The 576,716-nt window shown below is 40.5% G+C and overlaps 2 protein-coding genes, 3 long non-coding RNA genes and 1 pseudogene across 7 annotated transcripts; 4 read left to right on the forward strand and 2 right to left on the reverse strand.

Annotated features, from left to right (window-relative positions):
* The first annotated feature begins 12,145 nt into the window (after positions 1-12,145).
* LOC128627889 (ATP synthase-coupling factor 6, mitochondrial-like) lies at positions 12,146-21,194 on the forward strand (annotated as a pseudogene).
* Positions 21,195-32,212: 11,018 nt separating this feature from the next.
* Positions 32,213-88,102, reverse strand: LOC128627874 (uncharacterized). 3 transcript variants are annotated; one of them, XR_008392164.1, is made up of 7 exons: positions 87,887-88,102; positions 58,074-58,160; positions 56,651-56,819; positions 56,230-56,428; positions 44,557-44,672; positions 41,742-41,825; positions 32,213-36,700 (listed from the first exon to the last, which is right to left on the reverse strand). It is a non-coding gene; the product is annotated as an uncharacterized LOC128627874 (long non-coding RNA). The 3 variants fall into 3 exon arrangements; XR_008392163.1 differs by lacking the exon at positions 56,230-56,428; XR_008392165.1 differs by lacking the exons at positions 56,230-56,428; positions 87,887-88,102 and adding an exon at positions 87,712-87,790.
* On the forward strand, positions 51,384-56,735 carry LOC128627875 (uncharacterized). The gene is made up of 3 exons (XR_008392166.1): positions 51,384-51,542; positions 55,112-55,162; positions 56,676-56,735. It is a non-coding gene; the product is annotated as an uncharacterized LOC128627875 (long non-coding RNA).
* A 5,007-nt stretch (positions 88,103-93,109) lies between the features above and the next one.
* SOX4 (SRY-box transcription factor 4) lies at positions 93,110-97,905 on the forward strand. The gene has a single exon (XM_037131277.2). The coding sequence runs from the start codon at positions 93,911-93,913 to the stop codon at positions 95,303-95,305; it is 1,395 nt and encodes a 464-aa protein (XP_036987172.1). The 5' UTR covers positions 93,110-93,910; the 3' UTR covers positions 95,306-97,905.
* Positions 97,906-146,883: 48,978 nt separating this feature from the next.
* Positions 146,884-484,206, forward strand: LOC128627898 (uncharacterized). Its single transcript, XR_008392191.1, has 7 exons — positions 146,884-147,078; positions 148,701-148,923; positions 241,329-241,371; positions 339,708-340,022; positions 401,275-401,389; positions 438,756-438,822; positions 484,011-484,206. It is a non-coding gene; the product is annotated as an uncharacterized LOC128627898 (long non-coding RNA).
* Positions 285,902-286,315, reverse strand: LOC119038723 (60S ribosomal protein L29-like). Its single transcript, XM_037131272.2, has one exon. The coding sequence runs from the start codon at positions 286,313-286,315 to the stop codon at positions 285,902-285,904; it is 414 nt and encodes a 137-aa protein (XP_036987167.2).
* Positions 484,207-576,716: the final 92,510 nt, after the last annotated feature.

Genomic DNA, 576,716 nt, shown 5'->3' on the forward strand with positions numbered 1-576,716 from the left:
ACCATCACATTTTCACCGTCCCCAGAAAGAGACCCCGGCCCACTAATGATCACTCCCTGCTCCTCCTCTGGGCCCCAACCTTCGGCAACTAACATCTGCTTTCTGTCTCTGTGGGTTTGCCCATTGAGAACATTTCCTATGTGTGGGCTCCTACAATATGTGGCTTTTTTAAGAAAAGATTTTATTTATCCATTTTTAGAGAGAAGGAAAGGGAAGGAGAAAGAGAGGGAAAGAAACACCACTGTGTGGTTGCCTCTCACACATCCCCAACTGGGGACCTGGCCCGGAACCCAGGCATGTGCCCCAACCGGGAATTGAACCAGCGACCCTTTGGTTTGTAGGCTAGCACCCAATCTACTAGAGCTACACCAGCCAGGGTGATATGTGGCTTTTTGAGTTTGGCTTTTTTCATGTAGTATATTGGTTTTTTAAAATATTTTATTTATTTATTTTTAGAGAGAGGGGAAGGGAAAAAGAGAGGGAGAGAAACATCAATGCATAGTTGCCTCTCATGTGTCCGCCACTGGGGACCTGGCCTGCAACCCAGGCATGTGCCCTGACTGGGAATCGAACCGGCAACCCTTTGCTTCACAGGCCCATGCTCAATCCACTGAGCTATACCAGCCAGGGCTAGTATATTGTTTTTAAAGTTCATCTTGTTGTAGATGTATCAATAATTAATTTCTTTTTATAACTGCATAATATCCCATTGCATGTATGCGTGTGTATATGTGTGTGTATAGTATTTTGTTCACATGTTTATCAGTTTTTGAACACTTAGTTTGTTTCTATTTTCTGACCAAACCACTATCAACACTCATATGTGAGTTTTTGTGTGGGAATGTACCTTCAATCCTTTTGCACGTGTACCTAGGAACAAACTGTTGGCTTACATGGTAACTCGTCTGACTTCATGAAGAACCGCGAAGCTGGCCCCACAGCAGCTGCACCGCTTTGCTCTCCCACCAGTAACGTGTGCAGTTCTAGTTCTTCCACACCTTCCCTCACACCTGTCACTGGGTTTTTAACTTTCCTTATAATTATAGCCAGCCTGGTGGGTGGGAGATGATACCTGTTTGTGGTTTTGACTTCTAATTCCTAAATGACTAATGATATTAAGCATCTTTTACATGTGTTTGTTGGCCATTGTATATCTTCTTTGGAGAAATGTCTATTCAGGTCTTTTGGCCCATTTTTAGAATGAGTTTTTTCACAATGAGATACCACCTCACACCAGTCAGAATGGCCTTCATACACAAAGCAAAAAACAACCAGTGTTGGAGAGGATGTGGAGAAAAGGGAACCCTAGTGCACTGTTGGTGGGATTGCAGACTGGTACAACCATTATGGAAAACAGTATGGAATTTTCTCAGAAAACTAAAATGGATCTGCCTTTTGACCCAGAAATTCCACTGCTAGGATTATATCTTAAGAACCCTGAAACACCAATCCAAAAGAACCTATGCACCCCAATGTTCATAGCAGCACAATTTACAATAGCCAAGTGTTGGAAACAACCTAGGTGCCCATCAGTAAATGAATGGATCCAAAAACTATGGTACATTTACACAATGGAATTCTATGCAGCAGAAAGAAAGAAGGAGCTCCTACCCTTTGTGACAGCATGGATGGAACTGGAGAGCATTATGCTGAGTGAAATAAGCCAGGTGGTGAAAGACAAATACCATATGATCTCACCTTTAACAGAAACCTAATCAACAAAACAGACAAACAAGCAAAATATAACCAAAGACACTGAAATAGAGAACAGGCTGACAGTGACCATAGGGGAGAGGGGAGGGAATTTTAGGGGAAAAGGAGTAGGGTTTACAGGAACAAGTATAAAGGACACATGGACAAAAACTAGGCGCAGGTGAAAATGGGAGGGAGGTGTGGAGGGCTGGTGGGGTGGGCTGGGATAGGCGTAAAAGACAGAAAACTATATTTGAAAAATAAAACAAAATAAAATAAAGAAGAAGAAACAACATTCTGATTGGTAGGAGGGACAGAGATATGGAAAGGGCTGGTCCCATACCCATGGGTGGTAGAGAAAAAAAAAATGGAAGGGCCATTTCAGGAGCAAGTGTCCCAGTCCCATACCAGGCCCCCCAGCCCAAGATTCCAAAGCCAGAATGGTAAGTCCCTATAACTTCTGGCTATAAAAACCAGCAGGAATTGAGGGTATGGAAGACGGAAACTTTCGGGGTCCCAGGCAGTTCTTCTTAAAGGCCATGACCAGGCTTATTCACTCACTCACTCTGAGGTCCAGCATGTAAGAGCAGATTGAAAGGCATCAGAGACATAGGGGGAGGAACTGAATTGTCCAGCATCAGGGTGAGAGCTGGGGGACAGCTTTCGCCCCTGACTAAAGTGCTGGCAAAGACCATTGTTCCCTTTCTGAGCCCTCCCACATGTCCACAGAGCCAGCAGGCAGGTTCCATATCTCAGACTCCATCAGTCTGGCTCACACTGTTTGCCCCACCCTGGAGATTCCCTGAGGCCCTAATCCACCCAACTTTCTGTCCCACCCAAGCTGTTTTCAGTGGCTTTTCCATACAAATGGCTTGTCTTCCCTATGCTTCAGATGTTCCAAAATTCTCTCAAACAAGCAACACCTGGCTTTAGCAAGCCCCCACACCTCTCACTAAGTGGCTCCAATCCTGGCACTAGCAGCAGCCAGCCTTGGTTCACAGCTTTGCTTCACCTGGGCACCTCCAAGCCCAGCACAACTAGCAGCCACCTGCAGACCACTATAGTTTATGCTGTACGACCCTGGACAGAACACAGGAGGTTACTGACCTTGGGTGTGCCAACAGTAATCAAGGTCCAACTACAACAGGAGGGTATACACAGCCCACACTGGGCTCACCTTGAGTAGCCAGCTAGGGTAGTAGGGGAGGCTGTGCCACTGGCCTCTACAGGTCACCTACTACAATAGGCTACTCTACCAACCTGCAGATGTAGCAGCTCTACCTAAAAAAAAAAAAAAGGAAGAAAAGAAAAAGAAAAAGAAAAAGAAATAGAATGGGTTTTTCTTCCTTTTGTTGTTGAGGATTTTGTTTTGGGGTTTTTGGTTTTTTTTAGAATTTTATTTATTTTTAGAGAAAGGGAGGGAGAAAGGGGGAGAGAAACATCAATGCGTGGTTGCCTCTCGCACACCCCCTACTGGGAGCCTGGCCCGAAACCTGACCAGGCACATGGCCCTACCAGGAATCGAACCAGCAGACCTTTGGTTCACAGGCTGGTGCTCAATCCACTGAACCACACCAGCCAGGGCTGCTGTTGAGTTTTAAGAGTTCTTTACATATTCAGGATACTGGAACCTTCTGTGATATATGATTTACAAATATTTTCTTCTGTTCTGAGGATTGTCTTTTCACTTTCTTGATAGTGTCCTTTAAGACACAGAAGTTGTTAATTTTAATAAAATCTAATTTATTTAGTTTTTCTTTTGTTGTGTATGCTTTTAGTATTATGTCTAAGGATCTAACGCCTAAACCCAGGTCAAAAATGTTTATATCCATATTTTCTTCTCAGAGTTTTATAGTTTGTTCTCACATTTAAGTCTTCAATCCATTTTTGTATGGTGTGAGGTAGAGTTCCAACTTCATTTTGTTTTTCTGTTGCTAAAATTAAATGTCTTGGAAGAATAGCAGAGTGATTACAAGCTCAGGCTCTTGAGTCCAACTTCTGGTTTTTAAATTCCTGTTCCTCAGTTGCTAGTAGTGTGATCTTTGAAAAACAATCTTAATTTCTCTATACCTCACCTTTCTCATTGATAAAGAGGAATAAAGTAGTAACTACCTCATTAGTGTACATTAAAACTCAAATCATTGGACTGTCATAAGAACTACGTCTTCGCATTTAAAGTGTTGACACCTAGTAAGCCTTGATTACTAGTTATCATCACCCCTAGCTCCTTACCTTTGGACTTACGGGAACTCTCCTTAGACTTAGAACTATCTCATCATCTCTCCTGACATACCAGGCCCCCCAGAAACTATGGATCCAGAACCACCCCCATACACTTTCAGTGGTGGGCTGAGTTACCTACCCCAGTGTCTTACCAAGAACAAGACTTTAGAGATAGAGTTTAATATTCTTTGAATGTTCCAAGAGGGTGGGATGTGGACTGAGTTTATAGTTGTAGCTTACCACAAAAAGCAGCAAGATATTTGGGAAATCTTTTTCCAATCTTTTGTATAACTTTACACAAAGAGACTAAAGCAAGGCAAATGCATTAGCTTGTTAGGAGTGCCATAACTAAGTACCACCAACTAAATGGCTGCCAGTTTATTCACACATCTTAAACAATAGAAATTTATTTTTCCACAGTTCTGGAGGCTAGAAGTTTGTCTTTTTGTGACTCTGCCTTTTTGTGACTCTGCCCATGCAGACCCCAGCCAGCATCCTTTTGATCACATAGAGAATTAGATACAAAAACCTAGTTCTTACCAATGTACAAGCAACCTAAAATGTTACCTGTGCATCCAATAGTGGATTTCTTACCCAGGTAGTGCCTCTGAACTCCAACTATTTGTATTTGACTCCCAATAGGAGGAAGCCCAATAAAAGAGGATGTCGGCCTTGACCTGCCTTTCACCACTCTCTCGGTGCTCTATGGTGGCCCCTCTGTTGCCAGCTGGCCCAGTGCTCCCTGCACCACTAAGCCTCATGCTCCAGGGCCAGTAGGACCTGTTTCTGCTGGGCCCGCATCCATGTAGATGGGTTCCAGAAGGAACCGGAAGTTAGATACTTCTTCCAGGGGTATTACATTGTGATGCAGAAGTGAAAACCAGAAGTAACATTAAAACTGATGGATTTGTTATAAAATTCAGACATTTGCAACAAACCAGTGAAGGAAAAGCTTTGGAGAGGTGAACTCTAATCATTTTATGTAGGCAACTAACTACCTTCATAGCAAGTCAGTCCAACTGATATGTTCTTAATTTGGATAGTTTGTAGAAAGTATTTACCAGGAAATTTTCAGTTCGCATAACATGAAGCTTCTAGGTAATTTTGAATTACTTGTCTTCTACTGCGAACTCAGGATTCTTAAAAAGAAAAGACAAAGGCTAGTGCTTCTTGAGAGCTGGCTTCAACTAATTAATACATAGTCACTAACTTCAACTTGGGGAGCCAGCAAGGAGGTGAAAAGTGTCGCCTTAGGGAGACTTCTGTCAAATGGATAATTCAAAAAAGTCATTCCTTTTGAGCTCAGAGTCATTAACTCCTCTAGCAACCAACTGTGAGAGTTATGTTTGAGCTTGTCTTGAAAATTACTTTAAAAAGGAATAGACAAGGGGCTGCTGGCTTGGCTGCCAGTTTATTTGCACGTCTTAAACAGGAAGCTGCATATACTTGTTTAAAGATCCACTTAGTATACTACTGGTGCTCTCCAGTAATCTTATAGAAGAACCACCTACATTACAATCAGCACCTGCTACCTAATGTGGGTCAGGCTGAAAAGTTGTTACAGACCCTAAAGTAATTCATTTCTTTTTCTTTTAATTCAGGAAAAGTAATGTTTGAATCCTTGTTTTTATAAACATAATCATTTGGACACATTAATTCAGAGGAAACTCTTTTAGGGCAAGCTCATTCACCAGTACCTGGTGTAAAATGTGGCAGCTCAGCAAAGCTCTATCAGTTCTCTTGGTTCTTATTCATGTTGATTCATATGAAGAAGGGAGAAGGAATTCCAAGTATCAGAGCACTGGGGATGGGGTATAGTAGTTTGCTAGGGCTGCTGTAACAAAGTACTATGGCCTGGGTAGCTTAAGCAACAGAAGTGGATTGTCGCACAGTTCTGGAGGCCGGGAAGTCCAAAATCAAGTTGTCAGCAGGGCTGGTTGGTTTCTTCTGAGCTCTGTGACAAAAGCTTCCATTCTAGGCCCCTCTCCTTGGCTTGTAGTTGGTCATCTTCTCCCTATGTTTTCCCCTATGAGTGTCTCTGTGTCCAAATTTCCCCTTTTATAAGGATGCCAATCACATTGGATTAGGACCCACCACGATGACCTCATTTTAACTTTTTTTACCTTGGTAAAGACCCTGTCTCCAAATAAGGTCACATTCTGAGCTATTGAGTATTAGGACTTCAACATATGAATTTTGGGGGGACAGAACTCAACCCACAATGAGGGGGAAGTGTGGCCTTTAGTGAGAACCCATGTAAGAACCACTCACTGCCCTAAAGGCCTTGACCCCTGGTGGCCCGACAATTACACAAAGTACGATAACAAATGCTTTCAGTGTCTGAAAAACAAACCTCCTAGAAGCACCCAGATTAAGTTCACTGCATTCTAACTAATGCATAAAAGCATCCAGTACCTTTTGGAAACATTTTTACCAAAAGCTATAAATAGTGAAAAAGCTCCATCTTATTGGAGACATTAACTTATATATGAATACCTCACTCAATAATTTTTTATTCTAAATAACTGAGGTTTCTGTACTTAAAGTTGCATTGTGGCCTGTTTAATTCGTATCCAAAGGATGCCTAGGACAATGCGTCTTTAGCGCTAAGTAACTGAAGGCCATTTTAAGGTGACATTTTGTTAAGATGGCACACTTTGGGGACTGATCACTTGCCTCTTAGAATGTGGATTACTTTGGGCACATCATTTAACCTCTCTGTTTTTCTGTGTCATTAATAACACAGTTACAGGACCCCGCCAATGTAGTTCTGGAACCGCTATGGGGTTCCATTGCCCGCTGCCAAGAAGCGTGACTCCCAATGTAAGTAAGAGTTTAGAAAAAAGGAAAGGGGGTGTTTATTTAACGTTTATACAGATTTAGAATAATGGATTTTTTTCATTAAGTCCATTCTTTATAAAACACCCCAAAACACATAGTCCTGCCTCCCTTTGCCAAACCAGGCCAGTGTTAGAATGTGCCAGTCAGAGGTACCTTCTATCAGAAAAGCAGCAGTCTGCAGCTCAGCATCCTTGGTCACAGTACAGCTCCAAGCATCTCCCACGCATCTGCGCTTGGTGAGGCAGGTCCCCCGCACAGCTCCCCCAGCTCTGCTGGGCCTTCTCCTTCGTACCCCAGACTTTATAGCCGGGCCCTCTCCCACACCCTTTCCTCCACACCACACGGCTGCTGCTTCACTGCAGACTGCAAGGCTGCTTCCTCCTCTCTTTCTGCCCGCCCTTATTTTAAATGCCTATCTCAGAACTTCCTATGTGACCTCATATCTGGCCCCTCCTTTGATGTGCTAATTTTGCCATTTCCCCCATATCTTTTACCTTTTCTCAGCTGCCATCCCAACTCATGGGGCAAGAGTTCCCCATGACACAGGGGCCTCTGTCTCCCCTGACTATGTCACAAGTCACTATATGGTTAAGTCACTATAGACCTTTTGCTCAGGGCAGCAGCACAGCTATTAACTTGCCATTGTTATGCAAAGTCTCTCAAACATTGTGTCATCCACTGCCCCTTCCTCCAATCAAGGTTTGAGGGGATTATGCTCTGTTGTTTTGGGACCTGCTCTGCATCCCATTATAATACCTGCCTCATGGAGTTGGAGAGTCAATTGAGATAATGTGGGTAAGTGCTTGGTTTGGGGCGTGGCACATAGTAGATGCTCAAATAAATGGTAGTTGTTTGGCCCTGGCTGGTGTAGATCAGTGGATTGAGCATGGTCCTGTGAAGCAGAAGGTTGCCGGTTTGATTCCCAGTCAGGGCACATGCCTGGGTTGTAGGCCAGGTCCCCAGTAGGGGACACATGAGAGGCAACCACACATTGATGTTTCTCTCCCACTTTTTCTCCTTCCCTTCCCCTCTCTCTAAAAAGAAATAAATAAAATATTTTTGAAAAGGTAGTTGTTCATAATTTGTTATGTTTTATATCATCATATACCAAGATTGTGGATCAGGGGCCAAATACACAGAATCAACAACCTGAGAGCAGGTAGGGGGGCCACTTGTCATGAAGGAGAGCTTTCTGTGTCAGAAGGAGGCTTTAGAAGCAGGGTGATGCTAGAGAGAGGGAAATCATAAAAAAGTGTGATATGACCCTGGCCAGGTGGCTCAATTTGTTGGAGGGTCGTCTGGTACACCAAAAAAAAAAAGGTTGCAGGTCTTATTCCCAGTCCGGGCACATACCTAGGTTGAGGGTTCAGTGCCCAGTTGGGCACGTAGGGTTGCGGGGAAGTGGGGGAGGGTGTGGTGAACCAGCGGATGTTTTCTCTCTCACATGGATGTCCCTCTCTCTCTCTCTCTCCCCAGCCCACTCCCCTTCCTCTCTCTCTAAAATCAATTAAACAATATCCTGGGGTGAGGATTTAAAAAAGAAAAGAGAGTGTGATATAACCCACTCTCCTGACATCCTGCACATCTCTGTAAACTGCAAAAATCACCGTACCATTGACATGATTGGATTTCCTGTGGAAGTTGGCATGACGTGGAGCTTGGCACAAATCTGGGATGGTGCACAGAGTGGAGACAAAGTGTCAGAAGGGAGCAGAGACAGAGGAAACTATGAGGAATTAAGATCTGAAACTCACAGGGTATTAAGCCCTTTAATTACCTTCAACTCAATGAACGAGTGAGTGAAGCCCATATTGTTTAAGATATGATTTGTCTATTAATACAAAATCAGAAAACTGTCTTCAGTCAACCTTGTTGCTTTCAGCATAGTTCAGTGTAATTTATCCCTTACTTAATTACACATTTTCTTTCCTAAAGCCCATTCTCTTGGTCTTGCTTTGGTTGTCTTGATTGTTTGGTCATTGGTTTTTCAATCATATAATTAATGTCTCTTTGTAACTTTCTCCCATACAGTGTATACGACTATACCTATTGCTTTTTCTGTATTTCTGGCCACTTCCAATCACTCACAGTTTGACTGTGGAGATGTCAATTTATTGGAGCAGCCCACCCTATTGGACAATTCAGAACTATGCAGAATCTTCCTGTAAGCCATGTTTCCTGCCTCATTCACCATCATTCCTTACAACAAACCCTCTAATCAGAGCAGATTAGTGACTTTCCTCCTGAATTCCCATTTTTCATGTTGTTTTGTGTCCAGGGAAAAATTCTATTTATCTCCATCTCTTCTTCTCCCTTTCCTCCCCACTTTCTACCCAGTGCACACACCCAGAACTGGAGTTTCCAAGTTCAGCTCAAAAAACACCACTCCTGCCCTGGCTGGTGTGGCTCAGTGGATCGAATGCTGGCCTGTGAGCTGAAAGGTTACCAGTTGGATTCCCGGTCAGGGCACATGCCTGGGTTGCCAGCCAGGTCCCCCAGTTGGGGACATAAGAGAGGCAATCAATCTATGTTTCTCTCATACATCGATGTTTCTTTTTCTCTTTTTTCCTCCCTTCCCCTCTCTCTAAAAAAATAAATAAATAAAATCTTAAAAATAAAACACCACTCCTGCCCTCCCAGAAAAAAAATCCCACCAGCTGTCCCATGCTACAGCTTCTTCAGACGCCACTGCACAGCTCTCCAGGACTTCCAAATGTTTCCTTCTTGACCACTTGCATGGTGGCACTGCAGCTCTCCTCTCCCCAGAGCCTTGCTCACTGCAGGGCTCAGTGAAGGGGTAAGTGATTGAAGGCAAGTGTATCATGCTAGGGAAAATCCAAAACATGAAATAATCCAAAAATAATCTATATGTGACTTTGGAATGCATTGTATACACACATCCAGAGAACATCAAACACGAAACTTCAAACACAGCAGTGAAGCCAGCCTGTGCAGGTCCCAGGTGGGTGGGGTGGCCTGGAAAGCGGGTGGGAACCTTAACAGGAAGGGAGGACGCTCTCACCAGCCGACTCCGCTTCCCAGCCTCAGTGGCTTATCTGGAAATCAGGGAGACTCCACATGGCTTAGAGCTCAAGGGCTGGATAATTAATAAATGATTGTAATGACTTTGGAAATCAAAGAGCTATGTAAATACTAAATTTGAATAATACAAAAATAATGATCTTTTATTATCTTCTTGAAAGAGGTAAATGGCATACTCTTTTTAATCTAAAGTAGGTTCTAGAAACAACAGTAAGTTTAAATGATGGTGCAAACCCACTCAGGGTTCTAAACGCAATTATAGTGCTGACCATCAGCCCTAAAAACAAATTACAGTAGCTAATGACAGGGAACAGTAATTAGAATGTTTTTAGAAAATTACTTGGAAACAAAATTGTCAACAAAGCCCACTCCAATATGGCTGTAAACAGCTTAAATAACAGAATAATGCAGTGACCTATGCCCCAAGTGACAAGAAGAAGATGTAAAATGCATGGCGGCCCCCACATCACTGTCATCCAAGTGACTGTATGCATTGTTTTTCACCTCAGTGTTTCTGGGTCGTCCTAAATGCAGTGGAGAGCCAAGTGCCCTTGAACATTCTGCTGTTTAGTAAGTCTTATCCTGGTTGACTGGTATATTCTGGACAAGTCTCCCTTTCCCCTCTCCTTTGCATTTTTTGTTATCTTTGGCATTCATATTTGAAAAACATGCGTCTCACTTGGAACAAATCCACCAAAGCAAACAACCTTAAAACTCTGCAAACAGCCCAACCGTTGCAATCTGCAGGCAGCCCAGACCTTGCAGAATACATCTCCCAGGGCTGACACTCGCTGAGACCCTGGCAGAAGAGTTTCTTGTTAGCTATAATAGAAACAGACATTTACATATCTCAGTTTTAATTCTCCGGAGCCTGGTGCAGGTCAAGTCTGTGATAAGCAAGAGGGGGATGGACTGTAGAGGGGAAAAGCCATGGGTGGAGGAAGGTATGCAAAGGACGCATTGCAGGCCTCGAGACTGAAAATGTTCTCTTAGTGCTTCATCAATAACAGAGCAAAATGGGGGAAATTTGGAGACAGGTTGCTTCAGTATATTGCCACTTTTTATCAGAAAAGTGCAGGTAGAACCCCTCATTTGTTGCTTGTAGTGGAGGAGTGAACAATTCTTTACAGGAGTGTGAGTGTGTGTGTGTGTGTGTGTGTGTGTGTGTGTGTGTGTGTTAAGGCAAAACAAGCACCAAACATATATTAGCTAAGGAAACCATATTAAATGTAATTCTTTCTAAATGCATATTCCATATGCTTCTTTGACTAGACAGCATCCCAAGTAGGGTGTGAGGGCTGCAGTGTAATTGCTAGAGCCATCTATAAATGTGCTGGAATACGGTTATGCTTGGCACCTGATAGCAAATCATTTTCAAAATGTTTTGGTCCACTTTGGGGTGGTTTTCTCTACCTCTGGACTTTACTGTCAGGCTGGCAGAGTCACTTTTTCCAACCCCATACAATTTTTAATTTCCTGCTTCTCGTGTGCTATGGCCTGAAAATTCTAGCTGGTTAGAATGTGGCGACCACGAGCCTAACTGCATATTGTAGGAGCTATGAGAGAAGCGTACAGGCTGGGACATTCGTTTTGCCTACCAGAATCCTCTTTTTAACTATACCTGTTTCCTGAGCACATTCCAGAGATTTGAGCTATCTATATAAATGGGATACCACCAAAATTAATTAAAGGTAAATTTATAGCATAGAACTTAGGTACTTGATAAAGACTTACATGAGATGCTCAAATGACACATAATTTTATTTCAACTCTTTGGCTTTTAATTGTATATTCTCCAAATGATACAATATGTTAACATCATATTTATTTTTCCTTAACTTAATTTGTAAAATTTCAATTAACAGAATGAAAATAATTCTATTATAGAGAACTTTTTTATACAAAGAAGAAAATACATCCGTACCCTAACACTGCCACACTTTGCACTTTGGTGTACTTCTTTTGGTATTTTTCCTATACCTGCTTTTGCAAACATAGTTATACTGCCAACTTCTATACAAGTTTTTATCCTGTTTACAAAATGCACTATCTCACAACTACTTTCCTTGGTGCTATATATCTGTGTGGCTATCCTTTTAGTGATTACAGAGTATCCCACTGAGTAGTTATTAACCATTTACTTAAATGTTACTTTTTATTATTAGAACTTAAGATTATTTTCAACTTTTTACTATCATAATAACCCTGCAATGAATATCTTTCTGAAGTAGCTTTTGTTTGCTTGATTGGTTGTCTTAGAAGTATATCCTTAGGAGGCCCAGAAGTGGAATTACATAGAGAAGACTGTGGCGATTTAGACACAAGACTTAATAAAGGAAAATCGCGGATGCATGTTGGTCGCCACAGACAGCAACTGAGCACAGCTCCAAAAGGACTGGGCGTGACTCTGAGGGACGAGGGGTACGGGGCCAGGGAATGCTTCCCAGCTCTGCTGCTGCCTTCTCAAGTCCAGGCACCCAGACAACGGTAACCAGGGCTTTGCAATGTTCTCAGTAAGGCAATGTGAAAAGTGCATTATCAGTGAAATACGGCAGGTATGTGGGGAAATCTGTATCATGGTAGCAGTATACCTGTGTTCAGGTTTATTCTTGAGAAGGAGAAGGGAAAAGAACTAGCCTGAGAGAATCCTTAGAAAAGTGTTTATCCAGAAAGGATTTTTGCCTTAAGGTCAATGAACAATTGCCATATATTGGTTTGGCCAAAAAGTTCATTCGTTTTTTTTCTGTAAGATGAGTCCAGTAGTGTTTAGTTGTCTTTAACTTTATTTGGAACAATTTTGTTAGATGATGTTGTGGTAGCTGTCATATCAGCATACATTTTAAAAAGCCTGATCACAATTGTTAATTTTTGTGCAGCCATTTAATACTGAAAATGGAAGAAGAGATGCAACATTTTCAGCATATTATTCTTTATTATTTCAAGAAAAGTACAAACACAACTGAAATGCAAGAAAACATTTGTGCCGTGTATGGAGGAGGTGCTGTGACTGATCAAATGTGTCAAAAGTGGTTTGAGAAGTGTCCTGCTGGAGATTCCTTGCTGGACAATGCTCCATGGTTGGGTAGAGCAGTTAAAGTTGATGGCAAATAAACCATGATATTAACTGAGAATAATCAATGTTATACTAGGCAGGAGATAGCCAATATAGTCAAAGTATACAAATCCATTAAGTTATTGGTGAAATAAAAAATGTGTCTTTTATTTTACAGAAAAAACTAAGTGGACTTTCTGGCCAACTCAATACTTCTGTCTTTACTGGAGATCGTATGATTGCATTGGGATGATTGTGGTGAGCAACAGAAGACCCAAATCAAAGCCTAAACAGGAAGGGCCAGTCATTTCACTTGGCAAAAGATCATAAATAATAATAATATTAATAATACTTAATTTAAGAAGTAACAGGAACCAAGTCCCAAGTATTTTCTACACTTTTAACATGTGTTAATGCATTTATTCCTTTACATAAAGCTCAAGATTTGTCCCCTGAATGAGATGATGCAGCTGAAGCATGAAGAGCTCACTAATTTGCTATAGCTTGCATAAACCCAAGCCATCCTGCTCCAGCTCCTACTTGTTTAACTATTATAGTAGAGCTATTCTCTCAGAGTTAATTCAGTGATTCCATATCTTTAGAAAGAGTGGAAAACACTCGTTCAAGCGCATCAACTGATTAACAGTGCATTCTGATTGGTTGGTGCCTGTAGGACACTGGTTTTAAACATTTAGTACATCACCCCGGACCGTGGTAATTTCAAACCTTCACCTTTGCCATCTTCATCACATCAACAGTGTCTGCCTGGTGAGGGATGCTCACTAATTTGAAGGATCCCATGCAGGTCTGATGCTGTCAGCAAAGGAGTTGGACATTCTCTCTCTCTCTCTCTCTCTTAGAACTTACTAGTTTATTTCTTTAAAAGTATAATGTACATACACAAATCTTAAATGTTCAACTTGATATACAGCTTGGTAAATTTTTATCATAACACCCAACTAATCACCACCCAGGTTAAGATATAGAACATTATCAATACCCCATTCCACCTCCAAGATTCCCATCATTTTTCTGATGGAATCCTCTGCTTTTCTATTTTCTTAAATATGTTCATCAGAGTTCCTTTTACTTCCTGCTCTGATAACCCAGATATCCCCGTCACCCTCAGGTCTATGTCTGTTTCTTTCCTTTCTTTGCCTTTTGTCATTGGATCCCATTTGTTCATAGAGGGGTGCAATTTTTATTGAATGTCCGGTGTGTATGAAAAATTCTAAAGCTCTGACTGATGATATTTTTATTGAGAGAAGATTTGATTCTGTTTCGGAAGGCAGACAAAATATTTTCAGATGAACTTGATGTTGTTGAGGGTGGGTTTTAGGCTTTGTTAGGTTTGATTTTGTTGTTGTTTTTGTATTCCCATGATAGACCCCTCTGGGGTCCCAACTGTACCATGGCGCTTCAATCTTCTTGGGCCCCAAACTCTACCTGCTCATCCTCTGGAGGAGGCAAACCCCGACTTTTCACTGCTCAGTGAGACGGACCCTGTCGCCACCTGTCACTTTTTGCTTCATCCATACTCTCCACATCATTAGTGGGCAGAGGAAGAGGCAAATGTGGGGTGTCTTTCAGTATGTCTCCTATCTCTCTAGGATTCTGACCATTCAAGTCCTGTCTGCCTAGATTGTTCCTTTATGCCTTTCAATAGTTGGTTTAAATAACTTTTTTTACCCTTCGTGAGGAGGGAAAAATCTTTATCTATGCAGAATGCCCCCAGCAGGATTCCCCTGAGGTCCCAGTGACAGGGATTGCTTAAAAGAATCAGTGACAAGGGGAATGAGATCATCATGCATAGTTTGGACCAACCTGGGTGCACGGGAGGATGGACATCTGAGCCAAATTGAGACTGCAAAAAAAAAAAAAAAATGGGGGAACTGAAATTCCAAGACTATTTATATAATGATGGTTTTCTTTACAAGGACTAAATCTGCTTAGATTGTAGATGTTAACGTCTGCTTTGGGATTCTCTACAACCTTAATCCTCTCCAGATAGACCTAGATCTGACTCAGGACCATCCTTTCTGCCTTGATTCCATTATTTTACAAGCTCCCCTGGATCCATTCTCCGACTCTTTTTATCCTCAATCTAAGGTGTGTCCAACATCTACAGAAGTCAGTCTCCATTGTGGATCATTTGATTTAAAAGGAAAGTTTCTTTTGTGAAACCAAAATAACACTAAAATTGTTTTTAAATGTATTATAAAATATGGAAATGATATGCAATGTTCTTATCAATACCCGTAACTGCAAATGGTGTTTTAAAAATTTCTATTGCAGAGGCCAAGACGGAGGTATAGGTAGAAACCCTTCACTTCCCCGCACAACCAAAAGGAGGATAACAACCAATCTAAAATCAATAAACAACCAAAAATGCCAGAAAATCAAACTGCATGGAACCCTGAACACAAAGGAATTGAGAAAAAATCAACCAGAATAACCAGACTGGTAAGGCGGACCATGAGGGCCAACTCAGAAAAATTGCAGCGAGGTAGCTGCAAAGCTGTGAGGGAGGGACTGGTTAAGGGGAAAACTGAGACTCAGAGCTGACTGTGGGCTATGGCCGGGGCAGTGAGAGATTCTTCCAGTCTGACAGAGAGGCTGTTGGAAAGTACACTAGAGAGGAGCAGGCAAGCTGCACTGTTCCCTCTCTGGCTCCTCCCCCACAGGCAGCACAGAAAAGAGGGTTGCCCTGCCCAGGTCAATACCCACGGCCTCACCCCCTTACAATTTATCAGGTGTGACAAGACAAGGAAATATGGCTCAAATGAAAGAACACAGCAAAACCTCAGAACTAACCAATGAGGAGATTACTAGCCAATCTAATGAAGAATTTAAAACCCTGGTAATCAAAATGTTCACAGACTTATTGAGCTTGGTCAAAAAATAAAAGATACCCAAAATGTAATAAAGCAAAATATTCAGGGAACCAACAGTGACATGAAGGAAACCAGGATTCAAAGAAACAATTTAAACAAAAGGAAGCAATAAACATCCAACTGGATCAGAACAAAGAAACAAGAATCCAAAAAAAAATGGTGAGAGGCTGAGGATTCTCTAGGACAACCTGAAACATTCCAATATCTGAATTATATGGATGCCAGGAGAAGAACAAGAGCAAGAAATTCAAAAGTTATTTGAACAAATAATGAAGTAAAACTTCCCCAATCTGGCAAAGGAAATAGACTTCCAGGAAGCCCAGGAAGCCCAGAGAGTCTCAAAGAAATTGGACCCAAAAAGGAACACACCAAGGCACATCATCAAGTTACCCAAGATTAAATATAAAGAGAGAATCCTAAAAGCAGCAAGAAAAAAGGAGATAATTACCTACAAAGGAGTTCCCATAAGACTATCAGCTGATTTCTCAAAAGAAAACTTGCAGGCAAGAAGGGGCTAGAAAGAAGTATTTCAAGTCATGAAAGGCAAGGACCTACATCCAAGATGACTCCATCCAGCAAAGCTTTCATTTAGAATGGAAGGACAGATAAAGTGCTTCCCACATAAGGTCAAGTTAGAGGAGTTCATCATCACCAAGCCCTTATTATATGAAACATTTAAGGGACTTATCTAAGAAAAAGAAGATCAAAAATATAAACAATAAAATGACGACAAACTCACACCTATTAACAAAGAAAAACAACAAAAACGAAAACTAAGGAAACAACCAGAACAGGAACAGAATCAGAGAAATGGACATCACACAGAGGGAGTTCAGTGAGGAGAGGGAAGGGAGGAATGGGGGCGGGGGAAGGTACAGGGAAGAAGAAGCATAATTAGTAGGCATAAGGTAGATGGGGAGAGATAAAAATGGTATAGGAAACACAGGACTCAAAGAACTTTGTACGACCCATGGACATGAACTAAGGGCAGGGGGGAATGCTGGAGGGTTGTGGGGGCAGGGTAGAGAAGAGATAAAGGGGGGAAAATTGGGAAAACTGTAACAGCATAATCAATAAAAATACTTAAAAATAAAATAAAATTCTGTCACTTCTTCAGAGTTCAGGTTAAATGCCAAATTTGCACAAAAAATTTCTATTGCAAGTTTATAACATAGATCTATGTAAAGTATTTGTAACTTAGTTATGTCTATACTCTTGTTATTTTTTTAATCACTTTGCCATTATAGAATGTTTGGGAAATTACGGAAGTGCACAAAGAAGAAAACAAAATTAGCCTCAACCTCACCATCCCCGAGATGTATCTTGTCAATGTTTCAGAAAATAGTCATCTGGTATTTTCTCCTGTGTGTGTGTGTACACACAATTAGAACAGTTTTTAACATGGTGGGCATTGCACACATCTTCAAAACACATTTTTGGTTTCATATTCATTGAGTTTTTCTTCAAGATGCTGAGAATGATTATAGTATTAGAGTCTGACTATTAATGAAGTATTAATATTAATAAAATATTAATATTCAGGAACTCTAATGAAAGTGTGGTTTTAATGAAAGCTATTGAAAGGTGAAAACTCCATCATAAATTTTTTTTTTCATTTAAATTAAGTATATGACCACGTAATCTGGGAGTTTTGAAGAAAAAATAAAAGTAAGTTTTTAGGCCATGATGGAAAAAAACAAGGAATTCAAGAGTAGTATGTTGAGTTTCACACTATCCTGCTTACTACTCCTCAGCAAACTGCTGAAAAAATCAAATTGTGACACTTCCAGATGGAGCATCCAGAGCTATAAACCCTCCTCCTGTTTTCTTTCACCAGCGTTTGAAGAATGTTGGTGGTCTTGCAAGAGAACCTGACTAGAGAGAGGAAATGGCCAACATCAGGGGACAGCCTAGGAAAAGGAAAACATGATTTCCTTTCTTGTACCAGAAAATACAGCTGTCCAGCCAAGATCAGTCTTTTCTTCTGCCAAACCATTTATTGGGGTATAAAAAGAAAATATTAAAACTTCATTTTTATTTCTTTACTTATAAATTATATTCTCTGTGTATGTTTTACATATTATATGAATTAATACAGTAAGATATATACATATTTTATAAATACGTATATGTATTGGGGTTAACTAAAATTTCAAGTATATTTACACAAAAAATGTAACATATTTTTTAAGCTGTTTTTTAAAAACCTTTTTTATCTAAGGAGTATATAATCAAAACATTTAGAGATCACTGCTACCTTCCCTCAAAATCATTCATTGGAGTGTTGCAAGAGATTTTAAGTGGTGGAGAATTACATCCTCACTGAAAAATGCACTGTTTAAAATTACTTCTTAACATATGTCTTTTTGGCAGCTAAACTAATTAGTGAGTAAAGTCGGGCTAAGGAGAGGATCTTCCGCAGGCCACCCCTACACTGTGCTGATCGAGAAAGCACATTCACTCATTCGGCGTTAATGGAGCGCCTCTCCGTGCAGAGGAACGGTCTGAGCACTGCAAGGAAACAAACTACATGAACAAATGAAGGCTAAACTAAGTGAAATGATGGGAAATGCGCAGGGAACCAATAGTGATGGGAAGGAAACTGGGACTCAGATCAATGGAGTGGACCAGAAGGAAGAAAGAAACATTCAACCAGAACAGAATGAAGAAAGAAGAATTCAGAAAAATGAGGAGAGGCTTAGGAACCTCCAGGACATCTTTAAACATTTCAACATCTGAATTATAGGGGTGCCAGAAGGGGAAGAGGAAGAGCAACAAATGGAAAACTTACTTGAACAAATAATAAAGGAGAACTTCCCCTATCTGGCAAAGGAAATAGACTTCCAGGAAATCCAGGAAGCTCAGAGAATCCCAAAGAAGTTGGACCCAAAGAGGAATATACCAAGGCACATCATAATTACATTACCCAAGATTAAAATGAAGGAGAGAATCCTAGAAGCAGCAAGAGATAAGGAGACAGTTACCTACAAAGGAGTCCCCATCGGACTGTAAGCTGATTTCTCAAAAGAGACCTTACAGGCAAGAAAGGGCTGGAAAGAAGTATTCCAAGTCATGAAAGACAAGGACTTACATCCAAGATTGCTCTATCCAGCAAAGCTTTCATTTAGAATGGAAGGGCAGATAAAGTGCTTCTCAGATAAGATCAAATTCAAGGAGTTCATCATCACCAAGCCCTTATTTTATGAAATGTTAAAGGGACTTATCCAAGAAAAAGAAGATAAAAAACACGTATACTAAAATGACAGCAAACTCACAATTACTAACAACCACACCTAAAACAAAAACAAACTAAGGAAACAACTAGAACAGGAACAGAACCACAGAAATGGAGATCACATGGAGGGTTAGCAACAGGGGAGTGGGAAGAGGAGAAGGGGGGAAAGGTACAGAGAATAAGTAGCATAAATGGTAGGTAGAAAATAGACAAGGGAAGGGCAAGAATAGTATAGGAAATATAAAAGCTAAAGAACTTATGACACATGGACATGAAGTAAAGTGGGGGAATGTTGGGGAAGGGGGTGTGCAGGGTGGAGGGGAATGAAGGGTGGGAAATGGGACAACTGTAATAACATAATCAATAAAATATATTTTTTAAAGAGTGGTCCAGATGAGAATCTATGATGAGTAAAAGTCAGAGGGAACTCTTAGTTCAATCTGGGGATACAGCAGGTTTCCAAGTAGAGGAGAGTCCCACAGGTCTGATACTGGGAGCTTCCCCGCCCTGGGAGGAAACAAAGCAAAGCCATGAACTATTTCGTCTTTTGGAGAAAAAAACAAATAGTTCCAAGAGGCAAGACGCCAGGGTACTCAGAGTGGTACAAAAAGCCACTAATTGGACTGGAATAGAGGTGGTAATGTTCTAGGGTGCCGTGCTAAAGAGTCTGAGCAACAGCCTGTAAGAGCGTCGTTACCACCCCCACTTTTATACACGAAGAAACTGAGACTCAGAGAGGTCGGGCATGGCAGCAGTAGACAGCAGAGCCAGCCTCTAATCTGATGGACTTTTCACTTCTAATTTTTAACTCTTGGAAATATAAAACAAAAATGCTGTATAAAATGCTTTTCTAATAAAGGCAAGTCGAAACGCCTAATAAGACAATAGTTGTATTATGGGTCCTTTTAAATCCGTATGTTTAAAAACTTGCTAGAGTGTGCACATCTTCCGTCATTAAAGTGTTAATGACAGAAACTGTGCGCTGTATGCTTCCCCACTCCTGGTGTCTGAGCAGTGCCTGGACCATAGCAGGTGCCCGATAAATGCAAAGGAAATAAAACCTGTCCTATTTTCATTCTAGAGGAAAAAGTCCATTAAATTTGAATTCAATCAAGGAAGTAAATTAGAGAATATGCACACAAATACATTGGAAATAAATTTATGTCCCTTAATTATGGATACAGAATTTTACTTATGAAAACTAGGATCTTTGAATTTCCAGTTGACAGCTACTTAATTAATTAGGGCACAGTGGTGGAAAGGACACAGGAGTCGGGAGTTAGATTCAAGTACAGTCTTGGTTCTATGCTTTATTTAACCCCGAATAAGACTTTACTTAACCTTAGATAATTTCTGTAAGTTTCAGTTTTCACATCTGTAACTTGGGAATATTGATACTACATTGCAAGATTGTTGGAGGATTAGAGATATAAACTATGTTTAAAGTCCCTGTCACATAATAGGCACTGTCGATTGTTGCTGTTATTGTTATTTTCTATTTTAATTTTTTAAAAACTCTGTTATACTTCCTGACAAACAGTCCTTCTGTGGGATGGAATTCCAAGCTGGCTCAATCTGTGGATCTGTTCTATAGGCATATAATTTTCAACTTTCGCATATTAAACACAGAATAAACCTGTAGGTATGGATAACTTCAGCTCAGTTGTTTCATACCTGTGCAAATATCACCATTTATTTAATAACTGATGTCAAAATGGGGTTAAAACCACCTACAGGATAGCAGTGAAGTTGGGTTTAAATAAATCTCTTTGTTTCTCTTTAATTCCCTCTACTTTCTGGTAGAATGAGCAGTTTTATTAGAAAGTAATCAGGAGAGAGGTGGGGGGTGGGGTGGCTCTGGCAGCTCGGGACAGAGTGCAAGTGGCAGAGTCACTGGGATTCTGGAGAGGTTCTCCAGGGTCTCCTCTGTCCCTCAGTCTGCAGCCTCAGTCCATCGGAGGAGGAAAATTGGAGTCACAGCAGTGACATTTAATAAGGGACTTGATCCTGCATAGAAGCTCCTTGTGGACCAGAATGGGGAGTATATAACTAAGCGACAGTCACCTGGAGGACCCACTGATGTTGGCCCAGAGTATCACTGGAGAGGGAGCTTGTTAAGCTCAAGGCCGTGTATGGTAAAGCAGACGTGAATGCATCTCCAGACTTCAAACTTGAAAATCCCAAATGTGAAGTCATCGATAAACCCCAGTCCTGAAGAAATGTGAAATTTAGCTGGTCATCTGCCCTAGGTAAAATTTACAACTAATTCATCAGAAGTATCAGAATAAACATACCTTTCAACAACTTCAAACGTTCTGTAATTCTGATTGCAAAAAAAAATTATTTGGAGATGTTTGGGAAAAAGAAGAAAATAATCAGTGTGTGAATTTTTATTCCTACACATTCTCTCCACTTTCCCTACACAGACCCTCTTAATCTCAATGGTTCTTCTTGGGGTCTTAACAGGTAACAGTGGATTTTAAGCATAGTATTTAGCACATTCTTCATTCTGTAGGGAAACTGATTTGATGGGAACAATAGAATTGGAGTTCCAACTTGGGGCAATGTGGAGAATTTACAGAAAACAGATAGCAAAGTAAACAGTATCTTGAGAGAACTTATTCCCTGGCCAGAACAGACTAGCAGAGTCATTCTTTTGCTATGTATCTTATTTTGCTAGAGACATAAATCTCAGTTACAAAATCAGCTGAGGCCTCTGTTATGCAACTTTGTGAAGCATATGCTTATGAGCTTTACAAAGTTTCTATACCCTGGGAGCACCCTACCCATTCCCCATTCCCTCAGGAATTTTTCATTAGAGGCTCGAGATGTGTAACTTAATAGGGTTCATGATCTTCATTCTGTTTTTCCTCTAAACAGGCCTCCTAAGAGTATTAATTTACACGGTCTGTTTCAGTAGAGACTTTAACACTAAAAATGTCAAGTTATCCACCACCCAATTTTTGTCACTTAGAAGCAACGTCTCCATGATGCGTTTCCCTTTCACGTGAGAGGGGTCCCAACTTCTTTGCAGTTATCCGATGGGATTCCAGCTCTCTGGGAATGTTATGAGCAAATCTCAACCTGCAGGTGGACATTACCTTTTAACCTTCAACTCCCCCTTCAAAAAGACAAGTTTCATCCTGCCTGGTAGTAGACATTAGTTAAGTTCTAACAGCCCAATCTTTTTTGCCTTTATATCCACAACATGATTTCTCCCAAATTGTTTGCTTTTGTAATAAAATTTTTTTTAAAAAAATGGAAATATCCCATATTGTAATGGGCCCTTACTTTGTAACAAGAGTCTTTACAGGGACCCGTTTGGAGTTTCTGAGCTTTGGCCAGTCTCCATGAAAGAAAAGCGGAGTGGAAGGACTTGGGGTCCCGTAGACCTCTGCACCGCTTCGCAGCTACAGTGGGACGGGCCACCCTAGGTCAAGGTGTGGGCCCTGCAGAACTCTACATCAGAGCCCTGATTCGAGCCCTGGAGAATGCGCGTGTCCACACAGCTCACACGGCCCCCTTTACGTCCTCACTCAAATGCCACCTCCCTTAAGTGACGCCTTTCCTGACCACCCTTTCTAAAATTACACTCTTCCCACCCTGCTTCTCTGCTTTATTTTTATCCGAAGCACTCATTACAATCTAAAGTACTATGCAGTTTGAAAACACATCCTATTATCTACCTGCTTTTTAAAACGTAAGCCCCATGATGGCGAGATCTTTTGCCCTCTTTGTTCATGCCAGTCTCCGGCACCTAGAATACTACATGGTACACATTAAGTGTTCAATGTGCATTTGTTGAATAAATGAACACATGAATGAAGGGCAGACTGATGGCAGGCCTGGGGCCATTTACTGTCATTCCAGACTGCCCTCAGCCAAGGACACCCAGCTCATCCTTTTCCAAGGGCCACATAGTTCTTAATAATGGAATGGCACCTCTACAGATTCTGGTTGTAACCCCTGAAAGCCTGAAGTCTACTGAATTGTCTCTTCATTGGTTATTGACCCGGTCAGGTGTGCATTAGGTATTCTATGGCTCTTTGTAAGCATAAGCCAACTATTTCAAGCCTCAGCCTCCTCTGGGTGCAAGTGAGATTATATTTACATTGAAACAAATCACAAGGGCTCTTAGCTTCCACCCACTTCCACCTCCTGTAATTGCAGGAACTCTCCACATCTCCCTCAACTTACTGCTGTTTGCTTTCTCCCATTTCAACTTTGCCACTGCCCCCTCCCACCCTCTCCACTGCCAGTGCCCCTCTGGAGAAAGGTCCCACCAGGCCCAGCACCTGAAACACTGGGAGTCTCCTCTTTTCAGCACCACAGATTCTCTGTGGGCTCTGGGGAGTGAGGGGAGGGGGGCAAGCAGCTCTCTCTCTGCTTTACACCTCAGTGACCACAGCTGCTCCTGGGCCTCAGTCTACATGTGGTTCAGATTTTACAATTTATGGGAAAATCTCAGGTTGGTGGGGAGTCAAGCACTTGGATCCTCTCAACCCCTTCTTTTTTCCTCTCTCCTTCCAGGTGCTCATGCAAAATAACACCCTTCAACTCATGCACCCAACTCAGATGTCCCTGTGTAGAGAGACACGATGGATGGGGCATCTGAAGTTGTCACCATGGTCCAGGGGCCTCTAGTCTATGACCACATAGGACACCTTGTAACCAACCCTTCCTCATTCTATTCAGAGGGCCCCTTACCGTGCCAGCCCTTTTCTGACTCTTAAGTACGCTCACCATGAATTGGGAGCCAATGCTAACTCTGCCCTCCTGGGAATACAATAGCAGATCTCTCAGTGGTTCTGGGGCCAATCTGCTGCAGACTGCTGTCCACAGACCCACTTATTTCTTTCTGTATGCATCCGCTCCTGGAACGCAGCACAAACCAGCACAGCCCTAATGGGTTTAGGGCAACTTGCCTCTATGAAAATTAGTGTTCTGACACATCACAATGAAGAGTTTCCTGGTGGACAAAACAATCCTCAAGCCATTGTCCCATGGTATCTTTCTTTACTTATAATATCCAATCATCCTTCTCATATCCTTTCACGCATTTAGTTCTCCTCCCTTCACCCCCACAAAACCTCTGTTGACATATGACATTCTATACAGGCCTTGGGCTTGAAAATATGGATTTTAACAAAAAAAAATATATCCTTTACAAGGGAATATGTTCTCTTTGACACCTTTTAATGATTTGGTTATAGCCAAAAGATGCCTATCAGATGTGAGCAGTGGAACTAGGAGGCATTATTGTCTGAAGTGACCAGTGTTTGGTGCCCACCTCCGAGTCCTGAATGTCGGTCATTCTGGAGGGACAGTCCTGAGCAGGGAGCACCCCACAGCTGCCCCTGAGGCTCTGAGGGCTGGTAGCCGCTCCGGGACCCCTCTCCCTCTGCCGGTGTCACCGTGCACTGCGCCTGCTGAGAGTCTCCTGCCACTTTATGCCATAGCTCTGCTCACTTACCCTACTTTGCTGTAGCTTTAGGACAAACAGAAATTTCCTGAGGTCTCAACATGTGCTTCTCTTTTTGAATGGCTCAAAGCTGGAAAAAAAAAAAGAGAAACACTGAAAATCAACTGTTTCTCAGAGGAAGAAAATATGTAGGGTTTGTCATTGCCAGGAAAAGTGGCACTAAACTTTCACCCAGAATTATATACTATCCCTTTCTAAGGGCTATTTTTAAACACCCGGGCTGGCTCTCACATAGCAACGAGATAGTCTGCCCAACTGGGGCTGCAGACCACTTCCAAATCTCTTATCCAGGAGCCTGCAGGCCCCAGGCCAGTTCTAGCTGAAAGTTCTTAGCTAGATAGTGGCCTGGTCTGCTGTCTCTCAGGCTCAGTTCGAAGTCCACGATTTTTATAAATAAATGTTTCTTGTGGAGAGGGTGTTTTAAGGTTACTGCTCCCAGAGTCTGTTTTTCCAGAAAATGTGAACTGTTTTTATTATCAAATGTCTTTTAGCCTTGTGACCTGAAACAAGTATCACAAAGGTTTGAATGTCCTCAACTTAAAAACAAAATCCTGCACACTCCAGCATTTTAATAAGTGAAAATGTCAATTTGCAATTAAGGCTCAAATTTTCATTCACTAAGTGGCTGACACTGATTCTACTTGGAACCACTGCTGATTTATTTATCCTGGAATAAATGCAATGCCATTATGTCTTGGTGACAACAGAAATAAGCTTTGGCCAGGTCTGTGCATAGTTTGGGGATGAAGAAAATAAGCTCTGAAAGGCAATGGGCATTGCTGATTATAGATTTTTATTAGGAACAGATGTGGAACTGGGTTTTTTAGTGGTAGACCAACTGTTATTGAAACAAGCAGCTGACTGAGAACCATATAGCTTCTCTTTTTTTTAGGGAAGAGAAATATTAACAAATTGAATTCATAACCTTTTTCTTCAAGAGATCAGTCAGTTGTCACAAACAGACCCTAAGATCTGTATTTCTGTGTGTGCTGAACAGCGCACACACAGGGGACGCTGTGTGTGTTAACGTACCTTCAGGCTAAAGCAGAAGTTTAGAGAGTAATTGTAACAATTTCTTTTACCGCAGAGCTCCAGCTCCAGATCTCTCCACCTCGAATTTGTTAAGGCTACCCACTTGCAACAGTTTCATCCTCTACCCTAGAGAGTATCGTCATGCTAATGACAGGTTATGTGCTGTGTTTTGCTTGTTCCAGAGCCATTTTCCTCTTCCTTCAAGGACAGTGTGAGCATGTTTCCTGCCTGCCATGCATCTTGGGCTGGGTCAGCTACGGGGGAGACGTTAGATATTACTGATCGTCTTCGTCTCCCTCCACCATCCCCCCCGCTTTGCCCCAGTCATTTAGACACTTCTTCATTTAAGGATACTGCCCAGAGATTTCAAATGACACTTCCAACTGTCTGTGGTTGACCAGAACTCATTCACATGGCCACACCTAGCTTCAAAGGAGTCTGGGAAATGGAGAATTACCCTGAATGGCCATGTGCAAAGTTAAAGAATCAGGGTTCAACTTTGTAAAAGAAGGGAAATCCGTATTGTGAATAACAGTAGTCTGTACCACAGATCTGTGCCAATTTACACTCTTATCAACGGTATGAGCGCTCCTTTCCCCCATGTTTCCGTTAAAATTTGGTATTCTCAGACACTGATTTTTGTCAGTCTCATAGACACTTGTTTATTTTTTAAAAATTTTATATCCATGTTCTACTTCCACTCCCTTGCCCCTTGGCCAATCTAATGTATTTAATATATACCTTCATTTATATTGTGCTAATGAGTATTTTTCAACAGGCACCTATTTTTAATTTCCTAATTTATAAAAGTTTGCACCATGGTCTTTCTTCACTAAGCACTGTGTTTTTAAGGTTCATCTGTGGTGCTGCTGTACACTCTCTGACAGCCTGTGACTGCCACGTGGTCATCTGTTACACTCACCACCTTACTCGTCCACCCTCCCGGTGACGAACACTCGGGGGCTTCGAATTACCTAACATCACTTACATCTTACAATGAGCCCCTGGGATGAATATCATTGTTCCAATTTTACAGATGAGAAAACTGAGGTTCAGAGAAGTTTAAAAATCTGCCACAAATCCAATAGCTAATGCACTCGACTGCCTTAGGCGGATGACCTCTAGAAAGAAGGAAAGGAATGCTGGAGAAAGTCCACCTGTAAGTATAAAACGTAAAATGTCTCGCTGGTATGATTTCGGAGGTTCCAGGGAAGGTCTCCGGCTCTAAAATGTCTCCTCTCCTCAGCATTCGTGATGCCCCAAAGTTAAAAGCGGATATTCTTTTCTTTGATTTGATGATTCCTCTCCAATCAGAAGCCATAGAGACTGTAAACCTCACTGGCTATTTACGCCTCGTGGTGAAGTGCATTTTCAGTCGCTTTCTGGGCGTAAAGGATTGGGGGCAGTGTGCAGCTACTGAGGTGTGAGAGGACAGTGTACCAGTGGGGACCGCATGCATCTATGAAAACAGTGGCTCCAACAGGCGGCAGTTCTACACAGTTTTCCACGTAGTTCTCAGAGCATGGTCCCTACCCGTGGCAGCAGCATCACCTTGTCTCAGGTCCCCATCCAGACGTCCTGAAGCAGACAGTCTGGAGGGGGAGCCCAGAAACCTGTGCTTAATGAACCCTCCAGGTGATTCCAATGCCCACTGGAGTCTGGGAACCACGAGGTTCTCCTCTCTTAAGAGGAAGTCCAGGGTTAAGCAGTCAGTGCTGGTAGTGTGCTTTAGCGATGCCTCGGCGGACTCCTCTCCCCCACTCTGACATATTCAGCTACGGCTTTCATCTTCCCAGGATGCCACACGTTCACCCCAGGTAGGAAAGGAGGGCACTGTAGAGTGGGTGGGGCCTGTATCCAGACAGCGAGCCAGACGTCCTCTGCTTATTTCTCCTGGACAGTCAGTGTCACACAGCCGTGCTCAGGTGCTGTGGAGTCCGTGTGTACGTGAGCACCGTGCACGCTGCCCTTGTTCCAGGCCCCCACATCGGGATTGCGTTAGTGAGAAGAATGTGCGGATTGATGCTGTGGGTGGGCAGATCAGCAGGCCCTACTAATTGCACTTAAAAGCAGAGACAGGAGAAGCCAAAATAGAGCGGTAAGTGGTCATGAGTGGAGTTAACCTGCTTCCTAATTGTTCTGGAGGCTGGCCTTCATAGGGAGAGAGAAGAGATCGCCACTCTTTACAACTCCAGACACTCGGCGAGAGAGGCTGCTGTTTCACCTGCGGGAACAGCAGTTGTTTGGATTTGTGGCCAGCAGTTCCCTTTGGTCCTCAGGGATCAAGACAAGGTCCATAATTCACAGTAACTAAATCTGAAACACTAGCCTCAGTGCTGAGAACGCACTCTCTCCTGCAAAAACCGCAGAAGCGATTAGCAGTGGGACAGAAACAGATTAAGAAGGGCTCCTTCGGATGAGTTTGTTTACATGAACTCCCCACAACCCAGAAGAAGGGATCATCATTTATTTTTGCCTCTTGGCCTTGGGCCTGTTTTTTTTTTTCCCTGAGTATCTCTGCCTGTTGGCTTAACTCTCCAGCTCAGGGAGTTTTTCACTTTCTACATGTACTTGGGAATAGGCTCCAGCTTGGAGAGAAAATAAATATCTTTATCTTAGTCCTCCAAAGGCCACCTTTTGAAAAGAAAAGCCAGGCCTGCCCTGCCTCAGGCACTGGGGAGTTACGAAGTGCAAGAGGGACCCTTTACGCAGTAGCCCTTGAGCAAGCTCGCTGCCTCCAGCCTTCTGCCGGGGAAGGGTGGGGCTGCCATAGCTCACAGAGACCTTTCTTGTTTCCCAGCTCCAAGGAGTGGGTTGCGCCCATCAACACTACAGGTGGGTCCTACGAAATTGCCAAACAAGCAGCTGCACAGCCCAGGGACTTTGAGCTGTTTGCAGCTCTCCTCTCTTTGTACCCCTGCCAACTCACACACACCTGGGGTTTTACCAGCTGCCCGCCCACTGCAGCCCCCTTTCCACCATGTGACCTAATCCTCACTCCACCTGCTCCTTTCAGGGCACCAGCCCTATTCCCACCTTGCCGAAATCAGGCCCAGGGAGGTTTGAACAAGAGCTCCGTTGTTCATGCCTAACACAGCCGACTCCCACTAATTTCATGGCAAATTCTGAGGGATTAAGATTTACTGCAGAGAAAGGCTGGAGCTGACAATTAATCAGCTTGATCACTTGGGGATCAAATTGAATCGTACATGAGACCTTGGCTCTGAAATGGAACCGTCTCTCTCTTTGGCATGGTGCGCGTATTGGACTGAGAATACAAACATTGCTGTCCCCACCTTTCTTCTTTGCATACAGATGTCGGTTTGTAAGTTTAAAACACAGCAAGGACTGAGGCAAAGACTGAGGCAGTCTGGCTGTTTAAAATGATGCAGGGCTTCTATTTCATTCAGCAAAGAGCTATTTGTGCAAGAAGTCTCTCAGGTGCTGGGGCAGTAGCTCTGAATAACCTCAGATCTGTGTCTTCAGGAAGGTCAAAATCCAGTACAGGACCTGGGAAGGCTATTCCTAAAAATTTGACCATCTAGCACTGGGAGAACAAAAATCTACAGAGATTAGTAATTCTGACTGGGGATGAACAATGACTCCACAGAGGAAGTGGCACCTGAGCCTAGTTTTGAAAGAACTGAGTGGTAGTTCGTACTTTCTCTCTTTGGCCAGACACGGTGAAATGACCTGCAGTTGGGACCTTTTCCTAAATTGTGCCTGACACTGGTCACACCATCACTGCTGCTGACATTCTCTGCATGACTGCAGTCCAAGGCTACAGGCGGCAATCACCTTTGAAAACTGCCAACAAACATGAATAACTCTTCTGGTGCCAACTTTTCTCAAGGAAGTAATAAAGGTACTCTTGTAGCCAATGGCAGTAAGCATGAAAGTCTCTTTTTGGCTCCCTCCTGCCTTGTGACTTTGGACATAATATATCAATTCATTGCCTTTACAAACGTGGTCTCTTTACCATGGTGTTAATCAATCAACAAATGAGTTGTAAGCACTTACTATGCTCTTGGTACTTATTCATTGCCACTTCTCTGAGTCACAAAAGTGCAGAAAAGATGAAAAATAGGGAATAGAAGGTACGATAATGGCAACATATAAGTAAAGAAACAGCCTCGTGATCTTAAAACAAAGTGTCATTTTCAGAAATCACAGGAGCAGCCAACAAGTTTGTAGTTTTCCAAGTTTAGAATTCTACTAAATTTTCTAGTACCTTTCAACGCCCCCACTCCTCCCTAAACACACACACACCGCCACCTCTGTTCCTCTCTCAATCACAGATCACTGACTGTGTAGACTAGTAGGCCTCCGTCCTCTGCACCAATATATCTGGGTTTCTTTTTGGAAACACAGAGGATTACATTTCTTTAGCTCCTTGAGTTTAGGCATGGCCATATGTCTTGCTGTTACTAATGAAAAGTGAGTAGAAGCCTTGGCTGGTGTGGCTCAGTGGATTGAGCACTGGCCTGGAAACCAAAAGGTCCCTGGTTCAATTCCCAGTCAGGGCACATGCCTGGGTTGCAGGCCAGGTCCCCAGTAGGGGGTATGAGAGAGGCAACCACACATTGATATTTCTCTCCCTCTCTTTCTCCCTCCCTTCCCCCTCTCTAAAAATAAATGAATAAAATCCTTTAAAAAAAGGAAATGTGAGTAGAAATGGCATTTCTTATCTGTGTCAAAACATCTCTTCACCAGTGCTCAGTTACACATCATATTCTGCCTCGGCTTCACGGAAGCATACTCCCATGAGGAGGTGTCTTGCTGAACCATCTGAAGGGGGGCAGCTTCCCTAAAGAGTCACCAAAGTGCAGTGGCCTATACTTCAGTGAAAACCTGAAAACAACAACCTTTTAAATTTCTTTGAAAGCCACTGAGATTTGGGGGTTGCACGTTACTGCGGTATAACCTAGGCGTCCCAACTAATGCAAAAACTGATTAACCATCATTAACTGTTAACGTGTAAGAGATCGGAGTAGATAAGATCACACACCCCTTAGGTAAGACTGACAAACGGGAGTCATCTCAAGGTATTTCTGTGCATATTTCTAATGCCCTTCACATACAGGCCTGCAGCAATCACTTAAATTATCTCATCTCAATTCTCACAACAGCACTGTCTGGTAGCTAACTCACACTCCACAGATGAGAGTTAGAGTTCAAGCAATTTGCCCAGGACCACATACAATTGGCCGGTGTGATGCCAAAGCCCAGGTCCTTCCTCTTCTTCTCTCTGCCTCTCAGGATGCTTATCTACATTGGCCCCTTCTGGTTGTATTCCATACACAGTCACTAAAGCTAAAGCCCACCCGGACCGGGTACTTAGTTTCTCTTTGTTTCAGTGATTTCTACCCTCATTCCCACCTGAATTCTGAATCACGTATCTAAGGACATCAGTGTCAAAGAAACCAAATAGAAAAATGTGGACTGAATGGAGTAAATCTACCCCAACTTTTGGAGAATCGAACCAGATAACTGGCCAACGGAGTCATCATTATGTGCAAAAACCAAGCAAGACTTTTATGGAACACATAAACTAAACAAATAAACAAAACTCCAGAATTTCTAAAACTCTAAAAAGGTTGTCCACTGTTCTCTTTTCCTAGGAAAGGTGGTTGTAACGAAACCAAGAGAAGTGTTTATCAGTCCTCTAACTTCATGATCTCCAATAAAGTTTCCATAATGTATTTCATGTGGCGATTTGTTTTGCTTGTACCCCTAACTGTGGTTAAACTGCCCATGTGGCCCTGCAGTCCAGCATCAGGTTATACGGAGGACAGTGCAGCTGTATGAGAGGACAGGGACCATGATGGTCTTGTCCATGGATGCATCTCTGCCTACTACGAGCCTGAAAGGCAGGAAGCAGTTAGAGGCATTTGTTACATAGGCAAAGTTAAAGAACTGTTGACTAGTGACAGAGATTATAAAATAAAAACAGAAATAAGTATGATTTTACAAAACTAAAAGACTTTGCTGCCCTGGATGGGTAGCTCAGTTGGTTAGAGCATCTTCCTGATATGCCAAGGTTGCAGGTTTAATCCCCAGTCAGAGCATATGCAAGAAGCAACCAATAAATGCATAAATAAGTGGAACAACTAATGCATTCTCTCTCTCTCCCTTACCCCCCTCCCACCACTTCCTTGAAAAAGTCAGTACATTTAAAAAAGGAAAGAAAGAAAGACTTGCTTTAGCCAAAGACATGAAGGATTGCCACCTAAGATCTGGTTGTACAATCATAACTAGGTTGCGGAGGTTTGCTTGTCTGAGGTCTGAATTCAAAAGTGGAAAATGAGTCCTCCCTGTACATTTACGTGGAACTTCAGGTTTTTCTGTTTTGTGCATCTTAAATATTAGTAAGAGTTCTAATACTATTTCTAATATATTCCTTTGGTGAAGGGAGAAATTTAAATTGGGAGCTTTTGGAGGATTTCAGTTGGTGGTGTACTAGCATCTGGACTTGGCTTTTGCGAGTGGAGGCAAAAGCTCAGCAAGCAGAGGACATGCACTGCAAAGCGAGATGCCAATGTAGCAAGAGGCTGCTTGAGGAAGCACACATTCCTCTTTGAAGGTCATCAATTGATTCAACAACATCCCCATTCCGCCCCCCCCCCCTGCCCTGGGCCGCTGGTCTGCTAGAAGTATCCATTGCTTTAAAAAATGAACAGCTCTTTATTTAGTAAGTCTGATTTCAATGTGTGCAGCATCATTTCATAGTGAAGGTAAAAGATAAAAGTTACCAGAGAGATTTAATCAAATATAATATATATGAGCCTGTGTGGTAGAGATTATAAAGATGTAAGATAGATCATACACATATACACATGTCACAAGAGTTCAGCTCTAGAAATATGACTGCTTTCTTTTGTGTTATTAAGTCAGCTCCAAACCCATAGCTCAATTTCCCTCCCTTTCTGCAGTTAGTTGTTAGCATGTGTGTAGGGGTTTTTTAAATGACTTTATTTATTTTATTTTTAGAGAGGAGAAAGGAAAGAGAAAGAGAAGGAGCAAAACATCAATGTGTGGTTGCCTCTCACCTGCTACTTTCAGAGGACCTGGCCCGTAACCCAGGCATGTGCCCTGACTGGCAATCAAACTGGAGACCCTTTGGTTTTCAGGCCTGCGCTTAACCCACTGAGCCACAGCAGCCAGGTAGTTTAAAGAGATGTTTAAATAAATGCTTTGTCCACTAGAGCAGGGATGTCAAACTCATTTTCACTGGGGGTCACATCAGCCTTGAGGTTGCCCTCAAAGGGCCAAATGTAATTTTAGGACTGTATGAATGTAACTGCTCCTTAACTAGGGGCAAGGAGCTCAGTGCTGCCGCCAGGTAGAAACAAGGTGCCAGGCCAGATAAAACAAGGTGGAGGGCTGGACTGAGCCCCCAGGCCTTGTGTTTGCCACCTGTGCGCTAGAGTGATAAAGAACGGAATTGCAGTCAGGGGCATGCATGTCTAACCACCTCGTGAGCTCCTTGCAGGCAGACTCCACATCAGACCAGTTTTTAAGAATCATTACAGTCCTGGTTGGTGTAGCTCAGTGGATTGAGCACGGGCCTGCGAACTAAAGGATTACAGTTCAGTTCCCAATCAGGGCACATGCCTGGGTTGCAGGCCAGTTCCCAGCAGGGGAGGCACGAGAGGCAACCATACATTGATATTTCCCCCCCTCCTCCTTCCCTTCCCCTCTAAAAGAAAAATAAATACAATCTTAAAAAAAAAAAGAATCATTACAGCATTTGGTCTTGCATTACACAGTAAGGGCCTGCCAAGTGAGCTAAGTATATACTTGTATCGCATAATAAGGTCAAGTTTATATTTGTGCAAACTCTACAACAAGTACATCACTGGCCTTTTTTCTTTATTAAAGACTATTTTAGAGCAGTGTCAGGTTCACAGCAAAGTTGAGAGCAAGGTACAGAGAGTTTCCCATACACTGGTGCCCCCACACGGGCACAGCCCCCCCACTGTCAGCATCGGCCACAACAGCCGCACCTGTGTTGCAGCTGCTGCGCCCACACTGACAGTCACCCACAGTCCAGACTTCACCTCGGGGGGCACCACTGGTGTGCATTCTATGGGTTTGGGCTGACAGGTTTTTGAAATTGGAAACTCGGTGATTTTGCTTTTAAAATTTACTGGGTTTGGTTTTAGATTCATTATGAATAATGCTTAATTTTCACATTTTTAAAATTTCAACAGAATCACAAACTTACAGAAAATTAGAGCTACAGTACAAAAAACTTTTCTGACCCATCTGAGGGTAAGTGCCGCCCCGATGCCCCATCACCCTGAAATCCTTGGTGTCGATTCTCTACATGACCCTGGTTCCACCATCAAAGTCTGGGATTTAACAGGGGGGCACTGGCACCCTCCATTCCTCAGACCCTATTCGGGATTCTCCCATCTTCTCCTCAGTGTCTCGACGTTGCAGCAAGAGGATCCAATCTATAATCACACCTTGCATTTCGTTAGCACCCATCTTCCCCTTTCTTCTGTTGGAAGGAGCTCTTCAGTCCTTCTTTGCTTTGCATGAGCCTGACACACTTGGAAGCGTACAGGGCAGTTCCTTTGCGGAATACCCCTCCATTTGGACTTATTGCTGCTCTCTCCTGATTTGATTCAGGTGCTAAATCTTTGGCGAGAATAAGGCAGAAGCGGTGCTCTGTTCTCCCGTCCTGACGGGTGGTGCTCCGTTTCAGTCTGTCCCCCTCAGTCGCTGTCTGGTTCGGTTGCTTACGATAATGTTCACCAGGCTTCTCCACTGCAAAGGCACCATTTCTCCCTTTCCGATGAGTAAATACTCTGTGGGGAGATATTCTGTTGCTATGTCAACATCTCATTCCTCGCCCAAGTTTTACTTTATTAAAATGTAAGTTTTCATAGGCTCCTGTTTTATTTGCTCTGTTAAATCTATTTGTACCATTATTTCGCTTAATGCTGAACTTGTCCTGCACTTGGCAGCAGGAGCCCATTCAAACGTGATTCTGTGCTTTTTTACACGACTCCATCATTCCTTGGGCACTTCCTTGGTTGCTGGCACAAAGCGGGTTTCAGGCTCATCTTGTGCTTCATTCACCTGCCCACCCCAGAATCAGCCATTTCTCTAAGAATCCCTGGTTCCATTCAGTGGAGCAGCCAACATCCTCCCCTACATGTGTTCGTTCTGCCAGAAGGGCTGCTCCCAGTCGCCCTCAGTGAACAGAGGGAGTGAATGTAGGTGCAGGTCCACGTGTGCACACATACGTTTCTATTTTCGTTTGTGTTACACGTCCGTATGTATTTCTGTATCTATCATCCGTAAGTATTTCTGTATCTATCTATATACTGCAGATCATGAGTTCAAACTAATTTCTCCACTTCCAGTGCAACCCCACAGGTGCATTCTAGTTTTTTTCCCATCACATAGTTGTCATTTGTACCTCCCTTCTCCGGTACTGAAAAACGTATAAACTGGGAACTGAACTGTGTCCCCGATTCTGAAACTCATAGGGTGAAGCCCTGTCCCCCAATGGGATGGCGTTTGGAGATGGGCCTTTGGGAGGTGACTAGATTTAGGTGAGGTCATGAGGGTGGGGCCCCTGTGGTGGGGTTAGTGCCCTGCGGAGCCCAGAGCTCCGGGCCAGGTGCAAACAGAGCAGCCAGGTGTCTGACAGCCAGGGAGAGACCCCAGCAGAACTGGATCTTGTGGTCATGCTGATCTCAGGCTTTTGGCCTCCAGACCATAAAAATGTCACATCTTGTTGTTTCAGCTACTTAGTCTGTGGGATTCAGATATGACAGTGTAAGCCGGCTAATACACACAGTTTCTGTTACTCTTAATACACTTATTAAACTGATCTGGGGTGCCCATCATAGAGACACCCTCGTCACCTTACTTGGGCCCTGATTTCCCACTCTGAGCCATAATGTCTCACTCCTTCCCTCCACTGTGACTCTGGCCACTTCACTCTGCTTCACCTAATGGCTTTGGGAAAGAATTATTAAGGAAGAGAAGGAGATACATGTTGTTTAGTTCCCTACACTATCACTTGATCATTTGGAGAGGTGAGTTTCATCAAACACAAGTCTGAAAAGTTCATTATAATCACATATTTGAAGCTGGAAGGAACATTAAAGGTAATCTAATTCAACTATCTTATTTTTTTAGTAACTATTCAGTTCCTAGGAGTAATTTTCCTACTTAGACTAAAGAGAAATTGAGTCTTATAAAAAAAAAAACTCTTGCATTAATGGAGCTATGATTATCAAGAAGCTTCTGGAATGAAACCACTGCTTTATAGAAACTTCTTTTTATTTGCAGAAGCTCCATGGTTACCTGAAATGATGGAAGAACTAATGCTGCATCGCAGTGTTAAGTAACTAATGGCTACTTACGTCATTTCTTCATTCCATTCAATGTAATTCTCCTGCCCCTCCTCTGATTTCCAGCAGAGGGACTTGGAGAATCAAACAAACTGCATCATGGCTCAAAACTGTGTTTTGTGAAGAAGCGAAATCAGGAAGGGGCACTAGTGTTATTCTTCAAACTAACGTTGGACTAAGAGAAACTGAATTAACTTGATTATTACCTCCCACTCCCCCCCAAACACACACCAAAACAAGATGTGTGATGTAACAAGTGTAGATGCACTTACAGGAGACCATGGCACAGGCAACTCCAACGAGGCTGCCGGGAGGGTCTAGGCTGCACGGTGACCGCACAGAAGTGTCTTACTGGGGAATTACGAAGGACAGGGCTGTAGGAGAGACTACAGACAAGTGTGTGCCTTTAAGATGAAGCCGATTTAGGGATGGGGTGACAGACAGAGGTAAACCCGCGATGCAGAGAGAAGCAACAGAGGAACCAATGCCTTCAGGAGCCTGATCTGACTGGGCAGTGGAGGAACTTAGGAAGGTGCTGGCAGCGCAGAGCCTGCCTGGTGAAAATGAATGGACTTCTGACTCTCTGGCCCCACCAAGTCTTTTAGATGATGCAGTTCAGATAGCTGTGAGATCAATGGCAAATACAACAGAAAACCCAGTGACAGTAGCTTACTAGCTACTGTCTGTCATTGGGTAATGACACATGGAGTTTTTGTATTAGTGGTTTCAAGGTTAGAGGTTGGCAGTGGCTTAAGAGCTCAAAAACAGGATCAGTGTCTCCGGATTCTCTTCATGGTTCCCAGAGGGCTCTCAGCGCTCCAGGCGTCACCTCTGCATTTAAGACAGGAAGAAAGGGAAAGTGTGTCTAGAGACATATTTGTCATGCTTTATCAGAGAAACAAAAACTTATCCAGACCCCTGCTCCATCACCACCCCCGGCAGATCCGCTGAGCACTGGCCTGAATTTCCACATCATCCCTTCTATCCACACGGGAAGCTGGAAAGTGAATAGTTAACTTTCCCAGCTTCTATGGTAGAGACAAGAAGGGGAAAAGGGATTAAGAGTGGGTGTAAATCAATCTATTTGTCTGCCACAGAAAACTGATTGATTATTTTCCACTTATCATTTGGAATACAAAGGAAGTATCAGCTGGAGATAGAAAACAATTTTTTAACCCTCACCCGAAGATATTTTTATTGATCTGAGAGAGAGAGAGGAACAGAGAGAGAAACATCGATGTGAGACAATAACATTGACTGGTTGCCTCCCACAGGTGCCCTGACTTTGTTGTCAAACCTACAGTGTGGGTTTGTGCCCTGACCTGTGATTGAACCCACAACATTTTGGTGCACCGGACAACACTCCACCAACTGAGCAGCCCAGCCTGGGCTACAAAAAAACTGTAACCACCCAGTCAGGCTACTGCGGCAGACAGGAAGGCCTCTGTCCTAGCAGATCTTCAAGCTGAGAAATACTCAATATTATGTGTCTCGGAAGACTTAGACATTCAGGTGCCTGAAGCCTGGAGCAGGTGACCTTGTTAGGTCCATTGTTATTTATTCACTATTTCAAAGCTATACATTCCCTACCTCTTAAAGCCCCGTGAAACACAAACAACACAAGAGGGTTACCCTTCCCCGTCAGTCCTCCTCCCCTTCTGTCTCCTTCACTGGAGAGAATTCCAATGGCACTTTGCTTTTAGAGGCTGTAAGGGCAATACTGTTCTTATTATTCAAGACTAGTTTCAGGTATGTCAAGAAAAAAAAAACCCAACTGGATAAATGAGGTATAAGTAAAAGATCAGGAAATCAAGATTTGTTTAGTTTACTAAAATGCATTGGGATAAAGCTAAAAATTGACCTAAGACCCTATGAGGTGGATGCAAAGTAATTTACTTGACTACGATGTGGGCATTTTACAGCAGAGTCGCACAACTTTCCTAGACATAATATTATACAAGATCATGTGTTATGCTTGCTTCTTAAGTAAACACATTTGTAAATTACTTGGCAAACGTGCAGAGAGCCCAGGGTTTATTTCTGCTTCACATTACACCGGAGTCTTGGCTGCACCAGGTTCCATAATGGCAACAACTAACCTTTTCCAGACAATCGTTCATGCCCTGGGGCAGAGAAGACAATGTAGCATTGTGAACTTACACAAGATTTGCAAATGTGATGCAATTTTGATGTACCAGGGGTCTGAACTTCACAAACCCACCAGAAATTCTGGCTAGCCTATACTCGTCAGCCAGAAAGCAAGAGGAAGATTGGGGTCAAGACCCTTTTCCTAACCACTGTTGAAGACGATCTAAAAGATACTTTTTCCCCCTCTGGTCTTTTAAATGACCAGGACAATTGGGATTGGTTTCACAATAACGAAACAAATCATCTCTTTCTTACACATTCATTTTTATGACATTACTAGGTTAGTTCAGGGAAACTTACTTGCTTCTAGTGCCTCTGTAGAGTTTCAATAGCTAAAGCTTCTTGTTTTCACTGTGCACCAGGCTCTATGCGAGGTGTTCTGTAAGTTTTCTCAAATTCACGTCATCTATTCAACAGGTTTTTACTAAGCACCTGTTTATGAGCCGGTATCCGAAGTCTTGGAGGTATAAGCTATTGCAAACCCTCACAACGGTACAAAGTAGCTGTTATTATCTACATTGCAAAAATTGAGAAACTAAGGCCCAGAGAAATAAACAACTTCTCAAGGTCACACAGACAGTCCGTGGCAGGCTAGGTTGAACGCCAGGTCTTTTTCACTCCATGCTCCACACTTTATACCCAGTATCTTGCTGCCTTCCTGCTGTCAACTGGCCTTATTGTAAAGTCCCATCATGGTAAATGCATGAAATCTTTTTTGAGACTACGATTCTCGATCCTTTACAATTACTTTGGAAAGACAGTTAATGCTAACAGTGTGAGAATTAAAATACTACTCTGCCTTTGTTAATCTGGTATAAAAGTTCACTTGGTTCTTTCCTTCCCAAACCTATCATCTTCAAAATCTGATTCCAGAAACCTCTAAGCTGTAGGAATGCTAGCCCACACGTCCACTAGCTGTCCCACAGGCCAGCCCGAGCCCGGGACTCAGTCGGGTCCCGGAGGCATGTCTGCAGAGCAGTGAGGAAAGAACTCTGCGTCTGCAAGCAGGAGCCGAGTTCCTGACCCGCTTGCTCCTCGTCTGCATAAGCTTAAATTGGGTTAAATTCTGTGTGCTCCAAGTTCAGGGGTGTGAGAAACAAATGAGACAACTTAATATGAGAGTGGGTGGGAAGTAATATGTAAAGCAAAGCAAAACCGAAAGGACTGAAAATTAAAGGCGGCATGAAAGAATACCTCAGCTCGACCGTACAAAACTTCTCATAAAACATAATTTAATAAAAGACTCCAGGGAGAAATACTGAAATTAAGCGCTGTCTGTCACAGACCCTTTCGTACTGGTATCTGGGGCATAGATTCTGAGGAACGTTCATTCTTCTTGAGCATAAACACAACCATGGTCAAGAGTGGATCCTTCGTGCCTCACCAATTTTCTAAAACCCAAGTGTGGCAATTTAGCAGAGAAAGTTATCTGGCAGGACATCGGTCACAGCCTCTAAGTGGAAAGTTCACAGTGATTGGAGGAAAGTGGGGAGCAGGGGGCCAACTGCCATTTGGTTGGCGAACCCTGAACCACCTCCATGTGCCACAGCAGGTTTTAAAATGGCCCGAGACCCAGAGGGGCCGGCAGGAAGGAAAGGACCGGGACAACCGGTGTTGCTCTAAAGCCCTAGTGAAACAGTGGTAAGAACTCTCTGATCCGCTTCTCCAACGCAGAGGCAGGGCACATCCCTGGCCCCTTCTCCCCCCTTCCCAAAGCAGTTCTCCAAAATCGGGCCTTTACTCCTTTCCCTCAGCAGCGCACTCCACATTGCCAACCAGCTCACCGGTCTCCAGGTTTTACGTTGCCATTTCTAATCTTCTTACAACTCCTACTTGGAGAGATCATCCCTTAGTCAAAAGCACACTGTGTCTCCTAGAGACTGCTCTAGAAAGACAGAGCGGTGTCCTGCCAGGAGGGGAGCGAGAGGAACCGGGCTTCTCTTCTCACTAGCTAGACATCTTGGTCCAGGCCTTTTCCTTCTCTGAGCCTCAGCTTTGAGACATGGAAAAGTGGGGGTTACCCTTGCTTATTTTTTCCACACAAATCAAATAAGATGTTTGTGGAAATGCTTAAAAACACTCTACACATATAAACAGTCCATTCTCCCCCCAATGATCCCACGACAAATGCAGTCATTCAGCAAATGACTGTTGAATATCTGCGATGGCCCCACGGGATTGGGTCCTGGAGATACAACAATAAACTTGGCCTGTTCCCTGCATGCAGGCAGCTCACCTGCAGGGGAGGGGGGCACAGCATGCAAATGGACAATTAAAATACACTCTGCCAAATCTCCTAAGTGAACACAGAAAGGCGCCCAGCTCAGACTAGAGGGTTTTGCAGGGAGAGGGATAGCACGGGAGCTAAATCTGGAAGGATGACAGGGGCATTCACCAGGAAACAGAGGGGTAAAGGTCATTCCAGGGTATAAAAACTAGAAAAACGAGAGTGAGAGAGTGCAAGTCAGTATGTCAGTACGCTGGAGCCTACAGTGAAGAGAGCAGGGGGAGCCGGCACAGGAGGCTCGGGAGGGAGGCACGTCTTGGACGCATGCCGTCCACACACGGGAGTATCTGTACAATGCCCGTGAGTGCCAGGCGCTTTTCTAGTATGTCCCCCGTAGTAACACTTTTAAATCTCCCAACAACCCAGGAATCAGTCCTGTTACTACCCATTGCTTATGGGAGAGGAGCTGAGTGACTTGCCCATGGTCGCACAACTGGAAAACCTGCTGAGGAGTTGGGTCTAGCCCTGGGACGTTTGAGAAGACGTAAGAGATTTGCAGCAGGTTTTGAAGGACCGGTTCAGCTTTGCTTCTATGTGTCCTAGTGCCTGTCTCCAGGTTTTTAGATAATTTTCTGACAGTCTGCATTACTGATAAAGTATATGTCAATTTCTCATGTGGAAATTTATCTTGTTTGCTTACACACTTCATGATTAACTATCTTTTGGGTTTATCAATATAGTCATCCAGTAATTGAAGTCTTTAGGATAGAGTAGATTATAAATGGAAATTTATACTTAATGATCAATTAGCTTGGCTAATTTTGCTTATTCTGTTTTTCCTTAATCTTTTTGATGAATAGAAGAATCAGTGGACTTGAAAAATATAGAAACTTATAAATAAGACACAATATATACAAAAAGCCTTAAGCTATTGGGACTCCTGTTTTAGTAAATTCATTTCTAAGAGTTTATCCTACGCAGACAGTCAAACATACTAAGTTGCACATACAAAAACAGCGAAGTCCACCTGATGCTTGGGCACCGTGTAATCTTTTTAAACAAATTAGGTCTGATTAATTACCATCAGCTAGGGTTGGTGGGAAGCTCAATCATTTTTCTGAGCTCTAGTTTTCCTCCTCCATCCCTTGGGACTTGGGGGGATCCTTGGGCTTAAGCAGTACAAGAGTTTAGGAAGGGCGGTTCTGGGAGTTTTGCTCTCTAGACTCCATACACATTGTGAAGGCTAGCACCCCTGCTGGTGTTATCAAACCGTCTGGACCAAACTCAGCCACGGGAATGTGGAGTGAGTGGGCCATTCCAAGTTTTGACTCCTCCCACCCCCAACTCCCGAGCTCTTCTTCCCTCCTGGAAACCCTCATCTTGTCCCTAGTGTGGGACTATCTCACTCGTCTACTTCTGCACTGGCCCTTTTCCCGCCTGACTCTGGAAGTTCAAAGCCTTTAACCCTTCCCTATTTAGAACTCCCAGCTGACTCACCTCCCCGGAGCACACAAAAACAGGGCCTGTCGACTGCCCCTGGGACCCAGTCCAGATGGCCAGGCTCAGAGTCCCGTGAGGGTCCTTGGGAAGAGAAAGAAAGACCTGTTATTTTATAATGAACCCACAGCCCAGGACACAGGCCAAGTTTATTCTCAATGTATTCTGTCACGTTAACTTTTTTATGTCATTCAATTACACTTATAATAGTAAAAATCTGGAGAAACTTAAATATCCTTCTAATGGGGTTCTACATTGAAATAATATACAGCAATTAAAGGGCTCGGTTCTTAAAAACTGCTTCAGTGATTTGAAAACACACTCTTGATATACTCACTTTGGAAAAGAGGTTGCAAAGCAGAATAGGCAGTTTAGGTCCACTCTCTAGAATTTATTTACACATATTACATACACGTGCGATTATAGAATAGAAAAATCAGTGCATTTCCCCCTACACATATGCATTACTTTTGTGACGATACTCAGTGCATAGTGCCATGATGGTGTGTGCGCGCGTGTGTGCAGTATTAGCCCTTTTCCTTAAGTGAACACACTCAGGTGAGGCCTGATCTATCCTGACAGATTTATTGTCTGGGAAGAAGTAGTTAACTTGAAAAGGGAATAACAATGTGGGAAGCAGCATAGAACACACAGGAAGGGCAGGACAAAACTGGAACATTTATCAGGGCCACTGTACTATAGTAAGTTTTAAGTTCTTCTTGTTTCTTCTTTAGAGATCTAATAAAAGACAGAAATATATACTTTATTTTGGCCAACATCAGCTCTTAGGCAACGTGCAACTTTCAGAAATAGGCCTGATATTTTAATGTTGCGTTGGATGGTGAATCTTCGGTTTTCTGTTAGTTCGCTGTGTGATTGGGGGCAACCCAACAATCTCTCTGGAGGTTAGTTTCTTCTCCAGCACCTACTACACACCAGCTAGGCTCCCGAATATTTCCTAAACATTAAGTAAGTTAATCCTCATTCTACCCTATGAGGGATAATAAGCCTGCTCTCCTCACATACAGAAAACTGAGAGACAAAGAGGATTAAAACCTCATCAAAGGCCATACAGAGTGAGCAACAGAATCAGGATGCAAACCTCAGACTTCTTACGCCGAACTGAGCAGCGCTGACAGACCCACAGTTCCTCCTGTGGCAACGCCTGCACGGCCCCGGCACATTTCGCTCCACACTTTCCGAGTCTCTTTTTGTCCCCTCCATGTTCTTTTGGTCACCCAATTGAGAAAACTGTCATATTTATCCCAGAACTCATTCTGTGAAACAATGACTCTCCTTCCATTGGTCATCAATGTTTGAAGTTCTCTGTTTTACACTCCCCCTATCTCAGCACCAACCGTTGAATTCAGTGCAGTGAAAGAGATTGTGTCCTCAGGTAGCCCAGGAAAACGGTCCTGAGGGTCCCCATCTTCAGAGTGGTGATCCTAACCATCACCCACCTAACTCACCCCACTGCTGGCTTTCTGGCGAGGTTAAGTACAAAAACCAGTTTACCTGTTTGATATGCCAGGAGAGGGAGGGAGCCAGAGCAAGAGAGTTAATTTCACTTTTTACATACAGACCATAATGAGTATAGCGACTGCAAGAGTATAAATGGAGGACTCCATACATACCATATTTCTAAATATTTAAAAAGTACAAATCAAGCCAACATGATGTTGATTATAACAAATTCTACTCTCTTACCTTGACAGATACACCTTCCTAAGACCAGAATTAAACTTAGGAATCTCCCCTGGTAGAATGTGGCAGTAGCATGGACAGGTGCCTCCAGCCTGACCCCCTCCTCTGCCCACTCTCAGCTCTTTCTTGCACTAGGAACAGCTTCTCCCTTGCGGGTGGATACTCCCGCCCACCTGACACTGTTCCCCAACAGCCTCCCGGCTACTGCTCAGGCCTAGGAGTGTGTACACTGGCAGCAGCATGAACCCTCAGCCATGCAGGTCACAGAGGGACTGGGACGTGTGTGGGGAACATGGGCCTCCCGAGTCTGGGTGCCGGGAGCACATTCTAGGAGCAGAGTGAGGCATGGGCTCTAGATGGATGTGCCCCCTCAACCATTGACTTCATGTCCCACAGGGAGGGCTGTGACAGGGAATGACAGTGGAGGGGAAGAGCAGGGCCCTCTGAAACACAGCTGTCAAAAGGGGGCCGCAGGGCAAAGGCCCTTCTCGCTGAAAACTTTACTTCTCTGGTAGATCCTCAGTTCCCTGCCATGTCTGCTGGGATAGAAAGGGTTAGGAGGCAATGTGGTAGAAATTGATCCTCTATGAAGCTACCCTTTCGCTCTCCTAAAAGGAATACCCTCTTTCTCCCCTCTGTAAAAATCAAATTAAACTTACACTTGTACCTATTCCACAACTGATTTTGGACTATAGAATTCTGGGAGAATGAGGGTAGTCTCATGGGGACACGGGGGGAAACCTGGAGCACCCAGAGAAGAGCTTGATCGTGCACTGATTCTGCTGGTCACTTCTGCTCCGTCCGAGCTGAAAACCAAGGGCGTTTTTAGACCTTATGAAAAGGAGGAACTTTAATGGGAGGTTCATCAAGATAAGCAAATTTGGACATAGGATGAGAGGGCGGTCTGCTAGGATCTATTAGTTGGCCCCACCTGATGGAGGACCAGTTGAGTTCAGCACCTTCTGTTGACATGATAATATGAAGACAACATTAATGTACGAGGAGGGACCCAAAACACCTGGAATTTATGTATAAAAACTGTGTATTTATTCTTACATGTTTAAACTTAAGTCACCTTCAAAGTACTCTACATTTGATGCAATACACTTACCAAGTTGTTTTTTTCCACTGCTCAGTTTTTGAATTTGTTGATTTTAATGCCTTCTGGTGCTTCTGCTGTTGTTTCACCTCCTCCACAGTGGGAAAATGCTTGCCTTTGAATTTCATCTGAGGAACAAAAAAAAGTTGCTTGGGTCAAGATCAGGTGAATACAGAAGGTGGGGCATGGGGGTCATGCCATTTTTGGTCAAAAACTGCTGAATACTCAGTGTGGTCTGGGTAGGTGCGCTCATAAATCATGCATCATGAAATGGGCAACTGTGTTTAGTCCTCAAAAAAATAATGCACTGAAGACAAGCATAGCCTCTCACAACAACACCAGCTGGTACACTGATACAGGTGGGTTCCTAGAACACTTGCCTACTGGGAGAAACCTGAACTACGAGGGGCCTGCCCTCCAGAAGATAATTCCAGTTTTATCTGGGTCCCCCCTCGTATAATGAGTACCAAGTAGGTACCAAGCACTGTGCTAAATTTGTTGCATATATCAAAGTGTCATATAATTCTATATATTACATAGCATACACTTTATTTATATACAATTATATAGCATACAATTTATATACAATTGTATGTTGTAAATATACTATATATGTTATATAGCACACATTTTATTTATATACATGTGATGTATATAAGTATGATGCAATACAGCAATCCTTGAAGAAGTGAAGCTTCCAAACGGTTCACTAACTTGGCTTGGAATTACGCACTAGTTAAGTGGCCAGTCTTCCTACAGAACTCACATTCTTAACCAGTTGGTAATAACCAATTAATGCTTTATAAAAACAGTCAAATTGGTGGCATTCCAGCAAAAGATAGACCTAGAGGTAACCATGTAATGATATCTTCATCTAATATCCAATGAAAGCTTTTGGCATGCTGAACTGAATGAAGAGAGACGGGCTGAAGGAGGAGCCACCTAGGAAGTAACTGCCAGGAGGGCTTGGACCAGATCCTGGGGAAAGAGAGCTTTGAGAACGTCCTTACCTGCAGGTCAGGGCCAGGGGTATAACTTAAAAGGCAGGTCTCCTGCTGCCACTGGGTGGAAGTGCAATCGACCAGCTAGTGATGCTGCAGTCTACAAAGCTTAGCAGAGTGTGGAAGCATGGGGAATGTCCTCATTCCTAAGTGCTACACCAATAAAAATCTTCAAGAAGCCTGGTCTAGGATTCAGTTAAGAGAGTAATGAATAAATTGCATCCACAAGACTGAATCCAAGAGATGAATGTAGGAAGAGGTCTTCAGAGGGCAATCTTCAGCCCACTTATATTTTTATTAAGACCAAAGAAAAAACCAATCCCTAAGCCCTTTAAGAGTTCTTGTTCTTCTTTAAATCTCCGTCTTTGCTTCCCATAACATTTTCCTTGAAATTGAATGTTGTAGAATGACTTGAAAAATGAAGAAATTTGTTCTTTTGTTCTGAGAAAGAAAAATTAGGAGTCTTGTGGAAATAGAAAAGACAGGCTGGTTGGGCAAAGTACAGGAGTAAAGGGAAGAAGAACCCAAGTAGAAAAACTGCTGGTGATTGTTCAAAGGCAAGTGTGTTCGTTTGCAGGGGCCTGCAGGGGAGAGAGTGTAAAGCCAGTTCGGAGCCTGGGAAGGGATCCTGGGAATTGACTGTGTGTGCTCTGGCCCCTCTTCCATCCCAGTACCGACGCTGAGCTTCCAGTAGCCACTGCTCAGTGGGTGAAGGCTTACCTGGCCGGTGGGGATCGAGACTGGGAAGGGCCCATATCCCTCACAATAAACACGGGATTTGTAACTCCCAAGTTAAAACGTAGAACACAAGAGTTTGCATCCAGCAACTCGGCATGTTGAAAAATAGTGACAGCCTCATAAGGAATAACAGGATGTTGTTTTTCAGAATTCTGTCTTTCTCATATATAAATTTTACTTAAGGGAAAGCACTGTAAACAAATACTGACTTCCACTTGAACACTGCAGCAAGCATATCCTTAGGGGTAAAGTGCACTAACATCTGCAGTACTTCGAAATGCATCAGAATGAGAAGATGGACTGATGGAGGAACAGCCGGGGGAGGGGGGGGGCGGGGTAGTTGGACATATTGAACTAGTACATGCGATCAAGCGAGGTCAGTAAAATGCTAGTTATCGGGTCTAGGTGGTTGTTGTGTGGGTGTTCACAACTTTTCTGTCTCTTTACAGATTTTCATAAGAAGCTCTGGAAAAGATTCTCTCACTAGGCGAAGCTCTTTAAAAAGACAGTACACAGACACAAGATTTCCCACCTGTTTCAATCCTGCCATTTAAAAAGCGAAGCTCACTGAATAATGAGTGCTTTCTTTTATCTTTACCTGTTGTTTGTTTTGGGTTTTTTTGTCTCACCTTTTTCTCTTTGACAGCCCAGTATAGCAAAATACTGGTACTTGATAAAGGCATGTTTCATTACTATATACTTAAAACTTAGGGGGAAGTATACTACGCCACTGTTCTTGTAACATATGTTAATCAGAGAAATCTTGCATCAACTACAAATTCCATTTGACTATATGAAATACATCTGTTCACCACGGTATCTGTTGACTAGTTAACAAAGATTAAGTACAGATTAATATCTATTGTCTCTGAAGAGTTTTTGTTTTCTTTCAAGACCTTTTTAAACAAAAACAAAGAACTGGGGGGGGAAATTACTGAAAAGTAACTAAATAAAATAATATTTTAAAAAAATAAATAAACTGGACCTTAATAATGACTTGAAATCTAAAATACACTAATGTCCAGAAATGACTGCAATTAGTACGTAATAAAATGTACACATTCTATCTTAAAGCATGAGGCCTTCTGTGCCTTCTGTGAGTGTGGTCCTGGGTGTTTAAATTTTAAATCACTCCTTGCAGCTGCAGCTAATTCTCTGCAGTGATTGGGAGTTCGGAATAAGAAGGGAGGAGCCCATTTTTACCTATGTCTTTCATACCCACCAAAACAAAAATAAATGAATAACTCATACAAAACCTTCATCAGGTACAGAACAATGTTAGGCCATGACTGTCTGAGACTCTCCCAAATTAACCCATAATAGTACACTGCTGCAGCTGATTATTTTTCAAATGACCTGCACTTACAGTTAGCCTTGTAGACTTTTTCACCTATGTTATGCTTGTCTAAAGCATTGCAAGATATGTCCACAAATAGTAGAATAGTTGCCAATAATAAATTAAAAGTTATTTAATGAACTTATTTTAAAATATTATGTTTATTTACACTCAATTACTTAAATAGAGTTTGAAAAGACTATTTAGTCGGGGAACTATTGCACTTCAAGATTTTTAAATTAGCAGCTGTATGTGATGAATTCTTTTTATGGTATAACCAGTGCGTTTCAGTACCAGCAAGTATGAACATGTGATGGGTGTCAGTGGCACTGCCGTTCTGAAGGAATAAAACAAACCCCTCATTTCTCAAGAATATAAAGCACAAATGCATGCACCATAAAAATGATTAACTTCAAATCTGCTGTTTATCAAGTGAATGCAATTAGTTTGACTTCCAAAAAAGTAACAAACTCCTGATTTCCAATTATTCTTAGATAATTTTAGGATACCGATATTACTGAAATATTGGACATGTAAACCAGTTTGCTAACTCAATGATTAATTACCTTGCTCCAACTTTGACTACTGAAGAGATTTAAAATGCCAGAAATTAAAACCCCTTTGCAGAATATGCAGCCCATGCTTTTTTTAATGAAAAAGAAATCATTTTGGCACAGCAGCAGTGTGGGTTTGTGAAAAGCCCTTTGTCACTAACAGCCAAGCCTCCTTCTAGGGAGATAAGAATAATAGTTTCAGTATTAGAAATAGGAGCTATCTAAAGAAAACAATATGTAACATAACTGGTATTTAGGGAATTGCTTGCTATTTTTAAACAAACTATTTACTAAGTAAAACTGTTTTCCCCTTTCTTTTGAAAAACATGAAAACCTTGAATGTATTCAGATAAAGAGAACAAAAACAATAGTTACCACTTTTTAAAATACCACATTTTCATTTGTATTTAGAAAAACAGAAAAGGAACAGCAGTTAGTTTCCCTGAGAGTAGTGAGAGTAAAAGTCCGTGGAAAGAAAGTAGAGCACAAAAAGCACATACCCTCTGCAACGAGGCAATGGAGAATATCATCTATTGTACAGACGACTAGAAATCCAACTTACCTCCCTCTGACAAAGGCATTGGTGGGGATGCAGGAAGGGGTAAAGTTGGAGAGCAGGTTAAGAAGCCCATCAGAGCTCTGAGTTGCAAGCAAAAAACTCTGCATGAGACAGGTATGTTTCAGACCTACCTTCTCCCCAAGGATGCGCATCTCTCAGAAATCCTACCTTAGGTCATCAAACTTCAACCATTCGACTAGTGGGACCCACATACTGGCTTCATGCTACTGAGAGTAATTCCAGGAGTCATTGTGACTCTTAAATATCTGCAGTCAGTTGTCCCGTGAGGCTTCCTGAACCATGGCCCCTTTTAAGGGATGAACTGTGCAGCCCATCAGAAAAAAAAGTTCTCTTTACATGAGACTACTGCTAGAGAGCAAGCAGGCACAACAAGCCAAGTTGTACCAAAGCTTCCTCTAATCACCCAGTCGAACATACATGCTTTTAACACAAGCTGCAGGAGAGCTGTTACTGGGTGTGACTCTCGAGCTGCTTTTCAATCTGCAAAATTTTTAACACATCACACAAGGGTTATAATTCCCTAAAAGGACTTCTAATCTGAAAGCAGACAGAAATTTCAAAAAAGAGACAAAGACATAACCGACATAACCTGCATCTTGGCTGCCTTTCTAAACTACTCTCCCAGAACAGAATCTTTCCTCCCTTCTGGTAAACACATGCTTGTATACATTACAATAAAGAGTATATCCATTAACAAGATGATGCTCTCCTGTTATCAACAAATCAACCCCAAATCCAGGACAGGCTCACCATTTCTCCAAACAGGCATTTGGGGTACAGGCTTTGGAAGAAAAAAAAAAACAAAGACCACAAAAATGCAAGCCAAACGGAAGAGACACTGTAACCTAGGAGAACGCTCTTAGCTAGGCTTTCAGACTGAAGGTACCACACACGCCACCGCCTCACTTTTGTTCCAGCGTGAGATAGATCCACGGGTGCCCGGCGTGGTGACAGACAAGGGGCATTAAAGCCACACAGTCAGTTTTAGCAAATTAAGTAAATTAGAGATCATTTGATGGGATTCTATTGTGGCTTTGTAATCACAGTCATTCTCCCTGGTAATGGTGCTTCGTGACGACGAGCAGTTCTCACAGGATAATTGTGAAAGATACCGAAAGATTCGGGGATGCAGCATCTGGCTTTAAAAAAAAGCTCTTCAGATTCAAATTGGCATTTTACTTTATCTTGAAAATTTATTAGAGATTCAGATCATGCCGATTTAAATGGAAAGGTGAAAGCAGGGTAATTTCAATCTATGAATTATTCACTCTGAGCCTGGCGAAATTGCCATCCATGAGCTGATGCTCTGACAGTGTCTTCAGAGAGCCTCCATTATGCTTGTCATTTTTATTTCTTTATCTACGATCTCTCTCTCGGTTACCGAGCTCGTCCCTTAGGGCTTGGCTTCACAAACCAAAGTATTTCGAATTGGCATTAACCTAAATATGCTGCTGTCTCAAATGGCTGTCTCCACAGGCTGTCTTTTTTTATTTTCCAAATCATTAAAACCACATCCATGATGATATCTGCTAGGCTGTTCGATCAGATGAATTAAAGCACACACACTTACACACGCCCACACACGGGCATCACTGCGAGGGAGAGTTAGGTTCCGCTAACATCACAAGAGAAGAGAAAGTGATGCTTTCTGCTTCCTTCTTTGTTGTCAGTGTGACCCGTCCTAGTGGCACAGCACGCATCACGCAGGAGGGAGCCAGTGGTAACGCAGCCTTGCCTGGCACCCTGACTTGCAGCCAGAGCAGATGAAGCCTGCATGGAAGGCAGACTAATCCAGACAACTGTATACTTAGCGAGCATGATTATTTAGGAAAATAAGAAGAAGCCATCGGATGACCGAAATTAGACTGTCATTCTCCCAGCTCCACCTGCACCCACACTGCAGTCACAGCGGTTCTCCACTTGATGGCTGCTTGGGTCACTGCTAGTCGACAGCTGCCCCGCATCCAGAGAGGGCTGGGATTGATTTAGGTCAGGGAGTCTGGCTTCTCCATTAAACCGTGTTCTAACTGAGGACTGGGGATCTGAGCCAGCTCCTGGGACCACCAGCCTTAACTGTGAGCTGGGAGAGCCACACAGCATCACTTCGGTGGAGTTGCCTGCACAGGCCCCGGCCAGACCCACCGTGGCAAGCATCGCCTCCTTTGTCCTAGCCTTTATTCCTGCAGGTCTAGCTGCGTGGCATGAGAAGCCCCCAAACTATTCCCGCCGGTGGAGTTAAACCAGCCGCACTCTGCCAGGCAGTTTGGCTACGAGGCTCCGAGCAGTACCTGCTCTGCTGAAAATTCACGCTGCCAAGTTAGAAGCCATCGTGTACATTCAGACTGCTTCTCTGCCGCTGGCTACGCAAAGGTAAACACTCCTCGTGTGCGAAAGGCTAAGTGGTAGCCGGAAAGAACACTTTAAAACTCGGTCGCTCTGTGCCCAGTCCTCTGCCTTGGCTCTGCCGCATTGCGACTGGGAAACTGCAGGACTGGAGCTCTGGCAGTTGTGATACTGCAGAGAGCAGCGGCTATGACACAGCAGTCAGCTGACTTGCAGGGTGTTATCATTCAATGTGCTCTACAGAATCAGGCCGGTGGCTGAGGTGGCACCAGACAGATGACCGGGATTGTGAAGCATGGCTCAGGAGGGCAGCCTTTCTCCATCCACACTGGGCAGCGATTCTGCACACCTGGCCGGGACATCTTACACTGCTTCTCTCTCAGGCGGAGTTTTTAACTCACAGCCTCAGGACTTAACTATTTCTATCCTGCTTGCTAAGTTGGCAGGTAATTCTTGGGATGACCATATCGATGGGATAACAGGTTAAAATCATCACTTTTCCTATCATTTTGGGTTAGTTTCAGTGTCAAAAAAATTTGTGGGAGAATGCCTGTCTGTGTTTTGGTTTTAAAATCACACTTTTTTTTTAACAGGTAGAAATTGCCTTAAGCTACTTGTATGCTGTAATGAACTAGGAAATTGTACCTAATGGAATGGTAAGAGCCATAGGAAAAACTGGGAGGTAAATCATTCCAGCAGGAGCCTGCAATTGCGGTCCAGTTGCTATAAAGCATTGTGCTGCTCTATTGCAAAATGCCGGTTGTGCATCCCAATTAATCTAACAATGGAACAGAAACCTTATATGGCATTACCCCAGTGAGTTCAGGAATGCTAAAATAAGAAGGCAGTCATTACCAGGCATTTGTTTAATGACTGTAATCATACTGAATTAATTTAACTTGCTGCAATGTTTAACAGAAAGTCAATTATGAATTTGCGCTAAAAGAATAACAATACCAGTATTTGCATAGCACCTTCCTCTGAGGAGACATCCTCTGAAGACAAGCCCACATCCTCGAGGTGGGCACTCAGAAAGTGCTAAGTGCTCTGCTGAGCAGTCCGGGGCCAGCCTCTCTGAGGACAGGGGCTCAGGGTTCTGAGTCAGGATGACCTGCACACATGGCACGAGCAGCATACAGAGGAGGACCACACTGACCTAGGCCAGTCACTCTGTGGATTCGGTGATGCCTTTACCCATTTGTGTTCTATGAATTTTATTTTTCTGTTTGCTTCTTATTCAGTTCTCTTGACATGAATCCTGCTCCAAAGAAGTTTGTAGATAGCAAACAGAGAGGTCAGAACTAGCTGAAACAGCATCATCCCCAGAACTCTAGAAGTAGTGTAAGTGTTAAGTGACACTGGAAAAAAACAACTGATTTTACTCAGAGGCGGGGGGCGGGGCTGGGAGGGAGGCCTGTGGGTCCGCACTGAGAGATGTTCCCTGCAGAGGGCCGCATGGGGGCCTCTCTTCAGCACCTTCTCTGGTTCTCATTAGAGAATCCAAGTCTCGTAAACTCACCTTGCCACCTTGTCTTTCAAAACCTGCTTTCAGGAAATGAGTCCCAAATGATACAATAACCAATAACTAATATTTTTTTATTTTTCAATTACAGTTGATATTCAATACTATATTAGCTTCAGGTGTATGTCTAGTGGTTAGACATGTATATAACTTATAAAGTGATACCCTGGGAAGTCTAGTGCCCACCTGGCACCATCCATAGTTATTACAATATTATTGACTCTGTTCCCTATGCTGTACTTTACATCCCTATGACTACTCTGTGACTACCAATCTGTACTTCTTAATCCCTTCACTTTGTTTTAACTACTCTCCCAAACTCCCTCCCCTCTTGCAACTATCAGTCTGTTCCCCGTGTCTGAGTCTGTTCCCATTTTTGTTTGTTCATTTATTGTGTTTAGATTTTACATATAAATGAAACCATATGATATTTGTATTTCTTTGTCTGACTTATTTCATTCAGCATAATACTCTCTAGATCCATCCATGTTGTCACAGTGGTTAAGATTTCATTCTCTTTTATGGCCAAGTAATATTTCATTCTATATACATAGCACATCTTTATTCATTCATCTGTGGATGGACAATTATCCACAGATATCCACCATATCTTGGCTATTGTAAATAATGCTGCATTGGACATAGGGATGCATATATCTTTTCAAATTAGTGTTTTGGATTTCTTTAGATAACAGTGTAATTCCTCTGAGGTACTTATACATTTTAAAGGGGAAAAAAGCTTCTAGAAAAGGTATAGCTATCTAATTGGGGAATTTCAAGCACCAACTCTCCAGATGGGAAATCATTTCCAAGGGTCAAGGGGGGTTCCTGTCCCTTCATCAGATGGCAGGTGGTCTAGGCTCATGGTACCAACCACCCAGTGGGGTAGGTAAGTGTTGTCCTAGAACCCCCTAAAGCCAGCATGTGCCACAAATGTGGGTGATCAGTGTGGGTCCCTGGGGCAGCATAGACTCCGGCTGCATCTTTCAGCCTCCTCAGTACATGCGATCTTGGCTCATAAATTTTCTTAAGTCCTTGCCCACCAAGGAAAAAGTGGCCCAAACACTGGTATTTTGAAAAACCACCCCTAGGTAATTAATTCTACCCTGTACCCAAGATAGAGAACTACTGATAGAATATGCAAGATTCCTTTTTGCACATGTGAATTTGAAAACGTATGCATTTTAGTTGAACTCAAGAATAAAAAAATAAAAGTCATTAAATTTATCTCTGTTACAATTCTATACAAATCAACAAAAAGGAAATGATTTTAATAGAGAAAGTCTATGTGTCTGTGATGCACCCACATGTCCTCTGCAGCTGAGGGCAGTGCAGCCAGCGGCCAGTCATGCCCTCCACAGCTCCTTATTCCTCTCTCTCTTCCAGCACTGGCCACCTGGTGTGGGGACTTTCTGTCCCCCTAGAGTCCTCCTCAGTGCACCGGCAGGCTCTTCCAGGGCCGGGGCACACCTCATTCATTTGATGGCCCTGGGCCTCTGCTCTGCCTGGCACGTGGCAGGCATGTCTTCACTATTTGTGAAAGGAATGAGGGGATGCTGAAGGACAGCTTCCTGCTGGAGAAGAAAGCTCAGAGATATCCAAGTTTCCAACATGAGAATATCAAGCTTTTCTTTCACTGTAGACTATCCCGAAATCATATGCTTCCCAAGGACTGAACGAAGGCTAATTCTCAACTATCAACGTTGAGTCAAAGCCTAAGTAGCATAGCATTTAAAAGGGTATGTACGTGAAAAAATGAATGTTTATGAAAATCAAAACTCTATATGTATTTAATAGCTAATAAACTTCATTGACTTTTAGATACTTTTTAGAAAAATGAGGCATCCTTTGTATTTTGGAGAGTGAGGCCAATGAAGTGTTGGCTCTTCACGCCTTTTCTAAAAATCTGCCCTCTCCAGCATAGATAAAGGTAAAAGTCTGTTCTTAAGCCCTCTGAAATCTCCATTTTGATACATACACATCCTTTTTGGGTTTTTTAATTTAATTTAATTAATTTTTTTATTTTTGATCCTGCACTCTCTGGCAGTCTTGTGAAGTTTGGTTACTTCTCAATAATGCCTTTATATAGAAATGCAATATACAAATAGGAATACAAAGGAAACTAACTGTATCAAATATCCTAGCTTAAGGAACTTTGCCATAGAAAAATCAAAATACTTTCGGATAAAATCACAAAGTGACTTTGATTGTTCCAACTATTACCCAATAATAAAATTAGTTCAAGAAGAGCTTGGACAAGGCAAAGACCTGAGAAGGAAAAGAGATGACTATGTTTACTGAGTTCAGTAAACTTGAAACTGAATGTTTCTTCTCCAACAGTGACCTTCTCAGTGACTAGCAGATTCCCATTTTCACATTTAACAAAAATACTGTACTTTCAAAACTGTCAAGTCTCATTTTATAAACCCTTCCTACGACTTTAAAGGGAAAAAAATGGAAGGTGAACTGATTCTCTCGAATTTTGTTTTGCAGATGAGGGAGGAATTTGAAGCTCAAAAAGACTGAATCTTGCTACAGCACCATGTAAGTAAAGAAGTACTAGAGCCCAGGACACAATTCTCTTAAACCTACATCAGACCACATCTTATCACATATTTAGTCAATGATACGCAGCAGTGGTAAAAGCTCAGTACTAAACCATCGGCAGCTTGAAATGAACCATAGTGGGACTATGGAAATCAACAAACATGGAAACATCAGGACTATTGTTTTTCTTTTCCAGGGATGTGGTTTACATGTTCTAATTATTTAATGGTACCAACTTGTAATCATGTGTTCCTTTATTTCAATCCCAGAATTCAAAATGCTTCTGAACATAAAGTACAATGGTTAAACATAAAATTCTTCGGTCAGAGGGCCTATCTTTGGATCCTATACCACTGATAATCTCTGTGACCTTGGATACGTTCATTCACCCCTCTGGCACTCAACCCCTCTGAAAACAGGGCTGATAACACAGTGTGCCTCCCAGGTTGTTGTGTGTATTCATGAAGTGGTGCGTAAAGCTACTAGCATTGGATTCTCATCCCAGCTCCCAGTGGCTGTTGGCCATGATTCTTTTCCCCTTCATCCTGCTCCCCTTTCTTTTTCTTATTCAACTGGTCACCGTGACAGATTAATATTATTTGTACTGAAACAAGGAAAACAACTTTTAAAGACTACAGGCAAAAAACAAAAATAGAAAAACTATATACAACTAACTTGGGATTTTAGAGAATGGAATGTCACCTTCTGTTTCTTGACTCTTGCAGAACATAGAGTTTTGATAGGTCGGTGTTATTTTTGCATAAAGTCTGTTGATCTAAGAGAGCATCACAATTCACCAGAGAAATTACTGATAGACATAGTTTCAGCATGTCTTTAGAGATATTCAAGAAGCTACATTAAAACCATATACTGTATTAGGGGCCACTCTATGCAAAATATATAATCGGGCCTCTTGCTTACGTGGTTACAGAGCCTCATTCACGAATTTGTTTTCACTTGTGGAGTCTGATGGCCAATTTGCAAACCTACTGTGACATACTGTATTTTTCATAGCTAATAATCCCTCTGTTAAAGAGGCTGAGCTTTGGGGGAAGAGGCTTTACCTGGAGGCCCTGGGGGACTTAGTCCACAGAGGCCAAGGAGTTGGAATGCCAAGCTGGCTCTGTCCATCGAGTGTGAGCTGGAGAGACACCTTCTCTTCCCCTTTCTGTTGGCACTGGCATGCTCATGGGACAGGCCCCACAGATTCTGTCCCTTCTGTTGGGGCTCTCTGCAGGCAGAGTGCCACTGAACACAGGACCACTGTTGTAGAGAGAGGGCAGAGAAGCAGGTGTGGAGCAGTGGGGCAGGACCATTCTCACTGCCACCCCTCCCAGCCCAAACACAAAATGGTAATGCAATGTTATCACCATAGTAGCCTAGGCTCAAATGGAGTCCCATGGGAATACAAAATAAAACCATGCAGTTTTTATACACTGTTACAGGCAGTGTTCGGTCAGTTCAAAAAAAGGATGGGTCACCTACCTGCTTGTCCTGCCTCCTTCCACAGGTTGTAGGTTGCCTGGACCACACCACTTTGTACTTGCTCATTTTCAAAGCTAAAACATCGCTCCCAGAATATGGCATCAGATGTGACAACAGGAAGCTTCCACATGGCCAGGCTGCAGCCCAGGGGACATCGGCCTTGCAGCACCTGAAGAAAAAGCTGTTTTAAACCATTTCTACATAATAACAGAATTGCAAAAAAAAGAGAAATAATTACAATTTAGTGCTTGCCTACAGTGTGCCAGGTAGATGTGATAACCTGCCCAATCACAAATACATGTAAAGGGTTTTCTGTGTCCAGAATTCCAAATGTTTTATATACGATAAGTCATTTAATCCCCAAAACAACCCTGTAAGGAAGATATTACTCCCACAGCAACTCTATTAGGTGAGAACTATTATGCCTCTTTCACAAATAGGAAAATGGAAGCATAAAAAAGTGAGTACTACTTAAATCTCATATCTGGTAAATATGGGCCCGTGGATTCAAACCCATATTGTCTGAGCTGGACTCAAATTCAGATCTGTACTCTTGACTATTAATATTCACATATGGGCTTCCTACAAACTGGTGTGCAGTTGTAACAGTCTCCGCATGGGTTGGAAGAGCCCCATGAAAGAAGGGAAACCAGACTTGGAGTCACTCAGGGGAAGGGGCAAAGTTTAAGAGTTGGTAAGTAGGGAGAATTATTATTAGAGAACTAGGAATAATCAGAAAAGCAGGCTTTTCATTAAAGTGTTCCTTTAACATGAACTCAGCTGTATGCTAGTAAATTGGCTCTCTGGGGCAGAGGGGGAAACCTTGGCTTACAGTGTTTTGCCAATTTCCAGGGTGTAAATAATCCCACCATGGCTGATTTCAAGATTCCAACAGTTTCACAACCTGTTTGCAAAATTCCTAAATATTTAACAATCATTTCTCACTAGCCAGTTGGAAGTGGCTTCAGCACACCACAGTTTGGGGCCCAAGTGGTGGGTTGCACTCCCCCCCTCACAGAAGCACATGTTGTTGTATCACACCCACGCACACAGGACGGACTTCGTGCTACCCACACAGCTCTCAGAGCCGTGTCCGGGATCTTTATTGCTCTCCCTCCTAAACTGTACGCTTTTACTTGTTGTGTTTAATGAAAGTTGTTTTTACTTTTCCTCTGGACTTTAAAAGGAAGGTGAGACATTTATATTTCTCTTCCATTGACCACTTAATAAATCTAACAGATGGGCGTGGCTTTTTAGAAGTGACCCTTAATTGGGTAAAATGAAGTCAGTCAACCTGTGGGAGACCTAAGGAACCTGCAGATATATGTTTACACATGTCTGTGAATATGTGCATAGGTGCTGTTGACAATATTTATAGTGAGCCTTGCAAAGCCAGGGACATGCACACACACACAGCACTCACCATTTTGGAGCTGCACCTGTTCCACGCTTTCTTATACACCAGCAACACACAACATTTTGGGGGTTCCTACAGCCATGCAGGTCATTCCTAAGAACAAGAATTGCCATGAGGTCATGATATGAATTCATACCTAGCAAATTAAATGGCAATTACCCTTTGAGAAACCATGTAACTCTAAGGATAATCACCATGTTCTGGTAATTTTTTTTAGATCTTTGGGGGTACTAATTTGTAAACCATGTATAACCAAATGAATCATTACATAGCAAGGAGCTGAAAGGTAATTATGAAATAACTGCATGCTATTTGATCTTTTCATGAAAACATGTTTAATAGAATATTCCTTTAAACTATTTCTTGTACCTGTGGAACACTTTAAGGTTATTCTTTTTTCTTAGCTCTATTTAATGCTCTTTTAATAATATTTGGTAACTTACACTAAAGTGTCGGCCATAAGTATGGGTTAGAAACTTGGTACCAAATGTGATTTTTTTCAGCACATTACGTAAGCTTTCTTCACTTTTATTATTTTTATTTTATTTTTAAAATGTTATTAAATGTGTTGGGGAGACACTGGTTAATAAAATTATATAGGTTTTGTATGCACAACTCTATAATACACCGTCTGCATACTGCATTGTGTGTCCACCACCCAAACCAGGTCTCCTTCCATCACCACGTATCTGACCCCCTTCACTTCTTCTACTTCTCCGCACCCCCCCTTCCCCGGGCAACAGCCTATGAGTTTTTGGCTTTTTGTCTTGTTTGTTCATTTGTTGCTTTCAGTTTTATATCCCACATGAGTGAAATCATACGGTTCTTGGCTTTTCCATCTGACTTATTTCACTCAGTGTGATATGCTCAATATCCACCCATGTTGTTGCAAATGGCAGTACTTCATCTTCTTTGATGGCTGAGTAGTATTCCACTGTGTACACGTACCACATTTTCTTTAGTCAATCATGTATGGAAGGGCACTTCAGTTGTTCCCATGTCTTGGGCATCGTGTATAATGCCGCAGTGAGTGTAGGGGTACATGTATCTCTCAAATAAGTGTTTTCAAGTGTTTTGGATAGACACCCAGAAGAGGGATTTGTTGGGTCTTATGGTAACTCTATTCTTAATTTTTTGAGGAATCTCCATACTGTTTTCCATAGTGGCCATACCAGTCTACATTCCCTCCAGCAGTGAATGAGGCTTCCTTTTTCTCCATAACCACTCTGATACTTACTACTTGTGTTGTTGATAATAGCCATTATAACAGCTGTGAGATGGTTTCTCATGGCTTTGATTTGCATTTCCATAATGGTTAGTGAAAGTTACTTCACTTTTAAAAGTTGATCATTAGCCCTGACCAGTATGGCTCAGCAGTTGGGTGTCGTCCCACTAACGGAAAGGTGGCTGGTTTGATTCCTGGTCAGGGCAATGCCTGGGTTTCAGGTTTGGTCCCTGGTCAGGGGGTGTATGGAAGGCAACAAGTTGATGTTTCTCTCCCTTTCTTTTTCCCTCCCTCTCCATCGACCTAAGGTCAAAAATAAAATTAAATTAGAAAGTTGATTACTAAATAAAATCTACTTTGGAAAAATACATAGTGGTTCCAATTTCTTGTTTGTTATTGCAGGGCTCTTTCTAGCATTTGTACATGCTTGCAAAATGCTTTCAAAGTATCACTAACTCTGTATGCCATTTCATTCTAATAACAAGTCTGGCTTTCCCTTCTGTCTCTCTTTCCCCTCCTCTCTCTCTCCTCTCATTTAAGGAATGGAAACTAATAAAGGTCACAGATGAAAGTAAATACATGCATATATATGGCACGGGGGAGAGATATTTGAGCTAGGGGACAGAAGACTGGGCATATCACCTTCTCTAGCTCAGGTTTATTCATTTAAGCTGCGAATGAAAACATTTTGTGAGTAATGCACACAATTTTATAATGCGAGCCAATGTCCTTTGAAGTGTGAAATGCTATTTTTTAATATAAGCACTAATATAATTGTGTTCCTTAAATTCGGAGTGAGTCTAGATACATAAAATGATCTAGTTGTGTATGATGCTCACCCTGCACCGCACCTGGACCAGTGGACTCAAACTCAATTTCACCGAAGGCCACATCAGCCTCTTGGTGGCCTTCAACGGGCCAAATGTAATTTCAGGACTGTTTAAATGTAACTACCGTATTTTTCAGACTATAAGATGCACTCCCCCTCCAAATCTGGGAGGAAAATGGGGGTGTGTCTTAGAGTCCGAATGTAGCTTACCTGGCTCACTGTGGCAAGGCAGGGGGCAGCAGCCTATGTTATTTATGTTATTAAATATTTTACCACATTTTTGCTTCAAAAATTATTTTCTATTTTCCTCCCCTAACACTTAGGTGCGTCTTATGGTCTGATGTGTCTCACAGTCCAAAAAATTCAGTACTTCTTAACTGGGGGCAAGAAGCTCAGCGCTGCCAGCGGGGAGAAACGAGGTGGAGGGCTGGATTCTGCCCACAGGCCTTGCCGTTGCCGCCGGCGCCCTAGACCCCGCCTTTCATTCCATCCTGTCTCTGACCATTTGTTGTTCTAATTATGTGTTACAAATGGTCAAGAACAAAAAACTTCAAAAAGCCAAGTAAGTATCTGGTAGGAAAAATTATTCTTCTGTATCTTAACAGTTTAATTTAATTATTCTTTCACCTCTACCTTTAGGAAAGTTTAGGATTTTTCCTTGAAAGATATTGCTTGCTACAATTCATTAGCTACAGAAGTGGTCTAAGAGTAAAAATTGGCAAGAATTAGAACTTTCCAATACCACTGGCATTCTTAATACAGTCTAGTTGTGAAACTTAGATGTATAATTATGTTACACTTGCGATTGAAACTCACGCTGCTCCGTGCCTTTGTGAAAATACGTACTCACGAAGTGTTTTGCCCAAGTGACTCAGGTCTCTCTTATTCTCAGAGGATGTGGTGCTGGGGAATAACCATCCCAGGGGAGACACGGACCCACAGGAACTTGCCTTGACTCAAATCCTTCCTGTCACTGCTGCTTATTCCACTGATTATGAAAAGTGGAACCAGCCATTTTTTATTGATTTCATCCCTGAACATAACCACTGTTCCCATGATAAGTTAAATATTGTGACAGCCACCCAAGTTATTTCTTAACTATAAAAGGGCAGAAGTAGTCAGCATTATTATATTAAGAATCATATAATGAGAAAACCAAGACAGAGCCAGTAAAAATCAGGTAGAATTTAGGTTCACAGTGTCATAGTGCATTCAAGTGATTTAGCAGGAGAACACACCTGTGAAAACTAGACTTTGTAACAGATTGATGAATGCTCTCTGGATGCGCATCAGATAAATGAGCAGTCCTTAAGATACAAGCAATCAACAAAGCACCCAGTTTGTCAACTTCCTTGACTTATAAAAATGGCTGCCACTGAGAGAGTTTTATATTTTGCACTTCCTGGGCATAGCCAACTTTTCTGGAAACTAAGGAAGGAGGTGGAGATATCATATGTTAAATATTCTTTTAAGAAGTGTGGTTTAACAAAGACTCATTAGAAGTAGTAGTTTTAAAGGTACATATTTCTACAGTTGGGGTCTTAGAAGGGTTATTTATTTCTGTAGGGTGGAAAATTAAAAATAATTTTATTGGCTGAGGAGAAAAATTAGTAGAAAGTGATATGTTGGAGATACAGGAGATAGGAGAGCCAACTGCTGGAGTTCCAGAGGAGACATGGCTCAGGATCAGAGCCAAGGTGGCGGAGTTGGCCTTGAGCATCCTTATCCTCTGAAACAGAAGGGAAGGTGGTATGGTTGTGGGAAGGAGCTACTGGTTCCTGTTTGTCAGCATGTGGGCTTTAGACTTTAGAGCAGTGTTGCAAATATTCTTCTAATCAGAAAAGACAGAGACTATTATTCCCTAGACATACATATTGTGATACTAATTCATGCCATTTAATCCAAGACCGAATCAGCTTTTTAGATAATAGATCATTTTTCCCTGGGAAATAGTATACTATAGAGGTAAATAATAAGGGCTGTAGCTTTTTGATCAAATTTTGACCTACCCACTTTTTAGCTATAGGAATTTGGTTATGTTACTTATAATTCTTAGCTTTCTCAAAAATAAAATAGGGACTATACTGACAATATATCTTCCTTATGGAATTATGAGAAAACTAAATGAGATGATTAATAGTGAACATTCCAGAAATGTGAGATATTATTTTGATCACTGTTACTACTCTTGTGATAAATTAAAATTAATAGCATTATAGGACACCACTATTAAGAAACATTTTCCCCATTCTGTGTACAGTTAATGCTTTAGACTTGGGAAAAGACTTCAACCCCTATTGAATTCTGCATGTTGGATTCATTTTATTATTCCATTTTCCACAGACCCTTCTGCATTCTGATTCCATCATTCAGGGTATTTATTGTCCTCCTCGGCCTGTGTGATCTGTGAATCTTGGGAGGCTCCTGTGACAGCTAATGCTGTTACATACCCTGTATCCATTTTCACCTTCCTCCTTACTGACAAATGCTTGGTTTAGTTCAAGTATAGCAATAAACTCAGTTAAAGTGCCCTACATCCCAGGATCACTTGCAGCTAGGGTGGTCATGTGATACAGTTCTGACCAATGAGGTAAAAGCAAAAGCCACTGGGCAGGCTTCCAGGTAAGCTTATCAAAGACGCCACACCCATGAAAATGAAAGCCAGACTTTAAGAGTAATGCTGACAAAAAAACATAACCTGGGGCTGGATGCCACCATGCAGCCACTGTGCAAGCCCTTCACTGTGTATCACCAGAGTTCTTGTCATGTGAGGAAACAACCTCTATGTCATGAAGCCACCATCATTAGGTTCTGTTATATTTAGCAAATGCAATTTTTACCTGTTACAGATGCCATCTGTAGTCTCATCTATATAATTTTGGGGAAAAGAAATCTAAATAGAACAGTGCTAAAGACAGAACATATCATTACCAACCATCCTCCAGCTTGGGGTTTTTTTTTCTCCAGATATACTGGGATATAACTAACATATAACATTGTAAAAGTGTAAGGTGAACAATGTGGAAATGTGATATATATATATATATAATTTTACATTAATTTCTTTCTTTGTATAAAATGTCATGTGAATAGATCACTGTTTTACCTCTGTTAGTGCTGTGTCCTTTATTAGATTACATAGATTCTATCTTATTTCCTTTCTACTTGACACAGTGCCTACCCTTCTCCTGAGTAGGTGGTACCCATTTACTACAGATTTGTAAAACAAAAAGGGGTCTTGCAATGTTCAACATTTCATGGTACAAGTAAGTAAACTGGGGCTCACATGTCATGTCAAACTCAAGTTTCCCAGGAGTCCTGGAGCGAACCCTCACCTTCACACTCTCACACTCAGTGTTCATTGTACTGTACCACCCCATTTCAGTAAACTCCAAAAACCTTTCTTTTGTCTCCTACCCTCTTCAGGATCTCATTGTACTTTACCCAAAATTGCATTCTTAACCTTCAAATATCATTGGGTATCAATGAGGAATTAAAGAAAGTTTTGAGTTATACTTTGGCTCTAAGCACCTGGGTGCTCTGCCCACAATCACTGAGAACCAGTGGCTGTAAGGACATTTAAAAGCTTTTGCAACTACAGGGGCCACAGTGCCCAAAAGGAAACACATTGAAAAAGGATCTCAAACTTTCCCTCAGACTTGGGGCGGACCACTTTGCCTTCATCCCCAGTGCCGAGATCTCAGTAATAATAGCTCTTCCCCAGTAATGATCAGCATGCTTTCTAAATGGAAAACAACTGCGAATTTCTCTTACCACCCAGAAGTGGAACAATATTGGCACAAACATTTCCTTGATATTTAATAACTTCCCAACTCCCTCCAACTGCTGCAGCTGCTACACGACAGACACAGAGAGAGATTAGATATGGCATTTGCACCTGGCCAGCCATAAACTGCCTCTGAGATGCAAAGGAAGGATAGCAGGCTCCATGCCCTTGTCTCCTTAGACCCAGAATGTGGAAACATGAAAGAGAGCTGTAAGTATTTAAAAACAATAAAAGCTCCTATGGAGTATATAGATAGATTTATTTGCCTACTCAGAGTGGAAGCACATTTTCCTGGTTGGTGAAAACTTTGGGCCGTGGTTACACATCCTCCTATTCCCCTTGACTTTATATCCAAATGTTAGGCTGTCGGTTTTGTTTCTGTCAGAGGGATAGGAGTGGACTCAACTGATCGTGTGCTCCATCAGCTAGTCAGTGATTCTACCCTCTTCTCTTCATGATTTTGCCTTAGTATTTTCTGGCACATCTGCCTCAAGCTGGCCTCTATGGTCACCAGTCCAGTTTTCCCAACAGCACGGGATCCTGAGGTGGGAGATTAGCCCAGCTTGGGAAATGGGGTGGAGTTGGGTGCACTGCATGGAGTTCTTTCCTTCATTATGGTTCTGTGGATCCTGGCTGGCTGAGAGCATGATTAAAACAAGTGTATAGACCTCTATAGCCAGCTGTCATCTACTCAGCCACAATGTAGGTATTTGAAAGCATTAAAAATAAATAAATAACCAGACTCCATATTTAGCAGATCATTTGAATGTGTTCCTGTTTTTCCCTCCAAAATCCCAATGCTCTACAATTTTGTTACCAGGATGTTATAGAAGCATAATTCACTCTTAAAGCCGAATAACACATTTGACCATGTGGAGGTTAGAGGCCCCCAGGAACTTCAGTTAAAATGGAAACTTATGTTAGTGACACTCTCCATCCTATTTTCTATAGTTTCCAAACTTTTCAAGTATGACAGCCCATTTTTTACCTTAAATAACAGTAGTTTTGTTTTAGTCTCTGTTGACTGAGAATACCAAAAGCCACCATAAAAGCAGCATTTTTGTAGGTATTAATCATTGTAACAGCTACTTACACATGAAAAATCATAGTACCTATATTTCCATTCATTATTTATTCTGTCCTTGATAATACTTGGTGTAAGTATAGATTCTAGCACTCCTGTAAGTAGTTCTAAGGGTTCCCAGGGGTTCAATGGCCAAATTATAAATACAGTCACTCTTCTAAAGAGGGAATGACTTTTGCAGAAGAAATTTAAAAGGCAGGTTCTTAAAAGCACCTCTAAAAAATGTACAGAATAAGATTTCTTTGGTATGCCATGATCCAAAAACAAAAGAAGAGAAAGCTAGGAAAAGAGCCTTTGAATTCCAGCATAACCTGAGGTGTTATGCTTCTGCCATTTAGCGACCCCAGGGATACCATATCTTTTTAATGTACCAAGGTAATTAGATAAAATTCCTAATCTGAAAAAAGTGTTATGTTCTCATAGCGCGTAATCCTTAAGGAGTATAATTGTTGTGCATTAGCAATAGTGAACTATGCTTGAAAAACTACACGAGGTAGGAGATCATGTGATATGTAATCTGACAAATGTATATGAAAGTAACAAATATTGAGCTATCATATATAATCTAAAATCATGTTCTCTTTATTTAGACCTGTAAAATATTATTGAGGTAATAAGATACATATTTAATGTTAACTCTAACTTCACTTTCCATTTCATTTGGGGCAAGTGCTGGTTTGTTAAATATTTTCGAACTCATATCGTAAAACACAATGCAGAATTCTAGTGTAAATTATAGTCCTTGCTTCTCTAAATAGTGTGAAAAAAACCCCACTGTATCTCATTTCTCAGTAATCCTCAACTGTTCCTGTTTTCTATTTGAAGTCTACTCATCTTGATGAAATTATATTTGATTTGAAATCTAAGGACCCGATGTTTTCACTGGGTGAGAAGAAATGAAAGGATCAACCTCACACCTAAGCCAAACTAGTCCCTGGGTAATCCTCTCCAGACGGCAAACAGCAGAACAAACAAAGATAAACTTCACGTGGGCAGCTCCAAGGCCAGGCAGCCTGAGGAGGAATACTTTAAGACTTCCCTGGATTCTTAGTCCCAAAAATGATACAGCCTGTGCTGGAAAGATAGACATTTCCATGCAGAGTTTATACAAGTTACAGAGTGACCCCCACCAAACAGGCAGGGGACCTGATAAGCTCTCCTAGCCGGGCTGTCCAGAGAGATCTTTGAGAGCCAAAGGGCAGACTACTGACATAAATTCAGCTGCCCTGACAATATGCAGTTGACCTGCCAACATCGTACAGCTACACATCTCTGCAGACCTGCCAAAAGGGCAAAATCAAAGGCTTACTTCTGTTTAGTAGCAAGGACTTGCTACACTTAGTGCAACAACTTCCTTCACCCCAAAGATCCCAACGCCTCTCCCCTAGCTTACCACCTTGCCCATTCTCCTTAGATTTGCATCCAGGTGCAAATTCATACATGTGTTGGGAATCCTTCATCCAAATGCAAATTATTTTACAAGATCAAAATTCTTTTGCTATGCACTGTAGGGGCCAGCCTCTGAGAAAATTTGCATTTTGACTGGTAATATAAGCACAGCTATGGGTTATAGAAATGAAGGGACAAAGAGATCATTACAAAATCAAATTAACAAACAAATGAGATACAAATATACTCTATTAACTGTCTACATTTTTGAAACAGGAAGAGACTAGAATTTAGAATGCTGAAATGCATCCAACTGAAAAGGGGCAAAAAGAATTTTAATGAATTACAACCAAACTTGAGATGCAGACTGAATAATTAGAGTCTCCATTATTGTAACTCGGTGTGGAAAGCTGGCTTGATTTAGCCCCTTCAGATGATTTGTTAGAGAAAAATGACTGTATTTCAAAATAAGAGTTCTGCATTGCTTGTAGTTTAAGAAAGCTCATTAGTTCTAAAGAATTGCTCAAGCTAATATTAGAAAAATTTAAAAGCATTTCCAACCAAATATTTTAAATGACTTGCTAATATATTTTAAGACAGTATTCTTATTATAAAATAATGAAACCAGAAATTTTCCCCAAATTTAGTTCCAAAGAATCCTGTGTGTGTTTGTTTATGTCCTCCTGTCTCAAACAAACATACCAACGCTGAAAAACCAAGGTGTATAGAATCAGCATTGTGGATAAGCGTGCGGGCAATTAAAACAACTGATAGGAAAAGCACCATGTGCAATTCGTGAGACGCAGCTGTACTTTGATTACTGAAGGGATCCACAGTGAGGACACGGACTTGGACAACGACCAATGTCGTACACCCTAATCTCTGGCGTTGATCTGGGGCTCCCTTCCCCACCAAACATGTAGATTCAGATCCTAAAGAGCTTTAGGCCTTGCCCAGACCTGAGCCACCTCTACACACAGGAGTGAAATGGTTCAAGGCTTACCTGGAGATGGAGCTGCTGAGTCAGCAGAACCCAGGAAGATCGTCAGCCTTAGCAACGTGGGTGATAAAGGATGCCACGTGTGGTTAAAATTGCTCAGAGACGAAGATCGCAGTTGCTGGTGTATTTTTATACCATTCGGAAGAATACTACAAGGGTTTTTTGTTTTTGGGAGGTTTTTTGTTTTTTTTTTCTTTAGTAATAAAGGCCTCCCTGCTTCTCCTGTCGGGTCCCTACCTCAAGCAAGTACCTGACATTTAACCTTTGAACCATTGACCATAGTAGGAACAATAGGCTAGATTAGCTGACAGACTCTAGTTGAAATCATTTATGTGATCACTGGCACATGACAATCACACCCTGGCCTTTCTTCCTCTCTTTCCCATCTTCCCTTCCCCCCCTCTTTTCTGAAACCGGAGCAGAAGTCTGTGTGTGCACACTTGAGTGAAGGTCCTATTCACACCAAACTGTAATTGTAAAACTCTTATCACAAAAGACCTGAAAGGCTTATCTTTAACAGAAGAGAGAAAAACTTACCCCACCCTTACATCCTTAACCCTTCTCCATTTCAACAATAAAACTTACATTCGTTGATGTCCCAGAGAGCCGACAGGACACAGAGATGTGCTGCCTGTGCTTTAAAAAACATGACACTTCTTATTTTTCCCATTCAATTCCTCCTTGGAGTCAATACTGGACTCAAAAATTCAATTATATTCTAAGGCTGAATTCTACTCTTAGCACTATTCTATGATGGATTTGTTTAGGAAGTACCTAACTCACTGTCAGGCACGAGTCATGTATTCAAAGTTCCTTACCTTCCCACCCTTTCGCCTTAAAGCTAAATGAATGTTGGATGTACCTTATATCCTATGCTAGTTATTCCACTGAAAAAGCTCATAGCACTTACAAACCTTTTAAATGCTAAGCCTCTTTATTTTCCACATGATTTCAACCATACGTCTAATTCCTTATATATAACACCATTGCTTACGTTCATTCCAGGGTTCATTCGATAGACATTAATGCAGCACCTTTTAGGTAGAGTACCATGAACAGCACCGTAGCGAGGCTGAGAGGCAATGTAGTGTTGGGGTTCACAGAACGGTCCCAGGAATATCCTTGAGTGTATTACTTACATGCTGTTCCTCAGCGTCCTCATCTGTAAATTGCAGATAATTATAGTAGCTACCTCATAGGGCTGTTGTAAGAAATAAATGGGGCAGATCATGTGAAGTGCTCAGAAAAGTGTCTAACACACGTTAAGCATTTCTTAAGTGAGAATTATTTGGATATTTCCAGGGACTTGTGCAACAATCCTTAACCAGAAGTCCATGGACTCCGAGGGTGCACAGATGGACTTAGAACATTCCAAACTTTTTTAAATTACTGGCAAAATTTAGAGCACTTTGTCTAGAGGAGTAGTTTACAGATTTCGTCGGATTCTCAAAGGATGTGTGTGAAGCAAACATGGTTAGGATCCACTGAACTTGGGCTACCGAGACACGAACAGAAATTTTGCCTTCGAAGGTCTCTAACAGAGATCTAATGGTCTAACAGAGGAAATGGACATTTGGTGAGAATAAAATATGGTAGCAGTTATGTAGAAATGAGTCCTAGATGCAATGGACACAAGAGCAGAGCCACCTGAGGGGAACTGATGACACAAAGCTTCCTAGAGCAGGTGACATTTAAGAGACGCCCTGAAGCATGAACATGAGAATGCCGATGGGAAAGGGGAGTCAGAGTGTTCCACGCACAGGGAGAGCCGCGAAAGGGTACAGGCAAATTACTGAGTGTGAGCGGCCCAAGAAGAAACTACACCAGAGATGGGGAGTCTGCAGACAGTTAGGAGGCTAGTGCAGTAACCACAAAATAAAGCAATCAGTACTCCAACCAAGGCAGTGGTGTATGGTTGGGGAGAGCAGGTAAGCCTGGCTCCTTTTGTATGCTGGCGGGTCTCATGATTCAGCCAATTAATTATTGCAAATATGTACTGAGATGTGTTCCCTAGCATAAACCTAAAGCAAATTATTCCTAACATCCATGACTACCAGCTTGGTCTCTAACATTCATGTCAGAATTAGGAAAATCTACTCAAGGAAAAAAAAAGGCAAATTGGCAAGCTAACTTATTTATTAAAAAGCACTTCTAATTCCATTTTAATTTGTTTCTGAACTCCAGTTGGGATGACCTAAGTACTCCTTGTGCACGGAACATAAAGGGTATCCGTGATCATTTCAGTGGCAGTGACTAGTTCTGCACATTCTGTAGCTAAACATAATCGATTTGGTAGCTTCCTAATGACCTGCCCTGAGGAGTTATTATTTCTGATGGCAATTAATCAAAATTAAAACAGACTGCATAGAATGAAGCAAATTCAAGCATCCAGCCTCAGTTAGGAACACCTGCACATTAAGATTAATCATGAGCCCTGCTTGAATGTGACAAGTATATCAATATTACAGAGAAAAGTGTAACATTTTCCAGCAGAGTGTATGTCCAAGGAGCAAAGGTTCTGAGCCTCAGTCTGTGTTGAACAATACTGCACAAAATTCACAATTGTCCATTACATTTACATTAAAGTTGTTTTCTTCCAAAAAGCTTAGATATTTGTGGAAATTTGCATTATAAAACAAAATGCAGGGCGTGGTAACAACAAAATGAAGGAAATAAGGGTTTTCTATTGTCTTCCCTCCAAAGAACATGACTTTTGACAATCACTCTCAACAGTGCCTCTGTACATGTTCAGGAATGTAGAGAGAAGGTCCAACACACTGCTAGAGACTGGGCACAGGGAAGAGGATAAGAGGAACACTCTCACTTGTGCCAGGTCACCCCTCCCCCTGGGCAGCACAGCTCAGTGCTAAGAGGCCTCCCAGGCCTGTGATCTCTCCAAGGGGGAAGTGAGAGCCTATGGCTTCCCCTCCAGTGCAGACCCTGCCAAAGAAGCCCACTTTCTTCTTGCCCCATCCAGGATACCAAGATGTGCTGCCTGACTGAGGGGTGAGAAGGGGCTTGGAGAACAGCAGCCATGGCTATTGGAGGGCAAAAAGGGATGCAGTTCTTACTAACTGCTATGCAAACTCCGTCAGATAGCCCAACCACAAGACTCTGGAGATGCCTCACCTGTGGATCCCCCCAACCTGTGGTCACCCCCAATACTCTGAGTAGCTCACCCATCCATACGCCCACCACTGTGTGGCTGGTTCCTTTTCCATGATCCCAAGAGCAGTACCTGGCTTTGCAGAGGTAGTGAGCATGCACAGGAGAAGCCAGACGGCACTCTGCAGGATTAGGAGAAAGCACAAAAACTTGAGCATTCAGGAGTGCTCTGGGAAATGCAAGTAGGGAAGCTGTCAGCACTCAGCCAGGCTTTGCAGGATGAAAACCAACAATATCATCTTAAGAACTTCCCCTCACCCTGGACAGGTGGCTCGGTTGGTTGGAGTGTTCTTCTGCACACCAGAAGGTTGTCTGCAGGTTCGGTTCCCAGTCAGGGCACATACCCAGGTTGCAGGTTCAATCCCTGGTTGGGGTACGTGCAGGAGGCAACCAATGATGTTTCTCTCGCATTGTTGTTTCTCTCTCTCTCTCCTTTCCACTCTCTTTAAAATCAATAAGCAATAAGTAAATGTCTCCATTTTTCATAGTGTATGGCTGGATACTTTCTGGACAGACCTCATATACTTCACATGCAAAGGAACCCTCCATAAGGCTATCTATCACTGGGTTTCTTAGCAGAAGCCTTACAGGTTAGGAGAAATTAAAATACATTCAAAGTGCTGGGAAAACATTGCCAACCAAGAATACTTTATTCTCTTCCAGCCAAGATGGAGGCATAGGTAGACACACTATGCCCCCTCACACAACCAAAAGGACAACAAATTCAAAAACAAAAAACAACCATAACTGACAGAAAATCGAACTGTATGGAAGTCCGACAATCAAGGAGTTAAAGAGAAACACCCAGACCAGTAGGAGGGGTGGAGACAAGCAACCGGGCAGAGAGGACTCATGGCAAGCTGGTGGCTGGAGGACCGAGTGAGGCAGTGGCTGGCAGACTGGGTGGTCCCACATTTACATGCAGATGAACCGGGAGGAACAACTGGGGAGCAAGACAGACTGTGCAATCCAGGGTTCCAGCATGGGGGAAATAAAGCCTCAAAATTTCTGACTGAAAAAAAAACCTGTGCGGGTTGAGGCATTGGGAGAAATTCCCAGACTCACAGGAGTGTTCATTGGAGAGACCCACAGGGTCCTAGAATGTACACAAACCCACCCACCCAGGAATCAGCACCAGAAAGTCCCAATTTGCTTGTGGGTAGTGGGAAAGTGACTAAACACCAGCAGAGAGTGGAGCAAGCAACATCGTTCCCTCTCAAACCCCTCCTCCACATACACTGTCACAAGGCATTGATGTGAGCTGCCCCGCCTGGGTGAACACCTAAGGCTCCACCCCTCACTACATAACAGGCGTGACGAGAAAAAAAATGGCCCAAATAAAAGAACAGATCAAAGCTCCAGAAAAAAATACAAGTAAGCAATGAAGAGATAGCCAATCTATCAGATGCACAGTTCAAAACACTGGTAATCAGGATGCGCAGAAAATTAATTGAATATGGTCACAAAATAGAGGAAAAAAATGAAGGTTATGAAAAGTGAAATAAAGGAAAATGTACAGGAACCCGCAACAGTGACGGGAAGGACACCAGGTCTCAATGGTTCAGACCAGAAGGAAGAAGTAAATATTCAACCAAAACATAATAAAGAAACAAGAATTCAAAAAATAAGGAGAGGCTTAGGAACCTCTGGGACAACTTTAAATGTTCCAACAGCTGGATCATAGGGGTGCCAGAAAGGAAAGAGGAAGAACAAGAAATTGAAAACTTATTTGAAAACATAATGAAGGAGGACTTCCCCAATCTGGCAAAGGAAACAGACAGACTTCCAGGAAGTCCAGGAAGCTCAGAGAGTCCCAAAGAAGTTGGACCCAAGAAAGTATAGCAAGGCACATCATAATTACATTACCCAAGATTAAAGAGAAGGAGAGAATCTTAAAAGAAGCAAGAGGAAAGGAGAGAGTTACCTACAAAGGAATTCCCATTAGACTATCAGCTGATTTCTTAAACCTTACAGGCAAGGAGGGGCTGGAAGGAACTGTTCAAAGTCATGAAAGGCAAGGACCTACATCCAAGATTATTCTATCCAACAAAGCTCTTACTTAGAATGGAAGAGCAGATAAAGGGCTTCCCAGATAAGGTCAAGTTAAAGAAGATCATCATCACCCAGCCTTATTATATAAAATCTTAAAGGAACTTATCTAAGACAAAGACAGTAAAACGACAGCAAACTCACGACTATCAACAACCAAACCTAAAAAATGCAAAAACAAAAGTAAACTGAGCAAACAACTAGAACAGGAACAGAACCACAGAAATGGACATCACATGGAGGGCTAGCATCAGAGGAGGGAGAGGAGAAGAGAGGGGGAAAAGAAAATAGAAAAAACTTTTTAAATTTTTTGAAGGAAAATAATGAAAGAGATGGAACATCCCTTTCAGGTCCAGAAGAAATGACCAGAAGCTATAGAGATCTCTTAACAGAAAGGAACTGAATCCAGCAGAGATGGTGGGGAGCAGTTTAAGACCTGAAATGGACTTTGTTTCTGTTGTTGCAAGTGGGAAGCAGGAACAAGATAGTTACAGATCAAGGCTAATTGGTAGACTTGGTGGCATGAAATTAAGTTACCTGTGTATTTTCTCTGTGAAGTAAGAGTTGAAGAGAAAAGTGTGAATGAGGGGGAGTCAGCGATACCACATGATTAAGGAGCTTTTGCATAGAATGAAATGCCTCCACTGAGAACTCAGAGAAAGCTGACTGGGGAAGAGTTGTGTGATTTCCTCTGACAGTGCTCAGCTGCCCAGGCCTGAACCGAGAAACTAAATAATGGACTTATTCAAGACGGTTCCAACATGTGCATGAAAGAGTAGGATGATGGAGCAAGGTGATGGAAGTGCTGACAATTTTTAAAAAATCTAAGCAGCATAGGCAAGAATGAAAGACAAGAGAGAAGTGATTCATAGGGATACATTCTAGGTTCCACATTCTACTTTCAGGGTTTAGGGTAAGGAGATACCGTGCCACGAGGGGGGACTAGTCACAGACAGGAACCAGTGTAAACTGATGAAAGTTGATGGACATTAACTACTTTTTCACAGAAGAATAAAGGAGCAGGAGATGGCCCATAAACCCAGAGTGAGGCAAGGAAACAGGACAGCCATGGTTGAGATGAGATGCGGCTGGGCCAGAGTCTAACTAAAGAGCCAATCAATGATCATGGTCTGTCCACTCTTCTGTCCCTCTATTATGGGTTAAATTGAGTGCCAGGAAAAATACGCTGAAGTCCTAACACCCAGTTCCTGTGAATGTGACCTTATTTGGAAATAGGGTCTTTAGAGATGTAATAAAGTTAAGATGAGTTCATTGGGGTGGGCCCTAAGTCAATATGACTGTCCTTAAAAGAAGAGGAGGGAGAAGAGACACAGATAAAGACCCATAGGGATATACTATGTGATAACAGAGGCAAAGATTATAGTGATGTGTCTACGAGCCAAGGGATACCAACATTGCTGGCAACACTAAAAGCCTAGAGAATGGCATGGCACAGATTCTCCCCTGGAGCCCTCAAAGACACCATGACCCTACCAACATCTTGCTTTCAGACTTCTAGCATCCAGAAATGGAGTGAACAAGACTGTGCTGTCTGTGGTGTTTTGTTACAGCAGCCTTGTGAAACTAATACTACACTTACTTATATGTGATTTGGCCCGAGTCACAGATATATTTCCTAATGCCACAGGATACCAACACAAGTCAGACCGTGGCCAACATCACCGAGGCAATGTTTTCACCTCTCACCCAGCAATATGGTAACTCAAGCAAATGCACTGTTATTACCAAGCAAATAGGCACTGTTATTTCTGAGCAAATACGTCCAAAGTTCATCAAATCAAAACAGAACTAAAGAAGAAAACGCCTTAATTGTAAATTTAGAACTGTTAGAATATTTTAGACTACAGTCAATCACAGTGCCAGAATATCAGGCATTTACTACATTTTTACTTTTAAAAAGAAGTCAGCGCACTTTTTCTGGTAACGGTACTTGCCCAGTTCGTGCACTAGAACTTTTTTTCACAGCAATGTCGACAAACACTAATTTAATGTTGCATTTTTGTGCCAACAAATAAGATAGATATACATGACCCCTTTCTTACACACACTCATGCACGTACACACACACAGAAAACAGAAAATGTGTCATTGGTTTTCATATGAACAAATATGGAGAACAGGTTGTTCCCGAAAGGCTCAAAGTCGGTAGTTTCACTGGTCACAGAAAGATCTAATGAGGAGGTAGAGATTTCCTACAGCATCCAAATTCTGTTTGGTTTTCAGCTTTACACAAATGATTTAAAACTTAAAGTAATAAACAGTTTTTATAAATCAGGGAGGCAAACACAACCACCCTCAGGAACTGGGCAGGTAATGAAAATAACTGAAGTTGGCCAGAGTGTGTTCTTGGGACCAACTTTGTTTACACAATAAACACCCAGCCTCATTTCCACCAAGAAATGTGTTCTCTCCCACTTTTCTTGACACTCCCTGCGCAGCCCACCCTTCATCTTCTCATCTGTGAGGAGGCACAGCTATAAAATTATTTCGCCCTTCCATGAATTCTGAGAAGAGAAACACGAGGGCCGCAGCGGCCTGAAATGGCATGGCACAGATTCTCCCCTGCAGCCGGGGCCTCTGGGCCGCTGCGCTGACAAGAACACTCGGGGGACAGCGGGGGGCAGGGTGGGAGCAGGCCTTCCTGGGCTCCAGCTGGCCGCCCCCACATACGGGTGTGTGCCCACACTTAACTAGCTAGCCCAGTTTTAAATGGATTTTATACAAAATCTCCAGATTTCCAAATGTTAGAAACTTTTTTTATACACAATGATGGCCAAAAACAGTTTGAGGCCAAACAAAACATGTCTGAGAACAGATTTAGCCAACAGGCTGCTAATTTACAACTGTGGCTAATTGTTACATATTTTTTTTATTGCAGTAAATATACATAACATAAAATTTACCATTTTAATGATTTTTCAGAGTGCAGTTCAGTGGCATGAAGTATGTTCACAATGTTGAGCAACCATCACCACCATCCATCGCCAGAATATGTTTATCGTCCCAAGCAGAAACCCCACCCTCATTAATTTGAGGTGGATTCTTATTATCAACTTTAAAATGAAAATGTTTTGAACAATCACTATATTTGACCAGCTCTCGGCTCCGACCTGCTCACTGCATCCATCACTCCACGTGACCCAGCTCTGGACCTCATTGGCCCTGGATGATGGCTGCTCTGTGCCCAACAAATTTCCTCACAGTCTCTCCATCTGTTCTCTATACTCTTTCTACCTCTTGGCCTCAATGAAACCGAAGGCCTACCTAAGAACATCATTTCTCCTGTACGCCTCTTAAGTGGAAATTCCTTGTTCTCACCTCGGGTTTGGTAGTTGGGTCAGCGTTTGCCTACTTCCACACATTAAACCTGCTCCCTCTTGTACATATTCCCTGACCTTTGAGACTCCCATTATTCAGCTACATTCCACTTTCTTCCTCCTTAGTGCTGTCATCTGCTGTCACTTATCTTTATTCACTTGCAATTTCAACACCTCGCTTCCGATCTTCAAGTCTACCTTAGCTCCTGTCATCATTTTAGACAACGTCAACATATACTGGATAACCCATTAGGAATACTGAGTTAGCTCACTGAACTCTAAACGACTACAAAATCGAGAATCAGACATCCCATTCTCAAATGTACGTGGTTGCTCTCAGCTTATTCGGTCCATCACACCACTCTTCCATCTTATCATGACTTCTAATCCACAGTCCGCGGCTTTCTCTTTGCCTGTCAGCCCCACTGGCCTTTGCTTCTCTACTCATTTAGGTACTTGCAGACCCTTAGTAATAGGGGTAGATAGTAGTAGGGGTAATAGTAGTAGAACAAGTCCTTTGCAAACACTGTAGTAATTGCCATGCTTTTTTCTCCCCTGTCAAACACATCAAACCCCAAACCCTAGATGAACCCAGTTTCCTTTCTGTGCTCGCACCCAAACTGGAGAAAAATACAAAACTGAACTCATTGGCATCAATGAAAAGCCAACATCCAAAACACTGTCTGGCAACCTATCTCCAGGACACTCAGTTGGTTACTCTCCTAAATGATTATTTTGTGTTTCCGTACTCTTCTCAAATCTTTTCTTCCTCAGCTCCCTGAAAGCATCCACCACTAAGTGCTATCAGTTTTACCTCCAAAATGTATTCCTAAACCATTCAATTCTCTCCTTCATCACTGCCCAAACCATCATCATCTCTTGGCCTGGAGTGTTGAGGGAGTATCTCTCCCTTCTATCTTCTTGCTCTTTCTATTAATTCTCCACACAGAGATTAGAGTGCAGTTTTAAAAATGTTCATCGGGTCATACCATTTACTTATTTGAAATCAGTCCATGGCTTCCCATTGCATTTAAAACACAATCTAAAGTCTTTAATATAACACAGTACCCTGTATGGTTTGGGCCTTTTTCTTCTTTGCCACGTTTTTTTGTACTCATACATTCCAGCCACACTAGTTTCACATGCCAAACTATCCTTCCTCCTGCCTTGGCACATTCTGTTCCCTCTGCCTGTTCTGTCCCTGCCTCCCACACATCCCTTACCTGTCTTTACCTAGCCAACTTCTATTTGTTCTTTAGGTCTCACTTTTAATGACCCCGCCCTAGAGAAGTCTGCTCTGACCAACTCCATTTCAAAATGATGCCCCTTTACTCCTCCTCCCATGCCAATTTATTTTTCTTTACAACACTTACCTAGTTACTTCTTTCTGTCTATATGTACTTATTGTAATTTCTGACTCTTTCATGCAACAGTTCTGGAGGGCAGGAACCATATCTAATTTGACTTCCACCATGTACTGGCTGGGACATCATCATTCCCCCTTGGCTGGCTCACACAGCAGTCTTCTGTGTGTACTGCAGAATGAGTGCCCCAGAAGTATTTGTTGAATTAATGATGAGTGAAAATCCATTCCCGACTCAACAGAGGAGAAGGAAGATGGTATAGAAAACAAGAAATGTGGGAGAAGTCGTTTACAACTATTTTGTAATGATTACTGGCACCCTTCTTTGTCTTTGCTAAAAAATAAGTAAGTAAGTAAATAAATAAATAAACCCGCCTACTTCCAATACTTCGAAAGCAATCATACTGTACTTGGACTAGAAGAGACCTTACTACAATAACACCGTATTTTAGAAGAAGGAATCACATTTTGTGACATTTTAACTATAGGGTGACATTCTTTGCTAATGTTTTAAAGTAGGAGTGAGTAAACGATGGCCGGCAGGCCAAAGCAGGCCGGCCGATGTTTTCATAAGTAAACTGCATCAGAGCACAGCCAGGGCCAGCCATTTGCGTGTTGTTGGCAGCTGCGTTCGCACTGCAGCAGCAGGGAGGAGCAACCGTGACCCAGGACATGGCCCGCCAGCCTCAAGGGTTTGCTGTCTCGCCCCATACAGATGTTTGCTGATTCTTGCTTTTAAGTATTGAAAGTAGATTTCCTTTAAATATCTTTGTCTTTTTCTGATTTGTTTCATCTTTTTCTTGAGATACGCATACACCGGAGGCATAAATGGTACTGAACTTCTGTGTACTGCTTGATAAATTTTTACACAGGCGTACACCCACCCATGCAAGCATTACTCAGATGACTATATTGAACATTTCAAGTATTCTAGAGGGTTCTCTCATGGCCATGTCTAGTCAACCCTCCTTGGAGAGATAACCACATCTCTAATTTCTATTGCTAACAATTAGATTTGCCTCTTTCTGAGCTAACTTCATATAAATGGAAATCATACAACGCAAACTCTTCTTTGCTAACTTCTTCTCCTTAATATAATGTTAGCTCTTTTGTTTCTGTGTAGTATTCCATTGGGTGAAAATTTCATAAGATATTTATCCATCCTTCTGTCAATGGATATTTGGGTTGCTTCTGGGTTTTGGGCGCGAACAGTCTTGTATGTGCCTTTGGTGTGCACGTACACGCACACATTCATTTTTCTTGAGTGTACTATATCTAGGGGTGGGTCTGCTGCACATATTAGCTTAGTAAGTAGTGATTACACCGATGTTCACACCGACCAAATAGGTGAGAACTGCAGATGTTCCACATACCTACTAATACTTGATGTTGTACTATTTCCATTTTAGCCGTTCTTGTGGGTCCTTAGGAATATCTCACTGTGGTTATATTTCATATTTCCCTCATATACATCTTTTTGTAGGCTTAAAGGTAGTTTGCAAAGCCTCTTTTATGAGTTACTTGTTTTAAGTCTTCTGCCCATTTCTTAAATGGGAAAAATATATTCTTCATCAAATATGTGCAGTATGAATATCTTCTACCAGTATTTGGTTTTTTTCTTGCTTAGTGTTTTGTGTCCTGTGTAAGAAATCTTTGCCTACTCCAAGGTCACAAATACATCCTCCTATGTTTTCTCTGTATATTTAGGACTATGATACATGATAAATTACTTTCCGTATATGATGTAAATTAGAGGTCAAGGTTCATTTTTCTCTTGTGGATATACAATTACCCTGACACCATTATTAGGGGAAAAATAACCCCACTTTCCTTTTCTCACAAAACTGGAGTGGTGTCTTTGTTATAAATCAAGTAATTCAATAGGTGTGAATCTATTTCTGACTCTTTTGTGTTCATTGGTCTATAATTTGTCAAATCTTACACCAATACCACTACAGTTCTTAAAATTTGGTAGTATAATGAATTCTCCACCTTTGTTTTTTTCCTTTGGCATTTTTTTTTTACTAATAGGTCATTTGAACTTTCATTCAACTTTATAATCAGTTTGGCTACATCACATCGATTTTAGAATCGGCTTGACTATCTCTACAAAACAAACAAAAAGTTGAATTTTGTTTGGAATTGCATTTAGACTATAAACCAATTTTAGAAAAATCAACATCTTTACCAATCCAAAAACAATGTATACCTCTTAATTTAGGTCTTTTTTAATTTTGCAGAAAAATCCCATAAGATTATAATGGAGCTGAAAATTCCTGTCTCCTCGTACCAGTGTATTGTAAAGTTGTCACACAACCCATTACTCGCGTTTATGGTGATGCTCGTGTAAACGAATATACTGTGTTGCCAACTGTATAAAAAGTGCTGTATACCAAGAGTCCCCAACCACCAGGTCCCAGACCAGTACCGGTCCATGACCTGCTAGGAACTGGGTCACACAGCAGGAGGTGAGCAGCAGGTAAGTGAGTGAAGCTTCATCTGTATTTACAGCTGCTCCCCACTGCTCGCATTGCTGCCTGAGCTCAGCCTCCTGTCAGATCTGTGGTGGCAGTAGATCCTCAAAAGAGCATGAACCCTACTGTGAACTACACATGTGAGGGATCCAGGCTGTGTGCTCCTTATGAGAATCTAATGCCTGATGGTCTGAGGTGGAGCCGAGGCGATGATGCTGGTGCTGGGGAGGGGCTGCAAATACAGATCATCATTAGCAGAGAGGTTTGACTGCACAGAGGCCATAATAAGTCAATTGTTTGCAGACTCATATCAAAACCCTATCAGTGAGTGGCAAGCGAAAATTAAACTGCATCTAGCAGAAAGTGAGTTGATGCACTTCAATTGTACAGCTGCATCTGGTGGCAGGCTTTAAGTCGGATCCAACACTTAGTTTAATCCATGCATAACCTGCCCATTACTTGCTTTACCACTTCCATCCGTAGCTCTTTCCCACACTGCGCACTTGTCTTAGTCACAGTTTTTGGTAAGTTCACATGCTAAGCCCAGCCAAAATGAGTAAAAAACAAATGTTGCTGGAAGTTTCTTTTAAAAGGGGGAAAGACCCAATGATGAGACAACAAAAGACCCTAAGGCTGCCAACAAAAAGAAAACAGCATTTAAAAGAAAATACCAAGAGTCCTACTTAAATTATGGGTTCATTGCAATAGGTGATTCACAGTCTCCAAGCATGCTCTGTATAATATGTGATGACCAGCTATCCAACAAAGCCATGAAACCTTTGAAACTGCTTCACCACATGGAGACCAAGCACTCTGCATCAAAAGACAAGACTCTGGAATTTTTCAAAAGCAAAAAACCTGAACACGAAGAAGAGAAGCAACCACTGAAGGCCACCACTTCATCAAATGTGTCTGCACTGAGAGCATCATTCTTAGCGGGTAACCAGACTGCCAAAGCTAAGGAGACCTTTACTATTGGTGAAGAGTTGATCCTGCCTGCTGCTAAGGACAGTTGTCATGAACTTTTAGGAGAGTTCAAAAGGTGCTATGTACTGCTCTTTCTGCTAGCACCATAACCAGACAAATTGATGAAATAGCAGGGGATACTGAGGCCCAATTGTTAGAGAGGATTAATAAGTCACTATGGTACACAATCCAGGTTGACAAGCCTACTTACTGATGTTGACAACAAGGCAACAATGCTTGTCTTTGTGCAATGTATTTTTCAGGGGGATGTGCATGAGGATGTGTTATGTGTGCTTCTGTTGCCAACCAACACCACAGCTGCAGAACTAATCAAGTCTTTGAATGATTGCACACCAGGAAAGCTGAGCTGGTCATTTTATGTCAGTCTATGCTCCAATGGGGTGGCTGCCATGACTGGACAGCTCTCTGGTTTCACTACTTGGGTCGAAGAAGTCACTTCTGAAAGTGAGTCTATGCTCTGAGTCATCCATAGAGAAATGCTGGACAGCCAAAAAATGTCACTTGAACTTAACAGCGTTTTACAGGATGTGATTAAAATGACCAACCACATTAAAGCACATGCTCTTAATCTCATCTGCTCATGCAGCTCCGTGAGGAGATGGACACAGCACACCTCTTACACACAGAAGTGAGGTGGCTTTCTACAGGTGGATCACCGGCCAGAGCTTTTGAGTTACAAGAGCCACTCCAGAGATTTCTTTTAGAAAAACGGTCACCACTGGCAGCACATTTCAGTGACACAGAATGGGTTGCAAAACTTGCTTACTTGTGTGACATAGTCGACCTGCTCAATGAACTCAATCTGCCACTTCAGGGGAGAATGACAACTGTGTTCAGGTTGGCAAATAAAGTGGCTACATTCAAAACAAACTAGAATTTGGGGGCAACAAGTGAACATTGGGATGTTTGACATGTTTCAAACATTAGCAGAGATTTTGAAAGAGACTGAGCCAGGGACTTCTTTCTCCCAGTGGGTGCATGGTCACCTGTCTCAGCTTCCAGAAGAGTGTGAGCATTACCTCCCAACCACAAAAGACCCCTGAACTGGGAAGAAATGTGTCCCCACAACCTATTTGTGAATAAGCCCGGTGAGTCGACTTTGTCTGTGCTGGGAGAGGATCAAGTGCTTAACATCGCAAGTAACAGTGGCCTTAAAAGTATGTTTGGGACAACTTCAAACCTCCGTATGTTCTGGATTAAAGTGAAGGCAGAATATCCTGAGATTGCCACTGAAAAGCCTGCTTCCATTTCCAACATCCTATTTGTGAAACAGCATTTTCTGCAGCGACAGGAACCAAAAACAAGATTAGGGGGTAGACTGGACATAAGCAGTACATTTCAGGCAACACTGTCTCCCATCACCCTCCAGATGGGGCTTTGTACCAGGGGTGTCCAACCTTCTGGCATCTCTGGGCCACACTGGAAGAGTTGTCTTGGGCTAGTATTAAATGCACAAACATTAATGAAAACTGATGAGCAAAAAAAAAAAGGTTTTAAGTAAATTTACAATTTTGTGTTGGGCCGCATGCAGCCTGCGGGCCATGGGTTGGACACCCCCGGTAGTTGCAGGAAAACAAGCTCAGGGCTTCCATTGATTCTGCATTATATTAAGGACTACAATTAGTTCATTAGATATTACAATGTCATAGTAATAGAAATAAAGTACACAATAAACGTAATGCGCTTGAATCATGCCCAAACCATTCCCCTCCCCATCCCCAGTCCATGGAAAAATTGTCTTCCATGAAACCACTCCCTGGTGCCAAAAAGGTTGGGAACGGCTGCTGTATACCATATTTTTATTGCACATTTTCTATGATTAGATATGTTTAAATACAAAAATAGCATGGTGCTGCAGTTGCTGACAGTATTCAGTGTAGTGACATGCTATAAGGGTTTGTAGCGTAGGAGCAATAGGCCATGAATACAGCCTAAGTGTGCAGTATACCACCCAGCTTTTGTAAGTACATGCTAAGAAGTCTGCATAACAACAAAGTTGCCTGACAATGAATTTCCCAGAACATATCCCCGTTGCTGTGATGCATGACCATATACATATACATACACATACACACATGTATGTGTATGTACACATATGTGCATGTATGTGTAGATACTAATGTGGTGTGTTTGTTCATTTGGGGTTTGGGGGGTAGTTTTTTTTTGTATGCTCCTTTCTCTAGCATGAGTTGGTCTGCAACTGATTTCTCTCTGTCTTTGTGGCTGAGCCTGCCCTAGCTCAGCAAATATTCTTTTAGGGGAAAATAGCTGTTGGATGATCCTGTAGATTCTAATCCATCCATGCTGACAAACAGGGGTGTAAAAAATTCTGTTCTTTCCCTTTATTTTCCTATGATAGCCTGTGCTCAGACTCAGCAAATGCTGCCAGGTGAGAAGACAGCTGGCACTTTTAGCTTCTCTTTAAACTTATTTCATTCAGACTTATATGCTTTTAGAGCTCACCAATATCTTTAAAAATATTACTTTTGTAATCTTTCTGGTTTTGAGTTGTGAGAGCTTTCTGCTGCTACCACATCACAGTCAGAAGCAGAAGTGTTCATGTCTCTAATAATTTTGTAAATCTTAATGTCATTAAAAAAGAATAAAAGAAAAATATCCTAAAGCATTATTCCAGGTAAAAAAATTTTCCTGGTGGAGCATAACTGATTTTTACAGGCAGCTGAAAGGCAAATAGGATTCACTTAAAAGAAATTCACTGTATAGCACACGTAGATGAGGTATATCAATTCCACGAGTAATGTGAAACAGATTTCTAGCCTTCACCCATTCCCATTTTCCCTCTTTCCTGAGCCACAGAGTAGAACCATGGTTCCAGCCGTCATGTAGGGCCATGTGCCAGTGTGTGACCCGTGGGCTAGGAGCGCGAATAACGTGTGTCACTTTCAGGAAGAGCCATATAAGAATGAGTAAGATTTCTGCCCTGGCCGGTATAGCTCAGTGGATTGAGTGTGGGCCTGTGAACCGGAGGATTGCAGTTCGATTCCCAGTCAGAGCATGTGCCTGGGTTGCAGGCCAGTTCCCAGTGGGGGACCATACATTGATATTTCTCTCCCTCTCTCCTTCCCCTCTAAAGATAAATAAATAAAAATAAAAATAAAAGAATGAGTATAATTTCTTTACACATTCCTTTTCATGGAACCAAGGAGGTCATATGTTTAGAAGTGGAACCATTCACCCTCGTTGCCTAAGCCACTGATGGGAAAGGGAGCCCCTCTGGAGAGATGCAGGGCTCAAACCTAAAACTGTTGTATAGACTACTAGATATTATAGGCAATGGTTATCATAATAAAATCACTTCTGAAGGAAGGTCAGTGAAGCATATCCTTTAATTACATGGTACAGAATTACAGGAATCTTTTTTTCTTTTTCATTTCACCCTTGAAGCTTATACATTTTTTAAAAAACGATATTTCTTCTGTATTAAGCTGTATCATACCTTCAACTTGAGGTAATTGTAGTAATACCATCTAGCATATTAACAGTAGGGACTTCCCAGTCTCAGTGAATTAAAGCTATGTTTAAAGAGGGCAGCAAATTTTAGCCTTTAGTGTTTTCTTTTCTTGTCTATCATGCCATACCCTTGAGCCGAGGGCACTACACTCAAACCTCTCCTTTTCAGAGTGATCTCTCTTTCCCTCTCCAGCTCCTCCCACCCACGTTCAAACCTACTTGAACCTACTAGAAAACCTGTTACAAAGACCTATGTTGTAAGCTGTTTTTGCCTAATAGTAGCTCAATACAGTATCTTCTCGGGTGGCCTGAATTTTAATTAGAAAAATATGTGTTATAGTTGTACCCATCAACTTGACTGAGCCACAAGTTGCTCAGATAATTGTTTAAGTAGTATTCTGGGTGTTTCTGTGAAGATGTTTTTGTATGGGATGAACATTTAAAGCATTAGACTGAGCAGAGCAAATTGCCCTCCCCGATGTGGCAGGGCCTCATCCAATCAGTTGAAGGCCCAAGTAAGTCAAAAAGGCTGACTCCCCAGAGTCAGTGAGAATCCCCTCTGCCCGACTACCTGAATGCCGGGAACTTGTTGTTTTTGTCCTTGCCTTAAAACTGCAACTGAAATATCAGCTCTTCCCGGGTCTCAGGCCTCCTGAGGTCTGGAGCGGAACCACACCATGGGCTCTCCAGCTTGCTGATGACAAATTCGGGGATTTGTCTCCACAGCTGCGATCTCTCTGTGGCCCTGTTGGCTCTGTTCTCTGGAGAACCTGGACTAATACACTATCCCATGACATTAGAACTATAGCCCGTATGTGAACATCACACTTTTCAGGAGTCTAGAGAGTTGACAGTTATCCCATCCCCAACAATGGATGAAAAGAAATTTCCAAGCAGAAGCAATGGCAAAAAAGCCAATATATACTAACAAAGCAAATTATTGAAGGCTAAACATGGTTGGTATGCCTACTGACCATAAGTAAAGAAATGTTGAAGCAATTGCAGAAAGTGGAGAGAAATGGGACCAGGAAGAAGGAAAAAGAAAAAAAAGAGTGGAGACAAAAGAGCTAGCCAGGAAAGGCCACAGACTGCAGAAGTGACAGAGATGAAATATAGCAGTGCTCAATCTGCGGGCCTCCTGAGGGGAGAAAGAATTTCGGGGAAACCTGGGGAACGGAGAAGCACAACTTGCAACTTGAGCAAATAAGATGTCTGGAGCTGATGATGTCTAGTTAACTTACATCCACCCCGGGCATTGATGAATATTTTGATTAAACTTATAATGAATATTTGGAGTTATTAAGATAACATTCTTGGGTGGATTTTTATTTTGGCATCTATAACATAGTACTGTCATTAATACTACTCCATTCTCTATTTCTATGTTACAAACCACCCAAAATATAGTGATTTAAAACAATGATGCATTGTCCTCACAATTCTGCAGGCTGTCAGTCTGAGAGACTTTTCTGCTGGATTCATCTGGGATCAATCATATGGCTGTAGCCATCTGACACCCCTACTCAAGGGCAAAACAGCCTCAGTCACATGGCTGGGACCCTAACATTGGCAAGGCATCTTGGCTCTCCCCATGAAGCCTTTCATCCTCCAGTAAGACTGGCTTTTTCCCAACACCATGTTCTCAAGGTTTCAGGTGAATAAACCTCAATATGTGGTAGATATCAAGCCTAGGCTTCTGTCATGCTTGCTGATGTGCTTTTGGACAAAGCAAGTCATATGAACAAATCCAGAGTCAATGGGGGAGGGTCCACATCCAGGCAAGAATACCAGAAGGCTGATTTATCCTAAGAATCCACCACATCCACTGTGAACTTAAGAATTTGGAGTATCAGTAGCATTCCCATTACTGAGTACTTGCCTGGCAATCATAGTGCATAATTCACATCTGAGCAGCAGTACTCCCTAGTGGGAATTTTAAACATTTTAGACAATATTTTGGGTGTTCTAGTAAAATATAGACCGAGCATGCACTTTTGAAATGTATATTGTTTTATTATTAATTCTGTACCTTGTATTTCTCCTTTATATTGTAGTTTGAGTATTATGTTGATTTTTAAAAATACTAGGTGTGCCATAAGTTATATAACCCAGGAATTTTTCTCTCAGTATAGTAAGTAGCTACATTACAAAACATTTGTTACAACACGGCAGTGTTTCGGGCTTGATATTTGGGAAATTAATGAGCTAAGTTCAAGTGTTTAAGGGCAGTCTTCCGTTATTTGTGAACTATTCTAGCCCAGATGAAGTGTCACTAAACTACACTTTAAGTTGTTATTGTTATTTTGATCTGTGTGTTAAGAATGTGGGGCAGGAAGGGCAGAGGGGGTCATTCACGGTTCAGGAGGCAGTGAAAAATCACTAAACGTCCGTACCTTACTCCGCCAGACCCAACGCTTCTCCAGACCCCCAAACTCCTTCCGCCCCCCTCCATGGCACGGCCAATTTGCACACATTGTTTGAATTGTTAACTTAAACAATACACGCGGGATTTTTTCCCTAGCTTCAGCGTGTAACCGAACAGCACACTGTGCAATTCCTGTGCCCAGCAGCTGGAGGGTAAGAGAGGCTGCACTGGACACACAGTAGGAGCATTGTAAACGTTGACTGACCCAGCTCCTTACGGCGGCTGACCCGAAGCCACCCACTCTCCAGACGGTGTCCTTGTCTCTCTCCAGGTCCCACACCCCTGGCGAGAGCGGCCGTGAGCTCTCAGCAGACGGCGAGTCCCGGATGCCAGGTGTGCCGCACGGCCGGCGCGTCTGAGGCGCAGAGTTCTTTGGTCCCCGGTCCACCCCAGCCCTCCCCGCCCCTCCCAGGAGCTCTGCGCCACACGTGGTGTGGGCCGTGGAGGGATCCCGGGAGCGGAGGGCTGGGAGGACGGCGATCGGGATGCCCGCCCTGCGCCCGCCTCTTTTCTCCTCAGCTCCGCGTCACCTGGCAGTCCGTGCAACCTCTGAGTCCTCCCACCTCCTTCTTCGCAATCATGCGCCTTTCTTCCTCCCTCTCCCCCCATCCTCTCTTTCCTTATCTGACATTTTGCTCTGCTTCCCCTGCCCACTCCCCAGCGAGTTTTCCTCCCCGCAGACGCGCCATCCCAGCCCGCCCTCGCACACCCTCCAATTGTAGGTCAACTCGTGTGCAAACGTGGGCTTAGGTTTTCTCGTTTAAGGGCTTTTCCAGAAGTGAAATCGGGCTCATTCCCCACCGTGCTCCGACTGTAATCCCTTCTACTTGGCTGTTCAGTTGGGGGTGGGGATTGTGTGGGGTGTGCTCGCATCCACACCGCAGTTGGAATCCCGGGGATGGTTTCGGGACACCCCGGGGTGAGGTAGCTATAGCCACATGCAGACGCTTGCAGAAAGGCAGAGACGCGAATACTTGGGGGCACTGAGAGCCGAACCCCTACACGAAGCTTAGCTCCAAAGAACCACGCCTGGGGCGCAGGCGCTACCAGTTATTTACCTGCCGTAAGCTCCCTCTTTCAGGCCGAAACGAGGGTCGAATCACTTGGAGCACTGATACTCCCCTTGGCAAGGGCCCCTGGCACCTTAGGGCGCCTCCACGACTCTCGCGGACCCTGATATTTCCCGCCCCACCTTGCCTTTCCCGCGCGAGTGTGGGGCGAGGGAGGGCTTACCCTGATGAAGCTCCTGGGGAGGGGACGCTTGAGGATGAGGGTGACACGAATTGTCGATTTCCCTCCCCCCATGGCTTTTTTTCTGCCCTCGCTGGACGTGCACACACGCCCCACTCTGCCCTCCGGAAATAGCCCCAGGCAGCCGCACTCTCAGTGGGGCCTCAGCCTTAGGGGAGCTGGGGGAGGGTGCCCAGCTGGGGTCCAAATGTCGAAAGGTGGACGGAACGCAGGGGCCCAGACGCGCAGCGCTCGGAGCGCATGTAGGCGTCCAGAGCGCAGGCTGTGGGCACAGAGAGAGAAAGGGACCAAGTGGCTGGCAGTTCCAGTCAGTGACGGAACTGGGCTCCATAGCTCAGAGCTAAACTGGTTCTCGGGGTGGGGTGGGGGGGATGGAGGAGCCCAGCGCCCCGGGAATGACGCCCCCACCCCCGCACCCCCCCCCCGCCAGCTAGCCGTGGTCAGTTGCAAGCTCAAAGGGGGGATAAGAGCTCGAGACGGCCCGGGGGTGTCTTCCCTCGGGCTGCTGTGTGGGCGTGCATGTGTGTGTCTTCAGCTCCTTCCACGGTTGTAAAGCCTAAACGGAAGACGCGTGTTAAAGTCTGCGGACAGGATCGCTTGAAACATGTTTACAGTAGGAACGACTTTCCTCCAAAAAGCACAGCCTGAGTCGACTCCAATTTTTTTCCTCCGTATAACAAATCGAAAGGCGAGCGGAGGCCTTCGAGGCAGGACCAGGATGAACACCGTTAATCCTGCCGAACCCTCTCCGAGCTCCGGGCAGAAGGAGCGGGGCCTGCGCCACAGGGTCACTGCGCTCGCCCAGGCGTCCTGGCCCAGGGAACCATGTTTTCAGGAGGAGTGGCCTTTGCTTGTCCTGAAGTAATTGCACGCTGCTTCTCTGCACCGCTCTCAGAAACGGAAATCTGCCGGCAGAGAAAACGTGTTCTAACTCTGCAATATACAGAGGCGGTAATTGACCATCCCCGGGGTTCAGTCACTAGATCCAAACGGGAGCTGCCCTGGTTTCCCCAGTCTCGGGAAGCTTCTGACAAGTGAACAGGAGGCAGAGATCGGTTGATCTAAACTTTGATTTATGAAAGAAAAAAATTCATCAAAATTCACCGACACACCCTATTATCCGCTGGTTATTTAAAATACTACTAAAGAAGATAGGATACTAGAGGATGATGAGAGTTCGGGAGCGGAGGAAGGAGAAAAAGAAGTCTGTCTGATCCCCCATGTTTTCCCACGTCTCCTCCACGTTGCAGGGAGGCTCAGCGCTGCCACCTGGCGGCGGCTTCTTCCCAGGTTGGGAGCTGGACGGCCACAGAGCAAACTCTGGCTCCCCCTGGGTGTGCCTGGACTGGGCCTTTTGAAATGGAGCAGAAGCTCCAATTCATGCTTCTAATCTACACAGCTCAGACAAACACTCGTTTTCAGAAAATTGAGAGGAAAAAAAAATGAGTTGGCATTGGTATGAAGTGCTTATTTAAACTTATCAGGTGCTAGTGGTTGGTTAGAAGGGTAGAGAAAAAAGTAAAAAATATTAGAATGTGGGGTTCTTCTTAGTTTATTCTAAGAGTAAAAATATATCATGGATTTAATTTTACTCTAAAATGCTATTTTGATATTATGTAAAGAAGAAATACTTCCATCTTACTTTTATTGTTTTCCAATGCAACCCACCAAAAGGAAGTCCAGTTTAAATATACTTCCTCAGCCCAAAAGGATGAAGTGTAAGTTATGTTTGAGAAATCAGCCTCAAATGGAGGGTTCTTTTCCAGAAAATTTTGAACAGAAAAGCCTGGGGCCTTTCAGTTGACAAAGGCCAATGACATCAAATTTCTCAGGGCTTCTTCCCTGTCTGCTAAAGTAACAGAGGTTTTTTTTTTTCCTTCTTTATTTTTATTTGAACTGAATACTCGTCAGGTCAGCCTAGCTCTTACAATCATAGTTTCTATAACCAAGACAAGGCAAAACCTTGCAAACCAGTGCAAATCCAGATTTGTTAAACTAATTTCCCTTCAGTTTTTTTCCCTCTCTATGCTATAGGAATATATTGAGCAGTGGGATAGAATCTTATTTCCATTTATACCCTATACAATTTTATGGATGTGAGATTTTATGTTGCATAGGTGTGTAAGAGCAGAAGAAATAAATTAGCAGATCTCAAATAGAATTCCATTATTTAATAGAAAATAAAATATTTTGATTAATTCAAAATTTGAAGTGTCTAACATCACTGCTGACAAAGACAATTAGTCTGTTATTCTAAAACAGAAAAGATTTTTGCAGAATTATCTTGGGTTTACTGTTAAAATGACTTAAAGAATTGCTTTATTAAGAATTACTTCCTGTACTGCAAAGCCAGCAGAGGGAACACTGAGTACTGATTTAGTAGGGGCCACCAAATAACTAGTATTTGAAGAAAAAAATGTCAGTAATGGAGAACTGGTTATAAAGTACATAAAGTTAAGTAATGAGAACACAGAAATCTTTCTCATCATTTGCTATTCAGAGGCCTAACACATTCCAGCATGCATATACTTACTCAGTAGGTGAGAAAGACAATTTTAATAAAAGGCTGTATGTCACATGCTTTCTTACATTTTAAAACAACTACTAACATAAGAACAAACCTACTTCAGAAGTCTAAGCATTCATATATACTATGATAATCTTATAAAGTCAATGGAAATTAGTAATACTATATTTCTTCAATCCTAAGAACTTTTTCATTTTCAACATCTCTGAAATAGGGCTATGTCCTACAACTGGGGGATGCCATGGTTTAATCAGCAGTTTTTCTTCCTTAGTGGCATGTAACAATGGTGTTCCTTAAAATCTGTTGGATTTGTTGCAACACAGAAAATACATTGAACAGTAGAAATAGCCCAGTGGCTATTTTTTTTGGTACATACTTTTTAAAAACATGTGTGCTTTAAGCATAAACAAAATTACTATGACTGCTTTAACTTTCACTTTTCATATTCAGTAGTAGAGCATAAATGTCTTTAGAAATATAATCAACTCACTCACCTTAACTGAATTGTTGCAAAATAGCTACACTCCCAAATAACTTTTTGGTACAAATTTTAAAATAAATATAGTATTTATAATTGTTCACTTTAGTTACAATATTGATTTTACAAAAACAAACTTCTTAATTTTAATGTCAGATTGGTAATATTTAGGGCTGTGCTTTGGGTGTGCATACCAAAAAAATAATAAAAATGTATGATATCACACCCAACTTTGTTATACGCCAAAAAAAGTGCCTGTGATGTTTTTGTTTGTTTTTAAGATTTGTTTCCCTTTCTAAAAGAAATCAGCATATAACTTGGGTAGCTAATGGTCAAATATTTTTTGCTTTTACCCACAAAAACATTCTTGCTTGTGGTTAATCCTTAGAGATCCACTCAGATGTCTCCAAAGGGTGTTCTTTCCAGTAAAATTCTAAATCTGACAACCTGGGCCTCTTGCCAGCCTACATACTTTAAAAGTTTGACAAGATAAATAGAAATCTGCTGCCTAGCACTAGTTTGATCTGAATCGAAAGCTGACTTAATTATGTTAGGTTGGCCCTCCTTAACCACCTACCACTGGCCTACAGAAAAACAGTTTACTATTATGGTATTAGGAAAGACCAATTTTTTACTAGAATTCTAATTTTCACACCTTGGAACAAAGGTAATTTTTTGCAGTCCCATCAACATGTGTCCTAAGTAGGTACCTTTTCTTTGCCACATTATTCACAATGGTCTTCACAGAATTCCTTTCTTTTAAAATCATTGGAACTATACAGTTGCCACTATTGTCCTCGGGTGGTTCACATCCACAATGTGATTATTTTTTTCACATCAGTGGCCATCTTTAATTCTAGTCTCTTGAACAATAGGATGCTTCTACTTGGAGTGTCTCAAGCACTTGAATTATCAAGGGAAGGATAACAGCATCCACTGAGGGTTTACTATATATCAAAGTCATTGAACCCTTACAACAACCCCATATAAAGTAGCTCCTAGTGTTCCTGAATCCGAGGAGGAAAACTGAGACTTGGTCACATCCCCAGGGTTACAAAACCAGTAAGAAGGACCAGGTCTAATATAAATCCAGAGGCTCCATTCTCTTCTGCTACTAGTTACCACCTTCTACAGTTTCTCTTTGCCTTGGCCTTTCAGTTCCATTTGTGGAGGGATATATAGAAATTAATACATACGTGAAAGGAGAAGGTTTTCAAGGGGACGGGGAAAAGGACAGAGTGTGAAGTAATCTTTCATTTTGATAATGTGGAAAACAGGTATTTAGAAAAGTACACAACTGATTCTCGTCCTTGACTCACCATTATTGTCCGACACAAAACTATGGAAATTCTCCCATTGAATTAATTATGGAACATTGCCTAACATGTTCCAACAGAGAGCTCCTCTGTTTGGGTTATCTAGGATTTATAGGGGAGTTTAAATCATTTTTAAAAACCCTGTTTGGTTAAGAAAGCAAGTAATTATTGCAAAATGTCCTCTTTTCTGCCTTCCACAAAAATTGCTCTGAAGGGATTTACACAATACATCAACATCTGTGCTGTACCTAGAGTTGTTAAAATAATTGTGATGACAGGTGTCTAGGTACCACTTTCTTAATGGTTTTCAATATCCATTGATTTATTGTTGTAGTTTTCCTTTCCCCTTTTTTATGTCGTTGGCTTTATGAAGGAACCAAGGAACAGATTTTGCACTAGAGACTGAGTCTTTATTCCAATGCTGAAAAGAACTAATACAAATAATCACTTGGCTTTTAAGCAGAAAGCTTCCATTTACAGTATTTCACCCTCCCCCCATAAGCCCCTTGTTACCTAACATAATGGTTAGAGTACATTTCCGTCTCTCCCCTTAATAATTTCATGCATTAACATCCTTTTCTCACGCGCGCACGAGAGAACGAGCGCGCGCGCGCACACACACACATACACACACACACACACACACACACACACAGCAAAAGGAAAAAAGAGGCAGCAGAAATCTCAGCTGTACTTCTAGCCCTTTTAAAAAGTTTGCTCTCTAAATTGGAATGAGGTCAGATTTGGAGCTTCTCATTGCACGCGGAGATTATTATTGCATCGGGTTCCAAGCCAATGGGAAGCTCGGGGGAGGGGCTTGGCACGAGGAAGCGTTAGTTACAGCGGCTGATTGGCTGCGGCCAAGACTGTGAAAGGATAAAGAAGCGCGAGGCGGAATTGGGGTCTGCTCTAAGCTGCAGCAAGAGAAACGGTGTGTGAGGGGAAGAGGCCGGTTTCGCTCCTGGGTCTCTAGTTCTTGCACGCTCTTTAAGAGTCTGCATTGGAGGAATTCTACCATTACCAGCTCCCTTCTTGCATAAGGGAGGCAGAAACATACATTTATTCATGCCAGTCTGTTGCATGAAGGCTTTTTGGCTTCCTACCTTGCAACAAAATAATTGCACAAACTCCTTAGTGCCGATTCCGCCCACAGAGAGTCTTGGAGCCAGAGTCTCTTTTGCTTTGCATTGTAAGAAAGGGACTAAGTGCTAGAGATGATGTCGCTTTCCTGAGCTCCTGAGAGCGCTCGTGAACTGGAATCAACTGCTTCAGGGGAAGGAAAAAAGAGAGAGAGAGACTTGCCTGGGAGGCGGCGAGAAACTTGCATTGGAAGCTCCAGCAACCAGCATTCAAGAAACTCCTCTCCACTTTAGCACAGTCTCCAGACTCAGCCAAGAGGCAGAGCAAACTGCGGCGCGGTGAGAGAAAGAAACAGGGAGGGAGAGACTCTCCCGTCTGGAAACTATAACTCCTCTGCTAGAGGCGCAGGACTCCTTCCCCTGATCTTTTGGAGACTTTCCTCTCGCCCACCTCCGCCCCGACCGGGAGTGGAGGGGTCCGCTCGGCCGCCGCGAGCGTCCTCCCGCTCGGCGTGCGCTCAGCCGGAGGAGCCGGGAGGGCCCGGCGATCGCGCCGCGGCCGCCGCGAGGCTGTGAGCGCGCGTGGGAGCCCGCCGAGCCGAGGCCATGGTGCAGCAAACTAACAACGCGGAGAACACGGAAGCGCTGTTGGCCGGCGAGAGCTCGGACTCGGGCGCCGGCCTCGAGCTGGGCATCGCCTCGTCCCCCACGCCCGGCTCCACCGCCTCCACGGGCGGCAAGGCCGACGACCCGAGCTGGTGCAAAACGCCGAGCGGGCACATTAAGCGGCCCATGAATGCCTTCATGGTGTGGTCGCAGATCGAGCGGCGCAAGATCATGGAGCAGTCGCCGGACATGCACAACGCTGAGATCTCCAAGCGGCTGGGCAAACGCTGGAAGCTGCTCAAAGACAGCGACAAGATCCCTTTCATTCGGGAGGCGGAGCGGCTGCGCCTCAAGCACATGGCTGACTACCCAGACTACAAGTATCGGCCCAGGAAGAAGGTGAAGTCCGGCAACACCAACGCCAGTTCGTCGGCCGCCGCCGCCTCCAAGCCCGGGGAAAAGGGCGACAAGGTCGGTGGCAGCAGCGGGGGCGGCCACGGGGGCGGCGGCGGGAGCAGCAACGCGGGGGGCGGAGGCGGCGGCGCGAGCGGCGGCGGCGCCAACTCCAAACCGGCGCAGAAAAAGAGCTGTGGCTCCAAGGTGGCGGGCGGCGGGGGTGGCAAGCCGCACGCCAAGCTCATCCTGACGGGCGGCGGCGGGAAAGCGGCAGCCACCTCCTCCTTCGCGTCGGAGCAGGCTGGAGCTGCCGCCCTGATGCCCCTGGGCGCCGCGGCCGCTGACCACCATTCGCTCTACAAGGCGCGGACTCCGGGCGCCGCAGCCTCCGCGGCTGCCTCGGCCCCCGCCACGCTCGCAGCCCCGGGCAAGCCCCCGGCGGAGAAGAAGGTGAAGCGCGTTTACTTGTTCGGCGGCCTGGGCGCCGCGGCGTCGCCCTCGGGCGTGGGCGCGGCCGCCGACCCTAGCGACCCCTTGGGCCTGTACGAAGAGGGGGGCTCCGGCTGCCCGCCCGACGGGCCGAGCCTGAGCGGCCGCAGCAGCGCCGCTTCGTCGCCGGCCGCGGGCCGCTCGCCCGCCGACCACCGCGGCTACGCCAGCCTGCGCGCCGCCTCGCCTGCGCCGTCCAGCGCACCCTCGCACGCGTCCTCCTCGGCCTCGTCCCACTCTTCTTCTGCCTCCTCCTCCGCCGGCTCCTCGGCCTCCGACGATGAGTTCGAGGATGACCTGCTCGACCTGAACCCCAGCTCAAACTTTGAGAGCATGTCCCTGGGCAGTTTCAGCTCGTCCTCGGCGCTGGACCGGGATCTGGACTTCTCCCTGGAGCCGGGTTCGGGCTCGCACTTCGAGTTCCCGGACTACTGCACGCCCGAGGTCAGCGAGATGATCTCTGGGGACTGGCTGGAGTCCAGCATCTCCAACCTGGTCTTCACCTACTAACGGCGCGCGCTGGAGAGGAGGGCCGGGGCGACAGAGGTAGAAAAAGTGGACAGAGAGAGTAGAAAGAAGAAAGGGGAAAAAATGGAAAAGGAAAAAAAAAAAAAGTAATGAGTGAGGTCGGCTTGCTTGCGTCGCGGTCGCTAAAGAGGAGTGCGCGGCGTTTGGGGACCCACGCTCCCATCCCCCATCCCCTCTGGGGACGCGGTGAAGCCGAGGGAGACGGGCGACCTTTTTATTGTTGTGGTTGATGTTGTTGTGATGGCAAAAAAAAAAAACAAAAAGCAAACAAAAAAAAAAGCTTCGAATGTCCTCCCCTTTGTGTGAAGAGACCCCCTCCTCCCCCAGGCTTCCGGACTGGTAGGCTCCCCAGCGAGAAGCTGAGTTGGGAATTTTCTGGAGACTGAAGGAATCTCGTCCCTCTCTTTTCGCCTCCTTAGTTGTTTTTATATTTTTGTTGTTGGGTTTCTTGGTCAAGAGAAGAGGGGGGTAGAAAATAATCCAGCGCGTCCCTGGGGGCTTTGTCCTCAGCACTCCCTTCCCCCCACCCTGAAGAAGACGCAAGGCTTGGAGAGGCGAGTTTGACCGATGGCAGATGTTTTGGGGCCGCGCAGGCTCCAGCGACGGGACTAGAGACTCCGTGCAGGCCAATGCCCGTCTTTTTTCCTCCTCTCCCCCCCCCCCCGCTTTTTTCCCCCTTTCTTTTTTTCCTAGCCCCTGCAGCCGGAGGAGATGCGGAGTGACCCGAGCTCGGAAATGACCTGAGAACCTGGTTGGAAGAAGCCACACCAGCGAGGGGGGTGGGGGAACAAGGACGCGGACTGGAAAGGGGCGAATAACAAACTGAGACGGATTTGCACGTTGGGGAGAAGGTGGCGGCGGCTCCGGTCTCCTGCCTTCCACGTGGATGAAATCAGCGAGGGAACCTCCCGGGCCTGCGGGAGGAAAGGCGACTGTTGGATGTGGTCTCGGGCAGTGGAGGGCGAGTGGTTTCGGGGGGAAAGAGGTTTTTTCTTCTCTTAATTGGAATCGTGATGGTGTTGGATTATTTCACTGGTGGGGTTACTATAGCATGTTCTCCTGTCTATCTTTTAAAGATTTCTGTATGAGACTGTTGAGCAGTTTTTAAAATAGTGTAGGATAATATAAAAAGCAGATAGATGGCGCTCTGTTTGATTCCTACAACAAAATTATCACCAGCTTTTTTTCATTCTTAACTCTTTAAAGGATTCAAACGCAACTCAAATCTGTGCTGGACTTTAAAAAACAATTCAGGACCAAATTTTTTCTCAGTGTGTATGTGTTTATTCCTTCTAAGTGTAAATGAGAAGACGTGTTTTTTTCCCTCACCGATGCTCCATCCTCGTATTTCTTTTCCTTGTAAATGTAATCAGATGCCATTTTATATGTGGACGTATTTATACTGGCCAAACATTTTTTTTCTTATTTTGTCTTTTTCTTTCTTTTGTACTTTTAGTTCTTCCTTCCTTCCTTTTTTCTTTCTTTTACTTTTCTTTTCTTTTTTTTTTTTTTTTTTGGTAGTTGTTGTTACCCACGCCATTTTACGTCTCCTTCACTGAAGGGCTAGAGTTTTAACTTTTAATTTTTTATATTTAAATGTAGACTTTTGACACTTTTAAAAAACAAAAAAAGACAAGAGAGATGAAAACGTTTGATTATTTTCTCAGTGTATTTTTGTAAAAAATATATAAAGGGGGTGTTAATCGGTGTAAATCGCTGTTTGGATTTCCTGATTTTATAATAGGGCGGCTGGTTAATATCTCAGTTTAAAAAAATCAGCCCCTAATTTCTCCATGTTTACACTTCAATCTGCAGGCTTCTTAAAGTGACAGTATCCCTTAATCTGCCACCAGTGTCCACCCGTCCACCCCAGTCTTATGAAGGGGAGGAGAATTAGCCAAACACTGTATGCTTTTAAGAAAAACACATTTTTTTAAACAAAATACTGTTCTGTCCAGAGGCTTTAAAACTGGTGCATTTACAGCAAAAAGGGATCCTGTAGCTTTAATTTGTAAACCACATCTTTTTTGCACTTTTTTTATAAGCAAAAACGTGCCGTTTAAACCACTGGATCTATCTAAATGCCGATTTGAGTTCGCGACACTATGTACTGCGTTTTTCATTCTTGTATTTGACTATTTAATCCTTTCTACTTGTCGCTAAATATAATTGTTTTAGTCTTATGGCATGATGATAGCATATGTGTTCAGGTTTATAGCTGTTGTGTTTAAAGATTGAAAAAAGTGGAAAACATCTTTGTACATTTAAGTCTGTATTATAATAAGCAAAAAGATTGTGTGTATGTATGTTTAATATAACATGACAGGCACTAGGACGTCTGCCTTTTAAGGCAGTTCCGTTAAGGGTTTTTGTTTTTAAACTTTTTTTTGCCATCCATCCTGTGCAATATGCCGTGTAGAATATTTGTCTTAAAATTAAGGCCACAAAAACAATGTTTGGGGGACAAAAAAAGAAAAATCATGCCAGCTAATCATGTCAAGTTCACTGCCTGTCAGATTGTTGATATATACCTTCTGTAAATAACTTTTTTTGAGAAGGAAATAAAATCAGCTGGAACTGAACCCTAAATCTTGACTTTTGTCATTATTATGCCCGATGCCTAAGATTAGGAGGAGCCTGTAGTGTGTAGCAACACCACCTGCCTTAGCTTTGAAAGGAGTTCTCAGAGAGGAGACTTAAATGCCACCTTATTGAGGAATACTAAGTTCCTCTCTACCAAATTTGGCAGGCCCTGACCCTGAGATGATGGCATCAGCTGAGTATGTGTCAACTCTATGTGCTTTCTAGGAATTTTCTAGGAGTTTACTACATTTTTCGAAAATGCTCTTTGTCTTGAAATTTTGAAGAGAGGAGGGGCAACATGGGCAGAATGGAGATGAAACTGGCTGGCTGATCATTTTTTTTAATTTTCATGTTCCTTAAAGCTGCTTTCTCCTTGACTTGCCCATAGTTACCATCCAACTGGCTACGGTTTTCCACAGATGAAGAACAAATAAGCCTGTTAAATTATTAATATGTTGTGGAGGAGAAAGTCATTACCAATCAAGAAATGTAAAAATTGTGTAAATTTTTTCCTTAAAAGCAGAGAGGTTCACATGGTACTAAAGTCTCCCGTTTTTGTGCCATGCCCAACGTGCTTATTAATGGAGTGAAACGCAGCAGTAAGGATGACCTGGGAGAAGCAGGCTCTCTGGGGGCTAGGAAAAAAGCTCCCCCCTCTGAATCTAGCACTCATTCGGCTAGTGGAGATTCACACTTCCTAGGGATCAGGCCTAGCAGTATTATTGAGACATGCCTTGGATTCCCTAAGGCCCACTAGTATTTGGGTTGGAAGCTGCAGCTTGCTAAGTGGCACTATTTCTTATTAATTTTGAGGGTTAACAACTGCCGTTCATAAAACCCATCTTCACTTTCCAAGTGTTAATTTAAAATGTGTGCTTCGTATTTCTTCCAGTTTTCCGGCCCTGGTGAGGAGGGGTTCATAAAAGAAGTATTTGGAAATAAACCTTTAGTCATCTGGGATTGCTTGTAGGTAAGGGAGAGCCTGTCCTGGAGTGCCCAGCTGCAAGAAGACACGTTTGGATCCTGCAATCCAAAACAAGCAATTTTCTTTTGTTCAACAAAAAGCAGTAATTCCCCCCTCCAAAATAATAGAATTGTGTTTCAATAAAATTTTTTCACCTTTTCAATAATAATCTTTCACCTAAAGATTGTTATTTGCTATTAGTTCCCAAATTTTTCATTTACATTTTTGCTCATACATTTAGCTTCAATGGCAGTTGTGTTCTGCAGTTGTAATATCTTTTTTTAAAAAAGACTTTAAAGAATTTGGTATGATGTCATTTCAAAAACCTTTGCAAAAGAAGGAAGAATTCTTCTATAAAGTGTTTAAATTTAATTTCGTCCATTTGTACTAATGATAGTTTGATTTTTGTTTTTTTTTTCAGATCCTAAGTATCAAAACTGAGATAAATAAGCTTATTTTTTAGGTATATTTTATTTTGTAAGATTCTCTTGTTTATTCTCCCTTGGCTTTCCATGTAAGGGCAGGTGAATTAAATATTTTAAGAATTTCGATAATGTTGCTTAAAAATAAAAGCTTAAATGTGTGTGTCTGTCCTAGGAGGGGACAGAGTAAAAGTAAGAAACAATTTTGTACTTTTCTGCCTCTGAATCAATTTACATTCGTAAGAGATACTCACATGTTAGGTGATACGAGGCATAATAAAGCTGAGAAACCAAACAGTTTAGTATGATTTTTTCCTTCAGATAATTTGATCAATAGAAAAGAATAAATTTCAGATTTTCTTTTTAAGAACTGTCACGCCATTTTTCTTTAAAAACATTGCTTCTGGCCCCACACTCCCTCAGAAATGTTAATCAGTAATGCTTAAGCAAGGTTTTTCCATTTCTAATTGAACACCTGTAAGTGCCAAGAAAAAAAATGAAGAGCATGTAAGCTGATGTGGGCTGAGTGTCTAAACGGACTTCCTGGATTTGTACTCACTGCTCTGGAGGGACGGGGGCGGGGGGACTGGAGACATTAAAGGATTCTGAAGAAAATGAGAAGCAAAGGGCTGGGAAGTGGGTGTCAACATTTATAAGTACTGTATTTCCTGTGTTTACAGAGTGTTTATGAATTCAAAAACATGGTTTGGGTAATGCTACAGGTCAGAATGTTTAATCACAAATTTAAAATAATTAAGCATCCCAGGGAGGTATTTGGAAAAATCTATATGTCAAGCAAAAAAACAAGCTAAGAATCTGTTAGGAATACAAATCCATCTTACATATTTGGATTTCATAAGGTGGAAGGTTGTTATAGTTTATTTTTCTTCTTGTGACATTATTATTAGGCCCTTTTTCTCTTCTTTGAGGCCTAATACCTTGCTAACCCATATTTACTAATGTTTGTTTACCTGTACCCCCCTGATTCATTCTGGAATATTATCTCCATATACATTTCTATATCTCCACTCAGCTATCATTTGAAAGCTAAAGTGGAGAGGGGCTGGAGGAGAAAAGTATCTCCAGGCATCTGAATGGAGGCAGACTGATAACAATCTAGCAAATGTACCTTTACACAAAATTCACATGCTGCCTGCCATTCAAAGCCCTGAACACAATGATTTAGCCCATCTTTCCAGTTCTCCAAAGTTGTGTTGTAGACAAACTGGTCTCTCTCAGACTGGAATTCTTTTTTTTTAAATATATTTTATTGATTATGTCATTACAGTTGTCCTATTTCGCCCCCCTTCATTTCCCTCTACCCTGCACACCCCTCCCCCACCATCCCCTCTTTAGTTTATGTCCATGTGTCACAAGTTCTTTAGATTCTATATTTCTCATACTATTCTTGCCCTCCCCTGTCTATTTTCTACCTACTGTCTATGCTACTTATTCTCTGTACCTTCTCCCCCCTTCTCCCACTCCCCTGTTGCTAACCCTCCATGTGATCTCCATTTCCATGGTTTCGCTCCTGATCTAGCTGTCCTCTTAGAGTGCTTTAGTTTTAGAATTCAGACTGGAATTCTTAGAAAGCAGGAACTAGGCCTTAAATACTTGTTTCCCCAAATTTGCCTTCCCTGTTTCCTTGAGTACAATAAATGTTTTTTCTTATTTGTTGACTTTGTATTTACACTTTTTCAAAGGCACTGTAAGAGCTTCCAAAATGCTTTTGCATATTATGCTGGTGGTGGGTGGGAGCCCCAGATTTTGTGGAAAGTGACACAGGCCAACTAGCTGTGAAGGACATTGGTCAAATTTCTTAGTCTCTTTAAGCTGCAGTACTTCTAAACTGTTAGATAGAAAGAATGCTTTCTAATATATAAAGCTATTGTGAGAATCAAGTGAAATCACACATGGCGAATACTTGGCCCAGTGCCTGGCCTACTGCATGGGCTCATGAAATGCTAGTTTCTTACCTCGTGGATTGTTGCAGAAAGGTAATGCATGTGCAAGCTTAGCACGGTCGAAACAACATAAAGATAGCTCAGTTCTGAACAGTAAATCCCTGGAATCTGTGTCTCCCAGTCTGGGGCATGAACTCACATCAGAATTATCTAGAGATTCCTGTTAGCACTGAGATTATACAGATTATCACAGACTCTGGGGGTGGGGCCCTAAAAAGCACCCCCTCCCCCCACCATATGTTTACAAAGCTCGCTGAAGTGGGAGAATCACTGCCTGATGGTATTTTCAAATATTCTCCTAATAAATATGCAGCAAGAGGTCATTACTCCCTTTTATTGTATGCTGAATGGAAATGATTTGACATCATAAAGTCAGAAGTGCAAGAAAAGGCCCTGGAACCCCTTCTCTTGAGCCCTAGTTGGGATTTCTGTAAATAGATGTCTTCTTCACTTCCAAATGTAGATGTTGACCTAACCAAGACCTCAGGCTCACAGGTGAAGGTTGGCAGTCCTCTGACTTCCTTAGCCCTCCCACCTCCTAGCCATTTCTCAAGGATGCCCTCCTACCATTGTAGCTAAAAGTACGAGTGATTAGCTTGGTTGGGAAAACACACACACACACACACACACGCACACGTATTACAGTTCAAAAAAATGTATTCTAAGATAAAAGATGAACTCAGAAACTAAGTTTTGGGAGAAGTAACTGAGGCAGGAGAGAATAGAAATAGTATAAATACAGTGAGTGGAACTTCTGCTTTATTGTTCAAGAGGCAGGATCCTAGCACATGAGAAAATTGGAAATTATTCCGAGGAGCACATTCAACCTTTATAGAGCGGGCTACAACCTACCCATTACATCCTAATGAGATTGACCGTTAGCTACAGTTAACTTGAAGGGTTTTATGGTTTCCTGCATGTGTTGTTTTCCTTCTCAATGTTAAAAAGAAGAAGAAAAAAATTCTCACATCATCAAACGGCATTTCCCAGGGGGTTGTTTGGCCAGGTTGCTGCATTTTGGTTTGTGCCTTAGTTAGCAATGCACCTCCATGTGTACATGTCAGTGGATACAGGTGATAATAAATTTAGCCCAGTTTTTTTCTTCTGACAGTTTCGATTCAGGGCAATTGGTTCATGGAGTGCTGCCAAGCAGACCAGGCCTGAGTCGAGTCAGAGCAAGAAGCTGCATGCAGGGCCAGGCTTCTTTTACCCTGTAGACTGTTTCTTCCAGGACAAAGTTGCAACTCATTTGTGTACCAGTACACAAACTTGCTTTCATCATACAAAAGACATTGAAATAATAATTCCATCTGAGTTTTGGGGGGGAGTTTTTTACTTTATTTTATTTTAATTGTTGTTCAAGTACAGTTTTCTGTCTTTTACTCCCAGCCCAGCCCACCCACCCATCCCTCCTCACCTCCCTCCAGTTTCCACCCCCTCTAGTTTTTGTCCATGTGTCCTTTATGTTTGTTCCGATAAACCCTATCCCTTTTCTCCTGAAATTCCCTTTCCTCTCCCCTTTGGTGGGGGGAGTTTTTTAAAGGGGGAGACTTAAGAGAAAAACAAATGAAGTATCATCATTTACTTGGCATCTTGGTTCTTTAGACATTTCCCAAATACATAATTCTTCGGACTAGTCCTTGAATGTATAATATGCTATTTCCCGACACAATGTGCAGCTGAAAGACAGCAGGCAAATGAAAACACCGTTCTCCTCAGTTGGCTCTCTGGGTAGTGAATGCCCAGCAGTGTAGTGTGATGCTTGGCTACAGGGTATGGTGCATGTAGCTGCTTTTATAAGATCTGAGCAGCTAGGCCCTGTTTAATGATCAATTAGCTCCTCTTGTGTGTGTGGTTAATTGCCACTTTCTTACCCGTGCTTGTCCTAACTTCCCCAGCTCCAAACACCTAAAACCTGTGAAAACAGTCTCTTCTGGAATGCCTGACCTTCAGTACTGGCCTCTGCTTTCTCCCTCCCCTTTCCCACACTCCCATAGTGGACCTTTATCACTCTCCGTTGCCAGTCCCCTGAGACGCTGAATAATGAGTTTGAAGTTTATCTGTTTTATCCTGGGCTCCTGTGGGACCGAAGGCTCAAACCACGTTGCGCTTTGTTCCACACCTGGCAGAAGTGGGTGTAGAAGCCTGTCTTTGAAAGAGGTGGTGTAAGTACATTTGGGCATTTGCTAACAGTTTTAATTTAATTTTTTTCAGTGAATCCAAAACTTGGAGCAAAAACAAGACAAAACAAAACAAAAAGCCCTGGGGGTGGGGGGAAAGGTGTTATGAGGGTGTGAAATACTTTGCATTTCTCAAATAGTGTCACCCAAAGGCTTTCCCCAAATAATGTCTCTCAAGATATCACTAGGTGTGAACACTTATCTTGTGGTCAAATAAAGAAATGCTGGTTAAGAAGATCTCCGATTTTTCTTGTTATAACAATGCATTTTTCTACATGTCTGTGCAAACACGTGCGCATTTTTTTTTTGAGTTGCTCCTACACGTGGAACTGCTGGGTCCTGGTGTCATAAGTGAATGCTTGTGACAGTTTTCCCAGCCTGGAGCTGGTGAGGTGTAAAGTGGTGGGGAGGAAAATTCACCACAGGTTTAAGTGGACTAAGATTAAAAATTAAACGAAACTTTGAAACAATCATTTTGCACCCTCCCCAACTCTGCTCCAAGGGTGTACGTAGATTATATTAGCATGTACATGGAGAGATCTGCAAATCACTCTGAAACGATTTTCCTATCCCAAGTCTCTGATTATACACATGATTTAAAAAACAGCAATGATAGAAATAGCCTTGACCCCTACGTGGTGACAAAGTATACAGGGATTTTAACACAACTGAAATGAACTTGAAAACAGAGGTCAATTGTCTTTGGTCTTTTTCTTTTTTCGCTAGACCTAACCAGGATATTCTCATTACTCTGCTATTGGCTTTACTGGTGTTCGGCTCTGTGATTGCAAGAAGCAGTGACTCAGTGAAGTAACCTGAAGTCAAGACGCTTTATAGCAGCAAAGAAACACATGACTATAAGGGACCTAGAAATTTTATGAGAGTTCTGGGAGAAATATAATTAAGAATCCATGGCTCTAGTGAGCAGGTTAATTGGCTGCCTAATTTAGCATCAAAACCATGCAGGTATTAATATTGATCATGCATTCTCTTGGTTTTCCTGTGTGTCTTGACTTGCTCCCAATAATTCTTGACTCTTCTTCACATTTTATTCTTCAGGTTCCTTTCTAAAACAGAATTTTGCATGCCCAGTTACTTCACCAATTACGTGCCAAGCAACCGGCTGCTTCTGGGTTACATGCCAACTTCTAGATCAGTCACTGAGTATCTGAGAGCCCTCACACTTTCTCTTACATTCTTTGGCCTTCCTATACTTGGGGTGTAAGCTCAAAGGCCAAGGAATACCTACCCTTCCTCCTCCACCATTCACAATATTTGTACTTGAAACAGTTTGGTTTTCATCTATTTAATACAACCTAATTTTTTTCCTGTGGCCTTAATTTTGTCACTAAGGCCTAGCAACATACACGGCAGGGATTAAGTAGACCGTGTTCTAAAGATAATGCCCAATATCAGAGGGTGGACAAAGCCCCTGCCCCAATCCAGAGCAGAATCGACCGTAGTGTAATCAATTCCCCACACCCTTGCCCAAGTCCAAATTAGTAGACAACTGGGAAAGGGAAGGAGAGTTGAAGAATTCTGACACATCCTTGTGGGGAGCACAGCGGAACCACACCCCAATCCAAAATCGAGTGGTGGGAAAGTTCTGAGGGATTCCCCCAGAGATAGGGTTCCTCTAAGAAGGGAGAGTGGAATTGTATCTGCTTAGGCAGCTGAGTTGTTCTGCCTGAGAGAGAGACAGAGATAAAGAGAGGAAAAGTAAGAGAGTGAGCATGAGCGAAAAGGGAAGAAGGAAACTCTTCTCCCTTCCTGATTCCAAATTTTGTTTAGTGAGAAGGAGATGCCTGGAGCTGCTAAGCCCATTAATTTTGTTTTGCAATCACAGAGCCTCAGAAGGCCAGCAATGACTGACAGGTGTGCACTGGAGAATCAATAACTGCAAGTGACCAGAAAGTTACTGCAAAGTCATTAGATGCTCTATTTTGTTTTTTCTTCTGCTCTGTTACATTCTGCAGGTGGAATATCCTTGTACTAAATTGGCAAAAGATACTCTGGAGTGAACATAAGGCTGCTTTAGATATAAGAAAGTCCATCCTAATGTGGTCATCATAAAGCCCAAGATGATGAGTCTCTCCTTTAGGCAGATGTGCTCAAAGAAAATCCACACATAAACAAACACACAACCAGAACGGGTCTTATTTATCTCTTTTACACAAACTTTTTTTTTTTTTGCTTAAAAAGTGAAAAATAAAGATACTGCTGTAGGGTATGACCACGAAGTCACTGATTAATCATAAAATTGTAAACTTTTTAGATTACAAAGAAACTTTAGAGAGGCTATTTGATCCATTCTCTAGGTGGATCCTACCAAATTTCCCAACTTCACACAATCCCTGAAAGCAGCCCAGGCTGCCAAATTAACTATTATGATCAAAATTGCAAATAAAACTCCTGTCCCCTCAAAATAAAATAAAACCCAGTGTCTTCTATTTAGGACTACCACTAGACAGATGTTAGAGAACATCAATAGGATTGAAACTTTTTCTTAAATGATTCTCAGTTTCTCAACTACTAGACATATTTACATTTTAAAAGGAAAATGCTAGGTAAGTTCAAGAGAGCTGTTCTGTTATAGAAGAGTAGGTATCTGGACCCAATGAAGTGAGAACCTTCCAGAAGTGTGGGGGGAGAGTTCTTTAGCTGTAGATTAGAATTCGGTCGCCACCTGGCAGGCTCACCGGCAGTTGGCCTTGGGAACCTGCAGAAGTGATTCCTTTAAGTTGTTCCAACTTTCCCCAATGAAGTCCTTTTCCCCTTTCAAACCCTCACGTTCTCTAAGAGTGAGAGGGTGTTAAGGACAATGTTCAACTGTTCCAGCTTCAAATGCCCATCACCAATAAAACCAGCTCAGAGAACTTCTCCATACCCCACATTTGGGGAGCGGAGAAATCCAAGGTATTCCCATTCCCTTCATGCCCATTTATAAGAAGACAGACCTTTGCAAATGGGGACTGCCAATTACTTTTTCCACTTTGCTGCCATTAATGGAGGCCTTAAAAACTATGGGACATTTACAAATAAACCCAACTAAAGATAACTGAAACCAGTTATTTCTAGTTCTCCCTAACCCGAGTGGATGGCCCCACTGTGGTTCTCTCACCTGAATACTCTCACCTTACAGTCAGAGGAGGCCCTCCTCCAAAGCATTTGCTGCCCTTTGGTTGCTGCATGGCTCGGTCCGGGTGGAGTCTTTTCTTTCTATCTCTGTGCCATCTCTGATTCAAGTTGGTCCATCTGGAAGTAATATTACCCAAGCATTTATACTCCGAGCCCAGCTCTCCACAAGTGACTGCATATTTCCCGAAACCATCTATCGGCAGCAGTTACACAAGCATTTTCTGCTTTTTAGATACCTATAATTACACCAATTATGCCAACTATTGATGTTCATAAAGGATTTAAAATTTTACACACCCAGAAGTGTCTATCAGAAAGCAACATCCGAGGCAGAGGGACAGCCCACCGAGGGGCGTATTTGGCCAAATTGTTGCCAAGTCCCTGGAATCGAGCATCAGCAGACTCAGTAAGGTCTCGTATGAGTCTATATGTCTTAGGCAAGTTCATCCTCTCACCGCAATAAAATTTTGTTTCATTAAGGAGCACAGAACTCAATCTAACTCCCGCCCCACCTTTAAAAACATCCTTACCTGAGGATTCATTCACTAACTCAGAGAGAAAGGAAGGGGGGGGGAGAAGGGGAGAGAGAGAGGGAGAGAGAAGTGAGAAAGAAACATGAATCGATTGCCTCCTGTATGCACCCCAACTGGGGATTGAACCCACATCCTAAGTATGTGCCGCGACCAGGCATTGAACCTGCAACCTTTAGTGCATGGGATGATTCTCCAACCAACCAAGCCATGTGGCCAGGGCATCAATCTAACTTTATTTTCAAAGGACAGAAGAAGGTGTTCAAGTTAGTGAAATTAGGTTTTTTAACCTCAAACCTTCTTAACAACAACCTGAAGATGAGAGGTTGGCATTCCTGTTGTCCCAGACTCCACCTCTGGGTACAATAAAAGACAGGACTAGGACCATCTGGTCAGCTGCTGACCCAGAGAGCGAAGAGCCAGGCTGAGCCGTATTTGAGCCTGAGGCCAAAGACTCACTGATTCTGAATCAGTATTTCTCAATTTTGCACCTTGGATTATTCTTTGCATTAATTTTTATTTGAAAAATACTTATGGAAGTTATTTTTATCTTGGTTATTGATGTTTTTGGCCCCCTTTAAATTTTTGTGCCTGGCGAGGGCCTCACTTGCCTCTGCCTGTCCCTGTCCCGGTTCCTGGTCACTGGTCTGGTGTGTGCTTTGCTCGGTGGCTGGTCCACACATCTGAGTTCTCATAACGTGCTTACATTCATGCCATTTGCCTTAGCAGCCAGCTGGGCAGAATGTAACTATTTGTAGTCAGTCCCTGAGACATTAAAACCATTGTGCTCAATTGTCAGCGTGTATGTGAGGGTTGTCTAGGGTACTTGTTAAAACCATAGATTTACAGTCTTCATGCCCAGAAATTTGGATTTACTATGTCAGGATGAAATTTTGATCTCTGCATGTCTGAGTTTTTCAATAAAAATGTTTCTGATGCAGGTGGTTGACAAACCATACTTGAAAGTTTCATGACAAATACGTTTAAAAGCCTCTGTTTCAGGTATTTTATATTATTTTATAATGTATAGATTGTGACATTTTACGGGTATACTCTGTTCCATGAGGGGTGGAGGGGATTGCTGGGGAATGGCAGCTTCCTATGGAATTGCCACAAGAAAGTAACAGTAACAAGATTAACGTTCCAAGCCAACCCTGCAAGTCCAAGCCAACCCTACAAGGAACCAAGACCCACAGCCGGAAACTTCTGTTACGATAGGCTGGTGGCAATCTCCAGCAGGTAGGATTTACTGATAATTCAGCAGGCGTTAAATAAAACAACACAAGTGTAAGCACTTGATAGCTGGAGAGCAGCTCATAAATGCAAGGAGTTATTGTTATTACATTTAATCAGTGTTTTCAGAGACACCTGAGATGCTGCATGGAACATCACATTTCTTTACAAATCCCCATTTAGCCAAATTCTCTAAATTTAATAGGATCACCCCCTAATGGAAAGTTGTAACAGTACTTCTCAAATTTTGGTCTGAGGACTACATATCTATTATGCAATCACAGATGATCAGGTGACTTTTCCTGAAAATGGAATCTAGAGCTCCCTTAAAAGCTTCTTTACAGCTTCAGGCACTTATGACAAGTTGCAACATTATCTAAACCAAGGTGGGAGGGGCTTGGTAACAAGCTGCCGCTCACAGTTAGTTTGGGCAGGATTCATGTACCAGCACGGGTGGGTTGCCTCCTGCACTTAGTTCTCACCGAGCTGGCGAGGACTTCACCCACAACCAACTCCAGCAGAATCTGAGCTCAGACAGTAGGACCCCAGAGACAGAGCACTTAGCCGCTCCACTGTAGCCACTGCTAGCAGGAGTGCTAGAGGTCATGCTCCTGTAAACTTAAGGATCTTCCTCTTCAGGGAGCGTTCCCACCCAGTTTATCAACACTTCTTCCCCGGGGCAGTACTTCAGCTAACCTTTCCATCTCAGTTCTCTGCTAGGTATTTCTTTTTCTTTTTAAAGTTTTATGTATTTATTTTTAGACAGAGGAGAAGAAAGGTAGAAAGAGAGGGAAAGAAACATCTATGTCGCCCTTCACACATCCCCAACTGAGGACCAGCCCTGCAACCCAGGCATGTGCCCTGACTGGAAATTGAACTGGTGACCTTTGGGTTCGCAGGCCAGTGGTCAATCCACGGAGCCACACCAGCCAGGGCTCTGTTAGGTATTTCATATTTGTGAGGGGCCTTTGAAGACTGAGGACCCCGTCACTCAGTATAAAGCCTACATGTCTCTGGCAAGTCCCAAATCTTCCTAAAGACGCCCCATCTTCTAGGAGGTTGGCTGCCCTGCTGCCGTTTTAGAACTTCCTGCCCTGCACGATGAGGACTTTCTCCTCTGCGCCTAACAAGCCTCCACATCCTTATCTGATGCTGTGGAACTCACCAATCATCCCACTTGAATTTTATTTTATATTGGTTTTGCCTGAGGTCAAAGAATTTTGATTCTATTTCTTCAGTGATAGATAAAAATTGACTTCTCCAACTCAACTCCATTTTCCTGGCCCATACTGGCTGTGGGCGAGGCCCTGCTCTGTGTCTGGGTGTCTTTGTTATCTTTCTGGAACAAGATTGTCCCAGAGCAGCTGGTTAGGCGAGTCCTACTGTGCAGGAGAAGGAGCAAAGTGCTTCCTGTGGAAGGCAGGCAGCCAAAGAGGTTTCCCACCCTAACCCATCGCAGGCAGCACTGTAGAGAGGGAGGGGGCTTCTAGTTCTGATCACTTCTGTATGATGGCTTCGGCGGATGAAGATATTTTTAACATCCTGACTTTTTCTTGTTTAAGGGGGTGGGGAGCTGGGAGTACATCAGCCTGGGTGACAGGTGTGGGGAAGGATGGAAAAAGAGCCAAGCCTGGGAATAATCAGAAAGGGGTGGATGAATTTTTTTATTTTATGTCTGGAAGTTAAGAGGGTGAAGTTCAAAGGCAAATCTAGTTTCTCTGCCCACATTCTCTACACATGCACACACACACACACACTCAGTCAATGTCTTATGTCACACTGTCTCTACCACCGATCTCCTGTTGCATTGCTAAAGAGGAAGGTGGTATTTTGAAAGATATATGATCCAGCTAATGGAAGAGGAAGAAATCAGGGAGATGACATCAGAAGGGTTTCTGGGAAATAAAGTGTGAAGCCCAAGGGACAAAAGGGTGAGTGATCAGGCCAGAAGCGATCATGAGAGACCATGGGTCCAGTGCTGCCCGGTTTTGGAGAGATATTTGTAATATCTAAATTGGTTAACAGCTACTTGTTTTTCCGCATTAGGGAAGTGAGAGTGGGGTATTTATTCATGTATTTACCTCTGACAATGAACATTTGTGTAGAGAGTGAGGTAAGGTATTATTATATTTTGGCTTAGGTGTCTGAATTGAGCCTTTGAAAAAAATATACCTGGTTGATAATGAAAAGGAAAAACAAAGGTAAAATAAGGTGGCAAACAGTGGTTTACCTTTTTCCTTGTTGAAGATCCCTTTCCCACTCTTGTGTCTGAAAACGGTAGGTATCCAATACCCAGCCTCCTTTGTGTCCAGGAACGACCGTGTGTCCCACGAGATGACCCATGGGAAAGGCTGCAGGACAGGAGGGAGGATGTCTGAGAATGGTTTTCCTGCCAGATCGTGGGTGAGAGGTCTCTGATGAAGGCCTGTTCCTTCCTGTTTGGAGCGGCTGCAGTGGCTTATCCTGTGGCCAGGAGGGAAAGCCCAAGAGAACCACAGCATTGCTGACCCAGAGCCTGACTTGAACTATGGAACCAGTTCAAGACCAGTGCCACTGAACTTGTGACATAAAGAAAACAAATTCACATTAACCCAGCCACCTATAGTCACGTGGTCTGTTGCTTGCAAACAAAATCTTACTCAATACAGATGGAGAAGACCATTTTCATGCAGAAGGTGTTTTGTTGGCTTGCAAATGGAATTTACTCTTAAAAGGATTACCACTACTAATGGCATCAACAGAGATGTCTCTGTTTCTTAAGGACTTTATATACTTCATGCTTTATATACCTTGTTTCATTTAATACTGCCCCTTTAAGATAGATATTATTATCCCCATTTCATAAATAAGAAAAGAAAATTCAGGTAGGTTGAGTAACTTGCCCCAGGTCTAATAAGAAGTAGAACTGAGCCTAATCTGTGTAATTCTCCAACCAACCCTCTTTTCCACTAGGCATAAAGTGAAAAGTTAAAGTGTGGCCTATGTTTTAAGGTGATTTTTAGAAAGTGGTTAGTTATATGTGTTGTTCATATGCAATAGCATTCACTTACTGCCACACTTACATGGTCGACATGTCCATTTTTACAGTTCTCTTGAATAGCTATTGATTAGACTTAATTCGCCAGATGTTTCTGAAGCAATAAAAGTTTGCCGGAAATGAAGTGACAACGGAAAACAAAAGGCACCTTTGAAGCATCATCAAATCTTAAGTTTGAAAGACTTAGAGAATGTTATGTGACTTGGTGAAATGTTTTGCTGAAATCAGAATTTATCTTAAATATCATATTCATATATACCAGAGTAATAGCCTCTATTTAAAAAAAGGAAACCACATGTAGTGACTTTATTACATTTAGTTTCGTTCCTTATAATAATAATAATAATTGCTGAATTATTTTTTCAATAATCATAATCAACTAAATAGAGTGAGAATCTTGAATTTTTCTGGAGCTTACTCTAAAGCACTTGACCTGTGGTTAATCTTACTAACTTTCCTCCTCTCTTGGAAAAGAAGGATGTTTGCCCTTCTGTGTCTGTTGACATGGTTACTCAAAAATGCCCAAGGATGGTCCTCTGTCATATGTAAGCCTCTGGGTCTTTGGGAGATATTCCCATGGGGCATCGCAGACTCAGCCCTGGGATGACAAGCACAGCAAACTCTCACTCTGTCCCCTGTTTGGGGCCTTGGTTGTTCTCAGCCAGCAGGCTCCCCTCTGTCCCAGGTGGAGTCTCCTGATGGTGAAGATGGAAATGAAACAGAAGCACAATGGTTCTGAGTTTTCTCTAGACCAAACAGCAGTCCTATCCCTTTGTTTTTGAGCTTCATTTCTGAGCTGCAGACCTTTTTGTTTTCAGGGATATGTTTCAGAGACCTGTGTGCGTCAAACCCTCTGAATCTGTTTCAGGTTGGTGCCCTTCTTCTCTCATCACCCTCGGTCATGACCTTGGCTTCATCTTCAGCTCATGCCCTTTTAAGTCTGAGTGCACCAGAAAGCTTCACACACAGCTTGCTTTCTTCCTCATATAAGCTCTAATGCTACAACTGCAAATGATTCCAATTTAGAGTCCCCTGTTCTCTTACACTATTTCTCACTTTAAATTGCACCCGTCTTTGAATATTTGAAATCCGCTTTCCTAATGCCTAAATGAATGTGTTGGACTCAGCTTTCCTTTGTGGGTTAATTGCTATTCTAAGAGTTTCCTTCCTACCCACTCTCCAAGTTTCTTGTAATTTCCACTGTACTAAAGAATTATTTCCCTCACAAAAATCAAGTCCAGAAAGAGCATTCAAATGTACATTTTAAAGGGAAATTCTAATTTATTCAAATTCCAAAGTAGAAGGGAAATTTATCTATTTCAAAATTAATTAAAATCTCTAAATAAGGAAAAAATATATTTATTCTTAAATCAATTCCATATTCTTCTCTTTACTGTAGTTAATATGATGTATTTCTCTTAATGTGTTATATTTTATAATGGTAGACCAAAAATCATGCATAGTTGTGTTGATTTAATTGAAAGATTTCGGAGAAATTTTTTTCAAATTTTTTTTGTTCTTTTAGTATTCCATGGACACAAAGTTTTAAAACTTGATGTATCTTTTACTACTAGTTATAACTGATTCTTTTTTTTTAAATATTTTATTTATTTATTTTCAGAGAGAAGGGAAGGGAAAGAGAGAAAGAAAGGGAGAGAAGAATAGATGAGTTGCCTCTCATACACCCCCAACCGGGTACCCAGTCCACAACCCAGGCATGTGCCCTGATAGGGAATTGAACTGGTGACCCTTTGGTTCACAGGCTGGCACTCAATCCACTGAACCACACCAGCCAGGGCTAGTTATAACTGATTCTTTAAAAAATGTCATAATTTAATTGTACAGTGGTCAGAACTCATGTTTATTTATTAAAATTCTAAGTTGATGGTTTCCTGCTAATTTTTTAAAGAAAATTTTATTTACTTATTTTTTTAGAGAGACAGGAAGGGAGGGAGAAGGAGAGGCAGAGAAACATCAATGTGGGGTTGCCTCTCATGTGCCTCCCGACCTGGGGCCTGGCCCACAACCCAGGCATGTGCCCTGACTGGGAACTGAACCAGCAGCCCTTTGCATCACAGGCTGGAATTCAATCCACTGAACCACACCAGCCGGAGCTGTTTCCTATTAATTTTTTTTAATGGAGTCTGTTTTCAACCCCAATTTTCCCCCAAAGTAGCTTTTACTATTTTTGTGTTTGAACAGAGTAGCCTTTTCCAGACTTTTACAACAGTTCAGTTTTGACTAAATGATTCATCTAAATGGTGTAACTAAAACCTCCTTTACTTTTTAAGTTATAAATGGAATTCTACTCTTAGAAAGCCAAATGTAAAGTCTTTTCTTCTTTTTTTAATTTTTGATTTTAGGGAGAAAGAAAGGGAGAGAAAGAGAAATACTGCCCAGTTGCTCCACCCATTCGTGCACTCATTGGTTGATTCTTGTTTTTGCCCTGACCAGGGATTGAACCCACAACCTTGGTGTATCAGGATGATGTCCTAACCAACTGACTGGGGGCAACCAAATGTAGTCTTTCAGTGCATAATGTGCTGTGTGCGTATTTGTGATGTGTATCAGCTCTCTTGATTGAAAGGAAACAAATATCCTATTTGAAAATGAATGTTATCATTAGAGTCACTATCATGCTGAACTAGAAGTAAAGTGAGCAGTTCCTGGTTGATAGAAAGAGTTCCACCATGTCAGCAGGTACCCAGGCTCTTTCCCTTTTATTGCTCTGCCATCACTAGACCAAATTAATGGGCTTTGCAGCTCCAGGCAACTCATTCTCACAGTATAACACCCAGGATCAGGAATCAGGAAGGGAGAAGTCTCCCTCCCTCCCTCCCTCCCTCCCTCCCTCCCTCCCTCCCTTCCTTCCTTCCTTCCTTCCCTTCTGTCTCTCTTCATCTCTGTCTGTCTCTCTCTTATTCTCTTCCCCTTGCCTCCTCCAGAGGAAAAAACTTATTAAAAAGATCCTGCACGCATACTCACACACATATAATACACATATTTTTGTCTTACATACATGTATTTACAATATTATTGAAATTTATAAACAGGCTACAATTTAAGCACTGTCATTTAACATTATTAAGGCAAAAAGGTTAACTCCTCTTGCCTTTGATATTTATAAAAATTTGATAGGTAAACTAAGAAAGAAGAAGAAATCTTTGAGACAATACAGGAGGTAAGGACCATTATAACTCTGATTTAGGGCTCTTCATTGATAAATCACATTCTCTGAAAGAAAATTCTACCAGTAAAAACCTAATGTAATATGATTAACTATACATTAGGGGTTAATTCTAACCTCTAGTACCAGTTTTTAAAATAACAGTGAATTCTATTAAAATAATCTTCTAGTTTGTATGTAAATAGGAAAGACAACAAAATATTTCAGGACTTAGCTTTAGGTGAATTCCTGTGCTGTGTCTGCAAATTATCAGAATTGGAATCATGTTCTAGATTTCTTTTAATCATATTCCCTATATGCAATCTGTTTTAACTGGTTTGAGTTATCATTAATTTTTGCATGTAGGCCAGCTTTAATCTGCTGCTTCAGTAAACCCATTTTACAGATGAGCTTGTTTGTACATGAACGCGAACAGATTATGAAAGCTGTTATTAAGGAAAGGCCATGTACAAGTACTTTACTAAATTGCCAACTGAATGAAAGTGCTTGAGAAAAGTTTAAACTTAATAGTTGGCATAAAGCCTTTAGCCAATAAGAGTTATGGATGATTTCTTTGTTCCCTGCAGGAAATTCTATCACAGGAGAGCTTTAGACTGGCTTCCATTCCCACAGCTCCACTGACCCAGCTCTCTGTGTTAGTCAAGGCCATCTCTGTTGCTAAGCCTACTGTGTTTGGTTCGATCTTGATCTGCCTGGTGCTCCCTGAAGTATTAAAACACTGCTGACCATATCCACCTTTTAGACGCTCTCCTCCCAGGGCTTCTATGGTGTCCCTTGCTCTATGTTTGCTTATCCTGGTTCCTCTGCTTCTGATCACTCCTTGAATATTGGTGCCCTGTGGTTCCCCCTTCTCACCACACCCCCCACCTTCTCCAGTGAGTAAGAGTACCTAACTTGTTCTTATTCACATCCATGGCTTTAAAAATGATACACAGCCCTGGTCGGCAGCTCAGCTGATTAGAGCATCATATCAATTTGCCAAGCAACCTTCGATCCCTCGTTTGAGCCCCAACATTCAAGAATCAACCAATGAACGCATAATAAATAAGTGGAGCAACGCATCTATGTTTCTCTCTCTCCCCCTTCTCCTCTCTCTCTAAAATCAATACATTTTAAAAAATGATTTATAAATAATATACAAACTGTTGGCCCCTGGAACCTGTGTTTAAGTGCTCTAGCCTCTCTCCTGCACTCAAGCAAGACATACTGAACAGCTCTGTGGGAATGTCTTGTATCCATCTCAAACTCACATGTTTAAACACGAACTCCTGGGCTTCCCCCGAAGACTGCTCTTTCTCTAATGGTCTCTCTTTTGATGAATGGCACCACAGTCAACTTGCCGGGGCAGGTCATTAAAGGGAACAATTTTAGATGCCTTTTTGAGCTTTCCTTCACCCCCACATTTAGAGATTCGCTAAGCTTTTTCCAGTCTATCTTTTCCATGTCTCTGGAATTTTGTCTCTTTCACTCCATTCCTGCAGCCACTAACATCAAAGACTTCATCATTTTCTCAGTTTGGATGGTGCGGCAGTCTTTTAACTGTTCTCCTATCTAGTCTTTCCCCTCTGCAGTCCATTCGCCACACTCTCCCTGGCACCATCTATTTCACATATACATCCAATCATTTCCCTCCCCCGGTGGAACAAAATTCTTGAATGCCTCCGCATCACCTTTAGGAAGGTTCAGATGTTGCAGCATGGTTTACTGTACCTTAGGAAATGGTCCTGACTTAGCTGCCTCGTGCCATTTATTACCACTCTTCTTTCCCCTTTACTCCCAACACCCATTTTCTAAACCCCAGTGGTCTAAAATATTTTCCGTTAGCAGACTATACCATGCTTTCTTACTTTTGTGCTCCTGGTATGATGTTCATGCTTCCTGCGCTGCCCTCTCCAATTTACCACCAGGCTAATACTCTTCCTTTAGAAATCAGCATGGGCTTCCCTGTGTGAAGAGATCTTGCCCCCATCACCCTGGTTTAGGGCACCTCTGATGTGATCTCTTGAATATCAAAGCCCTTCTTTTAGAGCTGTCTGTTTGCCTGTCTTTACTACTTTCCATACATTGGTCCTTGGTAAGCCCCCAACTTGAATGGGCCATTAATGTATGCTCACTGAATGTGGCATAAATTAGGCTACTAATTAATGTAGAATGGACGTTTAGTAACTTTTTTAGAGAAAAAGGAGGGAAAACCTTAAATATATTTACAAATCACTATTTGAGTTCATATTGTGGTAAGGAATATGGCTATTCTGATTACAGTGGAAACATTGTTTTACTTTGTTTGTCTGTTTAGCCGCAGACCTAGGGTGGAGGGGAGAGGCCTGGATGCCGGTGGGAAGCCCGCGCTTTCCGGCACCAGCCAAGACTCCTCTAGTTGTTTGCTCTTGGCTGAGTTACTGAAAACATGTTTCCTCGTCTGCAAAATGAGGAGTATATTCACCTTAAAATGTGTCATGAAGGTTTAAATAGAACTTACATAGAAAGTATCTGGATATACTAAGTGTTCAGTAAATATTATCTTTCCCTTCCTTGGGGAGCTCTTTATCCTCATAGGTTGGCACTATTAGGATAGTAGGTTAGGGTGGCACTTTTCAGATGATGGAAACACATTTGGCCTTCAGATAATATGGATTATAGAACCTAAATACCTAAAAATGGGATCTATTTGTTCAATTCTTTAATATGACAACTTTGTAAGTTGTGGAATAAACTCATTTCATAATAATTAATATTATATAAATTATTTTTTTCTGTATAAAAATATAAGTATGTACAATTTTTCTGATTATCTGTTATAATAACTAGTCTATTATATTGGCAAATGTGACCAAATTTTATTCCTTTCCTGAAAACATTTTAAAGTACAGTAAATAATGTATAAGTGTGCAGAATTAAAATAAGTCCAAATGATAATCCATATACTGAAAATCACTATGTGGAAAGTCAAACATTTAATATTTTATTTATTTGCTCTTGCAAATGACATAAAGCGCTGCTTATAATTCCGGAAAGTAAATCACATTAATGTGGGAAATTGGATTAAAAGAGAGACTATAATTCAGGTGGTTACTAAAGTAAGTTTTTATACAAATAAGCTGAATCTAGGCAATAAATTGGGCAACTTAACACTTTTTTTAAAGTATTCTACAAATATTTGGAATGATTTTTTAAAGTTTTCCTAAAGTCAACCCTTGTCTTTTTTTAGGGTAAATAATTGCTTGACTCAAAAGCCTTGGCAAAGGGATAGAGGCTGAGGTTCCCAACTCCCCTCACAGTATGGGTTCTTTCCCCCCAGATTAAACCGGCTACACAGGTTAAACTAGCTACACGTTGGCTTCTTTTCACAAGATATGAGTAATTACTTTAAATTGTTCTGGTTTATTAAGTGAAATCCAAAGTAGCTTCTGAGCCTACCTGACATTTAGTTAATGAACACAGTGGTACCTCCAGAAGATTAATGGAACTTTGGTAAAAGGGTGGTTTAATTGGTAAGTAGCACATCTGGATTTTACTGGGAGAGGGGTGAAATAATCCATATATTTGAATGCAATTTAATGTAATTACATTGTAATTTTGATTATTGCCAAAACACAGTTTGCCACCTGAAATGAGAACTGGAGGATAACTCATATAAATAATTAAAATCTCCCAACAAATATTAATTGAGTACCTACTATGTTCCAGGCTCTGGGGTAATGTTATGAGAAATACAAGGAAACACAGGACTTTGTGTCTGTTGTCAAGAACATACAGTGTAGTAAATAAGTTAACTGGGAAACATGTATGTATGTGTAACAACATCCTGGACACTTCCATACCTTTTGAATTGACGTTTAGTAATCAAGTTTACATTGACCTCTCTAGGTAGGACAATGTGTCGGTAATAATAAGTATTAAACATGATTTACTATTTCACTTAGAATGTGCTGAGAGGAAAAGGGCACTGAGGTAACAATACGTGAGTGAAAGGCAGCATGTGATGAGGTCTAGTATCAACAACTCATATCTGCATAAGCCTTTACAAGTGCTGTCATAGATACCCCGTATTATAAGTGTTCTTCTTAGCCGTGCTTTCCCTTAAGCTACAGGTCTATGTCCCATTTTCGACTTACTATCTCTCAGAACACCCGAAAGGCTAATTAATAGACAGGCTTGGACAAAAGTAGGCTTACACTTGTTTGTGTGGAAAATAATACAGTAATTAATGAATAATAATACAAGAGTAAACCCTGTTTTGCACACTCGCTACTGTGAATTTACTTTTGCCCGACCTGTCCACTCACGCGTGTTTCCACTGTTTCACCTTTCCTTAAGCTCTCACTCCACTGTCATTGCCTGTCTAACCTTCCAAAGCTTTCCCCCCACCCGATTCCCAAAATCCAATGGCATCTTTATTTCTGTCAGCACCGGGGCTCTCTGTCATGGCTGACAATGGAAACTGTTTTTGAAACACTCTACTCCTCTGACTTCTCTGATACTCCTCTCTGCCGCTCTCCTTTATCTCTTTCACGTGCAGTGGAAGGACCGGCTAGCACAGCGTTCTCCCAAGGGGTAGGTGTGCCCTTAATGGCCCCTGAGATGATAAGATGGCTTTGTATGTTACCTGGGCTCACACAGAGGTGGGAGCAGCTGTCCAGGGAGGCCTCAAAGGACAGGGGAAGGAGGGTGGGTTTATGTGGTGAAAATTTTAGGAAAATAAGTATGGGGACAGAAAAGGGTACGGCTTTCTTTGTCTGACACCAGGCATCCAGTGGTTGGTCCATTTGCATGTCCTCAAACAACAGCCCAGATTTCTTACTGTCTGGTTGCTCTGAGAATCTAGACTTGAGGTCCAGGACTTGAGAAGAGCTCAGGCTGTTCCAGGGTCCAATGCTGAGAGTTTGGGATTAACTGGTTGAGGAAGACTGGAGGCTGTAGCCTTGGGTTTCATTCAATTCAGCAGCCACCGAAAGAAAGAATGGGGAGAAAAGTAGCTCCAGAACCAGACTTTGGGTGTAAATTTAGCTCTGCAACTTACTAGCCATGAAACTGGAGGAAATTTTCTCATAGGAAACCAAGAAGTCTTTCCTGCTTCTTCTTACTCACCCTGAATCTTCCTGTATGCATCAGCAAGTCCAGCCAACTCTGTCCAAAGATTCTTCTACTTCTCTCCACTATCAACACTCTAGCCCAGGCCAGTATCACTTCTTGTTGGGTTGATATACAAGCTTTCAACTTTGCATCTTTTCCTTCTTTTGCCCTTTATACACTATTCTTCATACTGCACCCAGGAGGATATTTTTGAAGTGAAATCAGATTATGTTGCTCCCCTAATTAAAACCCTCCAAACTGTTTCCATTGTACAGTGTAACTCCCAAACTCTTCAGCACAGCTAAAGGCCTTATTTGACATTGAATATAACATTCCCCATTGCTTAGTAGGTTCTAATCTCTTTTTTTCCACCTGAATGTGCCTCACTTGTGCTTGTCTTAAGGACTTAGCAATAGCTGTTTCCAGGCTATTCAGATCTCAGTTCAAATGTCCTTTGTCAGACCAAACTCTGTTTAATCAACCCTATTCCTCTCTCCCCACCATCTCCTAATACTTCCCCAGTACTTAACTCACTTCTGCTAAACTCATCTCTGGTACATACCTTACTTTTTTCATAGCTTATGACTGTCAGAAATTTTATTGTTTATTCTTGCCCCAACCATAATCAGGACAGATATGCCCTACATCTATTCCTTTTGTCTGTGTTATCTCAATGCTCAGAATGATGGCTGGCACACAGTAAGCAGTCAATGAGTATTTGCTGATTATTGAATGAATGAGGTCAGTACCTGTCTTTGAGGCTAGAATTTCCACTGACAAAGAATTAAATGAGATTTTATATACATTACATAGATACAGTATATTATATAATATTGCACATATAATCTCATTTCATATCTTGATACGTAAAATCTTACATATAATACATATACATAAAATTAGATTATATATAGATGTTAAATCTCTGTCCGTATGTACATCTATATCTGTATTTATGTCCTTCTGGGACTGAGCAAAGGGCCTGGGCCAGGTTAAGAGTGCAATAAATGGTAGGTGTTCTGTTTTCCACGCATGAAATGTGATAAACTCAGAATCCTGTGAACAAGTTCTGAAACTCACACGTATTCTCTTGACAATGCCTTTTGAAAAATTTGTAGTTTCTTCAGAAATTTCACCTAAAGAATTTGTTGAACATTTTTAAAGTGATGAGGCCACTTGATAGCAGATTTTTGTAAGTATTTTTTCAAACCAGATGGCAACGATTCCAGGAAAGGAAACCCTTTGGAAGTCACTGTTCTGACTGTTGAATGTCCTAACCCATTTGGGAGACTTGGCAGTTCATTTCAGAGGGCTGTTGAAGAAAATAAAGCTTGTTGAACAAACAGCTACTTCATTTTGATTAGGAATTAATTCTTAGTATCCAACCTCTCTTGAGAAGACCATTAAATATCTTTCAGATATTAAGATTATCTTTGTCTTGAACTAAGAAATATTGAGCTGAATACTCAACAATTTTTTCTTCTTATTTTCATGTGTACACTTTTGCAAATCAGTTAGCTTTGTCGCTACTTGAAGATCGTTGTTTTTATTATTTATTTTCAATCGAGTAGCTTTTTTCATAGTATTTGCTTTTATACTTATTTTCTATTTACAAAGCCAGAAATTGTGATTTAAAAGTATGTTTGAGTAAAGATATTATCCTTATAAAAAAAGTGACAGCATGCTTATGATGATAACAGTTTTATTTTAAAATAAATTTATTTTTTAAAGGGATTTTCTTTAAAGAAGTCATTGAATAAACAATGAAGCAGGTGCACAGCTACGGTGGGGTCATGAGCATGGTAAATGGCAAGTGCAGTTTGAGAAACGAAGGTCTAGGGTAGTATTTCTATCTGTGGTTAAGGACTACTTCTGTTGGTGTTCTAGATTTTTTTAATCCACTGTAGGATGCTTTTATAAAATACAGTAGCAATTAATTACTAGGAAAATAAAAGTAAAAAATCAAAGACACTAAAAGGACAGGCTCAAAATTTAAATTATTTTAGATTCAACACTCAAAATAATTTTATCAAATTGCTATAAAAGTCTTAAATATCTACTCTGAATTTCAGCACTGGCTTTTTTTCATACTGGTAAGTTTGCAGACTGACGGTCAGTCCAGGGACCACACTCTGAGTACCACTGGCCTAGAGAGCGTCCAGGCCAGAGAAAGGTCAGTATTTAAGGACGGAACAGAGGAAGGGCAATAGCAATGTCTTCTTTTTCAAATCCTATTTCCAAATAGTCACTACTAATTCTTATTAATCTTTCCTCTCCATTCCTGTTGCCTTTGTTCAAGCCCTTGTTTCTTTTACCAAGTTGTTGAAAACAAGGCCTATAAAAGTTTACTAAGAAATTGTCAATGATTGTTGAAGAAATTGTCCTGTATATAGTTCAAAATCTCTTTGAACGGGGATCTGTAAAAGCTTTCCTTTGGAATTTAGTGCCAGAAAGATATTTTCTTCTTAAGAATCGATATGTTCCCTTTTGTTCCTTCAATCGGACAAGCAGAGTTACAGAACACATCCTGTTACATACCTCAGGTTTTTGTTTCTTGTTTTTTTTGTGATGGGGGGAAGGCCAAGAAAGTCAGGATAGAATTAATATACAATCACAGTAATTGCATTAGTACTCGATATTCTTCCTAATTTACATAAGTTTTAGTTTTCTGTTGTTTTAGTGTTTAATTCTCAGTTTCCCCAAACTGAGAAAAGGAATAGTTGTTGGAAATTGCAAGGTATTATTAATTTTTCAGTACTTCTAACCAAATGAAAATGAAACAGCTTAGCTCTTGAGAAAAAGAATTAGTAGCTGGTGAACCTTAAATAACCCATTATTTTAAAAAATAAATTTCTGAATTATTCTCAAAGTTTTGAGTAGATAAAGGCTACAGAGCTAGAGATTTAAGTGTTTTATATTTATGTTGATTTCATGGGCAAGCAATTTATTTATTTTAAAGATTTTATTTATTTATTTTTTTATAGAGAGGGGAAGGGAAGGAGGAAGAGAGTTAGAGAAACATCAGTCTGTGGTTGCCTTTCACGGGGCCCCCACTGGGAACCTGGCCTGCAACCTAGGCATGTGCCCTGACTGGGAATCAAACCAGCAGCCCTTTGGTTTGCAGCCTGATCTCAATCGACTGAGCTACACCAGACAGGGCTTTGGCAAGCAATTTAAATTGTCCTCCAGGATTGAAACAGTTAAGAGGAGGGCTCATGATACAGCTGGTTTTACCTGCGTACTCTGGTTTTCATTGATAGAGTGTTGGAAGTGGACCTGGATTTGTTCAGGATATGAAGTAGGCATGATTCATCTGGTTATTTTGAAAGGGTTGTCTGTCCCAGTTCCTGGAGAAATGCATTTGTTTTCCTGCTCCACTAAAGAGGAACACAGACATGAGGTGGATTGTATGACACCATGATTACTGGTCTTAGATAAGGAGCTAAAACTGCAGTGTCAACCTAAGGGAGTCCAGGCAAAGTGGTGAGGAACAATTAGGAAATACCAGGAAGCAAAGTCTCTGCCTAAAGTCACTTTAAACCTGTATATTTCTAGGCACATTATTTTTCCCCCAAAGTGAGTTTAATTTGACACAGGCATTCTTGTGGGAAGTCCAATAACTCTTCAATTTTTTCAGTATTTTCTGTGTAACTGCTGGTTAGGAAGCGATACCACTTAAGTCCTATCTTGTAAGGTCTCCACGGAGGAACCAGGGAACAGAAGGGGAATAAGGTTGTCAGGGGATTGGAACTATGACATGATACACTCAACGATAAAGTGTAGAAAATATCATGGGTTTGTGGCAATGATGAATGTATTGCAATTCGAATAGATATTTGGATTTTTCACTCATCATGAACTCTGATTTAGGGTCAGGAGTATTTTATAACATCAAGACTATCATCCTTTATTAGTGACTCCAGTCTAAAAAAGTCTTTAATGTGCTACCCGTTTGACTTAATGCAGGAGAAGTGAGAAAGGTAACAAGTTCCTCAAATATTTACACTAGAAGAAAGTGCTGTCACTTTCTTCTTCAAAAACCCACTATATTTAAGACATTTGCTGATCATCATAAAGGTATTTATTATGTGTGATTTCTTGCTTCATGGAATATCCATTTTTATTGGAAAGAACTTTAGTCCAGAAACTGTGATGAACTTAGTGCTTTACCCATGATAGCAGGAATGAGATAACTTATATGTTTAGTGGTAGAAATTTTTTTCCAGCTGTATTACTAATGTTCTGGAAGAGAGCTACAAAAACATACCAGGTAAAAAGCAATGGGCTTATTGATGTAGCAACACTGTTTGTTGCAAAGAAAAAAAATACACCCAAGAAAACAACCCAACAAAACAGAACACAATGTGGCCATGGTAGAATCCTCAAGCAAACTATAAACCAGGGGTTCCAACCCATGCTCTGTGGGCTATCAGTGCGACCCAACACAAAACCGTAAATTTACTCAAAACATTACTTAGTTTTATTACTAAGTTTTATTGCTTATATATGTACATCTTATATATTAGCGATTACAAATTTGGGAACTGTTTGACAATTTTAAAAGATTATTGAAAGGGCCACTGCATAATTAGGGTGATTATGTGAGAAACTTTTATTATCTGTGGTGGCAGATATCACAAAAGTTATGGATGGACCTATTTTTGCTCATCAGTTTATGTTAGTGTTTGTGTATTTAATGTGTAGCCCAAGACAACTCTTCTTCTTCTTCCAGGGTAGCCCAGGGACACCAAGAGTTCCAACGCCCCAGCTATAAACATAAACGTTATATTAGTAAATAATCATATTTCACAAATAATGGGAGACCACTTTATGGAACCAGAGTATTCCCCCATATTTGGCAGTAATTTAAAAAGCAGTTCATTTAAATACTTGCTTCTACTGTTATAATCTGTTTTTACAAAATTATGGGATTTGAATGCTAGCAACATAATAATCTCTTCTGACTGTAATGAGAACTGTTTGTAATTCATATAAACATCCTTATATTATTCTATATTCCAGTAAAATGATTACTGTGGGATTCACTTTTTAAGATAACTAATTTATACTTTGACATTAGTTTGGCTTCACAGGTATTCTTGTATGAAATATTTAGTCACTGTGAAATTAGAAGTCCCAGAAGAAATTGTCTTTTTTCATATTCTCTAGACAGTTTTGGACTCAGATAAAATACTTCAAAAGCATAAGAGGGAAGGAAAACTTTCTCTATAAGTGAATTCTAGTGTTTCCAGTGCAATCTTTTAAACACACTTCAAAAATTTTCCTTTTTGTGGTTTGCATGCAACAAAGTAACAGCCTATGTAAGTAATTAACCTTGAAATCAGTAGGAATTGGATTGTAAATTTTTTAATATGCACTTTGCAGTTTTTTTCTAGATACTGTTGCTGCCACAGCACCATGGTTTTCTAGGCCCTTACGATCTCCCTAAAACTGCTAGACCCCTTATTCCATGTTCTTTGCTATATAATGTGTCAAATTTCTGTGACTTTTCAGAAAACTTGGGTTATCATGCTCTTCTCTGGGTCTGGGCTCCCTTTTCCACTGGGTTATTTTAGATTTGAGAGTGTCCTTCGTTATGTTTTCCCTGCTCTGCATCATGTTGAGCCAGGTAGGCAATTTATTCTTTTCTTTTTAAAGCACTAAAAAAAAAATCAATCCCAGAAAGTATTACCATATATAGAAGTCCTTACTGGATATTTTGTGATGGCAGAGAGACTTAATCAAGAAAGGGCAACTATCTCAGGATGGAATGTGAAGAACACCTGGCCCCGAGACCCTTCGACCTTTTCTAAGTCTGGGGATTGACCTCTAGCAATGCTGCTGTCCCATCCTCTCCTCTCTCTTCAGTCTTATTTTCTGAGGCCCCAAATCTCTTAATTTCAAACAAAGAGGTGTTGAGTTACCTATTTTCCTTTTATTGGCTTCTATTGGCCCCGGCTTTTGTCTCCCCACTCGTAGGTTAGCCAGAGGCTCTCCTGAACAAAAACATTGACGATGTCTCGTGAAGCCAGTCATCCTCTTGTATTAACAGTAGCAGATGCCAAGGTCAAATTCCATGCCCCTCGATATATTTTTTCATTGTTTGATGTAGAAATTATAGTACAGTGTTGAAAAAGAAACTGAATTCACCATCTCATCTTTTTTTCTGACAATTAAGAAAAAGCTTCTGACATTTTACCATAAGCATGATGTTAGCTATAGTTTTTGTTTTTTTTTCACATAGACTTTATCATCCCAAGGAAGGGCCGATTCATTCCTGATTTGCTGTTTGTTTTTTCATAAATGAATGTAGCATTTTAGTCATTGTTTTCCTGAAATCATTAAGATCTGATAACTACTCTTGTTTAATTTGTTATTTTGTTAAATAACTGTAATAGATTTTTTTCTAATTCTAAATGATTTGTGTACCCTTCAGGTACACCATACCCGTTACCACCGTTTACAACAGAGTGGAGCCCTGGCTGGTGGGAGCTTCACCCCAACACTGAAAATTGTGGATTTGATTCCAGTCTGGTTCCTAAGATTCCCTAGTCCAAGCACATAAAGGGGCAACCTATCAATGCCTCTCTTTAGCATTATGTTTCTCTGTTTAGCATTAATTTCTGTTTGTTTGTGCGTTTGTTTTTTCCCATAGAGGAAACCAATGATTCCTGCACCGTTTGTGGTAAAGACTTTTCTTTCTCTATTTAAGTGTTTTGATGCCTTGGTCAAAAATTAAATGACTGTATAAGTGTAGGTCTTTGTCTGTATTTTTAATTTTGTTCCATTGCTCTGGTTGTCTGTTTTTACATTAATCTCATACTTACTTGGTTGCCACAGTTTTTGAGTGAGTCTTATACTCATTCATATTTTATAGTCTAACTTTAATCGATTGCCTCTATCTTTCTCCTCCTGAACAGCACAAACCCTGCTAGAATGCTTAATTTCAACATTATCCTCTAATATTTGATGTTGTATGGTTTCCTCTTGGTTTTATCCCCTCAAATAATCACTTCTTATTATTGCTTTTGATTTTATTGTCAATACTTGTTGGCACTTCTCAAGACATATTTGAAATCTGCATTCCTTGCATCGAGGGACATTTCCAAGTTGGTAAACTGGAAACTGTCTAGGTCTTTGTAAATTTGAAATGTCTTTATGCCACTTCATTCCTGAATGATAGTTAAACCGAATATAGAATTCTATGTCATTTTCCCTGAGCATTTTGATTTTATTATATCACCTTTCTTGTCTATACTGTTGCTAAGGATAAGTTTGCTATCCCTCTTATTTTCATTCCTTATTTTGTACATTGTTCTGTCATTCCGTCTGGTTACTTTAATAATGAAATCCTCCCACCCCCTGCTATGTTGTATCTGGACTTATTTTTTATTTATTTTCAAGACTTGATTTTTCAATCCCTTAATTCATGTCTTTCAACAAAACTAATTCTCAGGAACTTGTAATAATTTATTTATGTAAATATATGATTATATATGAAATATATTTATAAAATCTGCCTATACTTTCAGAAAATTATTCAATGAATGATGTCTTTCTCATTTTAACCTCTAAATCATATATTTTATCTCTGTCTTCCTGTTTAATTCTAGGATATTTCCTTTGGCCCATTCTTCCAGATCATAATGCCTGTCTCTAGCTGTGTTCCAGTCAGCTCCTTGCCTAAGTGCAATGTCAGCAGCCCAGCTGTCTCCTTGGGACCTCTCAATGTTTTGGGGCAGTCTTCCAACTGTCGGTGTTTCATTTTTATTTCTGGATCAGCAGGCTGGAAAAGTTGGGGAAAAAACACCCTTTCCACAAGCACACTTAAAATGACTCCAAAATTGCTGTATGAATACCAGGCTCCCTTGCCCCTCAGATGGGAGGCTTTTCAGACTTGTGTTTTGCACCACCTTTCAGTGAGTGGTCCTGCGTGTGATTGAGCTGAGGAGCCCTCGGTGGAAGCTGGCTTAATGGCATGTCCTTTGCTGGCTGCCTTCCCTTGCTGGTATCACTTTTTTACTTTCTTGTAGTTCCATGTATCAATACTTCTCTAATAAACTGCTAGCTCTGGCATTTTTTTGTCTGAAAGCCTGCTTCTGGGAAAACTCAAACTTAAGGCATCCATCCGACCATAATTTTTCATTTTTAAAAGTTCTATATGATTATTTTTCAACCTGCCTATTTTCCCCTTACTGTTCAATTTGTTCTTTACGGTTTCAGTTCCTTCTTTTATAGTTTTATTTTAGACTGTCTCAATTTATAGCCTCTTTTTGTTTGCGAGCTCATGTTTCGCCAGGGCTGTATGTTTGTGTGAGTCAGTGTGCGTGGTTTGTGAGCATCACTGATGAGTGCTTGTTACTAAACAATGTCACCCATTGGGTTTTTTTGAAGGCTTCTTATGCTCTTTATTTCTTCAATCCTGACATATTTTAATGGACACGCAGTACTTTCACTTGGCACCAATTATGAGTTGCTTTTGAGACAATTCATTATTACACCAGCTAGGGTTACAGGGGACAGATTTCATTCTATTCCAATTTGTGTTGCTATGTCCACATAGCCACACAGGAAGTGGCTCCAGTAGCTAATACAGCGTTGCCATATCTGTCATGAAAAATCAGGTGTCCATTCCTGGTGGATCTGCCTTGCCCTTATTTGCTGAATGCTTTGAACTGGGAGACCACTTAGTGTGGTTTTCACCAATGGAAACATCGTGAAGCTGAAGGCAGAACTGTGGCTTCTGGTTTGTTCCCAATAGTTTTATTTATTTATTTATTTATTTATTTATTTATTTATTTATTTATTTATTTTAAATAAGTGCTTGTGATTGCTTATAACAGAGTCCCAGGGGTTTCACTGATTTTGTGCCCATCATATGTTAATTTCTTAGCTTGGAGTTCCTGCATCATATCAGTGCTATGGATTGAATGTTTGTGTCCCCCTAAATCCATACATTGAAATTCTAACCCCACCTCAATGTGATATTGGGATGTTGGACCTTGTGGAAATAATTAAATTAGGAGTGTGGAGCTCTTGTGAATGATGTTAGTACCCTTATAAGAAAAGTCATGAGAGCTTGCTCTCTTACCTTCTTCACGACAGGAGTGTGCAGAGAGAACATAACTATCTATGAGCCAGGAAAGTAACTCCCATCAGCCACTGAACTTGCTGGCACCTTGATCTTGGACTTCCAGACTCCAGAACTGGAAGAAATAAATGTCTGTCATTGAGTCACTCAGTCTGTAGTAATTTTGTTTTAGCATCATGAAATGACTAAGACAATGGGTAATAGAAATGGGGACTCTATGTGGGCAGTCTTAAAACTTCTCTGCTGTGTTTCTCAGTGGGAGGGTGGAGTTTTTCTGGCTCCTCTTTCAGAGCACGAGCAGGTGTATGTCGAGATCAACTGTAGCTACAGTACTACAATGCAAAGATCACATCTCCTGTTACCATCACATATTAGCCTTGTGGACCGGCCTCATTCGGTGTCTGCTGTTTTTCTGAGTGTTTGTCTTTTTAAGTTATGTTTTTACTGCTCTGTTTGAAGTTCCTTCTTTCTCTCTGGCATTTTTGGAGTTTCACCTTTACTCTTTCAAGCTTGTCTGAGTGCAGTATCTCTATTTGTTTGTAATGGTGATGGGAGAGGGGCATCTAATGTCAGCTTGGTCACCCCATCAGCCGTGTTGTTGGAATTCCGAGATCCTTTATTTGAGAAACAGGTGCCATTGCAGCCACTGTGGAGTGATTTTCCACAGTGCCCTGTGCACAGTGATTGTGTAGCCCACCTACCCGTGAAGCGCCACAGTGGCTGTGGTGTTTTCAGTGGTCTAAGCCATGCTATGCACACATAGAGGTACAGAATATAATGAGTGGAAAAAAGAATGTGTTTCAAATATCAGAATCGTAATGGAACAAAGGCATTTCACCTCCATAAGGAGGAATTCCAGATATGCAAATTAAAAGAAAAAGTTGCAAAGAAAAGATTTTGCAAAAGCAAACGGGGCACAATGATCTTTTCCAAAAGGGCTGTAGCTGATTAGTGTTTCTTTGTGGTTCTTACAGGTTTTCACAATGAAAGACAGATTACATTTGACATACCTTTACCTGTACATCCACAGGATTTCCTTATAAGTACGTGCATCATTTTAAAAAATTACATGATTATTTTTCATCTTGTATGAAACCACAAGCATACAGATTAATTCTTTGTAAGACTGTGTGAGCAAATGTATTCACTGTCTTTAAGTCCATGAAATTCTAGGGTTTTTTGTTCAGTGTTATATTTTCTACTGTCAGATAAGTTCAGACATTTTCAATTGATGTAATTATGACAATAGGTACTTAATAGAAGCTTCTGTTTATTCAATTAATACTATATTTTAAATCATTGTTTTCTAAAACACATTAAAAGCTTACAACTCACCTATTTCTTTACATATTTTATGTCCATATTCTATACTGTATGTGCTAAAATTATTTTTAATCACAAGCCTGTTTTTGAAGTGAGTGTACCTAGATTAATGACAGTGTTATTACTCCAGAACAGGTTGGGTCCCAGGAAATCTTGTTAATAGTCTTCAGTTATGAATTCCAGAGACTCAAGTATTATTTCTCCCTAGGCTATTGGAGATGTTTATCAGCCATGTTGAGGTAAATCTTGAAAAACATCAACAAAGGGTGTAGAACAATATTAAATATTAATAAATGATGCCATTTCCTAGAATGGGGTAGATGAAATATGCCAAGCCTGGAGAGAGAGGCTAAGGACCATCTATGAGTGGTACTTGATTGGAGTATCTCAGATCATTTCTGAATTTTCTAATCCACCGTCCACTTCTCTAACTTTCCTACATCTTCTACCATACAGATTACAGTCTAGAGCTCGAAGTTCAGCTACCCATTTTATAGAAAAGAAAATGAATGACACGCTGTTGGTTTATACTTCAGAATGGATTTTAGTGATCTCAGTATAGAAATGAAAAATAAATGAGAATTTGAGTGAACAATGGCTTTGAATTCTAGTTTTGCCTTTTACTACTCTGAGCTTAACAAATTTAGCTTCTCCAAGACCTGGCCATGATGGATAATGCCTACCTTTCTGGGTTAATATAAGGATTAAATTAAATCATGAACATGAATATACATAATTACCTGGTATATAATATCAAACATTTTTGTTTCCTCACTTTTACAATATAGTTCCTAGCTTTAGTGTATATTTAGATATTACTATAAAATCTGTCCAAAAGAAAATTTTTATTCTGAATTTGTTTCAACAGACATTTAATAGGTAACTATTACCTGTCAGCCCGTGCTACACGAGAGTACATAACACAGGGATAGACTGTGTCTGAAATTGATTTGTCTCTGCTTAATGTATTAGCCTTTATAAATGAACTTGTGTTTCCAGTGGGTTTGTATTGATTTACCCACAGTGTTTTACTTTGTCCTCCATGTGACCCAGGTCACATGTACTTCAGAGTGGACAGGACCAAAGTCAAAGCAGAGTCTCACTATGGAGCGAGCAAGGCCAGTGCCTCTTGGGGTGCCAGGGGTCAAGGCCATGAGATCAGTTAGTATGCAGGCAGGGCATAATAATTGGCCAAGCTAAGGACTGAATTCTGATGCTACATTCTCACTTATGTCTAAAACATCAAAGCAAGCAAAAAACATATTTAAGATGAGATTAAAAAAATGAGCAGCATAGGACAAAAATAACCCACTATCTGGATGAAAAGCAACTTTTCAAGGAAGGGAAAATGAGAAGTCTGTATGGAAGAAAGTTTAACCTTGTGTGTGATGGGTAAAAATGTCACATGGGGCCAAAGACCAATAGATAGAACCTTCAAAAGTGGAAGTTGAATGGGAAGTTGTTGTTTAATGGGAAAAGAGTTTCTGTGTGGGTTGATGAACCAGGCCTGGAAATGGACAGCAGTGATGTCACAGAAGTGTGACTGTACCTAATGCCACTCAGTGTTGTGCGCTTAAAAATGATTAAAATGGTAAAATCCATGTTATCTCTTTTGCTACAATAACACATACATACATACATACATACATACATATATACATACAAACAATGGAAATATAGTCCCCCCAAAAAAGTGGAAGTTGGCTAGTTGAATCTAGGGGTTCTCTAGGAAAACACTCCACTTCCTTATTTCTATGGCTAAACTGCTAAGTTGCTGCACTTCTTTTTTTAAACATGTGAACCTGCACATGGACGCATATTTATGCTTCGTGTGGCCTTCCCTACTTAAGAGAAGTCAGGAGCTTTATGTATAAAGTATTGTTATGCAGAGAGGTAATGATGCATTTTCTGACTCCAAGTCATTTCCCACTAATCAAACAGCACTTCATATTTCTCAAAGTGCTTTTGGGTCAACTATTTCAATTGATCTGCAGAACCCAGAAGGCATTACCTTTGTTTTACAGATTTGAGAAAATGGAAATGTGTAGAGATTAAGGCTTCACTATAGTCTTAGTACCATCGCCAGGACTAGAACTCGGGCAACCTGGGTGCTGAGTTAACATTCTTTGGACACATGACAATTGGACTTTCATTTTACAGATACATGGAAAGAGTGAAAGAACCATGTTTAATTACACTGATGTTTGCTTCTTCTGGAAGTAAGCAATGATAAGAATGGCCCACGCCAAGATAATTGAAACTTTTACTTTCCATCCAAGTTTCATACTTTGGGATCAGATAGTCATACCTTGAATAAAAAAATAATTTAAGACAAATGTTGGATCAAAATAATCAAACCAGGTCATACAGTTAGTAAATGCAAAAGTATAATCTGAAAAGCTAGGTATTGTGGGGTTAATCAGTCTTAAAGTAACTTTACTTAAACTTGCCACCCAATCAGGGCATTCGACTTCCATTTTTGTAAAAAGAGACTGAAAGTTAGTTATGTCCTGATTCACATGCTACAGTATATGTAAGTGCAGAAGATACAACTGAATTTTTGAAATAACTCTGCTGGGTAGAAAAACTGAATGATGCCAGGGACAAGATTACACACACAGACACATTTACTTTTTTGCCTTGAGTAGATGCTGGAGAAGAACAGCAAATTGGGCTTTACATTTCTAAGGAGCAAAGCAAAGCAGGAACCTGCTTACTTCACAGATTTATCCATAAAGCAAAAACCTGTAAAACATTTCTCCTATAGATGCACATAAAGAGGACATGGTATGATGCAGTGACAAATGTCCTTGGCAACATGGTTACAGTAGACACAAAAATAGCTTTCATGTCTGTGATTCTTGGAATCCTTTGGTAGAGACTGATGGATAATGCCAATGACATAATTCTACAATGGGTCACTAAGAATCTGTTCCAAAGTCTCAATTTCACATATAGTAAAAATAATGTAAATATAATACAACTTGAGCTCAAATTCATTTTCAAAGTATATCTAAAATACTTAAAGATTTATCATAAACTTTATCAATGCCAAGTGTATGCAGATGAAATAGTCGTGTATATCAGAATCAGAAGAGGGGGTGGGGAGAAGCAGTAACTCTACCAATTAAAGTATAACACAGTGGGTGGGATATTCTTATTTCCAGGTTTACCCTCAGGTGAATGTGGTTTAGGGGAAAAGGTTATAGTGGATTGGATGGCAGTAGAATTAGATGGACAAAGAGGCAAGTAAAATGTAAAAGTATTTAGATAATGAGTGATATCAAAGAGGAGGGAAGCTTTTAATTTCCTTTCTCAGGCTCTCACCAGGACTTATTAATTTCCTTATGAAATAAGTGACTTCATTGAAGTTACAGAATTTATAATTGGTGGATCTATCATATTAGATATAAGATATAGGTGCCTCTTAAATCTTGACAGATTGGAGTGATGAAATAATTCTGGCAAGATCAAAGTCATCAGAGATGAAATAAAATCATATGTTTTTGATGTGATAGGAGGGAAAATACTGTCCTGATATTTTCGCAGCCTTTTTTGCATCATTGTTCCAATTAAACAAATGTTGAGTGCCTGTTGTGTGTCAGGCACTGTGCTAGGCACTAGAAATGCAATTATAAAGGAGGTGCAAGACCAAGTAGGAAAGACATGTGTAAACGATGCCAAGCAATGTATAAGTGTTGAAATAGAGATTTGAATTGGGAAGAGTGGTTGTATGAAGCATGGGAATTGTTCAATTCCTTCAATGCTGAAGAACAGGGAAGGGTCCAGAAAAGAAAGGGGATCCAGGATAAAGAATAGATCTTTAGTAGTCCCAGACCTTGGGGAGGGTCAGAGAGTAAGAGTAATGCAGATAGAGGAGGACACAGGAGAGGCATGTTCAGGGAGCTATAGGTTTTTTAGGATAAATGCAGATGTCTCTGTGGGGAGGAGAGATGGTAGGGAATGATGTAGCAGAGGCAGATAAAGCTAGATCATAGAGGAAGCTGAGTTTGCACTCTGGAAATGGAGACAGCCATGAATAAACTTGTTTTTTCTTAAGGAAAGGAATAATGTGGTCAAATGGCATTTTTATAAAGGTCATACTGGTAACAGTGCTTCATATTGTTTGGACATGATGCTGGGTGATACTGGAGGAGGAGGCCCCTTTTTTTTTTTTTAGATCAAGGGGCAGGCCAATTGCATTCTGTGTAGGGATTCTCTTACTGGCTTGCAGGTGGCCTCCTTCCTGTGGTATCTTCAAATAGCCTTTCCTCTGTGAGCATGTGGAGAGAGAACCCCACCCTTTTGACCTCATGCAACCTCAATTACTTCCTTAGTGGTCCAGTCTCCAAATTCAGCCACCCTAGAGAGTAGGACTTCAACATATGAACTTGGGGGAGATGCCAACATTTGGTTTGTAACAGATTGTTACACTTGGCCAGTTAAAAGATATGGGAGCATGAATTGAGTAGTAGCCATGGGGCAGGAGGGGAAGGATAACAGAGATGCTAAGGAAATAAAGTAGGCAGTTCTTTGTGACCATCCAGCTGTTTAGGTATGGAGTGAGGGGAGAGACAGAACGTTTGGGTAACTCTCACATATTTTTATTGCTGTTATTACCTTTATTAGAGTATCAGTCAAGGTTCTCCAGAGAAACAGAATATACTGGTTGAACATACTACTGGTTCTGTTTCCCTGGAGAACTCTGATTTTATATATAATATATATATAATACATATTATAAAATATATATAATTTCTCAGGGGAACTCCTCAGCCTCCATAATCACCTGAGTCACCCCAGGAACTTGCACGATCTGCCAACTGCAAGCCGGAGAACCAAGAAAGCCAGTTGTGTAATTCAGCCTGAATCCAAAGTTCTGAGAACCAGAAGAACTGATGTCTGAGTGCAGGAGAAGATGAATGTCCCAGCTCAGCAGAGAACAAACTCACCCTTCCTCTGCCTTTTTGTTTCTTTAGACCCTCAACATGTTGGATCATGCCCACCCACATTGGTGAGGGCAACTTGCTTTACTCAATGCCAATCAGTTCCAGAAACATCTGCAGACATACTGGAAATAGTGTGTTACCAGCTATATCTGGGTATCCCTTAGCCCATTCAAGCTGACACAAAATTAAGCATCACATGTGATTAGATGGTGGTACTGCTAATGAAAATAAGGATTATGGGGGAGAGATTCTGATTTTGAGGAAAAAGCTGGTAAAATTAGTTTAGGATATGTTAAGTGCGAAGTATCTGTGGGACCTGTGGGTAAAAATGTCCCCTGAGCCGCTAGATTTATAGGTATTTGGTCCAGACAAGAATAAGCTGGGCTGGAGGTTCAGGGATGGTGGCCATCAGCACTCAGAGCTGTACTTTAGGGTTGGCACAGGCAGGCAGACACAGAACAAGAGAAGAGGACCGATGACTGGTCTGTGACAAGAAACTGGGCGGGGGATACCAGAAACAAAACAAAACAAAACAAAACAAAACAAGCAGGAAACCCTTGTTAAATATCTTATTGTTTTATTTGACATTTAGGAGAAAAACTAGAAACACTTTTAGTTTGATAACTTATATTTTTCTCATCAGACTCTCATCCTTATTCTTAGTAATTTTGTATGAGTACATCACCACCTTTATTGCTGACTCAAAGTGATAGTTTTGCTAATAAAAGAGAATCTTCTGGAAGGTGCTGTAATGAGTAAAGGATTGTACTTAGCTGTAAATTTAGCCTCTATAACTCCAGCTGTGGAATGAAGTCATTTATTACAGGGAAAAATTGCTGGGTCTGAAGAAGAAGACAAATGGCTGCTTCTTTGCCCTGGTTTAAATAGGACGATGGCTCTCACAGAGTTCCTTAAAGGCAAGGGTGTGCTCTGTGGAGGCTACTGGCAGGCATTTATGAGGCCTTTGGTGTTCTGGGCTGTAATGAGGGTCAAGTTCCTCTTACAGGTGGGGTGGGCTGTTATAAGAATTCCTGCTTGCTGGAAAGCATTATGCTAAGTGAAATAAGCCAGGCAGTGAAGGACAAATATCATATGATCTCACCTTTAACAGGAACCTAATCAACAAAACAAACAAACAGGCAAAATATAACTAAAGACACTGAAATTGAGAACAGACTGACAGTGACCAGAGGGGAGGGAATTTCTGGGGGAAGGGTTTGCAGGAACAAGTATAAAGAACATATGGACAAAAACCTGGGGGGGGGGGGGGGGGGGGTGGAAATGGGAGGGAGGTAAAAGGCAGAAAACTTTACTTGAACAACAATTAAAATAAAAAGAAAAAAGAATTCCTGCTTGTGCTCTGCATAAAAGGATCAGTCACTAGTCCTTTTTAGGAGGGCTAAGCTTACCAGCAAATAAAAAGCAAACTAAATGAATAACGAAAGAAGAAAAGAGTACAAAAGTGAAGCAAATCTCTTACAAGCTAACGTAAACCACATTGAAAAATGATATCAAAACTGAGTGTATAGAGCCTAGTATCCCAAAGCAGGTGATAACCCATGCAGAGTAAAAGATGCCTTACTCCAAGTGATATTAGAGAAATGTAATCAGTGTTACCATTGATATACAGGGCAATAAAATAGAAAGCATGGGGTAGAAAGCAGGTGATTGGGGAAAAAGCCAACTTGTTCATATCTCATGCTTAAAACATTTAAAAGTATTTTATTGATTTTATAGAGAGAGGAAAAGAGAGAGAGATACTGGTTTGTTGATCCACTTGTTTATGCATTCATTGGTTGATTCTGTATGTGCCCTGACTGGATATCAAACCTGCAACCTTGGTGTAAGGGGAAGATGCTCTAACCAATTGAACCACGGGGCCAAGGCATCCATTATGCTTTTTATTTTTTTAAAGAGATTTTTATTTATTTGTTTTTTAGAAAGAGAAGAAGGGAGGGAGAAAAAGAGGGAGAGAAAAATCGATGTTTGAAAGAAACAAAGACCTGTTGCTTCTTACAGGCCCCCAACCAGGGACAGGGACTGCAACCCAGGCATGTGCTCTAACTGGGAATTGAACCGTCAGCCTTTCGGTTTGCAGTCTGGTGCTCAACCCACTGAGCCACACCAGCCAGGGCCCTTCTGCTTTTTCATTATATTTATTAGTTATAGGCTTCCTGGATTGAGTAAGTCAAAGGTATAATAAAAGTGCCTCTCTGAGAAACTTCTATGACTAGAATGGTGTTGATTTTTTACTAAAAGGAGAAAGTCTAATAATACCTTTCTCAATGAAGCAAAATATTCATCAGTTTTATTCTTGTTTAAAGCTGTTATCATCTCAAATAAGTATTTCCATAGGAAATAAAAAGCAATGGAAAATTACATGAATTTGGAGCATAAAAATATCATAAAATTAATTTTTCATTAAATCTTACTGCCTTTCAGTTAAAGTTTTTATCTAAGATAGCTATAATGGATAAATGTTATGACATGGAAAATCAAAAATTAAAACCAAAAATTATGCCATTCGACACAGAACCAAATCAGATTCCCCTCCTTGAAGTCAAAGATATACTTGTTTGTATAATCATGTTAGCCTAAAAGACTGCATTATAGTTGGGTAATCATCCAAGAACATAAATTGTAATCAGAAGTTGTGAGATGCTGTTTGCTAAAAAAAGTACCATTCATCTAATTAATACAGAAGGTGTCAGAGAAAACTATAATGGATGGAACCCTGATTCTACAGGGGAGGCTACATTATACCAGCAAAAATGGAGGATGGTGAGATGATAGGAACTGGGTGAGCAAAGCAGAATGTGCAAAGGTGCTGGGGGAGTGGAAGGGAAGGGAACAAGCCTCAACAAAGGGAAATGTTTAAATTTGTTTTTAAAAGATATGTTGTTTTTGAATCTTCTAGAATAACAACATGGAAATGATGTTTTGTTCAAATGGGAAGAAAGAATGTAAGGAGTAGCAATGCATTAGGAAATGCAAGTAGCCCTTGGCTGGGTGGCTCAGTGGGTTGGAGCATCATCCCACACACCATAAGGTTGCAGGCTGGAGCCTTGGTGGGGGTATGTATGGGGGCAACCAATCCATGAGTCTGTCTCACACTGACGTCTCTCTCCCCTCCTCTCTAAAACGTATATCCTTGGGTGAGGATTAAAAAAAAAGGAAATGCAAGTAGAGGCTGATGGTTTGTTTTGGAGAGATTGCCAGTGGAATTCAGCAAGAACTCTTTGTCACTGAGAAAGAGAAGTGCGGCATGTGGCACGTGACAATTCAGTGGCATGACAGATTTATACCAGTGTGTCTCTAAATGTAAGGCAAGAGATTTCTACCAAAATTATCCTCCAGCAAAAGGTTTGCCTTACAACCTTAAGATAAAAATCTCTCGATGTTTCAGTTACTTTTCGAATGACAAACTATATTTAAGGAAGCCACATTTGCCTCAATCTTTGGGCCTCAAGCTAATTTCAGATGCTAATAGAAGTCACCTGACAAAGTAGAAATAAAAGAGGCTAAAAATATTTTATAGGTTTTTAAAAAAGAATTATTTTTCTTAGAATATGATTTCATAATCATCAAATTTTGCTGTCTTTGTAAACACAATTTTTTTTCAAGGTAAATCAAGTCTGGTGTTGAGACTAGCTCAACTCCACATTCTGTAGGAAGGATGAATAACTTTAATGCTGTGTAAATTACTACTTGTGAGTTGGGATAAAATTTCCCATGTCAGGATCTTTGAGCTCATGAAGAGCTGTGTTTTAAATAATTTAAATAGAAATAAAGATGATGGGCTCTGATAAAGGGAGATAAATGAATCACATGGGGTTGGTGATGACAAAGATGTGTGTGGAAACAAAATTGTCTCATGAACTGTGAATGGCCAAAAAAAAAAATTTCTAAATTGCTCTTTCTAAACTTTTTAATGTGACTAAAATATGTAACCATATTAAATAAGCAGACATATGAACTAAAACTGTGCCTATTCAAGTTGGCAGGAAACTTCTAAACAATCTTCTTATTTGGAAAATGGGGGATTACCTCTATTATTCTGTCATACACAGTACATAGAACAGAGAGAGTTCCTCAAATTCCACTGTAGCCTGGATGAAATATCATACATTGGGCCAAATACATTAGACTTCTTGCTCTTTCTGAACCTTCTAATGGCCTAATACATATTGACATAAAGACTGAAATGCTGTTGATTAGGAAATCTAGCTTCTGGTATAACTTCTATAGCACAACAGTTTTCTCTCCAGAGTTTGGGTAGCTTTTGTTTTCAAAGACTACTCTCCTTAAGAAAGATTATTTCCTGAAGTTCCAATCTTCTATAAATGAGACCAAAATGAAACTTACCATCTATTACTTTACTATTTTAACCTTTTTCACATTCACTAGATATAAACACTTGCTGTTTTCATTATTGTCAGGCTTAACTGCTAAACACTTCAATGTATGATGATGTTTTATCCATATAATTCTATGATGTAGGTAGTGTTATGTTATTCCACAGGTGGTAACTAAAGTAAAAAAGGTGAAGTGATTTGATGAGGTAATACACGGCAAGCTGGTGATTCCAAAATTCACATTCTTCATTAAAAAAATTCCACTACCTCCTAGAGGTAGGTGATGGAACTGAGGAGGAACCCAGTCTAACCAGTGTATTCTGAAAGCACTTCCTACTGAACATGATGTTGTAGAAGGATTTGAAAAGTAAAAATTAGAAATAGGAAAAGGTGTGAGAGATGTTGTCAGAGAGAAGAGCGTGAGTAAAAGCTCACGAACCTGAGACTTCATTGCTACAAGCAGTTTAGTGTTCCCAGGGTGTAGAGAGTCAGTTAGATTGTGGGAAGTACAGACTGAGAGGGAGCAGGGGGACTTTGTGTAGGTGCGGGGCCCTGTGTGGGTGTAGGTTATGGAGACTGAACTTTACCCCGGGAAATGGAAGTAATTAGAAACAGTAACGGTGCAAGCAAAACCAATAAACCATAGGCCTTAGAAATAAAACAGGATATCTTTTGGATATCAAAAAGATGAGCTGTCAGTTATACTTAATATTTTTGCAATATATTGATTACTCCTTGGATATTAAGAAGAAAAAAAACATTTCACAACAAGCAAGTCTCCTGAGTAATGTTTCTGACCAAGGAAATTGTTAGGGAATCTATGAAGGATTTGAAATGGAACAGTAGCCATTATTATGTACATACCCTAGATTAAGGACTTCATTTTGTACTCATTTAATCCCCATAACAGCCCCATGACGTAGGTGATGACTTCTCAGTCTTACTAGGTAAGTAAAACCAATAAAAAACTTCACCAAAAGTGAAGTGATTTCTCCAGAGAAATCTAGTTTAAAATGCTGGGTGGTACAACAGACAAGTCTTGCCAAGAATGTGAAGAAAAGGGAACTCTCATGCCCTGTTGGCGGGATTGCAAACTGGTGTAACCACAGTAGAAACCAGTGTGGAGATTCCTCAAAAAATTTAAAAAAATAGAACTACCTAATAACCCTGTAATTCCACATCTGGGTATTTATTTGAAGAAATCCAAATCACTAATTTGAAATGATATATACAGCCCTACGTTTAGTATAATGTTATTCATAATAATCCAGATATGGAAGCAAACTAAGTGTTCATCAATAGACAATTGGGTAAAGAAGATGTGGTTCATATATACAATGGAATATTACTCAACCATAAAAAGAATGAAATCTTAACATTGGTGCTAAGGTGGATGAACCTGGAGGGTGTTATGCTAACTGAAATAAGTCAGACAGACAGCGACAAATACCATATGATTTCACTTATATGTGGAATCTAAAGAACAAAATCAATGAACAAACAAAACTGAAACAGACTCACAGATACAGAGAACAAACTGATGACAGAGGGGTTGAGGGCTGGGTGAAAATGGTGAAGAGATTAAGTACAACTTGGTAGTTATAGAACAGTCATGGGGATGTAAAGTACAGCATAGGGATCACAGTAATAATATAATAACTATTTATGATGTCAGGGATCATTTTGGAAGTTATATAAACGTCTAAATAATATACTGTGATGTGGACCCTGGCCCACAGTGTCCGCAGTGTTATGGGTGAGATGAAACAAATTCACATGGACTACCAATTCCTGTGGAGTAAAAGGGACAGCACCACCACTCTCTCAAGGGGAGAGGGACTCTTGCTTTGACAGGCTTCTATTGGCTTCAATTTGAACAGGAATACAGGGTGTAGAAATAAAGCTCATCAATCATTGTCAGGCAGAAATGATTAAAGAATAGAAAACATTAAAAAAAAAAAAAAACCCTGAGGGTTTATTCTGAGTCAAGGTCAGGTAGTTAAAGGGCCATAAAACTTTGGGGAACAAACTCACTTAATGCTTGGACCCTCATCATTTAAATTGAGGGTATTAGCAAAGCAGGTTTCACAGGGTTTTATGCATTCTTTCATAGGCCTGATTGCCGCAGAGAACCCACCCTTTCCAGCAACGTGCCGCACCCACCTCCAGCATTGTTTCAGGCTTAAGTCAGGAAGAGGAAGTAAGGCAGCTGAGAGATTAGGAGACTTCTTGCAGACCGAATGAGGACTCAGGCTGTGTCAAAGTTGAGGAGCAATGGTCCATCACCCCCTTTTTCTAAAGCCCCCCAAGTCCTTCCTTGAGGATCTGGTCACAACCGTGCCTGTCTTAGGTCGTCCCTCTTTTGTGGAATCTTACCCATCATTGCTAACCAGTCATCCACCTGGGGCCAAGCAGGGTGAGGTGAAAGGGGGCAGAGCTGGTACCCCTACAAGGAAGATAAGCTTTGTCTCCTTAGTGGTTTATGGTCCCAGGGTCTTTTTACTCAGCCTTAGCCATGGTGGGTTATAGCTCCTGAAACCAGGCAGAGCAGTTACCAACAATATTGTACACCTGAAATTAATAAAGAATAATGTTGAGTGTGAACTGTAATTTTTCTTATAAAAAGCATGATAAGGATTCATTGAGTTTCAGGTGTTGGTTAAAGAGGCTCTAAAAATTGGGAAGTGTTAACTCTGGGCAGACACAGATGTAAGAATAAAGTATATCAGACTCCACAAAATCCTAACCCTTTCTTAATAATTAGTTGGTGGGCTTTTTTTTAAAAAAAAAAAAAAAAGAAGATAAACTAATCTTTCATAAAGAAAACAATTGAGCCAGCACAGTGCCATTAAACTTGAAGTCCAGCTAGAAAATACAATGGGGAGTTCATGTGGGCGACTGCATAAACTTCCCAAGATCTAAAACCCATAAGGAAACCAGAGGTATAGCTATGAAAGATAAAAGATTGAAGAGTATCTAAACAAGTCAGAATTAGCCAGATGTAAACTGTGATTACAAACATCCCTGAAATCTAAGTGCCTCGTGACAAGAAAGGTTTTTTGTTTTGTTTTGTTTTGCTCCCACTAACAGACCACTGAGGTTTGGCTGGGGGGCTCGCTCTGGTACCCAGACTGAATCAGCAACCCTATCCAGCACTGTAGCAGATGGGAAGGGAGCACATGAAATCACACACTGGCTCTCAAAGCTTCCACATGGAAGAGACATATAATTTCTGCTCATGTTTCATTGGCCAGAATAAATCACTTGGCCACATCTGATTCAAGGGGGAGTAGGGAATTGTATTCCAACCATGAACCCAGAGGGAGAACGACAAAAATTTGGGGAACGACATGACAGACTACCACAGTGAGGTCTTATGAAAAACAGAAGTGAAAGCAGCCTAAGAAAGGGAAAGTTCTGAAGCTAGGACTTGCATTAGGGGCTTATAATTAGGTGGACATTTGATAACTTATTCATAATGGTAACTAGGAGGAGACTAAAATTTAATTCATAAAATTTCATAAAAAGTGTTGTAATAATAGGTCGATTGACACTGTGAGAAGTTTGGTGAAAGGCACTGTAGGACCCTCTGTGGAATTAGTACTGACGAGGTCACACTGAGACTTCGTAGGGGACTTGTTTATCATCCTGAGGCTTGTTTATCACCTGAGGCTCAGTCAAAGTGCATTATGTTGCTTCTCACTCATTTTAGGTGATTTCAATAGTATTTCCAGTTTCATTGCTGTCAGCTGCATTGGGCTTAAGGAACCTCTTTTGTTATGAATTTACGTACAAAGATTTCACGCATGAGATATGATTCTGCATATTGTTGCTTCTCTGTGCAGTAAAATATCTACTTTTAATCTATTTAATAGAAATGAACTAGATAAGGCAAACATTTTTCATTACTGAAATAACCACTTTTCCAAGGAACATCTGATCTTATAACTGCATTCTCCAAATAGAACAGATTCCTCCCTATACAAAGCGCACATAGGAGAGGTTTCTTAGATCGAGTTTCCCCAGAAACTGATCCTGAGATGAGTAATGGAAAGCAAGTACCTCTGTCTGTTTGGGCTGCGATCCCACAAGGCACAGGAAGGAGAGTGAGACAGGTAAGGAAGAAGCCAACACAGGGTTCATAAAGAGTGGGTTACTGCTGTAGGCAACTGAGGCTCTAAGCTGGGGACTTCTGAGAGACAGTGTAGAATACAACTTAATACAAGCATACTTGTTTTTTATTGTATGCTCAGTTCTAGACCACCACAGTAAAGAGAGTAGCACTCTTGCCTTCAATATGTGAGGGGGGTGGGCGGCGGGGAGGGGAGAAGCAACATCTCTGAGTGCAATATGAGGAGCTATGCCTCTATAATCCTACTACGTTCAGGTGGGGGAGCTGGGGTGTTTTTAAACCCACTTCCCTCCTTGATTCCTTGAGGGCTGCTCTGAGAGCCATTAACTAACGGGCCCTCATCCCTGAACAGGCAAAGCAGGGTCTGGCAGGCAGAAGCCCTTGGTCAGAAAAGCAGAGAAGGGAGAGACTTGCAGTAAGATGTCACTGGACTGCCAGTAGGAATGACAGAGGGTGGACTCCCATGTAAAGTTCCAACATTGTCAGCGCTGAGAGGATACTTGGGTTTCTAAGCTTTTTTGCTCTGATATACCCTTCTTTGAGCCTAGATGTTAACTTTAAAGAAATATTAAAAATATGATGGCATCTGAGAAAAGATGGCATCTTTTAAAAAAGTGACAGTGGGTAGGTCATACATAGAGTGGACCAAGAGTAGAGACAGGGGAGCTCTGACCAGTTAAAGGCCAAGATTCTTGGGAGAATGACGTTATTCACAAGCAGGCTGGGAAAGGGAGAGGCGGGGAACAGCTGACAGGTGTGTTTCATAAAGCAGGGAGAAGGGCTTCTTAAAGCCACGAGGACTTCTCACTGAGCAAACGGTCCTCACCCCTCATTCCTTGGGAAAGAGAAACAAGCTGTGGACATTTTCCAAGGTTGGTGTTTTAAGATTCAATGAGTGCACTGTAACAAGAAGTGGGGTATTGGGTATTAGAAGTCAGAGACTTTCAGTTGATTTACTTTTCAGAGGTAGCAGAATTGTCTCGAAATTATAAAAAGTACTTAGTTTTCCTTATTTTCCCAGCAGACCCCTGAGGACAGGGAAAAGTAAGGGTTTGTTTGGGGGAGGGTAGAATTCTCCTAAAAAGAGAATTCTGGAAGTCATCATAACATAATTAAACAAAGAGGAATATGTGCCAGACAAGAGTGGGTGGGGGCTGTTTTCTCTTTGTGGTTGGTTGTGGTGCGTTCAAGTTCCCTAACCTAAGATGAGGCTTCTGGGCTCCCAGTAGGCAAGTAGCTGCTCAGGAAACCCAGAGCGCCAGGAAGACAAGCGCAGGTGTCTCTGTCCTGCAGGTAAGGAGGCCCTTGCATCCGGAGGCCGGCTAGGCGGGACCGGAATCCTCACTCCGCGGCCTAGTGGCTGCTGGCTGGGATTGGGAGGGCAGGACGCTCGCGCAGAAGCCCGGCCCGACGGGCGCGGCTCCCACGCGTGCTGGCTGCCGCACCCCACCTCACGCGCCGGCCGAAACCGCCGCCCTGCTCCTTCCCCACACCCTCTTCTGTTTGCCGCCTATTTCCTCCCATCCCACTGCCCAGCGCTGCGCGCGTCCAAACTAAAGAATTAACTCATTTTGTTCTCCTAGGGGAGTGGGGAACACGCGTGGTTCCTCCCACTGCATGGGTCGCCCTGAGCACTGTCCGGGACCCGCGGCGCGAGGAGGGGAGCTCTTGGTCCAGAAAAGTCCCAGGAAGCGAGCATCTCTGGTCCCGGGATGCGTTCGTCCTCTCAATCCTCTTCTATTTCCCGTGCCGCGTGCGCGCTCACTCTGGGGGAAGTTGGTTGCAAAGTTTCTGAATGAGGTGTGGGCTCTCGCAAGAGGAGGTCTGGTACGGCGCGGGAGGCGAGAACAGAAGCGCTTCACGCGGCTTCTTTGTTCTGCTTTAGGGGCTACAGACCTGGCCAGGAGTCGTCGGGAGAGTGAGGGGACCGCCAGCCGCGACATTCCGGAGCCAGCAGGGGCTCTTCGCCTCCTCCCGACCTCCTCCTTCAGGCATCTCCCCCACCCCCACCCCCACCCCAGCACTGCTCCCCAGGCCACAAGCTTCCTTCCTTTACCCAAATCCATTATTTCCAAACTTCACTGTCGCACTGAGGTCCCTCGTCTAGGATGGAGAAAGAGGGTGGAGGCGATGGTGCGCTCTGGAGTACCTCCTGGAGGGTGGGTGTTTGCTTTGGAAAGTTTGGGGTTTTTCCTGGGCCCTAGAAACTGCTGCCTCCGTGGGTCCCCATGCTCTCCTATTCTCCCACCTCTGGGCTTCCCCCCTTTTCAGTTCTAATGAGATCTATGAGGAACATGGGCACTGCTCTGAGTCACTCGGAGAGCCTAAGCTGTGGGCCGCACTTGGGATGAGGGTCTAGGCCTGGGGGAGGCAAGGATGGGGACCTCAACTCTGGAGTTCGAGGACTGACTGGTAGAGGACCTGAGGAAGGTCCGTAGCTGTTCCTGGTCTAGGCACCTGATTTGTCAGGCGGTGAGGGAGGGGATGGAAAGAGCATCCCGCTCAGTTCAGACCATCGGCGCCTAGGAGTACAGGACGGGAGGTGGCCAGGGACCCCGAGTCAGATTTTTGGGGCGAGGGAAAGGCAGTGGCCTGGGAAAAGAAACAGGCGAGGAGCGTTTGGCTCCAGGGTCAGAGGAAGCGTGGCCACCCAGAGACCTGCCGTCGCGGATTGCAGTTCAGGCGAGTTCTGGGTCTGAGAGGTGGGCTCGTCGTCCAGGTGGGGATCCGCCCTCGAGTCCCTGGACCGAGTTGCGCAGCGCCAGCAGCAACAGGTACCCTGGAGCTGGGCTTTGTCCTGAGGATTAGAGGGCTCTCCCAAGGGACAGTGTAGTGGGGTGGGTGGGGGGAGAAGAGTTTTGCAACCCTCGGAGCCCCTCTGAGTTGTTTTGGTGTGTTGGGTGGAGGGGTAAATCCGGGTCGAGGAACAAGGATGGAGAGCCAGCGTGTGCCCCACCTCCGATTGTGTAACGCGCCTGTATCTTCTGGGGTTGACCCTCTGCCCTTCGCATTCTGTCTACTGGGATGGTGAAAAACTGAGGGAAACTCAATGCCAAAGTGGATTGTTCACGTTGATTGGCAGGGAAAGTGCGAACAAAGAGGCGCATCTCCCGGAAACAATGATTTTGGAGAGTTCCCCCCGCAGACGTGAGCGGGTTGGGGAGGAGGCGGTATGGAGGGAGGGGACCAGAACCGGCATCTCCGGGGAAAGTTGGAACGAGGTGGTGGGAGGATTGGGTCGGGTCGGGTGGTGTGGAGCTGGGGACTGAGCTGCCGGGCGTCTCGGAGGATCGCGAGCGGGGCGGGAGATGCGGGGAGGGAGGGGGCGGGGAGGGAGGGAGGGGGAGGGGAGAGGAAGAAGGGGTGAGAGGGAGAACCTGCCGCCGCTCGCCGCCTCTTTGTCTGCTCCGGGACCGGGAACAAAGGGGGGAACTCTGATGAACTCTCCTCCCCTCACCCCGGACGCCCGGGTATCTCAGTCTCGCAACTTTGCCACCGCGACTTTCTGCGCTGTCAGGCCCCACAAAAGTGTCCGCGCGCCTTGCGGACTGCAACGGGGGACGTCTCTGAAAAGTGCGACCAAGTGGGAAGAAGGTGAGTGGAGACTGTTGTCTTGTTTACCTCTTCTACCCTGAATGCGCCCGGCTCCCCGCCCTTGGAGTACAGAGGAGTCGTCCAGTGACGAAGTTTGGTTGGAAAGTTGTACCTCCTTTCCCCCCTGCTGCCTTCTCTTTTGTTCTTTAACGAACTTGAACAGATGATTTTAGTTGTTCCTTTTTAATAGGCAGAAGGCAATCAGGCATTTCTCTCAAGTGTCTCTTTATGCGAGGAGCTGGGGGTTTGGGGGAAGGGTATATCCAGGGGGCATTGCCTCGCTTTCCCCTAGTTATGCGCACACGGGAGAGAAACACGCTGAAGTGGATGGGGTCTGTCCACTCTCGTCCCCGCCGCGCCCAGACTTTGTCATGCGAAAGAAAGAGATATGGAGCTGGGGGTCGTTCTAGAACTTAACTGTCTGCGGAGCGCCCAGCAGCCGATCTAACGCACAATGCCAAAGCTGCAACAATAGAATGCAGAAGAGGTGTGGGTTGGAGGGGTGTGGACTCTTGTGTCTGTGGTCCAGGGGGTTAGAGCAAACAGGTAAGAGTTCAGGAAGATTTATTTGGGGTGGGGTAGGTGGGGAAAGCCACAGGTTCCCAACAAGCAGAGATGCAGAGATGGAGGGATGAGGCCTGGACCACTAGTTACAGAGTCGGCCATCCCGTGCGCACGTTAGTTTAACCACCCACCCAGAGTAACCTTGGCTGTCCTTCGGATCCATCCTCACCTCTCTCACTTTATCCTCACCCCCCATTTCAATGGGTTCGAATAGAAAGTGGAACGTGAGCCCTAGGAGATCCTCAGACCTCGCCCTCCGCCCGCCTTTTGTGTTTTAACCTTTTGTTTCTATCTGCCACGCCCGCCCCAAGAGGGGTGGCGGTAGCTGCTCCTGCGAGCGCGGAGGCACTGCAGCCTCCTCCAAGTTAATGGGCAAAGGGGGACTCCCTAACTTTGTTTCCCAAGGAACTTCCCTTCGCAGTGTTTCTAGGTTGGTTCTTGCTCAAAGGAGGCAACCACTCTGCAACTGGTAAACATCTCCACCTTATAGGAAATGTCTTTCAGCGCTTTTCCACAAAAGTTGCTTATTTGTCCTGTCATTTGGTTAATAGAAAAACATTTAGGGACCATAGTTGGGAGTTTGTAGAAAGTGGGCAAAGGTAGTATGCTTTAGATTTTATGATGTGTTGAAATATTAGGAATGTGTGGAACAGTCTTTTCGAATTCGACAATGCGAATGTAGGTCATTATCTTCAGGTATGTTTGTTGGAATCATTCCAAATACCAAGGTAATTTATCACCATCCCGACTTTCCTATCCCCACCCTAGAGCTAGAAGCTTTCCTCATGCCCTTGGACTCTTCCACCTTTTCACTTAGACAGGACAAGTGAAACACCCAACCACAGTCTCTTTTAACTTCTTAAAGTTACGATTTTGTATAGTAGTATCCATTATTTAAAACTTGCAGCTAGAAATGATTCAAGTGCCAGAATTACATACAGCCGTTTTGAATTTTCATATTCAAGGCTGAACTCTGTTAATGGTATGGTTACATTTTTTTAAGAAACTGAGTGTGTAGAGTGGTTGGAAGCTAACCTTAATTAATTTTAATTGTACAGGTGTCGTTATTATTATCAGCATCTAGAAAGCATCACGCGGTGCATTTTCTTGTGGGATCTTTCTAAGAGTGAACATTATGGAAGTGCCGATACGTCATTCCCGGATGAAAAGTTGTCAAACTTTTGGAGTTACTTAAAAGTTAAAATGTTGGAATTGTTTATGACGCCTCCCCTATGTGGATTACTACAATTTGATCACTGGGAACTCTCCACCTTAAAGAAGGTACTTTTCTTTTTAAATACTCTACAAGTGCTTCTTCATTTTGGGGCTGGTGCCATTAGAGAATTGGGTAGTTATTTTGAGCTTTGCCTGATCAAAGTGATTTATAACTTCAGATTTCCTTGTTTCGAACTGGTTTTCGTAGGTCCTTTTTCATTTGGAATGAGAATTTGGGTACTTCTGATGAGATTTTATTAATTTTACAATATATCCTTCATCATCAGCACATACAGAATGTGAATTATGTGTCACTGAGGAAAGTTATGTAACAATGATGCATCCAGTATGCAAATGTGATTGGGATTGGTTTTGTTTTTAAATACGGTAGTGAATGTTTCTACATTTGCAGAACTTTTGTGGTTTGCATTATTTTCTTTTCACTTTTGAAATTTCATTTTGCTAAACAAAATCCAAAAGGAACCAGAAATAGATGAATTCCTAATAACCGGGAATCAATGTGATAGTACAAGTTCTAACAATGAAAACTTGACTGTGTAATACCAAGGAGGATGTACATTTGTTTAGTCTTTGTGGTACACATCAAGTTTTTACAGCATTCATTAAGAGTCTTATATTCCCACTTTTAAGTCTTACAATTAATTTTTGTCTATATCTGTGATAAAGCAGTTAAAAGTTTGCATAAATACTGTTGGTAATATAAAAGTGTTTTTGACACCATCTCCACTTTTCTTGTTTAATGTTCCTTGTTTGCCATGGAAAGTGAGAGTTTTCTTTGTTTAAAATGTATTGTTTTGAGTTGATTTAAATAGTAAGATTTGATTTTCAAAATGATTCAAGTTCTAGGTGGTTTTAAATGGTATAGATGGAGAATAGATGTATTACTTTGAGAAATGTTAAGATCTGGTCAGAGAAGATCATTGGGAATTGGCAATGTTTTTATCCTGCTACAAGTGAAAAACTATTCTGGTTTGCTTTTTTTAGTTGTATAAACTTGGAAAGGATACTTAATCATTCTGCACTTTAGCTTATCATCTATAAAATGAAGGTTAGGTTAAAGAAACTAAGAAATCTTTCACCTTTAAGACTGTGTGATTTGCTGACTGCGTCTATGATTAAACTGTATCCTCTCTTGAGAAGTTTCTTTTTAATTTGTCAAACAACAGTGGAAAACTTCATGTATTTTAATAATTATTTTGTATGAATTCTGAGCTCATGGAGTATTAGTTCAGGTAATACACATTACATTTAATTTTCTGTGAGGTATGCTCTTGGCAAAGTGTGTCGTCTGGAAATGTCCAAGTTCCTCAAATGTTTTCAACGGGAGTTTGTTCGGCTAGAACAGTTTTGGGGGGCAGAGAGTGCCATCTTATTTCTCATCAAGTGTTTTCCCTACAAATGTCAGAAGTTAATATGTTTGAATTTATTCTAGTGGCCACCCAGAGTGGGCCTCAGAGGTTTAGAAATAGACTTTGGAATGAAACACCTGAGTTTGGATCCCAGCACAGGCGACTCACCGTGATGCCTTTGGCAGGTTACTTGCTTTCCTTGGGTCTCTGTTTCCTGATTTGTAAATGGGGATCTTAACACTAATCTCATGGGGTGGATGTATTTTTTAAAAGCACCTACCAATATGTAAGAAAAAAACTTAACAGAGAGCTAAGTATCTCTAAACATATAGTAAAAGGTACTAGTATTGCCTTTCACAATGAATTAGTGATATTTCCTGACTCCCAACTTTCTTTGTTGGCTGCCTTACAAGTTTCAAACCACATTAACCAAAAATATTCACTGAAATATTCACAGTCAATTTGGTTAGAGTTTTTCACATATTTAAAGGTTTTTCTCTGAAAATGTGTTCTGTTCAAGTATTTTATCCAGTTAGGTGTGGATTAATTCATTTTGATAAACATTTATTAAATGGTACTACACGTAAGCATGTTGCCAGAGGTCATGGCTTCATCTTGGAATTTGTGGCCCTTCCATTTCCTTATAGAAATTTCTGTGAAACGAGAGAATAGCAAATTTGTAGAATTAATTTACTGAAGTTCTCTGTTTTCATTGTTATCAGTGATGAATAGATTGAGATACAGTTAAAAAATTTTGTTACTCACTTTTCAGCTACATTATAAAGTGATGGTTCAGTGGTGTCTTGATGAGGAGATGAAGAACTATTGCACATTTTCAGATACTTGCTGTTGTACAATGGTCCTTATTTAAATAAAAAACTCACAGTTAGTGGAAACGACACTTAGAAGACTAGTCTATCATGGTGAAATGAAGTTTAATGTCCTGGATTTTCATTTTATGGATTTATAATTTAGCAAGGTACATTGCCTTCTCTGAGTGATTATTTAGTTTGATGAAAATTATATTCATTTACCCTTAGAAGTTTCTGATGGAAATGTTAGGGTACTGCTTCTTCTCATTTGTAATCTACCGGCAGATAGTTGCTTAGAAATGATCATGTTATTAAAAAGAAAAATATGAAATAAGTTAATATTTTAATGAGAAAATAATTTCCCCAACATATATCCAAAACTTTATGTTTGTGGACCACATCTATTTTAATCATTAGTATGGCAACTACTAATATAATAATTTGTAATCACAGAGTTTAAACTGGTAAATTTCTTTACTTTTGTATATGATGCCAATTCTTAAGTTATAACCAAATATACTTAATATACTTACTTTACTGTAAGTATCCAATTTTATAATCTTGGCTATTTAAAACTGTTCATTGGTGTGTATTAGTTTGAATTACTGAAACCTGAACAATCCACCAAGGCATTTAAACTTATATAGGAAGAAAATCCAAATATTCATCTGTATCATCTAAAAATTATGAATATGGTACATACTAAGCATCTTATAAGTAAATAAAAAAAAACATTTATTTACCTTTGAACTTTATAATAAGTCTAGGACGTGATCACCAGAATATTTTGAGTAGTATTTCCACTTATTTATTTACTATGAGTTTCTTAAGGTACAATAGGTATTCCCAAATCATTTTGATTTGCCTCGAATTTGCTGATTTTAAAATGCCAGTCATGCCCTGGCTGATGTAGCTCAGTGGATTGAGCGCGGACCTGCGATGTGGTTTGATTCCCAGTCAGGGCACATGCCTGGGTTGCAGGCCAGTTCCTAGCAGGGGATGCATGAGAGGCAACCATACATTGATATTTCTCTCCCTCTCTCCTTCCCTTCCCCTCTAAAGATAGATAAAGAAAGATCTTTAAAAAATACATAAAAATAAAATGCCAGTCATTTCTAAGAATTTTGATGGTAGTTATCCTTATTATTGTTTAAGATAAAGATGCTTAGACATATATCACAAAACTATGAATCCTACTCTGTTCAATCATTCTTTCCATATTCACCTTTTAAGTAATATTTATGTAGTAGCTTCCATGCCTGGGCACTGTTCTAAGCCCTGAGGATACATAAGACATAAAAATTCCCATACTCTCAGAGCTTTTACTTGTGACAGTGAAATACATGTTTCAAGGCAGCAATTGTTTCTGAGTAAAATAAACCAGGGAGATAAGAGAGTGGGAGAGAAGAGGGTGGCAATTTTCTTCTCTTTTTTCTTTGTTTTAAAGATTTTATTCATTTACTTTTAGAGAGAGGGGAAGGGAGGGAGAAAAAGAGGGAGAGAAACATCCGTGTGCGAGAGAAACATTCATCCGTTGCATGTGCTCCGACTGGGAATCTAACTCGCGATCTTTTGGTTTGTAGGGTGACACCCAACCCTCTGAGCCACAACAGTCAGGGCAGGGGTGGCAGTTTTCAGTGGGATGATCAGGGATGACCCAGGATGACCTCATGGAAAAGGTGACATTTGAGGAACGCCATAAAAGAAGTGAAGAAGTGAGCTATGTGATGTCATTGGGTAGAGGAGTATTCAGGCAGAGGCGTGGCAAGTGCTTGGTATATCATTGCAAGGCAAGGAGGGTATAGCGGCTGGGGCAGAGTGAGCAAAGGGGAGGGGATGACAGGAGATGAGGTCCTGGAGGAAATGGGAATATGGTGAGCAGATCACATGGATCCTTAAAGATCACTGTGAGGACTTCTGATTTTTCACTGAGGCATATGGGGTTCCACTGAAGGGCTTAAACAGTGATTGACCTGGTGCAATCAGTGTTGTAACAAGACAACTCTGGTTGGTGGATGGAGACCAGATCAGAAGGTGTGCAAGGGCAGAAACAGGGGGATCAGTTAAGAAGCTATTTCAGGTATCCAGTGAGAGGTGATGGCTACTTTGGTGACAGTAAAAGTAGCACGGAGGTAGTGAGAAGGGATTGAATTCTGAAGTTACTTTGGCTGGAGGATTTACTGGTGGATTGAATAGGAATCATGTGAGAAAGAAGAAGAGTCAAGTATGATTCTGAGGTTTTTTGGCACAAACACCTCAACAGACCAAATGCACATTAACCGAGATGCAATGGGATCTTGAGGTAGAGGAGACCAGAAGCTCGGTTTGGACACATTCATATTAAGATCTGTTTTAAGCATCTTGGCAGTTCAATACCCAAGCCTGGTTTTGAAAGAAATTTAGAGATACAAGTTTGTGAGCTGGAAAAAATTAAATGCTATTTAAAGCCATGAGACTGGATGAGATCACCAAGGGAGTGAATATAGAAGGAAAAGAGGTCTAGATGCTAAGCCTTGGGGCCCTCCTGATTTAGAATGGGGAAGATGAGAAGAGGCAGGTAAAGAATAGTGAGAAGGGGCTGCCCCTGAAGTCGAAGTGCAGTGAAGCAGGTGTCTCCTAGAAGAAGGCAAGGTCATCTGTGTCAGGTGCTGCTGATAGTTTGAGCAAGAGGACAATTGGAAATAGATCTTTGGTTTTAGGCATTTGGGAAGTCAGTGCTCATTGGTAGGCTTAACTAGGGTACTTTAACAAATGGTGAAAGATATCTTTTTCCTAATTTGTGTAGTCTGTTATATACCTTTATAACACAGGTGGCAAATACAAGGCCCGAGGGCCGAATCCTACCCTCCACCATGTTTCTACCATGCAGCAGGGCCGAGCTCTGGCTTAACCATTAAGGAGTAGGTACATTTATAGTCCTAAAATTACATTCGACCCTTTGAAGGCAACCATGAGGCTGATGTGGCCCCTGGTAAAAATGAGTTCGACATCCCTGATTTATAAAATCTTATCTATTCTAACTAAAACTAGTAAGGACTTTCTTTTTTATTTGTTGATTTAGGGAGAGGAATTAGGTGGGGGTGAGAGAGAGAGAGAGAGAGAGATCCATTCATACATTGATTTGTTGTTCCGCTTGTTTATACATTCATTGGTTGATTCTTGTATGTGCCCCAAATGGGGATCGAACTGCAATTTTGGCTTATCAGGGTGATGCTCTAAACAACTGAGCTACCTGGTCAGGGCCTAGTCAGTACTTTCTAATTGATAAAATGCTTTCACATATGTTATCTTAGAGTCTAAGAGAGATGGGATGATAATATCTATGTTTATCTTACAGAAGAAGAAATTGAGACTCAGAAGTAAAGTGATTTGTCCAAAGTCTATATGAGATAGAGCTGTCTTTTAACTTCAAATCCTTTGCCATTCATGATAGGGGAGATAGGAATAGTAAAACTAATTCCAATATAGTGTGATAGAGGTGATAATAGCAGTGTGTACAAAGTATAGGATTATATCAAGGGAGGGGGGATTATCTTTGGAGTCACAGGAGATTTTCCTGAGTTAGGATATAAAAGATGCATTTTAACATGTGGCAAAGTCTAGGCTTGGAAAAATATAATGTGCAAAAACATGGAGGGATGATAACTGGAATGTATTTGGGATGCTAAGACATTTGATTCATGATGAACTTGAAGGAGAGTGAGTGGATGAGAGATAGGCTGGAGTGCCAGCAAGTGCTAGTTCAAGCTTGGGTTGAAATAGGGTTTTTTTTTCCCCCAAAGATTTGATTTATTTATTTTAGTCAGAGGGGAAGGGAAGAAGAGAGAGGGAGAGACACATCAATATGTGGTTGCCTCTCATGCACGCCCTACTGGGGACCTGGCCTGCAACCCAGGCATGTGTCCTGACTGAGAATTGAACTGAGGACCCTTTGGTTTGCAGGTCGGTGCTCAATCCACTGAACCACACCAGCCAGGACTGAAATACAGCTTTAATAAAACAAATTCTAGGTACCATCTTAAATGTCCTTCATATCACAAAAGATAGTTACACACAGGGTCTCCCGTGTCATATAAGATAGTTATACACAATCTAGTTAGAGATGTTTGAATGTATGTACTTCACCACAAATGCATTCATTGTCTTAGTTTAGGCTGCTTATGAACAAATTTCCTAGTCTGGGTGGCTGATAAGCAACAGAAATTTATTTCTGATGGTTCTGGAGGCTGAGCAGTCCAAGACAATAGAGTCAGTGTCTGCTGGGGGTCTGTGTACCAGTTCATAAACAGTAGTCTTCTTGCAGCGTCCTCACCAGGTGGAGGGTCTCCTGGGGTCTCTCTAATAAGGGCAGTAATCCCATTCTGGAGGGCGCCACTCTGCTGACCTCACCACTGCCCAAAGGCCCCACCTCCACGTGCCATTGTATTGCAAGTTAGTTTTCAATGTCTGAATCTTGATGAACTCTGGGGGCATACAAACATTTAGTCAATAGCAGATATATTTTCAAAATTCTATTCTTCCTTTGAAAGTATATGTGCATGTGACTTGCATAGCACTGAAGGGGCTCTGGTGATTATTTCTAGTCTGTATCAGTCAGACTCTTTTGGCATCAAGTAAGAAAAGTGGCTTAAGAAGTAAGGATTTATTTTATTTTTATTTTTTTAAAGATTTTATTTATTTATCCTTAAAGGGGAAGGGAAAGAGAAAAGGAGAGAAATATCAGTGTATGGTTGCCTCTCATGGGTCCCCTGCTGGGAACTGGCCTGCAACCCAGGTATGTGCCCTGACTGGGAATCGAACCGTGATCCCTTAGTTCACAGGCCCTCGCTCAATCCACCGAGCCATACCAGCCAGGGCAGGATTTATTTTATTTATCCATTTTTAGAGAAAGGGAGGGAGAAAGAGAGAGAGAGAAACATCAGCGTGTGGTTGCCTCTCATGTGCCCCTAACTGGGGACCCACGCATGTGCCCTGACTGAGAATAGAGCTGGCCACCCTTTGGTTCGCAGGCCAGCACTCAATCCACTGAGTGGCACTAGCCAGGGTGAAGAGTAAGGATTTTTATTTTATTTTTTGGTTTCACATTAAAGAATTTTGGAATAGGAGCACTCCGGGACCGGCTAATTTAGCAGCTCAGCCATGTCATGGCTCCTGCTGAGCTGACTTTCTCCTTCTGGTCTTGAGGGAGCTGCTGCAGCTTCAGGGTTACCTCTCCACCCGGGAACCAAAGACGGGAAGATAGAAAGGGTTGAATCATTGCCATGTATTTTTATATATATTTATTTATTTTAAATGTCCTCTACTCGATGATTTCTTTGGGTAAATGTACAGAGTTGTGCAACCTTCACCACTTTTACAACTTTCTTTTTTTTTTTTAACATTTTATTTCTTCTTTTTATTTTTAGAGAGAGGGGAAGGGAAGGAGAAAGAGAGAAAGACCAATGTGTGGTTGCCTTTCCCGTGCCCCCACTGGGGACCGGCTGCAACCCAGGCATGTGCCCTGACTGGGAATTGAACTGTGACTCTTTGGTTCGCAGCCCGTGCTCAACCCACTGAGCTACACCAGCCAGGTTTTAAAAAATATTTATTTATTTTTAGAGAGAGGGGAAGGGAAGGAGAAAGAGTGGGAGAGAAACATCAATGTGTGGTTGCCTCTCAAGTGCCCCCCACTGGGGACCTGGCCTGCAACCCAGTCATGTGCCCTGACTGGGAATTGAACTGGCGACTCTTTGCTTCACAGGCCTGTGCTCAATCCACTGAGCTACACCAGCCAGGGCTTACAACTTTCTGTCATCCCAAAAATATCTCCTGTGCCCCACTTGCAGTTAATTTCTGATCCCACCCGATGGTCTCAGGCAACCACTAATATACTTTCTCTTTGTATACATTTGCCTTCTCTGAACTTTTCATACATTGATGGAATTGTACAATCAGTGGGGTTTCTTTTTGGGGGGGTGTCAGTGGGAAGGGTCTGGCTTCTTTCTCTTACCGTAGACTTTTGGAAGTTCATCCATCCTGTCACATGAATCAGCGACTTGTCCCTTTTGTTGCCTGACTAGCATTCCATGACATGGATCTTACATTTTGCTTTTCTGTCCACCAGATGATGGATGTGTGGATTATTTACATTTTTTAGCTGTCATGAATAATGCTGTTGTGAATGGTTTTTCATGGACATGTGTTTCATTTCTCTTAGATATGTAGGAGGCAATGTGCTGTGTTATGTGGTAAATGAAAACTTTTTAAGAAACTGCCACACTCTTTTCCAAAGTGGTGATGCCCTTTTACAGGTTTGAGTGTTCCACCCACACTTTATGAGGGTTCCAGTTTCTCCACATCCTGGTCTTTCATATCTTTTTAAAAGTAAGGAAAACTTTAAAGAAGTCCACAGGAGTCCTTCCAAGGTAACAGCAGAAGCTCATGACAAAATTTACTCACTTAAAAAGGGAAATGGGATTATTCTGAGATGCTTAGACTGATCCACGAACACCCTGGCCCATAATGCCCACCGGTACCCGGTGTCAGAACGAGACTGAAGGGGAATGGTCTTGAGTAGGTAACCCACAGAGTCAGCCGTATGTCCGTGTGTCAGGCTCAGGAGTATTATTGATTTAAAGAAAATAGAGCCGAGTTGTATGACGATTATGATTGAAAAGGTGGCCACAACTCAAACAGAAATAAGCTGTTCTATTGAAATTCAGGTTATTCTCTGTTTATCCCATTAAAAATTTCTGAAAATTGATCTGTCCAAACTAATAGCAAAACAAGCACACAGCCTTGGTGGCTGACTCTGGGCAGTTGCTAAGCCCAGCATTCCTTTCCGATGAAGTACCATGTAACTTTTCTGGCATCCCAGTAACAGTTTTTTATAATCTTGGGTAAGTGTCAGTTAACAGCCACCAAATTCTTAAGAAAGACATTTAGACAATGGTTAGTGCTGAAAAACTTGGCAGCAACTTGGCAAAATAATTTGAGCTTGGATGAAAAATAAATCAATAAGACTGTATTTTCATAGTTTTATTATTCTTTTATTAATTGTTTGTAAATATATCTTGCATTGTGAGGTACAACATACATAAAGATAAGTAACACTGTCCGTGTAGGATATTGATGCTTCCCGCTGTTGCAAAATCCAGAACATGTGGGTCAACATGTTTATTTCAGTGGAGTGATGGAGTTCTAAATGATTCATGCTTGAAAAGTCCCTGAAAATCTGAATCAAAATTTTTGGTAATTAGAATGCATCAGTACATAATTCTGATAATTTAGCAGAGTTACAGAGAATTGTGGTGGGAAATTGTATTGGAAATGTTTCCTGTGACATTCATGCTCTTAAGATTACTTTATTTTTTTCTTCAGATCCTAGAGTAGGTACCAGTATAGACTACAATACTAGAATTTTGTAATTGCCATTTTAATACTAATATTTTGAATTAAACAGTGACTTAAAAAAATCTAAACAACAATGCTAGTAGCTCTCTCATAATGGGTAGTTTCATTCCAGAGACAGAGAAAACCAAGAAATTTAAGTTTCTTAATTATTAATCTTAGTGGGAGTAAAGTGTACATCTTAAAATTTACCATCCAGTTTTCTATTTATTAGAGAAGTAATACCTATTACTGAAACCTCAGACATTTGTGCTGCAATTACTTATGCATCTTTTTACTTGATTCTCCCTTCAATCCCATCTAATAAATGTTCATAGCACCCTCACTGCACAGATAAGTAAACTGGGATTCAGAGAAGTATCCAGCCCATTACCAAGGTTATTACCATCCAGGTTATTACCCTGATTACCAAGTAATCAGGCTAATAAATAGAACAATACAAATTCTGTAATGAGGGACCAGCAGTGGGGATGAGGATGAGAGAATATTTCCTTAAGAGGTACTACTCAAACTAATAATTTTCTTTCATGTTGATATAATTTACTCTTTTTTTAATCCTCACCCGAGGATATGTTTTTTATTGATTTTAGAGCGAGAGGAAGGGAGAGCGAAAGAGAGAAACGTTGATGTGAGAGGGAAACATCGATCGGTCACCTGTGCGCACCTGCAACCGAGGTGCGCGCCCTGGTTGGGAATCAAACCTGCAACCTTATGGTGTGTGGGCTGATGCTCCAACCCATTGAGTCACCTGGCCAGGGTTGATTTATTCTTATTTTGAATATACTGTGAATATATTTGGGGGCCCAAACCCTTGACCATGCTTAAAAAGGAATGGTCTGTTCTGCTGGTGTTTTTAGATTCCAGAGAGATCGTGTTGCAAAGAACAGTTGAGAAGCCAGCATGATGGTAATGGTGAAAGTAGTCATGGTTCAAGAGTTTTACTTGTTAGATTTTAATGGGGTGGTGTCATTCTTTGTAATGACCTCTCAAAGGATGATATATAATCATGTTAACAGAATCCCCATTCTGTAATAAAAAAAGAAAAGATTTTTGGATCATCTTTTCATCTTGTTTTTTCTTTAAGTCAGATTTCCAAGGAAGAACTTTGAGGAAGTTTACAATTCCTGAATTTAAACCCTGAGTAGAAGACCTTCCTGTGGCTTCAGTTTGTTATGTCCCTGAACTTAGGTCTATCTTAGGTTGGTCAGTCTACCTACCTACCTATCTACCAAAAGGGACTCTATACAATGTCATGCTCTTTTTTTTTTAAGATTTTATTTATTTATTTTTAGAAAGAGGGGAAGGGAGAGAGAAAGAGAGGGAGAGAAACATGCATCAGTTGCCTCTCATATGTGCCCTGATTGGGGACCAAAACATATCCTGGACATGTGCCTTGACTGGGAATTGAATCAGGGACTGAACCTGCAACCCAGGCATGTACGCTGACTGGGAATCGAACCAGCAATCTTTTGCTTTGTGGGACAATACCCAGCCAACTGAGCCAAACCATTCAGGGCTCAATGTCATAAGTGCTAGCTCCTGTTCTGGGCTGTCTACCCACTGAGCAGCCGCTCTGGACTGCAGGAGCCTCTAGGGACTCTCTTGTCCTTTTAGATTAGGCCTAGGCCAGAGGTAGGCCTGGTCGACCTGGTCCATCTCTTCTTTCCCCCATCCTAGAACTGGGTCTTAGTAGCCTTCTGGATCTTATTGCTCCAACAGAGGGTAGAGGACATCTTCTCTGAAAGCCTAAGCATAACTGGGCCGAGCTGCATATGCTTTGCTTCCTTTCCTCTAGGTCTGGGTATTCCTTATTTGAACTTGGCCCTCTGACATATTGGAAGACTTCCCGAGTGGCTGCTTTTCAGTACTGGCCTGGAATGAAGAAAGGAATGTGAACCTCCCTCAATACTTCACAGCAGACTTTCCCTTGCCTACACTTTTTGTGGCCCTCATTTTTTGTCCCTGAGGCTCATTTTGGCCTGGGCCCATGGCTTCACAGCTCGCGTTTAGATTGGAAAGTGAGCCCTCAATTTTACAGTGATTGACCTAAGCTATTAGAGTGCATAATTGAGATCTTTTCACATTTTTTCATTGGGATGAAAGTAAGATGTAAAAGAAGAAGTCTAAAACTTAACCCCCCTAAGCTAGCCAGTCTGGCTCTTTGGCCCTTGTGTGGTGGCTCCATGTTCTACTCCTTGTTCTATTTGGCTCCCTCCACAGAGTAACCATTGGAAAGCCGCCCCTTCCTGTCTGCTCTCTTACTCGGGAAAAATACCACACTGGACTGCCACACTCGGGATGCTAGTTAATAATGGGAGACCAGTGTGGAATGCAGAGCCCACTAGGGGTTGGAGCAATGAGTTATGTGACAACCGTGTTGAAATGCTTCCTATTGTATTTGGTTGGCCCTCAGCGATTGAAATAAAAACATGGTAATGTAACAAAAAACTGCTAGCATATGTCTTCAGCTTCTATTTTTTGTAGGTTAGTATAGTTCAAATAATAAGTAAACTTCACTTCTTCTCGTTCTGTCTTCAGGATAAATAAACCTTGGTTCTATCAAAATAAATTTTCGGCATTTGTTTCAGTGTGGGAATTTGGGTGAAAGTTCATAGAATGTTGGTTTTCAGAAATTTCTGTTGAATTTTGCCTGATTCTGCAGCCAAATTTTGTTTTAAAAATTGGAGTTGACTGTAATGATTAAAAACCATTCCGGTAAAACGAGGACTTCCGCCAAGATGGAGAAGTAGGTGGAGGGTCCACCTCGCCTCTGTGCACAACCAAATCTAAGAACAACTATTTTTAACAGCAGTCACAACCAAGCCACACGGAAAATCAACAATACGGAGTCCAAAGGACAACTAGATACTCGGCTGGACCAGTACGAGGAGCGAGGCCAGCAGCGGAGCAGGTTAGCAAGAAAAAATTCCCGGGGCGGTGCGTGGGGCGCGCAGGCAACCGAGGGCTGCTCGCCAGCGAGCTGGCTGCCGGAGCGCACAGGGAAGAGGCGCGGTGGGTCGCTCAGTCGCGCGCATTTACGTGCGGAGAAACCAGTGAGAAGGGAAACCCGCGCGGTGCAGCAGGCTCGCAAAATTAGGATCGGATAAGCAAGCCCGAGGCGTGTGAGTGACTGGATGCGCTGGGCTAGCGGAGAGGAACGCCATTGCTCCCTCTCTGACCCCGCCCCCACACACAGCGTCACAAACCAGCGACCTGGGTCGCCCTGTCCTGGTAAACAACTAAGGCTTCGCTCCGCTCACTAAACAGCACGAATAAACCAAAAATGGCTCTAGAACAACTCAGAGCCCCAGAACCGATAGACCTAAGTGATGAAGAAATAGCCAGTCTTTCAGATGCACAGTTCAAAACACTGGTTATAAAGATCCTTACAGAACTGGTGGATTTTAGTCACAAATTAGAGAAACATATGGAAGCTAAATTAATTGAAATGAATGCTGATACAAAATATACCAATAGTAATGGAAAGAAAATTGGGACTCAAATCCAGGGAGAGGACCAGACGGAAGAAAAAAATGATCAAACAGAAAGGAATGAAGAAATAAGAATTCAGAAAAATGAGGAGAAGCTTAGGAACCTCCAGGACATCTTTAAACGTTCCAACATCCGAATTATAGGGGTACCAGAAGGGGGAAAGGCACAACCACCAGTTGAAAAATTATTTGAACAAATAATAAAGGAGAATTTCCCCAAGATGGCAAAGGAAATAGACTTCCGAGAAATCCAGGAAGCTCAGAGTCTCCCAAAGAAGTTGGACCCAAGAAGGAACACACCAAGGCACATCATAATTACATTAGCCAAGATTAAAATGAAGGAGAGAATCCTAGAAGCAGCAAGAGCTGAGGGGACAGTCACCTACAAAGGAGTTCCCATCAGACTGTCAGCTGATTTCTCAAAAGAGACCTTACAGGCAAGAAGGGGCTGGAAAGAGGTATTCCAAGTCATGAAAACCAAAGATCTACAACCAAGATTGCTCTACCCAGCAAAACTTTCATTTAGAATGGAAGGACAGATAAAGTGCTTCTCAGATAAGACCAAATTCAAGGAGTTCATCATCACCAAGCCCTTACTATATGAAATGTTAAAGGGACTTACCTAAGAAAAAGAAGATAAAAAAGATGAACAGTGAAAGGACAGCAAACTCACAGTTATTAAGAACCACACCTAAAACAAAAGCAAACTAAGAGGATAGCTAGATCAGGAGCAGAACCATAGAAATGAAGATCACAGGGAGGGTTAGCAACAGGGGAGTGGGAGGAGGGGAAGGGGGGAGAAGGTACAGAAAATAAGTAGTATAGACAGTAGATAGAAAATAGATAGGGGGGAGGGTAAGAATAGTAGGGGAAATACAGAATCTAAAGAATTTGAGACACATGTTCATGAACTAAAGGGGGAAATGGTGGGGAAGGGGTATGCAGGGTGGAGGGGAAGGGAGGGGGGAATAGAGCAAATGTAATGGCATAATCAATAAAAATAAATAAAAAAAAAAGTAAAAAAAAAAATTCCTAAATATATTGTGTAGGTTTCTAGCCAAGTGGATCTGAGTGTATTTGAGATGCAAGCAAACAGATAAGAGCAAGATGCATTACATTATTATTATCTTAATGCCAAGTCATTGTTCTGTGGTTTGGTCTTATGAGTTCCCAGGGTTTGTGTCTGATGAGGCTTCCAAAGCCAAAGATGGGGTTGGCTAACTTTGGCTTGTTCGTCAGATCACCTTTGGAACATTAAGAGTCCATCCAGGTGCCCAGAAAATGGGCTCAGAGTCTGAGTATCTGTGGTCCCCACCTTTCTGACTTCTAGTTCTGCATCAGTTGAAGTCATTATTTGCCTACTGATTCAAGTTAGGTATGCAAATTCCATGAGTTGGTGTGCTGATTCAAATGGTGTATCATAGTGTATCTTTGCATATCCTGGTCTTTTGTGTTTGTCACTAGCCTTAACTCTATCTGGTCCTAATCTGCAGTAACTTCTTATCCTTGATTTTCACCTTTTTTTACATTTCATCTGTTAGAGATGCCCATTTCAGCGAATGCTGGCCACCTCTAGTGGTCCCAGGCTTAACCTCCTGTTCTTATGGAGCAATCTTGGATCCTCACGTTGCTAAAAAAAAAATTCATCCCACATATTTTCAAAAAAATGAACTCGTCCTTTGCTGTCACTGGTGCCCTTTTTCAGGGCATTGCATTGATTCAGGTACCGACAGTGACCTCCCTGCAGTGTGGTGAAATGTAGAGCCTCTCAGTCATCTGAGAAGAATTAAGTTGTGCTGAGAACCACTTTCCTCAAATATATCTTAGTGTTCTGATTCTATAAAAACCGGCAATGCGTGAGTAGCATATGTGCTGGTTCTTTATTAACCACACTATTTGATTAATCCACATAAGAATCATAACACTGGCTGAAGCAGGTCAGTCTTGCTGGGAGACCTTCTGGAGTGATGAATAACAGTAGGGCATTTTGTTTTGAGTTGCCTAAACCCACAATAAGCAATAGTTAATTCTGAGCCTACTCTATAAGCATCTGTTGATTGAAACTCTGTTGCTAGTAAAATTGGATGCTTTGCAGAGAGGAAATGGATGCCTGGGTCCAGTAGGAAGAGAGAATGTTCATGGTGTTCTCCTGTGTGTCTGTAGAACTTTGAACTATGTGTCTACTTTCCCTAGTGGAAACAGGAGAAAGGAAGGGAAGAATAAAGGAAGAGAGGAAAGGAACACTTATATGGAACAATACATCAATTAAATAGTATTTCTAAAAGCCATATGCTTCTATATAGCACTTTGCAAAGCTCTCAGGAGATAAAAGTACATGTGAAAGAAACTTCAAAGATTCCTATTTATGAGTCTTTAGGGAAATAATCTCTAAACCTCTCTACAACCCCATAAAGTAGACATTGGTATGCACATTTTGTAGGTGAAGAAGTGGAAGCTGTTAAAGGTAGCACTGGCGGTTGGGCCAGGTGTGTCTGACTCCAAAACTGCCATGCTGCCCGTCTTCATCTGCTTGGGCTGCTCTAACGAAATATCACAGACGGTGTGGCTTAAACAACAAGCATTTCTCATAGTTCTGGAGACAGGGAAGTCCAGTATTAAAGTGTGGGCACATTGTCTGGCAAGGGCCCTCTCGCTTTATGGTTTGCAGATGACTGCCTTCTTGCTGTACCCTCTTTTGGCAGAAAGATAGATCTGATCTCTTCATCCCCCTTTTAAGGGCACCGATCCCATCCTGGGGATTTTACCTGCATAACCTCATTCAAGCCCAGTTGCCTCCCAAAGGCTCTCCCTACAAATATAATCACGTTGGAGATTAGGGCTTCAACATACGGATTTTGGGGGAGACACAAACATTCAGTCCATTGCACTGCCTCTCCATCAAAGATGTGGCTTAAGAGATCTGCAAATATTCTCTAATACCCACTCATTGCTGAGAAGTGGCCCTGAGCTATAATTGTTATGTACAGGACATTTGACTTCTACTGTCTGTAGTTCTCATCCTCTCAATCCTGTTTCCTCCCATTGCCATGTTCTCTTCTTCCTTTTGTCCTCTTTTTATTGGTCTGCCAGAGCCATGGAGACTTTGAAGACACTATTCCATCCACCCACCCACCCACCCATCTATCACCCATTCAATGGGTGTTCATCCACCCATTCATTCATCCATCCACCCATCCATCCATCCACCTACCTACTATACATCCACCATGTGCTCATTCATTCAGACAGCACTGAGTACCTACTATGTGTCTGGACTGGACTAGGTGCTGACAGTACAAAGTTAAACAAAATGGACATGGTTCTTGCCATCAGGTAGCCTAAGAGGAAGAGAAGCCTCTATGTATAATTATGTTTGGGGAACGCGACACATTAAACTCATGTCCCCTTTGAAGATTTACCAAGCCTTCTAACTGCCCTGCAATATCTAGTGATCAGGGTTTCTTGTTCTTCTTTTTTTAACTTCTTGAATATGAAATCATGTCCCCTCTGTTTTTTTAATTTTAATTTTTGTTTTTTTTTTGAAACTCACAGAACATTCATTAAAAAACTCCACAGGGTTAATCTTTGGACAGGCATTTATTTCAGAAATAATGACTGAAGATTTCATTCATGAAGACTTAGTAACTTCACAATTTCATGTATATCCAGTACAAAATAACATTTGGATTTAAATGGCAGGCTTTAGTTCAAAGGAGAAATGCGAGGAATTTTAGACATTGTGATGTGGCCGGCAGGGTAATAACTTGGGGTAGCAGAAACCTTTCTGCATCTCTCACGTCATGTAAGGTAGTTGCTCACATCATCCCTGAAAAGACAGGCCCAAGACAAATAATGACAATAACAATAAAAACAAAAGTAGCAACAAAAAATGACATGATTATAAGGAGGTGGGGCAGAAACGTGAAAGAGTGCCGTATGAGAACGATGATGTAGGCAGGAGACCATTAAGAGCAGGCAGAATGATAAATACTGTCGGCTGAAAATGGCCCTTCAGAAGCTCATAAAACCATCTGAGAGCATCTGAGACAAGATCAGAGAGCCTCATCCAGGCCCAGGAAAGCCATCCCAGCTTAGGTAACATGGACCACATTTGCTGAACTCAGACTGAACGTTTTTTTGATACTGCACAGTTTAGCCCCTCTTAGGCAGCTTCGCTGGCTTTCAGTCTTTACAGTTTCATCCATGGTCGCTCTGCCTGGGAGGAGGCTAGGAGTCTATGGGCTGGATAATGGCACCCCAAAGAAATTAGGTCTTAATATGTGACCATTGTAAATGTTACCATTTAAGGAAAATGGTCTTTGCAGGTGTGATTAAGGATCTCGACCCAGGGAAATTATCCTGGGTTGTCTAGGTGGGCCCTAACTCCAATCACAAGTGTCCTTATAAGAGGAAGGCAGAAGGGGATCAACCCCACAGAACAGAGTGGAAGGCGATGTGAAGGTGCTGATGGAGATTGGAGTGCTGTGGCCATGTGCCAAGGAATACCAGCAGCCGCCACAAGCTAGAAGGACAAAAGAATGGGTTCTTTCCCTAGAGCCTCTGAGGGGCACGTTGCATGTCAACACCTTGACTCTGGACATCTGGCCTCCAGATCCTGAGAGAATAAGTTTCTGTTGTTTTAAGCTGTGGAGTTTGTGATGATTTGTTACAGCAGCCCTAGGACACTAACACAGGTGGAATACTCTCTGAGGGCCGGTCAAGGTCTCCTTTATATTTTTGTCTTGCGCTTAGTATACAGAGTTCTGCACATAGCAGGCACTCACATACTTGAGTACTCCAGATGACTTCTTCACTAGTTCAGCAACTCAGAGCCTGAAGATTTGTTACTTAAAATTTTATTGGAAGATAAGTGAGACCAGCAAGATCTGGGTATTCATTTGTGAAAGAAGAAATTAATGCCCCGGAGGCTTAGTCTCTCATGAGTTTATTGCATCTTGAAGCTTGGATTTACGCCACCTTTTAATGTAATAGTTCCTCTGCTATGCTGGAATACTAATAATACCACCAAGAAGACTTTATCTAGCAGAACGAGAAAAGTGAGTCATTCCAGGCAATGGTTTGACATCTTAATTAGACACTACCTTGCTGCTTTTTTGCAATGACAGTATCTAAATGACAGTGTTCTGGGATTTCTGGATCACATGCAAAGTGTCTTCTGCTCAAATCTTCCATGAAATATAATTTTGAGCCTATGAGTGTGGTTCTTACTCAAGTGGAACCCTTAGTACATTTCCTCGGACTCATTGAACAAGAACTGCAGAATCATGTTCTGCAGGAAATATAAACAATTTGTTTGTACATATAGAGAAACTCCATAAAATAACCTGGAATCCTGGCTCAGTAGACTGACTTGGTGGTGAGCATTATTTTTTCCAATATTGTGGCATTTCTTATGGATGTCTTGTTCCTCTCCTGCAGGGAGATTAAGTGTCTTCTAGGCCATTTCTCTAGGATGTCAGGTACATTGTAAAGCAGGTAGGAGTTAAAATAAATCGCTAGGACATTTTCCTGGTTTCATGAAACTAATGACAAAGGAAAGGGATGTTACACACCATGCAGCATTGTGGTTAATATGATGATTTGGTTTTTGTTGACATACAGAGCATAGGTATCAGTTTCTTTATGCAGTTACTGTGAGATTGATTTTTATTTATTTATTTAAAAATTTTTTTATTTCGTTATTTTTCAAGTACAGTTTTTCTGTTTATTTCTCCCATCCCAGCCTCCCCCGCCCCATGCTCCCCACCTCCCTCCCATTTCCACCCCCCTTAGTTCTCGTCCCTGTGTCCTTCCTATTTGTTCCTCCAAATCCCTCCCCCTTTTTCCCCTTAACTTCCCTTCCCTCTCCCCTCTGGTCGCTGTCCCCTTGTTCTCTATTTCAGTGTCTTTTTTTTTTTTCTGCTTGTTTGTTTGTTGTTTAGCTTCCTGTTAAATTTTTAAAGCATTTATACCATTGCCTGATGTCATAGAAATGCTAATACACTACTAGAGTTTGCAAGATTTAGTCACTTTCTTTGTTTTTAGTAAGAAGAGTATAGCAAATATTTACAGTTGTATGGCTAAATTGAAACTACAGTTCATCTCCAACTTGGTTATACAGGTGGGTGGGGTGAGAATTAGATTTGGAAGAGACCCTTTTCCCCCATTACATTGAACTTGTATTTGCATGATTGCCTTACCTTCTGACTGAGGTTGAAATTGACACTAGACAGTGTTAGCTTTCAGACAACCCACCTCATATGTCCAATTAATGAAATCCTTGCATTGTATTTGGCACCATCCTCTCTCTCTCTGTCTACCGTATTTTAAATGTGCTCCAAAGATGCCATTTATCGCTGATTTACAATGGTTTGATCGAAGGTTATTTGACTTTATGAATGGTACAAAACTGATATACATTCAGAGGCCGTACAACTGGTACTCCACTGTGTTGCCAGCATTTTTTTGATATTGCGTTCTGTGTTTTCACACCCCATCATGTCTACAAAATGCCCATTTTTGTCTCCTGCTTCTGGTGAGCAGAAGAGGATGGCAGTTACTGTGGAGATGAAACTCAGGACCACTGCCCAGGTGTAAGTGTTCTCAGCATGTTTATGGTAGGTGTATTAAGTACATTTTGATTTGTGATTTTTCCAGTTTACTGTGAGTTTATTGGGATGTAACCCCATTGTAGACAGAGGAGCATCTGTAGGTTTTCCAACTAACAGTTAAAGCCTTATCACCAGAGTATTAAGTGATGTGATCGGGACCTTATCTAAAAGGTTCACTGTAAAATTCCCTGGAGACAGGCCCATGTACCAGACATTGTATTATTTTACCTGAGACATAGCAGTTGCTCAATAAAGAATTATTTGACTGAAGGGATTAATAATTGAATAATGATAAAAATCCACAAGTTTTGATGTCAGCAAAGCCTTAGCCAGCGATTTAGTTGTCCTGGGCATACAGCAGTGTTACGACTCGCCTTGTGGTGACGATGAGCACAGGGAATGTTCTCAACAGTTTATCTAGTGCTGCCCAGAGAAGCACAATGCAAGCCCCGAAAGGCAGCCCCCTATGTAATTTTTAATTTTTGAATAGTCACATTAAATTATTTTAGTGATTTATTTAACTCAAAATATTAGAATCTAAAGAACTTGAGACACGTGGTCATAAACGAAAGGGGGAGATGGTGGGGGAGGGGGTGCAGGGTGGAGGGGAATGAAGGGGGGAATAGAACAACTGTAATGGCATAATCAATAACATTTAAAAAATGAAAATATGATTTCAATATATAATCAGAATAAAAATTATTACTGAGTATTTTGCATTCTTTAGACTTTAAAAGCCTGTGTGAATTTTATACTTAGAGCACATTCGATTTGGCCTAGCCTCATTTCAAGTGCTCAAAAGCCGCATGTGGCTAGGGGCTACCAAATTGGATAGCGCGTGTTTATGCCATCTGGAGGCCCTTATTTTAAAACATTACTCTTGCTAACTAGATGTAAAATTTGGATTTCATAAGCTGTTGAGTGCAATACATGTAGAGTCCTGTCAATGAGCTGATACAAAAATCGTATCAGCTATGTAACTGAAACCAAATTTACAAAATAAAAATTCATCATTTAGAGATATGTAGGGTCTATGACCAAGCTTCCATTAATCTGAGATTTAGGTTTTCTCCTGTGCTATTGTGAGGCAAATTACTTACCTTCTCCGAAGCCTCAGCTTCCTGTCCTATAAAATGGGGTATTTGCCTCAATCCATAGCAATAACCTTTGCAAAAGGTTTAATGCTGAAACATTCAGTTCTCCTTGTTAGCTAAAATTAATTCTTATTTAGTATTTTCTTTTGCACCAGAAACTTCAGAAAAAAAGAATGATTTCTCTCCTATATTGGTTAATCTTTTCATAATATTTTTACCCCCAGAGTCAACTCCCCATTGTGGCAAGAACTTTGATGAAATTACTTGATAAAAACAAGACAATTGACTTAAAAAAAAAAAGATTAGTTCAGCATTGGCTGCTCCATGTTGCTCTTTACAGGGGGCTGTGGAAGGTGTCAAGAAATACAAGTGTGGCATTTACATGTATGAAAACTTGGGAGACCCTTAGTTAACTTTCTTGAGCTAATTAACTGAATTCGTAGATTCTATTAATGCATTTCCATTAAACATATACCAATATCAAGCCAGCATCTGTGATCTAGTGGGGAAAGGTGATCATGATAGATAATTAATTACTGATACATCTAGACTGTTCATTCATTCTACCTAAGGCCTACTTCACCCTCTGCTGATTTTATAAATTTGGGGAATATGAAATTTATGATAGGGGAATGTTCTTAGCCATTGTTTCTTTACCTTGCTTTGGGTAGGGTAAAATAAATAATAGGAAATCACTGGAGCCCTGGCTGAGTAGCTCAATTGCTTAGAGTGCCGTCCGTTACGGCAAAGTTGCATGTTCCATCTCTGGTCAGGACACATACAAGAATCAACCTCTTTCTCTTTCTAAAAATCAGTAAATAAAATTTAAAAAAAGAAAAAGAAAAGCTCTCACAGTCAGGAGTAGCTATGAAGAAATCACTGGAGATATTAGGTAAAATTTCTTTCAGTATCCTACCAAAGCTCATCTAAGCTTGTTCAAATACTTGGGTTTTTTTTTGTGTGTGTGATATAAATTGTTTGGAATATAGACTTTCTCTCACACGTGCTGAGAAATTTTGTATAGCTTAAGTACCTTTATGGGCATCTAGTCATTGATTCTGAGAACAGTGGTGATCTTTGTGTTAGAGGTGAGTAGCCACCAGAAGTCTATTCTTGGGAATCCACAGTCAGTTTGCTGTTGCTTTCAGTAGTAATTAAGCAGTGTTTTATGCTCCCTTAATTGTTGGTGGCAAAATACTTTTCAAGGGAAGAGGTTGTAATTTTAGCAACACTGAAAAAATCCTGACAGACTTAGTGAGAATATTATAATTATTGAGGCTGCTGTTGATTAAAATTCTTCTATTTTTCATTTTTACCAAAACCTTATTTTGAGTAGTATCAAATTTTGGCCCCCACACAGTTGGACTTTGGCAAATAATTAACTCAGTGGTTGAAAGCAGAGCTCTAACGCCCTGACCAGGTAGCTCTGTTGGTTGGAGCACCGTCCAGTACACCAAAAGGTTGTGGGTTTGATCTCTGATCAGTGCACATGCCTAGGTTGAGAGTTCGATCCCCAGATGGAGCAATAGGGAGGGAGGCAACAGATCAGTGTTTTTGTTTCTCCCTTCCTCTCTGTCTAAAATCAATGAACATGTCCTTGGGTGGGGATTCAAATATTTTTAAAAACCAGAGCTCTAAAATGCCTTAGTAAAAGCAACTGACCATTGCTAAACATTGAATCTTTTCACATAAATTAATATAATTCTGGTTTTTTTGGTTTTCATTCTTACGTAAATGAAAAAATATACACAAAAATACACAAAACTGGCCTTTATATTTTTTTACATTTCATTACACAGATAACTGTCTAGTTGAAATAAACATTTATTTAAATGGAGAAAATGGAGTCCCTCCTAGCCTTTCTTTAAAAATGTTGCTGGGAAAATATTTGAGTACTAATGACAGTGAGCCGACATCACTATGAATACAATGGTTTCCCATTTCCTGAGCCACTGGTTGTAAAAACCATGTATTTGGCTGGTTTTTAAGTAGGTGAAAATTGGCAAGCCTAATGCATTTTCTTTGAGGGAGATCAGTCTGAGAGTCCCTTTTGCTGGGAGGTTAAGGGCATTGGACATCTTTTCTGATCTTTCTTTGACATATTCCACCGTAACAAAAACGTTGGAAACTGTTCTCTGAGGGTGAACAGTCCGATTTTGCACTGGACTTTATCTTGTGTAGAATGTGCACTGAAGGGGAACCCTCCTTGCAGAACTTCTGGAACAAGTCGTATTCCTATGGTATTGAAGGGGTACCTGAGATGTGTGCACACTTTCCCTCCTGTGGAAGTAAGATAACCGCTCACAGTGCTTCTCTTAGCCAGGCAGCAGGTATAAAGCTATAGATATCACATCTGGCTTAAGAAAAATGAAGTAGTTTATTTGGAGGGAAAAGAAGAAAGAAGACAAGAGGGAATAACTTGAAAATAGAAGGACTTGTTTTTCTCCACACCCAAATCTGGTGTTTCATTAAGTTTGTTTGTAAAGAAACCCAGCAGGCTTGGAGTGGTGAACAATACCATATACAGAAGATGTATAATAGAGCCATATACCTGAAACTGATATGGTTTTATTAACCAGTGTGACCCCAATAAATTTTAAAAAATTAAAGATTAAAAATACTAAAAAAGAACAAAGTGGAATGGGTGGCTGGGTATTGTCTGCTATTGTATTCAGCTTTATTTATATACTTTGTATTCAGCTACTCAAACTAGGTAGTGCAAAAAATAAATGGTATATGAACCAACATTAAAAATAAAGAAACCAAATAGGTGTGAACTATTTTTCCCATCATGAGACTCTGTTTTTTAAACTCTTGTTTCAGCTTTGTTAGGAGAATAGTTGGGAGTAGAGTAATTTTCCTCTTTGGGCCTAAGCTCTTAATTATTTGGCGAGACACTTCTTATCACCAAGAGAACAACATTTGCACAACATTTTCAAACCTAGTACATATTTACTGTATGAAATATTGATCAACTGATGTGTTAGCAGGAAATCCTGGGGTAATTCCCCCTACGATAATGAGAAACTGTATCTCAATTGCTTTTTTTCTAGAGGGCTTTTGTTGTTTTCATTTGTGATTAGTGACCCAGGATTGAACATTCACTTTTTATTCTACATGATGGTGTTGAATACTTAGGGATACTTGGTATATCTCATAATTTAAGTGAGCTTTATTCTCAACCATAACCATGAGTATAGACTCCAGGGCATCAGTCTTTACTTGATTCAAAAGCCCTGACGATAGGATAGATAAATAGATTTAACACAGATTTCAAATATTTTTCTTTGCAATGAGGCAAGGGCCAATTTACTTACTATGAACTATGAAGGCATTTCAGTTGACGTTATTAACATGGCTGGATGCTATCAGAGATGGTTCATCCTGGACAGGTTCTTGGATTGAGAGAGCAGGGAGAGTGGTTCTTTGTACCATAGCTGAGTGATTTCCATAAGAGGGGCGGAGTTACAGGGCTCAAGATAAAGCTTTACTCTATTGTGCAGACTGTGTCCCTTCTGCTTTTATGATTTGGGTGATCATCCAAGGGAAACTGAAATTGGTTATTTTTTTAGTTGATTTTTATTCTTCTATTTTCCAATTCCAAAATTGGCCTTTGCAGTCCTCCTTCCCTTCCTCCCCCTCCCTTCCCCACCCCTCCCCTCCCTTCTCCTCCCCTCCCCTTCCCTCTCACCCAAGAACATGCTTATTGCTTTCAGAGAGAAGGGAAGGGAGAGAGAGAGAGGAAGAGAATCATTGATGTGAGAGAGAAACATTGATTGGTTGCCCCTCCTATGCACCCAGACTGGGAACCAAACCTGCAACCTAGGCATGTGTCCTGCCCAGGAATTGAACTCTCTGGTAACCTTTCGATTTACAGGAGGGTGCTCCAACCACCTGAGCCACACTGGCCAGGGCCAAAGCCAATTGACTCGACACCACCAAAATGGGTTCTGAATCCAAATACAAAGATGACATTTGCTGTGATCTTAGACATTTTGGCTAGCTTCCTCAATTTCTGTCTTAGGTACTGTTGCTTTCCCAGGGTGAAGGATGTCAATGATCACTTGTTACCGCTGGAGTAGAGTATCCCTCATGAACCTCCTGGTTTGGATAGCTGCTGTGTTGTTCATGAGGCAGCCAAAATTTAAGCAGCCAGGGAGGAAGGGAGGGCCACTCTACACTCACTGCCCAATCATATCAACGTATGAAAGGATCCTGGGCAACTGGGCCGTGGCCAAACGTGGAGTTGGAGTCAGGTTTAAGGAGTATTTCTGATGACTAGAGTTGAAATCTCCCTGAAAGGCCTGGTTCTTCTACATTTCATCATGGAAGAACTAGTGAGATACCTACCTTTTGAGTGCTGGAGACTTGCAGTAAAAGGGTTTACAAATGTTGAACATTGTGTAATATTAAGTGTATTCCAATATGTTCAAGTTTTTATGGTTACCACCACATGGAGTAAAAGCAAACCACTCAAACTCCATTAATTATTAGCGTTCATTGCAAACAAAGAAGGGCCACCATGAGGCACAGTATTGCATTTAGGAAGATCCTGGCCTCCACAAGATGACTCTTAGCACTTGCTGTAAGACCTTCGTAGTCTGGTTTAGACAGTTTGTGTTCCTGAAATAGAAATTCTGTAGCAGGAGCCCTGGATTAATTTTGATTCATATTTGGCTATACATAATTGAATTAAAAAACACATCATCAAAGTAAGTTTGTGCAAGAAAGTATCCAGAATAATATAGTGATTTCCCCCTATATCATTTTACAATAATATGGTGATTGTCCTCACTTTCAAGAGAGGACACTGTGCATGTGGGCGATTGGATCACAGTTTGAAAATGAGTGTACAGTATTAACTGCTTCCAGCACTGAAAGCCTTTATCCCCTATGCAATCTGTTATAGTGGATGGCCTCTAGAAATGTCTTCTGTCCTCTAATTCTGCAGATGGTGGCTATTGAATATTAAAAACATACGTCTGCACGCATTTTACAATGCTGTGATGTAGACTTCTCGTTTGCCACTGCGTACTGAGTGTGTGTAGCTGCAAGTGTCCTTCCTTAATTAGAGGGCTTGACATTTCCAGGACTAACCAAGGAGGATGCGGTTGTGAATCACTTCCACGCCGAAATGCCACGCTTCTGTTTTATGGCACTACAGATGAAGTCCAACAGAGTAGTTGCTATTCTGAGCATTGGTATTTTTTGCCTCCATCAACTTGCTGATACAGCGTTTGTATAATACAAATGGACCTCTGCACCTCTTAAAGTGTTTTAAATTTAGACAAATTTATGTTTTATCAAAAGGTTAATCCTGACAAATTGTTGTAAATTATTTCTGGAAGGTTTGCGACAGGTGCAGTTGAATTAATTCTATACTGTCCATGGCCAGATGTATATTTTGGGAAAGCTTTGCTGCATTTTCTGTGGTAAAAGTAGAACGAGAAGAGCAGGGATGCTCACAGTGGGACTAGGGTCTTTGCCCTACTGTGCAGATAAATGTTTGTAGAAGGTTAAATTAGAGCTTTAATACTCCTCATTGCAGCATTCTACTTCCTGGTGTAACCCTTTTATTTCTGTCTTTGTAACTTTTTTTCCCTTTTCAGTTTCTCTTTTAGTAGGAAGGTAAAACCCCTATTCATTTATCTTCTGGAAGGATGTTTTCTTTGTGTTTTCATGACAGCCTCTTCTCATGCCCATTGTTTCTAGAAACAGGAGGACTTTTTTTCATTTCTATGCTTTCTGGGTCACACAGATGCAAAGAGAGAATGAAACAAAAGTGGGTCTTAAGAGAGGAATATAAATTAGTGTTTCAAACAAACCAAACAGAAAAAAGGGGAAAAAAGAAGTATTGAGCATATAAGTCCAGGAGATGGCTTGATAAATGGAAGAGATAAATTATGTAGATGCAGCCCCTGCCTTAGAGGGGCTTACACTCGGAGACCCACACGTGACAGGATGTACTGACAGCAACTCGTGAATAATAAGTGTATTAATGTTTCAGAACTTTCTGCAGTGAAAGGTGTATTTCTTTGCTCAGGCCACTATAACAAAGCACCACAAATTGGTGGCTCAAGCAGTAGGAATTTATGCTCTCACACTCTGGAAGCTGCAAGTCCGAGATCAGGCTGTTGGTACGATTGGTTTCTTCTGAGGGCTGTAAAGAAAGAGTCTGTCCAGTGCCCCTCTCTCTGGCTTGTAGGTGGCCATCTTCTCTCTGTGTCTTTTCACATCATCTGTGTGTGTGAGAGTCCAAATACCTTCTTTCTATAAGAACACCAGTCGTATTGGGTTCGGACCCACCTAATGACCTCATGACATTACATTACATTTAATGTAATTACCTTCCGAAAGGCCCTCTCTCCGAATGCAGCCACATTGTGGGGTCCTGGGAGTTGGGACCTCAACCTGTGAATTTTGGGGACACAAACGGTTGCACTTGATGCTAATGCTCAGACTTCTTATGCCTTCCTTTGCAAGAAGTCAGAATTTTTAGGGTTTTGAAGTTTCTTTTCAACTCTCCTGTGCTCATGACCTGAAAATTGCTTTTAGGATTTCTCAACAAATTAAAAATTCTATTATAGCATTCATCAATGGGTGACTTATCACTTCTTATTTTCTGGTACACTTTATTGGTCTGATATTGACTAAAACAGTGAGTAAGCTCGGACAGAATATTTAAAGGGAAAAATGATGTTGAGTCAGTCCTTATTTAAAGAACATCCTCCTCCTCAAACATTTACTGAATACCTGTCATATGAGCCCTTTCAGATAGTTCTGAGATCAATGGATTATTATTTTTTTCGGTGTGTCTGCCGAATTAAGAATTCTTGGGAGAAAAAGAGGCATGAGAGAATATCATCTCTTGGGTATATTTTTTCATAAATTTTGTTAAGTAGAAAATACATAAGAAAAGCACACTGACCTTATATATATGATTTAATGAATTCTCACAAAGTAAACTCTTTAGGTGAAGAATGTTGATAGTTCCCTTTTTGTGCCTCTAAATTACCATTCTTCCCAGGGGTAACTATTCTCAAGACTTTTATTATGAGAGGTAGGAGTTTTATATTGTTTTTTAATTAATATAAATGGAATCATATGCTATGTACTTTATTGTGTGTGGCTTCTTTTGCTCAATACGTTTATTTTTTCGGTGAGATGCAGCCATGTTGCTGAGGATAGCAGTAGTTTCCTTATTTTCATTGCTGTATAGTTTTCAGTTGTTTGGATACCCCACACTGTGTTTATCCCTGCTACTGTGGGTGGACATTGGGTCATTTCCAGTTCAAAGTGCTGCTGTGAACATTCTTATAAATGCCTCTTGTTGAACATATGTATGTATTTCTTTTGTGAGGTAGAGTTGCTGGGTTGCAGCACATATTCACCTTTAGGAGATACTGTCAAACCGTTTTCTAAAAGTGCTTGTACCAATTTACACTTCCATCAGTGAAGGAGAGTTCTGCTTGTTACCATAGCCTTGCTCATATTTGATACTATCATCAATTTTAGTTTAGCCATTCTCTTGGGTCTGTAGTGGGATCTCATTGTGATTTTATGTTCAACTTCCCTGATGACAAATAATTTTGAATATTTTTTCATCTGTTTCAATCATCCAAATATCTTCATTTATGAAGTTGTGTCAACTAATCATGGCCATTGAAACATCTCTCATGTTCTCTAAACTCTTTTAAGTCTCAAGTAGATAATGGATTGATCTTTCTGCACATTTTGTTTTTTTATTGCTAAGGTAAAGCGGTTGATTTGCTTGGGCAGTGTAGGCTTATACTTAAAAAACAGAATCTTTATTGACTCTAATAAGTTTGGACAATAAATTTACGGACCCAGTCAGGCAATAAATTTATGATCACCCTGTTTATACCCACCATCTCTGCTACATGATTTAAAAGTTTTCCACCTGAAACAACTCATTCATTTATTGTATGGTTGCTGGGCTCTTACTCTATGTCGGGTAGTTGGATAAGCATCGAGGACATGAAGATACATTAGGCGTCCCCGCCCTGAAGGTCCTAAGTATTGTGGAAGGAACAGATTATAGAAGAACAATTTTTACATGATTTAATCGTAGCTCTGTAATCATAACTCTAAATTCCAGTGGAGCTAGATTTCTACAAGAAGAATATCTGTGCTAATGAAATGATTTGTTATACCCAGTAGCTTGTGTTGATGATTTACAGTATGTTTGATGCTACTAATAGCGACTTAGCAATTATATTTGGTCTAAATCACTGAGAAAATTCACTGTATGTTTTTCTCTAGCCTTGTGAAGGCAATAGTTTAAAAAATATCCCTCTTGGCATTCCATTTGTTTCAAGGTCTTAATCTGTGTTGTATATTTATAGTCAGATAATTCTATCATCAATTGCTTCATGGAATTCATGTCGTGGGCATAAGCTTTAGACCTTTGCGTTATGGTAAGAGAAACTTGTCTTAATGAGCTGAACTAAATGTCTTTTTAAAATAACCATTCTGGGCCCTCTGTCCTCATTCAGTTGGATCCAGCTGTGTTTAAAAGGCAGTCTAATACTGACTCTTACCTAGCAGCAATACGCTTTAATTTAAATGTGTCCTAATGTCATACCTGCCCAGGTGTTCAGCTCTCACTGGGTGCTTACTCCCCTGTGTGATTGAATTGTAAACACTGTCTTGTCCATTTCCTTGATTGGATTGTGGTCAGCACAAAATTCCTGGTACCTGGCATGATGCCTCATAAAGTTAGGTGTTCTGGTTCATAAATAAATGATTATAAGCAAATAACATTAGACACCAAATGCATTCATTCATTCCACATGTAATTACTGAAGAACTGTAAGATGCCTGACGCAGAGGTAGGCACTGGTGCTGGGTCAGTGCAGCCCGAAACAGACAAGCCAACTGTTTCAGTAGGCTTAGAGTTGTAGGGTAGGGAGTAGGCAATAGTTAAGGAATCACACGAAGTGGTATTTAGTTACCAATCAAGATAAATGTGTGGAATCAAAGAAGCATGTGACAAATAAGCCTGGCCCAGATTTGGGGGCTTAGAGGGCTTTCCAAAGAAAGCTGAGATCTGAAGAATGAACAGGAACCCACTCGAGGCAGGAGGTGGGGAAGCGTCTCAGGCAGAGAAAAGGGCCTGTGCAGAGGCTTTGTGGTGGGAGGGGACATGGTGTGCTGGGCCACAGGGATTTCCAGAAAAGGTAAGCCTGAGAAGACAGGTCACAGTTAGACAGACTATCTGTGGCCTACCAGGCTTCAGTGAAGATGCTGTTCTTTAAGAGCAATGGTTTGCATTTTAAAGGTTGCATGGGGAGGTATAGGAATGCTGTGATCAGATTTGCACTTTATAAGGATCGCCCTATGCTCATTATTTTGCAAAAATAAAGGGAAAAAAATCAAGTATTTCTCCTCACTTTGCTGTATAATCTCTTAAAGCAACTGAATGGCACAGGAAGGGAAGATTCTCTATAGAAGTGTTCCAGCTAACACATGAAAAGGAGTGATAGGCTACCAGCATTTTTCAGTCCGTGATGAATTACGTGTCTGTGCAATAATTATCAATAGCTGTTAACAGCACAAAAAAAGAGAGAGATTGGGTGATTCCTGGAAGTATACAATACCACCATTTGGTGGAGTTGTCAAAAAGCAAACCTGAACTGACCATGCTTCTAGACCTGACTAGTGTGTTTTCAGAAAAGGGTAGAGACAGAGGGGTACCCTGCCCACATCCCCATGCAGATGCAGTAGGTCCTGGGAGCTACTGCAGCGCCAACAGCCCGGGTTATTTCAACAGAGAAATTGCACAGCGGGGAGAAAAGAGAGGTGGAGGGGGAAACCTATAGATTAAAACTTACACACTGAAAATTTACATAAATGTATAGACCCTATTTGGTTTCTGATTTGAACACATTAAAATAAGACACAACATGTAGGAGACAGTTGGGGTAATTCGAACACTGGTTGGCTGTTTAAGGATATCGAGAGATTATTATTAATTATTGCTGTGTGATAATGTCATTTTGATAATGTTTAAAGAAAAAGTGCTATCTTTTAGAGATACATACTGAAATATGTATGAAGATGAGCGGTGTCATGCCTGGGATTTGCTCCCAGTGGCGGTACAAATGGATGAATGCTGAAGCTGGACAATGGGTCAGTGAAATGTTGTTTCGTGTTACTTTTCTTTCTACTTTTGTTTGTGCTTGACACTTTTCATTGTAAAAAGTTTTGAAAAGTTATAGGGGGGAAAAAAAGAGAGCTCTGGGTTTGACTTTTCACCTCACACTGTCCCCCGCCTCCGCCAAATACTAAGTATGTTCATGTGAAAATGTTATCAGCTGTCCACAGTTTAAGTATTAATATATTGACACATATTAATATTTTGATATATTAGTATATTTTAATGCCCATTAGCAGATTAATCTTTTGGAAGATTAATACTGTTAATTGTGAAAAATTTGGATGTTTAGGAGAAATTTAATAAAAACAATAAATAGCATTGATAATCCCCTCACCTGGAGGAGCTATAGTTGATATCCTTAGGTATTCAATCGCATTAACTATTTGTGTGTGTATATTACACTCCACTGTGGACATTGTCCCAACTCATTAGGAACAATTTTTAGAGGTCATTTAGTACTGCATCATGTAGACATTAATGGCAAAAATTTAATCATTTAGTTCCCTCTTGTTGAAAATTCAGGGTATTTTTTGTTTATTTGTTTTTTAATTGTTGCCATAGTGTAGGTAAAGCTGTAATGAGGATCCTGATCTGACTTCCTGTACACCTTGCCCACCTCCTTAAAGCAAATTCTTATGATTGAAAACTGGGTTAACGAGCATGTATTTTTACAGCACTCGATCCAAATTTTATCACTTTTTTGCACTCCCATAAGCTATGTATAAGAATACTGGTTTTTGTCCTGTGCCCTCAACTCTGAATATTTTTGTAATTTTGGGGTCCAGTTGTATGATGAAAAATGACATTAAATTGCTTTAATTTGCATTTCTCTAATAACCATTGAGGTTAAACATTTTTCTTATTTGTTACTATATTAATCTTTTAATTACAAGATGTCCTTTGTACATTTTTCTATTTGTACATTCCTTCTATTATTAGTTGTACAAACTCCATATATTTAGGACACTATCACTTTGTTAGTCACACTGCAACAGTTTTCCCTATGTGTGTTTTTTTTAATATTTTATTTATTTATTTTTAGAGAGAGGGGAAGGGAAGGAGAAAGAGTGGGAGGGAAACATCAATGTGTGGTCGCCTCTCATGTGCCTTGACTGGGAATTGAACCAGTGACCCTTTGCTTCACAGGCCCGTGCTCAATCCACTGAGCTACACCAGCCAGGGCTTGCCTATGTGTTTTTAAATTCAGCTTATGGTATTTTCTGGTATAGATTTTTTAGTAATTTTATATCCTCAGATTGATTAATCTTTCTGTTCATGGATTCTCTCTTTGGTACTATAAAATCCTTACTACTTCAAAATTGCTATATTTGACTTTTTCCTTTTGTATGTTTTACTTCTACAGTTGACTCTTGAATTCACATAGACCTTATTTTGCTATATCATTTAAAATTGAGATCTAATATTATTTTTCTAGTAGTGACCAGTTGTCCCAGAAATTGCAGTTCTCTCTGGTTTGAATTACTCCCTGTGTCAATATTAAGATCTTTTGTATATGGACATTCCATATCTTTTCCATGCCATGCCATGCCATCCATTTCTGTGCCACTATAACAGTGTTTTAAGCCTTGCAGCTTTATATATTTTTAAAATTATTTATTTGTTTATTTTTTAGGGGAGGGGAAGGGAGGAAGAAAAGAGAAAGAGAGGAAGAGAAACACTGACTGGTTGCCTCCTGCATGCCCCTAACCAGGGACCCCGCCTGTACCTCTGGAAAGTGCCCGCACAGGGAATTGAACCTGTGATCTTTCGATTTGCAGGCAGACACCCAATCCGCTGAGCCATACCAGCCAGGGCACTTGATCAAGTTTTAAAAATACATGGCATCGATACTCTTTTGTTTTTCTTTTCACTTTCTTCAATTAAAAAGAAATGTCTACCCTTTCTCCATCTTTTAAACTTCCACATGGATTTCTCACTCTTGTTAAGTTCCAACAAGAGTTTTCTTGTGATTTTTGAATGGAATGATAATTGACCTGTTTAGGAGAGACTGGATATTTTAATATTAATCATTCTCCTCATCCAGTGTTGAATAATATGTCACCCTTTCACAATATTCTTGTTTTTCAGATAAAGTAAAGGCCTTGAAACTTTCATGTTAATTCCTAGATATTTTATACTCAGTGGTGTTTTGGTGATCAGCATCACAAAAATGTGACAGTTTTATTGAGATATAATTAACCTACCTTTTTTTTTCCGCTTCCCTTCAAATCGTATCTAAATACTAGGCACAAAGCATACATGTGGCCATAATATTACTTTTAGTTTCCTATTCATCTTTGTAAGGGTGATGCTGCCAACCTATTGTTGCATAGTGTTTTTTAAGACAGTAAGCAGGATTATGTAGTGTAGAGATCTTTGAAGTAGGCATACAGAAACATTTAGTTCTCGTGTCTGCTTTGTCATCAACTGGTTGTGTGATATTGGGCAAATAAATCACTTCATGTTTCTGAACTTGGTTTTTCTCTGTAGTTCTTTCGAGCTCTATATTTCTAAATATATAATAGGCCTTCAAATATTTCAGCCTCATCATTTGTGATCTAGGCAGAGGGAAATCAGAATTAAAATGGTAGCACAGCAAATGAAATTGTCACCGAAGTAAAATTTCGAAATATATTCTGTGTTTCCTCCTCCCTAGTTACCTTGTATAGGCTCAGTTTGGCATTTTAATATCTCAGAATATTAGCTTTGTGTCCCAAGTCTATCAAGTGCGATTAAGAATAAAGTCTGACTTCACTTGGAAGGTTATGTCATCCCTCTATTTTAGTTGCAAGTTTTAGCACTTCTGAAGGGGAGAACACATTTTTATTTTGAGGTTTATTTTTATAGCAAATGACTCAACTTTTGTATTTTGAACACAGTAGCATTTTCACATAGGCTATTTCCTTTCTACTGATTCAAGAAAATAGTTCACTTAAATTGAAGTCTGCAATACTTATTGATTATGGAAAGGAATGGAAAATTAATAACTTTGGGAATCCATGCCACAGTCAGATTGAGCAGAGAACATGCCCCTGGTGGGGCGCTCGGGATTATGAACTTCTGTCGTTTTTCATTTCCTCCACTGAGCATGTAAGAGCACTCTTCTCCGTAGTAACTGAACTTGCAGAAATAGCTCATGAAGTCATTTTCTATTTAAGTGGTCTGCACTTTTTAGATAAATACTCTTTAACTAGGACGATATTAATATATGTCTCTGACAGCAACTGAATTGAGAAGACAGCCTTTGCAAAACACTTTTGTCACCCATCCAAGTATGGCTCTTTTATGACAGATTGTTGTGTATCTGAAGGAGCTATTGTGTCAACAATGAGCATCATAATGAGTCTAAAAATCTGACTCAATGGAACAAATGTATTTTAATGGCATGCATTTTACTTTAAAAGGATGTACCAAAATAGAGCCAGAGTCTGAAAGCAGAGCATTATTTTATAATGAAAGACTAATATATGGGTAGTTCTCGCTAAAGTAAGAGTGTAACTGGGAGTGAAAATTGACTTAGGGTGGATGAATTAATCCCATCAGCAAACCACAAATGCCCTAGGAAAGTTATCTGCAGTGGTACAGGAGGGAAAATTAAAAGGGGTCCAGACAAACACCCAGGAGCTTCCTTCACTGAAGTTTGCCCCAGTGAGAAGCAGGATTAAGTGGGGCATAACACCCCCTTCCTTTTGCACTCAAAACACCTTACCACTTGTTCTGAACTTGCAAGATCACAATTGCTAAAATCGCCACACGAGCAATCCTGGAATAACCTGTTTCTTTCGGCGTTTAAATTCCACTGATTAAATGTGCAATCATGTTGAGGGGGAAAGATGTGAGTTTGGAGAGATTTTCTAACATATTTGGAATAGTGTGTAAGGGGTTTATTTTTTGAACCAGGGACCAAACTCTCATGTAAAAAGTGAATATTACAGGTGAAGAGTTTTTGTTGCTGTTACTATTACTGTATTTCTGAAACTGCTTTTTAAGGAATATATATTATTGGTGTTTTGGTAAGAAAAATCTGTGTTTTATGGAAGTACAGTGTAGTACCTTTCTGTATTTATATTTTTCCATTTATTTGGACCCCTAGCCCAAAATATTGGATGCCTCGTTTATGTGTACTTTGTAACAAAAAAGTTCACATTAGGCATGCGATGTCCACCTGGGGACTGTAGTTTTTTTGATTGTGATAATCCACGTGATTTTTTTGCTACTTCTGCTGGCTAACAACAGCAGTAACTCAATTCCATCAAAGGGAAGGCCTCGTAGGAGACAGAACCCCTTTGACAAGATAGAGTAGAGGAAACCATAAGAAGAATGGGATGCCACTTCAGACATTTCATTTTCTGAGCAGGGTTTCCTGTTGACCCGAAGTCACCACTTATGTCCCTTACCACCTCATATTCCATGCTGAGATGGCCACAGGGATCTTGTTTGCAAATTGTTTACTTTATAAATGCATGGTTTGTTTTATTTCTCCTTCCTTTAGTTATCTTCTTTTAGTTACTGGTAGCCTTGCAGAAGGGAGGGATGCCTTTTTCAAAATGTGATTTGCATCTTCTTGGGGTAGAAGCCTGGGAATTGATAAAGAACTTCAAGAGTTAGAATAAGCAGGGCTGTTTTGAGTGTGGCCATGGTAGACAGACTTGACATGCGCCATGGTCTCCTGATGAAGGTGCAATCCTGGTCCCCTTTAAGTGTCTGCATTGTTTACAGACTTAATGCTGAACAGGAACTCCATAGTCTGGAGCCAAAGGATGTTCACATGAGGCTAACCGCATATTTCTCAATGTTCTAATTTTAGGAGAATACGGTCCGTCATTAAGAAAGCTATGCGCAGCTACTTTGGTGCCAGAAGTACAATGTCTTAAAGCGCTGTTGTATGCTATCACTCCAACTATGTTACAAACTATATGAGAAAATGCACCATGTCCTAGCTACTTCTGCATTATCTGTGAAACAGTGCCTTCCATTGAAACACAGATGGCTATGGTCAGATGAATTGAGCAGACACTCAAATGCTTGTTGAATTGGGCGGGGGACAGGGTTGGGGGGGATCGGAATTAAAGGCCCATCCCCTCTCCATTTCAAGTTCCTGAACTCGGTTGCTCATCTGCGTTCTGTTATTTCTTCCTACTGAAAAGAACCCCGAAATGTATAGATAATACAAAGAAGGCATTCTTGTCAATCGGCACAAGAGAAAGAAGGTCAGAGGTCAAAGAGAAAAGAGGGAGGGTGAAGCTTTGGTGCTAAAGAGGTTTCCCCAGGCCAGTAAGGTGGATGGGGAAGTCTCCGGGCAGGAGGGGGGCCTGCCTCCATCAGTGCGGGGGGGGGGTTTGCCCTCCGAGGTCATGTCTAATTCCATGCGAAGCCTCAGAAGCGAGCTTCTCACAGAATTCCAGACTATATTTCAGTGAACAGAAGGGAGCCTTTTGTTCGTTGGCAAATGGCACATTCCAGAGTCAGATGTGGAGAGGTCAGATTTGCGAACGATGGAGGGGTACATTTGAAAATGGAACGGGTCAAAGGTGAAAGGCGAAGCAAGGCAGATGCTGGTTTTGTTTATTGCGGTGTCCCATTATCTGAAGCATCACTGGTGTGTGTAGTAAGAGCTTAATGCCTAGCTGTTGGGTGAATGTCTGATGACAGGCTTTGGAAATTATCTGCTGTATATTTCACTGAAAGACTATTAAGCTTTTTCCTCATTATATCTGGAGTGCCTCACTCCAGAAATAGAGTGACAGTTCTGTTTCCAGAGTGGAGGGAACTACCAGAAGAGTGTGTGTTATTGAAAATGTACTGATGTCAGTTTCCAAAGGTGGCATTTTTTGCCCTTAAATGAGTTTCAGAGTGCCTTTTGAAGCTGCTGGTAAGGAGAACTCTAACAGGGTGACTGAAAGGCGGGCACTGCCCGTGTCCAGTTTAGACAAAAATAGAAGGGCTTCTGGTCATAGTCACTCCCTCCTAGGCTAAAACTACTCTTTTGGGACAGAAATTCTTTTCTGTATTTAAAAAATACTTTAGCATATAATTTTACACACTAAGCTTCCCTGCATTGATATTGGTGTCAGTTATTGTCTTTTTCCAATACACTGCACCCCCTTCCAATACAATGCATTTCCAATACAATGCATTCCAGTACATTGTAACCCTGGATGGTGGCATAAGAAATCTTTCCAGCTTGGAGACAAATAAAGAGAGAAAGTGCTCCTTCAGGAAGGCAATTGGAAATACCTGCTTCAGCAGTTCTTTGGAATCTCCTGGCTTACCTTTTCAGTTGTTCAACCTTGAAGAGAGAGATCTGCTAAACAGTAGAAATCTGAGCACCTTATGGTAAGATTGGAGACAGGACCTCCGGGAGACACTTATTCACAGTTTAGGAGACATTGGTTGAATCCCAATGATGTGTTAGGCACTCTCCTGGGCTTGGGCCGGGGGTGTGAATAAGGCAACCACCCACCCCTTAGGTGCTCACAAAATTGGCTTACTCTCCTCCAGGGGAAGTAAGCGTCTGATAAGACATTAAATTAATGAGTTACTTCTTTTTTTGCCAGTCTCTGTGCAAGGTACTTCTTTCATTTCCTGCTTAGCACAGACCTGTGAGAAAAATGTGGAAATTGTGCCTGTGAGGGTTTAGATAAGCTGTCCAAAGGCCTACAGCTAGATTCAAGGTTAGCCCCAGGTCACTTCGGCTCTAAGAAATGCTCTTTTGTCCTGACCCAGGTGCCATCTGCTACCACACACCCTACGCTCCAGTAAGGTGCTAGTAAAATTGGTCCTGCCACCCTCTACGTGCAGGCAAGGGCAGAAGTAGCAGAATCTTAAAGTTCTCTCAAGCAATACTGTTAACACTGCTGTTTCCTACTTCTTCCTTTAATGGTTGGCTGCACACTTGCCTGGGCCATGATTCAGGCTTCATGTAAGGCTTGCTTGTAAAAAAAAATTCAAAGCTTTTGTTTTTTGAAGCCTTGGTCAACCATCAGTCATTTTTCTTATGTACAAACATATTAGTCTGGTGTCAAGGAAAGATACTGATTTTTTTCAGACTCTAAGGAGCACAGGACCATAAAGACACACCTAGGTTTTAGAGGAGGAAAATAGGAAAAAAAATTTAAGGCAAAAAATGTGGTAAAATATTTAATAACATAAATAACATAGGCAGCCCTCGCTCCCACCAGTGAGCCAGGTAAGCAACATTCAGACTATAAGATGCACCCCCCTTTTCCTTCCAAATTTGGTGTGCGGGGAAGAGAAAGTGCATCTTATAGTCTGAAGAATACAGTGTTTTATTCTGGGAAAAGAACCTTGCAACTTAAATTTAAATATTTTTAAAAGTTATTAAAAATGAATGAGATAATTTTCAGTAATTGTACCTCCTAAAAGTATTGTTTTCTTTTAAGAGTTCAAATTCTGATGTTATCTCAATTTCCTGCATTTCTCTAATGCAGTGTGGAGCTAGCTATAAGCTTGATAAATTACATGTTTTGATAAATAAATGAAATGGCAGGAATCACTAGCAGAAGACACATGCCAAGAGGGTGTTTGCTGTTTCTACTATGTTTACAGGTATCTCTCAAGTTTTCATCCCCACTCTCTGGGTGCAAAGTCAACGAACAGAGAGGTGCCTCATTTTCTTTCAATTTAGTGATATTTGAGTGCCTTCTTTTTGAGGGCATGGCATGCCACATTGAATATTATACTGTTCATGACATGCCACTTTTAATATTAGTTACTCCTTTAAAAACACAGTTTTATTTAAGCATTCACAAACTCGTGGCTCCCTTGTACACTTTGATGGTTTCGTTGGAAATGAAAGGGAACCTGTCTTGCTCTCGACTGGAGACACCGTTGAGTGTTCATGTGTATTATTGCTGAACAGAACGGATTCAGCACATGTTTTTTCGTTGCGATGTGCTCTAGAATGTGGAATTCCCTTATGATTGACAGCATGTGTAGTATCCTTGTGAGGGCTGCCTCACATGTTTAATGTACAGCTTGTTTTGTCTGGGGACTGCTACTCAGAACTCTGCCATCTGTAGTGGGTGGCAACCAAATCTCAGTCTTGAAGAATTCATCTGTTAATTTCTTTCTTTCTCTGACTTGATGACACCATTGTGGTTACTTCTCCTCCCTCTCCAATCAATAACATCTCATTTTCCATTATTACATCTTAAGTATATTGCAGTGGTTACAAGCTGTTACATTTTTATTTTAGAAATGTGATGGCTGGAAAAATCTATGTGATGGTGTGGAAAAAACTACAGTAAGGGTTCAAGTTCTCCACACAGGGTGGTCATTTGGATGAATTAGTGTCGATGGCAGAGGACTTCCACCTGCCTACATTTCTCAGTGTTAGCTCAGCCCAGCGTGTGCCACCATCTTATAGATGAAGACTTGGAACTTGAGGATGAAGTCACCTGCCCACAGGGGTGGCCGTAGCTCCCAGAGTCCTCCACTCCCTGACTCCACTCTTCCCTGCTGCTTCTTTTAAGCTTTAAGAATATTGGGGGATTTTAGAAGCAGAGTCTTATTTTTATTTTGATATCAAGAAAGATATATTTGACCAGCAATAAAAACCAGCCAGAACTTTCTATACCTAACTATGGGAGTGGCAGGCCTCATACAGTGACTGAACTTGAGGTCACAAATTGGTATTCAGCAGACGTTAGAGATCTCCTGAAGGGTAGTTGTCTATGCGTCTCTACGTATTCTGAATGGTTTGTTTGATCTCCAAAGGACACCACTTTGCGGGGAGTATGGGGGAAGATTCTTGCTTTTTACCAGTGAATTTCAAATTTAGAAAGAAAATAATGAAAAAAGTTGTGTGGGAACCTTTCTTGTGTGGGAAGGAATGGAAAGTGTTTCTGGAACATATTCTCAATTAGAGGAAGAGTGTGGTTTAAGATGGCTTGTCCTGGTGGGCTTGTGCAAGTTTGATATTGGACAGTGGCTCAATCTCGCCCGGCAATGCCCTTGCGTAAGCCCACCGCAGGGTGACTTTTTCCACAATGGTTGGGCTCTGGTGCTGGTGGGAGGCATAGGATGTCTGAGTTTCTCCTTCCTCTGACATTCCTGCTGGCCTGTCTAGGGGCCAGTGGAAGGGAGGGGTGGCTCTGGGCTGGTGAACGAAGGGGGAGGAATGGGAAAAATGCAGGTTTCAGCCCCTTAGCTGTTCTTTCAGGGAGGTGCTCTCTGCAGTTTGAGTCAACATGCACCTCAGAACGTGCATTTTGATGACAAAGAAAAATCTGTAAGGAGTGGTTTTGTTCTCAAGCAATGAACTGAACTGATTTCAGTAGTAAGAACAGGGGCAGTTTTGTAGAAATCCATGACTTGTTTCTCTCTCTCTTCTTTCCTCGTCAGCCCCCCTGCCCCTTTAAGTTTAGTGTATAATCTCTTGATTTTGTCTTCAGAATGTTTGCATGTGGGTTTCCACCCTAGGACATGCCCAGGTCTTTCTTTTGTACAACCTAAAACCACTGTCCTCATCCTTCCAGCTCATCCTGGGTGCTGCTGTTGAAACAGTTTAAGATTCTCAGGAGCTGTGTGGCCTGAGGCAGTTACCTCATCTCTCCACGCCTCAGGCACCTCATCTGTAAAATCACCATGATGATAGTCCCTACCTTCTGAGCTTTTGTAGGTTTTAGGTGAGTTAATACATGTAAAGCCCTCAAAGCAAGCCAGGCACACAGTAGGTGTTTTGTTATTGTTACTGCCCATTTCCCACCCACACCCAAATCTCTCAGATGGCTGGCATCCCTGATGGGGTAATGTCCCATGTGGCCTGAGCAGGCCTCCCTTACTCTGCATCCTTCTGCCTTCTCCCTGGTACTAATTGCCCCACTAGCCTACTGGGCTCAGAGGCCTTGCCCTCTGACTGCTCAGTCCTACTCATCTGGGCATCTTTCCTCACACCTTACTCCATGGAAGGCTCTCTTGCCTGGCATTATAGTAGTCCCCCTTATCCACAGGTATACAAGACCCCTGAGTGGATGCTTAAAACCAGGGGTAGTACCAAACCCTATGTCTATAATATTTCTTTCTATCCATACACACTTTTGGTAAGTTTATGAATCAAGCACAGTAAGAGATTCAACACAGTAACTCATAATAACAGAACAATTGTAACAATGTACTGTAATAACAGTTATGTGAGTGTGATCTCCCTGGCTCTTTCTCTTTGATAACCAAGACGTCTACTAAATGGCTAGCCAGTGGGAAGCTTGTACCACGAGGACAGGCTGGCCAAGGAGTCAGACATTCGGTGCCTGGGGAGGGTGGAGTCCTACCTCTTGAGATTTCATCCTACTACTCAGAATGGGGCGAAATTTAAAACTTAGGAGTTGTTTATTTCTGGCTTTTTCCATGTAATATTTTCAGGCCTTGGTGGACTGAGGGTAACTAAGCCATAAAAAGCAAAACTCTGGATGGGGGTGGGGTACTGTATTCCCCTCACCAGTGTTGCCATCTTCAGAGTTTGACCAGCTCCCCTGTCCCTCCCCACCCCCCCACCCCCGCTACTTCTCTGTGACCTCCTGCTCTTCTTTCCTTTCTCATCTGTTTCTTGTGCCTTTAGATTATACCTTTACCTGCCGCCCCTAACCCACTTTTACTTTTTATTATTAAACAACTTAAATGATGGAAGGAAGGTTGCACTTGACTGTATACCTGGAAGTCTAGCACAGAGCTGGGTTGTGTGACCAGAAGAACTGACAATTGACCCCTCAGCAGCCGGAAGGGACCCTGAAGGCACCTCACCCCAGGGCGTGTAAAGTAGAGGGAAATAAAAGCACTTGAGAACTCAGTTGCTTACCGCAATTCAGTGACAGATCAGCAGGAGGATACACAGAAGGGTTCAGGGAACACATCCTCAGCACTTAGATTTTGTCAGCACTTAATGGTGTCAGAGTTACTTTCATGTCATTTTATGGAAAAACCGTATTTTAAACTCCAGGAACTTTTACCTAATTGGTTTTTGTGTGTACATGGTGTATGTGTGCCTCACATTTGTGTTTTAAAATAGAGTAATTTACTTTGAATTTGCTAAATTTAAAGCGTATATTGTTAATCTTAGGGATATATTTTAAGACCTCCTATTTAAATGTTTTTGTGAAACACAATATATCATTTTTGAATAAGTTCTTTCCCTTTTGTGGTTTTTAATTCATCTAAATTCCCTGTGTATCTTATTAATAATGAAGGTGAATTAAACAAGGCCCTGGCATTTGGATATATTTATTCAAGATCTGGTCCACAGCTTTGTTTTCAACTGGTCTTGTTTGACAAAGCCCTACATGCTTTAAAAAAATATTTATTTATTTATTTTTAGAGAGAGGGGAAGGGACGGAGAAAGAGAGGGAGAGAAACATCAATGTGTGGTTGCCTCTCATGCGCCCCCAACTGGGGACCTGGCCCTCAACCCAGGCATGTGCCCTGACTGGGAATCCAACTGGCGATCCTTTGGTTTGCAGGCTGGCGTTTAATCCACTGAGCCACACCTGTTAGGGCACCCTACATGCTTAAAAAATTTTTTTTTACCTAATCTAATAACTGGTGAGACAGAGGCTTGTAATTACATAATATCCAGAGTTAAAAATGTGAAAAATAAGGCTGGTAGCACTCCCTTTTAACATATTAGATAATAATTCTTTCTTTCGAAAGCAAGCGGAAGGGCAGGTGTTTTTCTGTGAGACCAGGAGGCAGTCGCTTGGGTACGCGAACAGATGCTTAGAAATCAGCTTGTTGGCCTCCCCAGATATTGTGACAAAGTTCAGGGTAAACGTACATCTTCCCCCTCTCTAACTGTCACCGTCCCTTCTGTTCATTGATGTTGAGCTGATGAGAGTGGATGAATAATTTATATCATAGTATCAGCTTCGTCAGAGACCCATAAAGATTTCTTTAAGGGTTTAGATCTAAAATCTTTTTGAATTAAGCCCTAAATTATTAATCATGTGAAACTAGGGTCTGTTTCTTGCCTGTGGTGTGTATGTGTTGCTATATTTTGCAACTGAATGATTTGTGGATCTCTCTACCAGTGGTTCCTCTTTTCTGGTCTAATGCAGACAGCATGGAGGAAATGGAAAGTTTTAGGCATTTTTACAACCACCACTGGATATGTTTTACTGTGGCCCTCATAATGCAGTAGATAAAATAACATTAGGCTTTTGGGCCTCAGTTTTCTGATCTGTAAAATCAGGGGATGCACGGAAGATTCTTTCTAGCTTGTAGTTCCATGATTCTTTTTTATAGAATTTGTGCAGAATGTGTAGTATTTATGGGAAGTGACCTGTAAGCCACTAAAAAGAGACAGAAATCAGGTTATCAGTCACAAGGTTGTTTTTTCAGGGTAGTCTCTGCCAGTCCAAGCCCTGTTATAACCACAGTGTGGGAAGATCTGATGTCCCATGATTATTTCTTTCACTCGAGAATGCGGCAGCTACATAGATCTATCACAGCAGTTGTTACACTGGTGCGTTGCCCCATATCTATCAGAAGAAGAAAATCCATCACACTTTTGACTACTTTTTCCTCTCCAAGAAAATGATCTTTAAGAGAATGACATGTAATATAGACTTTACTATTTTTAAGTCATCGGAGAAACTGCATCTGAAATAAAATCAATACATGATGCAGTAGTTTATTTACATTTAAAATATTGAATGGCAAAGCATTTTCCCGAAGACTTTGGAACCAAATACGCATCCCAGACTTACAGACCGTGGTAGAAATGCGGGCCTGGCCATCGTGTGCAGTAGCTGGCTGCGCTTCAGTTATTACGGAATGAAGTACATTCATGACAGGTTAAGGAGTGAAGGTATTTTCAGGGTCGGTATGTTTAGAGATTTGTTGCTTTAAAAAATTCCACTTTATAATCTCAATTGAAGTTAATCACGATGGTTCCCAGGCAGCTCAGAAGAACAAAAGCATAGGCTTACCCTTCATATGTGTGTTTTTACTTTGCACTCTGTTTTATAGGCATAGGTAATACGTATGTGTTGCTGTTGCATCTTTTTAGAGCATTTCTTTCTTTTAAACGTTCTATAGCAGTTTAACAGCATAGAAATTACTGGTCCTTAAAGTTTAAAATAATTGACCAAGAAAACCAAATGGGCACTGAATGTTTTGTTGGAATAAATGATGTTCTTAATTTCTTCTTTGTTACTGGCTTACTTTTGAGAATTGAAATCTATACAGAAAACCATCAGTTGAATTAAGATTTTATCATTTTATCGTGAATTGTTTTGCCATATGTATGTGTATCACATCATCACATCGATCACCTTAAACTTACATGATGCCATGTCAATGGCATCTCAATAAAGCTGGGAAAAGAACCAAACTCTTGTCATGAAATTATACATTGGATAACCTTAATCTACCCAATAAAAATTTAAACACATAGTTATTTATCATTTTATTTGTGTTTTCTCTTTTTCCTTCTTAGGGTCTGTATATTCTTCCTCCACGAAATCCAGCTTGTGGAATTACTTATTTATTCTAAGGCTTTTTGGTTTTCTATTTGCTTTTCCATGTGATCTTTAGCCTTCCGTTCTCCTCCAGCTTTCCAACTGTATTTCAGTGGTCCCATTCTGATACCAAGTGTGATCATGTTTATAGGTTAACCTGGAACCCACAGGCCTATAGCCCGATCCTGGGAGCAGAAGCCCTTTGCCTCTGTACTGGTTCTCTTTTTCCTTCATTCTCCTTCCAAAGGATGTAAGAACTCACAGGCGTTTGTGTCTGTCAGGTGGTTCCCTGCACATCTACCATCAGCTACCTTCAACTGTTATTGCCATTGTTGGACAGGGTCCCGTGGTTTACAGCCACCATCACTGTGTCAGCTTCAAAAAGGGGCTACTTTCTCTTTACCACTCTAGTCCAGGCTTGGTCATATACCCTTCCCTTCCTTCCTCAAAGATTTCTAAATTGAGGCTATACCATTTAACATGAGTTTATTAAAGTTTAGGGTAGTAAGAGAAAATTACAGTACAGAGAGTAATTTACAACTGAGAGGTTTGATTATTGTAGGGATCCGTAGGGCCAGGCCATCACCAAGGTTTTATTTTAGGGTTGATGCATCCCCTGGCTTTGGCTGCCTTAATTGGGGGTGGAAGTTAGTATTCCCTGCCATTCGTGGACACCCGCAATTCAATCCATACTCCTGGGAGGCCAGGACGAAGTCTCACCAGCATTGGAGAAAAAAGGGAGAGGCGAGGCCAGAATCTCACTAGAATTTCTTTCTCAGCCTAACTTTATTTCCCCTTTCAGGATCTACCTCTTCCTAGGATGACTGATGAAGAGATACTCATTTCCATCAAAGGATATGTCACAATTAACCAGAATGTTATTAGCTTAGCCTATAGCTCCATCCAGACAACCATATAGTACAGTGGTCCATAAGTTTTTAGCTTTGTGTGCCTATGCGTTGAGTGATCTGTGTAGCCCATGAAGCTGTGGGTATATACCTTCTTCTTCAGCACCGCAACCTTCACCAGGTTGTTAAAGTGCTCTGACATCTCCCCAAAAGATTGAGAAACCACTTCAGTAGTTTAATATCTGGTCATTGCTTCAACTTTGGACTAATTAGATAGGACATCGTCGTTTGATTTAAAAGGTAGGCCTTTACTTACGGTCCTTCCTCCATCAGCACCTAAAAATAGGGCTTTCATATCTTCTCTCCACATATGCGTGTCTTTGCTACTGATCTTCTACAGACGACAGCTCAAATACAGGTCTTCTAGTCCACAGAGTCATTTGTAAGAGCTGTAGGCTCCAAAGAAGCATTCTTTGGCAATGAAGCATTTCTCCAGATTTAGCAGATTTGCAGAGATGCAATTCTGCCTAGGTTTTACAGCCACAGCCTCCTCACAGTCTTCATTTCATAAGCTGTCTTTGCATAATTAAATTTCCTATTTGGCTAGTCTTTTTAGGACAAGATAGTCTTCTACAAAGGGATAGAGTTTGGAGACCTTAAAGCCAAAATTTAATTAGTTTGAATTCTTATAACCACACATACCTCCTTCTCCCAAAAGTCTTTGCAAGGTGGAAACTTGTCTGAGGCATCTGGCCTAGGACTTGGATGCCAGTGGAATGATAATGGTGGTAAAAGGTTTCCTTTTTCCTGCCACATCTTGCTCCAGATATCTTATCTTGTCTCCTGTTACACTTGGAACTCGGGCATCTGCACTGGCTTGAAGTTGTCGGATTCTCCATTTCCCTCATAGTTCCCTTGGACTCTGGCAAAGTCCCTCTTTCTTTTCTGAAATTTCAGGGCAGCTTGCCTTGCATTGTAATGAGTCCAATTTACAATGTCTGGCAATGCATTTACTAAATGCTATTTCTCTTTTGTGTTTGGGACTCATTTACTCTTCTAAGTAATGCATGGATGTTCATTCCAGTCCAGGCTTAGGGTTAGGTGTAAGGAGTAGGATAAAGGTATTTGCATTGGGATTACACCTTTGAAAACTGGGGACCAAGGCAAAATAGTCTTGAGGTCCTACTAAGATAAAAGAATGTTCCAGAAAGGCTTTTCTGTCATGCACTTTCCAGCATGTTTTACTTTGAAACCATATTGGTCTTTTGGCTCTCTCTCCTGTTTTGCTATATCTGTGACTCTCCTTGTAAGAGGTGGGTCTTAGGCTTTAAGAACAATCAGCTAGGTAGTTTCTAATACTATTATTAGGCTTGAGAAAAGGAAATCTGAGAGATGCAAATTTGGATCACTAGTCTAGCTTGCTGTCCATTTTCTCAGGAGAATGTAGTTTCCTGCTCAGGTGCCATCAGCGAAGATTAGTGAAGACCTCTCCCTTCCATTCCCCACATTGTAACTAAGGAGATAGGTTGCGAAATCACATTTCTGAATCAAGCCACAATCAGTGCAAGGCCAGAAAATTTCTCCAGATGTAATCATACTTGCTTCCTTTCTTTGTTTCCCGTGATAAGATTTCCTCCTCCATTGGTCTGTTTTCAGGAGTATTTTAAAGGAAGCTGAGAGTGGAAAGTCTCCAACTCTTTTTATATCTATTTTACCTATTATATCATTACCTTACTATGATATCATTTTACCTGAAATTAAAAAATTTTTTATAGATGATTTTACAGAATTGTAATTTGTGATCATTTAGACATTAATAGGCAGTTCTAATCAACTTAAAATGTCTTTTCTGCTGATTTTTAGAGTTTTGAAATTTTTAAGAAAGATTTTATTGATTTATTTTTTAGAGAGAGAAGGGAAGGAGAAAGAGGAGGAGAGAAACATCACTGTGTGGCTGCCTCTCATGAACCTCCCATGTGGCATGCAATCAAGGCCAGGGTTTCTCTGACTGGGAATCGAACCTGCAACCTTTTGCTTTGTAGGCCCGCGCTCAATCCACTGAGCTACACCAGCCAGGGCAGAGTTTTGAAATTTTACTTGAAGGAAATATAAAATTAGGAAGCACCTAATGGAGATTAAGATAAAAGACTTTCAGTTTAATATCAACTTTTAAGTGTCTTGATAGATTGTTTTGTTATAGAGGATTTGATAGTCCTCTTTAGTATTATGAAATATTCCATTTCGAACTGGATTAAATAGCTATTTTATAGCATTACTAACACCTTAGTTTAAAACAGAGTACGGGAAGAAAAATTGTTTCATGATAAGCCATTTTGTAACCTTTACTAAATTACACATTCTCCCTTCACCCGATTGTTTTGAACTATTACCATGTTCATCTATGTTCGAAAAAAGGAGGGAGTTTGCAGTGTTTTCAGCCCTAAGTGGCAGTTCTGACCCAGGTTCCTGTGGTTGCTGGGGTTTCCACCGACTTCCCAGGTAGCACCGGGTAGCAGGGCGAGTGTTTAGCCTTGAACTGCAGCCAGAGGCTCAGCCTGTGTTGCCTCTGCATTTCGCCAGTTGAGCCTGTGTAATCTGTTGCAGTGTGCTTTTTCATGGTATTGTTTTGAGCCGTTGATGTTAAGGCTTGATCATTTTGATTCTCTTTCCCATGGCCCTGTCATCCTTTTGTGTTCAGCTGTTTTTCATATTATTTATTTTCCTCAGATGCATAGAGGGTGGTGTCTGTGGCCGCTATGAGAAAAATACCATAGACTGGGCGGCTTAAACAATAGAAATTTATTTCTCAGAGTTCTTTCTGGAGGCTGGGGATCCCAAGATCCAGGCACTGGCAGATTCAATTGATGTCTGGTGGGAGACTGCTTCCTGCTACATACAAGGCTGTCTCCTGTCTGTGTCCTAACGTGGAAGAATGGGCATGGGAGCTTGCGGGGGTCTCTTTTATAAGGGCACCAATCCCTTTCATGAGGGTTTCATCCTCATGACCTCGCAAAGGCCTCACTTCCAGATATCAACACACTGAGGATTAGGTTTTAACGTGTGAATTCAGAGGGGGATACATACATTTAATCTATAGCAAATGGTTTAATATATTGTGTGTTAGTCCTGCTGACAAAGCTTAGCATAGAGCAAAGAGTCATCAAGAGCTAGAACCAAAAAGAGGTTTTAATGTCACCTACCTGCCATTACACAAATGCCAAGGCTGAGTGAGGCCTAGAAAGTTCTGATGATTTCGACAAGGTGACCCGAATTCTGATACTATAGTTGAGACTACTGGGAATTCCTTTCCCTAAGAGGAAGGCCTAACCAAGTCTCCCTTCTCCTGCCTGTGCTTGTTTCAGTGTCTGGACTTGTGATCATGTGTGGATTCCTATGGCTCATCACTAAGAACAGGAACAGCCATACTCTCTGTAAGTGTATGAGCTGTAGTGTGGATCTTCTTCTTCTCTGGGTTCTTCTTATTTCTGATACGCTTGTTGCAGCATATGCTGGGAGTCAGCCAAATATTTTCAAATGTAAATTATTGAATAATTTCAAGTATTTGTATTCATCAGTACTTATAAGTGCAAATGCCATTTCTGTCCCTTAAAATGTGCAAAATCTAGGACTTTGAGGGCTTGTTAACCAACATATGAATAAATAAATACCTTTATTTTGAAATTTGTTTTGTTTGCAATTAACAAGAGATATAGGGGGGGAAGGCATTTTCCGAAAGTTTGGCTGAGGTCCTAGAATCTGTACACGCCTTAGCGGCAGGCGCATGCTGTATATCACGTCTAATGTCCTCAGCGCCTGTTCTTGGCTTTGACCAAGTTAAAGATGAAAGGAAGAGGATTTCTCTTCTGCTTCCAAGGGATTATATCATAGTAAATATTTAAAAAGAGTTTTAGAAAATTTGTTGAAATGTACATTACATAAAATGGACGATTTGAACTTTTTAAGTGCGCGGCTCAGTGGCATTAAGAGCACTCGCATCCACGGCGACAGCCAGCGCTGTGCATCTCTGCGCCTCTTCTTGTCTTGCAAGACCGAAGCTCCGTGAGGTCAGACATTCTGTACGTACGAATAAGTCTATAGGGCTGAAATAATAATAAAATTCTTATGGTAGGAGGTGCAATAGTGGCATATCATTCATTTGATTTGTATTTTCTATTTCTTTAGTACTGCAACATCTTCAACTAACATTTATATGTTGTCCTATAAATAGTTCCATTTAATATTCAGAACATATGGGAGGTAGACATTGACATTCCCACTTTACAAATGAAGAAACTGAAGTGTTCGTAGAGCAGGGGTAATGAAGGGGTCAGGATACCAGCTTAAGGGGTTGCCCTTAATGCCTGTCTTTTTCCCTTATAGTGTACTTCAGAACTGGGACTAATCTTTTCTTCCTTTATCTCTCTAGCTCTCTCTTTGTTTGGTGGGGGTAGGGTAGGTGTTGATAAGGAGAAGGATGATTTCTGGAGATTTGTTTTAAACTGTGGGTCTTGCTCTGACAACAGATAGTCTTGTTCATAACCCTGGGCATCTCATCAGATCAAGGATTGTTGTGCTTTGCCCAAACACTTAGTAGATGCAGCAGATGTCTATTCAAATATTCCTTTAAAAAATGCCTGAAATTGTATTTAAATTGCTTCCATTATTCACTAATTAAATCGCAGATTGTTTTTCCTGGGGACGTTGTGCTGGGCTGAGTTTCTTCAATTGTTTGTGTTGGACAATGACAAAATAAACCTTTTGCACTGGAGCTTGGTGAAAAATCTTGCTGAATGTGCTATAATTCCACAATCATCTTACAACAGACTTATTTTTTTTAATCTATTTTCTTTTTCTTTTCTCTTCTTCTTTTTTTTTTTTTTTTGGCAAGATGGAACATGGACAGATAGTGGGCTTTTGTTTGTTTTTATTCGTGTAAGTTTTTTTTCTGGTGCTTAAAATACTTGGAGGGTCCGTGATACAATGGAGACCCATGTGCTCTATTGAATATATCAGTTCCCTTGCTTGGTTCTGCATGGATTTTTGCCGAGATCAGCACAATGGAATTCAGACATTTTAAAACCACATGTGTGTTTCTCACATGGATGCCTCAACTTAAATCTTTAATCAGTCTTTTCAAGAGGTTAGGGTCGGAACTGTTTGCCCTCTGACTTCATCTAGAGTCCTTATCAATTGTAGGTGTCCTTGCTAGGTAGTGTTTACAGAACCTTCTCCTGTATGCTATTGTAATTCACAGAGAGAGGGTGAGGAAAAAAGAAAACTGGGAGAAGGAATGAGCTAGAAGGGTCCACCGTCCCTCCAGACCAGAGGCTTGTCATAGTAAGCCCTTGATAATTTTGAACAGGATTGCTTGCTTGCTTTTAAAATGTAAATTGTTTTGATTCCTCTAAAAAAATGCACAAGAATTTCATGCTAATGTTCACACCTATCCACAGATAATTAAGACTTTGTTCTCAGAATAAAGACCCGAGTCTTCTGAGCACTGGCTTTGGAGCAGCCAGCGTGTCTGCGGAGCCTTTCACATGCATTAATGTAGATCATTATAACCCGGTGAGGAAGGTGGCCTTCCCCCACTCGACAGATGAAGAAACTGAGGTTCAAAGAGGTGAAGAGACTTGCTCACAGGTCTCAGCAATAATAAATGCAGCTCTGGGATTGTGTTTATTCCATGACAGAAGTGCTCAGGATTTTGGAAAAGCAACATCAGTTTTTCTAGGATTGTCACTGATGTTAATGTTCTTTAGACTTGAGAACGCATGTGGAAGCAACTTAAGCATATGGATGTTAAAGGCAATCTCAGATAAAAATGTAAGAACTTTGTTCTGTTTCACAATGTGCTAACTCTGGCAGAGCTGAAGTGGGGAGCTGTCGAGCTACCAAAACATTGGATGGGAAGCTGAATGCTTTTTCAAATCAAGTGCCTCTGAGTGACCCAAGACAGTTGGTGAGAAAGAGTTTGTCACCAACACAAATAATAGGGAGGAAGTGTTGGATGCATTTGAAGCAACCCAGAGATTTCCATGTGGAGCTGTTGAGAAGACACCAAAGAGTGTGAAGAAAGGAAGGTTGCCTGGTGTCCCGGATAGAATAAGGGCTGGCTCTTAGCACCACAGATGGGAACTGCAGCAGCAAATAACAGAGACCCAAAAGAAAGACATTTCCATCTGGATTCATTCAGAAAAGGATGTTGGAGAACTATAACAGTGAAAGCAAATAAATCACCACTGGTTCTGTCAGATCAAAATGCAGGGCCAATTTAAATGTTTTTTTTTCACAGACATATTCCTATTTTGAGGCACTCTCCGCCATATAAATGATGATGTTGGTAAAGACCTGTTTCACTGTTTCAGCCGTATGTATTTCTTCTTTCCATGGAATGTCACCCCCCTTTATTGTTAGGCAAACATTTCCCTAGTTAATTTGTGGAATGAAATGCAAGTATTTTGTTCTTACTATTGTTTCCCAATGTTAGTTTTAAGAGGCTCTGTGGCAGACACAATCACGTTGCTGCCTAGCTCTGTCACAGTGTTGCAGAAATGCTGAGGTAGCTCAGTGACCTTTTGTAGGGTAGTGATGAAATTCAGGACCAGAGGGGCATTTATAGGTCAGTGGGAATAAAATGTTGCTTATTTCTAAATGTCAAGTCACAATGACCTCCTTTTTTTTTTGCTTATCTTTTTCATGATTCATACATGATTTGGGGGGCTTTCTCTCTTCCTTTGCTGCCTCTTCTCATGCATAGATCTTTGTGCTCTGGCACTCACCTGCTAATGTGGATCTTTTAATCCTATTTTTTATTAAAAAGTATGGGAAAACACATTTTATTAGACAAATGGACATTGTGTCATGTTTGTACACAAAAAGATTTTCTTCATTGAAACTGGCAGGATTTCATATACTTACGTGTGTGTGTGTATGTGTGTGTGTGTGTTACGGGCTGCTGTGAGAATTGCTTGAAAGCAATGGAAGCTTTCCCCAAGGAAAAAAATCCATGTATTCAAATGCACAGAAGATATTTTTTCATACAATTTCAAATAGTGGATTTATCCTTGGAATCCTGGTTTGAATCCTTTGTTCTGAAATATAAAAATTCATTTTGAATGTACTCGGCTTTGGGCACTGGCTATTTGTGTGGTCCCCAGAGAAAGGTGGTCTTTTGAGGTGTGAGACTTAGTAGGAGATTTGGATGTTTCTAGCTTACAAGCAAATACACAGTGGGACACGCTGTATAGGACAAGGAGGGAGCCTTAATTTGAAAGTGTGTGTCACGGGAATGGTGAGATTGCTGAGAAATAGAACTAGACAAATATTAGAAAGCATAATTAACAGCTTAGTTTTTAAAAAAAAACTTGGAACGTACAGAAACTATGAGGGTGTACTATAACAAGTGCATGAAGATGAATAAAGGTACCTAGTTACAGCTGCATTAAACCTTGAGCATGAAGGACTGAAATCCTTGAAGGCAGGGACCATATCCCAGTAATGTCTGTTCAGGGAACTCCTATGTGTGAGTAAATAATTGGCTCAGGGAGTGGGAGAGGCCAGTCCTCATTAGACATGTTCTGGGAAGAGATGTTTTGAGTCAGAGCTTTATCTGGAAGCTTATTGGATTTAAACTATTCCCCCCTGGGCATCTCCAGGATAAACCACCTTGAATGGGAGGAAAACCTGGAAGAGTCGTGAGGCCTTCTGAACCTCCTTTCTCTTCAAGGTAGGTAGGGGCGCCTTACCTCTCCAGCTCCTGGAATGCCACTAAGAGAATTGCAGCTAACCTCTACAAACCTTGGCCTAAGAGGAGGAGCCAATTGTCATCTTAGACAATATTACCATTCTACTAGCATTATATAAAAGAGGCTACAAAACAAAAAAACTTGTCTTCATCTTCCTGTAAATGCCAATAATCCCCTGTCTATACCACTCACATGACAGCTGTAAGTAATACCTTATAATGCCTCAGTTTGTTTGCCGGACCAGAAAGCCTGAAAGTCATGATCAAGTTGGAACAACAGTTCAAGGTGATGTGTCAGGAGCAGAGCCACTTGCTTGTCAGTATGATAGTCCGTAACTCACCCTACATCTCTGTTGCAAGTAAATTGTAGTCTTTGGGGTTTTTGTGTGTGTTCCATTGTTGTTTTTGATGTATAGAACCATAGTGGATGGAATTAGAGTCAGATTCTGAGCATTTTAATGTATGGCCTTGGCTACAGGCAGTGATGAAGCCGATTCATTCATTAAATAACCATTCGTTGACCACCATATCCTAGGTATTATTTTATGCACCAGTTACCTAAATATGAATAAGATGTGGTATCTGCTTACAAGCAACTCTCAGTTCAATAGGGGAAATAGATGCGTAAGAAGTAAACTGCAATATGTAATGTGTTAAGTGGCCTGAGAGAAGTGAGGCAGGGAAGGACAAGGAGGGACTAATTGATTCTGCTTGGGGTAGGAAGTATGAGCCAGGCCAAGGACAGGGTGAGGAATGAGAGTGGAATGGAGATATTGCACACAGAGGGAAGAGCTTGTGCAAAGCACGGAAGAAGGTTTTGAGATCTCTGAGTGATATGCCTGGGGTGTGGGATGTAAGGACCAGGAATGGCTGGGAATGAGATGAGAGGTGGTGTGTGAAGACTGTAGAAGGAATTATAACCTGCCCCCACTACTACTAGCTGCCCCTGTGCAGAGTACTTTGGATTTTTGCTTGTAGGCACTAAGTATTTTTGGATGGGTGAAAGCAGGTTCTGACTACCAGTTTTTATTTTATTTTATTTTATATTATTTTTTATAGTGAATATCTACACCCAGATCTCAGTCCTTGCCTGGGGTAAATTGTAAATAGAGACTGTAATTGGCCAGAGTAGCTATTTCATCACACCCCAACAAATTATTAGGGAAGCTTAAACAAAATCCAGGTAGGGCAGAGTGACTGAATTAGCACGAAATCATTATAAAAGGTGGGGAGAGCCTCTTGAATATATTTAATGTTTTATTTGCTTAGAACTAAGAGGAATAAGTATGAACTTGAAGTGTTTCTCATTTTAGCATTTTGGCTTGGGGATCATACGTAGTAAGGCTGATGGTTTTATCAGTACTGTCCTTTCTAATCTGAGGCTGAGTCAGAGAGTAGTGGCCAGCAGTGTAAATAAAACGGGAGCAACAGTAAACAATTAGAATACTGAATATAGGTCGCCTTGCACTTGGTGGGGTACTTAGACCCTGTATAGCCTGCATGAGTGGATTTCCATGTCTTAGCCCCTATTCAGTGCCTGAGAAGTAGTTTTAGTAGAAAAAACCCAACAACTCCACTTTGTTATACATATGGTAGCATTGTTCATTGTCCCCCTGTTCATTCCTTTACTCAAGAACAATTATTTCTTGAACAATTATGAAGTGCTGCTCTTGTAGGTTAAATTGCAGGAAACATTATTCATTTATTTATTTATAAAAAGGCTGTCTTTGGAGCCTATTTTCAGGAAAACACTTTCCATGGAGACTCCAGGGGCTGTTTGAGTGAAAACTTTGTCATTAATTAATTAACTTTTTAATTCAATACATACTTATTTTGAATATGAATACAGAGCCAGGCACTGTGCTAGGCACTGGCACTGGGCATTGGTGATGAACTCCCCAAGTTCAGCCCCTGTCTTCGTGGGGTTCCCATTCTAAGGAGGTATTGACAAACAGTAATGGCATTGGAGTGTAACCTGAGAAATGGTTTCAGCGTAAAAATGTGGTGACGAAGGTCAGTACAGGTGTGTTATGTAGCCCAGATTTGGAGGACAGACTTCTTGGAGAAAGCACTATCTAAGCAGAGACCTGATGAAGAGCGAGAGTAAGTCCAAGGAAGGGAGAGAAAGAGTGAGGGGGGATGGCCCGGGAGGTGTTGCAAGCATTTACGGGCGAGGGTGGCTGAAGTCCAGGGTGGAGGCAGGAGAGAGAGAGTTTGTGGGGGGAATTCGAAGCAGGTCAGCCTGGCTGTCCTGTGGGGTATGAGGTGGAAGCAGAGACATTGAGTTGTGCTGGAGCATTGCACAGAGCCCAACAGGCTTCGAGTTCCTTTCAGATGTTCGGAATTCATTCGAATGCCAGTAGGAGATTTACTTCCTGGAAGGAGCAGTTGAACCCACTGCGTGAAGAACAGACAGGGTAAGGATAGAGAGTTAGGTGGTTTCTGCCCTAATTTGGTTGGAAGACAGCAGTGGCCTTAATGAAGAGAGTGGCTTTGGGAATGCAGAAAAGTGGCTAGAGTCCAGAGATATTTAGGACTTAGATTCTAACTGGGACTTGGTGACTGACTGGAGGTGGCGGTCTGGGGCAGCTGGTAAAAAGGGTGTTTTCCTTCAGCTAGGAAACATAAGACTTACCTAGAGGGGTGGACTTTTTAGTGTGATTCAAAAAGTATTAAACTGTTTGATCTAAGAAACCTCTACATTCTCTGCTAGCTCAGCCAGTATATAGCTGAAGACACAAAGGGAATAAATTCAGAAGGGTGAACGCACTCCAATTTTGATGTCTCGGTCTGCTTTTGAATTTCAAGGCCAGTCAAATATGGCTCATTAGTTGGAGGAGACTGTGATCCTAAAATCTTTTTCATTTTCAGAGAACTAGAGAGATATAAACTTTCTTGGAGGAGGTGATTTTTGCAGCCTTTGAATAAAAGCGCCTCAGTTCTACCTTTGTTGGTAATTAGTGGAATCTGGTGTTTATCAGAAGTCACTCAGCACTGTCCAGGTCGCCAGCACTGATTTTCTTTATGCTTGTCACGAGGAGCCAACTAAGGTCCAGTTGTGCTCACTGCTAGGATCTCAAAAAACCCCCAAAAAACTCTTCTAGAAAAGTACACGTGATTTGTTGATGAATTGTTTTTTTTTCCTTCTTAACATGTCATCCAGGTCCTTAATGGAAAAATGTAGTCTATGATGTGTGTTCAGAGCTTCTTCTTCTGATTTTAAAATGTTTTAAATATAAAATATCAAAATTGTCTGCAGTCCCTTAAAAGAATGTATAGTTGGGGTTTTAATTTGATTACCTTTCCCAAATTCCCAGGCTTTCATGGGCAAGCACTTTGTTTGAACAGCTGTACTGAGTGAAGCTCAGTAACAAATGAATGAGGAATGATTTTATGTAGCACAAGTCAAGATGAAAGGAACTTCCTAAAACAGGTCATTAAAAGAATGAAGGAAGATAATCTAGCCAACATTTGAGAAATTTAGCAACTGTTTTTTTTAATAAAGCAATTTGCTCTAGTAATTCTTTGCTAATAATCTTAAAATAATGCTGTCATTAACTGAGAAAGCTTCTTATTTCTTTTTAGGTTTTAATTTTGGCCATAAACAAAATTTAAAACTAAAGCCAACAGGAAAGGAGAAGTACAAAAAACTGAGAAGCATAAAAAATAGGAATGTAGCAATATCTTAAGTGTTCTATTATTCATAATTTTCTGCCATCCACATGTGTGTATTCCTGTGATGGAGTTGGAGGGTGGAGGGGCGAGGGATGGACTGTGAAATGTTTGCCTCCAATCACAGAAAGATCAAATTAACATGTGAAAAGACACTTGAAAGAGCTTGGGGGTAGAATAGCTTTTGGCTTTCAGCATCTTACCTACTGGATAGATTGGAAAGCATAAAATAAAGCTAAACTGAACTCAGGGAAACATTGATTCACCCAACTGAATAAACACAACTTACTGAATTTGCTAATCTAATTAATCAAACTCTGCCTATTTTTCCAAAGTAGATTCATAGGCACTAAAATAAGTTAAATCAACATTTTCTTCCCCTATTTACTGAAAATAAGCATTCTTTCCCTGGGTAAATTGGTCATTGAAATTCCCAAGGCTGTACTCCTGAAGTCCACTGGCAGGAAGCAATTGTGTGGATATAAAATCATTTCTCAATAGATTGCAGAGTTTGAGTTCCGAGTATTATATCGTAGCTCTCCACCTGAACTAATGAATAAAATGAATATTAACTGAGGTTTTTCTTAGAAATAAGTGGCCTATGGTTGGTGTTGATTTAAAGAGCCTGTGACCTATGGATGGATCTTTTGTGAAGCTTGCAACCATAATGATGGTAGGAAATAATGTGTTTGGGGGGAAATCCTGGAAAATGAAGGCTATTTAAAGTTTGAAAACTATTGCAGTTGTGAAAATTCAACGAAGTAGTAAAAATGTTTCAGTTTAGTAGTCTGCAGATCTGATATTTAATGTTGAATTTACCGAACTTTAAAACACTAGAGTAAGATTCTATTTAGATTGCATGACTATATTGATACATATAACAGTTTTATATGTACATATATTCACACAAACACCATACACAAGGAAAAGTGAAGGACTACTTAAATGGGCAAGAAAATGAAACCAAAGATTGTGAAGTGGTGATGGCAAGGTGTTTGCAAACTAGGCAATTTAGAAACATGGGGCTATCCCAGGTAACAGTTTAAGTATGAGTCAGGATTGTATGACTACACTTATTAAAACTTTTTATTTTTTGCCCTGGCTGGTGTAGCTCAGTGGATTGAGCACGGGCCTTCGAACCAGACAATCTCGGTTCAATTCCCAGCCAGGGCACATGCCTGGGTTGCAGGCCAGTTCCCAGCAGGGGTTGCACGAAAGGCAACCATACATTGATGTTTCTCTCCTTCTCTCCTTCCCTTCCCCTCTAAAGATAAATAAATAAAATCTTTAAAAAAAAACTTTTTATTTTTTAAAGGCATGATCCCAGAAAGCAGAAGTAGAAAGAGGACTGCATGTTAAAAGCAAGAAAGAGAATGGTGTTTATATGAAAATTCTGCTCCCACTTGCTGCATTCCCTTGCCTTCATCATGAGTGGGCACACTTGCCAAGGAAGAATCTAAGTAGCAAGTGCTTCCCACTGACTTCTTAACGCCGCTAACCTTAGTCACCTTTCTGGTGCCTTCACCTGAGGCTCAAAGAGCCCCAAGGGCTGACTTTCCCATTTCCTTCTCTGATGGACCTATTCCCATTCTTTCCAGTCTTGTTCATCCTAGGATATTATGCTCCAAACTCATTTACATGCTCAACTAATCTTAATTAAAATGTAAAGGAAGATCAGAGCATGATCAAATTAAGTTCTGTGTATAGTTGAATAGTTGGGTATCAGTTTAATGGATTAAACAGTTCTTGGAACTGCTTCTCTTTCTGACAGTAAGTCTCAATATTGCTCTCATTTCTTTCTTTTTTTTTCCATTTCTGAATACTGTCATCTACTCCCCAGTGTTGCCTCATTGTTCGCCATAACTTACAGACAGTTCGCTTTCTGGAAATTCAGGTCCACCTCTCTGTGTTCCAAATTGCTTTCCTCATAGTCTGGGAAAGTTGTCAAACATTAAAATGTCCTTCTGAGATGGGCTGTGGAGTTTTTTTTTTTAAACTAAGTGTGATAGGTTTTCATGTGTGGGAGGGATGGCTGATGCAAATCTGTGAGGTTTGCTTCTAAGCCCTAGTGGATTGAATCCCCGAGTTGTTGCTGCTGGGTGTTCCACTATGACCTTCCTCATTTAGTGAGGACAGAGCAGTCATTTTGTTTAGTATTGTTTTAAATCCACTCTCTCCGTGTTGTTCAGTGGTGAAATATACTCAAGATAAAATGAAACACTTCAAACTGGAGTTGGTTAGCACGTATTTGGTTGCACAGATGGCCAAAGTAGACTGGTTTTTAAGAACTCACTTTGTAGTTGATCGAGTTGTCTTTAAAATCCCACTTGGGGGAATGATTTGGCGGGATGTAGATGAAGAAGGGAAACGTTACCTCTGTTCAAACTGTGATGGCCAAGTTACCCACAAAAACACTGCTTTCCCTGAAGCGTCACCCCCAGTGCCCTGCCCCACTGCCCAGCATTAGGTACCGCCTGAGACGGTCCGTGTGAAGCATTAAGCATGGTGTCCAGGACCATGTAAGTGTGCTAATTAATGTTAGCTGTCATCATTATTATTATTTTAATATTTATAATAAAATGTTTATTTTTATATTTATACTTTTATAATGTTTTTTATTCTCTGTGCTCGTATACAGCAATTTGCACATCATATGTGTATTCAAGCAACAGTCAGATGTTTATTTCTTGCCTACTGTATTTCCGAGACTGGCCCTAGATTCTGGCAATACAGAGATAATTAAGACACAGTTTCTGTCTTTCTGAAAATGATGCTTTACCCTTTATAATAATGCATTGTGCTGCACTATATTTGTGTCTTCTAGATTGTGAGTTCATTTGTGGTCAAAACCATGGGAGGCAACAAAGTCATGTCAACTTAACCTGAAATAATTTATAATTAAAATGGGTCAATCAAAAAGTACTTTGCATTGGTAAAAACGTTTACTTATTTTATTTTTATTTAAAAATATTTATTAATACTTAGTACAGTGTTTGACACAGAAAACAAGAAACTCAATGATTGTTTAAAAATTTATTATTAGACAGAGGGGGAGGAAGGAGAAAGAGAGGGAGAGAAGTAGCAGTGTGTGGTGGCCTCTTATATCCCCTACTGGGGACCTGGCCCACAACCCAGGCCTGTGCCCTGACTGGGAATTGAACTGGCGGCCCTCTGGTTTTCAGCCGGAGTTCAATCTGCTGAGCTACACCAGCTAGGGCCTTAATGATTATTATGAGGACATTTACTTTGTGTTGCTCTGTTAATGACTTTTCGTTGAAAACTATTGAATGAGGAAGCCCAGAGAAGGATAGCACATCATGCTAAAAGACTGACCATTGCTGAGTGCCCCCCATTTTACTGAGATATAATGGACATATAAAACCACCTAAGTTGAAGGTGTACCACATGATGTTTGATAGATATACAAATTGTAAAATGATTATCACAATAAGTGAACATCTATTACCTCACATAGTTATAACTTTTTTTTCCCTGTGACAACCTACTTTTCAAACACTCTTCAGTTCTGCACCTAGTAAGGATGTTGACGACTGGCAACATGTTGGCATTCCTATTTATCCAGTAGGAGACCATACTATAACAGTAGTAACTATCGTTATCATCATCCCCATTACTTCCTGTTAACAATACCTTGACTTGCTTAGACGTCCCATCTCTCTTGGCTCATTTGAACCTTGCTATAATTCTATGAGACACGGACTGCAGCAGATTCTTCTGTAGTTTATGGATGTGGGGAACCTTTCTAGATAAGTGGTATCCCTACAATCATGGATCCAGTAAGTCCAGCATCAAATATCTTTAGGCCAAATCCATTGTGTTCACCACTAGACTATTATGGCCGAGTTATTGCTTAGACATTTGAAGAATCTGGAACTGCTTCATCATGGAAAAGAAAAGATACGTGAGAAAGATGATCAACCTCTTTATATGCTTGAAAACCTATCCTGTAGCTGGGGTATTCATTACTCTTAGTCTGAAACTTCTCAGGGTACAACTTCAGCTGTGTGTTATGTGTGTTCTTATTTTGGTTAAATAAAGACTTTTTTCCCCTGATATTCAGGGCTGGTGTGAAGCATGGCACACCCTCCCTGTCTTTGTGCTCTGGTCTGTGCCCACCTTCATGCCTCATTTTATGACATCCTTCCCCATCCCATTCAGGGACTCATTCATTGGTCTTCTTTTCTGCCACAAGCTCTTTGCATTTTAGCCCCTCTGCCTGTAATGCCATTCCCCTTTCCCCACGGTTTTGCTTGGTTGAATCTTATGCATCCTTTAGGAGTCGCCTAAAGGTTGCTTGCCCAGAGAAGCCTTTCCAAAAAGACACTATGATTTATAGTTTTGATCGAAGTGTAAAATTGAGTGCTTAATAAATGGACTAATCTCCAATTTACTTGAGAGGTTTTTAAAATATGAAGGATATTCTACTTTCCCAAGAGGCATTTTAAATGTTGAGGAGAAATTGAGAAAATGAAGTAATTATTATATCAAAGAGCTGCTCCCATAAGTTTATATCATCTCCACATTTTTTGTCTTGAAATGGAAATAAACAAAATAATACCAAGCATTGGAATTGTTCTTTTAAAAATTTGGGTGGGTTTTCAGCTCCTTTTGAGTGGTTCCTGAATTTTCAGTCTTTGTTTTAATCCAGTTTGCACTCTGGTTTCATCATGAATACAGCCCTCTTGTTCCAAAGCAGACAATGGGGCTCATTCAACCCTCATGCCCTTGCATTTGGTTGCTCTTCCATAGCCCTTTTGTGACTCAACTAGACGGATTATTATCTCGGAAAAAAATGTGAATGTGACAGGTGGGATTTTAGCACGAGTAGTAGCAGTTGTGTAAAAGAGGGTGTTGGTGTAAATGGGTGTAGCAGTTGCCAGATTTGCATTAACGCTCATGCAGTGGGAATTATGCACATATTCCGAGACTACAACTGGGTCCTGCAGAGGTCCAGCTCCTCTGTGGGGGAGGAGAGGTCAGTATCAATGTAGTTTCAGAGGAGACACAGTCACGCAGGGCTATTTTCCTGTTTGACAGAACTGTTTCCATGTATAACATTTCAGAATTTTGAGTGATGCTACTTGATCCGCTTTCCTTTTTTGGCAAATATTGAATTAAAATAATAGATAGCTAGAAAAAGTAAAGCATGACCCAGCTTGGCAGTGCTGAAAATTGGGTTATAATTCTCAGATTGTTCAATTTCTGCCATCTTCGAGTTATATTTTATTCAAGAATATGGGGAATTCCAAGATAAGTGTTTCAGACATGCTCTTACTCAAGTGATACTTCATACCAGGTTGGACTGCCCCTGAATTTCCGAGTTTCTCGTGTTGATTTCTGAGGGATTTCCTCTCAATATACCCTACTTCTTCTTCCCCATCCCCCCCACCCCTTCTCCCCGTCTACACACATCACATGCAGTCACACTCATTTACACTTAACCTAATTAGTTTAACATTTGTCTCAGGACTTGGGAAGTGTGGAACGCTTACATTGTGTTTAGTAAATGTCTTAGCCTGGAAGAGGAGGATTATGAACGGCTCGTAGGGAGTAGAGTTCACTGGGTACACAGAGCACTCTAGAAAATAGTAAATTGTGGTGATTCAAAATTTATTTTGGTTACCTGATATGGATCAGTATTTATGTGATCTCAGACTATTTTCCACCTAAAAAATCTGAATTTCATTCCTCACAATACATACTGTGCATCTCTGTTGTCTCTTGGTTAGGGGCGGGGGTTGGGGTCCATTGAGGAGCAAATGGAATAGTCAGTGCTGAAGCTTTTGCTTTAATTGGTGATGCTGAAAGTAACTTGAACCTCCCCTTTCAAGTCTGCAAGGGAGTTCTCAGGTGGCTGGGTTGGGTGTATTGTGATTGCCTTTTGTTTTATTGACTCACTAAATTCTTAGATTACTCTCTACTATTTGATATTGACAAACCATAAAATTCTTATGGAGCCTTCTCAGTAGTGACTTACAAAGAATTATTTTGTTAATAAACAGCATCATTTGGAATTCAAGTTTAATTAAAATGAAAAAGTAAATGATTATGTAAAGATTTTTCCTCCTTGGGGCTTACATCCTTTTACTGTCTTTTTGCTTTTTCTCTAAATTCAAAGATACATTTTATTTCACACCCCTTTTTGCAAAGCGAATTTTTCTTGAATCTGTTGTAATACCTGTTCTGTTGTTAGCTTTTGGTTTAAAGTTTTTTTTTTTTTTTTTTTTTTTAATTAGGGAGGTTGAGAAGGAGATCTGAAGTAGAGTCTGAGGGAGATAAAAATGAAAAAGAAATCTACGTTATCCTGCTACTTTTTAGTTTTTAAGGATGTTGTTTAAAGATAATGATTGTTTATGGACTCTCTAAAAATGTTTTCTCATAACAGTGGCCAGATAGCAGATTAGTTATCTGAGAGTGGCTGGAAAGGCCTTTTGAAATTGCCTGGGTGACAATTCTACCTTATGGTACTTATAAAGCTCCTTTGAAGTTGGCTTTTTATATTGGAAAACTGGAAAATATTTTTCCTTTCTTCTTTTATTAACCAGAAAGCAATACAGGACTAGAGTTTTAATAAAATGCTTGCAAAAAATACACTGGTTGTTTTTTGTGACAGACTCTGATGTTTAATCTTTCAGCCTTTGTGGGCTTCAGGATTTTTCTAAGTTCAGACTCAGCGTTTTGTGGATGCTGCTTTTTGTAAGTGATAGTCAGTTACCAAGTACTCCGTCATGCCTCAGATTCTGAGAGCCTCTTCCCTTTTTCACCTTCTCTTCTCCTTCATGTGTTCTTTGGTGCAAGGTCTGTCCTGCCACTCACAAGCTTGTCACAGGGGTACCGGACTTATCAGGGTGATCACTTTGGAAGTTATATAAATGCCTAATCACTATGTTGTATACCTGAAAGTAATATAATATTCTATGTCAACTATAATTTGGGAAAAAAATTTAAAAAATGGGAGCTTGGGATTGAGATCAACAATGTCAGGCAGGGGACATTCCCACACAACATTTGTTATACACAGTTCCGCTAACAGAACAGGGCAAATGGAATGGGCCGTCAGGGGTCAAGACTGGAAACCCATGGAGTCAGATAGTTTGGGTTTGTGGGAGTAATGGGAGCCCCCTTCAGTCCAAGCTTATCTGAGCTCACAAAGGAGATTCACGGTCTGTTGCTCTGCAAAAGCTATTTGAGCGGGCACTTTTCTTCCCATCTGGCTTTTAAGAGCTCCTGGAGCCCTGGAGCCTATTCACTTAGGCCTCTCAGATTATGAATACATAAACCTTAATGATTTTGGAGTCCTAAAGGAAGACATACTAACTAGAGCATCATCAAAACATGATTCCGCTAATCGAATGAACAAATACATCTTAGGGTATCACAAATTCACTAGATTCTAGTGGTCAGTTTTTGTAACACTTGAAAAGCATTTATTCTGTGTTAGCATTGATAGGCTGGTTGATATTGATTATAAATTTGCATTAAAATAGTGGAACCTGGATTGTGTGACAGATGTAACTTCCGAGAGAGAGGGAGCAATTGATTTCACTTTTTATTGTTTGACAAAAAATACAAAGCATTTGATGAATACCCAGGTTGGTTATTGCAAGCATTTTGGAGTTTCAATCTTCCCATATTCAAAAGTTATGGACATGATCCACCGTTTCAGTTTTGTCTTTCAAAATAAAAATGGTTATTATGGTTATTATAAATAGATTGAGTCTGTTAATGTATTTTAAATACTGCAGCTGTTTTGAGCAATGTTTGATATAGCCAGAATACAACTCAGAATCCCTTCATGAGAGGAGAGAAACAATCACATGAAATTTGTTAGAATAGGATTTAACCTGTAGTGTTCTGATTCCCTCTTCCCCTCAATTTTTGTCAAGTTTTTAATTGCCCACCAGATGATTTCTTTCAGAATTGGCCTACTTTTTTTTTTTACTCCAGTGCCTCTGGGCACATGTAAATTTGTAGTGGAATTAACAAACTGGGGGTCTCTGTATAAATTAATAACTACAATAGGGAATCAAGTCACTGATTTCTCTCCTCTTCTAGGTTGGCTGTGTATGGAAGGTGGTGGAGCTGGGAGAGAGAGATCAGGGGGTTTGTGGGAACATGACTGGCTTTGCCACATTTTATTAACGTAAAAAGAATGTATATTTATTGTAGAAAGCATGCAAAGGTAAAAAAAAAAAAAGGAAATTCATATTCTTCCGCACAGAGATAGTTAAGTGAACATTTTAATGCCTTTTATTTCAGCTCACCTTTTTGAAATGTTTATATGTAAAACACATACACATATTTCTGTAAGCAAGAGTGATAAACCACCTACCTGGGCACCCACTGGCCAGCCCAGCGGAACAGGACTCCCCTGCTTCATGCTTCCTCACTTGTGCCACACATGGCGCTTTTCCTTTTCAATTAAGACTTGCCTTTCAAAGTAAAAAAAAAATGTTAGTATGATTATTATGAACAAATTAAGTCCCAATGTATTTTAAAATAGTTTGGCACCCTGGAATTTGTGTTTATCAGTGTCTTGTGTTCCTTCATAGTTCCACCTCACACATGCATGTTCCTAGATAATAATAGTTTCACGTTGTGTGTTTAAAATCTTCAATAAATGAAATTATACCGCATTTCTTTTTTTAAATTTTAATTATATTTTATTGATTATGCTATTACAGTTGCCCTGATTTTTTCCTTTTGCCCCCTTGCCCCCACCTAGTCCCCCATATTCTTCGGGCAGTCCCCCACTACTGTCCATGTCTGTGGCTTATGCATATAAGTTCTTTAGAGTATATTTTGGTGATGTTGTGTGGCTGTAGTACTTTTATTTTCACTGTTGTATAGTGTTATTTTGTATGACCGTACCGCGGTTTATCCATTTGCTGTCACCAGACATTTGGGTTTTAGTTGTGGAGAAGATTCCGTCAGTGACCCTTGGATCTTTCTTGGTGCTCTCAGCAGCTTCCAGATGCTGTTTATCTGCATCTCTGCCTGAGGACTCTTTCCCCTATTCCCTGTAGAAAGCTGTTCAGCGATGCTCAGGGCAGTGCGCTAGACATAGCCATGGGAGCAGCTCTGAACCAAGGAGTGACTGACTCAGAGCTGGGGTCTGAATACCTCACCTTCCTCAGGTCATTCTAGTTCCCACAGAAAGGACACTCCGATCACCCACTTAGTGACTGGTTTTATGATCCACCCTCTCCTGGCTACCTTCTTTCCTTTCATTCATTGCTTCTCCACACTTCTACTAGTTTTCCTGTTTGTTTTTCCTTTTAAATGCCCTCAATCCTTACCTCTGCTTCTGAGGGAAGTGAGACGAAAACAGGCTGTTTTGCAGTTTTGGTCATTCCAAATAATACTGCAGTGGGCTTTCTTGAACATGTCCCAGCATATAGAGCGTGTTTCTCTGGGAGAGTCCCAAGAGCAGGCCTGGGTTCTAAGGTAAGCATATATCCAGCTTTGTTAGGTCGATGCTATCTTCTTTTCTAAGAAGTAACCAACACTCATGAGTAGTAAATAAATATTCCTATTATTTAATATCCTTGCTAACTTACCTTTGATATTATGATGAGCACAGTTTCTCATGGTTTTAATTTGCATTCTTGGATAATTAGTGAGATTGTGCATCTTTACATACATTATTGACCATTTGTATTTCTCACTGTAAATGCCTATTTATAGTTTTGTCACTTTTTCTCTTGGCCTTTAGGTTTTCTTTGTGGGAGCTCTTTGTATGTTCTAGGTGCTTAGTGTTTATGTTTTGAAAGATACCCTGTCCTAGTTGGTGGCTTGCCAGCTCACTTTCTTATGAACATTTTGCATGAACAAAGCATTACATCTTTCACAAATATAATAATACTTGTAGGTTTTTTCTCAGGTGCCCTTTTAATTGGAATGTTCAGGTCATTTGTATCACTGTTTAATGTAATTATTGATATGATTGGATTTAAACCTACCATCTTATTTTCTATTTTTCTTATTTTCTTTCTTCTTCCTCCCCATCTTCTCCCTTCTTCACCTTTTCCTTCTCTTTCTTTTTTCTTGTTGTATTTAACACTTCATACATAGAGTCAGAAATTCCATATCTTAAATTTTAAACCGTGCTTTTATCATGAGGACAAATGGAGGATTCCTTTCTGCACTGGAATTGCTGGCAATGTAGTAGATATCTGGAATAAGGGTTTTGGACAGAATGGGTGGGACATCCCTCACATAACAAAGTACAGAGTGTGATCTGGAATACTGGGCCACCTTCAGTGGGAGACATTGTTTGCTAATAAGGTGGCTCTTGAAATGCCACAGAACTGGGCAGTTGTGCTAGCAAACACTAAACAATCGAACATGATACTTACCTTCAAAGATCGAGGGAGGCAAATGGTGGGCAGCATATAAAGAGAGGAATTTAGAGGGATATCTGTGTAGTTCACAAGGCCCATGGTCAAATTATTCTCATTTCAGAAGTCCCACGTGAGAGACCCCAAACCATGCTTAGCTCATCATCAAATGAAGGGAGCCGCTCAGCTTTCCTACATTAATCTGCCAATAAGTTCAGCAAAACTCCCCCTTTTAAAAAAATTAATTGAAATGACACAAGCTTTATCAGTCAGCCTGAGTCTTGCCGCTTTGAACAGCTTAGCGTAGGGGAGTTTTCATAATGTTTAGAAAATGAGGTTGTGTGTGGTCATGGAAATGGTGCTTGTTTTTCTTGCAGCCATTTCAGTGGCAGTTACGTTCGGCTGCATGTGCTCTGTTTGGGAATGTGTGACACCATAAGCATGCGATTTTTTTGCTCTGGCTGTTGAAGCCACATTTTACTCTGTGTGTAGATAGTATGGTATGTAATAGTCCCGTGATATAATGTATGAGATCTGAAATGGGTCTTAGATGTCATCCGACTCTTTCCCTTTCAAGAAAAAGAAATTGGCCCAGAGAAATTTAAAGAACTCATTTCAATCATGCCAACTATGAAATCTACCTGGATCGTGTAAAATCTACCCCAAAGTGTTAGTGGTTGATTACTGATTTGCAAAACAATTCACAAAAAGTATTCTTTTAATGATTATCTCCCGTAATTCAGAAGGTTACTGAAGTTCCAAGAATGAGGAATACAGGCTAAGTGTCAGGAAAATGGCTATTTCTCAACCAGTGCATTCAAATGGAAAATGGTGGGGAGTGCCTTAGGGATCATAAATCTAAGTCTGGGAGTGTTATATCTAATCTCATGGTATTCCGAAGGTCAAGTCTCATGCACGCATGCCTTAATGCAGTTCCTATCTGGTTGCTTAAGAAAGAGAGCACTTTAAAAAATGGTTAATATGGTACGTTTTATGTTATGTCTATTTTACCACAATAAAAAATGCAAATTAAAAAAAATGTAGGCTATGGATTCATGCCATTTTGCTAGTTCTTTGGGTATGAGGGAAGGTAGGTTCAAATGGGTATAACTTGTGTGACTTTCCTGAGGGGAGAGCCCCACTCCTGAGGACAGGATCAGAGCTGAGGGGATCATCAAGAAGAGTTGTGAGAATAAAAAGTGGCCTGCCTACTGGGGGCTGCCGAACCCTCTTCTCTTCCTGCCATGTCAAAGAGGACTTCATTCCTTTCACTCTGGCCATGCTAGTCTGAATGACACATGATTCCACGTAAACTTGGAGGGATGCTGTTTGTTCAATATCTATAATGCGTGAGGCAGTGTACTAGAAATTATATAGTATATACAGTAGTACAAGTGTCCTGATCATGTGCTGGAGGTGGTGTTACCCCTATTTTATACAGTCAGGTGCAGCATAATGACGTTTTGGTCAAGAACGGATTTTGTCTATAATAGCGGTCCTATAAGATTACCATGGAGCTGAGTTTCCTGTAAGAAATGAAAGGATAACTCTGGCCAGTTAGGCTCAGTTGGTTAGGTGGCATCTTACAAACTGAAAGGTCATAGGTTTGATTGCCCATCAGGGCCCATGCCAGGTTTGTGGGTCCTGTCCCCAGTCGGGGTGTGTGCAAGAGGCAAGCGCTTGATATTTCTCTCAGATGTCAGTGTTCCTCTCCCCGTCTTTCTTCACACCTTCCCCTCTCTCTGGAATCAACACATGAAAAAACAACAAGAAATGGAAGCGTATGTGATTGAGGAGGATTTTTTTTCTCTGACGGGAGCAGTGTCTGTGGAGTTTGGCAATAGATCCCCTCTCATTCACGGCACCCCATTTTGGAGTACACGGATTGCATCCCAATCAGCCACTGCTCTGTTTCAGCACAGAGGAGCCTGTTCCCCCGACACTCCACCTTCAGAGAGCACTGCAGGCCTCCCAGGTCCAGCTTGTTGATCTTCAGACTACATTGCTGCGAACTCTTCATTGAGGACCTAAGCTCCTGTACTAGATGCAAATCCACAGGGGCTACCTGAACAAGTATTGAGTGCCACTCCCACTGCAGTAAAAGCAGTCAGTGGTAGTACGGGGCCAGGCTGTGCCTGTCCTTGTAATGATGTAAAACATAGGTACATTTTATTTCTTCCATCAGATCAATGCCAAAGAGAGCCCTTTGTGTCAGAGAGGGTTAATGGAACCAACAACAAATTTTCTTTTTTGTCCTACCCCTCCCAACAACAAATTTTCAAAGGCAAAATATTGCATCCTCAGTTCTACACCTCTCCATGTTAAGTATTCGTCTTTTTCTTTTTTTAATGAACACTACGTACGTTCCTTAACCTGACCATTTCCAATGGGTGGCAACCAAAACCATACTGCTGTGACAGTCGCCTACGTTCCTTTATGTCCCCGTCTTGATTTCTTATGTCTACTGATCCTGACGGTCACTACTGTGGTGATTTGTGCCTTACCCAGCTGGTGTCTCATCGGTGTTTCCAGTCAGCCTCGCCCACATCCCTGTTCCTGCGGCGTCACTGACAGCCTCGCTGTTCTGTTGCTGACCTGTCCGGAGGAAGTGGGGTGGGGGAGAGCCTGTGGGACAGTGTGTATAAAGTTGACAGTAGTGCACAGTAATGTCCTTGGCCTTCCCATGCACTCACTGACTCACCCAGAGCAACTTCCAGGCCTATGAGCTCCATTCATGATACATTCCCTATACAGACATGCTATTTTTAAAAAATCCTATATACTGTATTTCTACTGTACCTTCTCTGTGTTTGGGTACATAAATACTATTATGTTCCAGTGGCCTACAGTATTCAGTACAGTAGCATGCTGTACAGGTTTGTAGCCTGGGAGCAGTAGACTGTACCAGACAGCCTCAGTGTGGGCCATACCATCTTTGTTTGTTGTGCCAGTGCATTCTGTGGTGTTTGCGCAGTGACAGAATAGCCTCACGGTCCCTTTCCTAGAACGCATCCTTATTGTTAGTTAGAGCATGACTGGATATGAGAAAGATGAGGCTCTGAGAGTTAAAATAAACTATCCAAGCTCACACAAGTAGCAATTTAGAGTTAGAATTTAACCTCAAGCCACTGTTGTTGAAGTTCTTGGTTTTTTTTCTGTGGCATAATTGCTTCAAAATTTTTATCCCATGCAAGTTAAGTGGGTGCAAGAATTTAGTACCTCAGATTTGATCTATATTTTTGCAAGGGAAATAAGTATAAGAAATAGGATTTTGTTTGGCATAAAGTATTTCGTACATTCATTAGACTTTAAAAAAATATTTTATTTACTTATATTTTAGAGAGAGGGGAAGGGAAGGAGAAAGAGAGGGAAGGAAACATCAGTGCGTGGTTGCCCCCCATGTGCCACAACTGGGGACCCAGCCCGCAACCCAGGCACATGCCTGGGAATCAAATCAGTGACCCTTTGGTTCACAGGCCCACGCTCAGTCCACTGAGCCACACCAGCCAGGGCCATTCATTAGATTTTTAATGAGAGCCCAGTTTGTGCTAGGCATAGTGATTCAGCCCTCAACAAGACAGACCTGGTTCCTGCTTGCAGGGGAAAATAAATTATGCCATGGCTGTGTGAACCCACTTCATCTGAATGCAGAACTTTATTGAAAACCTAATTAAGGACAAAAGTGAAGCTCTCCATCATTTTTCTGTTACTTTTGTTGTTACTAGCCATTGTCTGGTTTGGCAGGAGCAAAATAGATGAATTCAGCAAGATGCCTTTGGAGAACTCCAAAAGTACATAAAACACAGATGTTAAAAGTAAACACCTTCAATTCCTGTTATTTGCAGTAATTTTTCTCTGTGAAGTCACCAAGAACACTGAATTAGCAGAAACGGAGCGGTGCTCCTAGGGGAAATGTAGGACTAGGTTCCTGAGAGGCTCTGGTTGCAGCTTCATCAACTGAAGAACGCATAACTCTATTTGTGGGTGTGTTTCTGTTGAAAGACACTCTGTGTAGTATATATTGTTGATTTCTTTACATTGAACTCATGTCCAGCAGCTCCGCGACTCATGCCTGAAAGAGGCTTGTCTGAAACATGTATTTTCTCTCTAAAGCCCCACACCCTTCCTGCCCTTTTCAGCACCACACTTGGGGGCATTGTAAACAGCAAACTCACAGACAAAAAAAAGAAGAAAGGTGACAAATAGGCACTAAATAGACCACAGAAAGAGCACTTGTTTGTGGTGTGCGCTGAAACAGGAAAGCAGAACATCACCTTGCAGCTCAGCTGGGAACCTGTGTGTCCGGCAACTCAAAAACTGCACTGAACTCAAAAGTGCCAAAAGCATGGATTTGGGGGATACAGATAAATTTTAGCAAGTTAGGCAAGTTGGTAAACAGAAAGTCTGTGACTAATGGAGATTGACCGTACTCACTTTAATAATAAAATATTGAAATGCCAGATGGGGCTCTGTGGAGAATTAAAGTAGAGCCGTGGATAGGAAGGCTCCAGGGAGCGTGCTGCCGATGGGAGATCAGGTGAGGCTTCTGTGAACAGGCCTGTGGTCTAAACTGCGGTCTGAATGACAAGGCACCGGTCCTGGGAATGTCAGAGGGGCGGGGGCAGCGGGCAGAGAAGAGGCCTCCATACAGGAGAGAGTTTGGTGTGAGGAATCCTGTGGAGGCCAGTGTGACCTCCTGGGAGTGGGAGAAGGGGAGGGCTGGGAAGGTCTCTAAGCACCGCAGCCTGGGGTGAGGGGTGAGGATTTGATTCTAAGTGCACTGGGGCTGATGGGGATGATTAAAATGTTTGTGCTACTACTGAAGGTCAGTTTAGGAGCTGCCTGTGAAGTTCAAGGAGTTGTAGCAACGTCCTGGTCACATTAGCTATTTAAAGTATACCCCAGGAAATTCAGTTTTCCCAACTCTACGCTTGCACAAGTCTTTCCTCTCCTTGCTAGTGACTTTCCTTGCTTTCCCAACAAATCCTTGGCCAGGGAGGCCCCTTCTCTTGTCAGAAGCCCTTGATCCTGACCATGGCTCTGATCTGCATGTCTTGTACCCTCGTATTCCACTTGCTCTACATCAGTGAGTCCTGGTATATTTCTCTGTCCATATTAAACCATTTAAAAAAAATCTTCACAATCATGTTTCCTAAGGGTACTGGTTGTTTTTTTTTCTTTTTCATTCTCTCTCCATACCCTAGACACGGCAGCCCCTATAAATGTTGAATGACTGAGCTTTTGTATTCTGGGCTATAACCGTTTCTGCATCCTGTGGCCATTATGAATGAGAGTGAAATGTGAATGGGTGATGGCATAAGAGCTGACTGGGTGGTGGGGGCCGAGGGGTGGGGAGGAGGAAGAGGGCCGCCCTGTCAGGAGAGAAAGTTACCTAAATGCTCCAGAGCTGAGTTTTCTCCCAAGAAGGAACAACAGTTATTTGCCAGGAAACAAAGGGCTGGACCAGAAGAACATTTAAGGTCTTTGATATTTCTTAAATATCTGTGACGTTATGATGGCCACAGAGCAGTTTAGCTAGCTCTAACCCTTCGGGAACCTGGTGAGGTCAACATAAAGAGGCATATACTTCACTGCCTTTAGGCATGTCTATAACTTAAAACATCTGCTTTGAGCATTTGATGCCACATTAACCAATGTTTTCCCTAGTCATCTGTATTCTCTTTAATCCCTGTCTAGATAAGCTTTTAGTAAATGGATTGTATTTAGCCTCTCAATTCTGTTAAGAAACAGGGACTAAGGAAGATAGAATTTGTGAGTTTTTATATTTTATAGAACACAGTCTGTATATTGTATTTGTCAAATGTTTTTCAGCATATTTAGTGAAGGGGGGCAGATTAAATTTGCCTTTTCCAATATCCTCTGAATTTTTAATGAGCTGCTATATGTCTTGTCATTTTTTTCTGCCTATAGCTATTGTTTTCAGTGTAGCTGGGCTCTGTAATTCTTTTTTTCTACAAAAGTAATTTATTTCTTCTACTTTTCAAGATGGCTTCCATTTGTCTGCATGCAGGTTTCAGATTTACTGCAATACAAGGGTGTATAAGACACTTTTTTTAAAATTGAAAAGCTATGGAATCTGATCTATCTAGTGATATAACTGTGGCATATTTATCTAAGAGGGAACATGTTACCACAAAGACACGTTTTTTTTTCCTTTAGAAGAGTTTTCAAATGTGCTCATACTATGAAAATCATCATTGTGTTTTCCACGTGGGAGGATGAGTGGCTTTTCAGAAAGAAAAAAATGTGTTCCAAATAGATCTCAGTAGATTTCTTTAATTATGACTTCATATTATGGGCCTTTAAAAAAACAGACAACAATCTGAATGTTTTTACTGAACACTATGGAAATACTATTAAAAACTACTGTGTCAATTAGGAATTAGAGGTGCTTAGGCCTGTGGATTATTCCATAGTTCTGTGAACACACTAAGTCTGCATGCGAGCATTCATTTTATACATAATTAAAGGCAGAATAGAGCTTTTAACTACTTCACTGCTAGTTTTTGACACCATCAGCTTTGGTTGAGTTTAGGAGGATCGTACAATAGACTGATTTAGCAAAAGATCTTTATTTTTCCTTGAGAACTCTAAAAATACAGGTACTAAAAATATTTTACTCTAGTCAAAATTTTCTCCACTTACACTATGATTCAAAAAACATGTTGGTTGCTTTTTACCTTGGTTTTATACCCCAGAAGAAAACACCCAACCTCTACTGAAGTCAGAATGAGCGAGTTGACGAGTCGAGTGTCTGTAAACAACTCTACACTTTCCAGAAGATTCAGGACACAGCCTTCTCCGCTCTATGATGGTTGTAGCTTGGGAGCGTGGACTAGACAGGAAACTGGCACTTGCCAAGCCCAGCTGTCTGCAACATGCCAATCATTGGACACGTGGTTTATGTTAAGAAAATGTGAATAATTCAGTGCCAGACACAGCTCTAATGATTGGAAATACAACTCAGAATATACAGGTCAGTAATAGTAGTTTCACAGTTACGTGAGATCAAATCAATCTGTTAACCCAATGTGCATGAAGGTTAGAGGCAGTTTTCATTATTTTGTTTTGTTTTATTTTATTTTTTCCCTCACATAAGGATATTATTTTCATTGCTTTTGTGAGAGAGAGGAAAGGGGAGAGGCAGACAGACATGTGAGAGAGAAACATCGATCAGTTGCCCCCACACACACACCCTGACTGGGGGTTGAACCCATAACCTAGGTATGTGCCCTGACCAGGAATCAAACTCACAACCTTTCGGTGTAGGGGAAGATGGTCCAACCAACCAAGACACACGGACAGGGGTCAGTTTCCTTCATTAATAACGGGATAATTTGATGAAAATATTGCATCTTTGAGAAACAAAGGTGTATAATCATTTATCATTCTGTTAGTAGACATGCAAACTTAGTAGTAGTATGGGTTTTTTATGGAACTCTGAGGGTGTGTGTGTGATTGGTGACTTTACAGCAAACACACACAACTGAGTCACATTTGGACTTCAGAACCATTTGTTTGAGGATCTAAGGGAGCCCGCTCAAACGCAGGTTGCCTGGAGCTAAATGAAGCGTCCTTTGTATAATGTGCACACGCATATGCAGAATAGGAACATTGTGTATCATCAGCTGCATCTCTTACTGCACATTTATCTGCATCATATCTATACCTATTACTTTGTATCTCCCAGAATAGCTGTTGGCTTGTGTCTTAAGATTTAGTTAAGATTTCCTTTTGTCCTCATTCCGTAGATTTTGAGAAGTTTGAACTCATTTTCCTTACCACCCTTTCAAGATGTCTGAGTTTTCAGGGATCTTCTGGCCATTTCTTGTTTTGAGCTCCTTATCTTGCTAAACTCGTAATCTCTTCATCTCACCATCTCACCTCCTGCAGAGCCTTCCCCTTCTCTCTGCACAAACTCAAACATGAGCTTCAGGCTCCTTGCCATGATTTTAACAGAAAAAGAAAATCACACAACGTGTTAGGAGCATAGAGATTCTAATGGAAATTTGGTGATACCGAGGGAATTTAAAATCATAGTAATGCCAATAATGTACGATTTATAGTAAACATTCTTTTTCTTTAATAGGTTACTAGCTGTCCTTTCTCCACAGACTCTAGGATTTTATAAATTGCCAATCCTTCTCTCATCTCCCCTTGCCCTCAAGTAGCACAGAAAGATATTTTCCTAAATAAAGACCGTTCCCTCCCCAAGAGAGATCTGGGATCAGCTGTTACAATAATACTTATTTTCCCTACAACAAATACACTTGTACAGAATATTCTCAAATTCTAAGCCCTTTAGCTAGCTTTCCATCTACATATCTGTCTTGTAGCAGTCTGTGGAATTTTTGTTTTGTTTCGTATTACAGCAGGCTTTGATTACTTTGACCATCCGTGCCAAAGGGCAAGGCGCAGGTACCAACCAACCAACACAGCAACAAAGTACGAGAGTCGTCCTGGCTGTTTCTCATGCTTTTCCGCATTTATGGCACACCTTCAGGAGTAAATAGATAAGGTTGCATTTGGCCAAAGAGGACTGGCCCAGTGGCTTCAGCTGTTCCCAGGGCTTTGGCCACTCAGTCCTCTTGCAGCCAACCCAGGACAGAGGAGATCAGTATGAAAGCGCATCTATAAACATCAAAGCACACCTATACACATTACCTGGCTACCTGCTGGAAAGCTAGCCTCATTCCAGCCAATGAGAATCAAAGCAGCAACTCATCTGTGTGGGCTAAAAGTTTCTGTGTGGGACATGTGATACTGTAAGGAGATGTGTAGTTTTTTTCATTTTAAATACATAGTTAAATATATATTGTATTAATTATATTACCTCCAACTATGGAGCTCTAAAAATACAAAACTGAAAGCCTATGCCCTAGAACATTAGTCTTACTGCATTATATTTAACTAAGTCATTTTTCTAAATGTACTATAGTAAGGTGCAACATACAACAATCTTTTGTTGTCATTTTAGCATGCTAGTCATTGCTCCCTTTAATTAGCTGGTTAATTTAAGGGGACTTTGGAACATCTGTGGGAAAATCACGTAACACATGGGTGGTTAATTCCAAAGCTCATTTTGAAAAGGCGTGATGTATACTCATTTATTTTTTCTTTGTTTGTTTGTTTCATTCATTCACTCATTCACTCATTCATTCAAGAAGTGTTGGCTTAATATCTGGTATATAGTAAGGAAAGAAAGGAAAAAAAGTGTATCATAGTTGCTCCTTCCAGAAACTGTGGAACTAGAGTCAAATGGAAAGAGAATCCTTGGATGTTTGAAGCATAAAAGTTATGGATAAAAGAGTTTATAGTTAAGTGCCAAAATAATAGATAACAACAAAACAGGAATTCCTCTAAGATGGTGCTCAGGGTCACAGAACCTTGTTAGGGAGTAAGATGTAATTTCAGCTGATCCTTAAAAGATGACTAGAATTCAGAATAGCTAAAAGTTGAGCAGCTCTAAAACTATGGATTTTGGCGGAGTGCAGTTTAGTATAAGAAAAGGCTTGTTTTGAAAGAAAAAATGTGTGCCTTTCACAAGATAGATAAACATTAGAACTAGGAGTTTTCTAAGTAAAGTTTTATTTATTTTAATGAAAGAAAGGACGTGGTAAAAAAGAAATGATCAATGATGTTGGCATAACTCTAGTGTAAAATGATCTAGCATAATTTATTCACTAAATATTGGCAAAAGATTGTGTGTTAGCTGTTCAGATGGGTGGTTATTGTTCTGATAATGAAGTCTAAGTGTTTCAGAATGTTGTCTACTAAGAGAGCAGAAATAGAAATAATATGTGTTTTAAGAGCCTATAAATATTTTATTTGTTTATATCCAACACCTTTATGGAAGGGAAACACTTTTGCTACTTTTATGGCTATATCTTGTTAGACATGCTGCAACTTCTGACTGATGATAAGAGAAATAAGAGCTGTCTGCTTCCCTTCCCACCCCAAGTCAGACCACCCTGCCTAGAGGTTATTTATTTTCTTTTTCTCCTCAGGATTGCTTCAGGGTTGACAATAGAATGACATAAAACTTTGCTTTTGCGTTCCTTTGGGGTAGAGGCCAGGACTATTTTAAATCCTTAGAAAGAAGTATGAGTAGCCCTGTCTGATATGGCTCAGTGGATTGAGTGCTGGCCTGTGAACCAAAGGGTCACTGGTTCGATTCCCAGTCAGGGCACATGCCTGGGTTGCAGGTCAGGCCCCCAGTAGGGGGTGCGCAAGAGGCAACCACACGCTGATGTTTTTCTCCCCCTCTCCTTTCTTCTCTCTCTAAAAATAAATAAATGAAATCTTTAAAAAAAAGAAGCATGACTAAATTCTTGTTTCTTTCTGGAATGTGCTGGTCTGAATAAATTCTTCTGATGTGTTTTGAAAATTAGTTTGTGTGGGAAAATTGCTGAAGAATTATCGTATAGAGGGACCAGAAAGGGGAGAAAAACTTCTAAATCTACTACTGATGTTATTTTAAGCAGTAGAATAAGTCAAAAATATAGAAGATCTTGTCATTGCAAAGAAATTGACTCATACCTGCTAAGCAGTTAAACTCGCTTGTGAAGGCTTGTGTTGTCGTTTTCAGTGATATCTATTGTACTTTTCTTCCACACTGACCAAATCCAACACTAAAATGTTCACAGATAAACCAGTTATTAAATTTATGAAGTAGTCATTTACAACACCAACCATGCATCTATCCATCCATCCATCTATCCTTTAAATGCTTACACCTGCTTATCATGGACGGCACCCTGGATGTATGTGAGTGGCTAAACCGCTTCTTGTGACGCTTGCCTTTCCCCCACATGTTCATGTTTTATACTGTGATTGTCTCTCAAAGCCGAAACATCTAGATCTTCCTCATTCTTAAAATGGCAGTCTAATATTGGCTGGAACAGAATGGAGTTTCTTTTAAAAAAGTGCAGCAAAACTCATCAATTCTCCTAATTAAATTAGAGTTAGAGAAGGCGTTTCATATTTGATTTATTTGATTTATTTAAAGAATTCTGCAAGCCCTAGGGGTCGTGTGTATGTGAATTGGATATGGCATGTAACATTTTTCAGATGGAAAATCTGAAGCAAACAGCACCCCAAAAAGACAAAACGCATTCTGTCTTTACAGGTCCACAAACAGTGACAAGACTAAGCCTTCTCTGGGCTGCACGAAAGTCTTGAGCAGCTTGGACTGGCCTGAAAGACCAGCCTCTGGAAGGAGGAATCTGCCTTGGGTTATTCCCTTGCCTTTCGTCTTGGTGCATCTTCAGCCACAGGGGGCTTTTGCCCCTAACTGATCTCCGGATTCACAGAGGGAACACATCCCTTCCTAGCCTCTCAGAGCCAGTAGGTCTCCTGCATATGTTTGCTTGCCCTGAAGATCTGAGGAAGCCTGCCCACCAGGGCATCTTGCCTTCAAGACATATTTTGCTGTTTTATTGTGAGTAGAACTGGAGCCATGTTCAATGCTTGTATTCTTGAGGACCCTGAACACCTTGATTTGGTCTGCCTGGATGGAATAATACTAATTTATTTTATCTATATGAATAAAAAAATTTAAATTCATTTATTCAAATCTATGTAAACATCATTATGTAAAAGTAATTTGAAAATTGTTTTCATGTAGTAAAGAGCAATATAATGTATCTTTATTCTTGGCTCCAGAGTTGAAGCGAATGAGAAGTGTTTTAACAAAGTGGATTTATTGGAAAGCCAATGCACGCATTGCCAAGAAGTGGTGTGTGTTATCTATGTAGGAATTTACTAAAGATAGTCACTTTCGTAACTTGAGAAGGGAAGCCTTCCAGAGATGTACAGAATTAATCTTACTTTTTGAGTTAATTTAGTGGAAAGGGGTTTTGTTTGTTTAAAACTCAGGTGAAGTTTGATACTTTTGTCTAAAGTCCACTTGGCCTTATTTTGTTTGACATCACTGGGAGTGCAATGCAACCTTATACAGCATGTCTCCTGTGCCTTCAGAAAAATTAAAATGGGTCAGAGAGAAGATAAACATTTAATTTCTTTTAAATAGTGGAACTTGAAAAAACCATAAAGTGCTTACCCAAACTGAGATATTTCCATGAATTTGTAGCTGAGTGATTTAGAAAAGATTGGCTTATTTCTAAATGGAAAATAGTAACACCACCAAGATTTACTCAGGAAGTAGGTAGGAAGTCTTTAGAAAATAATGAAAAATTATAAACCAAGCCCATAGACAATAGTCAGCAAAAACAGCGGGAAGGCAAGAGGAAGGAGCTAATCTCAGTCATGGTAGGGAGTGGAGAAAATCTGAGCATGATGCGAATTCACAAAAACCTTGTAGCAACGGCAGTTCATACTAAGGCAGCCCGATTGGAACCATTTCTCTTAATATTATCTTATAGCACTTACACTACCTGCCTGCTGTCTCAAAAGAACTATGGTGGCACAATTTGGGTTCAGCTCACACAATATTCATTTATCTTTCTGAGCCATATTCATTTCACAGTGGTGATACAACCGATTACAGAATCAGTTAATTTGAAAGAGATACAGCGTAAGTACTGTGAATCATGAAATGTTTTTACCTTTTTTTTTTAGATTCTCATTTCCCTGTGTCATGGTCCTATGAGAGATTAAAGCAGTAATATAATTTTGATTTCTTTTTCCCACATTCCTTGCTCATGAGAAGATGATCTTTCATTTATTTATTTAGTGAAATCTGATGTTTTTAAGAAATCAGTGGTTCATTCAGAGATAATTTATTGAGCACCTATAAGCGTCCAGCACCGAATTAGGTATTAATCGGACATTATCTACATTTCTTTCAAATTATTTTACTTACTGATTAAAAAAACCAGATATTAATGTAGACTAGAATGCTTATATTAATATGAGCTGAACAATCTCCATTGTGCCCACACTGGCCACCCTTCTGAGTTTTAAAGGCACCACTGTAGAATCAAAACTGGTAGACCCCTCAGTACCAGCCAAACTCATGGATCGGTGGTACTTCAGAATAATGTTGGCTTCTAATGAACAGAATAGATTTGTGTAGAAATTCTGTTTTTAGAGATAGAACCAGAGTTGGAATTGAATTTTCCCCTGAAGATCTCCTTTAAAAATTGGCCTCAGGCCTACTCTGCCCTTGCCCCCAGGTCATCCCAGAATTACCATTTTTTTTTTTTTTCTGCCTGGGATTCATAAAAGCAGGAAGAGCAAACTTGGTCTGTTTCACAGTATAACTATTTTTACCTTATCTTTTACTTTCCATGTAAAATTCTTTTTTCCTCTTATGCTAACTAACTCCCTGGCATAGACAGGACAAGCTGAGTGAAGGTGAAGATGAATGAATTCAAGGGCAGCACTAAAGTCCTTCTTTTGTCCTTGGCCACAAGACTTTTTTTTATTATTAAATTACAAGTTTATATTAACTACTTAACTTTCAAACTTTAATGGAGAAGCCCGTCTTTATTCTTAAGTGGTACAATCAGTCAATTAAGTTCGTATTATGCATCCTGTCTTAATATTTCTCTTCCCTTCGCTTCTCCCCAGTCCCGGAGATCAGTCTCTCTGCATGTGTCAAAGTCCCTTTTCTCTCCTCATATTTCACTCCTCCAGGATCTGTAAACTGTCCAAGTTCTCATAGCTCACTTAAAAATGGATCGAGTCCAGAGGGACCAGTGCCGACTTCTCATTAATCTATCAGAGTTTCAGATTCACAGGCTTGCACCAAGAGAAGTGGGAGAGGAGGGGAAAAGTGAGGTCTCATCTCCAGGAGAGGAAGGCCTTGCCTCTCTGTCTGTGGCCTGATCCTTATCTTCAAGTGCGCTCTCTCGGAGGTGAATTCTGAGCTGTGTGGTACGGGGGTGATGAGTCAGCTTGAGTCCAGAGGAGTGAGACAAGCATTTGGCTAGGACCCTGTGATTCAGCCTTGTGGTCAAGGAAGAATATGTAAATGAACTGAATTCCCAGGCATTTCAGCCCTAGAGGAAGAGGATTAGGGGAATCCAAGAGTCTTGACCTTACTGTGTGGCTGAATTATAACTAGAGCTTGTTTTAACTAGCACAGCTTGAGTTTCATACTTGAAGCAAAGCTTAAATCAAAATACTCTCCACTCTTACGCTAGTCTGGTGGGAAATTTATTAAATGTTAAAGTCTAATCTGAAAGCAAACATAGCTTTAAATAAAACTATGCCATGTCATTTAATAGTGTTTATAACTTGAGTGACAAGTGTCTGGGCCTAATAACCCAGATATGTAGAAGGAATTCCACAGCTCTCCTTTTCAATCTGGACCTGTCTGGAAGCGTTTATTTGTACTGAGTTTTCCAGTCTGAAAGTCTGTGTCATTGTTTAGATTCTGTCTGAATAAACAGGCAGAATGATAAACTTCCTCTTCAGGTGAGGTTTATATCTTTTGAACCAGACCATAGCCTCTAAGCAATGGCTTTCCGGTCCAGAGGCTACATAATCAGTTTTGCAAATACGTATAGGAGGCCTTCCTATATGCCCACACCAGTACTGTGTACTTGCAGACATAATGATAATGATGATGATATACAACCTCTTATGAAGTTGTAGTCATTTTGGGAAAGTGATTCTGACATACATGAAATAAGGTGCTCATTTAGGAAAATCTTAGAGTAAATATAGTCGCATGTCATGACTGTTGAATCTCAAATTCAGCTCAAGCAGATAGTATGCACTTAGTAATCAGGAAGGAGAAAGTAAGTGTTGGCTTTAGTTATTAAGGGACAGTTTGATGAAATAAATTGGACTTATTTTAAGATGGTTGGTGCAGAATGGGTTCAATTTTGAGTGCCAAATTTTAAGAGTAATTTTATTTAATTATTTTTCAAGTCCGGTTTTCTGTCTATTTCTCCCATCCCAGCCCACCCCACCCCATGCTCCCCACCTCCCTCCTATTTCCACCCCTTTTAGCTATTGTCCCTGTAAGAGTAACTTTAAAAATTAGCATAGAGCTTCCCATCTGACTCACAGCCTTGGGCAGGGGCCTGAGCCAGAGAGTCCCCAAGCTCATCATTGCTGCCCAAAACCCTTGTCTTGTTTCCACCCCATTGTGCTGTGCAGACATGGTCACTTTCTCTTTGTGTATGACATGAATAGTAGTGAGGCAGCACCAAAGTAGTAGAGGGGTTTGGGATGGCAAAGCATCTCCAAACCAGGTCCCAGGAGGCATAGTTGAAGGGTGGGAGAAAATGAGCTTGGAGCTGAGAAGATTAAGGGACAAATATAATAGAGAGTTTTCAAATATTGCAAAGCCGTTTTTTTTATTTAGTTTATGTGAACTTTATTCATTGATATGTATAGTACTAGAAATTAAAACTGAGAATTAAAATATTTAATAATTACTTTAGAAACAACAATAACAAATTCATTAATATTATAGGTTAAACTAAATAACATACTTGACAAATATACTTTCAAAAGAGTGTGTAGAGTAGCATCGTTTTTTTCCAAGTCTCTAATATTAATATCTGGTATAATAGAATTTGGTTGGATTCTCATATCTATTTCTGCGTTCAATCTGTTGTAGTATGTTGTTTTTGTGGAAATATATGAAAAAAAATCTAGTCTTTATCTGGAAAGATCAATCTATTTATCTATCTTACAGGTTATATATCATCTAGATTTTAATAGTTTTTAATAACCTTTTTAATAATTGTGTGTATTCTTTGCAAGGACCATTTTGTTACAGAAGAAGTTGATTTGTTATAGATCAATCTAGGGTGCAGTACTGGGCCTGTTGGGTGGATGGACCAGTGAGCATACAGCTAAAAATTCAACTAAGAATTCAGGCACTCAAATAGGAGTTTTCTCATGATTAAAATGCCTGACAGAGCACTGTTCTTTGGAGCAGTGAATTTCTCATCCCTAAAAGTGTGAAGGAGAACTTGGGTGTCTATAATCCTGGCTCTGTGGGGAGAGCGGTAGGGTTGGACTAGGTGGGCTCTTTTCGGGGTTCTTTTCAACTCCAGTGTCTTCACCACTGGGTGTGTATTTAGAACCTGGGCAAGAAGAAATATGGCGGCTTTCTAGTCAGAGGTAACTGCTGCATGGACAACACATTAGGGGACGGATGAGGAGAACTGGAAACATCTTTGTCAGGTGTATGCTAAGGAATGACAAAAGCGTGAGGTGGATGAGGAGAACTCTGAATATTCTGACAGACAATGTGGAACCATCTTACTTCCTGTCCTGGGTCAGACTATGATAAGATCAGAGTTTGAGGAAGCTTTGCTTTTTCTCCTGTGTGAGACAGGTGTAGGACAAAGGAGTTAGATAGATAGATAGATAGATAGATAGATAGATAGATTGATTGATCAATCAATGGATAGATAGTTTCCAGCCAGGGAGACCATTTAGAAACTTTCTCAGGTTCTCCTGTAACTTCCTTGCTGTGGTGGGGGGAATGGAAACAGAAAAAGGGGCAAAATCAGAATTTAACAGAACGACTAATATGAATGTAGCTCTGAAATAGCTCTGAAATAGTCATGTGGTTCCATTTTTAAATCAGTAGACCACAAAAAAGTATTTGCATTTTGGTCTGCCCCTGGTCTGACCAGCATGACCTCCAATGAGTCGTTAAAATTCCTCGTATTCTAATTTCCTAGCTGTCATCTCGGTAAGAGAGAATGTTTATAAACCATTCTGAGTCCTGGATGAAAGGTGCCTTGGTATATTAGTATCACACTATGATTATTTTGTTATTGTGCTTATTGTTCTCAGTTAACAATGATGGTGTAATTTTATATTTCTTTCTTTAGGGTTATTTTTTGTCCTCCAGCAGGATTCTGAAAGTACCTTTCCTGTAAGATGTTCTTTGAGGCACTGGCAGATCTTTCAAATATTTGTTTTAGTATTGGTCCATTGAGGGAAAGTGAAAAATATATAATACTCAAGATTATCACTCCTGTGTCCGCCTCATTCTAATATCTTGAATTTATAGAAAATACTTTGTCCTCATTTATTTACAAGAAGCTATCATGATTAGATTGGTGCTGTCCTGGGGTACTGATTTTTTTTTTCCTGTGGAATTCTCTGAACAGGGCTTTCCTGAAAAGAATACATTAAGACTGTCAGAATGATTCTTTTCAGCAGACTAAGCTTTGCAGATGGCCTTTGTTGAGGGGAAAAATGCATTATTCTGAAAGTCCTTCTGATCTTCAGGAAAACTGAAAATATCAAATATTATTCTATCATTTGAACTTCCCTATAAGAAAACCCCAGAAAATTTTATTTTCTGGACTAAGATAGATAATTCAGAGCTCACAGTATTTTAAAACATGAGAATAGAAATGTGTTGAAGAAAAATGATCTTTTAACATATGCATTTGCTGAAAGGAAGACTTCCTCTGTCTTTGAGAAGCAGAAATCATGGGGCCCCTTTCTTTTTTCCATTTATTAGTTTTTGCACCTGAACATTTCCCTGGGTGAAGTGATGTGTCTGGCATAATTATCCTGGGACATAATTACTTAATGTGTGTCAGTAAGACATGGTTCAGATATTTACTGAGCTCTGGTTGGCAGTGTTGTGAACAAGATCGTGCCATTTCAGGGTTGCGAAAACAGCTCCAATGCATTGGAAAAAGAAGAAAGGAGGGCCTTCCCCAAGAAGCCTTGGTTTAGAGATCTATTTCATGCTTGCACCGCAGACAGTGCTTGGGTGAGAGAGGACTCCCTTTGATTTTTAGGGGCTTATAAAACGTGCTGCCCTGTGTACCCAAAGCCACAGACCTGCTGTGAATAGGATATGTACCTGGAGTTTTTCTGGTGGTAAAATTTATAAAACCAAACAGTAATTTCTTTGGGAAGTTGGGGTTTGGATTATAGTGTCTAGCATGGGGCCACAGGTTGACAAGCCTTCTTAACGATAATGCCTTTGTTGTTGATGATGGTTGAAAATGGGGGTAGAGTGAGGAGCAAAGGGGTCTGTTTACCGTGATAGAAGGAGAGCTCATATCAGGGGAGGAAAAAAATGAGATGTGCAGGTCAAAGTCCTGTTTTGGCAGATGCTGCTGCTATTCTTAAGAAAAAGAAAAAATGGCTCCAATTATCTTCCAGGAGTGTCCTGGCCCTCTGCTAGGAAACTGGTTCCTGGTCTGAAGGTATCTGAGATGTTCACTGTGATTACAGTGCAAAGGGTCATCTGTGGCTGAATTCTTTCTTGGCTTTGTGTCGGCCTGCCCGGCTTAATCTTTTCGTTCAGCACCCCGCCCCCCACTTCCTTTTCTCCCTCTCTCCCTTTCTTTTTTCCTCACCTACTCATTTAGTGCTCGTTTCTCTTCTAGGCTGTAAAGATCTCACTCTTGTGCTTTTCATATTTGGAGACCATTTCAGACAAGGTGGGAGTCCTTCAGATCAGTCTTTTCAGATGGGGGAAGGTGAGGCTTGCTTATTATGTACAGAAAATATGACACTTTCAAATGTGCTTATTGCATTTTCCTGCACACTCAAGTGGAAAAGCATGCAAACCCCCCCATTCTGTATGTAGGATGTACCTATACTTTTGAGGTATTGCAGTTTATTATTATTGTTTAAAATCTACTCATGTAAAGCTTTTTTTTTTTTTTGAGAAAATTTCTCTATTTGGAAAAAGATGAAGAATAGGACCCAGTATGAGATTGTTATATTGTTGAATTATTCTTGAATTAGCAAGAAAAAAATGAAGAAAAACTTCTCAGATAATATATTACAGCAGAACTGAAGTTTTATTGTACACAAATGTGCTTGTGAAAAGTTAAAGTAATTTAGAATGGAAAAACCTGTATGTTGCTAATTCTGTTTTTTGCAGAAAAAGGGGATTTATAATAGAAGGGAGGAAAAACATACAAGGTAAAACTGTACCTTACTGTAGTTTTAAAAATGCACATGCAAAAATCACTGGGGTTTTAGGCCTTATTTCAAGTGTATTCTTTTTCATTTGCTTCATAGCATTCCGTTCAGCGAGGCCTTTTACTTTGTATGTTGATCAATAAGCACACTGTTTTCTAAAGCGAAGGCCTCCAACCTGATTTTTGTCTTCGTCCCCAGTTATAGGCTGTCTTGGACAGTTTTGACTTTGTCCTGCACGATGGGTGTCTGTGGGGCCCTTGTAGCCCGAGGCAGAGAATGTCACCCCGTGCAGCTTCCTCACCGCCGAGGCCGGGTGGCATTCTTCCGTCTAGCCCGTGTGCTCCCGGCAGCAGGCTGTGTGCCCTTTGCATCTGCAGTGGCCCCGTGACTCTAGTCACAGGTGTCCCTCCTCAAATCTGGTTTTGCTTCAGGGTTAAAGTGGCTGTCCACCCCAGCTTGCCCAGGTCACTCCCTCTGCACACTGGCTGTCCCAGCATAAGCATTTGAGACAGTTCTTTCATTCTCTGGGTTTATTCCTCACGTACCTCGGGTATCGACAGAGAGAGAGAGAGGCCAGGTTCAAACTGGGTTTTACTTTATACCCAATAATGTTTTATTGGGGAAGAGGAACCATGTTAGTAACTTAATAACTGCGTCTCCATGAATAAGTTTCTCTCCGGGAAGTGGATCGCAATTAGTCATTTAGTCCGTACTCACTTATCACCTACCGTGCGTCACATGCAGTTCTATGTATTGTGAACATATAAGTAAAGAAAACAAAGTCACTGCCCTCAAGAAGCTTCTGTTTTGCCAGAGGAGATTGGCAGTAATGAAAAAAGGGATGTAATTTAATGTCAGGTACTAGTAATTGCTATAAAGAAATGAAGCAGTGTGGTGCTGGAAATATTGCCAGAAGTGCTGTTGCCATAGACAGGATGTCGGAGACGACGTCAGGGGAAGTGACATGTGAACTGTCCTCATAGTCATCTTGCACAGAGCTTGTACCGCATGGAAGCCCCCCCGAATGCCCTCAGGTGCTCCAGGCATGCCTTGAAAGCTTGCCAGAGAGAGGACAGTCATTAGCAAATTGCTGTGGAGAACCGTTTTGTGTGTGGTCTTCAACTCCCATGAACTTGCTTTCCTCATCGATCTCCAGTCCCAACAATCCCACGCCGTAATTTTCTAGCTGGTGTAGCACCCACATTGCATTTCCATTTAGTTTCAAAGTTCTGAGAGGTCTGGATAGAGGTGGGCGTTTTTGAACATGTAGCAACACTACAGAATCTTTCCCGAGGCTGTTTCCTGTCAGTTGTGTGGCTCTGTAGTGAGGCATTCTGGGAAGTTCTTCTCGTGCCCCAAGTCTTTGGAGCTTCCTGACATCTGAGAAGATTGCAACATTTCCTGAATCTTGGAGTGAAGGGAAATGGGCTCCTATATCCAAAACCTTCAGACTTAAGTGTTTGCCAAGTGCTTTGCAATCTGCCTTTCCATAATTCTCTCATTATGTCTGTGATAGGGTTTATCATGCCGGTACTGCACCTTACTGAATCAATTTTGGGACAGATGGAGTTGGCAGAATGGGGAAGAGCAGGAAATGACATTGAGCTGTGAGCTCTTCACGGGGATGCTGTGTCTGTGGGGGCAAGCTTGTGACTGGCACCACAGTGCTGGCTTTCAATAAAAGTTGTGGCATCAATGAGCTTATACAAGGTGGAGGTGAGCTGCTGTTTATTTGAAAATTTTTAAATATTTTCTTTTAAAGTGATTTTATTTTAAGTAAAATAAAAAGATTTTATTTAAAATTTTAAATTAAGAGGTCCTGTTGTTGAAGAAGTATACTATTTCAAACTTTTTTGCAGGGTGAATTTTCTTGACCTGGACTTCATCATGAATTTTAAAGAAATGGCATTAAATTTTTTAAAGATTTTACTTACTTTTAGAGAGAGTGGAAGGGAGGGAAAAAGAGAAGGAGGGAAACAGCAACATGCAAGAGATACATTGGATTGGTTGCCCCTCTTGCATGTCCCCAACTGGGACCTGGCCTGCAGTCCAGGCATGTGCCCTGACTGGGAATCAAACCGGTGACCTTTCAGTTCACAGGCCACTCAATTCACTGAGCCACACCAGGCAGGGCGAAAAAATTTTTAGTAGCTATCAGGAAACATGCCTGGGTTGTGGGCCAGGTCCCCAGTAGGAGGTGTAGGAGAGGCAACCACACACTGATGTTTCTCTCCCTCTCCTTCCTCTCTTCCCTTCTGACTAAAAGTAAACAAATAAAATCTTTAAAAAAAGAAAGAAAGAAAGCATGAGTGGTGAGGTGGCCATTATATTGTGGGTCAGGGTTTGAATTGCTTACAGTATCTTGGATGCTGTAGCTCATGGCTGGTTGGTCTGTCCCTAAGTCCATTTGTCCATCCATCCACCTATTCATGTTTGTCCCGTGGGAAGACATTTTATTACTTACCAGCAGTGTGGGCATTTATCTCACATGGACTCAGTTTTCTTATCTATAGAATAATGGGTTTTGTCTAAGTTATATAGAGGGTCCCTTTTTAAGTCCTGGATTCTTGAGATTCTCACAGTTTGATTGTGTAAGACATTGGAAAGAATACAGGCTTGAATTAAACATGGATCCTGCCTCCAAAAAGCTCGAGGCCTGGCGGGTGTACTGACTTATAGCGGGCTAGCAATAATGCGACTGGAAGTGGCCGGGAACTCAGCACGGCTGCAGTGAAATTGGAAGGGGATTTAGAGAAGGGGGAGATTATTTTTAGCTGCAGTGTGAAGGAGGTTTTGGGGATTGGGAGAAGGTGGCATTTAATTTGAGTGGAGGGAAGTAACATCTTACGTTGATGAGTATCGGTTATCATCCTCGTCTCATTTAAAGTTCACAACTGTGAGATAGGTTTTATTATCTTCATTTAGTAAATGACGAAACTGAGGCAGAGAATGAGATTAAGTAATTTGTCCAAAGTCATCTGGCTGTTACTGGTAATCAGTAATCGGCAGAGCTGTGGTTCTGGAGGAGGTCTGTTAACCCCTCGTTATCCTTATGTGGTAAAGGTTGAGTCAGTAAAGAGATGAGGACGCCTCAGATGAATAAAAGACCATCCGCACTGGCTGGCCAGGTGCCCAGGGCCTGCATCCTTGAGCAACAGCAGGGACGTCAGGGGGCCTGGGACTCTGCACCTAGTGGTAGGAACAGCCTGGCAAGGCAGCCTGGGCTTTGAAAGGAGAGGCTCTCCAGGCCTGGTTACAGGATCTGGCCTTTGTGAGGCCTAAACGGAGATTTTGTGCAGGAACGGCCGTGATTAGAGGAGTGCATTTCAGGATGTTTATGACTGTAAGGCCTTCTTCTGATTCTAAAGTACTTTCATGTAATTCAGCAATTTGGTGTGATGCTGAGAAAACTCCTCCCCAGTGTCTGCTGCGGTCAAAGCCTCTGAGAGTTTCATCCGGGCTTTTGTAATGAATAGCACCCAGCCCGGGCTCCACCGTCCTGCCATTCTGAACGTCAGCACTTAAAAAAAAAATCCCGGCTCAGTTCTCTGGACTTTGAGAAGAAAATGCCTTAATCTTCCCCCTCTTTCCTGTCCTCTCTATTTTAACCTGTTTTCTGCTATTTCAAAACGTACTGCTCAATAAACAAATAATTAGCCCTCCTTTGGCTTTGCTAGTGAATAATATACCATAATGTTTAGATTAAAACAGTGTAGCAGCTACACTAGAAAAAATACATCCCAGTTACATGATGAATTCCTCATTTTCCTTTTTATTCGTGGTGTCCTGGGGTGGCCTGCTGGAGGAAAAAAAATACTATTTGATTCTCCCTGGGTGGTCAGACAGGACTTGTAAAGACTCTTGTTTGTTTTGTGTTGAGCCTTCAAAGGCACGCAGGCTTCCCTACATAAAGATGTTCTAAAAAAATAGGGATTTTTTTTGAAGTTGCTATGTTTAAAGGGAAATTCAGAGCAACCATCTTCCTTAGAACTAGGAGCTAATGTGATCGAGGGCCCCTTCTCACCAGGCGGCTTTGTCGTTTGTATCTCTGGTCATTACCGTCGGTCCTACGGGGAAATTGTGTTATAAAAACGATCTCCACCTGTGTTGTTTTTTAAACCATCACACAAACATGTACTTGGATTTCTAAAACCACATTTATTATTGTGCATATTTAGATTTTTTTAAGAGCTAAGAAATCTGAGTGGGGTGAGGAGTGAGGGAGTGGGGAGAGAGAGGAAGGGAGGGAGGGACCGGGGGAGGGAGGGAGAGAAGTATTCAGGGTACTCTGGAGGTATGTGGTCTCCAGAAACATGCTCCAGGCCACGTGTTCTGCACATTCCAATTAGTCAGGCCCTCCTGCTGTGGTGTGGGAGAAAAGTTTGGATTGGGGTTAGGGCTGGCTAAATGTAGGCTACTCTTTAATGCAGTCTTTCCAGAACCCCCTCATTAGCACCTGCAAGTCAGCTGGTGCCCGGTGCACGGTCAGGTATCTCTGCTGTGCGAAGTGTGTGTCAGCCATTTTGTTTACCCATGCTTATTTTCTCCATTTCGTAAAATTAATTGCACTTAATGGGGGAGGTTGATCGTGCTGAATTATTTTAAGCCTGGAGGGAGCAGAGCAGCTGTGTCCTGGATCAGACCACTGATCTATCTAATAGGCTGTCTTGCCTCCTGATTCACAGGACGAAATGTGCGTAGCCAATTATGTGAATTCCTATGTGAGAGAAAAATGACCTTGAGCCCCCGTGAGCCAGACCGTTGCTTGATGCAGAGTGTGAACCAGAGCTGCTTCACTGCCATGGCCCAACAGGAATGCAGGGTAGTGCTAATCCCTAGAAAATTATTTCTCCTTAAAAAAAGAAATGGCCACTGTGTGAAATAGTTGACTCTTTCACAACTTGCCAAGAACTTTGCTTTTGGAACCAGGTGCTTAGAAATGAGTATTTGGGGGTGTAGCCTCTAAAGATTTTAAGAGAGAGCAAAATCCCCAAGCTTCTCCCATGTGTTCAGATGTAACCTGTTGTTATAAACTTTTTTTTTAAAGTGAAAACTGTTAGAGAAAGGCAAATATAAAAATAAAAAATTTGAAGAAGTGTACATTGAATATGTTCTAAGACTCTGTCTTTACTCTTTTTTGGGGGTCATGTTTTGCTGAGACAGAAGAAAATTAGAAGTGTTATAAGCTAACTTTACTGGGTATTCTATTGGAAAATTTTTTTATAATCAAATACATTCTCATGCACTGGCTGGTGTAGCTCAGTGGATTGAGCGCGGGCCTGTGACCTAAAAGATCGCGGTTCGATTCCCCGTCAGGGCACATGCCTGGGCTGCAGGCCAGGACCCAGCAGGGGCCAGTTCCCAGCAGGAAATGCACCAGAAGCAACCATACATTGATATTTCTCTCCTTCCCTTCCCTTCCCTTCCCCTCCCTTCCCCTTCTCCTCCCTTCCCTTCCCTTCATTCTAAAGATAATTAAATAAAAAAATACATTCTCATAAAATATCAGATTTTTTAAAAAAGATAAGTCGGAACACAAAAAAACAAATAACCCTTAATACACTCTTGGAGTCCAAGTTCATGGTTTTAATGTGACTCTGCCAGCAACAGGACTGCCCTGAGTAGATCACCCATGGTGTGTAGCACAGTGGTTTTCAACTGATGTGCTGCAAGAATGTTTACCATATGCAGCGCCTGACTTTGTAGTCAGAGGCACTGACTTCTTTCCCCTACACTGTCAAATAAAAAAATTGCAGCTGCCAACACAACGAGAGCTGTCTTGTGTGCGTGAAACAAAATTATACCTATGTTTTTTGTTAGATCAGCAAAAAAATTCAGGGGGTGTGCCAGAGAATTTTAGTAAATAGTTTATGTGTGCCACCAGGTGAAAAAGGTTGAAATTGCTGGTAGAGTGGGAAGAACTTCTCCCTTGGGATCAGCCAGCTCCTGGTTTTGATCTGTGGCTCTGCTACTGCTAGTTCTATGACCTTGGACGTGTAATTGCGTACTCTTAGCCAGGCTCTTTGTCATAGTCCTCTGTTGCTCCAAGACTCACCTTACAAAACCCGTTTTAGAGATTAAATAAAATAAGCTACAGAAATAATTGTGTAGGGTCTAGGATATATAGTTGTGGTGGTTCCCTTTCTTTTCTTCTGATTACGTCCTAGGATCAGTATTTTTTGAAATGTAATGTACTGTTAGCCTTGGGAATCACTATGGAGAACATCTAAAATACTTCATTCTCCAGATAATGAAGTCTAGACCCAGAAAGGGAGAATGTCGTGCTTGCACTGCCTTAGAATAGGAGTAGCAGAGCTGGTGCTAAAACCGTGTGTCCCTGGATGCTTCCAGTGTTCTCCAGGAAGCAGGACGGCTTACCATTGTGAACCGAGTCCCTGACATGGCTCCAGAGCAGTCAACTCCAAGGCCAATCTTAATAAACAAACAGCTTTCCAAAATTGCCTGTAGGTAGACAGAGATGTGTACTAAAACCTTACTCTACTGTTTTCTTCTGTAACTTTTGTACATTCTTGCAACTTTTGACTCAGTTTCCCTTTCTCTCCTAGCACTTTCAGGGGACGTCAGAAGCGCCAACACCCGCAAGTTCAGGTAAGAGACTCTCTGGATGGAGAAGATTTCCAGATAAAGGATTGCACTGATTCCCTTTGTGGTTATAACCTGGTGCTTGCTCTTTGCTGGGCTGTCCCAAAATGCCAATGGTCACTGTTCTTGTTCTTCTCTCCTTGCCCCCGGGTAGGGGGAGGCTAGGTGCGTGACAGATGTCAACTCTGTCCTGTTAGAATTTTTTTCAATGCATATCTCTTAAAGATAAGAGCTCATGTTTTTTTTGAAACATAAATACTATTTTCACACCTAAAACAATAGTTAACTATAATGCCTTCAAATCAAATATCCAGTCTTTATTTACTAACTCCTATTTGAGGGATGGATACTGGGAAGACAAATCTCTTAGGGATGCATTCTACAACATGACAACTCTGTGTACACCACTGTGCTGTTTGGTGTACTTGAATGTTGTTAAGAGAGTAGATTCCAAGAGTTCTCATCACAAGGAAAAAACATTTTTTCCCTCATTTTTCCCCTTTTTGTACCTATATGAGATGATGGATGTTAACTTACTGTAGTAATCATTTTACAATACATGTAAGTAAAATCATTATGTCATACACTTCAGGTTTATACAGTGCTGTATGATAATTATATCTCAGTAAAATTGGGGGGGGGGATTAAAAACACATTTCTGTTTGGTATTTCCAGTATTTGAAGGTGCCAGAAGTGTAGTCTAGAGCACTGATTCTTAGGTGTGGTCCTGACATCAATATCACCAACATCTTTTGGAAACTTCTTAGAAATGCAAATAGCTGGAACCCCCCCCCCCCCCCCCCCCACCATGGATTGAATCAGAGACTCAAGGGTGAGGTGTTTTAACAAGCCCTCCAGGTGATTCTAATGTATAGGAGGGTTAAGGAACCACTGGTCTAAAGGAAACCGATATTTGATGCTCACTGCACACCCTGTTTTACACCTGTCTTTGTGTTATACACTGCAACATATCCTGAGACACTCAAAATACTTGCACCTGGATCACTGTGATATACTAAGAAATATATATATATATAGGTCTTTGTCTCTGGTTCCTGGCTGAAGTTCCTAAAACCCCTGTAATTTCTTAAGGGCAATAGGCATACCTTTTGTTTTAATACTTGATTATTGTCCCTAGCTCTTGAAAGATCTCTGGAGTGATAAAAGTGAGAAGACCATCTTTTGTTAATCCAAACAAGCCCTTTCCACCACACCTGAATTTATGTTAATGATTGACTTTTGGAGGTCCCAAAATAAGAGGTCTGGTTGCCATGGAAACCAGCCCTGTGCGGTTACAGGATTGAAACTTTTGGCCCCACCCCCTGATCTGTGAGAAGGGTAGAGGAGCTGGAGACCCAGTTAATCACCAGTGGCCAATGATTTAATCAGTTTTGCCTACCTAATGAAGCTGCCATAAAAACCCTGTAAGAAAGGTTTTGGAGAACTTTCCGGTTGCCCTGGGAGGGAGGGTCATGTTCTTGGAGAGAGCAGAGAGGCTTCCTATACCTTGCCCAAGGGATCTGTTCCCTCGGGCTCTTCCTGAGTCCTGCCCTTTCTGACAAACCAGTAATCTGGTAAGTAAACTGTTTTCCTGAGTTCTGAGAGCTGTTCTGGTAAATTACAGAACTGGAGGAATGGAGTGTGGAAATTTCTGATTTACAGCTGGTTGGTTGGTCAGAGGTACAGGTGACAACCTGGACCTGCAGGTGGCATTTGAAGGACTGAGCCCTTATCCAGTGGGGTCTGTACTGAGTTTAGACAGTGGGTGTCAGAAATGAATGAAATTGGGTCTTTCCATGTCTGTGGATTGGACAGTTGGAGAATTACTTGGTGTCCAACAACTCCCCACACATCTGTGTCAGAGGTGTCGTGTAGAGGAAAGTGGGAGTTTCAGGTATTTAATGACCAAGATGGAGTCAAGCTTTCCTTGCCTTGCGGGGCCTGTCCCAAGTGTTCCTGCACCACCAACAGCAGGGGGCCTGCGACTCAGCCTGCTGCACACGTGGAAGGAAGCCTGCGTGCTACGGGGGCGTGCAGGTGGGGGTCAGGACCAGGGCTTTCTGGGACAGGACAGACTGAGTGAAATTAGAGACCTAATTTACTTAATAGATAGATTAGCTCCTTTATTTAAAAAAGAGCAGACAAGCATACCTCGGAGATACTGTGGGTTTGGTTCCAGATCACTGCAATAAAGCAAGTATGGCAATGAAGGGAGTCATAATCTTCCCCTTCCATTTGTAAAAAAGAAACATCTGTGAAATGCAGGAAGGCAATGTGCAATAAAATGAGGTATGCCTGCACTTCTAAAGGGGTTCTCAACTACTCACCCCACAGTAGGATTCATGTGGGTGGCTTAAAAAAAAACAACAAAAAACACTGGTCACCTGGTCTGACTCCAGGAGACTCCAGTTCCAGTTGAGTTGGGGGTGGGTCCCAGTATTAGCATTGCTTACAGGCTCTCCAGGTGATTCTAACTATAGTCATGGTTCAAAACCACCAGTTAAGACCTGTGTTTGGTTTGAGATGACAAATTAGATGGAAATAGTTTGAACTGTGCTTCTTAGTCTATTAGTAACCAGCTGTGGGGGAGTGTTAGAATTTCTGTTATCTCTAGCTTTATCTGTTGCTTTGTTTTCAGCTGGCGCAGAAAGGTTGCACAGTATTTCTGGCCAGTTCTAGGTAAGGCAATTTGGCTACTCTTTGTTTACTCGCCTGTAGGTGTCTTGGGTGGGGGGAAGGATATGTGTTTCTATAGCTTGCACGTGACCTCCCACCTCCCCTCCACAGCTTCCTTTCTGTAGGTGGGTACAGCTCCAGGGAGGGAACTTCCAGAGACTGATGATGGTATTGTGCATTTTGCAGTGAGAGGCATTTTAATTTTTCTAAGACTATCAGTGGGACCAGAGCCTTCCTTGCAGTCCCAAAGTTAAGGAAAGGAAAGAATGAGCCGGATTTGTTGGTTGAGTGGTGAAAAATTCCATGGAAAAAGGAAAGGGAAACAAGTTTACCACTGGTTTTTCTTGGCAGGTTTTATCACCTTTCCCCCCAAGTTTCTGGCAAGTGTGATTAGAAATTGACTTGCAGGATTTGCTCACACAAGCTTCCCAAGACATCTTTTGCTTGCTTGCTGCTGACTAGCAGTAGTTAATTTGCTATCTCTCACACGTGTTATCCAAAAATCACAGAACTCATTAGAAATAAACAGCATGAACTTGGTCCTCACATTTGGGGGATTAGCCAGATGTAAATCTAAATCGCACTTGGGAGGTTTCATGGGCCTCATTTAAAAATAAATAGAACTCTAGCCTTGAGTAGAAACAGATTTTTTTTTTTAAATGAAATATCTTACTGGAAAACAAATTTTATTTTTTCAATAAAAAATATGGGGAGGAGGTAAGCTTCTCCGGATGCCAATGCTTATTTTATTTCATGCCCTTCCCTTCTCCTTGCTGATGGCAGATGTGGCAGAAATAAAGACCCAATTTCATTTTCCAAAATGGGAAAAATTTAATCAATTCAGGAATGTGTTCTTAATTGACAGCAGACGTTTAAAACCTGATTGGTCACAGTTGACAATCTGATGTCTTTTAGGAAAATAAATGTACATTTATGTATGTCCCAAACCATCCTGTGGACTCATCACTACTTTGCTGGGTTATTGACGTGTTGGCCTTGAGGTTCTCTGATTCTTAGAGCTTTAAAAAAACATTTATCACCAAGAGAAACTGAAAGCGCTACTTTTCATGTGATTACAATATATGACTTATGTGATTAGAAAATTTCTGTTTTCTATTAATATGCAAACTTGCTGCCAGCAATAGCAAATATTCATCTGCCACCTGTTTTTAATTCCAGCAAAACCTACAATCAGAATGAAATTAAAAATACCTTACCTTTGAAGAATCAGAAAAATAATTCATATTTATTGAAACATTTTGTGTTTATCCTTCCAGATCACACTAAATCAGATGAGTACGCAAATGCCAAAGGGCTGACTCTTACCAAGGAGAGATTGTTTCATGCAGACGCATGAGCTGAGTTAAAGATCTGCTAAGAATTCCCAGAAGCTGATTGTGATATCAACACTGTTTCTAGCGCTTCCCAACCTTAACAATTATATATCACACTACCCTCTGTTTTCTATTGGCTTATTTAAAAAATGACTATTTGTAACCTGTCCTAGTGCAGCCTCTGCTTTATCAAAACCAGTCCAGGACAGCCAGCTCTGCTGTCCATCTTTCTGCCTATAAAGCATTCATTCATTCTCTATTTCTGTTCAACCTTGAGATCAAATTTAGTGTATATTTCTACTCTTTTCTAGGGGACAAAGATAGTTTGCCCGGTGAGCTTTTATTTAGTGTTTCAAAAGAAATGGATGGTCAGATCTGCAGCAGACTGGCTTTTCGGGGTTCACTCCAGAGGGGCTCCTTTTTGAACTTACCTCACTGACGGTGTGTCACGAGGGATGTGGTAGTAACAGAAAATAATTTACTGATCTTCCTTACTTCTGAAGAGCTCCTCCTCCCTTGAAAGCACTTTGATAGGCAGGCACTGTAACATTTCAATAAGTAAGGCTGCAGGGAAGGGGAAAGAGAAAGAAAGAAAGAGAAGTGAAATACCAGAAGCAAATAGTCCTATCTGTATTCACATCATGTCCATAGGACCTGAAAAACGGGTATCGAAGTGGCAGAACCAGACCGCCTCTTCGTTCCTACCAACTAATTAAATGTGTTTTCACTTAAAAAGGATAACAATGTTAGATCTTAATGGGATTAACCTAACTGAAATTTATTAGGAATTGCTTTGACAGTAAAGATTATGGATGGCTCAAATTCCATTTTGAGATGGGAGCTTTGATTCTTGTAATTTTTGCTCTAGCCGCTCTGCTGAAGACACCCAAGTTACCAAACATGACTGCACGGTTGTGTGAGTGAGACCTAGAATATGAGTAGTGTGTGAATATTTTTCTCTTTAACATTTTGTGAGGATTAATTTCTACTCTATTTTCATACTAAAGTGAGGTCTCTTTACCTAAAACAAAGGGGAGCCCCCAATTTTAAAAAGAATTAAAGTCGCATTGGTAGTTTCTGAGGGCCTTTCGTGGTCAAAATTGTCTAGATGAACTGTTTCTTCATTCCAAGTTCACTGATAACTACCCATTCCTCCTTTTTCTATGTATGTGTTGCAGGAGCTCAATAATTTTTTTTTTATTGTATTGAAATATACATAACATCAAATTGACCATTTTTAAGCATGTTGAGTATGCAGTTCGGTAGTGTTAAGAAGACTCATATTACTGGGAAGCCCTTACCACTATCCATCTCCAGAACCCCCATCTTCTCAGACTTACTCTGTACCCCTTAAATATTAACTCTCCAGCCTACCTTCTCCCAGGCCTCTGTTGCTATGAATTTGACTATTCTAGATATATTGTAAGTGGAATCATACAGTTTGTTTTTATGTGACTTGCCAATTTCACTTAGCATAATGTTCTCAAGGTCTTCCATGTTGTAGCAGGTATCAGAATTTCCTTTTTAAGACAGAATGACAGTCCTTTGTGTGTATTTAAGACATTTCGTTTATCCATTCATCTGTCAATATAATGAATGGGTCTCTTCCTCCTTTTGGCTATTGTGAATAATACTATTAAGAACATGGGTGTATAAATATCTAAGTTCCTCAATAATATTTTTGAATTGCTTTCCTATGAAAGAAATATTTTTTTCTGATTATTTAACACATCCAGTTGCTGGTTTTGATACTGATTTTAATGACTTAAATACTATTGCCAGAGAAGAAAGCCTTTTATGTAGCACAGTTGGAATTAGTATCATTTCTGGGTGATGAAAGGTCCCTCAAAGCCTGTGAGGACAATTAAACAAAGAGCAATGAAAATCCTTTTAGAATATATCCAACTACATCTCATGGCCCACCTTCTCTGATAAAGATCCATTAGAATAGACTTTCTTTCTTTTTTTAAATCTGATTGATTGTGAATATCTGTGTTTTGGAATATTCATTGAAAAAGAAATGTTGCTGTAGAACATCTGAAAAAATTAAACTCTCTGGTTAATGAAAATCCTCAAAGCAGAAGACAGTCCAAGATTTGGGATGTGTGTCTCCTTTAGAGAGTCAGGCTTATCTCTTGGAAAGTGAATTAACAGCTCGTATTGCTAGCACATACTGCCTGAAGATATATACATTCTATCAGCACATTTTGGGTGTTTTCCAAGTTTTCCAAAGTTTTCTCTCTCTTTTGTGATGACCTTGAGATAATAATTCTTTCAGATACTTTAAGCTTAACTAGACAGAGATGAACTCTTTCTTGAATTAATGCCATTTATCTGGCATGTACCATATGTTACAGAGTTATATATTGTTAATAGCTAATATTTAGTCAATCTTTGGCATATGTTAGGAATTGTTTGAAACTCTATGCAGGTCAGAAGTTACTTAGTCTTCCCAACACCTCAACGTGTTTGATATCAAAATAGCTTCATTTCCCCAAATGAGGAAGATGAGCTGGAGGAGACAACTTGATAGAGGACACGGTTCGGAACAGTGCCAGCCGAGGCTGGAGCTCACTCGTCTCTGACCACTAGGCCACACCTGGTGTGTGACTGTCAATTTGACTTACGACTCATGTGGGCCACGTTCTCTGGAGAGAACAAATTCTTTTTGAGGAGAATAACAGCTTTTAAAGTCAGCTATGCCTGCCTGTCTAGAAATCTGTGCCATATTAGATGGTCACGAAGTCGTGGAGAAGCTCAGCACGGAAGGACCTCGGTTTCTTCTGAGCATCACGCCCTTTATGTCACCTTCCAAGGTAAATTACTTTGCACAGGAAAGGAAATGAAAAAGGCCATGCTTAGAAAATTTTTTTCAATTACATTTTTTAAATAAAAGGTGTTAATTTTTTACTTGTTATTACTATGAAGTCATAGTTTGTAAAGAATTTATAAAAAGTAGTAGGAATTAGGTTCACTTAGAAATTTGGTATTAAAGAGTTTGTAAGGAATGTCTACTTAAGTCCACTTATAACTGAGAGAGTTCTCTTAGGATATTGGTGATTTTAAAATTACTTGTAGCCACTTTTGTTTAAAAATATTTAACTACTATTTTAACAGTTAGCAAGTGAATATGAGTCTTTTTAATGACAGGTCTTAGTTCTTTTAAAGACCTTTTAGTACCTTTCATGGTGAGGTTTAAAGAGTTCATTATAGCTGAAGGAACTTTGCTGAGCAACAGTGATTGTTGCCAGGCAGTTTGCTAGATCCCAGGGTTTAAACACAGTTAAAAAGTAACTTTTAAGATATTCTTAACTTAGTATGAGATATAGAAGTAAGACCAAGAGGAGAAATATTCATTCTATTGAGGAGAAAGGTTCCAAGAAAACTGGGTAGGAACTTGGTTTTACAGTTTGAATAGGAGTTTTCTGGGCAAAGTAGGGTAAGAGGGGTGAATGGTGTTAAGTAAAGGAAAAGCCATGTACAAGGGCACTGAGATAAACAACATGGGTGAAATCATGTGGTCCTTATCCTTTTCCATATGATTTATTTCACTCAGCATGATACACTCTAGGTTCTTTTATGTTCTTCCAAATGATAATAATTCATCATTTTTTATGGCTGAGTAGTATTCCATTGCACATGTACCACATATTTATCCAGTTATCCATTAAAGGATGCTTAGATTGTTAACATGTCTTGGCTATTGTGAGTAATGATGCAGTGAACATAGAGATGCATGAAATTATCCAGCCATGCACTATGAAAAATAGAGACATTTATTGAAGAAGATACAAGAAATATTGTACATAGGGCAATGACGCCTCAGTCCCCTTCGAAATAGGCACCTTAGGAACTCACACAGTTCTCCCAATTGCCGTCAGCTGCTCCATCCCATTTCCCCAAATCTCATCAATGGCCTGAAATCTCTTACCTTCCAAAGGTGATTTTAGTTTTGGGAAAACCCAGAAGTCACAAGGTGCCAAATCTGGGCTGTAGGGGGCTGAGTCACCTGTTTCGCCAAAAACTCTGCACCAGACATGATGCATGGGTGGGAGTGTTGTGATGAAGCTGCCAATCACCAGTTGCCTGGAGCTGCGGCCTTCTGAATCATTCCAGTAGTGCCCACGAAGGAATGTTTAAACTTAATGCAAAACTTGATGCAGATTTGTTGCTCTACTCGCTTAGTCATTTTGAATGTGATGGCCACACAGTCAGTACACATGCTTACTCCACAGCATCTGCTGTTCCTACGGACTAGTATAAGGAAGTCGTCATTGTTCATGCATGTGCATTCCAGTCCACTCTCCTTGGCTGCCAGGTTACAGCAATGTGGCACAAACCATTCTTGTCATATTAACAATGATTGGACTTATTTCTGGACAGACCTTGTATCTTTACAAATAAGTGTTTTAAAATTTTATGATAGATACTCTGAAGAGGGATTTCTGGGTCATATGGTAGCTCTACTTTTAATTTTTTGATGAGCCTTCATAACTTTTTCATAAGGGCTGAATCAATTTGCATTGATCCACCCTCAGTGTCTGAGGGTTCTCTTTTCTTCACATCCTTTCCACCCGTTATTTCTTGTCTTATTGATAGTTGCTATTCTAACAAGTACGAGGTGGTATCTCACTGTGGTTTGATTTGCATTTCTCTTATAGCTAGACAGAAAAGGGCAAGAACCTTATGATTTCACTCATATGTGGGATATAAAACAGAAAGCAGCAGATGAATAAACGGACAACATTATAGTGGTTACCAGAGGAGAAGGGAGTTGGAAGGGGGATGAAGAAGGTAAAGGGGACCAAACTGTGGTGACAGAAGAAGACTGAACCCTGTGGTGATCATACAATACAACATACAGATGATGTATTATAGAATTGTACACCTAAAACACATAATGTTATTAACTCATGTTACCCCAACAAATTTACTGGGCTTGCCAAAAAGTCTGTTTAGTTTATTTCATAAAATAAAAGACAGTTTGCATTTTCACCAATAACTTTGTTGATTTGGATATTTTGAGTATGTTGGCTATTTCCCCCTGTTGGCTTCTAGCGGGTAGAGGCCAGGGGCGCTTTTGAACATCTTCCAATGAGTAAGACGTCCCCACAGCAAAGAATTAGTTGGCCGAAAGAATTCTTTAGTACCAGTAGTACCAAGAAACTTTGCAAACCACTTTCAACGTGTTTGATCATTCATTTACAGCGTCTTCTCCATACATTACACAAATCCTTTTTTACATTTTAGTTACGTTTTTACTTTTCTTGAAGTAATAAAGCATAATATGCTGAAGATGTTCCATATTTTCTTCCATCTTTAATATTAAAATGGCTGCACAAAAATTGATCAATTTTGATCAGTTTTTAAAAAATACACACTGATATGACAGCTGTCACAATACAATCTAACAAAATAGTTTCAAATGAAGTTAAAGACAACTAAACACAGCTAGAGCTATTGTATGAAAAAGACTAGATGAACTTTTTGGCCAACCCAATAACTAAAAAAAGCAGCAGTGTGATACTTCAGCAGGCCTGAAATAGGAAGAGAGTCCAAAGGTTTCAAAACTGCCCATAAGTCTCAGTAGAAAAGAGCCGTGCTCTGGAGAAAAGAGCGATCATTCACTTTGATCTGTTTTGAGGATTAAAAATGGTGTATGTGAATTGCTCAGTAAAGAACTTGACATAGATGTCTACACTGATGTTATTATTTATTGTAGTACTATCCTTTTTTCATTCTTGCCTTTTTATTTTTTCTTTTAAATAATATTACAATGATAATGGTTCAGAACGTGAGAAGTATAAAAAGTCTCCTTCCATTTTGTGCCTCATCTTTAAGTTCCTCCTTTTCAGCCCTCACAGGAAAGCAGTGTCCTCAGTGCCTTGTATGCCCTTCCCTAGTCTCTCTTTATGCTGGACGAGGAAATATGCTATCGATTCTGTACTTCCCACTTCACACAAAAGGTAGCATATTACATGCATTGTATACTCCCTTTTTTAAAAACTTAACCATGAATCTTAGAGCTCTTTCCATATCAGTTTATAGAGATCTTTCATCATTTTTTAAGTGTTAGTTTTATTTTGATATAACTCGACTCACAGAAATTGCAATAACAGAACAGTTTCCATGTGCCCTTCACCCGGTTTTCCCCAAAGACAAACTTGCATAACCGCAGAACATTGTCAAAACCGGGAAACTGACCTTGGTGTATAGTGCTATTAACTCATTAGAGACCTTCGGATTTTACCAGTTATTACATGCATTTTTGGGGGGTGGGGTGGGTTGTATATTCCTATGAAATTTATTATCCTTTTACATTCAAGCAATCACAAGCAGCGTACAGAACTGTTCCCTCACCCCGAAGGAACTCCTGGTTTCTGCTACTGTTTAAATAGTCACACCCTTCTCCTGGTCTTAGCCATTGGCAAGTGCTGATTAATCAATTAATTCCCACATTTTTTGTGTGCTACTTTTAAGAAAACCCAACCAAATATTATACTTTTCTCAAGGTAAGAATCCTATTTTCAGAATTTTAAAATTTCTTACAAGCCCGAGCACTTGATGGGTGTGTAATAATGACTTGTTGAAGTACAAAAGTCAAAACCAAAATAAAGCCAAGCCAAACAGAAAATTCAGAGTGGAAAACAGTTGAGTCAGGATAATTTGCTTTCAAAATAACAAAAAAAGTTCACTTTCTTAAATAGGAACTCAGTGTGAATTGAGTGACAACTTATTTCTTTCAGGACTCAGTAAACACGTGAGTGTTCATGATCAGAGAGTCATAGCTTCTGCACAGCTGAACTTTTCCCTTTCCCAGTCACTTTTATCTTTTTATAATTCTTTTTCTTTAAGGCCCTCTCCCATAGCGGTATGATAAGGTTTGTTCTCCCCAGCCGAGAGCACGTGAGGCGCCAGGGGGAAGGAAGCTGGCGGCGCCTGGGCCTCCGGTGCCACTTCAGGTGTCCTCCCAACAGCTCTGACTGAGGTCAGCGTGCTCCCACTTTGGGGACCAGAACATGGCGCTCGGAGATCCAGAAACTTGTCCCTGGTGAGTTTGCATCAGAGGCAAGATTCCAAACCCTGCCCTCATCACCACTCCATAAAGTATGAGTGCCTCAGGGTAACAGTCCATGAAGAATTCAGATTCCCTGTCTCCTTTTTTTTTTTTTAAAAAATGGTGGTGGAAGTGCTATTTCAGCATGTCGCCCACTTATAAAAGATACATACTGTAATTTATGAAAATGGTTAAGGGCTTCACAGTCAGCTAGATTTCTGTCCAAATCCTAGCTCAGCCATCCTCTGGCTTTGCTGACAATGGACATGTTTTATTTATTGAAGCATCATGAACTCATCCATAAGTGGAGACACTGGTAGTTCCTCCATGGGGTTGAGGGAATGAAATGCAATAAAACACATAGCATAGTGCCCGGTACCTACCACTCACTTAATAAACAGCAGCTATTAGCATACACGAGTCTTCATTCTATGGACTTTCTACGTCTAAAATCAAATGATAAGCAAATTTTGTGTTATGTGCAAAAACAACATATACTGATAGAACTAGTGTTGCTACACAGGGACTTAGCTTTTTAAACTTAAACAGATTTGGAATGTTGTTTGCCCATACAATTTTAAAATTTATAATTGAAGTTGTATGGCCAAATCTAAGGCTACCATTTTTTTTTCCCATAAAGTTCTTGGTTTTGGCCTATGAATGAGTAGATTTTCCTGAAATGAAGAATTTCTATTTTTTGTGTAGGACAGCTGTGGAAGAACTTTCTGTCACTTGGCTCTCACTAAGGTTCTGGTAATCTTATCCCTATAGGGCCATGGACGTATTCATTACCTGAGAAGTGGAGAGGCAGGTAGCCGATGTGGTGGATGTGTTGGAGGGACAGTGAGGGGTGCTCATTGTGCACAGCTTCTGTAATAAAAGATCATTGAAGCGCAGTCCACAGACATTGCTGTGCCGTCACATCCTTGGAGTTGTTCAGGGAGTGTGTTCCGCTCAGCTTAGGGGGATGTTTGTTTGTTTAGGGTGAAGGATCTGTGAGAAGCATTTGTATCACAGTGACAGACTGCAGAGAGCTCTTTCCTGTGTTACAGATTGGTAGGAAATTGGATGGAACCTCCTGAGAAATGCGATCCCACGCCTTCCCTCAGGACGTGTCTGTGACATACATTAGGAGGCAGTGGGGGCGGGGCGGAGAGCCCGAGGCTCTGTGGGAGGGAGCTGCAATTCCCATACCATGTATAATGTGTTCTGGACTTAGGGGCTCTCTGCACGTAGCAACGGAGGATGTGCTTGGCCCACCATGGAAAATGTACTAATGTTTCCTTGAGAGCCTCTTGGACTTCTCAAAGAAAAAAAAATAATAAAGAGAGCTTGTTTGGCAGATCTCATCGGAAGTCTCGATGATGCAGTTTAATGCTGAGTTAGGTTGAAATCAGTTGAGGATACAAGCAGTGGCTCTTAAATCTAGATGCATATTAGAAAAGTAGGTTTTTTTTTTTTTAACCTTCTAGATGATTCTACTATACAAATGGGGTTAAGAGCCACTGGGATAAAGAGAAAGCACTGACAAAATGAGGAAAGGAGGGGGAAAAAAAGGAAAAGAAAGAAAACCTGTACACACCCCTACGTTAGGTAAATGTATCCCTCTATTTTTCAGTGAGGCCCCCAGCATTTTCAGTGGGCTGGAATTTCTCTCTTCACATTCCGAAAGGGGGTGCACTGGGGAAGGACCCTGTTCACTGCTATGTCCATCCAGCTGTATTTCTTGGTGTGTGGGGTACAGTTGCTCTGCTTGTCTCTGGAGTGGGGAGGTGCTGTTCCCCTGCCTGCCCTCGGAAGCATTATTATTTAAAGCCTCAGCCCTCAGGCTTGAAGCACAAATGTATGGTATATTCTAAGAGGTATTGTGTTTAAATCTTAATAATTTGTCTCTTTCACGTAAGAGAAATAACTGTGCAGGGTGGACAAAAACCCTCTGAGAAAACCATGTGTTTCACATTTACTGCGAATAAGTCACTCCCTCTCTTGAGCTCTCGAAAGTCATAATTTGGAAATCATTCTTTTCCTGTGAAAACTGCAAAGCTTCCCCCTCACCCTCGTCTTTTGATAGGAGCAGTAATAAAAGTTCCCGTAGGCAAGAGCTTTTGATTTGATACGACACAGTGGCTGCCTTTCTAGGGAAGTCCTGGAAAATGCATCGCTGGGTTTTTTTCCTCCCCAACTGCATGTGTATTTTATTCTCTGAACTTATGTCCAAGCATGATGTCACTCACATGCCTCTGGTACATCCCAAGTCCTTTTGCAAATGGAAGCTACGGAAGAAACAGAAATTGGTTGAAATGCAGAAAGTCTATTTCAGGAACATCCTAAAGGGTCTGTTTCGGAGGCACTAAATTTCAAAGTATTCACTGACATTTATTGTCCTGCTTCAAATTATTAAATGTCTTTTCTGATCACATGATGCCATATTTTGCATAGTGTGACATATCTGTCCTCTTTTAAATGCATAGAAATTGGCAACACTTTTCATTTTGCTGGTGGATTTGTTGAAGCATTAGCACAAGACGGCCAGAATGATTGATGAGTGCTCTCCAGGCAGGGAAACGCTGCCAGCTTGCTTTGTATTTTGCCTTACCTAGGAGTTTTTTTTCTTAACTGAAATAGAAAATTATCCCTTTTCATGCTAGTAGCCATAATCACTTGGTAAGAGACTTAAAAAATTGTCATTTCCCAGTAGTAATTCTCACAGTGTAAGCATTTTTATTTAATGTAAGATTATTTTTATTTTTTAACATTGTGAAAGAGATAGATAAATATTTAAATTTCCTAGGGTTTTTTTTTTTGTTGTTGTTAAACTTTATGTACTTTTTAGAGAGAAGGGAGGGAGAAGAAAGAGAGGGAGAGAAATATTGATTGGTTGCTTTCTGCACACATCCTGACCAGATACTGACTCTGCTGCCCAGGCACGTGCCCTGACCGGGACTCAGACTGGCAACCTTTCCATCTGTGGGATGACGCCATGCCAGCCAGGACTAAACTTCCTAGTTTTAATTGTAAGACCGCAGGGCACATTCTCGTCAAGTGGAGAAGTTAGTGAGTGACCAAGGGGAGTCCTGAACTCCATCTGAAATAGCAGCAATATGGGCCTTGATATACATGGACAGTTTTAGAAAAGTAACAATAAAATTTTGTCTGAGAATCGGATGATTTTGGTAAATACGAAGTCTGTGAGGCAGTATGTGTTTCGGCCTCTCCCGCTCTATTCTTCTGACTGTGGGTGTTTTCATGTCTTCTGAAATTTACTCTAGAGACAGCCATTCTTGCAAAAGCCTTGTGTCTCTCCCTGCCTGGACAGGCCCAGAGGCAGAGATAAGCAAGCTTTGCACCCTTATTTTTTAGATCCTTGTTGCATGAAGGCCAAGAGGGTGAGTGGAGGAAAGCTCTGGATCTGGAGAGGGCAAATGTGTGGTTGAACTTTTTTTTGCAAATAAGAAGCCACATTTGAACAGAGTATATTCTCAGGTAACTGAGCTATGGAGTATGTGTCCTGTGGTTCTTTAATAACCATTTACTTTGTATGTCTAGAACTTGACTCATTTCACTTTTCTATGCTACGGTATTTTGAGTGGTCCAGTCTTCACAGAAGGACTGTCTTTTCTGGGCATAGGATATAAATTCTTGCATCAGGTCCTTCCCTATTCAGTAATAGGTATTTAAGAAGTTCTCTGCATGTTGGGAGAATGTGATATTGTTGCAGTTAGGATTTACAGATTCTGTAAACGGTGTGTGGTCAGATAGCCAGAGTGAATCACTATTTAAAATTAGCATGAATATTGACTTTAAATGGAGGTTTCTGATGGACCGCCTAAGGCTGTTACAGCTGAGTCAATAATTTTGAAAAGATGGTTCGGAAGTATTAGTCATCTTTATTTATGAATCTAATCCTATGGGTAAGCACTTGGACATTCCAGCTTAATCCTATGGCACTTGGCATATAAAGGTAGTGCGTCTCTAACTAATAGACATGGAAGCGTATATTTATATATAAATATAAATTTGAGAATCTGTTCTTTCTTTTTTCTTCTCGGGGTTCATGTCTTCTGATGGTCTAGGGTCTTACTGAAATAAAAGAGTTGTATATTTTGGGTTCTTTGAAGAAAGACACCAAATAGAGCTTAAATAAGTTAATAAGTATTCTTGCTTGGTTGCAAATAAGTCCTTACAGGCGGTGATGGAGGTGAGCAAACACTGGGCCAGGCCAAAGGCAGGGAGAAAGCAAGAGGAATCTGTAGGCCTGTGTAGATGCACTTTGTGTTTCCCCCAGTTTGGTTCAGTTCTAACATCGAAGCTACAGAAATTCATTAATTTTCTTTCTGGGGTGATTTCTTTTTTGACCGATAGCCCTCTTGATCAGCTATTAAGAAAAAGAGAGGGGGGGATGAGGGAGGGAGAGGGAGAGCGAGCCAGCGAGAGACAGAGAGAAAATGAACTCTTCAAGGGGCAAGAGGTGTGTGGGGAGGTGGAGGAAGGAATGGGGGTGATGAATGATGATGGATGGAGACTTGACTTGGGGTGGTGAACACAACACAATATACAGATGACGTGTAGTAGAATTGTTCACCTTAAACTTATATAATTTTGTTTACCAGTGTCCCCCCAATAAATTCAATATAACGGAACAAAGTACATGCCACTGCGTAGGCCTCAGGTTGGGAAATTAAAGTTCAGAACGGACAGGCATTTCCAACTCTTACCCGGTTCCGTTTGGCCCCGTCCTCCATTTATGCTGAGACAGTCACAGAAATGGAGAGGAAGAGGAAGAGGAAAAGAATCAGACTTCCAATTTAGATTTCACTGATTTTGAATTAGGAGCTGGCTTACTTAGATTTCATCTTATTTTCTCTTCACTTGAAAAGCAGAGGATGGGTGGGGGAGTTATAAATAGTGTGACCTAAATTGTAGCAAGGGTACATGACATCTATATGAGACTAGATGTAGTTTAGAAATATATTTTTATATCAACAATTGTTATGTTAATTATATGTTTTTACTAGGCGAAAACCGTAAAAAAGTTATGCCTTTCAAAGTAATCCAATTTTTTTTTAAAATTATAGAATTCAGATGGGCCTTCAAGGCAATTAATGTGAGTTAGGTAATATTGAACCTGCATTTAGAGATGTATGATGACTTCAGTTGGTAGCCAGTATGTGCCAACTCATTACTCATTTTAAAATAGGTGATGGGCAACATGTTATGACATTGGTCTTGGATGAATGCTACCTAAACCTGATTTTTTTCCCCAAATGGTTAACTGAATTCTGACATCAACATCAATTCACATTCTTTGGTTACAGTTCAATCATTTGAGAAAGTTCATATTCATGTACTGTATACTTTAATCCTGAATCATTTCATAACAACATAAGTTTTGAAGTTAGAAGACCATTCCACAGTAATTACAATGACCATTGCATTAAAAAAAACAGTTTACCAAAAAGAACTAAAAAACCTTGAATTTTTTTTTACAAAAGGTGGGGTGGGCAGCTGGGGACTGAGGATTGGGTTTGTGTGGATCTCCTCCGGGGCTGGCTGGCGGCGTCTCTGGGCAGCAGAGTTCACACAGCTGGATCAAGGGTGCACCCTGTAGTTAGTTTCTCTTTCCACTTGGACAGAAATGGAGGTGTTGGGCCTGTAATCTGGTCCTTGCCCATAGCCAAGTTAGGGTTATGAAGTATTTCTGTTTGGAACACATTTGTCCTCATTTTCCCTTTCCTCCGCTTGCCCACTCAAGGGAAAAAAAATAATGTGAGGTACTGCTTGGGGTGGAGCCACTCTTAGATCTCGGTGCCCCAGGGTTTTCTAGGTTAACAAACCCAGCCTGCTGAGCCTGGGTGGACCACAGCTGCTCCCTCCTGCCTTCTCAGGTTCCCCTCCTCTTCCCCCACTCCAGGAGAAAGAAGCCCAGTTGCTGAGCTTGGAGGATACTGGTTGAGGAACATGCGGGTTGTTGACAGCAGCTGTGTCTTTTTGTGGCAAGGAGTTCCAGCATATTCTTGGAAGGGGCTAAAAATTTCCACCTTTTAGTTTGTTACTTTTGTCACATTGCTGCATGTGCCTCGGACACGCTGGGGTGGGAGGATGGTGTGGATGAAGAGTTGTGTGTGGATGGGTGAGGAGGAAGTGGAAGCCTCTTGGGCTCCATCAGAATGGGAGTCAACATCCAAGGAAGTGGAGACAAACCTTTTTGCCTTGGGTCCTGATGCTCCTGGGTGAATGACAGAGGACCTCCATTACTCGCGTGGGAATTTAGAAAGCTAGGGATCCAGCTTGATCCTCCTTGGAGAAATCAGACTTCTCATGCTGCCTGCTCCTGCCTCTCTCTGCTGGGGGTGTGGGAGAAGCAGCGAGGGAAGTGGGAGGTTTTCTGCAGGAGTTTATTGAAAAAACAGCTGCCCTGCTCCATTCCCCTCCACCCCCACCGCCCCACCCTTCTTTCTGAGGCAGGATATCATGATGCTGTAAACTTTGGCAGAGGTAAAGCATGTAAATACTTTTTGAACCAGGAACTTTTTTGTTTTGTTTTTTTGGCATAGAGCTGTTAGGTTAAGGCTGGGAAAAAAAGCATAACTAAAATTTGATATAGTCATTCTAGAAATGATTTGTATGCACATTCTAGAAATGGTGTGTAGGCATCCAAAAAAGGGTCAGAGTTCAGTTGTTTGAATCGGAAAGAGCCAAACTAAGATCAGGTAACACGCGGTATTCCAAGCTGGCCTGTGCATGCCAAGACTCAAAAGCCTGTTTGCAGCTCTTCCTTTATTATTGTAACCTCTTGAACAGAACACACCATTTGAAATGACAGTAAATGTTTCTCAGTGGATAAGTCTGTGACCTAGTTTTTGACCAAGAGCACTTATGGGATTGAATGGTGCATGGGAGAGCAAAGGAGCTTGGACGCCATTGGCCAGAAGTTCTGTGAAAATCTGGAGCTCAGGGCTAATTAGAACCTGAGACATTAAGCAGCAGCTGTTTTATGGTGTGAACTTTTGCACAGAGGATTTCGAGAGGCTAAGTCTCCTTGGAAGTCTGTTTGCGAAGTGGTTCTTTTCTGGCTGTTGCTCCATTCTTCTTCAGAGGCCTATTTGCACTGAGTGTGAGCATTTTGTGCCAAACCTAGCAATGACCTTATGGCGCTTGGAGTTGCTGCACAGCTGGGCCCAGGGGACTCCAGTGGGGTGCCTGGGCGGGGCTGAACGAGTTCTGCTGACTCCGGGGTCGGTTCCACACCCTGGGAGTGGAGTTGAAGAACTGAAAAGAAGGGGGATGTCACGAGGAAGATGTTTCTTCTGCCTTTCACTCTCATTAACTGCACTTGGCCCTCTCCTCGTTCTGAACTTGTGGACCCACCCTTCGCCCTTGTACTCTGTTAAATCTGAACTCACTTTCATGTTTCCAGGGAAGACCTTGAAAGGAATTAAAATGTATCTGAAGTTCACTAATGGTCTAGGCCTTGGGGTGTGGTTAACAAAATTTTCCTCCTCTCCTCTCCCACCCCCTCAATTGTTTTTCTTTCTGTCCTCCTCCTTGTATTTGCTTTGACAGGGGAGCCAATAAACAAAACATACTTAAAGTTAAGTGTTTTAGAGAGTAAAATCACTCTCTGAAAAGGAAGACAGTGCTGAGTCTGGGATCCACGAGAAACTGCAGAATCAGAAAGGCCAAAGCTGACATCAATTATTGAAGTGATTCATTATCATTAATAAAAGTTACTTAAGTGGCTAAGATTATAGAAATATTCATATGGCACATTTCTTTTTTAGAAATGCATATCTTATGTACCTCAAGATGTGTGCACTTGTTTCTATCTTCTATCATTTATGAACACGAGAAATCTCTGTACAAAAAGCTCTTTAAAAGGGAAAAAATATAACACACCAATCACACACCAGTAGTGAAATAAATATGTAAGTGAAAGGGTAGGAGAAAATATTAAACATGAAAACTGTTTGGGCATTGTTTTTAATTTACATTAGAAAAAGTAAAAGTATAAGATTGCATATATGTTATGTATGTAAAAAACATACTTTCAAATGCTGAGAGGGAACTATACCAGAACATTAACAGTAATTGCATAGGGATTATGAACATTTAAAATTACTTTCCACATTCTCTCTACTCAATTTTCCATAGCGAGTAAGCAAGTCTTACACAAACAGAGCATCCAACTTTGGGGAGCACGCCCTTTTTAATGGATAACCACGAGAATGGCTTTCTCTGTGTCTCCTTTATTTTTCTGATAGGGTTTGGATAAGTGTCTGAATGGTGAAACCTGAGAAAAGTTATTGCTTTAAGTGTATTCATACTGGCAAAAGCTTTCAATCTTATGTGCAACTCACCAGTTCGGGGCGATCCTGGGGCAGGTGATTTACCCCCAGGTCTCCAGGAAGAGGCTAGAACACCCCTTCCATGGCAGGCTGCCCTTTTCTTCTCGGTGCTCCTGTGGTTCTTTTTCTTGGACTTCAAGGGTGTGTGGGATCTCGCCCTCCCTCCTTTTCACTGTTGGTGATGTACATTCCCTTTCCACCACTGTGGACATGATCCCTGAATCTCTTTACTCAGGATGACTCATAATTGGGGAGCAACAAGTCACCACTAAAGTTAATAGTGCTTCTTAGGGACCCTATTTATGGCAATAAAATTTGCAACGAGGAATTTGCATGAGCAATTCCAATTTGCAACAGTGTCCTTAATTGTTCAGAGATGTCTATAAAAATACAGTGTGGCAAATTAAAATTGCTTATGAACTGCTGAGATTTTTTTTTCTCACCAAAGAAGGTGCTCCCGAGAAGGTGCTTTTCTGTTCTGCAATGACACGTGATTGTCGGCTCAAACCCTCGCAGTCTGAAATGGGCAAGCCGTGTGGCACACAGGGACATACTTGTGTCCTAGACAGCCAGCTGTCCATACCTGGTTTGAGAGAACATTTGAACCACAAGTAGAACCGCCAAGGATGGTGAATTGAATCAAGTCTTTTGATATCGGTGTATCTTAGCCCCAGACATGACCTACCTAAGAACATACCACCTTTACGTACACCTAAGGAAAATGAAATGAAAACTAAACTCTCCCCGCTCCTTCTATCCCTTCTAATGCTCACAGCACAAATCATGGAAATTACAATCTTATGATAAAAATCTCTCCCCTATTTTTGTTTTCCCAATTTCTGAAAGTTAAGGGGGAAAAAGTCTCCAGGTGTCAAGCTTTTACTAATTGTCCCATGTGATAGTACATTTGGGACATATTTCTATTTTTTGCCTATATCTGCACTTTTTACCTTCTCATATTTCTTAGTGGCACCACTCCAACCTGCCGTATCCTTACATCTCAAGGGCGAATGTCAATAAATATCTGAGATTATTGCCTAAGGCTAAATTTTGTAACAGAGACCATCACTAGCTCAGCTTGGACATATCAGCTACACCCAGATTATTCTTTCTTGGTGTGTGCGTACTTGATGAATACTTTAGCCTGAATAAAGACATTTTGGGTAGAACCTACAGTACTTTATACCTGCAGGAGAAATTAAGGAACAGTGAATTGTTAAATTAATTGCATAGATAACCATCCTCTGAACTCTAACAAATGGAGATGATTTGGGGAGTGGGTTTTAGAGGAGCTTTGCCTCATTCTGTAGATCGTTTGTGGCATGTAAGCACAATATACAGGTTTGGCAAAAATAGGTTTACCGTTGTTTGTATGGAAAATAATAAATAATACAAGAATAAACTGTGTTTTTCGCATATTCAAAACTGTAAACCTACTTCCCAATACCCTGTAGTATACAGTTTTATGCCTCTTAATGATGGGGATCTGTCCTGAGAAATGTATCTCTAGGTGATTTTTGTCTTTGTGTGAACATCGTAGAATGCCCTTACGCAGCCCCGGATGCAGTGGCCCTACCATGTGTCCCTGTTGGTGGCTATCTGGTCGTGTGGCGCATGAATGGATATCTTTTTGTGGGGGGCAGATAATACTATCCCTCTGAAATGAAGATGGAAAATGAGCAGGACACTTTTAAAAACAACAGCGAATCTGCGAGAATCTAAGAAGAGAACATCTCAACTTCCCGCTAAGAGAAGGTAGATTCCTAGAGGAGATAGAAGAGTATGCACACTGAAATCAGACTTCCTAGGTCACTTACCGTTATAGACCTTAGCTGCCTATACCTCAAAGCGTGGTTGTAAATTCGCTACTTCTAAGGTGATCCAGGCAACCTATGTGTGACTGAACTTGTGGCTCTCCCGCTGGCCAGCAGAGCTAGAGGAAGACCACAGGTACCAGTCCTCCATCAAGTTTTGTTTTTGCCACCACCTGTCTTGAGCCAGTCACATTCACCTCTCTGACTTCAGTGACTTCTCCTGTGGAATGAGGTGATGGTGGTACTGTGAGATCCTTTCCCGTATACCTCTCTAACCAAAATCATAGGTGCAGCAGTCTAGGTGTATGGAGGGTAAACGTTCCTTGTGATGAAGGTCATATCTGGAAATTGGGCAGTGCTACTTCTCCAGGCTCAAGTCCCTCTCTCTGTACTATCAGTCCTACTGAAGGGGCAAGAGATGGTGGGACAGGGACACAGGGGCATCCTCACTGTGTTGGCCGTTAGTGCCTGGCCTTAACTGCCACCATTAACAGCCTGAACAGAGGTGGGCAGTAAACTAACGCCCTTGGTTCCAAATCACCCTCTTCTTTCTTATACCCCACCTATGTGATTTTATTACTTGCAAAAAGCAGAGAAGACTTCTGGAAGAAAAATGGTGTCTTGTAACATTTTGTTTAAAAGACACTTGTTTACACTAGGAGGATAAAAAGCTTGTTTTACAACAGGAAAACCTAGCCCCTACCCCTGGCCATTCTTTCCAATGCCCCATGGGGGCCCTGAAATGTTTCTTTCCTTCAGACACCCTCGGTCAGGCTTGAGGATGAACACAGTGCTGGTGTGTTGGGAAGGGGTCTGCACACTGGGGTGTGGCAGAGAACAATACTTGGTCTGTCCCCACTTTTTGAGGCTGGTGGGCAGTCCTGTAGCAAGTTCTGGCATTCGAGCTACTTGTTGAACTGTATGTAGTTTCTAGGGAAAGTCACTGATCATAAGCACAAAGAAAAGAGATTTACTCCATGCCTACCAAGTTTGTCTTGATCTTTCTATTCACACCTTTCTCATGTAACATCTTAACTTGCCAGTGACAAGGTAAAGAATTTAAGAAGGGAGGGGATTTCCTCAATCCACCTAAATTCTCTCTGCATCTTTCAGGTCGTGTTTTCTAACTTACAGGATGGAAAACCTGTACTGCATTGTTTAGTGGGGGAAGGAATTATACTGACATAGTTGACATTTAGAATCTTGTTTGAATCTACTTTGTATCTGAGTCTGGTTTCCCTTCAACAGGAGAGATCTGATATTTTTTTTATCAAACTTTTTTCTCCAGCACTTCAGAATGGTGACTGGTTCATACTTGACTGTTCGATAAATCTGTGTTGAATGAGTTAATGAATAAAGGAATACCTTCCCTAAATCTTTTCCCATCCTCTGTTTTGCATCCTTTGCCATCATCACAGTTCCTCAAAATCTGCTGAAGCCACATGAATCTCTGCTATTTTTTTCTTACACATGACATGGTTTTACTGTCACTTTGCACAAATTCTTCCCTCTGCCCAGGTTGCCCTTCTTTCCTGTCCAGTAATTTATAGTTGTGATTCCTGACAGTCTAGCTCAAAACCTAAACCTAACATGATACACCTTCAGTGAGTGGCCCATCCACCTAGGTCACCTTTTCTATTTCTTACCTCAATCACTGACGGACACTGGTCTGATACACTCTGTTTGGAAAACCCAGAAGCCCAGCTTTATCCTTAGATAACGAGTGTCCTTTTATAGGATGGGAGGATGGGGAGTGTGGACTGTGAGTGTGTTGGAAGGAAAGCTCCTCCTCTCGTCACAGAACACCCTGGGTGGACAGATTAAGTCGGTGCCGTGTTGGTGGCCATCCTGACTCCCTGCTATCATTTATGGGCTCACATGTACCTGAGGTGAGGCTTATTTCAAGATGACTCTTTCATAGTCCTTCTCTCTTCTCTGACAACAGTCATTAAGAGATTAGATTTCTTGTTAAATCAGCATTTGTTGGCCCCCTGGCTGCATAAAGCTCCGCAGCCTAACGAGGAAGGGATTTCTGAATAGATTTGCAGCAGTGAGGAAATGCTGAGTTTTAAAAATAAACATTCATAGTGCAGTGCACTCTTTTGCCTACTGTTAATGGGCGTATGCCTTTTAAAAACTTAATTGCAGTCAAGGGCATCTAGAGGTGTTTGTAGTGGGGGGGAGATAGTAGTGGGGGACTGACTTTTCGGTCTCCTTCTAGCTGGTAACTATCACACCGTATTTGAATATACCAATTCTTGTCATATATAAACCTCTCACTTGGAGGAAATCGCTTACTTGGATTCAAGATATATACAGGATTCTTCATGAAAACTATTTTCTGGCCTGTTATTCAGCAGCAGAAAGTGCTAGATTTTAGAGAACAGGGTTTGTGGTACTGGAGAGCCTACTTATATGAGGAGAAGCAATGGACCGAAGCCGAGGATTTGAGCTGGTACTAACATCTAGAAGCGAATTGTGTCAGAATAACAGTATTTTAGAAAGGGAAGAATGTGACCCTTTATATCACCTGGGTGAACTCTAGGGTTGTTAGAACCTGGAGACAACAGATCCAGTTTTGTATGATAAATAGAATGATGTTCTGCCTTCCTGTTATCTTTATGCCCTTTTTATTTAAAAAATCTTAGCACAGGAGCCTCTTTGATGAATAGGAAAAAATAGGGCAGAACTGTATATCTGATGGTAGTCTTCAAATTCATTTGTGTGATTAGTGAATTGTGTTCTCGTTCATGCACCCTGGTAGTTCAGCACTAACTCCAATGATTTGGCTAGTTCTGATAACTATAATAGAGTGAAACTTTCTATTTGACTCTGTTGCAACCTATTAGACCTTGAATGTCCCAGGTAGCTGTGGAAACCCAGGAAAATTGGTGGCCAAGTTGAATAAAAGATTAAAGTGCATCCAAGATGGCAGAGGAGTAAGTGGAAGCTACACTAACCTCCTCCCATGACCAATCTAGAATTACAACTAAACTGTACAGAAATCATAGAGAATAACCAACTGAACAGTAACTGGAAAAAAGCCTTATAACCATCAACAGACAGACGAAAACACTTCACCATAATGTGACTGGTAGGGAGTGTGGAGGAGACACCAGAGGGCTGGCTGGGCTCCCACGGGCGGCAGCTGAAGTGCCAGAAGGATGATATTTCAGCAGTCTGGGGGTGCCCCCTGAGAAGTGTGTGTTCTAATTAACAATCTTAATGAAACTAGAAATCAACAGCAAGAACACTGAAAAACACACAAAGACATGGAAGCTAAATAACATGTTATTAAACAATGAGTGGGTAAACAAGATCAAGGAAGAAATCAAAAGATACCTTGAAACAAATGAAAATGAGAACACAACAATCCAAAATCTGTGGGACACTGGGAAAACAGTCCTCAGAGGGAAATTCATAGCATTACAGGCCTAGCTCAAAAAAAAAATTAAAAAGTCCAAATAAATAACTTCACACTTAAAGGAACTTGAAAAAGAATAACAAAGCCCAAAGTGAGTAGAAGGAAGGAAATAATAAAGATTAGACCATAAGTAAACAACCTAGAGTCTAAAAAAATGATACAAAAAATTAATGCATCCCAGAGCTGGTTCTTTGAAAAGATAAACAGATTGACAACCCTTTAACCACACTTATTAAGGAAAAAAAAAAGAGAAAGGACCCAAATAAATAAACTCAGAAATACAATTGACGCCAAAGAAGTACAAAGGATTGTAAGAAAATATTATGAACAATTATATGTCAAGAAACTAGACTACCTGGATAAAATGGATAAACTCCTAGAAACATACAATCTTCCAAATATAAATTGAAAATAATTAGAGAATCTGAATAGACATATTATACTTAATGAAAATGAAGCAGTAACCAAAAAATTCTCAACAAACAAAAGCCCTGACCCAGATGGCTTCAGAGCAGAATTTTACCAAACATTCTAGAGAACAATGAACACTTCCCCTTATCAAACTATTTCATAAAATTCAAGAGGAGAGAAGGCTCCCAAACTAATTTTATGAGGCCAGTATTATCCTAATTCCAAAGCCAGATAAACACACTACAAAGAAAGGAAATTATAGGCCAATATCACTGATGAACATAGATGCTACAATCCTCAACAAAGGATATTAGCACTGAATACAGCCATGCATCAAAAAGATTATAACACCATCATCAAGTGGGATTTGTTCCAGGAATAGAAGGTTGATAAAACATTCACAAATCAATAAATGCGATTCATCACATAAACAAAATGAAGAATAAAAACCACATAATCATATCAATGGATACAGAGAAAACTTTTGATAAAATCCAGCATCCATTTATGATCAAATCACTCAGCAAAGTGAGAATAGAGGGAACATACCTAAACATAAAAACTATACATGACAAACCCACTGCTGACATATTCAATGGGCAAAAAATACAAGAGTTTCTGTTAAGATTGGAAACAATACAGAAATGTCTGCTTTTACCTCTTTTATTCAACATAGTACTGGAAGTCCTAGCCATAGCAATCAGACAAGAAGAAGAAATAAAATGCATCCAAATTGAAAAGGAAAAAGTAAAACTGTCTTTATTTGCAGATGACATAATACTATACATAAGAGAACCCCAAATATTCCACAACAAACAACTAGAACTGATACATGAATTCAGCAAAGTAGCAGAATACAAAATTAATATCCAGAAATCAGTTGCATTTTTATATGCTAATAATGAACACATAGACAGGGAAACTAAGAAAACAATCCCATTCACAATTGCTTCAAAAAGAATACAATACCTAAGAATATACCTAACCAAGGATGTAAAAGATCTGTGCTTGGGAAATTATGACACACCAAAGAAAGAAATTGAAGAAGATACAAATGAGTGGAAGCACAAATCATGTTCATGGATAGGAAGAATTAACATCATTAAAATGTCCATGCTACCCAAAGTAATCTATAGATTCAATGCAATTCCTACATAGATTCCAATGATGTATTTCACAGAACTGGAACAAATATTTCAGAAATGTATATGTACCACAAAAGGTCCTGCATAGCAACAGTTATCCTGAGGAAGAAGAACAAAGTTGGAGGAATCATGCTAGGTAACATCAAACTATACTACAAGGCCATAGTAATCAAAACAGCATGGTACTGGCATAAAAACAGACACATAGATCAATGGAACAGAATAGAGAGCCCAGACATAAGCCAATGCCTTTATAGACAATTCATATTTGACAGAGGTAGCAAGCACATACAATAGGCTAAAGACAGTTTATTCAATAAATGATGTTGGGCAATAAATGAATTGGACAGATATGTGGAGAAAAATGAAACTAGACCGCCTTCTTATATCACACACAAGAATAAATTCAAAATGGACCAAAGACTTAAATGTTAGACCTGAAACCATAAAAATCCTAGAAAAAAACATAGGCAGCAAAATCTTAGACATTGCCTGTAGAAATTTTTTACTGCATATATCTCCCCAACCAATGGATATAAAAGAAAAAAATAAATGCAACTACATTAAAATAAAAAGGGTTTGTACAGCAAAGGAAATCATCAACAAAATAAGACAACCCACAGAATGGGAGAACATATTCACCAATATATGTGATAAGGGGTTAATATCCAAAATTTATAAAGTACTTACAAAACTCAACACCAAAAAAAAGAAACAAACACCCCAATTAAAAAATGGGCAAAGTACCTGAATAGACACTCCTCCAGAGAGGACATACAGATGGCCCACAGACAAATGAAAAGATGCACTAATCATCAGAGAAATGCAAATTAAAACTACAATGAGATACCATCTCACACCTGTCGGAATGGCTTTCATCAATAAATTAACAAACAAGTGCTGGTGAATATGTGGAGAAAGGGGAACACTTTGGCACTGTTGATGGGAATGAAGACTGGTGCAGTCACTAAGGACAGCAGTATGGAGATACCTCAAAAAATTACAAATGGATTTGTCTTTTGACCCAGCAATCTTACTTCCGTAAATATATCCGAAGGAATCCAAACACTAATTCAAAAGAACATGAGCGCCCCTGTGTTCATTGCAGCATTATTTATAATCACCAAGACTGGGAAGCAGCCCCAGTGTCCATCAATAGTTGAGTGGATGAAACAACTATGGGACGTTTACACAGTGAAAATCTACTTGGCTATAAAATAAGAAAATTTTATGCTTTGTAGTACTATGGATAGACCTGGAGAACATTATGCTAAGTGAAATAAGCCAGTCAGAGAAAGACAAGTACCATATCATCTCACTCATATGTAGAATCTAATGAACAAACTGAACAAACAAACAGAACAGCTAGACTAGTGGAAGAGCATAATGACAACTTGTGGGAAGGGGGTGGGGGTGGAGAGATTGAGCAAAAAGGAAAAAGGACGCATGGACATGGATAACAGTGTGGTGATTATTGGGGGGTAGGGAGGTGTAAGGGGACTAACCGGTAATGGAAAAAATACAATAAAGATTGGTGTTAAAATAAAAGACTGAAGTGCAGTTCTTTACAGTTTGAGTAGGAAGGTAGTGAAGCACCACATAGCCTTGGAATAGAAGTTGCACATGCCTGGATCCCATGTGCATTCGTGTTTTTGTTAGCATCTGTTTTTGTTTTATTATTCATGTTTAGTTTATTAATCCAAAAGCCTTCTGCCCATTTTCTGGGTCTTGCTCATTGACACATGTTCAGAACAAATATTTTCTCCTTCCTGCCTCTTCCTTGATCCTCATCAGGAAACCTGCTCTTGTAGGTGGAACTTCTTGTTTTCACTTCCTCTAGCTTTTCTTTCTCCCTTTTTCTGCATATCCCCTCTACTTTCCCTAGAGATGGAACTAAACTATTTCATGTTTTCAACAAATACTGTGAAATAAGCAAAAATTTATGGCTGAACTATTTTAAGAATCGTGTATGCTTCCACAATTCTTTGCTGCATTTCATGGAATAATTAAGAATGTACTTTTTTTCATATTTTTGGTGATGGACTTAATGGCTACACATTGGCAATGATGTATATGAATTCTGTCTGGAAAAAGTCAATCCATTGTTAACACAATGAGAATGGTTTGTACCACATCAATGTAAGCTGGCAGCCAAGGAGAGTGGACTGGAATGCACATGTGTGATCACTGATGACTTCACTGTACTAGTCAGTGGGCACAGTAGATGTTGCTGAGTGAGCATGTGTGCTGTGTGGCCACCACATTCAAAATGACTGAGCAAGTAAAGCAATGAATCTGCATCAGATTTTGTATTAAGTTTGAAAATCCCAATGTGGAGATGATTCAGAAAACCACAGCTATGGGGGCAGCTGGTGACTGGCAGTTTCACCACAGCAATGTGCCTGCTCATGCATCACATCTCCAGAGCGTTTTAGTGAAATATCAGATCACCCAGGTGACTCAGTCCCCCTACAACATAGATGTGGCGTTTTGTGACTTCTGGCTTTTCCCAAAGCTAAACTTGCCTTTGAAAGGGAAGAGATTTCAGACCATTACTAAGATTCAGGAAAATACAACGGGGCAGCTGATGGTGACTGAGAGAACTGTATGAGGTCTCAAGGTGCCTACTTTGAAGGGGACTGAGGCATCATTGTCCTATGTACAGTGTTTCTGGTATCTTGTATCTTCTTCAATAACTGTCTCTATTTTTCATCTTACATGGCTGGACACCTTCTGGATAGACCTCATATGCCATCAATCAGAGTAATTTGACCTACAGTGGAGTAGTGATGCAGCCTGGACTGTGAGCGTAGTTTAAGCCTCAAATGAATAGTAGGTACTAGGTCTTTCTCAAATTGTTATCTTCTCTATGAATCGTTGGTAGGGTCAAGAAATAATTTTCATTAGCGTCTTGACTTGTCTGGCCAATTAAGCAGACATGTCTTTGCAGTGGAAGTCTATTAAGTGAAAAGGGTTGGGTCTGTTTGCTATAACAGTAATTAAGGATAACCCACCACCCCTTTTGTAATTTTACCAAAATAAATAAGTATCTTAAATAGAAGAAAATAATGGTGAAGGGAAGCAAAACCTGTACCTGCTATATCCAAATTGGTGTGTGGATTTCATAGCATTTTCCTCCCCCTGCTATGGGATCTGAGACTCATTTGAAGTAACCTTGGCAGAGTATATTAGGTACTTAGACCTATGAAGGGTATTTTGATCCGTAATATAAAAAGCAATGTAATAATTAATATAAGCAGCTGAAAGTGCCTGAGGTCAGTAGCTGCTACATCAATATTGCATGTAAACAAAGTATTAGTCAAAATTGCTTTCAGAGGGCCCTAATTACATCAGTTTTTATTTAATTTAGTTTGATTTAATGATACTTTTTATATGAATTTGCTTCATGGTTACTCAGTTGATTGCAATTTCCTTTCCTTGAGAAGAATGTATCGAAGATAAAATAGTTAGAAACTTCTTTTTTTAACAGTTTAGTTTGGTGACCCTGTATCAAAGGCACAGTATTTTATTGTAAAATTAATAGATATAAAGCTAGTAATTTAAACTTAATTCGCTTTGTTTACAGGCTTTAATGTAAAAGTCACCTACTATGAAGTGCACAAATATTGCTGGTATGTTTGAGTTTTGAGAAATACATTCACTTGTGTAACTTAGATTCTTACCATGACATCGAATGTTCTTGCTTCTTTGCCTTCAGTCTGCACTTCACTGTTCCAACAGGCAACCCCTGTGCTGGCTCTTTTTTCCCCATCACAGATTAGATTTGCCTGTCGTATAGCTTCAAGCAAGTGAAGTCTCACAATATGTACAGTTTTCAGGTTTCTTTTCACTCCTAAGCTTAATTCTAATAAATAGTTTTCACACTATACATAATAGAAATTAGTTATAATAAGCAATTGTGTCAAATAAAGCAAACAAAGTGGTCTTGTCTAGAAGAAAAAAGGCAAAGTTAATATAATTTTGAGATGCCTAAGCTAACAAAGACTGCTTTGTTTTTATTTTTAATAATATATTTTTATTGTTAATATATTTTTTATTGTTATATTATCACAGTTGTCCCAGTTTTTCCTCCTCTGCCCTCCTCCTCCCAGCCGTCCCCCTCACAGTCAGTCCCCACACTATCGTCCATGTCCATGGGTCACTTACACATTTTCGTTGACTAGTCCCTTTTCCTTCTTTCTACCCTTCTCCCCTTCTCCCTTCCCTCTGCCTGCTGTCAGTCTGTTCTGTTTCCATGTCTCTGCTTCTATTTGGCTCATTAGTTTATATTTTACCCATTAGATTCCTCTTATAAGTGAGATCATATGGTGTTTGTCTTTCACCAACTGCCTATTTCACTTAGGGTAGTATTCTCCAGTTCCATTCATGATGTCACAAGAGATAGGGGTTCACTCTTTGTTTCTGCTGTATAGAATTCCCTTGTGTACTACCAGTGTTTGATCTACTCATCTACTGATGGGCACTTAGGCTGTTTCTAGCTCTTGGCTGTTATAAATTGTGCTGTTATGAACACTGGGATGTAGGTTTTTTTTAGTTGGTGTTTCAGGGTTCTTAGGGTATAATCTCAGCAGCGGAATTGCTAGGTCAAAAGGCAGTTCCATTTTTAGGCTTCTGAGGAAATTCCATACTGTTTTCCACCATGGCTGTACCAGTCTGCAATCCCACCAATGGTGCACAAGTGTTCCCTTTTCCCCACATCCTTGTAAGCACTTGTTGTTTGTTGATTTATTAATTAATGATGGCCATTCTGACAGGAGTGATGTGATATCTCATTGTGGTTTTAATATGCATCTTTCTAATGGCTAGTGAGGTTGAACATCTTTTCATATGTCTATGGGCCTTTCATATGTTCTCCTTATAGAAGTGTCTATTCAGGTGCTTTGCCCATTTTTTAATTAGATTCTTTGTCCTTCTGGTGTTGAGTCATATAAGTTCTTTATATATTTTGAAGATTAAACCCTTGTCTAATATATCATTGGCAATTTTTTTCTCTCATATGGTTGGTTTCCTTTTCATTTTGATGCTGGTTTCTTGCGCTGTGCAAAAGCTTTTTAATTTGGTATAGTCCCATTTTTTTTCTTTATATCCTTTGCCCTAGAAGATACATTGGCAAAAATATTGCTACATGGGATGTCTGAAATTTTACTGTCCGTGTTTTCTACTAGGACTTTTATGGTGTCACAACTTATACTAGTCTTTTTTCCATTTTGAGTTTATTCTGGTGTTTGGTGTATGTCAGTTATCTAGTTTAAGTTTTTTACATGTACCAGTTGAATTCTCTCAACACCATTTATTAAAGAGACTATTTTTTACTGCATTGTATGCTTGTGCCCCCTTTGTCAAATATTAATTGACCATAGAGACATGGGTTTATTTATGGACTCTCTGTTCCATTTTTCTATGTGTCCTTATGCCAGTACCAGGCTGTTTTAATGACAGTGGCCTTGTTGTATAGTTTTATATCAGGTATTGTGATCCCCGCAACTTTGTTCTTCTTTCTCCAGATTGCTGAGACTATTATGGTCTTTTTTTGGTTCCGTATAAATTGTTGGGGTGTTTGTCCTAGATCAGTGAAATATGTCATTGGTGTTTTAATAAGGATTGTGTTGAATCTCTAGCTTGCTTTAGGCAGTATGGACATTTTAATGATGTTATTTCTTCCAGTCCATGAACAGGGTACATGCTTCCATTTATTTGTGTCTTCCTCATTTTCTTGAGGGTCCTGTAGTATTCTCAGTATAGATCTTTACATCCTTGACTAAATTTATTCCCTGGTACTTTATCTTTCCTGTTGCTATAGTAAATGGGATTTTTCCCCCTAGTTTCTCTTTCTGATAGGTCATTTTTGGTGCACAAAAGTGCCATTGATTTCTAAATATTGCTTTTGTAGCCTGCTACTTTGCCAAATTCATTTATTAGGTGGAGTGTATAGGGTTTTCTATGTGCACTATCATGTCATCTGCAAATAAAGACAGTGTTAGTTCCTTTTTTCCAATTTGGATGCCTTTTCTTTCTAGTCTGATCACTGTGGCTAGAACTTTTGGTATTGTGTTGAATAAGAGAAGTGAGAGTGGACACCCTTGTCTTGTTCCTGTTCTCAGTTGGAAAGCTTTTAGTTTTTGCCCATTGAGTATATGTTAGCAGTAGGTTCCTCATAAATGGCCTTTATTATGTTGGGGTATGTTCCCTCTACTCCCACTTTGCTGAGTGTTATATTAAATGAGTGCTGTATTTTATCAAGTGCCTTTTCAGCATCTTATTGATATGATCATGTGGATTTTGTTTTTTGTTTTGTTTATGAGTGTGTTACATTTATTGATTTGTGAATATTGTACTATCCTTGCATCCCTGGGATAAACCACACTCAATCATGGTGTATGATCTTTTTAATGTATTGCTGGACCCAGATTGCCAGTATTTTGTTGAGGATTGATTAGTTTTTTTTTAACTGAAATTTTAGTTTGTAGAATTACAGATTCACATGGAGTTATAAGCAGTAATACAGCATTTACCCAGTTTCCCCCAATAGTAACATTTTGCAGAAATACAGTATAATATCTTAACCAGGATATTGACTGTTGATGTAATCTACCAATCTTAAATTTCCTGTTTTACTTGTATGCATGTGCGTTTATGTGTATTTATTCTGTATAGTTTTAGCTAGTATGTAGGTTGATATAGGCACCGACACAGGAAAGATGCTGAACATTTCCAACAACACAAGGAGACTTTATGTGGCTGTGTCCACTTCCTCCCATAATTCCCCTCTTATCTCTAGAGCCTGGAAACCACTAATTGGCTCTCCATTTCTAAAAAACCTTCATATGAATGGAATCATATGGTTCGTAACCTTTTGGTTTTGCTATTGTAACTTACCGTAATTCCCAGGAGGTTCATCCATGCATGCATCAATAGTTTTCCTTTTTATTGTGGAATAGAGTTCCATGGCATGTATGTACTATAGTTTATTTAACTACTCACCTGTTAAAGGGCATCTGGGCTGTTTCCAGTTTTTGACCATTGTCAGTGAAATCAGCTTTGAACATTTGTGTTTAGGTTTTTGTGTGAACATAAGTTTTCATTTCTCTGGGATAAATGCCTAGGGGTACAATTGCTGGGTCATGTGGTAATGGCATGTTCAGTTTACAAAGGAACTGCCAAACCATTTTCCAGAGTAGCTGTACCATTTCATACAACTAGCAATGTATGTGTCATGGTTTCTCTGTGTCCTTACCAGCATTTGGTATTGTCATAATTTTTTTTACTTTGGCTATTCTGATAAGAGTGAAGAGGTATCCCATTATAGATTCAGTTTGTATTTCTCTGATTCTGATAGCTAATGATCTTAAATAATTTTTTCATGTGCTTATTGGCCATCCATATATTTTCTTTGGTGAAATGTCTGCTCGTGTCTTTTCCCATTTTTCTAACTGATTTTTAAAAATCTGTGCTTAAATATATGAAACAAAGGATAACCCAATTAGCTTTCAAGACCTTTTAAGAAAAATATCCCAAGAAATACTTCATTTGGCTGAGAGAGATGCCATTCATAGCTGGATAAATAGGTAATTAAATTATGTGATATATATATAAATAGATATTTTGCAACAAATTAACAAATATGTAAAAAGAATTGTCAGATTTCTGTGTCTCCCACAATTCTGTCAGTAGCTTGGGTTTCCAATCACTCCTTCCCTTTTTTTTTTTTTTTTAAAGATTTGGGCTTCCCCCTGCTTAGCCCCAGACTGACTGACTGACTGTCTTTGTTTCTTTCTTTCTCTCTCTCTCTCTCTCACTCCTTCTTTCTTCTTTCTTGCTCTCCCCCGTCCCAGTCCTCTCTTCCTTCTTTTCTTCCTTTCTTTATAGAGAAGGGAAGGGAGGGACAAAGAGAGGGAGAGAAACAGCAGTGTGTGATTGCCTCTCAGACACCCCCTGCTGGGACCTGGCCCACCACCCAGGCATGTGCCCTGACTGGGAATCCAACTACTGACCTTTGGTTTGCGGTCCTGTGCTCCATCCACTGAGCCACACCAGTCACGACTTCCCCACACCTTATTGTCTCTTTCCTTTTTCTCTATGACAGGCTTGGGTGACAGATTCATTCCCTTGACTGTAATTCTGAAGTGTATTGATTGATTCCTCAAATATGGCTTGTGGACCAAATCATTTCTGATTTTTCAGTAGGACTTTGGCCATTTGAGATCATCTCTGTTTGCACATTCTGTGTGCACATTCTGTGTTTGTTTCTATCAGGCTAAGTAAGGCAGAGTTATTTTGATGGAAGGATAAGAAAGGAGCAGTCTAGAAACAGCACAGGAAAGCTTTCCAGTATCCTTGGCAATGAATTTACTGGAAAGATCATCAAGTAATAAGGGAGAAAAGAGCCAGAGGCTTACTGATAAAAGGACCTGGATTTGTGACCTTGTTCTGCTCTAATTTAGTGACATTGGTCAGATTACTTAACCTCTCTGAGCCTCCAATTAATTATTTGTGTAAATGGGTAATAATTCCCATATTACTTCCACAATGAGTTGTAAGTATCAAATAGGATAATGGAATGCATTTGTAAGTGATAAAGTGCTATACAAATGTAAGCTGCTATTATGTTTATAATAATTATACTCCTCCCTACAACAAAAGCAAACAGAAACACAACCTGGAAGAAAAACAGTCATTTTCACAGAATGAGGTCAAATGATCACTCTAAGCTTCCTAAGGGGAGCAACCCTTAGCATTATTGTTTTCTTAGATGTGATTTTAATTTTGTTTGGTAGGCGAAAATGCTGAAAGAATCAATCAGCAATAATTGTACTTGAGTTAGGCCACTGAGCAAATCGGCTAAGAGAATGAAAATAGAGTTACTGAAGGAGTATTCTGATCTTGCCCGTTTACTTTCTAGTTTTGAAGATGGGTTATTAATCAATTTGCCAATCAAAGCCTTACCTCGGGTCACATACCCCCTACTCCCCCACTCTTGTCCTCAATCATCACCTAGATAAGCCTTGTGGTAAAGAAGCCAGACAGACCTATGTTTGTACAAGGAGTGTTATTAACTGTGGGTGACCTTGGATGAAAGATTAGATTCTTCTCTTTATCCATAATATAGATTCGCATGAAATTGTTTACTGACAGTGTGGGTTGCACATTATCTGGATTTTGTCTTTAAATAATAATTTTGAATAATTTTAGGTACAATAAACAGTATGGATGGCAAAACTGTCTAAGTTCAGAGAAAACGTCACTGACGGCTACAAAGTGATTTTATTCTAAAATCGATGGTTGGTAACAACCAGATTAGGGGTGGAGGAGACTGAAAGCCATTTTGCACACATGTAGTTCTTTACTCCAGATCTTAATTCGGGCAATTAACTTTTGTGATTTAGGATAATTAAAAGGTCTCAAAGATCAGATTATTGTATGTGACAATGCTTTGGGAATTGTCATGTGCTATGCAAACTTTGTCCATTGTAGAGGCCACAGTGGAGGGGGTGGCAGCAATAAAGAGGGGCAAGAGAAGGGCATGTGTTCATCAAGCTTGAAAGCTTGCCTGAGAATATTGCCAGTTACTGGATGTTGTTGGAAAAAACCACACACTTCACTGCAGACTCCATGTATATCACTACCCTACTCTTGGAATACACAGCCATGAATTACATCACTGTCCACTTTACATTTTGACAATTCAGTTGTAGGTGATGACATTTAAAGAAATGTCCCTTAAATCTGGAGAACTAGGGCGATGACTTCAGAGAGCATAACAGGGAGAATTTTAATTCAATGGAGACCCAGCCCATGATTAGATTAGGTGACAGGAAGGGGGTCAAATGGATTATGGAAAACTCAGGAAGGAAGTAAATTGAGTCATCATGCTTTTAGTTACAGTGTATTTTTATAGAGGATTCTGGGGTTGGTATATCGTTAATGCTTTGCAGCATTTAAGGACCAGTTTTAGCTTAAAAGCATGACTGACTGAAGCTCTAACCAAACTCGAATCCCAGCTACTGGAAAGCCATGACTTTTTAATGTCCTTTAATCTGAAATAGATTATGGTTTTTCTGTAGTATCATACTTTTCAAATATTTATTTTCTTTCAAATACAAGGGTGTATTCCACTGTCTTTGCAAATTCCTAAGGCAGTTGTTTCTGTCTTTTAACATAGGATGTTGGTATCTTTACAAGTGTGCGTGTTTTAAATGAGTATTGCATTAGCAATTTATTTGCACTTGTCCCCCCTTTATTAAGAATAGAAAATTGACCCTGGCTGGTGTAGCTCAGTGGATTGAGCACGGGTCTGTGAACCAAAGGATTGCAGTTCGATTCCCAGTCAGGGCACATGCCTGGGTTGCTGGCCAGTTTCAGCAGGGGATGTACAAGAGGCAATCATACATTGATATTTCTTTCCCTCTCTCCTTCCCTTCCCCTCTAAAGATAAATAAATAAAATCTTTTTTAAAAGAATAAAAAATTGAATCTGGCCATAAATGCAATGATCTAATCTTTGTAAAATATGATTGATGGTTATGTTACCTGTATCTTATGGTATAAGCAGTATTATATTCAGTTCTTGCCCTGCAAAAGAGAACTCTAAAGCAATTTATTAAACAATGGTGTTGTGTGGATTTCTCACTCTTCCGAATGTGACTGATTTCACACAGCCTTTACAGGTAGATTAGACTTGTGAATGATCTCAGTCAGCCCTGGTGAGCTGGTCCAGATGAAGGGTGTGCCTCTGTTTGCTTGCGCTGCTGGAGCAGTTTAGCATCGTGTGTTTTGTCCTTTCCGTCTCTAAAATTACTAGAATTGTTCATTCATACGTGGGTAAGCATCCTTCACCTCTTCATACTGATCAGTGATTGTCGGTGACTCTGGGGAGTAGAGTTAATATCATTTTTGGTGTTCAGTGTGGTCGGTATTTGACTTAAGGCTTCAGAGAAGCTTTCTCCATCCACCCTATTTAAATAGGAGTATTTCCCCCTCCAGTACATCATCACTTTCTGCCTTCTTTCCCACTAGCTGATGTTATAGTAAATGTTTATTTGTTGGCTGGTTGACTGCCTTCGTACTAGAACTAAGTACTATATGGCAAGCTCTTTGACTCTCTCCGTTCAGACCAGAACTGTGCTGGGCATACACACAAGTGTTTATTGAATCGATTAATGTAATAATCCCATGAACCACAACCAACTCATGAGATGGATTCTTCTAATGTTTAAGTTATTTCAAGTTCAAAACTTGTATCTTTAGAACTGTTTCTCTTTGGCTTCTAACTGTGTGTGTGTGTGCATGCGTACACATGTGCACACGCGTGGTGGACAACTTCCTAATAAACGTTATTTTGGGAGAAAGAAAGTCGGATGAGTATGGGCGTCAGGTTATCAAGTAAATATTGGAACAGTTTTAGCCTCTGATTGGGAATGTTTATTTTGTCAAATGTGTATTTGCTCTGACCTTGGGAGTTAGAGTTACTTACGAAGTTGCATAAATGTTAATGAATGTTTATAACGTGGACTGTAAGCTGAAAGCAGTTAAAATATAAATATTTAAGCCATATGTTAGAAAATAACCAGAGCATTGCAGCTATTTTGGATTGTAGGGGGAAATTGCCTGATTTATTGACGAGAGCTAGAAATTTGGAGTCCTGGGTTCTATTTTCGTTCCTGCTTTTGACAGCACTTCACAGAATGTCTACTTTGAACGAATGTTCAACAGGACAGGAGCAATCCTCGTAGGAATAATACTTCTATGTTACTTAGACATTTTTGTGCTCCAGTTGGTCAGGCTTTATCGATGTTTTGTTAGTCCGTTTTTAACAGGTTTTTCTCATCTTAAACCGAGGAAGGCTCCTCCTGCCTTCTTGCTTTAGTGCGTGTCGTGTGTTTGTGGGGAGTCTGAGTCCATCTTATCAGTACCTCATTAGTATATTTATAAATATAAAATCACATAACTGTGCCTAATGTAGCAAATGCCATTTACAAAGTAAGAAAAACAAACTGGCTGGATTTTGATGGGGACCAGGAATGATGTTGCAAATGAAAGGGACCAAAGATGAGAGCCTGCACACACAGAGCACACAGAGCAAAGGAAGCAGAGAGGCTGGATCTTGATAAATCTTGACGGAAGGCAACGAACTAGGCACAAACCAGGTGTCCTTATTTAAAGCAACCTCATTTAACACCATTAGTGTTATCAGGGCATTTATGTCAGACCTTCTTTCTGTCTGGCGTGCTGGTAAATTTTTAACTGAACAGGCTTTACAATGGGAGCAGTGGAATCGACTCTAAACAACAGCTAAAACCACTGCAGGATTCCAAAGGCCTGACTCAACCCCTCTCTCATGGACTCTTCCCTTCTCTGCACTCATGCCTCTTGCTGGGGGTTCTGCAGGGGCGGTACCCCTGGCAGGCTACCCTCGTGGCACTTGATGAAAGTGCTGATTCCTGGCTTCAAATGCAGACCCGCTGAATTAGAAACCACTGGGGAGGAATTAATTTTGAAGTCATTTTTACAAGCCCCTTTCAGGTGATTCTAAGGTACATTCTTGTTCCAAGACCACTGATCTATTCCTGGTGTAGTACTGCCCCTTGTCTTAAGGAAGCGCAGTTGGTTTTTATATCTCTTTCTGGACCACATTATGCAGTGAATGGAAGGGGGAAAACTGATACAAAGAAAGACCTATTTTTTCTCCTGAATTCATGTCTTAATTCGTAGGAGGAACTGAAAACCCATATACTCATTTCTTCGGGGGGCCCGCTCTTTCCTGGGGTAGCCTGTATCTACTGGATTTTAACATGCTGATGTACATTTACAAGGAAAACTTCGGCAGATATGAGTGAGAAACGCTATGGGCTTGGCGAGATCATCCCTAATGGTACACATGACCACTCTGATGCAGACTCCATCAGGGGGACCAGGCCGGGTGCGTTCAGTGTTCAGGGTGAGCTGGGGCAGGAATTTCAGTTCTGGGTGACGTTGAGGGCTTCTCACATGTGATTGGTATAGCAGCACAACACAGGTCTAGCAAGAGGGTTCAGGGTAGAAATAAAGCTAGAGGTTCTGAAATGGAGTAGTTGTGGCCACACCCTTCGTGATGTTTGTTCTACGAGAATCTCCATAAGGGTCCTGGTTTCCTACTGTGGGAAGTACAGCCCACCTGGCGAAGAATACAGTCTCCCTGAGGCTTTCAGTGGGGGAACAGAGTTTTCAAACGTATCAGGAAAGAATTCTAGAGGTTTCAATTAATCATGAAAAAACTGAGTTCCTTGTCTTGCATTGGTCACCTTTGCTGAAAAGGAATAAAGAAGTTTTCTGGGTTTATGGAAGTTAAAAATGTCAGTGTGCCCAAGTCCATTACATCATTCATAGAGGGTCTGTGTGAGAACTCAGCGAGTCAGGTTTCCTGCACGGGGTGATGGAGAGGGTGACTAAGATGTCGAACATTCTCTGTGCTCTTTCTAACATTGCTGTTTGCGGGAGATCGAGAAGTCAAGGCACATTCTGGAGAGTTCACTTATTTTGATAGAGGCAGATGGCTAGGTCATGAAAATTTGTTGACATGCTTTAGTGAACTACATTAGATTGTGTGTGTGTGTGTTTTAAAAAGGTAAATTAAAGGGCTTGAAGAGACCCAGGAAGAGACAAGGTACATGCTTTTTTCACTGATGTGACAAGACATATAAACTTAAAACTGTAGGGCAAACGAAGGGTATGGCTAAGCTGTCTGAAGGGTTGTGAAGTGGATTCAAACCGGGCTTGCACATTCGGCATATGGAAGCTGATGGTCGCGTTCATTTCTCATCTCAGAACTCATCCAAGACATGGGGATCTGGGAAAGTCAGTTTTAGGAGAGATTCGCAGACTTTCATGAGAACCAGTGCTGACTTAAATTCCTGCAGCTGCTTTTGGAATGCACCTCACTGAGCTCCAGCTCAGTTTAGACTCCCTGTTCTGCAAGATTGTGGGAAGGATTCAATTGGACAGTATTTATAAAGCTTCCATCCAGTTCCTGGTGCACACTAAATACTTGGCAAAATGAGGTTCCCCCAGGCCCCTCATGAAAAAAAAAATAACTGTATTAATGGAGGAAAAGGAATTATTCCAGAGATGATAAAGCATCGCTGCTGCCAGGGACCTTCTAACATTTTCTGTTTCTACCAGTTTTTACTGGAGACAACCCCGAAATGAACTTTTCCCTTTTAACAGTAACTGCAAGTATGTGGGAAAGGCAGATTTTCCTCCTTTGCTCTCTGAGTTCTTTAAACGATAGATGGTACCATTGAGCACATTAGTCCATGTATATTCTTGCCCACAGGGTTTGTTTGGAAGTGGGAATAATGAGGCAGAGGCCATAGTCACCAAGTGACAGAACTTATGCCCATTGTGCCCAGGACAGTGTTAAGAATAAGCAGAATCAAGGTGTGATGAGAGTCTGTTTATTCCCAAGAAACCAAGAACCAAAAGCCACCTATAACCTCAGACATTCCAACAGAGCAGGCTCATGGTTTGGTTTGGTTTTTCATCCCCGTACTCTATGTAGGCTAAAAACAAAAATTACAGAACCCTGGCCGGGTAGCTCAGTTAGTTAGAGTGTCATCACAATATACCAAAGTTGCGAGTTTGATCCCTGGTCAGGGTACATACAGGAATCAACCAACGGGTGCATGAATAAGTGCAACAGCAAACCAGTGTTTCTTTTCTCTCTCTCCCTCAAAAAATCACTAAATAAAAAAAATTATACAATGGACGAAGAAGCAGGTATGCAGTTCTCATGGAACACCTGTTTAATGAGGACCTGCCTGGGTGCACGGTGCTGCAGAGATCGGTCTGGCGGTGAAGAATGGACAGATAGCCACACTCTGACAGGGGCTGTGAAGGCCCTAGGAGATGCATGCAGAGCACTCACTGAGAAAAAAAAAGTGCTTCAGCTTTAGATGTTTTGACTTCTGGTTTTATTACTTGGACTTTTTAGAGGCATAGTCTGACTCAAGACTAGCCAAAGCAGCATCTTAATTGAACCAGTAACAGCTTTTGGGACAACCAAATATAATTAACTTTGATGTTTTTGAATTCCTTCTTCCATTCTTTGGTTTGCCTGTGCTTTGATCCCTAATGATGTGTGCATAATGAATTACACTACAAGAGAAATGTCTGTGTTCATATTAAATATTACCAGACCATTCTTTTCACTGAGTGTTGGGCATTTTTGAATAACGGTAAGATGGATTGGTAAGGAACACTCTGTACTCTGGTAAGTATGTTTTAAAAAAGCAGCCAATAACATCACAAATTCAGGGTTGGAATAAGCTTGCTACCATGGCCTAGACAAATTATTTGTGATGTTAGAAAATGGAGCAGGGTATAGAAATAGACTCAAAAGATAATTAAGTGAAAATATATTTACATCAGTCTTGAACCAAGCTTACTACCTATTTCCCTGGATCTATTTTTCACCTGTGATAGTACTGATTTAGAGAATAGTTGGAAGTCCACTAGGTGCTCATTTTCCCACAACTTTCTTTTATTCCCTTTTTTGCTGTACATTAGAAGTTAACAATATAAAGATGTGACCTATTACTAAGGAATCAGAAGATATGTACTGTGGCTCTCTGGTCACTTGTTGTTCGAGTCACTCTGGGAAAGTTCCTTAACTTCCCTGAACCTCACCTTTCTCATCTATACAACGGACATGCCTGGCCTACCCAATTCATCGCTGTGGGACCAAATGAGATAAATGTATGTGGAAGTACTTTGGCGACTTTAAAATTCTTTATAAATAGGATTTTATAATTGTACATAGAGGAAGGCAGTCCAGACTAAGCTGATTAGCATGCATGCTACTTTTTCAAGGCCTAATCATTTATCTCATAAACATATAAGAAAAGTTTCCTTCTCTAGGTCTCTGCTTCCTATGTTAGGAACTCCATTTCCCTGTCTTATCACAATATCTATTATTTTGGAACCTGTAGCTATTACGTGAAAAACTCACTATTTTAGGGAGTACGCTGACAAATTGCTTGAAAATTATTGCTGGTTTAGATAAGCCGTGGTCAGTTAGAGAAAGCAAATACTACTTTCTTTTTCTTTTATGTTTTCCCCTTTTCCTTTTTCCTCTGTTCCTCCCTCTCCCAACTTTTTGGAACATATATACTAACATTTTGGCATATCTGCCCAGATTTTTAGATCAAATTGTGATTACAGGAATTTGGATCCATCTTATCTAGAATATGATATTTTACATTTTATTTTCAAGATAGATAAGCTGAATTATAAACATGTGTCTAATCATTTTTTGCTTTTGAGGCTAAAGAACCTGAATAAATATCACTGTTTATTTTGACCTTGTACCCATTAGGTATGTTGACATCAAGTACTCATGCAATTTTGTTTGCATTTTGGTATTTTTTTTTTGATTATTACCTTACTGGGTTTTAGTTTAGGAAGGTGGCTTGAAGCAGTTGCCTCTGTCAGGTTTCCCTGATTGCTTCATTATGAACCATGCCCACTCATTTTTCAGGTAAAAATTATTAACCCATCAGACATAGTCCTTGTAGGAGGTATATGGTAAGCATTAGATTAGCTTGCTGGCATTTAGAAATGCTCATTCCCCCCCCCCCCCCTTTGTTTTGTTCTGCGTGGCATCAAATTTACACTTGTCCTTTTCTCTTAGAGACAAGTTGTGGGGAGGAAAAGACAAGATCATAACATTAAGATTGAATGTGTTTCTCAATCTTCACATTCTTAACTGGTTTCTTTGATGCATTTGAGTTTGCTATAAGATGTTAGGGGAGGAAGGAAGGCAACCAGTGATAATCAAAGGGGAAGAAAGATCAGTGTAGGACTCAGTGACATTTGAGGCTAAGTTTTGGAGCTGTTGCAAGAGTTATTGCTGCCTGCAACTGTTTGGTCTGGCTGCATGTCAGAGCCATTAACTTCAGAATAACAGAGCCTTTAAAAGAATGTACTCTTTTAGAAAACTCCTCATTAATTTAATTTATGGAAGGGGAGAAGAGTTAGGGAGCAAAGAGCTGGGAATCATGGGGTTTCAAGAGTGCCTGGACTTTAGGTTAGGGACACACACACACACACACACACACACACACACACGTGCGCGTGCAAGCATGCTGTGGATGCTGGATTACATGAAAAAATAGAAGTCCCCAGCTCTGCCCCTAGTGTTGTTTTGAAAGGGCCTGTCTTGCTCGAGATGGAACTGCCTCCTCAGCGATGGCTTTAGGAACTCAGTCCCTAACGTGGATCCCAGCTGGGAAATGCTTGACTTCAATTAAGCTTCGGTTTGTTTTGATTCTCTTCCAGACTTGTGGTTGAAGGGCTTTGTGTATACAGTCTTTGCCTAACAACTTTTCCCACAGTCAGGAGCAGGCACCTCGGCAGTGTCGGTTCTTACCTGCAAGGCTTTGGCCACCGTCTCCCAGGAAATGGCAGACTTGTGTACATGCACACCTCTTTCTCTGGTCCCTGACACGGCCTTCCCCACATTTGGAGGACGGAAGGAACAAAGCTGTCATTACTGATAGAAGAATGGGAAAAGACAGCGGTGTCCGGGTCCATGTAGCCACAAGAACATGCCAGGAATAGCCATTTCTCTTTCCCTTAACTGTGTTTTGCCCTGCACTCTTCTGCCAGGATGGAAGAGGGTAGGTAGGGTAAGCTGGATGGAGACAACATTTTTAAATGTAAACTTAACCATTGAAAATACTTGCTGAGTCTACCTACTATTAGTCATGTGTTAAGATCCAAAGGAAGGAAGGATGTCATCATACCAAGTCATTGGAAGGCAGTGATGTTGTTGCCATGGTGCTGTGTATACAGAAGGATAGCAGAGGAAAAACACACTGACAGCCCAGTGTGTGGCCTGTGGAGGCCAAGGGAAACCAGTTAGGCAGTTGCATTTTGGTAGAGAATTACAGAGTGGATAATGTTTGCAAGGTTTTGGAGTACAAGTGGGACCTTCATGTAGAAGGAATATGGTGGAAAGTGGTAGGGAGAATGGAGGGGTGTGTCCACAAGTAGCTCACGATTTCTATACGTCATTCACTTGTTCACGTAATACATATTTATGGTACATCATCTTTGTACCAAGTGCTGTGGGCAGTGCCAGGAATAAAACTGGTGAGTAAGGTAGACATTTTTTTGACCCTGCCTCAGGTTTATTTGCACAAACACTGCAGGAGGACCCCAGCCCTGGGGCACACAGTCCTTCTGTCCTCACATTGGCAGACAGAGGCCTCTACTATGGAGCCTTCGTAGGGGACTGGGCACCTTTGGGAGCCTGAGACTGAGCCTGAGCTGGAGCCTAAGCTACAGATGCATCTGCAGCCTGGGGCTTGGTTTGGGCCTTGGCCTTTGGCCAGCAGAGCCAGAGACCCTTGGTGATGCGGGTACAAGCATGTTTCCTGAGCTTCAGGTGAGCAATGCAAGTAAGTCCACTGAGCTTATGACTGCTGCCCTTTGGGATCTTGAGATTGACCTCCTTGGGCTTGATCAGAGCCTTGATAGCCTCAGCACGTGTGCTCATGGCCTTGACATTGTTGGCCTGCATCTTCTTCAGGCCCTTCTTGTTGTGCTTCTTGGAAAAGCACATGTTCCTCAGGAACTTGGGGTCTACCCCCTTGAGAGATTCATATCTTTGTGAGTGGGGTCTTTTGATGCCATTTCTGTGCCATTTTTGGGACTGGTTGTGTGTGGTATGGTTCTTGCACTTGGCCATCTCTGTACCCAAGCCCGCAGCTCTTGAAGCGCCTGGGGTGGGAAGAGCCAAGCTAGACATTTAATACAGGTTTGTGATGGATTTGGTGTGGGAGGAGGTCGTAAGGTGCCTGACATGTAAAACTAGATTGATAGAAGTCCACATACCAAGGAGGAGACCTGCGCTTGGAGGAGGGGCAAGGGTGGGCATGATGATGAAGCAGTTTGGCTAAACTTCCTTGACATCTAAAGGAGATGTGAAGTGGGTGGTTGGGTTTATAGCTTTGGAGTTCAGAGCAGGGGTCTGAGCGGGGAATACAAACTTGAGGAGATAAAAGTATATAGATGGTAATTGATACTGTGGGTGAGACTGACTAGTCAAAGAGCAGAGAATAAGAAAGAAAGAAGGCCTATGGGCCAGGGTCCCTGAACCACACCATTTTGTGGCCAGGTAGAGGGTATGAACTCATAAAGGCCACTGAGAATAAGGAACGGAAAGTGTAAGAAAACCAGGAGAGTGTGTTTAGATAAAAGTCAAGGGAAGGAAGGTCGTGTTAGGGAGGAGAGACCAACTGCAGCTAGAACATGAGGAAAGCCAAATGTCTACTGGACTGAGAGACATGAAGGTCACCATTGCTCTAATTAGAGTTGTTTCTGTGGAGTGACTGGTGTGGAAGGTAGATTGAGAGATGAGGCTTTTGCTTTGGGTCTGTTGTGCAAATTCATGGGACAGTTTTTTGGGGGGTCATATGTGGTTGGAGGACACTGCTGGCATTTAGTGAGGGAGCCCAGTGTGCTGGGATCTGGCAATGCACACAGGTCAGCATGAGGAGTTGTGCTGGGTGAAGTGTGGTCCTCATAGGTCTCAGCCGACCTTTACGCACGGTTCAAAGCAAAACCTCTTTCAAGTATTTGAGCTGGAACCTGACTTTGCTTTACATATAGGTGCAAAGTATTTGTGCTTAGGATTTTCCAGGAATAAAAGTAATTTGTAAGAAGGAGGAAGATTATACATTGCTTTATGTGGATCTTGACTAAGTTTTTTCACAGTTTGGGAAACTCATGTCATCAGTGGTCGTACCCACTTGTGGAGCCTGGGGTGTCAGTGAAAATGCTGCCCATCAGTGTTTGTAGCTGTTGTGTTCATGGTGATCCTGTGCACAGATGCAAGCATTTTGTCTACTTCTTTATATGTTTTAGAAGCTGTGAACAAATCTTTAAATTAAATAATCTAAATTAATGGAAAGTATCTACCTCTTCTTTTCCTTCTACCACTTTATACTTAGGATATTATAGTGATTTTCTTTTGAAAATTACTGTGCAGGTAGGTTATACTACTTAGATTTTAATTTCAGGATAGACAGATATGATCTAACCAATGAAACCTTGGCTGGATCTTGAAGAGCCTTGGACACCGTTGGAAGGAGCTGTGTATCTTGTAGTCTGTTGTTCCTGAAAGCATGATTCTCAGTCCTCCTAGTCAGAACCCCTGGGAGACATGTGCAACCCAGGTTCCTGGGCCCCACTCCAGAACTACTGACTCTTTGTGGAAGACTCTGGAATCTGTATTATAATAATTTTCCCCTTCACACATAGACATGATTCTTATTCCACTATCATTTGAGAACCCACTCTAGTAGACAGGAGCAGTCATTTAAGAATTTAACAAAAAAGAGGAACAGAAGCAGATTTTTGGATTACAAATACTACTCCAATGGGACTGAAGTAGTTGGTTGACGGATTTGGGGACTGTTGGCCGTGAACAAGTGAGCTTTGTATTGTAATGACTAGATGAAAAATATCGATGGAACAAAGTGGTTTATATGAAGGAGAGGCGTTATTAAAAAGTAAAATGATACTGCATCTGAGGAATAAAAGAATAAAAGAGGGGTAACCAGTGATTAGAAATGCTTTCCGTCTGGGTAGATGGCGGGACCTTTGATGAAGCTGAGGAATTCAGGAGGGTGGGTCGCTAGGCTGTGCGTTCTGGTTTAGGCACGCTGACACTTAGTTTCCTGCCTCACCTGCAAGGGGAGCGTTGAGACTGTACAGATGTGATCCGTGTAGGAGGGCAGTCGGAACGAGGGGATCATTCATACACAGGTGGTAGCTGAGGCCGATCCTTGGTATTGTCTCCTGGGGAGAGTATGGAACTTTCATTAAGGTATGTATACATGGGCTCGTTTTTCTCAGTTTGTAAACAAATCTTATTCCTATTCAGGACTCCTTCCAGGCATGGTGGTCTCAGTTATTGATGACAGAATGACTTGAAAAAATCAGATTAAGGGAATGTAATTGCATCATTACCGAATAACCTTAATTGGGGGGTAGCCTGGGAAACCCATAAGCCTTCTGATACGCAGCATGCCTCTTGGTTAGCTCTGCAGTCCAGCCTTGGGAACAAGGGTTTTCCTGAAGGAAACGAATTCCGTGGTTCATGGCATGGTAAGGAAGGTCGCACTGAAAACAGCCGCCAGTCTGCAAAATCAGTGCACTTTATAGAAAACGCATCCATGGGTCATTAAGACCCCCAAGGTAGGCGATTTTTTTTTGATCACTAAGGCCCCCAAGCTAGGTGATTTTTTTTTTACTTTTGCATTTTTTCCCCTCGGAAATATATACACTCTAGCCTTTGAAATGATCATAATTTGGGTTGAGGAACCTTCAGTAAGGAGATTCTAGCTTTGTTATCAGTCACTTCCCAGGGAATTCCTTCCTTTTCACTCATTCACATTTGAACTTAAAGATAAGATGTAACGTTAAACAAATAGACTAATGTCTTTGTTAACTGTTGACCTTTGCATGTAAAAAATCACAGCTCCTTTCTGTTGGGTTCTCCTTTCTCTGTCATTATGAGATACGTGGGTGTAAAGCCATTCCTTAAGTAAAACCTGCATATTTCTCTCCAGCTTCTGATAGTTTAATAATAAGTTGGGCAAATACTTTAAAAAGTGTGTCTTAGTCAACACTGAATTTCTTAAAGCCCAAAATCTCTGGCCCTTATTGCATGAAGCTTTCTCTGCTGGTGAGTTCCACTCTACAGTTTCAAGTTGCAAAGCCCTCGGTCTGGAGACTGACTTCACAGAGGAGAGGAGCGATAGCCTACTTCAGAGCCTTTGGCAGTGCCAGCTGTGGCTAATGTTGGGTCAGCATTTCCATCATCGTCATTCCCAACATCGGAGGGCTTTTAATGAGATTGTTAAATTTCACCACACCCTGGAATGTGAGAGTTGAGCCTGAAGCAAACTTTTTCATTTAAAATAATGCAGCTTCTCTACAAAGCCACTTAGAAGGAAGTAAAGCTAGTGATTATTGGTGTTACAGTACCCAAACTGCTTGGTTTATTTGCTGTTGCAGTGACATTAGTCTTGTAATATAAACCAATCACAACAGGAGTTTGGGAAAAAGACTATGAATGTGAGTGATATTTAATTTCGAAGGGTGTCTGTTTGAACAATTGAAACCAATTTTTCTCTCAATTTTAGCATAATTTTCAAGGCTTGTTTATCTGTCTTCTGGGGAAACAAAATTGCTTGGGGCTCAGGATGATAAATTCAATAGTAACACACAAATGCTTGGGACTTCAGGCAAGCCCCTTTTCCTCAACCTAGGAGCAAAGCAACAGCACATTGATGAAGCCATGGTACAACTCAGGCCTGCCAGAGTTGGGGTTTTTGTTGTTTAATGTATATATTTTTAATGTTTATTTATTGATTATAGAGAGAGGAAAGCAGGAGAGAGAAAAACATTGATCTGTTGTTTCACTTATTTATGCATTCATTGGTTGCTTCTTATATATGCCCTGACTATAGATTGAACCCACAACCTTGGCATATTGTGACAATACTATAACCAACTGAGCTACCCAGCCAGAGCTGAGTTGAGGCTATCTTGATTCAATAATGTGCTTTCATTTCCAGGTAAGCTCAATTCTGAAGGACCTTGCAAGGAGAGCAGATGCCTTGGGGTCTCTTTCTTTTTTTTTTTTCTTCCAGTAATGATGATGGATTTGTGTGAGTGTACCCCCATGCTCTGACCTCCCTTGTGACTAGTTGGAAGCATATGCGAGATGCTAATTTGAGTTAAGCACAAAATCTATGGCCCTGCAGCAGAAACAGTGTGATTCACATATGGATGAACCCATGACTCTGGCCTCTTTAAGACTCCATGCTTAAATCACTTAAATTACTTAGCCCATGGGTTAATGGAATGAAAGCTAAAGATTACCTTGTGTGGGTCAAGTCCTGCCAGTCTTGGCCTCTCTCTACCATGTTGTTGATAGACATTCATTCTATTTTTCTTCTTTTTACCTTGTATTGACTCATATCCTTAGCTTCTTTTTGTCTTCTTGGTGGACCTTTTCTTCCCCCTTCATAACTTCAAATAATGTAGATTTGGGAAACTATTTGTATAGTTTCTGCTGAGTACTGCACTAGGGATGAGCTCAACCTTTTCACATATATTCATTACAAAATTCAACTGGATGGACTCAAACTTATTGAGTTTGAAATGATACACATGGATATTTGTATACATACACATGGGTAATGTATGTATGCATATGTTAAAGTTAAACTAGGGCATATTTAAATTTTAATGTTTATTTGAGCAAAAATGGATTTGAATCAAGCAGTGTCCCATCTAGCGGACAGAAGGAGCTCTGAGGAGCTGTGCAAAGACTTTCGTGAGTGGAAGGAAGCAGTGACAAGGAAGTTGTACTGGGCAAAAAAGTGGGTTGGTTATTGCAAGGTTACTTTCTCTTAGGAGATGGGAGGGGCCTTTAAGGCAGATGACCTAACGTGTGCTAATCAGGTGACTCCTGACTGACTGTGCATGATTTCTATTCTGGGAGAGGTGAAACTGTGAATTAAATTTCATTTTGGTGACATGGAGTTTAGCATAAGTGACTCCATTTTGGGCCTGTTATTTTTTTTAAGTGTAAATATTTATAATCAGACTCCAGGTATCTCTGCAACTAAATAACATACCCAGTATGCTTTTTAGGGTTTCAGGGTTGCAGAAAAACTTTAATGAATTAGAAAGACATCCCTTCTGACTGTCCCTAGGCCATGTGATTGCCAGCAGGTGAGGGCTTGGTTGTATGTTCATTCGCTCTCTTGTATGATCATGTAGGGCCGGGCTTGCACAGCCCTATGGGGTGGTTCTGAGAATGTCATTAATTGGTAGTAATCCTCTTTGCAATGTGCGAGTTATTTCTATTACTCAAAATGTGACCCCAATTTTAAGAAAAATGTCACAAGCACTCAAGGGGACAACAACGTATCATTACTGTAATACACAATTCTTTCACTACATACAGGAGGTTGTATCTGAATTTTTAAATTATTAGAATAGGCAAATGGTTTGATGAATTATTTGTGTAGATCTGGCCTTAGGATATATATATATATATATATATATATATATATATATATATATATAGTGATGATTTGCAGGCAAGGATTAGTCACATCCCTGAGTACAACCTGTGGTTATTCTTCCCCATACTCAGTAATTTAGAAGATAAGTTTCAAGTATAGACATCTTTTTTTAACCTTCTTCCTCCTCCTCCTCCTCCTCCCCCCTCTCCTCCTCTTCCCCTTCCTTCTCCTCCTCCTTCTGTTTATTTTAGATAGAGACGAATGGAGAAAGAGAAAGAAATATTGGTTTGTTGTTTCACTTATTTATGCATCCTTTGGTTAATTCTTCTATTTGCCCTGACTGGGTATTGAACCTGCAAAGTTGGGACAATGCTCTAACCAACTGAGCTACCTGTCCAGGGCCAACATCTGGTTTTTTACTGAACAGTTAAGTACTATGAAGGTTAGGGACAGGCCCCTTGGATTCCTAAGGTATTATGGTTGTCAATTGGAATCATATGCTTGGATAAGTAAGTATCTTGGTAATTGTTTCATTTTTATGAAATTCATATCCTAGCCTTGTCTCCAAATCCAGAGGCTTAACTATAATTAGATAAAAGGTAAGAAGTAAAGAACCCACTAAATAGGGAAACCAGGAGCACTGCCTTAGGACATTGAACTTATGGACCGCTGTCGTGGGTGTTAAAAAATGGGATTAATAACCCTACTTTCACTGTGCCTGGTCCTTTTCACACTCATTTTCTACCTTTCTCCTGCATGTGACAACATGACCCATAATGCTGATGTAACTGTGCCCTCCTCCACTCTCAAGTACACCGACGTTATAATAGACATAGCCTATTACCTGGGAACGTGCCTGCGAATGCACTGCTGCCCGTGTGAGAGGCCTGAGTTTTACACAGAAACCAGATCATATGAAGGGAGATGCAAACTGTCCAAATGAAATGTTTTTAAGAACCGACTTAAGTCCTTGTAAACAGAACGAACAATTTCACTACCTTGGAGTATATTGTTTCAGAGTATGAAGTTACCTCTGGGGTTCTTTTTCCTTTGGTAATGAGAGGAGAGTCCCTCAGCTCCATGATTTATTTCCTGTTTGGGGGACAGGATGTTGGACGAATGGTAAGGCCCACGTATGCCACTCTCCTAGCTTTGCAAATGGAAACTGCTTATCCAAGGGAGTAGAGTTGCCTCTTGTGGAACCGGAAGAATTTTCTTGGAAACAGAAGGAGATGCTTTAGTGGTGTTTTTATTCATATAATCTTTCTATTCTGTGACCTTGGCTTTTACTCATTTTAAAATTGCCTTTCAGTTTGTCTTCTCTATATGTAAATACCAGGAACCACTGAGCATGTGTTGTCTGTAAGAGGAGTGATTCATAGCAACTTAAATGTCTCCCCTACTCCTCGTGCCCCAAATTCTAAGGCATCTCAAAATGAGTCTTTTAAATGGGATTTAAAATTTTCTTTACTAATTCCTCAAACCCATATTTATTTTTATTGTTCATTTCAAATGCATAATGAAAATAAAACCCGTATTTGATTTGATCATTGATTTAACCCAAGCAGTATTTTTTTCCCACTGATGGGACTATAGGAAATTTTACTTGGGGGTTGCATGCAGAACGGGGTGGACAAAGAAAGATGGTTATTTTAATGATATTCTCATATTTTGGTAATACCTTTTCCCCACACGTACATTCTTTTTCTAAACTTTCTCTCATGAATTTCAAAGCAGACACAATATATCTGCATTCCACAAAGAGATTACACACAAAGAAAGCCAAATTGGCCCAGCTGGTGTAGCTCAGTGGATTGAACGCAGGTTGGTGAACCAAAGGATCGCTGGTTTGGTTCCCAGTCAAGGCACATGCCTGGGTTTTGGGCCAGGTCCCTGGTAGGGGATGCGGGAGAGACAACCGCACAGTGATATTTCTCTCCCTTTCTCCCTCCCTTCCCCTCTCTCTAAAAATAAATAAATAAATAAATAAATAAATAAATAAATAAATAAATAAATAAATAAATAAATAAATTCTTTTTAAAAAAGAAAATGAAAGTGGATTTATTTGAAAGGCAAAAGCTAGAATGAGATGAAGTAGGTAGCTTCATCTCGTGAGGTAGCTTATACACCAACTGCTTGGTAATAATGAAGAAAGAGAATTCATAACAAAGATGGCAGAGGAAGCAGACGCCGTGACACATGAACAGACGTGAGGCTTTCTGCACTTTACATTTCAAAAAAATAATAGGAAACTCCCGGCCTGGGTTCACCTATGTTTACTGGATCAGATCACTGAGCAGTGACTCTCCAAATGTTTTTGTGACGGACCATGCAGTCGAAGTGTGTAGCTTCTGGAGCTGGAATCGGGTCCAATTCAACCTGCTATTTCTGACTTTAGTAAGTGGATGTGTTGTGAATACATATTTTGGATTGGAATTAGAGACCCTAAGAAATATAAGCAACAGCCTTACCTTTGAAGAACTGAGGGAAGGACCGGGGGTATGGAAAAGTTGAGAAAAAGGCAGTGATTATAATGAATAAAACACATATCTTTGATGGGCCTCACCCCCATGCCTGTCGCACCTGGCCATGTCTGGGCACACCATGTCTGGGACACGCAGGACATCGCCGGCAGACGTGGCTCTCTGGGTGCCTGTCCAGCACTTGCACCCTGAGCTGAGGCTGTGCTGCGACCATGATTTGCTGCATGTGCATTACTCATCCATGACAGTTACAAAATCCACACTTGGCTTCTTCCTTCTGCCAGGCGACCACTGCCTACAGTTGTTAGTTGGCTCCTGCTGAGGGAATATAAAATTAAAAATTATTCTAAACTAAACCTAATTAGGGTGGGGCATTTGTTGCCAACTTACTACCCTCATATAATATAACTAAAACCAAATGTAAATGATTTTCAGATGGTCCAAATTAGTTTCCCTTTCTGTCAATTAGCACGGAGCCCCCCAGGACTAGAGAGAGATAGCAGGGCTTCCTAACAGGTGGGTTTTTTTGGAAAGGATTCCTTTCGACTTAGAAAAGGGCATTGGGAAGAATGCCCTTCAAAAATAATTATTTTTGGATTTATGATACCAGTGTGCTACCATTTAATTCCCTTTTTGTTGAGTGCTCAGATTTTTGTGTCTTTTGATTTTTCTTTGTGGAGTTTTATAACTTGGAAAATGACAATACCCATTGCTTAGCACATGGGACAAAAGGAACTCTTTTCCTGTGTGTGTGTGTGTGTGTGTGTGTGTGTGTGTTTTAAATGAGGCATCTAAAACCACTTTTTCCCCATTTTCCACAGGTCCAGGTGACCTAACGATTTATAGGTTCTAGGTCAGATTCTTTCTTCTTGGCTTCACACACAGCTCTTTTCTTTGCATCATTATCCTTCCGATGTGCACGGGGACTCCACACGTAGCAGTGTGTATATGAGTTGTGTATAAATACACAAGCTTTCTGATGTAACAGGAGTCTTTATGCTTTGGCTTGGATGGGTGCGTGAGAAATGATTCTGAATGCACAGCCCCCAAACAGTGAGGACCCCAGTTCTGCCTCTTCTCTCTTTCAATCTGCCTGGTGGTTTCCCCTTAAGCCAAGTGAAATATGAAGAGGGACAGGCTGCAGCCTCGTTATTCGCACTGCCTTTGGCCTCCAGGAAAGTCCTGGAGGTGTGTGGTGAAAGGGGAGCTTGTCAGAACCAAACCTGAAGGCGCTTGTAGGCACTGAATTTGCTCTGAGCAGATTATTAATTTTTTTCCTCCTTGTACATTGTTAAATCTGTAGAAAAGGAACATCAGCTCAGGATCTGTCACTCTGGCTCCAGGCCAGCATGGCAAATTCTGTCATCTTTGCTGCATGGCCAAGCATCTTTATTACATGTTATAATTCTGGTTCTGGGCTTGATCCAGCAGTTCGGATATAACATCAGATGGTTAGGGGTGTGGAAGAGGGAAAGGGCGGTACCCACCACTAGACAAGACTCGGGGAGAAGTGTGAGAGCAGGGTGCATGCTGCAGTTGTCTAGGGCAGGAATTTTTCATGGACGCCACAGACATCTCTGTGCTGCTTAGAGTTTGGATCGTAGTAGCAATTTCTGTTCCTATGGATTGTTGATTTTAGACTGAAGACAAATGCTCTGGCCACTGCATCTCCCAGGAGCTCAGCAATTAGCACAGCCCTGAGAAGAGTGTCACCATCATAGCCGTGCAGGTTTTGTCCCACTGCCTTTTTCCTGGGGCCCATTGGTGACACTTGGCCTCCATCAGTCTGGGGGAATGGGAAGCTGAACCCCTGAACTGTTCTGTCTGCGCTGGTTTAGGACAAACCATTTCTGGGTTAACTCTTCTTTCTTCAAAAAATTTTAGAGGGGGAGGCAGCAGTGGGAATAGATAATAGTTTTAAAAAATAGGAGGAAAATTGATTGCATTTATTTCTTGAGTAGAGAGCCTTGACCTTATCTTTTGCAATAGTCTCTCCTTCCCCGCTCTTAGGGGTTTTGTGGATGAAGCCTTGGCTTTGGTTTGTCAGTGAAGGACTTTTTGAAGCTGCAGAGTGCATTCAGTAGCTTTGCAGGAAGCAGTGACACAAGGTCCCAGCCGCTCTCCCAGCCTTCCACTTATTGTTTAGGGATTGTCTGAAAACAGGCTGGGATGAGGAGGAAGAGAGACTATGAGGGTTTTTCTCTCTCTCTCTTTTTTTTTCCAGTTTGGCTACTCAATGAAAGCAGGCACTTTATTTAGAAGTGAATAGGAGGGAAATGCAGCTTAGGGTTGACACCCTTCTGGTGCTTATCCATAAATATGAAATGGTGTTAGAACACCAGACACCAGGGAGCTTTCTGATTGGCTGTTGGTGATGTCATCTTGTCATTAATACTGTGCTCAGAAAATAAACTGATCTGCCTGTTTTTTTTCCTTTAAATAAAGCTGAAATGTATAAAATCCACTTTGTAATCTAAAATAAGGTACTTCAGTTGGAGCATTTTGAAAGAATTTTTATATTTCTCAGGTGTTCAGAATCATTTGGGCCTTCACTTAGGCGCTTCAGTAATCAACCACAAGTATTCAGCATGTCTTGTCTTATTGCTTAAAAAAGTAAGGAAGACCCTTTTCAACACCCGGGCCTCCGTTAAGTCCTGATGCCGTCAGTGGGGATTGCTGCCTGTCAGCCTTCCCCTGCCCGGTGCGCTTGGAGCCTGGTTATGGGGAGATGGGAATGGGTAATGAAAAGCACTTTCTTCTTTTCTTAAACCGTAAATTTATTTCTTTGCCTCTGATAAGTCCAAAGTAGGGAGTCTGATAACTCCCTGCTCCGAAGAGTACATCTAAACTGGCCTGCTTTCCACTTAATCCATGCTCATCTAATCTCATGATTATGTTTCCGCAGGAGGATCACACTTGTGGCATGTCTAGGCTGTGGGGTACATGTGTGTGTGCATGTGTGCGTGTGTGTGTGTGAGGGGAGAGAGAGGCAATCACATGCTTGCTACACGGGATTTGAAATTCTTAGGACAAAGCTGCTGCCCAGCAACTCTGCTCCCCACATTGATTTGTGGCCCCTGGAGGTCTGTGAAGGCTCAACAAGCCGCCCTCCCTACCGGTTCACTCTGATTGCAGGTGGGGTACTGAGTTTCAATTAATCATTGGGAAGCATTTTACATAAATATAGCTTCATGTATTTTCTTTTTTAAATGAAACCTGGAACTGTCCTTTCAGGGAAGCCATCATGAGAAATATTGGCTAGAACAATCTTGCCCTTTCTTACACTATGTAACATGCCTTGTGCATAACTAATAATGCGCTCCTTTGTTTGCCAGTGTGCTCTGTGCAATGGACAGAGTGGAATATCCTAAAATCGTGAGGGAATGTTATGTAAATTCACCCCCCTTTTGTAGTAGCTGTTTCTCTGAGTGCACGTGCACCTGAGAGTTTACTCCATCACTGATGAGATGGCTGTCCGAGGTTATTTTCTGCATCCCGTGGACATATTATTTGGATTATCGAACTGCCTAACAAGCAGGTGTAACTGATTTCTGCCATGCAACTCTCTTGTTACCGGGAGACAACGAATTACTTTTCAAAGTTTCCCTTGTTTTCAACAAGGTTAGAAACCATAGATTTAGCAGCCTTCAGGGGGTCAGAGAGAAAAGAGAAAGACAATGAGTCCCATTCATTCTTAAGAGCTCTAATGAGTCATAGAGATAGTCTATTTTCCAGGTTAGAGCTCTGTCTCTGACAGGCTTTAATTATCTGTGAGCTGAAACAAGAAGTGATATAAACATGCAAAAGTCTTTCAGGAATAGGTTTTTAAAGGAGATGAATCACCCAACTTGGTCTCCTGTTAAGCCCTTTTGCAAGAGGCCTGCTCCCTCTACTCCTCTGCTCCGTTGCCACTTGATCACGTGACAGCTGTTTGCAGACTAAAGGAAAGAAACAATCATTCACTAGCAGGAAACTTAATCCTGGGCAGGTGCAGTTTGAGTAACGACTCTGGGCCTGAAGGTCAGCTTGGTTGCTAAGACCTAAGCTTTTGCAGATGGTCTGAGTGGGAGGAGCAGGCTCCAGTAACCCTTCTCCCATCTGCAGCCCTGCAGCCTCCAGACTGTCCTCTCTTCCCTGTTGTGCTACCATTTCTTCAGATTCTGCTGAACTTTTGAACTCCAGTACAGTGCAGTATTAGGATGTTTGTTTATAGGTTTCAGATAAAACAGTAGCGGATTTTAAGGAAACAGTAGACAGATCCATTTTCCTTTTCCTCCAGTGATGTTAGCAGTCTAATTAGAAGTCAGTGTTTTAGCAGCTTCCTCTGTATGTGCCTTGGGTTCTTTTTTTTCTAAAATACACTTGTGGATACGAACAAAAGCCGGATGTTTCACTAGAGCTTCTGAACAAGTGCTCAGCATTAGATATGTCTGGAGTTTACAGACCACACTTTCCTCTGCGCAGACCAAATGAGGGAGATTGCGTCCGCTGTTATGATTCCTTATTTTCATCATAAGCATTGTTAGTTTCACTCTATAAAAACCGTCCCTCTGCCATTTTGTTTAACATCCAAGACAAATGACCTTTTTTTTTTCTATTTATATTGCTTAAAACAAATCGAGATTCCAGGTGCACAAGCCCGTCACACCCAGGGACTTGGGTACTTGAAAAACCATCACAATAGTTCAGTAAAAGGCAATGCAGTTATCCTTTGGTCAGGGGTGGAAGGAAAACCAGAAAATCCAAGCAGTAGTTAAGCATGTAAGGTATCAAATATATAAATGTGTAGAGATAAAAGTAACATTTTTCTCAGTTGCAACCTATTTTAATGAAAGCTGATTTGGTGGACAACACGGACTATTTGCTAAACTAATTCACTTCTCTGAATAGCTCCCTTATTTCTTGTGGCTTGGCAACTGAAACTTAGAAATCCACAATTATACTGTATAGATGAGCCTTGTTCTATATTTAGTATATAATCTCCCCTCAGGGGCTACATATGGCCATGAGTACCCACTTAAGAGCTAAAAATGTAAGTTGCCTCCCACTTTGTCCTGAATTGGAATCATATACACTGCTCTTTGCTTTAAAAAATCTTCCTTTAAGGAAAGAGTTCAAGATCAAGTTGTTAGTGAACAGTCCTTTAAATGAAGCAAGTGTCACTTAGCCCTTGGAAGAAGCTAAGTAAATGCAGTCATGTGTCCATTAACGACAGGGATGTGTTCTGAGAAGATGTGTTGTCAGGCAATTTCGTCCTTGTATGAACGCTCAGAGGCCATGAGAAGCCAAACTGGAGACTAAATCAAGCATAAGAGAAATGGTGCAATCAAGAGATTTAAGATGTATGAGGCTGGCAAAACTAACGTAGCATCCTGTTTTACAGCAAACTTATTTTTATAAGTAGAAAGAGTACACTCTAAAATAATGACAAGAAGTATGGTATCATAAATACATGAGCCAGTAACGTAGACATTTGTTATCATTATCACGTAGTACACACTGTACATAATCGTTTGTACTATATTTTCATACGGCTGGCAGCACAGTAGGGTTTTCTACCAGCATCAACACAAATGCATGAAAAATGGGTCACCACAGCTCTGACACCACTAGGTGATAGGAGTTTTTCACCTCCTTATTATCTTAGGGAACAACCGTTGTACCGTGGTCAATCATTCACTGCAAAGTTGCTTTGTAGCACATGACCAAACCTGTTGAACAAATAAATGTAGGGATGATGTGCTTGGAAGAATTCACACCTCTCATTGCCTAATCAGAAAGTAACATAATGAGCCTGAAAGCTCTAGACTCATCCTAGAAGTAAACCCTTCTCACGACCTGGGCATAGAACATCTAGAAGCCATGACTGATGGGCAAGGTTACTAGAACTGGTAAAAATGAAGTGTGGAAAGCTCCAATGATTTCCACACATGGCTGTTTATCAGAGTTACCTTGTGAGCTCTTATAAGAGCAGTCCTACCAATTTTTGCACCTGACCTCCAGAATCTGTCATGCACAGCTAGGGGACCCTGCCTTTCTGGGCTCAGAATGGACCCACTGGCAGAGGTGACTCAGGAAGAGCACACACCAGAGACAGCATGACTCCATCAGCACGCAGCGCAGGAGTGACATTCTGTTGGTTTGTTTTTAAACTGATTCAGCAAACATGTATTGAGCATAATAACACATTGTGACACATATTGTCTTAGACATACACAAAGCAACTCATTTCTGCTGAGGGGTTCACAGACTTTCCTGGAACACAATCACAGTGTCACTTGTCTCATGTGTCATGGCCTCTGAGCGCTGTTACTGTCGGAGCCTAGAGGAGTTACAAGTCACAGCTGGATTTGAGGGAGGCTTCAGCAGAGGTGATGTTTAAACTGGCATTCTCAAAGATGGTAGGGTTGTGCCAGGAGTCAGGAGTCTTCTTTAGAGATGAGGAAGATGACAGATGAAAGAGCCAGTGTGAGGTCCAGGGAGTAAGAAAGACCATGGAGTGTTCACGAAAGGTAGAGAAGGCAAAGGGTGACTGGAGCCAAGAGTTACGCCTGTGTCCATACAGGAGCCCCCCCCCATATCCATGGGGGATACACTCCAAGGACCCTAGCAAAGGCCCAAAACAGTGGGTAGTACCAATCCCTGAATATAGTACATTTTTTCCCTACACACATGTACGATAAAGTTTAATTTGTAAATTAGGCACAGTAAGAGATTAACAATAACAATAAAACAGAACAATTATAACAATATACTGGAATAAAAGTTATGTGAGTGTGGTCTTTATCTCTCTTAAAATATTGTGTTATACTCACCTACTCACCTTTCCACTTAAAGGAAGCAATTGATGGCTTCTCTTTGCATATCCAGATTGCCAGCATCGCTAGAAACCTTTGGGGCCATTAAGTAAAACAAGGCATAGTCGAACACAAGCACAGTGATACTGTGACAGTCAGTGTGATAACCAAGCCAGCTACTCAGTGAATAACTACCAGGGAATGTCTACAGTGTGGAGATGCCGGACAAAGGGGTGATTCACGTACCAGCTGGGGGGATTAAGAAGCATGAGATTTCAAAATGATACTGGGAAGGGAACACAGTTTTTTAAAACTTTATTTATTTAATTTTAGAGGGCTAGGGAAGGAGAAAGAGAGGAAAGCATCAATGTGTGGTTGCCTCTTGTGCGTCTTTCACTGGGGACCTGGCCTGCAACCCAAGCATGTGCCCTGGCTAGGAATTAAACCCGTGACTCTGGTTCACAGGCCAGTGCTCAATCCATTGAGCCACAGCAGCCAGGGCGAAAGGAGCACAGTTTAAAGTTTATGAACTATTTCTTGAATTTTTCTTTAATATGTCAGACCATGGGTAAGTGAAACCATGACAAGCAGAACTATAGTTGGGGTTGAGGGAAGGCTACTGTGCCTTTGCTAGACTTAGGTGTTCTGGATTTTACACTGTGAACAATACATTTCTTCCCATAAGGAGAGGGAGAAGTCTTATAAGTTTTGTGTCCAACACAATGTAAGCCCTCTGAGGGAGGGTAAATTTATCATCCAAGGGTATTCTCACTCCTTGCATATGTAGTAGGCACTAATAATCGTTAATTAAAAGGTGTTTAATATTTTCCTTATTAAGCAGAATAATTAGTTTCTCTGATATTTGTCTGCCTTATTTTCTCCTTTTAATAAAAACAAACAAACAAAAAACTAAGGGTGATCTGCTAGCTCTCTCTTTTTGTCCCTTGATAATTCCCTTTCATTCTTTTCATATCTCACCGTGGGAAGACTTTCTCCCCGGACCCCCAGCTTCCTCTGATAACATCAAAGTGAACAGAGCCCATAGAACCAAGAAAACGTAAAACTAGTCTCTTTTTTCTTCACACGGCTTCCAAGATGGAGTCACAAAGATATGGGAATGGAAGGATGTTAAACACTCCTGATCCCTGCCCACTCCATCTTTATCACTGAAAGGCCTTTGCAAACTACATAAGAGGCTAAATGGCCCATATCCACAGTCTAGGTGCTGTTTCTAAGAGCTTTCTTTGTGCTTATTTTTACTGCTGGTTTGTTTGCCTCCCTGCAGAATATTCATGAGACAGAAGAGGGATGTGTTTTTCTTTTTTTTCCCCCTTCTTTAAGGATGCCAAATCCAGGTGGGGAGTAATGATCTTGATGAATTCTAGCACTTGTCAATTTGAAAATGTTCATGGAAAACAAATGAAAGGGAGGATATATATATTTATATGCTATTATTCAATGATTTGGAGATGCAGATGTTTCTTATTCCACTTTTGAAGGCAGAGATTGGAAATGAATAATAGACAACCTTTCAACATAAAACATTATCAAGCTTGAGGGAATTTTATTGTTTGGGTTTTCAAAAAATATTTGATTGTTTTTCTAGTTTGCCTTTGTCTTTGATCACTCATTCTTCTACCAAAAAATTGATCATATTATTTCTTTCCTCTTTCCCCTAAGCTTTTATGGTATGATGGGAATTACTTCTGTTCTTTTTTTCCCTTTTCCCTTATTAATTGTGTTGGTTTCAAGTATCCAGGCCTAGAGAGTGGAAATATATGAGTCAGTTGTAAATCTGCTTTTGTGTGTTTCCTTCAAATGTTTCAGTTGCCTTTTAAAATTTGTTCTTAGTAAAGAATTTTAACGGTAAGCTCAAATAGAATAAACCCTGTTAATCTCAAATGTTGGGCTAAAGTTTATTTTTGCCTGCTCAGCCTTCATCGACGTTGCGGTGGTGTGTTGAAAAATTCTAGAGTATAAACTTTACAAATGTCCTCAGTGCTTCAGAAGTCTCCATTTCCACGGTAGCGCTTGATATGGAAATTATATCTGATTCTCTCGTGTTCATTAAAATGTGAGCCTAAGGCTCCACCGACGATTTGTTAGCTTCCCATAGGTTGAAAGTAATAAAATTGCTTTGCTTTAAAAAATCTAATTCAGTGACTCCACTATTCAGATGAGCTTTCTCTTCATTCTTCTCCGAAGTAGGTAATGAGGAGAGTATTTTTTAAAATACCTCTGAGAAAATGAGGGTGGTCCAGCCACGTGAGGGAGAGGAGAATATGGGTTATGTTGGAAGGTGAGTGGGACTGTTTGCATTGCCTTGACCTTCAAAAACCTGCGGCTTCAAAGTCGTGGTAAGTCCTTTCTCTCTTAGTTCCCACTCAGCTCTGTCCCATGTTTCCATAAAGGATATGCATTTTTTCCCTAAAATTTAAAGTTTCCATCATCTCAAAAAGGCAGACTTTTTTTTAATGGGTGGGAAAAAGAGTTTAAAAATACATTCACACATAGCTGACAAGTGGAAGCAACCCAAGTGTCCCACTGACAAAATGTGGCACACAGTGAGGTCTGTCCAGAATGTGTCCAGCAGCGAAAATGGAAAATGGAGACATTTACTGAAGAAGATACAATACACAAGAGATGTTGTACATAGGACAATGGTGCCTCAGTCCCCTTCAAAGTAGGCACCTTGGGACCTCACACAGTTCTCCTAGTCAGCATCAGCTGCCCCATCGTATTTTCCTAAATCTCACCAATGGTCTAAAATCACTTTGCTTTCAAAGGTGATTTTAGTTTAGGAAAAAGCCAGAGGTCGCAGGGTCCCAAATCTGGGCTGTAGGGGGGCTGAGTCACCTGGGTGGCTATAAAACTCTGCATAAAACATAATACATGAGTGGGTGTCTTGTCATGATGAAGCTGCCCATCACCATGGCTGCGGCCTTCTGAATCATTGGGATAGTTTCTGTAGAGGAATGTTCAAGCTTCATGCAAAATTTGATGCAGATTCATTGCTCTACTCGTTCAGTCATTTTGAATGTGGTGGCCACACAGCACACATGCTCCCTCAATGGCATCTACCAACCCCACTGCTTAGTACAGTGAAGTTGTCATTGTTGACACATGTGCATTCCAGTCTACTCTCTGGCTGCCAGGTTACATGGATGTGCTGCCAGTTGTTCTTACTATGTTAGTAATAGCTGTGCTTTTTCCAGACAGACCTTACTGTATATATATAGTGGAATATTATTGAGCTTTGAAGTAGGGAAATTCTGACACATGCTCCCACATGGATGAACCCTGAGGGGGTTATGCTAAGTGAAATAAGCCAGTCACAAAGGAACACCTATTCTATAATTCCACTTACATGTCCTGTCTGGAGTAGTCCAACTCCTACACAGAGATAGTATGGTGGTTGTCAGGGGCTGGCGTAGGGGAATGGGGAAGTTAATCTTAAGTGGGCACAGGTTCAATTTTGTAAAGTGAAAGAATTCTGTGATTGGGTGGTGGTGATGAGGGTGCACAGGTGCAAATGAACGCAGTGCCACTGAACCAACACTTAAAAGTGATTGAAATGGTAAGCTTCAGGTCATATACTTTACCACAGTAAAACATTTTCAAATGACAGCAAGAGTGAACGACTACTGTTTTAAAAATTTCTGAGTTATAATAATGTAAGGAAAAATGTCATTTTTGCTAATTTTCAATGCTTACACATGTAATATAAATTGCAAATGTTTAATATTGCAACTCCTTCAAAAATACAAAGATGTACAAAATCCTTGCTAAATAAAGTTATTTTGTTTAATGTAAAAACAAAACAAACCCGAGTCCAATTAGATTTTTAATTTGTAGTATTTGTGTGTCTTCTGTACGGATAGTTTTCTCATTTGGATTCCTGACATAATATAAATAAATTTGCTATTATTGTTGTCTTCTGGGTTTTATTTTCTTTCACATTTCAAATTCCTGGAACACTTGAAATTACACGCACATTCAGAAAAGAAGGATTGAACTAAATTAATACTACTTAAAATTAATATGCATTTGTAGCACCTGAGGTTTTTAAAAAAATTTTATTTATTTATCTTTAGAAGGGAAGGGCAGGGAAGGAGAGAAGGAGAGAAATATCAATGTCTGGTTGCTTCTGCTGCATCCCCTGCTGGGAACTGGCCCCTGCTGGGAACTGGTCTGCAACTGAGGCATGTGCCCTGATGGGGAATCAAACCGCCATCTTTTGTTTTACAGGCCCGTGCTCAATCTACTGAGCTACGCCAGCCAGGGCAGCACCTGAGGTTTTGTTAACATGCATATTCTGTGTAAGTGGGTCTGGGCTGGGACCTGAGGTTCTTCATTTCTGGGGAAAAAAACAACACAGAAAACAAAACCCTCCACCTTCTGAGGTACTCGGAAGCCCTTGGATGGTCACCTGTCCCCATGGCTAATTTAGGGTTCTGCCTTCTTGGGTGTGCTGGTCATTCACTTACCACACTTCAGCCTGCTTTTTAATTTACAACATCTTTGCTGTTGTCTTCCAAGTCTTTTAGCCTTTACAGATTTTTGCATTCTAAAATCTCCTTTACTTTTATTTTAGTGGACCTTAAGTGAAAGGAAGTTGTGTTGTTTTTTTTTTTAACAGGAAGTTCCCAATCCCCTTTCCATTGTTTGTGGCTTTTGCTTGGTGATGGGAGACAGCTGATTAATTTAAACTTGGTGGGGTCAGCAGCATGTATCAAACATTCCCTTGTATCTGAAGTTAGTTTGAATTAGTATTTATTGGGCACCACATGTGTGCTGGGTGGTGTGTGTACCCTCAGAGTTGGCGGGTATGGCTCTGCCTTAAGGAAGCCAGTCGGATATGTATAAACCCGAAGATGGAGGGAGGGAGGGAGCTCAGGTGACAGTCTTGAACCAGCCGTTTTCATGTGGTCTGTCTTATGTCATAAGGGATGGAAGTTTCTTCTTTCAAGCCAGCTTTATCTCTGTGCATCCCTACTTCAGTCTCCCCCCAGATCACCCCCCTTTATTCATGTTCATGTCTTCCATTCCTACTGATACAGTAAGTAAAGTACAAGGAGTCTGCTTGTTTCTGTGAAAGGTCTTTCTACGTTGTGTCCAGGATACTTCATCACTGAAATTTCAGATAATTATTTTTGTAGTTACGCAGTGTTGAGGGGAAAATAAACATGGCCTTGTAGCACTGTGTGGAAGGCAGAATTTGAACATGATCCTCAAGATCCCCTCCCTGACCCATTCTGCACATGTGCCCTGAATAACGCCCTGGAACTGAATGTGATGAATTTTAAATTATGTTACATGGCGTGGGCAATCTTAAGAGAGGGGTATTCTGGTGAGCCTGACCTGATCACAACAGGTCTTTGAATGAAGAGCTTTGTCTTGCTGATGGAAGATGGAGGGTCCCTGGAGCAAGGAATGCAGGTGTTTGGGAAGGTGCCTGCCATCAAGGAGGTAAGACCTCCAACCAAATGCAAGGAACTACATTTTACCAACGATGAGAATCCGCTTGGAAGTGGGATTGTTTCCCCCTTGGAGCCTCTAGATGAGAATTCGGTCCAACCAACGCCTAGATTTCAGTCTTGAGATTATGCTGAACAGGGAACCTTGCCATGATATCCTTGGCTTTTGACCTGAAGAACTGTGAACTAATGCACGCTTTTGGTACTAAGTTTGCAGCAGTTTGTCATGCAGGAATAGAAAACTAACGTACATTGTATATTAGTGCAAATGCACTCGAAGAAGAGGTACAAGCTGCAGCAGTGAAAACAAGCTACAATAATACCGCCTAGCCAGCTACCTTACCCATAATAGGAATGAAAAATGTCAATGATATGTAGAAAGTATCTCACAGTGGAAAGAAAGTATCTCACAGTGGAAAGTATCTCACAGTGTGTTTGGAGAGAGGAAACCTGAGCAAGCTTTGGCTTCCTAGCTGAGGCAAGTGCTCATTTCTCTGGGTCTCATCTGTAAAAGGAAGAGGTTGACCAGATGGTGTATCATCACAATGTCACCATTGGTTTTATTTACCAACTAACTTCCTTTAATCCAGTCTAGCCCTGATGCACTAGGTATAGAATGATTGCATGTCTCTCTCTCTCTTTTTTTTTTTTTTTTGTAGTTTTTAAAAAAGCAGCTAGAGATTTTTTGGGGTTTGCTTTTTAGGTCCATCAGAAAATGTTCCCATGTCATAATAACAATCTGATACATGTATCAAAAAGCAACATCAGGGGAAAAAGTAATGTTCAAGGCTTGTTCTAAAAAAACCTAAGGCCCATGAACAGTTTTAATATTCTTAATATCCTGAGGTTCCCTTTTTCTATGTTTAAAATGTACAAGTAGAAATTGATCTTTAAAATCTATTTTTGAAACCCAGGGTGATTCTGATTAGAAGTATTTCTCTGCTTGGAACACCTGCTCATCAGAATTCATTCCTGGTGGTTAACGCAGCCGTTCTGGGTGGGCCTGTGGTCCTTTCCTGTGCATCGCCATGCGTGAGCCGGCCGCTTGAACTCCGGGTCGTGTGGCTGTCTGTCTGTCTCCGTGTGGCTGGCTCACGGCTGGCTCTGGGTTGCTCATCTTTCTCCTGTGAGATGATTCTTCCCTGAGCTTAAAGGATCTTGTTCACATTGAAAAATGAAAATCTGCAGAAAATTAAGGGTGCTTGACTTATAATATTTGGGGAATTTTTATGATATTTTAAAGGGAAAATGCTAATTTGGAGGGTTGTCTTTTCCCCAACACCTGCAGCTTCTTTCCCTGCTATCAACTAGCTGTGATTTTCATAAACAGGACTATGATGGTGGGGAAAAAACCCCAACAGCTCAACCGCCAAGAAGATGGCGGGAAGTATGTCCGTCATCAGAAAGGAAGAAAAGCACCACCGTGTCAGCCACGCCGCCTCCCCGCAGGCCGGGGCCTCCAGGCACGTCCTCCAGTGTGGGAAACGAAGTGGCCTACATGGCCGTACTTAAAAACACGAATTTCTGACTTGCTCTGCCCCCAGTTTCAAAACGCACGATAAACAGGCCAGAGGTGGAAATGCCTCAGTTGTAAGGTTCCTAGCTCCATCACAGACGTTAATGACACCCTTCCATCCACCGTGGGGACACCCCCTCCATCTGCACAGCACCCGCTCTGAGCAGACCTGTTGTGTGAGATGTGTCTCTCCATCACTTTTAATTTTGCTCCAGACTTGCTGGTCCTCATTTGATATTTGGCTTGTGAAAATAACTTGTGGAGCTATCGTTTCTTTTATCATTTTTTACATTAAAATTTTTTAATTTTATTTATTTTTAGAGAGAGGGGAAGGGCGGAGAGAGGGAGAGAAACATCAATCTGTGCTTGCTTCTGGTGTCCCCCTTCTGGGGACCCAGCCCTCAACCCAGGCATATGCCCTGACTGGGGAGTGAACCGGCAACCCTTTGGTTCACAGGCTGATGCTCAGTCTGCTGAGCCACACCAGCCAGGGCATCTTTTATCATTTCTAAACAGTACCAGAGGCCAGTGGGGAGGGGCAAGGGGGGCACAGCACCCACGTGAGCAGATGCCTGTGTGATAGTGTGCAAAAGCAGTGGTGCTCTGGAAACAGTGGTCTCCCGTTCCTCCCTGTTTGAATACTGATTTCCCTAATGCTAGGCAAATTATCTCACTTTGGGGGCCTTGGTTTTCTTCTGTGGGAAATGGGTGTCAGAATAGCTGCCTCCCAGTCTGGCCACTGTTCAATTGTATGATTGTCAAGTACCTGACACAAAGCCACATACTTAGTGGGCAGCATATAAGTTAGTTGTTCTTTTCAAAGTTCCTTTTTAACTATAAAACATCACCTACTGTTTTATGGACAACAATAAACACAATACCAAATTATACTTTATATAATGCTTTTAAGTGCAAAATTTACAGCTTTGACCCTCCTAGGATGTATATTTACATATAGGATTTTCCTCCCTTACCTTCCTGATAGTGACTCTAAGAGTCACTTGGGGAGAAACACAAAGGAGAGGAACCCAGGGATGGGCTCAGCCGAGGGACTGAGAAGCCACTGGGCCTGGGGTGGAGAACCAGGCTCCAGACACTTCTCGTTGGGCACCTTCTCCATCTCAGTAGGAGGGGAGAGGTGTCCCCCTTTGCAAGCCAGAGTGTCTTCCTTGGCTACTGCTTAAGGTATGAAACCACACATAATGCAGTTAATGAGTGGACCAGCATTCTTCTTCTTCTTCTTCTTCTTCTTTTTCCTTTGTAAAAGGAAAGCTACCTCTGAAAGCTGGGTGCTGGATGCTAGCCGTGGCTTTGGGAGTGTCTCTGAGGTCAGTTGGGGCTGCTGTGGCAGTGCAGTCAGTTCCAGTCCTGTGCTCTACACAGGCCCTGTCCTTCAGCCCAGCATTGCGTGTGGCCTGGCCTTGGCCTCATCCTCTGCCTGGTGGCAGTGCCAGGATGTCTGCACTGCCAGCACCCTCCCTGTGGCCATGCAGAAGGGCTCCCTTTGAGACTCTGGAGGAGTCTGAGGACTCGACTGCAGCCTACCATTCCCTGTCATTTTGCTTCAGGTCCTGTTTGCTGCTGGTCAAGTAACTTTCTTCTACTCTCCTTTCCTCTCTTCTCTTTTCCAGAGATGCATTATCTTGCCGGGGCCAGAGTTCTGATGATCTATCTCCCTTTTCCTGTGGTGCCTGGTTTTGCGTTTTAACAGCTCGGATTCTTCCTCTTCTCTTCTCACTTCCCACCCGCCATGGTCCACGGGCAGGTAGCAGGAAAGTGGGTGCTGTGACGTGGATTATTAGTTAGGTACATGGGCTTTTAGGAGTCAAGACCTAGTCCAACTCTCTACTTCCTCCTTGAATTCCTTGTGTTCTTGTACCATGGGGTCAGAACGGAAATCGTAGAAAGTGAGAAATCTGTTGGACTGGAGGGGCGTCGACCAGAGCCGAAGTCAAAAGACAGCCCAAGTGCCCTGCCTGCTGTTATCTAGTTGGAAGACTTTTCACAAGTTTTTGAAGCTTCAATTTCCTCATATATAAAATAGACAGTATCTGTTTCCCCCCTGGGGCCGCTGGGAAAATCAAATGGGATAAAATATATGTTAGAAGTTTGCAAGATGCAAAATGAGTTAACCAGTCTGTCCAAGGCAATATGCTGAATGCCGTGAAGAACTAGTCCACCTAGAATAGTGGGGCCGAGTGTGGGATTTAAAGTGAGAGGACCTGGGTTGGGTCCCAGATGGGGCACTGAATAGCTGCGTGACCTTCAGTAAATTACTTAACCCCTTAGAGGTTTACTTTCATCACTTAAAAAATAGAGATGATAATGGGAGGCATACTGTGAAGGCGTATGGTTACATATGAAAAATGATCATGTATGGTGCAAATGTTAGCCATTTCATTATTATCTTCTAAAAGTATTTAGTGATTCGAAGAAATGCGTTTTTTCAGCTATATCTAAAAATACCATATGGTGGAATCCTGGGAAACTAGCGAGTGTTTCTCGTGACCTAGGTTGCAATTAACATAAAGCAAGGGGCCTGTTTTAGAATCTAGAAGTTAACAGAAGGACACCAGCCAAGTTTCTTTAGCTTCTAATGTGAAAATAGTTCTCTCAATTAATTAAGCATGTTCTTTTATTTTTAGGATCTTGAGATAAAGGGAAAGTGTCCTATTTCATCCCTCCATATTCAGCAAACCTAATTAGATACCTGTGATACAACATTTAAACCCTTTGGTATCTTAATGTTTGAATCTTTAAGAGGGAGATAAAAATACTTATCTTACTAGGTGGGATTGTTTTAGGGGCAAAGTGGGATAATTTTAGGATAGATTTTGGAAAGGTGCACGTGAACACATGTACTGTTACCATCATTTCAGTATATTTTGAACCAAACATAAAGCTTTTGTCCCAAAGTAACTTGTTTTGGACACACTTAGAAACACTAAAAAAAAAAAAGGAACATTAAAATGAGTTGGAATTATTGTGAAATTACTTCAAGTTAAAGATTAGTTTCATCATGGTGACTTTGAATCTCATAGTTCACGATAATATTAAATGCAATTGAAATACTATCTGTGAATAACAGAGATTTTGATTGAAACTCTATGTTGGAATAAGATAGAAAAATTTATAGTGTTCCATCTGGAAACAGAAATCAACAAAAATGCAATTCCAGGGAGTAGTCAAACATATTAGTGTCTGACAAGTCAAGTGGACAGATGCCGAATGAGGATACCAAGTCTTTGCTCAATGTAATTAATAAAAACTAAGGATTATGGTATTTATTGAATATTGTACCCCACTGAGATTAAATCTTTTCACACCCACAAGATGTATTTTCAAGACTTTGATCATGTCACTGCTTCTGTTGCTTTTAAGTGTTTGGATAACTTGACGGCGTACTGGTTAGGTTGTTTGGAATAGTTGTTTCTCTGTCTTAGGGTAGTTGCTTTCCACTCCGGCTGAAAAAAGAAGCTTCGGCAACTTTGTCGTCTCATGAAAGCCACGACCATTCGGGGTCAGACTCCTCCCCAAAGAACTTAACCAAGAGAAAGCAAAAATTGACCCATTCTGCTATCAGTTGTTGCCCCCTAACTCACCCCCCATCTTTTCTAGTCTGCAGATAACATTGGGAAAGGAGGAAGAGGAGCAAGGATCATCAGCCTTGTCACAGAAGTGAGAGGGAAAATTCTAAGAGACTCACCAAAAAGGACTGGGGGTGCCTGCAAGGAGGCAAGACTGCCACTGAATGTCCTGAGTTCGTGTCTGCTCAGGCTGACTTGCCCACCTTCCCCTGTGATTATCTGGGTTGGGGCAGAGAGGGTTGGAGAGCCCAAGTGGGAAGAGGGGCTGCCAGGGGAGCAGCTCAGGGTATCCCCTGCTCAGGTTGCCATGAATATGGGTGTTCCCCAAGGGCGAACTTGCCAGCCTGTCCCTAAGAGGATGGCTGTTGGTAATGAGAGCCAAGGGTGAGTGGAAGAGTCTGAGCCAGAGCTGGGCTCAGACCTACGTCAGAAGCTGTGCAAGAAGTCCCGTAGGGCCCTCTGGAGAGGGCTCACACACCAGCCAGCATAGGCTAGGAAGGGGACCATACCTGGAGACCTTCGCCTGCCCCTCCTTCCCAGTTACTTGCAGGAAAAGGATGAACTGGAGACCAGAGGAGGAGAAGAGGAAGGAATAAAAAAGACTGGATCCAAGCCTGTGTCAGAGTGGGGCGCTTACATAAAATCACAACTGAACTTGAGAATAAATTAAATTGGATTAGAGTTTTAATAACCAAAAATTACCCCCAAATTGTGAGCTCTGCCTAAGATGTTAAAAATGGCAACGGTATTTTTAAAGTAGCAATTGGAGCCATGGCTGGCGTGCCTCAGTTGGTTGGTCATTATTCTGCAAAAATCAAAGATCACTGGTTCGATTCCCGGGTAGGGCATATACCTAGGTTGCAGGCTCAGTCTCTTGTTGGGGCCCATAGCAAAGGCAACCTGTTGATGTATCGATGCTTCTCTCTCATAGCCATCTTTCTCTCCCTCTCTTTCTCTCTCTCTTCCCTTCTCCCTCTCAAAAAAAAAAAAAAGGCAATTGGAAGCTCTGATACAGGTAAAGCCGTTTCCTGTTGATTGCCCATTGAGATGGCAACACATAATAAATCCAGTTTCACAGTTTCTCCCTCTATGTGTCTTTATGATACCAAATAGTATTCATTCCAATAGGCAAATATATCCCAGAAGTGCTGGGATTACATGGTTAGCTTCCAGGAATTTTGTTGTTATGAAGCTTGTAGCCCTCCTCCACGTTGTACACGGTATGAAGCGCATATGAAGATAAAAAGGCGACATTGGATGTTTGCTTAAGTAAATCATCCGTGGTGGCTTGGTGGCCTTTTCGTACGCGAGTAGAAATGTCTTCATGGTAGGAATTGCATTTCTGTTGTCAGAAGGGTGTAGGGCAGATCCCTGAGACATGTTAAAGGCAGATACTAGACAAAATAATGCAGAGATAAACGTAACCGTTGAGTTGAAGAAGGCTCATACTCCTTATTTGCTTAAGGAAGACTGTAAGCATTATAGGATACCATGTCAACACAGCTTAATAAAATGCTACCTCGTAAAGGGAGAAACGGATCAACGCGTCTCCTAATGTTTTCCAGAGTCGGGGAATGAATTGAGAAGCAGATCCCGGATTTCATGTATCAGCACCACAGGTTTTATCAAGTATAGAATCCTTTTTTTCTGTTACTGTCAAGATTTTAAAGGGGGATTATGGTTTGAGTTAGAGAGAGCAGGCAATTCAGGCATACCTCACAAAGTTGTTAAATCTCAGAGGCTTGAGATTTCTTGGCTCCTTTAAAGTTTTGGAAGCAGAGCACTTTTAGGGAATGCTATTAGGAATTGGCTTCATGGAGGAAATGTAGCTTTTGAAGCTGAGAGGGGATAATAGGTTGGTGAACGTGGAGAGGAAGTTGCTTCCAGTTTAGGAAATAAAGGTGGTGAGGAGGTGATAGTCCTACGCAGACTCTTACTGTGACAGTTCTTTAGGCGGACCAAGTGGTTCTCCAGATCAAGCTTAATTTTCCACGAGTGCGTTTTCTCGAGTTTCGACAAAGCCTGCGGACCCTCTTGTGGAGTGTCCTGATTGCTAGGGCTGCCCTGACATCTTGGCCAACTGCCCAGTCCCTTTGGGTCTGAAAGGAGTAGTTCAGTCTGCATCAGATTTTATAGATGTGGGGCTTGGAAAAAGGTAATTGCAAAAAAAAAAAAAGTGGCTCACTCTTTGTTTGCATCATGCTATGAGAGGTTCTGTATCTGGTGGGTAAATCAGAATATAAATTACCCCTGGAAGCAAAGACACCAGGTGTGAGGGTAGAAAGGGAGGAAAAAAGAGCCATCCCATCTGTGCTTTGCCTCGTAGGGAGTTCGAATCTAGGTGTTGCTGGAATAAGACCTAGGTGAGAGAAAGCAGACAGAGGTGGGTCTGGACTGAGGGTTATTTTAGGAAGAGCGTATCAGGGCAGTTTTCGCCCACTCAGGAGGTGAAAGGACTCTGGAAGGACTGGCGCAGCTCAGCCGGCCCCACCTAAGGCTGTGTGCAGACAAATGTTTGTATTGCTTAATAGGCACTGAGTCACCTTGTTAAATGTCCTCCCTAATATGGACGTGCACTTATTCCTTGCCTGAAGGCAACTGGGAGCCCTAGTTAGGAAAACACTAACACACATGCAGGTACCTATAGCGCAGAACAATGATGTTGCTGTCATTCAATTAAGTGGCTTTGCTGTAGATTGATGTTATCTTCCGGGGAGACTCCTGCCAGAGTTAAACCAGGTGAGGAGAAACTTGAACTTCATGTGGCTGTCATGAGTGCATCGACAGCCATGTTGGGGGTAGTACTCAGTACTACATTGATTCCCAACAGAAACGAGAGAGCTAATGGTTCTCACTCTCCATGTGCTTTAGTGTGTTTTTTTCTTTCTTTTTTAGATATTTTGGTGGGTTCATAAGCATGCTTAAGTAGGTGCATTGCTAACACCACTGTATTAAGTCTTAGAAGCCTGTGAATGTGCTGACTGCAGAGTGCTGGAAGCTCCCTGTGCCAGACAGAGGGGGCCATATAAATGGCTCTGAGTCTCAGTTTCCATGTCAGCTAGAATTCCACGCTGAGAGAGCGCATCTGCTCTGTATTTTACAGATGAGGAAATTTAGTCCCAGAGAGGGAGCTGTTGGCCCCTTCCCCTGAGAGTCCCCGGCAGAATGGATACAAAAATCTAGGTCTTCCGTTGCAGCCCAGTGCATTTCCCTGTATGTCACACCGCTTCCCTCATTATCTTGAGATTTGCTGGAGCCCCAGGACTGCATGATGGTTGTGCATGTGTGGATTTCAGGGCTACAGCTGAATTAACTCATCACGTCAGTCTTAACTGTGCGTCTGTTTCTGCCACACGTGGCAAAGCGTCACTCCTGTGGCCGGGGGATTGGGCGCCTGGAGGGTATAATCACCTGGGCCCGAGCTCGCCTCTGCAGCCCGAGTGCACCTCTCTGTCCTGACTTGTCTAGAGGCCTGGACTGAGGGGCGGAGCCCAGAGGTGCACATGTGAAGGCCTGCAGCCCAAGCTGAGGCGGCGACTCTGAGCCCATGGAGCTCTCTATTCACTAGGACTCCAGGTTGTTTTGAAAATCCAGGGTAGACTTCATTCTGTTTTTAGAATTCTTGTTTGACATGCTTTGAGACTGAGAAGGAGGGGTATTGCCCAGGCCTCCAGTGATGAGACTGAGGGTTTCCTGGTGCTTTCTCCAGGCTGGAAGTCTCCGCAGAATTGGCTTTGCCCTTCGAATTCATGACACCTCTTAACCTACTGGCTGGCAGGTTTTGTGTAATGGATTTTATTGATAAGGAACTGAATTTAAATCTTGCAGTGATAGACTGTGATTGCTTAAGGGGACTTTCACCTTTTTAGGCCAGAGCTACCTCCAATAATTCCCAGGGTCTGCTGGATGTGGAGTTTTTTAGTCCTGATAAGTCACCCCCAACAAGTTTTCATTCTAATTGAAGTGCAAGGGTGTCAAGATAATTAACTGGATGTAGGGATCCAAACAGCAGCTTTGGGAAGTAACTTCCTTTTGTGCGAAGTGCACTAGCCTCTCTCGCTTGAGTTGTGCTGGCCTCGTTCACAGCCCGTCCCAGTTTTGGGCCCAGCGAAGAATGCTTCCATTTCCTTAGAAGCTCTTTCTAATTATTCTAGGGGCCAACCAGAGTTGGTTTTAGTTACTTTTCTCTCTGCCTGCCTGATTTCTCAAAGCCCTGCACGGGAACTGTGCTCTCAGTTTGGCTGCCTGAGGCGTTTTAGCTTCAGGTGTTGGTGCTGTTGATTTGCCTGTACTGGCCCTTCCTGTGGAGCCTCTGGGGTTCCTCATTTCCTTCTCCGCTCCTCCCGCCCCGGGTACTGGTTGCTCATTTGGGTTTATTGCCTAGGAGATACATGGGCAGGTGGGAATTACAACCCATCTGCCTCTTGTTCTCTCTTCTCCCCCTTGAGGGCCAGCATTAAAGAGGCGGAGAGGGAGGTAGACGGCCGTGTGTAGAACAGGAGGGAGAGGAGGCAAAGCAAGCAAGGGTGACGATTGCCCATTAATTTAGCCGGATGTTAAAAAGTACCAGGAAAAGGGAAATGGAAGAAGGCTTCCTCTCTGTTCCTGCAAAGCCCTTTCCTTAGGCCCTCGGTTCCTCTTTCCTGCCGACGTCCTATAAATGACTAGCATTTATTACTTCAGGTATATGTTGAATTAAAAAATGTTTCTGTAGGCTGGTCTGGAAACTTAATCACTATTTATGGTATTGCTTCTATGAGAAGCTGTATTCTGAGTTCCAAATAAATTATGAACATTCCACAGGAATATAAAACATCTGCACATTTAGGTAAGTAAATACACCCTTTGTTTTTTAGGTCTTTTTAAGTTTGTACTTCCTTTTAGAATGCAGAGTTGTGACAGATAGTTTTGAAGATATCAGAAGACCAAAAAGCATGTTTTTTTTTTCCCTGTCATTGTATCTTATTGTTACCTCTACTTGCTTCTGAGAGATCTACATCTTCCTTCTGGTGAATATCTTCCAGAAGACTGTGTGTCGGTCTTTGGCTAATTCTAGTTTCAGAATACAGTGTAGAACTGGGGACTTGCTTTTAAAGTTAGAGTACTATGCAGAATTTTCTCATGTTAGAGTCTTTTTTTTTTTTTTGGCTGACTTCACTAAATACTGTAAACTCAAGAAAAGCTCTATGGTTGCAGATCTGGTATCGATTATCATTAATTCTTCCTTTTATGACTTTTCCACTTAAATACACATTTAGAAACAACCCAAATAAACATTAAATAGCACAACTAGGTTCTTGATTTGGGTGGTCCAGTTAGTTTCAACATGTGTTTAGCTTTGAAAGGTGGTTCTAAAAACATTACATTTGACCGCCCATGAAATGATTGCAGTAGGTTTTTTTATTTTTAATTTTCAAAATGTGTTAATTCATAAAGCTTTAAAAAAAACCTTGGATCATTTATAATTTTACTGCTACACAATATAAGTGAAAAGGTGCATTTTTCAGTTTGTCCCATAAAACCTGCTCGACTGCTTTCCAACTGGGTGACTCTGGTCAAGTCATTCAACTCTGAGCTTTGTAAAATGGGGAAGATATACTCATTGGTTCCCAGACCCCCACTTCTGAAATGCTAGGATTCTGCAATTCTGCAAATTTAAAAGTTGATATTTAAAAGAACCACTTGAGGTAGAAAGTACACTATTTATTTGCAATAGAACTGGGCAGGTGGCAAGTTCTAGAATGGTCAATTAAGGTCTAAAAATAGCATACAATCCTGAGCCTCTTTTCAAAAGCCAGTCTTTATTTATTGCCCTATATTTTGAACTGTGCATATGATTGGGAGAATAGATGGGGCGTCTGGAAAAATATTTTTAAAAATTTATGGGCAGAGACGATGCCATAGCACCTTAAATATGTTGTATGACAATGATTGGTGGTACTGCCGTTAAACGCAATGCTAATTCTGTGAATTATCCCCGTTAGGATCTCTCTGGGTTTGGGTCTGGCCCAGTGGTGTCTCCCTGGTTTCTGGAGCTTCTGGAGAGGACCTTTTACTCCTGCGGGGTGACATTTTGCATATAACTCACCAGTACAGAGAGAAGTAGTCCCTTCCCATTTTAATTCTGTTTCTCTTTCCTGTCTTTTCATGATTGTTTCTGCTGTCCCTTTCCGGTGATCCATTTCCCCACAGTACAGGCAGTTTCTCTGGAGGTAATTAGCTGTCCTAACTTATTTCCATTAAGAGTACTTAACTGGTTTCCTTGAGTAAGATTTGGGGATTAGACAGCGATCTTGTATAACCATTACAGAGAAGGTGGTTACACCCAGAACAAAAATATATTAAATATTAAGAAAAAAGATTGGTACTTTAACTTACCTGCTTTCAAAATCAGACATGGGCTGCTCCTTCAGTCTGGTTCCTGCAAGCAGAGCCTGGGGCAAGCCTTTCTGATTTGTCACAGAGGCAGCTCCTCAGCAAATGCTAACAGCACATGAAAGGGGAGTGACTGCAGTGTTTCATTTAGGTTCCTTTGATCGCTCATAACTGGGTTTTCATATTACATCAACATTTCATCAGACACCAAAATATTTCTCAATATCGAACTCTGGCAGTTAAGGCCCGCCCCCCCCCCCCCCCCCATCTCATATGAAAGATTGGCTGTTTTGTGAATATCTCATATCAACAATTATTAGTGAAGAAAGATTTTAGCAGTAAGGACATAGGAGCTTTTCTTTCTATCTGTCCCAGGATGGTGAGGGAGGGCAGACATCGTATTTTTAGCTTTCAGGACCCTACGCAGGGCTTGGAGTATAATGGGAACTTCCTGTTGAATTGGGCTTCTGAGGACCCAGCAAGAAACTTCATCTGGAATTTTTATAAAACCCACTTGGTTAGGGAAGGCAGAGAATAAAATGAAACTTGTCCCTTTGTATCTTTCTGTTATAGCTTCAGAAGTGAGGGTCCCCCACTCCTTACTAGTGTTTATTACGGATTTTTTAACGCTGTAAATTCAGAACATTAAAGTTTATGATTAATAGTCACACAGTAATAGTGGATAAGAGAACTTTAAAAAAACCCATTAAATTCTACCTTTCAGTAATAGGCTAGTGAAAAGCGATCAAATCTTTAGAAATCAAAGAAAGGCAGAATTCAAGATGCCGTGAGTGCCTTGTTAGGGTCAAGAGTTGCTTAAAGGTGGGGGAGTTTGGCCACACCCATTCTGACTGTCGTCTTGGAGATGACTGGGCTGTTTAAAAAGCAGGATTTGTTATCTCTCTTTAGAACTTGGTTGCCTCAGTCTTTTCCTGCAAGTTCTATGGCTGTATTTTTGACACAACTTTACCACTTTCTTGCTTGACTTGGTATTTTTAGGCTTCCCAAGGATTTATCGTTCTACCATCTAGGCATCTGCCTCCTGAGCATTCCACTAGCTGCTCTGTCTGGAATTGTTGCTAGAGACAAGGGCCGTGCAGTCATTTCTATGCCTTCGGTACCTCTGGTGCTTAGAGGCCAAGCCTGTGTTTGTCAGTTGGTGGTTTAGACAAGTTACAGGTAAAACACTATGAAAGCCTCTGTCTAGATTCTTATCTCTCGTCCCAGCAGCATCAGACAGAGAGAAATGAAGTTGAATGTTGAACAGCCTTTGTTTCAAGGGAGATGCTGTTGTCTAGAGCACCTCAAGCCACTGAAACAGAATCGGGCCTGGAGGTGGGGAGAGAGATCATAACGCGTTACATGAAAAGCTTAACATGGGAACATAGGCCTAGTAAAATCCTACTATTTCTGAAAGACCAAAACTAGCCATCCTGGAATGTGAAGGTATGGGGTTTATAAATTAAATGGAATTAAATCTTCAGTGCACCTGAGGTCCTAGGATGGGTTCATAAAGACATAATAGATGGGAAACATAATCTCACTTTAAATGTTTCCATTTGTTTTATGTGCTCGGTTTGTTTTATAATATCCAGATGTGAAGCCTAAAGGCTGAGAAGAGGTCTGTTGTTAAGACAGCCCCATTTCTTTGATTCAGAGTAGTCGAAGGGGATCGAAGTGATTGCGTGATTTATTTTTAGACAACACAAAGCCACCCTGGTGAGGGGAGGAGTCGGGAAGGGTCTGCTTGTTCAGAGCCAGATTAGCCGGGAGTTATCTATAGTGCCTGAAGCTTGGAAAAACTTGAAGAAGCCCTTGCTCAATATAAACTTATGCAAACCTGTTCTTTCAAGTTATGCTGAAGTGGCTGTGTCAGATTTGTGACCCTCCCAGCTCACTTCCTAACGAACCCAAAGTTTTACCAGGAAAATGATCTGGGTTAGAGGCATTATTCATTACATTTTAGGCCACAAATTCCTTTTTACTACCACCTGTTTAGCTCAGTTCAAACTGTTAGCAGAGAAACTGATAGCAGAACAAAAAGATGAAGTTGCTTTTCTTGAAATTTCTGTAAATCGTTGTTGTAAACAGAAGAGCTAGTTACTTTGGGGCTTGTAGTGAAGTATTTGTTACGTGACTTAGATTTTTGGCTATCAGCTCGAGTCATCCTTTGATTTGAAGAACTAGAATAAATACCATCTGCAAAGATATGATTATAGTCATTGGTCTTGACCCACAAATAATTACAGTGATAGAATTTCGTGAAAGGTTTTTTATTTACTTTCTTCTGCCAGCCTGAGTGGCACTTTCAAGAAGAGGTTGACATCCTCCTGCCTTTGGGGGCCGTTGGTTTCCTCCCCCCAGGATGTGGCTGAGTACCCAACTAACAGTTACCCCTTCCTCAGTGAAAAACCCTATGGAAGTGCAAGAGAGAAAGCTCCTGGCCCACCCCAGGCACTTAACAAACACTTGGTAGGTGGCAGAACTCGTGGATGAATTCTGAGGTGGGTGGTGAGCCATGCTAAGGTCTTCTCTGCCATCCCAGGCCACACTGCACAGGCCCACACAGTGTGGTGCTGGTCGGGTGGCTGCCAGCCTTTACACTTCTTTTGCAGCCTCAGCTTAGTGGGACTTTGCGCAGAGTTTGAATCTTGATCCTTGTTTTCCTTCCCCCAATGCCACCGCTTTGAAGGCCTTTATTGTCTGAGGAAAGCTGTCCTCCTGGCCTCCCTACCCAATTTTGGCAAAGGAGCAACGGCTAAGCCTTGTGGCCTGAAGATCGCATACAACTTCACCGGTATCAGGGCGCTGATTACATGCAAGCAATCCGTACACTAAGAGCTTTAAAAATGAGATTTTTCTTTGAAATTTAAAAGAAAGTGGAATAAAAATGTGCTTGCTTTTCAACATAGATTGATTAGCTGGCATGGAGGGAAGACCGGCCTTTGAAATCTATAGGCATCACGTTGCAGGCCTGACCCCGCTGACCCTGGTGGATTAGTAATGGTCTACGCAGCCTGCTCTGTCAGCACGTCTGGCAGGGCATGCACAGATGGTGCCAGTTGGAGAAAATCGCTGCTGAACACTGTACCACAGCCTCGCCTTGGCCGTGCAGCCTGGGGAGGAGGAGCCGAGACCGGGCTGTTTACAGACTTGTTCCTGCCCAGCACGCTGGAACAGACCTGTGGGGATGCCAGTCCGGTTCTGGATGCCTTTGCTGGTTGTGACCTCAGCGATGCTTTCTTGTCCTGGGTTAGGCCTTCCTGCACCATTGAGCAGCTGGGATTTTTACAGGGTCTGTGGCCTTGGGGTTGCTCTGAAAGGGAATTTGAAACCAGAACTGATCTCATTCCAAGGAGTCAAGCATAATGCTATAGTTGTTTTCTTACAGTCAGTCAGCCTAAGGAAAATGGGAGTAGCCAGGAATGGGGGGAGGAGAAGGAGTCTTTAGAGTTTGAGTAATCAACTTAACCCAGGGCTAAAAAGAGTTTTATTATAGAAATAGCATACAACTAGCCAGGAATGGAGGCAGGAGGAGGAGTCTTTACAGTTTGAGTCATCAACTTAACCCAGGGCTAAAAAGAATTTTATTATGGAAATAGCATACGTGACCTCTGTCCTTCCAGCTACCACAAGTTTCTGGGTTGTCAGGTGGTACCCTGAGAATTTATAACCAACACTCCTTGTGTGGGGTCAGCACAAGAAATGGTGACTGCTCGCCTGAGATAGAGAAAAAGCTGTCAGTCACGCTGAGCCTTCTTCTGAAACAGCCTCTTGACCATGTGGAACTGAGCTGAAACTGTACGCCTGCTCTTCCGAAGTAGATGTTTTATTCTTTGAAAATTCCTCTTGGAATTGCACTGAAAGTTCAGTGTTAAGGAAATGTACCTCCAACACACCTCTGAGCGACCTGCCTTTCCGCAGGTCGAGGGCAGGCTGAAAGGACAGCCACAGGTTCCGGGTGCAGGTCGCTCCCTCAGCCCGTGGCCTGTCAGTCACCGGGGGCAGCTTCACTGCGTTTCTTCTGACCACACCTTCTCTGTTCCTTAAGTCTCTGTCCAGGTTGTTCTGGCTTTGCAGCTTGGTACCATTTAACTGACTTTTTGGATTCCTTTTGCATTGTTTTATGAAACATGGTGTTTCATTCTTGAAGAATTTTCCTTGGAGATGTGGCTGTTGTGAAATGAAGCTACTCTTTTTTTTTTAAGCTGTCACTTCTGAAAAGTTTACATCGGCTTCATAAAGGAAATTGGTTGCTTTTCCCTAAAGATATGAGTGAACAGATCTATTCAGTACATGCTAGTGCTTTTGGGAGATAGGGGCATAGGCTAGAGGAATTGCTGAAAGAATAAAAAAGGCACTGGCTAAATATTCACAGGGCAGACGCAGATGCAGCATTGCTCGTTGGATTCCAGAGAAGATGCTCAGAGAGCGTACTGAACCCTGACAGGAGCGCACCTCTTCCTGGTTAACAGAGTGTGGCTTTAGCAGGAGAGCGTTACTGACTAGGAACAGGACGGACATCAAGGACGTCTCCCCATTGTGAAGTGGGAGAAACTGGTAGATGATGAAATGCATTGGTGAGAGGAAGGTGAGGATTTCAACTTTAAACAGTTTGTACTTGAAACAACCATTAGATCACTGGATATTTGGGTGTGGGTTTGAGCAGAGAAGTCTGGGATACAGAGAAATGGGGAGATGTTGACACGTAGCTGGTGACGAAACCACGACAGTGAATGAGATCCTGCGGAGAGCTAAAAGAAAGAGGAGTGACCGAAATTCAGTAGGGAACGAGAAGCAAGCTGGGGCTCTTCTCCCTCTCTGGTACTGGAGCCGGGGTGTGAGTCTGTCCAGAGAAGACGACCTACAAACATTACTCAAGTGATTGATTGTACAGGATCATGATTGTTGTTTAGGAAAATTCCTAATAGTCTCTGGAAATGACAGCAATAAATTCTTGAAAATAACCCCGAAGTAGAATTTTGCAGTGCTTCGGTCCACTTCACAGATGCTCTACCATTTGAAGTAGATGCCAAAACAAGCGAGGAGACCGAGATACCGAGAGTTCGTAGTACATGAAGCAAGCATCTGCCAGTTTATTTAGTCCCGGGAGCAGGAAGGGCAGGGGGACAGGAGGGCAGCACTCGCCAGGAATAAAACCTGGTCAAGTGGCCACATCAACCCAGCTTGGCAGACAGGCCTCCTGGCTTTGGTAATTATACTGGTGCCTGCTGTATGTGTGCCTTTTCCACTAAGTTTAAAAAAGGCTTTCCTCTAACTACCAGGTCTCGGAGAAGTTGGGCCACTTTGCCCTTGGTGGTTTTCTGCTGCGGAGCCTTTGCCGTGTCTGTGCTCTGTGCTGGGTCTGCTGACTCCAGGCCGCGCCGTCAGCCGGCTCTCTCCCACGGCTCCCGCCTCTCCTCCTCCGGCCTGAGCTCAGGGAGGGTTGTGAGGACACGCCCTTCTGGGAGAGCCCAGCAGAAACCACATGACTGCATGGCTAGGCCGGCACACGTGGACTTGACCAAGGCCTTGTCTTTTTTATTTTTTCTCTCTCTTTTTTTTTCCTTTTAGTACTTTTGGTATAAATAATTTGTAACAAAGCATAATCAATGGGAATTTCATGACAAGGTTTATAAGCTAGTGGTAAGGACTCATTAACTCTGGAACTTCCTTTGGGTTAATAGTTTTATTTTGAATGGAATTCCCTTTTGACCCCTATATTTGGCACTAATTCTATTGTAAGTATTTCAATTCTGAGAATGACACACGAGGAAAATATACCTGAAAACTTTGGGGAAATGAATTATGAAAAGACTTCTGTACTTTTTACTATGTGTACCTCTGCATCATACCAGAATAAATATTTAAGAGACTTTTTTAACTTTATTCGTAGCTGGGTGTTTGCTAATGCTGCTTTCTGGGAGAAGGTGGTCCTATGCACTTGCTAGCAGTGCATTTTGACCCTCTGTTATTCGTATGACCCCTGAGAAATAGTACATCGAATATTTGCAGTTGGAAACACTTCTAGCGTTTGTTTTAGTTTTTGTTGTTTTAAAATTCCATTCTGTTGTTTATAAATTTTTCTCTTTTTGCCACAGTCTGTATTTAAAAAATATTCATCTACAGCCTCCTTTAAATAAATATTAAGTTGAGTAAAAGTTAAGTTTAGCCTTTTCCACCCCCACCTCTCAGGCACTGGGTATTATAGCACCTTCTGGAACTCAAAGTTGAGAGAGCAATGGTCTCCGTCCTCCAGGAGCTTAGAGTCTAAGGGTGGCGAGTGATGTGGTAAAGAGGTGCTTTCAGAACAGGGGGAAGGTCTGGGCGGGGGGTCTAATCCATTCTTGGGGGCTAGAATCAAGGGGCAGTTTGGGGAAAATACTTTCACTGGGTCTTAAAGAATGAGGTGGAGTTCATCTAATTTAGGAAGAATGGCATGTTTTCCAGTCAGAGTGGTGATCTGAGTTTTAAACATCATGGGATGGACAGATAAGTAGGGTCATTCTGTGTCATTCAGCATTGGTGAATTCTAAGAGGGGGACGGTAGCCTGTGAGGAGGCAAGGCTTGAAAGCAAAACCAGGGTGAGGTCTTGAAGTAGAGTCACATTTATAGCTGATAATGTGTGTGTCATAGTCTAGTGGTATAGAGAATGGATTGAACTGTGTAATGGGAAGAGACTTGCAGTGAGGCATCCAGGTGGGGGGTTAATGCAAAACAGGATGACCTGAGTTAAGGCAGGGACACCGAGGAGAGTCGGGAGATGGATGGATGTGAGAACTATTTGTAAATAAAGGTGTCGAACTTTGTGATGGTTGTGATTGGTGGTTGTGCTTGTGGGTGTGTTAGCAGGTGAAGGGTGAGGCTCCTGTTTCTCCAGCTGGAAGTGTTGGGTGGATATTACTAGCTGGTACTGAGAACCAAAGAGGAAGAGCAGTTGGGTGGGAATACCAATTGTGAGTTTGCATCATTAACATATGTCTAAGTATTTCTTCACCTTGCAAGCTGCATCTAGGTAGGCTCATGTTTTACTTCTCCTTTCTGTGTACATTCAAGCCTGACAGGAGTGGTTTAAAAACTGAGGACTGTAAGAATTACTGTATGTAATTACTGTATGGGCCTTATGTTTAGAGACATGAATTTAGGAGACTTGGAAATGCCTTGTTCTCATGATTTTGAGGACTTGCAGCTGTAGAGCCTGCCAGCTCTATCTCTGCAATATATTCGGTTTCTGATTCCTTCTTAGTGTTTCTGCTGTGTAGCCCGCTCGCTCCCTTGATCGTCTGCTCCCTACAAAATGGATAGGATGGCCCTTCTATAACATAAATCACATTATACTCTTCTCTGCTTCAACCTCCAATGACTTCTCATTTCACTAAAGGCAAAAAAAAAAAAGCCCAAAGTTGTAGTTTGGGTTCCCCAGGACGTGGACTGTGAGTGTGAGATTGACTTGCAGGAGGGTCATTGTGGAGTGCTCTAGGAAACAGCACCTGTGAGGGGTGAGGGACGCAGGTTGGTCAGAGTGAGAGGCTGGGCTGGGATGCAATTCCAGGAGAAGCCTCGGCTGACCTTATGGTGATTGCTAAGCTCGATGGTCCTTCAGACATATCCTGGTTACCCTTCCTGGACCAGTCACTGCGTGGAACCGAGGAGGGGTGTGACTCAGGCAAGTTGGTGTCCTTTGTCAAGTAGTGCCTGGAGAGGCACTCAGTGGAGCCATCAGCAAGCAACATCTCCAGCAGCTGGAGGACTAAGTGTCTTTGTCCTCAAAGAGTATCTGGATGGGAGTACCCACTCCACATGGGCCGTGAGACTTTGTATGGTCTGATTACATCTACCACCTCGGTAACCTCAATTACTACCATTTTCTTCACTGCTCGCTTTGCCGTGGCCCCCTTGTCAATACAGCCCGTGATGGTGCGCACACGTACCGTTGTTGGACTTGGCCTTTGTTTCTCACGGGAAGTTAGCTCTGTGTGAGGGTGGGAACTACTTAGCACTTGTGTCTTGAGTGTGTATCTTCAAGTGTTTTGAAAGTTGTTCTTGGGGAAGATATCCCATAAAGTTGTGCTTTTCTTTAGGAAAAGTAAACATTCGAAGATTTAGAAGTGTGAATGAAAAATAATTTAGTGGCACTCGTTATTTTGGTCTAATGATTGTGGGACTTTTTTAGACAGGTGAATTCACCCAGAGCACTTTACGTGTAATGAGATTTAGAAAAAAAAACTCTTCACAGACCCTACTTCTCATGACTAGATCTATTGTATAAAGTAACGCACATTTATTGTACCTTTTAAGGGTGTACTAGTTTGTCATTGCAATATAATCTTACTTTGGACAAGCTTCGATTGAAATAAATATGTATTCATCTGGAGGTGGAAATTATACTATTATTAATAATTCAGGAGAGTTTTCAATTAAGCACTAACAACAGCACTGCCTTCGGCTGTGATCTGACTGCTTGAGCTCATAGTACTATTGCATTATTTTTCTTAAAGAACATAAAGTTGAACCCCAGATAACCAGAATGCAACCATTTCAATGCTTTAACCATGTGCTCTGTTCAAGCATCTCTCTTAGGAGAAAGAGATTTATGATAGTGAAATATATCAAGGATTTCCATTTTTTTTTAAGTGTGCTTTCTCAGGCATATTCTGGGCCCAGTGTTCTATGACAACATCATCACAGTTCACTACGTAAATGATTCAAAAACATGATCTTGTACCACTTGAAAGCCCTTTATTATCAAAGAGATGAAATTATGTTCATTACATGGAAATAGGGACTAATGACTGCACTTCCTAAAGATCCCGGTGATAACTACAGAAAGGCTTTCTTCCTTTGGGTGGGAGATTGATCAGGTGATCCGTCCTGTCCCCCTTACTCTGACCCCTCCCCCACCCCCATCTGAAGGCTTGGACCGCAAATAGGGAGCCAGAAACTCAGTTTATTAAAATGCCGTATTCAGCCTAGGAGTCTGACTAATAATACATTTAGTGCGTGCATGTTTGGTCAGCGGACTCTTTAACTTTTAGTGATGGTGGACACAAGAATGAGTCTTTTATTTCCTGGAGCAGTTGCCGCGATGCTTCCACACTGCAAGTAAATAGAATGGTTTCCTCAGGCTCCCGGAGGTATTGTAAGCACTTGTATTGCTTGGCATACTTCCTTGGTTTTGCGTGTGTGTGTGTGTGTGTGTGTGTGTGTGTGTGTGTGTGTAAAAAACAATAATGTGGTGCTCCTCGGAGAGATTTTTATCTGTGTATTTTTTAATTTTATTCATGTATTTATCTGCTAGGGAATGTGTTTGCATCCAACATTCTTCAGAGTAGAGCAGTATCACTCAGTACTTCATGGACAACCCTCATTTTTTTTTTTTAATAAAAAGGCACTTTCCCACCTCAGATGCTAATTATTAAAACCACATGATCTGCCAGACGAACATGACTCAGTGGTGGTGTTTGAGCATCGAATCAAAGAGCAAATATTGATGCAACACACATGCACATGCACTTGACACCATCTGGGGCTCTGCGCACGGTTTGTGCAGGAAGACAGAGAGCGTCTCTGCCTTCAAATGCTTCCAGATCTAATTAATAGAAGACTGGCAAGAAAAAACAAAGAATGTAACCATAATCCTTGAACCAATGTTCACAGTTGCTAGCTTCGTGGAATCATCATTCATTCATTCATTCATTCATGCATTCACGGAGTATTTGCTGAAGGCTCTGCTACTTGTCAAGAGGTGTGCCGAGGGCGGGCATGACCAGGAGATGTGACACAATCCTGACCCACTAGGAGCTTTCCGCTGGGGTTGACTGTCTTTGACCATGAGATGAACAGATCACCTCTGGTGATTTAGAAATGAGTGAAGTAATGATATAGATTACTTATGAGTAAATTGCTTGGAAGGTTTAGTATCTGCCGACTACAGGTACTAAAGCCTGGTGGGTTTGCCCGTGGGCCTGCCTGTGGGTCTCTACATTGTAGCAACACTGGTGTGTGTGTGTAAATAAGGAAGGCAGTTTTGGGAAGAGAGAGTCCTACTGGGTTTGGGAGTTGTGTATATTCCCAATTCTATTTCCAGCCTGGATCTCTTCTTGTGGATGATGTAATGTATTTGCAACATAATTATTGATGTTTGAATCCATAGTTCTGGTTTTAAGTTTGATTTTGCAACTAATCACCTGCTTAAAAGTAGGCAAGTAACATAAACACCTTGTTCCTCCAGTGCATAGCAACAGAGAAAAAAACAGCAAGAAGCTCTGAACTATCCATTTCATGTGCCGTTGGAGGGTTCAAAACAGACAAAAGGAGTTTAACAATTATATTCTGCATGTATTTGTTGTTGTTAGTATCGTGTTGGGGTGGAGGATTGATACTTGTTAAACACCCTTCGCAGCATGGTTTCCAGTTTCCGAAGGTAACTGGGGGTGCATGCGAGGGGTGTGTGGGCAGTTTGTGGACGTCACGGTAGTGGGATGGACACGGAAGGGCCCTGCCTCATGCCTTGGAGACTGGTTGTTGATACAGGGAAGTGAATGGGTCAGCTGAAGATTCCATGCCTCTAAATTTCATTTGCAAACCAGGCTTTGACTTTTCCAATTTGAATGAATCACATAAAAGCAGACGATATGCGTGCTTTCTGTTTCGTGTCCCTGAGTACATTTCCAAGCTACCAGGGAGCATTGTTGCAGGCTCTACCGCTCATCCACTCATTTAGTCGAACACCACTTGAATGGGAGGGCGCCGCAGACTGGCGTTTTCATACAGTGTGTTCACTACTGTAACCCCAGTGCCTCGAGCAAGGCCTAGTGATAATAGGTGTTCAATGGGGCTTCCGTAAATTAAGCCTTTACTGAGGGCCGGTTGTGTCTTATTAAGGCGCTCTGTAAGACATTTGGAAATACCAAGAAAGCAAACTCAGACTCAGCGACCTCAGGGAGCTTATCATCCAGCAAGGAGAAAGAACAGTAAACAGAAAATGATAATTTGTAACACGTGCTCCAAAGAGTTGCGTGAAGTTGGTGTTCAGGAAGACTTCCCGGAGGTAGCGGTGATAATTACATTTCATACAATGTGTTCTTCTTCAACAGTGGGGGGCAGGAGGCGTGCTCAGCAACCTATACACACAGTAAAAGGGGTTGCTGTCTCTAGAGTTTGAAAACAGTGAAACTGACTGGAAGTCTGTCTTTGTTTTATTACCATGTAGGGGACAATTCTAAAGTAAGACTGTGATAAAATACTCCGCCGCCACGAGTGGCTTCGGGCCGGCCCCTCCCATCCGCACACGCCCCCGCGTGTGCCTCGGCTTCTCTGGGTGAAGTTTGCCCTGTGAGACACTTGAGCGTCAGTGACGATGGTCTCCCTGAGAGTCGAGCCTTCTGGTTTGGTAATGATAATGTCACACATGTGTTCCATAAAAAATTAAAAATTAAAAAAGCCTTAACTCTGAGTACGCATAGAATTCAAGACAATGCAGTGAAAAAGAAAACATGTTTTCTAGAACTCTCAGGAGTCTAGGAAGGGCCCCCCCCCCCCCCGTTCATTCAAAGCAACATGATCTTTAAAAAAACCTGCTTCACCCTTTCTTGGGCCGACCTCATGCACCACCACACTTTTATTACCAAAGAATTTGTTGAAATTTCATTTCTACTATACTAGCAACAAGTTTCACTTATTGAAAAATAAATAATTTTTATCAAAAACTGCTCTTTGAATTTCACCATTTCATTTCCAATGTTCTGTTTGAACCTACCAGTTGGTTATGGTTATGTGCTGGGTTTATTATTACTTTTTAGACTTAACAAACGAACCCCTCTGAGTATGAGCTGTCTGCCTCCCCAATTCAGAACTCAGTGATCATCATTCTCCGTTGAATTTTTATCAGTATTTTGCCATCGCTTGGATGGTGTTTGTTTTTATAGGCTAATAAGGATTTGTTACCTCTTTCTGCTTTTTTGGGTATGGGGAATGAGTTAGGAAATTAGTCTCAATCTCTAACACGAGCAAACAAAAAAATCAGTGTAAGGAAGCTCCGAATTTCCTAGGAGAGATTTTCGTTCCTTGAGGCGGTCACTTTTCAAATGGTACCTAATGCTGTGTGGCTAGTCTTACCCACCAGAGCAGCTTCTTTACGCGGCAGGATCTACCCCATTGATTTTTGTAGAGTAAATCATAACAGCCCATTAACATTCCATTATGCTGAGTGTAGAACTAATAGGAGAATGGGCTCCAGGTCAGAGATCAGATGAAGACTTCAGAAAGTCCTATTCAAAGGCTTGGAATGGAAAACATTCACCAAGGCCGGTGGGTGAAGTAGAGACTTTCAGGGAGGAAAACAACACTGCGCCACGTTCCAGTTAGTGAGACATTAATGGCAATTTTAACCGAGTCTTACCCTGATTGACACGTCACCAAAAATTTAGCCAAACTGGTGTATGCATACATCTTTTGAGCCTCGTCTAATTTTCTCTTATTAGGGTTTCAACTTTTTAACTTAATGAATTGAATTAGAAAATACAAGAAACGTCTTCAAGTTTTGTAATCTCATTTAATGCTTTTATATTGGGGTGAGGCCCACTGAGGGCAGAAGGAGGAGGAGGCACAGTAGTTGGGGACCAGCGGCAGCATCCTTGTGCAAATTGCTGCAAGATAGTTTGGGTTTGCTGTGAGACCGTAGATCAGGGCTCTGACATGAACTCCACAGTAAGTCAACAGAGACATTTTTCTACTGCTTTGGCTACTGTCTGTTGCCCCTGTTGGACCCTAAACTGGCCATGGAATGAAGGGACAGTTGAATTGAATTGTCTGGGAAGTTTTCTCAATGAAATCAGGCAGAGCATGTAAGTGAAAGCAGTTTTGAATGTGAGGATTTTGTTATAATTAGGTTTGTTATGTTCCAAATATTGTGCTAGGCATTGAGAGCTGTAAGAGAAGCAGAGTCTTTGCCTTCAAGCTACAACTCTGGTTGACCTGTAATCTGAAGGCTCTAGAACCTGTTAACGCCTCAAAAGAACCCCGTGGATGTGTTAAATTAGTTTAAGGTAAATCTTTCTTAACTGTTCATGTAGTTACCCATTAGCCATTGTTTGGAGAGAACTGCAGAAGAGAACATGATAGGGAAGGAGTGGTCAGACTTGGAGGAGGATTACTAGGAGATAACCAGTGTCCAGAAAACTGAGGGGAGAGATTATTTTCAGAAGGAAATGGTGGGTCAAGGATATCACTTGCCTCTGAGACTCCAAGTAAGATATCCGTAAGCTCACAAAACTGAGTAGCAGAGATGTGCAGGTAATCGGCCACTTTCGAGAGAGCTGTTGAGTAAAGAAAGCCTGCTGGTCGAGGGCTGATGAGGGAATTGAAGAAGTAGAGGCAGCGTCTTACCAGAAGAGACTTTGTAAAGGATGTGACATAAGAATCAGACACCATTAATACCATCAATTCGTAACAGGGATTTTGGACCAGTCTTTTAATCGCTCTGGGCCTCAGTTTCCTCGAAAGTCTGTAAAACAAAGGCTGATACAAGTTACTACTCGAGAGAATCAAATGAGTTAGCACCAATGTACTATTCCCATTAGGTCAATGTCTTAAAAGAGATACAGTGAAAATGCAGTAGTGATTTAGAAAACTAGTTCCTACAGAGTATGGACTAGTCATACAGGGGTGAACAAAAGTAGGCTTATAGTTGTTCATGTGGAAAATAACACAGTAATCAATAAATAATAATATAAGAGTTAACTTTCATGTACTCACAACTGTAAACCTACTTTTGCCCCACCTTGTTTCTCGCTCTGTATTTTTGGCTGTGGTGAAAAGATAAAATTTACCATCTTAATTATTTCTAAGTGTACAGATCAGTAGTATTAAGTGTATCCACATTATTGTGCAATGAATACCCATGACGTTTTCATCTTGCAAAACTGAAGCTCTGTGCCGATTAAATAACATTCATCTCCCTTACCCCCCGCTTCTGGCAACCACCACCTTATTTTGTGTTGCTAAGGGTTTCATTGTTCCAGATACTTCACATGAGTGGAATCATACAGTATTTGTCTGTTTGTGACTGGCTTACTTCACTTATTTCAAAAATTTTTTGAGTGCTGAATAGTATTCCATTGTATGGACATAACACTTTTTATTTACTAATTTATCCGTTGATGAATATTTGTGTTTCTTTTACCTTTTGGCTGTTGTGAATGATGTTGCTTTGAACATGGTATATAGATACCTTTTAAATAAACAAGTGATGTTCACTCTTCCTTCCTGCTCTGTGTGTGCGCCTCCTGGCTGTCCAAAGGCATGTTTAAGAATGGACCATGAAGGGGAGATGGATTGGCTGTCGTGGGAGATTCAGAAGACCACTGATGGAAGGAAGGAGAGCTCAGAGACAGAGAGCTTTAGACCTCACGACGTCTGATTCCTGACTGCCGTGCTTGTATTCTTTTCTAGTAGAGAAGGGAGGGGCCCATCTTCAATTCCTCTTTTAAACTTCAGCTGCTGGAGAACCTCAAGTGTGTCTCCTAGGGTGGGGGGCTGTAAAAACATTTTTGTTCTCTGCACCATTTAGTTTTTCTTGTGTTACGAACAATGATAATAAAATATTTTCTAGAAAGGCGAACCTGCGGTTCACCTTTAAATGGGTGAACCATGGGCTGCTGAAGAGAGCATTACAGAGTTCTCACTGTGAACTAATTGTGAAGCTTGTGTTTCTCTACCAGCTAGGGTTGGGGGGAATCACAACCCCCCACTGTGCCGGGTCCCTTCCCTGTGTTCTTCCACCTCTCTGCTGTCGGTCTTACACCTTTCCCCTCACTAAGTAGTGGCATATGAAGAGGGAAAGTTGATGCTATGTATTATAGATGTTTGTACCGAACTTGTAGGGCCGTTTTAAACCTATAGGGGAAGAACCTATATGTATCCTGACAGTTTCCAGAGAAGGGATCGATCAAAGGCACAGCACCCCATTAGCAAGACTTGTTATCCAAGGAATTGCTCCTGACCAGAATGTAGCTCGTCTACCAAGCAGTACGGTGATCCCAGAGACGACAGGGATATCAGAATTTATTCTTCAACTTTGTCAAAGTTTTATGAACAGATCAGAGTTTTCTTAAGTGACTTGATGTTAGAAAAGTTAATGCAGAGCTATGAAGGGATGAGGCTGTCATTTTGGGGTAAAAAGGAAAAAAGGAAAGGGGAAAAGTAGAAAGAAATTAAACATCATTCCTTTTTAATGGCCCATTTAATGGCCATAACGGACGGTCATTCCCTAAGTAGATCTTAGCTTTATGACCTGCTGGCTCGCCACCCCCTCCCTAGGCTCCTATAATTTTAATACCAAAAGGTTAACTGCTGTTCGGACACGTTGTAGGATCTAGGCCTGCTTTGGGTAGAATATACGCTCAACATAATCTCCCAGTTCTGATTGGATGTCATTTGCTTCAAAAAGCTCACATTTTAAATTTTTTGGTAGGGTCAGAAATGTTGGTCAGCAACCAACATTGAAGTGGCTCTTTTTGAATAATAACTGTGAGCAGCAACACCAGGTGCTGGGGGATGGATAAAGCCGGGATGCAGAGTCAGTAGCCCAGACGTTTTCCTCGCTCAAACGTGTCTGTGCTCTCTGAGTGAGCAGAGCGACACTGGCCCGCCTGGAAATGCTTTTGATGGGTAGAGTTTTAAAAAGACTGTGCCTGCCCTTACTTAGGCAATTTTAATTTTTAGTCTCGGAATTGTTTGAAAGAACGAGAGAAAAGAAAGCGAGAGAACAGAGTAAGTAGGAAGAAGGAGGTGTCTGTGTTAACAGGGAACGTGTTGGCAGGCACCCAGGTCATGGGAGAGAAGGGCAGGATTCCAAGCAGGACAAGAAGGAAGGCTTTGCTCCCTGCTTCTCCAGCAGATATGGTTTTTACCTGACGGACAGTGCAGATTATGCAACAATAAATTCTGCCACAGGAAGCCAAGTTTCAACATGTGTTTTACTTCAAAATGGACCAAAATTCTGTTTGTTCTGTAGGCTTTCCATGGATTTATTCTATTTCCTCAGTCCTTCTACTGCTTTTGGTCACCCATTCCACACTAACTTGTAAGCTTTTCTCCCCAAATAAAACTTTTTCTTCACTCCCCACTCCTACTGTGGTTTATCTGTCAAACTGATGGCACTCTTTGGGTCTGGTTCCTCGGTTCCAATATTAAGCAAAGTTATGCTAAGGAGTTAATAGACATGCATTTTTCCATGGGGATTTGATGCTTGGGACACAGCCTGGTGGGGCTTTGGGGATCTGACAAGCAGCCTAGGAAGAGATTGTGTTGAGTAGTAGGGCCTCCTGGTGCTCCTGAAATCTTACAGGTGCGTGCTTAGCTAAATCTGTGGCTCTGGCCATACTTAAATACGCTCAATGTGGTGAGAATGTTTTTTAAAATGCAGAGTCTCCTATTACTCTACCATCGAGGTTTTCATTATATATTAGAGCTGGAGAAGTCCAACACTGGTCTCATTCTAAAGGTCTTCTTCATAAATTGATAGATGTTGCCATTTCTTAGGGTAAGAAAAAAGAAAGAAATCCTGAGATGAGCTCTCTCCCAGAAAAGCCTGCACCACTCCACTGGTGAACGAGACTGGCTGTATGTTTGTGTTCTCAGGGTTGTTGTTTATTTAGCTGGCGTTCACTTGGAGCTAAGCACCTAAAGCCCTTTTGAGTAGCATTTGTGACCATTCACTGAAACACATTGGGAATAAATCTAGCTTTTAGCAAAAGAAAGGATAAATAAGAGTGTCATTAAACTTACTAGAAAATGATTATTTGTTTTTGACATTTTCCACAGAAAAATCAAGGAAAGTCTTAGTTTTCTCCATCAAGTACTTTTTGTCCCCTCCCAGGTGGTCAAGTTCTTTTTAGGTGGCATTTAGGCATCGAGTTTGTGTAAGTCAACAAATGGACAACAGCAAATGTTCAGCCATCTTACTGGTGTCAAGCTTAGCAAATTGGCAAATATACGAACATACCAAATGCATAAACAAGTTTATATGAGGCGAGTATTCCAAATGAGGACAGCAGCTGCTGATTGACCCTTAAGAATAGAAATGTCTCTCCTGATCTTCTAATCTGCTCCTGTCCCGGGTTGGGAAATGTCAGCTCTGAGATTTATAGACTTGGGGCTCTGGGGTAACAAGCTGCTCTGTCAGCCCCAAGAGCTTCTTGTTATCCAACCAAAGATACAGAGACATTTTTAATTTCCCTGTATAATTCTTTAAAAATATATTTTTTAATCCTCACTGAGGACATTTCTTTCGTTGCTTTTAGAGAGAAAATCAGGGGGAGAGAGAAACATCGATGTGAGAGAAACATCGATGGTTGCCTCTCATTCGCTCCAGGCCTGGGGATCATATGTGCCTGGACCAAAGGATGGACCCACAACCCTTCAGTTGTGGGACAATATTCCAACCAGCTGAGCCTCACCTGCTGGGGTACTGCCCTGTTTAATTCTTGAGTCATTCATAACATCAGTGGTGGGCTCAAAAAAGCTTTTTGTTTTTGGACATTGGTACAAAGTACTCATTAGTAAACCATAAAAATTTTCAGAAGAGATTCCCTTCAGCTAGTAAACTCTTCATATTGGTAACTGGAGAATAAAGCTCTTAGTTTGCACTTGTTTTTCGGTCTGGGTTTAATTAAACCTAAGCAGTACCTTCAGGGTAATGGGAAAAATTCAGTTTCTCCTCTGCTCCTCCACAACAACTTTTTTTTTTGTATCTGTACAGTTTTTCCCTAATCTCTCTCCTCTAAAATTCCTCTTTAAAATGTTGATGTCACAAAAATGGTTTTAATGTTTTGGAGGGTTGTTAGTGTATGATTAAAATTGAATATCTGTGGTTCATTATTCAGTACCAAACTTGATATGGGAAACATTTGCTGGTAATCAATAAAAGCAGCTTTAGACATTCTTTACAATGGCCCAGATATGAAAACCGCCTAAGTGTCCATTAACAGATGAATGGACAAAAAACAATGGTATGAAATATGTGTACATGCGTGTGTATACACACAGTGGAATACTACTCAGCCATAAAAAGGTGAAACCTTGCCATTTGCAACAGCATGGATAGACCTTGAGGCTATTATACTAAAATTAAGTTAGAGAATGACAAATATTGTATGATTTCACTCATATTTAGGGGGAAAACAAATGAACAAACAAAACAAACTCATAGATGCAGACTGCAGCTCAGTGGTTACCAGAAAGGAGGAGAGTGGAGTGTGCAAAATTGGTACATGGGGTGTAGGTGGGTGGTGGACGCACCCAAGACCACTGGTGGTGAACATGTAGTGTATGCATGTCAAATTATAATGTGCACCTGAAACTTATATCATGTTACAAACCAGGGTTATCTCCATAGAAAAGAGCTTTATATGTTGCTACAAATAATCAAGGGGAAGGCGGAAGACACTACTGATCTAGTTGGTCCTGTAACTGCTTTTGGTCAAAAGAAATGGATAAACCACTTGACTCAGGAATCTCCTTTTCTTTGATTTCATAGTGTCAGGAGAATCTTTCCATGGATATTTTATTTATATGGAGAAACAAAACCCAAATCTCAAACCACCACTTATAAAACCCACAAACTCCCGGGCTGTCATTTGGGTTGCGGACTCTGAACTCCTTTCTGGTTGTGTTCTGTGTAGTAGACGAATGTGCCCGGTGGGGGTGCATTTTAAAGCAAATGGATGTAAAGATATAATTTAGTGATATTTTGCTGAGTGCAGTCCTCGCAATACATGTCTTCATGTATTTTACTATTTTAACAATATTTAGTTATCTGTTAGCCTACTTGAGACAGACATAATAATTTAGTAGTTATTTCAAACATACATAATAGCTCAATATATGTGTCTGATTATGATATTAGCCATTTTTGGTTAACTTCACTACTATTTTTAACTGTGTGTGAATCAGTGTATATTTAACAAGTGAGCTGACTAAATGCCATTAAATGAGTTGTCCTTATTTTGGCTTACGCCCTGCCCGAACTTTAAGTTTTCATATTGAAATCCAGCATTTAAGTACTACTTTCAAATCTCAGCCTTTTAATTTTGGATACCAAATATGGCAGATTTATTCAGGTGGCCAAGTAGACTTTTTCTGACCTTGAATGTGGTTTACTGGCATTACATTAAAAAAAAAGAGAGTCGGTATTTGCCATTTTAGGATAGCATAAGCCCATGAGGTTTTCCAGAGATCATTTTTAAAGTCTGACTTGCAGCTGCCGAACATCTACATTTTTTAGCTAAAAGGCATCTTCCTTGCATTCGGCTCTAAGTGACCCTGGAATGCAGTGAGGGGATAGTTTGCTGTGGGTTAATCTTTGGACACTTCAGATCTGACAGGCACCAGCATCTGTGGTTTGTATTGCATTGTTCTTCAGGTCTACAAATAATGTTCTCCTAAATCTGGTGATGGCTAGGGGAATGTTTACTGAGATTGGTTTTCTTTTCCATTTGCACAGTTTTAAAGCTGCAGGTAAAACATAACACAAGTGTGGTTAAAAAAATCCATCATTCAAAAAATAATTCGTGGCACTAGTAAGGTTGAAATAAAACCAGGAACTCATGTTTTGTGTGGGAATATTCACCATGGTGTTCTCTTGTGTAGTAGCGTTGTATCCGTGTTCTTCAACGTGGGTGCCAGGTGTTAGTTCACCTGGGCTTACCGAGGAAAGTGTATGTTTGTGTGGGTGTGTGTGTGGGCTAAGGCATTATTCGTGTTTTCCACAGCACAACCAAAATGTCAAAGGAGATACTTCTGTTTTAATGTAATTTTAATGGAACCTGGACTAGAGTCATTGGAAAGTTGAACAGACCACAGTTCATTTATGTGCAGTCAAAGAGCTTTGGGCCCTCAATATTGGATATATGATCTTATTAAAAATGCCTTTGAAATCAATAAGAAATAAAACAACCTTAAAATGTGGTAGCATTGACTTCATTCTTTTAAAGCATTTATTTTCAATTACCTTATTTTTTAAAAATGTACTACATTGTTTTTGATTTAAAAAATGCTTTTTTTCTGTGTATATAGTCACTGCTGTCCATAGTACATCATTGCTTTTTATTTTTTTGCAAAACAATCTCTATTCTCAGTCATTTCAGAACCTAATCCTTGAGGCGGCCATTTTGCTGAAAAGCAGCCCAGACAGCAGCTGAGTGTCAGCCTGGTCTGGTTCTTGATGAAAGAGCATCAAAATGCATTTCTTTGCCCATCACAGGCTTTAGTTCTAAATTTTTAAATGAAATAAAATTAAGGCCAGAGAATTCAATATAAAAAGTATATCTTGCAGACAGAACACTCATTAGCATCTGCTTGCCAGTTTCAAATCTAGGAGCAGGGAAACCACTGTAGTGTTACACTGATATTGAACTGATAACAAATTTGATGAAACCCGGGCACTTGTGAAGTGCAGCTGATAATAATGGTGCAAACTCAACAAAAAGTTCAGTAGAATCTGTAGGAGGCATTTTCTCTCATTTGGCCTTGTTCTGTTGGCTGTTGGCTTTTGCTTGGCAGGATGAAGGCATGGCACTTATCTCCCCAGCTAGAGAGAGTTTAATGTGCTTAAGTGTTGAGTATGCCCTGCTGTTACCGACTCTCTGAGACAATGGGACAAAACAGATACGTGGAAGCAATGTAGTTGTGTATTGCTAGGAAAACTCACCCAAACGTAATACAATTCATGTAAACCTGAAAACAATTTGCATTGTTTGTTTTTTTAAAGGTCAGCACTTAAAAATGTTTTTTAAAATTTATTTATCTTTAGAGGGGAAGGGAAGGAGAGAGGAAAAGAAATATCAATGTATGGTTGTCTCTCGTGCACCCCCTACTGGGAACTGGCCTGCAACCCGGGCATGTGCCCTGACTGGGAATTAAACCAGGGACCCTTTAGTTCACAGGCTGGCACTCAATCCACTGAGCCACACCAACCAGGCCTGCATTTTTTTGTAATCAAAATAACAGAAGGCCCTTTGACTGTTGGAAGACCTCTTTTCCTCTTTTTTCTTTAAGGTGCAGTAAATCAGTGGGCCCATAATCTTAGAAAATGGGGTAACCTCAAATATTTTCCTTTAGGATTGATGGTATATTTTGATTCTTAACCACTTCTATGTAAAATTAAATGAGATTTTTCATATAATTAGGCAACATCTTAAAACATATAATTGGTCATGTTTCTGCCCTGCCAAGTTAAGAGAAGAAAGTCAGCCTAACAATGGGGCAAATTCCACTAATTAAAGTTATACCCAAGTGGGTTAATATGATGTAGATGTTGGTTTTAATTTTTAATGGAGCTTGAAAGGGTAATGAGTCCTGAAATGTTCTGTTTGGAAAGCTATGCTCTGTAAAAGTCGCCTTTAACACAGCTGATGAGCCCTGGCTGGTGTGGCTCAGTTGGTTGGAGCATTGTCCCACAAAAAGCCACAGGTTCGATTCCTAGTCAGGGCATGTATGAGAAGGCAATGCCTTCAACATAGATGTTTCCTTTCTCTTTCTCCCCCACCCCCTCTTCTTCCTCTTTCTCCCCCCCACCTTCCTTCTCTTCCCTTCTCTCTAAAAGCAATGAAAAAATGTCCTCAGGTGAGGAGTTAAAAAAATGACCACAGCTGATGATGACTCTTAATTAGATTATAGTCTTGCTGTTCTATTTAAGAACAACACTGTGGTGCCTATGTATTATTATTTTTAATGTATTAAGATACCTTTCTTTGGTAATGGCATTTCTGAATACCTGTCTTTCTGCTCTGTTTCAGGTGTGAATCATGATGACAGTGAAAGACGGTGATTTACTGCTTTGGGGGCATGTGCGTGTATGATTAAGGGATATAAGTGCAGGACTCCAAGATTTACTTCCTTCCTGTTCCAGTGGGGATGGCCAAGGAGAGTGAGTAATGGGATAATTTACAACGCCGCAGGCCCTTCGTCAAGAGACCTCTAGTCAAAACAGGAAGATAAACTCAGATTTCAACTGGGAGAATACAACTTTTGATACTCTCTGAGCACTTCTTTGCAAGCAGTAGTCTTCAGAATTTTTGTTTTCCTTTTTCAAGGAGGTTTCCATGAAAAAGGTTAGTATATCAATATTGGTTAAATTATGTAGTTACTTGTTAACATATATATATATATATATATATATATATATTTATTTATTTATTTATTTATTTCCTCCATGCCTTGTATTTCTTGACTGTTATGTTGTTGGGACAACGAAGAAACTTCATGGTCTAATTAGAGAACTCAGGTTCTTTTGGTAAGGTTAAGGTATTACTGAGGCTGAGGAGTGTAATGACAAATTCAGCAACTTTTTTTTTGGTGGAGGAAGCTTATCAAAAGCTACAGATAAACTATAGAAGCTTATCTGTGATTTTTTATGAACTTCATTCCAGTTTTGAGGTGGCAAAATGGGTAGTTGGGTGGATGTGGATAAAGAGTTTTTCCGCCAACTCTGTAGGGTGTGTGTGTGTTTAGGGCAAAAGGGTTTAACTGACGGTGGAGAGAGCTTTATCCAGATATACGTGTGAATACACTGCAAGCAAACACAGAAGGAGTTGAACAAGGCATTGGGTCATGTTCAAATGCTTCATTTCATCCTAGATATAGGCTCTAGATATAGGCTTCTGTGCCTTTATGTTCATGTTTTTAAAAAGTGCAGATATAGCATTTAGAACAAAAATCATTCTAAAATTCAGGTGTATCATCACTTTAGACTTGCTTACTGTTCAGAGGTTTCAGGCACCAATTAACGTGATGGGATCTTCTGACGTCTTATTGTTGGTGACATTAGATTTATGAAAAGTGAATGCCACAAGGGATATTTTAAAAATACTGATTTTTATCTTTCACTATGGAATGCCTTAGCGGTTGGCAGTAGACTTCTTATATTAGAGATCATTAAGATAAAATGGGAAGAGTTCCAAGATCTTCCTTTTTTTCCCCATCTGCTCTAGGCGACTAAAACGTTCCCATAAATAACAGGTACCCTTTTGAACTGACCTTCAGGTTCATGTGATGTAAATATTGATGGCCTTGACATTTCTTGGTATGTGCATAGTTCAGGAAACACCATATCTCCAGGTAACTCAAAGCAGGTGGGTGAGCGGGGAGGTAGCCAGGGTCTCTCACCGATCGCCATAATTCAGAGAGGCCCCCGCCATAATCTTATTTCTGGGCTTCGGGCTGGGAGAATGTCAAAAGCAAAACCATCTTCTAGTTCTTGTCCTCCCGTAGGTATTGACAGCCAAACCTCTCTGGATTGGGCCCATGTTAATCTGGCCCAGTAAGATGTTTTAGAGGAGAAATATGATGTAAGTGACTTGTTTTTTTCCCCTTTAAAATTGAGGACTTCAGTACCACCTCCAGGGTGTTGCAGAGAGAGCTAATTGTTCGGGCTTTGGAGCCAGAGCTGCTGGGCCCAAATGCTGGTTGTCTGACTTCACAGCAGTGTTACATGAGGCAAATAGTTTAACCTAGCTCAGCCTTTGTTTTCTCATCTATAAAGTGGGGACAATAATTTATTAGAATTAAATAAGAGCTATTTAGTTGTGGTGAGCACTTCAGTAAAGATTTCTTAAATGTTAGTCATTAATAAACTTTCAGGTATTCTGTGCCTATAGAGACTAACCTACAAAACTGGTAAGGCCCACAGCTTAAGAAAATTAAATCTTATCCCTTTGGAAGTCCACACTCCTGGAGTACATATGTATTCAGTTACATGAAAAGCATATACTGGGGAAAAAGAGCGACAATAGCACTGACTTTGCAAAAATGGTTAAACAAGTTTTATTTTGCTACAGGTTTTAAAGTAATTTTTCTGGTTTTATGGGCATGAGAATATTAGAATACTTGCTCCATTGTATTGTCAAGCATTATTAGTAGCCTTAATTTATACATCTATTGTGCTGCAGTTGTAGTTGCAGAACTACCCCCTGCAGCGATTATTATAGCACTGGAGAGGGCGGAATGACTGCGTTCTGTTTTGAGGGGTTTTTTTCCCCACTAAGAAGCAAGGGCACCATGAGATGCTACTTACCCATCTGTCTGTCAGAGAATTTGTATGTGTATTACCTGAGCACTTAGACACCACTGAGAAAGCGGGTTTAAAATGGGGAAGAAAGTGAAAACATTGCAAGTAAAATAACCTGATGGATTTCCAGAAGGCTCTTTTCAGAGAATACTTAAATGGTTCCTAACAGCGGACCTGGCAGCCGGCTGCCCAGGCACTCGCTGTCGTCTTTAGAAAACCAAGCCCGGCCCACAGGGCTGAAACTGTAGTGCAAATCTGGATGTTTTCCAGGAAAGTCAAGCAGTGCAAGCTTCTAGTTCTCAAATTCAGGGAGGAGAAATCCAATTTACAAAGCAACTGCTCCCATTGATTGTGAACTGTTAACATTTGGGGAGATCCTGAAACAGTAACTGATTAAAGTCTTCAATGCACTGTGATTATAATTGTGGCCTTTCCTGTTCTGACCCTCTGAATTTGTGTGTTTGCTTGTGCGGCATTCACTAAGTGAGGAGGAGAGAGCAGAGAGGGTTTTTCCTAGAGAGAACCACTAGAAAGATGTTGAATTCGGGTGAAATATTATTTATTGATTACCTATGTGTTCCAGTACCCAGTGCACGGCCCACTCCCTTGAAAACACGCCATTCGCCTAGTTCTCCTTTTCTAAATTCCACCAGATACAAAAGATACTCTGCACTGGTAGAGAGGGAAGATTCGAGGTGCACTTCACACCTCTGGGCTCCTGGCCAGCTTTTCTCCTTTGTATTCATGAGCACTCACCCTTTTTCATTCCACTCGGGGGAAAAGATAGTATCCCCTGCTCCCATATTTGGTTGTCTTAATTATTTCTCTAGGCAGCTCCCACCCCCAAGAACATGTATTTCTGCAGGATTCTTTTACCCATATGAGAAGAGTGGGGTCTGGCCTCCCATAATTCTCTGTTTCTCTGCACACTTAGAAGCCTGTGGTCTAATGGCTTTAGGAGAGTTATGGGGTGATGGGGCTGCAGAGACCAAGGCTCAGAGATCAGAGAGGTGAAGGAATTTTAAGATCCATAGCCAGCAAATGTCAGCATAGTGCCTAAAACCAGTGCACACTTTGGGATCTTCCACTGTGGCATACTGGTGGCAGGTAGGGAGGTTAATGATGGGGTCTGGGGTCCTACTGTGGTTAATGAATTGAAGGGGGCCGACTGAGGAGTGGAAGAAGAAGGGTTTGGAGATAGAACAAGAAACAGGTTTTGTCTGAAATTGTGTTCAAGGGGTGCCCTTTGGTCAGGAAGGGTGAATCTTCCTGTATAATCTTTTTCCAGTTATAAGAGACAAGGAGAAGGTTAAGAGTATGATGAAGCTCAGATATTTTTATTAGCAGTTTACCTTCTATGGAAACCATGAAAGAATTGCTGTTGATTCATCATCAGGTAATTTAGGGTCATGAAGTCTGGAGGATTTCTACCTGCTTGCCTCCTTCGGTCCCTGTTACCTTTTGTTTTGCTAAAAGAAAAAGTGAGGGAAACACTTTCCAGATCTGATAACTGTAGAGATCTCTAGAGAAACATCTGGCTCCATCCCAGGGTGAGGTCACACTGTCTGATATTAGTTGGGTTCACGTCAGTGTGTCAACCAGAAAGCAAGGTGTGTTGCGTGACTCCTTTTCGGCCGTTTATCAGCAGTGGCTCTTTGGTCAGCTGTACTTTGTGTAATCATAATTGTTCAGAAGCATGTGTGTGCCTTTTATTTTGCAGGGGGTAGTTTTAAATTCAGGAGGAAAACATGATGTTTAGCTGTAACTGGTATTATAGCTCTGGCCTTACCTGTGCTCACTCATTCAAACTTGTCTGGGCAAGTCTGGAAGTCCCGTCTCCTGGTTTCCTGGAGCCACTTTTTTCATCATTGTTCAAAGAAGCTCGGGGAAAGACAAGACTTAGTCGTGTTGGACAAACAGCCATTGCTGGTACCTCATAGGATCAAAACGATGTCTGTGTTAAATATATGTATATCTGGGAATAATATTCCTGACAATAACTAATGATTATTGACTGCTCACTGTGTGCCATGCACCATTGTAAGTGCTTTACGGGTCTTCACCGCAACCCTTTGGAGTTGGTGCTATTGTTAACTTATTTCACAGGCAAGGAAATCAGGAACAGAAGTGAACAGACAGGAGACTTGTACACTCTCAAGGAGCTTATGGCGGAGTTAGAAAATTAATGCTTTAATGATTCATTCAACAAGCTGAATGCCTACTACATATAAGCTGAGTTATAAAAATTTATGGACCTCCTGTGCTTTTCCAAATGTGCTTGCAATCAAATAGAGGAATGTTTATGTAAACCAAACCTCAAAATGTGCTAACAGAGGGGAGGAGAACTCCAAGGAGAGCATGCTGACAATCACTTGGATTACCTTCCAGTTGAACTCCTTCTGGAATCATTTGGAAACCCCGGGCCCCTTTCACTGGGTCAAAAGTGAAAGCAGAAACTCAGGAAAAGTCATTCACCAAAATCTGCGTGCCACATTGCGTATGCGAACTGACACCACTAACTCTGTTAGGGAATTGTGTTGGCAGCAATAACATTAAGTAACTGTGATAGGTGACATCGTTGGTGTGTCAGCAGCTAAATTAGTACCTTGGGCTTTAGTACCCGTGACCTTGGTTCTCATTGGCAGACATCACTGGATGGGACTGAGCAGGAGAGGAGGAGAGTGGCAGATGCTGCGTGATAGTGAAGACAGTGTTCGTGAGCTTGTCAGTCAGTCAGCTCCTGGGACGTCCGTGACATTTACTTATGCTGGTGAGGATACATGGGTAGGACGGAAGAGTGTTGGCAATCGTAGGGAAAGAGAATCTCTAGTAACAAATCTTCACTGCAGTTTCGGGTGTGCTTTGGGAACATGAATTCCGTGAAGTGCCGTTTAGCAGGTGTTTGTTCTGGCTGCCTCACTGTGACTCAGTTCTCTGTTTTGACAATGGTGATAGTAATAGAATTTACCTTATTGGGTTGGTATAATATTTAAATAAGTTAATATAAGCCAAGTGTAAATAGCGATGCCTGTAAACCATTGTCTAAGTGATGAAGAAGTAACAGCAATTAATCCTTGAGATTCAACATCATCAGGCGTAAACCACTCCTCGGGGACCTAGAAGGTTTTTTCCCTAAAGGAGATGTACGACCTGATGAAGGAGATGAGATACACACAACTGTAAAGGTAAATTAACTCTGCACATCAAATATTTACCTATTCATACCTATCCAGCCTAAGATTTGCTTTCGCTAGCTGTTTTCCTGCACCCTCGTTCTTTGCCATACCAGCCAGCACAGGTGACCCGGGTTAGGTTCTCTTATGTCTACGTGCGTAAGCCATTCCTATAAGCCTAAAATTCCTTTCTTCTTTTATCTGCTCGTTGAAATGGACATCCTCTCTGCAGAGTCCTCCTCTTCTGCCCCAGCCCCTCATCAGCTTTCACTGCATTGCTCTTGTGCCTAGTACACGCCCACCTCAAAGTGGCTTTACCTGTGCATTCCTCCATTAGATGGTGAACTCCCTGGGAGAAATTTATATAAATGTTCTTATTGCAGATTCTATGTAGTTCCATTCATTGAATTAATGAATGGTAATTTTTCTGATTTCACTGTGAAGTTCTTTGAGACTGTATGAATGTGCTAATACTTCTGGGCCTCAGTTTGCCCTTCTGTAAAAAGGGTGACTTATAAGTACCAGGGACAGTGGTTAGCACACAATAAGCACTAAGTGTTGGCCATTGGCATGAACATAATTGTCAGGTATGTTTTCAACACAGACTTTGTGTTTTGATTATAGTTTTATCCTTCCTCATTTATATGTCTTAATCTTCCTTATTTATGAAGGGACTCTTCCTTCACTACTCTCAGACTTAGTTCCCTGGGGCCATTTACCTCCCACTAAAAAGCAAATGAATCTAATCTCCTTGGCTTGAAATCAATTCCATCTAGACTAGAGAGGGTATGCTAATTACCTTCGCTAAGTGGTTTTTGGCCAAAGGTGTAAAAGCCTGATTTTATTTGGAGAAAAAAATTGAAATTTCTGTCTTACAATCTGTGATCATAGAATTTGCATTTTGAAAGACAGTATTATCTCAACTTTAATGGTAAACTATTTGCAGTGGACTGAGCATGAATTTTTGATGGCGCTTGTGGTTGAAAGAATTGCAGCAAGTCATAGATTTCTGCAACATGGTATTTAATTTCATTACATTCAATGTGATTTCTATAAAAATAATGCAAAAAATTTCCCTCTGTATCGGTAGCGTGATTTTGTAGAAGTTTCAGGGAAGTCATTTTTTCAATGTTAAAACTGTTTTTAAGAAGGGGACTTAGGCCGTCAGCGTGCCTCAGTTTCTTCATCAATGAATCTAATCAGACCACCTGCAAACCCCCCTGGAGTATTTGGATGAATGGCTCTGGACTTGTAAAGTGCTTTGAATTTCTTGGATGAAAGGATCTCTGTAAGCACAAGTCTTATGAAGGTATTATACGTGGGCTTTGTAAACGGCCGCACAGCCTGTTTTGCAAGAACGCTAATGCACTTCTGGGTTTAGAGTTGTAAAAGATGTACATTCAGAAGCCTCAGGCTGCATCTTGTGAGGTTCCTGAGGCATGTGTCACTGCTTGCTTACCTCTAGCATAGATTCTCTCTGCACTGCAGGTAGCTACACGCCTGTGTATGTGGAGCGACCATTTGGACTTACAATTGCCTGCATTTGGCTCCTATGGTATTAAAAGGGAAAAAAAGCCCAGGATGTTAGGAGAGAGGATGGGCTGTGTGTTCTTGGACCCACCCGTGGCCTCACTTCCTGAGAGCCTTTGGGTTTGCTGTTATGATCATGACAGAGAGAGCACACACAAAAGTGCTTTGAAGCTGAAGAGTTGGAGGGGAGGGTTTGCTCTGCGGACTGGCGCTGAGGTTGCGAAGAACTGGATTTGAGTTCTGGCTCTTCCAGTTGCTATCTTTATGTCGTTACGCAAGTTGGAAACTGACCCTCTGTGTCTCTTGCATTGGTTTTTGTTTATTGTAAATGCTCAGGGCTAGAATGCAAATGCAGGTCCACGTACTGTGCATATAAATATTTACAAGTTATAAATCAAACTGAAAAAAAATGGTTAAAATGTGTTCGGGAATTCTACTCTGACAAAAACCACACCTTCATAACAACTCTGGAGGCCAGGTTTGAAGTTGGAGTTTCCAGCCTGTTCATAGAGCTCCATGCCTGACCAGGTAGCATGAGCAGAAGCACGGGGCGATGTGCGTGATTGTGGCGTGAGTCCACGTGTCTGTGCTTGAGCCGTACCTCATCCTGTGGGCCTTGGTAGCTTATTAAAGACGAGGCCACCTCACCCCAATAGGTCAAGGTTGCGGGTTTAATCCCTGGTCAGGGCACATACAAAAATCAACCAATGAATGCATAAAGAGGGGGAACAGCAAATCGATGTTTCTCTCTTTCTCAGATCAATAAGTAAATATTTTTAGAAAAGTTTACAAAGATGGGTCCACCATTGTGAGACTATCTGGGGAAAACCCGCCCAAGCCCTGCCAGTGAGCTTGGGCTGTTTGAACAGGGGACTTCGGTGTGTCAGGATCTGGCACGTGAACCAGAAGGGAATTCTGTGCTCCTGGCCAGGGTGTCCTTGTGGCTTGGGACTGCTGGGCCTCCTAGGTCACGCCCATTGCCTGGGACTAAGGACAGCACTGCACACAGGACTAGAATCAGCATTCATTGCAAAGTACATGTGACTGGGCAATTCTAAATTGTTCAGATTGCATCTATGAAAGACATTTTTTTTTCTAGCAGAAAAGTATTCTTCAGCTTAGTCCTAACCATGTCCACGTTCAGCAGTAATGAGAGCGAGAGTGTTCTCTGCGGACGGGATGAGGCGTTGTATTACTTTCATCTCCAAAGCCTAGCTTGGTGCTGTCTTCTCACTTAACATTCAGTTTTCTCATTTGACAATACGAATTAAATAAATATCGGCTACCTCTTTTTTCCTAAGCATTATCCCAGGAATGCTGGTAATAGCAGTAAGCAGACAAACATCTTCATAGAACTGATGTTCTAATAGGAGGAAACAGACAGTGAAAAGGATAAATATGTAAAGTGTGTAGTTTACTTAAGATGGCAGATTGGAAAAGAAGTGTGGTCGTACAGCAAGAGTATAGTGTTAACTTGTGTGAAATACTTGTGCCCTTTGGAACTGATGCTCTGGAATTTTCTTTTTCATTTCAGTTCATATTTATTCATTCTACATTGCATTTAAGGGATTTCCCTAGGCTCTATGAGAGGTTGAACATGATGAGACTTTAATCTTCAGGTATTTATAAGCTACTGGAGGTAATGTATAAAAATCCGAGAGCAGCTCTTGTGTACAGTAAGCACTTAAATGTCAACAATTGTCACTTCCCTGCCTGTGTGCCTGTCCTCTCAGCTTTCTACTCTGTCTCCTTCAGTGGGGTAGGGACAAACCCTGCCCCAACCAAGTCACAGTGGGCGTGTACTGAAAGAATTCTTTTCATGGCCCTGGAATGCCGACCTTGGGATTCCGTCGACTTGTCTCCATGGGGACTCATCCATCAAGAGGGCAGCAGTGCAATTATCTCAGCTGCTGCGAAGCCACTGTAAAGCACTTGCTGAAACTGGGTGTAAATTTATTGTGAAATTTAACAAAGCTAAAGTCACCTCCTTCTTTCCCTTTCTTTCCGTCAACTTGAATTGCATTTTAAAGGCCTTCCTGTTAGGATAAATGCGCTATTTGATCTGCGGTGAAAGGCCTGTCCTTCCTGGGTGGGGACATGGAAATACCTTCTGGAAGCAAAGAGGATGCCAGGGCTGTTTACACCTCTTTGTGGGGACAGTCATGCTCTAGTTCTGGTTTTTGATCATTAAAAATAAAATAAAACAGCTAGAAAGAAAAGTATAACAAAGCGTGGCAAGCCATAATTTTGACCATCAGGAACTTCTCACACAGCAGATAAAAGAAAGGGTCAGGCAACTGTCACTGTGTGTTTGTCACTGTGTGTTTGTCACAATGACCCGCCCACTCTGCTATATCCCTGTAAATGTTGTGATTCTTCTGTTGTAGTTACTATGGTGTTTATGCAGATGAAAATTAATTTCTGCATATGAGCTTTAAGGTGTGGCGAACATTCTTTGTTAAAGAAGAATTTCAGAAGGTGGTTTCAGCAGACTGAATAGAACATTGCTAAATCTAATTTTGTGATTTTTCTTATAAAAAAATGAATGAGGTTTTTAGAAACCTAAAGCAGTGCATTGTGGGGAGATCCACATTTTATCCTTCAGCAGAGCCTCCATTGACACCCAATGTTTTCTTTGAAGCGGTTGTGCTGCTTGCAATTCTGTTTCTAAGTGGCTGTGTGATCCTGGGTGGACTTCTCAGCAGGTCTGGGCCCTTTCTGTACAAGGAATGCGCTGGTTCTTGATATCTGGGGTTCCTTTTAGCTTTGATGTTCAGTGATTAAATAAAATAAAAACTGCCTAAAGTTTCTAATTATTCTAATGTATTAGAATAATGTATTCTAACCCTGGCCATGTATTCTAATTATTAAAGACACTTTCAAAAAAAGTCCAATTCACATGGCATAGGCCCTGTCTACCAATATATTGCTTGATATACTGATTTATTAAGTGAGGTCTTGAGATGAGTATTTTTAGGAGAGAATATTTTTATTTTTATTATATTTTCCCATTACCATTTATCCCCCCATACCCTTGAGATACATATTTTTTAAAATAAAAGTTCCCTACAGAATTGTCTGATGTACACAAGACTTGAGAATGACCAGTTTGCTCTCAGTGATTCTAAACTGGGGAGGGTAGTATGAGTCCTTGACAAATTAGGAGAGCTGTGGAATTTTTCTAGAGAAGATTTTACAGGGTGTGTATATATATATATATTTAAAGCTCTAATTTTAGGGTGCGTATGTACCTCCTATATTGAACAAATCTTGAATTAAGAGTCCAGATCCAGAAGTTGCTTCTAGGGTTGTGGTTTTATGAACTTCCACTAACCAGTGATGTCCTGCCAGATAGGATGGCCCTGCAGTGACCACTGAAGTGTCCGGTAAGGAATTCCAGTGAGAGCCAGAGACGCAGGAATTTATGCTGTAACTAGGGAATAGTGGAAAAGAGGGAAATAATTTTTTTTTTGCTTTGGCCTCATTTACTGAGATCTGACCTTTCTGATAGGTTTCATGACATCTTTGGAATGCAAAGTTGGGGACACTGACGTGTGCCACCAGGCAATATTTACTTAGTGATGTGGGAACCTAGGGCATTAGTTGACTGCAAGTGTGATTATTAACAAGACCCAGGAAAATGGTACCAGAAATAATAGTCCCTTTGTTATCACAGTGATTTTTTTTTTTTTTTGCCTGTGTCACTGAAGGAAAAGTGGTATTTGTTATCAAATCAAGCAGGGAATTTATCAATGATAACGAGTTCGAGAGGCTGCATTCTTTTTAGTATCTCACTCTTGTATTCCCAAATATCTTTCTCCCATGGAAAGATAGAAACCACTGACCAGGACCGCAAACTACCTCTATCTTACAAGTCTGTGAACAGCCTTGACCTCCTCCCGTTGTTCTCCTTTTAAAATGATGCTTTAGTATATTATGTGCCGATAGTTTGAGGAAGGCAGAAGAGAAAGAATAAATACATCAGCGAAATTTCCCAGGGAATAAAGACTGGCCTTTCAGTGGACAGAAATATATCCTTTTGTGGTTGTGGCATTGGTGGGGGTGGAGATGGTATCCCCCACCCCCGCCAACACACATCTTAGAGCTTTTTGCACAGAAGTAGATGCGAATTGGATTGGTTAGGAGTGAGCATTAAAACAAATAAGCAAAACCCCCCAAAACCAGCTTTTCAGTGTTCTCTAATCCTATTTCTTCTTTTTCTGGTTGATTTTGCTTTCATGATTCATGCAGTGGTGCAGCTCTTGCTGGCCTCAGTCTTTATAACCTGATAGGATTGGGTTTGGTGTTGACAGAAATGGAATGGTTAAGAAGAATTTAACTTCTTTATTTTGACAGTGTTTAAATGGTGTTTTATGGCACCCTCTCAACTATATAGGAATGCTCTTTAGAGTGGGTATTTCCATGTATATTCTAAGCTTAGCTTTTGAAATGCCAGAATTGGAAACACAAATTACTATCTCACTATTCAGAGTGGAAAGTGTTATTTCTGTAGGTCATTAGGAGTCTGCAGATCGGTCCAGGGGAGGAGGCAGGGGCCTGGGTCCTGCTTGTTTCCAGTCCCAAGCTTCCTGTTACACAGCAGTTGACCTGAAGCTAGTAACTGATGTGACATCATCTTGGGTGTTGCTCGTACATATTCATTTTTTTTCCAGTAGATCTGCACTAAATTATTTCCCCTTTTCAGAGCACAAAAGAGAGAATTTTGACTTGCTTTGCATACTTCATAGATATATCTGGTTGTTTTTGATGAGTGAAGTATTGTTCTCTTGTTTATTTGCTTCCAAGGAAGCGTCATTGAATACATTTTAATCAACTTTGTTGCAGAGCAGTCTGAAAAAACCTTTAGGGCGCGTCCGTCCGGAAAGCCCCCCAAAGTAACTCCTCAGCTCCTGGAAGACAGGCCTAACCAAGCACCAGCAGTTTATGTTTCTGTCTCTTTAGAGATTTCTCTAGTGACAATGAGAGACCTCACAGAATATTAAAACATTTTATTTAGAACTGAATTTACTTAGAATGTTTATTTAGAGCATTATATTAGAACTGAATACTTCACATTTATTTAGAATATTAGAACATTTTATTTAGGAGAAGTGAGTGAAATTGTCCAGGTATTGCTCCCTAACCCCCCCCCCCCCCCCCCCCCAGCACACACACCAGTGTGTCTGCCTGCACAGGACAGCAGCGCAGCGCAGGGGCACTTTGCTCAACAGGAAACGCAGATCGGCCCGTCCGGGATGCGGGGATGCCCGGGGCTCCCAGACGTGTGTTCTTTTCCATCTCCAGGCCCCTCAGAATCTTTTACAATGTTTTGCTATCAAAGATTTCTGCTAAGAAAACTATTAATAATTTGAGTTTCAGATGCTTTCATAGCATTTTTTTTCTGGATTCTGGCCCTGGGATTGAATGCCTTTCTAGAGCCTTGGCCAGGTACCTCTTGTGCCTTGGGTTGGCATTTGAGTAGCTAAAATTTGGCAGACTCCTCCCATGCTCTCCTTCTTCACCCCTGCCAGCAGTTTTGTGCACTTAGAGGCCAGCTAGTTGGACTTAGATGCCCCAAAATAATCATAAGCAAGGAGCCCTGCATTGTGCTCAGATTTTGTAGTTCTAGTGCTGACTCTTCAGCTGCTTTCTCACAGATATTGAAAGCCCTGTGATTTCCTATTACAGTGTTTACTTCTGAAATAGTAGATCGTACTGTATTGTATCCTTACACCACCTTTTCCAAGAGGAGTTAATAGCCGATTTGTGGCATACAGATATATCCACAAGAAAAAAAAAGAAAAGAGCAGAGTGGGAGAAAGTCTGTGGTTGCAGAATAGAGGAGAGGAGTGCTTAGTATGAGTGAAGTTTTAGGTTTTTGATTAGAACTTTAAAGACATACAATACCATATGCAGATGATGTATTATAGAATTGTATCTCTAAAATCTATAATTTTATTAACCACCGTCACCCCCATAAATTCAATTTAAAAGAAGGAACTTTCATAGAAGAGTATCCGCTGACTTTGGCATCTGTTGGGTCAGCGGCTGGCGTCCTACCCAGGCTGGAGTGGGCAGGGGGCCGGTCTGTTCCTAATTCCCCCTCCAGAAGTGGAGTTCATTGTTGATGGAAGGACATTGCCTAATTATTGGCTTTTTTGATGGTCATTTTGGAACAGTGGTTTACAAACTTATGTATGCTAAAACTCTGAATCTGTTTTCAATCAGTACTCTTTTGCCAAGGAAACATTTGTGTAATATGATAACGATGATAAGAATATACATCCCATATTTGATCTCATCTACCCCCAGAGACTTCAACAACTCATAAATCGCTGACTTCTACCCCTTTCCCCTGACCTCTCCGCGCATCTCACCCGCACACCCATTTCGCAGCCCTGCTTCCTGTCCTCAGCGAGGGGTCCCACGAGGGGTCCGAGGGCTCCCTCCCATCAAACACAAACGTGTTCAAAACTAAGCTGTTACCTTTTTCCCCAAGTTTTTCCTCTTGTATTTTCTATCTTTAGAATGTGTCCACTGTAGAAGCTGAGATTTACCCTCGCTTGACTCCTCCTTTACACCCAACTGCGTCACTAAGTTTTTTTAGTTTTATCTGCTAAATATCCCTGGGCCCTGTTCCTCCCCTTCTCTATTTCCATGGCTACTGTGCTGGGTCAGCCTCATCATTTCTTGCCAGAGAATGGCAGTAGAGGCTACCTATCTCTAGAGTTAAATTTCTATAAGAAATTTCTTTAAACAAATTATTTATTTAATTTTTTTAGAGCGGGGAAGGGAGAGAGCAAGAGAGTGAGAAACGTCAGTGTGTGGTTGCCTCTCATGCGCCCCCTACTGGGAACCTGGCCCGCAACCCAGGCCTGTGCCCCGATAATGAAAAAACCAGCGACTCTTTGATTCACTGAACCACACCCGCCAGGGCTCTGTAAGAAACTTCTGATCACTTCTCTTCCCTGCCTCAAATCCTCCAGGGCGCGTAAGACCCCTCCAAACTGACCTTTCTACGTCCTTCTCCCACCTCTTTCTTCTTCCTCCTATGTTTCAAGTGCCCTATTAAGTCTTATTAAAAATAATATCCTTTCATATTCTGTCTGTGCTTTGACCCATTCTTCCCTTGGTTCCTCCTCTCCTCCTACAAACTCCTATGTATTAAAAAATGTAGCTAACTGTCTTCTCTGTGAAGCCTCTGTCAACATCCCTTTGTCCTTGGCCCCTTTGTTATAGTGAATGTCATGTTAAGTTGTAATTGTTTATATGTCTGTCTCCCCACTGAACTGGCTGTTTCTCAAGAGCAATGACTATGTAATGTTTGGCACTCATATAGTCAATAAATATTTGTTGAATGAATGTAAGCTGATGGAGGCTATGGGTGTTGAACTTGTATTTCTTTTTATGTGGATCATTGTGAAAAAAAGTATTTTGCCCTGGCTGGTGTGGCTCAGTGGATTGATGCTGGCTTGTGAACCAGAGGGTCGCCAGTTCGATTCCCAGTTGGGGTGCAGGCCTGGGTTGCAGGCCAGGTCCCCAGTAGGGGGTGAGTAAGAGGTAACCAACTGATATATCTCTCTCTAGAAATAAATAAATAAAATCTTTAAGAAATGCATAATTTATGCTATTAATAATATACTATTTAGTTTTTGGCACATTTTCCTTTTGCCTTTAAAATAACTACATTGACAACTATTGGAGATAAGAATATAATTTGAAATTAGAAAATTCATAAATGCTGGCATGCTACACTTAAAATATTGCATAAGCAACTTCTTCTTTATTTAACAGAACACCCTCTGCTTTTATTAAGCCAAATTTTATTTCCTCTATATTCAAATTCTCCTAAGTGTCTCAAGTGTCTACAAGTCATTTACATTTCAGGAGCTGAGATCCTTTCAATGACAGAGTGTCCGAACTTATTTGTAGGTAAAAGGACACCGGGCAAACCTGGGTTAGATCAGGACATATAGAATCTCAACATTGATTTAATTACATTTTATAACAAGGAATCCTTACATGACTCGCTGTTAATAACACATTGCAAGTTGATGAAGGGAAAACTAGGATGAAAGGGATCCTATTGATGATATTCATAATTTCTTAGTGACTTATGAGCAGCTAATTAAGGAATAGTCCTTTGTTTGCTGTGGGCTTGCAGGTTCGGAGTGTGGCTCAAGTGGTCTCTTACTGCTCTGGGCCAATTCTGGCAGTAGCGCTACGAGCATAGACTAGGTCTAACTTGTGATTTTTGAATGACTGAGTAATTCTAGAGACTTTCTATTTTTTTCCATTTTTTTTGTGTTAACATAATTATACAAATATTCATATATGCAGTAAGGAAAGACCTCATTTTCATCTCCTCCCAGGCCCCACGAGGCCCCACCACGAACAACCCACCGACTTGCTTAGTACTCACCCCTCCCTGTCAGGGGCAGGGCAGGCAGCCACTGCTGCTCCAGCCTTCACCCAAGGTCACAAAGGAAAGGCAGGGCAGGGCGGGGTGGGGGGTAGCAGGCTTTTCCGAGTCCTGGCAACCCCGCCATGCTGTCCTGCTGGGGCTCAGATTGAATCTGGGGAGCTGTTTATTCTCATGCCCATCTCCCACCTTGGCTGCCCTCAGGCCGTGCCAGCTGTCTTGCTTAGGTTCTTCCTAGGTTGGAAGTGCCTTTGATGGGCTTCAGATTACAGCCAGTCCTTACAGAGGGAGAGAAGTCTGTTTCTTGCAGAAAAATGCCCTGAATTCAACTGTCCCCATGACCCCCCCCTAAAAAAAGGAATAAAAGGCATGCAGTGCACATACATTCACGCGCACCTTACTCCATGCACACAGACAGGCTCTTCCCAAGTCCGACCCCTCTGCCTCCCACACTGGACTCAGGCCCCTAAGGAAGGCACCTTCCTCACCTCATAGGGCCAACACCGGTGGTCCTGGCCACAGACAGCTGGTGTTCGGTGAAGAAAAGCAGAGGCTATGGGGCCCGAGAGGGTAGCCTGTACCACCCCAGTAGCAGGGGAGAGAGGGCTTAGCACTCACATCAGTGAGTGGAGGTGGAAGGAATGGTATGGCTAACCCATGGTCCAGGGCAGCCACGGACTCCTGCCCCTACTCCGTGGCTTGCGCTTGCTCTGGCCCTCTGCAAGGATGTATACAGAAATAGTTTGTTCTTGGGAGGGGCAGTTACCTTGCCAGGTCAGGGTGCCTACAAGCAACAGCAGCAGGGTGTCTGCTGAACGGTGGAAGACAGCCCCTCCTGGGAAGTGGGGAAGGGGCACCTTGCATGGTGCAGATGAGGAAGCCAGAACACTGGAGTATGGAAAGCCCCCATGATCCTGCCAGGGGCAGCTGGAAAGGTGACACTTTGAGGGCTATCAAATGAAAGGAATGCTGGGCATGGGTGGGCTTCAGGGTGGCAGTGTCCTTGGAGGCGGGCACAACAGCAGCGGCGGGCTGGGCCTGATAGGGCCCTCAGCCAAAGAGCTATAGTGAGCCCCTGACTTGGGCTCCTGACAGGGACCCCCTGCTGCTCTGCTCAGGAATGGCGTACTGTGTGTGTGTGCATAAAAAGTGGGTGCCCTCGTGTGAGTCCTGGTCCAGCCCCAGACCTAGGTGTACTGCCCTGCTCAGCAGGTTGGCTCCACTCTCCCCTGGGGCTTCTCCAGTGCACCACCCTATATCCCTGCTTTTGTTTTGGGGGGAGGTGGGAAGGCAGAGGGTTAATTTCATACAAATTTATGTCCCACAGTCAAGCAGTCTCAGAAGAGGATGAGGAGGAGCAGACAGCACACATTTTTTGATCTCACACACCCAAACAGAGACAGGCAGGAGCGCAGACCCTCACCCTCACTGCGGCTGTACAACCCTTGCAGCCACCCATCACCTGGTCTCGTCCTGACTCACACCCCCAGGGCGGGTTGGGGCGTGGTAACAGGCAGCTCTGCCCTAGACCCTAGATCCGTATCCCCAGCTTTCAAACCAACCAACACTCTCTCTTGAATTTTAATGTACGGTACACTTGATTTGAGATGATTTTTAAAAATTTAAGTATTCTAAAAATTTATATAAGTGAACTAGTTTAAGAGTATATATATTGAATTTTAATTTCCAAATATTTGGAGATAATTCTTATTACCGATTTCTAGTTTAATTGCATCATAATCTGAGAATACACGTAGTATGATTGCAATCTTTTAAAATTAACTGAGCTTTTTTATGGCCTAGGTTATGCTCTCTCTTGTTGGATATTTGATTTACTCTCAAGAATGTGTGTTTTGCTGGTGTTGGAAGGAGTGTTCTCTCTACATTAACTGGATCCGGTTGCTTGGCATGTTCTTTGTTCTTTGCCATCCTCGATTTTCCAGCTCAACCTATTACTGACGGGGGAAGTATTGATGTCTCCAGCTATAATTACAGGTGTATCTACTACTTTTATATTTGTCAACTTTGCTTTGTGTATTTTAAGTTCTGTTTTTGGGTGCGTGTACATGTAGGATTGTCGCCTTCTTGGTGAATCAGTTCTTTTATAATTCTGTGGTATTTCATCTTTACCTTGGGTAATTTTCTTTGTTCTGAAATCTGCTTTGTCTAATATGGATATAATTATTCACTCCATTTTTCTTTTTTTAAAAAAGCTTTTTAAGATAATTGCAGATTCACATGCAGTTGTAGGAGTAAACTCTTTACCTAATTTCTCTTGATGGTAACATTTTATAAACTATAATACATTATCACCACCAGAAAATTGACAGTGATACAAATCACTGCTCTTACTCAGATTTCTTCAGTTTTATATGTGTGTGTATTTAGTTAAATGCAATTTTATGGCACTTATAGGTTCATGTATTTACCACCACAAGGAAGATACAAACCAGCATCCTTCACGTTGCCTGTTCATGACTACACTTCCTCCCCTTCCCCACGTCCCAGCCCCTAGGAACCACTAATCTGTTTTCCATTTCTAAAATGCCCACTTCAAGAATGTTACATAAATGGAGTCATATAACATATAGCTTTTTGGAATTGGCTTTTTTCCCCCTTCACCCAGCATAATTCCCTGCTCATTCATTTGGCTTGTTGTTTATATCAAGTTTGTTTAGAATTCCAATGTTTTACTGTATAAAGACTCTGCATTTTTTAGCATTTTCCGTAGTGGCTCTATCATTTTATGTTTCTAACAGCAACATACAAATGATCCATTTTCTCTATATTCTTCCCAGAATTTGATGTTGTCCCTATATATATATTTTTAAATATTTTATTTATTTTTAGAGAGAGGGGAAGGGAGGGAGAAGGAAAGGGAGAGAGACATCACTTTTCTAGAGACACCTCTATGGGTTGCCTCTCGCACGTCCCCAACCGGGGACGTGGCCCACAACCCAGGCATGCGCCCTGCCTGGGGAATTGAACCTGCCACCTTTTGGTTTGTTGGCGCAGTCTCCCACCCACTGAGCCACACCAGCCAGGACTGGTGTTGTCACTATGTTTTACCTTAACCATTGTGATAAGCCTGTGTTGCTGTCTCATCGTGGTTTTAATTTGAATATCCCCGATGGCTAATGATAGTGAAGATCTTTGCATGTACTTACTTGCTAGTTGCATATCCTCTTCAGTGAAATGTCTCTTCATGTTTTTTGCCTATTATTTAATTGGTCTTGTTCTAGCTTTTTGGTTTTCATTATATTTTTGTATCCTTTTACTTTTACCCAACCTATTTAAATATATTTGAAGTGACTCTCTCATAGATAGCATAGAGTTAAGCCATTTTTAAGATCCAATCTGACAATCTCTGATTTTTAAAAAGATTTTATTTATTTATCTTTAGAGAGGAAGGGAAGGAGAGAGGGAGAGAAATATCAGTGTATGGTTGCCTCTCATGCATCCCCTGCTGGGAACTGGCCTGCAACCCAGGCATGTGCCCTGACTGGGAATCGAACTGTCATCCTTTGGTTCCCAGGCCCACACTCAGTCCACTGAACTACGCCAGCCAGGGCCAATCTCTGATTTTTAATTGTGGTTAGACCCTGCACATTTAGTATGATATTGATATATTTGTCTTTAAGTTTACCATTCCATTATTTTTTTTGTTTGTTCCTTTTTTTTTTTTTACTTTACTGTTATGTGTTGGGTTATTTAAACATTTTTAGTTTTCATGTTATTTAATTAATTGTAATTTTGACCACATATTTTTGTGCAGCTTTTTTTAGTGGTTGCTCCATGGATTACAAAAATATGCATTTAATTTTTTAACACATACTTCTCACTTCACTGGAATGTAGAACCCACACCATGTAGGTCCCTTTACACCTCCCCCTCGGTGCCCTTGTCTTATGTGTAAGATCTACATGCACTGAAAATCCCATCAGGCACATTTGACTTTCAATCAAGTGCATTTTAAACTGCTCAAGAGGAGAAGAGTCTACTACATTTATTCAGATATTTACCATTTCTGTTGATTTACCTTTGCTCTTCTTGTTGTCCACTTTGTTCTCTTATCGTTTTCATCATGAAGGAAATTACCTTTAGTAATTCTTTTAGAGCAGGTCTGCTACGAAGTTTTAAACTTTCCCTCATGGGAGTATATCTTGATTTTACTTTTATTACTAATAGATGTTTTTACTGGATATAAAAATCTGAGATTATAGTTGGTTTACTTAAAAACTTTTGTGTTACTTCCTTCTTTCTAGCTTTGATGAGTTGTGTGAGATAGCTGCAATTATTCTCATTGTTTTTTTCCCTGTTGTGACCTATCATTTTATTCTGGCACTTTGAAGGTTTCTTTCTTTTTTGTATTTTAAACAAATCGTGGTAAAACACACATAACATTTGCCATTTCAAGTGCACAGTTCGGTGGCGTTAGTTACAGCCACAGTGTTGCACAGCTACTTCCTTATTCCAGAACTTTTTCAACACCCCAAATTTCAAGTCTTTTAGTCTTTAACAGTTTGTCTTAGCATGAATTTTGGGGTTTACTCTGTTTGAGATTTGCTCACATTCTTGAATCTGTAGGTTTATGTCTTTTACCAGAATTGGCAAATTTCCCACTTTTGTTTCTTCAACTATATTCTCAGCATACATTTTTCCCCCTAATATTCTTCAGGGACTCTGATGACGTGAATGTTCGACCTTCTGTTCCTGAATCACATGTCTCTGAAGTTCCGTTCACTTATTTGTCAAACTTCTTTCCTCCCTGTTGTTCAGATTAGATAATTTCTATTGATTTATCTTCTGTTCCACGGATTTCTTTCTTTTTTTTTTTTTTAAGATTTTTTAAATTTATTTATCTTTAGAGGGGAAAGGAAGGAGAGAGGGAGAGAAACATCAATGTATGGTTGCCTTTCATGCATCCCCTGCTGGGAACTGGCCTGCAGGGAACCGGCCTGCAACCCCGGTATGTGCCCTGACTGGGAATCGAACTGCGGTTGTCTGGTTCGCAGGCCTGTGCTCAATCCACTGAGCTACACCAGCCAGGGCTTCACGGATTTCTTTCATCTGCCATCTCCATTTTGCTTTCGAGTTCATCCAGTTGATTTTTAATTTTGAAGATTGTCATTTCCAGTTCTAGGATTTCCATTTGTTTCTACTTTATTTTCTGTTTCTTTGCTGGGACTTTTATTTTAACATTTGTTTAAAGAATGTTCATGATTAGCCATTTAAACTTTTATGTATAAGCTGCCTTAAAGTCTTAGTAACGTAATTTCAACATCTGTATCATGTTGGCATTGGTGTCTGTTGACTATCTTTTCCTACACGAATTGAAATTCTCATGGTTCTTGGTATATTGAGTAATTTTGGAATCTAGTCTGGATATTTTGAGAATTAGATTGTGAGACTTCAGTTGTGTTTAAATCCTATGGAAAAAAATTTCTTTTTAAAGCAGGCAATTGACCTGGTTCGTTTCAGGCTGCTAAGTTGTAGCCTTCCTTCCCCAGGGGCTATTCTTTCAATAGCAATTTATTTTTCAAAGTCATTGTAGTAGTCTGGTTCTGTGCTGGGTGTGCATCACACAGGGTCAGTCTGCGATTTGTGCAGTCATCTGTTAGTCAGTTCTCCAAATCTTTGGTGTGTTAATTACAGTCTGATCCACACATTTTTAGCTTGGTGATGATCTCTGGAAATCATGAGCCGTGTTACAGGGTCAGTTTTTGAGCATCTCTGCCTCTGCACTCTCCCTGGTACATTTAAGTTCCTTAGATCCTTTAGGCTCTGCTGTGTACTCCTCTGGGCCCAAGCAGCAGGAGGACAAAGAGAGTAAAAGAAGCCACAGGGGCTGGCCTCAGCCTCTTGTAACCAATCACAGGTCCAGCAGATGGGTGGACCGAGTTCCTTCCCTCAGAGTTTTACTCTCGCTGACCTACACTACTGGAACGGCCTGGGGGGCAAGGGCCGGGGAAAACCGGCAAAAAAAGAAAGGAAGAAAAAACAAAATTAGGGAATTTCCACATTCTCGTGAATATATTATATTAGTTTTTGTTCCATGAACCAGAATTAGATGCCTTCTGGAGATTTCTCCCTCATCTCAGTGCTCATTTCTAGGTCTCTAGCTGTATTAAGTTCAGCCAGAGGATACTTCTGGGACATAAATTGTGTAAACCCTCGGGCCACTTCAGATTTCAGTGGTCTTCTGTGATTTGCCTGCTATTTACTGCCCAGAGTTTTTAAATATGTAGGTGCTTTCTATCATTTTTCTGTTCTTATTTTTAAATTTTATTTAGTGGAAGAGGTGGGTGACTCAGAACCAGAAGTCTGACCTCTGTATTATGCTTTTTGAACAAGGCAGGGGATGGATGGCGTTGACTTCCTCCCCCACGATAGCAGTCCTGCATGTGAATGGTGAGCACTGTGTTAATTTTTGCGTTGTTCATTAGTCTTACGTGGCTTTGCAATCTGGATGATCATGAATCATAGTTAGGTGTATATATATATATATATATATATATATATGTATATGAATATAATTATCTTGGTAAGGGGGTAAAAATTTAAAGGTAGATAACACATGAGTGTATACATATATATGCTCACATATACACACATAATGATGATTTTGATGAGCTTAATTTAAAATCAGGCTAATCCTTCAGTGATTATGTAATTGTCTTCAATTCAAGGAGCAGCATGCTGTACTTAATAGTCATTTCTGGTCTAAAGGATTAAACATTAGTAATCCAAGAATGAATCTCTGTGAAATGTTTGAGATGAACGCTTTAATTTTTCTGTTGCACCATGTTCCATTTTCTTGACAAGTAACAGAGAAGAAACTTACAATAATGGTTAAAAACAGCTAAAAGGAGTTAGTGGTAGAGTTAGAAAACTAGGTTTTGAATAGTAAAATTTAGCCTGTTTTCAGAATTGATCAGAAGATGAGATTCTGCTGTTTTGTGACTTTTAATCATGGATCAACCAAGGAAACTGAACTTATTTATATATTTCAAGCAGAGAACACTTTAATACAGGGAATTGGGTTTACATTATTAGAAGTCCCGGAGGAGCAAATGCAGCTCAGGGACTACAGGCATGTGACTGCCGCAGCCTGCGTGTGTGCCCAGCTGTCCCAAGACTGTCCGTTCAGTCCCCACAGGAAGGTTTGGCCCCCCGCGGTGTGCGGTGCAGCACTCTGCACAGACCTGCTGCTAATACCATTGCGCCAAAGGCAAGTGGATTCCACCACTTCCAATTGTATCTGACTGTCTCTCACTGAAGGAACCTGAACTTAGAATGTTGCTGGCAAAGGAGTCTGAGAAATGTACTTTCCAGACTGCAAACCCCTGTGATAGGGTTAGAGCTTAGAAAAATAGGGATGGTACTAATTGACATAAATATTTACTTGCTTGACATTTTAAAACTTGTTGTTATTATATAATGTGTTGTCTGGTAAATAAGATTTACACTGCTTGAGGGTAGGAATTGGCTTCATGTTCTTTATCACTCCATAAAGCATACCATGAAGCCTTGTGCTTGCTTAATATTCTTTTCCTATAATTTTGACCCAAGTGCTAATGTGCTTTCAATGAGAGAGTGCTGTTATTTCCTCTGGTTGGTTCCAGAGCCATCAGCTAGAAAATATGTGGGAGCATTCTCTTTAGTTGCTGGTGCAAAAGCCAGAGAAATTGAAGATTATATTCCATAGGACTCCTGGGCTAGGTCATCAGTATATATCACATTTGTCTGCTTTTTATAGAACAAATGATCTTTCTTACAAGATGAAGATTTTAGAGGCCAAAGTACGTACAGATAGGTCAATTAATGGTTACCAGAGTGGTCTTGCATCTGCTGTTCAAGGGGCTGTTCTGTTCTCTACTTAGTCAAGCAGAGGGGAAGCGTCTCCTTTAACCCTCCTAGAAGTAGTAAAAAAAAGGTCAAGGCATGCTGCTGTTTAAAAACAAAACAAAACAAAAAACCCCTTATCTTTCGTACTTTAAGTATAAAAAATAATTTTTTAAAAAAGTCACATAAAACCTAACTACTTAAATACTGTAGAGAGTTTGCATATTTCTAGCGGGCCTATTTTCAGTCTTTTATGGTTTGTTTGCATAGATTATTGAATTTTCAAGAGGCTTTTATTGCTGTGTGATATTTCACTAATTAGAAATGCCATGATTTACATTTTCTTATTTTTGAACATTGTTTTGACACTATAAATAATACTGCATAACGTACTGTGCCTACATTTTTTCATATTGGTCATTATTTCCTTAACAGAAAGTTACAGAAGCAGAGCAACTGGGGACAAGCAAAGGAAGCATTTTTCTTTGATATTTTAAGTAATTTTTTCTTTTTAAAAAATATTTTATTTATTTATTTTTAGAGAGAGGGGAAGGGAAGGAGAAAGAGAGGGAGAGAAACATCACTGTGTGGTTGTCTCTCTCACACCCCCTACTGGGGACCTGGCCTACAACCCAGGCATGTGCCCTGACTGGGAATCGAACCAGCAACCCTTTGTTTTACAGGCCCGTGCTCAATCCACTGAGCCACACCAGCCAGGGCTAAATAACTTTTTTTTTTAAGTATAGTGTACAGGCGGGAAAGTACATGAATTGTAAGTTCGAAGCTCAGTGACTATTACAGATTCTCTCGCAGGCTGCTCTGTGTGTCATTGCCAGCACTTGGGAAACCACCTTCACGCCTTCTCTTAGATTAGTTTTTTTTAATTATTATTTTTAATCCTTATTCAAGGATAAGTTTTTATTGATGAGAGAGAGAGACAGACAGACATTGATCTGTTGCCTGCTGCACACTCCCCCACCAGGGATCAAACCCCCAACCTGGGTATGTGCCCTGACCGGGGATCGAACTAGCAACCTCATTGGGCGTAGGGGTCGAGGCTCCAACTAACTGAGCCACCTGGCTGGGGCCCCTTAGATCAGTTTTTTACCAGGTGTTGAGGTGTATAGAACCGGAACATCATTGCATTCTTCTGAGTTTGGCTCCCCTGCCCCCCACCCTACCACACACATACAACACCACGTTTGAGAGGCTTAAAGATGTTACCATATAAAATTAAGTTATGTGAATAATATTAATGGGCATACATTGTTTCTACCTTTTGGTATTATGAATAACGATGTTATTAACATTTTTAACACAAATCTTTTTATGGGTATGTGTGTACAGTTTTGTTAGGATATATACACATCCACACAAACATACCTGCCCTATGAGCAAATAACCCAGTTGCTGGGTTATTATGTTTTCATCTATTCAGCTTTTAATAGGCATTACCAAACAGACTTGGAAGCTAGTTGTGCCTGGTTATTGGCGCTAAAAGTGCATGAAGTTTCTTATTGCTCTACATCCTTGTCAGCATCTGGCTTTATTAGACTTGTTCATCTTAGCTATTCTGGTGGGAGTGCAGTAATATCTCATCATTGATTTAATTTGCATTTCCCTTTAATGGCTAATGAAGTTGACAGGCTTTTCTTATATTTAGTGGACATGTTATGACCCTCTTTTTGAAGGACTTATTCAAACTTCTTGCCCATTTTTATTGAATTTTATTTTTTTTGACTTCTAAGGGTTCTTTGTATACTTTGGAAGTGAACCCTTTGATAGTTGAGTGTGTTACAAACATCTTTGCCCTCTCCAGTTTGCCTTTTTGCTCTCATAATGCTGCCTTTTGATGAAGAGAAGATATTAATATTAATGTGCTCAAATTCATCAGTCTTTTTCTTTGTGATTAATGTCACTGGTGTGCTATTTAAGCAGTTTTTTTCTACTCCCACATCATGAGCTATTCTCTTATGTTTTCTGAAAACTTTTTTATTACTTATTTTTATTTTTTACATTTTTTATTGTTGTTCAAGTATAGTTGTCTCCATTCCCCCTGCAGTTCCCCCCACCCCAGCCACCCCCAATTTATTGTTTTATTTTTCAAATGTAAATATACAGTCCACTCATACTGCCTTTTATGTATGCTCTGAAATAAAGGATTTTTCCAAGATGGAAATAAAAATCAAACCAGACGTTTGTTGAAAACACTGTTTTTGTCCCCCCTTCATCATAAACCAACTCCCCACATTTGTAGGCTCCTTCTCATCTCCTGGTAGAACATGAAATGCTCTTCAGGACTCACTTCTCTGCAGGCTGGTTCTCTCTGCTGCTCCCCTCCCCTGCGGCTGGGCTCCGTACGCTTGATTATCTTTGTGGTGTTTTCTGTAGGAGTTTAGTTGGAAGATCAGTGCCTACCTACCCCTCAGACCAAAAATGTGCAATGTTGCCTATCTAAATGTGCACTCACCTGGAAATGACTAACATTGTAGACTTCTTTAACGGTTGTATACAACTTGTATGCTGTGGTTTTGGAAATTATTTCTCATTATTTATCATATACATATTGATTAAAATAATTCCCAGCCTTCAATTTTAGCTTAGTTACTCCCTGCCCCAGCCCCCACCACCAGAACTGTCTGAAAGAAGAAAGGTGGATTAATTTAATATGACTGTGCCTTCCCCATGACCTCTTTTCCTTGTTTGTTTGTTAGCGGCCGTTCACAGTCAGTAACATTATCAATAGTGAAAGAGGTAGGGATTCTCGTGAAGAGCGGGGAGGAGAAGAAGCGGACAATTGGATTAATCCACAAAGTACTGAGCCTATTCTTGAATCATCTGTGGCCAGCTTTGAGAATGGGTTAGGAGTGCTTTGGAGGGTTTATTTTATGAAACTGACCTTAAAATTCATTCATTTTTCATAGATACATTTGTATTCTCTAATTTTGCCTTTGGAAGCCTTTGAGTAGCCTTTGTAACAAGCAAGCGTTGAGTATTTTGTTTCTTCTCATATCCTGATAGGAACTTGCAGCAACGAAAGCTTCATCAAAAAATTGTCCTGAGTTTGCTGTATTTTAAAAAATAATTAGGAATATTAAAAAGAAGCAAGGATAAACATTGCAAGTAGTGTTTCAAAAAGAACCATTAACATCTTTCACTCTGAACTAGTTGGTCACTGTGCACGTATATCTTTGCTAAAGGTTAACTAAATTGTTTAGACATCGTTAATGGTCGTGCACTCATCTACTGGTATGTATGCAGCTGATTAATGTCCTAGAGTTCTGGAAAAAATTCCTTTAATGGCTTATTATAAACTGAGAGTGGCTAATTTTGTGAAACAAAATTGCTTTATGAAGTTCTTGGCTACCCAGGGTGTTAACCAATATCAGCCTATATGAAAGAAAAAGAGCTCTTGATTCTTTGAAAGGAAGAGGAATTTAGTTTTTCACCACGATTGGTATAACCCTGGCAATTTATGGAACTGTTTTTCCTTTTGCGCTTCGAACACAGGGTACTATGTTTTTAAATACAAGGACTGGGGCCCAGAGGCATTCAACTGGCAAGCTCCTAGTAACAACAGCTGAGGTTACTGAATGCTCACTGTTTTCTAAGTGCTTTACGCATATTGCATTTCTAAATTTTCACATTAGTTCAATTAGGGAGGTATTATTATCCCTGTTTTGCCCTTGGGGATGTTGAGTCATGAAGGAGATAAGGAACATGGCCTCAAGATTCTTGGTAACTGCAGAGGCCATGTAAACCCAACCTGGACTTAAACCACTAGTGTAACTGGCTTCAACCCATGTGCTTTTTAAAAAATTATGTACAGATTTTATTTATTTTTAGAGAGAGGGAAGGGTAAGAGGAAGAGGGGGGAGAAACATCCATGTAAGAGAGAAACCTTGATTGGCTGCCTTTTGCATGCACCCCAACCAAGGACCGAAGGCACATCCCAGGCATGTACCCAGGCTGGGAATCAGCTAGAGACCCCACACGCCACATGATGTCATCCAACCAACCTACCCACACCAGTCAGGGATTTTTCTTTTTTTTTAAAAAAATTGCAGTATAATTGACTTACAATATTATAGGTTTCAGGTGTACAGCATAGGGATTTAACATTTGACTACCTTGTGAAATTATCACCACAATGTCTAGTTACCATCTGTCACTGTACAAAGTTAGTACACTGAAGTGGACTATTCTTACTATGCTGTTCATTATATCTCCATCACTTATTTTGTACCATAAGTTTGTACCTCCTGGTCCCTTTCACCCATTTGCTGCCCACACCCCCACAACTGCCAATCTATTCTCTGCATCTGAGTCTGGATTCATTTTTGTTTGTTTTTTAGATCCCATGTATCAGTGAAAGCATTGGTATTTGTTTTTCTCTGCCTTATTTCACTTAGAATAATACTTCTGGGTTCATCTGTGTTGTTGCAAACAGCCAGATTTCACTCTTTATCACTGTGACACACACATCACATGTTCTTTATCCATTTACCCACTGATGGAAAGAGGTTGTTTCTATATCTCGGCTAGTGTAAATAATGCTGCAGTGAACACAAGGGTACACATATCTTTTCATGAATTGTTTCAGTATATTTTATAACATTTCACCCAGCAAAATGAAGTGGAAATGCCTGTTGTGTGTGTGTGTTTCTGACCTGGTTCCCAATTCTCCAGGGAAGGCGAGAGAGGCTGGTTTGGCCAGTGCCTCAGGGACTGCAGCCTGGAGTCAGCCTGGGGACAGATGCGCAGTGCCGATTTTAGTAGCTGCAGAGGGCCCACCAGACAGGGGCATTTTGTTTGCACCTCACAGTCCACTCCAGACCCAATGAGGGAAGGCAGCCGGTTCCTGCAAAGGGGTAGAACCCTAGGACTGCTCTCGTCCTTGGATTTGGTCTCTGAGGGCGCTGGGTTTCTAGCCAATGCATTCAATGAATTCTCCCAGTTTTTGGTTGCTCATTTAGTCCTGGTGGAAGTGTTCTCACTGGGCATCAAGTTCCTTGTGGACTTTCCTTGCAACTGTCGATCATCTTACCGGGCATCGCTGGTGTTTTCAAGGGTCCATGGTTCATCCTGGTAATGTCTTAGAAGCTCAACAGTAGAGAAATGATCATCAGTTATGTCATTTCTATGTGATGGAATTATAGTGTTTTTCATTATTTATTTTCCATTTGAAATTTTTATTTTTCAGTTATAGTTGACATGCATTATTGTTAGTTTCGGGTGTATACTACAGCGATCAGACATTACATAATCTACTAAGTGATTGTCCTGATAAATCTCATACCCATTTGACACCATGCATAGTTATTAGAATATTATTGACTATATTCCCAATGCTGTACTTTATATCCCCAGGACTGTTCTTTAACAACCAATTTGTAAATCTTAATCCCTTCACCTTCTTCATCCAACCCTTCTACCCCACCCCACCCCACCCACCTCCATCTGGCAATCATCAAAATGTTTTCCGTATCCGTGAGTCTGTTTCTGTTCTGTGTGTGCTTCTATTTTGTATTTTAGATTCAGTTGTTGATAGATAGGTATTTATTGTCATTATTTACATTTTTAATCTTTTTTCTTCCTTTTCTTTTTAAAGAAGACCCTTTAACATTTCATATAGTACTGGCTTGGTGGTGATAAACTCCTTTAACTTTTTCTTGCCTGGGAAGCTCTTTATCTGTCCTTCCATTCTAAATGATGACTTTGCTGCTAGAGTCATCTTGGTTGTAGGTCCTTGCTTTTCATCACTTTGAATATTTTGTGCCAGTCTCTTCTGGCCTGCAGAGTTTCTGTTAAGAAATCAGCTGACAGTCTTATGGTAGCTCCCTTGTAGTTATCTAATTGCTTTTCTCCTGCTATTTTGAAGATTCTCTCTTTGTCTCCAATTTTAATTATGATGTGTCTTGCAGTGGGCCTCTTTGGGTGTACCTTATTTGGGACACTCTGTACTTCCTGTACTTGTATGTCTATTTCCTTCACCAAGTGAGGGAAGTTTTCTCTCAGTATTGTTTCAAATAGGATTTCATTTTCTTTTTTTCTTCTCCTTCTGGCACCTCCATGATGTGAATGTTGGCTTGCTGGAAGTTGTCCTGGAGGCTCCTTATATTATCCTCCTATTTTTAGATTCTTTTTTCATTTTGCTTGTCTGATTAGGTGTTTTTTGCTTCCTCATATTCCAAATTACTGATTTAATTTTCTGCTTCATCTACTCTACTCTACTGTTGATTCCCTGTAAATTATTCTTCATTTCAGTTAGTGCGTCTTTAATTTCTGACTGGTCCATTTTTATGCTGTTGAGGTTCTCACTAAGTTCACTGAGCATCTTATAACCAATGTTTGGAACTCTGCATCTAGTAGATTTTTTGTCTCTATTGTGTTTAGTTCTTTTTTTTTGAGTTTTGATCTGTCCTTTGATTTGAACCATGTTTCTTGGTCTCCTCAATTTGGCAGCCTCCCTGTGTTTGTTTCTATGTATCAGGTAGAGCTGCTGTGAGTCCCTGTCTTGGTAGAGTGGCCTAATGTAGTAGATGTCCTATAGGGTCCAGTGGCACAACTTCCCCTATCACCCAAGCTGGGCACTCAGGGTGCATCTGTCTTGTGGCCTGTGTACACTCTCCTCTTGTAGTTGAGCCTTGGTTTCTGTTGGCTTATCAATGGGAGGGATCTACCCCCAGCAAAGTCAGCTGCAAGGACTGTCTGTGTCTGCAGACCACTCACCACTGGGGAAAAACAGCTGTGCAGGGGACCACCCAACAGAGCAAGACTTACTTCAGCTGGGCTCTGGTGGCCCCTGAGCCCCTTCAGCATGTCCGTTGTAGAAATTGTTGGGTGATGATGCTTTGCCTTGGACTGAAGCTCTAGATGTGCTGGTTCTTGGGGCTCCCAGGTGGTGCAGGCCAGGATCAGCTACTGCCTGTGTTCTACTGAGGCTCACCCAGCATGAGCTACAAAGCAATCTGCAAATAGCTGCTACTTGTGCTGAGCTTGGAGGTGCCCAGGGGAGGTCAAGATGGGAACCAAAGTCAGCTGCTGCTGGTGCCAGGCCTGCAGCCACTTAGCAAGGTGTACAGGGCAAGCCCAGGCCAATTGCTCCTTGTTTGATAGACTTTGAGAAAATCTGAAGCATAAGCAAAGGCAGACCATTTATATGGAAAAGCCAATGGAAACAGGTTGATTTGATTCAAAATTGGGTGGTGTGAGGCCTCAGGGAATGATGAACAGGGTGAGCCAGGTTGATGGAGTCTCAAATACCCTCAGCTGAGGGCTCTGTCGGAGGTGGGGGGGGCTTACCACAGGGACAGTGGCCTCTTCCAGCTCTTCTGTTTGGGAGAAAGCTGACCCCCAGCTCTCAGCCTGACGCCAGACACTTTCAGTTCCTTGCTGTATGTCTCTGGTGCCTTTCAAGTTGATACTCCATTGCTGGAGCTCAGAGCAAGTGAGTCTGAGTAAGTTTTTGTGAAGCCCTTTGGAGGAACTGCCTGGGACTCCAGAAGACCTCCTCAATCCTCACTGTTTTTACATACAGAAATTTTGGAGACTTCTCTTCCTGGCACTGGAACCCTGGGATGGGGGGCCTGGTTTGGGGCTGAAACCCCCTTGCTCTTCTATGGGACCTCTGCAGCTGAGACATCCCTCCCGATTTTTATCTGCCACAACTGAGTAGGGGAACAGCCCTGTCCATGTCTCCGCCCCTCCTACCAGTCTTAGTGTGGCTTCAATTCCCCAGCTGTAGGACTTCCATTCAGCCAGATTTTAGGCAGTTCACAGTGATGGTTGTTGTGTAGTTTAGTTGTAATTTTGATGTGCTTGTAGGAGGAGGTGAGTAGTGTGCTTATCTTTGCTGCCATTTTGACCAGGAATCAAGTGTGCATGTACCTGCACAAACGACGTACAGGTTTTCTTCCCATAGATACTCAGAAGTAGCATGGCTGGATCACCTGGTAGTTATATTTCTAACATTTCGATAAACTTCCACACTGTTTCCCATAGTGGCTGCACTGCTTTTACATTCCCACCAACAGTGTGTGAGACTTCATTTCTCCACATTCTTGCCAACACTTATTTCTTGTCTTTTTGATAATAACAATTCTGACAAGTGTGAGGTGATTGTAGTACCTCTTTGTAGTTTTGATTTCTATTTCCTCGATGATCAGTGATGTTCAGGTACCCGTTTGCCGTATCTGTATGTCTTTTTTGGAAAAATGTCTATTCAGATTTTCTGCTTATTTTATTAATCTGATTTTTTTGCTATTATATTTTAAATGCATTTTAAACATATATTTTGGTTATTAACATCTTGTTAGAGATGGTTTGCAAATGTATTCTCCTATCTGGAGGTTGCCTTTGTTTTGTTGATGATTTCCTTTGCTGTGCAGAACTTCTCGGTATGATGTCGTCCCAGTTGTTTATTTTTGCTTTTGTTGTCCTTCCCTTCGTCTTTGCAGTTAGATACAAAAAAGTCACACCAAGATTGATGTCAAGGAGCTTTACCGCCTGTTTTCTTCTAGGATTTTTATGGTTTCAGGTCTCACATTCAGGTCTGTAATCCACTTGAGTTAATATTCGTGTATGGTGTAAAATAGTGGTTCAGTTTTGTTCTCTTGATAATTGCTGTCTAATTTTCCTAACACCATTTATTGAAGACACTGTCCCTTCCCCATCGTATATTTTTGCCCCTTTGTTGTAAATTAATTGACATATATTAATTTGTCAATAATAGGTTCATTTCTGGGCTTTCTATTCTTTTTCATCAACCTGTGTTTCTGTTTTTATACCAATACCATAATTTTTTGATTACTATAACTTCGTAATACAATTTGAAATCTGAGAGTGTGGCACTTCTTTCTCCAAACTGCTTTGGTGATTCAGGGTTTTTTATATATTTCCCTACAAATTTCTGAATTATTTGTTCTAGCTCTGTGCAAAATGCCATTGGAATTTTGATAGAGATTGTGTTGAATTTGGAGATTGCTTTTGGTAGTATGGCTACTTAACAAAATTATTTCTTCTGATCCATGAGCACGCAACAACTTCTCTCTCTTTTTAAAAAAATTTTTAAAAAAGATTTTATTGATTTATCTTTAGAGGGGAAGGGAGGGAGAGAGGGAGAGAAATATCAATGTATGGTTGCCTCTTGTTCATCCCCCACTGAGCAACTGGCCTGCAACCCAGGCATGTGTCCTGACTGGGAACTGGACCACAGTTGTTTGGTTTGCAGGCCTGTGCTCAATCCACTGAGCTACACCAGCCAGGGCAACAACTTCTCTTTTATTTGTGTCTTCTTCACTGTCTATCATCATTGTCTCACAGTTGTCAGTGTATAGGCCTTTCACCTCTTTGGATAAATTTATTCCTATGCATTCTTCCTGCTACGGTGGCAAATGGGATTGTGTTCTTAATTTTTCTTTCTGATAGGTCATTGTTACTGCATATAAGTGTAACAGATTTAAATTTTGTATCCTGCAACTTTATTGAATTCATTTATGAGTCCTAACAATTGTTTGTTGGAATCTTCAGGGTTTTCTATATAGAGCATTGTGTTATCTGCAAAGGAATCCATGTTTGTGACTCCAGGTTCAGGGTTCTTGCTGCTTTACAGTAATGCCACAAAATAATACTGCTGGTGATGATTTCTGTGGATTGAGATAGCCTACCCTTTTAAAAAAGATTTAATTTATTAACTATTAGAGAGAGGGGTAAGAGGGGGAGAGAAACATCAGCGTGTGAGAGATACATCGATTGGTTGCCTCTCACGTGCCCCCAACTGGGGACCTGGCATGCAACCCAGGCATGTGCCCTCACTGGGAATAGAACCAACAGCCTTTCAGTTCATAGGCTGGCACTCAATCCATTGAGCCACACCAGCCAGGGCGACATAACCTACTCTTAAATCCTGAACCGAATCTTGGGTCCTGACTGAATCACTGTTCCTGTGCCATTCCCCGCATGGTGGTAGGGACTGAAATACCTGTTGAAGCAATTTTAGTTTAAATCTGATTCTATTTTCTCCCATCTCATTTTTGCTTATACTGTTAACCAGTGTAATCTCCTTGCTGCTTTTGAGACATAGTCTCACCCTCTCTGGTTGCTCATATGCCCTTCGTCCCTGCTGTCCTTGTTGCAGTCCATCCACCCAGAAGGGCCCACCTCATGCTGCATGTGAGTCATCGAGTTCCTCCTTGCTTTTCCGACTGCCCACAGACTTCATTGTCGCTGTCAGATACTTCCTCATAGACTTCTTTGGCTTCTTTATGTTCTGTAATGCTTACACACGTGCATGTTGTGGTGCGTTTCCAAACCCTACATGTCAGGCTGCTCTCTGACTACTTCATGTTCTTTTTTACACGTGTTCACTGTTGGTACTGGGCATCGTGATTCTGCTCCACGTATAGCCATCAGAGCCTGTGTTGTATTCGTTTGCCCCAGTGTCTGTGCCTTTATAAATATTGTCGTTCTCTTGTAGGGTATGTTCCCTCCATTTTTTGTTCTTCAAAATTTTAACTCCTCTCTGCCTTTGGTTCTCCATGTAAGTTTTAGGGTTGGTTTGCCATATTCCACAAAACAGCACGTTGTTATTTTTTTTGGCATTGCGTTTTCTTTGGGGGAGAATCGAGATGGTTTCTCAGTTTTGAATTCATATCTATATATTCATGAGGATTCTCCCTCTCCACTCACTGACAGTTTCCTTCGTTCTGTACTTGATGTATGTTCTGTAAGTGATCGCGCGCATCTTCTTAAAAAAATTCCTTTCTAGGAATTTTACACTGTTTATTGCTTATTGTAAAGTGATTCATTTTTCTATTATATATTCTGAATGACTTTAACAATTTATAGCAATGCTTCTATTTTTTTCATGCTTAACTTGTATACAGGTGCCTTGTGAAGTTACTCTTATTTCTATTAATTTTTAGATTCTATTACCTTCTCTATGTAGACACCATATAGTTTACAAATAAGGACAGCTTAAAATTTTCTATACCCAATTATTTACCTATTACATCACTATTTTATTTTCATGGCTTACGATTATTAGTGTAACAATGAATAAAAGCGGTTATAGAAGATACTTTGTCTTTTTCCTAATTTTGATGTTTTGTCAATAATTATTTTTCCCCATAGTTTTTATGTTAAAATGATAAGCTTTAACTATACTAAAGACCAAAAAAAGCACATGCCGACTACAAATCTACCTGTCTCTCATGGATTTTAAACCTCTAATGGTAAATAGCGCTAAGAGCATGTCGTTTCTTTTCTCCCTTAAAGGCTGTATACAGGGTCTGGGGGAAGTAATGCCCGTGTGAGTGTGGTTGGTGGGTAATAATGTGGGTGTAATAGTTTATAGTTTTAATTTGAACATTTCACCTAAAACGTCATAGGGTGTGCTTGAGTGTGCAATGTTGTTAAGTTAAAGAATTACATGCTTATGATTTCGTAATAAAACATTTTGTAATAATAAAGGGGTGTTATTTGTGCTGGACCCTGTATAGTATTTTGTAACCACAAGTATTAGATGGTTATGTGTTCATGGACTATTCCTTTTATTATTATGATGAGTCACTTTTTAACTCTTTAGATGTTTTCCCCTTAAATTCTCCTTTTTCTGATGCTGATATTAGGACAGACTCACTTTTCAGTTATTATTTGCCTGTTATATCTTTTCTAACCTTTATATTTAGTCTTTCTTGGAGTGTTGTTTTAGATTTCTCTTTTTGAAGCCTATCTGAGATTGTCTTTTAGTAGGTGTGCTTTGTAAGTTTAATTTCATTGTAATTACATATGTATTTTGATTTATGTCCACCCCGTGACAGCTTATTTAGTGAGTCCTCGGTACCAGTTTTTCCTCCTTAGTTCTTTTTTTCTCATTTCCTGATATATGGTTTCATAAAACTTCCTCTATTTTTTTTTTCCTCTCTACTGGATTGAAAGGAATAGATGAAATTTCTGATGTTTTTCAGTGATTGCATGTGTCTAAGATCCTATGTGTTCTATAACTGTAAATTTTTCTAATAAAATCTACAGTTACTCAATATATTTACTGCTCTCCTGACTATGAAAAGGACTTGAATCCTGGCTGGTGTAGCTCAGTGGATTGAGTGAGGGCCTGCGAACCAAAGGGTTGCCAGTTCGATTCCCAGTCAGGGCACATGCCTGGGTTGTGGGCCAGGTCCCCAGTTGGGGGTGCATGAGAAGAAACCACATGTTGATGTTTTTCTCTTTCTTTTTCTCTCCCTTCCCCCTCGCTAAAAGTAAATAAAATCTTTAAAAGAAAAGAAAAGGATTTGAGCATGCCTTAGCTAGCCACCAAACAACCAACATCTTGTTTTTGTTGCCTGAAATTTCAACTTTACTCTTTTAAACCTAAAAGTTGGGTTACTTTCTTGGTTATCATTCAAATTTACTGATACTTTTTCAATTTCTCTGTTGTTTCTTATATTCCCATGCTTTTAAAAACATCTCTTGACTTAACTTTTTATTTTATGTAACTACATCCTTTAATATTTTGCTTTTTGTTTGCCATCATTTTTCTGGCTCCTTTTTCCCTCTTCCTGATAAAGAAATTAAAAACATTGTTGTGCACCATTGGATATACACAATTAATACACACACATACACATACTGCGTGTGCGTGTGTGTATATTTATAAAATGAAGCATTACAGTGAATGAATGCCAATTAATTCATCGCAGGCATTTCCACTGCAGTTTACTGTCTATAACCCTTTACTTCCTCCCTGGAGGAAGTCTCTGGTCTGAATTTAGTGTTCTTCATTCTTTTCTCTTTAAAAACACACACATTGGGTTTTCAAAAGTAAGTTTAATAGATTTAGTTTTGCTTGTATTTGAACATCATAAAAATATTATCACATTGTGAGTAGTCTTTTGTGACTCACTCTTTATTCAAAACCATTTTTCTAAGATTCATTAGTATTACCTGGAGTAGCTATTTTTCTTTTGTAGCTGTGAATAATATTACATTATCAGCATACACTACAATATATTTATCCTTTTTCTCATTAGTGGACTTTTGTGTTTTCTCTCTCTTTTTTTTTTTTTTTACTATCAATAGTGGTGCAGTTGTGAATACACTCTCGTGCATGTCAACGGACGCACCCATTCAGGAATTTCTCTAGGGCACCTGCCTTTGACTGCAGCTGGGTTGTGGACCATGCTGTCAGGGCATTGAGCTTGCAAACACCATTGGCTCACAGAGCTCAAATTCCAGCATCCTGTGGCCTAGCCCCTATTGCTAGTTGGCATTTCTGGCCTGTTTCTGGTCCATGAAAATGTTCATGATTTTTTTTCCTCTGGACTTAAGTGTCTGTTACTCTTTGCGATGCATTTCGAACAATGGGATGTGTCACTTGTGAACTTAAGGCACTGTCATAATTTGAAGTCATTGTTGTTTTATTCATACATATTTAGTGGTCACTATGGAGACACTTTCTGCAATTATAAGGTTGTGTCCTTCATGTGGTGAAGTGGCTGGAGTTTTCATAGACTGTATTTTTGTCTGCAAAGAATAAAGAGAAGTAGTTTTACTATTCTGAGTTTAACATATATCATTTTTCACTTGAGGGTGATTTTGTTCCTAGGACATTTGTCAATGTGTGGAGACATTTTTGATGGTCACAGACAGGAGAGGTTGAAAATACTACTTGCATTTAGTGTCTGAAGGTCATGGATGCTGCCGAACATCCTATAGGACAATGAGCAGGACCCCTACCCACAACAAAGAATTACTGGCTCCCCTATGTCAATAGTGCAAGGGTAAGGAACCCTGATAGACATAATGGTGATTCCCACACTGTGTTCTGCAAGTACCAACATTAATATTTGATGTAGTCAACATTTTTTGCTTTTTTTTTCCCCAGCCATACCTTAGGAAGTATGCCTTTGGAATGTCTGGATAATAAAGCTAATGAATGACTTGTATAATTTCAATAAAGTGTGCAATTAGTGTGAAATGAAAGATTAATTATCAAGAAGGAACATGTGCTGATCCACTCAGTTGTATGAAAAAAGCCAGGTTTAATTTCTGTGTATACCTGTAAATAAAATTCTGTAAGTGTTGATGGGTGTTTTTAGGACTACCACTTTTTCTAGCCATCTCAACTCTGAATCAGGAATGAGCGGGAGGCAGGCATTCCCATACACATCAGGAATAGTTGAGGGAGGGAGGATTTGGTCCATGGATTTCCCTGAACTTGGGGAAAAGACTAAATTCCCACTACTTGATTGGCCCCAGTTCACAACAAGGCTACCCAGTAAATGCTGATGAGCAGGAATTCCTGAAGTCTGATTTGCTTCCTTGCTGTGCCAGGTCTCCCGCAATCCACCAACTGTTGAAACCTGAGTATAGGCTCTGACAGAGGGAGTGAAGGAGGGGGGTGGAGGAGGGAAAGGCAGATAACAGCCCAATGTAATCAGCATTTTATTACCGTCCTCAGGAAGTAGGAATGGGGAAAAAAGTAGGTTGGAGCAAGGAAAGTTAATTATGTGAGGTTATTTGACAGGAAATTACTAAATACAAACAGACAGAAGAAACACATTTTAAAGCAGGGTAGGAAATCTCAAGTTACTTTGCTGTGTGTATTCAAAACCCCAAAGCAAATTCTGAAAATAGCAGTTCAAACAAAAGCTATCTTATCTGATAAAAGTATTTCAAACACAAAGGGAAATTTATATATTGGACAGGCAATCTTAAAATAAACCGATTTTGTTGATAGCACAGTGAATTTAATTGTGGGAAACCCCCTCTGATATCTGAATTTATGCTGTAAATGTTTTGAACTTATTTTGAGTGAGGCATTTTGTTCTGTAAAGGTGTGTCTGTGTGTGTGTGTGTGTGTCACCCTGGAAAATTGTGTGTGTGTGAAATGAAGTGAAAGTACCTGTGTGTGCTCCTTTTCAGTATTTAAAAATTTTTTAATAAATTCAGTTCTGTATTGGAGCTATATCAATAAACAAAAAGAATTAGTATTATCTAAAATATTTACTTACAGAGGTCATGTTTTAAATATTTCACAATTGATTAGTATGATATTATTTGTTGTTGCTTTGCAGCTGTTTGGAAAGTATGCAGAAGTTTGATAAATCAGCCAAACATATTTGATAGGGTTTTTCTTGTTAGGTTTGTTTTTTTCTTGAAAAAATTAAGTGATTAAGGAGCAGGACCTTTTTCTACTCTTAATTACTTCTTGTTCTGTTGTGGCCCTACCACTGAATTGCTGTTGTTAAAGAAAGACGGAGAAAGGGACCCCAAAGTGGCTGGTGAATATCCTGGACTTTTTAGTTAAGGCTGACATTCTCCTTCCTCTCCCTTAAAAATACGTACGCATGTGTGTGTACTAACTTATTTACATTTGTATATGTTTTTTTTTTCTGAGGAAATAATAGAAGAAAATTTATTTTCTAGCTCCCTGTAGTGGCATTCTGTAAGGATTTTAAAAATATTAATAGTCGAGGTATTGAAGGCCCATGCCATAGAGGTAGAGTCTGGGTGAATGTAAAATCACACAGCCTGTGGATAAAGTTACACATTCCAAGTTCAAAGAAAAAGCAATATTTTGAAAACATAAATGGAGCTCAAAGTCTGCATTCCTTTTAAAAGGCCAACACCTGTGGAAGGAATGCAGGTTGTTTCCACTTGACCTTCAACTGTGGAGCTGGGTGAGGTGCTTAGATCTGATGGTGGTCGTGTAAGAGCACCACTCAATACAGCAAGGTCTCCCAGGGCAGCACCTGTCCTGTCTGTTGTCAGAAAGGGGAAATATGGCAACAGTCAGGAATAGTCAGAGTGGCTCCTAACCCCTGCTTTGAAGAGCTTGCTTTGTATACCACAAAGTCCCGCCGTGATGGATGAGTGGGTGTACTCAATGTGGAATAAGCCATAACCCCTCTAAGCAATCAGACTTGCATTTTACAAGGCCTGGGAAATCTCGGGCAGACAGCATGAGTACACTTAGGCTGAGTCCTCTGTGAGTCGTCATTGAAGATGTTGCAGTTATCATTGACGGTCCAGACAGATTCTCATCATGCATAAAACATTGCTTAGGATGGAATTAGCTGCCTCGAGTGGTGCTCTACTCCTTTAGGCTGCTCACATTAGTTCAGCAGTTTATGGGGGTGTCTGAAGGCCTAAATGCACAGTGCAACCTTGTGAAGAAAGTTACATATAGAACATCCTCTTTGAATGAGGTTTTTATAAGTAAGTCCATACAACTTTTGATGGAAAAGTATATTGGTTTGCCTCACTTGGTGTTTATTCATTAATTCTTTAGTTGTTTATTCAACAATATTTCTTAGTTGCCTTCTGTATGCCAGGATCTGTTGTCAAGGCTGGGGTTACACTGTGGAACCATAGCTGCCATTGTCTCTTCTTAAAACACAGGACCGTTGCGTAGTCCTGCCTCCTCTATAACCTAGCTTTGTGATCTTGGGCAAGTGACAGTTTCTTTCTACCTCAGTTTCTTTGTATAAATTAAATGTTCCCCCCCAAGATGACCCATAAGAGCCTGGTAAGTGTTAACATTTTCTAGATATATACTTTTGTTGTTAAACTTTTTTATCCCCATGACGTAGCTCGGTGCTCTAGCAAATGACTGGCACGGTGGTGCTGAGTGGGTGGGTGTAGATGGTTATATTCAGCTCAGAATCCTCAGCTGGAGTTCCCCGTGGACTTACCTTCTGAGTTTGTGCTTTTGTCTAGGTGCCAGCTGTTTGTCTGACTCACATATGCATGCAGGTTCTTAAAACTCACCATTAGTTTAAAAAGTAAGCATAGCTATCCATTGATGCTGGAAATATTTCAACAGCTCTGAAGTGCAGTGTTCAAACACAAAGGATCACTGTCATATTAACACTCTGCCGAGACATTAGCCCAGGGCGGCTGAGTTGTGTTTAGCTCCAAGTCAGTGCCAGTCAACGGAACTGTGCTGGAGATGGGGTTACTGCAGGCTGGGTCTTCTACATTTAATGTTATTGGTAATGTGGATGAACTCAACCACTGATCATATCACCCGCTTTTGTAAGTAAAATTTTGTTGGCATACTCCTTTATCTATGGCCACTTCGGGCTGTAAAGGCACAATTGTGTAAATGGGACAAAACGTATGTGGCTCATAAAACCAAAAATGCTTAGTATTTTTCATAGAAAGTTTGCTGACACCAGGATTGTAGGATATTTTTTAAAGTGTCAAGCTCTAGATTCTAAGATTGCGTAAGACCATAATGTACTTTTTTTTTCCTTCAGAAAACATAGTTTATATGCCTTTTTTTGGCAGGGTAATATGCCTGTGAAACATAGCCTTGTTCATTTGTAACTTTTTTGAGATAGCAGAATTGGTAACTATAATCCCCATAATTTTTATTCTTTTGGGGGATTTTTACTTTCCATGAGTTAGCTCTGTAGTGGCCTTGTTTGCTTTAAAATCTGGGAACTCTAACTTATTGTTGAAGCGTTTTTATTGTTAAATAATTGGCCCGGTGGGGCCGGAGACCCTGGCTGTCTCCACATTCCAGCTGCGAGGAGAGGGTGGAGGAAACCTCAGGGTGCTCGAGCACCCGAGACACAGCCACGACCTTCCCCACAGTGTTCCTGTGTGGTGGGTGCAGCTTCAGGGCTGACGAGCCTGGCCTACGGGAGTGCCGAATTCAAAACTGGAGAAAGCTGGCATCAGTCTAAATTCGGGCCGTTTGCTCTGAAGGCCCGGCCCAAGCTAGTGGGCTTAACTGCAGTGGTGTAAGACCTGGAGTGCCAAGCACTGTGTCAGAGTGGCAGGCGGACGGCAAGGTTCGGGAAACTCCCGTGTTTGCTCTCCATCATTTCTCAGGGCCTCAGCGTGGGTTGTGTAGACCTGCCAATTTCACTGTACAAGGGTTGAAATGTCTGCAGCAACAGAATATATCAACCACATTATGGGGAAGACAAAGAAGTTTTAGGATCTGGCAGCACTGCCTTGATGGGTTCAAATTTGCCTTCCATGAGTAGTCGTAGCACATAATTTCTGAACACATAGTGGTTTATTCAAAATACAGGCTCTTTGGTGTTTGAAGTGAACCAATGAATGCTTTGTTTGACTGGAGGCTTCATGTTTACAGCCATATTACTGAATGTTCTTAGTTTACTTCATCTACATTGAATGAGTGCCTTATTATATACTAAACATTTCCTGACCACTCTGGGCTTACATTCTACTGCCAGTGACTGATAGGTTATATACTCTTCTGAAAATGTATCAAATGCCCAATAAGGCAGGGACATGGGCCACAAGAACATGGTGAGGAGCGGAATGGGGTCAGGGCCGTTCTGAGACGGTTCCCGTAGGAAGAGAATCCGTTCTTCTGACCCATCTGTAGGGGTAGTCTTCCCTTTGGAAGGGGAGTACGGTGGTCTGCCCATATCCATGGTTCTGCTTTCCCTGCTCTCAGTTTCCTGTGGTCAGTGGTGGTCTGAAAATATTAAATGGAAAATTCCAGACATAAACAACACACGAGTTTTAAACTGCACACTGCTCTGAGTAGTGGGGTTGAATTTCCCGCCACTCCGCTCCATCCTGCCTGAGACATGGTCTTTTTGTCCAATGTCTCCACACTGGGTACCTGTGTACGTGCTCCTCCTGCTAGTTGGGAGCTGTCTCAGTTCTCAGATCAGCTGTCTCTGTGTCACAGTACTTGTGTCCCCGTAACCCTTATTTTACTTAACGATGCCCCAAAGCATAAGAGTGGTGACTCCAGCCATTTGGATGTGGCACAGAGAAGCCTTGAAGCACCTCTGTTCAGTGAAAAGGCGAGCACAGTTCGATATATTCTGAGACCATATTCACATGACTTTTATTACAGTATACTTATTACAGTTATAATTATACCAGTTTATTAGTTATTAATCTCTTACTGTGCCTAATTCATAAATTAAGCTCATCATAGGTTTGTATGTATAGGAAAAAGCATAGCATATATTGAGTTCTGTATTCTCCTTGGATTCAGGCATTTGCTGGGCATCTGGGAGCATGTCTCCTGCAGACCAGGGGGACCAGTGCCTGTGTAAAGCATTCATACAGGCTCCTAAGAATGGGTCTGGGGCAGCAGCTCAGACAAGGTTCCCGGGGCATCCCCCACCCACCACAGTCCAGCCTCACGTTGTCCCCCTGGCTTGCTCCTTTCTGAGGGCCCAGCTGTGTCAGACCAACAGTAAGAATGACCGACAGTAAGGACGAAGCAGGGGAAGTCACACAACTGTGTTGCGGGGCAGGCCCACATGCAGCAGCATTAGCAGTGCACCAGGCAGACCACCAGTCGCCAAGGTGCCCCCAACCCCCAACCCGGCCTTCCGTGATAGCTTCTGCTGCTTTCCCTGGCATTTCACAGACTCTTTTCCTTCTTCCCAGGAGATTTTTATAATTAAATGAGATAAAGGCAGGAAATCTGTAATAAGTACTAACTTCCATGTATGCCAGATTAAAAAAAAAAGCCTGCGAAAACCCCAGCCCACAAACACAGCCTGGTGGGAAGAGATCAAAGGGCAGCCGCGTGACTGGGCTGGTGCAGGGCTCCTTTCCCAGGAGGTCCACATCCTGCCCCTTCTGGGGGCAGAGGGGGAGGTGGTGTGCAGTGCACACTGCCTGGGCAAGGGCAGTTCTCAGGGATACGCCTCCCTTCCAGGCCTCCAGGAGTGTGCCTGTGACTATGGGAATGGTGAGCACACATCTGCTTGTATCCATAAACACGGTTCCAGGAGGCACAGTCTCAAATGACCACTCCCACCACTGCTAACCTCCCCCTTAATCCTGTAAAGATGTCAGGTTCTGATAGACCTTGGGTGGGGGGCAGGGGTGAGGAGAGCCCTTTCTGACAACCCCCTATCGAATAGCCAGAGAGCCGGAGGATTGAGTTGCAACAGGAATACCCTGATCTTGATTTCATTGTTTTTCCTCTCCCTAAAAGGGTGGGATTGGGTTTGGAGGTGGCTGGAGAATCTGCAGTGGAGCTGCTGACACCCTGTAAGGAAAACCTCCAAGGCTGCTATTCCCATATGGAGGGCTCAGCAAAAAGGCCGGCAAACAAGCCTGCCTCTGTTTTCTAATCCTTCCCGCTTTGGCTGGCGAATCATACAAAGGCAGGCAGGCAGGCAGCTGCGTGGAGGGCTTGTGTGGCTCTGGGGAAGGGAAGCTGAGTGTGGGCTTGGCTGTGCTCTGAAATTATTACCTGTGAGTGCAAGCAGGCCAGGTGACTGCTGCCGTGACTGAGGGGTGTGGAGACCCCTTCCCTGCTGGGCTGTCAGCACTCCGAACGTCCACAGCAGGGGATTTATGCTTCCTCCCTGGTCTTTCATTGCTTCTGGAGATAAACTTAGCCATGACAATGCTGGTTGGGGAATTTCCCTAGGATGGGCCTGGACTTGTTTCCAAAATAACACCTTTCAAAGCATGCAGAGACTAAGAAATTAGATAATTGTGTGATATTTATAAAATGAATTACGTTGTGTTAACAACGTCAGGACAGCTGTTTCTGATGCTGAAGTAAATAACACCTTATGATTCATTAAGTTTGGGGGCAAAGAGGCTTTTGAAAAAGTTGCTACTTTCCAGCTGAGTCTTTGCAAAAAATTTAGACAACTCACAATGTAGGTAATACAGTTTCAAGTTAAAAATGTTTACGTCTGGGTGTGCATGGCATGGTTAAGTTGTCCTATTTCACTCGTAAAACACTTAGTGAGCATTTAAAATATGCTTATGTACATACTGGGAGGGGGGAGAGAGACAGTACTTTACTGCTCCTGCCCTCCGTGAATTCCCAGCCTAGTGAGGGAGACAGATGTATAAACAGATAATTGCAATACAGTGAACTAAGTGCTAACGGAAGGATAAAAGGAGTGCTATAATGGTGTGAGGAATATATCCATTTACAGTGCAAATGGAAAGGAGGGAACGACCTCACAGAGGAAGTGACATTTGAGCAGTATTTGATGGGAGAGGGGACTTTGAAAGCAGATAAGGATGTGGTCTTCTTTCAGCCCCTCTTTTTTGCCAGCCTCCTTTTACCCCAGGGCCTTTGCACATTCATTTCTCTTTGTTTGGAAAGCTTCTCCCGTCTGACTTCCTTGGTTGGTCGGGACTTCGGATCCCTAATCCCACAGTACTTCCTTGGCAAGCCTGACTTCTCCAAGTCTAATCCTCTCTGTGATAAATGCTCACACATCGAGTACCTCCCCTCCCAAGCACCCATCACAGCTGCATTTCTACATTATTTGCATGGCTATGTGAGTATCTGTTTTTCCCACTAGGCAGAGACCGTGTCTTTTCGTTGAATTTTATTTCTTGACTAAAGACATACTTGCTGAATGAATTAGATGAAAATGCATTCCAGGTGTGAAAAAACATGTGCGTTCAGATAGCAGCAAGAGCTAGGAACGCTGGATCTTGGGGTATGTGAATTATGGGAGGCAGAAGATTAGCCATTTAAGGAACCTTAAAGACCTAACCTGTTTGTTTGCTAGCTCATTTAATATTTGTCAGTATAAAAAGAAAATTGTAAGATCTTTCTCTTAATTATTATATTATTACTATCAGATGGGTTAAGTGGAAAGATGAAATGTTAAAAATATAAGAACAGATTATTTTTTGCATGTGATTTGGGCGCTCAAATAGACTTTAAAAATTGTGATTGAGGTGTAACTTACATACAGAAAAATGTACAACATGTAATCACACAGCTGGATGAATTATGACAAGGTGGACATACCTGTAATTCCCGTGGAAATCAGAAAATAGCAGGTGGGCCTCCTAGAGCCTGAATTGTAAAATTCAGTATGTGTACTGAGTCGAAAGAGGAAGGATGAGGTAGAGGATTGATTCTCTGCCAGACTCTAAAGTGTGAGCTTTTTGGAGAAGAGAGGGGAGGGATTCTTGCTTCTGGATAATGCTTCCAGGCTCACTCGTGAACGGGTGAAAGTGATTCGAAGAGTAATGCAAACCCCACCATCTCTTCACGCACCCCAAACAGGGCTGGTGAGTGCTGGGCCAAGGGTGAGCTGAGACGCAGAGGGGCAGGAGGGTCTTTTCCCTGCTAGAGTCATTGAATTCTGTCTGTCTCCTCACCAGGAGCACTGTTTTCTAAGCACTTCCTTTGGCGTGGAGCCTAGGGGTTGGGTTTAAGTCTCGTCCCCACAGCGTTCTGCAGGGAGCACTGTTGACTGGGGGGCTTGTGGCACCTTTTGTCGCCTGTCACACCGCAGTGCTGGATACCAGGGTCTGAATACTGGGCCTGTCCTCTAGCAGCTGGGGGTTCTCTAGTCGTTTTTAGTTAATTTTTATGTTTCACTTTTCTTACTTATTATATAAGTAAGATAATAATGCAATTTGCCTTATTGTGAGACTGGTACATTCATATATGTAAAGTGCTTAATTACATCACAACCTAGCCCATAGTAAGCACTCAATAAAAAGAAAGGCTCTATAGTTAAAAAGATCTTCTTGTTTTTGTCTTATAGTGATGTAGGCATCTGTAATGGGCTACCGAAGTAATATGAGGACTTTTGAGAGATAAGATCGAAGGAGACACAATAGCATAAATTTGGTAGAGGAAAAGAAATGTATGGAATAACTGCCTTCGTAAGTGATACTAAAAACAGGACCGGGTTTCTGGAGCAGGACTTTGTATGTAAAAATGGTGGAGTCCTGGACATGGGTAGACTGCATCTCAGGATGAAGCAGGAAGAATGGACGGTGAATGGGAATATCAATTTGATCTTAAGGTCAGTCGTAAGTTAACATTCATGTTGGCAGTTGGGGAGGGGGCGTGCCATGAGGTTACAGCAAGAGTGGGGAAGGTAGTGAGAATGGTCTAGGAAGAACCACGTCAATTCCTAAAAGAATTATGAGGGAAAGGAGATGAGTATGTATGACAGGGGTTTCTAAAATGAATGCAGGGTATGGCTTAGAGAGTAAGAGAATTGGAAATTAACCTAGAGAGGAAAGCTCAGTGTTCTAGATAGCACTGAACTAGAGACGTACTTGTTTTTGGATACGGTAATGGGAAGACAGGAGTTAGAAGGGAAGAACACAGACATGTATGTGTGTATGAATGGATATGTCTTTCTGCCGAATCAAGTGCTGTGTTCAGAGATTTCCACTTATTATTTAGTTCTATTCTGAAAACAGTCCTGAGAACTCAACATCATGAGCCCCCTTTCCCATGTCCCAGATAAGGAAATGGGCCTGAGAACGTTAACTACCTCAGCAACATGTTAGATGCCAACTGGGGATTAGACCACAAGCCGAATTTCAACACAAGAGTCCTTTTATTCTACTATATCACTTCTCTTTTACTTATTAAGGCAATAGATATTCACCTGTATTTAAAAACAACCCTTTTTTGGAGATGAATAGAGGCGTATTTCTTGCTTACACTGCTGTCCTTTGAGGGCACCTGAAGGGCTCCTTCCACAGTTTTGTGCCTCCCACCCCAGGACCCTGGCCATCACAAGTGACCTTTTTTCATTTACTTGAGTGACCTTGGTTAGTAAAATTATCTAGGTTTTAGGTATGCAATTTTATAATACACCATCTGTGTATTACATTGTGAGTTTACTACCGCAAGTAAAGCTTACAAATAGAAGCACTGAGACCAGCATTTGGAGAAGGATAAAAAAGCAAGAGAAAAAAGTGATAATACTGTGGTCATATACCAAAGAGCTCCAGGTCAGATGGAGGAGTTTTTGTGTGATGTTTTTTAAAGCTTGAATTACAAAATTAACATAGTAAAATGACACGAGGGAGGTGAGATTTAATATGTCCAGACCTTTGCAACGAATCTCTTTTTTGCTAGAACAGCATGTGGCAGAATCTAGACTTGTCTTTCCAATAGTATTATCCCTAGACTATTAAGTAAATAACCAAAGAATCTAGGGTGCAAAGTTTAATTTAACAAATAAAGAAAATACAAAATTCTTTTAGGTGGCAGAAACCTGGGGAAAAGTAACATTATTTCAAATCTCAGAACATGGAACAAAAGTGTACAGTTTCAGCTATACCTCAGATGCAGAATGGCTAAGAGGTTTTTGGTCGAATGCCAGTTCTCACTGGGTATAGCTGTTCCTTGTAATGTTTTGTTGTGAAGTCTTTTAAGACCATGTGCAGGATGAGTTTGAAAAGTTAGTTTCTGTGGGTGTTTGGATGGGAAGATGGCTTCATATATGCAAAGTCTGCCCTAGCCTTTAAGATTAAGATTCAACTTAAACAAGACATTTGAAATATATTAAAAGCTTTTTGTTAGCAGGAATATTGAGGTATTTTATTTATATCACAAGACAGGGCTTCCCCACCCAATGCTTATGCAATTTATTTTTTAAATCTTCAGTGAAGGCCCTGGCTGGGCCCTGGCTCAGTTGGTTAAAGCATCGACCTGATACACCAGGCTCAAAAGTTTGATTCCCCAGTCAGGGCACACACACAAAGCAAGCAAAAAGTGCGTGAATAAGTGGAACAACAAATCGATGTCTCTCTCTCCCCCCCTTTCCCCTCTCTTTCCAACATCAATAAGAAACAAATTCAAAAAACAACAAAAATAAAATCTTAAATGAAGGATTTTCTTTTTGTTTTACTAAACTCCATTATGTAAGTTAGGGCCCATTGCCCTCTTGCCATAAATATCTCTTAGATATTTATGCAACAGCTCTGGTGTGCAGAGTACTGTGCTACGCAGTGTAAAGAGGTCCCTGGTGCAAGAGCCTGAGGAGACTGGTGTAGCGATAAATTAAAAACCAACAGCAACAGGGAAAACCCAATGGCCGTCATGGGTGATCGTGGCCTTTTCCCGGTTAGAAGGATGCTAGAATGTGTTCAGTTGTGTGCGGTCAGGAACAGTACCAGACAGTCTCTACACTAGAAGACAAGGGGTACACTCTGCCCTAGAAACTAACACAGTGTGATACAAAAATGGACCAAAAAATGGACAAAAATAGACATGTAACAGGTGACCAGGTTTGTTAGAGGAACTTAAAATAGGCCTTGAAGGGAGGACAAAGGCTTCCTTGGTTTTGAAACGGCGGGACGGGAATGTAAGATATTCTAGGGGCAAGGACGGGGAAATGTAGAGCTCCGATCATAGAGCATTTCAGTGAAAGTGAATTGGTTAGTCTTTGTGGCATAAGGGGGCATGCTTTTGAGTTTAAAATAATATTTGATGTTTTATATTGTCCTGTGTTCATTTATTTTTAATGCCTTTCAAGTCATGGAAATAATTATTGAACAGGACAAATCAAGCAGAGACTAAAGATACTCTTCAGTCTTCAGATCTTTAATCTGATATTTTCAGATCTACTTAAATAGTCATTGGGAGGAACTGTACACCAAGCTTTCATCTGGGATTATTTTCCTTCTGCGTAAGAGCTCCCTTTAGAATTTCATTAGTTCAGGTGTTTTGGTGATAAGATCCCTCTGATTTTGTTTATAAGACTGTATTTTTGACGGATATGTTGAGGGAAAAGAGGCAGAAGAAAAAGATTCTATCAATGAAACTTTATTTTCCGAACTGGGTATATAGGGGGGAGGGAGAGGAAGGAGATTAGTTTGCTTAAGAAAAGAAGGCAGAATAATGAACCCCGGCCAGTCCCCTTGATTGGTTTCAGAATCCTTGGAAGTTATTTTCTTTCAGTGCACTAAAGATATCATTTCTGACACCAATATCTTCTGATTTACCATGATCGTGTTGGGAGTCGCTCAGTCTTATTTTTGTCATTTGAAAATACCCCCTCGCGGCACCCCACTAAACCCACTCCCCCACAGCTTTAATAACACCCACTTTGTGCTCCAGCAGCTTCAAGGTTTCACTTTCGTCTTTGGTTTTGAGCAGTTTTACTCTAATAATGATCTAGGTGTGAATTTCGTGTGATTTACCTTAACTCAAGATTTATAGGCCATCTTGAATCTGTAGCTTGATTTCTTTGATAAATTTTGAAAAGTTCTCAGCCAGTATCTCTTCAGATACTGCTTATACCCCATTCTCTCCTGTCTCCTTCTGGGATTCTAATTTCCTATATAGTAAACCTGGGTTTCATGTGTTGCTTTTCCTTTTTCTGTCCGTGGTTTAATCTGCATGTGTCCTCCTGGTGTAACCTTCACCGAGTGATCTTTGATGCAGCATCCCTAACACAGGCAGGGATTCAACTGTTCCAAAGGTGGCCTTTGGTCTTCATGAGGTTGCTCAATGTCTGGTTTATTATGCTCACTCCCTTGGTTCAGCCCTTGGGAATCTCAACAGGAGGTCCGGGTTGTTACCAGGAGCCCTTTCCCTTAGCAGGCCATGACCTTCAACTTTTGCCCGCCCAGCTCTGTGAAGCTGCAACTTCATAGTCTTTTGACTGTTAGCTGTGGAATCCACAAGTGTGTTAGAGAGGACGCCAATGTCAGGCTCCCTTCTCTCCACCGTCACGGCCCTTCAAATCGTTGTGCCTTCATGGTTCTCTATCTATTTCCTTCAAACAGAGGCAATGTTAATAGTATTTTCTCTGGTTATTTAGTTCTGTCTCGGGAAGGTTGGTCTGATCTAATCTAATCCATTCTAGTGAAGTAGACATTGAAGCAGACTTCTTTAAGGTGGTCTAGTCCTGGGTGTTCTGACACTTTGATACCATGTTCCAATAATTTCAAATGCTGACTTGCCATTAATCTGGTGGCTGCCCTTGTCTACTAGAAGTTTTTGATCAAGTTATTGGAGATTTTTTCTATGACCATAATAAAAACATCACAATTTCATTTGTTTACATTTAAAAGTGGAGTTTATAAATTTTACTTGTATTATCTCAATCTTCAACAGCCACATGGCATCAAGTATTATAATTAAGTTCTTTATGGAGACTTACTTGCAGTTGCAATTAGTGAATAAATTGGGTTTATATTAATTAACCTCTAGATAGTGGAATAAATATTCTGGAAAATGGAGATGGAGAGAAGGGAGTATTTGAGAAGAAGTTAGAAGATTAGAATTTTACAGCGCTTGGTGACCAGCTGACTGTGGAATGAGAAGGGAGTGATCAGTTTTCCTGGATAAACTGAGAATAAGATGGTTCTGCCTGGAAGAAAGGGACTATATTAGGAGGAGAATTAAGGTTTGGTAGAGCCAATAGTGAGTAAAGAAAACTAGCACTGAAGTGTGCCCCCAGCAGGGGGCAGTTGCTGTGGCAGAGTGACACTGGTGTTGGGCATGTTAAGGACGAGGAGAGGAGAAGAGAAGGAGGCGGGGCGGCGTTCGGTGAGAGCCTGTAAGCAGAAGCAGCTCTCTTTCCTCTTCCCAACCCCATCCCCCCAACTCCTCCTGTTTACCGGGGGCTTACAGAGTGCCTGGCACTGTGCTTTGTTTGTATATACATTCTAATGTAATGTTTAATAACCTTTAATCTATAATAAGATAGTTATGTTGTGGTCTCATTTTAGAGCCTTGTCCATGTGTCAGACTATGAAGCCACTGCCTCAAATGAAGTCAAAGGGTGGAGCATGAAGTTGATCTTGACATTGTTGCCTATAATTGAACCTGAGTGAGTGCTTGATTATTTCAACCTGAATACAATTGGCCAAGCCAAGTATGTGTTTTGTTTTTTTTTAAGCTTGTGTAGGCAGTAAAAGATGGATGAGAGGGGCTGGGAGGTGGAGAGAGTAGAGCGTGAGGAAGAGTTGGGGCTGCTTCAGCAGGCGTGTTGCACCATCAAGTTCTTGCCTAGAGTGGAACCAGAAGGGGCTGGTGTGAGATTTCAGGCTGGAAGGGTCAGGACTTGGTGACTGTGAAGACGTGAAAGGTGAAGGACAGGAATGTCTAACGGTTTAAAGCCTGGTGACAGAAGTCTCCTCTTTCCTGCCTCTGTCCTTTGCGAATTCTTACACTCCTAACTCATCTGGTGACGTCCTGTCCTTTAAGACTCCATTCAAATGCCTGTGCTCAGCCAAGCCTCTCCTGCCACCCCTCACCTCTCTTCCAACTGCCCCAGGATGTAGCCCCAGCTTTCCAGGAAAGCTTTATGTCCAGTAGAGTTGTGTGATTCACTTTTCGTTCCCTCCCTTCTTTCCTTTCTTTTTTGTTTTATAATACAAATATCCCACCAAAAAAAGGAAAGAAACTCCACCTACTTTGTTTTTTAATAAGTCGTGGTGGGCAAAAGTAGGTTAATAATAATAAATAATACAATAATTAGTAAATAATAATACAAGAATAAACTGTGTGTTCACATGCTCACAACTGTAAACCTACCTTTGCCTCCCTGTGTATTTACTGAGCACTACATTGAACTTTTTTGAATATAAGGGCATTGATTTCTTTAAGATTTAATTGCTGTCATCTAAACTATGTATGATACATATTACATATTGAATAGGTGAATAAACAAATGGGAAATCATGGTGCTAGTGCAGAAAAAAGTATAAGTCAGCAAAGTTTACAGCAACGTAGAATGGAAATCAGCTGTAATCGACTGGTCAAGTGGTGTTCTTCCTTTTTGTATTTTTACAAAAAAAAAGCCTACATGAGTTTTAGAATATTTCACCTGTCACTACTCCATAGGTTACTAGGCAACTTCACAAACTATCTATTTTGAGACAATAATCAAGAAAGAGAAAATCAACAAAACATGCTATACCATACAGTTATCTATGGGTACTTATTCTCTGTTAGCTTCCATTTCCGTTGGCCACCTTTTGTCCAAGGATTTGCTTGATGAGGTTCTGCTTGGTAAAGGTTCTGGTGAACTATAAAATGCCCAAATATTGGACAGTAGAAGGGCGAGAAAGAGAGGGAACACTTTACAGAATGACTCCTCTGCTCCCTGGAGTTGAATATGATCGAGTCCCAGGAAAGGACTGGCAGTTTTGGGAAGTAGACAAAAATGGGGTTGCACAGAGCTTGGGGCTTAAGAGGAGGGGGGCTGTGGAACGAGGGTGCGGCAAAACTCATTAATTTACATCTAGGTTGAGAATTTTTATATTAGGAAAGAAATGCCAATAAAAACAACTTGCCACCTCATCTCAAATCCAGCATTATGCGTTTAAAAATGGTGGCCTTTAGCCTGCAGCCAGAGCTTCTCAGCAGGTTTGTCTTGCGCTAGGGAACTTACCCCGCCATAACGGCAGCACTTTTTTTTTATCCATACCTTGAAGGAGAGTCTCTCTCAGCTCTGTGTTGAGTTATGTCACTATCTCTAATACTGCAGGAAGGTTAGCATGTACTTAATAATTCTTAAGCTCCTGGGACTAGGCTGGAATTGATTTTATCTGCGACTTGTCCAGTGACAAGCACACTGTTGAAGAAAAATAAATATTGACTATAATTTTTATTAATTCATGACCAATCATAAATCAAAGCTGTGGAAAGAGTTTAAGTGGCTTTTCCCGATACCTGGGAACCACAGCTTTCTCTTACCGGTTAACCAAAGGTGGCGGCTGGGCCCTCCCAGGGCTGCCCTGGGGCCGTGTGCTTCAGGGAACTTGGCCTTGCCCTCCCATCTGGCTTTGAAACATGATGTTGCTATGAGACTAGGGAGAGTAGACTTTTTAGTTTAAATCTTTCCTTTTCCCTCAGGTAGGACTCCATATTTTAGATTTCATGGATGAATAGGTAACCTTAGTGAGTGATTTGAGACTACAGTACATAAAAATGTGTCAATAGTTTGGGATGACTGATAGCTTCTCTTGCAACCAGAGCTACCTGCAATTTTTTATAGTCCTGCAACATAAGCCATCTTGAACAGATAATCAATTCTATTGCACAAACAGTCACTTCTGTTTACCAAGGAGGCCCACTTTCTCTCCCCAAGCAGGACTGAAAAAAAAATAACCTACATAATCCAGATGGTCAAAACTTCTGAAATGTCGGGCCCTGTAACGTGAGTCCCCCGAACCTCCTCTGGGCAGTTGGCCCCGGTCTTCCATTGTGAGTTAAGACCAATGGAGCCGTGTATGCGGCTGTTACACAGGTCAGAGAGAGCCTTGGTGCCCTGTTCATCTGTATACGTGCAAATACCCACACGTACATGTTTTAGTCAAGGCATTACTTTGTGCCCAGGTTTTGCCCCGAATTATGGTCTTCAAAGCATTAGAAGAAAATTAATTTTTCTCCTTAGGAGACATATCAGACTGCATTGAAACAACAGCCTGTTCACAGCAGGAATTAATTTTTTTCAGCTACTTTCTGTATTTCATTGAATTAAGAATTGTTAGAGTTTGAATTTGAAATCTGAATTTTTAGTGAGGTCTGAATTTCACTAAAAATATGCTTGTGGAATAAAGTTTTTCATTAAAGCTGACTTAACTTACAGATAAAAGGTTCATCTATTTTTTATCCACAAAAATACCACTATACTATAGAATTAGTGTTGCTGTGTTTCTTACTTCTCTAATGCAGTACACGCAGTGTCATATTGACCATTAAAATATTGACTGGTACCCAAATGCAAATGAAGTCATTCATTTATCTCACAAATACTAAGCTTTGAACAGGCGATAGGCACTGGTTTTCTGTGCTGGGACTGGGGATGCAACATTGAATGGGGCAGTTTGGAGGGGACAATTGAGAATGTGCCAGGGGCGTCCAACCTCTTGGCCTCTCAGGGCTGCACCGGAAGGAGGAGAGCTGTCTTGGGTCACACATTAAATACACAAACACTAATAAAAACTGATGAGCAAAAACAATTTTAAGTAAATTTACGATTTGGGGTCGGGCTGCCTTCATAGCCATCCTGGGTGGCCCTTGGGCCGAGGGTTGGACACCCCAGATGTAGGTTCTAGTGACCTCAAGTCTAAAATTTTCTTAGTAGCAGTTGGGCTACCAACAAATAAGGATTTTGAAGGAATCACTAAATCTCAGAATTTCACCCAGAGGGAGAAAATCAATAGTCATAAAATATCTTTTTCATATTTGGGTTTCAACTTGAAATACAGGTGTTATTGCTTAAACTCAGGTACTTTTGCAGTGGGGAGGAGTGGAGTGCACTGTCACAGCCACTGGGTCGTGTCTTTCCAGTTTCTAGCGAATAGCTTAGAAACCATATAGAACTCTCAGGTTTAGATTTTTTAAAATCATTCCAAGTGGAAAGCCAACTTGGGGAGACATATATCTTTTCCCCATGTGAACTTACCCCTACAAGGATCCTTCAATGACCTGGCAAACCGCTGCCCAGTTCCCCACTGGAGTCACTGTTTTCAGATGCCACAGTGGCCTAAAGCAGTAGTTCTCAAAGTCTGGTTCACAGGCCCCTGAGATTCCTGTGATCTTTTCAGTGGATCTACAAGGTCAAAGCTATTTTTATAATAATACTAAGATGTTATTTCTCTCACAAGTGTACCATGAAGTTTTCCATTGTACACTTGGAGTGTCTGCATAACTCAGTGAATCAGTGTTTTATAAATGACCAAAATTGCACATGGGTGAAGATCAAGTGCTGAATAGGTCAATGGGTTTTAATATATCAGAGCATGAAAAGTGCACTGATGTGGGTTTCGAGTTCTTTAATAAAAACTACGGTTGTCGAATTTTGGTATAGTATCAAGGAAAAATATCCAGAATTCTCTGAAAAGGCTACGATATTATTCCTCTGTTTTCCAACTGAATACCTGTGTAAGAATGGGCGTTCTTTTTGTACTTTAAACAAAGTATCACAACAGATTGAATTGCAGCAGTTAGGATACTGCAGCTGTCTTCCATTAAGTCGGGCATGAATAAATTCGAAACAATGTAAAACAATGCTACTATTCTCACTGCATGTTTGGGGAAATCGAAGCATTATTTATAAAAGTTTATCATTTATGTTAATACTAATGGGTTTTTAGAGTATGTTTTAATGAATTAATAAATATTAAATAATTATTAGCTTTAAGTTGTAACACAATAAATATTGATAGATGTAAGCTAAGAAGAAGTTCTTTGGAGTCCACAGTAATTGTTTTAGGAGATCTTGATGTTAACCAGGTTGAGAACTCATGATCGAGAGCCATGTGTTAGGAAATGTGCCTTCAGAAAGTTAAGTGCAGAGGTGAGAATTTGCAGTGTTTACATCACCTGGGGTGCAGAGTCTGCCCCAAGTTCTCATTTTTGAGCTGCTGGGGACGTTCAGTTCAACTCTCCTGAATGGCTTCCCGTTCTGTGTGCAGAGACAGAGCAGGAAGACAAAAAACTCGTACAGTAATTTAGTCAACAGAGGCCATTTTTAATCTCCAGTCTCCTGTGTGCCGAAGTCATGAAATCCTCCAGGGCCATTTAAGAATTTCAAGCTACAGGTACTGGAGATGGAGCCTTTTACAAGGCCGGCGTGACATTTATTCTTGGAGATGCAGCTCGCAGCCCCGCATGCTTAAAGGAAATCAAAACTGCTTATCTGAAACATCTTCATCATCCATTTGGAAACGAGGAATTCTGCCTGCTCCACTTCCATCCCCGCAGGAAGCTACACCCAGCTGCTTTTTCAGTCTGGACCCGTTCTCAAGGTCACCTATGTAATTTTTCCCCAAGCTTCAGTGTCCTTAGTCTTCTCGGAGATAATAGCGCCAAGCCCATCAGTCATCATTTCCGCGTCCTCAATTTTCTTTTTGGCTTCCTGCAATTTTAATCCCAACTCTCTGCAATTCCTTTCCATGGAGGCTTAAGTGGCCCCATTTACAACCAATTTTCAGCTAATATTTGATGCATTCTTTTAAAATAAACGCAACTTCCTCCCTCTTCAGGCTTTGTACCTTTGGACCTAATAAAATCATAGGCCCGATTGTGGACTTGACACTGATATTTTTTGTTTCATGATTTTTAGAGAAAAATAGATCTTTAGAAATGGGAGTTAGGCATTTGTTCCTGACAGGCTAATTTCAGGACCCAGTGCCGGCATTAATAAAGGGGAAGAAATGACTCTTTCATCTGCGTTGCACATTGGCGCAGTTCTTACAAAGGGGGCAGAGTGGGAGGGAAGGAGGGTGGGGGAGAGGAGCAAAGAAACCGAACATTTTTCTGGGGGGCCGCTTCCTTCTAACGTTTTTTTTTTTTTTGGTTGCCTTATCTCAGGCCCCTTCTGTAAGCTGATCCAGCTCATGTCGGCCTGACACATGAACCATGCAAAGCTTCTTTTTAAAGAGATTTTAATTCCTGCTTGACAGGCTAGGCTGAAGTCTGTGAGTGACAATAGGTGTGTGTGTTTTTTTTCTCTTCTTTTTTCTTTTAAACAAGAGTGAAAGCTGCAGTGCACCTGGTATTTCATTGAACACTACATATACACACGTACACACACACATATTTTTTCCTGGAGGAAAAAAAAAAGTAAAAAAAAAAGCTAAGTGTTAAGTGATAAAACAGCTCAGTTCATCAGGAGTCACGTACCAAGGAAAGAGAGCCACCATTTCCAGCCTGCCTGAAGACTGTTTTTGTCTCTAATCCACTTTCAGTCTTTTAAGGATTTTACTGTTTTACCACCTTTCCATAAAATCATCTCATTTCTTTGAGTTTTTTAATCCTAGTCTGAAACTTCATTCTTCATTAGCCTTTTGTGGTGAGGTGTCAGCGTGTCACATCATATAAGATAAATGACATCTTCAGACCCAAGATATTTGGGCAATCCTTAAAGGATTGTGTGAAGCTAAATCCAGAAAAACAACAAAGTGATTTAGGAGTTGCCTGAATGTCCTTCTGCAACTGTGAAATGAGCTCGGTTTTATTTACAACCACAGCAAATTTCAAACAGCCTTCATTTCCCACAGGTGGTATGCATCGTGAGCAACGTTCAAGTCTGAAAGGAATGACGATGGCTCTGATAATGGAGACCGTGATGGCCATGCTGTGACAAGGGTGGTGACGACAGAGGAGCTGTCGTCTATGAACTGAGCCTGGTGCCAGGCTTCATGTTCAGCACTTTACACACTTTTTCTCTTACTCAATTTGCATACCAGCTCCGAGAACTCAGTACTGTCATCTCCACTTTACGGAGCAGGAGCAGGAAACAGGGACACCAAAAGTTGGAATGACCTGCTTAGGACTGTGCTTCCAGTAAGCTTGGTGCCAGAGCTGATACCTTGTTGCACAAACTTGGTTTAATCAGCTTATTGACAGAAACTATTTACATCAAGGGAAAAAGAGCCTCTTCTAACAGTAGAGTCCCTCCCCATTTACATAATATTTTTATAAGCTCTCCCAGTGTGTTCAGTGTGCCGATGCGGTAGATGGTCTTATCCCTACTTTGCATTTCTTCACGTGCATGGTGCTGTGGTGACTGACGATGCCTATGATGACTTGGAGGAATTCCGAATACTAGGGTAAGGGACAGGTCCTGGTAATGCGGACTCTATTCTCAGTCCAGCGTTTGAGCGTTTTATTAATGTTCTCATGGAAGAGACTGTTCTCTTCTGATTATTTTAAAAAGGCTTGCTGCATTCATGGGTATACATTTTTCTCACAAGCGCTTGTAGTGTCACATGTTCTCAGTGGACATGTCTTAAAGTGGGGGTTACTTATTTGCAAGAGATTTTCAAAGGTCACATGACATTCTGATCTGGAAAGTCAGGAACCTGTGGCGGGGGGTTCTGCTGAGCCCTGAGGCCTTTCTGGGCCTCTCTTCCCCCATCTTTACCAGAAGGGGGTGAAATGTTCAGGAACAATATGTTAGAATTTCCTTTTATCTCTTTTGAAAAAGTTAGTGACACCTTGTTCTTGAAATTGTTTTGTAAATGTATGAACAATTCTATATCTTACACACACTGAAAGACAGATGACAAGTGATTGGAAAACAACTGCAAACTGTACTTCCCCTATGGCTAGGGACCAAGGTGCTGTGTTGCTATAATTAGTCTTTGGCTTTAGGTTCTGTTTTTATCAGATTACCAGATCTCAAAAATTTGGTATTGCCTGCCATCTTTTCTTGCTTGCTTCCTTAATTTCTTCCTTTTTTTTTCAATAATTTAGTCAAAAAGCTTGAGCAAGGAGGCCCAGTGAGACCCATGAGCAAAAATATTGAAGGTAATAGGAGCCAGACTTCATTCTGCCAGAAAAGAAAGTTACAAATATAAAGAAGGAGGAAGCTAGAGTGAACCCTGTTCTGTGTACTGGAATTTTAGGTATCAGTGTACACGCAAGAATTTCTTTCAGTAAAAATTATATAAGTAGCAATGTCAACATAGAAATGTTGCAGTGTGTCTATGTATGTGACTATGTACATATACATACACACACAAATGAAACAGCTATTTCCTGATCTGCTTGATGAAAGGGCCAGGATGTAGTGACATCCCAGTGGATATGAGCACATTCATTGTCCAGATCTTCATCTCTAAATACCAGTCTTTGCTAAAAGGAACCACAGGTTTTTGAAAAATGTCTGTTTCTAGGGCCAGGGGAGGGAAGGTGCCGAATAAGTGTTGAATATCTTGTTTTGCAAAAAATATGTAGATATTTTCAGAGAATGATGGGTAGATGCCAGAAGAAGACAGAAGCCAGTTTGAAGGAGTTCCCACTAGGCAAACCTGGGAGCCTCTGAGCATCAAAACAGTAACGATATTATAGGTCGTGTCTCCAAACAAACCAGGCGTCCTTGGGGCCATACTGATATACATAAATGCATGCATAAGCAGGGTAAAGAGAAAGTTTTTTCCTTAAAGCCGGATACTGTGTGATAAATAGAAAGACTGTTGAGAGTAGAAAGATGGTGATTTGACGCAATTATAACAATTCAGGTAAGACACATCGGTGGATGCTAAAACTAGTGAGTGAAAGCTGGACTGGACCAGGGTATTCGTGTAACCAGAAAGTGTCACCCACAAATCCTCATTATCAAGGGCAACACGTTACCTGTCCTGGAGAAACTCAGAAGGTTCGACCTTAGTCAAGTGCTCAACGTTACCATCACCAGTGATGTGACAAACGACATCCTGTGTCACTTGATGGGATGTAATCAGAAGAACGCAACATCATTTCCCAAAAATGTAATCCTCGACTTTTTCTTCTGAAGGAAACCTGACGAGTGCCAGTGTCGGGGCCACGCTACAAAATAGTTAACCAGCAGCCTTGAGTAACAGAAGCACAGTGGAGGCCGAGGCAGGGCCGGGTATCGCTCCAGACTCAGTGAGACTGAGGAGAGAGGACCACTAAGTACAACGTGTGATTCTGTACCAGGTGCTTCGGCTGGAAAGAACATCGTTTGAGTGGTTGGCTCCACTTGTGGAATCTCTGGGTGAAGAGAATGTGGAAGATTTCTGAGCAGTTCCTACAACTTTTCCGCATGTTTGAAATTCTTTTGAAATAAAAAGTTAAATATGAGTACAGGAATGCTTCACTTTTAGTTTTTACTCTATTGTACAAAGTTAAAAGAAATAGTTTCTGACATCTACTTAATTTTTTACGTTATTTGTATAAGAATCTTACAGGCTTTGACCATTAAGCCAGACTTTTAGTTTTGGATTTTTGTGAAGTTCTTGTATAGAGAAAAATATATTTCGTGAAATCAGGGCTTTTCTGGTCACGTGGTATGGTTATTATACCTACACAAGTTCGCTCAGATCTGACTGGGAGAAAAATCAGAACATTAGCGTGTTTTAGGGGCAGCACTATGAAAATCATAATAATGGTGAGGCAGTTTAGAGTAATGGTATTACGAGTGGGAGTACGGAATTCAGACAACCTGGGCTCACGTCCTGCCTCTGGCAGTTACAAGGTGTGTGATACCCCTCTGTGAACTGACCTCTCTGTTTCTCATCTGGTTGGTAAACTAGCTAACAATAGGACCTAAGTCATGTAGTTACTGCGAGGACTACCTGTTACCAGTGAAGTGCTTAAAGGGCATTTGGTGTAGAGTAAACACTATGCAAGTGTTTATTATTATGAGTTGCTACTATTGCAACTACTAACACAACACCTATTTATGTAAAGACTAGAGATGCCAGTTCAAAGAAATGTCATTTGGTAATTGAAAGCCTGGTCCCTCCTCACACAGGTGGGTACTAACATCTTGTACTGATCCTTTGCGATGCTTCTCTGATCCCCAAAGCCAGTCCCCACTCTTAAGCACCCCTTAGGATTTCTTTACTGTTTTATAAGGGGAAGGCCACACATTTTAAATGTTCAGGAAGAAAAGTGGAAATAAAGACAGGATCAAAGCAAAACACAAAGAAAACAATATTGGAGAATCAGAGAATCAAGATCCAAAGAGAAATGTTTGTTTTGGAAGAAATAATCAGGAAATATAATGATTGCAGGTCTTATTTCAAGGTCACATGGTGAATCTCAGCATGTTTACATGTTTGCCAATGTAAGTAAATGGATTCACCAAAGGAGTCAGCTCACAGAGAATATCCCTGAAGAAAGGGAGTTGGTACTGCCAGGCACCTGCTGCAGCCTCTTAGGGACCCCTGTCTCTAAGGGGTTTCCGATCCAGTTCATGACATATTATACATAATACTCAAGAGCATTAAACATTATGCATTTTCATTTATTTATACTCTGCTTCTTTCCTAAAAGAGTTTGAAAAAAACGGAATTATCTATTAACCTAATAAGACTAAATTATCCAGGATAGACCAGCATTAACCAAGTATGCAATGAAGGAAGAGACCAGTTGGTAGTGTGAGAGGAGAGAGACTGAGCGGTACCTAGAGGAATGGGTAATGAGTGACTAACCAGAGAAGAAGACTTACCAGCAGTGGAAGAGGTGAGGGCTTCAGGGAATGATGGCCTTTCTTTTTGCACTGGTGTGGAACTTTAGAACTAGACATGCATTAGAGGTCAACTGGTTGAGCAAACTCAGGCATAGCTGATCTTGAGAAACATCTCAACACATAACCCATGAGTTGTAGCTCTGCTGAATTTAAAGTTAGACCCAGGTTCCCTCACCTTAATTAAGTCTCTTTTCCTTATATCATCCTGACTTAAAATATTTTGAATTTTGGATCACATGTATATCTTTGAAGAAACACTAGCAACTAATAAGGAATAAATCACCTAGAATTCCTCATACCATCTAAGCTTTAGGAGTCTTTGGAATATTGTATCTGGAAGTAAGTCAAGGCAGTCTGTGTAGTGATTTAAGTACTCAGAACCTACAACCAGAACCTCTGGGTTCAAATCCTGAGCCGCTACATTTTTCATCTGTAAAATAGTGTTGGGATAAGAAACAAATGAGCTTCTATGTGCAACAGTACCTGTTATGTGCGAAGCTTAAAAAAAACTGTTAATATAACTATTATATATTTGTCTAGTAAGCAGAAGTCAAACCCTACTACTTCTGAAGACTTGGGACATTGACATCACCTGGCAGTAGCCATATAACACCTTTTTTTCCTACAGTGCTCTAATAAATCATTTGCTTTTGTCCGTAGGTATAATTGTCTGGTGGCATTATTTCCTTTTCACATTCCGTGGACATCTAGATCTTGATTTGGAAGCTTTTTACAAAATGTTCAGAGTCTGGCTTAATATCAATTGCCAATGAAGGTAAGCTAATATTATTCATTTCAATGCATGGAAAATAAAAATTTACATGTTTTGATCTAGAACATATCAAGTTAGAGTTTGTTTTTTTAGTGTTGAAAAAATTATGGATGCAAATTTTAAAAAGAGAAAAATCAGATATAGTAAATAAGGAAGAAAACTTGTTTTCCCTAAGGCTATGAAAAACTTCATAAGAGCCATATTCATTTCAGTTTTTGAAGTCTACAGTACCTAGTTGTTGAAATAATATCATAAAATATGAGGAAATTACAAATAAATCAAGCTGGTTACTGTAGGACTGGAACAATTAAGCTGAGTAGGAAAGCCTTGGAGATGTAAACATTGCTGGACAAAGCAGCAGGAAGTGGAGGAAAGCCTCTCACACTCTAGTCTAAGGATCCAGGAGGCTTGACCTAAGAGAAAATCTGTTGAGATCTCCTGCTCACTTGGTGGCTAAGTTGATTGTTTTATACTGTTGAACATGGAAGGCATTTTGTTTTGTTTTGTTTTAAGCAAATCTGGAAGACTTCCAGTAACTAACTGACTTACTTTCCAGGCATCTCTCTTTTCTTTATAGAGCTTGTTCTTCACCTTCTCCATTCACCTCAGACTTCCTGCCCTGCCACCTTGTTGCTTACTTATCTCAGGGTCAGAAGAGAAGTTATAGTTTCAAGGGAGCTTAGCTCAGGGGTGTCAAACTCATTTTCATGGGGGCGGGGGGGCCACATCAGCCTCACTGTTGCCTTCAAAGGGCCAAATGTAATTTTAAGGCTGTTTAAATGTAACTTCTTCTTAACAGTTAAACGAGAGAGGTCTGCCGCCAGGTAGAAACAAGGTGTCAGGCCAGATAAAACAAGGTGGAAGGCTGGGTTCAGCCTGCGGGCCTTGTGTTTGCCACCCGGGCCTTAGCTTCTGTCTGCACAGCCAGAGAAGCGGGCTGCACTGCCCTCTGTGCCTTTGCCCTAACGGAAGGTGGGCCACCCACACGTTGGATCCCACAGCAGCTCCCCTCTTCTCTTTCTCACCTACCATTCTCGCCACATTTTCCTTCTTTTCTTCTTTCTTATCTGCTCATCCTTATTTTGTTTTTCTCTTTTTAATTGAAATATAATGCATATTCCTCAAAATTCTCCATTTTAAAGTGACAATTCAGTAGTAGTGTATTCACAAAATTGCAACTCTTTCACCATGATGTAATTCCAGTATGCTTTCATCACCTTGAGAAAGAGACCCTATACTGAGTTTTAGTCACTCTCCATTACCCTTTTCCTCCCCAGCCTCTGGAAACCACTAATCTATTTTCTGTCTCTACATATTTGCTTATTTGGGACATCATAAAAGTAGAATCAAACAATTTGTGGGTTTTTATATCTGGCTTCTTTTTGTATAATGTTTTCAGTCTTCACCCATGTTCATATGGTCTTTTGGTTTATATCAATGCTTCATTCCTTTTTATGACTGAGTAATACTCCATTTGGGAATGTAGTACATTTTATTTATTCATTCATCCACTGATGGACATTTGAGTTGTTTCCATTTTTTGGCTATTTTGAATAATGCTACTATGAACATTCCTATACAGGGTTTTATGTGGGTGTATATTTTCAGTTCTCCTGGGTATATATCGTTGAGTGAAGTAACAGGGGCATAGGGTAATTCTATGCTTAATAATTTGAAGGAATTGTCAAACTGATTTCCAAAGTGAATCATTTTACATTCCCACTAGCAAAGTATGGGGGTTCCAATTTTCCGCATCCTCCCCAACACTTATTATTACCAATGGTTTTTATTAGAACAATTTTAGCAAATGCAAAGCAGACACTTACCGCCAGTCTTTTTGGGCATCACTTCCATTGGGGAACTCTTCTGAACACTCCTAACTTCTCCCCTCTTCAGAGGATGTGGAAAAATCCTTTCTATATATTCCCACAGCACCCTGTGCTTATCCTTGTGTCCTCATCACACTGAATTATGATTGTCTGTTAATTTTATCTTGTCTAATACATGTGACCATATTAGGAAGAATGTGTTAACTCTATCTCTTCCACTACACGCGAACGTGTTATTTCCTGTGGCATATCCTGAGATTAACAGTGTCTGACACAGTTCTTTAGCCTTATCTTTTTTGGGCAATGGGGCAAATGGAAATACTCATTGGCATTCCAGTATTTGTTAGCTGATATTTAGTGGCATGAGAGAGAAGACAGGATTCTTTAACCTGTATGTTTGGTTATTTGAAAAAGTACTTTTTCTTTGCTGTCGTGGTAATACAATATAGTTCCTTAATTTACCAAGAAGTTGGAAGGGGAGAACTGAGAGTAGTATATGGTATTACTATAAGGGGAAAACACCGACATGGCTTTAAAAATATAAATCTAGCTATTTTTACTTTGCCCATTTTGAAAAGCATAACTGATTGAGAACTGAGTGCGTCCTTTAAAGAAAATACTACTAGTTACATGTAGTGAACTGAAACGATTGCCAATGTAGTTTGACATGAAAGAGAGTGTCATGCAATTTTTAGACTTTCAAAACTAATGCCCAATTCTGGTCGTGTTTAGTTACAAGTATCAGAAATATGAGATTCATTAGCATCAGAGTTGAACAGATAGGGATCAGTGCTGGGGTTAAAAGCTGGAAGTAGAATTAAACATAATTAAAGGCTTTTGAAAAGTTTGAATTAAAAAGTACGATTTTAAGTTTGACTCATAGTAAATTATAATGCCCTGTGATATGTACAAATTAAAAGACATTAAATTAGTTCTTTTGAGAATTTCTCTCCAAAAATCTGTTTTTAAAAATCAATATTTAAGTAATTTTTTTCCAGTCGTTATTTCGTCCCATAAAGACTTGTTCTATTTTAGTGCTCTAGATTATTAGTTGAAATGAGACTATCCTTGGACTAGATGGACGTTTCTTTATTCGATAGTGTTTTCAGTGTATTCTTGGCAACTCGATCCAGCTTCTACGCTAGGGTTTTTGTATGCTTCTGGAATGAAGAGGAAAGGGAGGAGAGAAAGAGGGAGAGAGAAACAAATGTAAGTTGGCCCCAGATCAGTGAGATAGCATCAGATGAGGCCAAAATGAACTTGGCAGATGCTCCTCTCATGTTTCCCACTTGAGCACACACATATTCCTGCTTGGAATGCCGCTTGCATTTCTTCCATACTTAAAAGACTTTTCTTCAGCTTCAGTAATAAACTTTTAACTTCAAGTAGGAGCCAGGAATGAAGGTTGAGGCTTTTTTTTAAAGTGTCTAAATGGGCTTAAAATGGACATTTTGCTATTAAGGGGTTGTTAGTAAATAATACAATAGGTTCATTCAAAGCATAGGAGTGAAAGTGTGGAGGGTCAGATAGTTTCTGAAAGGGGTAGTATGTTTAGTGTCATGTAGGTCTGAGTTTGAATGCACATTTTTCACTCGATAGGTGCATGACTTTTGCAAATTAATCTGTCTAGCATTCCTTATATGGAAAACGGCTATGGTGTTTCATGTCATTTGGTGGGATGGTACATGAATTTAATAACACACAGAAGTCACTCAACAAGTTGTAGCTGCTTCAAAATTATCCTACTGGAAAAGAAGTGGCTCAATAATTCTTAGAAGAAAAGTAAATTTTCTTATCAAACAGTCTTTTTAATATGAGCTGGACACTTTATTTTCATGATGTTCAATTTAGATATAAGTGGTAGTTCTATTTTTCTGGTGCCTGGATGTGAACAAGGTGAACAAAGAACAAAAAGAAAAACCTCTAGTGTTGGAACAGATAAACTCGTTTAGGCAAAATAGTACAATGCTACGTAGTAATAGGTATTTAATGTTTATTAAAAAATGTTTATTTAAAGTTTATTAAAATTGACTGGGAGTAGAAAGAATCCATTATTTTGTTTCTTGTGGTATTTATGTCACTGAACACAACAGAGAATGAGTTTTTAAAAATACATAATTGTATCTATATTTTCAGAAATATGTTTATCTCTTACATATCTCAAATATATATTTATATATGGACTATATGAGATCTATAGCTACTTTGAATTATATAATATATAATATGTTTTAATTATATGTTTAAATTAGCATATAATTTAATAGAAACATATAGTAAATATTATATAGTTTAACATAAACATTATAATATGTTTATATCACATACATATCATATGTCTAATATTATATATAGATATTATATATATCTTTCTCTGCAAAGTAAAGAGAGCTAGGTAATGTTTTGAAAAAGGTCATTCCTGTTATTTCTAAAAAGTTTATTTAAAAATAAACTTAGGTCACAAAAAAGTACAAAAATAATAGCATTCCCACGTAGCCTTCACCTGGCTTCTCCTTTGTGAGTATCTTGAAGGACCATGGTAAAATACTCAAAACCAGGAAATTTTCAGAACCTAACTCATTCTACTCTTTTTAAATAGAAGAAATTCTCTAGTTCTCATTTAATTATACTTAAGCATACTCTTTGAGAATCAGTACATTAATGTAAAGACATTTTGAAGTAAGAACACCTTCCGCTAAACCTTGGCTCTGCTACTTACTTATTCCTGTGTGACCCTGAGGACTTTTGTTAGCATCCATGGCAGTCTGTTTCTTCATCTGTAAAAGGGGAAATCATTTCCCTTGCAGAATTGTTGTAAGGATTGGCAGCTGTTTGTGCTCAAGAGTCTTTTCAAGAAATTCTAGTTTTCATTATTGTTGTTCTTTTTCTGTGTTTTCATCAAAATTGGAAGTAGCTGGTCATTATCTTTAATGAGGTAGGTGTACTTTTGCACTTTGTGAATACTTAGGAGTTAAGGGACCGGTAACTGGTAATATGTTAAAACAACTTCAAGGTTCCCCAGTGTTCATCTCTTTTTAATGTACCTGCTGTATAGCGCCTTGGCTGTCCTTTTTCCCTTCCCCTCCCTTACCTTACCTGTGCAGCCACTTCATCTCTCTCTACCTTTTTCTGCCTGATAGTTCAGAAGTCATTCCTCTCGTTATACAAATTATATTTCTTCTCCAGGTGTCTTTTGTTCTGTGGATTTGATGTAACCTAGTAATTTTTAGATGTTTGTTTGTTTTATTTTAAATAACTCTTAACTTCTGTTTTGTAAGTAGTTGATTATAGCCCTAGCTAGAGATGCCTGCTTTAAACTCAAGCTTATACAACCAGCTCCTGGTGAAGCCTCCCCCCCCCCCAAAAAAATGTTGCCCCCAGGGAACACTGCTTCCATTGGTGTGATGTGGGCTTACAGTGCTGCCGCCTGTATGTCTGCAGAGAGAGGCAAGGGCGTTCTGTGTCTAAGCCCATCACCCACCCAGTCTCATCTCTCTCCTTGGGCTTGGCTGTAAAAGCACAAAGTTTAGGGCCCTGCTCCCTACTGTACTTGGTCACTTCATTTAGCCCAGAAGTGCCAAACCCTATTTAAATACTTTAAAATGAATGTTTTTGGTATTGGCCATAAATGTGTTTTCTGGTAAGACCTTCTTACCCTCAAAAGACAGTTTTCAGTTGATTTGGAATAGCAATTGTCTACTTTTAATTTTTATTTATTGAGCTGCAGGTTGGGAAGAGCCAGGGACCTTTCTAGTCTCTTCTGTAGCATCTCTGCCTACTGTAACCTAGCTTCCTGCTCCTTGAAGTCTGTGTAATCCACTCCCGTTTCCAAGTGCTTTTGTTTTATGATTTTGTTCCTTTGAACTTCTACCATTTTCATGTTTTCCAACTTTCCATTTTCAAGAGAGGAACCATATTTTCTTGTACCTACATCTCACTCAAATGTGTTTAAGGAATGTTTGAAAACGTTCCTTTATGTTTTAAACTATGTCTTTTATGCTTCAGCAAGTGGCATATCGTTTCCTGCTTCAGTTTTGGCCTTAGGCCGACCAGCCCGGGCTGAAGTGTGGGGTGAAAAGTTCACTCTCCGGAAGTGCTGCTCAGGGCGGAGTCACGTGAGGAGCAGCAGCCTCCGCCGAGCGGTAATTCCCTGCGGAGGCTTCTCTGGGAGAAGGCAGTGCATAGGGCCTTTTCCTCCGCTCTGCTTTATGTGCTTACATTTTTAATGAGTGCGTGACACTATTATTATTCCAGGAACTCATTATAATGCCCTTATTATCTCCTAGATCAGTGTTTTAAAATAGAAAGTTGTAACCCATTGGTAGGTTATACAATCAACTTTATAAAGAGAGATCAGCATTTCAAAAAGGAAATAGAAAATGTGAACAGTGCATTGCATGTCATGAGAACATGTTCTGTAAAACTTGTTTGATGGCACATGTATACATGAACATATAAACATACTTTCTGGTGTGCTTATGCATGCATGGATGTTGGTATTCAGCCACTCCCTGTTATCCACAATTTTATTCATTCAGGTACCTAGTTTTCTCAGTATATGTACTTGTCTGTGAATATGTTCTTACAAAATACACAGTTTCTTATTTTGAATTTACTGTGCCTGTGTTTTAATTTATGTATGTTATATATTTTATTTTGTTTTTTATTTCCTTTACTCAGGACTGTATTTTGAGGCCTGCGAATACTGTTTTATATATATATATATACACACATGTACTCCATTGCATCCAACTGCTCATGGTATGATACAGTGTGCCTGGAACACAGTTTACTTACAGGCTCTGCGGGGTCTCAGAGGATCAGGGCTGCTGTGAACAGCCTCATACATGCCCCCTGTTGGAAAACAACAAGGGACATTTATTTAGGATCTAGACTGACAGGAGAATTGCTGGGCCATAGGACATATGAATACAACTCAGATACTCTGAGCAGTATTAAGTTCACAAGTTCCCTCAGATTAGCACCAGAACGACTTCAGCAGTCCACACTCCTCCCAGCGGTACTCGTGTTTATATACCCACACTCTTAATGATACTTAGCATTACTAAGTATCCTAAGTTTCTTCATTTCCATCTAGTGGGTATAAAATAATATCTTTTTGTCTTATTTGGCTTTTATCTGGCTACTGATGAACTTGATCAGCTTTTTATATGCTTACTGTCTTTTGGATTTTTCTCTTCTGTAAATTCCCTTTCAAACTCATTGCATATTTGTCTACTGGAAGTCTTTTTTCCTACTGATTTACAGAGGTTCTTTATATATTCCAGATAGTCCATAGCTGGTTTCAGGCAAATATTCTCTTAGCCATTTTTCTATCAATTTTGTCCATTATGTTCTTTTTGTGAGCAGAATCTTAATTTTGACATGATTTAGTTTATCAATTATTTAACTTTGGAAACTTGGTGAAATAAATTATTTTCTGTCCATCTGTTACAGAATTATTTGACATTACCTATTATATATTGACATGCTAGTGCTATCTTTACTATCTGGGTCTGCAGTCCAGCTGAGTCCGTGTGTGTGTGTGGTAGTAGGTGGAACCCAGTTCTCTGCCTCTGCGCGGTGCTGTGTTTCTTCGGCAGGTTGGTAGCGCCTCTGTCCTCTTCGTTCTTCCCCCTCAGTTCGTGCTGCGTGGTTAACAGGTCTTGGTTGTGTATATATCCACATCTGAGCAACGTGAGTCCTCCTTGCTGGTTTTCATTTTCAAAGGGACATGTGAACTTTATCTTCCCACATGAATTTTGAATACACTCAAAATACAACTGAAATTTTAATTTGGACAGTTTTGAATTTATACTTTAAGACAGGGGAACTAACATCTTTTTAATAAGTTGATCCATGCAGGAGCTTTTACTGTCTCTCCATTTATTCTGTCATCTTGTGCAAACCTTACTACAGTTCCAAGTTATTCTCCATACACATATAAGGTACTCCTGTTGACACTTGTAGTCAACAGAAGATGAAGATAAATAATACAAACAACCCACAGAGTGATTCTAAAAATAGTTATAGATACCAAGGGGTTAGCAGTTATTACATTAATAATATTCTTTGATCATGGGTTGTTTGTGCAAGAAGAAATTTTAAAGATAATCGTAGTTACCCTAATATAAGAAAACTCATCCCCAATGAGTCAATGACTCACGATTACAGAGTCAGATACTGAGAGGACCTCAAGTTGAAATCAGGTTTTCTAGTTCCTAGTTCATTACTTTTGCCAACAAGCTGTGCCCATCATGGCCATTTGTCTCTGGTATCTTGGCATGTAGTGTATTTTCCTCGTTGGTAGAATTCGTGTCATTATTTGCTTCTGTATCCAGAGAAATCAGCTCATCTCAGCAATGCTCACAGAAAGAATGGTTGACCTGGGAAAGCCATGTGACAGAAAAGGAAAAAAAGCCTTTTGAGCAGCATACTGTGTTCTTATTCACGATGGGGAGTTAGCATTTGGGTCCCTGCATTCTAGCTGTGGTTGATAGACCCTCTAAAAACATATACAGTGGTACTTGCACAAAATAATTGTCACACATTAGCATGGTAATGAAGTGTTAGAGTGTTAAGCATGGCTGGCACACTGAAGGAGGAGAGAAAGGATCTGTGTTCGCTGCTGCGTCAGCCAGACTACACAGTCAAATGCTCAGGGTGACTGGCAGGGCATTATTCATTCTTGACGTGCTCTTTCTTCCTCCCCCCACATGCACGCTGAAATTTGTTTTTTGCTGTCTTTAACCCATCTAATGTTCCCCCAAATAAGTTGGTTTGGGGACATAAATGAGTGCTCTTCCTTTTTTCAGACAGACAGCAGAACATATAAGGGAATAATTACAAGACTAATTCCTCTGTTTTAATGACATCAATTGAATAACATTAAAAAGTCAAAGCCCACATGATTGCCTAGCATTTTAACTTGGCACATTTGAATCTAAATAACATGCCATTTTGCTTTGAGCTTGTCTGTGTAGTAGGGCCATTAACTTAAAAACCCAAATTGTGTGTGTGTGTGTGTGTGTGTGTGTGTGTGTGTGTGTGTGTGGCTGGTCATGTTGGTGGGTGGCAGAGAGAATTCTTGAATGTGTTCTGAAGGTTGGCAAGATGTCAGTCTGCTCTTGTAGCCAATATAGACACCGCTCTCCCACGCAGGAAACCGTAGAAAATGCTGCTAAACTGCCATATGGCCCAGTGATTCCAAAGCCACATCTTAGGGCTCAGCCTTTCTTGTGGACTTCGGTTTCTTATTCCCCCTCACCTGTCAAGATTTCTTTACCCAGCTGTTGCCTGCCTATCCACTCGACACATCTAAAACCAAGTTCATTGTCTTTGGCTAAAACCCAGGTTTGCTTTTGAGCCCCGTATTTCTGGGAGCATTAGAAGCAGTCTCCCAGGCTGGTAGGCTATGCCTCCCCATCCCTATCCACCGAGTTCTGATCAGTACTGCTATGCCGTGTCCCTCATATTTGTGCCGTTCTTCCACTCCTGCCACCGTCCCATGGCGTAGTGCTCATCACTCACACATGCAGGCTTGCACTTATTTCACTGTTTTTTACCAATCTGCCCTGCATGGTTCAAAATTCTCCTGGACTCTGGCATCCGATGTGACCTATTATCTGTACTTCTTGGGAATCTTCCTTAACAACTTTCTTGAGCCTATTTTCTAATAATAGTAACAATTTGAAGAATTATTTTGAAGAATATGGAGATATAAATGCCAAATACCAAGCATGGTGCCTGGCATGTAATAGGTGCTCATCTTGTCCCACCCTCTGCCTTGATTTCTTTTGACAGTGACCTCTTTCTTTCCTAGACATACGAGTTCCTTCTTACCGTGTGTCTCTGAAGCTCCCCTTTTTTCAGCTCAGATTTTCCCTGGCCTGAGTATCCCGCTTCAAAGCAGCCTTGGCCCACCCTGTTCCATCACTCCAGCACATTGCTTTTAAATGTGGGGCTTTTTAAGTGTCTTTATTTCTTTGAAATTATCTTGCATATAGTTGTCTAATTTTGGTTATCTGCCCTATTTCTCAGTTCACTAACATGGGAGCTTTATAAAAGCACAGGCTGTATGTTGGCTTCGCTGCTGTGGCCCAGAGTGAGGGAATCCTAGATTTCTCCGTTAGGCTCCTATTCAGACTACACAGCAGGTGCGGTAGGAAGAGGATGGGGAGGAGGGTCCTAAAGGTGGAGATACAGACATGTAGGAGACATGAACCTACCTTGATGGGCCTTTGTATTTATACCTAGAAGAATCATCCTAGGGGTAGTGAGTGTAAGGAAAGACCTGAGTGACTCCATAAAATTTTAAGTTTTTCTTGCCCTGAATGGTGTGGCTCAGTGGGTTGGGCATTATTCTGGGAACTGAATGGTCACAGGTTAGATTCCAGGTCACAGCACATGCCTGGATTGCGGGCCAGGTCCCCATTTGGGGGCATGTGAGAGGCAACTGATGGATTTATCTTTTGTACATCAATGTCTGCCTCCTCTTTTTCTCCGTCCCTTTCCCTCACTCTAAGAATAATAAAATCTTTAACAAAACTAAGGGTTTTTTTTTTTTTGGATCAAATAAACTTCCTTATGGCTGTTCCATTCTTGGCCTTGACTTTCTTTCAGCCTTGCCTTCATCCCTGCCCAGGACTCAGCATGCCTTGTCCAGTACCGGGGCTTTAATTCTTATTTGTAATCTTACTTCATGCTGTTCAACCCTGCTTTTAGCGACCACAGATTCAACCTTGCTAAAGGCGTGGCCTCCTCCTGGCTCATTCATGCCCCTCCCCAGCCTCACTCTTCATCTCTGCAGCCCTAGGAAGACGTGCACCACCAGTCTGTCATTTCCCCCATTCAGTGGACTTATAATAAGCACGTACCTTGTATACTGTGCAAGGCTGTCCCATTTCAACCGTAGTGTTAAATCAGAGTGGACGACAGCACACTGACCCGGCCTGCTGTGAGGGGGGGGGGGACTGTGGTCTCCCTGTCTCCGGGGCCTCTCCTTCCACCCCTACATTCACATTTCCTTGCCTCTGAACCTTCCTAGTCCACCACTGTGTGTACATTTCTTTGCCGCTGAGAAAAATTCAGTGCTGCTTCATCTACCCTAGGGTAAACCTGAACTTCTGAGCTTAATATTCAAGGCTTGCCCAGTCTGGATTCCATCAAGTTTCCAGTCATCACTGCTAAGTAGAGCACTTTGCCCTGCTTTCCCCAGGCCCACCAGCGTCGTTAGCACTGAGGTGTTTCAGCTTTGTCACAGCTGTGTCTCCATCTGGATGACCCTCCCACCCCTTCATGCATTTGAAGACTGTGCTGTATTTCAGTGCATAATTCAAGTTCTGATGCTTGTGGAAGCATCTACAACTTCTCCTATTAATCTTCTCCCTCCCCTTGAACTTCACTTTCTTCTCACTGTACCCTGCACTGAGTGGTAGCTTCTGCTTCTCACAGTGCTGCTCATCTCACTGTGAGTATATGGGGTCCCCACTTGTCTTGAAAGCTCCTGAAGGGAAGGAATTTAGTTTTCTTCCTTAAAAAATGTTGTAAATATTATAACTGTTCTCAGTTATTGCTGAAGATGATAATGATATTTGCCATTTTTTCTGGGCACTGTGTCTCACGTATTGTGCTGTATGTTTTGTGTGTATTATCTCATTTAACTTTTCCATTACTCTGTGACATGAAACCTATCTTTTACAAAGGAAAATGAATTTATTCGGCGACTATTTGAGGGATTCTAGTTTCAAAAGTCTGTCTGATTTGAAAGCTTGCGCTCCTTCTACTCTCCAGTGATGGTGGCCTTGTGTAGTATGCATCTGAGACTTTAGGATAGAGGTCAGAGAAGGGGAATGAGCTTTTTAATGCGGTTTGAATACTTTGGAGCCTGTTATCATGGAGAAGGAATAGGAAAGGTGAGGAAAGACTCAAAGCCTGTCAGTGAGACTAACACAGATACACATGAAATTCTTCTCTATGTAAAACTGTTTTTGTTCTTGTTTCCCCATCAGAAGATGAATGCACAGCCAGTTCAATTGAATCGGGTCCTGGGAAACATTGACAAATAGATAAAGTAATATCGTTGATAATATTGGAGATGTATTTGAGCCATTGGTTTTCAACATTCCTTTGCACTTGTTTCACTGGAGATGTGTGCCAGTAAGAAAATTATTGATTGTTGGCGTTTTATTCTTCTGTACTTCCTCGGGAGCCAGACTCGTTTAGTGGAAGGATCACAGCTTTACAGCAGGTCCACATGGTTTTAGGCCGATGTTGCATATAAGAGGAGAAAGACCTGAGTGTAATTTCTAAAAACTATTTTTGTGAAATGAAGCAATCCAATCTCAGCCTTTGAATTTGTTTTTTAACATCTAGCAAGTTATATATCCTTCTATCACTTTTATTTTGTGCTTTCGCAAAGGTATACATTCTTTCATGTTTTCATCCAAATGACTGCCCTAGGACATTCACTTAGGAAAGAACAAACTGACAATAACCAGATGGGAGGTGGGAGGGAATAGTGGTGGAGTGGGAAGGAGTTGTCAGGAACATGTGTAAAGGACACTTGGACAAAATCAAAGGTGGGTGGGATCAAGGGTGGGGGGTGGGGATGGCTGGGATGAGGGGGAAAATGAAGACAACTCTATTTGAACAACAACAAAAAAATGTAGAAAAAATAATAGAAATAAAGAAAAATGTATGTTAAAAAAGGCTTTAAAAGGTTAAGTATAACCTTAGTAATAACAATGTTTGGTATTAATTTTTGGATCCACATTATCATTTTCTATACTTTAATTATTACTATCATAACTTTAAATGTCCCAATGAATGGACACCAGGTTCATAGAAGCTCCGAGATCTAACTACATATTGATGTCAGCCTTTTAAAAAATCCTCAGCTGATGCTTATGTTTATGACTCTAGAGAGAGAGGAAGGGAGAGAGAAACATCCATGTGAGAAAGAAATATTGACTGATTACCTTCCATATGCTCCCAGACCAGGGATGGAACCCACAACCCAAGTGTATGCCCTGACCAGGAACCAAACCCGCAAACTTTTAGTGCATGTGACAATGCCCCAACCAACTGAGCCAGCTGCTCAGGGCTAACTAATGGCAAGTTTTGATGCAGTGTTGTATGATAGGAAGATCATGGAAAGAGAATTTCTCAGATATTTGGGGCAAGTAGTCACCTCTCCCAGGATCTAGATTCCAAAAAACAAAATTAGAGAACGAGATGAGATGATCGCTAAGGTCTCTTCCGCTTAGCACTTTTCAGAATCTGTGACTCTGTGTCCACTTCTGGACTCATTCATCTCTCCTGCAAAAGAAAAACTAGTGTCGGCACTCAGAAGAAACAGGAACAGTATGTTTATAAGAATTGTAAAGGCTGTTTCTTTACTCTGTGTTAAAGACAGCAGTGTCTTTGATCATCAGGAAATGAATAGGAGGCATGAAAGGGACTCCTCATTCTATATGATATGAAGTTACCATATAGATAACTATCAAAACCTGGATGATAGGATTCTACCTGTCTAGACATGGCCAAGAGAGTGTTGGAACTAGGGTGGTAACTGCCTCACAGCCTTTAAAACTTGAAGTAGCTGAAGATAATCTTACTATCATAATATGACTAATGAGTATACTTTATTGTTTGCTTTCTGTGTGCAGGGCCTTATATCCAGGATTGACTTAGTGTTAAGTCAGTATTATTGTCTTCGTTTTTTCAGGTAGGAAAACTGAGGTTTTAGAGATGTGACTTCCTCATGGTCACCCCCAGACTGGTAGACTCACTATCCAGTTGTGTCTGACCATGGATCCTGGGTTGTTTCCACTGGACTCATTTCTATCCATACCAGATATTCTGCCAGAAGTATCATTTACAGGCTCAAGATCGTAGTTAGCTGTGTATAACGTGTGTGCTGAAACTCACTACCAGATCTTTTCTGGTGTTATGACTTAATTAAATGTGGAATAATAACGAAGGCACACTTCTCTTGGATGTGTGAAAACACTGTTTACACCTGACAAAATCATCTCACTGTTATGTCTATCAAGGCATAAGAATGCAAATTGCAAAGTGCTAGACAGAGGCCTTTTCTATCATCTTACTCTTAAAATTAGGGGTGAGTAATACCAATGGCGTAAAATGAGTATTTTTTCAGTTGTACTTTTCTTTTCTAGAATAATCATGGAGCATCTGGTAATCATTTTTACAATAATGTATTGCCTATAATAAATAAAGAAAAATGTATTTTTCTTTGCAAATTTTAGTGTTGTATGAAAAATACTATACTTATTTTATTTTTAAATATTTTAAATTATTTTAAAGACACAGTATTTTAGAATACAGACTTTGTTTTAGATTAACGCCTCCTGTCAGTTTTTACCTTGGTTTACCTTAGTTCCTAAACTAGTTGCCTTGGAGCCATGTTTGGTCTTTTAAAACTAAAGTTTAATTCCTGTTGCAAAATTATTTTTTTATTCCAGAATTTTGAGCCAGGGCTCAAGCAAGGACTTGTTTTCTACTGAGTGAGATTTCTAGAGCTGTGCTGTCCAAGATAGTAGTCACTATTTGCAGGATATTTAAATTTAAAATAAAGCCTAACATTAAAGAAAACTAAAATTCAGTTCCTCAGCCACACTAGCTGCATTTCAAATGCACAGTAGCCACATATTATTGGATGAGGCACTACTAGGTTGGGAAGTGTAGACCGACAGCATTTCTATCATCCCAGAAAGTTCTGTTGGACAGTCATGACCTAGGGTCTTTGTAATGATTTTTTAAAAAGGACTTTTCTTTGTTTTTATGATAATTAAAAAAGTAAGACTCTTCTTTAGAGCAGGGTAGGGCTCACAGCAAATTTAGGGGGGGCACCGAGACTCCCCGTGGGGTCTGCCCCCAGGTGCATGGCCTCCCGGTCATCAGTGCCACCCGCTGGGGCGTACGTTCCCTGCGACTGATAAAACTGCTGAGACTCATCATTATCGCCCAAAGGCCATTGTTCACAGTATTGGTCATTCTTGGTGGTGTGTGTTTTATGAGTTTGGACAAGTGTAGAATCATGTGTATCCATCATTATGGGACAAAGAATATTTCCACTGCCCTAAAAATCCTCTGTATTCTACCTTTTCATCTCTCTCCACTCTTCTCGTCCTGGGCAACCACTAATCTTTTTACTGTCTCTGTAGTTTTCATTTCCAGAATGTCCTAGAGTTGGAATCATGTAGTATGTACCTTTCCAGATTGGCTTCTTTTACTTAATAATATTCTGTTGACTTTCCTCCATGTCTTTTCATGGTATGATAACTCATTTCTTTTTAGCCCTGAATAGTGGTCCATTGTCTGGATGAGCCACAATTTCCTTATCCACGTTGCTGCTGAAGGACATCTTGGTTGCTTCCAAGTTCTGGCAATTGTGAGCAAAGATGCTCTAATCATCCGTGTGCAGTGTTTTGTGTGGCTATAAGTTTTAAACCCCCTTCAGGTGCATAACCAATGAGCACCACTGCTGTATGGTAAGAGAAGACTTTAGTTTTATAAGACACTGCCAAACTGCCTTCCCGAGAGGCCGCACCGTTTTGCATTCCCACCAGCAATGTTTGAAAGTGTCTGTGGTCCCACAGCCTTCCCGTCCTTTGGTGGTGTCAGTGTTCTGGAGTTGGGCCATTTTCGTACATGTGTAGTGTTAACTCATTGCTTTCGTTTGCATTTTATGACATAGGATGCGGAACATCTTTTCATACACTTATTTACTTTCTGTTTATCTTCTTTCGTGAGGTGTCTGGTTATTTTTTTAATTGGATTGTTTTCTTATTGTTGAGATTTAAGAGTTCTTTGTACATTTTGCTTAACAGCCCTGTATTGGATATGTCTTTTGCAAATATTTTCTCCCTGCCTGTGGCTTGTCTTCTCATTCTCCTGACATTGTCTTTTGTAGAACAAAAGTTTTTGAGTTTTTGAAGTCCAGCTTATTAATGTTTCTTCACAGATTGTGCCTTTGGTGTTATATGTAAAAAATTATCACCATACCCAAGGTCATTGTGGTTTTGTCCTATCTTCTTGGAGTTTTATAGTTTGGCATTTTACATTTAGGTCTGTGATCCATTTTGAATTAATTTTTGTGAGGGATATAAGATCTGTGTCTAGATTTTTTTCTTTGCATGTTGATGACCAGTTGTTTCGGTACCATTTGTTGAAGAGACTATCTTTGTTTTATTGTATTTCCTTCTCTACTTTGTCAAAGATCAGTTAACTATATTTATGGGAGTTTATTTCTGGGCTCTCTGTTCTGTTGCATTGGTTTTTCAGTTCTTTCGCCAGTACCACACTGTCTTGATTACTTTAACTTAATGGTGAGTCTTAAAGTGGGTGGCGATGATCTGCTTTTAATAATTTGTTTATTTGGATTAAGACAGTATGAATTAGGTTGTTGCCATAAAAGGTAGCCAGATCTTAAAGCCAGTAGGGATTGGTAGGGGTAGTGTACTTTGTAAACTCTGATCCAGGGTTCTAATTCCACATAGCTAGCTATGTATTATGTTGTTTGCTTTAATATATGTAATAACACTGACCACTGTAATTTCACCTTGTTTCATAATTGGTATTCTAAATAACTATAATTATATTAAATCATTGCACTGCTGGTTTTGATTGGTTGTACCTTTCGTGAGTGGACCTGGTAAGAACTAGCCAGACTCAAACTAATTTGGTGTAACATCCTAACACAGAGTCTTAAGTTACAGAACTACTTGTTTAAGTTCATTTTGTAGTCAAGAGATTGCCCTACAGAAACTCACTCCTGACGGCCGCAGGGAGTTCCGCAGACTGTCTGGTGGCTGTCTGTCCAAGTTCCTTGAGGCAGAGAAAAGAGACAACAGATCCTTGTTCTTTGACAGTTTGATGGAATGTATTCAGTCCCGAGTTCTGAATAATTTGCTTAACTAGAGATGTTTTGCACAGTGAATAAAATTTCTTTGGTGTGAAATTTAATCCTTGTAGTATCTTCAGAATAATTAAAACACTTGCCAGATCTTTATGTCTAACCGTCCAGCTCCGGGTAGGTGTCTAAATGCCTTTACTATTTGAGAATAAAACTCTACTCTGAATTTTTGATTTTTCATTCCTAGTAAGAGCTAGGAAGTGCAGAAAACATGTGTATAAAAAAAGATACAGAAGATGATTGGCTTTAAACAGTTTCTCTTGATATTGCTCACTGCAAGCATATAATATTTGACCAATTCTCTCTAATTCTTATGTTTCTCATTTATTAACGAGTAGAACAATGTACAAAAATAATTCACAAACTGAAGAATTAACTCAATGGTAATTTTTAAAAAATGACTGGACAAACATACCTCAAGGCTTATGTGAAAATGAACTTGAACTTGGAGAACAAGTTATTCTCAGCCAGTGCTTGTTTTTCTTTAAAATCCTTTATGATGATAAACATCTTCACCTAAAATTATTTGCCATAAGTTAGCTTAATGCAATACTTTTTGTGTTAGTAAAGCATCGTTCTGTCTTTTCTTTTTCAACCAATCCCCATGCATATTATAAAGGTGAAGGGAATGTTACTCACCTCTTGTGCCCCAGCAGCCCCCCTCCTTCCAGAACTCTATTTATGGAGCGGACTTGAAGCAGGAGTGAGTGGGTGTGCTGGTGCCTTCGGTGATGTAATCTTAGCTTCCTGTGTTTGGGAGCTTAGAAGGGTGTCAGCTGTTTATTATCCTTCCACATTCTGTCCATTTCAAACCTGGTCCCGTTAACACTTGGAAAGCCTTTGTAGTCCAATCAAGAGTGCAAGCCAAAGAATTGATTCAGCATATGGCTTCACAGTATTTACTATCCTAAAAGTTTTCTCTGCTTAAATCACAACCTTATCTCTTGCGCTTGTCATGCTTGAAATTGGTTGGCCCTTTTGAGATTGGCAAATTGTTTAGGTTGTATTTGTTCTATAATCCAGTTTAGTTCTAAGTAACAGAAATAATTTAGTTAATATAAACATTTCTACTTACTTATCCTTTTTTTGTGAATGATTTCCCTAGTGTTGATTAGCAAGTCAACTACCCTTTCTGAATAAAACTGCAGAAAATGTTGATTTGCCCCGTGGCGGTCCTAATTTGTTTGCCATGTTTGGAGGCTCAGGATAGAAATATAAAATCGGCGACTCTAGGTTTCAGAGCAGTGGCTGACCCATGTGAGGCTGGAATACTTTCTTAATGTAAGGAGTTTAGAAAACTCCTTAAAGAAGGGAGAGAGGCAAGCAGAATATTGACTATTTATTAAAATAATACTGTCAAAATGCTGGATGCTCCTTATTCTGTGTGAAAGGAAGACGTGGATATATATGAAAGGAAAAATGGAAATCATACAATGTTTGAAAACTCAAAATCCTTTGTTCTTAGTCCCTGCTTGGTATTATGGATTTTGGAGAAAACAGTATGTATTTCTAGTTTCTATTTCTATTTAACTTGATTTTCTAATCTTTTATATTTGGCCAGCTACTTTCTGAGAACATATTGTACACATGTTCTGATGCTGTTTGAAGGCCCTTTGAGAGACAAGAGTTGATTGAAAGCTTTCAGTTCTACTGAAGTGGGTGGCCAAAGAGCTGGAACCGAACAGCTGCCATACACCCATTGAACTTTTGTCATTTATAAATTATTTTCCGTGCCATCTGGAGCAAGAATGGTGCCATGGCTTAGAGAAACTCTTTGTGGGGTGCGTTCATATGCAGTGCTTATATAATTTGCTTATTACCACATTCTACTGAAGTTTTAAAAATCTTTATTTGCTTGGAATCTTCAGTTGCAAATAAATATGAGTGATTTCTTTAAATGTCAGAGTAAAGACACGACCTCCACCCCCACCAACATTTCCTCCTCCCTCTCTCCCTTCCAGGGGCTACATCCTGCCTGCTTTCAGCTCCAGTGGAAAATACATTAATCCCAGAGCCTCCATGAGGTTTCCTGTTTGATGACATAATCAGAAAACCCTCCTCACATTGCCCTTGGGGTAGCTGCCTGGATGTTATGTTGTCTTGGTGGGCGTAACTCAGCCTTCAGAAAAATCAGCACAGGCTATAAACTCAGAGTCTGAAATGCATTTATATCATGTTAAAAGAAATAAAGCTGTGGACATGTCTGCAGCACTGGTAGGGAATTTCATTAATCTGCAGCTTCTCGCTGGCATGGAACGCATTAGCTGATGACTTCTATGTGTATGGCGAGAGCTGATGCAGTGCAATCAGCCAGAGGTATCTGAACTGCTTCAGTGTAAGCTGCTAGACCAAATCTTGTGGAAAAACACCACAAACTAGACCTTGGTAGTGTTGATTCAACTTAGATCCCTCCCCCTCCCCACTGTACCTCTTCACCTAATAGGTTTTGCCTTTGGTCATTGATCACAAGAAGCTGGGACAAAAAAAAAACTACTAGAAAAAGTCACAAACAGAAGAAGGGGTTAATATTTTAAAATGAAAGGCAAGATGGATGGCATCTAACATGTAAAACGGTTTGGAACGTTCTGAAATTACAACATTGTGAGGCAGAAACTTCAGTAGCTATGAATTAGTTGGATAAGGAGAAGCTGTGATATAAAAGTTGAACCAAGAATATGATATTTAGATGCCAAAGGGCATGTACAGCTTCACAAGTTTAGAAGTTATTGGCTTCGACAGTTGAACATATGCTCAAATATGGATTTTTTCCTCCCTGATTTGGAGAATTTTTCATGCTTTTTGTTGTTGTTTTGGTAGGCTGCCATAACTATCCATTTGGTTGACTTGGATTTGGTATCTCCTGCCTTGGATCTTGGAAGTCCAGGCTTGATTGGCATTTGATCAGGATGAAAACTAGGAGCAGGCCCCTTGGCAGGGTTTAAATGTTCTAGATGCAAGCCACCTCCATGACTATCCCTCCTGTTGTTGTATCAGACTCTTATGTCTACTTCAGGGAGTACCAGGAAGAGGAAGAAAAGATGTTGCCTGTTAGCATTTCATTGGAAAGAGTAAAAGAGGAAGAAGAGGGCTTTAGCTTCAGCCCCAGTGAATTGAAACCCTGGGAAGGTGCCAGCATTTCTACCTTTCTGCATCAGAGAAATCATTCTTGGGTTTTCCATATTATGTCCTAAGCAACAATATACCCTTCACAGGTGATCCTCATGTGGTCGGGGAGTTTGGACTACATAAAACTGGAATTATATTCCTTTATGGATATTGCGAACATCTTAGAATTTTGCAAATCACTATTAGATGAACTCTAAAGCTTATAATTCTAGATTTCAGGTTCTATGGTTTGTTTTCTTATGAGGAGGGGACTCAAAAGAACCCTGGTATTTATTTATAAAAAATTTTGTATTTATTCTTACATGTTTAAACTTTAGTCACCCTCAAAGTACTCTTCATTTGATGTAATACAGCTATCAAGACATTTTTCCCTGCCCAAAACAGTTTTTGAACTCATTGATTTTGATGTCCTTCAGTACTTCTGCTATTTTTTGTTTTACCTCTTCATAATTGGCAAACCATTTTCCTTACTTGCGGTGAGATCAGGTAAATTGGGAGGGTGGGACATAGGAGTCATGCTGGTTTCTGGTCAAAAACTGCTGAATGGTCAGCTCGGTGTGGCCAGGTATGCTGGTAAATCACCCGTCATGAAATGGGCAAACACGTTGAAAGAGTCTTCAAAAAAAAAAGTCACTGAAGTGGAATGCAGCCTCTCACAACAACACCAGCTGGTACACTGATACAGATGGGTTCCTACAACACTCACCTAGCAGGGAAGCCTGTACTACAAGGACTTGTCCTCCAACAGATAATTCATTGTGTTGTTTTTGGGGGGTTCCCCTCTCATATTATGCTATTATGGAGATATGTCCAACCTGTGAGCATGTACTTCATTTAAGCATCATACGCTTTGTACTAGAATAGTGTTATCCCCAACTCTCCCAGATGGAAACGCATCTTAAGTATCACATCTGATGGGTGAATTACTTTTACACTGATAACATTTCTTCCAAATCTCATCTGATGTGAGTATAGCTGATGACAGAGTTTCCATTACTTTCCAAACTCCATTTAATCTTTGGGCACCTCACATGTTTGTATTAGTTAGAAACCTGTCAAGTTTCCATTTATGGTGGCTTTGTACTGTACCAACCTAGTTAAACTAAAACTATAATTTGCAGATGCCCTTTCTCACTCAATTCTCTTGTGTGGTTCTTGGCTAAGCTTGGGCACAAGAAAAAAATGTGTGCAAGGTAGAAGGGAAGGTGGAGGTAGAAGGGAAGGAGCAGGCCCTGAGGATGCTCTGAGATGGATGTAGGGAGCCAGGCACTATGTGGCTACGTGCACTGTCACTCATCTGTGGGAGCTGCACTTCATCTCCCTTCCTCCGCCTCTTGTGCCATCTCTGTCGGCTTCTCCAGGTCCTGGACAAAGTTTGCAGGTCTGCAGTCAAGGTACCCTTTCCATCTCTTTATCCGTGTTTGGGTCAGTTAGAGACATGTTTTCTTTCTCACCCCCACTTCATGACCAGCTCTTCTTCTCATGTCCTTCCTTCTCGGAACTGTAGCAATTCCTGTCCAAACAATGGACACACACAGCTCCTACAATTACATGAGATTTCGTCCTTTTAATAATTCTCTAACATATCACCTACAGTGATAGATGTAATTTCCTGAACAAACTCTAATAAATTATTGTTCTGTTTCTTACCTCTCATGGCATACATAGTCTGACTTGTGATGTATATTTGAAGATACCTGTTGGTCTCTTTTGCTTCCTAGTCATTGTTGCTGTTTTCTCTAATCCCACGTCTATAATCCCTTCTAGTATTCTTCATGTTACGTGATTTTTTTCTTCCTTCATTGTTGTGGTAAGTGCTTCCTAGTTTATTCTCTATTCTTCTTATAATCTACCTAAAATGTTGAATGCTCCTGTCCAGGTGGGTTGTGACCAGAAGAGTGACGGGGTGACCAAGATCCTTTTCACGAACTCTAGATATGGAATGCAGCTTGGTTGCATCAGCGAATTTCCCATTTCACAAATCTCATTGTGCTGACTTTTCAGAACTTCCATGTGACAAAATGCCGCCCATCTGGATACACTGGGACTCCATTCATGCCCTTTCTCACACACTTCCCCTCACTTCTGTTCCTGAGATCTGTTTGGACCCTGCATCTGTACTCGTTTCCTGTCTCAGGCTGTGGTCAGAATGTGAAGTCAAAAACCTTGAGGTTATATCCTAGCTCTACAATTTTTCTAGCTTTACTATCAATACAAAATGTGTAATTTAACCATAATATCTCCATTTTCTCCGTTGTGAAATGGAAAATAAAATGTTTAAATTCCCTCAATAGTAGTTGTGAAGATAAAGAGTAATAGTGCACGTAGGTATTGGGGTACAAAAATAATGCATCGCTCAACTATTAATTTTTATTTAACAATCTTAAAACGTGATACATACTCCTCCTTAGGCTTCCTCCAGGTCATTGGTTAAAAATGGTGAAGCAACAGGATTAAGGACAAAACACTATTTCTAGGGACCTCCCATGGAACGGCAGTGATTGGGTGTCGTGCGATTTGGTCCCAATGTTTATTAATGTGACACAGTGCCCTGCATTCAGCCCATGTTTTTACATCTTGTACTTTGTCATGAGAACCTTTGTTAGATTTCTCACTCAAGTTCAAATATATTTGTGCAGCATGTTCCCCTGATCTGCTAGCCTACTGACCTTGTCAGAGAGGGACATGCAGTTTTTGTTGTCCCTGTTTGAGCCCATGTTGCGTGCCAGTATTTTCATTTTTTTTCTGAGTTGACACAAGCCATTCTTTTAACAATTGGCCAAAGATCTTGTCCAGGGTCAACAGTAAGTGCACTGGTGGTGTGTAGTGTTGGGGTTCTCTCTTTATGTTTTTCCTTCCTGTCTTTTGAAAGTGGGAAGTTTATTTTCTTCATCTCCAGTCTTCTGGCACCAGTTCTTTCCCCGTAAGTATTTATAGGAGGGAAATTCAAGAGCAATCAACTTTTTGTTTGAGTCCGGGTTACAGTCACATTGGCTCATCTGATCTCTGCTGAGGCGATGGGAAGTCCGGAACTGTGTTTACCATTTTAAATTTTAAGTTCAGAATAGTTAAAATCCATGTAATTAGAAATGTATGCCTACCTATTACAAATGCGTTTTAAAATATAGTGTTGTGTTCAATTCCCTTGTGAAAGCAAAACTAACAACATAAAAAGCCAATACGTTATTAAGGATATTATAATAATACAACTTTATTGTTAAAAATGCTGGACTTTTAAGCAAAGAAGAGCCTGATAGAAGCCCTTTAAATGAAATTTCACTTGGCCCTGTTAGTTTAATAACAACATGGACAAACGATAAAATTATTTTGCTCTTAAGGTTTTGTTCAAAGCAGTAATACCAATAAAACTAGCTATTTTGCAGCTACATTCTGTGGTATGTATCAGACGTTTTACATTTATTACCTCATTTAGCCCAATTACTCTGCAAAGTAGGGGGTTACCACTTTTGGAAATGAGAAAACTGAGGATCAGACTTAAGTAAAATGCTTAACAAGGGCCAAGCTGGAATTCGAATCATCTGATTCCAGAGTGGCAGGGTTTTCCATTACACCACAATGTAACTTTGAATGAGATTTTCCATGTGACTTTGAAATTTTTACTTATTTAATATTATGATGACCGTGCCAAGTGGCCTTTAACTTGGACCATGTCAGTGGGAATTGCTTTAATAAAGCTGTTATATTAATAAGTTGAGTGATTGTTGAGTTGGACTTCTTTATACATTTTAGATTAAAAACATTTACCAATGGAAAAGGAGCTGCCTTTTTCAATTTCTGGTCATAAGTGGAGATTTTGCTTTCTTTATTACAAATCAATTAGTGGTCCTTTCCTCTAACACCCCATCCATCAGTCCCTGGGCATTTCCATTGATAGGAGACCTCACCCAACGAAATCGATCCTCCTTTGTCATTTTGACAGGAATTAGCCATAAAGGTGAATTAATCCAGAATGCAATAAGGAGATACCTGCAGGCTATGTCCAAAACCTGATTTTGTAAAATCAAAATTGTCATACGAACACTTCACAATCAGTGACAACAAAAGGCTTTGCCCCTTGAGCCAATGATGAGGCTTCCTTTGCCTCTCCGACAGGAGTTGAAACTACTGGGTTTTTTTATCTGACCACTCCAGTCCCAGTGCCAGATGCTGTGGAAAGACTCGAGATACTGTGTGCTCTGTTTCCCAAGGCTTGGTTGGAATTTAAACCATTTTAATAGGGAACTGTATATGAAAATCTAATGTAATGCCTGAAAAATGTACAGTTGCAGATATGCATGAGGCTGCTTTCTGGCTCCGATACGAAGCTTCTGTCACAGTGGTCCAGAAGAGTCTTTGGAAAGAAGAATTTTGGTTAATGCAGGCTCACCAGAGGAGTTTTTGAACCTGAACGAGTACCATCTACGTCTATGCATACGGTGTTACTAATAGCATGTTGGAATGCAGCAACCCCACGAGCTGCACTGTGGGATCTTATTTTAAAGGGTGATTGCAAACATCTGAGTAGTGACCATGATGACTTCCAAAATTAGAGTAAGCTATTTCCAAAGTACTCATGGAAATTCATTTTTAAAGAAGTTTGAAGGTTAGACATTTAAAAGTCCTCTCTACTTAGCTATGTGATATAAGTATTCTGGAAACATGGATGCTTATTCTAGTTCATGTTTATCCCCAGGCTGAAAATTTTAAAGCATTTTTAGCCCCTTCGAGGATATTGCTTAGCTTTTTGATTAAAAAAAAATTAAGTTATATAGGTCAAGTCCTTGACTAAAAACTCATCCAAATAAGGTTTACTTCTGAATCCTGGTGTTTAAATAGCTTTGGGGAAACTTGTACTTAACTAAATGGTTTTTCCTATAGTAAGACATAAACATTGAATATTTGTTTTTTCACTTAAAATTTTCAAAAATATATTTTAAAGTACCATCATTTGTAGGAATATAAAAGTAGTTTTGTATGCTTGTTTCTCCTAGAATGGCTTAATAGTTTATTTTTATTGCATATTTTCCATTGCCATTTATCTCCCTTATACCCTCACCTCCCTCCCCCACAATCACCACATTGTAGTTTGTGTCCCTGAGTTCTTTCCTTTTCTGCTCAATTCTTCTACCCTTCCACCTCCCCCTCAGAGCTGTCAGCCTGCTCTCTAAGTCTGCCTCTATTTTGTTTATTAGTTTATTTTATTCATTAGATTCCACATATGAGTGAAATCATATGGCGTTTGTCTTTCTCTGATTGGCTTATTTCACTTCGCATAGTTTTCTCCAGGTCCATCCATACTGTCACAAAGGATAAAATTTCTTCCTTTTTATAGCCGAGTAGTTTTCCATTACGTAAATGTCCCATAGTTGTTTGATCCACTCATTTACTGTTGGACACTCGGGCTGCTTCCAGATGCTGGCTGTTGTGAATAATGCTGTAATGAACATAGGGGTGCATATATTCTTTCCAATTAGTGTTTTGGGTTTCTTTGGATAAATTCCCAGAAGTCAAATCACTGGGTCATAAGGCAGATCCATTTTCAATTCTTTGAGGTAATTTGATAGTGCTTTCCACAGTGGCTACACCAGTCTGCATTCCCACCCACTGCAAAATGGTTCTCCTTTTTCCACATCCTCACCAGTACTTGTTGTTTGTTGATTTATTGATGATATTTATTCTGGCAGGTTTGAGATTGTATCTCATTGTGGTTTTAATTTGCATTTCTCTGATGATTAGTGACATTGACTATCTTTTCATATGTCTATTGGTCATCTGTATGTTTATGGCTAGTAAGAAATAACAACATTAAAATGTCTATACTACCCAAAGTAATCTGCAAATTCAATGTAATTTCTATCAAGATACCAATAATGGATTTCATAGAACTAGAACAAATATTCCAGAAATTTATATGGAACCCAAAAGACCCCAAATAGCAACAGCAATCTTAAGAAAGAAGAGAAAAGTTGGAAGAATCACATTACCTAGTGTTAAACTCTACTGGAAGGCCATAGTAATCAAAATAACATGGTACTGACATAAAAACAGACACATAGATCAATGGAAAAAATATCCCAGAAATAAACCCATGGCTTTCTAGTCAATTAATATTTGACAGAGGAGGCAAAACATACAATGGGCTAATGATAGTTCACTCAGTAAATGGTGTTGGGAAAATTGGACAGATACATGCAGAAAAATGAAACAAGACCACCTTCTTATACAAGAATAAATTCAAAGTGAATTAAAGACTTAAATGTTAGATCCGAAACCATAAAAATTGTGGAAGAAAACATATGCAGTAAAATCTCGGACATTGCTTGTAGCAGGCCTTATTCTGATACATTTTTTTCAGGCAATGTAAACAAAAGAAAAAATAAACACATGGAACTACATGAAACTAAAAGGTTTTTACACAGCAAAGGAAACCATCAACAAAATAACAAAAAAGGCAATGCACTGAATAGGAGAACATTTTGCCAATACATCTGATAAGGGATTAATATCCAAAATTTGAAAAGAGCTTATAAAACTCAACACCAACAAAACAAAACAAAAAAACCCCGATTTAATAAAAAAATGGGCAAAGGAACTGAGAAGGTTTGCATTTTTTAATAGTATATAACCTTTGTATCTAAGGTTATATGATCCTTATGAACCTATGTATCACATAGGTTTCAGGAATATGTTTCTATAATACATGATCTATGTATCCCACTGTGCTCCCCCCACCCAAAGTGAAGTTATCTTTCATCACCATTTGGCTCCCTTTACCCTTTACTACAACCCTGTGTATAAACTCGGATGTGGGATCTGAGATTTCTTAAATCTCATATACTGATCCAGTTCTATTTGCTGTAGGATAAATTTCAAGATAATTAGTTGATCTCTTCATATTACCCAGTGTATGTTCCTAGAGGTAGAGTAAGGGATTAGTATTTTTTTTAGAAATTGTATGATTTGTTAAAAATGGTGTTGTTCTAAGATATTGGTATATAATCTTCGGTCTGTTTTAGTCAGCACTTTAGTTAAAAAAGGATACTTGTGCCCCTAAAAATAAGTACTTTGTCCATTTTCTACAAGTGGTAGTCAAACTTTCACTTAATTGAATAAAGATTTTTTTAGCTTGCTTCTACTTACTTAAGCAGTCCTATAAGTGACTGATATTTTGAATCAACATAGCCACAGTGAATGTAGCTATATTAAATTATGCTATTATTATCATTATTTAAATTTCAAATGCAAGATCATATGTTGAACCATCAAATGAGTCACTATAATTTAAAAGGGATTGAAATTACATTAAATATGTTCTTTAACAAAAGCAAAATTAAATTAGTTAATAATAAAAAGCCATCTTAGAAAATTCCTTCTCCTTTTACAATTGAGCAGCACACTTCTAAATAAGCCATAGGTCAGAGAAAATGTTTTGAAATGATAATAAAGTACACCCAATATATAGAAGTCTCTGGGAGATGCAGCTAAAACCCTACTTGGAGGAAGATTCATTGCTTTCAACGGTTCTGTTTGAGAAGAGTAAAGTTTTTAAAACATGTAAATATAGTTGATAAAGCTATTAAGAAATTTAAAAAAAATTAAAAGAATAGTTACTCTTGGGGGACAAGGATTTTGGTCTGGGAGGGACCCACAGAGGGGCTGCACATGTTTAATTTCTTTAAGTGATGTGGAATATGGGTGTCTATTATGGGTTCAATTGTATTCCTCCCAAATTCATGTTGAGGCCCCAACCTTCATAATGGTATTTGGAAATAAGGTCTTTAAAGAGATGACTGTTAAAATGAGGCCTGTAGCGTAGGCCCTGATTCCACCTCGCGTCCTTAAAGAGGAGGACATTTGGGCACATGGGAGATTCAGTGACACACAGCACAGGGCGGAGAACACATGGAAGAGGCAGCAAGAGGGTGGCCCCTGCAGGCCGAGAAGAGATAACTCAGAAGAACTGCACCCTGAGGGCACCTTGATCTTGCACTTCCAGCCTCCAGAACTGTGAGAAGTTGTATTGCTGTTTACGACACCCAGTCTATGGTACTTTGTTATAGTAGCCTTGGCTGACTAACACAGTGTTGTTATTTTTTTTAAAGTTCTTTATTACATGTGTCATAAATTATTAACTATTATAGATATAAAAAAATTTAAAGTCAATTATAAAGGAGTAAATGGATAATACACTGAGCCCAAAAGTTGCCTTTCTGTGTCTGATCAAGCTAATGACATTTTCAGGAGCTTAGTTTTACTGTTTGAACTTATGAGACTAGCTGTGTGTAAGTATTTAAAACGTGACAACATTGTCACTTGTGGTCATGTTTCGTACCTCCAAGCCGTGAGCTGAATGAGAAAATCTAGGTAAAGCCCTTATCGCACATGCCAGCCAGCACAACACGCCTTAGCTGTTTTATTAGTAGTGCTACTGCCATTTGTTGTGATTATTTTATTGCCATTTAGTTTTCTTGAAAGGTATAGGCTTCAAATGAATCTCGCACAGTAGACCTTGTGAAAAGGGCAGTGAGTTAAATTTGTTAAGGATATTGCTGTTTCCTACTGGCCTGAGGTTAAAACTTTCTGGAGTGAGAGGGTGTGAGTGTCCTCTTGGGGGTGGACTGTCCTGCCCCACCTCCAGCGTGGTTTCTGCCTGCAGCCACAGATAACCAGAGACAGATTTCTCCTTCCAGGGCTACTTCTGCCTTTTGGGTCACATCGGTACTTTTTCCATAGGAAGTTAGAACAGGAAAAGAAGGGAAGGGCTGGTGCTATTGAGTCACTAAGTGTGTGGACCTGCGTGGCATGTAGGTTGCTCTGTGTGTGCGTGTGTGTAAGTGTGCATTCATGTCAATGCAGACTTAACACCAGGCACAGATAAATTCGCACTTGCTTTGGGAATGATATTGATAGTCAAAATGCCGTTGATTGAGGAATGAAGAGAAGTGTATGTGAACTGTGCTGTTATCAGAGAGCCATGGGAATTAAGCAATTTTCCCCTAAAAACTCCGCTTGTAAACAAATCTCTGTCCCTTCCCCTCTCTCTCTTTCTTTTTTTCCCCATCCATCATGCCTGAAATTCTAGAGTTAAAAATGTACTATTTGGATTAAAGACACTGTGGTCTCTTCCAAGAATTTATTTTTATATGCTGAGCATCTTGGAAAGTACGACCTTGCTCCACATGAGGAATCCATCCATCATATTGCTTTCCCATATGGTAGCTGGGCTGAGAGCTAGGGTGGAGGAGTGGATCTGGAGAGGTGGCCTGGAGCTGGGCTCGGGAGTCCTGTCCAGAGCATGTCCTCCCAGGGACTTCACTTCTGTCCAGAACGTTTCAGCTTTGTGTTTTCATTGTGATAACAGTAATAAACTTAGGTAAACACATTCGGAGTCATGTGAATGGTAATGCTGTAACAGGGTCTTCCCGGGACCCTTCAGCACTGGTGTTTACCTTGGTGCCCCCTCCTAGGTAGTAGTCTCTCTTTCTGGCTAATGATTGATTAATAAGTGATGAGCTCCTACCAAGTTTAGGCTGGATGACACCCTTTTCTGATATAGGTTAGAGAAGAGTGGTGAGGTAATTGAGCCACCCTGCTGTCCCAGTAACGTAAGCACCCTTAGCTCCAAAGAATGTTGGCTGTAGCCCAAGTGCCACAGTCAGGCTGCGGGTAACAGATCTGCAGCATAACCTCATCTATTATATTCAGTTAATACTTAATATTAATATTATTAAATAGTTTTAGTTAAATAGTGTTGTTTTGTAGCTTTTTGTGAGTTTTTCTTAACAGTTTATTTTGGCTTTGTAGTTGTATAGGACTTAGATGCATCAGGAGCTTATTCCTAGTTGTGGTTTTGGTACATATTTTGAATACTGAGTAAAATAATTTAGGTCACTGCTGGGAGTATGAGTAAACTTTTGTAGATTACCCCAGTTTGAGAAGCGCTGGTCTGGCGTGCGACAGACGGGCCAGGCAGGGCGGGTGCTGGGATGCAGGGTGAACGCGGCATGGGGAGGGAGGTGCGGTTAGGATGATAGATTTGATGGTCGGGGATGAAGAGGCTTTGGGAAGCTCTTTTGTAGGTGTTTTTTGTGAACAAAAAGAGCCTAGAAAAGGATTTCAGTAGATTCTCCCCAAAACTTGATCAGCTTCCCAGTTTGGCCTGCACCTGGCACCCTGGGTAAGTTGGTAAACAGTGGAAGAGCCACCTCAAAATAATTTGACGTCTCTCCCCTGGATTATTTCAAAACCAATGCATTTCTAAAGTGATTCATTATGAAAATTGAGGTCAATGATTTCCATAAAGAAAGGTGAAGTGGTGTCAGACCCTTTCCATTTAGCTACTGGCAGGTCCAGGGGTCAAAGGTGGGCCCTACACTCGTGTGGCGAGCAAATGGAATCAGCAGTAGGGAGACAGGAGGGCGGAGGGGCAGGCAGACCGTGTGCCTCCTGCTGCCCATGGATTTGCTGAAGCCTCATGCTAATGCTGAATGCCTGTGCTTAAAATGTTATCGAGATAAAACTTTCCTTTTTATATCCTTTAGTTCTTCATTAAGTGATCTCACTTTTAGTTGGATTCAGAGAGGAGTCGGCTTTATGTCAGTTTCTGAGACAGGGAGTGTGTCCCCAGGTTCCCCTGTGGGTCACACATATTTGCAGGAAAGGAACTTGAGCTAAATGACCTTATACTCTTTTAATTTAATAGAGATGTAACCCTAAGTCTAAATAAAAATGCCATTCTTTAAAAGATAAACATAGCTTGGAAAGTTAACATAGTGCTGATTATCTCTATGAAATATTACTACATAGAAATAACAATGACAGCAGGAAGTAAAGCATGAGATGTTATGATTTCTGGGCCTTTTGGCACGTTAGTATGCCAGGCAAAGACGTATCCTGCAAAATTCAGGCACTTTTATAATATTAAGAATGTTCTAATCAGACCAAAAAAAAAAAGAGAATCTCACTTGTTCGAATAAATAATTGCCACTAGATTTCGTTAGAGAAGATGTCACATTGTTTAAGGTTCTATATATGTGTACAAGTATTTATGTCTTATGTATTACATATATAATGAGTAACACACATTTTATATGTAGTGTCACATGTACAGTGAGAAACTTTTCAATATATTTTGTAAAATGAAATTAGTTTTGTTTTTTGTGCTCACCATTACATCCATTTTGTTCCCACACCCTGCGGTGGGGAGAGCTGCCGTGGGCGGAAATCCAGTCTTTCCATCTTTGGAGAAGGAGACCGTGTTCTCGGGAGAGCGTTGCCTCCAGTAAGGCGATCTGAAGGTGGACTCGCTTTACAGCGTACACTTGGCCACTTCCACGTTATGTCCGCGTCCAGTACCAAAAAGCCGTCCTTCTCGAAGGACAAGCATAGGTTGAGAAGGGGTGGAGGGGAGGGAATGAGACTTTGCTTTTAGAAAGAAACAATACTGAAAATATGTGGGATTAACTAACTCCAACAAAAGTAAGTCACCCAATGAAAATGTAAAATATAAAAGATATTTTAGAAGGCATGAGACCAGTATGAGAGCTAAAGATAAAAAAGAAAGTGATGTTGAGTTTGAGAAGACTGGGAGAGAAGACACAGATAAAAGGAAATGTTACCAAGTAGGTTTGGGTTTCGGATCTTTCCTCAAATGACATCCATGAAGACTTCATTAAACTAATTTACATTTATTTGGTAACAAATGAATTTTTGAATGTGTTATTTTAAGAATTTCTCAGCTACAATAAAATAAAAATGCATACTGTCCCCCCATAAAGCATTCACTAATGTTTTAAATAAAATGAAAGAACAATTAATATCTAGATTTGCTTTTAACAATGTTTTCCTTTCATCAAGAGACAAAAACTGCTTCCCTTCACGTTTAAAGTGATTCTGTATGGACTGGCCTGTTCATATTTCACGTGATGCTCAAACCACATTTAGATAAAAAATATAAATATGGGCAAATGAGTAACAGTGCAACACACACATAACTTCCGCAGACATGCCAGTACCAGCATTATGCTTTAGATTGCTTAATGGATTTCCCAGTGATGACTTGGCCCAGGCACTGCCAATGTATCTTATAGTAATCGTTGTAACAGCATAGAATAGCATCGGAAGGAACATGGTGGAGGTTGTATGTGTGCTGGTTATTGGCAGTCATAGCATTTGGGGTAAGTCTTCCACTTAGATCATGTGGAAGTAATAAAGTTAATGTCTATCGTGTGCTTTCTGTACTAAGTGGTGTTGAGACAGTGTCTTGGGTGTTAGCTGCATTGAAACTTCACAGCAACACAGTGGACTAGATGTTATTTTATCCCCAGTGGTCAGATGAAGAAACCAGTGAAGCTCAGAGAGGAAGTTTGCCCCAGGAACCTAGTACCCTGCAGCTAGCATTTGAATTTAAATCACTTGCTGGAGGGCTTTTAATCAGTCCTCTGTTACTGCTCAAGGACAGGCAGGAATACTAGAGATATAAGTGGGAGGTTCGTCCCAAACAAGCACCATTTAATTTGGGGTGACCTATTCAGAGCAAAGGAAAAACACCAGTATATGGGGGAGTTTCAGAGGAGATGAAATTTTATTTTAAGTGCTGAGGGATTAAATAGAATCAAAGATTGAAGGTTCTAGCCCAGGGAACGGTCCAAACAAAGCAGGGCAGCAAATGTCTGTTCAGGACATGGGGAGGGCGTGAACTTGAGTGGAGGGGTGACTTTCTGTGGGGGAAACACTGGAGTATCAGATCTGCATTGCTCATTAGAGCTGTGAATGTATATTGATGGTGTTAAGGGTATTTGGGGTCAGATTCTTAAGTCTTGAATGCTGAGCTCAGAAGGTTGGAGCTGTGTTTCCCAAGCTGTACGTATTCTGTGTAGTCCTGGTATCCCATGAGGTTCCTTGTGGAAATGCGTTCCGTGGTAAAATAAATGTAGGGAACTCTTCACAAAGTTTCTACAGATTTCTCAGTCTTGCATTTACCAATTTATATGGGTTCCCCAGAAGGAAGACTCTGAGCACATCATCTTTGTCTCCAGGAAGACCACGAACAGCTACTCTGCCAGTTCTCTGTTTTATGCTGTTTGGGAAACACTGGCTCAGACTGTGCCTTGCAGGGTGAGGCAGTAAGAAACATTTCTGAAGAGGGCAATAATGAGAGAGTGTTACTTAGTTTTATACCAATTAAGTGAGTCTGCAGTTTTTAATTCTCTTTGGCATAGATCAAAGCAGCTAATTTTTAAAAAAAACAGAGAAGTCCTAAAATTTCATGTAATCCCAAAGTCATTACTGGAACTCATTTTGAGGGTTTTTTAAATATATTTTTTAGTATTTTTAAGAATTTAAATGCTGAGCTTCTGGTTTCTGTTGCTCTCCTTATTGACACTGAGTTTGAAAAAGTCTTTTTCCTTGTTGATCTCTTTTATCCAACATCAGCATTGCACTGGACTTTAGAAATGTAAGAGGTTTGAGGCCAGGGTGGGAGAAGCTCAGACACCCACATTTCCTGTGGCATTCTCCACACTGCTTGTGTGATGAAGAAGGGATTCACTAGGCCCTCGTGTGCTAGATAAGGCCACAATGGGGCCAAGGCCGCTGCCAGTCTCTCTGGCAGCCATTGATCAAGCTTTTAATGCTGTTTCTGGCATCTTGCTCTTAAAACTCGATTCTGACAATTTGGTCTGGTAGAACCATGTGACATGCCTAATATTTGTGTTCTACACTGTCAACTCTGGAACATCACAGGATCGTGGGAGGTTGAATCCCAAAACTGTTGGGATTCTTGCTACCCAAATCAGATAGCAAGTAGGTGTCTTAGGTAAAATTAGCCAAATGCAAACATTTGATCCAGAAAATGTTGGCAGAATCAAAAATGCAGTTAACTAGTTATTGTAGAGGCCTTCGATTAAAATGTATTCTTTACAAATACAGGTTGAAACATCAATTTTTAATGAAAGTTGTCATGCTTACCAAAGATCGTGTGCCAGATGCTTGTATAATTTTTTTAAACCCAGATTTAGACCACAATCAGCAAAAATGAGAGAAAAATTAGGAGGGGGAAGTACAGAATGCATCCTATAATTTTCTTAAAAGAAATACTGCATTTTATCCAAACTCGACTTTAAAAAGTAGATGTGAATCAGAAGTACTTTTTTTTTACATTAAAAAAAAATTTTTATTTAGTTATTTTTCAAGTACAGTTTTCTGTTTATTTCTCCCATCCCAGCCCACCCCTCCCCCATGCACCCCACCTCCCTCCTATTTAGAAGTACTTTAAAAAAAAAATGTCCAGAAGGAAATGTTTGCAACTTGTATGTTAGTATCAGTCATTCTATTTTTCTCTGGTCACCCTAAATGGTCAAAAGTTTCTCTACATCCAACTGCAATCTTTTTTATTTAAACTATCCTTAGAAAGTGTTTGTGTGTGTATGTGTGTATATTGCTGTATTCTTTTGGTTTGTTTGTATTTGGTACTCTTGGAAATTTTTGAAATAATCAAGACTCACTTATGTCATAGACAGTGTTTACTGTCTTTCAACAATAGTTTACTTTTTGGGGTTAATAGGACATGTGGCGTTGGAGCATGTATTTGAGCAATAGGATGGACAGCATCAGGGTAGAGTGTGAGGCACTGAAATCCTTCTGCTTGGATTCAGGTCCTGGCTCCATTGCAGACTAAGGATGTAACTTTGGGCAACTCACTGAGTCTCCCAGGGCCTCGGTTTCTCCTTCAGTAAAATGGGGTTGGTGATAATCGTACCTACCACATAGGTATTTTGTAGATATTTAAGTGCTTATAACAGTACCAGAAGCATAATAAGTATTAAATTGGTTAGCTGTTATTACTAAACAAGTAAATAACAAGTGTTAGGCATTACTTTTAGATTTTCTTATTTGAAAAAGTAGTTTCTCATTTTTGGTGGGGGAGAAATGAGGCAGGAGGGCAGTGTAATTTTTTTGCTGATGTTTTTTGTAGTATCTCTGGGATGTCTTCACCTGGAAGATAGGACATGACTATTATGTTTTATTTATATGCAGATGCCGTGTCATTTTCCTCCAATGAGCTTCAGAACTCTGGACAGCTGTGGAAACAACTTCTAGCTTTGTGTTCTCCACCAGAAGCTCAAAAACAACCCAAGTGAACATTTACTTATCTCTCTAGTTTGAAAAACCTTCTGTGGCTCTTTGACACTGCATTTCACAGTGTTTGTGGCCCTAAGAAACCATCAGCTGTATGTCAGTAGCTGTTATTGTGGTTGTCAGGGGTGGGGGAAGGGGTCAGTGAAAATACCAGACCCTACATACCTGTTGGTGACTTTGGGTGGTTTTTTTTGGTCATGATGTTGAATGATTAAAAATCATGTTATAAGCTAAGCTAACCATAATTTATTTGTAGCTAAATTCCACAGGACTTTATTTAATGCTATTACTAACCATAAAGTTGATAGTTTGATATTCTAGGATGACTTTTGCTCGTTAGATGTTAGTCTTTGAAATATTTTGAGAAATATGTTCCCTCTATAAGTCCAATCTCATCTTTGAAGCATTTCTAAGTTCTTTGGTTTAGAATATTTCCTGATAGTTTTCCACTAAGTCAAAAACTGTGATGTGTGTTTGAGAAATTCTAGAAATTTTTCAGCTCATGGGCCCTGGATTCTTTCTCTAAATGGTTTCTCAATGCCTGTATTGTTATTTCAGTTTTTTCTCATAGTGCTGATTTCTAACCTTGGCTCTTCAGTCTGCAGAGCTCACCTTTGCTGTCTCCTCTCCAGAAGATACTGCATCCAAGTTATACTATCCCCATCTCAAGTACTGCATCTTTAAAACAGAACCATTTCTCAAATGATGTCCACTTTCTTCCTTCCCAATGCCTCAGTAATGACATCCTGAGCCCAGACCATTTTTAACTTTCCCTATCCTTTATCCTCTTTTTCCATACAATCACTCAAATCTTTTCCTTCTTCATGAGTACTCTTTCTTCCCCCACCATCTCTTTTTCATCTTTTTTTCTTCCTACTAGGTCAGGAACTCATGGTTCCTGCCTAGATTATTGTAACAGCCTTCCAACTAGCCGCTTCAGACAAAGGTATTCATTCCCGTCTTCCCTGGGTGGCTTTCGGATTCAAGCCTATAGTGTATGTTTCACTCCTGATCTGACACTAAGCCTGGGTCTAAGTAAAGCCCACACTCCTCAGTCAGCTCGTCTTCAGCTGGCCCTCCCCTCATTGGCCGTTAACATCGTCTGTACTGCAGCAAGAATTTCTTTTCTATGCTCATGTCATAACTTCCACCACCCCAGGCTCTTTCTTAGGCTCTTTAGTCCCAGTCCTTCGGAAGCTCCTCTCCCTATGTGCGCACCCATGTATCCTTCATCCATTTTTCGTGGACTCCAGTTCATGACTTTCCTTTTTTCTTTTCTCTGTCTCTCATTTATTGCCTTGAAGAATACTTAACTCTTACTTGTAGATTTTCTAAATATTTGTATGTTTTGCACTTTTATATTTCCATGCTTTTTATTTTTCACTTAATCAGTTTTAACTCCCTCAGCGCAGGTATTATTACTTACGTGTGTATTTTCCATCAGAATGATTTATATATTAGGCACTAAATAAAAACATGTGGAGTGAATCCATGGTTAAAATTTGGGGGAGTCAGCATAAGCACAGCTTTGCTTGGGATCCGATGAGATGTTATGAGGCAGCATTCATAAGTACATGCAGACATAAGGCAGTGCGATGAACTTGGGGTGTGTTTTGGGCTTCTCTTGATACAGTGTTCCATTCTGGAATATCAGTACTGTGAGGGCTTCTTGTGACCTTCAAAGCTTAAACAGATGCTGAGATAGATGTATTTTCATAATAGGTCTTCCTAATAAGACCTGATTTTCTCATATGTTTGTTTATTTACATCCATTTCACTAGGTCTTTTATTTATTCACTGCGGGTACTTGCTAGTCCAAAAGCTTATTAAGATAAAGGTGCTATTTTACTGTCACCTCTGCACGACAATGGTCTCCATTATGGGGCTACAGAACCTTCTCTTTACATACCTTGACTGAGGACAGAGATGGTATCATAGTCCGTTGCACCTTCACATTAAACCTCGCTGCCTTCCCGTGTGTCAGCCCTCCCAGATTGTCTAATCTGGGACTTCACATTTCAACTGGTACTAGCCGTGATCATTTACAGGCTAGAGGGGGAGCCGCTTGGATTCTGCAAGAGAGCATTGTACACCTGAGTTTTGATGGAGAGGAATACGGAATCTATAGCTGGCTTATAGCATACATTGTCTTCCCCAGATAAATCTATATCCTTTTAAAATTTTTCTGCATTTCTTTTCCAAGGTGTCTGTTGGGCTGTTTTCTCAGTAACATACTGGGCTTCGTTCTCTCTTTGTAAATGTGTATTTACTGCTCTGCCAGAGTCTAACTTGATATCCTCACATTTCAAAACTCTGCCTTCTTTTCCATCATCAGGTCATCCTGCTGTCCAGTCCACCAGATCTCCTCAAAATTAACAGACCCAAAAGGGAAATGGCTAAAGGTAAGAATTTTTTCCTCCTCTTAGAAAATTTCTAATACTTTTACTTTTAAGTGTTGCCAGTGCAAGGGTTTTCTTATAAGTGGGTGGCATGACTATGGTTCCAAAATGTTGTTTTAAGGATATTAAAAATTTAGGGACTTTTTTTTTTTGGATTCCTTTCATAGTGATGGGTCAGGAGGAAGAAGATAAGAATATATTACAGATAGCTTTTTTAAACATCTCAAACATTTTTTACCTTTTGAGTTTTAGCTTGTGATTGTCACCCCTGACAGGACCCATCACTACCTTAAATTCAACATAACCCAAAACAAACTCATTTCTTTCTGTTCTACCATAACCTTTTCTTTTAAATATTATACTTCAAGGATTGGTATTATCCTTTACTGGCTGCCCTCATGCCCTACCAGCCACTCGTTCCTTATTCAAGTAATTTTCCATGTGTTCTAAATTTTTTTCTAATCTTTCTCCATTTTTCCTATTCTTACTATCTGGTCTTGGCTGGGTTAATTACCTTCTTACTGGGCTATTTAGTCTACTGTGGATAATCCTACCCTGCTCCCACTCTCCCAAAATAGATCTCATCAAGTTATTTCCCTAATGGGCTGAAGAGCGCAGTCAAAGCTCTTTAGCCCTCCCGGTCCCATCTGTGTTATTTCCATAGTCTTCCCACACCTGGACCCATTGATACCGTGGTCTAGTCCTGATCCAGTTCCTGATCCCATTCTGATTGAGTCAGGATGCACGTATGTGTTTTCCATCCCTCTCATACCTCTTCCCAAGTCCAATGGGCACTTAAAATTAAGCAACGATCCTATACCAGAAATTTGGTGACCCAGTGATGTCCTCTGAGTTGCTATATCTCTCCTATTTTTCCCACTAGTATTCAGAGCCAGTTCTCTTTCCCCACGTGTCATCATTTGGTGGCCACGATTTGCATTTCTTCCATCTGTCTTGTATTAACTTATTCTGTGCTTTTATCAGGTTACCATTATCTAAATTTTGGCCAGTTACTCAGTTCAATGCATTAGCTTTCTTTCTTTAGGGCTTCAGCTTGTACTTCAACTTCTCCTTGATAGTTGAGGTGCCTTCCATCTGAATTATTTTTATTAGGACTGGTGATTGTGATACCCAAGAGCACCTGAGAGATGATTCTTTGCTCACTGTGTGCATGTTTCCTGTACTCCTGTAACAAATTGCCACAAATTTGGTTGCTTGACACAATGGAAATTTAGGTGCCAACAGGAATGGTGTCCCACCACAGGCCTACGGGAGCATCTGTTCCTTATCTTTTCAGCTTCTGGTGGCTGCTGACATTCCTTGGCTTGTGGCTCCATCACTCCAATATCTATCTCCCTGGTCACATTTCCTTTTCCTCTTCTTTCTGTAATCACATCCCCTTCTGCTTGCATCTAATAAGCATACTTGTTACTGAATGTAGGGCCCGGCTGAATAATCTGGAATAATCTCTCCACTTCAAAACCTTAATTCAATCATGTCTGCAAAATCTTTGCCATAGAAAGGATAACATTGACAGGTTCCAGACATCAGATCCCGTTTTCTTTGGAGGCCCTTATTCAGTCTACTGCACTTTCTTTTACTCACCTGCTGTTTCTCCTAGAAACCCAAGTCCTGACCATTTCTGAGTCATGGTGGAGCTTGTCACGCCCTTTAGCAGAATCGCTTTCTACCTGCCTCACCTACACGTAGAGAAGGAGCCGCAGCACTGCCGTCCATTCCCTAGAGTCTGTCTCATGCTAGGGGCAGGCACTGCCTCCCCTGCTCTGTTCATTTTGCCTCAGTCTCACATCTTGAATTATAGGAAATAATCAAGTCCCCTTTCAAAAATATTATCCTGGGATGCTCTGTCCCTTTCTCTCTCTCCCCCTCCCACAAAGACCTTGCAACTCATACCATTCCAGACGGTCTCCATGGTGCTTCACTTGGTTGGGACAGACTGAGATGAGCCCTGAGACATGAGCCGCTGTTTCTTTACCTAGAATGCTATTTTTTTCCTTCTTCTGTGTGTGGTGAAGTAGTGTTTATTGTGTGAGATCTCTGGAAATTTCTTCAACTGCACCCCTCTCCTTTTCCATGCAGAATTAATTACTTATTTGATCTCTTCCTTGTCGCATTCTGCTTATACTTGATTCTAACCCAGTGTATTCTTTTTCTTGTGTCTAAGTCTCCTGCTTGCTAGACTGAGTTTCACAAGAACCAGGAATAGGATATTTCTCATCTTTTTTATTGTAATCTGACACATGACCCACAAAAAGGTTATAATGTAATATAATATAATATAATTAATATAATTAATATAATATAATACAATGGCATTTATTTGGCCAATTTCAAGTTTTCCATCATTCATAATATTTTAGGACATAGGAATATTTAATAATCTCTTAATTTCCTATAAATTCCCAAATAATTGTTTTTTTAGGTGGCCATGTACAGTTCATTTTGGGTATTGTTTCTGGTATGAATTGATTAAAAATATTCTGCATTTAAATTTTATTCACAGTGAACGGGTCATTACACTTAACCTTCTGGGGAACCAATTTTATTTTAATATGAGATTTTACTCCTTGTGAAAAACTACCAATGCAACATCACTTGGTTGTCTTCTCGTAGATCTAGACCTTTAAACAAAAACCTGGAATTTTGTTTGCCAGGATTGCCTCTTTTGATTCATTGGCTATCTGTCAAAACAGTACTGTTTTTTTCCTTATCCCTGGCTGCTTTGTTTGGTGTGAGTAGATCTGAGTTTCAGCATTATTTCCCCACCTTTTCACTGGAAGCTGTGGGCAGATTGCCCACCGCCTCCCTGATCTGACATGTATGTAAATGCGGGCTGAGTTATTGGCCCTGTTGCCTAAGTCTAGGAGTTTTGTAGGGGGTGCTGGTGTTTTATTACATCGCATGTCTTATATTGATGAGAAACTCAAAGGGCTTTGGGGATTTTCTTTCTTGGCATCTAATCTTCTGATGGCTCTCTGAGGTGGGTAGTGTGAAGTGTTATCTCCATTTTGCAGATTTTATAACAGAGGTATCGCACAACTTGATGTAGGCCCCACAGCAAATCTGGGGCCAAGTGGAAGCCATCTCCTCAGTCTTTCAACCTCCATTTCAGTGATCGAGATGTCAAATGATTTAATTTTAATTTTAACACCTATGCCATTGTGGTTTTGCATGAAATATTATTGTTGCTACTCATATGGTCGGTCACCAGTACTCCAATTTTAACATTATTTCTCTATCTTCTGCATCCTATAATCCCTTCTCATTTGTTACACACACACACACACACACAAATATACTTCCTTATATAATAAATATATAAAATGTACTTTGTGTATATAATAAAATATGCTTTAAAATAATATACATACAAAAATGATATCTGTAAAGGGGTTACTTGATCAAGGGACTACATGTACATATGAGATTTCAGCTTTATCAGCTTATTTTATGTTTTGACTAACTTTTCTGTCAGTTAAACATATTTTATAGGCATTAACTAGAGATCAAGAAAGAAATACTATAAACTGAACAGCAGGTACTCTGTGAATCTATTAATAAGTGAAATAGATTTTTAAAATTTAATTCTTCTATGCAAATGAGATTAACCCCAAAGTGAGCTTATACTGTAACTTTCATATACTTTTCCTAAAATGTTACGATTTTTTTTCTCTCTCAGAAGATAGTTAACCCAATTTTGGGGGATTTAAAATTTTACTGCAAATGTATGTATTTGATCGGAGTTGCTGGAGTCTTTAAAGGGACTGTCCCAAGGGACTTTGTGTCTGCATTGCTTCTTTCTCTGCAAGGCTTCTTTCTTTTGGAGACTGAATTTGAAATGCCCCACACTCTTTTGCCAGGTGGCATTAATTACACTACTGCTTCTAGAGCACCAAGCTGCCTGGCAGGAAAATCTCCCCAGTTTCTGGAGTCTCTGAGGCACAGTGTTAGTTTATTGCTGTGGAATGGTGGTGAGGCAGGCTCTGACAGCTGCCTTAGGAATCAGCCTTGAGACCTCCTTGTGATTGTCCTAAGGCCCTAGAGGGATTTAGAGCACCTGGTGGGGGGGATGCAAGGCGCCACCCCTCTGCTTTGTCAGCCTTTCCTCCCCGGGCTTCTGAGCACCACCCAGCTGCAGTATTTTTGCCTTGAAACCATTTGGAGCTGCTGGAAGAGAGGCCACCCAGAGCTTCTGGGAGCAGCTGCGGTTGTAGGTCTCCTATTGGCCAGAGCAGAGAAGGTTCTCACTTATCTGCACTGAACACGGGTGGCCGTGATCCCTTAGGATAATGTAATTTCTCACTGTCTGGGGGTGGAAGCTATTGTCCTCTTTCCCAGCTTCTTGTTTGAAGTAGTTTTGTTAGTCTTCCGGCTCTGCTGACTCACAGACACACACATAAAAACTCCCTCCCTCCCCCACCTCTTCCCTCCCTCATCCCCATTTGATGGCTTTTGAAATGACTAAGAAGATAACAAATCTCTCTGCCAGGGGGTAACAGCTTAAACAGTAAGTGGAAGGAACTGTTCACACAGGTCCACAAAGTCTGAAAAACTTCATCCAGCCTTCCTCTTTCACTGCTAACTGTTTGCTTTCTCTGTTCCCGCCCCCCTCCTAACATTCTGGCTGAGCCATAAGCCGAAATGTGGCTTGCATATGATTACAGAGGCATAATTCACATTGGGGAACTTTGAAGATGAGCAAGTTGAAGGATTCCATCTTTGTGTCCCCGACAGAAATTTGTTACTTCGAAGGAACATTTTAAAACGAAGGTGCTTCTTCACCTTCCTCTTTCACTTGTGCTGCTGAACTGTAATTAAAATGAATGAAGAACTTGATTCCCGGTGTGTGCACCTGGGCTCTTTGTAGAGTCTCTCTTAGCGGTTGATGGATTTCTGAAGCATAAAATCAAGCTTATTCACAAAAGAAGCTTATAGTTTTAGAAACCACATAGATGGGAGTACTATAATTTTGCAAGATTTGGCAGGCCACCAACAAACCCAGTAGCCACAGTGACCAAAACTAAAAATGTGGAAAGTCAGCTTTCCTTCTTAATTACTTTTAGACCATGTTAGCACATTCTCAGGGTCAGAACAGCATTTTCAGTACTTAATTGTAGGGATGTCTTTTCTCACAATTAAATAATTTTCTTATGTTTTTTTTTAACACAAAATAGGGCTTATTATTAAATGAGCAAAAATTGAAAGAGTGTGTAGACAGCATTTCTACCAGGTAGTATTATAAACTCTTTGATTAGTAACATGTACTGTGTACAATTACTCCAAATATATTAAATATGTTAATTCCAAATATATTAAAATCCCATTTTGTGAACATCGCTCACTACTTGTCCAGCTGAATGTCACTTAACTGATAACATGTCTACCTTCTCAATGGTTTTTTACACTAAGATGCAAAAATAGTCTCTGTTTTATTGTCTATTTTATTGTCATCAGTTCATGAAAATACTGCCAATAGGGCTGGAAAACAAAATTTTCTCATATTTTATTTCACAGTTCCCTGGGCCCGAGGCCTAATTATTCTTAATAATTTCAGAAGGGATTCTGTACTTGGGCTCACCATTGGTTTCTGGTCTGTCTTAAAATAAGCTACAGACTGATACAGATATTCTGCCAGTTTCTAGGCAATGAAAGGTCCTGGAAAGTAGGTCATTTTATGTTGGTGGTAGGTATGATACCCATTTTAGATGTTGTATGTATGTGTGTATATATGACTTCTGTTATTTGTGTTTGACATAAATCTATGTAGCTCCTAGTACGAACATCAGGAATCTTCAATTTCCCTAAGGCTTATCTCCCGTTCTTGTTCCTCGAATGCAGATTATAATGAAGGCAGACTCTGGCTGAAAATGCCGGACATCTCTGATAGAGTAGGAGCATTTGTTCCAGGCCTCAGGGGATAAAGGCAGACGCTTGTCTTCCAGCTTGCCCCGAAGCCCCTGAGCCTTTGCTGATTGAAGGAACTGCCTTTATGTGCAGGATCTTGTCTGCAGCCTCCCACAGTTTGTGGGGAGAGAGTAGGGAGCAGTGGGAGGAGGGGGATAAATTATTCAGCCTCTGCTAAATGTCAGGCACTGTGCTGGGTGCTGTGCATACATTCCGCTGAATCTATACCACATCCTTGACAAGGAAATATTTTATAAATGATGCAGCACAGAACTTCTGAGCTCAGACACTGGGATCTGACTGTCCAGGTTTGATTCATCACTTTGCTCTCCTTCAAAGTATGAGGCCCCACAGTGCCTCAGTTTCCCCATTTGTGAAGTGGGCATAGTAACAGAACCGGTTTCTGTTGTTTGGTGTTGGGATAAATAAATTAAGAATTGTAAAATGCCTAGAAGAGCACCTGCCATACACTACTAGGTTGATGTGTGTGAAATAAAGGGAAGAGAAACTGGGTGCAAATCCGACCCTGCATCTCTTTCGCCTTGAAAAAAGGTGATCTTTTCACCCCACCACTTGCTATACTCCCCCTTTTCCCTTCCTAGTCACTTTTGAGTCACCAGATCTTGAGTCAGTCAGTTTTCTTCCTTTCCTTTTACCTTACCTGATCAGTGTGGGTTTGTGATCCCCATATAATTCTTGTTTTTCCTTTTCCTTGTCTTGGTCCGGCCATTCTGGGGCTATTTCTCAGAGCTTAAACCATGAACACTGCATGCAGGCAGGTGATAGGGACTCTCCAAATGACTTGGGGGTTGACCATTTTAGTTCCATGCTCAATTTCATAAGGATGGACTAAATGATCCTTTACTGTTTATTTTTTCAAAAATCTTATTTTTCAATGATAAGTTAACATGCAATATTACTTTAATATCAGGTGTACAACATGGTGATTAGATATTTAGATACCTTATGAAGTATCTAAGCCAACTTCCCTCTTTACAACTCTCTTTTAAGAAATGCTGCTAAATATGGAGAATGTATGTACACAGTCCTTACGCGTGACAATGAGGAGCATAACATTGGTTGTGCAGTGAGGAAAATACAGAAAGGGGTTGATTGCGCTTGCCTCAGTCCATGGTAAGTCTAGTACCCATCACTTTGATGTTTCTTACTGTTATTTTGCATTGGTTCTTTTCTTTTCTCAAAAATGGAAGCATCTTTGCCCTGGCCAGATGGCTCAGTCGATTGGGGCATCATCCCATACACCAGGAAGGTTGCAGGTTCCATTCCTAGTCACTGCACATACCTTGGTTGCAGGTTCGATCCCTGGTGGGGGCGCATGCGGGAGGCGGCTGATCCATTTTCCTCTCTCTCTGTTTCCATCCTTCTCCTTCTCTCTCTCATATCCTTGGGTGAGGATTTAAAAAAGAAAAAGCATCTTTCAAGCAGGTTCTATTTCATTCACATCTCATTGTGAATGAGATGCCTGACTCATTCCAGGCAATTGACTCTCTGCTGAGCACATAGGTAACAAACAGTTCATCGGTGTTTGGGTTGAGGAAGCAGAGAATCACATTTAACAGCTTTATTCTGTTTCTAAATGTAAAGTGACAAAGGGCAGCTGTTTTTCTCTTACCACGGTGGAAGTATCAAGAGTTTATGTTCAGGATTTGGGGATTTTTGACATATCCTTTGTCTAGCAATTTCTTCTGGGATTTTCGGTTCTAAGCTTATGTCTCTCTATCTCAGGTCTCCAAATGTTGTGGTGTTGGCTTGAACCTGTGAATCTTCTGCCAACTTCCTTCTTTACACTCTCTCTTAAGAAATGCTGCTAAATATGGAGAATGTATTTACACAGTCCTTAGGTGTGATGATGAGGAACATAACATTTGGTCTCCAGTGAGGAAAATACAGAAAGGGTTCGATTACGTTTGCCTCAGTCCCGCCTAACTCACCCACACACGTCCAGTTTACTTTGGACAGGAGTTTTTAATAATGTTAAAATTTATGGAAACTGCAATGGGGTTTTTCACTAGGGATGCAGAGTCTTTAAGGCAAGACAACACTATTAATAGAATGTGGATGTGTGTGGTTTATTTTTGTTTTCAAATTGGAAATGTTTCTTTGGGGTTTTGGCATGCTCTTTGATATGTTGAAAGATGAGAAAACATCATTTGGGAAACTCAGCACTTATACCATATTAGGAAATTTACAGTGCCTCAGATTTCACGTTTAATGTTTTAATTGCTTGGTTTGGTAATAGAAAAACTTCAAGCTTCTCTCTTTCATTTAAAGTTACCATCACTTTTTTGCACTCCTCTCCAGTGGTGGGCCCTTGCCAGTTTCTGCTTCCTGCCTCAGCCCCAGCGTGGACTGAGTGTTTGCTCTGAGAAAGGAGCTCATCACATGTCCTTTTGAATCAACATCATGTTGACTTCTTACATACCGTTTTTCACGTGTGTGTGTAATATGCCATACATGCAGTTGTTTCCTGTGGTACCTGAAAATTTAACTGCAACGGAAATTGAGTTGTATATTTTTAAATTTTTAGATATTTTATTTATTTATTTTTAAAGGGAGGGGAAGGAAAGAGCGAAGAAGGGAAACATCGATGTGTGGTTGCCTTTCTCATGCCCCTCCTACTGGGGATCTGGCCTGTGAACCTTTGGTTTGCAGACCAGTGCTCAGTCCTCTGAGCTACAGCAGCCAGGGCTGAGTTGTATTTTTGAAACTTTCAAGTTGGCTTGGAATAAATGGTGCTACTCTGAACATTGTATAATATACTGAAGAAATCAGAGAAAGAGCTACCATCTTGGTCTGAGGGCAGATAAGAGACACACCTAGACATTATAAAAGAGATAGAGGGAAGGAAGGAGGGGAAGATAGATGGAGACAGAGAGAGAGGTAGGTGGGAGAGTAGAGTAGGGAAGGGAGGAAAGAGGAGAGTTAGTTTATATGGAGACACTCCCTAGAGTTGAGGCCTTCTGGAAAAATTAAGACCCAAAATAAAGTTGACATTTACTCTTCTTATAAAAACCTTCTTAGAAGAAAACAATAATGAAAAGACTTCTAAAAGTCATTTCTTGGGGACAATAAAATGTGGAAGGAGCAATCCTGTGTATCATCTTTATAGTCATACAGAGTCACAGGGTTTAGAAAGGAAACTTGCTTTCATCTAGGAATTAAGGCTTTATCACTAGGCAGCTGAGAGGGGGGATTAGTTTCATTTTCCATGGACAGCTCTGTCTAAATTTTCTTTGCAGTTAGAATGTTTATATTTTCAATATCCAAATATATATTTGAATTATATAGTAATCCATCTTTATTGTACAAAATACAGAAAGACCTCTGAAAGAAAATAAAACTAACCTATAATTACATAAGATGAAGAAAATTTTAATATATTTTCATTTCGTATTTATTTCTATGTGCTTATAGCTATATGTATTTTATATAAGTAGAATCACACTGTGTTTAGTTTTGAATTCTTCCTGTAACAGTAAGATAAAAATGGTATTTGATGGTTGTGTTGTAATTCTTGTTGTGACTTTATCACAATTTATTTATAATTCCCTGTGGATATTTTGCTGCACTGATTGTGATCTTGATGGGGGTGGTTTATTGTGTTAGGTTAAGCAGTGCTATAAAGAGCATCTTTGTGTACGATTAGTTTTTTGATTATCCTGATTATTTTATCAAATTACTGCACTATGGGGACTACTATGCCTTTTGCAGGACTCCTGCATATATTGGTAAGTAGCTCCCCAAGAAGGTTGTACGGTCCCAGTACCGACATTGCAGAATGCCCATCTAGATGCCCGTAAGCCAATTCTGACCTCCCTCTTTGAGACTTCCTTAATCTGCCAGGAAAAATAATATCTTATTTGTTAGTTTAATTCATATTGCTTTGTGAATTATTTGTATTGTTGTAATTTTATTGTGATGTTTTATTGGCAGTTTGCTTATTGGGTTTTGTAAGTTCTCTATAAGCCCTTTTCTATTTTTGTACTGGGATTTTAATGATTGCTTCATTGATCGCTGTGACTTGTTACATACTCATGATATTAACACTGTTTACGGTTTGACGTATTTCCTTTTTTACACAAGCATTTAAATTTTAACTTTTATTTGATGATAAATGCTTTGGAACATCACTTTTCTTTCTTTTCCTTTAGTTTTGATGTTCTCTTTCTTTTCTCTCTTGCTCTACTGAAATTCCCTTAGATTTTTCTTTCCTTTTCTATGTAGTCTATCTTTACATTTCCCTGGCCTACTTTTCCACATTCATGCCCTGCTTCATCCGGTTTCTTTTCTGTTGTCGCACCCTTTGCAAATTGCACCTCCATCTCAGGGCACATAATTCCGCCACTTGACATCCTATCCCAGGCCCTTCTTTGTCTTATCTTTTAAGACAGAGCTGTTAGTTACAGCCAATTAATATTTAACAAAGGAAGCAAGAACAAACAAAGGGGTAAAGATAGTCTCTTTAATAAATAGCATTGGGAAAACTGGGCAGATATGTGCAAAAAATTAAGCTAGAGCACTTTCTTACACCGTACACAGAATAAACTCAAAATGGATTGAAGACTTAAATGTTATACTTGAAACCATAAAAATCCTGAATAAAACTTAGGCAATAAGATCTCAGGCATTTCTAGTAGCAATATTTTTTTTGGAAACAAAAGAAAAAATAAACAGATGGGACCATGTAAAACTAAACAGTTTTTGCATGGCAAAGGAAACCATCAACAAAATGAAAATTCCAACCCACTGAATTCAAGAACATATCTGTCAATGATATATCTGATAAGGGGGTTCTATACAAAGTTTATCAGGGACTTATAAACCTTAACATTAAAAAACCGAACAGTCCAATTAGAAAATGGGCAAAGGACCTGGATAGACACTTTTCTAAAGAGGATATACAGATGGCCAGTGGACATACGAAAAGATGCTCAATGTCACCAATCATCAGAAAAATGCAAATTAAAACCACAATGAGACAGTCACCTAACACCTGTCAGAATGGCCATCATCAATAAGTCAACAAACAAGTGTGGGCCAGGATGTAGAGAAAAGGGAATCCTCTTGCATTGCTGTGCGGTGAGAATGCCCAGTGTTGCAGCCACTGTGGAAAGCAGTAAGAGTTGCCACGAAAATTTAAAAATGGAACTGCCTCATGACCCAGCGATTCTACTTCTGGGGATATATTCTAAGAAAGCCACAATATTAATTTGAAAGAATATATGCATCCTTGTGTTCACTGCAGTATTATTTACAATAATCAACATTTAGAAGCAGCCCAAGTGTTCATCAGTATTTAAGTGGATAAAAAACTGTGGTACATTTACACAATGAAATATTACTTGACTGTAAAAAAAATAAAGAAGAAACTCTAACCCTTGACAAACAGCATGGATGGACCTGGAGAGCATTATGCTAAGCGAAATGAGCCAGTCAGAGAAAGAAATGCCATATGATTTCACTCAGATGTGAAATCCAATGAACAAAATAAACTAATAAACAAAATAGAAATAGACTCCTACACAGAGAACAGACTGACAGATGTCATAGGAGAGTGGGGTTGGTGGGCTGAGTGAAAAAGGTGAAGGGATTAAGCAAAAGCAACAACAACAACAACTCATAGACACAAACAGCAGTAGAGTGATCACCAGAGGGAAAGGTAGAAGAGGGTAGTGGCAGGATAGATGATGATGAAAAGAGACTTGACTGGTGGTGGTGACCACACCATATACTACACAGATGATGCAGAATTGTATACCTGAAAGCTATATCATTTTATTAACCAATGTCCCCTCCAATAAATTCAATTAAAAAGAAAAGGAAAAAAAGAGCGGTTAGGTCATGTCTCTCAGAAAAATCTCCCTGAATACTTCAGCCTGCAGTGATCTGCCCTGACTCTGTCTTCAGTGCTCTTTTTGTACTTTTCATACACCAATTTAAACCTTTTAGTTACACTGCCGTCACTGTATGTTCTGTCACCCTCCGCTGACTGCCAGGCCTTGCAAGCAAAGATGCTGTTGTTGTGTTCTCTGCAGATCCTACTTTGCACACCCCAAACACATGCCTGGAACAGTTTCCTGTGCGTGGGACACCTGAGTGCTCAGCAAAATGCAGTTGATTGACCACTGGTGGTTCTTCTTCCATCTGGTTTCCATTTCTCTTTCTTACTGGTTTTCTTCTTCAGGATAAAGAATCACTTGGTATATTTATTTGGGAAACCATGTCCCCTACTTGTACCCCTCTCCCTGAAACATTATCTGCTGTCCTAATCATAATGTGTCACATTCAACTACCACAGGATCTTGACGTTCAGCAAGTGGCTAGCTAGCTAATTTTCTCATCTCTCATTGTATATTTTTGTTTTCTTGGCAGGCTAGTCAATGTTATTTTCTTATTCTTAGTACACTTCTTACCTCTCACCTTCTCAGCCAACTCCCATGTTTTTAACCCAGACTTGGCTCTTCTGGTGTGTGAGGTCCTCCCCACATTTTTTAAGAAAGGACACGGCTTGTATGTGTGAAGGATTTAGAGATAAACTACCAAACAGTTAAATATGGGTCCTTGATGCATTTTGAGATCAGGAGGAAGGAGATGGCTGTGAGTTACTTTATTCAAGAAAGGCATTATAGGTGCAGGTGATTACGGATATTGAAGGATTGGTAAGATTCATATGGGGCATGGGGAAAGAGAGCACTTAACAGTTGGAATGATAGTAAACAAAGGTCTCAGAACCCTTTAATAGTAATACTTGGTGGAAATGAGCATGGTCTATAAGTGGGAAACTGAGGATCATAAGACTGTCTAGGCCTAACATGGGCGAGAGGGGATCATACTTACCTCTCAGGAAGAGGCGGGCACTCTCCCTCCCAGGAGCACACCACACCTTTCTCCATCCCTCTCTTCTTCCCCCAGGTGCACAAACAACCTTTACCTTTCTCTCTCCTAAGCTCCAGGGTCCTTCTGTTGCCTCTGTAATTTGTTCCCTGAGCCCATTTCTTCTACTGCTCAGTTCTCCTACCTCTGGGATATATAAATAAACTTTCATAGCTTGAAGGAAAAAAAGAAGCCAGTCTGTGCCCTATGTGGAAGCGGACCACAAATGGCCGTGGCCCCTGAGTTTTCATCTCCGGGTTCCTGCCTGCAGCCGTCCCTGCACTAATGACACGTCTCAGAGTACTTCTCCTGTCTTCTCTTTCATATTTAACTCCCCCTGGAAATGATATTCTATACTATTCTGTCCTATTCAGACCTACTAAGAGGCTCACAGAGAATTTCACAAAAACTGTCTCATATGATGCTTATAATAATCGTGGGCAGGCCTTGCTAACATAATTGAAAAGCAGGAATCAGAATTTCACTGAAGCCACAAAACAAACAAGTAGCAGAAGTGGACTGGGAGGCTCCAGCCCAGACGTGGTCAGTCTCTTGGTGATCAATCACAGCGTGCCTGCCATGGAGGCTGCCTCTCCTTGTTCATGTGTTCATTCACTCATTCAGTAGTTTTTGGTAAATCTTGCCTGGCCACCTCCTATGTGCCGGGCCCCAAGATAAGGCAAAGTTGAACAAGGCACACTTCTTCCCCTGATTCGAGTCAGATGGGGTCACAGACATGAAGCTGGCTGTTATGATGACTCGGTGTTGGGGAAGCCTGGGTGCTGCGGTTGTACCGAGAAGGACTTGAAGGCTGAAATTGTTGCGAGGACTAACACCTCCTAGAGTAAATGATACCTGAATTGAGATATTGAGGGAGGGTTAAGTGTTAGTTCCCACCGTCTCCCACGCACCCTGAATCAGTAACATTAAGGGCCAAAGATGAGAGAGGACAATGGGAAATTTGGGAAATTAAGAATAGTTGAGTTTGCCTGGAATATGGAGTTCAAATTGGAGAATGGCAGAAGGTGAAACTCAGGAGGTAGGCAGAGAGACCACACCGTGTGTGTTTTGGAAACCACGATGAGGTTTGCAACGGGGAGCCATCTGAAGGGCTTGGAGCCTGTGCGGCGCGATCAAGTGTGTGTGTGGGAAGGTTTCTCTGGTGCGGTGGGAGGGCCGGTCTGGAAGTGGAGCCATTAGCAGAGGTAACACACAGTGAATCTCTTGATCAGTCTCAGGAGTAATCTGAAAGACTCAGAAAGGCTTTTCTAGAGCAGAGCTAAACAAAACGGAAAGTGCAGAGTGGAGTTTGCTGTCTTACGTGGTTTGGGTCTCCATTTAGAAAAATGGCTTAAAAACCCATAATGTCATCACAGACCTCACATTCAGACTACCTTTTTCCAGCTAGATTACCAAGGCCAACTTTGATGATATTGAAATTGTACTTTTTTGTCTCCAAGTCCTGGGTCTAAAAGAGCAAGCTGGTTTTTTTAAATATATATTTTTAAATGTTTAGATAATGCCAAAGTATTTATTGACAGCAAATATAATTTTTTTAAAATCTGTAAAACACAAAATGTAGCTCAAGAGCTTTTCATTATGAATTGGTTCACCAATAAGACCATGTTGCAAAGAAAAGCAAAGAAGCTTCGTGAAAATGCAGGTGTGGGGGTCATGGTAGCCAAATCTTTTGACCAGTAGAGCTGCTTTTCTCTATGTAAAGAAAGCACTTTTCTCTTCTAGTCCTTTCTACATTTTTTTTTGGATAAACAACTCCCTTTAGAGACTACTTCTTTAATCCCCCCCCCCCAAAGAGGGATGGTAGATTATTTCAAAGAGCAGTGGAGGGTGGGGGAGCAGACAATGAGGACCTAGGTCCTTACAGTCACCGGAGAACTGAACTTTCTGTGTCCCCCCTCAGGTGGCCTCAGTGTTTCTGTTACCTTGGTAGAAAGAATATGTGACTCTCCCGCCCGCCTTGAAGTCTCGTTGCCATGGAAACTTCCATTCCACATACCTGATTCACACATCATGCTTGGCTAAGTCCAGACAGAGGTCACAGACTGGCATTTGCCCTTTGTTTCCCCTTCTTGTGTTTGCCAGGCATTTAAAAATGAATACAGATAGACGAGAGGGAGGGCAGTGTCATGTGTAAGAAAGTTGTGTGTCGGGGGCAGAGGCTTGGGCTTTCAGAAGATAATACCTGCGGAGGGAAGAGCAGAACAAACGGAAAAGTGTGTGAATTTAAGCTCCTGGAATCAAGGGCTTTGCTCTTGTGATGTGTCAGAAGGTAATTTTCTGGATTTCCGGGTGAGATAGGAAACGAGTGAACAGATGCAGAAAGCTGTTGCTCCTTAGTGAGTTTTCTGTCCCATTTTCACTGAATTGTCCAATCATCCGAGCTCCGTGGCGAACACCTTAGGACTGTAACCGGGTTTCAGGCAAAAGGTCAGTTTAAGCTGTCTAATAAGAATCCAGTTCTTTGACGACACTGAAACCTTGGCTTGCCTTTTCTATGAAGTATCATATTGTAGAAAGCAGAAATTATTTTATGGAAATTATTACTCATAAAGAGTCAGTACACTGTCTGGAGTACATTTCTGTTTTTCCCTTTGATATTTTCTTTTTCTCTCGCGTAGCTCCTTTAATGTGTCGCTTGGAGAAGGGCACTGTTGGAGAGCACATTATTATTAACCTTCTTCTCTCTCCAGAATTTCTCTGTCATAGGTCATCATTTTCTCTTGATTCCTGTTTATGAGGCAGAGTTTTAGAAATTAAAAAAAACTCCTTTCGAACTGTCACGGTAATCAGCGCTCCTGAAACATGGCATTTCAGGCCTGGCCTGGGTGCAGTGAGGTACCATGCAGGTCTTGGCAGTTGGATCCCAGCGCCTGCCCTGCCTCACCACACGGATTCTTCCATGTCCCCTCATTTGTTAACAGTCCCCTTGTGTAGGTGGCTTCGTTTACAACGTGTGCCCTTGCTGCCAGCCGCCAGGGGTTCTAGTCTGGAGTCAGTCGGACCTGGGGGAAAAATTCCATCACCTCCTTGGCGTTCTTGGACAAATGATTTTCTCAACCTCAGTTTCTCTATTGGTGAAGTGATCTTCATGATGTAAGGTTGTCAAAAATACTGTCATTTTTAAAGTGCTTTGCACAGTGCTTGTTTTATAAAAGCTATTGTGCTTATTACCTTGCTAGATCATTTTATAAAGAACATTTACAGTATCTGAAAGAATATTCTTGACATCGGTATTGCTAATTTTTGTTGTTACTGACTTTGGCATAGGCGAGGAATATGAATGGTGGATTAAAAGGAATAGATAATTCTTACCAAAAGTAGTGTGCACATACCTTCGCTCTCTCTTTCTGTCATTTGTGTATGTGCATTGCTCTGTTTTTTGAGTCCCACTGCAAGTTCAAGCAGCAAAATGCAAAGGTCGTACACATAGTGGAAGACAGAATGCCGTCACAGAGCCCGTCTGGTGTAGAGAGCAGTGACATTCCATCAACATTTCAAGGTAGTCACGTGGGGATGCATGTGAATTCCTATTCGATGATGTGGGCGCCATTCTAACTTTCCTGACAATCCACTGGCTTCTCACCTCCTCACTCTTCCTCTCGTCACATTTTTTTATTGTATTGAAATATACATAACATAAAATATATCATTTTAACCATTTTTTAGTCACCTTGTTGCACAACCACTCACTTCCAGAACTTTTTCATCTTCCAGCATGAAACTGTCTGCCGACTAGACGGTGACTCCCAGCCCTGCCTCCCACCTCCCTGACTACCGTTCTCCTGTCCGCCGCTATGAATTTGACTGCCCGAGATACTTTGTAGTGCGGGGATCCTGCAGTATTTGCCCTTTGGTGACAGGCTTATTTCACTTAGCATAGTGTCTTCAGGGGTCATTCATGTTGTAGAATTTCCTTTTTAAGGCTGAATAATATTCCATGGTATGTATAGAGTTCATTTTCTTTATCTGCTTCTCTGCTGATGGACATTTGGACTGTTTCCACCTTTAACTATTTTGAATAATGCTGTTGGTGTGCAAATATCTGTTTGAGCATATTTTCTCTTTTACTGTGGTAAAGATGAGAAGATGTTAGACTGAATCAGTGTCTTCATTGTGGACTCTTCAATAGCAGTGAAATGCACCATGTTGTATGCATTTCTCTCCTTTATAATGTGGTATAAAAGTAAAACAGAAAGTTTACCACTTTAACCATATTTAAGTGAACACTTCAGTACTGTTAAGTGTATTCACATTATTATTCCACAACTGCCTACACAGTTTCATCCGGCAGCCCTGTAACTATGCACCCACTGAGCAGAAATGCCAGGTCCCCCTGCCCCAGCCCCTGGCAACCACCATTCCACTTCCTGTCTCTGTGGGTTTGATACTGTAGGGACCTCACCTCAGTGGGATTATACCGTCTTTGTCCCCTTGCGACTGGCTTATTTCACTGGGCATGGTGTCCTCCTGTATTTCCTAGCACACGGCAGGTTCTCCTTTGACAAGGCTGAGCAGCGTTGCCATGTCCATGCCCCAGTTTGTCCACCTGGTCATCTGCCAGTGGACAAGGGGGCTGCTTCTGCTTCCTGGCCATTGTGAACGTTGCTGCAGTGAATACGAGTGTGCAGATACCACTTTGAGAATTGGAATGACTGGATCATATGGTATTTCACGTTTAATTTTTTGAGAACCCCCCACACTGTTTGCCATAGCTGCTGAGTCATTTTACATTCTCTCCAACAGTGCACAAGGTTTCCAATTTCTCTACAACCTCCCCGACACTTGTTATTTCTTCTATTTTAATGTTTGTTATGGTGGCCGTCTTGATGTGTATGTGAGGTGATAAGTCATATTGACTTTGATTTGCAATGAAGTTTCTTACAGTGATTTTAAAGAACATATTAAAAGCAAACAGATGGACTGAGACAGTAGTTGTGTTTAGGATGGAGAGAGGCTTGGACAACTGTGGGACTCCCAGACGAGTTGTCTTATCTCCTCTGACAATCCCTTGTGGGCTTGGAAGTGTGTCTGCCCGCTCTGCTGCTGTGCTGTCCCCACCATGGGAGTGGAGGGCGACCCTGGCCTCCAGGGCATGGCCTGGCCGACAGTCTGCCGCCCGCTCATCCTTCCAGAGTCCTGGGTGATTCGTAAGCATTTTCTCACAGCAATGACTCAGAATGAAATGTAGATCCAGATACAAAGTCATTTCAAAAAAACAATGATGCCTCACTTCTTTTTTTTAGCCACTTCTATTGACCGTTTCTTTGTGGATTTAAACATACTAATGCTGATCTTAATGCCTTAAGATCAGCATTAAGGTTCATTCATGAGCATTAGTGAAATACTCAGAACAGTCTGTCCAGTAGAAATATAATGCAAGCCATACATTTGACTTTACATGTTTTCTAGTATTCATGTTAAAAAACAGGAAGAAAATCAGGTGAAATTAATTTCTACAATATATTTCAATGAACCCGTTGGACCCCAAATATTGTCATGTCCATGTATAATGAGTATAAAAAACAGAGAAAGCCTACTTTATTTTTCATCCCAAGTCTTTGTAATCTGGTGCTCATTTTAAATTTACAGCACTTCTCGATTGGGATTGGCCACATTTCAAGTGCTCGAGAGCCACGTGTTTCTAGTGGCCAGCTCGTTGGACAGTGCAGGCCCGGCGTGTTTAGCCAAGGACACAGGAAGTCCAGAGAGGGTTAGCCCTCCGCTCTGCCTAGTGGGCGAGATATGTCAGTGAAGCGCTAACAATGGTGGTGAGGGCGTGTGGAGGAGATGTGCGCAGGGGCTCCCTGCCGTCGACTTGGGTTGTTCCACCACTGCTAGACCTCATTCCTTTGAACTTGTCCCCTGTGGGAGGGCACTGAGCTGGTGTTTGGCACGGGCCCCAGTTTATCAGATATTAACTTTCCGCCTCCTGCGTTAAGAGAGCTGCTGGCAAGTTTATATTTAATTATAAGCTCTGCGCTGTCCCCGGGTCTATTCCGGCACCACAACCTCACTGTTCTCCCGCTTACTCCCACAGCCGGGATCCCTCGCCTCTCCTTCAGGCATTGGGGACCTGGTTCACCACCTCAGCCCTTTGAGCTGCAGTGCCTACGGGAAGGTTGGGTGTGTGGTGCTGAGAGAAGGAAAGGGGGAAAACACTTTGATTTTTTTCTTTGTCCGAACACCCTTTCCCTCACCTCTGGGAAGCAATCCCAAGAGCTCTAGTTGTTACCGAGAGATCGCAGTCCTTGGACAGGCTTCCCTGAATCCACCCTGCCACTGTGCTGACCACCCTCCCCGCTGACCAGCCTTCATGCCCAGGTTCCCGGGGAGCCACAGCGGCACCTCTGCGGACGCTGTGGATGGGAGGTGCGGTGAGGCAAGCCTGTGCATCTCCCCAGCTCCCCATGTGGGGAAGGGTGGCCAAGACGTGTTTACAGAGAGCCAGCCAGGAAGCACAAGGGAAGAGGAGGAGCTGTTTCCACTTATCCTCCCACCTCCTCTTGGCTTTCTCTTCTGGCATTGCCCAAGGCCAAAAAAAAAAAAAAAAAGATGGGAATTTGGCAAAGTGAAAGTATATCATTGTATTTCCCTTACCCTCCATCTCATCTCCCTCCTAAGGAAGCCAGGCTGGACTTTTTTTCCACCCAGTTTACTTAACACTCAGACTCAAAATTCCTTTCCTACTGCTGATGTGGAAGAGGCTTGGAAATATGTTCCTTTGCAGGAGATGAGTGATATGGCAGAAAGACAAGGTCAGATGAGGCCAAGGGACCAGAGCCAAGGTCTTACTGAACTCTTGAGGCAACGCTGTGACAGCCGGACGGGCTCCTCTGAGTGCTGAGGAAGAAGAGGAGGCCTTGGGGCCCTACACAGCCTAGATTCTTCTATTGTAGGTGCAGTCAAAGGAAATGAGGAGACCAAGGTGGGCAGGATGAGTCCACCTTCCAAAGACTCTGCCAGTGTGTGTTGACAGGGTAAAAGGCGGAATGATGAATTCTGCCAGCCTCCTCCAGGCTCTGCTTCTGATACCGCCCAGTCTCTCTTGATCGTATTTTAACCTTCACACTGTGAACATACATTTCTTTGGGACTTGCTTATACCTTCCACCTTTGGGAATCAGATCCGCAGTGTAAAGATGATGAGAATCTCAATAATTACCTAAATTAACAAAAAGGCCAAAGTACAATATTTCTTTTCCCAGGGAAATAAAATAAATGAAAGCAGAACATCTCTTCTCATCGTTACTCCGAACTCACAAATCTTCTAAAACTCAAAGTTAGCTTTGTCGTGTACTTTAGAAGAGAGTATGTTTATTAACAAGAACTGTTACACTAAGAAGATAACTCCAGGCAATGAAAACAGTAGGACGATGGAGAAGGTCACACGGTCTGAATGTCACACGTGCATACTTATTTCGTACCTGAGTCATGAAAGGGAATCAGGGTCACTGCTGTGATCTGTGGTCATATACATTTTGGTACCAAAAATAGTTTGCCTTTTGCTTAGCTTTAGGAGATGGAGTGGGAGGTAGTCCGAGTACCTTCAGCAGGTCAGGGGGCCAGATCGGCAGCTCACCGGAGTTACGGCAGGCTGTGTGGTCAGGCACCACCACCAGTGACGAGCCAGCGCAGCCAGATCGTGGGATATGGGTTTGAATCCTGGCTCCACCACTAATTAGCCCTGTGTGACTTATTCAACCTCTCTTAGCCTCATTAATTTTCTGTAAAGTTGGAATTATAAATTTCTTTTTAAAATAATTCATGTTTAAAGTGTTTAGTCCATTGTGCCTGACAAATATTAAATTTTGAGAACATATCAGTTGCTATTATTAATACTTAAACCGAAAATGCTGAGTTTACGAGCAATATCCAGCTGCTCTTGTTTATGCCTACCAGTAGCAAAGCAATACATTGTTTGCTTAACACTTGCTTGGCCTCTTTCGAAAATTCTTTAATTATGTATTTTTTTCTTCACATCCTTGCAGGTGAGGTGTGTGGTGTGTTGTATGGGAAAGGCCAGTAATTACCGCTTGCAAACGGAGTTGACCAAACAGTCTTTCCCATGGCAACTGAAAAATAAAAAATAAAATAAAAAAAATTGGGGGTTACATAATTGCTGTCACTGGACTAGGAGGAATGTGGAGATCATGAGTTTTTCTGTGGCTTTTGGTTTTCTTTTGGTCGAAGGTGTTGGGTGAAGATACAGAGGTCCTACTGAGTAACTGAACAGGATGCCGTTGCTTGCTTTGAAGGGAGCAAGCTGGTCAAAAGTACAAGTGGGAGGGGAAGTTGAGGTTTAATGAAGGAGGGTCATTATTAATGTTTCCATGGTTTTAGCAGTTTAAAAGTTGGGAGTTTAAGTAAGGTTGTTGGTTGTGGGGAAAACAGGCCACAGACATTCAGACATGGTTCAAGTTCAGTCTCTTAGTCTTCATTTTAATCTGAAAATAGGGAGTCAAGGCTTTGGAATAACATAGCAAAAGGATTGCTTCATAATTCTAACAGTGAATGCTAATTACTGCTTGTCCACCATGGCACAAGATCCAGAAGGCTACACTATTCTTCTCCAATCCCAGTTACCCAAAGATTGTTTTCCCTGCGAGGAGAAATAGTATTATTACTTTGGATTACTAACTCTGCTTTCAAAAGGATTTATGTTCATTTTCCCAAAGCCTGTGTGGAACTCAAAACACTAACTTTCAATAAACAGGTGGTACCTTTCCCCAACATTCATAAAATGATCTTGAATCCGTTCTTTTTATCTCGCTTGTATCAAGATTAACCTAGAATGCATTATTTATTTGACTGGAAGATAGGATTGACTTTGCCACTGTGGATTTGCCTCTCTTGATTCTAGAACAGGGTTGGAAAAAACTACCAGCCTCCACCTTCCTCTCTCCCACCATGCATGTTACATAAAACCCATTTTATTTATAAAAATTAGGGTTTTTTTTCTTCCAAAGACTCAAGAGATATATAAGGCCAACTCTACATTTTTAGCAATAATTTTGGGGTAGAAAGAACATGGAGAATTGAAATCTATCAACTAAAGCCCAATATTTAAAACCCCTTCCACTCCTCAGCTCTTTAAATGTGTGGTAAGCAAAGGGTGGAAGAGTGAGAGGGATAAGGTGTAGGAGTCAGTGCCATGGTCTGTGGTACCTGGAGCCAGGAACTCTGGATTAGGAGTCAGCCTCTTCCAGTTTCCTAGTGAGCACTGGGATATTTCTGTCTGTAACTTCTCTGAGTTCTCCTTTCATCATTTGTCAAATGGAGATTTTTACAGTATTTTTTGTGGTTCTATTAGGTCAGATGTGATATATGTGACAGTTCGTAATCTGTTGGATGCTCTCTGTATCTCTGTTTCACCTGATAAGGGGAAGAGGAGGTGCACACTATCAGTAGCCTGAACAGTTATTTTATGTCATTCACCTTAAATTATCAAGAGTGGACTGTAAACTAACAGTCTTCAATGCTTGACCTTCATCAGCGATCAGAGCCCCAGGCCCAAAAGTTGCTATTGATAAGGCAAGTACCAATAAAGTGAGATTCATATTTGTATCCATATGTTTTTGCTTCCCTTTTCCCAACCAGGATGGTCAATTGGGGATATAAACTTAGTTCTGACTGAGGAGAATAAAAAAAATTTCCTCTGTGGTTTTTTTTTTTTTTTTTGGCAATCCTGTATCACCAGTTTCAATCTTCATAAACTGTAGGAGCCGGGAATTTCTTTCTTCTCAATACTGGCCTCTTTCACATGGGTAGCTGAGGGAAGAAAGTTTGGAAGTCTGGAGGGAGCAGTGGAACAGTGGCAGGTTCCTTTAGCTGGCAAGCTCAGGGCTTTTGCAGCATCACTGCTCCAAATTTCTATTCTATCTGGAACTTAGGTAAAGAAATCTGTCTCTGCCTTTATCACCCTTGCCTTAATTCTAAGTTAGCAGGAATATCTCTTTTTGAATAGTGTTGCCTAACTTTTTTCCTTCATCACTTCACTGAAGAGTGGGATGAACATCATCTTGCTCTCTCAACTGCTTTTGGTTCCGCATATTGGAGAGTCACCCTTTCTGAGTGTCACGCAGCACACATGGCATCTCCCGCGGGCTCCACCACAACAGCCAGCACCCTCAGCTCTCCTAGGGTGTGTTCCTAGTCTCACCCCAAGGACACAATCTGTGATACCAGGAATCTTTATGAATTCTGAAAACAAGTTATTTACATCCAACCATGAGAAAGAAGAGAATTGGTAGTCTGATTAAAAGTGCTAGATTCAGTAGAAACATCATTGCAGTAATGCAATAAAAAGAAACAGGAGTCAAGATTGGGGATCTAGCCTTGACTTTGCCACTAACTCGAACTGTAAAGGTGATAGAGTATTTTTATGGATCTCACATCCAATTATACAATTATTTTATATTTCAACTTATGAAATAAGATTTTAGACTGAATTTTCATTAAGACTTCTCTCGGTGTTGTGATTCTGTTTTTTAAGTTCAGTACTTCTGATTATCGTTTATCTTATTAAGGATTACAGTGTTTGTATTTTATATTATCATACCACATGTTATTCAAGGTTGGTCATCGCCAGTAACATGCTCAACACTCAGAGCACAATGGAGAGAAAATAAAAAGTTTTCCGTGACTGTCACTTGCCTTTCCTACCCAATGGGGGAGACTGGTCAGGGACAGTTCTCATAAAAGCAACAGAAGAAACTGAGGAGCAAAAAAGACATGGTGTTACATCTTTTATTGGGTCTTTGGAAAGGAAACTCTACATAATTAAAAAATCTAAAAAGCTGAGTTCATGACTAGGATTCCTTTAGGAATCACTTTTGAAATCTTTAAAAATGCAATCATCAGATCAGAATTTGTTAGAAGACAAGGATTTTAATTGCCTTTCTCAAATCTGAGTTTCAGCCTTGGCTAGCGTTCAGATGCTTTTCTTTAACATAAACCTCTGTCGAAAGTTTATGGATTCCTTTCAGAAGAAAGTTAGAAAAATTATCTAGATGCTTATGAAAGCCAACAAAACTACAGTTGGAACATAGAAATGTTCCCTTAGAAAGTTTTATATCTATCCCTCAGAAAGCTGTATGAACAATGAACCAGGCTGTTCCTGATCTTGCCACATTTGTAGACTTGTAGTTGGCTCCCAATGAGCTACACACAAAGCCATTTAAGGCAATAGCTTTGCACTGGTATTGAGTCAGCTGAATGAAGCTGTGTCTAACCTTGTTACTTTTTTTCCAACATAAATAATATCTCTTACATATAACATCATGTGGGAACTTTTTCTCTTACTTTGCGTCTATTCTGGATTGTAAGCTAGGCATACATATGCCCTGACAGTGGTCTGAGCTATCTCTTCACATTCCAGATTGGCATAAACCAGAGTGACTTAGTTTACACTTGTCAGGGGCTAATGCATAATACTCTGTTCTAAGTAGGGCTCATCATCAGTGAGTATTTTCTTAAGCTGTTTCAGTTTTCTACCTGTGTATACAAGTATATCCTTTAAACGAATGCTTGTATTGAGCACTCATTTCTAGCTTCCCTTCACCTGTCATTGTCCTTCACCTGAAATAGTTCGTTGTAGTGGAGGAGCTCATGGAGCATTGTTGTCCATGAAAATATTTTCTGTTGAACCAAGTTCACCCAGATTTTATTCTATGTTATCTTCTAGGAGTTTTTTAGTTTTGCGTTTTCCATTTAGGTCTGCGATGCATTTTGAGACAGTTTTTGTGCGGGTGTAAGGTGTGTGTCTGGATTAATTTTTGCCTGCAGATGGTCAGTTGCTCCAGCACCACTGGCTGAAAAGGCTGTCTGTGCTTTATTACATCATATCCCGCCTCTTTGTCAAAGATCAGGTGACTATATTTATGGGGTCTTTTTCTTTTTTACTTGATCAGTTGGTCTTTTTCTTTGCTGATAACCACACTGTCTTGATTACTGTAGCTTTTATAATAAGTCTTGAAGCTGGGTAGTGTTAGTCCTCCAGTTTTTTTATTCTTCTTAAAATTGTTAGCTATTCTGGGTTATGTTGTTTGTTTTTTTATGCATTTAGCAGTTTTCATAATAAGCTGGCCTCGGATTTTTACAAGATAGGAAAGTGGCTTTTGGAGGCACGGTCCAGATACAGGAAATAATCGTGAAAACCGAGTGACATGTTGATCCATCTTTCACTGAACAGCCTATCTGAACCTGTTAATCAGAGACCAGCAGCTGATCTGAAAGCATTGTTAGAAGAAAGGTTTCAGTTCTTTTCTTAAAGTTTTATCTGGCTGTAACAATAATATTTTTGTTTCTCTTCAATGCGGCATTTTCCGAGTAAACAATCTGAGTGTCTGCTTATACCTACTGAATAAGAAGGAAACATGCAAGACCATCGCTAGCTGACTTCAATCTGCCCCGCTAGGCGTGGCCTCCACAACTCTCCTTTGGGAATGTGTGTTCTCCGAAAGGCTGAGGTTTATGGGATGAGGGATGTGGGGAATTTAGGGAGCTCTGGGCTCAGATCCCTATGCCACAAGTATTAGCTGTGTGAACTTCGTCACGTCACATCACCCTCTGAATCTTAGTTTTCTAAGGGCTAAAATAAATAAACATATTGACCTTTGTTTTCATCTGTGATACTAGGTAAGTAAATATCATGTAGGATCAGACATTTCGGTCCATTCCCCAAACGAGTTATTGTAGCTAAATTGGAACTGTAGTATATGAACGTAGGATATTCGGAATTTAAGAAATACTCCTTTTTCTTGTTTTCTATTTGGTGGTAAATTCTTTTTTGCCTATTATCTAATGTCAAAACACTTTGTCCATGGAAAAGATAAGTTTAATAATAGATTTAGGGCACAGATAAACTATTTACAAGTTAATACATAAAAAAAAGCTATGCATAAATCTTTTTGGCATTTATGTTCAATCTTTGGTTTTATATATTGTTCAGTTAGGAAGAGGAGAGAGAACATAAAATCTGATTTTATTGGATTACTTATATGCTCAGAATTATATTTTGGGGGGTCTTATCTAATCCTGCAGAAATATCTGGGAGGGTATACAATTCAGTGTTCTCAGATACTGCTTACCATCTGCTTTCAAAGTGAAAAATGAGCATTATATTATACATTTATTGCCCTTTGTCTGCTAAGTTCAAAGTCAGGAGATAGAGGTCACTATCATTTTTACTACTGAGTTGTTACTAACATTGTATATTCCATCATCTGCCTTCTCTGCAGTCTTGTGATAACCATTCACCCTTCCTTGGCCCCTTGCATACTTTCTCCTCCCCCCCCCCCCCCCCCCCCCCCCACATAATTTTTGCAGCAGATATTCTTGGCTGAAGGAAGTAGGGAACACATTCATCAGGAATGTGTAATTGGGTTTTACAGAAACAAAAAGGTTTTTTGCTTTCTTTAGCTCCCCCACCCCATTTGGACCTGATTCAGTGTGAAAGGGAGAGAAAGTAATGAGAATCTTTACTTGAAAAACTGATGCAAGTTCACAGATTTAGATAGAAATTGGGAGGAATAAAAATATAGTAAGATTGCATGGATCTTCTGTATATTAGATGCTTACTTATACACGATTTAAGTTTTATCGAAAGCATTAGTTACGGTGAAGACGTTTGTGACAGTGACTAATCGTGTCGGACAGATAAGAAGCTAGCTGGCAGAGCCAAGTAACCTGGTCCAAAACATATTGCTAGTAACTCTGTTATATGGGGTGAAAAAAGACGTTTTCTGGGCAGTCATATGGATTGTGGTAAAACCAATAATACTGCATTTCCCTGTAAACATTCATGATAGAGTAACCTATAGTAGAAACATAATATTTTAGGATCAGGTTATCTTTGCCAAATGCTCACAATGGCAGCATCTTTGTGGCAGAGATTTGCTCAGGAGGGGCATTTCCTCATCATCTGGAATATTGTACTAAGTGATCATTTAAAAGACTAGAACATATGAAAATGACCGTATGGCAATAATTCTATTATTACTGCTCAGTGTGAGCCACAGATGCCTGTTTGCTTTATCTGTGCTAACCTTTTTCTCCATGCAGTGCTCCTGTGGGGTCGGCACCGTTATTTTTCCATTTACAGTTGAAGAGGTTGAGGCACAGTAGAGTTCACAACTTGCTGAGGTCCCAGCGCTGGTGTGGTTTCAGATCCGAGTCCTCTGACTCCACAGCCTTTCCACATGCTGCTGCTTAGCCTGATGAGGTAGTGCCTGTGGCTCCCCGAGAACCTTGACTTGGCCTCAGTTGACTTAGGACATAGTTTTGTGTGTATGTATTTCCAAGCCTATCCTATTTTTTCATTAATTATATGGAGTGCCCACTTTTTAGGAAAGTAGGTGTAAGATGTAACTTCAGGCACAGCTCAAGGGTGGGCGAGGATTAAGTCATCTGGAAGGGTTAGGAAAAGCATTCTGGGCACCTTTTCAGGAAATCAAAGTTTCATCTGGGCACAAGGACTCAATGTTTGGCGAGCGGGGGAGATTTTGCACATAGGTGTTCCTGCATCGTCTTGGTCTTCAGCCTGAACCACTCCGTCTTAGATGGAAAAACAAATCTTGGAAAGATGAAAGAGGAGAAGGAAAGGAGACACCACATAGGTTTCAAAGGACTAGAATTTCAGACCTATGATTTATAACGTCCAATGTCCTCGTGATAATTAACAAGGGATTATCTTTTTCTGGTTGGGGAATATACTTCCCTTTCTATTAAAAAAAACACCCTGTCTTTAGAATCATTTGAAGTATAATGACTGGAGGGCAGAAATATGAAAGCTAGGTTCTTTTCATTCTAGCCTTTTGTTTGTTCATTTGCTTTAGTCTTTGGGATCATTTAAATGCTTCTTTGTTCCCTGGTGCACTTACTCAAGGGATGTTTATTGAACACCTACTATATGCCATACTCCTTGCCAGACCGGGGGCATAATAGATGAGATGCTGAAACTGTCTTCAAGGCATTTGGGTTCTGCTGGGACAAACTGTCTTGTACTCAGCTAGTCCCAGTGCAGTTTAAGAAGTGCTATGTTAGCACAAGGGAGGGAGGAAGTAATTCCTCCCATTATCAGCACAGACTAGAGCTAAGTGTATGATAGCAGAGCAGTCGGGCAGAGGTGGGTAGGGAGGGCCCAGGGAACTAGAGTGCTCAAAAGCTCAGAGGATGGGAGTAACTAGCATCATGTCACAGCTAGAGAACGGAACGATATTGCCGGCATCGTTTACCTGTGACCGAAATGCCACCAATGGGGTTCTGGGATCTCCCTGGCCAATCTTCATTTATTACTGGCTAAAATTGGGCTGCTGCTGCTTTTATTTTTTTTAAACTTTTTTCTAGTTAGCTTGATAGGTTTGAATTAGTTGTAGGTATTTTCCAAATCAGGCTTCAATTATGCCGAGGAATTAGGTGGGGTACATGGAAACCAAGCTGCCTGTTACGACGCAATGGAATGTAAGGTTTTGTGCCACTTGTGTCTGTGTCACTGTCATGTTCATTTTCCCCATTTTTCTGCTATGCTGTTGGGTTGGGACTCTTAATCACTACCTCTGGGTCCTTACCTCAGCTTCTCTCGGCTTTTCTGGGGAGCCCAAACAAAAGCACGGCATGTCAGTGGGAAGACGTCCTCAGTTTTGTACCTTAAATCTGCTAATTCATGTTTTATATGGAGACAGCCAAATGTTCATGTTTAAATAACTTGCAATTCCTGGGCAACTCGTGAATCTGCCCGACATGATGTTCAGTAGTTTGTTCCTCTAAGAAACTTTGCAGATGAGTATGGTAAGTATAAAGGGTATTTTATGTTTTGACTTACTGTCTCTCAATTACATTATATAAAGTTCAGCAGGCTTCTTCATGATCATTAGGAAAATGAGTGATTTTCTTGTCATAAATCACAAATATCACAAACTATAGGAGGGTTGAAATTGACAGGCACCCACTGACAGTTTATTCATATTCTCCAAGGGGACTCACAGAAATGTTGGGTCTACCATATTTATTCAGAAAATGTATCTTTAATAATAATTTTCCTGCCACTGGGTGCTGCAGCTGAGTAACTTAATTCCAACTGTTAACTTTTCCTGTTAAACCAGCTGGGTGTCCCACACACGACAGTGTAAGATAAAAGAACACGACGCCAAAACTTTATAGCATGATGCCGGAAATACATGCACGTGTGCACACACACATGTACAATGGAATACATTGTTCATTGTTCTGACTCAGGGAAACTGGAAGATGATTTGGAATTCCGATCAACTTTGTGTTCATTTCAGAAAATTTCACCTGGGAAGACATTCTTGGTATGCAACAAAACCCCACACTTTGTTATGTAATTAATTTTGTCATTTCAGTATTTATAATTTATTCAATAAATCTAATAAACAAGGTAGGGTTGAATAATGAGTTTCGTAAGTGAAAAAGTACATGAGTGACCTACCGTTTTACAAAACGCACTGCTGAGTTGTGGACATGGGTGTCACGTTGGTGGGCCTTTCCCCGCTTTTTTGTCATCTTCTACCCCATCCATACTTACTGCATTCTGTCTTCTCGCCCTAACCTCCCTTGACGGGAGGAAAGCACTCGGAGGAAAGGAAGCTTCAGGGGCTTTAATATAATTACACATAGGATGAGGATTTTGTCAACGTAATTTCATTGAGGGCTGATTGAGTAATTTCTAGAATTCTGCCAAGATTTCAAAATACTTTCAGTGCCCGTTGCTGAATACTGCTGTTTTCCTTCTGGGATTGACCTGTACGGAATTTTGTTTTCTTAATACACTCCAGTGGTACGAGAATTTTGTCTAGTTTAATACACTCCAGTGGTACGAGAATATTGTCTAGTAAAGATTTCTTTAAACAACCTGGGTACAGTAGAAATGACCCAATCTCCCTCCCTTCTCCTAATTTTTCTCCTTTTTAAAACTAGAAATTGATAATCTGCTGTGATCTCCACCACACTGGAAAGAGATTCTATCAACAGTGGTTTAAAAAAAGCATCTTTGGGGTTACACCTGTGGAATGGCTGGGATCGCAACAAAACTAGAGCCATGTTTTTCCTTTCAATCTCACGTGGGCTATTTAATAAATCATAACCAAATTCATATTCTATATTACTTTTATAAGGGGGAACATTTACCCTCGCCCCACCCCCCACCAAAAGTCTGTTCAAATAAAATGGCTGTGGCCTGTTTTGCTCCCTGTACCTGGTGTATGTGGATGTTCGTTCAGTAGTCAGTGAATGAGTGTTCCTTTGTCATTGAGTCTCTGTGTGTCGAGTGGAAGTCTGCGCCGGAACAATAGCTGGTGGAAGATCTGCACCGGGGAGGCCCGGGCTCAGCTTCAAAAGTGATTTCCCCATCCTGGCAGGGCAGGACACGTTCTCCTTGGGCTGGGAAGGCACAGCTCTATCCTCGTTAAAGACTGCACCTCCCTTTTGCTTTTTTTTCTTCCTGAGAGCTTTGAGTCCAAGTGTGACTGCCAAGAAGCATCCAGGAAAGCCAAAGAGCCCAAGCAGGTCAGGCCTTCCGTTACCTGCCACACACACTTGAAACCCCAAATGAGTGAGGATCGGTGGGCAGGAGAGAGCCAGCCAGGTGAGCCTCCGCAGCAGTCTGAGGGCTGGAGCAACAGGAAAGGAGCCTTGGCAGTTCTCTTTATTTGGCAATATTGGGATGTGACCTTAGCTTACACTACATTACCTCACAGCAAATTGCTTTTTACCAAGCTCTATAAATGTTAGATGACTCCACTGGGCTCTCGGGCTGAGGACAGATGGATACATCAAAGAATGCTAATTAGTCTCCAGGTGTGATTGCATGGATTGTCTCTCTTCTTTCAGGAAAGGGTTAAATCCTAACCCTGTCTTCTCTACCTAGGTGGGGTTCCTTTGGCCAAAACCAATATAAGCACTTTAATATAGTCTTCCGGTTTGGGTGCTTGTGGGTGTGTGTCCACCAGAGGTGGTTGAGGCTGTTTTTCCTCCTTATATACCTAAGTCCCATTTTTTGCTGTCTTTGGGCTCATGTGTTTTACAGCCACCAGCTAGGTGAATTTAATGAGATTACCGCAGTTATTTTATGACATTTTAGTAATGAAATCACTGGTTGGAGCCTTATGCAAAGTTTGGTGCTATAATAGGATTTACCAGGGTTCTATTGTAATTCTAAATTAGTTTTAAATTTCTGCCCCTTGCCTTCCTTTTCATTTTTGTTAAATGTTAAGTACTGTGTGGAAAGAAGGTATTTCAGTGATAGCAAGGTGTCGTATAGACACCCCTTCTGCTCAACTATTCTCAAAAACCGTACAGAATATCAACAGAGGGAGTTTAACCCCTGACACAGCTTTCGGGCAGGCCTTCTCAGCCTTGGCACTGTGGACACTTCGAGCTGGTTAATTCTGTATTGTAGGGGGCTAAGCTGTGGACCCTGGCCTCTCCCCGCTAATTGCCAGTAGCACCCATATCCCCAGTGTACAACCAAAAAAGTGCCACAGAGGACAAAACTGCCTCCAGTTGGGAACCCCTGTTCCACTGACAGATACGTTTATGGAAAGAGAAAGTTAAAACAATAAAATGTAGGTTGTGGACATGTTGTTTTTGTTTTTAAAAATGTTGTGTAATAAGTCAGAAAAAGAAAGTAAATTCTTAGGAGATAAGGTGTGCCAGTACAATTTCCTCTTAGCCACCAATTATCTATTTGTCGTTGACTAGAATTTGGTTTAGATTAATACAAACAATTATAACTCAGAGCAGGTACTGATTTTGATGCTCTTGCTGTCACCTGAAGGACTTCCAGGTGTTTCTGGAACATGCAGAACTTTCTACGAAGCAGACGTTTCCCCTGATCTCCAGGTGCTTTCATAGTGCTGGTTTATTGGGTAGGAAGATGGAGTGCAGGGTTGGCGAACAGGATTCAAATGAGACTCTGTTAGACTTTTAATAACTTAATGCATGAATTGAATGAAGAAACACACCCTCTCTGCACTGTCATTCAGCAGTTTTATGAATGGGAGGTCAGATACATGACCTGCTTTCAGATACAAGGCAGATTTCACTGAATTTGCCATATTTTATATTACTAAAAATTGTCTAGAGTATTGCATTTTTCTTCTGTAAGGACTATCATTCATTTTTTCTGTTCTCTAAATTTACTTCTATCTGCATAGCAGAATGTTTGAGCTATCAGCAAGTAGAATCATGTCTCCACTGTGATTAATGTTAAATGTCCTGTTGTCTTTATTTCCGTTTTTTCTTTTTGTCCTTTTTCCCCTTCACCTGAGCATACATGTCTGCCAGGCACATTTGCTTGCTTTCTCTTTCTGATGACCCGCCCCTCCTGCCCTTGTTTTCTTCCCTTTGCTCTGCCTATAGAAAGTGTCAGGTGGCCTGGCTGGCATCATCTTACCTTTTGTGAACTAGGCTACCCAGAGACTTCCATTTATCATGCCTCGGGCACTCTCTTCCTTTAATGCTATATCTCTCTGAGGGATAGTTAATGATCTTTGCAGCAAATGAAGGTGAATTGCAGTCACATTACTGTTATAATACAGCCAACTGTATGGAACAGATTGGGCTGAGCTTTGAACAGCTGGGGCTGGCAGAGTGAGTCTCGACTCCTCTCGGAAGAGTTCCAGAACTGCCAAATCATCACACTTGAAGGGGAAAGAGGGACAAGAAAGGTTATGGGGTAGTGATTCCTGCAGGTGTTTTTTGCCTTAGTGATATGCCTTTTTGAAATTTTTACTGGTTTGTAGCTCTGGGGAAGCAGGGACTCGTTGAACCTAGGGGGCTGCAGTCCCTGCTGTTGGACTTGCCTGCTTAGTGGCTGTGATGGTATTTATTGTTCATCTGTAAGTTCATCTGAACATGTGATTGGATAGATGCTTTTGTTCTTAAACTGTATTCCTCTCTTCTGTCCATGGAAACTATTTTTAGTGTTAAGGACTGTTTTGATTTGCCAAGTGTATGGAACCCTAATAAAAATTAATGAAGACTCCGCTGGACTTGGACGATACTGTGGCTTCCTGGTGGGTATAATGAATGGGAATCAAGGCGGCGTAGGGCAGACACCATAAACTGATGGCCCACAGAGCCTGATCTAGCTGACACATGTGTTGTGTTTGCCTGTACCAGGCAGTGTGTGTGTGTGTGTGTTTAAAGAACCACCTGACAGTATAGATATATCATATATAATATGTCAGACATACATTATATATTATTATTAACAGGTATAATTCACTTTATTTGTCTTGTATAAAATTACATGGCCGCCACAACTGGAACCTGGGTCCTCTTCACAAAAACCTGATGTGAGTCTTAACTAGATAATCAGTGAATTCCTGGCAGGGATGTTTAACCTGCAGCCTATAGGCTGCGTGCAGCCCAACACAAAATCGTAAATTTACTTAAAACATTATGAGTTTTTTTTGTGTTTAAGTGTTGCGATATATTTAATGTGTGACGCAAGAGAACGCTTGTTCCAGTGTGCCCCAGAGATGCCAAAAGGTTGGACACCCCTGTGAGAGAACTGGCAAACATGGTCTGTTTCCAGAGGTCGGGGGTGAGAGGGCTGTAGGCCTTAGATATGGCATCGAAGGTGGCCTTGGCGAGGTTGCCCAGGGTGGGAGTGCAGCCCCTGGCCAAGGTGTAGCCGTCATTGATACTGGGCATCAGCAGCAGCTTCTTGGGCATGGGGGCTGAGATGATGCCACTGCCCCTGGGTGCAGGGATGAGGTTCACTATTGCAGAGCCACAGCGTTGGTCACCTTGCAAGGGATGGCATGGGGCTTGCTGTTCTTGTCACCCCAGTTGCCTCATTGCAGAGGGACAATAGCTTGACTAGGATGATGGCCCCATGGATGGCAGTGGCTACTTCCTTAGGGTACTTCACACTCAGATCAGCTTGTCCATTGTAGTTCCCAGTGGTGACTAATACAATAGAAAATGCCTTGAACAGGGTTCTGTAGCCTGAGTGGCTGCTTTTGCATGGCCATAATCTTCAAAACCTCATTCCTGAAGAACGTCCCCAAGAAAAAGTCAGTAATCTAAGATTCTGGATGGGCAGGGAGAAGAGATAGATCTCCTGCAGGTATTTGATCTTCATGTCCTCAACCAGGCTGCCCAGCTTGACGACAGGGATCCACGCCTTGTCCTTGTCCTTACCTCTGCAAGCCACAGCCTCAACCCTGACCCCGGCCACGACCTTGGCCCTGTCAAATCCTCACAGAAGCCACCATAGCCTCCTGTCCCAGGACCCTCCCACAGCACCGGCATCACCTGCTATGTGGTGTTTCCTGGGAAAATAAGCAACTAACTGCCACTATTTTTTTTTTAATTATATAAAAATCTGGTTCGTTTTTTCATTGAAGCTAGATCTGGCTTCACTGGAACTGGGAATTCTCCCATAGCGAGTGGATATGGGCTAAGGCTGAGTAACGGGTAGTCTTATCTGTCCTGAGTGGCAAAGCAGAGGCTGCCCCCTGCCACCAGAGAACTCTCCTCCCATCCCCACAGGTGCCGCTTGATTGGACTCTGCAGAAATTCAGGAGAGAACAGGTAGAAGCTTTGGGATGAGGAAGAACTGGGTTTGTCACCAGCTTTGTCAATTTGGGCAAATTACCTTTCTGAGTCTTCATTTCCTCTTATGTAAAATGGGAATGTGCTACTTCATCTCATATGGTTGCTGGAAAGAGTATTAAATGACTTAGCATGTCCAATGCCCCAAAAAAGAGCTGTGTACTTACCTAGGAGAATTGCTATACACATGAGCCATTATTGTACTTTCCAGTTGCCATGTATCATAGGTGAACTGATACCAGTTCTTTAGAGTCACACTGATCATGTTGTAAAATTAAGTAAACACTTCTGTGACTCAGGACAGCACGGGGACTTGTGTTTGAGCTTCCCATGCTTCTGTTTTTGTCTTGCTATATAAAATGTAGAGTTTCTCTAAGGGTATTCCTTTAGAGACAATACAATAGAAACAACTTTTAATGGAGATCTTATCTAAAAAGAGAAAAATCTTATAATTTAGTTCATACTAGGTAAACACCTGGTGTTTTGACTGGGTCATGATTTTGTAATTTTGCATCCAAACTCCTAAAGTTTCTGTTGCCTTGTTCTTATCTCAACTACATTCAAGGTCAGGTTGATGATAATAACCCTGTGGACCAAGGGCATTCTGAGTCTTCATGGAAGAAAAGGTACAGAAATGAGAGCAGTCCCTCAGTTAATATATTTTCTTAAAACTGGGGTTAAATCTAGTTTTTGTCGGGCTTGCATCGTTGTTGAGGGCAGCAGTTAATCAGCACTTGATGCTCAAAGACCCATTAAAATTTCAAGGGACTTCCCCACATTATTACATTCAGTTGGCATCTTTTTTCTCTGGCCGTTGACATCCCTCCGAAGGTTGCAGCACACATTTGGCTGACACACCAGGTGGGGGGCAGGGGCTTCCTGGTTAGTATATATATATGGCTGAGAAATGCAGGTTTTTCCGCCTATTTTTCTATTTCCTGCAAAGATGGGTGGATATTTCACTTCAACGCATACTCTTGTCTCAAAATAGTAAAGGGCAGCAATTCAGTAATCGCTTCTCATACTTTGTGAAGTTGTCTGGAAAACTCTCCTGAGTCCCAGTGAAAAGCTTCTTAGAAGAAGGCAGCAAAATGGCTAGAAAATGTGAAGGTCGTTCTGGAACTAGAGGGAGAAAATCGACATGAAATGTAACAAATCAGTTGTGACTAGCTCATTATAGTGTTAAAAATTATGTTTTCAAGTGTTCTCTTAACCCTCTCCCCAACCCCCTGCCTTAGATGAGTGAATGCCATTTTTAGGATAAACAGTCCCTGAACAGAAGACATGAGAAAAGAAAACATTATTTTTAGAGCCCTGTTTTAAAAAAAAAAATTGTAACTAGAAGTATAGGTCTACCTCTGGAACTTGACATTGGGCCCAATCCTGGATTCTGGTTCCAGGTGATGACTTGGGATCCCTTCTCATTCCTCTTCTCATCTGACACTTTGGGGTGGGAAGGAGGTGAAGAGAGGAAGTCCAAGTATGGAGAAAATGACATTTCTCTGTATTTTGTCAATATTTTTGTCCAAGTCACCAAAAGAATAGTGGTGTGTTTGAATTTAAGAAAATATTTAGGTTGAGCCATCTGAAATGGACAGTATTTAAATTGTACCAAAAAAGGCAATTTTATGTAATTCAACTGAATACAATGATTACATTTTTTTTGCTAGATTTTCTGTAGCTCCCCTGACTGGGCATATAGAGTAATTTAAAGAGACAGAAATGTTTGGCATCCAATTTTTTCCCATACTTTGTTAGAATATACATGTATTTTGGATTTCATTGTTATCAGTTTTTATAAAATCAGTTATCGCATCAAGTCTCATGGTAAACGAGACTGAAAGGCAAGATGAGCATGAGGACGGCTGAAGGCAGCGGAGTCTTGTCAGCTCATTCATCTGGGGGTATCCGCGGCTGACCAGGTTGGCTGCGAGGTACCAAAATTGCATTTTTACCTTTGCAGGCATCGTGTTTGTTTTGAAAATAAGAAATGGATGTGGAAAGATGAAAAGCTATCCACGTGGACATGATTTATTATGACCTTTTTTATGGTAGGCTGAACCTTGATGAAAATTGCGAAGTTTGCTCAGCTAGGCACTTCCCCCCATGTTTTTTTGTGGGTCAGAATGATTCCATGAATACTGTCATAGTTTGGGCAAAAAACAAATCCACTTAGTTAGGAAAAATGAAAAGTGTCTAGGAAGACCTGGGAATAGTACAATGAGCAGGCCTTTGGTGGTGGTGGCGGGGTGTGTGTTTTTGTGTTTGTTTCGTGGGAGAGATTTGTTCAGAATGAAAGAGACAGATGCTTCCTTCACTTGCTTGTTTCCTGGTTTTCAAAGCCTTTTTTTGTTGTTGTTTTATTTTAAGATTGGGTGCCTTTTCGGTCGGTCAGTGAAGGCGTGGAGAGCCTACAGGGCCACACGCCTGCCTCTGTAACCTGCTCTTCCTGGTATAACATCAAGTGGAAGTGCAAAGCACCGCAACTGCTTTGAGCAGAGCCCACTTCCCTCCACTGACAGAGAACACGGAGCAGTTATACCAACATCAGTCAAGGGAAACCCACAGGCTGAACTCACACCGTTGAAGCAGGTGCATGAGTGAGCATTCTTCAGCAGGCACACATGATTCAATGGTACCTCGGCTTCTTGCCCACAGATGTCAGTTATGATGGCTGTTTGGGGCTGTGCCCTCCTCACAGAGCCAGGACAAGCCAGCCATACTTACGGGACAGAGAAAGTCTAGCTCCTGGCATCTCAGCTGATTTACTGAGACTAGGGAAAACTGCAAACTTTACTATTTCTGTGTGTGTGTATACACGTACATTGATAATACATCAAATACATGTATATGGATGTATGGATATGTGTATATGGGCGTAGGTGTACACACCTACACATATGCATACCCATGTGTGCATGCATGTGCACACACACATTTAAAGCAAAACTCAAGTGGGCCACGAGGTAAAGAGAGAACATGAACATTTAAGACATTCTTAAATGTCTGGCAGTAAGGTGAAGGTTCTAATTTAAAAACAACCATACACATCTCATTCTAAATTGAACCATTCTGATATACTTTAAACACATATTAGTTCCTCAAGCTGGTTATATGTATTATTGGTTATGAGTATTCACTTTGATCTAATGTTTCAAACATTAGATTTAATGTGTGGACAATCTTTGTCTAAGTAGTGCAGAGTGAAACAATGCACCTTTAACCATCAAAACTGGCTAAGTTTGAGAATAAATATAATATCTTGTGTTAGTATAAATACAAGAAAAAATGTTCTACTTGGGGGGCATTTTATGTATTATCTGGAGATTATTTTGCAACATCATCTACCCTTGATCGATGTGGGGGTTAGTGATACTGAACCCCCAAGCCCCACACAGACAAAACCCACATTTAACTTCTGACTCCCCTCAAAATTAATTGCTGATAGCTGACCGTTGATTGGAAGTTGTACCAATAAGAAAAACAGTCAATTAACACATATTTTATTGGAGATACATATATCATATACTGTATTCTTATAATAAATTAAGCTAGTGAAGAGAAAATGTTATTAAGAATATCATAAGGAAGAAAAAATGCATTTCTAGTATTTATTGAACAAAATCACATGTCAGGGGAACCAAGCAGTTCAAACTCATTGTTCCAGGGTCAACTATATTACAAGACCAAAAGCCATAAAATGTGCACATTCATAGTTCTAGCAACACAGTCCCCAGGAATAGTCATCCTAAACCTATGATGGAACATGTGTAAAAATATTTTACTACAAGAATGCTTTATCACAAACTTATTTTAATGTACTTTGTTATAAATGTCTAAATGATGTTAGGGTAGCCAAATGAATTATAGTAGAAATATATAATAAAATACCAAGTGAGGCATTAATACAATGTTATAGATTTTTGTATGATTCTATTTTAAAAAATACCTCCATTGCATATATATATATATATATATATATATATATATATATATTAAGTGTGTGTATATGTAGGTATTAGAAATATTTGGAAGATTATATGTAAACAAACAAAAATTATGATCTCTAGGTGATTTGAGAGTATTTAAATGTATTTATTTTGCCTATCTGTCCTTAACAACTTTCTAATATTTATTTGCATTACCTGCACATTAAATACAACAAAGGGCAGTCATAGAAATAGCACTTTAAGTGTAAAAGTTATCTAGAAATATCTGTGAAGAGTAGGAAGGGAAAGAACTTCATTTCTTCTCTAGATGACTGTGGAGCAGATGTCAAAGACTCCCGATGGATTAATTCAACAGTATATGTTCGTCCATGTATTCCAGGCACTGCACAAGGCTCTGTTGCGTTGCTGTGTGTTTTTCACATGGCAAGTGGTTGGATCATTTCTATTGGATATGTTGGTGTAGGTGGCTTTACTAACAGAGTTAATACTGATATAAGCACTGTGATACACACATGTAAACATTAAGAATAAACAGTAACCTTTTCCTTCATACTTTTGCCTGTGTGTTTTATCCTCTCCACGCTCTCTCACATGGTTAAACTTTTCCTGCCATGTGGATTGTTGGCAGCTTCAGATGTCTGGAGAGCCAAAAGCAGATAGGAAAATCATTGGGCGAACTTGACACCATTCATGAAAACTTTAAAGAACACTAAAAAGCTTATCGGCCAGAGCTTTGAAAAATCTGACCTCTCCTTATTTTGTAGGTTTTTGGCTTTGAAACTCAATCTGGGTTTAATGTTCAGCAGGTGTCCTTTGGGGAGCCAGGAGAGGATTTGAAGGGTGGGAGATTAGTGTAATGAATTCAGTGTCCGTCCATCTGGAATGCTGAGACCGTGGTGGATATAAATAGGAGGTTTAGATTAGGGATGTCTGAGCAGAGGAGGATCGGGATTCAGGCGGACTGGGGGACTGGGAGATACTCATCTAGAAGCTGAAATGCTTCTCTGAGTCACAAGAATCTACCCGAAGGGCAGTCTTCTGATGTCCAGTCTCTGCCTCATCACACTCATCCTGGAAGGGTAGCTTCTGTGTGGCCTATCATACTGGTGCATGAAGTTAGAAATTAAAAATTCCAGCCTAAACCTCCCAGGGCTAGAAAATGAGACGATTTTGCATGCTTTCAGCTATAAAAATAACGAAGATTCTTGAGAAGAAGCATTTGTTTTGGATGACTACCAATTTGCTAAATGCGTATGTGTGTGTCTGGGGGAATAATTATGACTTCTTGAACTTGGTTCATTTCTTTCCCATTGGTGAAGAGAAGAAGTTAAACTTTGGGTTGGGCTCTGTGTCCATTGTCCAATGAATCAGGAGAGTTAGCTGCATCTGTTTACTCGACTGCAGTTTTTCTATGATACTGTGGGAAAATGTGTCATATTCTCTTCCTCTTTTTTCTTTTTTATGCTAAAACAGATATGGTGCCATTAGCTAACTGCCTTGGGATAGTTTGAAGTATAATGGGGTGAGGGTAGCTATTCCTGCGACAAGCCCAGAGTGATAAAATAAATCAATAATTCAAGGAATCACTTGCCCTTAAAAAAAAAAAGGAAAAAAAAGATTTGTAAATAGAATAAGATTGAGAAAAACATGTCTTTAGGCAAGCTAACCTAATCACATGCAAGAAGGAAGCCTGTTTTCTTACTTGCTGGGTCTTTTCTACTTTATATTCTCACAGGGAACAATATATTAAGTACTGTATTTAGAACTATTTGTTGAATCCTACTGTCTGATTTTGGCAAATCCCAAGGAAGAAAAAGTCTTTCTTGGACTGCTCGAGCCTTTCTGAGAGGACACGCGTTTCCCAGGGAGGCTGGCTTCCCACTGTGGGAAGCGCTGGCTGCGGGAGGTGACGCTGTTAGAGTTTCTATTTCAGGGACATTTAGTTTTCTTCAGGTGTTTGAAGTCGCCACAGCAGATCTTGTATCTCTCAGGATCTGAAACCCAAAGTGTGTGCTAGCCTTTCAGTATGCTGACGTCATTTCCTCTCGAAGGGCACCCAAGCTCATAGCCCCTCATCCTGTGGAAGCAGCAGGCTGAGCTCATCAACACTAAAATATCCCGCATCTGAAGGGAACATGGGGGCGACTGAAAGTGAGGGGTTATGGAGTAAATTGTCCATTGGCTAATGCTTTTTTCTCATATGGAATACTGAAACCTTGATGTTTTGGCAGAATCTTAAGCTAATTTTGTATAAATGTGACCATCACATGGCACTCCTTGAGTAATTGATATTTGTGATGAAAATACAGATGAAATATTTTGGAAATAATGGCATTGTCTCTTTCTGTTGAAGTGTGCACTAAGATAAAAGTGCATGGACAATTTATTAAAATAAATTCCTTTATTTTAACTTTCTCAGCATATATCTGGGTAAAATGTTTTTTATAGATGCTGTTTAAGGGCTGGCGTCACCGCCTTGTCCACTGGTTCCTTAAATGTGAAATAGACATATCTGACTAAATTCTTGTGCTCTTTTTTAAAAGCTTGTAAGTTTGGGAAGCTATTTAATCTATGATTTTTATCTCTAGAAAGGAGATAAGAGCACAGCACTCAGAGGGTTTTAAAAATAAACTTTACCGTAGAATAGTTTTAGTTTAGCAGAAAAGTTGCAGTGGTGGAAAGAGTGTATTCATACAGCTGTCACCTGGTTTCCCTCATGGTTACCAAACTACCTGACTATGGAATGTTTGTCTAAACTAAGGAGCTGACATTAGTTCTTTATTATTAACTAAACTCTAAGTTTGTTTGGATTTCGCTGGTTTCCCCCTCAGGTCCTTTCTCTGTTCCATGGTTCTCATCGTGGGTACCGAGTTGTATTTAGTTGTCATGTCTATTTAGCCCCTTCTCACCTGTTTTTCAGACTTGTTCGTGAGGACTTTGACAGTTTTGAGGATTACTGAGTAGTGTTTTATAGATGTCGTCCCTCATTTGGGATTGATCTGATATTTTTCTCATGACTAGACTGGGTTATAGGTTTTTGAGAGGAAGACCACAAAGTTGAATTACCATTCTCAACATGTCATATCAAGGATATATGCCATCCACATGGCTGGTCACTGTGGCCGTTGACCTTGGCCACCTGGCTGAGGTCCTGTTCGCCAGGTTTCCCTGCTGGAAATGCACTCTCCTGCCTCCCTCTTTTCATACTGTCCTCTTTGGGAGGATGTGACTAGGCACAGCTTCTAGGGCTGTGTGTAAGGTTTAAATGAAATTATAAAGACCTTAACACAGAACCTGGCGGTTAGAAAACACTCATTACATGTCAGTTAACTGCTCCCGTTGCTGGTGCTTTCACTCTTGTCCTCTTCAGGACATAAAAGCCGGAGAGCTTCTTCCTTGTAGATACAGAGTGCTCAGTCATTTACTATTGATTGAAACATTTTTAAAAAATGAGTGCTCACAAACCTCTCAAGGGAGATGACTATACCTAGAATGTTTTATAGGTTGGAGGTATGATCTAGCTTTACCACTTCGAGGTTATGGTAACTCATGACCATCACCATCTGGTCCTAGTTCAAGGGATGGTGTCAGTTGGAGGACGAGTGTGGAGGGGTGGAGATTCAGGGCCAGGAGGGCTGCTGCCTGGTCTTGGGCATGAAAGGGAGAAGGAAGGTAATTTAGGAGCTGGCCTACATGAGGGCGAGATCTGTTTTCCCCTCTTGTTCAGGTTTGATAGCTTTTAGGTGGAATTTAGAGTTCTTGGAATAAATTGTCTCAGCAGTTCTCTGTAAAATGAGGGCCTTGTTCTGCGATCTGAAATGCTTCAGAGCCCATGCAGTTGTTGCTGGAGCAGTTCTCTGAGCCTAGATAACAGCGTTGGGAGTACTGTGTAACCATGTCTGTTGGAATGAATAAGAACAGCTGGTTTCTTGTACAGATACTGTTTGGCATGAATTTTTTATTTAAGTCTCTCCATGTATCTAGTAAACAATAAGCAGTATTCTAACATTACTAAAAGCCTCCCAAGTCTCCTTCCAATAAATTTCCTTTACTCCTCCCATTTAAAAGTTCAGGGTGGGGGATGGGGCTAATGTACCAGACAAGGAATGCTAGGAAATATTCCTGAGCTAGTAAAAATAAGGTTCCATTTCTATGTATTCTTTCTTATTTGACCTTCAGCTTTCCTCTTGATAACACGTTTTTGGACTGATTCTTGAGAAAGCAAGATTTATGCAGGCGTTCTTTTGCTGTTCCATATGTACTAAATAAAGAGGCTTATTCATATTAAAATGGAATATCCTGACCCTGAGTACTTAACGGTAAGAAAATTTGTACCTTCACTAATGGTAGGTAAGATGAAATATTCTTTCGGTTCTCTATAAAGGACTAGCAAGGAAATTCTTTCCATATATCCTTGTGAATTTCTGTCTTAACAAGCTTATTTAAGACTGAATACTCCTTTCCTACCCTGTAGAGAGTCCAGGAAACACTTGAAGCACCAAGATGGTAACATTTGTTCACTTATTCTGTTGTCTTTGTTATTAACAGCAGAAAGAAAGTTTTTACTTAACCTCCCCAGCTAACCCTAGGCTCTACGAACTGTCATAGGTCCACTGTCCAGTATCTGTTGTTTTGTCAAGCTTAAACCAAGTTCTCTGTCCTAGGGGCTGGGAATATAATAAGATAAGAGTAAGGTGGGACCACTGGACCTCAAGATACAAATACAGTGGTACCTCAGCACTCATTGGTAATTTGTTCCAGAACTCGTGACAGTGTCGAAACCAATGAGTACAAAACAATGAGGCATTTTCTCTTGCAGGGAGGCGTCATGACTCTTGTAAGTTCTAGCAAGTACGAGTCCTGTGCAAGCACCCAGTGCTGAAACATGTTTTCTTCTCACCAAAATGCGATGAGTATGAGCTTTGATGAATTCTGAAGCCAGTGAATACCGAGGTATGACTGCGATAGACTTCATGGGCTCTAGGAAGTTGTTGTTCTTAAAGCCTTTGTAAGATTCCTCTGGACATTAAGGATGATCACACATGTATCAACTGCCCTCCTTGGGATCACATAGGACAGTCATACTTCTTTTCCCTCTGAGGTTAGGCATGAACATGGTAGGCCTTGGCCCATGAAGTGTGAGCAGAGGCCACTTATGTTGCTTCCCAGATGAAGAGTTATGAGTCGCAATGGAATTTGCTTCATTCCCTCCCTCCTACCTTTGTGGAAACACACACATGAAATGGAGCCTTCACAGTCTTGCCTTGTAGAGGCTGTGATAAAAAGACCGTCTGAGCCAGCTTGAACACATAGTGTGAGCAAGAAGTGGGCTTTGGTGCTTACGAGGGCTGTGGCGGTGGGGTGGTGCCGGTGATCTTCTGCTGCCCGTTAGCCTGTCCTGACCAACGCAGTCAGCATTAGTATCTCTGCAGGGTTGGGGGAGTTAAGGCCTAGATGTTTGGGCCATGGAGGGGATATTCACAGTTGTGATGGTGGCAGGAACTCTGGTATGCTGTTGCACAAAAACTGGGTGTACTTCTTTAGAGGTGTGACCTACATTTCAGTTACAGTTGCTACATTTCTTCATTATGCACTGCATGCATGCTTTCCAACAAATACCTTTCTATAATGGAGAATAATTCTAAAGAAAGAAAAATCAAAGTACACACGCACAGGTTACCTGTTAATTTACTCTCTGTAGAGTCAAATGAGAGATTTTAATGCCAAACTACTGGTTGAGTGCCAGAAAGAACTTCTTGGGTGGACAAAATGCTTAATTTATATTTAGGGAATTTCCACTACTAAATCATGGAGCTTGTAAAATTTGAAAAGAGGAGGAGGGTGTGGAAAAGAGGGGGAAAGGCCCAGGGATGTGGTGGACAATATTCCTTTTAATTTAAAGCCACCTGAAGGCTTCAGTTGCATAATAAAGTAATCCCCATATGGTTTCCGTTCTTTCAATGTTAGAACCTCAGAAATGCAATCTACTTTTAGCCTTGGCTTCTGCCTGCCTCTTTGTCAGGCTGAGAGTGCTTCCCGTCTGCTTGCTGGTAGGAATGTAAGCAAAGCTCTATTCTCTTGGGGATAGTTCCCAGGCTGCGCTTTCTACATGGGCAAGTTGGCTCATTTGCAGGGAGGACCTTCGCTTCCAGAGCTCTGTTGACTCTGGGACAGACAGGGCCAGCCAGGGCCACCTCGTTGAAGGTGACTTCATGTTTCATTAGTGAAGAGCCTTCTGACAGGCAGCTTTCTCAACCGCCTTTTGTTCTTCCCTCCCTTACAATTCTGTTTACAATAAACTTCTCCCAAAGTTTAAAAAAAACCACAATTCATTTGGGTTTTGTTGTTTTCTCTTGAAGTTCTTAATCCTCAGAATCTTTAGGAGGTCAAATAGTAAATCTTGAAACTTGAATATGGAGTTCTTTTCAATTACATGTATGTACTTTCATTACTAATATTTTCTCATTTTCTTATCCTCTGTAACTTTACTTTCCTCCTGTGTTCATATGAGTTTCTGGTATACTTGGGAAATTTATGGAAAACATTTTGAGAAACAGTTTCATGGTATGATGCTGGACATCACTGTGACTCTGTATTCTGTGTTGTATGTAACTATTCTTGTGTGAATTTGTAAACTCTTGTAGTAGTCATTAAAATGCCATGAGATAACTTTGTTATGTCTCAAAATAAGGACATCTAGGAAGTCAGAAAATAAGAAATGCGATGCTACTTCGTAGTGATAATGTCACTATTAAACTTCTTTAGCTGTTTGTCCATGTAAAACATGAGATTAGTTGTGCTCTCTTTCCACCCCTCGTAGAGCTGCAAAATAATTTCTTCATACAAGCACAAGCAAAGTAATGTGTGTAAAGTGGCCTGAATCTTTGGAAGAAAAGTCCTTCAAAAGTATAAGTAGATGGAAGCAGAGGAAGACCATTTTATACTGAAGAACAGGAGAGTTTGAAAAAACTGGGGTTATCAGCTGTTCCGACTGAGTAGACAGCGCTGTGCGTCCCCCTCTCACCCACACCGGCGTTCCAGGAGGTCCCGCTGGCAGAGTCATCGCGTCAGTTTCTTCTTAGTTTGAAGTGAGCGAGTGCTTGGTGAGCGCGGAGCACTCCGAGGATGCGCACATGCCAAAAAGGGCCTCCGTGTTCCTCGGAAATCGCTGTGGGACATGCCATTAGGATGAAAATGATCTTATCTGGCCTGTAAATTAAATGCTACAGTTCGTCTTCTGCACAGTGTGTCCCCAAATGGTATTTCATGTGTTTCTAGCAATGCCTGCTATCAAGGAGACTAACATATTTCATGTGATTATTTCTCTTTTTGCTTAATTTTTAATTGTCAATTACTAATAGGTTGTCAACTACTAATATAGTGACTTTGAATCAAATGTGAAACAGAAAGAAAATCAAACACAATCCAACACCAGTCCAAATTAGCATAAATGTCTCTGTCGCCTATGAGTTTCTTCAATATAAAATTTAATGTGTGTATCACTCAAAAAACTGTAGTTCTGATTTTTTTTGATAACTTTTCAATAGTATATTTAAAAATCTACTTCAAGAGACAGGGTTCCTGGTACAGCATCGTTCTCCTTATCTCTCTGTATCCTCTACCCTCCAACATGTATACAATGTACATTTGTTTTCCCATCACTGAAGTTGTTAACAATTCTATTCTGTATTATAAAATTTCCCATGTTAAGTACTTAGGTTGATACTAAACATTGAAAAGCAGTAACCAATGTTTTATGTTATGCCTATGCAAATGTTCATTATAGGGCCAATTAAGATGCTCTGATTATATTCTCTTGCAATTTCACAACCCCCAGGCCTCTGTATGAAAGGGGTCAACCTAATTTTATCAACTCATATAACATTCACTTTGCATCAAAAGTGGCTTATAACCTTCTTTTACAATTTGTTAACTCTGAAGTGTTTGATCTTTGTTTTTTCTTGTTGGAAGAAGAAATATAAGCCTTTAAAAAACTGCATTTTCTTTCTAGGTTCAGTGTGGTTTTCTTTCATTAATCTTTTGGGATCTCTTTAAATCCTGGTATTCTCAAATTTCATAATGATGTTTGGGTCTTCTTAATTCTGAGTGGTACTTGGAGTAATCTGGAAACTACATCTTCCACGGCCCTGGGGGATTTTCTTGTATTATTTTGATGTTTTTCTTAGCTTTTTTTCTGTTCTTTCTTAATGGGCCTCCTGTCACTCAGATATTGGCCCAGACTTGATCCTCTACGTCTCTTGTCTTTTCTTTACATATTTCATCTTTCTGTCCATGTTGTAATGTTGTGCGGGATTTCAATTCTACCTTCTAACCCTTAGTGTTTCTCAGCAATCAAAATTTTAATTTCAGAGCTCATTCTTTTATTTTGGGGGCATGTGTTTTGAAATACATTAAACAATAGCATGAGCACTAGCATTCTTCTAGGAATTCATTTATTATAAAGATTTACACTATAAAATCAAAATACCCTATGGGTATTTGAAGAGACATCTAGAATTGCCATCCAGTTTCAAAATCTAACCACTTATGAAAGCAATAGCAGTTGGCACTGGCCTTCTGATTGGAGTTTTTACCTTACTGATAGAGAGCACTGAACAGCAGTTAGAGAAGAAAGGCACAGTTGCTGCCCTCAAGGCTTTTAAAGCCCAATTGAAAGAAAAGACTAAAGCAGAAGCTTTTTAAGAATAGAGAAAGGACAATTATGTAGTTTTAAGCCAAGTGTTTTTGTTTTCTTTTTAATTAAGATAAACCCCTTCATACATACAATTTTTCTATATTTTTAATTTATCAAGAGATGCAGAAAATGAAATTGTTGGAGGAAGACTGTTGCTTTTGATACATATATTCATATTCTGTTTATAGAACTATCCATCATCTATCACAAGATTAAATTTACCAAAAATCAACCTAGCACTGGAGGTTGTAATTTTTTAAATGCTGAGTATATTATGTGTAACAAGTGGTGTTTATTATTTTAGCTTTAGTTCATTACTATTATACTACCTTTATCACTCATTGACATTTGCGTATAAATCATACTGTACCTATGTGCAAAAGATTTTTCTTCTTATCCTCCTTTTCCTCCTCTATCTCCTCCCCTTCTTCTGCCTCATCATCTTTCTCTTCCTCTTCCATGTCTTTGATCTTACGTCCCAATAGTGGTGATGTAAGAATATACTCAGTCAAACCTGTGCGAGACTATTTTCCACACATCTTCTAGTCAGCCTTATGATGACACAGGATCATTTCCTGAAGTAGTTGGATGTACACTTTATATACTATTGGTCAGAGACAATAGTTTATTAATAATATTAAGGCCACCTATTCTTAGATGGCAGGAAATGTACATGTGGCTTTTGTTCATTTAGGACTTGAAATGGAGAACAGAGGGCAGTTGTTTGTGCTCTTGAACTTTTTCCTGAACACTAATTTCCATGACTTGTTTAAAGGCTATCTTGATGTGAAATAGGAGAACCATGTTTTAGAACTTGGATTCTTAACCTGGCATCTGAGTGGCACTTAATTGAATCAGCTCATCATGGAGTTACTTCTGTTTTGAAAGCTCTCTACAAAAATATACAAAGTCTGTGCTCTGGTTTCTCTTCAAATCGTATAAATCTTTCGCCTTTTACAAAAATATACAAAGTCTGACAGTTTCACTCAAAGAGAACAATAATGGGCCCTACTTACTATATCTAAGTTTCCATCCCTAAATTTGTTTTTTTAGTTTTGAAATTTGGCTGTCAGTACATTTTGGCTCAAGAAAACTCAAGAAGAAATGTTGTACCATTTAGAATTAGGCGTTATATTGGTCTGTTCTCACCAATGAAAAGTTTTATTTCTTGGCAAACTGATTCTGAAAATATAAATGCACATTACTTGATAATTTTGATTGCAGCTATTTGACTAGGGTTTTTTTTTTAGGGTGAGAAACTAGTCTGCAGCTAATATAGGTAGTAGGACAGCTACTCTATTGCTGTTGATATTCCATATTATGCTATAATACATTTTTATCACACGTAGTTTCATTCTTAAGAGATAAAAACAACCCTCTCTCTCTCTCTCCTTAACCCAATAGAATTCCTTTAAGCTTGTAGGTAGTTAACATTGAAATATTTTGCTGATGGTCAAAGCCCAAGGTGAAGGTGTAGTCTTGGCTCTCACACCGCTGGTTCTTAGAGCACCCTCTGGCCCAAGACATGTGGCACAGACAGTAAGAATCATGGGGAAATATTTGAATAAAGAAAAATAGAATTATTTGTTCCGGTACAATAGAAATGTGGAAAAAATCTGTATCTGTGTCTTTGGATTTCTTTGATTAAAGCAATCAATACAATATAAGACCTCAAAACTATATATAGGTAAGCATGCCTCTGTGCTACATATACTTTATGTCACAGTATTTGTTGGATGGTATTGATATATTTCCTGGTTGCTTTTTTCCTCTGATTGATGGTAATAAGAATGATTTATCACTTCTCGTTTCAAGTGGGTTCAAATGATGATAAGCAAATAAACCATTCAACTGAGAGTAGACCTCTCTGTCTGTCAGAAGCATATGTCTAAATATTAGCAATAGGAAGTGAAGAACAGGAAGGAAGATTGTGTAAGGATTGTTCTGGGAGCTTTCCTTACAGTCAGAACTGAATGAAGAGCTCATTTTCATGCCTGGTTCTCTGTCTGCTCCGTCAGCAGCACTGGTATCTGGATCTTTATCAGGTTACTACTGCTGATGTCTACATTTTCATTTATCTTGGCTTCCATTTAGTTGAAAAGAAAGACAAATGACTAAGGTGAGGCTAGGAATGCAGCACAGCTGAGAATGGATGTCTCTTTATTAGTATATAAGTCTATTGCATCACCTACAGTGTTTGTGCTGGGACAAAGTATTTTAATTTTCCCAAGCCAGGGCCCCCAATTCTTAGTTTCCTAATTTCTTTAACTTTTTGTAATTTTTTTAAATTATAAAAATGACAAAAACCCTGGGGTCTCATTTTTAGAAGTTGGTAACTTTCAAAAGAGTCTGAAGTACAAAGCAAAAGAAGGACAGGTAAGGTGTCTCTGAACCTCTCAGAAAGGGACAGCTTCCACCAGCTCTTTTAATTATTGTGGGGCAAGGAGAGTATAAGGGGCTAAAAGGTAATGGAAATAATACAGTTAAATTTTTTAAAAATAAAAATAAAAAATGCAATGCTAAAAAATAAATTGTGTATTAGAGTTCTGTGAAATTCCTTATAGAAAAATATTTGCTGAACCAAGTATGAAAACCATTGATCTGGGCCATCAGAATTTCTGAATCATCTTCCTCCATTTATTAGCATGGACGATTGTTTTGCTTCTGTTTGTACAACAAATTTCTGAAAAGCATTTCCACATTAATCACAGCTGGAGCTGGCTACTTTTCTCAGACCATCATGCTTTCTTTGTTATAAGTGTTTTTGCTACTGGGTAGGTAGGTATATGGTTCAGTTGATGGACAGATGCAGAGCTATAGGCAGGAAGGAGGGAAGGGAAGAAAAGAAGGATATGTAGTTCCATTATCTATTACTTTTGTCAATGCATATATTTTAAATTATTTCAGTTATATTTCTTACCACTTAGAGCAGGAATCACATCTTGCTTACATTTTATTATACAATATGCAGTTTAAATAATAATGGACACCCCAATCACTTTTTTACATATACATGGGTCTTTGTAGTTGCAAAGAATATAACAGTAAGAAAACACAAATATTCTGACCTTTTGGAGCTTCTTTCTAGTTGGAAGAAAAAGAGTAACACTGAAGTGAGATATAGGTCAGTGAATGATAATGCTGTACAGAAATATAAAGCAGGAAAGGGAAGGAGGTAAGTGACTATTTTATGCCCAGTGACATATGCACACAACCCAAAGAAGGTGAGGGAGGGAACTTGATCCTTAGGTTCAGAACCTTTTGGGTGGGAGGAGGGGGCAGTGAGGGCAAAGGCTTGATGCCAGAGTTTGTTTGGTACATTCTAGGAGCTGCAAGAACAGCAAGCTGCTGATCCCTATTGGGTCACAGAAGTGGGAGGGACTCTGGTTTCACTCTCCTCTATTCTGAGCAAGATGGAAAGCCATTGGAGAATTTTAAGTAAAGACATCTAATAAAGGACCACTCTTATTTTAGGGTTGGCCATAGACTTTTAAAAAAATATAGGACAAATGCAGTCATGGACCATATGTAAACACATGGCAATGGCTGTGTTCCAGGAAAACTTTATTTTATAAAAACAGGTGGTGATGGAATTGGATTTGCATGCCATTGTTTGGCAATCACTGAAATAGACCATTTGCTGAGTGGTTTTGAATAGTAGCTGGGAGGGGGCGATGATGGTGACTGTATCACTTAGCCCTATATCACAACACCAGTTACCATCAACTGATAATTTTTATGCACATCCCAACTCTGTACAGCTCATTTGTTACCACCTCAAAGCTATGGATGTAATTTAATACATGTTTGTTGATGATTTCAAGAGACTCCTCTACTAAAAGCACAGTCAGTGGTACACAGGTTCTCTGTACAAAGGTTTCTCTGCCGCTGTGAGGATTGCGATATCTAGGACAAGGGCAGCTCTATAGTAGTAATTCCTTGTAGGAATTGTTCTGTACCTGCTTGCTCTGAGGCCTTTCTTCTCCACTCTCTCTTCTGATTGGTTATCCCACTGCTGTCTAGAAAAATGTGGCATGGACCTTTAAGGCAAACCACCTCAAGAAGTTGAAAATTCCAGTATCCACATAAAAACATGAAGAGAAACAAGTGAAATGAACATGAATAATGTTTTGTTTAAACCAGTGTAATCAAAATATTATCACAGTTTGGACTAGTCATGTGCTGAGCACTCCATGGCCATATGTGGCGGGTGCCTACCACATTGAACAGTACTGGCACATAGGTAGGTGCTGGAGAAGGGTCAGAACTCGGCCTGCCCAGAATCAACAACATGGAGAACCTAACAATAATTTTTAAGCTGATCTGTGAAATTAGTTTACTTTATTCTTGAAAGATTATAGGTATGGACCATGTCTGAAATGTTGGAGTCCAAGTCCTTACCTGCTGCCCTCGGGCTTGTCAGCAATGATTGGAAGCAAAGTGTGACACAAGGAAGACTTCCACTATTCAGTGTGTTTCTCTCTTTTCCTACGTCTTATTTTCCCAAGTTAACTTTCTCATATGCTTATAGACAGCTGGTTATAAACGTAAAAATAGTAAAAGTCAATGTCCTTGGCCATTTTTCATCTCCAACCCCCACAACTAAGCAGCTGATTCCAAGGTCATTTGGTTTGTACCTTTTCCTTATATGAGGGGACTCTTCTCTGTGCTCTGTCAGTCATTTCAATGTGAAACTGAACTCAGAGGCGGAGACTGGTAAAGGCCCAATGTAAATACAGCTGAGTAATATTCATCTTGCACAATTTAAATATGTGTATATTTGCTAAAACTGATCCCACCCTTGACAAAATTAGCTGGAACATGCTTTAAAAAAGAGTTTTATACAAACTACAAAAACACCTAGATTTTGCAGTTATTTTTAATGGATATGTGAGATCACAGAATTTGGGAGTTTGGGGATACAACAGAAAGGCTATAAATAAAAACCTACAGAGCTATTTGAAAACTCCAAGATAGTGGGAAACTTGCAGCACCATGACAGGCTCCTCCCGTGGCCCGTGACGCCAGGAAAGCAGCATCCTCCCTTGCCTTGCCTGAGACTGCCCTTTTGGCTCTATCAGCATGAGGGTTCCCCTGCCACTGTGGGAATGGCCACAGTGGTGTTCACAGGGCTTCTCACAGAGAGCATTGGCCATAGTGTCTGAGGAAGGAGGTGATGGTAAGAGCTAGGGAAATTTGAGTTTCTGCAACCACATCTGCATTCTGCAAGGGTGTGCATCCTGGGTATCTCTGAGGTGTATACATGAACATTTCTATCTTGCCCAGTTAGTTATTTTCAGGCAAAACCAAGCCATTGAGACATAGTAATGGGCGGAGATACTGAACTGAGCTTGGAAATAGGAGTCTGCACATGTGAGTAGAGCTACAAATCTGCATCAAATTTTGTGTTAAGCTTGAATGTTTCTCTGTGAAACTATTCAGGTGATTCAGATGGACAGCTGGTGATCGGCAGCTTCATCATGACCATGCACTAGCTCATGTGTCATGTGTAGAGGTTTTTTGGCACAACATCAAATCACCCAGGTGACTCAGCCCCCCTATAGCCCAGATTTAGGGTTCTGAGAATTCTGGCTTTTCCCAAAACTAAAATCACCTTTGAAAGGGAAGAGATTTTACACTGTTGTTGAGATTCAGGAAAATACAATGGGGTAGCTGATGGCAACTGGGAGAACTGTATGTGGTCCCAAGGTACCCACTTTGAAGGGGACTGAGACATCACTATCCTATGTAAACTGTTTCTTGTATTCTCTTTAATAAGTATCTGTATTTTTCATATTGCATGGCTGGATACCTTCTGGACAGTCCTTGTATATCAACCATGAAAATAAGCGTTGGCCCACACATCCAAGTCTCCAAGATAGCAAAACACAGATGGGATCTGGACCTCTGTCCTCCAGGAAATCCTGGTAAAAATGACATTGAGGCATTATTAGCTTAAAACTTGGTAGTTTTTAAACATAGATTTTTTGAAATAATCAGGCTTACCTAAAATGGAGGTCATCTATAGAAAAAAAGACAGCTTTGAGCTGCTCAAAAAGTATGTACAAAATAAATTAATAAAAGAGTATAAAATCGTATGGCAGGGAGTTGCTCTAATGTGAAGTTCATAGTCAAGAATCGAATCTTGACCTAAATCTTGCTTTGAGCTTATTAAGCCCTCTGACACTTCTCATGGGCGCACCCATCTGATAGTTGAGAAGTTCAGGCAGGAAAACACAGACATCATCCTAGGTGCCCATTCTGAACCAGCTCCTAACATAGATGCCTGCATCCTCAGTATGGGTCCTGCCTTCACTCACTGGGCTCTTTTTTTTTTTTTTTTTTTGTAGTTTGTATTTCCAGTTTTTAAAATTCAGGTCTTCCTAAATAACTCCTGACTTTGGTCAGCCCTCAGACCCTCAACAGTCACTTGCTGTCTGGGCAGAAACCCTTACTGTGAGTCCCGCACCCATAAACCTCAGTCCCGCTCTGCCTTCTTGGACTATATTTTGAAACCAGATGTACTGGTGTAATGTCTTATTCCGAATTCCATTTTCTAGAGATCTCTCTGGAGGTTTTTGTGGGCTAATGGCTCCCCACCCACTTGACATTTTGCCCATTACATTATATGTTTCTTCCAAGGAACAAAAATATGCCTCTCCTTTTCTGACAGCATGGGAGACGGTCTCTTGCTGTTGCTCTCCAGGAAAAATCTCATAATCTAACGAGACAAACCCTTGCTGAAAAATTAGACCAAATGGCATTTGTAAACTCCAAAGAAAGCATTTTTCTTTCGTGAAGCATTTCCTAGCTGGAAGTGTTGAAACTTTACATATACTGATACCAGTTAAGTTCATGGAAAAAACGAAAAGTTATAAACAGCTGGATACACTGTCCAAACTGAACCCTGTCAACCAGCTTTTCCCTAGCCCTGTGTGCTGAGAAATTTGCAGCTTATTTAATTCACATTTATGAGATGAATGAGAAAATAAGTGGATGAAGTTTAGTTTTTAAAAGAAAGACCATGTAGCTAGCTAGTTGGTTTTTCTTCTTTTTCTTATTAAGTTCAAATGAAGAAAATAATATTAGAAAATATGTTTTGGGATAATATCCCTGTATCCTCTTTCTCATATTGTTTTTACACATAACAAACCAGGGCACAGTCAGTTTGTGTGCCAAGTATATAGGTGTTTGCTTGTTTGTGTGTTCGTTTGCTTGTTTTGGACTCTTGCTCTAAACCCATTAGGAAATGAGATATCACAGCCTGAGAAACAAATATGATTTACACCTTTCAGGTCACTAGGGAACTACAAAGAACCTAAACACCTGTGATGTTTGTTTGTTTTCAGTATCAGATCAAATAAAACTGTTAGATTTGCAGGGAGCAGTTTATACTGCACAAATGTGATTTTTAATAAGGTTCATATTTTCCTAATTAATACTGCGCTAATACAATATATATTTGTTTTTAAAATCCTCACCCAAGGACATGATTATTGATTTTAGAGAGAGAGCGGAAAGGAGGGACAGACAGACATCAACGTGAGAGAGGTGCATCCATCTGTTGCCTCCTGTTCATGCCCCGACTGGGGATTGAACCCACAACCTTGGTATGTGCCCCGACTGGGGGTCAAACCTGCAACCTTTTGGTGTGTGGCATGATGCTCCAACCAACTGAGCCACCGGCCAGGGCTGTCAAATAAATTATAAATGATCTTGTCATGCCCTTTATGTGGTGGGAAAGTAGCAGTGAAGGAATAATTGAGTCAGTCACTTATTTAGCATACTTGTTAAGTAAGGTAAATGCAATTGTATAATCAAATGTTTGAAACAAAAACAGGATGGAGTGAATATTTTCTAATCTATGGGTAATATTAATTGTAATTCACTTTATTGCCTAATGTGCCTTTTCTTAATTAGACTGGTGGCATAATCTCGATGCCAAACAAAAGCACACAAAGAACCTTTTTAAAGTAGAGGCCTTAACAAAATACTATGAATAGGATGCAGGAATGCATAAAAGTGACAATATATCACAAACAAGTTGAGTTTGTCATTGGAATAGGAAGTTAAGTATTTGAAAATCAATCTATGTAATTCACCAGAACCACAGAATAGTGAAGAAATTACACGATTATTTAAGTAAATGTAGAAAAATCATTTGACAAAATGGAATACCCATTTATAGTAAAAACTTGAGGCAAGTAGGAATGCCAGGGACCTTTAAACAGAGAAATGGACTCAATGAAAAATCTACAGCTCACATACTGAAAGGCGAAATGCTGAATGTTTTCACCTTAAGATTGATAACTATGCAGAGATGTCCACTGTATCTTTTTTCTTAGTTACTGATTTAGAGGTCCTTGCTAGTAAAATAAGACAAGAAAAAGGCAAAAGAAATATAGATTGAAAAGCATGCAGTACAACTCTTCCTGTTTATTGATGACTTGGTTGATTTCACAAAATACCCCCAAAAATCTATGAAACAACTATCAGGATGAATAAATGAATTTAACGTGGTTGCAGGCTAGAGCGTCAATATACAAACTTAAAATTTTTTTACATGTTAGTATAAAGAATTGAAAAAATACTTAGAAACAACTGTAGCAAAACATATGTAAAATATCTACATGGAAAACTATAAAACATTGCTTAAAGTAATTAAAGAAGATTTACATATATAGGAAGAGATTCTATGTTTATTGTTTAGAAATCTCAATAATGATGACATATTAGTTATTTCCAGATTGATGTATAGAATTGATGTAATCCAAACCAAAGTCCCAGCAGGGTTTTTTGTTTGAAGAACAAAGTCTGGCTACATGACTTAATATAGAAGAGTAGTAATCAAGATTTGTGATACATTCATGAAAAGAAACAGAGCAGTGGAACAAACAGATCAGTTGAGCCCAGAAGTAGACGCCATATTCATGCAGTCAGCTGATTTCCAGCACAGGCGCCAAAGCAGTCTAGTGGAGAGAGGAAATAATTTTTAGAAATGATGTTGTAAAATTCTAGAACAGCAATCCCTACCTTACACCATTCACAAAAATTACTTTAAAATGAGTCATAGGCCTAATAATAAAAGTTAATATTATAAAGTTTCTGAAAGCAAAATCTCTTGTAATTTGGGGGTAAGTAAAGGTTTCTTAGGCCTCAGAAAGCAAAAATCATAAAAACTGGTACATTAGACTTAATAAATTGGAAACCTGAGCTAATCAAAAGACATTGTAAGACATTTATAAAATGCATCTCTGACAAAGGATTGTTTTCCAGAACACATAAAAGCACTTCCACAACTCGATAATAAAATGGCAAATAATTCAATACAAAAACAGGGCAAAAACTTGCTCAGCAACTTCACCAAAGAGGATGGACAAATAGATAATAAATGCATGGAAAAAATGCTTAGCATCATTAAGCATTAGGAAATTGTAAATGAAATCACCTGAGGTACGGTCACTGGAATGGCTCAGTTCACTGGGACTAATAGCAAATATTGGTGAGGGTGAGGAGAAACGCTAACCTTCAGATTTTTAGAGGGCATGTACAATTATGTAACCACTTAGGACAAACCTCTGTTCATTTCTTATAAAACTAAACATGTATGTGCCCTGGGACCTACAGTTTCCCTCCTGGTACTTTTACAAAAAAAAAAAAAACATGTCCACAAAAAGTCTTACACAGGAATGTTCATGACAGCTTTATCTAGAATAGCCATTTTTGGATATAGCTGAGGTATGCAAAGGGGAGGAGATAAATTGTGAGGTTCATAAATGGAATACTTTTCAGCTATAAAATAGAAAAACTACTGATTCAGACAACATAGATGAATCCCGAAAATCTTTATGCTATGTAAAAAACCTTATGATTCCATTTATAACAAGTTCTTGAACAGGCAAAACTAATTTATGATAAAAATATATCAGAACAGGCGGGATAGGGGCAGTGATTAACCAGGAAGGAGCATGAGGGAGCCATGAGAATGCTTTTCGTCTTGACGGAGGTTTGTGTTATACAGGCACACAGGTTTGTCAAAGCTCCCCGAGTGGTACATTTAATGTATTTCATTGTGGGTTAATTTTGCTAATGAAACACTCTAAAGATTTTGACGTCTATTTCATGCATGCAAAAATGTGTAGTGGTAACGTATACTGACATTTGCAACTACCTTTGAAATGGATAAAAAAATAAATAGCCCTGGCCTGGTAGCTCCGTTGGTTACATTGTCATCCTGATAGGCCAAGATGAGTTTGATCCCCGGTCAGGACACACTACAAGAATCAACCAGTGAATGCATAAATAGGTGGAACAAATTGATGTGTTTTTTTCTCTCTCTAAAATCAATAGATGAAAAAAATCAGTGAAAATAAAGTAGATTGATTAAAGAGTAGAGGAATGAAAAGATGCATAGGGTTAGCAGAACCTAGGTGTAAAAAATCTAGGTTACAAAAAGATGCAATTTTTAACAGTCTAGGTCTTTTGTGTTTCCAAATTGATTTCAGAATCATGCTATCAATTAATACCTGTCTCCGCACCCCTGTAAAAAAATTGGTGGGTTTTGTTTGAAATTACATTGAATTTATAGATCATTGTGGGGAGAACTGTTATCCATGGACATAGTGCGTATCTCCACTTATTTATTCTGTAATGCAGCAGTATTCTGCAGTTTTAAGATAGAGGTATTAGATATCTTTGCTTAGATTTATTTCTAGGTGTATATTCTTTTTCCCACTAGTGTAAAAGAAAAGAAAACATTATTTTCAATTTTTTAACATTAATATGTCTTTTATATCCCGTGCAGATTTTTATGGGTTTCTTGATAGTTTTAGGTAAACAATCATATAGCATGCAAATTCTGTCAATTTTAATTCTTGTTTAACTGTTACAATTTCTTGCATTAATGCAATAACTGAGTCTTGCAGCAAAAAGTTAAATAAGAGTATCAGAAGCAGGTATGCTTGCCTTGTTCTTTATCTCTTGGGAATAATTAGTTAGATCCTTTACTCTTAAGTGTGATTTTAGTTGTTGGTTTTCCTAGATGCCCTTTATCAGTTTAAAGACATTTACTACTATTATTTATAATTATGAAGACATGTGGAACTTTTTTTCTCCTCAACCCAAGGACATTTTTTCCTTTCATTGTTTTTAGAGAGAAAAGAAGCGCGAGAGAGAAACTTTGATGTGAGAAAGACACATCAGTCAGTTGCTTCCTGCACACACCCATACCATGGATCATGGGCAGCTGGACCGGGACTGAAGCTCCAACCCAGGTATGCACCCTTTGGTAATGGATGATGCTCCAACCAACACAGCCACCATTGTCCAGGGGCTGTTGAATTTTGCATGCTTTTTTAAAAAAAACAGTTTTTGATATATTTTTTCTCCTTTATTCTGTCAATATGCTGAATGACCTTGATTTCTGCAATGTTAAACCAACCTTGCATTCCTAGGAAAAGACTTCCTTCCTTATAATGTCATACACCAACCCCCCACCCCCCAGCACACACACACAATTAGATAGCACTTGAGAATATTTTTAAAGATCTTTACATCTATATGAAGGTTAAAAAGATACTGTGAAAATGATTTTTTAGATTTTGGTGTTAGTGTTATGCTGGCCTTACAAAAAAGAGTTGGGGAGTCATTCCAACTTTTCTATTTTTTGAAAATATTTATATAAAGTAAGTGTTATTTTTTTTTCCTGAAAGTTTTTGCCTGGATTCACTAGTAAACATATCTGGACCTAGCAATTTTCTTTTAGTAAAAGTATTAGATAATTTTATGTATATAATCCATCTTTCTGTTTTCTTTGTATCAAATTTGGTAACTTGTACTTTTCAAGAAATTTGTAAATTTTACGTACTTGTCACTTATTGTAGTGTAATGTTGTTATGTTACCTTATTATCCTTTTAAAGTCTGCTGGTTCTGTGTGATTAACTCATTTACATTCTCAATGTTGTTCATTTGTGCCCTTGCTCCCACTTTCTTGAACATTTCAGTGAGGGCTTTGTCCACTTTGTTGATCTTTTCAGGTAACCAGCTACTAGACGTTGTCCATCTCTTTTATGTCTCATTGATTTCTGCACTTTACTATTTTCTTCTATTTGTAATATTTTGGAGTTTAGCTTATTTCTTTTTGTAGCTTTTTAGGGCAAAATCTTAAGTTATTAATTTTATATTTTTCTTTTCAATATAAGTATTTTTTAAAATATATTTTATTAATTATGCCATTACAATTGTTCTATTCCCCCCTTCATTCCCCTCCACCCTGCACACCCCCTCCCCCACCATTCCTCCTCTTTAGTTTATGACCATGTGTTTCAAGTTCTTTAGATTCTATATTTCCCATACTATGTTTTGCCCTCCCCCCTATCTATTTTCTACCTACCATCTATGCTACTTATTTTCTGTACCTTCTCCCCCCTTCTCCTTCTCCCACTCCCCTGTTGCTAACCCTCCATGTGATCTTCATTTCTATGGTTCTGCTCCTGATCTAGCTGTCCTCTTAGTTTGCTTTTGTTTTAGGTGTGGTTCTGAGTGACTGTGAGTTTGCTGTCCTTTCAGTGTTCATCTTTTTTATCTTCTTTTTCTTAGGTAAGTCCCTTTAACATTTCATATAATAAGGGCTTGGTGATGATGAACTCCTTGAATTTGATCTTATCTGAGAAACACTTCATCTGCCCTTCCATTCTAAATGAAAACTTTGCCGGATAGATCAATCTTGGATGTAGGTCTTTGGATTTCATGACTTGGAATACTTATTTCCAGCCCCTTCTTGTCTGTAAGGCGTCTTTTGAGAAATCAGCTGACAGTCTGATGGGAATTCCTTTGTAGGTGAGTGTCCCCTTATCTCTTGATGCTTCTCGAATTCTCTCCTTCATTTTAATCTTGGCTAATGTAATGATGATGTGCCTTGGTGTGTTTCTTCTTGAGTCCAACTTCTTTGGGACTCTCTGAGCTTCCTGGATTTCCTGGAAGTCTATTTCCTTTGCCAGATTGGGGAAATTCTCCTTTATTATTTGCTCAAATAAGTTTTCCACTGGTGGCTGTTCCTCTCCCCCCTTCTGGTACCCCTATAATTCGGATGTTGGAACGTTTAAAGATGTCCTGAAGGTTCCTAAGACTCTCCTCATTTCTTTGAATTCTTGTTTCTTCACTCTTTTCTGTTTGGCCATTATTTGCTTCCTTCTGGTCCACTCCTTTGATTTGAGTCCCAGTTTCCTTTCCATTATTATTGGTTTCCTGTGTATTTCCATTCATTTCAATTAGTTTAGCCCTCGTATGTTCCTCTAATTTGTGACTAAAATCAACCAGTTTCGTGAGCATCCTGATCACCAGTGTTTTGAACTGTGCATCTGAAAGTTTGGCTATTTCTTTGTTGCTTAGAGTTATGGGGTCCGGGGCTTTGAGTTCTTCTTGAGCCATAATGTTTTCCTCTGTTCGCACCTGTTACGTATGAGGAGCAGAGCCTTAGTTGTTCACCAGGGCGGGGCCACCCAGATGGCTGGTTTGTGACGTTTGATGTGGGGGCAGGGTCAGAGAGGGACAATGGTGGTTCCCTCTGCTGCTTCCTGCAGCTGAGGCCTATGCGGTCCGTCTCACTGCTAGCTCCTTCACCGGTTTATCTTCGTGCGAATGTGTGACCGCCATCAGCCCTCAGTGGGTCCACCACCTTGCGCCCTCGGTGGGTCTTCCTGCTTCTCCACACCTGGGATCCCCTGCTGGCGCACCTGGGTCGTGAGCCCTGGTGGGTCCAGTGGATCTTTCCTGCCTGACCCCGCTCTGCTGCTGGCTCTGCCCCTCTTACCGGTTTGGCTAAAGGGTTCGTTGTTGTCAGACTTCTGTGTAGTTCAATTTTCTGTGGTTTGGCTGCGTTTTTGTTGCTAAAACTTTGTTGTTTTTTAAACTTAGTTGTGCGAGAAGTTGCAGTGCTTCCACTTACGCCTCCATCTTGGCGGAAGTCTCTTCTTTTCAACATAAGCATTTAAAGTATGTCTTTCTAAGCCCTTCTTCAACTTCACTCTACAACTCTGAACTTGTGTTTTCGTTGTTATATAGGTCAAAGTCATTTTTAATTTGCGCACTTGCCTCTTATCTGTTAATTATTTTGAAATATGTTATTAATGTACAGATAGTTGGTATTTTTCTAGATGCTATTATTGTTTTCTAATTTACATTATGCTCAGAGTAACTCTATGATTATGATTGTTTTTAATATTGAGACTTTGTTAATGGAGCAGAATATGATCTATTTTAGTCAGTGTATATGTGCGTATATCTAAGCATTATATTGTATACTTTAAGTATATATAATTTTTATTAAAAGGTAAAATTTTCTTTCTCAATGTCCAGCTCTTCTCCTTTTGGTGCTTCAGTTACGTGTGTTAGACCTGTGGATGTTGTTCCGTGGGTCTCTGAGGCTGTTTTTACCTACTTTACCCTGTTTTTCACTCTTTTTTTTTCAGATTGGATAATATCGATTCATGTATATCCAAGTTCCTGATTATTTCTTTCACTTTTTTCATACTACTTTTGAATCTACTAGCAAGTTTTTCTGTTTTAAATACTGTATTTTTCTTTTTCAAAAGTTTTATTTCTTGTTTAAGGTTTATTTTTTTCTGTTGAAAATGTTTATATTTTCATTCACTTCAAGAGTTTCCTTTATTCATGGAGCATAAATATAATAGCCGGTTAAATATCTTTGATAGTGCCATCATCGCCTAGGTCATTTTTTGTCTTTTTCCTAAAGAATTAATTGATTATATTTTACTGGTTCTTTGAATGTTGAGTAATTTTATTTTATTTTTTACATATCATTTTATTTTATTTTTAAATTATTAGTTCCTTTTTATATGATTATTTTTATTGTATTTTTCTATTACCATTTGTCCCCCTTATATACACCACTCCTGCAAATCACCCCATTGTTATCTGTGTCCATGAGTCCTTTTTCCTTTTTGCTCAATCCAGCCACCTCCTACCTAACTCCCCCAACCTCATAGCCATCAACCAGCTCTGTATCTATGAGTTTGTCTCTATTCTGTTTGTTAGTTTACTTTGTTCATTAGATTCCACATATGAGTGAAATCATGTAGTGTTTGTCTTTCTCTGAGTGGCTTATTTCACTTAGCATAATGTTCTCCAGGCCCATCCATACTGTTCAAAGGGTAAAATTTCTCTCTGTCTTTTTTTAATGGCCAACTAGTATTCGACTGTGTGAATGTCCCATAACTGTTTGATCCACTTATCTGCTGATGGACACTTGGGCTGCTTCCATATCTTAGCAATTATAAATAATTCTGCAATAAATATGGGGGTGCTTATGTTCTTTCAAATTAGTGTTTCAGCTTTCTTCAGATAAATTCTCAGAAGTGGAAAAAGTTTTTGCACAGCAAAGGACACCATCAACAAAATAAAAAAACAACCAACTGAATGGGAGAACATATTCACCAACACATCTGATAAAAGGTTAATATCCAAAATTTATAAAGAACTTATAAAAGTTAACATCACAAAAACAGTCCAGTTAAAAAATGGGCAAAGGACCTGAACAGAAACTTCTCCAAAGAAGCATACATATGGCCAATAGACATATGAAAAAGCACTCAACATCACTAGTCATCAGAGACATGCAAATTAAAATGACAATGAGATATCATCTCACTCCTGTTAGAATGGCCATCATCAATAAATCAGCAAACAACAAGTGCTGGTGAGGATGTGGAAAAAGGGGAACCCTTTTGCATTTTTGATGGGAATGCAGATTGGTGCAGCCACTGTGGAAAGTAGTATGGAGACACCTCAAAAATTAAAAATGGATATGTTGAGTTATTTTAGATTGTATTCAATATTGTGAATATTCTGTTTTATAGAATCTATTATAATTATATCTTGTAACAATCATCTGAAGATCATGATGTTTAATTTAAGTCCATCAAGCCATTCAGATTCAGAGTGTAGTTGTGTCTGAGCTTCTGAGGGAGCTGGTGCAGATCAGTTTAGTTTTCTGAAGTCTAAACCAAATTGGTTTATGTGTCTCTGGTGCGTGTGGAATTCGGGTTTAGAATGAAACTTGGGCAGAAGGCTGAAATCTCTGTTCAGTTCCCCGAACCTTCAATATCTTTGTTTGAGACTGTCATTCATGCTTAGTTCAGGAATTAAAGTGGTACTTGTTCATTCACAGAATTAAGGGATCCTTTCTCATTCTCTGATCTCTGAGATTCACCTCAAGCTCTCTGACCCACAGGATTTTTTATTTCTGGTTCATCTTGTCAGAAAAATGGAGTTTACCTGCTTCTGCGTTTGCCATTGCCTCACCACTTTGCACTGGGGTCTACTCTTGGGGTCATACTGTGTAGCAGAAAACAAAAAATAAATAACTAAAACTGGAAATATCACAATACTGGTTACTTTTGCAAGTTTTGACTCTCTTACATAACCTACCTGATTTTGAGAGGACTCAGGTGGTTGATATATATGTGCACATATGTATATCTGTATTTATGTAATATACTTATATAATTACATAATTTAAAGTTTTTTGTTGTGATCACATGTGGAATGAATTACCCCCACCATTACTGAACCAGAACCCATATGGAATTGTTTCCCTCAGACAGAAGTTAACTGTATGACAAGGTATAGACTCATTTCTTGTGAAATGAGCCAGACCGTTCTGTCAGCAGAGAAAGTTTTCTCTTCATGTGCAAATTGTACAGAGCAGAGCAAGAATTAGTGTTAAATTGTGTCCATTTTACACACACATACAGTTTAAGAAAATAGTTACTGTAATACTTTAGATTCCACATTCTTTGCACTTATCATTATTTCAAGGGCACGGAAGGCAATAATACATTTTCTTCCTCGACTGACTTATTAAAGATAAAATTGGTTATATATGTGAACTGCCTGGAGGCATCAGAATCAAGCCGTATATAATTTAAAGTGGTATTAATTTTGTATCATACAACTAATATTTACATAGTGTTTAAGCCCCTTAGGACTAATTCTTTATGGTGATTTAAATATATATGTATATAATTTTGAGAGAGAGAGAGGAAGGGAGAGAAAGAGAGGAAAACATTGATTTTTTTTATTCTATTATTTCCACATTTACTGGTTGATTCTTTTGTGTGCCTGACTGGGGATCAAACACAGGACCTTGGAGTAGCAGGACGATACTCTCACTAACTGGCTACCTGGTCAGGGCCTTAAATACATATATTTAAGTTGAAAATAAAAATTTTAAGAATTAGCATTGGTGACAATACTTCCTGTTATAAATTGCATATAGTAGGTCAGTGGCAACTTCCTTATGAAGGTGTGTTTAGAATGATAAAATACAAAAATTAAAGGGTATATTACTGTGTCCGATGTGCATTTTGAAAATAGTACAGTAGTAATCATAAGCTGATGTGAATCATGTAATGTGTAGTTCTACTTTTTTTTGGCAATGACTAAGTGACTCAAGGAAATAAAGAATGAGAGCAGGCCATTCATGTAATAATACATTTAAAATGTTTAAAAAATAAAGGATGTATAGACATGTGATAAAGCATAAGATTTTCCATATGTTTAAGATATCCTCCTGACCTTGAATTTGATCAAGTTATTTAAATATAGTCCAGATAAGGAGCACAATGCAGTTCAGGTGAATTTCCTAATGAGCACTTTCCAAGCATTTATTATTGATTGCCTCTTGAAATTGTGGTTGCAAAAATAGAAATTCTCCAATTTTTAAAAAAAAATTATTATTTATTATTTTTTTTAGAGAGGGGAAGGGAGGGAAAGAAACATCAATATGTGGTTGCCTCTCATGCACTCCCTACTGGGGACCTGGCCCGCAACCCAGGCATGTGCCCTGACTGGAAATCAAACCGCGACCCTTTGATTCGCAGGCACCAGCTCAACCCCTGAGCCACACCAGCCAGGGCTGATTTTTAAAAATTATTTGTAAAATGATGCAGTATTTGACATTTTGTTATAGGGCAATAAGAATTAAAAAATAACTGGTTAATCTCTATTTCATTGTATCAAATTACTTCAATGTTTCACAGTTAAAAAATTGAGATATAATTTGCACTCAATAAAATGCACAAATTTCATGTGTAAAACTCAATGGCTTTTCACAAATACATTTTTAATAAACATATGTCACCTGAGATACTGAACATTTCTATATGTCACCCTGAAATTTCTCCCGTATCCCTCCCTCTCAATACCATCCATCCCCCAGCTAAAGCTGACTTTTATCAGCACAAATCAGTTGCCTGTTCTTAAACTTCCCGTAAACAGAACCCTACAGTACGTCCACTTTTACAGTGTTTTGGGACCTATGTGTTGTGTATATCTTGGTAGTTCTTTTCCATTGTTTAGGAGTGTTAAATTTTACCAATACACTCCAGTTTGATTATTCATTTTTGTATTGCTGGCTTGCTTCTGTTTTAGGGGCTATTATGAATAAAGACACTTAGAACTTTCTTATATATGTCTTTTTATGGATATAGTTCACATTTTTCATATTAGATAAGTTCATTTGAAGTTATTTTGAATATAGCAATATGTGTATTACATTTCTTTTTAATATTAACTTTTAGACCATATTTTGCTATAAAAAGAAAAATGGTCCTAAGATATGAAGGTGACACTTAGAATTCTAACATTTTTTGAAAAAATTATTCTTCCATTTTCAAAGCAAGACTGTCCTTATTCAATTCTCCTATACAAACTGTAGAGAAAAATTAAAATTTGTAAATCTATTAGAAGCATACAAAATTAAAACATACTACAAATACAAAAGTCTCAGTTTTTCCAAGCTTGTATGACTACTTCACCCCCAACAGGACTCCATAACTTTCCCCCACTGTACTTTTCAGTGTCCTATAGAATAAGCAATTTACATGTCTATCTCCCCATAGGACTGAAAGAAAGCTCCTTGGAGACAAACACCACCTGTGTCTTACTTGTCTTTTCATCTGTAGCACCTAGCACTTTGCCTGGCGCATGGTCGGTGTACATTGTATGTTGAGTGAACTGAATAACTTACTACCTTTTGTCTAGGGTGCTTATTTGCCTTGCAAACATTGTTTTTGCTATGGAAACATAACAACACTTAGGTTTAGCTCGGGAGTTTACTATTCCTTTTATGTCTTAAGTCTTTTGTTTAATACATGAGCTAACTTATCCCAGTTTCCTGTTTATGTAGGGTAGGCTTTTGATGAAAATGCACACTACCAAAAAACTAGAAAAGATTTCTGTTTTATTAATTTAATAACATTGTTATCCTTAACTGATGTGTCATTGAGAAAAGCAACTTCAAGTGAAGATATTATATTTATATGCATGCAAACATATATATATATATATATATATATATACACATACACATGCATATCTAGTCTTAACTCATCTTCTAGGTTTATTACCTAGTGCAATATATACTTAGCATATAGAATACAAACATCATTTTATTTATCTGTTTTCAGTGTTGGCAAAAGACCTTGAAATTATTCATGATTTTTAATTACAATTGGGATTTCTATGTTGAATCAAAGGTCATAATTCTAATCGTCTCAGACCCCCCTTTTCCCCCTAATAGATCTTTTCAGTGCCCATCTGTCTATGGTTCATGATGTAACCTTTTTTTGGTGGGGCAGGGTGGCAGATGGACAGCAGATGGGCGTTTTGCCCTGCCTCCCCGTTCAGATCCTGGCCCAGACAGGAACTGTCAGGGACTGTCAGTTTATACTCCCAGCTAGTGGGCTGCAGTGCTGTGTTTGGCATGTTCACCCAGAGTCTGAACTGAGGCTGAGCAGGACCAGGTATTGGTAATTATGACCAGTTAGTTACTGGTGAAAGGCTAGCAATCAGGGTGGGGAGACCCCGTGCATCTGAAAAAGCACGTGAGAGGAAGTGTCCTTTCTATTTGGCTGTGTGCTGGATCCTCCGGACTTTGGAGTCAGCTCCTTCTCAAGATCGAAGTTGCGGAATTAGGGAAAATGCCATCATTATGTAGGTATATATCTATTTTTAAAGTGTAACAGTTTCCCAACAGTTTTTGTTTCTCTCCAAAATCAAACGAGGAAGCCAGTGAGAAACAGAGGTAGACAGACAGTGGCTTCATCCGTAAACCAAATGTTTTTGTCTAAATTGTTAGACAACTTATTGTCTGGAATTCCTCAAAGGGTCCTTCATGATTAAAGCTTACACTAATGGTAACCTTTTTGAATGTAGAAACTATAACAGCTTCTATGAAAGCATTAAAAGACATTTCCTGAGATTCTAGTCTTAACAGGGAGAAAGCGGAAAGTGTTTTCATTTTCATTCTGAACTGTAGGTACACACTCTGTGTGTGCGTGTGTGTGTGTGCGTGCATAAATTTGCTGCTTTACAAGTGACTCTCTTTATTTTAGATAGAAACCAGATTGGAGTAAACAGATGAGGCTGGGTAAATCCTCCTAATGGAAGGTAAGCCTTGGCAATGACCATGAATAAAAGGCAGTAATGAGTCAAATTGTTTGCTGAGCTGAGAATTTTTTTCTGGACTTATTTTATTTCTTTAAACTTAGTGCTTCACAGAGATCCCATTGTGCCCTTTCCTCATCTGAGCTGAGTCCCAGAGGTGATTAGTAACGTAAGATTTTATGTAAGGAACAGATCTTTAAATAATTGTCCACCAGAAATATAGAAAACTGCCCCTCATTTTCTACAGAGCCATCACTAATCTATCACCCTGTATTAAAGGAGACCCTTACATTATTCCGTATTCTGTTCCTTCCCTGAACTAAATTGAAATATCGTACCCTGCTGCTTACAGTATTTCATTCATATAATAGGTAAGTTATGTCATTATTACATAATTTATTAACACAAATTGCTCACATATGAATACGTTCTTATGTTCTGGGAGTCAGGAGCCACTTGTACGTATGTATAGTAAATTACGGTGCTATTCCAAATTTTATAAGTAATGTTGGGTTGTTATAATCAAATAAACTATGTATTAGTTCAAGACCTTCCTTCAATCCAATTTACATATCTGTAGCATCTACTACAATAGGACAGTTTAAAATTTAGATTATAATGGATTGCAGGGCAATCATTTACCTGAACCTTGAGTAACCTGTACTTTATAAAATGAATATACATTGTATTCCATGTTGCGTCAGATACTGTTTTATCTTCTCGATTTTCTTCTTTTCTCAACTCATGAATATACTTAAATTTTAAGAAACTCTGCCTATTTGCCCTGGTGCCATTGTGTGTGTGTGATATTTCATCAAGCTGTATATTTGACAGGTGACTGAGGCACCTTCTCTTTGGAACCCTAGCACTGTATCTGGGGCTTCCTTAAAACAAACTCATTTTTTAAAAAAAGAATCTTTAAATGGAAAAAAAATCTTGTTACAGTGCTGCCTGCATGGCCTAAAGGTCTGCATCGAACCCCTACTAGTCATGAATGCACTTGAACATGGATCTTGGTAACATGATTTCAGGCAAGGCGTGGACAGGATCTAATTAGCCATAAGTCTGTAAAGGCTTGAACAGGCTTAGCTTGCAATTCTCCATAGTACTGATATAACTGCAACACTCTAATCCTAGAAAGCTGTCTTGTAATGAATTCCTATTAGCCACAGAGTTAAGGCAAAGTCATGAACTTGAGGAAGCTAAGCAATCCTTATGACTTAGCCAGTTAGAAGCTCTGCCTTCCATGGTGCCACCTGCTTTCCCAGCCTTGTTCTTGCTTTGGAAAGCAGCTCATGGAAAAAAAGTTACAACTACAACAGGCTGTTTTGCAGAAAATTTTAAGCTATCTTACACTGAACAGCTAATTTCTTGTAGTTAATCATCCTTTAAATGGTATGTATAATGCTTGTTCGTTTTGAAGTGTTATACCCATGCTTTATCTCTTGATTTCTAAACAAAAACCCACTAGGCAAGCAGAGAAGAAACCCAAATAGCCAAGAACACAGATCAAAGTTCAGGATCCAGTTTGATTAATTATTGCCTTTTAGTCATAGCCATTGCTATTGGATATATAATGACAAATTAAAAAGTGGTCCTTTCCTTCAAGACACTTACATTTTAATAGTGAAGATGATAGGTGAGCATATACTAGAATGTCAAATGTTAACAAATGAATGTTATCACAAATACTAAAGCAGGCAAAAGTGTAAGAAAAAGAGGCGGGGTGCAGTTTTTATGTAGGGTGGTCAGAGAAGGCCTCGTGCGTACCTGTATATTTTTCACACTTAGCCTTTTCATTGAGATCACTTACAGACTTCCAGATGAAGAATTGCACGGATCTTACGCGTACAGTTTGACGAGTTTTGAGAAATGTAATCTGCACCCCTATCCACATACAGAACATCTGTGTCTCAGAAAGACCGCTCCCGCCCTTTCCCTGTGGTCCTGTAGGCGACCGCCGCTCTGACTCTGAGCCGTGCCTGGGTGTTGCTGGTTCTGGGACTTGGCGGGATGATGCGATCTGCAGCCCTTTGTGGCTAAATTCTTCCCTTGTCTTACGATTTTTAAAAAAGATTTTATTTATTCATCTTTAGACGGGAAGGTAAGGAGAGAGGGAGAGAAATATCAATGTGTGGTTGCCTCTCGTGAGTCCCCCACTGAGAACTGGTCTGCAACCCAGCCATGTGCCCTGACTGGGAATGGAACCACGATCGTGTGGTTTGCAGGCCTGAGCTCAGTCCACGGAGTTACACCAGCCAGGGCTCCCTCGTCTTAAGATTTTTGTTGTTCCTCCATGATATTGCTCTATTGTGTGTGTCCCTTTTTATTGTGTTCTGTCGTCTGGACACACCTGAATTTGTTTAGCCATTCTCCTGCTGATGGACAGTTGGATTGCTTCTCGTTTGGGGCCAGTTTACATAAAGTGGTGGGGAACATTTTTGTGTCAGATTTTTATGTATATGTGTTTATATTTCTCTTAGGTAAAGACCGAAGTGTGTTTAACTTTATAAGGAAGCTCCATATTAATTTCTAAAGAGGCTGTGCTATTTTACCCTTCACCAGCAATGTAAGAGAGGTTTTTTTTTCTTCACATCTTTCTCGACACATGGCATTGTCAGTCTTTTAATTTAGCCATTTCAGGGGGTGTACAGCCTTCTGAGTAGCCCTTTGAATGGTGTCTTGTGTGGTTTTATTACTGAGTGGTAGAATTAGATGGAAGTTCTTTGTCAGATAAATGTCTTACACGTATTTTCCCCCAGTCTGTAACTTGCCTACTTACATTTTTCAAGAGGTCTTCCAAATAACAAATATTTAATTTTGATGAAGTTCACTTTATAACTTCTTTGTCAATGTTTTTTCTACTCTTAAGAAAATTTTGCCTTCTCATGAAGAAATATATCTTATGTTTTTCTTTAAAAGTTTTCTAATTTAACCTTTTTTAGATCTATGATAATCTAGGATACATTTTTGTGTATAATGTGATGTATGGGTAAAACTTCGTTTCTCTCCCAAATAAATATCCAATTGCTCTAACATGACTGGTTGAAAAGATTTTCCTTTATAGAAATGCTTTGGGGCCTTATTTGAAAAATCAGTATTATGGGCTTTTATTTAAGATGTAAAAAGACAAAAGAGTAATGTTCCCACCTTTACTACAACGATGAAATGGTAGAAAATTTGCAAATGCATAACTTTTCTTGAAACCTTGAGAGTGCCCAGTGCTCAAGGAAACCAACTGACTTAGAATCTAAGGAAGGGCAGTGCCTCTGAGGAGGAGTGAAGGGCAAACACTTGCTACTGGACCCAGCTATGTAAGGACACTGGCAAGAAGTAATTCAACTAAAGCTTTTAACCAATTGCCAAATGCGAAGTATGGGATAGCAATAGAGACTAAAACTTCTGGGGACTGCAGGCAGAAGGGGATTTTATGGCAATTCCAGGCTCTTCTACGGGTGCATAGCCTTTGTGTAGAAAAGACAGGTCAGGTGTCCTGAGAAATCATTCTTGTGAGCAGGCCTGGGAGAGAGGATCAGCTCTGGTTGAGGGAAAGGCAGGAAGTCCCATCCGTATTGTTCTCTCTCTCCTATGGAATAAAAGCCTTAACACCATAAAGGGAAGGACAATAAACTCTTGTTCCTCAGGCACTCCTGAAAGGTCATTGCAGCTGAAAGAGGGTACAGAAAAAAACCCTGTTTCCTTGGGAAGGGGGCAGGAATACATCTTGGGCCCAGCCCAACAGGTTGTTGTGGAGCAGGACCCTGAGAAGGTTCCATTTCCATGACCTGTGGACTGAGCACCTGCCTAATTGATCAGGACAATAAAGAATATTCCCCTCGACTTCACCACATGGCTAGTTGGTGTCAAATGGCTAATCTTAGTATAATTCCCAATTTATAGATGGGAAATACTAAGGACAGAGAAATTAAATGAGTCGCCCACAACTGTTAGAGCCAATAAATGGAAAAACTGAGATTTTAGCCAAGATAATTTGGCTCCAAAGTATTCACAAAGGCTGTGCAATGCCGCAGGGGAGTGTTGAGGCGATTAAGGCAAATTGGAAGAGTGGGCTGTTTCCGAATAAAGGGACTGCTCAAAGGTGCATATGGTTTTAAAAAGGGGTGCATTCAGCAAGACCAAATTTAACAGAGCCGATAAGCCAGGGGAAGGATGAAAAGCTTGCACTGGACTTCGCAATTGAGAATATTATGTAACTTCAGCTGTAAGGAGTTTCAATGGAATGGTAAATATTGAAACCACAATCCACGGGATTCAGAAACAAATGTGGAGGGAAGAGGACAGTTCACTAAAAATATCCCACTTTTCTCAGAAGTTTGGATAGGATGGAGATCGATGCAAAGGTAGAGAATAACATGGGAAGAGAATTTGTTTTCAGGGATAAATGCGATTTGAGCCTATTTATAAGACAAGAGGGAGCAGACAGTGGAATGGGAAAGTTTCTCATTAGGAGAAAGAAAAATAAATAAGGCAGCGTAAAGAAGTTTGTGGATGTGTCTGGGGTATGTATTAAGAGTACAAATATCTGTATGTAAATATTAAAAGATGTATAATTTGTAAAGTTTCAGTACATTCCTTATGTCAGATAAAAGCTTACCTATTCTTGGAGACATATATATTAATCTCGCATACATCTTGTTTGTAATTTTGTTTGAATGAGCTAGCCAGGGAAAAGCTGTTTCATCTCCACTGATGTGTGATGCACACTGAGTCAGAATACAGCTATCGGTAATGGTGCAATAAACAACTGTCACTCTAATATGAAAATATATAACAGACACAATAACTCAATCACTCCATCTAACTTGACAAAATGGAAAATGGCTTGAAAAAAGAGCCCAAAACACCAGGTTGCAACTCCAGGAAGGGCGAGGTTTAGGGTGTCTACTCTTACAGTGATGTCTTTGAGGACAAGGACTGTGTACGCATTTACATCTTTTTGAAAAAATATTTTATTTATTTATCTTTAGAGAGGAAGGGAAGGAGAGAAGGAGAGAAGTATCAATGTGTGGTTGCCTCTAGTGAGTCCCCTGCTGGGAACTGGTCTGCAACCCAGCCATGTTCCCTGACTGGGAATTGAACTACAACTGTGTGGTTTGCAAGCCCATGCTCAATCCACTGAGCTACACCAGCCAGGGGCACATTCACATCTTTATCATCATTTCTACTTTAGTAGTAGATGCCTCAAAGTGTCAAATGTATTGACAGTATATATTTATATGAGTCAATTATCAACATTTCAAAGCATATGCCTATTTAAACATATTTACTGTTCTATTTGACATCTAATAGAACCTGTAGAAATCTGGAATTTCAGGTACAGCCATGAAGTTTCAGCTGACTTTAGTGAAATTTAGTTAAGAATAGCCCATTGCTCTCGTCAACCTAGAAGACATTCCACCTGGCAGAAACACTGGACCCTTTCTCCCTTACACTTCTAAATCCTTGACTGTGTGAAGAAGATGGTATGATCTGGTCTACATCCATAATTTTCACCTTATTCTAGATAGTCAATCCTACCAATAGGACAAATACAGTACATTTGTTATTTTAAAATACACATTGCTTTTTACTCCAAACATGTGCTATAGATTTAGTTGTACCTATATCTTTATATTAATACATTTTAATGAAAAAAAAAGTTTTGATTTGGAAAGGGAATTGACATTGGGAACTTGAGGCTGGCTGTCACAGTGGATCACATGGAAGAACTTGGCTAAGTTTCTCAGCCATATTTGGCCTAGTTTTCTGCATATGTTTGCAAGATGCAAAAGCCAGTTTATTGCCCGAGGGCACAGAAACCTGGAGGAAAAGCTTGGAACTTGTGCCATTGAATCCACTGGGTGTCTCTCCTTTTGCCTAAATTTACAGAGGTCTGATTGTAACAGTAGAACATAAATACAAGAATAACATTTCTCTTAGCCTTTCATCAGCTATGGAATTTTATGGAATGTTCTTGTCAAACATTTTGGGGAACACAGCTGCAAAAATTTTTTTAAATGTGAGGTTTGTAATAAAAGACATAGTTTTAGGTATGAATGATTGAACAAACGTGAATTAAAAAAAACAGTCTGCTTAGGTTTTCTTAATTTTTTGTGGAAGTTTTCACTTCAAATGGGACACCAGAAAAATATTTGGATGCATATGAAGTTAGTCCCCTACGTAACATATTTCAGAATTTTTGATGAATCAATCACATAGTTAAAGGTCATAGAATTATGGCTGATTCAAACCCCAAAATGAATAGAGATGTCAAAGCATAGAACATATTGGATATTTACACATGAATAAGCAAGATGACAGAATTTGTTTTCAAGCAGATCTATTTTTTTTGCCTTTGCATGTTTTTGGTAGTTCTTTGACTTGCTGTTTTCATAGAATATTTTAAAAAATATTTATGTTAGTGGGTAGTTAGCACATATATAATTCCACATATAATATGTAAAAAAAAAGAGGATATGTAAATGATCCTCTTTCAGAGGAGAGGAAAATGGGTATGTGTTGTTATTTTCCTTACTAAATATCTTTAGACTATTTAGTTTTTGGAGGATAATGGTACTTTTTTCTTTTTTAATTGGAGTTAATAATTTCAAATGAAGCAATAACCTATTAAGTTCCATTCTTAGTATTCCAGGGCAGGTGTTTGAGGTAGGATTGGGAAGAACATAATTCTGACACATTTGTTCCTTTTCTTCCTTCACCACATTTGGCCTTTGAATACTACTGTCACTCTTCAGCTATCAAAGGCAATGGCGCACTGTTCTCATAAAACCCTCACCTAACCAGGCACCGAAACGTTCACTCAGAGTCACAACCTGCTTCTGGGGGCATTCTCCCTGTCCGTCTTCTCAGATCACTGGAAAACATCATATTGAGGAAGATGCTGTAACGAAGTTCACTGCATTTATTTTTTTATGCAGCCATGTGTGGTACGCATAGGCAACACCTGCAGGCGCTCCAGAGAGGAACTGCTGCCAGGGCACTGAGGCTGCCCACGAGTAAACTGGCCAGTGAGAAGCAGGCAGGAAGTGCAGAGAGGTGGCTCTCATGACTTCCACACGACTGTGCATGCTGTGCGTACATTTTTGTCTTTCCCTTTGTGATTTGCGGACTTACTGAGAGAAGCATTTTTGACTGTCTAAGTAATCCCTTTCTTCCTAACATGTATTGACACATAGTAAAACTTCTGCCTGTAGAATTACTATGAAATTCTAGTAAACATTTGATGCATGAAAAAAATTGATTTGTATATCCTGGGAACCTCACAGCTTAGTTGGTTGGAGCATCATCCTGTGTACCAAAACATCCTGTGAACCTACCCTGATTGTCAGGGTCAACTCCCAATCAGGGTACATACCTGGATTGCAAGTTCGATACCTGATTGGTGCATGTAGTGGGCAGCTGATGGATGTTTCTTTCTCACATCCACGTTTCTCTCTCTTTCCCCACTTCTAAGATCAATGAACATAACCTCTAGTGAGGATTTAAAGTCATACAGCACTGTCTTTGCTTAGGTGTGTTATAATTACATTTGTCTGTCTTCCCCACTATATTGAGATGTAATTAAGAGTAGAGACAGTTACTTTTTTAAGACTTCCAATCCCTGGCTCAATATTTGTTAGATCAGAAATATTCAATAAATACTAGTTGAATTAAGAAATTAATGAATGAAGGAGTTTGAAGACTCATTAGGATTTCTCTCTTTTGTAATCTTCATTGAAGCCATTTTTATGTTGTGTAGGAAGTATCAGGAAATCATATTCCCATTTGCCCTTTTGGATTGACTGGTATTGTCAAGGAAGTTCTATATTTATAGTAAAAAGAACACTGTAGTTATAATACAAGTACTTGAACTTAAATTTTGGCTTCACTGTTCACATGCTGTGAAACTTATCTTCCCTGAGCCTTCACTTCTTCATCTCTATAATGGGTTAGTTACATCTCCTCATGATTGCTATTTCACAAAGTCATTTTTTCTCTTTATTCAAGAAGCTCTCTAATCTTAAATTATTTCGTGTATGTAGTAATGAAAATAATTTTGAAATATTTAGTGATTCTTTTAAAAATTTCTCTGTGAATCCTGTTGCCCTGCAGCTGCCACAGCTGTGAAATCAGTGGCCTTTACTTATGTGTGCGGTGGATACAGTCTAGATTCTAGAACAAATGTAGCATTGTGTATTTGTTAGAAAAGTTTTTACACAAGCCAGAATTTGTTGGAAAATGCCACAGCTGTCATTTACATATTGAGAAGAAAGCCTGGGGATAGAAGATCTAACCACATGGGAAGGGAAGTCCCGCCCCACCCCCACTCCTCATCCCCAGTGGTGCAAAAGGATGCTTCATGAGAGACTGGGAATAGGAACTGAAGGAAAGGTGATCTGACAAGAAAAGAAGATGGTTAAGGAGGGAGATGAGAGAAACAAAGGCTATGTCGACTCTCTTCTCTCCCCCACCTCACCCTGGAACTCAGAGGAAATGCCTCTTCAGAGTCTCCGAACCACCTCGGTGTAGCCAGTAGAGTTGAAAAGTGGCCTCTTGAGAAAGGGCCACTGTGTTCACCTCTCTTCCAAGTACTTTATGGCTCAGACGTTCTGGTGGTCGGACTGAGCTTGTAAGTAGGAGTCAGCACATGTTACAGGGGTCCCCGTACTGCAGGAGAGGGGTAATCTGGCAGAGACTGTGCCTGTCCACCTGGGGCTCCAACACTACACACAGCCCAGTGTCTGAGATCAGAGTGAGGAGTGAGAGCTGAGTTGAAGAGTCTGGTCAGTCAGGGAAGACAGAAGCAATCCATCATTTCCCAGGCCCACACTCAGAGGACCACCCCGAACTCTTCACAAACAGGTGGAGTGAAAGGGAAGACCAAACTCCAAGGAGCAAGCTGGATTCACTTTGACATACTCAGGATGTAGCCGCCCACCCAGAAAGGGCGCTCATTAATGAAGGCAGATGCTCCGCCCCCACCACCGCAGTATTACATAAACGACTTTTTGAGGAGAGGCCAGTCTGTGTGAAGGGAGAGAAAAGAACAAAAGTACTCCAAACTGACTATTTAATGGAGAACCTGAGTTAAACAACCTTAAAATCTTATTTTGTTTTGCTTTGTTTACCACCAGATAAGAATAAAGACTTTTGAGCAGCTATGTGATGGGAAACATGATTTTTTTTAAAAATTAGTTTTTGCACATCTGTGTTATAATGAGTAAATGTCAATTCAACCCCACTAGTTTGCCTTTCTCTGTATCTGTAACTTACGTATACGAGGTCTGTCGCCAAAAGCACAGCCATTGTTAACGTAAAGAGAATGGTTTGCATGACATCAGTGTAACCTGGCAGCCAAAGAGAGCAGACTGGAATGCACATGTGTGAACAATGATGACTTCACTGTACTAGTCAGTGGGGGTGGTAGATGCCATTGAGTGAGTGTGTGTACTGTGGGGCCATTGCATTCAAAATGACTGAGTAAATAGATCAACAAATCTACATCAAATTTTGCATTAAGCTTAAACATTCTTCTGAGGAAACTATTCGGATGATTCAGAAGGCTTTTGGGAACAATACAATGAGTGCAGTGCAAATGAAAGTGTGGTACAAATGCTTCAAAGGTGGTCGGGAATCTGTTGAAAGGGATCCACATTCTGGAAGGCCTGTGGCAAGCAGAACACCTGAGAATGTTGAACGTGCATGGGCTGCAGTCAATAAAGATCGGTGACTGGCAGTGCGAGCGAGAACTAGACACTAATAGTGCAGACACTACCATGTCTGAGATTTTGATGCAGGATCTTGGCATGAAACATGTTGTGGCAAAATTCTTTCTGAGGCTTCTGCTGCCAGAGCAGACGGAACATTGTGCTGCAGATAAGAGAACTGTGTAGGGTCCCAAGGTGCCTGCTTTGAAGGGGACTGAGGTGCCATTATCCTATGTACAGCGTTTCTTTTGTCTTGCATCTTCTTCAGTAAATGCTAAATTTTTTTTTTGCACACAGCTGGATACTTTCTGGACAGACCTTGTATTTAGTGTCCTCATTTGTAGTTTATGAGTTTGTGATATTTTACACTGTACAGAATGCTTTTACAGAGACCTTTCTTACCATAACGCAGAGAGGTAATGTCAATATCGTTATGTCTCAGGTGAGAAAGTTGAAGATTTGTTCAGGACCAGAGAGTTGATGAGAGAGAGAGAGAAGGAAGAGAACCGCTGCCAGCCCAGGTCTGCCTCCAGGCTTGGGATCCACCACACGTGCTTCTGCATTGGGCCTCCTTTTGCTTCTGTCTGGAACTCTGTACGGTTTTGCAATGGTATGATTATTTGTTAGGAAATCTTACACAATTTTCTTGTTAATTTAAAGACATATTGCCACACAGCTTTAACAGGATGTATTTATGTACTTAGATGAAATATTCTCTTGTTATTTAGCATGCAACTGATTCTTTTGATTTGGTAATGTTTTAATCAGAACCTCAGAACAGTCTGTCTAGGTGACAGACTGAGCACATCTGGGCAAAACAAAACAAGAACCTATGGAAAACTCACTCTGGTCATTTCCTGTCTAGGAAAAGTGCAGAAATCCACAAAACTGAGTCGATATTTTATAAATTCAAGGTCAATATTCTATGTCAATGTCAATAATGTGTGAGTTCCAAAGGATATGTGTCACTATGAAATTAAAAATGATTTACTCTTATCTGATGTATGGTGGGTTTAGCCATAAAATGTTCAGAAACAAAGAGCATACAAAGGAGAGAGCACAGACATATTTCGTGAGATAATTGTAAACCCTTGATGGGCTTTGATACAAAGTAATACAGACCATCTCATCTCATGCTATTCATTCATCTTTAGCACTAGTGAATTTATGGCTTGTATTTTCAACTTTGACCTAGATCCCTGAAGCGCTTCATGTCTTTGCCCTGCTTCAGCAGGTTCATTTCAGGGAAGTGACTGTGTGTTACATGTTACTTACCTATAACTCAGATCTCAGATAAATGGGTGCTATTAGAATTGGAACAGAGGCAATAATTTGATGTTCAGGAATTTCCCCTTTTTGAATATATTTGTGTATTGTATGTTACATTTTCTTGTTAGCTTTTTATTCTCAATATTTTATCTAGTTTAATTTGTGAACTCTTGGTCATGATGGTAGAAATCGATTCATAGGTATTTCACTGGCAATATATTTTGTAACTAGTCAGGCTTATGGATAGCCTGATTTGTGTGTTTCTCTGAGAGGGACACATTAAAGCAGGATCCTCCTTTTGGCTTAAGAACTTTTTCTACTTTCATCAGATGCAGTGGACCATGCAGCACCACCACCAGACACAGAACTTACTATTTAAATATTTTCTTCTAAATGTTAAGAGAGCATAGTGTCCCTTTTATGTAATTTTTACTTTCGAAGTCAGACCACATTAGCCATTACAGTGTTATATTACAAATGCACATGTTAAATTTCTTTGACATTCTTTTTATATTCATGGTTGTAGTTTTCCTGCCAAGCAGAATTTTTCCAACCATCTCTACTGACCACCACTGATGAGTAAAGCCATGTTTTCGTGTGCCTACAACAGAAAGCCTCTTTGCTACATACTTTATATCACTCATTACCTGATACAGAGGCCAAATGTAAACATGTTCAGGTTAAGTAAATTCAATCTTCTCATCCATTATTTTAGAGAAATGACCACACAGCATGAATACAGTTTAATATGACCTGTTGGAATATTTTGGATAGATTGGGAGACTATTTATACATATAAGCCTATTTGTTTAGCAGAGTTTTCCATATTATTATATTAACTCGACATCCTTAATATCCACAGCTCAATTTTTCCTATTGATGATGGCTCCATTGTATATATACAAATATAATTAAAATACCTCTACCTATTTTTAAAAATTAGTAATTTTTATTTAATTCACCTGGGTTCTATTATGCAGTTAAATAAAGACTCGAGTTATAGCTGGGGCAACAACGAAAGAGGCATTGAAGTATTATAAAAGAGAAGATAGGAAGGATGTGCTATTTTTTAAAAATATTTTTTATTTATTTATTTTTTTGAGAGAGGGGAAGGGAAGGAGAAAGAGTGGGAGAGAAATATCAATGTATGGTTGCCTCTCATGTGCTCCCTGCTGGGAACTGGCCTGCAACCCAGGCATGTGTCCTGACTGGGAATCGAACCGCGATACTCTGGTTCACAGGCCCGCGCTCAATCCACTGAGCTACGCCAGCCAGGGCAAGGATGTGCTATTTTTTATTTACTTTTTATTTTTTATTATTTTCACTGTTGTTCTATTATACTTGTTCCAGTTTTCCCCCACTGTTCTCCCCTTCCCTGCCCATCCCCCACTCCCACAGTCAGTCCCTGCCCTGCTGTCCATGTCTATGGGTCATTTATACTTGTTCTTTAACTATGTCCTTCCACTTATTTCCTCCCTTATTCCCATCCCTGCACCCCTCTGGTCCCTGTTAGTCTCTTCCTTGTTTCCATGCCTCTGGTTCTATTTTGCTTGTTTGTTTTGTTCATTATGTTCCACTTACAGGTCAGATCATATGGTGTTTGTCTTTCAGTGCCTGGCTTACTTCACTTAGCATAATACTCTCCAGTTCCATCCATGCTGTCACAAAAAGTAGGACTCCTTTCTTTCTGCTATATAGAATTCCATTGTGTAAATGTATCACAGTTTTTTTATCCACTCATTTACTGATAGGCACTTACACTGTTTTCAGCACTTGGCTATTGTAAATTGTGTGCTATGAAGATAGGGGTGCATAGGTTCTTTTCAACTGGTGTTTCAGGATTCTTAGGCTACAATCCCAGCAGCGGAATCAATAGATCAAGAGGCAGTTCTATTTTTAGTGTTTTGAGGAAATTCCATATTGTTTTTTGGAAGTGGCTGCACCAGTCTGCATTACCAACAACAGTACACTAGGGTTGCCCTTTCTCTGCATTTTCACTAGCACTTGTAGTTTCTTGATTTGTTAATGAAGGCCCTTCTGACCAGTGTGATGTGAGGTGGTATCACACTGTGGCTTTAATTTCCATCTCTCTGATGGCTAGTGATGTTAATCATCCTTTCATATGCCTATGGGCCTTCTTTATGTCCTCTTTGGAGAGGTGTCTGTTCAGGTCCTCTGCCCATTTTATAATAGAATTATTTGTCTTCCTGGCATTGAGTTGTGTGAATTTTTCATATATTTTAGAGATCAAACCCTTGTCTGAGGTATCATCAGCAAATATGTTTTCCCATGTGGTTGGTTCCCTTTTCATTTTACTGATGTTTTCTTTAACTGTGCAGAGCTTTTTAATTTGATGTAGTCCCATTTGTTTATTCTTTCCTTTACTTCCCTTGCCCTAGAGGATGTATTGAAAAAACATTGCAGCATGCATATCTAAAATTTTACTGCTTATGTTTTTCACTAGGAATTTTATGGTGTCACAGCTTATATTTAAGTCTTTTATCCACTTTGAGCTTATTCTGGTATATGGTGTAAGTTGGTGGTATACTTTCCTGTGTGCACCAATTGTTGAAGAGGGTATTTTTACTCCATTTATGCTTGTGCCCCCTTTGCTAAATATTAATTGACTATAGGGACATGAGTTAATTTCTGGGCTCTCTCTTCTGTTCCATTGATCTGTGTGTCTGTTCTTATGCCAGTACCAGACTGTTTTGATTACAGTGGCCTCATAGTAGAGTTTGATATCAGGTATCGTGATCCCTCCAGCTTTGTACTTCTTTCTCAAGATTTATGCAGCTATTCAATGATCATTTTGGTTTCATATACATTTTAAAATATTTTAAATCTGTGAAATAGGTTATTGGTATTTTAATAGGGATTGCATTGAATTCATAGAATGCTTTGGGTAGTATAAACACTTTAATTGATGTTGATTCTTCCAATCCATGAACACAGTTTATGCTTTCATTTGCTTATATCTTCTTTAATTTCTTTCTTCAGTGTTCCATAGTTTTCCAAGCACAGGTCTTTTACATCCTTGGTTAAGTTTATTCCTAGGTACTTTATTTTTCTTGTTGCTATAGTATATAGGATTTTGTTCCTTGTTTCTGTTTCTGATATTTCATTGTTGGTGTACAAAAATGTCTTTGATTTCTGAATATTGACTTTGTATTTTGCTATTTTGCCAGATTCACTTATTAGTTTGAGTAGTTGTTAGGTGGGGTGGTTTTTTGGTTTTCTATGTACACTATTATGTTATCTGCAAACAATGACAATTTTACTTCCTCCTTTCCAGTTCAGATGCATTTTATTTCTTTTTCTTGTCTGATTGCTGTGGCTAGAACTTCCAATACTATGTTGAAGAAAAGTAGTGAAAATGGATATCCTTGTCTTCTTCCTGATCTTAGGGGGGAAGCTTTTAGTTTTTGCCTTTTGAGTGTGATGTTGGCTATAGGATTCTTGTATATGGCCTTTATTATGTTGAGATATTCTCTCTTTATTCCCACTTTGTTGAGTGTTTGTATATTAAATGCATGCTGTACTTTATCAAAGGCTTTTTTGGGGGTCTATTGATATGATCATATGATTTCTGTGTTTCATTTTGTTTATTTGATGTATTATGTTTATTGATTTGTGAATATCATACCATCTTGCATTTCTGGGATGAATCCCAGTTATTATGGTATACAATCTTTTTAATATATTGCTGGATCTGGTTTGCCAATATTTTGTTGAGGATTTTAGCATCTATGTAGATCAGTGATGTTGGCCTATAGTTTTCTCTCTTTGTTGTGTATTTACCTGATATTGGAATTAGGATAATACAGGCCTCATAAAGAAGGTTTGGGAGTCTTCCTTCTTCTTGAAATTTTTGGAATACTTTGAGCTGAATAGAGGTTCACTCTTCCCTACATATTTGGTAAGATTCTTCTGTGAAGCCATCCAGGGTTTTTCTGTGCTGGGAGTTTTTTGATTACTGCTTCAGTTTCACTAATTGGTATTGGTCTATTCAGGCTTTCTGCTTCTTCTTGATTCAGTTTTGGAAGCTTATATATTTCTTGAAATTCGTTCATTTTGCCAAGGTTGTCAAATTTTCTGGCATGCATTTGTTCACAGTAATTTCTGACAATCCTTTGTATTTGGTATTGGTTGTAATTTTTTCCCCTTTTTTTCCTCATTTTATTTACTTAAGTCCTGTCTCTTTTTTTCCTTCATTAGTCTGGTTAAATGCTTGTTGATTTTGTTTATCTTTTCAAAGAACCAGCTCTTGGATTTATTGATCCTTTGAATTATTCTTTTAGTCTCTATGTCATTTAATTCTGCTCTGATCTTGAATATTTCCTTCCTTCTACTCACTCTGGGCTTTGTTGTTCTTCTGCTTCTTGTAGATGTAGGGTTAGGTTGCTTATTTGAAATTTGTCTTTGTAGGGTTAGGTATCGCTATGAAGTTCCCTTTTAGGAGTGTCTTTGCTATGCCCCATAAGCTTGGGCTGTTGTGTGTTCATTTTCATTTGTTTCCAGAAGCTTTTTTTATTTCTTCCTTGATCTCATTTTTATCTCATTTATTATTTAAGAGGATGTTATTCAGTCTTCATGAGTTTGAATGTTTTTGATTTTTTTCCCTTGAGGTTGGTTTCTAGTTTCAAGCCACTGTGATCCATGAAAATGCTTCTTATAATTTCAATTTTCTTGAGTTCGTTGAGGCTTGTTTTGTCACCTACTATGTGAGCTATCTTTGAAAATGTTCCATGTGCATTTGGAAAGAATATCTATTTAGTTTCTTAAGGGTGAGAGGTTCTGTATATATCAATTAAGGATATTTGATCTAGGATGTCATTCATTGCCACAGTATCTTTGTTGATTCTTTGCTTGGATGATCTGTCCATTTTTGACAATGGTTGTTAAAATCCCCTACTATGAATCTACTATGAGTGCATTGCTGTTGATAATCTTTTTTAAAGTTCTCCAACATTTTCCTTATATATTTTGGTGCTTCTATGTTGGGTGCATGTATGTTTACAAGGGTTATATCTTCTTGATGGATTGTTCCCATAAGTATTATGTAGTTTCCTCCTTTGTCTCTATTTATGGACTTTGTTTTGAAATCTATTTTGTCAGATATAAGTATTGCTACCTCAGCTTTCTTTTTTAGGTCCATTTGCTTGGAACATTTTTTTTTCCATTCCTTCACTTTAAGTGTGTGTAGATCTTTTGTTCCAAGGTAGGTCTGTTTTAGACAGCATATACGTGGGTCATTTTTTCTCATTCTTTTAGCTACTCTATGCCTTTTGATTAGAGCATTAAATCCATTTACATTTAAGGTTATTTTTGATATGTATTTATTCATTGCCATTTTTCCCTTTGTTCTTGTGTTCCTCCCTCCCTTTCCCTCCCTCTCTCTTTCCTTCTCCTTTTCCTTCTCATTCTCCCTCTCCCTCTCTCTGTTTTTCTTCTCTTGCAATGCTGGTTTGGTAGAGATGTGTTGTTTAGCCTTTTTATTTTGGTTTGGGAAGCTCCTTATTTTGCTTTACATTTTAAATGAGAGTCTTGCTAGGTAGGATAATCTTGGTTGGAGGCCTTTGCTTTTCAGTACTTGGAATGTTTCTTGCTATTACCTTCTGGCTTGCAGTATCTGTGCTGAGTAACAGCTGCTAGCCTTATCTGTGCTTCCTTGTATGCTACTAGGTGTTTCTCCCTTGCTGCTTTAGGATTCTCTCTTTGTTTTTAAATTTTGCCATTTTTATTATGATGTTTCTTGGAATGGGCCTCTTTGCATTCATGTTGATTGGGACCCTCTGTGCTTTCTGGACTAGTATGATTTTGTCTCTCGTCAAGTTAGGGAAGTTTTCCATTATTACTTTTTCAAATAGGTTTTCTAGTACTTGCTCCTCTTCTCCTTTTGATGTTTCTATGATATGGGTATTATTATAGTTCATGTTGTCCTGCAGCTCCCTTAAACTCTCTTCATTCTTTTTAACTCTTTTTTCATTTTGTTGCTCTGTCTGGGAATTTTTTTCTGCCTCGTCATCCAGCTCACTGACTTGATCCTGTGCTTCATCTAGCCTGATTTTACTTCCTTCTACTCTATTCTTCAGTTCAAAAATTATATTCTTTATTTCTTCCTGGCTCTTATCGATAGTTTCTGTGTCCTTTTTTCCTGCTGATGTAATTCACAGTAAATTCCTTGTAGCTTCCCTAAAGTTTTCACTGATCCTATTGAGCTTCCTTATAACCATTATTTTGAACTCAGTGTCTGATAGTTTACTTACCTCTATTTTATTTAGCACTTTTTCTGGGGATTCCTTCTTTCCTTTTGATTGGGGGTTTGTTTCTTTGTCTTCCTGTTCTAGGGGAGATTCTTCTTATTTGTTTCTGCTTCTTAGATTGATCTGCTTTTACTCCCTGTCTTTGTGGCATGAACTTCTATGGTAGGAGACCTGTGAGATTCAGTGGTGCAGTCTCCTTGGTCTACTGAACTTGATGCTCTTGGGATGCCCTTTATGCCATTTATGTTGATTCTCTGGACATAATTGGGTTCTGATTTTTGTGGGGTCATTCCTTGGTGGGTCCTTCCCACTGGCTGGCTGACTGATGGTCACTCTGCTATCTCATCTTGTTTGGCGTTGTTCAGGTGCACTGTTTTTTTTTTTCTTTCTGGATCCACCTCTGGTGATATCAGGCAGTGTCCAGGTCTGGCCTTAGGCAGCCTGTTTGAGACGTCCAGGGATCGATAGTGTGCCGCTGACTCCTTCAGTTGTTAATGCAGCCAGTCTGTAATTAGCAGTCAGGCCTGAGCACCACAGAGTGGGGCAGAGTGGGGCAGCTCTCCTCAGGCTGGTAACACTCTGAGGGGGATGGTCTGCCTAAGCAAGATGGCTTCTGCAGTCTGGGGGATGACTCAGCAGCACTGGGATCCTGGTGGCAGTGGTGGCTGTCTCAGTTCTTTCCCCAAAGCCAGTCTCTCCTCAAGCATCTCAAGTCCTCTCTGCCCTCTAGCATAGGCTAGAGCCCAGTGTAAGTAGCTACAAATCAAAATTTATGTGTTGGCTCTTTGAAGCTCTCTGAGTCAAGAGCTATCTGTCCCTGGCAGAGAGAAACCCTGTTGCTTTTCACAGCTGGTTATTATCTGGGTACTTATTGGGCTCTGGTGCTGTAGGCTGGGGAGCCAAGTTTGGGGTTTAGACCCCACACTTCTCAGGGGGATCCCCCTGGCCACTGAAATATCCCTTTAGCACTTTGGCTGCCACCTGTGGGGGCCCTGCCAGCCCTCTCGCATCTCTTCCTCACTCCCTACCAGTCACGTTGTAGTGAAGCTGTTTCTTCTGTTTGTCTGTGGTTATAAAGCTTCGCCCTCACTATTATTCAGTTGTTTATCCCAGATGATTTCTCCACAATTTGGATATAATTCTACTGTGGCCCTAGGAGGTTAGTGTGGCTTCCACTCACTCCTCTGCCACCCTGGATCCTAGGATGTGCTTATGATGAACCTACTCCTGCCATTATTATTAGATGAGAAGGTTAAAACAATTTGTTAAAAATCTGTTACATAGTTTACATGTAATTATTTTTTCTCTTTAGTTCTTCCATTTCCACTTAGCTCTTCCTACATTGTCATCTTTTTTCTTTTTTGATATAAAAATATTAACTGAGAAGTGTAAATAGGTTTTTGTTCTTTAAAGAGGGTAGGAAAGAGGGTTTGCCAGGCCTCAAATATTTCTGCATCTGGATCTAGAACATAGCACATATTGATATGTGTTCTCTCATTCGTGTCTATTTGGAAGTACTGTATACACATTTCAGCAAATTTTGGCAAAAGACATGTCCTCTGACTGGGAAGTGACTGTCCTCTTCTTGTGTCATTTCCCAGCCCCAAAGTCCTGTTTACACTAAGCTCCTTTGTTAAGGACTGAACATAAAGGTCTTTGATACTGTTGAGCCCATCTCTGAGTCATTCTTAGCTGACACTTTGTGTCTAGCTGGCAGTTTTTCCATGAGTGGTAAGGTCAACCTCATACAATATTACACAACCCTCCCTAGTCCTTGTGCGTCAGTGAGAATCAAATGACTCTTAATAGTGCAAAACAAAATCTTGGATTAAGATAGAAAGATGACCAATCTCTAAACAAAGCAGACCGATGTTCAGACTAGGATTCTCTCATGTTCATTATGCCTTTTACTCATTCTCTGTAGCAGCTTTCTCTTGCTAAAAGTACTCTTTAAAATGCATGTTCAATGAAAGGTAGGTGAAAATTATAGATGATAATGTATAGGAATTATCATCTATAATTTTTGGTTTATCTCCTTAATTAATAAAGTTCTGGAGTATTTGAAGGCAACTCAGTGCAGTGAAGAGGATACTGAGTCAGCTGGCTGCCCACCCAGGAGTACATTGGAAGAACCCTGAACTTCTCTTAGTCTGTCTTCTCATCTATACAGTGGAAATAATCACATCTACTTATAGAATTGATGCATACATTAATGTATGTTAAATAACTTGATAAACTAAAAACCTATTCAGATGAAATAAGCTACTATTTTTGTAAGGGCCACAAGAGTTTGCTATCATCATTTGAGAAAAGGTCAGAATATGGAACCTTTTAGAAATTGCAGAATAATGTTTTAGAAAGAGTTTTTTGATAGATACTGGCTTAATTTAGTGAGATTTTCAATAGCCTGGTTGCAGCATTTTTTCTGATTACTTTACCTCTGTAAGGCTATCATGTTATATTGGAAAAGTCTGCCTCCCTTAACCATGAAATTAAAAGAGGAACTGGGTTTGAGTTAGCTGCTATTCTTTCAGTGGCTTGTGGGCAATGTATCTTGAGTAATTGTCTCTTTCCAATTGTTTCAGCTCTGACACCAATCCTCTTTCCTCAGTCCTTTCTTCATTGCTTGGAAAGAAACAATGGGGAATTTTCATTGACTCATCTCTGCAGCTTTTGATGGACACACATGAAAGTTTTTAAAGAAGCAAGCATCTAATTCAGAGAGAATTAAAATACGTTTCAAACCTAGTGGTAGATATACCAATTAAGGAACCTATAAATAAAGTTGAACTTTGGAGCCAAATGATTGTTGGGGTTGTCATCTTCATAATGAAATTCTTTGCCATTATAATCTCATTTGGCAAAGATGAAGTTGTCCTCTTGGGAGATACCTTGCCAAATTTTCATCCATAATTCTGAATTGATGCCAAGCCAGACTGTTATCTGCAAACTACTTCACATCCTTTCTTTGTGGTCCACACTCTTAACCTCAAGGATTGATTCAGTTTGTGAACATTGAACAGCCAGAAACTGTTTGGAGAAGAGCACCTTTTAAAAAATTAGTCATTAAGGTCTAATGCCATATGGACTCAAGGGGTGGCAGAGATACTGAGCAGCTTCTTGTTCATTAACACTGAAATATTTATATGAGCAGTAATAATAAAATAGCATAGTTTAGTGTTTGTGTACTATGCATTTGAGCACTAATGCAATTAGATAATATTGACAGGCCCCATTGTAATTATGTAAATAATACGAAATCTAACTCTCCCTTTATCTTTCACTTCCATGCACACATGGAAGGGGAGGGCTAGACAGTGAGTAGATGCTTAGCTGTTTATTTACCTGACAGAGCAGCCCCAAGCTTATATTAGTAATTATTATTTTATTTATTTTAATTCTCACCTGAGGATTTGTCTAGAGAGAAGAAGGTGGGAAAGGAGAGACAGAACCTGAGACAGAGAGAGAGAGAGAGAGAGAGAGAGAGATTGGCACACACCCATACTGGGAATTGAACCCATGACCTATAGGTATATGGGACAACACTCCAACCAACTTAGCCAGGGCCGAAGCTTATGTTATCCTGAGCTATTTTTTTCCCATCCAAATTTAAGCAAGTTCAGTGGGTTGCACAGAAGTGACACACAGATATGGGTTTGTTTGCAGGAAGGCTTGGTGATAAAGCATCCATATGAGAACCCTGCCAACCCAGTAGGTATGTTCTGAGTTTTTCCATTTCAGAGCTGTATTTGGGTCCCCTTTGACTAATGCCAGTACTCTTTTTGTTACCTTTTGAACAGATCATTTTAAATTGTTCTACATCAGGATGTCTTGCTGTCTATCAATCTTTCCATCTCAATGCAGGAGTATTTGATTAGTGTATTTAAAGTAATAAAGGTGTCAACAGTGGTGTCACCTTGATTGATGCTAATTATAAGTCTTTAATAGTTCCTGTACATTGGCCACTATCTTTGCAGATTGTAATTTTTATGGTTAAAATGGTGCCCTGCTGTCCGAAGGCTTAATCATAAATTCTGGTCTATCTTTCTCTAATGTTTCTACATGCAGTGGTATAATCCCAGTAACATACATTATCTTCATTTGTTAAAAGCAAGCAGTGACTTTCATAGGGGTGATTAATGCATTTATCAAGCGCTTGAAGAATCCTTGTTGGAATCACAGAAGAGGTTATGATGATTATGCTTTTTGGGCATTAGAATTAGCAGCAGTGGTACATAGACTGTCTGAAAATAATTGAAGCTTGTTATGCAGCCCCTGTTTAGCACATTAACGTTGTAAATGAGTCTATAACTACAATGGTAAAAAGATTTAGGGTTTGAAACCTGAAGATGCGATCAGTATGTGGTTGTCACACCAGTGAAAGTAAAAGCAAGTTAAATTGTCTGAAGGCTTTCCTTCTTTAGAACAAACAGTCTTGTTAAACAGATTGGGGGTCACTCAATTTGAAATATCTGTTGATTAAAATGTCTTTTCCACTAGGGTTTCTCAGGCTGAATTTTCACAATGCTAAAATGTGTTTAGTCTTTAATCTTCTTCCTTAAGCCCAGAGATATTTTAGCTAAGAGTAAATGTACCCAGTGATACATGCATTTATGAGACTTATAATATGGTATATACCCATATTTACCCCATAGTAATACTTCTCTGAAAGGATGTATCTTATTGAAGAGAAGCTCAACATAAAAGGATACTTTACTATTTTATAAGAGCAATTTACCTCCACAGCAATTACAGCACATGGCTCCTTGAACATAGTAGATGTTTTTTAAAGTGTTTAATGCTGTTAAAGAAGGAACTGACAAATTTTTAGGGTTGTTTTTGAACTAATCTTAGTTCACACCTGTTTTCTCCTGTTTAATTTTATTTTTTCTATGCTCATAAATTAAGCTAAAGAGAACTTCAATGTACTGTAATCCTAAATGTTAGAAGTGTTTGCTTTCCACTAATTTACATTCAAGTCTAATGATAATATCCTACTATAATATTTTTTTACTAGTTCTATCCTCCTAAATCTAGACCAAACTGTTCCTTAACTTTTAGTGAGGAGAAAATAATTTTTTAAATTTTCGACCTGTACTCATTTTCAAATAAGGAAATGATAAATTGTATTATAGAAAGGCTATTATTCTCTGAGTGGTACCAGTTTAGAGAAAGACATTACAGACCCCAGAGCCAATTGGAAACAGTAGCATGTATTTGACATTTCTGGAGGTGGCTCTAGATATAAGGGTGATAAGAAGATCTACCTAATATAATGCTTTGGCTGGGCATTTGAGGACATACAGGGTATGGCAGAAGTAGGTTTATAGATATGAATATACAAAACACAGAGTTTCTTCTTTTATTATTATTTTTGAACTGTATTATCTTGCATACGAACAACTGTAAACCTGCTTTTGCTGCACCCTGTATGAAAAGTTGCATAGTGTTAGAAGGCCCCTCAATTTGTAGCCACTCTTTTGGAGAAACTTGAACGTCTATTTTAGGGTTTTGCAATGATGACTTACTGCGAAGTGTTTTTGTCTTGCCATCATGTAGTTTAAGGTGGACGAAACGTTAATTTTCCTAGGTGCTGGTATGCTCAGTTAGACAGTGCTTATCGTCAGTGAGCCTGTACATCTCCTGACCAGAGTGATAATAGGGAAAATACACATGCACAGAGTATAGCCTCTCCCCCAGGGAACCTTTTTCTTTTTAAGTTGCACTCAGACATTGTAAATGTGGGTGGGCCAGAAAGGGAATGTTAGAAAGCTTAGAATGGATGAGGAGAGCCAGAGTTATTGAACTAGAATTGATTGGGGGAGGAGCCTGGTGTGGAACCTCAGGGGGGACTGGAGGTGTTCTTTTATGGTGATTAATTTCCTGTATCTACTCGTTTTCACAATTGTAGTGCTCCACTTATTAAGGACAGTGAGTCTCATTAGAATAACCAGAGAGAGGCTTCAGTGGGTGCCAAGGATCAGTGGGCGCCCTGGAGATGTAGGCCTTATAATTACATCATGTGTGATTCTGCACAGAGAAATGCAAACTACTTGATTGGAGGAGGTGTTAGCTGTGTTGCTTAGTCTCTCACTATGTGATTATTTCCTTTTGTAGTTTTGATAAATTAACATTGGCTCATGTATTCAACAGGAATATTTTAAGTTCTTTTTTTTTAAGCCCCAGGGCTTCTGTTTAAAAATGCAGGTTAATTCTCAGAGGCTTTCAAAAGCATTTCTGCATCATGCTACTAATTAAGATAAGGTTATCACTTTAAGTTATACCAGGAATGCAATTAGAGCTTCTCGTGAGAACTGTAGCAATCAATTTTACACAAATTATTCAGACCTGGTAAGGTAGAATACAGTTTTAATAGGACAAGTGAACATACTGTGATTTATAAGATACAATGTGAATTCAAATGACACCTGAACACAGCATCTGTAACTCACCATGTGCCCAAGTCACTGGGAATCCAGGTCAACAGCCTTTCATCATAATAGATTTAATAATGTGCCTTTTCTTCCTCATTGTTCAGTGGCTGTTAGTTTGGACCTGAGAGGGATTTTTGTTTTTAAATTGGGATGGTTTTGCCCATCAGAATGTCATCTGTAGGATTCCAGGTGCAGATGATCTAGCCTTCTCACTTATCTAGACCAACTCGCGCTCCAGAGAAGTCTGCTGGACCTGCTTTTTTCTTTCGTGTGTTCTGCAGAGCTAGGTGAGCCGCTGGCAGTGTAATTAACTAATTTTTCTGTGTTGTCCATCTCTCCTGAAGAGTATTGGATGTTGGATAAGAAAGTTGCATGTCTTACCTACCAACTGTCAGTAATTACTTATTCATTAAACGGATACCTGTTTTCTAAGGATGTATGAGGGTGGCAGAGTTGAATAGCTTGTGAGAAGGTTGTATATCTTTTTCTCCTACGATCACTGCAAGCCATCCCAAGCTCTGCATTAGGGCATATAAATAAATTACAGCACTTCTGAGCTTTCTTTTCTTGGATACCTTAAAAATATTTAGAATTCCTTTTACTTTTCCCTGGCTTTTATTCTCCTTTTGACAGGTCGACTGGTCCACAATTTGCAATGTGCCTAAATTCTTCAGATTGCAGTCATTCATTTTGTGTGTATTTATTGAGCTTCTGTTGTGTGCCATGCACTGTGCTTGGTATTTGACGTAGGATGGTGAAAAATAGAAAGTGTACTGGTATCTCTAACAAGAGCCTGCCTTTCCTACCTCCCCCATTAACCACATAACCTACTCTGTCAACACACATGACCCCTCCCTGTAATAGTCAAAGAAGATAAATACGATCCAGCATGGTCTTCTCCAACTTCTCTCTCCACCACATCTATTATCTATAGCCGAAAGGGTTTTCTTTCTGTTCTTGCTCATAGAAAATGTCACATTCCTACATTAAATTAATCTAATTTTAAGAAGTTACTAAATTAATTTTCCTCCTCTCTTGTTTATTTAAGTCTTTTTATTCCTCTGCTTCTTCCCTCCATCTAAAAGGCATGCTCAAGTTTTGCCCCTAACCTATGCATAAAGAGTAAAATAAATCTGTTGTCTTACCTCTGTTACTCAGACTTCCTAGTGGCCAGTTTTCTCGAACCTGTATCTGAATAGGTTCTGATTTTTCTTTCTTGTTTTCTCAACTTATTAAAAGAGTCTGTCTCTGGATCAGCAAATATGCAGGCCAATGAACCCCAATGGCCTAGGTTATGGTCGCATTCCATATAACCTCTTAATAGCATTTGGTATAGCTGCCTAGTTCCTGCTCCTGGAAATTTGCAACTGTCTTGAATCCATGATGTTACTCTCTCCGGCTTCCCATCTAACTGTCTGATTATTCGTCCTTAACTTCCTTTGGCTGACTGTCCTTCGCCGATCTTTTTAGTGACAGTGTCCCTCAGGGTTTCCACTTTAGTTTTTCTCTTCACTGACTCAGTGTTAGGAGATTTTATAAAAGAAATCCTCAAAGGTGAACTGTGAGTGCCCTAAAATCATACCCTGCATATATGGCATAGGTTTGGGTATATGCATGTTTCTGAGAAAAGGATTCATGGCATTTATGTGATTCTCAAAGGTGCCAGAGACTAAAATATGGTTTAATCCTCGCTTCTTGAATGAGAACATCATGTTCTGTGGCATCTCACTCCAAACCACTGCTGTTTTTATCCTGTGTTTTCTCTCAGGCAACAGCAAGACTCTTCACTAAGTTCTTTTTTTCAAATTTTAATTAAATTTATTGAGGTAGCACTGGTTAACAACTACACAAATTTCAGGTGTACAACTTTGTAATCTGATACTTGTACACCTCATTGTGTGCTCATGACCCAGAGTCTAGTCTCCTTTCATCCCCGTACATTTGACCCCCCTTGACCCCTGTATTTGACCCCCTTGACCCTCTTTGTCCTCCTGCCCCCCTTCCCCTTCTGGTAACCACCATTTTGTTGTCTATCTTTGAGTTTTTTGTTTCTTATTTGTTTCGTTTATTCCTTTTGTTTTATATCCCACATATAAGTGAAATCATATGGTTCTTGCACTTTTCCATCTGACTGCTTTCGCTCTCAAGATCCATCCATGTTGTCACAGTGGCAAAATGGCAACATCTCCTCCTTTCTATGGCTGGGTAGTGTCCTATTATATGTATCTACCCTATCGTCTTTATTCATTCATCTTTCAGAGAACACTGAGGCTGTTCCCATGTCCATGCTATTGTGAATAATGCTGCAGTGAACAGAGGGGTGTGTATATCTTTATCAATAAGTGTTTGCAAACAGTATCTCTGATAAGGAGTTAACATTCAAAATATATAAAGAACTCATGCAACTCAACAACAAAAATACAAGCTCCGATTCAAAAATGGGCAGACAACCTGAATAGTCAGTTTTCCATGGATGGCATACAGATGTCCAACAGATATATGAAAAGATGCTCAACACTGACCTAGATTCTTAAAAAATCCTCCTGTATCTTCTCCTTTACATTCAGTTATATGCCAAAGTCTCTATTCTGAATCACAGATATCATTGATCTACCTCAGTTTTGTCCTAATAAGATTCTCTGTCGCCTATTTCTCACCACCGTGGTCCAACTTGCATAGTAGTTCCAAAAATATATTGTGATATATCCAAAAACAAAAAACCTGCGCAGACCATACTCTCTACCGCTGTATTCATTAGTAGGTTATTTCCCTCCTCTGATACAGGTAAAATTTCAAGTCACTTGTATTATAAAAGCCTTCAGTGGAATTTCCCTTCCTTATAAGAGCCCTTTGAATCCTTTGCAATTCCCCAGATGTGTTATGGTGATGTTTCCTCTCCCTGTAGTGAATCCCTCGCTGGTCCACGTGGGTAATTTTTATTTGTCTTTCGAGATCCATCTTGGCCATTAGCCTGTCAATAAATTTTCCCTGGCCCCAGGTGGAGTTAGGTATGGCTTCCCTGTTGTCCTTAACTCTATTGTTAAATCGACTCTGTTTTTTAACTTTTTTTTATTCCTCTTCCCAACAACATAAGAGGCCTGGAAATTAGAGGCCAGTTGTCTTATCCGAGCCCCCTCAGTGCCCAGCACAGTGCTTCAAGACATGCTCTCTGAGAACCACAGCCTTCCGACTTTACCTGGGCATGAGGACATGAAAGACACCGGATAATATTCCGCATCAAACAAACAAGTCAATCTTTCTGATTCTGCATTTGAGAGAGACTCCAACTCTTTGGATTAATAGTTGTAATCTCTGTATTTCCCAGCATGGTGCATTCTGCACAGATGCCCAACACAGGAAATATATGTTGTAATATATAGTACATGTTATGTGCTAGGAGAGAGGCTTGGATCTGTTTTAAAAAATAAGATGAACAGCGAATATAGTCACAAAATACATTTTCTCTCTGATACGTCTTTTAACAGAAAGGTAGATTCTGAGTATGCTGATAGCAGCTTTGGTGGTTGATGTGTGATGACCTCCTTAAGTTTTCCATGAAAATTTGGTATTTTGAAACCTTTCAGCAACAACTTTGCATATTCTGCAGGGAAAGATCTCTTCCGCTCCCCTTTCCCAGGGATCTTATTCCCCTTCATGCTAATGGTCATGACAACCATCAGACCAAAGCGACTGATATCTCTGTGCCTTAAATTTCACACTGGCACACGTCAATAACAATGATGCATCTTTTTCTCTTTTCTAAGATTTTTAAGGTAATTTATTAACAAGGCATGTCCTAGGAAAATGTATTTTTCTCCTCTTACTATCTTAATAACATTTTTGCTAATGAGAAAACTGGATCACAGAGAAGTTAATTACTTTTTATGGAGTTTTTGTCAGAGATCCAGAAGTGTTATATTATTAGAAGTTACAAAGTGTTTTTCTAGGAAAATCATGATGCTTAATAATCTGTATTGATGGTGCTTTCTCCCAAATCAACCTGCTAAATAGTTTCTGCATACCATGAAGCCAGCACAGAGTTATCATGCCGTGTACCCTTGGGTCTAGCAAGCCGCCATCACTGTTTGATTTCACTCCCTATATCTAAGTAAAGAAAGCTTAGAGATTCTTACTCAGATTTCATGAAAAATCTAAAAAGGAAACAAGATGAAAATAGGAATAGGAAGAGTTCATTTTCTTTCTGGTATCTGTCTCTTTTATCCTAAAGTCTCTTAAAATATCGAAGGAACTAACTCTTTTGTCCTGTTGGGTAAATGGATTGGGTGATGGGCATTCTGTTGTTTTGTTGCTGCTGTTGTTCCCTTTTCTAAATACTTAAAGACTTCCTTTCCCTTTTAATGGTTTAATGGTTTGCTTGAAAGACAGAATTTAAATCAAAGACACTGTGTTTTTCCTGGAACTTTTGCTCGAACTTTATTTCATCCTACAGAGAGACCTGTTATGAAATAACCAATCGAAATTCTGCTTTCATATTTGTCACCAACAACTCCAGCTTGTCAGGAGTCTATTTTCTGCTCTCTGAAACTGATGTGACTTACATGAGTTTTGGTCATTCCATATATTTTTTAAAATTTGAGCCTAGTTTTATAAGTGCTTTAAAGCTAAAGCTGGGTTTTTCTCTTTTTTTCTGGCAGGATTTTTGAAGGCTTGACCCACCGTCTCCTAGAGCATGTTAGAGTTCTGGAACTTCCTGAGATATCTGACCATGTCCATGAAGCTCCTGCATATCCTAAGTTATTTAGTGTCACATGCTGTAATTTAAAGTATGCTTTGTGATCATTAATCCTCTCTGCAAGGGCTGTGGCACATTTAAGAAGTTGTGAGTAGGAACTGATGGGCACCCTCCTTAGCTTTGTTATGATACAGATTGATCAAGTCCCCTGATACTTCCTAAAAATCAAGCAAGTCCTCTGGATAGAGACCACCACTCCCTCTGTCCCACTGGGACTCTCGTTTACGGATTTTGGTCACACCCAGGTTTCTGCCCACAGCTGTCCCATGAACATTCAGTGAGTTCAGTGTCTTATCTTTTCTACCATTTTGATGCAGCTGATTGTATTACAGATTGAACCAGACATCTGCATGCCAGAAGAGGCCCTGTGTAGATCTGTTATCTGTTTTTCTGTTCCTGTCCAGTCCTGCTTTTTTAATGATAATCCTAATAGATTGAAGCTTGCTTCTAAGCAGTATCTGTGCAAGCGTATTTTCTTTTGGGTATTGATTCCTATAGATCAGTCCAAACATGCTACCACCTGTTCCCATATGAGGTCTCTGAGGAAATTTAAACTATGTTGTTAATATATGGTCGTGATGAGAAAGTATATCCTAATGACTTGGGTACAAGACTGTGTGCTGAGAGTTAAATTGAATGAAGCTCCTCAGAAGGTTATGATTTTTATATGAGTCACAGTTAAGCAAAATTTTTCTATAAATATATGACTTAAGAGATTACAGAACACCTAGATTCTAATCAAGGTAGTCCCTGGGGAAAAAAAGGTGAGAGGCAGGACTGGAAAATATAATTTGCTAATCAGAAGTATAATTAGAGTCTTATATCCTGTTGCGAGAAAGGCTGTATAAATTCAAGTTAGTGACTAAGGAAGTATGGGTAAGAAAAATCACAAAGGCAAATGTTGTTGATGCCCATTTGAACACAGTTGGATGGAAAGGAATTCCTGAATGAGGAACTTGGTCATCACCAGTAGTGAATATTACACTGCTGATCAATTGAGCCTCTGTTATGTGCCAGATATGTCTACATTTTTCCCATAAATCTTCAGAATGATTTTAGAGATACCCATGACTTTTGAAGTACCTATATTTTACAGATCAGGAAAATAAAGCTTAGACAAGTTCAAGGATTATCTTTAGTAATTTGCTTGTTATCAAGAAGTTTAGTTATAAACTAGGATTTGAACCCAGATTCTGGGGCTCTAAAGACCAACTGAACTATGTGACTTTCTTATACCAAGACCATTCCATACCAATAAGAGAAACTTTTTAAGATTTTCTAAGTATTCACATAACCAACAGGGTCATGTAGCTATCAAGAATCAAGTTATAGAACAGTTTCTTGCCTCCCGCCCACCTCCCCCCAAATCTGTGTGCCACTTAAAAAAAAATTCCTACTCCCACCTCAAGCCCTTGGAGGCCATTGTTCTGTTTTCTGGTCCAGTCCACATTTTTATATCAGGTTCAACAAACCGTAGTTGTAGTTTGGGATGAAAATAATCATTGGTTAGATTGACAAGAACGTCTGATTGAATTGACAGCTGTATGTCTCATTGTAAATTAATAGAATGACACCCTGATTGGAATTTTGCTTTGCATGTTGCTTGATTAGTAGGAGACAGTTCATTAACATTCTCAGTACAGTCATGGGTCTGCTTGAAAGTGTTCCTTTTATGATAAAATAATAAGATGGCACATGCATATATCTCTATAGTTGCGGGAATGATGAATATCAGTCTGATCTGAGAACATAGCTACATACAAAGAGTCAGGGTACCTGATGTGCTCCAACATCTACTTTAAATATGGTTTGAATTTATATTGGTAAAAATATTAGTAACCAAAAACCAGAATCACATTGAAATAAAATCCAAAATCATCATTTCAGAGGGCTTTTTGTTTCAGTAAGTGTTGTGAACTCAGTTCAGCCATCCAACAAGTATTTATTGAACATCTTTACCAAGCTAGAAACTGGATGAAGAAGTGAGGCACTGGGCAGAGTGTAGGCCATTGTCAGTCAAAGGAACAGTGTGTATGTGCATCTGAAGTGAGATCCGCACGACCAATTGAGTGAGGAAAGAAGGCAGAGATAGCTAGAGGGAGATACAAAACCAGCGTGAGAATGGGATGGGAGCAAACTGGAGAAGTAAGCAAGGCCTGGATTTATTTTTTGTTTCTACGACTTACATTATGAAGAGTATCATTTTGCTCCCTGGCTCTGCCTGAATATACATGAGAATACTGTTTGACTCACACAGTCTTATCCTGAGAAGCTTACACTATTAGTGTACCTTTTTCTACTATGTATTATTAATTACACCCTCCCGACTGGACTCTTTCCATGGACTTTAAAACTTGAGCTCTCCCATCTTACACATGCACACACAGACACACACAATCCTTTCTTGATTCCATGTGCCCTGCAACTCTTCCTTTCTTCCTCCCCATTACAGCCTAATTTGTTAAAAATGTTTCTCTCTCTTCATTTCCTTGCCTCACAATCACTCCTCTCTAGTTCAGCTTCGATCTTCATTACCTTATTAAAACAGCTTTTCCTAAGTTTAAGTGAATTTCTGTTGTGAATCCCATAGTTCTCTTCTCAGAAAACTTCCTATAGCATTTAAAAATATGTCCTCTTTTTAAATACTAACTCTTCTTGGCTTCTGGAGTATTTTAGTCTCTTCTTTTTCTTCATATTTCTGGCAATTCATTCTCAACCTCTCTGCAATGAATCAGTTATTAAATATGGTACTCTCACAATCCCTATTCTTTTTTACTCCCAGCTGTGTGACTTATACAAGCAGCTTAACTTCTAACAGTTTCATCATATATTAAATGAGGATAATTATAATATGTCTCATCTAGTTGTTATGAGGATAAAATGAATTTATATATGTAAAGTGCTTAAAACAATGCCTGGCAAATGTAGCTGCCTCTTCCATGTATATCTGTAGTTGTAATTTATGAATGAAATATGAATTTTATACATATTCAGTTGTCTATAAGTATGTCTACTTTCAGCTTCAAGGACACACCAAAGTCAATGTATCTAAAATCAAACGCATAGTATTCCACTGCTTCATCCCCAGGGAAAAAAGTCTGATCATTCCTAGTGTTTTCTGCCTCAATGATTAGCTCAAACATTTTGTCATCTGCACAAGCCAGAAAAGTAGACCCAGCCCCCATCATTCCTCTTTTCTCTCATTTCCACTTTATCACCAAGCCCTGTCGACCTTGACCCACTAAATTTCTATTAAAACCTTCCCTTTCTCAACATTTGTACTGCCACCACCCTAGCTAGAGATACCATCATCTCCCAGCTTGACGGTGATAAAAAGAGGTTGTCCTGTGTTGTCATCACGTCCAGTGAATTCTTCACCCTCTTGCCAGAGTTCTCATTTTGAACGGCCAACATGATCATCACCCCTTTGCTTCAAACCTTTCAATGGTTTTCCTTTGCGCTTAGGATGACGATCCATGTCCTTCACCTGGTCTACCAGTCTCAGACACCGAAAACTCCGGCCCATCTTCCATCCCGCCTCTGGGTGCTTCGTGTGCGCCAGTTGCTCACATATACTCACTCTGCTGTCCCCAGCGGAGACTTTTGTGTATGTATGTCTCCCCCTGGAAAGCTCCCTGCACTCCTCTCCCATGTAGTACTAAATTCGTATGCATCCTTTGGATCTCAGCTCAAACATCACTTCTTCAGGAATGCCTTCCCTCACCTCCTAGTCTATTTCAGGTAACCCCTATAAACTATATTCTTCCCTTTCAGAGTGAGTGCCTCAAATTTTCAGTATAGTTTGATGTTGGGGTCTCCAGGATCATCCTCAGGCCCAATGATTTGCCAGGACTCAAGAAAGCTATTATACTCGTTGTTACCATTTATTACAGTGAAAGGATATTGATTTAAATTAGCAAAGAAAGAAGGTAAGTAGGTGGAATCCAGGAGAGACCAGGCATCAGCTTCTAGTTTTCCTTTCCTAGTCCCACATATGGCCCTTAATTCTCTTCGCAAAGATGGTTGACAAAGTATATGAAGTGTTGCCACCCAGGGAAGCGAACTTGCCTTGATGTCCAGCGGTTTTAATTGGGGGTCAGTCAGGTAGGCATGCAGCACCTTAGCTGCCCAGTCTCCAGCCCTCCAGTGTAGTCCAAAGCCTCCAGCATACAAAAATAGGTGTTTACCATAAAGCCCGCTGGTAGCACCAGCTCTCTGGTGTGGTCCAAGGCCTCAGGCATACAAAGACCTTTTCTCTGATGGGATGCTCCAAGGACTCACAAGGTCATTTCCCGGGTGCCAAAAAAGGACCATTCCTGAGTGTTTCTGAACATGCAAGGTTTGAGCACCCAGGCCTGCTGAGTTACCCTTTACCTGCACTAGTTTCAAAGTGCTATTAAGTGATTGTCTATCTTCCCAATAGAATATATGAGAGGAAAATCTGTAACTGTTTTTACTCAGTATGAGTATAATATGCCCAGATTTTATCATGCTTGCTGGCTGATAGCAGGTGCAGTATAAGTATTTGTTGAATGAATGAATAAAATCTTATTATTGTCTTTATTTCCATCCAGTCAGTGCTGTATTCTGTGTCTTTCTGCTGCACTGCTTTTATGTATTTTTTCTTTATTTTGGAGTCTTGTGCATTTTATACCTAAAGTTACTTTGTGCTAATAAATTTATGTTTATATATATATATATCACTATAATATATAATACAATCCCATAACTCCCAATTATATTCCCATACTCCCAAGTATTACAGTGTTTTGTAAACAATTTTATAAAAGCAAAAGTTTTCCACAATACCTGAAATACATGCCATTAGTATATAAGATCATGTGATACCTTCTGACATCATTAAAGCTGTCTCTAATAGAGTAGGGTATTGTCCCAACATCTGCCTTGAAAATTTCAGTAATGAAGTCATGCTTGACTTTAAAGCCATTGACTGTATATTGAATTTTATTATGGCTATATCAGAAATAAAGGGGACAGTCCCCTGGACCAAATGAGTATGTCCCCATTTTCTTTGTAAAATGTCTTCCTGATGATCTTCAGCATCTTAAATCTTCAAGGTGTACATGACATCCAACCATTTTGCTCCACCCATAAGCTCTTTGGCCAGGAGGCAAAAGGTGCAGGCCCATTTCAGCCAATGAATGAATTCAAATAAATCTTCTTTCAAAATGTCTTTATTGTGGTAGTATGCAATTATAGTCCAAAATATAACACAAATATCCATGAATCTATATGCACATAGAAAATGATTAAATAAATGGGTGAGAAATGACAGTTTTGCTCTGCAGAAGAATTCCAAATAATTTATGTAGATATTCTGTCCACAAGTAGGTTGGACGTAACTTCCCACTCCTTTGTGTGGGTTGCACATAGTGACTTCCTTCCAAAGAGCACAGCGTGGAGAATTGTGTGTGGATGGGGAGGAAGAGCAACTTCACAGTGGAGAAATGTGTCAGGCACCACTGCAGCCAGGCGGTCACATCTCTCATTAATTGTATAAAGCATGTCGAAGCTATGTCCCCATGATACAATGTGATGAGAGTAGAATGGCACTTCTGTCTGTGGTTTTCTTCCTCCAAACCTGGAACCCTAGTCAAATTATAAGAAAAATAATAAACCAGCTAAAACAGAAGGGCACTCTACACCATGCCTGAGCAACACTCCTCCAATTGTCAAGATCATCAACAATAAGAAAAGTCTGAGAAACTCATACCCAAGAGATACCTAAAAACACAGGACATGTAAATGTAACAGGGTGTCCTGGATGCGATTCTGGAACAGATAAAGGCCATCAGGTAAAAATTGAGAAAATCTGATTGTGAATTTTAGTTAATACTACATCAATTATTTATTGTGACAAATGTAAGATGTTAATAATAGAGGATATTGGAAACTCTCTGTACTATTTTCAATTTTTCTGTATATGCAAAACCATTTGAAAATTTTTTAAAGATTAAAAATGTTTATTGTGTGACAAGGCATTTCAATTTAGTCTCACTGCTATTCAATGACATTTGCTTATCATTTGTGTTTGATCAAGAATTAGTTCAAGTTGATTGAAGTTACTTGGGTTTTTCAATGTGATTGCCAAAGACCAATTTTTCTACACCCAACACAGAAACCATTACATCATTGTTTAATTTGGGGGGAAATGATTCTATGTTCTGTGATTGTAAATTTCTTATGACTTTTTAAGAAACTAGAAAGGTTCTAAAATGTTATGAGTCACAGAATATATCCAGTTTGGAAATAACAGGATAACCTCATTAAATTAGCTAAATAAATTGGCATAAAATCAAAAACAGTATTTTTGAGAGCATGAGTCCAGACAATGTGTCTGTAAGATAGACCTTAGAAACTTAGTTTGATTAATTTTTGTGTTTCAGAGGATATGATTCTTTTCTGTAATTATCCTTCTATTTTCCCTGACAGGCTATCTAGTACCGGCCGCCTTAAGCTCTCTGCGAATTGAGTTATTCTCAATAATACTCTGTTTTATGAAGGCATTATTTGAGTGGCTGTCCACAGTGATCTGGTTATTTGGAGCTTTACATAAAACAGGTGGTTCTTCCATCTCATCAACATTTCTTAATGTCTAGAATTCACCATCGTTTTGTCTGTGGACCCATCATACTTATTCCATCACAGGTGTGGCTGTATCCTACACTTTGCCCCTATTTGTTTGGCTTCTTATTTACATATTGGTCGTTTCTCTTACATATTCCAAGTGTTCTTGTTTTCAGACTTTATCAGGACTCATGCTATAAGTTTGTGTGTTTACTTACACTCTAATTCCCAAAAGGCTTTGCAACAGCTAATTTTATTTGTTTGTCTCTGAGATGATCCAGGCAACTTTGATTCCCATCAGAGATGGCATTTACTTTCAGCGGGCCCAGGACTGATGCCCACAACCAAAGAGCAAGCAGCCCCTGCCCTGTGATCCTATGACCCCAGTGCTGCGTTCCAGTACCGTTCTTAATCACGTAGATGCCTGGGTTCTGACCCTGTTTCCCAGACCTCCCTACTGATCTTTTTTCATTTAGATGGTGCTTTGAACTTGACCTATTGTATTATGAATATAATTTCAAAAGCACAAGCATTAGAATGAAATAGAGCAAGGTGTGAATCTTGCCTCAGACATTTGTTAGTTTTATTGAACTTGAGGAAGCTATTTAATCTCTTTGGGGCTCAGTTTCCTCATCTGTGAAGTGAAAATAATAATAGTGGCTTTGCAGAATTAGAAGGATTAGATAAGATGTTTCTAAACTTGCTCCAGAAAGCCTGATTCTATGTCATGGGTGCTTAATATACACTTAATGTTACCAGTATAATAATATGATTGATTTATCTGCCTCCCCTTCTCCTTATATAGCCCCATTTAATTAGCTCTTTATGGCTCCCACTCATATCTAAGCCCCACATGTTGATTTATACATTTATACGTTTTTTCTAGTTGCTCTCTCTAGTATGAGCCAAGTTTTCAACTTTTGTGCTCTCTTTTAATTTTCTTTACAACTCAACAGGATGTGATATGAATAGTTCTCACTAGTGTAAACATGTCATTAGAAATGTTATATTTTCTTCCTTACATTTTGTGGTCTCTTGTTTTCATCATAATGGGAGGAGTGGTGTAGATCCCAGAGGGAGATCTACCATGGATTCGTACTGGGAGTTTGGGAGTCTGGTGGAAGAGGTGGAAAAGAAGGGAGAAATGAAGGGCTAAGTAATGGACTCAGGTGCAAGAACTCAGGAGCAACTGCCTGAATTTGCAGCCTGACTCCCCAGTCCAGTACCTGCAGGGCCTTGGTCAAGGTGCTTAACATTTCTGTTGCCTGTTTCCTCACTGGTGAAATGGGTATAAGAACAGCATCTAACTCATAGGTTTCCTTGTGAGGATGGAACATGGAGTTCTCAGAGTGTTGCCTAGCATGTAGCAAGTCATAATTAAATGTTAAATATTATTAGAATTATTATTTTCCCAAGGGTTCACATTTACTACATCCAGCCATCTTCCTGCTGGACTTCGGAGTGATAAGATTGTCTTTGTCTTTTTAGCATACCCATACTAAGAGGTTCTATACTTACATCAATATATCAAGATTCTTAAATAGTTGTTTAAAATGTTTCTTTAGATTCTGCAAAATATTTCTTTTCAATGTATAATAATAAATCTTTGTCTTTTGAATGTAGAGTATCAAAAGTTAGAGCCTATGCTATTAAATTTATATAAATAATCTATGTTGACAATTTCATGTATGTTTATAATTACATAAATTACATAACTTAATAAAATATATATGCAATACCCATTGAACTCATAAAATATGTGTGTGGGGGGGAGTTGAGAAGTATCAAAATCCAGTATTTAATGTAAGCTGAATTATTGTCATAAATAAAAATTGTGTTATTCAGCCACAGTTCACTTAAACAAATCATACAGAATCTCTATTATGTTTTAGAATTTGAGTTTTTGATGTTATGACATGAGTTCTACATAAACCATACATTGAGACAAATGAAGGAAAAAATAAACACTGCTTATCTTTCTGATGCTGGCACTCTTTTCTTCCCTTCTGTATCTTTACGTAGTGACAGACGCTGTGATACTGGCGCACCAATCTTGGGATCTACAGAAATGGCTGTCAAATGTAGGGGCCGTGCTCCAATCTAACTGAAAGTCTCCGGTGTATGGACCCCTCTTCTATGGCTTGAGAAAGCTTTACCGCTTTAGCAGCCAATGATATATCTGTATTCACTTGGCATCTTCAACATGGCATTTTGATTATTTTAAAGTTTCCTCTAAAAGTCTGCCTCATGACTTGAATGGAGATGTGGTCATTTGTGCTAATTGCATTTTGGAGTATCTATTATAATGGTGACAAAAGCTAATGTTTATAACTTTTGTTCATATCAAATGCAATAAGGCACTTAATCATGTTAACAATTTGCTACCTATTATATATTTTGCAAATAACAAAAAGCATCACTCCGTCTCCCCAAAACTATCTGTGTCTGAACTTTACATACTTTGCATAGCTGTGGCTTCTTGTTCAGGATCCCAAGGTCCTAGCCTGAGAATACTCTGCCTGACTCCCAGACAGTGATTTGGGACTAAAATAATATTTTTGCACTAGGGGCTCTGCATTGAGACTTCTGAAAATGAGATAAATTAGGAGACAATATGACTTGTGGATCCCCAGGGTCACAGACAGTCATAGTAGTTCACATGTTAAAAACAGAAGATCTTAAAAAGCCAAAGAAGCTCCCGACACAGGATCAGAGCCTGGACTGTTGTTTTCCTTGTCTTACAGAAGACGATGCTGAGGTAGAGGGACACGCACAGAGAAAGGCTGCGTCAAAACTGGGCTCTGATTCTGAGAAAAATCAAGCCTACTTTTACATTTTTTAGTTTTAGTTTTTTGAACAAAGAGAAAAAATGCATAGTCTAATAACATACTTAGTGAAAGGATCAACCACTGTGCTCTGTAAGTTAATGTTAGGAGGGTTGGATGTGCTTTAGAATCTCATCACAGAGTTAATTTTACTCTAGAGCACGATCTCAAGATGAGCTTGTGTTTTGTTACGGCCATATGCTCTCATCGCCTCCCTTCTACCTGGGACTGTGAATAACATTCCCATTGTGAGGACTGCTGATTGACATCAAGCCACTCTGTTGTCATGGCTCCAGTTAAAAATGTGAAAGAAACTAGATCTTTTCAACCTAAAGGTTCTCTCTGTACAGTTAATTAAAGACATTTTAAGAAGACATTTGGATTATGGGAAAGCGATGATATCACATTATGACATTTATTTCATTTCTTACCCCAAGAATCTCAGTAATTGGTTCACCTATTCAAAACTGTTATTTTATCAGAGGGTAAAGATTCCAGAACCCCCAGAGGGACTTACCTCATTTACCTAATTGGCACATTCTTTTAAAAACAACTCTGTACATATGAACTTTTTGATTTGTGAATGTGCCATTCACATGCTTTGAGACACTTTAATGCAATGTACCTAACTTTACTGTAAGTCTCTAGGAAATTTTAGTCAAAGTTTAGTATTTTATTTATAGCATTAAATTAAAGAATTGATTTTAGAAATTAAAATTCCACATAATCATAAATTCTTCGAGTGCTGCACAACTCAGGGATGCCTATTGTGGAGGTTCTCAATGAGCAGCTGAAGAAATGAAGGCTTCATAAAAGACAAACTGCTCAACCACAGTCGTATAGCAAATGAACAGACAGTTAATGGCAAAATGGGCCCCAGAACCCAGAGTTTTTGACTTCTAGTCCAATAGTCTTCTTACTAGGCCAGGCAGTTTCATGTAATCAGAGATATTCATTCTCTGCGGTGCTATTGTGATACAGGAAAAACAGAAGTTTACTCATTGCCTTCTGAGAACTCAAGCTCCCCTGGGTATTGTGTCTTCCCATGGAAGAGAGATGCGCTTTTACAAATACAGTTGACCTTTGAACGACAGGGCTTTGAACGGTACATAGGTCCACTTATATACAAATTTCTCTCAACAAATACAGTAAGTGTATTTTCTCTTTCTTAGGAGTTTCTTAATAATGTTTTCTTTAGCTTACTTTATTGTAAGAATACAGTACATAATACATATAAAATACAAAACACGTGTCAATGGACTGTTTAGGTTATCTGTAAGGCTTCTAGTCAACAGTAGGCTAGTAGTATAGTGGGCCTTCCACTTCCAAGGATTACCAACTACAGACTGGAAATACTGTTTTTGACCTGCTGTTGGTTGAATTTGCAGATGCAAATCCTGTGGGTATGAGGGCTGACTGTAGGAAAGTTTCTGGGCCATCAAAAGTTATATGAGAATTTTTGACTGCTTCAGGGGCCAGTGGCCCTAAGTCCCATGTTCAAGGATCAACTGTGCACTCATGTTTACTTTGAAGATAGTTTACTCCTTTCCTTTTTATTTGTGTTTTTAATACTGTTGTATTTGTTAACCAAAAACAAAACAAGACAAAAGTGGTCAAATAATTGCACAAAGTCACCATCCAATGAGAGCAGTGTGATTTAAGTGGAACATGTGTGAACAGAGGCACAGAAGAGCCCAATTAGTCACCAGTGTGATGTGCCTTCCTCCCAGGAAATGAAGGCAAGTTATACGGCACTAAGCACGATCTGGACTCTTGAACAAGGGAGGCAATGGTGCTGTTGACTTGGGTGGCCACACCATGGCACCATGTGTTTCGTTTTGTGTGACACATCAGTCAAACAGCTACTGATAAACCCGAATGCATTTATATCCTGGGAAATGAGATGTCATATAGAATATAAGTCTCAGGACAGTGGCTAAAGACTTGCAAATATTTCATGTAGAGAAGAAAAATCTGATTGGGTGGTGCTCAATTTCCTTTAATAACTGATGGACCAACATGTGGAAAACACTCTAGATGTGAGCTCCCAAATGTCTACTATAAATTGAGGGCCAATAAACAGAAGCTACAGTGAGGCTTCCACTACCATGGAATCAGACCTTTGGCTCAGGCCTTTTAAATAACCAAGCCATTGCATTCAAAAGATGAAATGGCCTGCCTGCCTCCCAGGGCACTGCGTGTTTAGTCACTAGAGGTGTTCCCTGGGATCCTGGATGGTTGCATGAAAAAGATATTTTAAAGGGCAGCGTTCACAATTCAGATTTGCAGTTGGACCAGGTGACCTTTAAGGTGCTTTCCAACACCTGGGGTTTTGTGATTCTATTTCTATTATGCACTGGTGCTGGGTATGTGTCACATTGTTTGAAGCGAACACTGAGAATGGACAGGAGCACCGTCTGGAATGTTGACGGTGCTCACATCTATTTTGTGTTTGAATTTCTGGAAGCAGTCTTTGTCTTTGTGGCGGTTTGGTCCCTGACCTTCTGTAACATTTGGAGCCCAGCCACACTGTCTTTGTTTACTGTAAAGAGCATGGAAAAACTGACTTCCTGACAGCGCTCTGCGAAGTCTGAGGTCAAACCACTAACAGGTGAACAAACACAGTCCTTCCACCTTAAAATTGTCACTTGGCCCCTATAAAATGGACCAGGGTAATAATATTGGGCACCAGAAAGAGGGAAAATCAGAACTCTGCCAGCAGCCTGCAAATAGTCAGTTTGTTAGTCAGCTTTGGGAAGAGCTAATCTGAATTCAGTGTCCATTTGGGAGGAAGTTGGGAAACAGCATGAAATCTGAAGTCCTCTGGTTACTTAGTAAGCCTACAGACCTTTCCTTTCTCTACACTATCATCCATCGTTAATATTTCCCAGGACTGCAAAAATAAAGCATAACATTCTTATTCACTAAGGGACTTAAGAACCACACTCATTGAATATTTATGTCATCCAAGCTATTTCTTTTATGGTAGGACCTCAATGTAGCCTAGATGGGTTGTCTTCCTTTTGAGAAGCATATCCTTTTTTCCCCCACTGACATCTACTATTCTTTACTGTTGTTAAAAGCAATACATCCCCTTGGTCAAAGGAAAGGCAGTGCCTTCCTGGGTAAGGGTGCTGTAAACTCATCAAGGGCCCAGACAGTGCCTCATTCATTTTGTCTCCATCTCATAATGTTTAACACACTGCCTTCTATTAGCACATTCGTGTGTCACTTATAAAACAATGACCTTGCTCACATATTACCTGCTTACTTACAATGGCTTATTCATGAGATCCAAGTTTTCCTTATAATATTTATTTTTCAATTTTGTTTTTGTTTTTAATTAAATTTTTTATTGCTGTTCAAGTACAGTGGTCTCCACTTTTCCACCACCACTCCCCCTGCCCCACCCACCCCCACCTCCCACCCTCATAATATTTGAAGATTATTTATTAGACTACATCTAAAACAATATAAATAAAAATATACCTAATATAAATTTACATTTTTTTCCTTCAAGTATGCAGGAATAAATATGGTTTTGGCTGTATTTTTTCTTTCTCTTTTCTTCTTTTCTTTTGGTCTGTAGTGTAAGCAGCCTCTTGAAATGCCCTAGGTATCTAACATTGCTCTTGAACTCCACTTAGAGATGATATACTAGCCTTTTACTAAAATATATCTGGGTATTAAAAGCCCAATTCTTTATTGCTGATGAGAAAGATTATTAACACTTTTCCCCAGCTTTAATATGAGGCAATAACACCCCTTTTTACTCCCAGAGCCAGAGGCAGTATGTCATATTAACCTTCATTAACTGCCTAAGGAATGAGATGCACTTGTTAATTTAGCATTCTGGTTAGCTAAGATTGTGAGAGAAGGCTGCAGTTTCTCCCTTTGCTACCTCGAAAAGGAGTAGAAGTAAAGTATGTTAGCACACTTACTTTATTGCCTTGGTGAGGTGGGCCTGCAGATGGTGGACCCAGAATAAGGCCCTGGAGCAGGGGAGTAGCACTGGCTGGTCTAAATAGGCCTGTAGAGTAGCAGCACCTGAGGTGTGCAGTGGGCGAAAGCAGGTGTCATTAAAAGCCTGGGCCAAAGGTGGAAAGAGAACATGAATTCTATTTCTGTGTATATAATTTCATGATGGGCCTTTCCCTTGAATGTCCTATGAAATACCAGATATTCTGTAGAGTTTTTCTTCATATGTAGCATTGTTTTTCATTTTCCCATTTTCACTTACATTTCTTTCATTTAGTCATTCATCATTTTTTAAAAAAAAAATATATCAACTGTTGTGCCAACCCGATAGGCCATGCTTGTGCATTCAATTCCCAGGTCAGGTCACAGACAAGAATCAACCAATGAATGCATAAATAAGTGGAACAACAGGTTAATGTTTCTTTCCCTCCCAACCTCCTCCCTCCCTCAAATCAATTAAAATAAAAAGTACAGTCCACTTTGCTCTTATCATTCTCCCCACTCCCAAGAATACCTTAGTAATGTCATTTCTTTCTTCATAAAGCCTCCAGAATCCATCTCGATTTTTCTTCTGAAAGTAGCAGAGTTCAGGCACTACCCTCTTATAGCCTCTTTATTACTCTTCTTATATCTAATCTCCCTCTTCCCCCTTCCCTTCTTAGCAGGGCTCCTGGACTCGTTATGCTAAAATTTGGTCGTCTATGGCTTATGATAAGGGTAAATGCCTTCAAAGGTGGCTCTCCTTAATCAATCCCACTTCTACCAAATGAATACTCTACTTGAACCAAGCTGATCTCTTCACACACCTTTAGGCATGGTTAAGTATTCTCTCTCTAGTATCCCTCCAGCTGTTTTCTCAACTCCGAGGTGGTACCTCATGGTGATTAAGAAGATTTGCTCATGGGCCAGAGGTGCTTTTTACCACTTACTTGCTGTGATGTCTTGGGTAACTTATTTAGCCTCTCTTTTGCACTTCTGCTCTATAAAATTGAAAAGAGCTCATTAAATCAATAATTTTCATAAGATTGTTAAGATTCAGTGGGTTTGTTGCTGTGCATGCTTAGAAGAGACCTGGCACTTAATACGTGCTAGTGTGTCACTGTTGCCATTGATATTATTGTTGTGACCCAAAGCCCACTCTCTACCCGGGCCAGATATTTGCGAGTATATGCAAATTTGCAAATCCAAGGATCCTTTGAGAACCTTTCCCCCCATTTTGGTAGAAGTAAATTTTTCCTTTTTAGCTCTTCAATGGCACCGCATATCTGATGCTCACATAGTTGGCATATTTAGACTTATTTATTATTTTTATAGAAAATAAAACTTGAAGATATAACTAGCAATTTAAAATAGTAACTAGTTAGGAAATAGTAGCATGGATTCCATAGATTATATGGTTTCTTAGGGCCAGGACTCATGTGCTTTTGTTTCCCTTATAAAGCTTTATGCATAGTTATTAACCAAAGGAAGCCAAAACTATCATTTTTAAAAATAAATGAATAGTATACTCCATAATGATAAAAAAGAGAGCATTTATTTAAATAGTCAAGGTACAAGTAGATAAAAGGATGTCTTTACTGGCAGCATAGGAATGGGAAGAAATAAAGAGCCGTCACTGGTGTTGGACAAAGGGCTACCTAAGACAATCCAGGCAGGGGCTCTGGACACCGTGAACATGGGGTTCAGTGGGATTAGATTGGGGGCAGGCTGCCCAATGGGCTGAAACAAAAAGATAGAAGATTCTTAAGTGGGAGAGCATGAGTGCCTGAGCTTAGACTCTAGAAAATGGAATGGAGAGGAAATCTTAAACCTTAGGGCAGTTTGTAAGGAGAGAATCCATGGGCTGTGGGAGTTTGTAGAGGATGATGGCAACGGGAGTGGGACAGTCACTGCTGGGTTTCCTTCTGGGTAATTCTGGAGTATCCAAATAGAAAAAAGTTATCTTCAGAAGAAATGAGATGTGTGCATTTACTAGACTGTGAGCTCTACGATGGCAGACACATGGCCTGCTTGTTTCCCCTGAACCCCCAGGTGTCCAGGACACACTCACATCACTGGGGGCTAATGGCATCTTGACCAAATTAATGGCCACTTAACCTGACATCTGCACAGTCACAAAAGGTGTGCTGTACACAATTCTCACCACTGTTTAATGATTCTCTGGTTCTAGTTAGCTGGAATGATGTTTTTTTTTTTTTTTTTTTACAAAGTTATACCTTTCACATTATGGGCAGAATGTCCCAAATAGGCACTTCCTTCATTCCAGGATGAGTGATAGAATCTCTAAGAACCAGAGGCCATCTCTCTCCTACATGCCTTAATGTAACTAGTAAAATGTACATGGCAAAACAGCACCTCTGCAGAGAGGTGCTCCAGAAAGCAATTGTTTGCTCTCACCCTGCTGATTAGTAGCAATATCTGTGTGGCTTAAGGGCTCTAGCTGCAGCCATGAGCAGTGTAAGAAAAATATCACCACCATTTGCCAGCAAGAGATGCCAGACTGCAAATAACAGGCATGTCAATTCAATGAAGCAGAAACATTTCGCTTGTTTTTAATGATTACTTGCAGGAAACCTTTACTGTTATGTGTTTGTATGCCTTTAAATAAGAAATTGCATTTTTTGAAAATGACGAAAACCATCTTTTCTCCCTACAAAGGGACAAGCTTTTCTCACTTGGATGAATATCGCCTGCACCACTCACGGAAGAAAGGAGCGGTCTTGGCAAGCATATTATTAGTCTAAAAATAAATTATTCAGAATGCAGGTTCAGATACAGATTGCAGGGAGAGATAATAGAATTGGTTTTCCAAGCCTGATCATGCTATGAAGACATGGTGTGTGCTTTTCAGGAATCCACTTAAGTGGAATCAGCTTTGACTAATACAATCTAGAAATAATATTGCTGCCATCCAGCTAGTGTCTGCGGTACCGCATCCTCAAAATGTCTTTAAGGATCCGCAGTCTCTTTAGTCTATGTAAGTGTGTGTAGATAAAAGTATATATAAGTATATATGCATTCATAAGCATTTCTTCAGAGATGCGTTCTTCTCATTGTTCTTTTAAGGAAATTTCTTCCTGGCAGCATGAGAGGGGCATGTCTTGCTTGAGATTTGTCTCCTTCCTACTCCCCCCCCCCCCCGCCTCTGCGAAATAGTTGACCACATCAGCAGCCGACTCCAGTTGTCATGTGGTTTCTCATGTGATGCTGGGTCTGCAGCACTTTGGAGCAAGAGCCTTTGTGACTAGGTACTCTTGGACAGTGGCGTTCTGGGACAGGAGAGATTTCGGAAGGGGTTGGGGAGGCCAATAAACCGAGAAACATTAGAAATAAAAGTCGCATGAAGTACTCTGATCTATGTATTTTTTTAAACTTGATTTTAATTCCTGCTTTTTTTAATGGTTTGTATCTGGGTTTTTTTCCCGCTCGTGCAGGCACCGAGCTGTGCTTTTTTGTGTTTTTTTTTTCCTTTCCTTCTTTTTCTTCTCTTTTTTCTTTTTCTTTCTTTCTTTCTTTTTTTTAATCTAGAAGCCAGACCGTCTTTGCTCCCAGCTCCAGGGCTGTATCCTGTGGGCACACCAGCCTCCCCGGGCACCTGAGCTACACCTGCTGCATCCCGCCTTGCCGTGCCAGGTGCGCCCGCATCGGACTCCTGGTCTGCGTGGTGCCGAGAAGGACCTTCTCCTGCAGCTCTGGCCAGGGTCCTCGCAGCTGGAGGAGGGGACGTGGAAGACAGGGCGAAGAAACTGCAGAAGAGCTGGGGTGGGACGAATAGAAAGGACGCCAAGGACCGGGGAAGGGCAAGTTAGGAATACTGTCCATCCGATGCCCACAGCTCCTCGGCAGGGCGACGGCAGAGCGGCCCCGCGGTGGGCACCCAGCTCAGGATGCTGCTGGGGTTTAGTCTGGGAGGGGGGGAACCAAATAGAAATATGGTGATTGTACCTGAGAGTGGAGCTGAAGATGGATAAAGCAGGTATCTGATGTATCTACCTGGTGAGGCAGAGCTGGAGAAAAGCAGAGTGAGGAGTGGATGAAAAGAAGGAGATGCCGAATGCCGTTTGATTGTCTGCTGCTGGCTCTGCATTCTCATTCTAGGGAGGGAGGATGGCATACTTTATAACCCAGTGCATGGATGGAGGACCTGTAAATTGCTGTCTGGATGTCCCCGGTGCTGTCAAGGGAAAAACGGATGGACTGGCGAGTGTACCAATGTCCGCAGAGAAAATAGCAGCCTTGTAGCATGGATTTAAATGCATGTGCATGCATGTAGAGACATGAAAAAATGAGATTTCTGACCATTTTACACAGGAAGTCTGTCACTTTGCTGGATCGGGCTTGATTGCAGCTTGTATTTTCATATTTTCAGCTTCAGCTCAGCACCCATTTCCTGATGAGCTAGAGCGCATGGCCGGAGCAGCTGCATGCAGGATTTTTTTTTTTTTTTTTTTTTTGCTAATGTGAAAGCAAGCCCCTCAGCTTTAACTCCTTGACGGTCTGAGTGCTCTGTGCTTTTCTAGGACTGATTGTGGAGTTTTGTTTTCTTCTTCTTCTACAAATCCCTGTAAACACAGCTGTATTCAGTATGGTGAAAAATTCTATCCTGTAAATAGAAATCGATCGATTTAATCAAAATAAATGTATCCCAGATGACTTTGAGACCAGCTGGCTACCACAGGCTTCAGATGCTAAAGGTTTGGTGGAGACGAATACAGTGTTATATTTACATGTTTTAGAATTCCAGGATCAGGTTTAATTAAAAAAAGAAATCCTTTTCTAAGGAAGAGAGGTGGTCCTACCGGCTTGTAGCAAGACGAATGGGTGTGGGTGTGGATACTGTTCAAGAGGTTTGGGAGTTTGTGGTGTGGCATTTCAAAGGGTGCCGGTCCTGCAGCGGAGTAGGGCCGTAAAGGGAAAGTGTACATCTAACTTGCTGTGTGGGGAGAGGTTAGCGCCCTCGAACAGCCTCTGGTGAGGTTGGAGGAGGCACTGAGTCGGATTTTTGATTCGGATGAGTAAGCGGTGGTGATCCAACGACAGCTCGGTGGAGTCGGCTCAGACCTGACCTGGAGATGAGAAGCTTTTGCAGTTGTCATGGGGAGCTCTGCTGGGAGGCCTGTCTGGCCCTTCCACTGTTTGTTACTATTTCTACAAAGGCAGCTCTGTGTGTTGGATTATGTTTGGCCAGCTGTTGATGCATTCCTGCGGGTGGAGTTGGGTGGGGATCTTATTACTGTACTTCCAAACTGCAGATCTGTGTGCATGGGAATAGGGAGGGAATGGAAAGAGAGCAACTTGCAGAATCTGATCACTCTTGCCGTTTTCTCCGAGTAGTCTTAGAGTGAATCCAGAAAGGCTTACAATGGAAAGAAGGTCGGAAGAACTAATGGGAGTGGGGGCGGGGGAGGAGGTGCGTTGAGGGAAAGAGAATGAAACCTAGCAAGCTCCTAAGAGAGAAAACAGACTTAGAACTTCAAAGCTGCATGGACAAGCAGAGTGTCAGCAGCTCGTAATTAGCGGTTCATGGTTGCGTCAGTGACTGTATCTCTCCAAGAATAACTATGTGATGTGTGCCACAAAGTGAAGAAGACAGATAGTCATAACGAAGTTATCAAACCCAGTTCAAACAAGGGCAAATGGATTGAGAAATTTTCTATGTTTGTAAATCAAGTACTGATAAGTTATACATATAAGATTTGCTGAGTTCTGCAAAACTGAAGACTGCATTTGCAATTTGTGGTGGGGGGAGTATAGTTATTAAATGAAACTCTGAACCATTAAAAATGCAGATAAATCATGCAACAAAATGTTAGTACAAGCCTCATCAACACAAGATGTTTCCCCAAATAGCCCAAAACAGCACTGCCAATCTCCTATCCCTGCCTCCATGCTTAATTTTTGTTTGTTTTTGTGCATTAAAATGGAGAGGAGTAGAAAGACATTCAAATGAAGATGGTGAATTAAATTCTAAAATTCACATTTTAAAATTAAAAACCAGCTGTGGGGTTTTGATTTTTGTTGCTCGTCCCAGTTTAAACCTTGAAGAAGCCTTGGTTGTCTTGAAGCCAAACAGCAGTCTGTTAGCAACCCCGTGGGAAGTCAGGGCACCACTGTGGTTGAGATCTGAAGGCCACGTTCATTTCCCTCTCTTGTCTCTTGCGCTCAGAGATCTGGTGTGACTACAGCCCCCACAAAGAGATGGTGGGAGGAGCTGATTGGTCGGTAGGCTAGAATGTTTACTCTTATTTGTTTTCAGTGCTCCTCCACAGCATTCATTTTGTATTTGTATTTGTGTTCATGCTGCACAATCACTCCTGACCTGCTTTGTTTCTCTGCCCGAAAGAAGTCAATTTTAGTTCAGCTCTGTGCATTTGGCTTCCTGGGCAATATGTGTATATGTATTGCATTATCCATGTATGCATTTCCCCTTTTAATGTGGATTAGCGAACACTGTAGGCAGGGAAAGCTGCGTATATTAAATCAATCGCTTTTTGAATCACATGTAATATAATTTAAATATACTTACTTTGAGGTTGCCAAAGCTGACATTGTCTGAGCCCGTTTTAATTTACATCTTCGATTTAGTCAAGAAGCGGAACCTGCCAGATCAGAATAGGGTATTCTGTGCACCCAACAGGGTGGAAGACATTATTTTGTTTGTGTTAGTTCAAACAGCTGGTCATTAATGCAGTCCCCATTTCTAGAGTGAAGTGCGGGTGGACATGAATGGCTGCCTGATTAATGCTGCCCCTCCGAGGGTCCTTCACCCAGCAGTCATGCTCGCAGCAGAATAATGTAGCATGATGTGATTGCACTCTAACAGGGTAGTATGTCATTGTGTCACCAAGCAATTGAGGTTATTATGGGGCAGGGCAGACAGACGGGACAGTGGGGTTATTAGACCGTAGCATTTTTAGAAATACAGGCCTGACCTACTTAGAGTTATTCTCTCTGGCTGGCAGCTGCGTGGTACATAAAGTCTCTGATAGGCTGAGGCTGTTGCTAGGGGGAATTAGCATGAATTTTTCCACACACAGACTCAGTGGCTGAATGATAAAAGCTGACTGGAATTAAAGAGATTCGGTTTAGTATTATACAGATTTATCTGCCTCATTTTTCTTTCTCAAGTGCAGAGAAAAGGTGCAAAATACAGATTTTGTTTCTATTTGTTCTTTGACCTCCTTGTTTTTCTCCCTACCCGCTACCCTGCAAGAGGTCTGAGGGGAGGAGAGCAGGACGGTTATAAAATTTTGGTTGATCTCCTACTGTTGGGGTCATTGAAATGGTGTTGCAAAGTGCAAGATATTTAAGTTTAAAGACTACTGGGAATGACTACAAAGGTTAGATTATTTTTCCTCCTCTGTGCATTAAGCTATTTGAAGTTGGGCAGGCATCTCTCAGACACTGTATATTTAAACTCTCTTTCCCTTTTGGGCTTGAACAAAACATTTATATAAATTCTTTTCTATCCAAACAGAGAGCTTGCACTCTCTGGCTTGTTTAAAATAAGATAGTAAGGAATCTAGATTTAGAAGGGGAGTGTGTGTGTGTGTGTGTGTGTGTGTGTGTGTGTGTGTATACATACATATATCCTTTTCTAAATTATAAAATATTTTTTCAGGGCTATTTTTGGCTTGGCTTATTTTTCAAAAGCTAGCTTGATGTTCATGCTCATAGATAAAACTTAACTGCTTGCGCCCTACCCTTTTTGCTTTACAATGTACAGAAAGAAACAGGTCTTTCTCCAGAAGAAAGAAGATCTGCAGATTTATCTGAAGATTGTTTTTCCCTTGCTACTACACGTAGAGAGCTCACGTAATCAATTTTATAAGACAACCCATTTTTTCCCTGCTCCTGTATTCTCCACTAAGATCACCTGGGTGATTTTTATCTTTTCTAGAGGTGGACTTCTAGTGGATCTTTTAAAGCAATCTGAAAGTCCATCAGGAGAAAAATAAAAGTAATGTGTAGTCAAGAATATTTTTATTTTTCTTGTTCTTCATTATATGCGTAAACCACAGTGTCCATCTCTTACCTTTAACTGCTGAAAGGAATCATCCTGTCTTTTAATTTAAAATTAAAATATCACACACGGTGATATCACACGTAAACAAGAAGCTTGGTGACCTGAGGGAGAAAAGGAAATGTAGATTCTTGTAAACTTCCCATATTGGATTTCTTAGTCCCACGAAAATAGACAAGAGAAAATTTAGATGTAAATTTTTCTTTTCATTTAGGTTTTTAAAAATATTCAGAACTATTTAGATATGGTGTCAGAGCCAAGAAATCCATCAATATTCTTTTTTATAACCCAGCAGTATTTATATTTAATTATATAAATATAGCTTATCAAGCTAAAAGACTGTATTTTCTGATGTTGTAATTGATATTTCCTGTCCTTATTAGCTTTGAGAATCCTTAAAATAACGTTTACTATATAGGTTTCCAACCATAATAACAATCTTAACTGAATAAAATGTCAATTTTTATTTGTTGGATAAAAGATTACTTTGGTGTGCCACTACTTCAAAATGAAGCAATTTTATTTATTATTTTAGTAAGTGAACATTTTCACTCTTAGTTTATGCTACTTACTTTGCTTAGGTCAATGGATAGTCATTTAAATATTTAAGTTCAAAGTTATAGAAATAAATGTCACTTTCAAATCACTTAAGTAAGGGAAAATGTTAGCATAAATTCATTAACATTTGTTAAAGGACAGATGCCTACTTTATATGTTAAGTACATCCTGTGTCCAGGTACCCAGTCAATCAAATGTGTGTTGTTAGTTAATAATAAAAAGGACACACTGAAATTCTTCAGTGTAAGTCCTATTTTGGTTGTCTAGGTTGGTAAGAATTTTTTATTGTTATGGCTTTTATCCATTACTAGAGAGGTAAATGGAGAGGTGGGCCAAAACCAAGAACAAAACAAGCATAGTTTAAAACAGCATCTATGCTGCCTTAACTATGCTTAAGCTTAACTTCTAGGTCTTCACTTCGACAATGTATATCCATAGTATTAACGTCATCCACTGTCGCTGATCCAAAAGCTAACGGAGCAATCATGCTCAGTCACTGCATCAGTCATGTATTCATTAGATATTTATTTTCTGCTCACACATCAGGCTGGCTTCACCAGTCAAAAATGTTCAACATGCATCAATGAGTTTTGGGGATGTTGTTGGGTAAACAGAAAAGAGAAAAATCACTGTTCAGGGAAGTGAACATAGTTAGATCTTGAGTTAAAGAGTTTCCCTTACTATGGTCTGTCCAATACCTAATATTATGTAATTTTTATAACTTGGGGGCAGAGGTGGTGGTAATGACGCTAGATGCTTGGAGAAGATCTGCTCTCCTGATCTCACAAACAAGCTACATCTCTTCTAAAGCATCTCAACACTTTTAGAATATTGAACATCTAACAATAAGCCAGAATGTCATAAAAGCGGATTTTCGATGTCATTTACTTAAACCACTAATGGTCTTTCAAATACCTTTGAATGCCCAAGCGGTAGCTTATGTGCGACTGTATGAGTCACTCTAAATGTTTTTGTTTCATTTCGTTTCCTCCTCCTTCCATTAATCTCATTCCACTCCTTTAATTATGACTCTTGTATTTCTAAGCAAAGGCCTAAACAAACCATATTTTTGCTTTTCACCCCTTTGATCATCTCTGTAACAAATTGAATTTAAATCTGTCTGCCTCCCTTAGGAAGATGCCGGCACTTCCTTTTCCCCATGCCCCTGCTTTGTTAGAGCAGTCCTTACATTGTCTTTCCTTACTCTGTTCCTCCATGTGTCTGTAACCTATTCTTCATCAATGTGCCAGGTGCATAGAAGTTGCTTCAAAAGCATGAGTTGATTAACAAATGAATAAATGAATGAAGCCAAATTCCAAGAGAAAGATAATGAAGTCTTTATCTGCAGACTTCTTTAAAGGGCCAGACAGTAAATTCTTTGGGCTTAAGGGTCCGTAATGTCTCTGTTGCAACTACTCAGCTTAGTTGGTGTAGTGAGAAAGCAGCCATACACGATATGTAAATGAATGAATGAATGAATGTGTCTGTGTTCCGATAAAATTTAATTTACAAAAAGTCAGGTAATGGGCTAGTGTTGGGCTGTTGACTGTAGCTTGCTGATCCTTAGTGTAATCATAACCTATGATATTTTGTGGGTGTGATTACAAAAGACATGTACACTGAATAAGATCAATGTATTAAAAATAGAAGAGCATTTTAAACAACTCAAATAAAAACTAAGAAAGGGGGGCAAATAATATTATTTGAGATGAGAACTCAGTGCTAACGCACCAAAATTTTTTCCCTTGGTGACGACAGAGATGGAACAGTTCATTTAAAAATTCAAAGATGAAAGCAAAGATTGTTACTTTCTTAAAATATAATGTGGTTATAATATTCAGTACATAGAAAGAAGAATGGAATTTTTTTTTACTTTTCAAAATTATCCTTTGATTGCTGGTTATCACAAGAAAAGGAGAAAGCTCGACCTCTCTGTGCAGAGAGGTGGCACAACATTCAAAATGTGCAAAACGGTAAATCTGGAAGCATTCACACTGCATCTAGTGTTGTTTGCAGATTCTTTAAATCAAGTTATATACTGTGTGATTTCAACAGCCTAAGAGAGGTCTTTCCTTTTCCCCACCTCCCAGCCCCTTCTCCGTTAGATAGTAATTAACCTGCAGGATGAGAAGTCAGTACGACACGATCCCTTTTCATCTTTCTCTGGACCCATTGGGGTCTCCTTCCCTTTCCCTGTGTTATGTGGCAGTGTACGTCGGCCTTGGTCCATGCTGTTGGAGGCGGTGAGCAAGTTCATACAGTGCCCTGGGTAACAGGCAAGTCTGTGTTTAAGTCTCACTCCAGGCTCCTACCAGCTGTGACCTGGGGCAACTTAATTAACTTCCCTAAGCTTGACCTCATTTATAAAATAAGAATAATGATGGTGCCTACCTCACAGAAGTTTTGTGAGTAAAATGAGACCATGTACATAAAACCCTTTGTAGCACTTTGTAAATGTTCAATAAAATGTGACTGCTGGTGTTAGGGCTTCTACTGCTCTTGCTTTCATTACTGGGAGTTATTCTGCAGACAGAGACGTGTGTAATCAGGCATTAGACTTTGAGATCTTGGTGGCATTATTACGGGTAACTCTCCTTAAAGTGAGCCGTCACCTATATATCTCTTGAATGTATATAGGATTTCTAATGTCTCCAGATATTAGGAATCCTGACATCAAGAGCAAAGTAGACACAGAGGCCCAGAAAAACTTGAGAGGTATCCAAAATATGTCAAGAAACTGCACGTTTGCTGTTTCATCTCCCACATTAAAAAAAAAAGCCAACTTGTTGGCCATGTTTTCGCACATTTCCTTCTAGGAATGTCCAACAGGCACAGTGTGTTTTTCATCTGTTTAGAGTAAGACCAAAAGACTGATGGAACAAAAAAAGGTGGCTGTCCTACCCTAGAGCCACAATTTTCTGAGAATTATGCTCAAGACTTCCTCCTCCACAAAATTTATTGTGATACAGCGGCTTGGGAGCAACACGTGTCCACAAGCACTCCTCACTCTTAAGCTGATTTTTAAGAGCATTTGTTGCTCATCATTGGCTAACTTCTCCCTCCCTTCCCCACCTTTCTTTAGTAATGATGTTTCCCTTGAAATCTTTTCTGGCCTCCAAATGTAACCTAGGATATCCTCTGTGTGAGTGCCCTGAAGCCCCCAAAGAAAACACTTAATGTATATTAAACATAAGGACCAACAGGCAGGAAAACTGTGTCTTCAGTACGATATTCCCAGCAACTGGTAGAGTGTTTGAAGCATACTCTGTGCTTAATAAATATCTGGGAAACAAATGACTGTCAGAGGTTTATCCATTCTGTAGATTCTGATAATCCATATTAAATAAGTCACTTGGAATTCTGCTGTACCTGTAGTAGTAAGTGTATAATAATGGTGAAATTCACCAGTTAATCTCAGTAATCATAGAACACCACCTAAAACTGAAGGATCCTATCCTTACGGTTGCGGAATACATACATTCTTATAACATTTTTTGGTGATTAGAACCAACTAATTACACTGTATACATTTTTATTTAGACAGAGTGAAGGTGAGAAGCCATCATTTTCAGTGGCAAAAATAAAAATTGTTACGAAGCAAGCATTTTATTAAAAATGATTATTCTTCTTCTGTGCCATTTTCATAAAACATATATCTTACTCCAGGAGTGTGATGTGTTCTTAGTTCTAACAAACCATGGAAAAGCTTATTAAATAAAAAGTGTTCAGGAAATGTCAATTGAATTTAATGTTTTGTCTTGTCTTTATACTTTTCTTTAATAAAAAAATCCTTTAGTTCTCTATCGGCCCAGAAAAATGTTACTTTGATGCTTTTAAGGGCCCTTTTGTAACTCACAAGGCTGCAGTATATTACTAACAGAGAGGTGTAGAGGCAAGTTGGGGGTTGGGGTATAATTGAACGAATCTGGTCTTCTGGTCTCCCTGGGGTTTTTCCCTTGCTGCTGGTAGTGGCCGCAAATGGCCATGAACCCCAGGGGGAGTGAATGCACAGCATGGAAGTGAAAGCCTTTTTGTGTTTCCTGCCAATTATTAGGTGTGATTGAATATTTTGAAAGAAGCCAGTACCTAAAAATTGGCATTTGTATAGTGCCTTATGGAAGCAGTCTTTCCCCCTGTTTTCTTTTCAAATGTGATACACGAGCAGTAGTTCTGCCTACCCCTCTTGTTATTAGAGGTAGACATCAAGTTTACAAAAGACACTTGATAGATATGGGGCAAATGACATTAGGTTTACTCCATGCTTTCCTTTACTAGCTACTATGGGTTTACATGTTTTTCCTTGTTCTGTTACAGGGACATCATTACCTTTTTCTGGGACAACAGTAATCAAAGTTCATGCCATAAATGAACTTGGTTTGGGTTTCTGGTTGTAACTGTAAGGAATGCCAGTATTGTTTGACAAGAATGACCACTGGTGCATTCAACTTACTGTATTTTTAGAGTGAAAGATAGCAGAATTTCTAAATTTTGCAACTTTATTAAGCAGCTCTCTATATTTCCTTATTGGAAAAATATCTATATAATTTTGCTTTCACATTGTTTTAACAGAAAACACAATAGTAGTGGGACTGATGTTTGGCAATTACTAATCTTTACTAGAATTTGAGGACAATTAACAAATTGAGAAAGCCCGAGTAATTTTAGTCAAAACATACACATGTAGAGGATAAGAGTCTTATAGCAGAATATTAGTTGCTTAGAGTCTATTGAAGTGTGAACCAGCAGATAGAGTTTGAACAATTGAATCCTCCTTTTCACCATTACAGAGAATTAGCAATTCTCTGTGTTGCTAACTGCTGGGAGTCAGGAGTAAGGGCTTGGCTTCATTCTGGGAGTGTGTGTTGTGTGCAATGGGAATATATAAGGTCTGTCTGGAAAAAGTATTGTTAATTTAATGACAACAGTTTGTGAGACATTGATGTAACCTGGCAGCCAAGGAGAGTGGACTGGAATGTGCATGCGTGAACAATGACAACCTCACCGTACTAGTCAGTGGGGGCGGTAGATGCCATTGAGGGAGGATGTGTACTGTGTGGCTGTCCATTCAAAATGACTGAGCCAGTAGAGCAATGAATCTGCATCAAATTTTGCATTAAGCTTGAACATTCCTCTGCAGAAACTATTTGGATGATTCAGAAGGCTGCAGCTGTGGGCAACTGGTGATTGGAAGCTTCATCATGACAATGCACCATCTCGTGCAGAGTTTTTAGGTGAAACATCAAATCATCCAGGTGATTCAACATCCCTGTGCACCCCAGAGTTGGTGTCCTATGACTTCTGGCTTTTCCCAAAACTAGAATAATGTTTGAAAGGAAAGAAATTTCAGACTACTTAGGAGATTCAGGAAAATCTGATAGGGCAGCTAATGGCAATTGGTAGAGCTGTGTGAGGTCCCAAGGGTCCTACTTTGAAGGAGATGGAGGCATCATTGTCCTTTGTACAGTATTTCTTGTATATTGTATCTTCTTCAATAAATATCTCTATTTTTCATAGTATGTGGCTGGATACTTTATGGACAGACTTTATCATATTCTTATCATCTTTATGACTTGGAAGCCTTTGCAGTTTGTGGAAGCACGTTAGCATACCTGATGCTCTGTATTTACAGGAGTTTGAATTTCCAGGACTCTCTTTAGAACCAGTGTCCTCACTTCTGCCTTCTTCATCACAGTACATGTAGAAAGGTAAACATGGATAAAGGGTTATATGTTTAGAGAGCTGCTTTTTTTCAAGATCAAGGTCAATTTTTGATGTAGAACATCGATGCAGCTGTATTATATTCTCAGTCCTTAAAAGAACATTAGGTTGATTTCTTTTTGATGTACACATTAGACTATAAAATCTATGGGGACAGGGAGTATATCAATTTAGCTCACTGCTGCAGGGCTGCAAGAAGGTGCTATATATGTGTCTATTGAAAGATTAAAAAGTAATGGGAGCTGTATGAACTTGTTTTAACCCTAAATTCTTAATGTGAATGATTAGCTTTCAGTTCAAAAATGCAAAAAGAAGAAAATATCTATATGATCTTGTTACAAGCGATCCATTTCCCCTTTTATTTAAGTAAAAATTTTTTGAAGGTAAGTGTAATTTTAACTGTATTATTGTTCATCTGATGCTAAATGTTATAGGAGGCTTGCTCTTAAGGGTAAACTTTTGTGGTAGTGATTGCTTGAAATTCTACTTTTTTCTTTATGAAATATTTAGTATTATTTCACCAATCCTTAAAAGTGCCCATAAAAAGAAAAGGTGGCAGCACTGTTTTCTTCTAGGTAGAAGACTAGCTTAGAAAGGTTATTATTAAATCGTATTATTATAATATAATTTGTGTAGCAGGAACTGGAAGAGGCCTTAGAAATACTCTGATTCTCTCACTGCTGGTCATTTTGCAGATAAAGAGTTTGGGTCAGGGAGAGGTCAGCTTCACACAGCTAGTTTTTAACCACGGCTCATTGCTTCCCCCTTGATTCCAAAGTTGTATATGACCTGTAGCCCTGCTGTCTCTTAGGCCTCATTCCTCTAATTCAGAGCTAGTCTTCAATTCTTACATTTTAGAAATCATTTGTGGTTGTTCATGTCTCAATTTTGTATTACTAAGAACTCAGGAAAAACATGGGAAGATGCTGATGTGATACTGTGCAGTAGACATACAAATATAGTAGGTTTGAGTGTGGTGACATTCAACCTATGGTAACAAATCCTTACCAAGCTAGAAATGGGGATTACCAGCCTGATCTGCTATGAACTAGCTGTGTGAGTGTAGCTGAGTCATTTGCCTCTCTCTAGGGACCAGCTATGTGTAGTGAGAGGACAGAACTTGGGTAATTGTTTGAAGTTTTCTCTATTTCTCTTCCTCTAATGGTCTAACACTGCCTCCCAAAAGTGATATTTTATTTTCGGAACTGTGACCAAAGTATCTCTTTTAGTCAATCGTGGTCTATGGGCTCTATCATGAATTAAAGGAAGTATATTTCTAAGTGAAGATATGATACAGTTAAAGCTATACCACAAGAAACTGTTGTCCTGAACATATTAAAGAAAATTTTAGTGCATTTGTACTCATTTTTAATCCCTAGAACATATAATAACAGTAGAAATTGTTATCTATAAACACATAAGTTTATAGTTGGGCAATATTAGACAAAAGCAGAAAAATTAACATATGGCAAAAGTATTTGAAAAAGTACTGGATAGTGTACTATCCAATATGGCAGCCGCAAGTCCCATTTGTCTACTAAGTACTTGAAAAGTGGCTAGTGTGAATTCAGAAGTTCCATAAGGATAAAATACACATTAGATTTTTAAAATTTAGTACAGTTAGATGAATATACAACATACATTTCTCTAATTTTAATATTGAATACATTTTTAATGATGATATTTTGGATATATTGGAGCAAATGTGTTACTAAAATGAATTTCCTCTTTTACTTTTTAAAATTGACTTATAGAAAATGTAGATCTTATATGTGGCTTGCTCTATATTTCTGTTAAGCAGTGCTATAGCTTGCCTACTTTTATATGGATAATAACTGCATGTCTCTGAATGACTACCAGGGTAGATGGGAAAGCTGAGAGTGTGCTGGGAGCAGGGAAACAATAGATCACTATATAGTCCATGAGGAGAGTGAACTTCACGTGGTTGAGGTGGAGACTTTCTTCTGGAAGTTGCTAGCTGTGCTCCCTCATTCATATTTTAATGCCAATGAGCTTTTGTGGAATGTTCCTAAGTGACCGAGAAATGGGTGTGGTCAGCTACCAATTCACAACCAATCCACTGATTGAAGTGAATTTGCAAGGTCCCTCTAATCTCTACAGAGCCAGATGTCTTGGCTTTTAAAAGATTTTTTCTTTTCTTTTCTTTTTTAATGCAGCTGGTTGGCTTTAAGTAGATTTAGTCTGAAGTTTTTACAATGCCAAAGGCATAATTACTCATTGGATTCATAATAATAGGGAAATTATAGAATTTAGAATAGAAAAGATGGAATGGATACCCTAAAGAATCATAAAGGGGTTATTATAACTTTGCCAGTAATAACAAAACATTTGAGCAATAACAATTGTAAACTTGCGGGATAACCACCATCACCATGAAACAAGCTGTAGGGCTCTTTGCAAAGAGTAGTGAATTTTTTTGAGAGAGAATAAATAGAACACTGATTATGTTAATGTTGTTCAGTGTATTTTGATATCGCTTTAAACTGGGAGAGTATGACTGCTTACTTAACATTGTAATACTCAGACTTGTTCTACCTTAGAGGGTTTTCCTTATATGATTGAAGGCTCACTGCAGTCTTAGAGTTGAGTGATGAGCAGCCAGGTGTGCAGGCATTGTAAGCAACCTGGTGATGCCGAACCACGTGTCTTGGTCAGAGTCAATACTGCTTGCATATTACCTTGGAAATATACTTCCTTAAAGCTATCATTATTTTTAAATTACATTACTAAAGCACAGTATCTTTTAGCTCCCTAAATCCTCTTGACGACTTGTCTCTGAAATCACAGAATAAAATGAACAAAACCTATCCAAAACCCTCAGTCCTCTATGAAAGCTATTTGTTTAGAAACAAGTATGAAAATAACTGAAAAGAACTATATGCTGTTTGAAAACACTGAAGGGACATCTTGTTTGCTTACGACAAGAAAAATAGTTTTTTATCAACCAACTAATATTAACTCTCAAGGCCAGCATGTCTTAAAACTGGAAACAAGCATCTAAAAAAAGAAAGAAAGAAAAACCCTTTTTCTTTACCTAATGACTAAGTAGGGTTCTATGAACTATTACTTCTGCCAGAAAAGAACTGTAAATTCTGGATATGATACAAAAAGCAGCTGTTTGAGGCGGTGGGGAGGAAACACAAAAGGGCGGAATTCAATAATGTCTTCTTTAATGAAGCAGGATCATGAAGGGCATTAAAAGCCAATTCAAAATTGCTTTGTCTTACAGTAGTAGGTTCTAGATTCACTAAAGTGGACTTTAAATTTTGGATCTTGACTCTTAAGTAGATTGTAAAGTTAATGTATTGGGTCACAACCAACATACTTTTTAATGAAATGGATAAAATAGGGTACATTGGAAAATATCAAAGAACCTTGCTGTCAGTAAGGGTCTTTGTGAAACATTCATTTTAGTTATACACAGTCAGTTATCTTTATTGGTGTTAGTTATATTCCATAGAGTTGGTGTAAACAATAAATTTATAAATACAGGACCATTGATCCTAAGGGAAATACAGGTTTAGGTTCCTATGAGCCTCTGGTTAGAAGATTTTTATTAACCGGTCAGTACATAACCTTATTTATGTGTGTTTCTGTTTAAAGGCACCTTATTTAATATGTATTGTTGGTTCATTAACACTGAACTCATGGCCAGCGGCATGTACCTCATGCCTGAACAAAGATTATATAACACAGGCATTTTCTTTATTAGACACATCACAGCCTTAAGAAGAATAGTTAGCACTTCAGCAATGTGCTTGGACCATTTTAAACAGCAAATCACCAACAAGAAAGCATAAAAATGCAGAAAATCTGGCATTAAATGAACCATGAAAATAATTCTTGTCACAGAATGAGAGCTGAAATGAGAAGGCAGAGCAATATTTTGTTCAACTTTAGCTGGGAAAATATGCATTGAGAGGCTAAAAGTTTTCATCACTCTACATCTGAGAATTACTACAAAAGTGCTGTGAGCATTGATTTAAGGGTTAGATGTCAACTTTCGCCAGCTGAACCATTTGCTAATATGGGACCTATGAATAATGAGGATTGATAGTATGGGTATAGGCATAGAAATATGTTTATTAGGCTATAATGTGAAATGCATTTCCCAAAAAAATTTTTTTGAGAAATAAATATATGAGAAATTATTTAATATCCTAGATAATCAGAGTACTGAAGAATGCCCTGGTGAACAATGTTTTAAGATGTATTCAATATTGATACGTAGAATAGGGTTAAGAGGCAAAGAGACTAGGACAATCAGAAAGCTCTTGTAGAAGTCTAACCCTTAATAGGGATATAAATTAAACCAAGAGACAAAAATGTGATGGATTTGATACAGATTGAATATATGAATGAAGAAGATAAAGTTGATTATTACTGAGAAGGCTTCTGGTCTAGAATTGGAAAGTTGGTGGGTATGATAAGGTATGTAGTATAAAGGAAAGAATAACATTTGGGATGCTGGTGGAATACAGTTTGAGTCTTGGCTCTATCACAACTGTGTGACCTTTGGTAACTCACAAAGCCTTATGCCTCACTTTAAAATAGTACCTTTTGAAGTGCACATTTATTATTACAATCACATGAGGCAATATAGATATATATGATACTCATAGAATATAGTAACATTGTGATATAATTAGCTGCTATATAAATGAATAGTGTGTTTGTATATTATGTATGCACATATATGTATATATACACATATATATTATATATGTAAAATATACTACAATTTCACCTGATGAAATATTGGGACATGTAAGAATAGTTCATGAGACTGTCGGAAATATGAGACTACAGTAAAACTAAGGAGTAAGGATTAGAGATTTATTCATCATCAAAGACAAAGAAAAAAGCAACAGAAAATTTGAGAAAACAGAATGATATATTAAGTATATAAACAAATATACGATTCAGTAATTCATGTATGTTGTATTATAAATATATATTATAAACTATATTATAAACTTTGCAACTATGAGGTATATTATGTAGTACACAAAATTTAAAATAATCTATAGTATGGTATAATGGCTTATGTTTATAATACATATACTACATAATAGTAACAGCACTCAAAGCTCTAGAACATAAGAAATGCACGATAAAATTACCTGACAAAATGTAACCTTTGTTTGGGAATGCAGTAGAATCTTGCAACGAGATATAATTATGAATATACATTTTTACCATATTCCCAAAGCTTGGAATTGCTAATAAAGAGGAACTTCTGCCTGACAGACTAACAAATACACAGGCTTTTTCTGGAATTTGTTCTACAGGCTAAAGTTAGTATTGTCAAACACTGCAGGCAGCAGTATAGATTTTAAGGCTCCAGTACCATTAATTATATCTCCCATGGTATTAAATGTAATTCAAACACTGAAAAATCCTCTCCTTTTATTTTGTCTCTTCTTTTTGATGAGAGATGAATAGATTCACTTAAGAAATGATTATATTGACTATTGTAGTTTAAAATTTTCTGTAGTACTGCAAAACTGGCAAGCATCAAGCCGGTAGGTCCAAATAGACTGGTAAGACGTGATTTCACATCATAGATGCTTTTTCTGCAACATAAAGAACAACATGAGCAGCATTGAGTTATTCCCCAATGAATTATGACCTTCTTGCATCCTTTATAAACAGTTTTCATTAATATTAATCATTACTAATTGTAATTAAAACTTGCCAGTGAATAACGACAATTACATTTTTTATAAATTTGACTTATGAAGACTGTGTGTGTGTGTGTGTGTGTGTGTGTGTCCTGGTTACCATGTAGTCCAACAGCTTTCAAAGATGAAGCCAAATTGTCAAACGCTGTCAGTGTGTAATGTCATGTTCGATCTGGAGCTGAAAAGTGTGGCCTCAGGATTCTGGCTTGCCTTCAATGTCACAGAAGCACAGAATTATTAAGTAATCTGGGGAAATTGAAGGCAGCAAAAGTGCTGTAACATTTCCTATGTGGTTCAGTGCTACATACCAGGAGGGACCAATAACATTTGCTCTGCTCTCTCATTGGATGCTGACGTATCTGCAGGAACGCCAATCACAATAGATGTAAAGAAGAACAGAGCTTTTAAAACTAAACTTCAGAAAATAGCTTTAAAGTCTTCGTTTTTCTCTGTGTTTCAGCTAATCTCAGTGTTTCTAAAATGTTCTGTTGGAAACAATGGGAATGAAACAAGCTGTTTTCCATTTTCTCCCTTGTTTCTGGGCTTTCAGAATGGCCTCTTAATAACCCTGAACTTGTCGGTGTTTTAATTAAGGACTTCATTGTTAGAGCATAATAACATAAACTTAAGCTCTCCCATGACAATTCTGCTTTATTTATGGTTTTATAACAACCTTGTGTTTTATCCTGTTGGCATATCACCATTATATATCGAGGTTTCTTTTGAAGCTTTCAAAAAATATCCCAGAAACTTAAATAAGAAGAGACAATATTGTCATCCATTTGGCTTTTCTTCTTGATGAAATGATCTGTCTCTAAAAACTACTCAGTTCAGTGCATGGGAATTATGAGTACATTTATTGTTTTAAAATGTCATATTTTCTTAGATCATATGAAAAGTTATTTTATGGAAAATAAACCAGATAACTATTTAAAAATTTTTCTGTTTCTGCCAAGAACATTGTATGGATTTCCCTTACATCAGGAGATGTGGATAATCTGAACACTTTTTTACTGTGTTTTAGAAAGTGTGTGTGCTTTTTGTCCTATAAGAAGTAAAGAAGGTAAGCAATTCTAACTATTCATCACCAAAATACACTGAGATGTTAATAGATTTCTCCTCTCTTTATCTTTCTAATAAAAAATTCAGTCCTAAAGCCACAATGTAGGACAGAGCAAGGTAGGAGTCTGTAGCAGTGGGGAGAGGTGACTTGTGGTGGCTCAGAGCAGGGTGTCACCAGGAGGGTGAGCAGACATCAACAAAAGGCAGCCCGGCAAGGGTGTGAGAGCCTTTTGGGGGTGAGAAGAATGTCCCTGCATGTGTAGGACAGTCTGGTGTGAGTTTTGGAGTATCAGCAGGGTGAAGAGATTATCCACATGTGTAGTGGATTGAAATGTGGGCCCCAGATATGTATGTTGAAGCACTAACTTGTGGTACCAAAGCTCTCTTAGCTTCTGGTGGCTCATGGCATTCCCAAGCATTCTGTGGCTTGTAGATGCCCTTATAGATGTCACTCCAGCCCCTGCCTCTTGTCTACATGTGGTTATCTCCCCTGTGTTTCTCCGTTTCTCTTTTTCCTTTATAAGGACATTTCCCATTGGATTTAAGGTCCTCTGAAGTCTAGGGTGACCTCATCTCAAGATCCTTACCTTAGTTACATCTGCAAAGACCCTTATTCTAAATAAGGCCATATCTTCAGGCTTTGGGTGGACATGTCTTTTGGTGGACCATTGTTATACCCACTACAACATACAGGAGTGGTGCATCTTGTGAAGTCAGAGAGCAAGAGGAATGACAAGAACACCTTTGTAGAGGGTGCCTATGTGGGGTATCAAAACCCATGCTGGGTAGGAGAGCATTGGGGAGGGGAGGGAAGGGATGTGAGAGATTGGTTAATTATAATTAAACTGATTAAATGGGCAAATACATTGAGAATAATGGAAGCCAAGTTTCTCATTGTTGGAGAAGTTAAAAATATGGAAAAAGAGACTATATTGGAATTGAAGATATTGGTGTGAACTGATGATTGTTTATTACATATAGATAAATAGCTTTCACAGACACACACACACAAATGAAACTGGATCACCTTCCTATGCCATACACATGAATAAACTCAAAATGGAATAAAGCTTAAATGTAAGACCTGAAACCATATAACTCCTAGAAGACAGCATGGATAGTAAATATCTACATCACTTTTAGTAGTATTTCTTTTTAGGATGAGTCTCTTTGGGCAAGGGAAACAAAAGAAAAAATAAACAGATGGCACTACATCAAACTAAAAAGTTTTTGCACAGCAAAAGAAACCATAAACAAAATGAGAAAATAACCTACAATTGGGAAAAGATCATTCACCAAAGGTACATCTAATTAGGGGTTAATGTTTAAAATGTATAAAGCTTAGGTACCTTAACATAAAAAAAAAACAATCCAATTAAAAAATAGGCAGAGAGCCTAAATAGACATTTCTCCAAAGAGGACATACAGATGGCAAATAGACATATGAAAAGATACTCAATGCTGTTTATTATTAGAGAAATGCAAATTAAAACCACAATGAGATTTCACCTCACACCTGTCAGAAAGACTGTCATCAATAAGTCTACAAACAAGTGTTGGCATGTACATGGAGAAAAGGGAAGCTTTGTGCACTGTTGGTGGGATTGCAAATTGGTCCAGCTACTATGGAGAACAGTGTGAAGTTCCCTCAAAAATTAAAAATAGACCTACCTTATGTACTTCTGTATTTAGAACTACATAAGAAGAACAGTTCTGCTTCTGGGTATTTATCCACAGAAATCCAAAACTCCAATACTAAAAGATAAAAGCATCCTTATTTTCACTGCAGCATCACTTACAATAGTCAAGATATGGAAGCAACCTAAGTGTCTATCAGCAGATGACTGGATAAAGAGATGGTACATATATACAATGGAGTATTAGTTGGCCAACATAAAGAATGAAATCTTACCATTTGCAGAGAGAGACCTAGAGAGTATCATCCTAAGTGAAATAAGTCAGAGAAAGACAAATACTGTATGATTTCACTTACATGTGGAATCTAAAAAACAAAACAGAACAAATTCATAGACACAAAGAACAAACTGATAGTTGCCAAATGGGAGGGGGTATGAGTGGATGAAAAAGGGGGATTAAAAAGTACAATTGGTATGAAATAGTCATGAGGATTATTCACAGTACAGGGAGTATAGTCAATAATATTATAGTAATTAAGTATTGTGCCAGGTGGGTACTACACTTATTGAGGGGATAACTTTGTAAATTATATAAATGTCTAAGCATGACGTATACCTGAAAGTAATATAAAATAATATTGGATGTTGACAAAAATATATAAATAAAAATAGATAGGATAGTAAGTAGTACATAGATATGTAAACGTGTATAGTTTAGTGTGTTTGTGTGTATTCCCTAGCTCTGTCCACTAACATGGCTGGGAACAGGAGAGTGCAAAAGCAACAAGCACACTTAGGGTAAAAATCTTGGCTACAAATTCTCAGTCTTCACTTGGAAAAATGGCTAATTTCAAGGAGTTTGGATAGAGAAACTATAATATAAGCCTGGAGCATCTCGTGCCAGAAAGTATGGAGGTGCTCAAAGAATGATGGGAACATCACAAGGCCACAGAAGTCATCTTGAGGAGGCTCCCATAGGCCAAATTGGGAATAATTTTAGCATGGAAATAAAGATAGCAATGTACAACCTACTAAGTACAGACCATAAGTTCATGGTGATCTCAGTAAGTAAGTGAGTACAGGCATGCCTCAGAGATATTGTGGGTTCAATTCTAGACTACCAAAATAAAATGAACATTGCAATAGAGTCAAACCTTTTTGCTAGTGAAGGGCCTTGGCTTCAGTTTGTAAAAAAATACATCTGTGACGTGCAGTGAAGCAAGGTGCAATCAAAGAAGATCTTCCTGTGAATTGAAAATTTGATGAATGGGATATTTAGATACTTACAAATATCTCCCCACAAAATCAACTTACTAATGACAGAAAGGAAAATGAGTAATTTTTGAGTGGAGAAACCTGGCAAACACCATCTCAACTAAGTGTTTGAAGCAAACATCAGTGATGCATATGTCAAGATTATTTTCAAAATATCACAATTTATCAAAGATATGAAAATCGGGGAAAGATGAAGGAACTATTCCAGACTGAAGCCGTCTAGAAAGACAAGTCATTGCCATGAGTGATTTTAAAATAGACCCATCATTTTGACAATGGGTGGAAATTAAATAGGGTCTGAACATTAGAAGGAAGTAACATCTCAATATACGAATTGCTTAGGACATACCTGGAGCAGAGTAAGCCTTTGTTGATTTTAGCTGTGATGATGACGATGATAATGAAGGAAACAATGACTGAAGGACCACATAAAAAAAGATGTGGCATCTGTCTCCTCAATAACCTGGAATTCTGAAACAGAATGTTCTGGACTCGTGCAGAAAACTGTTTCCCTTAGGTCTAATTAATTTAAATTGAGAGGTAAATTTAAATTACATTATTTTTAGTCAATATAAAAATGATAAGCACTTTGCCAGGTAACTCAACACTTGGTACCTAGGAATGGTAAAACTTAATTGTTTTCATTGGAAGTGAAAAAATCAGTTTTCTTTCAGTACCCAGAGAAGAAGAATGAGTATGAGAAAGAAAGAAAACTCAAAATGTCCCAACATTTGAGTGCTGAGTACAACTCATTGAACCACAGAGTTGGAATAGACAACGGTAAGTGTACTAAGATACTTTTATGATGAACTGATCTCTTATTCCATTTTCACAAGAAAAATAAATTCCAGTGGTGAGTTAGTACTTCTATGTTGATCTTTACTCACGTTTTGCAAAAGTTTGGAGCTCGAAGCATACTGTCATTTGTATTCAGGGAAGCTGTATGGTAAGGGTGTCCTCACTAATGTTGCAATGGTATTCCTGTGGTCTGTGACATTCATAGGTTGTTGTTTTAGCAACTCTATCCTAACCCAGTATAAGCTCATGAATGAAGTTTGTATAGAAAGTGACTCCCAAATGGCCACAAAGCCATTGTCTTGAAACTATCCCATATTGTCTCAGGTAGTCACTGAGTGTGAATCTGATCATTTGCAACATGTCATCCTTAACACGCTTGATTATCTCATTTCCAGAGCCCCTCTTATAAGAAACAATGAGTTATTGTTATGACTTCAATGATGAGAAAGTTGTTATGTGGAATGAGATGGGAGAAAGACAGAGAAAGTTAAAGCTGGCAATCCACCAAATAGGAAGAAAACAACATCGAAAATGCCAGCAAAAGTCCTTTATTCTGCAGTACAAAGGAAGGAGGTGTAGTTAAGAGAACGTTAGACAAAGATTCGTAAGATGTAGGTTCTAGTGTTGCCAATTAACTCCGGGAGACCTTGAGGAAGCTACACAATTAAATCACCTCTCTTTATCTGTAAAATAGAGACAGTAATAACATACATGCCCACCTTACCCAAATGTAGTAAGGAACAATGCTATGATAAAAGTGTGTGTTACACTTCAAAGTTCTACACAAATGTAAGGCATCATTCTCTTACTTGTTTATAATGCTGATTATTCTTTAAATAATATTTAAATATGTTAATATCTGCTTAAGCCCACTGAAAAGTATGTAACAAATTTGTGAAGGATTTGCATTAAAGATGGTCAAATAGTCAAATCAAAACAGACACATGATTTTCTAAGTGGTAAGTCCCAGGTAAGTGGAAGTACATTTACCTGATGATTTAGGGTTTTGGGTTGCAAGTGACAGAAATCCAGCTAGAGAAGATGACACACATAACCTGAGAAACCCATGATGTGGTTCAGGGCTCAGTCATGAAAAATGCTGGAACTGACTCATTTCATCTACGTTGTCTCTATTCCCAGGCTGTCTCTGCACATGGTGGCAAAGGTGACTGCCTGCAAATAAATGTCCCCTGGTTTTAAGGGTCATCTCAAGCCATGAAAGGCTACTTTGGGTAAACTGGGAGAATTATTTTAATCTCAGCAACGCATTTCTTTGATTTGTGTGTTCCATCTTTACAATCATGGTCACAGACTAGATGATCCTTGAGACTCCTGTTTGAATGCCACTGTCCATTCTTGATGCCCCTTTGCCTCTGTTCCTATAGCTACTGAGTGCACAATTTAATGCCCTGGAGATCCTTTCTCTCTTCTGCTAAACTCATGCCTCCTCACACAGTTAAACTGCTGTCCCAAGTTAGAATGAAGTCTCGAGAGTCATTTATCTCAATTAAGAGTTGGATTCAAAATTACCCATTGGGCCCCATACATTATGGTCGAAAAGAGTATTTTATGCCTTTTATGGGTAATTAAAAGTGAGCACCCACTTGTTCTTCCTGGTAGGAAGCAAAGATCCCCCCACAGCATATACTAGCTCTGTGGGGGTCAGAAGCTTCTCTTCACTATAGAGGGTGACGAAAGGGAGGCATGGGATGAGATGGTAGGAAAGGGGTTTAATAATCATAGAATGGGAGAATTAGAAGAAGACCTCTATCGTTCAAACACCCAAAAATTTTAAAACAAGAGAAATGACTCCTGGTCAGCTTTCACCTCATTTAATAATTGTTTTGGCAATGCTTATATATTAGTATTTAGAACTGTCAAGCTATAGGTTTCAAAAACCTCAGGTAACAACATTATAAAAATGAAGTTAAAATATTAAATGGAGGCAGCTTTCTCTTCTTCCTTCCTCTCTTTTCCATTGATTTTGGTTCTAGTGTCTCAAACCAATTAGGCAGTTCTTTGCTTTTTATTACTTGCTTATTGATGGCCTTTGTCATTTGTTGCAATAGTAATGGAGTCATTTATATGTTTATGACCTTGTTGAATGTCTAATTATGTAACTAGAGAAAGGCCAGTGGCATTTTCTGATTGTGTAACCTTACAGCACCTCGACAGGGGACTACAGTCCTAATTTGGTCCCTTTTGTGCTGGTGCAGGGTCTGCTGGGCTAACAGATTTATGTGCATTATCGTAATTACCAGCCTTTTGGGGAGAACAATACATATTTGTTATGATGAAAACATTCCTGTTTTAATATAGCGTTGATCAATGGTAGACCTGTGTTGTTCATTTTTGCATAATACTGACAAAATTACTTAATTTTTGAAAACTCAGAGTGCAGCTGTAGGCATTTTACATCACTGCAAGTATACCCAAGCATTTTAAGGCATAAATATTTAACTATTTCAGTAACGTGAGAACAAAAATAAATATTTTAACAAGAAAAAAATGTGCCATGACAAACTGTGACTTAATAAAGAAAGACAAGGAATGGTCTCTATAGACCAAGAGAAAAATGAGGCCTCAGATATATTTGTACTGAAGGAATGTTATGAATGTGAAAAGCAGACTATTAAAAAAAACAAACTTTACTTATGTTATTGCAAGTCTAATTCTTCTTAGTGAAAAAAGTATGAATTGGTTTTGTCTCCATGTAATATTTATTAACTTTATTTTTATATTTATATCACCTGTGGGGTTAACTTCAAGTACAATATCATATCTGTAACAGTTGTAAACAAGGAAAATGTAAAAACTGGAAGTAAATGAAAATAAATAGAATTATCTAATGGGTATAACTCTTAGTACATCAACTCAGGTGTACAAAAAAATGTAACTTTTTTTTCACATTTAAACGTAATTTTGCTTTTGAGTCTCTGATCCCTGAATCATCATTTCATTCAGTTCAGGAATATTTTCCTTTTCCCAAGGGTTGCACCTAAGTTTTGGGTGTGGCAGAGCTAAGGCATCAAGGAAGAAGGTCTGGGAGGGGGCTTAGTTTTTTGTGACACCAAGCAGCCACGTTGGTCTCTTTCCACGCTGGCATTAACCACAGTGGCATAGACCGAGATGTCTTCTTTTACGTATGATCTCTCATTCATTATTTTTTACAATAGTGCTTCTTTAGTTCTGACTCTCTCGTGTTGTCAGGCCTTTTTTGGTCACTTGTAGAACCTTCTACTTCTTCTTCACCATGATGATCTAGTGGATACTCTGGGGGGCACTTTGAGACCCTATTTTCCTAGTGGCAGGTCACAGATATTCGTTCCTTGTGTCTTGTCACCTCCCTAGACTAAAAGAGTGTAAGTTCTCTTTCCTCTTACATCTCCCAAAGACCTAAGTCTAGCTAGCTATATCTCAGAAGATATAACACAGAGTTGTAACACACTTGCTTCTCCTCTAATCTCCCCTCCTTCTCTGTGTAAAAACTTTGCCTGATTTGAGGGCAGGACAGTCTGTCTTCCCCTATGGGGTGTACATTCAGAACTTTTGCTTATCATTTGAGATCATTTTATTTCCTCCTGAGGACTAGACTGTTAAAACAAGAGTTGACTCCCTTTCTCTTTTATCTTTTAGTTATCTTCTGGGTTATGCCCACTTTAAAACAACACATTAAAAAATGCCATACTTGGATAAATAGGGCAAGAATCAGAGCACTAGCTAATAGTTCCAAATACTACCCTGCTATAAATAAAAGTAGGGTTCATG

This window comes from Artibeus jamaicensis, unplaced genomic scaffold, assembly GCF_021234435.1.
Source record: "Artibeus jamaicensis isolate MK-2021 breed Jamaican fruit bat unplaced genomic scaffold, CSHL_Jam_final contig_482, whole genome shotgun sequence".
NCBI classification, from domain to species: Eukaryota; Metazoa; Chordata; class Mammalia; order Chiroptera; family Phyllostomidae; genus Artibeus; species Artibeus jamaicensis.

Coding starts and splice junctions, on each gene's coding strand:
- SOX4 (XM_037131277.2), top strand. CDS start 93,911: ATGGTGCAGCAAACTAACAACGCGGAGAACACGGAAGCGCTGTTGGCC.
- LOC119038723 (XM_037131272.2), bottom strand. CDS start 286,315: ATGGCCAAGTGCAAGAACCATACCACACACAACCAGTCCCAAAAATGG.